Here is a 572,734-nt window from a genome sequence, read left to right on the forward strand (position 1 = left end):
CAGAGGAGCATCTGAATGCCCAGCTTCTTCTCTAGAACGAGGCCTCAATTTGGAAAAAAGAAGAGTAGCCATTTTGATTCCTCTGGTTTTTGGGACTCATTTTTGGGGGTGTACTGAGCCCTCACTTGCATTCAGGTAAAGTGAGTCATGTTGGACACCCAGAAACAGATACTAAGCTCATAGATTTGAAGGTGAAAAGGGACAATTTTGATCATCTCTTCTGATCCTGATGTGACGCAAGCCAGAGAATTTCACCCAATCATTTCTGTCACACCCTACTAACATTTAAAATGTGGGCCCTAGCTCTAGTTTGAATGTGTCTACCTCCAGCTTCAGTCTATCACATCTCCCAGTATCTTAATTCTATTTTTGTCTTTCTTAAAAAAAAAAGTCATAAGCTCTGGAATCTGCAAAATGTGGATGGATTTGTCATGAGAACAGGCTTTCTCGCTGCGTTTAGTGCTTTGCTTCAGAGGAGCCGAGGTGGGTTCTGAACCTCACACCACTAGAGACGGACACAGGTAGTTTTGTGACAATGGTTGGTAGTGTTCCCTGACCTATGGGTAGGGACCTCCTGAAATTGCAATTTCGCGTACTTTGCAGAAATCCTCAAAATTCCCCATGAAATCGGGCAATGCCTGTGAAATCTGCAGGAAGTGTGAGGGAAACCTTACAGAAAATAAAATGCTAGATCCTCAGAGAGAGCCAGCAGTCCTCGTGGTGCTACAGCCCAGCTGTGCAGCCTGCCATGGGGTGGTCGGCAGGAAGGGGAGCCCAAGGTGGCTGCTGACCCCGCCCCTCTCTACTAATTGGTGGCAATGGGCAAGGCCTTATGATGGACAGCTTTCACAACCAATCATCAGTGAGGGACAGGGCCATCAGGGTCCCTCAGCCAATTGGAGGCATAGGGGGACCTGCCACGATCAGCCCACGAAAATGGTAGCCAGTCCCATGATCTCCCCAGTTGCCTCCTCTAGTTGGGTAGACCCCTACCTATGGGCCCCTGCTGCTAAAGACCTCATTGCACTTGTACACACACATGCCTCCTTGGGTTTCTCCCTGTGTCAGAAAGGTGCAGAGTGCAGGACATCTTCATTATCAATCAGTGGTTCATTTAATGAACACTGAGTATCACATAACCACTCCAGCCTGGGTTTCCACATTTGGATAAGTAGGTAATAATGTCTACATGCTACAGAGCTTATGATGCTTAATTACTATTTGTAAACTTCCTTGCTATTTTTGGCTGTGAGACCCAAGCTTGGGATATTATTGGAAACAAACATAGAGATGCATTTGCTACATAATTTACGCCTTTTAGGAGAGGCCCGAATGCAATTTGACAGCATCTACTTCCTTTTCTAATAGAATTTTTAGTTCATTATATACAGTGCAACCTCATATCCTGAAGGGGTGTCACTGGGAAGGGGAAAAAAAAAAAGGAAAAGGAAAAACATCTGTTTCTATTCTGGCTTCTGTTTTGACCAGCAAATGTAATGGCATATGATCGTTCAGCCGACAGTAATCCAGTTACAAAAGTCTTCAGAGTTACTGCACCAACGAAATTAAACTTGATTACATCCAATTATGCTGAAAAGCCAGACAGCAGCTCCTAGCTTGGGGTGAAGTAACTCCTTGTGATTACTTGTAGGCAGGCCTTGCTGGTTGTCAGAAGGATAAAGGCTGGATTCTTAGAGCACCATCTGCTTCTTGAGTGGTGCTGAAGGATATAAGAGTCTACCAGGGTCAGTAACAAATATAGGCAAACCCTGCTCGGATTTTCCTTTCCTGTTCTGTTGTGATTTGTACATTAGCACCCAGCCAACCCAGCTTAGATCAGCGCCTCACTGAGTAGAGGCTGTACAGACATCAAGCTTACTGTCCAACTACTCTAGACCAAGGATGAAATGGCCTTCACCCTCAAGATCACTGGAAGATGGCAATGAACCCAGGACCCCTGATCCGGTGGCCTCCCCATTAGTCCCTACTGCCACTGTTTTCTGCCATAAGAAGAGAAGCAAACTTACATAGCAACTTGGGTTTTTTTCTTGTGAAAACATTACAAGGGAAAATTAGGCTGAGTCACAGCTGGATCTGAGTCTAGGTGGAAACACTTGGATCTGGAGTATGAATTTAGTTCATCACAGGGCTGAGAACCAGGCAGAAAGCTGAGCCAAAGCTTGGGAAAACTGATAGCTAGAGTCTTGTTTTATCATCAGTGATGATGATTTGAAATAAGTGACTAAGAAGGCAAGATTGTTCAATATAGGGAAGGGAGCAGGACTGGGCCTTAGCCTGGCCCTATTAAACCCAGGGCTACACACAGAAAGAGCAATACTGGTACACTAGAGCAGTAGTGCTCAACTTATACCCCATGGATCAGAGCTGTCCTGCAAAACCGTGTCATCCAGCCCATGGTGCTCCCTCCAGGTCCAGAAGCGGTGGCAGTGTTAATTGCTATAGTCTGCAGCAGTTAACACTACTATCACTCTCCTGCTGCTGAATTTCCAGACCTATGGGGAGCCCAGTGGGCTGGATTATATGGTCCTGTGCACTGGATCCCACTGTGGCTGGATCCAACAAGCAGGGTCTTGTTGGCGTGCAGGGTTGCTCTGAGGCCAAGACTATCTGAACTCTGCCCTGCAGGGGATGCTTCCGTTCACCGTTGGTCTATCCAGTCCTCGGCCTCCCTGCCACACTGGCAAGTTGTGACACTACCAAGTGGCCAACAGTCATTAGTTCTACATTACAGCTGTCAGATGGAGATGTCTTCACCTCATCAGGAAGCCTGAGGCAGTGTATGTAGCCTAAATATTGGTCACAAGACCCCTTTTTGACCCCTTCTGTATTCAGTCCCCAGCAAAGTGTCTGAGCTGCCAGTATCTCAGCCAATGTTTCAAGCCATCTCAATAGCTGATGTCTCCACCATTAATTTTCCATCTGCCCAGGGAGAATGGCTGCTGATGCTGGAGGTTGTGCAGATCTCGTGAGAGGAAGGATGGTCCTGTGGTCCTATCCAGTCTGGTGCCCATCACTGGGGTCTCCTAGTGTCTTCCAGAATTTGAAAACAAGCTACGATGTATGTAAAGGAGACCGATGTCTATCAATGTAACTAGAGCAGCTGACCAAGAGTAAGGAGAACTGGGTTCAGGTCCTGGCTTTGACACAATATGTAGGCAAGGCACTTAAGCCCAGAGCCTCACAGGTGTTTGGGTGCCAGCCCTCACTGATTTCTATCTTTGAGTCAAGCACTTAAATTTGTTTGAGGAGATGGCCCTTGGATCTATCTGGCTGCTTTGTGTTGCCTCTGTAATGGAAAAGGACTTGGTGGTCTTGGTAGATCCCAGACTCAGTATGAGTCTGCAGCGTGCTGAAGCCTCCCAAAAGGCAAATGCGGTTTTGGGATGCATCAGTAGAAGCATGAGGTACAAGACATGGGAGATGATCGTGCTTGTCTACTCAGCATTGGTTAGGCCTTATCTGGGGTACTGTGTGCAGTCCTGGGCTCCACATTTTAAAAAGGATGTGGAAAACTTAGAGAGGGTCCAGAGTTGGGCAACAAGGACAATAAAGGGCTTGGAAGGCAAACCATGTGAAAAGAGGCTGAAGGGCCTAGGCATGTTCAGCTTGTGGAAAAGGTGCTTAAGAGGGGACTCAGTAGCAGTCTTCAAGTACTTGAAGGGTGCCATGAAGAAAAGGGAAAGCTTTTCTCTCTTGCTGCAGAGGAGGACACAGACTAATGGCTTGAAGTTGGAGCAAAGTAAGTTTAAATCGGATACCCAGCAAAACTTCTTTACTATTGCGACAGTGAGGCAGTGGACTAGACAGCCTAGGGAAGTTGTGGACTTTCCAGGTTGGGGGTGATCTAAGCATAGCAATGCAAATGTTATACTATACTTCTGGGCTTTGCAGGTTGCCCCTGCCCCCACCCTTTCTGTTACATGTGTCAGGGTATTTTTAAGCTTTCTTTAAGAGGTATTGGGTGTTGCCTACAGCCAAGGCTGGGAACTTTGACTGGGGTGTGCTCCTGTTGGGCCCAGTCGGAGGTTCTTGGCTATAGGGTCCTGCGCCTCCACTCAGGGGCAGACGGATCACCATATTTGGGGTCTAGAAGGAATTTTACCCCATGGTCATAATGATATTTACTGGGGGGGGGGGGGGTTGCCTTCCTCTGTAGTGGGGGGCATGGCCCTCTACCCAGATCTCTTAGGCACGCATTGACAACATTTCACAGAAGCAGGACATTGGCTGCCATGTTTCCCATGCTTTACCTGTGTCAAGTTAGGGTGTTGGTTTCTCTTGTGGCAGGGTTGACGGCAGTCTTATGTAGAGTTTAGATCATAGTTTGCATGGGATGGGTTGGATAGGGGTGATCTTGCCTCAGGGAGGGGGTTGGACTAGATAACCTCTGGATTATCTATTGATTTTCTATGATGTCGTATTTCTCTATGATTCTCTATGATTCAGCGCACTGGAGAATTATAAATGAGCAGATAAAGATTGTCCCAGACATGAGAGTTCTTATTTGTTATAGAGCCAACTAGCCATCTCCCTTTCCTCTGGGATGGGTTGAGGCAGAATATACAGTGTGGCCCCTGATTCTCAGCCAGGCCAGTGATCACTGTGAGGGTGCTGGAGCTGGTATGATCTGGAGCACCCTTGATACTTCTCCAAGTTGGGTCAGGCATCATTTTAAGTCTAAACTGGTTCAAGACCAGGGAAGCAGAAAACTGGAGTAAAGGCACATTCTCCCTACCCCATTCTCCTCAGCTTAATCAGATACATATTGAGCGGCCACATTTTGAAAAGCAGCCCAAAAAGTCCCATTGAATTCACTTGGAGTTAGATGTCTCAGCCCTAGGCATCTTTCAAAATTAAAATTGGCACCTACGTTCTCTAGTAAACTAGGTCCTGTGCCTTTCTCCTATCTGGCTAGACACAATATCGTAACTCCATTTCTGGATGGTTATAGTAACTTTATTCTAGTTCTGTTCCACCAAGGCCAGGCCAATACTTCCTTCTCTCCTGAATAGAGTTGCTCGCAACTTTTCTAATAAAAGTTTTTAATTAGAAAACACCAAGTCATCTCATCTGAAATGTTTTGTGAGAATGTGCCAGTAACAATTACACACTACCAGTAATTGGGAAAGGTTTCTCAGCTCTGGGAGAGAATGCGAACTGTAGCTTAGGCAATAACTTAGTGGTTAGACCTTTCCCCTGCTATGTGAGAAATAGGTTCAAGCCCTTACTATACAGTGGGCTTTAAACTTAGATCTGCCATATCTCATGAGTGCTCTAAGCATTGGGCTGTTGACTGTTTTGGAGGTGAGGGGAGATGCTCTGCTTCTTGGAGAGAGAAAAGATTTTGCAAGTCCTGGGATCAACCCACTGCGGCACAGGGAAAATGTTTGAAATCTTGAAAATGTTAATGGGATGGAAAAATGTTTCCTGCCCAGCTCTGCTCCGGGGAGGTGTTTGGGGAAGGTACATTCACTGATGGCTGTAAGGCAAGCAGCTCATGCTGCAATGGGAGCCATGTGAATAGTGAGTGAAACAGGAAAGGAGGCGAATACCACATAGAGCAGCATGGCTCAGTTTTAAGTCTTGTTTCCTCCAATGCATATAGGTTTATCCCACCAATTGCACCCTCCCTATAGGACATTTTCTGGGGATTAATGACCAGCTGGATGTATACCCCCAAGCACTTTGCCCAGCTGGTCCTTAACCGCCAGGAAATGCCCTGCATTGCTATCCTTATTGCTTAAATAACAATAACCCAATGGACAATAAGGTGAGTTATTCTGCCTGCCACTTCCCAGCTTTCTCCAATAGATGGTGCAGCTCCTCACACAAATAACTCCAAAGCACAAAGCAGAAGTCAGCCAGGTGGTGTTTCGTAGAAGTTCTGATTTCCAGACACCAATTTCAGTTCCTGTGCAACTTAAAACACGGGAGGAAATTGAAGACAGCGGTAAAAACAAGAAAAATCTGTCTCATTGTTATTGGCAGTGTGCCTAGACTTTGCTGGAAGAGCCTTCTCTGGAACTTTTCCTGTACCTCTGCAATGCATTGAATCAGATCCATCCTTCTCCCTTATTAATTACTCCCTTGCAAACACTAATCTTGCAAATCAGGTGATCACTGATTTTCCAAAGCTCTGTGTAACTTTTTGGTTGCAATGTTTCCCCATCCACAGCAGATCTGGGGCTATTAAAGTCTTCAGCTAGGGCCCCTGGCTTCTTAGCTCAAGCCCTCTACAGATCCAGTGCTACGAGCTCTGGAGGAGCTTGGTTCACTGTGGGTTTGGAGGGCAGCTTGCAGCCTGTGTTGTTTGTTATAAGAGTAGCATGGCTGGAAATGCTGCCAGGTCAGAGGTGGAATCATTTTATATGGGTATTCAGTTGTTCCCTTTACTGATCTGCTTGCTTATAAGGTGAGCTTTTTCTTGTCTAACACTAGGAAGCACTTTGGGATAGAGATTGAATAGCTGAAAGATGTAGCAAATTCATAAAGCATGTATGCAATGCCAAATTTATGTGTTAAGCTCACTCTTGCAATACTGAGTCACAGCACAGAGGCAGGCCAACAGGTAGTAAGAACCTTCGCTTGTAAAATCTTGGAGGGTTTTATTTTTGCATCCAGTGTGCAGGTTTTTATTTTTTGCACAGGGCTTATATTTCATTTAGAGATGCTAACATATCTAGATGAAGATACGACAGCCATTTTGAGTGTCTTTGAGATGCATGTTTGCAGGCTTTTCTCTGGGAGGATGGGCAAAAAACAAAAAAAAGCAAAAAAATTCACCATGCATCTCGAGTGTTGGAATTTGCAGTAAGCTGTTTGCATATATTTTGCAATCTAATTGACTGAGCAAACTGGATATAAACAGTGGAAGGGAATGGGATAATCAATTCACAAAATATCACAAACTGTGCTGAATACTTTATTCTATGACTGTCCCCACTCTAACCCTGTATAAATCTGTGGTATATGACAATGAATGGTGTGCATCAACCCTGAAACTTGTTAACATAAAAAATCCAGACTGGCTTTGTGATATCATTTAAAGGCAGTTACAGTAGAGCCCATCGGTATGAAGTATGGCTCATGAATCATTAACACACATGCTGTAATGACTTTGTATGACATGTTTTCATTGCTCTGACTGCTTAGCACGCAGTACTTTCAGGGATTTGGGGGCTGCCCCAAAGGCTGATTGAAGTCTTTGGAAAGACTCCCATTGACTTTAAGGGCCCCATCCAAAATCCATTGATTTGGACAGTGAAAGGGGAATATTCCCCCCGCCCCTTTTTTTTTGGTGCTTGTGTTTTTGTCCCCAGGAGAGGAAACATTAGGAGCTTGAAAACATGTTTTTGTCAGTGTCTAACAAACAGCATAACCTGCCTTGTAGGATTTTTCTCTCAACTATTAATAAAGTCTACAACCATTGCATCTTTTATGAATAAATGAAGTTGCCTACTTTCAGTTTCCCTATCTGAGAAATGGGTGTCCTACATATCTCTAGGAGACAGCATCAGATTTAATTACTGACTCTAAAGTGATGTAAGATCCCTGGATGAGAGGTGTTTATAAGTGCCAAGGGTTGTTGTTTGTAGGTCTCCAGCCAACATCGAGGCCCTGTTGTGCTAGGTGCTATCCAAACACGGTGAGAAACAGTCCCTGCCCATTAAGTTGGCAAAGGATGCAAAGGGAAACTGAGGCACCACAAGCTGCCGTGACTTGCCTGAGCAGCACTGTGGCAGAGCCACAGAATAAAACAAAGCGTCTCGAATCCCAGCCTTGCACTCTATCATGGCCTTTCTGTGCCAGTAATTTGGCGCAGCACACAGGGTGAACCAAGAGAACGGGGATCAGAACCGTTCCCAGGGCCGAGCCCCTCAACGCACGCTCTTCCCATGAATCATTTATAACTGCCTCTCCAGTGACCATATCTATGACCATTTAAAAATTCATAAATGAGAGTGGGGAAGAGATAATGAAGATGGAAGGCCCAGCCTGCTCCCGGCGGCTGCAAATGGGACTTTTAATGGGGACTTCAGCAGGGAGGCGATGGGGACGGACCATCCTTCCAGCTCTGAAAGCGGGCTGCCCATTCCAGCACCAACACCCTCTCCTGTAACGCGATCCCTGGGCAGTCTGCCCGAGGCTCCGGTGGCGGCTGAGCCCCCTGTGAGCAGGCGCTGTGACAGGACTTAAAAATCAATAATAAAATATGATGCTTTTATTGATTCCCCCTCCCCCCCAGGAATGCTTATTTCAGGGGGCTTTATTTTGGGGGCAGCCCTGCTAATGTCTGGCCGTGGCAGGCTCAGTCTCCTCCCCGATGTGTGTGGAAAGCCCCCTGCTTCAGTGGGGTGGGGAGAAAATGTGCCCCGGGGAAGGGTATGGGTAGCAGGCAGGGTTCCTTCTGGAGGGTCTTGCCAGTCCTGCTTTTCTGTGAGGCTTTTTTTTAACATCAATACTAGAATATGACACTTTTATCAGTTTTTGTCAGTCTCCCCCAGCCAAGGAAAGCTCATTTCAAGGGCCTTTTGGGGGGGGCAATTCTGCTAATATCCGGCCGTGCCAAGTGAGGCCTCCTGCCTGATGTGTGTAGAAAGCCTGTGGGTGGGGGGGAGCAGTAAATTTGCCACAGGGAAAGGCACAAAAACAGCTGCAGACTCTCCCTACGCCTGAAGAAGGGGAAAGCTTGCAAAGAACAATTTTTCCAACTATCGGTCTAATAAAATTGACCCAAAAAACCTGGCCTGCCCGGGGGAAAAAGGGGCATCCATGCCAGGCAGAGTTTCCTGCAGATATCCCTACTTTTCTGTGAGGCTGAGAGGTATTTTGGGCAGTTCCTCTGTGCCCCACATGCTCCCCTGCGTGATGCCCCTTCCTGCAGGTGCAAGGGGAGCAGATTTCCCCCAGGGAAAGAGGCAGAGCTTCCTGTGGAGATCCCTACTTCTCTGTCCATCTGGGGGTGGTATTTTGGGGGCAGTCTCTCCCCTTCAGGTGCAGGGGGAGCAGATTTGCCTCAGGGAAAAAGGGGCAGAGCTTCCTGTGGAGACCCCTACTTTTCTGTCTTGCTGGGGGGTATTTTGGGGGCAGTCTCCCCGTGCAGGTGCAGGGGGAGCAGATTTGCCTCAGGGAAAGGGGGCATCCGTACCAGGCGGCATGCCCCCATGCCGAGGCTTGTCGTTATTTGAAGTCGCTACTCGAAGCCGACAGTTGCATTGGCCCCGCCCCAGGACTGCTCCCGGCCGGGGCTCGCCGTCCGGCCGGCCGTGCGGAGCAGGCGGCACCTGCCCGGCCGGTGCCCGCGCGGGGAGGCGGAGCCCGGGGCGCAGCCCGGCCCCGCGGGGCGGAGGCGGGGAGCGGCGGAGGCGGAGCGGGCGCGGGCTGAGCCGGGGCAGCGCGGACAGACGCGGGCAGACGCCGGCGGCATGAGCGGCGGGGAGGTGGTGTGCTCGGGCTGGCTGCGCAAGTCGCCGCCGGAGAAGAAGTTGCGGAGATATGTAAGTGCTCCCGCGCCCCGCCCCGCCCCGCCCCGCCCCGGGTGCCCGCGGACAGCGGGTGCAGGCGCGCGCCGCCCGCCCGCCCGCCAGGGGGCGCTGGCTGGCAGGGGGGTAGCGCCGGCGTCCCCCTGTTCGCAGTGTCTTGCGCACGGGGGGAGGGGCCCGGAGGCCGCTCTGTGAGGGCGCAGGGCCGAGCGGCGGGCGCTTCTCTGTGCAGGTGCCCGACCTGAGTTGCGGGCTGGGCAGGGGCATTACCTTGAAACGAAGGGGGCGGGGGGCAAAGGGAGGGGGTGACCTCTCAGAGAAAGGGCTGCATTTCTTCTCCCAGGGTGGGTGTGCCCCCCCATCTCAGGGAGGTGTGGGCGCGTTCGCTGGCACCGTGTCTCGGAGGATGCTTAGCCTTCTCTCTGCTGGAGAGCGGCTCCCAACACCTTTGCCCCAGTGATTTAGCTCTGTATCTTGGTGAACTTGCTTTTGTTCCTGCGCTGCTCCCCCCGCTACAGACACACGCACACTTTATCATTAGTGTGAATTATTGACCATTCGGCCAAATGCTCTGAAGACAGAACAGGACCATCGGAGCGCTATCAGTGCCGGCATGACGGTTGCCAGAGATCAAAAGGTTTCTGAAGGTTGTAAAGACTGTCTAAACAGCCGGCCCTGCTTCAGACTAAACCCAGCGAGTAAGTCCGGCTTTGCCTTCTCTGGCCAAGGACCTCCAAGTTCATCCCAAGCCATAAAAGCCTAACCCAGCTCTCGAAACGGCTGTCCTCTGACTTAGCAGATCTGCTGACTGGTGGCAAACAAACAAAATAAGTGTTTGCTGCGTTTGGGAGCCTGCCGGGCCGTGGGAGGAAGCAGGGGGGAGCACTGGCTCCTCTTCTTTCTTGGGTTGTATCAGCAAACTTGGTCTATGTCCAGTCACTTCTCTGGAGAGCTGGGCTGATGTCTAGGCTAGGCTAAACTAGACCTGCGATTAAACATTGCAGCCTGCCTCTGCTATACTAGCAATCCCACTTGGTGGTGGTGGCAGGGCAGGGGATGACCAGGGATCCTGGTTTTCTCTGACTTAAAAAAATCCTCAATTTTTGGTGTAAAAAAAAAAAAGTAACCCCAAATCCTTGTATTTCCATGATTTATATGAAATGCCACTAATATGCAGAGAGAGAGAGAAATAGTGGTGTTTCATTTTATTCATGGAAATGTGGATTTGTGGTTATTGTTTTTAACCAAAAGTTCGGGAATTTTTTTAAATCAGGAGAAAACCAAGATCCCAGGTGATGACTCAGCCCTGCAATAAATGGGTGTGGTGCATTAGACTTCAGGGGTGCTGGATCTGCTTACTCCAGAACTAGGACTCCAGCTAATTACTTTCCCATACCAGACCTGTCCATGTGGTGGTGCCTAACTACCTTCCTGAAACTGGGAAATTTGCAGACAGCCACAGAACAAATCTTGGGTGGATCCAGGATTTTTTTCCCCATCTTCTACCCACTAGGCATATTGTGATCAAGGCAACAATAGCATTTTAACATCCGATGTCTGCATGTTGGGTGTCTGGTACAGACTGAGGAAGGGGGCTGCTTTTAGCTTAATGAAGCAAAGCACCTTCCTCCCACAGAAATAAACTAATTGCCAACACTGACTCACCAATGGCCTTAACCCATCAAATGTCATTAGCTCTTCAGTGTCTCTCCCATGAAAGAGCACTCACATTGCCTTGTGAATATCCAGCTTGTGCTCTTGCATTCCAGCAAGAGCCGAGTAAATTTGTTAAATGTTAGGCACGAGGGTGTGACGTGCTGGAGGTTAATGATAATTATTGATGTGCATAAGAGCGTCTTTCAGACAGATGGACATGCAAAGTAGTTTGCAAACCACCTATGTTCTGAAAATGTCTTTAACCTTCAGGGAAAGGCAGTTGAATCTGGGGTGAAATGCAGAAGGTTTTACAAGCATGTCAAGATAGGAAGTGATACAGGAAGCTGTCAGCAAATACATTTTGAAGGGATCTTTAGGTACCATATTTCTAGGCACAGGGTCACTTGGACTTGGATTCCAGTCTTGATACCTGCCCTGGTTTCCTACAGGAGGTTGAATAAGTTGCTTAGGCCAGCTATACTGCAGCTACTGACTTTTTAAAAAAATGATTTTGTTAGTTTATTTGCAGAAGAACCAAGCACAGCTGTTTGGCTTCCACAGGAATCTCTGAGTGCTTGGCGTTTCATAACCCAGGCTCATTGCATTTCAAGCCAGGGGGCCAAAAGTGACCGTCTGGTTTTGAAAGTGTTGCTCTTCTATGTCTTACCCCCCCCCCCCCCCCGCTCATTAGTAAAAGGTGGTGGTAGCAGCATTTCCCCAGCCTTTCCTTCTGAGCCACCTTATCAGAGCTGTGCACAGAGCCCCTGGGTGGAAAGTACTGCATTAGCACAAAATGACACTATTCCCACAGGAGGACATAAATGAGGTCTGGAGTCTGAAAACGAAATGCCTCGACCCTTAAAAGGGTTGTTCTAGGGTCTGTAATGAACCCAACAGCCAAGGCCCTCCTCTGCGCTCTACCTTTGATCACCCTCCTGTTGCATTGCATGTGGCCTCATGGACCCCAAGATCTAAACTCTGGGGCCCTCTTGGTGGGAGGGGGAGGGGATGTTTGTACCCAGTACCCTAGCCTGATTTCGCCTCGCATTGTTGCTATTCAGATTCAAAAGCAGGAGGGGGCATTGCTCCTTCCTATCCTGCCCTAACTGGTGATGAATTGGCACTGTGCATCAATCTGTAGACTCTGAGTCACTGCAGAGGAAGGTGTGTTTTTCAGTGGCAGGCATTGTGGTCCTTTGTCTGTTGCTTCTTTGGGAAGTGGTTTAAGGACCAGCAGCAGTAATTACAGTCTTCCAGACTTTGCATCTCCTGATTGCGTAGACTGCAAGCTTTTCTTTTCACACGTACATACCATCTTGTCCAGGGCGGCCCTGATCTCAAATCGAGGCCTCCAGATGATAGATCGGGGTGGGCATAATGCAGCCTACCAGGCCATTCTATCCAGCCCGTGGAGTCCCTAAAATATGTAGAAAATTAATATTTATCTGCCCCCAACTGCCTGTCATGCAGCCCTCTATGGCTCGCCAGAACTCAATAAGCGGCCCTCCACCCAAAATAATTGCCTGCCACTGCAACAGATACTGTAATACCAATACCAGTTGTTAGTAGTTTCAGCTCAGAGGGAGTGAACAGACCAAGTGCAGCTGCTGCCCAGCCCACCATACCATCACCCACCTGGGTGGATTTTCAAAAAGTATCCTCTGCTTTCTCCCACAATGCTTCTCACTCTTGGGAGCAGCTGCCTGCTGACATCCACAGCACAAATGCATTATTCTCCTTCCCAGCCCTCCTTAAAACACCTCCTTGTTGTGATGTAGTCAACCAAAATAACTTGACTACAGTTGGGCTGCTGATGTGCTGAGACCGCTTATCTGTCAGGTTGATCAGCAGTCTCAGTTTTTTTCTCTCTCTTTGGTCAGTCTCCATTTGTTGTCCCCTGGGTTATGCTTACAGTGCATGTTTCTGCAGGATGGCACAGTCTGTGGGGTGTTCCTGCTTTTTTGGACAGGGCCTAACAGTGGAATCAAAGCACAGGACTGCAGCACCTGGGAGCGATGGTAGCATAAATAACATAATATACAGCAATATAGCATTCAGCTGCTCATAAAGCAACTTTACTGTTCACTTTTGGGAGTAAACCGACTCTAAACTCTGCCTGCTCACCCGTGTGCTGCAGTGTTACCTGTGCTAGCTAGCAGAGCTGACTTGAAATCAAAATACATTGCGTGTTTCTTTCCTTTCAATGGCTCTACGTCTACTGTGACCAACTTACCTGGCCGAAGTGAGAGAGGAGTTGGACCTTGCAGGTGTGAAATGTGGGTCCCAAATCATGTCTGCGTCAGGTGTGTACTGTCCTGCCAGATGCCCAACAGCAAAAAGACCTGTTCTTCCTGATGGCAGCTGGGGAGGATAATGGGATAGCAGGCCAGCAGGGTTTGCCTGAGGCACCACACCCTGTATACAGGTGTTGATGCTGCTAAGAAGAGGTTAAGCAGTTTCTGTTGACTCACTGAGGCAGTTGGCTAATGCCCTGTCTGAATATAAGTGAGGCAAGAGTGATTCCCTAATGAGAGGATCTTAGGGTACAGCTGAGGAGCTGCAGGGTGGCATACAATGGAGCAGCTGAGCCTTTATTGCAAAGGAAGGAAGTGGGGATTGGATCTGGGTGGTATTTTGGACCTGGCTACTTGCACTGATCTGACGGTATGAGAGAAGAACGCACCCTTAACTTCAGCTCAGTGCTAAGAGTTGGGCATCTAGCTAAATCTCTGTAGGCAAGAAGTTTTAATGGGTGGCTTATGGTTAAGAGAGGCTGCATTACAGGAGAGTAGTCAAGACGCTGGAGAGATTCCGTGATGTATTCCTGCCAAGGCAGAACCTGATTTGTGGTCACTTAACAAAACACGCACATCAGGTCCTTGGATGGTGTACAGAGCACAGCAGACGCTGCTGTTCAGACTCATCTCTGGTGAAAGTGGTTTCAACAGCACTGATATCAAGAGTCATGCTTTCTTGTACCAGCTGTGTGTTTGCTCTGCTGTGCCTGGAGTCACCTTTATGCACACTGCTCCACTGAGAGCTCCCAGTGGTGGCCTATCCCTGATCCTTTGGAGGAAGGAGACACCTGTCCTCTTTTAGAGCAGGAGAAGGTCAGACGGGTGGGTGCACCTGCTCAGTGCAGGCGTATTCCCAGCAAGGTTAGTGCTGCACCATCCCAATTGCATAATACTGCATGGAGATGCAGGAATTCCCCTCGTCTCCATACTGTCTTGGCAGCCCACTGTTCCACTTCTTTCTAATCATTCTTGACCATAAAAGCACCCAACCCTTTTTATATTTGACTATAATATTCAACTGGAGGCAGCAAATGGGATTATACCCTCATCTTAATGCCCTGGGATTTATATCTACAACTTCCCACCCTATGAGATGAGGAGTTATATTGACGTTGTTTCCTCGACCATATGTATTTGCCTCATGCTTTGGCTCGGGCAACACTGCTTGATTGCATTGTTACTCTTTTTCTATCAAGCCTTCCTCATGACTTCAGAACTGGGCTCTCTCCCTGGCCAAGTCTATTGCAGACATAAAAGATTGATGACAGCAAAACACGGGTTGAACTTAAGAAAGACAAACAGCACTTAAGGAAAGTGTAACAGGAAGCTGGATTCATTTTTCTTTGGAGGAGTTAAAGTATGGTCTTTTAAAAGCGAGTGTCAAATGTGCAATCTGATGCAATGCCGTTTACTGGACCAAAACAGATCTTTTATAGTAGTGACTTAAACACAAAGCAAATGTTATTTACTTGTATTACAGCAGCAATGTAGGGAGGATTGAGATCGAGACCTTGTTGTGATAGGCCCTGTCCTGGAGAGCTTGCTATCTAAATGGGTGTGAAAAGGAGGATTATACTCAGCTTTCTGCATATGGAGAAACTGAGGCATGGGGCAGGTAAGTGATTTAGCTGAGGCTATACAAAGAGTCCGTGGCAGAGCAGAGCTGAACTCAGATCTGCATCTTAAACGCAAGGCTATTGTTCTTTTCATGCACCCCCCCAGTTAATAAAAAGGAACCAGTTATCCTCAGCTATTGCACCCGCAACTCTCAATGGCTGAGTGTCATTGTCACCACTCCACAGCGTGGCAGGATTGAGGTGCATGGGGGTTTCATGATTTGCCCAAAGCAGTGGAGGGAAGCAGTAGCAGAGTCAAGTCCTGACTCTTCATCCCTTGCTCTGATCACTAGCCCATACAGCAGCTCCTTCCTTCACCGTTTGTTCTCCAGCCTGCCACTTTTACCAGGGCACACCTTGTATGCCTCATTCCTCCTGCTTCTTCCAAGAGATATTTTCCCCCCACCCTTTAAAAGCAAGCCCAGGGGAGAAAGCATTAAAATCAGCATTAAAAATATGCTAGCAAATGTTTCACAGCACACTTCTCTGGGTTTGCGAGTTTATGGGATTTTAATTGCTTTATGTCATGCACCTGAATAATGCTGGGTGGAAAAGCATTGTGTCCTCGCCCCGCTGTTGCAGACTTCAGAGGCCAGATCTGCTGCCTGTAATGACCTGAGGAGAGTCAGGAACTTTTGCTACCTGCCAGTTCCCCATTAACCCTGTCAGCCAGCTTCTTGTACAGCCATCTCTCTGGTACTCGTCTGGTCAGGACCCAAGCATCCCATAAGCTCTGATTAATTATTGCACACAAAAGCCGCAGTGATGGCTGGCATGTTTAGGGCACAGTAGTTTCTGTAGGCAGTGGCACAGAGGGAAGCCATGTGGTCAGCATTATATCCAGCTGCCTGCATCTCTGCTGCCTGAATAATTAGCAGGGATTCTGGTTTTCTTTGATTTTTGAAAAAAAAATCACCGATTTTCAGTTTAAAAAAAAAAAAAAAAGTAGCCCCATTTTCCATGATTTAAATAAAACATCACGAATATTAAGATCTATCTATACAGATATAGATGGTCATTTTCCATGATTTAAATGAACCACTAATATATAGATCTATCTAGATTAGTGGTGTTTCATTTAAATCATGGAATATGTGGATTTGGGGTTCTTGTTTTTAACCAAAAATTGGGGATTTTTTAAAATCGGAGAAAACCAGGATCCCTGATAATCAGGTGCCCATTTACAGCTGGGGGTGGGGGGTAGCTTTTGGCATGAGTCCAGAGCAGGACTTCAACCTTTGCCCCTGGAGCCATAGTGAGATGCCTTCACTGCTCCACCTCCCAGCATAATGTCTAGTTAAATAATTAAAATCAGATTGCAAAAGGAATAGTGTATTCCTGCTCCTTTGCATATCGCAGCCTACCAGATCAATAATATTTGCAATAATTGTTTTCAGCTACCAGGCACTGCATGCAATATTGCTGAATTAATGTGGGTTGAGTGCTTTGCTTTCACAGCCTCTCCTTCCCGCTGATGGCTTGTCATCGTTAGAAATCGACTTGTTTACAAAACACCATTGTACTAATATTGTGCCAGGGTGTTTATGCAAAAGCTGTTCTCAAAAGGTTGTTATAAAATGTTCCAGATCCCTTTATTTGCATGAGGAGGACGTGCCCAGTTGCTTTCTCTCATTTTATTTATTTCAACCTCAGTAGTTCTCACTGGGAAGGATGGATAAATAACTGAACATGTTGCTACCACAACACTGCCACTTGAGTAGCCTTACATAGTAGCTAGTTTGCCAGTGAACCCAAGTGTGCTCAATGATGTGATGTTTGTGTGTGGTTCTCCCTACTCTGCTTAAGTGGGTAAGATCAGAAGAAGAGGTATTATCTGAAACCAATGAAGAATAATAGTTGAAGGCCAGGAAGGACCATTTGATCATGTAGGATGCAGACAGAAGTATAGCACCCGGCTATAACTCAGACTGATTTTTGCAAAGCAATCTTGAGTTACAAATTACCCCAGGCCAGACAGAAGTTCACTGCTGGCTCCAGGGTGGGGGGGCTGGGAGCCTGCAGCCAGGTTCCCATGGCAATGGCCAGGGCTTGCTTGCTGTTTTCAGAAGGGGAGGGGGGAAAGCAGTGTCCTTGGGATGGGTGAATTGGAGCCCCCCACTTGAGGGGAGCTCCAACCCCCAGGCTGATCTCCCTCTGCTCCCTTTCCCCCCTCCCCTTCTGAAAACAGCCATAGGCTGGGAGCTCTGATACTTCATGCAGTTTTTCACTGGTTCATTTTTTAAGCTGTTTGCAGATGCGCACTCTGTTTGTGCGCTATAAACTGCTTTCTGTGGCCAGATCAGGTGAAAACTGTCACTTCTGTCTGCATGTAAGTCTCAGGGTAGTGCAAGCCAGAGATCCTATCACAAATTTGTACTGCAAATAGTATCAATGATGCCATTGTGCTAAGTACCATATGGATATATAGACTTTTAAAAAGAAGTCTCTGCAGTCCCAGCCCTTACAATATTCTCTCTTTGGACAGAAACTTTGACAGGAAGATATGCATTGCTTTCTAGCTGCAGTTTCAGAGGGACATTCCCTCTAAGCAGGGGCAGTGCGTGGATTTGTTGCTGTGTAAGCCAGACAAAGATGCTTGCTTCTCCAGTGCATTAGGAAGCAGTGATCCATGAGGAATGTCTTGTTTCTGGATCTTCCCTTTTAGATTCCTCTCTGTTGGTGAATCCAGTTGGTTTGTGAAACCGCTGGGAAAGGCCGAAAACATCAGGGAATCTTTGCATCAGTTCGCTGTTTTTGACACAAGCACTTAGCAATGAATTTCTCTGGCCAGCTGTGGGATTCCTCATCCCAAATGACTTCTACACAAGGCCAACACTGGGAGGATTCAGTTAATGGTCTAAGTGGCCACTTGGGCTAGCATGGTTAAGGCACGCCGGTTTCTGTGGCCAACAGCACAGAAGGGAGAGAGATGGTTAGGTACACATCAGGCTTTCTTCAATATTGTGTCATTGGAGGGCTAGAAGCTAAAGCAGACGATTAAAACATGGCCAACTGAGGGTCTTACCCCAAGTTATTCAGAAGTGTTGAATGTGTGTGTGCATGTCTGTATTCAGGTGCCTAACTGAACAACCACTATAAGGAAGATGATCTTCCAGAAGTGCTCAGCACCTGAAAATTGGGCAACTTTTGAGGTTCCCCAAATTAAGCACCAGAAAACTCAAGGCAGCTGATAGTGAGATTGTACTTTCCTTGGGGCAGGTATTGTCTACTCCTATGGTGACTTCCATAACAGGGCCTTTTCTTGGTTGTCTTTAAGCACTGCTATAATAATGATCATCTGAATCCATTCTGCTTTGTAGATGTTACTTAGGGCAGGAAACAACCTATCATTTGTATCTACCCTGCATGACCTCTGTATTAAGCTCCACATACTCTCTCACTCGCTTTCTTCAGGTGTCATTTGGAGGAGAGGTATTTCATTCAGTCTTATTGTACTTCCCTCCATCTGTCCTAGGTAGAAAGCTAAGATGGGCAGTCAAAGCAGAGGGTAGTACTAAAACATCTGTTGTGGCAGATGTTTCGGTGTCATTTGTAGCACAATTTCTAAATATTGCCATCATCTTTTTCTGGATGACTTGGTGAAGGTGAACTGTTGGAACTGGCTAGTGTGTTAGAAACTCATTCCATAAGACATTTTGTGTTTTTTCAGAGGCCTTTGTTCTGTCGGCACCTCAGATGGATCTTCAGCTTTCGTATCCATGTGTCACAGCAGAAATACTGTGACAGCTTGGTATGATTTGAATGATAGCTTGGTAGCTTGGCATTTAAATTACATATCAGCAGTGACTTTATCTCATTTAAGGTGACACCTCCTCAGTGCATGTCAGCATTTCCTTTGGGATAGTCCGGTTGGTTTCACATACCATGGCAGCAATGTAGAGCTGGCGCACCATTTGCAATCCTTTGCCTCCCAATGTAACACTTACATTGGGGTAGTTAGGGTTCTCATTAGACTTGGTTTTTTTTCATATTGTTAAACCCCTTCCCTTTGGCAGCCTGTATGGTTTTGCTTGCATAAGGTCTCTTATTAGAAGAGCTAGAAAATTCAGCATCTGGTGAAGTGTTGTTGAGCCGTGTGGCTGTCTGTGATTGTATTCATCTGCACACTCTTGCAGTGAAGCCAGTGGCAGTGCCAGCCATCAGGGAATGATTCATGGCTGGTCTTTGAAAATTTCCTCCCAAATTGTACCGAGGTACCTGGCTTTTAAAGACTGCTGTGCACTCTTTGGTTTAGAGATGTGTCGCAGTGGGAGGGGAAACATTCCCTTCATAACTCAGGTGTGGCATCACCACCCACCCATTACGTGTCCATCCCAAATTCATGCCCCTACATCTTTATGCCATACCACTCTAGCCAACTTCCTGTGTGTGGGTGGATACATGCCACCTTCCTTTCATGCTGTTGATACAGCATGTATTTGAGAACATATGGGGTACAAACCAGAAATAACCTGTACTTATTGACAATGAAAAATAGATGAGCTGCCTTCATACTGCCAATATTGTGCAGTGTCTTGGATTCTGGGTGTTTTGTTGCTCTCCAGCATTGTGAATAAATAACTGCCTCCAGATAGGAGACTGGATGAAAAATGTCATTTGCTTTGATATAAGAAGGAGCTGTGACTTGATGGTAGTGTGATTCATTTCCCCCTGCTCCCCATGCACCATTCACTGCACAGAACTTCAGATCTGAGTTTCAAGTGGGAAGAGCGCAGCGGTGCAGCATACAGCAGCTCATTGTTCGTGGGGTCAAGGAGCAGAGCCACAATGTCAGGATGTGGGGAAGCAAATCTGGCAGCCAAATTCTGCCTCAGCCTCCAGCGCAGCATGATATTATCCATAGCTATTGGTGCACAGGCAGAAACTGAGCATGCTATGACTGTGGCATGAGCGAAGCCTAAGGAAAAACATGCACAATCAATCAGACATGGGCACTGACTAGAAGACGAGCATAAATGGTTGGAGTGTAAATGCTGGAACCAATTGTCATTGCCTGACTGTCAAAGATACTGCGTAGAGCTAAGATGGGCCACGATAGTAGAGGTTGGTACTAAAAGCAATAATCCATAGAAATCAATGGACGGGTTCTTGTTGAGTCTGCTGTGCTTTGGTTCAGTCCTTAGAGGTTATAGACTCTATATGCTGGACTGCATGGACCAGTGGTGCTCAACCTCTGGCTTGTGGGCTGAATCTGGCCTTCGGGGCTCCGTCATCTCGCCTGCAGGGCTCTGGAAATTTAGGGTCTGGAAATTTGGTGACAGGGGAGCAATGGCAGCGTTGACTGCCAGACCTTTCAGGGTTGGTCCACAGCTGGATCTAGTGCATGAAGGCAGATTGGCAGAGCAGATCATACCCACAGACCATCGCCATGCGCTGCCCCCACGCTGAATCCAGCCCTTCACCGTTCGTGCGGCCCATGGGGCTAGAAGGTCGAACACTGCTGATGTGGACGTGTGTAATTGAAGAAAGGTTCCCTGCTGTCTGGATCTTATCCAACCACGCAATACCTGTGGTAGACCCCTGCACCAGCTTATCAGAGATGAGGGTGATTAGGAGTATGGGGAAAACTCCTCTAAAGAGAGATTGAAATGATTGGAATAGTTCACCATAGAGAAGAGGCAAGTAAGAAGAGACGTGAGAAGCATATGAAGTAGAGTATGGTCTAAGGAAGGCAGGTCTCCTTGTCCAGAACACACAAACAAAGGGCTGTTTAATGAATTTGAAAGGTGGTCCTTTGAAAACTTCCGAAGTAGGAAATAGACTGAGGAGCCCATTGCCACAGGCTGTTGTGGAGACCAGCAACTTGGCAAAGAGGGAATGAACATCCTTTGTTGACAGCGAAGCTATCCAAAGCTATAATAGTGCTTAGGAGAGAGTACTGGAAGGGAGATAAAAATCTCAGGGTTTGACCAATATCCCTAACAGTCACCACGAGACTCGTGGTAGTAAAACTGCTGCGTATCTTGCCACTGTGTGCATGTCTAGCAAATTCCTCTGAAGCATGTGGTACAGGCTACGACTGGGAGCAGGATAGTGGACTAGATGGGCCACATAGTTGGGCACCTACGTCGCTGTCCCTATATGGACCAACTCTGACGTCTTGGTGGGCAGACTCTGGATGAGTGCATGGGTTAGCCCTTGTGCATTGCATGGAAGCATTGGGACTTCAGAGCCCAGTGTTGAATCACTGAGTGCACTTGCATTTGAAGCAGGCAGGCAAAACACAGCGAGACTCAAGCTTTCTGTGCACCTAGCTGGTATAGATAATGCTGAAGTACAACAGGTTGCTGTTGAAAGACTTTGCAGCACCAGTGGGATTTGAAGGTGGTGGTTAATAAAGAGGGGAAAGTTGTTTGCAGCTCCAGATGCAGTCTCGTGCTCACTCGCACTTTATGTCTAGAGCAATACTTCACTTTGTCTTCTATTATCTACATATCCATTTGTCTTGTTAAAAAAACTGTTCCTTGAACAATAGTCTTGCACATAAGATGATCCATGAACAAGGAACCCAGTGCTGAAAATGAACCATGTTTTGTAGGGCTGTATCGTATTTGCAGTACAGTTGGCATTATTAAAGTGCAAACCACTGTTCTGTACTGGATAGAGTCAGAGCCGCTCAGTGCTTTGTCCTAGCCTCCCTTCTGCTAGAAGCAAGCTGCCTTCGGTTGAAGTGGTGGGTTATGGGGTATTAGATAAGGAAGAGCTGGTTTCTGGTACCTGCCACAGTTGAGGACGCTGGAGGTGATGTATGTGCATGCAGGCATGTTTCTGAGCTGTGCTGTACTGCTTGCTGAATAGCTCTTATGTACTGGTAAGGGAGCGCTTTCACGGCTTGCCAGGACTCTCATCGCTTTGCAGTGGTTTCTATAAACCCTTGTGCTTGTAAAAAAGCCACTCTCCCTTCTGTGACGGTAGTAAAGACTGCCCCAGCAGAGAGACCAAGGAGGCCCTGTGCCCTGGAGCTGCCCTGGTGTCACGCAGACACTGGCACAACAGATTGGGGTTGGCAGTGGGCACACTGACTCCTGGCACAGCACAGGTGCCTGGATCATCGTTTCTACATGCCCGGCCTTCGAATTGTGGCAGCAAATAAGCAGCCATGCGGGACTTCATGTCTGCCACTGTACCACCCAGCAGGTGGTATACTCTATACCTGCTGCAGTTGTGAGTCTTGCTGTTTTTTATTTGAAAGCATGTCGCAGCAGGGGCGAGGAAGCTATTTTCTCATTGGGCTCTAAACAAGGGAACTTTAATGGCTGTGAGTCTATTCTAGAAACCTGTCCTAGATGCCTTACCCTTTTAACCTTGACTCTTTACTACTCCAAACCTTGGGCAGTTTCACCTCGTGTCAGCCTGCACAGGAAAAGTGAAGGAGGAGCTATTGTTGCTTTCCCTCTGTGTGTTTCTTATGAAATGATATAACCAGCTGTTCTCATTTGGGCAGGGAGCACTGATCACCATTCAAGGCTTTGCTCCACATTGACTTTGAGGCCAGACCACCTTTGTGGTCATTGTGATGCTGTGTGCAAAAGCATGACAAAGCTGCCCAAAATGAGCATGAAGCATATTCTACTTGCATTGTGTCCCTCCTGCAGCTCTCCCTGGTGATCTCGGGTGTCCTATTTAAAGCACTCGGATGATATTACACCTTTTAAATGCATTAACCGAGATTACTCAGCATCTCCATTTGCTTCATTATTTTTAACCAGTAGCTGGGATGACTAGTCTTGTGTGTCTGTTTTCCTCCTCCCCTCCTTCACCAGCCCTCAATATCCAAGAGCCATGGGATTTTTTTTTTTCAGTCTTTCTGTCCTTCCTTTTCCAGCTACATGTCATTAAGATTCATCAGTCTGTCTAAGTACTTATACGGGTCCCATCAACACAGCACTTAAGCAGTGCATGAATATTAACTTTGCACGTGTTTACACAGGTGCAATCAGCATTATGCCAGTATTTAAAAAAAAAAAAAAAGACTTCAGAAAATGCCACAAATCCCCAAACCATGGTAAATTCACCTGAACTGGTAACGAATTATTCCTAAAAGAACCAGGGGTAAAATTCCTCTGGGACAAGGTTATACCTGTTGAGGTGTTGTCTGTCCACTTCCATCTTGGGGTAGCCATTTGATAAAGGCAGATTGGGTATTGCTTGCTCTCCAAAACCCAGTTTCTTCCAGCTCTCCAAAACCAGGGTATGTACAGAAGTGCTCCATGCACGTTTTACAGCACTGTAATTTAGAGTACCTTTTATAGCAATATAAAGTTACAGGCTACGCTCTTAATCATGACAGAAATACAGTGTTTGAGGCTGAGGGGGTCTGAGCCTCCCTGCACTTTCTAGGCTAGGTGGCAGGGGGCACTCCACAGCATGCTGGGGCTTCTCCATTGGTCAGAAAGTTGACCAGTGTACAGAAGTTATTTAAAGCGTTGTAGGTTACTACAGTGCTATAAAATGTAGCACTTCAAATTTAATACCTCATTTAACAAGGATTAATTTAAAGTGCTATAAAGCCATGCACTTTTGTTAAGTCACAGCAATAAAATGCTTTATATAGCAAAACAAGCAACTTCTGTACACACATGAATTCCCCACTTTGTTGTGAGGCAGGGCTCCAGAACCTGATCTCTCAGGTAAAACAAGGCTGTGCTTCTAACCCTTCTGGTCTCAGAGAGAACTTCAGCAATGAAAACTGCAGAAAACCTGAGATGATACCTCTGGGCACATCCAGATGTGCACGCACGTGCAGTTAGTGGCGCTGCAGAATGGTCTGCAGCACTGCAAGCCGCACGCACGGCACATGCAGGCATGCACCACGCTGTTAATTTCCAGTGCGGCAGGAAATCCCCATGTCCAAAAAACCCATGCCTGAAAAAAGCAGGGCAGCCCATGTGGCAGCAGCGTGTGCCACCTAAAACCGGAGCCTGGCTACCCAGAGGCACAACTATGTGCCTCTGCTGTTTGTCCCCAGAGAAACGCACTTGTGTGCTCGTCTGGACACGGCCTCTGAGAACAATGACTTGCGCCATTCATTTCAATCTAGGCCTTGTGAATGCTTCTTTTTGTCATAACAATTTTTTGTCTCTGTCTTATGGGAACATAACTGAGGCAGAGAGAGAGTCTGAAGGACTTGCCCTGGATGGAAAAGGAATTGTGTGCTTGATCCAGGAACTGAACCTTGCAGTTCCTCAAACCCAGTTTATTGACTTAACCACAAGACCAGCTTTTACCTAGCCGTCTTCAGCTGTGTCCTGAAATTATCCATCTCCGAAGCCCTCTGTTGAGAAAGTTGGAGTTTGGATGAGCCAAATTTATCCCTAATGTAACTCCCCCAGCGTTCAGCAAGGCACTGCGAGGAACAGATTTGGCCTTGCATGTGTTTAAAGATGTTGGTCTGTCTGCCAGACAGGAAAATCTGGTGACTGGGAAGTCCATCAGACATGGGAAAGGAGGGGGAAAGCAAAGCAACTGTCACCAGGTAGAGCATTGGGGATGGGTCTCCGCCGCATGAGAAGCATCAGGACAGTCCATGCCAAGATTTCACGCACTGTCTTGCACATGTGTTTGCTGAGAGCAGCGGATGCCTGAATGGTGTGATAAAAGTAAGTCTGCTGCTGCCCTGTTTCCACGTGCTGATGACTCAAACGCTGCATAATGGTGATGGATCTATTTTGTATGGGAGGTTGGTAATTTACTACAATGTTTTGGCCACTAGAGCAACAGCGAGAGGCTGTTAAGATAATTTAGTGTAGGTTTGTGGTTATAAATACATTTCCATCGTGACTAAGGATTCAAATAGAGGTTAAATTCTGCCAAGGTTTTGTTTTGGTTTTTTTAATTACAACTTCTCTAGTGTTCCTGTTTTGACTTCGGAGTGTGATAGAGTGCACTACAGGTTGGGCATTCTTTAATGTTGTCTTATAAACCAGGTGTTATAGCCAAAGGAATGAGGTGCCTGGTGAAGCCAATGGAATAAATGGAATAGACTCTTTTGCCTTGGGTAGCCCAAGATGCCACGTGTACTTGATGATAAGGATACCCGCATACTGGCTGCATCCTTTAGGGAGTGGGGAGTTATTACAACAGCATCACATTAGGCGCTGGACAAACCTACAGCAACACAGCCAGTTTCCCAAAGAGACAAGGGAAATGTTGTTATTCTCTTCCACCCTTCCCTTTTATATTATTTGGGGAATTGAAGCATACAATTAAATGACTTGCCCAGCTTTGTACAAGACGGTGTGCCAGAGCCCCTCTTTCACCACTAAGGCATTTATGGGCAATTTTATTCTACCCTGAGAAGCTGTGAATGCCTCCCACCCATCATATGTGTCTAATAGTTTTGCAGGGACTTGAGCAGGGTGAAACTGGGCTTCACAGCCCTTTTTTGACATGGACCCTCTCTTAGTTTGTACAGCACTGAACACATTGAGCTCTCCTCTGTGCTACCGTACTCCAAACAGCAGAAAAGCAAGTCTGAAGCTTATCCCAATATTGAACCAGTGATCTCATGGAGACTGACTTTCCCAGGAGATTTTGGATATTTCCTACTCCCTGCTGAATTGGGGTTACTCTGCTAAGAGCCTGTCTCTTAGAAAGTAGGCATCTCCAAGGAACCTAGAGCATATGGAAATGCAAAATAATGGGAGCAAAGTAGGTAACTGAACTTGTTCAACCTTCAGAAAAGGGCTGGGTTTGCAGTTCAGCAGGCTTTTTTGCTGTGTTGGGGCTGGCTGGTGACCTCTTTATAGCTTTGCACCTGATGCATCATGCGTCCACTGATTTTTATCCCACCACTATTACCCAGAGAGGGATCTGAACCAAAATTCACCATGTCCTGGGGTTTCATGAGATATGTTTGAATCTCTTGATTTTTCTCTCCATAACCTCCTTCACAGACAGTTAAACAAAAGACCCCTAAACTTTTGCAACGCATGAAATGAAGGCTTGTCCCTCAGGTCCATGTCTGCTGGAAAACTGTTTCTATGGAATACGCTTGACATGCTATCTTGAATAGCTTTTGGCATATTGCAGATCTTTGATAACATCAGGTACCACCTGCTTGATCTGATAGCCCTGTCATCAGAAGCCCTGCTCCCCCTTTCTGTGTCTGTACTCTGTGAGCCTTTAGCTGCTGTTTGAGCTCCTTTTCATAGAATCAGAGAAAAGTCAGGATCTCGGGAGGTCATAGTCCAGCCCCCTGCTCAAGGCAGGCTCATCCCTGTCTAAGCTATCCTAGACACGTGTTCATAGATTCTCTTCTGCTTTTGTTTCCTCCAGGTTTGAAATGTGTTTGGTTTTCCATTTCTCTTCTCATCGTAGGTTTTAGCTTTCAGGCTCTTGTCATCAGGTATCCAGATTTCCTGGTGTTTCAGGGGAGGAAAAACTATGAATTCTAAGAGGTTAAAAGTTAATGGATTATTGTATTTTATCTGCTGGGGTCCAGGAAATAGGAAGTGAATTCATGTTACCGGGCCTCGCTCTGAGGATGCCGTGAGATGCAGCGTAGTAGCAGCACAGAATTGTAACTCTAGGGAACAGCCCAGCTGTTACAGTATCTCCTAAGGGCCCCAGCCTAACTCAGCACCTCATTCTGCAGCTACACAGTAAGGAGCCATCTCTTGTCTAAGGAGCTTGCAACCCCAATAGACAAACTGGGCATAGAGAGGGTTACTTATGTCCCTTTCATGGATTGGAAAACTGAGGCATAGAGTGGCCTAAAATCATCCATTGAATCTGAGCTAGAGCTGGAAACAAAATCCAGATTTCCCAAGTCGCTGTCTAGTGCCTTAACAGTAAAACTGCCCTACAAACTCTGATGTCTGTCCCTCTCCACCATGCATTTAAGAAGAGTTACCTGGCCAGTGGAGATGGTCTCTACTCCCTATTCCTGTAATGTCTGTATGCCTGAGATTCACATAGTCACTGAGGTTCAGAAACAAAAAATAATCCTACCTCTTCAGAATTCAATTTGTTGGGTTTTTGCAGCCTTTTCTCCTGCCATTTTGTTGCACTTACTTGGTTTTTCTAGTTTCTGTGAGCGTTGATAAATCATCAGACCTCCCATTCATGGGGGAAGGTTGTTTACTTGCCTTCTTTTCTTTTTTTTTAAGATCCAAGGAGGAAATTTTTCCTTTATTTGTCAACGTGAACAAAGTCAGCCCCATCTGCTATGTGATAGCAGGGTACCACCCACTCGCTAAGTGACTCTTCATGGAACGTAGACACAATTATTCCAACAGTAGCAAGTCCTTCAGGGAATAGCCTCAGTTGACTTCTCCGCATTCATAATAAAACAAACATTGATTATTTTCCTTGTGCTCCTCTAGTGTTTTGTTAATATAAAGCCAAGTTCTAAAAAACTTAGTGAGGCAAGGCTCCCACTGAAGTCAATGAGAATTTGAAAGTGTGGTATTTACATAAGGGCCTAAGAGAGCCTAAGTAATATATGGTAAAGTAGGTAGTAGCCTACAGAAGCTCTTGCCTCTCTGAATGAGTTAGCCTCTAAGATGCCACTCCACCCAGTTTTCTAACTAAGGACTAAATAAAACATGAACAGATTTGGAGTTTGATCTATCAGTGTAATTAACTATTTAGCTTTAGCCATGCCTCTCTTACTGGGTGCATCTACATGTGTATTCATGCCCTTTTCCTAATGCACCTGTAATGAGGTACTAAATAAATGCGCATTAGGCCATGCTAATGCACAAGTAGCACAAGCACATACTTTTTAGGTGATGTTTAATGTGCAGTAGCCTGTTGTACTATGCATTAGTGTGTTAGCACATTTTTTACACGCTGCTTTAATGCGCAGTGGAATAGGCTGTTATGTTTTAAAGCGTATGTGTAAACGCTCCCGCTGTTAATGGAATGCATGGGTTGTGGAGATGGCCTAGTGTGAAGTTCACTTCCAGGAATGATTCTTCCCTGCTTTGGGGATGCTTGGAAATAGAGGTTTGGCGCAGCACTTGCTCTCTTACACTTGTAGACCAATTGCTTGAGTCTCTTTAAGGCTCCCCTCTGCTCTAATGCCTTTAAGAAATCATCCAGGATGTGATGGACTTCCAACACCTGGATTCTGTTCCTGACTGGCATAAACCTTCCATGTGATTTCAGAAGAGTCATTTTAAATTGACTCTGCTTCCCTGTCCCCATCTGTTGCCTGTTGGGGAAGCAGGCCATCCTGCAGTAGAAAATACATACCACTGTTATTTCCTGGGACTCTTCCTCCAAATAACACCAGTCTTCAAATTGGCAGGAAAGTCGTGCGAGTGTCCAGCTGTGTGAGTCATGGCTGAGTGACTCGGTGAACCTTACACACCCCACGCCCTAGCACTGCTTCAAATCTCTGAGGCAGTGAGACGATCTCCAAACAGGTGTTTTGACTCATCCTTCTGGCTCCTTCCTAGAGTGAGCAGATTGTTGACTTCCAGAAGGTTTGTTTGTCAAGATAAACTGAATTTCACCTTCCCAACTGAAGGATGAATCTAACATAAGATACTGCCACAACCAACAGCAGAGCAGCAGTCCCCAACCTTTTGGTCCCAGTGAAGCCAGTTAGTGGAGATGGACTCCATCTACCATCTGTGGGTGCGTACACATGTACTAACTTTCTGATGGTTACACAGACTTAATTTTTTAAAGTCAACTTAACTGTAAAAGCATACACACATATGTGGAACAGATCAACTTAAATGCTTTGCAAGATGATACACCTCTGAGGTGTATTATATTGAGTCACATTAGTTAAGTCAACTTAGCTTACAAGGTAGCTGCCACCATGTCAAGGAGCTGTACATGTATGTGTACGCTCTAACATGGCTTAATTTAAGTTGACTCAGTTAAGTTGCCGTATTTTAAGTTGACTTAGTATGTGTGTAAACACCCCCTTTATCTGGGGGTGTTCAGCCCTGAACTTCACAGTGCGCTTTGGCACCTCTAAGTAGCTGGATCAGAGCAGTCTCCAGCTTTGGAGAAATTTGATAGGCAGCTCTTCAGCTGCTAAAAACAGCTTTGGCCCTACTGAAGTCATTGGAGATCTGCCAGGTGAGAAACTAGTCCTGTACCATGCACTTCACTCCTGCGCCTGTAGAGCTGCAAAGACCATCTCCATGGTGTATGGGGCTGCAGTTCGCTACAGGAACTTGACGGCCTGTCCAGCATCTACTTACACAGATATTTGGGTTTGATGTGATCATGGCAGCAGGCTCCGAATCTGACCCTATAAACAATAATGTTAATGAGATCGGGGGCATCTGCATTTGAATGTTACTGTTTTAATTTTGGGGCTGAAATCCCAGGGATTCAGTTGTTCTGCCCATTGCTTTTAATATTGACTTCTCTCTCTTTTGGAAAGCAAAGAATTCTCCCTCTCCTGCTTCACATCTCTCCCCAAGCCAACCCATTCCATTTTTGTGTTGGCCATCACACCCACACAACAGTTACTATGGGCTGTTATCTATACTGGCCATGAATCAAGCTTTCCAGAACAGGAACTTCATTCTGTTTTGAGTTTTGCATATTCCTCTGTAGAGAATGCTGTGGCCTTCTGACAGGGCTGTAGAAATAAAAAGCAAACATCCTACTACACGAGACTCTCGCCATTCATGGGGCAGCGGGTGCCCGGCAGCAGCAAGTGCAGTGCTTCTTTAAGTGTATTACAATGCGGGTTCGGCATTTGCAAATATTTGAAACCACGAATGCCGAACCTGCGACTAGTAAGGGTTTCCTGTATATCAATTCAACACCGTTAGGTCGTACCAAATAAATTGCTATGCTTAGTTGCATCTAACAAGTGGACCGTATCCCACCCTGGCTTACTGCTTCTGTGGACGATGCACTAGGGCGAAGTTTGGCAGGTGCCTTAAAAGGGAAGCTTGCTGTGAAATTCACTATTAGTGGCAACTTTCTAAGTATTCAGCATGGTACAAGACTTAGTAGGTTTTTTTCAAGAGTGGTAGAGGCAGAGGGGTAAGGAGGAGACCATCGGTTAGAAGGAATAGCCATAAATACACACCACGTGGAATGCATGGGCCCCGGAGTGAAATCCCCCATTAATAGTTAATAAGCACAAACTTACTCTTCATTCTGCATCCTGGGCTGAAGAAGGCAAAGCAATAATAGACCAGGCTATAATAGTCTCAGACAAAGGGGCTCATCAGACTGTGGAGAGTTGCTGAGTTGGTCTTTAAGGGTTTATTTTTGACATCAGAGAGGCCTGCTCTGCAGCCTTCCAAGCTGAAAATATCCTCAATCGATATATGCTCGAGGACCTAGCCCTGACTGCATCGCCTCCCTGTGAGATTGATGTGCATTGTGCTGTGTGGGAATAATTTCCAGGTGACTGCTCTCAAAAGTTACTCTTCATTTAGTGTATGGCATGCAGGTGGAGGGGGGAGGAAGACTATATACTGTCACCAAGCTGGTGCGGTCTAGGTGATAGTCACTCTGATGCAGAGGCATTTGCTCCACTCGAGCACCTGCAGAAGCTGTATTTTGAGAGTCTGGATGATGCCAGGATTTTATGCTGACCCTCTACGTGGGGCTAAGCTTCATGCTCTGGGGTGAAGTTAAAAACCAAGTTCTTCTTTTTCCTTCCCTCCTTGTTCCCTATATCCAGTTTTTCAGACTGGTTTGTTGCTGCATCAGGAGAGCTGTACGTTAGCTCTGCTAACTGTGTAAGGTGACTGTGATTCCTAAAGCCTTTTACCTTTTCTCATTTGTTACCAACTTATTGGCATTCTCTGGCCCAGGGCTCTCAAGTGAGAAATGCAATATGTGTAGAGTGCGTGTGTATGCTGCTTCTACCACCTTCCCCCCACAACCCTAGGATCCTTAGATCATCTAGTTCAACCTTAGATTATTAATCAAAGCATCATTGATTTTCCATCTGATTAATCCATCGGTATTAATTAGCTTGTCATCTATAGCAAATTTCCCCTAAAGATCACAAAACCCATTGTCAAGGAAAGGACAGTATAATTACCCCATGTTACGGAAAGGCCAGCTGAGGGAGTGAGTTGCATGGACTTGAACCCAGATCACCCGTAGCCTAGGCTAGTGCTCCAGTAACCACCCTTCCCTCTCAAGCATTCTGAGCTGCATTAGCAAGACAGAAGTTAGGGTTATGGACTAGCTAAATCAGAGGTATATAGCATAAGCTTTCATGAGCCTGAGATCACCATCAGATGTCTTCATAAGAGCTAATGCTGTTTCTCTGATTTCGTCTGTAAGGTGCACATCTACCCTGCCTTCTGTCTGACTTAAGGTTAATGTGGCTAATTACCCAAGCAAGGCCTTCCCCAGTCTTCCTGCTCTGCCATAGTTTCCCTTGACATGCCTCTCCCTTCACAGTTGGGGTGCCCGTTTCTCCCCCAACCTCTTCCATGCTAAGACTTTTCTACCTGCAAAGGCCAAGACCTTGTCTTCTTCACATGTCTTTCTGAGACACTCATCAGCCATGAAGCCTATGATGAACTGGGTGGGAACTATAACGAGAATACAACTCTGGCATGGACATCTGTGATTGAAGGGACAGTGGGGCAGGCGTTTGCCACATTGGGCTTCCCACCTGGACTTGATCACTATTGCTCCATTCCTCCTGACACAGCCCTTACACCTGCTGGCTCACCCCTGCCCAGGGCTTTCCATGTCCTGGAAGGAATCCACTGGGAAAGCTTGCACTGTTAGACCCCATCTGCATGTAAACCAAGGGCTCGGAGTATCTAGAGCTGTCAATCTGCAGCTTCTCACAAGCATTTAAGAAAAAAAAAAAAAGAGGGGGCAGAATGATATAAGTTGACCCTTTCATTGCCTTAGAAGATAAAAGGGAGAATCGGCCTTCCTAGACCAGCAAAGAGGAAACCACTGTTGTTCCACAAGGATTGATTTATATTCCACCACATCAAGCTGCAGAGAAGCCTTTAAATGTTGATGGGACACAATAGACACTTGTTTCCAGTCAGTGCCCGGCAGAAGACAGCACATGCTTCAGAGGGGATGTGAAGTTGCTTCCAAAAGGGAAAGCAGAGCCTGGCAGTTCCTCCAGCTTGCTCCTTACGCCTTTGCTCATCAGCCGAGCTGGGGGAAATTATTTTTCCAACGTTCTTACCCAGAAACATTTGGCTAAAGGGAAATTTGTGGAGGAGGCTCAGTTCAAAAACATGTGTCCCTGTAGTGTGTTGCTGGGGAGCTGTTTGGGGTTTTTTTCCCCCTTTTTCCTAAGCATAGCAGAGTTTGGGAATCATGTGAGTGAAGGGGCGGGGAGGTGGTGGGGCCAGGGAAGGAGGATCTCCGCATTGATCTTTTATCCATTTGAGAACTTGGGAAGGGAATTCTTTTCTGCGGATGGAAAAGGCCCCTAAGTGTTACTAAGAAGCCTTAGGTTTTGGGATGAGCAGGTAGGAAGCGGAGCCGTCTGGAGTACAGCTTAAATCCCAGGCCCTCAAATACCTCCGAAATCTCGTGGCTTGCAGCACCTCCTCCCACTCATTTCCCAGCGACCCCCAGATGTCTCTTAACTCAGTGGACCAGAAGTGGGGGGGCGGGGATGGAGCCGAGTGCAGGAACGGCGACCTGGTCACCAGTGGGAAAGGGCAGGGAGCAAACACAGTCTCTTTCTTTTAACACACACGCACACACACACAACTCTGACGTGGTGCTTTATTCAGGGCCGTAGCTAGCCAGGATGCCGCACAGTCGAGCTGCAGATGGAGGCTGAGGAAGGGGGTGGGAGTGGACCAGTCCCATCTCTGCTTTTTCCCATGCCCTTTTGGCATGCAGCAAGGCTGGTGCTCGGGCTGTCAGGCACTCGCAGCCCTGCAGATGTCGGCTGTGTTTGGCAGGCCGAGCATTTGCATGCGTTACGGATTTAGAAAAGAGGCAGATGGATTCCATCCTCCCCGTTCACTAGAAAGCAACACGGGCCAAATGTTTCCTGACATGGTTTGCAATTTCAGACGGAGCCCTTGTTTGGCCCATAGCTGCCTCCACCTCTCCTGCTCCCCTTTTAACCCTCCATTGCCTCCCTGCCACAACACGGCACAGCCGGTTGTTCCAGCTTTTGCATTAGAGAGGGGGAATGGATCCTTCTCCCCTCAAAGCACCCAAGACTGAGGCCATAGGATGTAAAGTCTTGTTCTGCTTTTTGGTCCTCCTCAGTTGAACAGCTCCAGAGCTGCGATGCACTCTCTGCCCTACAACACAGCTAACTAGAGATGTGATTCTGGGGCAAAATGAACATGGTCACCTGACACACTGATTTATACATGAGCTTGTACATACCTGGACTAGAGCTGCAAAACATCAGGAGCAGGGGCCGATTCGTGGGAAACGAGGACTCAGGAGGGGAATGCGATCTGGGAGAACAAAGCAGAAATATTTGATATGATCATAATGCAGCTCTGAACTGGTACCATGAGGAAGAAGGTGGGCATGGTGTGAGGCAAAGCTCAGGGCAGTGATTCTCAACCAGGGTATCCTGACATGCCTTGAGATTCATTCAGGATTGCTGGGTTGCCGCATAATGTTAGCACTGTTAGGTGTGCGAGCGTGATTCACAAGATAAAACTGTTTTCTTAGATTTCGTAGATATTAGGGCTGGAAGGGACCTCAGAAGATCATCAAGTCCAGCCCCCTGCCCCAAGGGCAGGAAGTCAGCTGGGGTCAGAGGATCCCAGCAAGAAAAACAGCCAGGTTTCTCTTGAAGGTGTTCAAAGTAGGTGCGTGAACCAGCTCCGGCAGCAGGCCATCCCAGACCTTGAGGTTTTCACACAGGAATCCTTAGTGTTAAAAGCAGTCTGACCTGCTGTGCTTTTCTGGAGTTCCTTGCATCAGAAGACTTGCTCTAGTATTTTTCCTGCAGTCAAAAAAAGAGTCAAAACGAAGATCTGGCATTTTCCAAGCGGGGCCTCAAGTCTGTGAATGGGGGTGTGACAGGGCACTTAACTCACCGGTCATTTTAAGAGGTGAAGAGGCTGCAGTGAAGGCTCAGATGACAATCAGGGGAGTCTTATCCTAGCAGCTGCCAGGGAAGGAGCTCCTGAGCTGCTGCTGATGATGAAGTGAGTGTCGCCACACCCATATGATGCAGGCCAGAAAGCAACAAGTAGAAGGGTCAACGGCAAGAAGACCTTGGGCACCCAAAGGAGGGCCGTAAGGGCATTCATACATGATGCCAGTCCGAGCTTGAGCACCACAGCTTCTGAGCTTGGGCTCGCACCAGGTGTACCTGAAGGTATGTAGGCTGGCAAAATGGAGAGCATGCAGCCTGAGGGCTGGGGAGTGTCTGGTGGTTTGTGCAAGGGACCGAGGGGAGATAAGGAGGTCCCATCTGGCCCAGGGGGAGAAAAGGGCCAGAGAATCCAGAGGGAGAGAAGAGAGCAGGGCTAAAGGGCCAGAGAGAGAGCAGAAGGCTGGAGGGCCTGGGGAGAAGAAACTCCAGTCACAGCATCTCTGCCTCCCAGTGCAGACCTGTGTTTAAGTGGCATATGTGGCATGGGTCCTTCCCTCTATCTGCCCATCCCAATACTGTGTCTTTAGTCTGAGAACGGATTATTCATTCCCCATTTAGCTAAGCGAGGAGGGAGGTTCAGGAGATGCTCCCTGCCTGAGCTCGAGATCTACTTCTATTTCTTCCCTGGGAAGCTGCGGGATTCTTGTGCTTCCAGACAACAGTGAGGTTCAACAAAGAGGAAACAACTGCTAGAGTATGGCAAAGGTTTCATTCACCACTTCTGACCCATCACATAGTGACCAGGCTCTGAAATAAGCTTTGTTCATTGACCAAGTGCGCAGCGGAGTTGACAGTAGACCACATGGAGTGACATGGCTGTAATGAATCAATGGGCTTTGTGCAGGTCCAAGGCCATTGCTACAGCTGATACTAGCTGGCATCTATGCTGGCAGTGTCAGCAAAGATGTCCTTGGACTGACTAGTGATGGAGACGAACTCATATTCTTGCCCTTAGATGCTGTCGCCCAGGGAAAGACTGAGGCATAAAACAATGAGAGGGCTTTTAATACAGCTCCAAGCATCTCCTGAATGAGCTGTATTGTTGCACAGGGTTGAATGCATCAATGCAGAGCACTGTGGGGGTGCATGGTACCCCAGGCCTGTCGTTGTCTCCTGCAGTGCATCCATCAGGAGGTTGCAGTCTGACTTGCAAGGTTCCTTTGCCTCCCCAGGGATCTACATCTGGCTTCTCCCATCCAGCAGCCTGCCTGGATTTCTTTTCTGTGTGATGTGGATGCCTCAGCTTTGCATCACGAAAAGCACATGAGCTGTGTGGGAAGGAGAGACAAGAGGGATCAGAGAGCTGAAATTTCATTAACGTTTTTGCCCGACATGCAAATCTGTTCTCCTGACCTCTTGCTGGAAAGTGTCCCTGGGTGCTCTGTGCTGGATTTCATGTTTGGCTCCTGTTGGGATCTCCCCAGAATTGCATTGCAGCTGTCTTGATCTCACCTTGACAGGAATGTGCTAGAGCAAAAGTCGACAACCTATGACCCACAAGCTGGATCCGGCCCATAGAGGCCCTGTATCCAGCCAGCCAGCAGGCTTGAGGCTATGGCAGTATTCAGTGGTGGGGGGCTTTGGCAGTGGTCACTCCCCCCATGCTGCTGCAGGGAAAAGAAGTGGCAGCAGCTGGGTCCAGGCACCAGCCTTCCCACCTCTGACTCAGACTCGAGCTGGGCTATTCCAACCCATGATCTGCTGACTGCGGTACTAGAGGACAGGTTTGTATCTTTATTCTCACTCCGTCCCATGCCTTCCTCTGTACAGCAGCTAATGTGAAAGGATCTTGAGCCTCAATTGGAAGCATTGCCATAGTTTTTATTCAGTGCATGTCATTGCTGTTAACAAAAAGTCAAGTCCAAAGTGACCTTGAGCCTAATGAGCCTCCAGGCTACAAGGTCAGGGCTCACCGGTTCTTGTTGTCCACAAAAGCATTGTGGCCAGCATCACAACCAGCCACCTTTTGTTGCCCCATCCCAAATGACCAGCCATCCCCTGACAGCTGGGTCAACCAGGGCAGCCTTCAACATAGGTCCAGAGTGAGACTTGGAGCTTGTGTCTTCGAGAGGCAAAGCAAGACACCGTAACCCCTCTGCCACAGCCCCCTCGGGAGAGCAAAAGCAACAAGCAGTGGTGGTGTCTGTCGGCTTTCCCAGCGTGTGTCAAAGCACAGCGAATTCTGTGACTGCTGGCGCACACTGCATTTGCACCCTCGCCTGCAGGAGTCGGTGCTCCTGGTCCCATACATTAGCATGACTCCTCATTTAGGACTCAGAGCAAATGACTTCTCCAGGCTGGGGCCTCGGTTCAGCAAAGTTCTGAACGTTGGAGTCAACGACACTCGTGCCCATGCCTCTTCACTGGGGCTGCACGTGTCCTCAGCCACATCTCCCGTACCCCAGGCTGCCGCCACACTGTTGTGCTGGGCTGTTTGTTTTTGGTTTTTTGCGTCGCTTCCCACAGCCATAAATGATTGCGCTTAGCCTGCTCTTGTTACAGGCCAGCCATGCAGATAGCAATCGCAGCCTTCTTTCAGGAGCCGCAGCCCTCCAGCTGCTCTCCACTTCCCTGCCTTGGTGGTGACAGAGTTGAGTCCCGCATCCTCATCACACTCCACCCAGGAGAGCCCTGGCACCGGTAGGCTGCGAGGCCTCAATGCTCAGATGAAGCCCAGCACTCATTTTGGGTGCTGTGAGTCCTGGGTGCTCAATTTGAGATGCCTACAGTCTTGGTCTTTGGGCACCGGGCACCCATGAGCCCAGTTGGAGTCAGTGGAAAGTGGAGTTGTCAGCTTCAGGATGGCTAAAGGCAGGTTCCCCAAAACAGACGGCCCTAAGTGAAGCTGCACTTCCACTTGCAGTGAGACAGGATTTGCAGTCAGAGCATTGAACTGAGACCCTTGCAGCCTACGTCTTGGTCCAATTTCACCCACCAAGCTGCTGCGTGTCCTAGTGCGAGTAATTTCACCCCCATGAGACTGTTTCCCTTACTATCTACTGGGAGGCAAGCTCTTTAGGGCAGGGGTCTCACAAGGTGTGTGTCTCAGACCCTGTTAGGCACTTCCACAGCGCACACAGCAGTTGGGTAAACCCATGGCTGTCTTTTTAGGTCCCAATATACCTGCGCTGCAGTAGCGACAGTCACAAGCCAGGGCCGGACTCTGCTCAGCGCTGCATAGGCTTGCAAAGAGCTAGTAATCCAAGTAAAGAAACGTCTCTCTGGAGTTCCTCAAACACTCATCTTATGTCCTTTCCTGCATCTAACGCTTCTTATTGGTTGCAGTTAAAGCGTAAATATCAGTGCCAAGTATTTTTAAAACCAGTTCCTATTTGCTTTTCCAGTGTGTGATTTCCCTGTTTCCCCACCCCAAGAATGTTGTGTGTGATGGAAAATTGCTATTTTTACTCTACAAATATTAAGGAAGGAAATGAGAGAAGAGTGAACTTAATGTTTGGCGAGTGCCAGATTTTGCAGACCTTACTCGGGCAAAACCTCCACTGGAAACCCCTGTAGCACCTAAGAGGGCAGAAAGCCCAAAGTGAAGGGTGTTGTTGGCCACTGAAAGTGAAAAGGACCTATTAGCATTATGTCCAGCACATGGTCAGGCAGGACGGGATTGCTTCATCCAACAGAGCAGCTCAGGGCTGGGATTTGGAAGTAGGATAAGAGAGTTAAGTGGTCAAAGTGGAAGCTGGGTATCCAATTCCCATAGGTATCCACCTCTGCTAGTTAAGAAGAGTTTCCTTGGTGGCTTACTCCAGGTTTTATTGTCCAGAATTGCCCCAGGTTACACTGAATTGTACCCAAGTCCTCTCCTTAGTACTTTACACCAGCGCGGTGTCAAGGGACTGTCACTTCGGCTCCTCAAATGCCCGTCTCTAGGATGCAGGAATGAGATTCTGAAAGGAAACTGATGGACGCTCGAACCCTTGATCTGTACCGTCTGGAGAATGGCCCTCCTGTTCTTAGAGATCAGTGGTTCTCAACCTGTTTTGGATGCAAGGGCCCTCATTAGTCTCAAGACCCTCTCATCAAACGCCAGCTCTGAGCTCTCACTCATTTTTCTTGACTATGGAAAAATGACAGAGCAATTCTTCTGTCGCAGAGCACTCGGAAAGACTTCAACAGGCCGGAATGGTTTTGGCACTCCGGATTCCTGTCTGAAATCTCTGCATCTATCTTGTGACTTCTGTGTAGGTGTTTGCACCCCATGGCATCCTGTGGCACCCTGAAAAGAATCTCACGGCACCCTGGCTGGGAAATACATGTGAGCAGCCAAGAGTTAGGCTGGCTCAACAGAGATCGTTGCTTCATCCTTACAGAACTGTTGACTTGCCAGTATCTTCTCATGTGACGGAGCTCAAAATAGTTTCTTGGGCCAGCCTGGGTGGAATATGCCTCATCATCTGTGTAACTTCTCCTTGAGAGGCCGAGGCACTCGGCATGCAGGAGGGTTAACTCCTGCATGCTATTCTGGTCCCTCCTCTTCATGCTCTACCCCTTAACTAAGCATGGGGGGGAGGGAGGGAAGGCTGCCACTTCTTCCACCGGAGGTTTCACGTGCTGGGATGTTTTCTGTCTTGACCTCTCTGCTGCTGACTAAGAGGCATGGCTGAGAGGCTTGTAAGTTGGCAAGGGAGAGTTTCCTGTTCCTTAGCTTATTTCTTGAGCTTCACTTACTTCTCTAAAAAGGAATAGATATGATGCAACACAAGAAGCCGAGGTCTGGGATTGTGGGGCGTGTGGACTGTCTATCTCTTCTTCTGACAGGCGATCCCTGTCCACCGCTCCAGAGCGGGTTAGGCAAGATCCTGCTAATGTGGCCTTGGTGGCCTGGAGGACGTAGGGCAAAGAGATACCACATGTCTTACCCTGCCAAATGCCTGTGTGTGTCCTTAGGTATGTTCCTGTATCTCATTTTCCTTGTCAGTAAAATGTGGCTAATAATCAGAGCTCTGCTTGAAAAAAATGCCTTTGACCTCAAAGTGGAAATTTCTGCCAGGAAATTTGGGGAGGGAGAAGAGCGGCTGAAATGTTTCAGTGTTTCAAATGTTTAAGGACACAGAAAATGGCAGATTTTACTTTTCTCAGCCAAAATCTGAAAAGCTTTTAAAAAAGAATTTTAATTAAAAAACTAACTTTTTTTTGTCCTTCAATGACATTTGTCACAGGAGCAAATCCTATTTCTTGAGCAGCTTTGCTTGTGGTATTAGTAACCAGTTGTCCCGCATGTTCATAGAGCGTTAGGAGATGCTGCTGGGGTGAAAGGCACCATTGAGGTGCAGATATTATTACTATTAAGTTCCCGTCTTTTGGCCTCCGTTTGGTGATGATTGGACCCTTGAAACTGTTGACAAAGGGCCTCTGATCTCATCTTATTTGCATCCATGAGACACTTGGGTAATTGCATCATCTCTATTTCTGTTCTTGGAGTTTGCTTTTCAAGACAGTTTCCTTCAAGGAAAATTTTTACATTTGGGTTTCCCATATGAAGCTAGCAGGAGTGATTCCTTCTGCTTCTGCCATTTCCAGTGACCCCATAGCCAGGTAATGATGGCTAAGCCAACACTGCTCGTCTCCCAAAACTTGGGACTCCTGTCTAATGCTTCCACGCTGACTTCAGTGCCAAGTATAATCACTGTCTAAGAATGAGAAGTAACCTAGTTCCTAAGCAACCTCTTTCCTGGATTCTTGCGACACTGTGATTTAGCATTTTCCAGAGGAAAAAGGAGACAGCAGTAGACATGTGTCAAAGCCGGTTCCTCTTATTGGCAAGACCTCCTGACCCTTACAAGCCTATTGCAATGCCCAGCACTCTGGCATCAGCCAGCTGGCAAACACCCTGGGGTTTTGTGGCCACTGGGTAGTGCAGTGCTGGAAGAAGCTCTTTGCTCTATACCCAGCAGAGCCAGGGACACGCGCGGGAAATGAGAGCCAAAGCCTTGTGCCATCAGGCCACGTGGTGGTGGAAGGTGGAGCAGTTCTGTGATAGGGTTTGGAGAGGAGCCTGCCTGCTCCCTGCTTCTTCTTGTTTCTCCTTCTTGCTTGGGCACAGCTTTCCACCCTATCATCTCCTGTGCTCTAGCTTCCTCTGTGCCACACATGTTAACTGGACCCACTTTCTCTTCTGTTGGGCCTGTGGCCAGACCCGTGGAAGTCACTGGGTGTTTTTTGCAAGCCTTTTATGTGCCTGGGGGTTACCTGTTTTCATTCAGATACCTCCTCTCAGGGCTTTTCCTGTAATGGGAGTTTGCCCCAGACCATCCTCTTCCCTTGGCATTTTTCTGTCCTAGCCCCATTAAGAACGCTATGCCCCCTGCTTTCCTGCAGAGAAGTCTTGGCGGCTAGGATTTACCCAGCCATCCCTTCTGCGCATGTCACTGGGGGTATCCACCCATCCCCATGGCACCCAGGTACTACTGACATCTTTATAATGCAAATCCTAGTGTGGAGCCCTCCTGTGGAGTTTTGCATACCATCTACTTCACTTGCCCCTACAGCAGGCGTGTGAGGAACAATAGATCTGCCACTACATGGACCCCTGTGTCTTGTGACACAAAACCCAGGATTTCCTCTCTGTTTTACCCTGTCCCATGGTGACTCTCTGCACATACCCCCTCCATCCCCACCCCTTCTAGGGGGCATGACCAGACTGCAGGGCACACAATGCCCTCAATGGGTGAGATGACCCTCATGGGTCCTGCAGAGCTGAACTGGTTCCTTCTCCCTCTTCCCTGCAGTGTGTATGTAGGAATAAAGAAAGCAAGCCAACGCTTAGCATGACACATGAAGTCAGCAGATGCAACTACATTCGCAAGAGGAGCAAGAAGTATTTTGCTTTACATGGCGGGATTCACTAAGAGCAGACTTTAGCATATGCCTAAAATGATGCTAAATCGGGGCCTTGGCACGTAGCTGCTTTGACCCCACAGGAAGGGAACAGTAGGGTTGGAGACAGCCAGGTCATTCATAATGACCCATCATTTACCCCTTCGAGCTCTGGTGAATTGCCTGCGCTTGCCACGAAGCAAACGTTCTCTTTAATTTTCCTTCCTCTTGATTAAAAAAAGATATAATGAAACAGGGCTGGCATAGATTCAGCATGCAGGAAACTTGACAGGCACACTGCTTCGTTTGTTGGAGTAGTGGTACAGATTAAATTAAGGCTTAAGAAAAAAAGAGAGCAAGAGGGAACATGCATTTTCTATGGACAGAGTTCATTCATGAGTCAGTCATTTCTCTTGCTCCTCAGGGAGCAATATTAGACAATTAGTTAATTGGTTTTGGGGAGGTGACCTGTCAATGACTCCAGGAGGAAATGTCTCCTGCACTGTTTGACACACAGAATATATTTTAAGCCCATTGTGACAGCAGCAAGTGCCCTGTATTAAAATGGAGCATGTAACAGTCATAATAACTGCAAGCTAGGAATCCATTGTGGTGAGGAAAAAGCCATGAAAAGGCTGATAATACACACTAAATTGCAGGCGCAGCCAGTGTGTTATTGTGTCAGGTCTGAAATATTTCTGAATTATCTTATCATTATCAGTGCGTAATTATTTGAAGGATTTCTAAGAGTGAAATCTGTCCTCAATTGCCTTTTCATGCCCTCTGCATTTGGTAGCTCGGCCATCTTCAGATCGATGCATAGCTATACAAGCACTCTCAAGGCAGATGGGTCCACCTCTGATATCTGTCTGCAACTGGGAGATTTGAGTCCAAGGGTTGAGTCTGGCCTGTCATCTGATGACATGAGTTTCAGCCCACAAAAGCTTGTGCTATATATAAATATACATATATCTACTTTGGTTAGTCTATAAGGCGCGTATCTATTCTGCCTTCTGTGGAACTAAGGGCCCACTGCAAAGTTTTGCTCCTGTCTTCTGGGCAAACTCTCCACAATATTCATCTTTTTTATTGTGGGAGTCTAGAGAATGATCCCTTAGCTAGACACACACAGCAAAGGGGGAGGTTTAAGTGTGGTTGTGCTGACCAGTTCTTGGCACACACCATGTTTTGAAAGGAAGCAGTGAAAATAGAAAGAGGTCGGCCAGAAAGGCCCACTTAAGCCTATACACACAACACATGCCAAGGCATGCTCCTGATACTGGCACCATCAGCATGGCTTCATGGTAGTAAGCTGGCATGTATGCTAATGCCAAGCCATTATGATGCACTGTAAATAAGGCATCGATCTTAGGATAATTTAACTTAGCAAATTGGGATGTCTCTTACTTCTGCTTCATAGAAAATTAATTGTCTACTAACAGAACCTCCCTCGCAGGAGACATTAGCCAAAAAGCAGACACAGAGCATAATGCACCGATGTTCGAGCTAACCCAGTGCTTTTGGGTTGCCTTCATTTCCAAGTGCCCAGACCTGCACCTTAAAGCAGCTCCTTTTCCATGGGACGGAGGCTCAGCCCTTTCTGCAAATCAGGCACCCAAAATCACCATGCAACTCTGAAAATCTTGGCTACGATTTCTAATCTGCCACATGATTCACATAATTTCCCCCGCTTTTCTTTTCCTGTGCTCCAGCTTCTATTGCTGGCCACTGCAAGACTATTGTAATGTTGTAAGTTAATGAAGAACAGCCTTGCCTAATGTAGAACAGGCCTGGCTCTATAGTTAAAGGCTTGGTTCTTTGAGTTAAGGCAGTGAGAGGAGCTGAGTTTCCACTGAAGGTAACAGTGGTTACTGGGGCAAACCCCTCCTCCCGTTAGGTCTGTAGCTTTTTATCTGTGAAGTATGCTGTATTGAAGATGCATGGTTTCTGTACCTGTTTCCCCTGGTTAAAGTAAATCCGCTGAGATCCGTAGACTTGTTGCCCCTAACACCACTACAATGGAGAGCTAAATCTGACATTTATCCAGGCTGTTGCGTTTGCAGGGTTCCTCTCAGCTTCCCAATGATAGCCTGGGGCAGTGAACTGTGTCGTTTGGTGCCTGCTTAATTTGCAAGTAGCCCCAGGCTAGGAAGACAGTACGTTTCACAGTTTATTTGAGACCAAAAGATCCTTTGAAGTGTTGATACATTGCCTTTTGCTTTGTTTTCTTCACCGCAGCCTGTGAAAAGTAGAGTGGACCCAGAGCTCTGGCGCGGATCTCGGTGGTGCTAATAAAGTCCTCAGAAGCTTTCATTAGAGTCAATTATGGTTTAAGTCACAAGTGCGGATTTCAAATGCATCGTTTGCCGGTAGTCCTGGGAATGAAGCCATGGTACATCAGCCAGTTGGAGTAATCAGCCCCTCTGTGTCAGCTAAGGGACCTCTGAAAGTGGATGGATGGTCCCCCTTGCCCCCGCTCTAGGTACAGGACTGCAAGCGTTGGGGTCCTTCTGGGTGGGGGAATCGAGGAGCGGTCCAGGAGGTCAGATGGGATGGGCTGGGGGCATCAGCGTGCATTGCTGGATGTGGATGGCACATTGGGACTGGGAGTTTTCATCGCTGTGGACCTTCTGTGTCAAAATGTCAAACTGCTTCATTTCAACACGGTGGACAGGAGAGACAGTTTGATCTAGGAGGGAAGGATAAGCTGTTTGAATCGGTGCTGAGCAGGAGCTTTCCAGGGCAGCTTCACAGTGAAAGCAGACCTAAATTACCTCCACTCTGAAGACATGACAGCCGCGGTACAGCCGCTCATATGCTCCCACAGACATGGCACGACATACTGTCAAGTAACATGAAGAGGGAAATCCTTAAAATGCAGTTTCTAGCATGAAGTTTCCCCAAACCAAACTATTTAGTGGGGTAGGGGAAATTGCCTTTCACAGGAAATGTCTACATTATTTGCTTCAGTTCTTTTAGAATGAAAATAAAGTCTGAAAGGTTGACATTTCCCACCAAATAGAAATTCAGCATTTCAGCCAGAGGTGCAGCAGGGCAGTCACAGACACTCAGGGCAACTATTCTTGTGCCCTCTTCCCCTTCCCACTCTCCACCCCACCCCAAAAAAAAAAAAAAAAAGTGGCACTGGGGCTGCTAACCCAGTTGTCCCCCTTAGTTATGCCACTGGTTTCAGCAAGCTCCATTCACAGGTCCCCACCATCTTGTCCCCAAGGGTTGCAGCCACCACTCCAGACAGTTGCAGGCCTCTAGGGCCAGAGCTGGCTGTCAGCTGGGCAGGGAGGCTCTCATCACATTGGTGTGGCTTTTGAAGCTGTTTGCACTTGAAATATCTCTCACTGGCATCAGCCCCTGGAAGACTCTCCAAAATGAGCTGCTCCCCTTCAATGGCAGAGTCGCTCCCCTTTAGCTGGGAAGATGCCTCTATACAGCTCAGGAGAGCTCTGCGTAGCTCTCTGGGCAGAGTCCAACCCCTGCCGCTCCTCCTCATCTTCGCCATGCAGGAGCCCAGAACAAGGCCTTTCCTTTCCTCATTTAAAATCTGGGCAGACAGGCCCTGCCTGCAGATATAATCTTCATCTTGCTGCTCTTATTAATCCATCAAACCATGATGCATAATGGATCTGTCTCCTGCAGTGCGGAGCCATGGGGGGAAGGGAGGGCATGCAGTGAAGGGGGACCGAAAATGAGCAGGAGCATGCTGCTGTCTGCGATGCGAGGCCACACTCAGTTCTTGTGCTTGGCTGAGCCAAGGGGAAGAACGTGACAGTCCTGAGTCACTCTGCTGCAGTTTCCTCCAGACCCAGTTGAACGGGAGCAGATGCATCTCACTGGGATAGCTGCCCAATGGCCAGTTTTGTCTAAGTGGCCGAAAGCAAACACTGGTTCATCATGAACATCTGATGCTCCGGAGTACCCCGGCCAGCCCCCTGAGATCACAGCCTGGTGCTGTCCCTACATATAGTCCTTGCCCCAGGTGCACAGGAGAGGTGCTAGGAGTAGGTGATCCACAGCCTACGTGCCATGCCCTGTCCAGTCGCTCCCACCCTGCATGCACCAGCTCCTAGAAGTGATGTAGCTGTGAGCACACGCCATCTGAGTGTTCGGCTGATGCTCAGTGCCACTCGGAGGCACACTGCCTTGTTTTTAGGAGTTCCCATGCTGAGTGGGAGGGACCAAGTGAGAAGCTGATTCCTAGGGTTGCTCCTAGTTGTGGCCCAGAGACAGCATAGACATGCCCCAGGGCAGTGTGTGCAGGACATGTAAATGCTTCCAGCATCAGAGGCTGATCAGAGAAGGCCTAGGTACAGATTCAGTCCCAAGTCACACTTCCCATGTTAGAAACTCTGCCCCTATCCCAGGACAATTGCCCTTAACTTGGCCTGCGATTCCTGGTTCTGCCATAAAAGCTATGTAGGAACTGGTAGGAAAGAGCAGATAGGTTTTTTTTCTCCCGGAGCCCATCAGAGTATGCAGTAGGAGTGCTTGTTCATCAGTCAGTCTATTAAGTCTTGTAAAGAATAACCCAAGATGTTATAAGGCTTAGCCAGGGACCATCCTGCCTTGAGTAGGGGACTGACCTTGTGAAGTCCCTGTTGGGTCTATGACACTATGGTGAATGAGTACAGTCAGTACCATCAATGCCCAACCTGGTATCCTGGCCAGTAAGTAGCTAGAGGGGCTGAAAACAAAGGTTCTGACCAAATCTGATCATTCAAGATCCCAGGATCCCAGTGTCTGGGCTCCTGATGAAATTTCAAAATAGTTAATGATCTTCCTCCCATGATCTTATTCAAGCTGGTGCTCCTCATTTATTGTCTTAAATGGATGCTGTGCTGTTAGGCTGATGCGATCTTTGTCATCTGTCTAATGAGGTGATCCCTAAGGTAGTTTGCATAGCTTGGGAATCCTTAGGAAACAATTGTGTTTATAATGTGTATGTATATAGTATATGTGAGATAAATGTAAAGGGACAGTATTCCCTAAACTTTACCCAGACAGAAAACCAAGCTATATCCCCAGTCTGATTTCTTTCCTTTTCCATGTGTGTTTCCCCAGCCACTTAGAGCTATTTTCTGTAGCACCTAATTCAGTGGTAAAGAAATAGATTTTAAAGCCATTAAAAGAGAGGAGAAAACTGGGTAGCAAAGCTCATTACTCACCTGTAAATATTCCCTTTTAGAAGCTCCTTATGCAGCCTGAAGAGATGGCCATAATAGGAGGCTGCACAACTTAAAACCATCTGAAGAGTTTGAGGTCAAGTAACTCCCCCATGGTCATAAAGGGAATATTTACCAGTGCTGGGAATATGCTCGAGGGACTGGGTGTCAGGAGCTTGGCTTGACTTAAATTGCGGTCTTTAGTCCATCCCTAAAATTGATAGGGAATGAAAGGATGCCAACTTGTCACAGCCAGACCTGTGGAAATCTAAATCTAAATAATAATAGTGGTTGGTAATAATAATCTTCTGTTCTGTTTCTGATGGGGGCTGGAGTGCTTCCACCAGAAGCTTTTTCAGATCCAAGAGGGAATTTCTGGTGTGAGATAGCAAGTGCACCCCCAGGTCAGGACAGTATTACCCAGTGGTTACTGCACTGGTCAGGAGCACCGCCAAATTGAACAAAGCAGGGTCTTGAACCTGCCTCTCCCACATCAGCCCAGGCAAAAGGTCTGCCCCCAAGCCATTAGCTGTTCTTGGGAGGTGGTGTGTCTTATGTGTGATTTTCCATAAGCAGAACCGCATCAGAACGAAAACAGGATTCAAAAGCTACAATTTTATTTGGGGAATGGAAATCTTGTTTTCCAGCCAGCCCACGGTGCCCTTGAGACCTTCGGTCATGCTGCGTTCATGGCAAGGAATGTCAACTCCAAATCCTTCATCTCTTCTCTGATTAAGCTTGCCCTCGATCCTGCAACAGAACCTGCCAGTACCATTGACTTCAGTCTGACTCTTGGCCCCTATCCAGGTGTAAGTGTGCATGCACTGATCCCATTGCAGGATCAGAGCCGTATCCGTTGTTATGGCTTGTGAGAGTGCATCTGTGAGTTTTTTATGCTGTCTCCTCTGCGATTCAGTTTCTGTCCCCTGGGTTTGGCTATCTTTGATCCTGAGTTCTTTGGGGAGCAAGACCCTTGATTTGTGCCATTTGTTTGGAGCCATCTATTTAACTCTGCACAGAAGTATGGCAGCACTGGGAGGTTCTCGGCGCAGGCTGCTGGAAAGATGCAACAGGACCATTGCTTCTGACAAGCTAACCAAAAAAAGAAAGGGAGCTATAAGGGCAGACATCCTGATAGGAAGAGGAAAGACTTCCTCTGTCCCTGGATAACTGGCCTTCCTATAGAATGACAATTTATGTTTCCTGGCAGAGGGCTGGAGCACAATGTATTGGTGACATGTTTTGCAGTTATGTGCTCAGGGGCTGATCCACAGCCCCTGGACTCTGTGGCTAGGCTTCCCCTGACTTTACCGGGCTTTGCAGCATAAAAAACTCACAGATGCACTCTCACAAACCATAACACGGGCTTTGCACCCGTGATGAGGAGCATCCCAGTATATATGTCCTGGTTGGGTTCCTTTTGGGTCGCTCTTGACGGTTACATGGGATGTTAAGAGAAGAGAAATCTTTATCCAGATCGATGGATGGATTCTCGGGAAATAACGTTGTGTTTTGTTTTGCACGCAAGGAGGTTTGAGCAGGGCTCCGAGTGCCAAAATCAGATCAGCTGCTCACATCTGTGCAGAAGGCTGCTTATGGCCTCTCCACAGAGCAAAAATCAAAGGTTCTTGGGACTATCTGTTACTGCACCAACTATGCTGGGAGAGCTGTTCAGATTTCAGGCACCAAGTGCCCTTCCTCATGTCCACAGAGCAAAAATTGCGACTGAAAGGCTTGCTCTGAGACTTTGATTACTGATTAAAGAGCAGAAAGCAAATGAAAAGATCACCAGGTCCCAGGAGAGAGACTTGTCCCACAACAGATCTGCCTACCTCAAACGCGGACTCTGTTTCGGTGGCACTGTAGGGACCTATTGCATTCCTAAAGAGCCGGGTAAAAGTTTTGCATTTTAACATTTTAACAGAAATGCAGATCCGGATTGAAGGAAGCTGTTCACAAATTCACGTCCCATTTGTCCAATTGTTTTGGCCAAAAAAGAAAAATATCGGGAAAAGTCACATTTAATTTGAAAAAAACTGTTTATATTGCAACCGGCCTAAATTGAATTTAAAATGGGAAATAAAACCCTCAAAAGGAAGCATTTTTCCTTTCACCTGCAGCTCCCTCCCACCCCTGTCCCCGTGTTTCATTTTTGGCACGACTTGAGAAATCAGAGCCCTACAGTCTCACGGCTGCTTTTACGACAAGGTTGACAGGGAGTCCTCCAGCCAGGGCAGTGCTGCCGTCCAAGTGGCAGCCGGGGAAGGCTTTCGCGGAGCTGACAATGAACAAAAGAGCGAAGCCCGCCTGGCCTCTGTAGCAGGCTGTTCCCTGGCCTGGCAAACCATGTTTACAGCGGCTGCAGAGGCAAGAGCGGGGGGACACAAACAGGATATTTGTGCTCCGCTCCGGAATTCATGATGAGACTGACACACACGCACACACACGCCCGTCTTGGGGCTGTGGTCACTTAATAGCAGAAGCAATCTTGGTTCCTGTATGCAGGGAGACAGAATGAAAACTGCTGACTTGATTCATCTGGAAAAAAAAAAAGGGGGGGGGTGGGATGGGAGCAGGCAAGAGAGAGACAATACAGAAAGGAAGACTCCAGGAAATGAGTGGGGCTTTTATTCTATAATGTCCAAGAAAAGATTTCCTGCAGCACTAAAAGGGCATCGGAGGAGGGAAGCTCTTCCTAAAAATAAACGGGTGGCTGGAAGCATGTACTAGACAGCGCTTCTGCAGGGGCTGTCTGCCCTGGACAGTGTCCGGCCCGAGGGCTGTCCATGAGGACCCCTGCTCCCCCCGCTCCAAGATAGATGCACTGATAGCTGAGAACGGGGTCTTACTCCCCTGCCCGTCCCCCTTGTTTGCTTCATGGATCTGGACATCTCAGCAGAGTGAAGTGGGGTATTAGTTTAGTGGGAAGACTCCAGAAGCCACAGGTGTCCTTCACCCGGGTGCAGGGGAAATGCCATTGCAGGCAGCCGCGCTAAGACTGGCCTTGCACACAGCACCGTAGAGACAGGATAGGGCAGGAGTGATTCTGGGGTCATACCAATAGCTGGGGACAAAACCAACCTCCTTTGGTGCCCTGTCCAGCCATGCAGATGCTGGCAAACTTTGCCACTGCCTTCAGTGCCGTGACCAGAGGATGGGGTGTAGTGGAACAAGTACTGCAAGATGGCAGGACATCAGGGCATGTTTTTGTGCCCTCTGGCACTGATGAGAGATGGCCGGCTATGACACTCAAAGCCTGACTCTTCTGTCCTGCCAGAGTAAGGAAGGAGCTGCTCCTCCACATGCAACAGAAGTGGGGGGCAGACGTAGTCTTGGCATCAGTGAGATGAGAACCAACCCCTGCTTTCAGATCCTGCCCCTTTCAGGCCTTTGTCTGCACAGACACTTTGGGTGCCTATGCACATGCTCTGATGCATCCTAATTGGACCTCAAGCTCGATTAATCCAGCGTGCCACAGTAGCACATGTATTCAGCATCCCATCTTTCAAAATGGAGCTCATTGAACGAGCTTTAGTTAAAGTGCCCCCGTTCCTATTTTGAAATGTGAGACGCTGAATACACATGACGCTGCAGCATTTTAATTAGAGTGGCTGTCCTGGAGCTGCTCTAATTAAAACACTCCCCCATTCTTGAGTACATGTATAGACACACTTTCACTCTTAGAGGCATGTTGCTATTCCCAGGGCTTGGCAGGAAGGGAAAGCATCAGAGAAAAATAATACAGGATGAAAGCCAGAGATGTTTCTATAATAGTGAGTGGTGCAAAGTGCTTTGCCTTTTTTAAGGGGCAAAAGAAGTTTCCACTCCCAGTTTTTGAGGACAGAGGGGGAAAATGAGGAGGCAAAGAACGGTGGAACCACTTCCACCCTACGTGTGCGGTGCTAGGCAGCTTTAAGTAATCAGGGTCAGGGTGTTAGCCAGATAAAGAGAGCTTAGGCAGATCACTGGGGCCGGATTGTGGCCAGGACCATGAATCCAGGGTCCTAAGGGAGAGGAAGGCCCTGTTGTTACATGGCTTGATGGCTTTCCTTGATCCAGCCGGAAACCTGACCTACTACCATGTCAGAGCCTTTGCTTCCAGTAGCCCTTGACTTGAAATCCAGGCAGCCCTTCCAGTTCCTATGAGAGCTGCTTTCACAGCATCTGATGAGCTGAGCTGTTGCCTATGAAAGCTCAGGCTTCTCTGAGCCACTTGGTCTCCAAGGTGCCACCCTGCCCTGCCTTCTGCCACTGCTTATCAGCTGCTCCAGTGCTCTGGGACTCTTTGCCATCAGTTATTACTGAAGCCAAGAAGCTAGCAAGATTCCCAAGGAATTGCACCTCTCTGTGAATAACATGCATCCCCACTTTGTACTAGTGAATTGGAAGAATTATGATCTTTAAACCTGTCTAGTGTATCAGTCTAGTCGATTTGGAAGGTTATATAATAGAAAGGAGATTTAAAAAACCCTCACCTTTCAGGGCACAAACCAAGGAGCACCTGGGGTTAGGAGATTACTTTCCCTGTAAGTATTCCCCTGTTGTTCATTATGGGGACTCTTACCCATCTGCCAAAGCACTGGGCAGTGGCTACTGTCCAGGATAGAAATACACTTTTGGCCCTTAGTTCAGATCCCACCTGGCAGTTCCTGTGCACTTCCAACTCTGAGCACACTGAACTTTTGGAGCATTAGCAATTCAGGGTTCAATGGATGCTGCATGGGCCCCACTCTGTTGTTTTGTTGTGGTTTATTTTTTAAGCAGGATAAAGTAAATGTAGGAGAACTGTGCACTTCCAAATTACAGCCTCTGATTTGGGCAAGCTGTCAGATCTGCATGCGCCACCTTATACAACAATGGGACGGGGGGAGCAGTTTGATTACTGTGATTCCCTACTGCTACAGACACGAGTCTGAGCCTTGCCCTGGACGCTTGCCAAGTGTTGTCCCTATTTGACCCACCCCATGTCGTATGAACTGGGGAAATTGGAGGCAGCTGCTTCGGATGCTCCCTTGTGTGGCATTGCCTACAGAAGCTGGTGTGTCTTACCCAGGCTAGCTTGATGGACCGCTAGACTCAGGATGGGTTGAAGGTACATTAGTTTGAAATAGGATTGGGGGTGGCGAGTAAGGAGCAAGCATTTACGCATCCTTAAATTCTGGCATTTCAGTTGTTTCCTGTTGAAACAATTGGAGAATATTGAAAGCTCTTGGGTACCTCTATGGGATACAGGTACATTTGTGGCAGTATTTCAGGGACAATCACAATCGCAGCCATGTAACCCTGAGAGGAGCCAGTGGGGTCAGGATATAACTCTACATTTCCCATTTCCCACCCTGTTTCATTCATGTTTTTGTGTTATGGTTGCGCATACAGGCTCCAGTCTGACCCATCACAGTAGGCACTGAGCAGATGAGTACAACAGAGTCCAAAACAGCTCACAACACGGGATAGTAAGGTCTCAGGAGGTAGACAATACTTACAGGTATAGGGAATAAGGTAATAACAACAGTGTATTAACCCTTTGAGTGTTGTCCACCTGCTGAGTCCTGTCCATCCCATGCGGTGAGCTCTCTGGAACAGGGACTGTCTTTATGTCATTCATTTACTTAGTTAGTGTTTACTCTGAGTAGTCTCAGTAGTTGCTGTTGACAAGATTCAAACCAGCGCTAGATAGAGTATTGATTTCTAGGCACCACCACAAAAGTAGGTTGAAAGGAAGGGACTTGCATCCTTGCAGATGGGCTTGAAATAAATCCTTGTTGCAGCTGATATGCATGTCAGAGATGCATGTTTTATTGTGCATTCCTACCGTGTTCATTGTTTTTGAAGTATCTGGGCCAGCTCTTCAGCTGGTGTAGATCCATGTAGCTCTCTGGAAGCCAATCGAGTTACACCAGGTAAAGATCTAGCCATTTGATGTGATCCCCACCAGCCACTAACCCCAGATGGCTTTATTTTCATGTGGCAGTTACATAGTGTAGCTGGCATTATTAACCATGAAACCAAGTGCAAAATCTGTGTAATATCAGTTGCACAGTTAAATTTACTCTTTGAACTTTTCCATTTAAGCAAGATCTTTCCTTTACAAAAATCCCTGATAAATTGTGCTTCCATGATTTTTCCCACTTACATGCCTTATCTAGACACATTACAGACTAACCCATGATGGGCGTGTCCCCACGAATAGTAACATGCGTTCCCCGGGGACAAATAGCACTGGCACATATTTATACCGCTGCTAGTTGTCCCTGGGGAATGCTTCTGCACACGTGCTCTGGCATGCAGCAAGTTACCCTGGGTGGGGTATGGGAGGCTGGAGCCAGCACCTGGGCTGGCCCCAGCAGCCCTACCTGGGGTACTGGGGGCCTCTAGCAGCCAAAACATAGCTCTGGCCAACCAGGCTCCAGTGTGGGCAGTACATGCTGCTACCATGTGCTCTGCACTGCTTTTTATGGCTCAGGTTTTTTTGACAGTAGGAACTCCCAGTGTCAAAAAACCTCACCATGCTGTGAATTAGCCGCATGGCAAATGCCTGCATGTGCAGTGCATACAGATGCATGCAGATGAGTTTGTGGTGTCACAAACTACATGTGCATGCTTGTCTGGACACACTTGATGGGGCCCCATGGCTGTGTACCATGGACATATATACCAATGGGAAAGATGTGGTATAGGCAGTCTGGTGTTGTACTTGTTAAGCAAATGTATGACTTCTGATATATGTTAAATAGGGCTGTTCACTTGGAAGTGTGTCTTAAAAAGGGACTCTGAATGGAAAGAACTCCAGCCCCAATCAGAAATAGAGCAGAAGATTGTTATTAGTAGTATTATAATGTAGATTTAGATCCTGCTCTATCCAGAAAGGGTCAGAAAGTTGGTGAACGTGTACTTTATATGGTACCTATGTGTATCAATACCTCACATCGGCCACACTAGAGACCGCTGTGGCCACACTAGAGACCATTGATGTCTCTACATACCCACTTATTAAGGGTTCCCATTCAAAGGCTCAGTGGTTTCCTCAAATATAGTTAGATCTGAGAAATCAGGTAAGTAGCTGCTTTTGGAACTGGTAACTTTGGTAAACTCATCATCTTCCTGTGCTTCAGATTTGCACTTAACAGTCCTTATGTGCCATAAACAGTATTGTGAGGCTTAATTAATATTTGTAAAGTGCTTTGCGATTAGGTACAAATTGTTCTTATAAAAATGAGTGATAGCTCACCAGCAGACAGAGAGAAAGGCATGAGCAGGGCTGGCGATGAATTTAGATGTTCACTTCTGAGAAGGCATTTCTTCTGCACAAGAGTTTTTGTCCTAGGATGGCACATGGCTGCTTTGAACTGCATCTATAATCGAAGGATGTAATAAAATCACAGAAGCTATTTACTGTATGCCAGTGCCACATGGTAAAAAGATCTGTACCAGTAAATATTACAATGTCGATACTCTGAGGCAAGCTTGGCTTTATGAAACTAGTGATGAGACATATGCAGGGAATGCAAATCAGAAACAAAAAAAAAATCCCCAGACCTAAAATATCTTCCTTGTTGCTTTTAATTTGTTCAAAGGCAGAAGAACCTTCAAGAGGCCACTTCTTCAGAGCCTCATTAGCTCCTGACACAAGTGCATACCACCCACTCAAAGGCTCTTTCATAGCCAGAGAAGGTCTCGGAGCCTCGGAGAGCCCTCATGAATAGCGTTGCATTGTACAAGGTTGGATGAAGGGGAAAGAAAGCCATTGTGAGGGGATGGATTCCATGTGATGATGCTGGACTCGGGAGAGCTATTCTCCATTCTCCATTGTAGTGTTAGGAGGGATGGGTCACCGTGAGCGAAAACGTAAAGGAAGAGAAGCTGTATGAGCTCAACCACTTTCTCAGGGTGGGGTTTTCAAAGGGATGTGTCCATTGAATGTCCATGGAAAGGCTGCTTCTGATGCAGTTTAGGAAGTGAATTGCATGATGCCCACGTTTTTATAATTTCACAGCAGTTGCATCCTGAATATCCCCGTTTTTCCTATTCAGTTTGAAGCCCTTGCTTATTAGGGGCCTGAAGCTGGGCTGTTCAAAGAAATCAGACTCCCCAGGTCCCTTAGACCGCTTCAGAGCTCTCGCCTCCCTCTGGATTTGGGCGCCGAGATTCAGGCTCTTCGTTTTTCGAATTCTGGCCTCAAGGTGAACGCTCAAAGCACAGGAGTGAGGAGTCCTGGCTTTTAGTCCTGACTCAGCTTCTACGAGGGTAAGACACTTCCCTTCTTTGTCCTTCAGCCTGCCTGGCTGTGAGATGATCTTCAGTTACCTACCTCTTCCAAGACGCTCTGCAGCCTGTGTGCTGTTAGTAGACCTCGGGCAGACATAGAGTTGGTGTGTTTAGTCATGATACTTCTGGTAAATATACATGGGGCATTTTTTAAATATGCTTTTCTCCCATGTCTCTTTTCTGAGCAGCCAACTTCTGTCCTGTTCTCATTCTCCTCCCATCATGCCTGAGTGTTGTCACCTACGTGCTCAGGGCTCTCCATCGAGAGGAACTTATCTGAGAAGGAGCTCACAGTCCTATGACACCTGCTTTTCCACCAGAGGCAGGAAATCTCATCCACGTGTCTTTTCATTTTGCATTGCCCCAATTCAGATCCAGATCTATTGCTATTATCTTCCTTGTATTAACAGCCTCAAGAGATGGTGGTACCGAATGCCCAGTGGTGACTGGGCATTGTACACAATGGCATGCAGGAACAGGCAGTCCCCATCCCAAAGGATTTAATGGGCTATGTGAGACACAAGGTGGAGGGGCGAAACAGAGGCACAGAGAGCTGAGGTGACTTATCCAAAGTCACCCAACAGGTCAGTGTCAAGCCGAGGAATAGACTCCAGATCTCCAGGCCTTCAAAAACCGTGCTGCCTCCTGTATTAGCCATGTTGGGTCTTGAGTGAGTTTTACTCTCCTCCTGGATTGCTGATGTTGTAGCCCAGATCCTGCTTGAGAGAAGCTCAAGAGATCTGATACAGCCGTGCGCACACCCTTGAGACTTACTGTGGTCCTTTCTATTCAGGAAGGCTTCAGAGACCAGCCTGTTCAGCAGACACCAACCCCAGTGGAGGGAGGAAACAACGATAGATGATGTAGGAGAAAGAGCCTGCACCACACTTATAGGCTCAGCAGTGCTATGCTAGCTAGCACTGCATCCAAAAAAGATTTGGGGGTCATGATTGACCACAAGATGAACATGAGCCACCAATGTGACACTGCAGCTGGCAAAGCAAACAAAACTCTGGCTTGCATCTTCTGATGCATCTCAAACAAGACCTGAAAAGTCATCCTCCCATTTTACTTGGCCTTGGTGAAACCACAGCCCAAGTACTGGGCTCCGCAATTCAAAAAGGATGTGGAGAAGCTCAAGAGAGTCCAGAGGAGAGCCACATGCATGATTAGAGGTCAAGAGAGCAGGCCTTATGAGGAGAGGCTGAGAGACACGGCGCTCTTCAGCCTGGAGAAGCGCAGGCTCGGGAGTGGCTTGGTTGCAGCCTATAAGTATATAAGGGGTGTGCACCGGGAACTGGGAGAACGACTGTTCACCAGAGCACCTCATGGGAAGATGAGGTCCAGTGGTCACAAACTCTTGGAAAACCGTTTTAGGTTGGGCATAAGGAAAAACTTCTTTACTGTCCAAGTCCCCAGGACCTGGAATAACGCCCCCCCCCCCCCCCCCCCCCCGAGGTGGTGCAAGCACCTACTCTGGATTCCTTTAAGAAACACTTGGATGCCAATCTTGCTGGGATCATTTGACCCCTGCTGACTACTTGCTCTTTAGGCAGGGGACTGGACCCGATGATCGTGTGAGGTCTCTTCCAGCCCTGATGTCTATGAAATCTATGAATCCACCTTTATCAGTAATTGCCTTGTTCCTGTGTTTGCCTACCACGTGCTCTTACTAGCAGACTGCCCCTGTCCACTCCTTCCAGACCTGTGAGCAGGTCTCAGCCCAGCTGATGGGAGTGTCTGGTCATAAATAGATTTTGTTCCCCCATACAATTGTTCAGTTTTCACTAAAGATTCAGGCCTGGATAATTCAAGACCTCCCCATCAATGTGGTCAAAGGTCCATACTACATGAGTCATGCAGAAACTTTTTTTCCCCCACCCTTAGGGACAATTTAATTGACAATTCACCCTTTTATATCCAGTCTAAACTAAATGCCTTTCAGTTTGGAGGTGACTTTCTCTTAGCTTTATATAGCTATTTTTGGAATATGTTGTGCCTCCCTGCTCAAATGTGCATTTAGAGAGTGACTACAGGAGTTGCCTTATAAGTTGTAGTTGGCCTCTGGGTATATGTTGACAAACTGGTTAAAATAACTCACTAACCCTCCAGAGGCACGTGTCTGTGCCCTGCTCTGGAGCACTCCCAGAGGCTTTTCCCCACTGTTATTTGGACGGGGCGGTTGAAGGCAGCTGGATATCAGACAAGTGACATCACTTCTTTGCATGTAGCTGGGTTTGGAAATTGGCATGCAAGCAATCCAGCCCTCCTTTTAAAATGGCAGTTTCCCACCTGCACAAATTATAATTAATTAATGCCTGGATTAATAATGAATGAAGACTCCCAAAGTAAAACAAGAGGTTTGCTAAGAAGCTCACCTCAACTGCATGAGCAGAGAACTGGACGCCTCTTGCCTGCCACCTCCACAGACTACTCACAGAGCGGTGGACAGTGCAGGTAGACAGCAAAACGGGAGCTAGAAGCCTCGAATCGTACCTCTGTCACTGTCTGAACAGATCCAAAGGGCAGGATGTTGTGAAATAGGAACATCAGAGCTGATTTCTTGGGCTTGCTTCCACCTGTATCTGCATTTCTGTCTGTAAGCTCTCTTTTCTAAGGACGCTAAGGCAATTCAAACCACTTCTGTGCTAACTGGGATAATTGATTTAAAATAAACTGTAAGTGGCTAGGAAAAAAAAATCAGAGCCTTGCAACTCGCCTTTCATTTCCTCCTCCCTCCATCAGGAATGAGTGAACATTGGAGGACTGAGGTCTGATTTATAAGATCTGAACAACAGAGCTTTACTGAGTGCTGCTGTCAGAAAGATAAATACGCCCTTTGAAAGGCGAGTTCCTGGGAGATTGGTATTGCTGCTCTGCTTCGTATGAAACAATTTCGACTTGCCCCTCAAGCCAGAGCTGTTCACGTTCCATATCAGTAGACACACTCTGATGTCTGCTCTGGAGGGAGCTGCGGGTAAAGGAGAGCTGCCGAGATCACAGTCCCTGGCTAAGACGTCATAGAAATCTGCTTCACTTTGTGCAAAGGCTGACCTTTCTGAATGTATCCAGGCTTGAAAGATGCATCCAAAACCTGCTGGCTCGGGGAGTAAGCCTTCTGTTTGGGCTGAACCACAGATGTCACGAACCAGACCCACGTCCCATGGTAAAGCCCCTCCAGCCCAGAGGTTGGGTATCTCCTTGTTTGATCCTAAAGTCTTTGCAGGTTAGCTCTGAGCTCCTAAGCAGTGTTGCTCCAAAGAGGTCACCTAAGGTAGGATGGAAGGGAATCCCACAAAGACTGGGAAAACTACTTAGTGGAGCATCCCCATCCGCGTATGTCCATCAGCCATGTTCTGGGGTCTCAGCTTGGCCACGCACAGCTAACTTGCTGTATGCCTTAAGCCAATCAGTTCACCTCCTTGGGCCTCAGTGTGCTGCCGAGCAGGGATAATGTGCCCACCTACCCCACTGGGAGAATGATTAATGTTTTCGAAGTGCTTTGAGAACATCAGATTAGCAGGGCAGAGCCTCATCATTATATTAGCAGTTCTTTGGTCCCTTGCCCTTTTCTCACTCAGTGCAACTCCAGGCAGCATTAAACAGTGAAATCAGATTTACAGTCCAGCCTTTCCAAAGCTTGTCTGCATGGGATGTTTGCAACGAGGTTTTCTTGCTGTTCACTGATTTATTTTTAATATTCCCAACCAGCCCAGACTCCCTTTCTGTCCCAGCAAACTGTACCCTGCTATTCAAACAAACATTATGCAGATGAAAAATAAAGACCACTGGGTACTTACCATAATAGCTATAGAAACCAAATATTTAGTTCTGCTATAAAAGGCAGGGGTGTTTGTGAGCATGAGGCCAAAGGCTTTTCCAGGCTCAATAGGATTTATTTCCAGTTCTGCCAACTATTAAAAGACAGGCAACAATTCCCAATTTAAGTCTTCTCTTTTAATAAGCAATTATTTGATGCTTAGTAAGACGTATTTAGGCCAGGGACATGTGAAGTTGCCATCATGCCACGGGGGGTTACGGTCCAAGCTTTTTTGGGTTTGTCCACAGTTTTGAAAGAAAGATCGTTTCAGGTGAGCACAGTGGAAATGTGTCTGGGTCCTCATCCTGAATTCTGCTCACTTTCACCCAGTTATTTTTCCTTCTGGTTCCTGGCACTGCCCCAGAGAATTTTTCTCTGTCCTTGCTGTTTACACCCTCCTAATGCTTGCAGGCAGTTATCATGTCCCTGTTAGCCAAGCTAAACACATTATCTCAGAAATGAGCCTCTCTAGCTCCTTAATGATATTTTGTTTTGCTCTTCTTTGGATTCCTCTTGTTTATTGACATCGCTGTCTGATTGAGGCATCCAGACCTGAATGCAGCATTGAGACACTGACATGGCAAGAATAGGAGCGCCGTAGGGAAAGTCAAGCCGCCATTGGAAAGCGCATCTGTCCTCTGGCCTTTGCCTTACTCCGTTGACTTCGGGAAGAAGTCTGCCCTCCTGACCTTATATCCATGCAAGGCCACGTGGCACAGCTGGATCTTGCATCTACAACTGCTGTGGAGCTCGGTGCCTGCTCTCCTTGTAAGTGTGTGGGTTGTCTGGCGAGGGATTTACAAGCCCTTCCTCAGCCCTGCCCTCTTGTCTTTTTTCTCACTAAGGCTGAACAAAAGCAATTGCCTACATGTTGTTGGCACAAATTCTGTGGCTCCTGGAGATCACAGGCTTTTCTTCCAGCTTTTCCTCAAGGCCTGTCAATTTTAGCATGCCAAGTCTTGCATTATTGGGAGGCTAAAGGTTGGGATAACCCTTGCCTATAGGCTCAATTCCAGGAATAGCCATGCTCCCAACCAGTGGCCAGTTATGGTGCAGAGGGGGTCCCACCAGCAGGTGTAACCTCTCCCCAACCTGCACATGTGGCTTGCTAAGGGGATGTAGAGACAGGAAGAACATCCCTTCACGGTTACTTCTTCCCTGGCTTCAAAGGGAGATTGCCAGCCCTTTCCTCTGCTTCCCTGGGTTTTCATAGGTGCAATACAAATGCATATGGGTTCCATCTAACCTCCCCCTACCACCACACACACAGACAAACCACCCTCAACAACCAGAACAGGCGTTCTCCAGGTCTCTGGTCTGGAGAAGGATCCTAGCAAACCTATCATTGCTCCTGCTCTCTTGTGGGAGGGGGCACGGATGTGCGTGGACAGGGGAGGGATCTAAAATGGGTTTCAGCTTTGATCTGTTTACTCAGCTGCAGAAACCACTTGAGCATTCCTTGCTTGAAAGGGCACTTCATTGTAGAAATCAGCATGCTTCCCTCCTGTTTTCCACTTCTTACACATTTACCCTCTTTCCAGGCTCATCCATGGGCGTAACACCACTGCTTATAGCCTCTTCAGTCATCCCCAGGCATTTTGTCCTGGACCGTAGTGGAAGGTGAACCTCAGGGGAAGCTCTTCTTCCTTAGGAAGTCTACAGAGCAGTGGTTCTCAACCTTTTTAGACTCAAGGCACCTCTTGGCAAAAGCCGGCTCATACCTGTCACTCGTTTCTTGACCGCAGAAAAGTAATAGAGGAATTCTTCTGTTGCAGAAGTCTCAGAAAGGCCACAGCAGGTCTGTTTGAAATCTGTGATGCTAATGGTGTTAATCTATCAATGTGTGAATCACATCTGTGCATCTAGCAGTACTAATATTATGTGGCATCCTGTGGTACCCTTAAAGGATCTGGTGCCACCCCACGGTGCCGTGGCACCCTGGTTGAGCATCACTGCTGCAGCGGCTGTAGTTATGCCAACAGAGTTGGCGACTTCTCATGAGGGACATTTCTGGCCATCTGAAGCGGGGCTGAGGCAGCTAGGTCATTTCATGTAGATCTCTGTAGAGCCCAGCACTGCTGTGGAAAAGGGTGCTCTTCTAGAAGATCGGCGAGCGGGGCCGAGGCAAACTCCCTAGATCAGTGATTCTCAACCAGGGTGCTGGGACACTCTAGGGTGCTGCAAGGTCCGAGGAGATAAGCAGACAAGTGAAGTACACATAAATACAGGCTAGGATTTGTCTCTGCCTGAAGATCTTTTGGGGGCGTGCAAGAATGAATGTGCGTACTTGTTAGGCGTGCAAGAATGAATGTGCAACATAAATGCTGGGTTTTTGATTGTAGCCATGTTGGTCTAAGGACATAGGCAGGCACGGTTCTTTGGGTAGACGTGATAGCTTTTATTAGACCAGCTGAGTAGTTGGACGAAAGTTCTTAGCAAGCTTTTGGGTCGGAAGAAGGGTGATTGCACCCAAAAGCTAATGAAAAACTTTTTTTCCAACTCCTCAGTCGGTCTAATAAAAGATATCGCATCTACTCGAAGAACCTTGCCAGAATTTATATAAACGCAGAATTTTCCTGTAGGAAACCATAGGGTTAAAACCATTCTGACCTGCTGTGGATTTTCAGTTCAATAGAAGACTAGCTCTATTATTTTTCTGTAGTTAAAAAAAAGAGTGAAAAATAAACTGGGATTTTTAAGAGGTGCCTTGAGTCTACTGAGGGGTGCTTCAAGTCTCATAAGGTTGATAAACTCTGTTGTATTTGCACTGAACCCTTACAGAAGAGGAGACAGGGGTTGAAGCTCCCTTTGGAGGTCTGATCAGTAGCCATCCCCATAAAGCCTGAGACCGTGGGGCAGACCCCAAGCATCCATGCAGCTTTCTTCTGGCCTTCCTGACCCAGACACTATGTTCCCACCCCAGACATGATCTGACACTGTAAATATATCTCAGAATCATCTTTTCCACCAGCCCTTGTCCTACCAGCTGCCAATTTCTCCACCTCCTTCCCAATCCTCATCTTGGAGAAATGATTAATCTGTGCTGCAGCAAACCTCAGCATTTTCTCCATCCATCTGTCTCAACTGCAGGTTCAGGTTCCTTCACGCCTTCTGCTACCTTTCAGCTCACAGAAATGTCTCCAGCAGTGAAATAATTCCCAGCCCATCAAGGAAAGAAATCATTCACCTCCCATCCAGGAACAACCACAGCACTTTGCCATCCTCGGCGGGTTTTGCAAACACACCTAACAGCATCTTTGTAACGTGCCTTTGAAGGAGAAAAAGGTTGGAGTCCTGGTTTGACTGAGAGGGAAACAGAGGGGCAGAGACATTAAGAGACTTAGCCAGAGAAGTCAACAGCTCCTTCCTGGCCCTGTGGTCACATCCCAGTTTTATCCTATTCTAGTTCTTGTAAAGACCTGAATGTCTTGAGAGTCTCCCAGGGGTCAGGCTATACCAGGCCTAGCATCTGCTATCTCTTTGTAAGGTACCCTCTGAATTTCTTCCCTACACAAGGAAAGGAGTGGTGCATACAGGGGCTTTATAGCCAAGACCTCACAAATCTTTACCTGCTGGCTGAGTACCAGCACCTCCCTCTCCTGATTAGACAGTGCTTCCAACACGTCTTCCATGCATGCGAGCTGGCGTCCTGTCCTTTCCCATTTCGGTCAGTGAATCTCGGCGCTCCCTTCCTCAAGCTGTCTGCTGAGGACAAGAGCGAGGACGTTTCCTGCTGACACTTTCCTCTTTCTTGCTCCAGTGCTTCTGATGTGTTTATGTTTGAGTGAAGCATGTTTAAGTGGGTCAGGGAAGAGGTCACTGTCTAATGCAAAGTGCTGCATGTCCTTAATAAATTAACCAGCAGGGATTTCAATAATACATGAAGGAGGGGAGGGGGGGGTCCACCTCTTTCTGAAATGCTTTTCAAAGATTGATAGTATTGCAAGATGGATCTGTGGCCTGCCAGGATTCCCGTGGAACAAAAAGGGACAGGTCTTTTGTTGGCCCAAATCAGAACAGCAGTGGTTAGAGAGTTGCTCCTGTTTGGATCAGGTGAGGATGTGGCCCAGTTTTGTTTAAGGCGTTCCTAATACTTATTTAGTGGTTCAGTGTTACGGGCCAACTTCCCAGTGGTGTTAATCAGCTGTGCTGTCACTGGTGACCCTTCATTTACTTCAGCCCAAGGCCTGCTCCGGTGAGGAGAGGGGCCGAGCTGACGTTCGGATATACACTACACCTTACCGAGGCTTGCAAAGGCTGGCCCCTGCCCCTGCCTCTGCCCCTGTTTGGTTCCAGGAGCCCAGGCAGCATGGTTTTTTTTTCTTTGATGCTTGGGTGGACATAAGATCTCAGCCCCTGGCCAGGTAAAGATCCCGAGGTGTCTCTGAGCCATTGTTCTGCCTGCAGAAAGCAAAGGCCAACAGTAGATGATTAGTAGACTGCCTCACCACTGCATATCTATGCACCAAGCGCCAGCAGTGAGATGTGCCAATCTATGCTTCCCCTTCTTTGTGCTGCCTACTCGACCTGCCTGGCAGCCTTTGAGACGCTGACTCAGGCAAGTAACTCCACTTCCTTCTGAAGAGCTGAGTCTCGCCCATCTCCAGGGATTAGGAGACAGAGAAGATCAGTGCTTGGCAAAGGCTGGGAAAGAGAGGGATGGGATGAAATTCCAGGAGACTGGAGAAGTGCTGGTGTCATGCCATTATACAAAAGGGTGTGTGAGGATGGCTTGTGTAACAACAGATTGGTTGTTACCTTGACATCAGTCCTGGACAGAATAATAGACAAGCTACAGGAGTCTATGAATGAAGAATAGAAGAAGGACTACGTAGGGTTTCAACTCTCAGACCAGGGGCTGTGTTTTTCTTCCATGTTCTGTACAGCACCAAGCACAGGCATGGGCAAACAAGGCGGGTACAGAGAGGCTTTGCCCCCAAACATCATGGGATTTCCAGGTGGTGCAATAGCACCACCTCGTGGCAGTAATTCAAGACTACAGCCCTTGCCCCTCCAGCCAAAAAAGCACAAGTGCTACCTGGTCGGTGACTCCCAGGCTCTTTGGCAATGCAGCTAACAGCAGCCAATGCTAGCGAACCTGGCTTCATGTAAAACAGGGCTTGTCAAGCTGGAATTCATGCTAAAATTGCCAGTTTGGTTGATCGTTTAATTAGATTTATGTAGGGCATTTGCTTTCTGACCACACGGCGTCCCAGTTGCAGTGCAGGGTATAGATGGAGCATATCAACAACTGCTTTATTGACTGATCCCCAAAATGAGTCTTCTTCAAATGGGTGGGGGGTTCTGCAGGGATCAGGATTAGGCCTGTGGCTGTTTAACATTTCCGTGATTTCTAGATAAAGGCACTGCCGGCAAAAATGTGTGGGCGAAATAGAGACTGGTGAAACGGTGCAGTCTGGACCACTCTGGAAGATCGACCGTCCCGTTTAAACAAAATGCGACTTACTGCATGTAGAGTAATCCATACGGGAGTGAGCACTTCAGGCCACAGCTACCGAGGAAGAGTCAGTCTCCCAGAAAGCAGTGACCTTGAAAGGTGTCTGGAGGTCAGAACAGGCAAACAACCCAACCTGAGCTCCCAGGATGATGGTGTGGCAAAAGGGGCCGTGGTATAAATTGAGTGAGTTGGATGATGGTGTTGCCTTCGTACATACACAGCGCTGGGGAGACCAATGCTGGATACTGTGCGCAGCGGTGGTGCCTCTGTTTTAAAATGAACATGGAAAGGTTGGAGGGGATGCAGGAAAGAACCACAGAAATGATTCAAGGGCAGAGAGCTCATTCTGTTTAGGTTATTGGAGACAACTGGGAAGTGGATTGACTAGGGTATCCAAGTACCTTCATGGAGGAAAACACTGGATACTGAAGGGGCTCCTCAATCGGAGGAAGGCATTGCAAAAACACGTGTCTGGGGGCTGAAGACACTATGGAAATAGTGGGATACTGGAATACTTATTTCAAACTGGAAATAAGGCTTTAAACTCCTCCTTTCAATGGCAGTGACTAGATATTGGGGTGAACTGCCAGGGGAAGGGGTGGGCTCTTTCACTCTTGGGATCAAGAGGGGATGCCTTTTTGGAAGATAAACTTTATCTAACGCAAGTCACTGGGTGAAGTATCAGGGCCTGTGCTCTACAGTAGGTCAAAGGACATGAGCTAATGGTCCCTTTGGGCCTTAAATCCTATGACTGTGATTCACACAGCGGCTGATATTAATAACATAATATATGTGAGAGGCAAGAATTTCCTAGGCTGATATCTTTTATTGGACTGACTGTGTAGCCAGCATAGAGTTAGACCAGCTTGGGATAGTTGTATGACCTTGTCTAACTCTATCCCAATGACACCGTGGGTCCAGTAAAAAGTATCACCTTAAGAAATCCTTGCCACTTGCATAATTTATGGACCATCACGACTACATCACTCTTGCAGTACCATAACTGAATACACCAATACTTCCACAGTAGCATAAAGCACAGACATACACAGAAGCGTGAAAATATCAGCTTCTGTGTATGTCTGTGCTCTTGCACGTGTCAGATTTGCTCCTAATAGGTCAAGGTTACCGAGTTATATTTTTTGCAGAGAGGAAAGCCATCCTTAAAGCCACAGAGAAGCATGTGGAAAAAGGTATGGGGAGAACTGTCACTATTGTGTTGCCTCATCTCTTCATCCCTCTGAAAAGCATCTTCTTCTTCAGTCTGAGGGACTGGAAATGCCATGAGGACTCTGAGTAGATCCCAGCAATGCCTCGCCTCCAGGTTCATAGGGAAAACGTCTATTTTAGGGAACATTTAGAGGGAATTTCCTTACCCTGAGGCAAGAGCCCCTCCATGGAGTTGAAACAAGGGGCTCATGCATTTAGCCCTGCGTCATGTCCATGGCTATAGCAGGTGTGAGGTGCTCTGTGTAACTGAAGCTTGATATTATTTTTCCCTGTATTCACTATTTATCCTGCCTGTCTCCCTTTATCCTTGCTCTTTAATTGATAGATCAGGCCCTTGATTCACTTCCTTGCCTTTTCTGCGTTGCAGTGACAATCCCCACGAGAGGGCATTTCCCGGAAGGACAGACCCCCTTTATCTACCTATGACCCTGGGCCCTATGGGAGCCGTTTTCGACCAAGCTGGTATTTCCACTGACTTCTGGCCTTTCTCAGCTGCTGCTACTGCGCATTCAGGCCTGAGGCTGCCAGACGCAGGCTAGGGCATCTCAGAGATTATCCCAGCCTCTGCTGGGGCAGGAGTGCAGATCTGTTCAGCACCTCCCAGACTTGAGCCCTGGAGCCAGGAGGGCAGTGCAAGCTGTTGGGGAAGTAGGGCTCCTGGACTATATTCCTTATTTTACCATTGGTTCACTTGAGAGAGTCATCAATGAGTGCTAAACACTCCGAGACCTTTCAGAAGAAGATGCTGTGGAAAATGCAAATCCTCCTGTTTGGCAGTAAGTAGGGCCTGACCCCTCTCATCAGTGGCAGTGTCATCCACAGCACAGCAACTTGTGTGCTCAACTAGCAAACACACTGTGGCTGTGGTTGTCTCTTAGCCCATGTTCTCACTGCTGGGTGCTTGCCAGGAGCAAACTGCAGGTTTTCTTTAATCCCCCTATGCTGTGCATGCTGTTTACTGCATAAGGTCACCCGTGCCCTGCAGGCTGCTCCAGTGAAAGTGCGGTTCATCATTTAACCTTTGTTCCCCAAACCTTTCCAAAGAGTCTCAGCGCCGATTGCTCTTGCACGTGTCCTCTCTCCTCTGGGCACTGGAGAAGGGAGAGCAGCAAACGCTGCTGGAGAAAGGTGACAGCAGGTTTCTGTTTATTTGAGAGCCCATCTGAGAGCTGGATTCCCTGAGGTCAGGGGGAGTCGATGTGGTCTGAGATATGGATTCACGAAGCCACCATGCTACAGCCATCGTGCTTCTAGCCAGCCCTGAAGAGCTCCTGATGTCTGTATTGCATCCCTGCATCCTCAGGGCATCTGTCTAGGGTCTTGAAGGGTGTCTGTGAGATAATTGCCTGTCTTGGACATTTCCTTCTGCTGTCAGCTGAAGGGAACTATTGAGTAGGGCTGGGAATAGGGTTGTCACCAGTTGTGGCCATGGTGTTACCATTATTGCAGATGAAGCAGGCGGAGTACCAGGGTCTAGGGGTATCTTTGGGGCGCGGTGCTGTGACCTTCTGAGATGCTTTCCCATGCATATCATTGAGAACTTGCAATTCGGTGCAGGTAGAGCTATAACGAGCATTTCAACTGGGGCCAATTCAGACAAACCTGCAGCTGCAGAGAGCTCTGAGATGCTGGTTCCCTTCCCCTCTCCAACCACAAGCAAGCTGAAGCATCGGCATGATGATATTTGCTGCTTGGGGTCTGGTGACACAGGCTGAGGAGTGTAAGCGGGACAGCTGTCTTGTAATGGGCACATCAGAGCCTGGAGGATCAGGCTGGTCCCTTAAGAGCCTGACTTTGAGATTACATCTGTAATCGTCACAGGTTTGCAAGAACGAGCCCGGCCTGGTTCTTCCATGTGGCGGCTAATTAGTTCCTGATTTCTCAGCAGTGCCTGTTCCCAAAGAAAGAACATTATGGTTTGGGTTCATTGTACATCTCCTCCCTTTGCCTGTTGTGCTAACTAAATTTTGGGCTGTTGCTATGCTGGCAACAGTACTGCATTTTCTACAGCTGGGTTTTTGGTATCTCCATTTCCCAACGTGTTTCCCAGAGTGCAGGTAATTTCCCGCTGGTGTTTGCTGTTCGTGTTGACACCGGTCAACACGATGAAGCATTGCCATTGATTTCAAGCCTCTTGGGGAGCTGGATTTTAGTAAACAAACCCTTGATAAGGGGAGGGATTGCCTCTGACCCACTCATGGGATGTTTGCTCACTTTAGAGCCTGGAAGTGTTCAGCCTGGACCTGTCCTTGTTTCTTTCCCTGAAATGTTGCAGGAGGAGGGTACACCCTATGTGTAACTGCTTCTTTGCCAAATCAAGGAAGAAATTTCCCCCTATGCTGCGTCTCCACAAACCATAAGACTTCAGGGAAAGCCCTCTGGGGATGAACCGCAGCCAACATAAATGAGCTGGGCCCGTATTATTCCACTTAAAGAGGACTCAATTTTAATTACAGGTGATCTGAAAAAGGGGAAAAGAGACCAGGATTTCTGCACTGAATGAGCTAATTCATCAGGCCCTGAATGGCACATGGTGCAGAGAAAACTCAATTAACCCCTTTAAACCCTTCCTCTTCCCCCCACCTCTGAAACTTCTTAGTGCCTGTTGGTTTGCCAGCCTGGGATGTGGTTGTACAATGGCTAGTGGTCTTCGAAGGGCAGGTCTTGTGGTGGTGCAGTAGCTGGGACACCATCAGCATACAAAGAAACACCAGGAGAATTTCACTGAAGAGTAACGTGAGTTTTTAAAAGGCTGAAGCTTCTCTCATTGCCCTCAAATGCCTATGGCCTGGTTAGTGGACTCAGGGCCTAAATCTGGACCCAGCTTCCTGGGTCACCTTGGCCTTGCAGTTTATGTCCAAGGTGAGTTCTGACTTCCAAAAGCCAGGGCACTGTCCTGTGAGCACCACTGCTATGCCCCTGGACATTTAAGTAGGATGTGGAGTTTAATTGGCCTAAGTCCTGACCCAGTTAGGTTTGGACCCTTGGCCCTCTGAGACCACAGGCTCAGACCCCACGCTGGCCTGAATAACAGTCTAAGTACCTGAAAAATGGTTTTAAAAAGGATGGAGATAGACTATACTCTGTAGCTACAAGGCACAGGACAAAGGACCAATGGTCTTAAATTGCAATAAGAGAGATTTATGTTGAATAGTGGGAAGACCCATCTGCACTGGAACCGATTCCCTAGAGAGGCTGTGCAATCTCCATCTTCAGAACCCATCCCCGGGTTTGGGATGCTTTAGTTAGGGGTGATCCTGCCTTGAGCAGGAGGCTGGGCTAGACTACCTCCTGAGGTCCCATCCAGCCCTGCCTCTCTGTGATTCTGGGAAGTGGAGCTACAGGGGTGAGCACCACTGCAAATCCAACCGCCCACTCCACAACACGCTGCATGGACTTGGACCATCCCCTAGCACATTTCATAAGAAAGGGACCGTGCTTGGCAGCTCTTGCCCTCTCTGTTGTGCAATGGTCTGCATCCCAGTGGGTGGTATTTTTTACATCTTTCTGCGGCTCTTTGGGCTAAGAGTTCGTCCCCCACTGCCTCATTCCAGATCCTCCTACAGACTTGCTTCTTCCTGAGAAATGAGATGGCAATAATATCCATAAGCATTTAAACAAACCTTAGGCAGCCCCTCCTCTGGGCTCTTCAGATCAGCCCGTCTGCTTTGCATCTGCCTTGTGTACACTGTAAGCACCTTTGGGCAGGGACTGTCTGTACTTTGTCTTGCATAGACATTAAACCCAGTGCCTGCACCCAGCAACTGAGTCTCATCAGCCCTATAAATTACTGTCATTAGGTGGCTTGTGATGCTTAAGCCACCTCAGTGGTGCCCAAGGAGTAGAGCATTTTAACATGCAGCTTGGCTTTGCTTTGGCCATTTGAGCTTGTACCAGGTCTGCTTTCAACTTGCCTTTTCTGCCTCTGTAGCACAATGTCCTTAATCGCAGGGGCTGAGTGACGTGTTGGAGCCAATGTACTGACCTAGGAGACTCGGTATACTCACAGCACTGGAGTGAGCACCACATGAACACCTCAGGCCAATAAAGCCTTGGCAGGCAAGAGGCAAGGGATTGCAATCCAATGGGGACAGTCCTGTATGTCATTACAGTCGTGGTGGCACCTACAGGTTTCATCTGGGATCATGGCCTGTGGAAGATGGATGCAGAAGGGGGTCTCTGCAATAAAGAGTTGATACTGTGCTATAGCAGCCCAGACTGGGAGGCAAGAAACACCAGTTCTGTTCTCAGCACTGGCATTGACCTACTCCATGACCACAGCAATGTCATTTCACTCCTTCCCCCCATCTCACTTAAATTTTAACTGTGAGAGCAGGGACCATTTCTTACTATGCACAGTAAGAGCAAAGCACCATTGGGTGCTTATCTTCAGCTGAGGCCTCTAATAAGAGAGACAAAGGAAGGAAACTGAGACAGAGAGAAATTAAGGGACAGCTGTTTGAAGTATGTAGTGGTCCAGGGAGCTTGACACCTGGGTTGTTTTTTTTTTATCATCCAGGCTTTCTATGACTTTCTGAAGGTCACACAGGGGATCTGTGAAGGGCTCAAGAAGTTTAATGTAGACTATTCAAGTCCCAACCACTGCCTCAATGCCAGGACCTAAGAGAAAGCAGAAGAGAAGTCTCACAGTGCTGTCCTCTTTATTTATTAACAGTGCTATCTTGGCAGGAGTCAGTGTCTTACTTTTAAGCAGATTGCTATGGAAACAGCTATGTGCTAAGACAACAAAACCATATGTGAACCTTCCACTGAAGATGAACAAGCCTCAGGATTGCTCCTGGGCTACAAGTCCTTCACACAAAGCATGAACCAGCCTATGCAGCCTTCCCCCAGGACGATAACCCTGCCTCCCCATCTGTTATGCAACACTGACACTATGAGAAACTTCCCAGGGCTTTGACATCACGTCCCTCGTGATGATTTCTCCCTTTTTATTCATTATTTCAAATTAATCAATGGACAACAAACCACATGAAACATTGCTGCTCATGAGACTCTTTCAATGCAACAGTTGTACTCAAGAGGATTCTGTCACGTAACAGGATCAGTGCCTTTCTCTGGGTTTCTTTAGAAGAAAAGGGGGTATATTGGGAAGAGAGAATGTGTCCCTGTTCCTCCAATTCCTCTCTTCCATCTCTGTTTCTATCCATATTTGTTTTCCTGTAACCTTTTGTGATCTTGCCACTTCCACCGTGTATGGTACTAAGAAGCTTTTGAGAAATGCTGATAATCCTTACTTGTACTATGTGCCTCTGGAAACACCCAGGACCTCGGGTTGGTTGGGAAATTTCCAATTAAATATTTTTCTATTCTAAGATGTCATTTTGTCAACACTGAAACTTTCCACAGGCTACAGCCAGTTTGGACAAATATTTCGATTCAAACATTTTGGGAGAAAGTTTCAAAATTGTGTCAGGGTTTTGTTTCAGTAAGTGAAATGGAAAAACATCCAGTTTCCACTTGAAATGGCTTTTCTTTTCAAACCTGGGCTGATGATATTATTCAAAACTTCAAAATGAAACGTTTTGATGTTATCCACTTTTAATTGGTTCAACTGACGAGAAGTTTTTTGGGTTTTTTTTTTTTAATTTCCAGATATTGGCTCCTGAAATATTTTTGACGTTGGCTTTTCATACTGATTTGAGACAGGGAACATATTCAGAAATCTTGACCAACTGTTTCCAGCCAATTCTGTTCAGTGCCTAGAAGCCTCTGTGACACTGAGCCCAGGTTGTGAGACCCTTCTCAGTTCACTTCTTCTCCCATCACCCTTATTCCAGCCCTGCAAGCACCCTTGAGGGGCAAGATAAAGCTGGGTGTGCTCTGGCTGGCCCATATCTGGAAACTGAACAACAGCCAAGCTAGTAATCTCAGGCCTTATCCTCTCCCAAATATCTTTTTGGACGTTATGCAAGAGGCAAAATAAAGGGCATCATGGGAAGACAGAGGAAAAGCAGGAGGCAAATGAGGTGGGGGTCAGCAGGTGATGTAACTTGCTTTCCAAATCCATTGCCCTGTGTGGCTTTGCATCCCAGACTTCACAGGGCAGCAGCAGGAAGTTTGTAGGCAAGGAGGCAGTGGCCTTTCTGGGAATCCCTCAGCATCTTCCAATGACTGCTTTAGAGTCAAATCCTCTTTGCCTTACTTGTGAGCATAGGCCTCTTGAAGTCAATGAGAAGGATATCTTTCCAGTGTAATTCCACCATAGCTGATGGAGTTACCCTGAAGGGTCAGTATGGCCAGCTGGGAGCACTCAGGGGAATTAGGACAAACAGGATTCGGTTTTGATCCGCTGGCCCAAATGCAGGGATAGGACTCCGGTATAGCAGAGACATAGTGTGCCCATTTTACAGATAGGAAACTAACTAAAGGAACAGAGAAATAACACAGAACATCAATAACTCACCTGCCACCCCCTGCCTTTTAACCCTGGGCCCCCGGGCCATGAGAACTGCACTCCACCCCTTAGGCCAGAGTTTGGAAAGAGATGCTTAATTAGGGATGTTAGGGCTTGTCCACACCTCTTCTGAGCATGGCCAGGAGCTCTGAGGGGGGGCTCAAGCTGGAACGACAGTCACTGCAGCTGTATCGTGTGCACTGGCAGGTCCCTGTGAGTGCTAGTTCCTGCACTTAGGGGCGCTTCTGTTCTGCCCTGCACCGCTAATTGCTGCTTTTGAAGGGGAGGGAGAGAGGAAGAGCACAAAGCCCGCAGGCAGCTGCCAGACACAGCCACAGTTATCAAAGCCCAAATCATTTGTTCAAACACAGTTCCCATGTCCAGCCACAGTTGTGTAACAGGCACCAGCCCTCTGCCAACTGGTTCTCATTCTCTGCCGGGAAGGCGCTTATCAGGGACTGATACAAAAACCTCAGGAGGAAAGAAAAATCTCTGACCAGTCTGTTGTTCAGACACTCAAAGTAAAAAGCAAAGCAAAGCCGTGTCTCTTTGGCTTCCCCACCACCAGGAGTGGCTGCTTGGTGATGTCTGCAAGGAGGGACTTGCCTGGGGAGCGGGGTGTTGTTTTTGTTACATGGCCATCAAAATAGCAGGGGCAAAAGGGATGTGAATCTCAACTGGCCTTCTCCAAAGTAAAAGGCAGGAGCAGGGTATAAATGGCACTTGCCTTTTGACTGTTGTGGAAACGCCAGGTTATGACTGCATACTTTCATAATGATGATACATGTTTACTGTGTTATGCCATTGCCAGTAGTGTAGAGCCAGCCCAGCTATAGCAGGGGGAGCTGGGTGCTATTCAGAGCTGTACATCATGGGCAGACCTTTATCACAGAGAGCAGTGATGAGGAGAGCATGACTCTTGGATCCCAAGTGCTGCTGACAGGGCTGCCTTCACTTTACCCATAAAGGGACTGATCCAAAGTCAATGGAAAGAAAAGCCCTGGGGTTTCTGAATCATGCCCAAACTAAGCAATATGATAGGATTAAGAGATCTGTATGGGTCTCTGTGATGCCATTTGGATAGTCACTTTGAGAGTATGCGGCCTCCTCAGCTAATCAGTGATTAACGTGATAGGCAGTGAGGACAGATTGCATCTAGAGGAGCCAATGATCCAGCCCAGCAGGTCATTTCTTTGCTCTCAGGACTTTTGTTAAACTCAGGTCCTGCAATAGAAACAGAAAATTAGAGTTGGAAGGGACCTCAGGAAGTCATCTAGTCCAACCCTCTGCTCAAATCAGGGCCATCCCCAATTAGATCATCCTAGCCAAGGCTTTGTCTAGCCAGGTATTAAAAACCTCCAAGGATGGAGACTCCACAACCTCTCTGGGTAACTTGTTCCAGTGCTTTACTACCCTCCTAGTGAGATAGTTTTTCTTAATATCTAACCCATATTTCCCTTGCTGCAACTTGAGACCATTGCTCCTTGTTCTGTCATCTGCCCCCACTGAGAACAGTCCAGCTCCATCCTCTTTGGAGCCACCCTGCAGGGAGATGAAGGCTGCTATTAAATCCCCTCAGTCTTCTCTTCTCCAAACTAAATCAGCCCGGTTCCCTCAGCCTCTCCTCACAAGTCATGCACCCCAGCCCCCAAACCATTTTTGTCGCCCTCCTCTGGACTCTCTCCAACTTGTCCACATCCTTTCTGTAGCAGGGGGCCCAAAACTGGATGCAGTACTCCAGATGTGGTCTCACCAGTGCAGGGTGGCTGCCTGCAAAGCATTCTCACCAATGCTGAGTGATGCAAGACAGACAGGTAGGTAGATTCCTGACTCGAAGTCACAGAGCGAGCTCAAGAGCAGGCTGAATACCAGGAAATGCCTGTAGATAATGGAAGCTATTACACTGTGGCAGAGGAGTGATGGACGCCCTGGGATATGAGTCATGAACAGCCAGCCTGGACCAACCAACAGAGAATGTGTTGCAGGCAGCCACCCTGCACAGGTGCGGGAAGCTGGGTATTACATGTTTATAATGGGTCTTTTCCAGCCTTGATCTCTCTAGGAAGCTCTAGTTTACAAAGGGACAGTTGATCATCCCCTGATGTGAATTGCCCAAAAAGAGGAACCCAAAGGAGCAAAAAGCATGTGGGACAGTGCATGTGTATGGAAAGCACTGACAGCTTGTCAGGCATCTTCAGTAAGGATGCCCTTAAAGAGGGCTGTCGTTCCCACAGGGCTACAATAGTATCCTCAGGCAACATCACACAGTAGAATTCATATAACTGGTCCCATGATAAGAGGATGCAAGCATTGAACTGAGAGGATAGTTGTGCAGTCCATGTCCATCAGATCAATGTCATGGTGATGTTAGAGGAACTGCAGCAGACAAATAACCTGGTGGAACCCAGATAGGCACACCTTCTCCAGGAGTCCCATGGAGGGAGGCTCGATGCTTTGCTCAGGGCTACACAAAATGTCAGCATCAGGGCAGGAAACTGAACCTGGGCTTCCTAGGTGTCTGGCACCCTTAGCACTTGGCATCCCTCCTTCCCTCCATGGAGCTTCGCCAGAGTTAAACATCTCATCAGACTGATTCTCTGGCAAGTCTGCATCAGTTTTTTGCAGAACTTCTTTTCAGGGAAGCTGAAGGAAGGTGTCAATCACACCCTCTCCCCATCCAAATCTGGGATTAACTCAGATTTGGCCAACCTCGGAGGTGATGTGGAAAGGGCTGCGCACAAACAATTCATTGATGACTCTGTGCTGGTGGGGAAGGTCAGCACATGAGCATTATGAAAACATAGTTCCCTGCTAGGCTTCACTGTGAACTTGTTCCTGTGTGTCTGTAGAGATGACGGGAGCTGAGGATTTTCACGAGTTAAGCAGCAGCCCGGTGGGTGCCTTATCCTCAGCCCCACTGCCCTACCCTGGATTTCCTCCTGCTTGTTTCACCTGGCCCTGAGTGTACAGCCTCCGTGTAGGAGCCCAGTACAACCTCACTAATTTGTTCTTTGCTAATTGACACATCCTGTCGCTTATACAGTCAGTCGCCTCCCGCTTCTCTGCAGAGATTTAATCTAAAGTTTGCATTACTGAGATCATGATGCATGATACAAGATTGGCTCGGCTTGAGACTATCACAGCTGAGGGGCACGTGTACAGTGGTAACATGTTTTGAGGCAGTTTCCACTCTCTGATTATTTTACTTTCCTGCTTCTTTGCAATGCAAACTAGCTAGATCCTCTGGCACGTCACCCTCTTTTTGCTTGGCTGCTGCTTGCTGAACTTGTCACTGTAAACTCGTAGTTCCTTATTAGTAAAATTGATGGTTGTAGACATTGATTTCTGTTCAGCTGCGTTCAGAGGCATGCTGCTTTTAGGGCTAAATGCACCCTGGTTCAGAGAGCTATGTACAGGCACAGCCTCGCTGTAACTTGTAAGGGATGCAGGATGCATAGAGTTGATCTGGCCTCATTGCTCTGGAATCACGTGTGCTAGGAAGGCCGTGCATTCCTCACGAGGGAACATTAACTGGGTGGCCCTGAGACAAGCGCAACAAGCTTTTTTCCACCAAGGCTACTTGCACCGATGCTCTAATGCTTCAGGCGGGCGCAGTCAGTACCTGCTTGGACCATGAACCGATTTCCCGGTGCTTGGTACCAAACTAACAAAGCAGCCAGTTGAACCTGTCAGAAGCTGGTGTTGCTAATGAATCTGGCACAAACTTTGCAAGCCACAGTGATTATCAGATATCCAGAAGGAGGGATTTTCTAGCTGGGGCATAACATGTACTCAGGAGACATGGAAAAAGGAAAACTGCAGTGAACCAGAAAAGAGTCTTTAATTAGGCATAAGAGCAAATCACTGGTTCGAAGTCACTCAAATCCCATGTCCCTGGCCTGGTGTGAGCAAGTGTAGCTCTGATGGTGTCCATGGAGCTGTGCCGGTTTGCCTGGAGGAAGGGTCTGGCTTCCTGCCATTTGAAAAGGTTAATCAGTCTGCTGGAAGGCTGCCCTCTGCACTGTCTAATGATGCATTCACCTGGAAAACTGAAACGCCTGGTCTGGCCTCCGCACCAAGCTAGAGGGAACACAGGCTCCGGTCTCTGGGAAATTCCTCAAGAAAGGATTGTCAGGCATCTCTCCGTTGTGCAAGCATCTGGCCAGAGGCAGGGTCTGCAACACCAAAGCATTCAGCCTGCCCCTGAGGATCCCTCTCTGCTGGTTCTGCTGAAGTGTGATGTGGGAAGGGGTCATTACCCACTTGCTCCCTGTGCTTGCAGGGTTGTTGATCTTAGCCTACGGCATAAATAAGGAATCCTTGAAGGTGCTGGTTGCATTGTATCTTGTGTCAGGTCCCTGTCTGCGATGGAGGCCGTGCTAGCATGTGCTGCTGTTCCTTCCAAATCCTGAATCATTCCTGCTGAGGTGGTTTGATTCTGGGCATCAACTTCATCGTTTGATTTTGCATTCTACCAAGAGTCTGCGCAAGGCACCAGGATGATGAGCTTTACAAAACCTGTGCTGCTCAGCAGGTGGGATGCTTCATTCTGCATCAGCAGGAAACATTATCAGGGTCAACGCTTTCATATTTCGGTGAATGGATTTCAGCGATCCAGTCCAATTCGTATACATGCATGGGAAAATCTTAGCTGACACATGATATGTTTATACCACAGTAATCCACCTGTACACTGGTGAAAAGGTGGAGTGGCGACCTGACATATAGCCCTATTTGGCATGAGTCACCAGTCACTCCGTGATGATAGGAACAACCATATATTGGTGCGTGTTAGGCAGGGGCAAATGTGTCATGTGTCCCCATCCTAATAGGAGAGGGTGCTGTTGTAGTTGGGAGAGGATGGCTTTCGGATCCATAGCTCACAGAGAGCAGTCCAGAAAGAGCCTTCCTCCAGCTGTGAACCATCCTAAGAGATGAGAGTGAATTCTAGATGGCACGGGTCCCTCTCTCACAACCATCACCTCCATCTTGCCCCAGCACAAGTTCATCCGCTAGTCCAGGTGCTGATGGCTCCCAGACACAGGGACTGATGAGGGATTATGCATTTAACATCCAATGAGAAACACAGATGTGGGATTTGTCTGTATTTTGAAGGTACATGAATCTGCCATCTCCTGTGACCACAGTTTCCTAGAGATAATAACGAGGGTTGTAAGCTGATGAGAGGCTGGCGAAGATGCCAGAGACCATGACTGTAGGGGCAGAAAGGGGAAGAAGTTGCCTATCAGTTTTCTCTGGGTTCATTGCAAGAGATGGGACTGGAGCCCATTCACCCCTTGCTCCATCTCTGAGATGGGACAATGCCACATGCAAAGTGGAGAGAGAGATGCAGCAGTGCAATTATAGATGTGTGTGGATAAGAGGAGGGCTTCTGTCCTCAGTGCAATCGGATCCTACTGTCTTGTGTCTTACCCTGAATCCTGACAAGGAGAGGAGGAACACGGATACATCCAGAGTGCAGGCGGAGGTGAAAACAGCTATTTGCTCCCCTTGTTCAGGGAGCTGTGAGATTGCGTGGTAACACAAAAGGATGGTAATCTCAGTATTGGCCCGATTGCAGCCAGTAGTAAGGTGGTGGCTGATTTTGCTCTCCAGAAGTTTTATGAAGATTGCTTTGTAGAGAGGCTGGGTGAGGTGGGTATAATCACAGGGGAGCACAGACTCATGGCTCTCAGCATTGACTTTATAATGAGCACTTGCTTTAAACACAGCGGTGAGGGTGCCTGACAGCTAAACAGACTGAAGACAAACAAACACCACCTGTTGCTAGCAGAATTGAAAAGCCCTTGAGCTGTGTAAACAGGTGACGGCTGTAGTCAAGTTGTTTGCACGTAGTTTGGAGAATAATGTTGTAGAGCATTGGGAGGGAGGGGTGGGATTGAGTGACTTTGGATATCAGAGAGAAAACATCATGTCTTCTAATGTTGGGATCACAACTGGAATCCAGCTTGTCTCAGCAGTGCCTGAGACTCACCACGAGCTACCGAGAGTAGCTTGTTGGCCTTAGTAAGTATGCATCTCGATTGGGGTCACCTAGGACAGTCTTGCTCACCAGCCTATGTAGGTCCATCAGAAAGCCTGAGACCTGCACTACATTTGCACCAACAGCTGCATCAAATTTCTGTACTTGTGTCTACCACTTTCTCCCACTCTCAGGTATGCTTCTTCTGAGTCAGAGCTTAAATGGAAGTAGGAGAAATTCAAGGGGAAACATAGGGACTGCCAATGCCCATGGTGTTCATAAGTCAAGGTCTTTGCTATCCAGGGCTCTCAGTTCAACATCATTTATGAGCTGGCAAGGTAGAACAACAAGACCTGCGTCATATTTAGTCTCCAAAATGGGACTTGATCGATGCCGAGGTTCTGGTGCGTGTCCTCTCCCCGGGGAAGCATTTCACTTGGTGTGAGCTATCGAAGAAAGAGATTTTTTTTTTATTAGGAATTAAGTGGTAGCACTGCCACACTTAGGTCAATGTCTGTCTTAATGTAGGAAGCCTGGATATAATCAACACTGTTGTTGTGGATTTAAAAAAAACCAAAAAACAACCTATAATAGCGGTTGATAGAAGCTTAAGTTTTATTGTCTAGAGCGAGCCAAGGCACCAAGGCTGCGATGAAAAAATAAAAGAAACAAAAGCTGCCCGATAATGTAACGGCACATTCTCCTATTAAGAAGTATTTTGAACAGAGCCAGATGAACTCTGGACTCAGCCAATCTCAGATTCCTCTTGATGGGCCTTTGGGGAGCGTTTTCACCACGCGCAGACAGATTTGATGCAGCTGGAAGAACTCTTCTGTAATAATTCCTCACATTTCTGTGGTACCTGATACGATAGCACATCCACGTGTCTCAAGCTCACGGCGTCAGAATGCAAGGCATCTCCAAAGGGCCTTGCTGATCTGATCTTCCTGTGTCCTGCATAGCCAAACGTGACAGGATCAGTGTGGGCTTGGATTTCCGCTAAAACAATCCGCTTGGCCTTGCAAATGTCTGTGGTCTTAATGTACCCATGCACACTCTGATGTCTATGATTTTCTACAGAAGTCAAGTTTCCCCAAAACTAAAGTAAAAATCAGGAGCGAGTCTATTGAAGGAGACTCAAAGAATACCTGTTTCTCTGCCTCAGGATCACAAGCCTTCACAATAGACACAGTGGCACTCAAGGCAAAATAAGCACTCACTGCTCCTCCTTCTTGTATTCACAGCCGTTGCAGATTCAGTGCATTGGATCTAGCTAAGATCAACAGCTAAGAATTTACCCCATTGCCTTCCAAAGATTAGTCTCTGATTTGCATTAGTGCAAATGGGAACAGAATCAGGCCTGCTTGGTTGGATGTTCTCCCCAAAAATTATTGCACAGTAATAAGCTGTTAGGGCCAGTTTCATCTCCAGTCTAACCTGGAATTGGTTTGGCCTTCTAGTCTTCTCAGCAGAGCAGCATCCCTAGGGGAATGCTGACAGATCAAAGCTGGAGGTCATGCCGGGTTGGTATTCCATGCAGGTATTTGTTGCATGGCCTAGAGACCCAAGCTGAGATCAGGGCCGCACAGTATATTCACAACCAGTGCTGAATATATTCATACACAGTGGGAGGCAAGCTTGGCCTGCACTGCTGGAAATGTAAATAGGCAGTCAGACAACAGGAAGAGCGGCAGAGAAGTAAAGTGACTTCCCCAAGGACACACAGCAGGTCAGTGGCATAGTCAGGACCACGTTTCTTGTTCCCGACTTACCACGATGCTACACTACTGCTCCATAGACTGGACTGCCCTTTTCCGCAGGCTGTTCCTAGCTGAGCTGTTTCACATGTGCTGCAGGCTACACCAATTCAAGCAGCCCTTGCTCTGTTCTTTATTGTTGAACTGTGAAGTCAGCTCTCTAGAGCACTGGTTCTCAACCGTGGTATATGACGCCATGTCATCTAGCCCACGGGGCTGTCCGTGGGTATGGCAGTGTGGTGGCAGAGGAGAGGTAGCAGCATTAATTGCTGAAGACCTGGGTAATTGCAACAGCAACTAACATTGCCACCACTCCCCCCCCCCCCCACATTTTCAGACCCCTGGGGAGCCTGTTGCTGGATGACATGGCCCCGTGCGCTGAATGGGGCCAGCCTACGGAGTTGGTCTGCAGCCAGGTCCAGAGTGCAGGTTCTGGCCAACGCATGGGGCCAGCCCTGCCCACCAAATCATACCCATGGACCCACACTGGATCAGATCAATGGACCAATCCCATGCACCAAATCCAGCCTACGAACCAACTCCCTGCCACTCATCTGGCCCATGCGGCTGGATGTGTTGAGGAGTACCACTGATCTAGAGTCTCGCTGCAGATTACTACGGCTGGCCAAATCAGCAGGTGATGTATATGAAGGACTGTCAAGTGATGTCAGTGGAGGTCTGCTGGTTGATATTCACTCCAGATTTGGCCTTAATCCTTAGTAATATGCTGACAACAAACCCGTTGCTAAGTCGTGTTCTGCGTGGTCTGTTTTCATAGTGAGGTAACTGCAGTACCATGCTGACTGATTTAGAGAAAGGCCTTGTCCTCAGTAAAGCACGCCGCTGTCTGTCTCTCTGTTTCCAAAGAATAGTCCCGCCAGGACTCTTAAGTCAGTGCCAGATTGCGGAGCAGCTGAGCGCAGTCTGATAAAGTGTGCGTGCTAATATGGTGAATAATGGAAAAGCTTCCACACTCTTCAGCTTATACATCCAATGCATTGTGTTTGCATAAAGTCACAAGTATCAAGCTGGCTTAGCCTGAGCTTCTCTGTTTCAGAAAAGTTAGGATAACACAATGTGATGGAGACAAATAGATTTGGTTGCTGAAATAACATAAATGTTCAGGCATGTCATAGTCATGCTGATTGAATGTGCTAATATGGAGTTACAAGTGCTGCATTGCAGCTCTCAAAATGTCCACTGACTCATGGTAGAGGCTCAGACCCATACAACCTGCAGTGTGATCATGAGAGATCGTAGATGCTACACAAAGGAACTTCTCCCTCAGCTTGTCTTTCCGAAAGCAGCTCTGCTCTGCACTTAACATCTGTGTGCCATGCTTTCTGCCATCTCCAGTCAGCTAGGAGACTGTCCCATCCTGTTGGACATTAACTAAGCCCCAGCTACTCACAGCCTTGTCACCTCTCAGCTGGTCAACTGCAATGCCATCAACCTGGACACAAGGTTTTCAGCTCTTCAGAAACTCCAGATACCAATAGTGAAGACACGCTGCAGTGCTTTATAGCAACTCTGGCTGCCACAAACACATCCTCCAGTCCCTGTTGTGGGTTCCCACAACATATCAAGTCCAAGGTCTCACTCTTTATCTTCAAGGTACCTTCCCTGAGACTCCAGGTTCAAGGTTATGGTTGACAGTCTCCCTCCTTTAGCTCACTGGAGCTCTTCACTAAGCCAGATTATGCAAGCTTGTATATATAGTCCTCACATGAGCCACTGGTGATGTCAAGGGGACAGTGCATGTGGGCAAAGACTGTCCCGGTGAATTAGGGCTTGGATTGGGGCACCTGTCAGCAAAGGAAACAGGCAGTCAGAGCCTGGATGTCCCCGAACTTTGCACATAACACTACAGTAGTGGCAGGGCAGAGGTGTAGGGCCTTAGCCGCAGGAGTGTGTTTTAAGGTGGCACTGGAAGGAGGAAGGGCTTGACCAGGAGGTGGTTTCTAGAGAGGAGAGCAGGAGAAAAGGACACAAAAAGAGGTGGCTGGCTGTGTGCCTTGGACCCTCTGCACATGTTACCTGGTGCCTTGCTTCCATCTGCTGGGACAGGCCTCCAGACTCCTCTCCTCTGTGAAGAGTCCAGACTCCTGTAAAAGCAGCCAGTGACTAAAGGAGGATGACTTAGCACCAGCTGGGTTGCCGGCTCAGGGCAGGTTACCATCAAGCGCTCTGTGCACCACAGTCTGAGAAGCACTGGTGTAATGGGAAGAGAGCCCTGCATTCCCCTGCGATGTAGTCATGTCCATAAGGGAACAACATCTCTCCAGACTGGCTGACACCATCGCCTCTTCATGTTGAACCTTCTCCAGGACGGCTTGTTACTGACTTGCCATTGCCCCTCTGAACCGCAGGAGATGGGAAGTACAACTCAGTGACTCCGCAGAGCCTAAGCAGTGAGAGCCTGAAGGATTGTGCAGCAGTGAAGACGGAGAAAGGACAGCTCTCTACCTAAGGGGCTGTCATCACAGCATCTGAGTGTTTCATAGGTTTTACTGCACAACAGTCTTACTGCCCCCCGGCGAGGTAGGTAAGTGCTACCATCCTCATTTTCTAGGTATGAAACCAAGAGATGTAGGTGACTTCCCCAAGATCACACAGAAAGTCTGTGGCAGCACTAGGAGCTCGTCTCCAGACTGCCTTGGCCACTTCCTCCCCACCGAGTCTGTGCTGGATGAGACTTCCCCAACCCACTGCGGGGCCTTGCACCTGCCTCTTCTCTCCTTAAATGGTGCTCACACGCTCAAAATGCCTGTTTTTCATCTGGTGAAGGGTCCGTTCCCAGCTCCTCTTGGACTCTGGTAGCATCAGGGTGCATCATAAGCAATGCTGTTGCTTCCATGAGGTGGATGGGCTGTGCTGGCTTCTTGAGCAGTACCCCAGCATATCTGCCTGCTGCAGTGGTCCTGCCCTGTGTTGGCCTGGCTGGAGGATGTCTTCCCATCACTGACTCATTCATTAGAAACATCTGGGTTCTTCCAGCACCTACTGGAGTGCAAGTGCGAGTGCCTCGGGCAGAACAAACGCAATCAGCTCTCCTTTCTGCCACGCTGATGTGCCCAAGGCTGTAGACTGGATATGTTTAACAGAGTGTGCACTCCATCATGTGAAAGGGCTCGTCATGGGCACAAGCAGGCCTCCGAATGAAAACCGGGAGCAGGTATTAGAGCTGCCACGAAGGAGATTTGTGCAGAACAGAACTTCGTCCCTGCACATCAATGACTGAGCAGGTAGCAGGTAGCCATAATGAACTAGCAGGAGCCATTCTGTGCCCTGCTAAATCACCTTGGCTGCTGTCCGTTTGTGCACACGCAGAACTGCACGGCCTGATCTTTCTTTCTTAGTGTCAATCTGTTGTCTTCAGTGGTGAGGGTCTTGATTTTACATGGGCATCGGGAAAATCAGAATTAGGCCTATAGCATCTAGAGATGGGAAATGACTGCTGTAGTCATCTGGCTTATTTCCTTGCTAGCTCCAGATTGGTTTGTATGGCATAATTATACCTCCTATTGTAATCTCCCCTCTCCACATAGATCACACACGTGTGTATACACAGTTGTTTTCCAGGGGTGGTTCCTAGGTTGTAGACAGAGAAACAATTCACAGCAAATTAAAAAAGGGCAGAGACTTGTTGGTCAGCTGCTAAGTGGTAAATGCCCACCTACCCATTTTCAGTCTGTGGCAAATTGCTGTCACTGCCCCTATCTTCATGTTCTCACAGAAATGGCCAGGCTGACTTTTCTGCATTGACAAGTAGAAAGGGTGTGATTGGGATCTGAACCTCAATCCAAAAATTACACCTTCTGTCATGCCACACATGTTGGGATTGTTGGGACTGGGGAATCAGATCCCACTATGCCATACAATGAGCATGTGCCAAGGGGTTCAAATGCAACATAGCCATTCAGTCTCTCCCTGGCCAAATTGAGGAGCGTACTCCTGAACCAAGTGCTGTCATCCCAATCGAGCGAACAGAGCAACCCTGATTTCCACTGACTGTGATATTATCAAGCCCATCCGGCTCCAATTTCCACCTGGAAATGGGTCATTTTTTTCTAAGCATTCACAAGCCCTTCAACTATGATGAGGCACAGGAGGGTCCTCTTATAATAGGCACAGATGTGTTAATTCTGTAATAATTAACAGTCCAGATGATCAGAGACTGGGAAGAATTTACATTCCTTTTTTTTTCACAATTGCCTTCAAAAGAAGTAACTGTGAATCATCCAAATATGTTTCAGTGATCTTTGGGTCACTGAGCAGCCATCCTTTGATGGCAGAACAACCTGATGTGACCCCAAGACCACACAGCTGGAGAGTTATGCTGCACAAGCACCGTTTTACGGGCTCTGAAACTGCTGGCCTCTTCCCATCATAAAGCAGTTAAACAAATACTACCCTTGGCTAGAGCCATACTGCAGTGATGGGAGAGGCTCCATTATCTCTGCAGAAACAAGGGGAAACAGGTTTTGCAGCAAAGTGAAGCTGCAACAGTAGGTACCCATAGTCCCTGGAGAGTGCATATGCTGGTAAGGCAAGGGCCATGGGATGGATGTTCGCTGATCTTGTTCCCTGTGCTGGCAGGGGTGTGCTGGCATGTGCTGCAACCACTCCATCATTTGGCTGTGTGGACATGTCGGGCATGTTCTATTCCAGACTCTGGTTGTGATCTTGGACAGTCACTTTAACACAGGGGCAATAGTTAGGTACAGTAGGGAAGCTAAAAGACCTATATCTGGGCAGTCCTAATATCCCAAGAAGCAAACAGCATGACTTACAGATAAACAGTGCCCATGATGCTGCACCCTAGGCAGCATGTTACATTGCGATACATCACTGCACTTCCCTGCAATGCACTTTACTGGAGAGAGATACTTAAAGTACTGGCTCATCCCACACATACAGGGTATCAGCAATCAAAGCGTGCAAACAGATACCATGGCCAGCGGAAACCCGAGAAGGTAATGACTTCCCAATCTGCGCCAGGGGGCGGGGGAGCTTAAACAGACCTTGCATTGAATGCGAACGTCCAAAAGCCAAGGAAGCAGGAGAAGCATCTTTCCTGAAACAATCGGGGGGAGGAAAAATTAAGATTCCCTGCCTGAAAAGGAAGAGAGAAAACCTGCATCAGGTCTGCCTGCTGCTGACCCCAAAATGGACACATCGTACGTGGTAAACACAACAGGCTAAACTCACTGTTTAAGGGCTTGAATCAGCTGCGTGGAGAAGAGTGGAAAGCCTCATCCCAAGTTCAGCAGCAATTACATGAGATTGCAGCAAAGAATCTAATTTCCATTAGCAGCTCTGAGCCTGGTCCAGAGCCCATTAAGGTCCTTGGTTGTCCATTAGCTTCAGCGGGCTGTACATGGGGCCCTACAGCCTCAGAGCCTTTGTTTTTATGCTACGTCAGTACAGCCATCATTTTCCCTTCCAAGGACAATTACAGGACACGTTCATTCCCTCTAGAACAGTAAAATCTGATAAATCGCTCTCTGGCTGGTGGGGACACAATGTTATTTAGAAGAATTTCAATCGGAGGAGTATGATGTAGTAGCTATGGTGATAAGCCTGGCATGAATGCCCAGTGAGATTAGGTGAGACGGGAACTGTTAATCACTCATTCAGTGTTTTTGTAAAATATTAATAAGCATCAGGGTTGTAAAGGGAATAAAAGAGGTTCACATACAGAGGCAGGTCACACGTAATGCTGTTTGGTTTTTACTACTGGCGTCTCCCACTTACCAGCCACCTGAATTGCTCACACAACTGTCAGCTGTGCCACATATTAACCAGAAGAGGCCTTGGATAGGGATTTCCACTGATAACACACAGAATAGGGAGACCTGGAGAGGGGGTTGTGTCTGTGAAAGATGCAAAGGTCAGCTTTTGAAGGAAGGATCAGTGATGCCAGTTCTCATGCCCTGTACCTTGGTGTTTTTCTTCAAGCCCTAGCTCTAGGAGTCAGGTGATTATATGAGAACCTCAGCTTTTCTTTCTAAAGGTATGTTAATAGCCTTTGTGTTTGCAGAATAGGCTTGAAACGGTGTCCACGAAGGCTCAGAAGTCAAAAGGCAAATGACAAGAACCCAACATTTCCCTGGCTTTTCTCAAGCGTATGATTTTTGAGGCAATTTCCTGTTTCTGGGACCCCTGATTCATGGTTTTTGAAAGTGTGAGGGTATGAAGGCACAATATCCTCTAGTGCATAGAGCACGCCCCAGCTGGAGGAGACCAATGGTTTATACGCAGCCTTGCTGCAGGTCTCTAGTTTTTGCGGGGGTTTTGTGAACAGTGTGGGGTTAATAATTGAGCCTTGGAAAACAGTTTGGGAGCTAGAGCTGTTCAGGGCTCAGTTTATCGGAAGGAGGCAAAAGGCACATTCTGTACATGAAGCTAGACTAAAATGTTTGCAAGGACATTTCTCAGAACTTCGTCTGATCCACTACAAAATCACGGGTTATAAAGCTATGGTGATCTTCTTTTTCTTTCTTTTTTTTTTTTTGCAGTGGGCGTAGCTAAACATACGCATACACACTCCATATAGGTAGTTCCTCTAAGAGCAGCCTTTTGGAAGAGAAGGTTGTGATTGTTTCCTAAATTGAATTGAATTCTGAATGACCATCCTCTGAGTTGTATTGCTAAAAGATTTGCTGCTCCACTGCTTTTGGAAGATTACACTGCACTTGATTTCCTGGCGCCGGCGGCCAGTTTGAGAATTAGCGCAAAACTAATTAGGTTACAAATCCTGGAGACACAAACAAAGGCTATTTATAAGCCTTCAAGAAGAGAAGTGAAAATCAGATTGTTTGGAGAAATGACTGCACAGGTTTTACATTTAGGTCACCAAATTCTCAAAGACCTGGTCTAAATAACGTAACAGGATGCCCTACAATAGAGACCGGGATGAAGTGGACCCCAATAAGGAGTGTGAGTGTGTGTGTGTGTAGGATGGGTTCAGTGGATCTGAGCCTTGCACTGTTGACAGCTGAACTCCTTAATTCAAATAACAGGACTCTTGTCCTTCTGAGCTAGAAAGTCTAAATTCTCTACCAGCTGATGCCGAAATGCTTTAAGCCATTGCCTGGCATAGACAGGCTCAGAGGTGTCTCCTCCAACAGATCCTCTCCAGGGCCGGGAGTCAGGTTTTGTCTTTATTGTCGTTTGTGCTTTCTCAAGCGCCGTTGTTGTGCACAATGCCATACTAGCAAACACAAGTCGAAGTTCCTGCCTTGAATTGCTTCCAGTATAAGTAACGTGAACAAAACTTTCCTGTGTGCGCCGGAGCCCAGCTGGGATATCAGCAGAGCGCTGATAAATGAAAGCTGAAGTAATTCCAGTGTGAAGTACGATGTTCTTGTTATGACACACACACGTTCACGTGTAGGTTTGTGGACATGGTTTCCGTTTGCTGGGATAACACAACAGCTGCCAAAGCAAATACAGTTCCAGATTGACTTTCGACATACCTCTCCTATTTTCTCATGATGTCGTAGCAGTTCAGCGTGATTAGATTCTGGTAACTTTCTAAGCCAGACAGAATACATACAAAATAGCGCCTGCCTGCCCTCTAGTTAAAATGATGGCCGGGCAGTGACCAAACTGTAGAGAACTTTGTTGTGTTTTATTACGCCATGACACTGGTGTCACCCGTATCATGACTGTGGCTGCGTAGCCCAGAGTTCAACAAGTCCCAGCAAGAAATGCTTCTCGGTAAGTCGTTCCGCTTAGGAGCAACGTATGCAGGAAGATGTCATTTCCACCCCTCTATTAACAATCGAGGTTGCTGCAGGCTCCTCCGTATTATGGAAGTCACTGCAGTTTTGGGGCAGGTGACAAGCCACCACCTTTCTGTTGGACAGAATATGAGTATCATGGTAGCAAATTGATCTTAAACCTGGATTCTGCCATCCTTATTCATGGTAAACGGTCCCTTACCTCAGGCAGTGGCTTATACCCTTGATCGCGAAGATCGATTTTTGCAGGTGGTCTTTTGTCTTCCATATGGCCCATGCCATGCCATGAGAAATCATGAAACTGCTTTTAAATAATAAATCTGGGGTTCTTTCTACTTGCCCAGTGGCTTCTGAGACAGCTTTTCCTGCTTATATTCTCAAACTTTTCTCCACAACCAGGAGAGCTAGAAATGAAGGGAGTTTATTTTTTGAATGACAAATGAAATTCTCCTGTCATGACTTGGCTCCAAAAGCTGGGGCTTTAAAAAGAAAATTTCAAAAATTGCAAGGCAGGCTATTACTATGCAGCACGTACATAGCCATGGACTTTGTTATTCATGGGCTTGTATTTTTTCCTTTAGCCTATTAAACTGACTGTTTTTGGTGACTGTGTTCATTCCCTGGAGTTTTTAATAGATAAAACTGACATTTTATTCAACAAAAAGGACATGTGAACCTCAGGCATAAAATGAAAACAGCTCTACTTAGCTTGGCAAATGACCAGCGAGCTATCTCCAGTAACCCATTTATCAGCGCATGCTGCTGTTTCAGTGCAGTGCAAGTCTGACACCAAGTTTATCTAGCACAAACACATTTGTTCTTCTTCATGCACGGGCAGCGTAAATGATTTTAATGCAACTGTCTGAAGGTAAGAGGGCAGATTTTCAAGTAGCACAAACTGATGGGGCTCCGGCAAAATCAAGGGAGCATCTTACCTCGTGTTTTCATATAGGTTTATGGACAGTAACTCCCGTGAACACTCATAGGTATTGTGTATGCATACAGCCAGGGAAGAGCATGCTCAGAAAAGCTTAATAAGTATGTGTTAGGGAAGAGTCTTCATAAAAGTCAGCATCTGGGTAAGTCTCTGAAGCTTGCAAGAAAGCATGAGGCGAGCATCCAAATGGCCCTGAACTTGGGAAAGTCCGATCTAGGCCCAGATTCTTTCTGGCACCAAGATCCAGTCAGTGCAAGGTCTGGGAGGCAAGACTGTCAGTAAACACCATGGATCTGGGTCCAGGAAGGCAGTCTTCCTTAAGGCCCTGCGGGATAGTTGTTCTTCTGGCATGGTTTAGTACCTGCCGAGGTGTTGGGGCTTAAAGCCCACTTTATGGAAATGGGAGGCTCCTCCCTAGCTTGTTCCTGAGGCCAGATGGCTGAGGGTAGGCAAAATTTGGGGGGCATCCGAACCCCAAGCCTCCAGGCTTGGGCCAGCACATAGGATGCCTGCCAAAAGACATTGGAAATATTTGAAGCCCCTGGTAGGGTTGGAGGATGTTTGTCTGTTGTAGAGCCACTTCCAGTTCTGGACTGACTCATGGATTTGGACTTGATTTGGCCAATTTGGCTTGGAACATAAACACTTTCTTTAAAAAAACAAAACAAAACTCCTTCATTCTCTGAGACAGCCCACATCAGCCCTGGCAGAGGTTAGAGCAGCCTTTGGGGAGCTCGGACCTGCATCAGTGGTGTGGCATCCCTTTACAACAGGGCTACTGGGAAGATGCGCAGATAGGGCTGAGCAGCCCTCCAGCAACACCGTGGGAAACCTCTGACATGCAGTCCATGGGACATCAGACTCGACAACAATAGCATGCATCGGTCACAACTAGGTAGTAACTTTTTATAGCATGCATCGGTCACAACTAGGTAGTAACTTGTTGTGTTCAGAGTGACCTGCAGGTATCTCTGTAGGGCTTTGCGGGATAATGCCGGATTATAATTCCCATCTCGTGCAGGGGGAAACTGAGACATGGAGACTTGCTCAAATAAACAGCAGGGATCCCTCAAACCTGGGATTAGAGTTTGTCCCCAGCTCAACCCACTGGCCTACATTGCTTTCCATGGGCTTTTTTTTAGCTGAGACATACAGCCAGCACATGTGGGAGCCTTATCCCAAACCCACAGGCCTGCAAAATTGGGTTGTAATTAAATCAAACTCTTACAAGGGCAGTGAGCCTCCATGCCACCCTCCACCCCAGATGTCCTGTGGTTTAAAGCCTCAGAGCAGCCCTCATAGGAAGTGCTTTGTGCTATCATTAAGCAGCCCCCTACCCCCCGAGCCAAAGCAAGCGGCTGCATGCTGTTCTTCTCCGAGCAGGCTTCCACCAGAGCAAACTTGACAGCCTCTGCCGTCCAGATTTGTTTGGTGTTTTTCAAATTCCAGCCCAGGTCACAGATTCATTCCTGCTCTCAGATCCCTGCAGCCGGGCCAATGTGTATTCTGCGAACACATGTGCTTCTTGGCAAAAGATGCAGGAGCTGCAAAACAGCCCTTCAAGCATGCTGCTCTCTGCCAGCCCTTCCCTACATACAAAGCCAGTGCTTACAGGAGGGAGGAGAGTCTGCTGAGCAGCAAAACGTTTCATTTGTGCAAGTTCCCAGGGGCTGGCAGGTGACATTTATTTTCCAGTTTGTCTAGAGCAATGTAAACCCATGAGGCTTTCCCCAGGGGTGGCCTTGACGGGGATGCTGCTGGGAGTAAAGTAGAGCCAGGTAGCTAAAGGAAAGCAGTGCTTTTAAGAATCAATAGCGCTTTCTTTACTAATGAATTTCCTTCTTACAGAAGGAACAGAAGATTTTGCAAATAAATGAAGTCTGGATTCTCCACGGATCTTCTTGGCATTATTCCTAATATTAAAAAAATAGCCGCTTCTCATTGTTCTTATTTGCCTCTTGAATACTGGCATTTAAAGATCCAGAGGACAGGGAGCTCTCGTAGTCATGCTCGGGTTACTGTCAAACTTCATTGCAATGACTCCCCCAGGGTGTTTCTGCAAGACTGTTTCTCTGGGACCTTGTATCCAAAGGGTCTGGGACTTGTTTTGTAGTGATTACTGATGCTAATGTCTTCCCACAAATGACTTGGCACTGGGGAGCGCAGAACTTGCAGGTCATGAGATGCTGAGCTGAGCGCTGGAATAGGAGCTCGGTCCTGACACCGTTTCTATTCTTGGGCCTTTTCCTCCAACCATCTCAGCAGGATCACTGGGCCCTTTTGAGGATCAGCCCTCAACCATCCCATCAGACAGGAGTGGCAGGAATGGCACAAGTTATACTCCACCCTCTCCCTGAGCGTTGCTCTGATTCCCACCCCCCAGAAGCATACCTGATAGAGGGCACAACCTCAGGCACTGGAATAGAGGTAGAGGGGCTTGAACCTCCAGCCACACAGAGCTGAGTGGGGGCAGACGCTGCTGTGATAGGAGGTGTCACTGCCAAGAGCGAGGTAAACCTTCCCGGGTCCTGCAACCACAGCCAATTTATATGGTAAGCAAGGATCCAAAGCCCTGAACTTGGCAGTGGCTGCAGGGCCAGGGAAGGGTTAACCAGGGTTTTAGTGATGGTACCACCATTCAAGCCCTGCTCTGCTCTGTGCAGCCAGAGGCTCCAGCCCCACTTCTTCCACTCCACTGACTCTCTTTACTGAATGCCCACCAGTCAAACTATCCTTTGATATCAGGTATCCCATCTCCCCAAATAACTTTGCCTGCCTGTTTCCTTTGTTCTGCCATTCTGCTGTTTTTTAGCTGCTCCTAGTAATGAAGCTCCAATTTCACAGTCCTACAGATTGCTTTTCACTCATTCTGATAAAGTTATATTTGTTTTTGCTGCAATCTTAAATGCAATATTACAGCCCTTGGCCCCTGGCATATTAGTAAATCTTCTAGTTTATTTTTAACTGGAGAAAAATGTGTGTTGTTTCATATGGGATCGTGCACCTCACCATCTGCACCCCCTTTTCAAACTTGTAGATCCACCCCTAGCTCCTGGGATCCTGCTCCTCTCAGGTGTTGCTAACACTGTTTCTTTTGGGTTTTCAGGCGTGGAAGAAACGCTGGTTCATTCTGCGGAGCGGTCGGATGAGCGGCGACCCGGATGTCCTGGAATACTACAAGAACGACCACTCCAAAAAGCCCCTGCGCGTGATCAACCTCAACTTCTGTGAGCAAGTGGACGCAGGGCTGACCTTCAACAAGAAGGAGCTGCAGGACAGCTACGTCTTTGACATCAAGACCAGCGACCGGACCTTCTACCTGGTTGCCGAGACAGAGGAGGACATGAACAAGTGGGTTCGTAGCATCTGCCAGATCTGTGGCTTCAACCAGTCAGAGGAGAACACAGGTACCGGGATTTGTGTTTGGAATAGGTGACCTATTCCCGTGCGTCAGACTGTGCCTTAAGAAAGTGGGGTTAACCCCTATTCCCTCCTTTTGGAGCCAGTTGCTCTGCTGGATCAGACAAAGAGTTGGGGGATTTGCAGCCTGACTTTACTCTTTTTGAAGTCAGGCACAGGAGCTGGGATTGGTCCTTTGATCACTAAATGTGAAGCTCTCTCTGGGCCACTGCATCACTCAGGCATTCCTCAACCTCTCCAGCCTCCCTGCCTATCTCTGCCCTCCAGACCACATCATTTGGCTTTCTCCCTAAAATGATCTCACCACTGCTTCCTAGCTGCAGCCCACCACCCCAGCCTCACAGAGCTTGTGCCATCTCTCTTTTCTTCAGCAGCAGAGAAATGGGACCAAGTGCATGGGCCTTTGGGGTGGAGTGTATGAGTGTAGAGTGCTGCTTCTGGCTCTGCTGCCAGCTACCTGCATGACCTTTGAGAAGTCACTTGGGGTATTTCTGCACCACAACAGTGTGTGTGTGAGTGTATGTGCATATGTGTGTGTATGTGCGTGCGCGTGTGTGTCCCTGCTCTCCCAGATTTGTGGGGGCAGGGCTGTGTGCCAGCCAGACTGTGCCCTGCACCCTAGACTGTGCCCTGTGTTTCTGGGATGCTCTTTATAATTCCCAACAGCTGGCTGGGACCAGCCTCTGAAATCCGGGACTGTCCCAGCTAAAACGGGACTAATAGTAATAACTAATTAACTCACTAAAATGGGACTGTCCCCACTAATATGGTTGCCCTACCATTGAGGGCACTGTGGTACCGTGGGGATCAGCATAGAGTTAACTGAGAACCCAGCCTTGATGATATCAGTGAGGTTTAGCGGGCTAAAAGTGACAGGAGAGTTCCCAGACCAATTCTTTAGGAGGACAAATGGGAGACTGCACCACTTACACAATACTGGTGTCATCCTCTTCCTATCTTGCAAGCTTCAAAGCCTTTTAAGAAATTAAAAAAAAATGCTGTTGCCATCAGCCAAGTTCTGTCAAAGGCTTTCAGAATCAGCAGGAACATGTCGTCTCCTCCACAGGAGGATCTGAGGGTAATGGGTGGGATGTGCAAATAGAAGAGACAAGCTGGATGGGGGTAGGGATGCTGTGTCCACATCACAGCATCCGTGGCTACAGTTGGCACTCAGGGGTCAGCCATAGGCAAATAGTGTTTGGGTGGAAGAGTTCAGCTACCCACCCCACAGCATGGGTGTGATTAGGCACAGCTGAGAGGCTGGCAGGAGGGAAGAAGTAAAAGCCAGTGGTGTTCTGTGTAACAGGAGAGTCAGTGTGGCTTCTTTCATGAGCATCAACCGTTCTCAAATGCACACCATACTATTGTGTCCTGGCAGTGTGAGCATGGGCTAAGACAATGGTGGGCTTCTCTGGCTTCCTCTGAGTGTATTTGCAGGCTGGACAGAGATATTTGTTTTAAACAGTATTGCATGGTGCCAAGCGATCCCACAAAGCCATTCCAGTTCCCACAGACAGAGGCAGCTGAAAGGGCAATGTGAATGCAGACTGGAAGAACCCAGAGGGTGGGGATGCCGTGGCAGAAAGGAGAGTCTGTATGTAATCCATTCCCAATTCCATTTGTATTGATGAGATTGCCTACATTACAAGCACTTTGAGTACAGCTCTAACCCTAACCCATGGAATTTGATTCAGCAGCCTAGTGCGTTAGGAGGGCAACAACTATAGTCATCATTCCACATTTCTGCTCCGGGACCAGAATCAGGTTTGTAAAACCAGCAAAAGGAAAGCATCTGCAAGGTTCCTCTTGGAATGGATGCAGCGAACCTGCTTTAATCTATATTCCTTTAATCTACTGCCAAAGTGTATAGATTAGAGATGGTATAATGTGTCCCTCCCAAAACCTCCATCAGAAGGGAGAAATCGCCACCTTATTTTCTTTGAAATCACCCCTGAGAACAACTCCTAGCGTGATGTCTGAGATCAGTCCCCTATGGTGCTGAGTAAATAAGTGATGAGATGGGATTACGTCTGTTTTATTGTTACCTCATCCTCTCTACCCATACACACCCCTCAGATCCCCAAGGGCCGTAACAATAGAACAATTGGGCTGGAAAGACCCTCAGGAGGTCATCTAGTCCAACGTCTTCTGAAGGCAGGATCATCCCTGCCTCAGCCATCATAGTTAAATGTTTGTCTTACTGGTAATGTAGGGTAGACCTGTAAAACACAGGCTCTTTGCAGCTAGCTATATTCACAGCCTGAAAGACAGCTAGCAAGTCTGAATTTCAGGCCTGAGTCTAGGACTTGTCCAGTTTATCCACCTGTTGTGTCCTTGTTGATATAGACCAGGAGTTCTCTATGTGTCCTCTGTTATACTTCTGTACAGCACCTAGCACAGCCAGGTCCTGACCCTTGTGTGAGCTTCATAGACACTAACATCCTTATGCTATCTATAACAGTGTCCAGTGTGTTTTGGTCGATAATGGAGCAGCTGCAGTCTGCCCAAGCTGAAGCCCTGCCAAAGGATAGGCAGGCGGGACAACAAACACAGTATCACAATAGCATAAATCCAGGCTTCATCAATTGACGCATTAAACAGGACATCACCTTGGCAATGCTTGTACGAGTGCCATAAAGAGTCCCCGATAATGTTGCAAACATCATCTTGCAGAGAAAGGTCAAGCTAAGTAAACTGCATCCAGATCTGATGCTAATTTTATGGCTATCAGGATTCAGCGTAATAGCGAACACCCTTGGCAAGAGCTACCCAGTCAGGGCCTTTTGTTTTGATTGCATTCAGCTGGAAGAAATTGTATTCCAGCCTGAGTTTTTCTATGTAGCGAAACAAGCCTCCAGCACAGAGAAAGCAGGATCGATACTGGGATGAAGTGAAAGATAAGTCTAGATAGTGGCAGCACCACAGTAAAGGCAGCCTTGTCCCAGAAAGGAGCACAGAGGGTGTTAAATTGCAAACGTACATCCCCAAAGGACCGGGGATTAACATCAGGAATAAAAGTCCCTTTTGGAACAAAATAGCTGTTGCTCAGTGCTGTAGGTAAGGAGCTTGTCTGAGGGAGCACCGGCCTGCCACGAACAGTTTCCGAGTCAATCTAGCAAAGGGCTGCATTACATGCCCTGTTAATTCAGCCAGTGCATCCAGGCATGGTAGAAAGAGTGAGAGGTTCCACTTCAGATAAAACCAATGATTTAACTAAACCTGCACTGGTGTTGCAAACCTCACTCACCTCCCAAAGCCAGACTGGACTTCGTACTTACCACAGGTGCCAGCTGAAGGCTAATCCACTGTAATGGCAGGTGGCAGGTCCCAGGCCTGATCCTGAGCTCTTTCTTCTCTCCCCAAGCACAAGGCTGTATGAGCTTCTGGACAGTTCAGTGTGCATCAAGGCACGTCAATGCAGTGGGACACTGTGGATGCTGATTTGCATCTCAGGCCTAGTGGCTTCATCCTGGTGCCCACTGAAACCCCCATGCATTTTACTGTTCATAATAGTAAGCCAGCATACAGTGAGAGGTTGAAGCAGTCCTGTGATAGTAGGAATTTAAATGGAGAAATGCAGGACAGCTCTGTACTGACAGAAAACCCAAATTCTTGAACTCTGCCAGGGCTCATGGTTTCCAAACAAGTCCTGATCATAAGTGTACCGAGACAGCAGCAGAGCTTGGGGAGAAGGGTTGTTAGCTAGGGGTTGGAGTCCTTGGGTCACTATTACACCTCTACCCTTATAGTCACTATTACACCTCTACCCTTATAACTCCAAACAAGTCATTGGACCTTACTTGGGGAAAGTGGTGGAAGTATTAGCAGCTGTGAGGTCATGCCTAGGGGGGCTGATCAATGTGGCAGGTGCTGAACGTAATGAAAACCCATCTCTGCCCTTAAAAACTCGCGATCTCAGTATAAATGAGAGATGGTGAATGAATGCAGCAAGCAGGAGGTACCTGTATGGGCAGCAGTACTTTCACAGCAAGAGAGTTGCAGAAGTTAACAAACTAACCCCCAGCCCCCAGCAAACGGTTGCAGTTCCTCTGGTGGTGACAATGTACCACTTTCTTAAAGCACAACTGGCAGATAGTTATATTCGTGGATATAGCTACTCCCCAGTACAGAGGGGAATAAACCAAACCAGTCTATGGGGATGGGCACATGAACAAATTACTGTGGGGTTGACACCCATGTGCACATACTTAATCTGAGGTACATAGAAGTTAACACATGCTTTTTTCATTGAAAGTTTGGCTTCCACTTACCATGGGGTAAGACTTCAGCTATTCCATGGGACCATCTGATGCAACCCTGCCCTTTTCTACCCCATGGCATGTTGGTCATGTGCCCACACCTTAAGACAGCTTGATACCAATATACCTGTGTCACATGAAGGTTGTATTGAAATACAGCAGTAAAATAATCGCGCTGCTGATTAACATCGTTTATACCTGTCCGAAAGTGTGTCCGATTTATTTCCCAGGTCACCTTTTACACAGCGAGTTGAAGGGCTGCTGGCAAATTGTTTAGGACTCAGTCCTGCAGCGCACTGAATCCCATCTCCAAAAGCAGCATGGTACCTGCTTCACTTCCAGCATGCGCCTCATTAGCTACAATCAGGGCGTGATCTAGTCTTTGATTTTGAAATGCAGGGATCGTAAGAAAAAGGAACCCACATCTGGATTATAGTTCAGATATTATCCTGATTAGATAATAGTTCAGATACTATTATTATCCAGCTCAGCCTGGCTGTAAGGAAAAATTTCTTCACTGTTTGTATGACCAGACTCTGGAATAGACTCCCAGCAGGGGTGGTGCAAGCACCTACCCTGGAGATCTTCAAAAGGAGACTGGACCCACACCTTGCTGGGGTTATTTGACCCCAGAAGTCTTTCCTGTCCAGAGCAGGGGGGCTGGACCTGATCCCACAAGGTCCTGTCCAGCCTTGAACTTCTGTGAATCTGTCTGGGAACAGACTGAGCTGGACCAGACCAGTGTCCTAGCAGTGGCTGGTTTTAGATGTGCCAAAGGAAGGTGCAAGAGACCCACAGGAGGTAGATGTGGGTGATCTGCCTCCAGCAGGCTTTTTCTAAAAGCTCAGCATGAACTGAGGCAGGCCGGTTCTTTGGGTAGATGTGATCTCTCCTACTAGACCAGCTGAGTAGTTGGAACAAAGTTCTTTGCAAGCTTTCGGGCACAGGGCACAAACTGAAATGTTTTCCTGAGACCTGCTAAAGCACCTATAGCTGCCAACCAGGTAGAGTGGTTTTCAGTTAGCAAAGAGAGGAATCATAGAAAATGAGGGTTGGCAGGGACCTCAGGAGGTCAGATCTAGTGCAACGCCTTACTCAAAACAGGACCAGTCCCAGCTACATCATCCCAGCCAAGGCTTTGTCTAGTCGGGTTTTGAAAACCCCCAAGGAGTGGGGCTCACAGCTGGCCTAACACCTGGAGGAGTCCAGCTGGGCTAGCGGAGGCACCTTTCTGGGTTACTCTGCCAGACCTGCTGAAATGACTTCCTTGTAGCTCCCTCACTTGTGTTAGGCTCATTTATTATTACGCTGCTACAGGTTTCCCAGAGCCCCCTAGACATGGACAGTTGAAGAAACACAAGCTCATTATTATTGTGTTGTATTTCTAACCATCTGCATTTCCCTTGCCACAGTGGGCAGGCAGCCAGGTTTCAGCTGTGAACTGTATTTTCTCATAAGTTTTGTTTGTTTTCGGGGAAAGAAGCCCTGCTAAACATATGTCGTGCACTGTTAACCCTTTTTTGGGTCTGAGGAAAGCTCCGGCCAAAACGCTACCAAGGTAAATGATGGAGATTCAAGGCGATACAAACATTGGGGCGGGGGGGAATGGTACAGTTTGAGGTCCTTTGACCATAACATACCCCATGAAGTCTAACCTATTCTTTCATTCTGCATGGCCACACATATGCACAGTACTGTCCGCTGAGAGTCAGAGCCGTCCAGTGGAGAGGTACTGGCTTAGAGACTATCCCCAGCTGTGGTGTTGGTTTGCTGGTAACCTTCAGCAAGTCCCTTCACCTCTGTTTTCCATCCTACCTCTTTCCTGCTTAAAGTCTAAGCTGTTTGAGACCAGGACACTGATCCTGTGTATTTGTGCCGCACCTGCAATATGGCCTCCTGCTCCCAGCTGGAGTCTGTAGGCGCTAAAGCGATTATAATAGTAATAATACTAATGCAGAAAGACAAGGTCCCTTCTCCGAGTCAAAGGATCAGTTCCCAAGAAGGGCCAAGCCGTTGACATTCTTGCTTTTGAGTTTCAGGGTGGTGACCTCTCACTCCATTTTAATCTTTGAAAATGATTAAAATCATCATGGTTTAATCTCTGAAATGGGCTGGGTTTTTGTTTTAATGGGCAAATGTACAGCCCTGCCTTATAAACCTCATGCATAGATCTAGATTTCAGTTTTATCTCTGCCCTCTCTCCTGACCACAAGCTCGTGACACTCCTTTGGGTTTTTTGTCAAGACAGTGGCAAAACTAGTCATGCAAAGCCAAGCTCACCAGGAGACAGTCAAGAAGGAGGCTTTGTTTGCTGCCCATGTGGCCTGCACAGGGCCAGCTCCTGCAGGCAATTATAAAGACCAGGGAGGGGAGGCTGGGGATGGAGATTGGGGCCCTGTGTTATGTGCTAAAGCTGAGCATCAACGCGATGGCATTTCAAAGCAAAGGTCAGCTCAGTCCCCAGCACTCCCTCTACTTTTATTGTCTTGCTGAATGCAACAGACAGTAACTTTTCATGGGGACCTTGAGAGTCTTTCTTCTGGCACGGCTGGGAGCAAGAGGGAATGGATGGGCACAGAGCTGGTCTGGGAAGGTCGGAGTCTCCACCATCCTGGAAACACTCCCACCATACGGGTTGGGCAAGAGATCCCTTACCTGGCCAGATTCGGCCTCTGGACGGCAGTGGCTGTAATCATTGTTCTCCCTCTCGCACATATGCATGCAGCAGCTCCTTATCTAAATGAACTCCTGTTCACTGTCCAGCAGGCTGAGGCCCCATCCTGCAGCCCTTTAGGATCAATGGCAAAGCTCCCTCTGCCCTGTGAAAGCCAAACTGAGCCACTGAGGGAGGTCTCGGAGCTGGTGCTCCCACTCAAGGGGTAGCGCATTTTCATCGAGGGGGGCAGATAAAACTCGTCTCCTGGCTCCCGGCTACATCTCCTGGTCGCTCTGTGTCTTAGCGTCCTGGAGATATAACCTAAAAATGTCAGAAGCGATTTCTCCAGTAAAGGAAAGGAAAGATTTCAGCCTTTCTGCCTATTGAGCTGATGTTCCCAGTAGAGGCAGCTGCCTCTCTCCTCTGCTGTAGCATCTCTGCGGTCTGCAAGGGGAAGACTTTTCTGCATAAGACATTTTTTCCAGGCCTTGAATAAATCAGTGCTGTTTAAAACTGAATACCATGTTCTCTTGATAGCTGCCCCCTGTTAGTGTGTCTTATTGCTGTGCGTTGTTGGATCAGCTTTCTGTATGCCTGTATTGCTCTGTTTCAGCCACATGCAAAGTGTAGAGGGTCCTGTCTGTCTCTTTGCTATCTTTCTCTGAGATAAAGTCCACAGCACAGGGCTGGGAATCAGGAGATTCGGGTCCCATTTGCCTTTCCTTTGTAATCAGGCAAAGTCACTTTACCTCCCTGGTATTGTTCATTCTTGCCACCCCGTGCTATCTTATCTCACATTGTATCTCAGGTGTTACAATAGTGAGTGATTTGCTTAAAGCTTTGACTCCTGGAGTCGAGCAATTATACAAGACTAAATTTTTATTATAAAAATACATCTCTCTGGCTTTCATGGTAGCAGAAAGCTAATGAAAGAGCAAATAAAAAGGATTCAAAGTGGCTTTTGTTTTCTTTTTAAAAGCACATCATTTTTAAGCCAACCGCATGGGTTTTGGGAGCCTGTCTCGTGGTTTTCAATGGTTCAGGTTGCTAGCATATAACATGGTACCTGATCATAGCAAGCAGAAATGAAGCACGAACCACAGGGAAGAAGACCTGAGTTAGCGCAGTGACAAATACCACAGTTTTGGTCAAGAATAGTTGTGTTTGCACAGTGCTTTGCACAGGGGGTTCCTACCTGCTGTGGTAATCACTGAGATTTACATAAAGATCATCTGCAGCCTGCCACTCTGACAACTGTCTTTCAGTCCCTCCTTTGGCTGTGACCTTTCACCACATTAAACACATCTTCTTGCCCCCCACAGTTTTCCCTGCTCCAGCAGCTGGCCTTCACTGCACGAAACTCCTTTGTTCACTGGCCTGCTTCTTTCCTAAGCATCTCTCCATGTCCTCCGCTGCTGCCCCTTCCACCTACTTTGGTCCCCGCTCGGATGGCATAAACCTTCACCTTGCCCTCCACCTGCTCCGTCTTCAGAGCTCTCCCCTGCCGACATGTATTCAGGAACCTGCTGCCTGATAATAGCCTTGTGTCAATTATAACTAGGCCCTGTGGCTGGATGTTCCCTAGCTAAATAGCCCGTGTTAAGATACCGTTAAGTAAAAATAAGTAAGCAACAAATGTAAATGAGGACAAAGATGCAAGACAGGCAAGATAAAGTGGTTCAAAGAAAGCTCCAGCCATGTCTCCATCGTTCCCAGCCAGCGAGAAGGGAATGCAATGCCTGCTCCAGACAAGCTGCCTCCTGATCAGGAAGCAGTGTAGGTGCTTCCATATGGCACTTCAGAGGGGGGCTAATTAGCACTGCTGAGCAATTAGCCCACTCCCATGCTAATCAGCCCACCTGCAGCACCTGTCTCAGTGTTTCCCGAACTCTGACACACTTTTTTTTCCCCAGATTAAAATCAGCAGCAGATTTAACTCATTGGTCCATGGGCCTGATCTCTGCGCATGCTGCTGGCCCAGCTGGGGCTTGATCCCTGGAGGGGGCCTGATCCAGCCTATGGTTTGCAGCTCACTTCTGCTTCCCCAGCACTGCCTTTGGGAATCACTGTCTCCAGTGCCTCTGGCATAGGAAGCAGCAGTGCAGTGTGTCTGAGAGGGCTGCTGGTGGGCTTATCACGTACACAATGGCAGGAACAGCAGAAGTGGAAAGACAGAGCAGAGGCTGCTGTTAGCAGAGCAGGAGAAAGGGAGCAGAGGGAGGCACAAGATTCAGGCAGGAGATGAGAGAAAACCCCTGAATGATTTTAGGTATCCAGGTTGCACCTGAAAGCTTGCAATTAAAGAATTTTTTTTGCAAAAATCTACTTGGTCTAATAAAAGATATCACCTCTACCATGAGTCCTGATTCCTGGATGATTTTCTAATCCGGGACAGTTTTGAAGTGAACCCTGAACTGGGGGAGGGGGAGGCTGCACTGCCCCCAGCATGCAGCCTTCTGCCAGGGCCTGCAGTTAAGTACCCTGAGAAATGCCAAATTCACACCTATAGGGAGGAAGAAATGCAGTTCCCAAGGGGTGCTGGGAAGCAAAGTTGTGGAGAGGCTCTGGGAGCCAACACAGCCCCTGGGGAGCCTGTATGCTGTGCAGCAGCGTCTTACACTGCCAGGGTACAAATTCTCATGCTAAGGAAATAGTCCTGGCTGCAGCAGAGGCCAAGTACTTCCTTGTTATTGTGCCTGGCACACATCTGCATCCTTTAGTGCTGATGATGCAGTGCCCTGACTGAAGTGAAACCTTTGTGCAATAGCTAGGTGGGGGGCAGAGCAGAGTAGACGATAAGGGGTCATGTCTGGGTTTCCCCTTCTCCTCCCTCTACCCCCCGCCGTGTTCAGCTCATTCCTCCTGTGCACAAACAAGTTGGGGATGTGGCGCCTGCTGCCTCCATCACACACCTGTTTGCAGGTGCAGTGAAGAGCTGTGCATTTATTGCTATCGCAGTGCTCTACCGGTGTTACAACATTTGGCCCTCCTGATCAAGGTCCTTTCTGAAGACCAACTGTTCCCATGATGGAGGAATACAGGCGACAGAGTTCCCACTTGGATGCTGTGAGTTAGGAGCCTTAAATTTGCTGTTCACCACCTCAGAAAACATGGTGCAGCTTTCTGAGGCACCGGGCACCTGGCTCTGTGGCATTTATAAGAGAAGTTAACTTCAGCACAAGGTGTGGGTGCTGAACACCTGCTTTTCTTTAGGTGTCTATGCTGGGCTGAATTCTCCCCTTTTATATCTGACACATACATGTGCCCACGCATATACATGCACATACACACAATGTGCCAGCCAGGTAGAAAGCATTCCCCTTTCCCCTCCCTCCTTCTTGTCTCACTTCTTTGCCAGTCTATATTTCCTTTCCTTGATTAAAATGAGCCTCGTTCTTCTGCATAGCCCACATTTCAGAGCTGTATTGAGTGAAAGAGCACCCCTGAATTCAGAGAGGCATTTCCCAGCCCCGTCTCTGCCCTGCCCTGAGCTTTCCCCACGATGGGGCCTCTCCAGATTCATCCTGGTAGCACGAGCCCTCTGATTGTGTTTCCGAATTGGGCATGATCCAGAGGCTATTGAAGTCAACAGAAGGCTTCTTGTTGGCTTTGGGTTGGGCTCCTCGCTAAACATTAAAAGACGGCATAACCTCTGAACTCTTCAGCTCGGAGTTCAAACCCATCACTTGAAGTCAGGCTGCCCCTTTAAATCGGTTATAAACTCCCCTGACCCGCGGCTCTTGGGGTCACAAACGGCCAGTTATTTTAAGATCTGACACTGTTCGGCTTTCAGCTCAGTGTAAACAATACCAGAGATGGAGTGGTATTGGCACGGCAGAGCCGCTTAAGTAGGTTTGAGTGCCCGTTGCTCTTTTTTTCCCTTCCCTTCAGGGAGTCGATAGTCCAGGTAATAAATGAGTCTGCCAAAGAGCAGAGAGCCACAGTCAGCTGCAATCTTCTGCCTGGAAGAAAGCGGCAGGGGAAGGCACATGCCGTCTCTTCCTCGCCTTTCAGGTCTCCTTCAATGTGAATGTCCCTTGAGTTCTCGAGGGAGATTTGTCCGAGGGGACAGGAGCAGGAGGGGCAGTGCTGGAGGCCTTGGTACTCCACACACAGCTTATGGTCCGTTCACTGCCTGCTAGCTTGTGAAATCCACGTCGGTTTTGCTGCTTGGTGCTTTTACAAACCTCATGGGCCCAACTCCTGTGTGAGGCATGACCGCAAGTAGAGGACATGTCAGCAAATTAATCCGAATGGTCTAGGTTAACTTAGCTATTGTCGTGAGACGATCTCTAAGCGCTGCATAAAAATGAGCAGTCGCCTTAGTCCCATTTTACAGGTAGAGAAACTGAGGCACAGAGTGGCAAAGTGATTTGCCCAAGGTTGCCCAGCAGGGCAGCAGCAGAAGCAGGAAGGCAGACCAAGCCACTGAGGCCCCACTCCAGTGCTGTCTCCTTAGACATACCAGTACTACACTGCCCAAGACGCTGTACTCAGGTCCCAGTTCACATTCCCCCAGAGTTTTCTGGGTCGCCAAACCTGCAACTGTAGGTTGAGATTAACTCTCGTTAGATAGGATCAAAGTTCTCCGAGCTCAGAGGTTTGCCCAACGTTAAGAATTTTATCACGGGTCTTGCAGTATTGACAGGAAATCCTGCTGTAAACTGTTTTGGCTTCCGCACTTCTTAAAGGTCCAGCTTCAGGAGTCACGTAATTATACCAGAACGGATCCTCTACAGTGAGGGGAGAAAGGCTTGACAACACAAGCATAAAAGACTCAGACACCAGAAGGCCAATACAAGGTACCTGCCATACAATCTTTTAAAAACCATGACATTTTTAAGGAAAGCTCATGATTTTAGGAGGCGTAACTGGTGATGGGGCTAATGGTGCCAGAACAGGCTTTCTGATGCTTGAGGAGCCCAGGGATTTCTGGAGATTGATTCAAGGATGAATGAACAGGTAGTTTGGGTGGCTGGATAGAGTGACATCGGTGGAGCAAAAAACTCAGGGGGTTTTAACTCTTAATGCAGAGTCTTCCCCCGCAAGCTTCCAGGCTGTCTTCAGTTGTAGACAAGGGCACTTAGCACCATGCAGGAGCTGCTCAGCTGTCAATAGACAAGGATGTTGGAGGCTAACATTTGGAGAGTGCATGTGGGGTCACATCTAACAATACTTGGAGGTGTTGCAGCTGAGCTGAGGACAGACTCCTGGCAGGATGTGTACATGTGTCTCCCGCCCAGCTATACAGCCAAAGACTGATGCAAAGGATAGAAACGACAACCAGTGAGAAGGGAAATTCTCGGCATTTTTTAAAATCTGTCTCTGTCATTGCCTCCAGAAGCCCCAGGACAGGGGAAGCAAAAAAGACAGCTCCTGCCCCTTTCTGAGTATGAACTGGTTCCAGACTGGCCGCAGTGAGGCCAGTGTATCAGTCAAGTTCACCACGGTTTCTATTTGGAAACATTTTCATTGGTGAAAAAAGAGTTAAGGTCTTTAAAACCCAAATCAGTCACCAGTATAGCTTTCGTAGTGTTGTATTACTCTGTAATTGCTGCTTACCGAAGTAGGCCTGGGACACAGCATTCGCACGCATCACAGATCAGCCCTGCTGCTCCCTGCCTCGGACAGTCTCAAGGACAGATGGAAAATCTCTCGTGTTCTCCAGTTTCCCGTTGGCTCTCCTCCTCCTCAGCACTGTGCCACCTCCGTTCCTCCCCACTGTGGTTAATGGCCACTCGGGAATTTTTAGGATGAGGTACTGCCCAGGAAAAATTGAGGGAGGCAGATAATTATCAATAGGAGATCAAAGGACAAAACCACACACACCTTTTAAAAGGAAAATAGCTGCTAGGCATTTAGCAACAGAATGGGGAGAGCAGCCCCTATCTGTCCGCAGTGGGGCGTCCAAGGCACGTTGGGGAGGACGCAGCCAGTCCAGAACTCACAGTCTGACTTCCCTCTGTCTACGTGGCCAAAGAAAGCTCACTCCTCTAAAGGCTGCAGGCCACAGTGGTCCAGCCATCCCTGGGAGTGATGCGCTTCAGAGAGGGTCTACCTCTATGAGAAAATGGTTCGTATGCTTTGGATCTTTCCTGCTCTGCTTTGACCCCCTCCCATCTAAACACTGGCTCAGGGCTACCAGTTCTAAGCGTCCCCTCTTCAGTGTCCTCGTAATCAGTCCACGTAGACCCATTTTTCTCAGCTTTTCCAGGCCAGCAGCTTGGCTGTTGGGTTTGTTCATCGATTCATAGATTGTAAGGGACCTCGGAAGATCATCGAGTCCAGCCCCTTGCACCAAGCAGAAAAGAGATGGGTTTGGGTGACTCCAGCAAGATGACCATCCAGTCTCCTCTTGAAGATTTCTAGGGTAGGCGATTGCACCAGCCCTGGAGGGAGCTTATTCCCCAGTGTGGACACCCTGACTGTGAAGAAGTTTTTCCTAACGTTGAGCCTGAAACAGTCTTCCAGGAGTTTGTGGCCATTACTCCTGGTTTTCCCCAACAACTGTTCACCGAGCCCTTGATGTACTCCCCTGATGTAGTGGTAAGCTGCTACCAGGTGTCCTCTCAGCCTTCTCTTTTTCAGGCTGAAGAGTCCCAGGTCCCTCAGCCTTTCCTTGTATAGCTTGCCACGCAAGTCTCTTCTCTGGACTCTCTTAAGTTGTACCATGTCCTTGTGAAAGTACAGTGCCCAGAAGTGGATGCAGCACTCCAGTTGGGTCTCACCAGTCCTGAATCACCTCCTTGGTCTTGCTGGAGATGCATCAATTGATGCATGCCACAGTATTATTTGCCCTGCTGGCAGCAGAGGCGCACTTCTGGCTCATATTCATGCTGTAGTCTATTATTAGCCCCAGTTCTCTTTCACTCATGGTGCTGGTCAGGTTGGCGTTGCCAAGCCTGTAGGTGTGCAAGGGATTGTTCGTCCCCAGGTGGAGCACTTTACATTTCTCAACATTCATCCCTGAGTACTCTTTGTGTTGGATGCATGCATAAGTTCTGCAGATAATTAGGCAATCATATTTTTCACTTATTCATTTACCCATTTGCATATAGTCATCAACTTCCATCGATACGCCCTGCCACAGTTGGTGAGGGTGGGTGGGCATGACATTGCGCAGAACCTGGCCGCTGCACCTGGGAAGATGAGGGGATGTATGCTGGATGGTGCCAGGGTGGGTGGGTGCTGCAGCTTGCTCCAGTGTCAGGGGGAAGGGTGTCTGAGGGTGCTGGGTGGGAAGTGAAGGGTGTTGGTAGAGGAGAGGCCTTGGCTGAGGCTAGAACTGGACCCCCCAGCTCTGTCTTCTTGAGACTCTGCTTGCTCTTGTAGCTGCCACCGGCATTGCTTCTGCTCCTTCCTCAGTCAGATGTAGCAGGGAGAGAGAAGGCGGAGAGGTCCCTGGGCTGCCTACTCAGCAGATGCCAGCCCAAGCCCTGGCAGCTAGTATTAGCCACGGTTACAGCCCAGCTGCATGGGTGACTTCTCAGCTGCACTGCCGCTGAGCATGTCGGGGCTGCCAGCTGCACAAGCATCACAAGAGTTGTCCCTGGTAGGGGATGACTATACTGAGCCTGGCTCTGATCTCAAGAGTGGTGTAAATCTGGATGGCAGCTCGACTGAAACTCTGGCAGACTCAAATCAGGCTCTGCTTCACCTCCCTGTGAGGGCAGCTCAAGTAGCAAGAGCCTGCCAAAGGCAAGGGCCATCCATCATCTGGCAGCTCATTGTCTGGGGTTTGATCTCTGTGCTCACTTACCACTCCTTTCCCTGCCCTGGGTGGGGGCCAGATGAGATCAAAACACAAGCCATGCCCACCGCTGCACAACTCTGCGCTGCCGGGCAAAGGCATGGGGATGATCTGGGAGATAAAATGACTTCGTGTTTGTGAGTCTCATGCACTAGAATGACTTTTGACATCACTCTCTGTTCTCAAGATGCCTTATCTACATTTTGATTTCCTCCGTTTTCCATGCTGGCCCCTTCACGCCCTCAGTATCGGCTCTGCTTCAGAGCTCCCGAGCCTCCCTCAGGACAGTGTGAGAGGAAAGCAAGGACAGATTTCACTTCTCATTCCCCAGACCTTGAGGTCTGCTTGCTTATTATCTTGTGCTGCTTTATTGTTTTACTTTCAAATTAACTTGAATAAAGAAAAGGCTTCATAAATCCAGCAGATGAAACCACGCAGACCAAGAAGGCTGCAAAACCCTGGTTCCAAGGAACTGCAGATTGATATGAACTTTCAGTGACACTCAACAGTGTTTGTTTCCAGCCTGATCCCATTTATACATGTAGTAATATTTATTACTGATTTTATCTGCAAAGATAACACTTCTTCCCTTGAAAGCCCCTATGTCTCAGCCGTAATTACCTGGTGTTTCTCAAACATGCTTCAGCATTTTTTTAAATGGTATTGGCAGGCCAATGTTTTTGTTAATATTTATTATTTGTATTGTCATGGCACCATCATGGACAGGGATACCTTTGTGCTAGGTGCTGTACACGTGTAGAACATAGAAGCAAGCTGTTATCCAAGGAGTTTGCAATCTAGATCAGTGGTTTTCAAACATTTTGGAGTTGCAGATCTCTTTTTAAATTCATTTTCCTGCTATATGCCCCTGTCATTCCATATTCTGGATAGTAAGAATACAAGACTTTCTGTCTCTACAATCACACTGTATCTTCTCCAAAACCCTAAGACATACTGCAGATTTGTACTTCACTATTTTTTCTTTTCCTCTATTTGTATTTCCTTCTTTTTTGGTCCCTTCGTTTATGTACCTGTGAAGTTTGTTACATACCCAGGTTGGAGAAACTTTGGTCTAAGTACGGTCCACATAAGTGTTCCCTTTTTGGTTCTCCAAACATCAGAATGCATTTGGGGCCAGATCCAACGGGACTTGAGCACATGCTCAGCACATATTAAGTGCTTTTCACAGGTTGGGATCAGAGAAGCAGATGCAGTCATGCAAATCAGTCTTCAGGGAAAGCTGGGAAACCGTAGATCATTGGCTTTAATAGAGTTATTCCTGACTTACATCTGTTTAAGTGCAAGGAGAATGGTGTCCCACCAGAGGAAAAAGCAGAGTGACATTATTCCCTGACCCCATCTCAATCTCAAGCCCTCCTGCACCATTGGACATCACATGAATCCTGCTTAGGCACAGAGCTCCATCCTTGGTCTCTGACCAGGTCTTTTTTTTGCACGTCCTCACTGTGGTGTTAAGTGCCTGAAGCTCGCTCTCTTTCTCAGTGTTGTCTGCCAGAGGGAGTCCTTTGGTTGGGCCATTCTGGCCATTCCTTCAGCTGCCCAGTGGCACGTCTGCTTTTGCAGGTCATCTGGCTTCTTTCTTAATGCGCATCTCCATTTTTCCCATCATCTTTTCTGATGATGGGTAGTCAGACTCTCAGATGAGCTTTAGCATCTAATTTATTTATTCCATTTCATACCTAGTTACTTTTCTGAGGCATTTGCTTTGGAAGGCATTTCATCCACCCATACCTTTGATGGCTTTCCAGCTCTCCCATCCATAGATTGAAAAGGAAATAACAGTTGAGTTAAAGATTCCTAGTTTGTTCTTTAAGGTATAGATTTTCGATGGCCATATCTTCAGTTGGTAAGTGCAGCTGCCTCCTTGCCAGATCATGATGTAATTTGCTTCTAGGCATCCTGATTGGTTTCTGCATTACTGCCAAAGTATGTACTCATTGCCTTTGCCTTTAAAAGTAATGCTTGAACTGAGAGTTGCTGGGATTCTCATTATTTTTTTTGTAGCTGATCATTAAGCTCAACTTGTTTGTGATGCTGGACAATCTGTCAGGCTTTGCTCTTTCCTGGAAGACAGTTATCCCATAATTGTTCTTGAGGCTTTCTTTTCTCAGAAGACAAGATGACAGACTAAATGAACTACTGGTATGATCTAGTAGTGGGATTTTTTTATGCATATGGTGGTGTAGCACATCTGGAGCCAATCTCCTTTATAATTTGGTTTACCCTTTGGACTGTATATGGAGAGAAATCATGCCAAGATGTATCCAGGTTAAGGTCCCATATTTTAGGCCATGGGTGGAAGAATAGATTAAATGAATAAGATGGATAAAACCCAGTTACTTACAGGATTTGCCCAAGTCTGCCACGGGCCACAGCCAGGGAAAGAGGCCAGGAATCCTTACTTCCAAGAGCTGGATCTAATCTTGAGAACACACCCCCTGAAGCATGGATCTGGTGAGGGCTGTCAGAGAAGTAACCTCAGGCTCAGGATATCCCTTATCTGCAACTGTTGATAACTGGGACAGTCTAACAAGGGAAGAATCACTCTACATATGCCCTGTCTAAAGCCACGGTGCTCAGCCTTCCAGCCACGTGAGCTGGGTGAGTGGTGAGTGAGGCCGGTCCACGAGCCAAATCCCATGGGCAGATTCAGTCTGCAGGTGTGATCTGGTGCACTGATCTGGCCACACGTGCTGGATCTTACTGCGGAGTGACCCCATGAACCAGCCCAGCCCCACACGCCGATCCAGCTGTGAAGCAACCCCATGCCCCGTGCCAGCTTGCGGGGAGGCATCATCTGGCTGGCAGGGCTCCCTGTACATTCAAAAATGTGGTGATGGCAAGCAGTGGCACTGTTAATTGCCGTGGCTCTGGAAGCTGCGACAAATCATGCCGCCACCACTCCTGCAAATATCCAGACTTGTGGGGGGCCCCACGAGTTGTATTCAACCAGCAGGCCAGAGGTTGAGCGGCAACTGCTCTAAAGCATCCACTACTTGCCACTGTTAGAGGCAGGGTACAGAGTGAGGTGGACCTTTGGTGGGACCCAGAAAGGCAGTTCTTATATCCTCAAGGTTGGAGTTAGGTCTAGGAGATACAGCAGTGCTCAATAACACCTCTCTGGCTGCCTGTTTTGAAAACTGCATTTCTTCCCTGTTAACGGAGCGGGGGGAAGTTCTCAGAAGTTCCACATGTGGAATCTTGGTCCTGTGCCCGTTGAGTCATTTTCCCAAAGAATAAGAAACAGAAGATGTAGCTGTATGAGGGCAAACACTCAGGCCCTTACATATGCATTATGCCTGCCGTGCCAAAACAGTAAACTTGGGAACTGTCCTAGATGTCACTGATTAGCTCGACCTAATTGTTATTGTAACAGTCCCGTCCGTAGTTACCGCTGCCACGTAGCATGCTGTTGATTGCACGTTCCCTTTGCATTAAACAGAAACAGGTGAGGACGCATCAGAAACTCCAGCTTAGAGGATCAAAATTGAGTCTTTCTGATCTGTGGGAAACGTGGATGTTTCAGGATTTGTTTTCATTCTGAACTAAAGCAATTTTGAGCTTTTCGGCAAATCAGAGTTTTCAGAATAATTCACTATGGGTCAGTCACCACGTCCAGTTTTGTGATATAGTTGTGAGTTTTTTCAAATGTCAATGTTGTAATTTTGTCTTATTGTTTAAAATATAAAATGCATTTCTGACAAGTCTGGAACAGCCTGCCATCAGAGGTGGTTCAAGCACCTACACTGAACACCTTCAAGAGCAAATTGGATGCTTATCTTGCTGGGATCCTATGACCCCAGCTGACTTCCTGCCCTTTGGGCAGGGGGCTGGACTCGATGATCTTCCGAGGTTCCTTCCAGCCCTAATGTCTATGAAATCTATGAAAGAAAGAAAATTAAAATAATAACTACCATTTACTGGGTCAGCCCATAGGTCCGTCTTGCCCAGTATCCTGCGTCACGCAGATATTCACGTCTCTGGGCAGTTTCACTGGTCCGTGTCCACAGGCTCCCTTGGCACTGACCACTCTTCTCTGCTCAGTGTCACCCTCCAGATCCCTTGCTATTAACCTATGACCCCACTCCTGTTCCTGTTTTCTTTTTAGTTGTCCCAAGTCATCAGTTGATGTGTCCCCGTTGGCCTCCCTTATTCTTCTTTTAAGGGAGGCTTACAGTTTTTCGTGATGGGCCAAAGCCCGTGACCCCATGGCACATCAGATAGGCCTGTGTCACACAGTGGCAGACGGTGGATGCTGAAAGGCAGAGTGGACTGGATAGACCAGGGTTTTTTCCACTGTTCCCCTCTCGCAGCTTCCAGCATTTAAGGTCTAGGAAATTCTCATTTCAGAGGCTACATCGCTAACGCCCATTCTCAATAGCTACGAATGCCTCTTGGCTTCAAGGGTGCAGGTTTTGTAGCCGTGTTGGTCTAAGGACATAGGCAGACAAGGTTCTTTGGGTAAATCCAGTATCTTTTATTAGACCAACTCAAATACTTGGAAAAACTCTTCTTTGCAAGCTGTCGGGTATAAATACCCAAGGAGGATTATTCTGCACTGGTCCGGTCCTGCAGGGAGCAAACCAGGAAAGCCAAGGCTGCAACTGAACTCCAACTAGCTTCAGGCATCAAGGACAACAAAGAGTCCTTTTTCAGATATGTGGGGAGCCAGAGGAAAAGCAAGGGCAACGTTGGACCCCTGCTAAACCAGATGGGGCAACTGACAACTGACGCCCAGGAAAAAGCCAACCTATTAAATAGGTACTTTGCGTCAGTCTTTCATCAGTCACATGGGATGCCCATGCCTGCTATGGGACAGGGAGATCCGGGTGATGGGGATCCCCTACCCTCCATCAATGCTGACCTCGTGAAGGAACACCTTGAGAAGCTGGATACCTTCAAGTCAGCTGGCCCTGACAACCTGCACCCCAGGGTACTCAAGGAGCTGGCGAGCGTCATAGCCCAGCCCCTGGCACGGGTCTTTGAAAACTCCTGGCGCTCTGGTGTAGTGCCCGAAGACTGGAAGAAGGCCAATGTGGTGCCGATCTTCAAGAAAGGGAGGAGAGTGGATCCGGCTAACTACAGGCCCATTAGCCTGACTTCTATCCTGGGGAAGATCTTAGAAAAGTTTATTAAGGAGGCCATCCTTGATGGACTGGACCAGGCTAGCATCCTAAGGGATAGCCAGCATGGGTTTGTTGCGGGTAGGTCTTGTTTGACCAATCTCATTTCCTTCTATGACCAGGTGACCTATCACCTGGACGAGGGAGAAGAGATTGATGTCATATATCTTGACTTCAAAAAAGCTTTTGATCTGGTATCCCATGATCACCTCTTGGCCAAACTGGCCAGTTGTGGCCTTGGCTCCACCACGATCCGCTGGCTGGGAAATTGGCTCCGTGGTTGGACCCAGAGGGTTGTAATTGATGGCAGTCACTCATCGTGGTGCCCTGTGACCAGTGGGGTCCCTCAAGGCTCTGTCCTTGGACCCATACTGTTCAACATCTTCATTAATGATGTGGACATTGAAGTCAGGAGTGGACTGGCCAATGACACCAAACTTTGGGGCAAAGCATCCACGCCAGAAGATAGGCGGGTGATCCAGGCTGACCTGGACAAGCTCAGCAAATGGGCAGACAAGAACCTGATGGTGTTTAACACCGATAAATGCAAGATTCTCCACCTTGGGAGGAAAAACCTGCAGCATCCTTATAGGCTCGGCAGTGCTACGTTGGATAGCACTACAGAAGAAAGAGACTTGGGGGTCATCATTGACCACAAGATGAACATGAGCCTGCAATGCGATGCTGCGGCTAGTAAAGCGACCAAAACGCTGGCTTGCATCCATAGATGCTTCTCGAGCAAATCCCGGGACGTCATTCTCCCCTTGTACTCGGCCTTGGTGAGGCCGCAGCTGGAGTACTGCGTCCAGTTTTGGGCTCCACAACTCAAAAAGGATGTGGAGAAGCTTGAGAGAGTCCAGTGGAGAGCCACGCGCATGATCAGAGGTCAGGAAAACAGATCTTACGATGATAGGCTGAGAGACATGGGACTCTTTAACCTGGAAAAGCGCAGGCTCAGGGGTGATCTGATGGCCACCTATAAGTTTATAGGGGTGACCACCAGGATCTGGGGGAACGTCTGTTCACCAGAGCACCCCAAGGGATGATGAGGTCGAATGGTCACAAACTCCTGCAAGACCGTTTCAGGCTGGACATAAGGAAGAATTTCTTTCCTGTCCGAGCCCCCAAGGTCTGGAACAGTCTGCCAGCGGAGGTGGTTCAAGCACCTATGTTGAACACCTTCCAGAGTAAATTGGATGCTTATCTTGCTGGGATCCTATGACCCCAGCTGACTTCCTGCCCCTGGGGCAGGGGGCTGGACTCGATGATCTCCCGAGGTCCCTTCCAGTCCTCATGTCTATGAAATCTATGAAATACCCTTCGTCTTTGCCTTCAAGAAATTGTTCAAACCCTTTTTGAATCTGGTGGCAATGAGTTCCACAATTTAATGACACACTGTGTGGAAAAAAACCTGTATTTTGTTATTTTTAAACTTACTACCTACTGCTTTCATTTTGTGACCCCTAGTTCTTGTATTATGAGAGATAGTAAATAATAAATCCCTAATCACTTTCTCTTCACCATTTAGTATGTTGTAAACCCTTATCATGTCTTCCCTCAAGCATCTCTTTTCTAACCGAATAGGCCCAGCCTCTTTAGTCTCTCCTCCTGGAAGCCTCTCCATACCAATGAGCATCCTTGTTGCTTTTCTCTGGACCTTTTTTAGTTCTTCTATAACCCTTTTGAGGTATGGGGACCAAAACTGGGCACAGTATTCAAGGTGTGGATGCACCATACGGCATGATGATACTTCACATTGTGTTTACAACTCCCCTCTTCATAATCCCTAATATTTTGTTTGCCTTTTTGATGGCTGCTGAGCACAGACTGAGCTGAAGTTTTTCGCAAACTATCCACTGTGACTCCCAGATCTCTTTCCTGTGTGGTAACAGCTAATAGTCCATCATAATGTAGGAATAACTTGGGTTATTTTTTCCAGTTGCATCAGTTTACACGTATCTACATTGAATAGTAAATAGTTTGTCTTATCATTTAAAATGTAAAATACATTTCTGAAAATTCAAAGCAAGAAAATTAAAATGGACTCTTTCTGATAAGATCAAGATTAAACGGTTTGACCTGAAGAACAGCATTTAAAGTTCAATGTTTTTCCTTTTAAAAATTGTTGACATCTCCACATTCCCATGAAGTGGGAAATGACACATTTCCATGCAACTTCAATGTTCCAATACAAAAAAAAATCCATCTCAGTATTTTCATCCAGCTGCTCCAGATGTTGTATAAACAACATCCACAGAGCCAGATTATCAAACACTGAACTAGAGTCTGATCGGTGACCCCAGTCGGAATTGGAAGAAAATGCATTACAATCAATGGACCTACTCCAGATTGTCTTGGAGTACAGTGAACTAAGTCCTACTGTGGTAATGGCCGTCAGTCACAATCAGGTGTTATGCAGACAGCAGCATAAGTGAATATTGGCCAACCAGAGCATAGATAGTCTTGTACTAAGAGCTGTAGGTTGGGCCATAGGAAATTTGGGTTCAGTTCCCACATCTTGTGTGCTCTTGCTTAAGTGACTCAGCCTCCCTGTGCCTTTTGTCTCCTTTTATTATATAACCAAGTAATATTTCCTATTTCCCATTTTTTAGCTCCCTAGATTGTGAGCCCTTCAATTCAGGGTCTGTCTCTTGCCATGTACATGTAGAGTGGCTAACATTATGATACTCACTTAGGGGCAGGCTATATGTTATTACAGTACAAATCAAAAATAAGATTAGGCTAATGAAAAACCAGTGTTAGTGAGTTTGGAATCAGCCGTGCCATGAATCTATTTCCATATGCAAATGCAGATTTTGCAAACACAAATAATGCATTAACAAATGTTTCTGAGCCACAGGCTCAGGGCAATCAAAACCAGTTCAAGGAAAAAGTTAACCCGAACTAACTTCCCCAAACCTCCAGAGAAGGTTAGGCTGAGTTATGGAAAACAATTCAGGTCATTCCCTATTTTACTGGCCCACCCTTGGTTCAGTGTCTGTGCTGTCTATTGTGGCTGCATGGGTGTGCTGCTGCCCTGACGATGTTACCACCCAGTGTGAGCTTTGTCTAAGGGGGAAGAAGGAGGGGGATTGTTTAGTCAACATGGACTGTCCATGTGGGAGTAACAGCAAGTGTCAGAGAAGAGCAGATTTGCTTTGGTACTTAGCAGTCTGGGGCTATTTTGTCCCTGAGTCATGTAGCAGCGGGGCACAAGGAATGCAGAAATGCAAAACTGTTTCTCTTAAAGAGACCCTGACAAGCCACAGAGGCCTATGCATGTCTTGCTTGGACTCCCCGAGGGACTGGGCTCTGCATTCCTCTGCCGTTCCCCATGAGGTCCATTGCTGATGCATCTAAAAGGAAAACAGGCTATGTGCTGGCAGGGGGCATCTGCCTTTCGGGGCACATACATATTCAACTGGATGCCTAGAGGCACAAATACAAAGTGCTCCCCACAGCAGCAGGGCAAGTCCCCTTCCCATGTGCTCCTCCTGTTGCAACCCACACCGAATATCCACCCTCCTACCCCAGGTAGCTACACTGTACCCCCGTTCAGACCTCCTGTAGAGCTGCTCCTCTTTACACGTCCTTTGTGTTTCCCCAGTTTTGGAGCCCGTTTTCTCCCCAACCTAGGTTAGAGCACTTTTGAAGCTTCTCTGACTTAAAGCCTGCTCCCTATGGCCCCAAAGGGTCATTCAAGCAATCAGGAATAGCCAGGGCACATGAGCCTCTTGGCCATTTTTGGGCAGTCACACCCCCACAAAAGTGGCTGGGAAGAGGAGGGGTAGAGCTACTGTACTGGATCTTTGCTACCCTTCACTGAGGAACTCCTAGCTGTGTGAATCCATTAGCTTTACAACTCCTGTTTAAGCAGCGGAGCAGTGGAAAGGGGCTATAATATAATGGAAAACTGAGTCTTCTTTCCAGCACTCCAGCACTTCCCTCTGATACTGTCATCAGCAATGCAAGTATTCAAGCAAAGAAACAAGCAAGGACATGAGCATACTACAGAAAGCAGAGCTACCCAGATCTGATCTTATAGATGATCTGTCCTTATAGACCTTGATTGCTTCCGATCCTGAACTAATCAATTAGAAATCAGGAAAAGCTCATGTTGGGGATAGATTATCCTATCGCTGCCTGCTCTGGGCTCCTGCAGCTTCCTCTGAACCGTCTGGTACTGGCCAGGTTCAGGGGCAGGATGCCAAACTAGACCTAGACCTCAGATCTGAACCATCTGGTGACTCCTGTGATCCTGCTGGTTCCTCCTCTGTTCAGGGTCCAACCCTGGAAGGTCTCGAGTATTTTCAGCTCCCATTGAAGTCAGTGGGAATGAAGGCAGCTCTACACTTTGCCTGACTGGCATGTAGAAAAACAGCATTAAGGAAAAGTCAGTGTTCACCCCGTGGGAAAGGACTAGGTTTTACAGTTATGAAGCTATAAAAGTAACTGGAGGTCATGAACATGCTACAGAATTAGGTTTTGTAGTTATGAAGCATGAAAATCATAGGACTAGAGGTCATAGGATCTCAGGAAGGTAGGGCTAGAAGGGACCTCCCAAGATTATCTAGCCCAGTCCCTGCTGAAGGCAGTATCATCCCTGACTAAATCATCTCAGCCAAGGGTCCATCCAACCTGCTCTTGAAAATTTACAGGGATGGTGATTCCACAGATTCGCTCAGTAGGCTTTTCCGCTGCTTGACCACCCTCAGAGTCAGAAAGTTCCTTCTGCTTTCCAACCTAAATTTCCTCTGCCGAAGTCATTGCTTGAGCAGTGCTCTTAGTCCTATCTCCTACAGCTGTAGAGAAAAGGCTATCACCATCCTCTCTGTAATCACCCTTCAAGTATTTGAAGATTGTTGTCAAATAATTCTCTTCTTCAGCTGCTCTTCTTCAGACTAAACAGTCTGAGGTCTTTCAGCCTTTCATTATAAAAGTCATGCTTCCTACGCCCCTAATAATTTGCGTTGCAATCTACTGGACTCTTTCCAATCTGACTATAATTTTCTTGAAGTGAGGGGCCCAGAACTGGACATAATACTCCAGGTGCGGCCTCACCAGGGCTGAATAGAGCAGAAGAATCACTTCCCTTGATTTGCAAGTGGCATTTCTGTTTAATACAGGAGTGTCTCCTTGAAGTATAACAACCCTCACTGACGTAATAGAGTGGAAAAGAGGAGCTCCCATACCAGACCCAGCAGGTTGAATCCAGCTGTCCCAGTGGTAAATAAATGGGTGTTGCTGGAATTGGTCTCTCCTCCCATCTCTGTTAATCACTTGCAGGAGTAGCAAGCAGCCCTGCATTTCTGAGTGCAAATATCATGCTAACATGTCGCTGCCTTGCTTTCAACCCGCGCCAACTTTTGCCTTTGGCACCAACCTCAATCTCAAATCTCTGCCAAGCCAATACAGATGTTTTAACACCCACCCGCTCTCAGATAATTACAAACAGCGCTGAGAGGTTGTTCATGGGTGCTTTTTTTCCTTTGGTTGACTTAACTTCCAGCCATTGTAAAGCAAGATGCCTCCCACCTTCTGACAGGGCTTCAAAAGACAATCTTGTGTTTCAATTACTAATAATAATTGTATTAAGTCAACACCTACAGCTCCTTCCCAGCAGAAGCTGTGCAGGCTTGGTAAGATCAAGCTTGATATATTTATGTACAAAATTATCCAGTGTGGTTTCCTGCAGTAGCAGGGAACTGGGCTTCATGACCTGCTGCTATATCTGACCTTACTAATAAGAGACAGCCACAGTCCCAAAAAAATGACCCTCCAAAGTCTATAAGAAAGAGAAAGAAAGGATGACTGGATAATTGTATGGACTCTGAAGCAGGCACCATCCTTATGTTCTGTATTTGTGCAGCCCTCATGCCTGAGGGGTCTACTGTCATGCAGTTTAGCTACTTCCAGTAGATCACAGAGGAAGACTGTGGTGGAGCCAGGATTTGGATCCAAGGCATTTAATTCAGATTGTGGTGGGATGATGGAGCAAGAGCCTTTCACCCCATCTGGTGCAGGGGAGTAATGGCCACGCGCTTTCTAGTGCGGCCCAGCTCCTTTTGCGGTGAACACAAGTAGAGGTATTGTGCTGTGAGGCTGGAGCACCTGGGCAGCACTGTCACCGCTCATGCACAGTCTGAGCGCTGTCTAATAAGGGCCAAATCATAGTCACCTGGGCCTCTGGCTGGTGAGTAACCAGGCAAAAGGTAGGGTAGAGACGCACATTTATACACTAACTAAATAAGGGCTATACAGAGAGCCATGGGCTGCACAAGGGTCTGAGAAAGAAGTGTTGATTATACTAACTTGAGTGGGGCAACTCACAAGTAAAGCGTCCTGGGTCAGGCCACTAGACAGAGAACCATGAGTTTCTTACCACCAGGCTGTCAAGCAGCCGTCCGGTAGGAGCCACGTGCAAAGACTGGCAGCCCCCTTCGGATCATAGCCAGCGCTCTGTACATAAGCAGTGCTGTGTCCCACACTGCCAGGGATTGCCCGAGAGTCTGAAAACAAGATTATATCCCGCGTGAAATCTATTGTCAACACTCCTCAGGCACGAAGGAGATTTTATCTGACATTATTCCACTTTGTTTCTTGTTGCCTTGGAGACAAATATGAATTAAATGCCAATATTTTGAAAAAAGATTACGATCCTCTTACCTGCGATGCCGCATTCCATTCTAATGGTATTAGTATATTGTGCCATTAAGGTAATAGCACACACATAGGCGTGTGCATTTGCAGGTGTCTGCTGTGAATTTCAAGTACTTCTGCAAGTATTGCACTTTAAACAAGAACTGCTTTATACCTCCAAGAAAAAAAAATAAAGCAGAGACATTTTCGATGATAGGGTGAGAACCTTCCAATGCATAATGCTCTTGTGGTCACGGCCATTTGTAAACTTCAGGCAATTCAACCAGTTCACTGCAGGTCTAATCAGCACCAACAGTCACAGGTCTGCGGGCCAGCAGCTATACAGAATTTGCAGCAATGGGAATTTCATAGCAAGCTCAGGGAAAGAATTTGGGGGCTTGGTAGGCAATAGTCACAAAAGAGATCTGAAAAGGGGAGGCATTTGAGTGGCACAGTGCCGTGCAGCAGGGGCATGCCCGCACTGATCCAGATCCCCCAGCCGCTCCAAAGTTGGACAGCTCTAGACAAAAGCTGTTGTTCTGCGCTGGTCAGTAGAATAACTAGGGGGGACATGTGGGCAGCATCCTGACTGCCACCTTTGTTGGGGGGATGCAGATCCACAAAGAGCTATGACCACAGTTGTGGCTGATCACGTTGCTGTGATTGGCACTGCAGCAGCCAGCACTGCCGTGGGTGTCACAGAGTTGCCCAGGGTATGGAGCTGCCCTGGAATGGGTTTGGGTCAGCACTGACCTGTTCTCTTTGAAATTTTCCATTCACTTTGCATCAGCTGCAGATTTCACCGACAGTGACTTTAGATTTCCTTCTAGATCAACGATAAATATATTAAATGGTAAAAGGGTCAAGATGCCATCTTTACGGGGACCCCCTGGGAATGCACCTGCTTGATGATAATTGCTTATCTAGAGTTCCATTTTCAGACCAATCAATTAGTCAGTTCTTAATCCATTTAATAGGTGCTGAGTTAATTTTTCATAATTCTAGCTTTTTAATCAAAATACCGCATGGGGTGAAGTCAAGTGCTTTACAGATTGTAACACCAGCACTGTTCCTTTTACCAACTAAATATATAATTGGATCAAAAAAAGATATTGAGTCAGTTTGACACAATCTGTTCTCCATACATCCTGGTTGATTGACTTCAATTATATTACTCTCCTTTAGTTCTTTGTTAATTGAGTCCCACATCAGATGCGCCATTATGTCTTCCAGGATCAATGTCAGACTGACAGGTCTATAATTATCTAGATCATCTCATCGATCCCTTCTCAATATGAGCACCATCTTAGCTTCTTCCAGTTCTCTTAAACTTCCCTGATGAACAATAAAAGCAAACGTGAAACATCACCATTAATGGACTATATTGCTCCTTATCCAGTTCTTTTAAAACTCTTGGATAGAGGGTGTCTGAATCTGCTGTTTTAAGAAAGGCCAGCTTTACTATCAGCTGTTTAACACCCTCCTTAGTTAACGTAGTAATGGACTGTATTTCCTCCTCAGTATATAATGTGTGTACATCATCTTTGCCTTTTCCCAAACACAGAACAGAAATAGTTGCCAAATGCTTCTTCCTTTTCTTTGTTGTTATTGACAATTCTACCGTTTCCGTCTAGTGATGAGCTTGTAGTATTGCCGGCGTCCCTTTGCTTCCTGGCTGTTGCAGCCCTAGTCAGGCTTCCCCTTCTGGGTACTCATCCAACTACTACGGCTGTGCTCCAGCACTGGACCCAGAGAGGTACTTGGTTGCTACTATTATGCCCTTGCAGTAGCGGCAACCAACACACATGCACACGCGCACACACGTGCACACACAAACACACAGCCTTGGTTGAACTGAAGATTTTCAGCTCAGGCCTCTTCCTCATCATACCTGTTATTTAACCAGAGCATATTCATTAGGGTTATTGACTTCCTCCATTTGTTTTGCTGAGTCCTCCACACAGAATGGGTGTTAAGTGACAGGAACTTGTCATCCCCTGTCTGACTCACAGCACATTGAGGCATTCCTTGATGCAGCAGTTCATAGAAACATAGAAAATGGGGGCTGGAAGGGACCTCAGGAGGTCACATCTAGTCCAACCCCCTGCCCAAAGCAGGACCATCCCCAACTAGATCATCCCAGCCAGGGCTTTGTCTAGCTAGATCTTAAAAACCTACAGGGATGAAGATTCACAACCTCACAACCAGTGCTTTACTACCCTCCTAGCAAGAAAGTTTTTCCTGATCTCTTGCCCAAACTTCCCTTGCTGCCAGTTGAGACCGTTGCTCCTTGTTCTGTCGTCTGCCACCACTGAGAACAGTCCAGCTCCATCCTCTTTGCAACCCCCCTTCAGGGAGTTGAAGGCTGCTATTAACTCCCTTCTCGGTCTTCTCTTCTCCAGACTGAATGAGCCCAGTTCCCCCAGCCTCTCCTCATGTTATGTGCCCCAGCCCCATCACCATTTTCATTGCCCACTGCTGGATTCTCTCCAGTTTGTCCACATCTTTATGTAGTGGGGGGCCAATCTGCTATTAGCCTTCTAGGCAACAAGGGCACACCGCTGGCTCATATTCAGCTTATTGTCCACTATAACCCCCAGGTCCTTTTCTGCAGAGCACTCCCAAGCCTGCACTGATGCATGGGATTCTTCTGTCCTAAGTGCAGGACTTTGCACTTGTCCTTGTTGAGCCTCATGAGATTTCTTTTGGCCCATTATCAAATCTGCTGGCTAGGATAATGGCTGGCAGTTCTGCAATCCCAGCCAACTCCCTCAGCACCCTCGGGTGCATCGCATCTGACCCCATGGCTTTTCTAAATACTCCCTAACCTGTTCTTTCGCCACTGTTAGTGGCTCGCCTCCTCCCCAAACTGTGCTGCCAGGTTCAGTAATCTGTGATTGACCTTACCTGTGAAGTCTGAGGTGAAAAAGGCATTGAGTATTTCAGCCTTTTCCACATCATCTGTCACTACATTGCATCTCCCAGTTAGTAGGGGACCAACACTTTCCCTGATCTTCCTCTTGTTCCTGACATACTTATAGAAACCCTTCTTGTTACCCATCATGTCCCTTGCTAGCTGCAACTCCAGTTGTGTTTTGGCCTTCCTGACTTCACACAAGTTTAGGGCTAGAAGGGACATCGTGAGATCATCGGGTCTAGCCCCCCTGCTCTGGGGGTCAAGTCACTCCAGCAGGGTATGCGTCCAGCGTCCTTTTGAAGATCTCCAGGGCAGGTGTCTATTGCAGAGTCTGGTCACACAAACCGTGAAGAAGTTTTTCCTTATGTCCAGTCTGAAACCTTCTTCTAGTAGTTCATGATGGTTGCTCCTGGTTTTCCCCTGGGGCACTTTGCTGAACAGTTGGTTGCCTAGCCCCTGATGCTCTCCCCTGATATATTTGTAAGCTGCCACTAGATCACCCCCCCGAAGTCTTCTCTTTTCTAGGCTAAACAGTCCTATATCTGTCAGCCTTTCGTTGTATGGCTTGCTCTTCAGGCCGCTAATCATCCAAGTGGCTCTTCTCTGACTCTCTCAAGCTTCTCCACATCCTTCTTGAAGTGCGGCGCCCAGAACCGGACACAGTACTCCAGCTGCGGCCTCACCAATGCCGAGTAGAGCAGGAGTATCACTTCCTTAGTTTTGCTTGAGATGCATCAGTTGATGCATGCCAGCACATTGTTTGCTCTGCTAACTGGAGTATCCTACTGTTGGCTCGTACTCATGTTATGGTCAATTGTGACCCCCAGGCTCCTCTCAGATGTGGTGCTATGCCAGCTAGCACCACTGAGCCTGTAAGTTCGTTAGGGATTTTTCCTCCCTCGATGGAGCACTTTACCCTTCTCAGTGTTGAACTGCATCTGGTTCTGGTCTGCTCATTTAACTAATCTGTCTAGGTCCTCCTGAATCGCCAGCCTACCCTGATGCATGGCCGCACTTCCCCAATGGTTCCTAGATGCCGTTTGTGACCCTGGCATAGATTTGCCGTGTGGTATTGGGTAAGGTACCTAAAATCACTAAACTTCTGTTTACTTCTCTATAAATGGAAGTAATAATGCTTACTCCACAGTACGTTGAGGGGAAGAATTAAATTACGTGTGTGTAGAGCACACTAAGAGACCTGAGTTGTGGCTAGTCTATAAATATTAAATACAACTATATGTGCCTTCCATGCATTTCTGTAAAAGCAGATGGCAATGTGGCACATTTAAACCAGTTGCTTTCTGTCTCCACTTTGTGAGCATCCTCTTACCCTCTCCTTGAACATTAAGGACCATGGCCCCAGTTCTTATATAATTGTCTATATACAACATAGACCTTCATGCTCCAGACAGTATCAAGGGAAAGTTCTGGCTGGGATTAGACTGGGATTTGCCCTCGTCTCTGCTGAGTACCCTGTCATCAAGTTAAAAGGGCACTTGTGTTTGTTTAAATGAGAAGCGCTGGTGTTTTGTTGCTTGCTGTGTGTTCCTCTCAGCTCTGCAAAATCTTTTCTCATCCTTGAGCTCCCCACGCAGAAGGCTGGGAGCCAAGGCCTCCCATAGTGGCCACCAGCGTGGTATTCTCTGTATAGCTCTACACACACTACAAGGCATAGAAACATAGAGCCTGTCGCATGGGATTTCAGACCTGCGCAACCAGCACAGAGGCCTAATCAATAGGATCCGTTCATGTGCCAAGTGCCTCGTTTGAAGGGAAACAATTTGCCAGTCCTTGATTTCTTGTTCACTTACAATGATCGGGTGGGTAATCATTCATCAAACATTTGCAAACCAACTGTGAGAAGATTGCTTGGCAAACAGGTAAAAGATGGAAGGACTTTACAGAAGCAATGACTTGCAACCAGGATAAGGAGCAGAATAAAACCCCATTTTTCTTTTCCCCAAAGCAGGTCAGGCATCACTTTTCCAGAGAGGTTCCCTGGGGGAGAGAGCCCCTTGTGCGAATTGACATGTTGTTGTGCTGAGCAGTGCACACTCACAAGCCCTGCTCCGAGGACTTGGCAGGCTGAGCAGGCAATGGAGAGGAAGGAAATGCATCTGTCTGTATGTTGCAGATGGGCAGCAAGACCATGACCAGAATTGCCAGGAGAGCTTGGTAGGTTGTATGTCATGGCAGGAGCTTTTTCCTCTTTGGTGCCTCAGTGAGAGTTGGCTCCATTTGTAGGTGCTGAAGACTTAGAAATCTGACTTTCAGTGACATCCTCAAGAGTACATAAAGAAACTATAAGAGTGTCCTTCCCTGCTCAGTTGGTTCTGGTCATTATTGGATCATTCAACATTCATAGAGCACGGACAGATGAATAAACATATTGCTTTGAAATGGGAGACTTAATGTTCATGACTGCATAGTAGCTGATCTGTTGTAGCCATCTGTCTGCTCTTTTCCTGCAGTAAGTGAAGACTAAATCATAATGGTTTGTACTTGAGTGAAAACACTGAAGTTTATCTTAGGATAGAAGCAAACAGATGAAGCAGTTACAGCAGATCTAGGTGAACCACTGTAACTCACCTCCTTCTGGCTTTTCAGTTGGGATAACTTTCACCTGTCCATGTCCAGGGGCTACATATATTGGGAATGCAGATGTCAAGTGGAGTTAACTTAAGGCACTTAGCAAGTTGTCTGCTGGAGTTTGCAGGGACACTCTCTCAGTCATGTAGTATTTCCACCCTCAGTGAAGAAAAATAATTGTAATAGGACTCTATAATTTTCCTTCTGATAAACCACAGACATGAGTGAGAGCAAAGGTTGGGGTGTAGTATTTATGCTGTGGCACTAACTCTTCAGGCTCTGCTGTTGTCTGTGATGTCAGCTCTCCCCTGGTGAAACAGGGAGGGCACAGCCTACAGTGGCTCCGTGTCCAACTCTCTGCAACAAGGAAATTGAACTTATTATAGTGAGATCATGCTTGGCCGGGTGACAGATGCTGCCACATCTCCGCGGGTACCACAGGAGAGAAGCAAATGCCTTTCTGATATAAATGTATAATCTCTCTCAGTGGTTCTCACAAATTATTTCCTTCCACAATATCCTGCAGCAAGGAGTTCCACCTGTTAATTAACATTCATCCAAGTGGTGCTGCCAGTACCCATTCTCATCCCCCAGGGACATCAATGGGAACAGCACCTGCTCCTCTAAAGGCAGAATTTAGGTCATTCTGTACAAAATGCATGTCCTTGTCTAGTTTGAAATATCTCACTTGCCATGGAGCAGGGGATGGGGGAAATGTGAGCTTCTCACCGCCAGTGTGTTCAGCCTTTTAGCGGTACGGGCCTGGTTGTGGACCAGATCGGGCCCTGGGGCCTGGTACCACCCACTTCCTGCCCATGTGCCGGGATTTGGCCCCAGGGACCAGAAATTTCTGGACCCGTGGGTAGCCCTGCAGGCTGGATGACAGAGCACCATGGGCCAGATCTGACCCACAGACTGGGGGTTGAGCACCCCTGGTGTAGGCCACTCATTGTTTGTCTGTTATGTCTATTCTTGCCTGCTTATAAAGCAGCTCTAGCCTTTTGTGATTAATTCCTCCTCATCAAGTTGTTCTAATATTGAAGTGGTGTCAGAAATGGTGATCATAAAACAGAAGGCTGCAGAAAATGTGTTTCATGCCACATAAACGAAAGCTGCCTCATCTAATACTTTCTTCACTGGTGTTTTTCCTTGTCTTTTGTTGTAGGTCTTTGTCCCTCAGATAGCTTTTCAGGGAAAAGCATAGACAGGTTTGCTGAGGCTACAGCAGTTGCAGTGCAGGGCTGCAGGCACTGATGTTTCTCTCCATTTTGCTGAGCATTGAAGCAATTGTTTCTCAAAAGAAATAAAGACTGTAACCTGGACAGTGCCGGTATATCCAATAAGGAAAGAGTCCAAAGGCCAAATACAAGGCCTCAAAGCATGGACATTTGTCATCAGTCATTTAATAGTTGACTGTTTTGAATAGCAGCAGTGTCCAGCATTATTCTGGCAACCCTGACCTTTGGCTAATTGAAGGTCTCACTCCTCACTGCTACAGTCAGTGGGAGTTTGTGTGCCTTTTTCAGTGGCGGCAGGACTAGGGACATGTAAAGCTCTGTATCTCCACTGCCTTGTATGGGGACTGGGGTTATGAAACAAAAGCTGTTGTTTAATGATGTTTGCACCATTGCAAATGACTGCACCAAGGCCTCTCTCTATATCTTTTAATGGATCATTATGGTCATGTCTGCTTATATTGCACCTGGTGTGGAGTCATGGTTCATAACTGGAGTTCCTAATAGTAATAAAAAAACCTGACCTGACCTGCAGCATAAGACTGGCCGTTCAATTTCAGGCAGAAGGCAGGGTAGATATTCACCTTTTAGACTAACTAAATCAGAGTCACATTCAATTTCACCCAGCAATTCCTGTAGTTAAGGGATTTATTCCACCTTAGTAGAGATAGCTCTGACTTAAACTTTTGCCCCTCACTCAAATGTTTCATCTGGATCCAACTTTTTCAGCTGGAAGACATCTCTGCTCTTAGAAAACAGAACAACATAAATGCTTGGCCTAGGAGCAGATCGACAGCAGCCAACACATTCAGTCTTACAGGCAGCCAGTGGGTCTGTGTTTTAAAAGAGCTCCAGGTGTTTAACACATGATTGTTGGGGCAGCCCTTAGCATGCATACTTGCTTCTCAGTCAGTTCCTGCTACAAAAGGTGGGGATGAGGGGAGGAAATGGATTCTCAGGTGGATGGCATCTCAGTAAGGCCCAGCCAGGCAACCAGGCAGAGTAGTGCCGTGCCTTTTACATTGCAGTCTCTCTCCATTTTCTCTCTGTGTCCTTCAAAGAATTGATTTCTGTTAAAATAACCGAGATATATAATGCTCTGAGGTCAGGATTATCTGACTTGGCTCCTTTCCCTCCCCTCTCTCTCTCGCTCTCTCTCCAGCCCTGTGATTTTTTTCCTCATTCCCATGCTCCCCTGAGGCGCTTGCCCTATAGAAGGGTCTCGTGTTTCCTTAGTTTTTTAGGAGTTCTGACAAATACAAGCAGGCTGCTGACACTTGTGGACAAAAGTATGTGATTTGACTTAGGTTGAGCCCTTTTTTCCTCTCCCGCTCCCCTGGAAAGCTTGCCCTGCAACACACACACAAAGATAAATTCACAGGAGGAGCTGCATATTTACTGATCAAAATGCCAACACTTGCCAGAGGTGCTGAATTGATAGCCTAGAAGACTGGAGCCCTTTATTTAGCCCTAAAACTGGTAGGGACGATGCAAACTTCCCCTTGCTGCCCGGTCAGTGTGCAGATTGAGACAGACCATCACCAGGGGGGAAAGGCTATTTCAATCACTGACTGAGCACCAGTTACAGTGGCATATTGACATCTGTGCTCTGGGAATGGGACTGAGACCACCAGGTTTTGTGCATAGGTCACCCGCTTTCCTTCACCGCTGACCTACTAAGGAAGGTCAAAGCACTTGACAGAGCCTTAGAACAGCGGGGTTCAACGGTGGGCTCTGCATCGGGCTTCTTGTAGGGACCTGGCATCTCTCTGGGTCTGAATTCCCCACCTGTAAAGTGGTGAAGACAATGCTTGTTTCCTTCCACTTCCTGTGTCAGACTCACCCTTTAGGTGCAGTTCAAGCAAATTCAAGGGTGCCACACCAGTTTTCACCGGCTGAGGATAGAAACTAATAAGCACACGTTCATCCTGGAAGCCAGGATCTGATGAGGTGGCTCAGCATCTCATACAGTAAAGCCAAGTGTGACTTGACCCACTCTTGATCATACTTCGGTACAGTTAAAACTTGTGAAAGGCTAAAGCTTGCTAATCCCACCCCTGAGACGCAATGAGGATGGATGCTGTAAAGGCCCTCGGGCAGACAACAGTGTCCTACCAAGAGATAGAAATGCTGGTTGTAACTTTGAGAACCTCTCACCCTCCACTTAATACAAAGACTTCAGCATTTTCCTCCAGTGCAGCACTCGGGGCTGTGGGTTCACATTTCAACACAGCAGTGGGATTGGGTTTACAGTTACCACAGCTATTATCTTAGCAGTCACCAAAGAAAAGGGACAAGAGAGAAATCTTGGCATCCAATGAAATGCTGAAGGGCTCCCAGCCAGATGAGAGGATATGCAGAGTGGAAAAAAGAGAAGGCCACAAAGTTAGTCAGCAAGGAAAAAGAGAGGGGAAAATATGAAGATGGCTCTTCCCATTCGCCTGTTAGGCAAATGTTCCCAAGGTGACTTTATTCCCCTGAACCTGTCTGTTGTAGTGTACTGGGGTCAGAGGAGTGCCCCTTGGCACAGTGAGTCAATGATGCTCTGGTATGGAAGGGACCTTTGTTCCTGAAGAAGCTCATTCCAGAGTCACACCTGTCACGGGCACCCTCGTGTCATCCCCTGGGTGTGTCTGCACGGCCAAATGAAGGGGTGATTGTGTCACACGCTAGTGTGCTTTCTAACTTCCCCTACTGACCCCGCAACATTAACATCACAGTATCGTGGGCATTAGCACACACTAGCAACCGTTGTCTGGAGCACTTGTCCTCTAGCCATACCACCACCTCCTCGCTGCTGTCATTGCTTGTTCTGCCGAGTACGTTGCAGTCCCACTTTCCTGTTCCTGTGTCAGACTCACCCTTTAGGTGCAGACTGTGGCTGGATAGCAAAGAGGAAGGGGATATAAATTCAACATCAAACCTAGGACACACTTTAATGGGCAAGGTAGAGAGAGTTCACAACTCCTGGGTTCTTCATCCAGCTTGGTCCTTCACACGTGGGACTGGGAGAGTTGTTTGCCTTCATCACACCAGTTATTTCTTTTGTCACAGGGAGGCAGTAAGAAGCAGCAAACATTTTCCCGGTGCCTTAGCTAACGCTACTGTGATCTTACAGAATAGGGTTGTAATTGGAAGGACAAGCCCACCCTTTGCCATCTGGCCACATCTCAGCTTTGCAGAAGCAACGAAGGATTTCTCCAGGCCTTAGGACTGTCTTCAAATCTTGGCCTTAGTGAAGTCAAGGACAAAGCTCCCACTGACTGGAGTAAACCCTATGACTTGGGACTGGGACCTGGTTGTTGTCTCTCCCATGAGAAAGGAGTCCTCTCCGCGCAGCAAAGAGGACACCTCCTGAGGGCCACTTACAGGAGGTAATAGATGATTGTCATCATCAAGAAAATACATTTGCTGACAGTACAGCGCATGAGGAGTCAGCCAGGAGGGGATTTTGGGGCTTGGCAGTTTCTCATTGTAGGCAAGTTTCGTATGAGGGAGGCCCATGGTCATAAGCCACCAGAGCTAATGGCTTCGTAGCTCACTCAGACTGGAATCTGCACTCAACCGTGGACCCAAGTTTTGTCACTGATCTTAGCTCCCATTAAAAGCCTTTCTGAGCTTTGTCCACAAAACCGCAGCATGGCTTGGAAGTGGAAGCCCTGTCCTCCAGGCATGTTGGAGCTGATTCCCCGCTCCCACAGCAGTGTGAGTGCCAACTCTGCTGCAAGGACTTGTTTTCTCAGCACCAGAAGTGAGAGAAGAATCGGGCCTGTGATACCAATCGGGTGTAGCTATGGTGTAGCATAGCAGAGTAAAGACCTGCTCTTGCAAACGTCGTTGTACACGATCCGTCTTCTCTCATGCATATGTTCCCCGGCCCAGTTACAGGACTGCAGAAAGTAGCCCACCCCAAACTCTGTCCCCACACTGGGGTAGCTTTGTGATTATAATTGAATCTGAAAGGGGGCTACAACCCTTATACCCCACCTTTTCAAGTCAGTGAACCCCGGCACTGTTTCGATGCAGTATCTGGCTCCAGGCAGGGGAGAAATGTCATTTTATCAGCTGCTGTGGCTGAAAACTACTTTCAGAGCAATAATTTCCAAAGGAGGCTGAGTAATTACTTCACTCAGATAAGCAGGGGAACATTGTGTAAAAATGTGTACATAGTAAGAGTCAAGTGCTTAAAGCAAGGGAATTTAAAGTTGTCAGCAATGAGGGAAATAGCACTTTTTTAGATTAAAAAAACACCCATAAAAAATTCCTGGCTTCCAGCCTAGTCCGTGCTGTTTCTTGCCCTGCTTCCACTTGTGCATTTTTCCTTCTGGGATGGAGTCACAGTTGTTTTCAATGTGTGGCTTAACATGCACATCTTGACTTAGAGCCACAAACGGCCAAATCCTCAGTGGCTGGAGGGTTGTGTAGCAACATGGAGCTCCGTTGAGCTCGGCCAGTTTACACCAGCCAAATGTCTGGCTGCGTTTCCTGAAGTGCTCATGAAAGCAGCTCCTGAATCAGCCTGTTCCTTGTAGGCAATGATTTGGACATGGAGCTAAGGTTGTAGGCTTCCAGTGCTGCCCTGTGCACTTTCTGGACCACAAGAGTTTTATTCCATAATGTTCAAAGGCTGTAAATCAGGAAGCGGGGGAGAAAAAGTGTGGGATACTTCCCATATAACACAGCCATGCCACCTTAACTCTGCCCCCGAGGGGACAGCAACAGGAGCTGGGAGTGTGTAACAGCACTTTATCCTCCCTGCTATGCCTGACAGTCTCCTGTGCCAAGCAAAGCCGCAACAGACAGCAGTACTGCCAGAGCCCACATGCTTTGCCCAGTACCATTGATCAAGGAGCGCGTGGTGCTGGTTGACACACAGCCTTCTGCATGCAAAGGTAAATGACTGCAGTCTTCTTGGATGACTCCTCTGGGACCAGCGAAGGCAAAGATCAGGCTGACTGGCATGGGGCTTTCTGCAGGGCAATCTGGGCATTTTAGAGCATTGAAATATCTTGGAGTAGAAACAACGGTTCCCTGATTAACTGCTTGGCACTGCCCCATAGAGGTGCTGAACACCCTGCCCTTTCTATCCCGGGAATGTGAGAGTTAGCGATGAGGGACACATCCAGTGATGTGGTGCTGGTACGACCTCTATGCTGCCTTCCCCTTCCCACTGGGGGAGTTGTGCTGGGCTTCAGGCCGGGGTAGGAGATAACCCTCCGATTGCAGACAAGGCTCCAGAGTCTGCTGTGCTCTGCCTGCCCGGAAAAGGGGCCCCACACAGAAACCAGCAGAGATACCAGCTGCCCTCACATGGTCCCAGCTGGGTGAGCAACCCATGGGATCAAGAAAGAAGGGCAGACTTCATGGCAATGCCTTCCAGTAAATGTCAGCAGAAGTGGTGCTGGCTCCTACCCTGGGGGTCTTTAAGAGGAGGCTGGACGTCTACCTGGCTGGGGTCATTTGAGCCCGGGCAGGGGGTCGGACTTGACGATCTACAAGGTCCCTTCCGACCCGACTTCAATGAATCTATAAGTGCCAACTGTAATGACTTTGCCCGGTAAGAACAGCCAAACAATGGCAATAGCTTTGGATACTATGGAAAGGAAAGGCACTATAGCCAGTCACTAATCCTCCCTCCCCATTCTTGCCGTATCACCTGATACCCAGCTGTGTAGAGTTTAAAGGCAGAAGAAAACAATATTCAGCTCTTGCTAAAGAATAACCCATCAGCTCTTGTAATAACTCATATTACGGTAGTGCCAGAGGTACCAGCTGAGATTGAGGCTCCATTGTGCTAGGCACTGTACAAACTGTCCCTGACCCTAAATGCCCAGGGTGGAGAAGATAGACAGGGGATGACGGGGAGGAAAAATCATTGTCCTCATGTTCCAGAGCAGTGAACTGACCAGCCCAAAATCACACAGAGCCAGGAGCTGAGCCCGTAGCTCTTGAGCATCAGTCCCTGCTATTTCCAGCCAACGTGAGACAACTAAGGCTGCGGCTTTTCTTTCCTTCCTAGGACTGAGTTCGCACTGATCAAAGCTAATTCCAGCACCTCGATTCTCATCGTGTCGGGTGAATTCCTTCACACACTACTGCCTGCCTGTCCCTGCCCTCAAAAGAGCCTGTGGCTGCAGTTTGACCTGAAAGCCTAAGACACGCATTTCAGTTGAATACAGAAAGTGCCTCATCAGCTTCACTGCACAGCAGCAGGGTTTATATTTTCCCGGTGCTTGAAATACCCTCCCAGCCCCACAGAGCAGTCCATCTCTCACCTGCCCTCACAGAGCTCATCTCACAAGCCAGATGGAGAGCAGGAGCCCTGAGTTCATTCCTGTTAATGCTTTCGGCAGCCAGGTCACAGCAAGAAGTGTGATGAGAATTCATTTTGAAAATCGATGCGGCCATCAATCGAGTGCCTTCCCGTGGGGAAAGGGTAGGCTTTTACTGGAGTGGGCGAGTCAGTCCTGCCTCCCCCTTTTGTTGGGTGTCTTTGTAATAATGGATGTAGCCATGGGCTAATTCATCCTTCTTTAAATGACCGTTCATTTTTTAGTGCACCCTCCAGCTTCTGCAGCTCCAGCTGATTTTGAAAAGCAGCACATTACTTTGGTGAAGCAGCAGTGACAGTCCAGTTCAGTGATTCTCAGCCAGGGTGTCTCAGTGCCATAAGCTGCCGCACAATATTAGCGCTGTTAGGTGTACAAATGCCTGCACATGATTCACAAGATCAACCCAGAGATATCAAATAGGAAGCCATCATGCCAAGGCCATGCTGATCGGTTTTAGGTCTTGCAGAGTTCTTTGCAACAGAAGAATTGCTTTAATAATTTTCCACAGTCAAAAAACAAATGAAAGCTAAGAGCTGGCATTTTCCAAGGGGGAGCTGGAGTCTAACAAGGGGCAGTCCGAGTCTAGAAAGTTGAAAACCACTGATCTAGTTAGATTCCAAAGTGCATCGTTTGCATTGCTGCCATGCCACAGACATGATAGGAAAGGGCTAATGCTGGCTGGCAGGTAGAAATGACAGCCCAGGGGGACAGCTTATAATACAGCCACTAGTGGCTAGGCCTGAGCAGGGGTAATCCTGATGGCAATAGTAAAGACTTGTCACAGGCCTCCAGATGTAGGTAGATGTGGAACTGGGGACTTGTCTGCACTATCTGTCAGTGCCACCAGAAGTGACAACAAGACAGCAGCCAAACTGGCAGAATATGTGGAAATCCATGCATTTCTGGGCTCCGTTCAGAGCTGTGCATGAAGTGCACGGTGGGAGGACACCAGCTGTGGAGGTCACTACAGCAGCTGGCAGAAAGGGCAGGAGTATCTACGTGTGCCTTCTTCCAGTTGCCAGGAGGAGACAGAAGCCTTGTTCCACTCTGCAGAAAAGGGGGTCCCCCACTGCAGAGGCACTCTGGGTGTGAATGCACTGTAAACCAGGCCTTTTGCTCGCACGCAGACATCTCAGAAGAGGTGCAGCACCACAGAAGTCAAAGTGCTGATGGAGATCTTGGCTTATAAGTTATAACAGCAAGACACATCTCTAGGTATAGAAAAAGGCATATAGTTGAGATGCTCCTCCCCCTTCCAGTAGTCTGCTGCTCATTTAGGTTGATGTGAAAGAGCCGCAGAGCAGGCATAGCGTCCAGTTGGGAAATACCTCCGCAAAGGCACCGCCTCTCCAATAGCCCGAGAAAAAGGAGAAGATGGTTCTAGGATGTGGCCAAAGCTCAACTGTGCTCTGCCTTTGTAAAGTCCCAGGAGAGCTAAGCAAGTATGCAGCTAGCCAGATCTCAGCAAGCACTAGATAGTGGAGGCACAGTTGCTTTCCCTCTGCCTGTGCCCTGGGGCAGTCACCAGTGCAGCCATGACTCTAGCTCATCGATTTGAGGTTCTTGGGGCAGGGACCATGTATACAGGGCCTGAGTATAATGCGACTTGCATCCCAAGCATGACCTCTGGGTATTACAACACCATCAATATTTAATAAGATGAAAGTTCTGTCAGAGGACTCTGAAGCAAGTGTCCATACGCATGAAAAGTGCTGGAAGGACTTTAGTGTCTGTGGAAAGAAGGCAAGGCTTGGATTTTTAAGTTCTCAGCCCACACCATTAATGGCAATTTTAAATATTGATCCTGTCTTTGTTTAGCACAAACCAAACAATAAAGTAAAGCCACACTCATTGGCTTTTATTAATGCTTTTCTTTTGTCTTAATAGAAATTTGAAGTACAATGAGGAAAAATATATAACAGCAGTGAGAGAACAGCAAACAGATCGATTTCATATCTTGACACAATTTAGGAGACTGTGAGAAATTGCCTTCTACCAGGCCGTTCTTTGTTCTGAGCTACATTTCTTCTGTCTGCTGGGCATGTCAGAAAAAGAGAGGTTTTGCTCTTGATTGCACCATTATAAGTCCAGAGTAATGATGTTGGTTTCAGTGTTCAGAGATCAGATCTGGGCCCAAGCTTCAGTAGATTCAGGGAACCTAATAGAAGACAACTGAGAGAAAAGCTGCAAATCTATAAAACAGGGTTTGTCCTTTCAGGGAGTCACAGGAGTAATAGGACCGCGAGAATGACAGCCTTTCACTCACATCTTCCGGTTTCTGGAGTCCTAGTTCAGGACGTTTCCAGGTGAGGAGGAGCAAAGCTTGTCTGTCCATAGCTGAAGGTCAAACATAAAGGTTTGGAGAAGGCATTTACTAATAAACGTGGAGGGAGATAACGGGGTATAGACTGATCGAAATCTCAGTTTGAGCCAGGACAAATTCAACCCTCAGCCCCGCTACTGTTTGTCATCACACATGAGCTCAGAATTTCCCTGAACAAGTTTTCTCCTTAAATAAGAGCTTGCCTCATGCCGTGCTCATGGAAGCCAGGCAAAATTTAATTTGAGTGCCGTAGCCCTCAGATTGTGTTAATTATTTCCCTGTTTGGCTGGCAGGGCACACAATGAGAGTGAGACAGCCCAGAGAGCTGGGGAGGAAGGAGAGGGAGGGCTTAGATGTGTTGAACGCTGGGAGGGTTGTTGGTTGTAGCCATGTTGATCTAAGGGCATAAGCAGGCAAGGTTGTTTAGGTAGATGTGATATCTTTTATTACTCAGTTGGTCTAATTAAAAAAGGTATCTTTTATACTCAGTTGGTCTAGCAAAAGATATCACATCTACCCAAAGAACCTTGAATGCTGGGAAATCTTCACCTCCAAGACAAAATTTTATTATCTGCTGGGCAGAGCACATTTTATTTTAGATGGTGGGGAGAAAATGCAGATGGCAGGGAGAGCATCCGACTGCCCCCCTGCAAACCCACAAAATGGGAAAAATCTATCAGGAATGGGTTTTTTGCAGGCAGTTTCAAGGGATTTTGCAGTTGCACTGGATCCACCCAGCGAGTGAACTCTGTATGTACTGAGAAGGATCTCGCAGTGCATTTATCAAAGGCAAAGCTTCCACAGCCCTGCCTCCCCTCGCACCCTGAAGTGGCACAATGCTGCAAAGGTGTGATTATAGCACATGCTAAGTTAATCTATTTAGCACTAGTAACTATAGGAACAAAGCAGGTCTTGCACACAGGCTAGCAACCTGCTTGAAGGCTCTCCTGTGTATGGGGGCCCTCATTCAGCTGATTTGAACTACCAAAGCAGCACAAAGAGGAGAGTCAAGTAGTCAGGATTGGGACCTCAGTCTTCTTACCTAATGGCCTTATGTAACTCCCATTGGGAGTCAGGTACCCTCAGCACTTTGCAAATGCCATGAAACACCTACATAGCTCCCGAAATCTGTCCCTAAGCATCTAACACTCTTCTAGGTACTGTAGACCTAATAAAAATACCAACCTACCAGGATTTTGATCTCATGGGTTGCTTTCCCAGGGCAAGGGCTAGCCCTGTTATTTCTGTGACATTTATTTGTGAGACCTATTTGTAGCTTGGCAGGCAGCTTGCTTGCTTCTGAAATGCTGACCCATGTGCAATAAGTCCCTGAGCAAAGTCCACCCCCTGGTGTACAACTGTCCACTTCCCAAAGCCAGTTGGCACCAGCCTGCCCTACGGAGCAGGACAGTTCGGGGTGAATGGATGTAGAAGCTGAATTATCCCTCCTCTCAAAATCGAGCAGCAGCAGTTAGCTTCTGGAGCCACTTCCCCAGGGCGAGGGGGATTTACTCACAGCTCTTGGCAAACAGAAGTAAAGAGCTCGATGCAGAAACAACGGGGCGAGGGTCTTGCAGTATGGAGGAGGCCAGACCAGAAGACCATCGTTGGTGCTAAAATCATGTCCCTCCATGCAGTCCATGTGTAGGAGACCCTCAAGCTGCTTGTGCTCTTCACCTCCCAGCTTGGTGGGGATTGATTGGTGTCTCTGAGACTGCACCCCCCCCATTCGTTTTCCATCAGTAACAAACGAGTTAAAGTCATGAAACAAGTGCCTTCAGTGCCATGCGATGATGGTTTTATACATGCCCTGATTACAGGCATGGCACAGCAGCTCTGGAACCACTCTCCCAAAGCCTGGCTCAGCTTTGCCAGTATATTCTACAGCTTATTTTTTATGGGGTTTACAGCTTGGCTGTAAAAATTCATGCCCGGTTCAAGCTCTTGGAGTACATTTAGCAGTGCGCTGGAATGTCAGCACTATTATTCTCACTCCCTAGGGGTGTGTTAGACAGAAACAGCACAAAGTGTTTGAAAAGGCTTTTACTCCTTCGGCCCCAGAGAGGGCAATGCCTATAGCAATGAGGAAATGAGATGTAGAGTTAGGCCTTGAATCCACTCCCACTTTTATACAGGTGTAAATCAAGAATAGCACAAAACTAATGAGAGAGGAGGCTCAGGAGCCTGGGAGGCTTTACTGTCTCTAATTCATTTTGTGGCCTGGGGTAAGTAAATGCTTTTAACACTCCATGCCTCAATTTACCCACCTGTAAATTGGACATAGCAATCACTCCTGACAAAGATGTTGTAAGTCTTACTATGCTATGCTACCTCTAAAGCATCCAGGAGTTTTTTTGGATGATCAGTGCTACAGAAACACAGACCATTACTAAGAAGGCCCCATTTGTAAACTTTCCTATGCCAGAGAGAGATGTGGGGGGCTGGTGTGCAGCTTTGCATCTGGTGTAGTCATTTATACCCCTGCAAAGAAAGGGGTGTGCAATGCTGTGTTCTGGTGTGGTAAGACCATGGAAGCTTTGAGCACTGGTGGCAATGATTACAAAGGCACCAGGCAGCTGAGAATTGACTTCTCCGACTTCAGTGAAGTTACTCTTGACCTTCACAGGAGCTAGTAGAGGAGCATTTATCTCCCCTTCCCGTGAGGTGCTGAAAACCACCTGCAAGGCAACTTCCCTCCCCTCAGCCTTCACTTAATTGGATCAGGCTCCTGGACAGTTTACTTCATGGCCACTCAGTTCCTTCTACAACTAGTAACCTGTTCCCCTGGAACAAGGGTTGGCTTATCTCTGTGCCATTAGACACATTTTATGGTTTATGAAGGCATTCATAACCATGCTTACAAGGAGGAAAGCATGCAGGGAGGTCATCTATGTGTCTTTGAAAGCAGGAACCTTCCTCTGTGTGTGTGTGTGTGTGTGTGTGTGTGTGTGTGTGTGTGCATGTGCATGCGTGCATGCACATGTGTGCATGGGAATATGGTAGCCTTCTATGTAATTGTGTCACCTTCTACCGATGCCTGGGTGCTTTGGTGAGGAATCGAAAGGAAAAGGCGAAGGAAAGTGTTGGTGTGAATCACAAGTGCTTTGGAAAGGCACAAATCACCAGCCTTAAGTCTTGGATTTTGCCACACTCTGGGTAACCACCAGGAACATAGAGCTGGTAGGTTGGCAGAGCTGGCTTGGCAGGGGAGTAGGCTGGTCTGGTCTGGTGGTCAGAGTCCCTGTGTGTGGGGTGGGGTAGCCTGAGTTCAAGCACTGGCTCAATCCTCAGCCCATTGTGCAGTGTTGTCCAGCAGCTCTCTGCATCTCACTGTCCTCACTGAGGAGCGGGGACCTACATTTGTCTGATGCTTGTAGAGCTACAAAGCACTATGAATATAATGATAACCCACCTCCTGTTCTTCCCCTGTGCAGACACCCTGCGAAACATCCCCATGAGCCATGGGCCTCGCTCCTCCCCGGCGGAGCTGAACGGAAGCAATCATCGCCTGCTTCGAGAGCGGAAGTCCTTGGCACCCTCCCACTCAAGTCAACCTACCTTATTTACGTTTGACGCGCCCGCCAACCCCATCCAGACCACCCTGTCGGCCAGCGCCCCACAAGACTATCTATTTCTCCACCAGTGCATGAGCAGAAAGTCAGAAAACACCAGGTACGGGGGGGGGGCGCTGTATCTCACCAGGATTGCCATTCGACTCCCGGGCCGCCCACCGGGCATCGTGGGTTCTGTGTCTAGCCCTGCCACTGGTTGTCTGGCCTTGGGCAGGTCACTTAAGCTGACACATCTTCCACTGACCTGGGTGGGATTTGTTCTTGAATCAGGGCAGAAGAGCATCCCCAGTGCCTCAGGGATGTAGGCAGCTGAGGGGAAGGAACAGTAATGAATGCTTTGGGCTCTCTCTAATGTGCCTTCTGGTAGTTGTGAAGTGGTTTGACCTGTGGCATAACGTAGAGCAGCCTCGGGGCTAATATACATTATGTCCACAGCTAGGGATGGCCAGATTGCGGCTGCCCTGTGGCCAATCCCTCTCACCCTCTCATCATGCCTCCTTTGCTGGAGGGCCTCTGTTCGCTTGGAAGTCACCCCAGACTAGTGATATCAGTTCTAGTTTTAACCTTTTTATGAGCCTGTCCTGCCAAGACAACCGCCCGTCTTCCATTTACATAGAAGAGTGGATTTGGTAGCAGATCAGTCTGACCCGGTTCAGGCACGTCAGACAGTGACTGTGCAAACCTGCCTGCGTCCAGACCCTGCTCTGATTGTGGTTATCCGTCATACCCAGTGCAGTTTTTAGAGGAAGAAGGGTATACTTCCCCCACCTGCCCCAGCTGCCAGGCTTGCTTTGACAAGGGAAGAGCTGGCTTGAATGAGTGTGAGCAATGAGGAGGGGATGACAGAGAGGAAGGGTCAAAACGTATGGGATTTTTCCAGTCTCCACAGATCCTTCCTGCTGCAGCCGACTTTCACTACCAGTAAAAACACTCGCTGTCAGAATCAAGCTGCCAGACCAAGGGCTGAGGATCCACTTGCTCTCCTCCTTTGTCAAAGGACCCCTATTTTTAGTGCCACCTTGTGACAGTTTTTGCAAATAGCACCTTTGTCCCTACACACTGCTGGAGCCACTTGTGCTCCTTAAAACTGTCACCTCACTGGCCCAGCACAACACATGTAGAAGTTACACAGCTGTGAAGCTTCTAACTCCCTTGTGTAGCTCACTGCAGTGGAAAACGTTAGTGGGAAAATATTATTTCCCCCTCATACCTCTGTCACTAATGCAACAACAGCAAGGTCTGGATGCAGGCAGGTCTGCACAGTCACTGTCTGAAGTGCCTGAACAGGTTGAGACTGATCTGCTGCCAAATCTGCCATTCCATGTCAATGGAAGACGGGGGTTGTCTTGGCCAGATGATGTCTGTAAATAAGTTAGAGATGTATTCACACACAAAAAAAACTATCTTGAAAGAAAGCTAAGGATTCAAAAAAGGGTTTGGAAGCACCAGAATTAATGTCACACACCCCTTTGTGCATACACATTGCTATGCAGCCTTGAATGACGTGATTGCGTACTGCTGTTCCACCAGACCCCCACCCTACTCAGCGCATGAGAACAGCGGGGTTCACCTCAGCACTTGATTTCATCCACATGTTAAAATTGGCCCCATGCCTTCCTTACCATGCACTGCTCCCTGCAGAAAGCATTGCCGATATTAACTTGTGCGTGAGCTTTTCCTCATGAGGTGGATACACAACTGGTTGGATCATCATGTTCAATGAGTAGCCATCAGTGATTCAATGTCTAGTTGGGAGGAGATATCAAGTAGGTTCCTCAGGGGGCTGTCTTGGGTCTGATATTATCTAACATCTTCATTAAGGACATGGACAACGGGGTTTGAATGCACCCCTAGCAAATGTGTAGATGACACCAAATTAGGTGGATTTACAGATACACTGGGTGGTAGGGCTAGGATCCAGAATGACCTAGATAAACTGGAGACATGGTCTGAGATCAATCAGATAACACGTGCAAACACGAACAAGTGAAAAGTTCTGCACTTGGGATGGAACAATTTCATGCACAAATACAGACTAGAGAATGACTGGCCAGGCTGCACTATTGCAGAGAAGGACCTGTCAGCTACATGGACCATAAGCTGAATATGAGCCAATAGAGTGTTTTTGTTGCAAAAAATGCCAACAAAATCCTGGGTTGTATTAACAGGAGAGTCACTTGCAAATCAAAGGAAATGATTCTTCCCCTCTGTTCAGCCCTGTTGAGGCCTCCCCTGGAGTATCATGTTAAGCTCCACACTTCAAAAAAGATGTGGACAAATTGAAAGAGTCCAGTGGAGAGTGACAAAAATGATTAGGGACCTGGTAAGCAAGACTTGTGAGGAAAGGCTGAAAGAGCTAAGGTTATTTAGTCTGGAGAAGACTGGGTAGGGATTTGATAACAGTCTTCAAATCCCTGAAGGACAATTATAAAAAGGATGGAGATGGACTTTTCTCTGGGGCTATAGGGGGCAGGACTAGGAACAACGGCTTCCAGCTTCAGCAGAGGAAATTTAGGCTGGAGATTAAGGGGAACTTTCTGATTATGAAGGTAGCCAAGCATTGGAGTAGGTGGCCTACAGAAACTGTGGAATCTCCTTCCCTGGAAATATTCAAGAACAGGTTATTCAGACACTGGGATGGTTTAGTCAAGGATGATCCTGTCTTGAGCAAAGGGTTGGACTAGAAGACCTTGTGAGGTCCCTTTCAGCCCTACTTTCCTCTTGTTCTCTGACTGCTGTACCTGAATACTTCCCATTTCGTTTAGGATACGAGGAGCTACTTTTATTCCCATTTTATAGGCAGGGAACCAGAGGCAGAGAGAGCAAGAGTTTGGTCAGAAGCCTCCATTAAGTTTAGGTGCCCAATTTGTGATACCTGTTGCCTGAAAATTTTGCTTTGTATTATCATTTCCCCCTTTTTGGCTTAGAGTGTGTGGGCAGTACAGGGAACCCTGGAGCCAGGACAAGCCCCCAGGCTGCAAGGAAATCCAGAGGAAAGAGGTGCTGAGTAGAAGAGAACAGGGCTGAACACATGTCATGAAAGGGGACCTAACAGCCATGAAATGAGCTGCTGGGTATGCACTGCTTGCAAAGCCCAACCCAGAGTCTTCTGCAAGTTGGAATTTTTACTTGCAGTCTCTGTCCATCTCAGCCCTGTTGTGTTTGCAGCATGCAGTTCTGTGCATGGTATCTCATATGGCAATCAGAGCTGTGCAGGAGAAAATCCACAAATGCTAATTCCCAAAGCACTAACACTTAACATGAGGATCCCTGGGGCTTTTGGCAAGAGTGTGGTAGATAAAGATGCCCGGGCATCTCATAGTTCCTAAGGCCAGAAGGCACCATTATGGTTTCTTCTACTCAGAGCATATGTTTCACAGACCAGGGCATTATACCGCATCATCCCTGTGCTGAGCCCTGTAATGTGGGGTTGTACTGTTTAGCAAAGCACCCCATTCCCAATGGCCCAGGCTGCTGAAATGCCAACTCTTTCTTGTACCTTCTGGGTGTGAGCAGAAACCCATCCCAACATGTGCTTCCCAACGTGTGCTTCTAGCAATCCTTAATGCTGGCCTGGGAGTCTTGCTGTTCCTTAAATAGCTTATTAAGATATAGTGGTATTCATATTATAGTAGTTCTCAGAGGCTGAGCAGTAGTTTGCAAGGGAGATTACCCAGAGATATGGGGCAGAGGGATAAGAGGCATGGGGCAAGACAGAAAGGCTGTAGGACCCTCAGAGAGGAGGGATGAGGCAAATGCACCACAGGCTTTGCTGAAGGAAAGACCAGAGAGTGAAGAGGAGAGTTAGGGGCATCATGAAAGCTAAGGAAGGATAGCTGTTGCCCTTCCAGTGTGCCCTTCATGCCCTGGCAGTCCCGCTGCTTGAATGGAGCCACCAGAAGCACGGGGAGATTTGGGAGTAGTGACTTCTGTTACAGATGTGCAGCTGGCAGAGGCAGGGAGGACGCAGCCTGCGTGCTTTCCATTTGGAACAGCAGGAGCTTGTTTTGGCCTACAGGCATCTCTGAGCATGTACAGGATTGGCACCCATGAGAGGAAGCTCACAGCACTGCTGCTATTGGGTCACCACCCCCCCCCCGCCAGTGGTTACTACTAAAACCGCTGCTGGATCAGAGGGCTTATTAAAGAGAACGTCAGCAGGGGCTCATTAGGGCTACCAACCTGACTGAATCATCCCATTTATCAGTGGGCTTCTCGGGGGGCTCTTGCCTTTCATCTGAGCTGTAGTAATCATGCCTGGCTTCATCCCTTTTAGCAAGTGAGCTGGTGCCAGGAGGACCTGGACTGCAGAACTCTTACGATTCCCTATCCCACAAAACCCCGCCATGTGAGACATTTGCAGGTGGCTCCAGCTGAATGAGCCCCTTCCTTTGTTTGACTTCCATAGTTGTCCTGCCAACATGGTCAGGATCATCCCTTTATGGACAACAGCCCTCAGGGTGCTTGTGGTTGCACAGCAAGGTAGGGGATGAGCTAGGTCTGTGCCTTAGTCTGCAGACAGGCTGCTTCGGAGGACTAAACCACAGCCCTTTCTTCTTTCCTAGGAGTGCAAGTTTCTCCCAGGCTACAAGGTCTTCGTTCTTCATGAGAAGTGACTCAGCTGTTCAAAAGCTCTCGCAGGGCAACGGGCACTGCATGAATGGGGTTGGCAGGCAAGTCCACGGCTTCTACAGCTTGCCGAAGCCAAGCAGACACAACTCTGAGCTCAGGGACAGCGCCTACGACCTCCCGCGGAGCTTTGGCTCCTACACCAAGTCGAGCCTCACCAGCTCTGAAACGGATAACGAGGAGGTTTACACTTTTAAAACCCCCAATAACACCCTGTGCAAGGAGTTTGGGGAGCTCTCTACAGACTCCTATGATATCCCCATGACTCCTCTCTCAGTTTACCAGTACCCGAGGACATTCACACTGGACAAGAACCACAACACGCTGGCTGTAGCCTCCAGTGACTCTCCCGCTGCCCCTCCACCTCGGCCACCTAAACCAGGACAGATGGAGCCCCAGTGGGGCAGCCCTCCACTGCGTCCACAAAATGATGAAAGCATAGGCCTGGTCTCCTTGGCAGCTACCATTCCCAGGAGGAACACATTGCCAGCTGTGGAGAACAGCAGGCTGCTCCGAGGTAAAGCACAACCTTTAGCATGCAGATTGGGAGAGGCAGAGGTGTCTTCTCCCTGGGAACGGGGGTTGGTTGTACAGCCAAGGAGGCTGACTTCATGCCAGTCGAGAGATACTAAGCCAGATCCTCCCAGATCTGCATTGGCATACCTCAGCTGAAATCAGTTCATGCCGGCTGGGCCGCTTGGTTCTACATTTTCACGAGACAGGCCTGTGGCATATTCTGAACAGCGCTGTATTTGGGTGTGTCCAAACCCTTCAGCTGGTTCCTGTCTATTTTTTCGTGTCTTCAGCATCTATAAAACAAGCTTCAGCCTACAAAAACTTGTGCTATACATAGATAGATACACGCATACACACATACGTATATGTGTGCGTGTGTGTGTATATATGTATATATATGTGTATATATATATGTATGTATGTATAGCACAGATTTTTGTGGGCTGAAGTTCACTTCATCAGATGCTGAAGACAGAAAAAAATAGACAAGAACCAGCTGAAGGGTTTGGACACATTCATATGCATATGTGAGTATGTATGTGTGTGTGTGTATACACACACAAGTGTATATGTATGTATGTGTATATATATACAGAAAGAGATGTGTGGGTGTGTGTATATATATATACACACACCCACACATATACACACGCGCGTGCGCGTACACACAAATACATACATTATATATATATATATATACACACACACACATGCGTACATACAAATACATACATTATATATATATATACACACACACACACACACATACACACACATATACATACACTTTGGTAAGTCTGTAACGAGAAGGCAACCCCTGTTACGGTTGCCAAAGCATGGTACACAAAGGCATTTTGCTTGACATGTACGCTTCAGGGTGGGTGTCAGGGAAGGGTCCAGGGCTGTGCTGCCATAACAATGCTTGGGCCCCTTGCAGCTCCCCTACCATCCATCCCTGGCATGGCAGCATCTTGCAAGTTGAGGTTGAAGGTGGTTTTGGCACTCTGCCCAAAAATATTGCCAATCCCTGGTCTATAAGGTGCAAGCCTCCCCTACCTTCTTCCTGTGTATTTAAAAGGATGAGCCAAAACCCTGAATCCCATCACCTCCAGACTCTGGAGACAGTCCATTCTAGATGCAAGTGTTTTTCAAAGCCTACATATTCGCTGCATTCCCTTTTTAATATAAAACACAGCCAAAATTTTCAAAAGCTGCCCCTGCCCACAGCTGCCATGATTTTGGGCAACAGACGTGAAACACCTCCAAGTATTTTGCCATACCCCTGCAATGTGATTTTCACAGCCTCCACCACTCCATCTGGCTTTATCTGGAGCTGTGCTTCTGCAGAACTTCTTGCAAATGAGCAGAGTATATGTCCAGCTGAGTGCACACATGAATGGTTAGCCTCAAGCTGCAGGGGGCTGATTAGTAGAGGAGACTGTAACTTCCCATCCAGGACATCCATTCCAGTCTGAGCTATATCACTTATAGCCAAATGCTGTCTCTTCTTCCAAGTCTTTGCTGCTGACAAGTGACTAAAAGAGCTGCAGGGTACCCGGGCCAAGCTGGCCGAGATACAGTATAAATAATATAATGAGAACATTTGCATGGCTTCAAATCTACTCACCCACCCACCTAAATATCGACATATGTCATTTATGTTGCAGCAATAATCAGGAAAAGTTAAAGTCGAATGATAGAGCCGTTCCCATGATCTGTGCCCGTGGTTCTGTTTCTAAAGGCTGCGTTTGTTAGGGCTGGCTCTGGAGCTAAGGCAATAACTCGAGTGTATTCATGACTGTGTTGCAGCTTCTTCCTGCGAGACTTACGAGTACCCCAAGCATGGGGGCAGCGGCACTGTGCAGTCAGTAGAATCTGTGAATGACGGGTTCAACTCCTACATGGTAAGTTAGTGTCAGCACCATGTGCTCTTCAGTGGCCGCGTCTACACAAGACGCTGACTGTGCAGTTGTTACTGCATAGTCATTTAATACTTACAGACCCAATTACTAAATGACTGCGCAGTAACCGGCATTACTGTGCAGTAGCATCCCCACGCAGCTCCCTGGTGACGCTGACTGCGCAGTAGATCATTACTACTACCCAGTAGTGTTTTGTCGCAGTTGGTGCCCCGTGATGCCGCTGCACAGTAGTAACGAGCTACTGCTCAGTAGTAACGAGCTACTGCTCAGCAAGTATCTTGTGTAGACGCAGCCAGTGTCTTCTGTTCCACAGAGGAGAGGAAACTGCTCCATCTGCTAGCTAGAAGACATACGGCTCAGTGAAATCAATGGGAGCCTTGTCTTTGGTTTCAGTAAAAGCAGGCCTTAGGGTTTGTTGATGTAGAGACGTTTTTTCAGGGAAAGAATAAGCTGTGAATTCAGAGCCCAATCACTATTCCAGGGTAGTTCCCTGACATATGTTTGTCCACATTGGGAACAACCCCAGAGCTGCTACTCTGGAACAGCTGTTTCAGCCAGTATCCCCAGGCAGTCCAGCTCTGAGCCTCTCCATGGAAATTCCTGGCTCAGCCCCTGGTGATGACCAATGCAATGACCACAGCAATTAGCCAGCCTCCCTCCACTCACAACTGAGGGTCAGTTTGGCTCTTTACACAAAGTTTCACTGATGGAAGTGGCAGCTCAGAGTAGCCCACAGAGAGTTGGATGCTCGTTGAAAGCTGAGCCTGGGAAACTTGAGCTGGAAACGCTGCCAGAACAGGATTTTTCATGAGACTTCTAATATTTCCTGCTTCCCTTTGCTGGGAATACCATTACAGTAGCCTCACACTGTATTTCAGGCGCAGCTGAAGCCTGGATGTGCAGCGAAGCTCTTGAAACAGAGTGACCTTTTCTCCTATCTCCCACTCAGCTTGCAGCTATCCTGCATGAATTCCCCCACCCCTGGTTGACTCTACTCTGTTTTTGGAGCTCAGTGAGCCCTTTTGGTAAAGACCTTGGAACCATTTTGGGGCAGTGCAACATAATCACAGCAGAACCGAAGAAGCTCTTTTCTGAGCTTGCAGAGCTCCTAAACATGTGTTCCCGTCATAAGGAAGGGCTTGGGTCTGGAAATTCAGAGTATCTTCTCAGCTCCCAGCACTTGACACCCAAACTGCTGAGCTGCAGGAACTGAGAGAGGCAGCATTACATGTAGAGCCACGGCAGGGAATCTTTGGGTGCCTGTACGTGTGCGGGGAGGCCGCTCCAACATGCTGTAATTACAGCACATCAGATCAGGCTCGAGTCTGCTGGAGTGTGCTAATTAGCACGCTCCAGCCAGCCTCTGCGTCTCATGTATCAGCATCCCCACAGTTCAAAACGATGATGGGGCACTTTAACTAAAGCTCATTCGATGAGCTTTAGTCCAAATACCCCTGCTGCCAGTTTGAAGTATCAGGATAATGATACGCAAGACGCTGCAAGCACTTTCATTAGAGCAACTCTTGGAGCTACTCTAATTAAAGCGCTCTCCCCGCCCCTGGAGCACGTGTGAAAACGCCCTTTAATGCCTCAGAACACAGGTCCATGCTGGATAATGATGACAGGAAGGCTCCTCACCTGCTGTACCTCACTGACTATCCTCTTGACCACTCACACCTTCTGTGTTTTCCAGCAAGCCAAAGTTGCCATGGCTCGCTCCCACAGCACTGACTCAGAGGACAATTATGTCCCAATGAACCCAGGTTCCTCATCCCTGCTCAGCATGGAGAAAACAACTGACAATGCCCAGGGTCTCTACATCCCAATGAGCCCGGGGCCGCATCACTTGGACGTACTGGGACTGTCCTCGACTACCCTCCCAGTACACAAAGGAGGAGCCATTGCCCAGTGTCACAGGCGGCTGAGCGAAATCCAGCCCCCTCCAGTCAACCGCAACCTCAAACCCGACCGGAAAGGTAAGACTGACTGCTCAGATGAAAAGACTAGTGCCATGTCTCCAGGTACCACTATAATAATTAGACCTTTGGTGCTGCCGTAAGCTCTGACTGGTTAATGAATTAGTCATTTAAATTCACCCTTTGATAAGAGACGGTACCTTAGAGCACTGTACACAGTTCCATCTTCTGATGCAGCATCCCCAGGGCAGCTGCTGCCTGTGTGTCTCTAGACCCAATCCTTTGAGGATGAAATGGAGGAACCACTGGCTTTTTCCTTCCCTGGGAACAATGCATTTGAGGTAAGGCAGATGGGGGCTGAGGAAGATCATACTGCTAAGACATTGTTGAGGTGTGGAAGTACCAGGCATTAGACTAAGAAGACCCAAGGGAAGATAGCTAGCTTACAGAAAGGAGAATATGGAAATAAGAACAGAGGTCCTGATCAGTGGTAGGACAGCATGAAGACGGTGAGTTTAAATTGACAGCCAACACTGCATGAGGATATGGCCAAAGAAGGAAAGGGCCGGGTGTTTGTTCTGTGGTCTGTCTTATGCAGAAAGTGAGCCCACATGATTTTCATCTCCCCTCCTTCCCCGGCCTTAACATCTGTGCAGCTCCGAGATGCCAAGTGAGTGATGGTGAAGTTCAAGTGGCAGGTGGTAGCCAGCACCTAAGAGGATGGGAGCTTTGCCTCTGGCTCCGACAGTGCTAACGCCCATTGAGAGAGCACAGGCCTGGCCTTCCAGCTGGGCAACAGGGCATTTGCCGCGGTGCCCACGCTGAGTAGGGCCTTACACATTGGGGCCAGACATGAAAATCCATTTTTTTAAACTCTGAGGCTAAGTCGCATTTGCATGCTTTGTACCTTGATTGGTTTTGGTAAGATACATTTTCACGTTTGAGTGGCAGAAATACACGCTGTGATTCTGCAGTGTTTCATTGCAACTGCACTGATCTGCTGAAGTCACCAATTGTCTGGCCTCCACATTTTACTTCTGCCCAGGGCCCCACAATCTGTGAAGCCAGCCCTGATGAGAAAGACTCTGTTATGACTGTCAGCAATTCCCCTTCCATGTGAAAAGCAGCATTCACCTCTCCCTTGCAGCAATGCAGGGAGCTTTCATAGTAGAAGGCAGATTTCCTGTGAAAATCCTACCTGGGGAAAACGCTCCAGTCAAAGATCATGGCACTTCAGTGGCATGCCGATAAGATTATTTGTGGACTGATGAGATCGATAGAGTGAGGCTTTCGCGGATCCAGTGGGGCATTAGGAGGACTTTAAGCCTTGCTTAATAACAGCACATTTGGACATTTTTAATTAATAGCATTCACCCCCTCAGGCACCCGTCCAGTGCCATTCCCTCTGGAGTCATTGGGAGCTGTGTGTGCGCATTGGACAGAGAAGTCTGTGTTCCTGGCAAGGCCAAGGTGCTGTGTGGGTTGACTGATGTAAGATCTGAAACAAGTTGCTGAAAACAAGCAGCAGATCACCTTCCTGGCTAGGGATGTCATTGCACTCTGTCCTTTTTAACACTTACAGTGATTCTGGTTCTGAACTTGTTCTCTGCTAAATAAAAACCTCTGTGCCATTCTAGCAAAGCCTACGCCTCTGGACTTGAGGAACAACGCTGTCATCGATGAACTTCCCTTCAAGTCTCCAGTCACCAAATCCTGGTCCAGACCAACGTGAGTACATGGGATCTTAATTCCTGTCCTAGGACAAATTCAGGCCACATTTACATCACCTGAGCCAGTCTCCTTGCCTTGCTCAGCTTCCATGTGATGGACTTTAAAAGAAGATGGAAAGCAGTTTCTTTCCCTACTGTTGCTGTTATAGGGATGTGTCTTCTATCTTACAAGGCTTGCATTTGAGTCCAAGCTAGAAATGGGCCTAAGTGGCGATACTCAGATCTGAATCTAAACTTCCCCAAATATTTGAGGAGCTCTGGATTCCAGGTTGTAGGTAGGTCTGTTAGAACAGCCTACATCAGAAGACCCACAAACCTCAGAGATGTTCAGATTTGGATCCCAGCTTTGCTACTCTGTCCTACCTACCATGAGTGTGAACAGGCAAGTCCTGCAAAGTTTGGATCTAAGTCAGACTTTCTCACATCATGGAAGCATTCAGGGCTGAGGCCCCAATCTGGGCTTCATGTTTAGCCTTTTCACTTACAGTGAGACACAGAATAGTATTTATTAGTATTCCAGCTTGGGCTATAACAGTCAGATACCTTGAATATACAGGGAACTACCCAAATTCCATGCCAGCATCCACCATATTGCAAAGTAACCCATTAAATATCCCTTGGAGAGGTTTATCTTTTTCATAATTGCAAACAATCCCAAAAGCCAGGCAGTTTTGGTCCAAACTCAGAGCAGACATGGGCTTCGTAGCCCATATGAGTGAACCCAAACTCAGGTGAACCTGAGGGTAAGTGTGTGATTTCAAACCAAAACATCTGAAACTCCCAGTTTCAGTGCAAAACAGGTGGCACTCAAGGATGGTTGTGATCCCCAGAAGTGAAGTGAAGCTGTGAGGAACTTCAAAAACTGAAGCCTCAAAGCCTCATACCAACTTCCTGTAAGCCAGGTGTCAGCAAAACATGGCCTACAGAGTCACTGGATATAGCCCATGGAGACTGGAGATGAGAGCTTCAGCACCGTGTCAGAGGCGGGGAGGCTCTGCCCATGCTCATGCAGGACCCAAATAGTCAGGAGTTGCCCCAGGGCCAGGCAGTGGGGAGCTGCATCCACACCACAGCTTGTGGGGGAGAAATGGCTGCAGGGGAAAGCAGCAGTGGCAGAAGGGCTGGAACTACCCTGCCTCGGAGCCAAGTGGCGTTGTTGCAGCCCACACCTCTGACAAACTGCCAACTACTGCTGTAAGCCAAAAGCAACAGGATTTACACAACTCCAGTTCTGCTGCTAACTCAGAGCCTAACATCATCTAGTAGGAGAAATCAGCAAGGCTTGGCTCTTATGACCATGCCAATAAATTGGATTGTGTGGAGACCACCCGCAGGGCCTGAGAGCTGTGAGCGTGGGTCACCACACTAGGAAATACGTAGTTCAGAGCGAGGGAGGTTTGACTGACAGTGTGTCCAACCATGCAGAAGCTAATGGTTTTCTCTCCTATCGGCTAATCACATGGCCCTTCCTCTACTGCAAAGCACCCAGTATCTTTTTGGAAGACACGAGCTATCCTACCAGGCTCTGATCACATTATGTTATGCTACATAATTAGATTGGGTTGATTGAAAACAAGATGATGCCTTCAAGGCTTTGTTTTCCAGCAAAATTCAGATAGCCCACTGCACAGTAATCAGAGGCCTGCAGCTGTGATTAGCAAGGAGCTAGTGCAAGCCGACTGCTGTAGCTCCAAGGAGCCTGGCTTAATACACTATGATAAAGGGATTATAATTAAATACTTCCTGTGAGATGAAAGAGTTTATGGAGCCTGGATTCAAGCAATGTGATAGCAGGGTAGCTAAGGATATGTAAAGAAATAGGATGCTATTAACTAGACATGACGCGAAAGTCAGATTTGGAACCCCCAATGCAACGGAGGAGGTTGGCTCGTTTCTGTCCAGACCAAAACCAGCACCTGAACCCCACAGAGTACAGGGAGGTTTTGATTTGGATCCCAGATTTGCTGTCACCCCTGTAGTGAAGGTGAACAGGGAAAGCCTTGTGTCTCTTAGTGACATGTGGAATCCTCTCATTACAGCCAGACTTTCAACTCAGGCTCTTATCAGTACTGCCGCCCTGTCTCCACCCAGAGTATCACCAGCACTGACTCAGGAGACAGCGAGGAGAATTACGTGGCCATGGTAAGCCAAGCCCCCATAGGATGGGCGGTCAGCTGAGACTTTCCACCAAGGCAGTGCTCTATGAATACAAACATAGCTAGGTGGCCTTAATGACACCATGTGACAAATGTTGCACATATACTTATATGGGCCAGTGGGTGGTTGTGTTGAATGTGGTATTCGAAAGTGCTGTTCTGCTAAACCTCTCATTTGCTCTTCAGTTATTATTTATATTTGGGGAGCAGAACAGGCTCTCACCTGCATTCACACAGTTCTCAAGAAGGACCTCCCACCTGTGTGTCCCTCACTTTCCCCTCCACAACATATCCTGGGCCTCTCTAGGCCACAAAGGACCAAGAACTCTGTGATTTTCTTTTGCCCCATGTTGTATTTCACCCATTTTATTTTGGGGAGCATTGTTTTGGTCCTGCTCCCACTCAGAGTGCTGACACTGCCGTTTGTGTTTGAGGCAGGTGTGTAACCTTAGGCATATAAATAGTCCCATTCATATCAGTAGGGTCTCATTGTGATTGCCACAACAGCACAACTCAGGCATGTTACTAGAGAGCTAGGAGTGTAAGTTCAAGTTGGACAGGTACTGAAAGCTGCTACCAGTCAACCCAGTGCAGAGTGTGCACCTGCCCTTCGCTCTGTGGAACAAAAAGTGGCTGAAGGTGAATCTGGTCGTTGACTACAGATACTAGCAAGTCTTAAACTTGGTAACCCAGTGGGCTGAGAACAGTCCTTGGATCCATCTGGAATACCCTTAAAGTCAGGGAGTTTGCTCAGGTGCATGGAGTCAGGCATTTGCTTACAGGATTTGCTGCACTGGACCACAGAACAGCATGTAACTCAACCTGCTGATGGTCCTTGCTCCTCTTTGCAGAGAGGTCCTGCTCTTGCTCATTTAGATTCATAGATTCATAGATTTCATAGACATTAGGGCTGGAAGGGACCTTGGAAGTTCATCGAGTCCAGCTCCCTGCCCCAGGGGCAGGAAGTCAGCTGGGGTCACAGGATCCCAGCAAGATATACGTCCAATTGCCTCTTAAAGGAGTCCAGAGCAGGTGCTTGCACCACCTCTGGAGACAATCTGTTCCAGGCCTTGGGGACTTGGACAGTAAAGGAGTTCTTCCTTATGTCCAGCCTGAAACGGTCTTGCAGAGTTTATAACCATTCGACCTCATCATCCCATGGCGTGCTGTAATGAACAGCTGTTCCCCCAGATCCTGATGTACACCCCTTATATACTTATAGGCTGCCACCAGGTCACCCCTGAGCCTGCACTTTTCCAGGCTGAAGAGTCCCATGGCTGTCAGCCTCTCATCATAAGGCCTATTTTCCTGCCCTCTGATCATGCGCATGGCTCTCCTTTGGACTCTCTCAAGCTTTTCCACATCCTTTTTGAATTGCGGAGCCCAGAATTAGATGCAGTACTCCAGCTGTGACCTCACCAAGGCTGAGTACAGCGGGAGGATGACATCCTGGGATTTGCTGGAGAAGCATCTGGATGCAAGCCAGAGTTTTGCTTGCTTTGCTGGCTGCAACATCACACTGATGGCTCGTATTCATCTCGTGGTCAGTCATGACCCCCAAGTCCCTTTTGGCTATGGTGCTAGCGAGCATAGCACTGCCAAGCCTATATGCATGCTGTGGGTTTTTCTTCCCAAAGTGAAGTACCTTTGCATTTTTCAGAGTTGAAGGCCATCAGGTTTACATCCGCCCATTTTCCAAGCCTGTCAAGGTTGGCCTGAATCATCATCCTAGAGATCATTTAGAGATCATTGGGAGTTCATTTTAAAGGGCCACAAATGCATTTGTGTAGTGAATTGTTTCAGTCCCCCCCACTTATTCTCCTCCTTGCATTGACCATTCCTTTCCCATCTTTTTCCTGTGTTAGCAAAATCCAGTATCAGCCTCTCCTGTTCCTAGCGGCACCAACAGCCCAGCACCAAAGAAGAGCTCAGGGAGCGTGGATTACCTAGCCCTGGACTTCCAGCCGAGCTCACCTGGGCCACACAGGAAGGTAGATGGGGTGTTTCTAACCTTTGCAGTAAAACTGGTGTGTTTTTAAGAGTTTCAACCCATGGGAAAAAGCACATGGACCAGGTCTTCCACCAGAGATTTTCATGAGCGAAGGAGCTGCATCCTTTTAAATCAGCTGAGGATCTGCCCAGATCTGGATCTAAGCCAGATCCAGCCTTAATTACAGACCTGCAGCCCCATGGGAGGTATAAGGTGAAACACTGGAGTCAGTCACTGGTGGCACGGTGGTTAGTGAGTGGAGATTGGGTTTGTCTGCTGTAGTCCTCTCCAGTGCTCCTGTTGAAGCCAGAGCCACTCTGCTTCCAAGACTTATTGAGCCAAAGCAGGAGCAAGCAAAAGAGGACCTGACTCTCTAGCCTGGCAAGGAGGTTGAGATGTGGCAGCCTCAAGGCTCTGGTCCTTGCTCCCAAGGCTGTTTATGCAATTTGCTTTCAACAGAGCTAATGTATACGAGTGCTGGGGAGGTCTCTTCCCCCTCACAGCTGAGTGCCCTTCTCACTGGGCTGTGGTCAGGCCCTGTCTTTCTTGCTATGTCTCAGACCCCAGACATCTCTTCAACAGCAGCGACAGAGGGCACCCACACCCCAGCCTGCCCCTCAGCATGGTGGCTAGGGCACACTGCTAGGCAGTGGGAGGCTGCGGAGGGCCTGAAACCAGGGTCTCTCACTCCCAAGGGGAGTGCTCTAACCACTAAGCCGCCATGTAACATGTGGGCATCACCAGCAGCTCTGTCTACAAGTAATTAGTGTCCAGACTTAGGTACTTAAGCCCATAGAGGCACCTACCTCAGGACTGCAAGGAAGTGCCTAAATGAAAGAGAGAAGCGGGATTTCAGGCACAGCCATCTCTTCAGCATTCAGCATTAGCTGACTTAGGTCTTCTCCGGCTCACCACTTTGGTTCAATGACTCCTAGTCCAATCCTAGCTCTCGTGGTGCGCTACGCAGGGAGCCTGGGCCACTAACTCGGGTTTGGGAATTCACTGCGGGAGGCGGGTGCTTAAACATTAGGTGCAGGAGTGCTGAGCTGCTCCCTGCCTTAGCTCCTTTGTGGCTGTGGGCCCAGATTCTCAGCCTGCTGCGGGGAGTGGGAGCGTTTTCATCCCAAAATTTTAAGAGGAGCTCTGAGCTGAGAGCAAGGCACCCAGTAGTCACCCCGGTGGACATAGTGATAGTGTAATGAGGGTGGGGTCAGTGGGGCACCTACCAGCATCCCAAAGCACTCCTCCCTCCATCTCTCTGGTGCTCAGCCTCCTCTCTGCCCTGCTCTCCAGCACCTCTGCACAGGGTGCTGAAATGGCTAGTTATACCTCTGGGACTTAGGCACTTATGTGCGATTCTCTTCCACTTTGCTCAGGTCTTTGAAAAAAAAATGAATGCACCTATTTTTGTTACATGCCATTGTCTCAGCCTTAAGACTGAATCACAGAGAGCAGTAAGGAAAAGGAGAACCCCCTGTCCCACCTTTTGCATTAACAGCTTCTTACAAACTTGAGCAAGGGTGGAATAGGATCATGCCTGGGTTTCTGAGTTCACGTTTGCTGCACCTAATAGGTGGAACATAATCTGACCTAGAGTGTACTGGCGAGTTATCATGGCAGGGATACCACAGACAGAGATGCAGAGGAAAAGGCTAAAGTAGGCTTACTGGTGAGCTATAGCCAAGAAAAGGCCCCAGCAGCAGGGCAGCGAGTGGAGCTAGCTTTGCGATCTGCCAATCATTCTGCCTTCTCTCCCCTGCCCAGCCCTCCACATCCTCTGCTGCCTCGGACGAGAAGGTTGACTACGTGCAGGTGGACAAGGAGAAGACGCAAGCCCTGCAGAACACCATGCAGGAGTGGACCGATGTGCGGCAGTCATCAGAGCCCACCAAGAGCACCAAGCAGTAACGAACAGGCAACACTGACACCCAAACAGGCAAATGTCCACCCAGGTGGTTTTCCAAGGCTGGGCCCCTCTCCAGCAATGCAGCCTCAGAGTGTGGCTACTGCCAGTGTGGTCTGGAGTCTTATTTTTCAAACACAACCTTAATTTCAGGGGAAGACTAGGCAGATGCTGTTTGCCAAGGGTATGGACCAACTCTTCTAGGTGGCTGAATTCAGGCTGTTACTTTAGCTGCTGGATGCACTGTCCAGGATCTTAAACTTAGCAATACCGGGTTCACCAATGCACGTCTTTTGCTTTCAGCTGTTACTAAATCCACCTCATATCTGTTAACACGGACTAATCTCTCTCAGTCTTCTTCCATGTCATATGCCCAAACTGTGCCAAACGTGCTGGTTTGGGGGTACCTTTGCTGGGTCACAGATTTTCATCACAGACTCTGGGCTGGCCCAGCTCCTTGAACCCCGTCATGTGAAGATGAGCCACCACTAGTGCTGATTTGTGTTTGTTTGATCACTCAATTGTAAATACTCTTCCCCATCAGGGAGCACAACTTCTGTGGTCATGGTTGTGGCTGTTCCCCTCAGCAGCTTGCCTACTGCCAGGGCTGACTGACTGGTTTGAGACAACCCTGGATCTCCATGTCTGAATTCCCTTCTGCCACACATCCAAAACACACACACTGCCTGGGAGCCTGGCTGATTTTCCAAGGGGTTGTTTCCTTTTCCAAAAGGCATTATTTATATTTAATCTCTCTGAGGAACGATGGTGTTGGAGGGACCACCTTGTAAAGGCCGAATTAAAGGAGTAAAGGCCTGACACACTGCCCATGTGAAGCCCATTAGATCTAGGTTGGGCTTTAAGAGCCAAGTTTTACCATCAGTCCCACTAGGGGACAGTCCTACTGCTGTTGAAGGACTGACTACAACTGGGATGGGAAAAGGCTCTGTTGAATCTGTAGGGGGAATTTGGGTCACATGTGGCAGAAACATAGGAAGGGAAGGGTCTGGAGAAACATAGAAAGGGAAGGAAAGCGTGCAACGATGTAGGGTCTTCGCAGAGAGCAGAGGTAGAGATACTATAATGGAGTTAAATAAAAGTGTCCTAGGCTAATGATGAGATCTCAGACTGGGGAACAGTCAGGACAGTCCTCTCATGTGAGTAGTAGTTTAAAACCAGTGTTAGAAAGCATCAGGGTCTTGAGGTCATCCTCTATGTAGTTGCCAATCTCAGAGGACTAAGCAGGAATGCAGACTTTACTGCACAGATAATAATCCACAGTCCCATAAAAATATGAAGAGGAACCATTACCCTTGAATGATTAACTCAGTAAGCAGAATGCCAGAAACACTTAGCACAGACCTGGACAAAGAGCACTGCTGTGACCTGAGAACTGACAAAGATCCTCTAGAAAGGGTGGGCTAATAAACATGATCATTCAAGAGCTCAGATAACCTGTACTTCCACAGCCCCAGCTCCTTCCACTGGCTCTGAGGACAGGCAAAAATAACTGTTTGGAGCGGGGGATTTCGGGTTCTAGCATGAAGCTTTCAAAGGAGCCAGCAGCCCCCATCTCCCACTGAATGTCCTAATTCTGCCCTGGCTGCAAAAGCTACAACATAGTGATCATTGCAAGGCTGTTTCTGAAATGACAGTGGTAACAACCTGTTCTTTGAATGGAGCCAACAACACTACTGTATGTATGCTAACAGCGTGCCTATAATGCTGGTAGGGGGCCTAGAGGTTCGGCATGCAAATATGAGACTGCCCATATCACACTGCCTCCACTGTTGGACTGAATGCATGTGAAACCACGGCAAACGTACAGCACCAGCAGTAGGGGCAGAGTGCAGACCTGTCAGCCTCAGAGCCACAGGCGTTCACCCCATGAGTTACTGGAGTGACGCCATTAGCAAGAAGCAGCAGGCTGCTGGGGCCAGTCACTAGTAGGAGACATAATCACATGCAGGAGACTTGCAAATCAAACCTTTTCAAATTGTTGTGACAAATCGTTTGTCGTGACAATTTGAAGGAGAATCACTGGGTTCTGTGGAGCTGTTGGTGCCAGCCCCACATCAATAACTGCATGTATAAAGGTTGAACTCTCCTTTCTCTCCAAGGTAGGGCTGAATCTGTTAGCATAGTGCCATGGGGTGACCTGGTGCTGCTGTACCTGGCCTGTTCATCGGTGCTGCACGCCTGTCTGCAGGGCTGTATCTAGTCACAAGCATTACATAATTCTCATACCGGATTCACACAAAATATCTCCTCCCAAATGGATGGTGAACTGTACCACGTTCCCTCCAGAGAGGCAATAAGCTTCATCTCTAGTATCAGTCCATCCAGTGGATGAATGGCAGCACTCTGTGAAGTGGACTAAGCTAAAGCCTGTATCCCTGCTGATGCCATGTTTTGAGATAAGGCCTTGCTGTGAAATTAAACTCCAACCTCTCTTCCTGGCTGTGAAGGCCAGGGCTCTTTGTACCCAGGCTTGTGGGTCCATACCATTTGTTTGCTCTGAAGGATGCCTCACGATGAGAGGAAAAGCACTGAGCTGTGTTTGCGCACTGTGTATTTCTAGAACTGAAATGTTGTTATCCGGTCTTCATTGGGACTCCACTGACTTTCACACAGTTACTTCTGCCAGAAACTTCATTGAAGTCACTCCTGATTTGATATCAGCACAAGCAGAAGGAGACTCACGTGCATCCATTACTTAGACTCACCGGGCTTTTTTATTCTGGACCACAGTCCATCATTAGTGAGCACCGCTGTGACGTCAGTGAGCTTGTTCTTTCCCAGTTTCTAAATAAAGTTCTGTTGAGGTCCACAAGCAAGTAACTAGTTATTGTTTGAGCATAATCTGAACTTCCAGGGCTTGGTTTGATCCTGCAATGAGCTTTGACCCGACCCATGTGGGTCCAACCATTGGATGCAGGTCCTTGAGACTATTAGGCTGTTTTGCATAAGTGCCCTCAACATTTACCAACCTAACCACATATGCTAGTATCCTGTCCCTTTACCAGGAATGGAGGGGCTGCTACTAAAGGGAAAGCCATAAGGAAATGTTAAGAAATTGCCTTGAGGATATTTGCCTGAAAAATAAAGCAGGTATTGTGATGCACTTCATAAAAATCATCATCATCCTGGTTTTGCACAGACAAAGTTACAAGATGGGTCCAGCAAAAATCTGTGCCTTCTGGAGGTCTGTGAGTGCTTTGATGCAGGCCAGCTACTTTTTCTTACATGGTGGGTATGAAAGCTATTTGCAGGGAGATGAGCATACAATTCATTGCATTTCTGTAGCCCTTCTGATGCTAGTATGTTGCTGGATAATAAACAGTGGGCTTGATTTAAAGTCCAGCAAAACTACCAAGATTCCCATGGCCATCAATGAGACCATAAAAGGGATAGTGACAGCCCTGGGGGGCGAAACATTACAGCAGTGTGCTAGTGCCCGAGAACCAGAGACTGGATATACGTGGAAGCAGAAGCTGAACTAGCCACTCTCTGTTCATTGCCTCGGCTGACAGTAATCCAAAACATAACGGCAAAAGTGCTATCAGCATGAAAAAGCAAATTCAATCTTTAAGAAGGAAGCAGACTTCTCAGTTTTGATGCTCCGATATATCATTAACACGGACAAAGATTTGCTTTTTACAATATATGATTACTTTTTTCTCACACTGTCTCTCCGATAGCTTAGAGATGCAGAGGTTCACTTCAGACATCCCTCAGACACCAGCTACCTCTGGTGTGGAGTGCAGCAGTTATTTTCACAGCACAGCCACACCACCCTCCCATTTGAGCTGTAACTCTTATAAAGCTGAAACTGAAGCCAGCTCCAGACAAACTTCCAAAACCTGGACCTCATCCAAAGCCCAGTAAAGTCAGTGGAAAGACTCTGATTGATGGGCCCCCAAGGGTCATAAAACTGATCATTTTCCCTAATGTGAACAGAAGCTGTATGCATCTAGACAAGGATTCACCAGCAAATCAGAAATTCACTTCCTCTTTACATCTGCCAGGCTGGAGAGAAGCTGAACCTTCAAAGTTTCCCCATAATACGAGACTGATAGTGTCTATCTTGAAAGGCAGGAAGCAGAAAAAAAAGAACAGCATGGGCTATTTGTGACTGAGGCTGGCGGCATGGCGGACACAAGAGCATATGAGGTGTGCTGTGTTGCAACACAATTATCCAGGCGATTTCTTCAATTCTCTACTACAATGGTTCAGCCAACTGCCAAAATGCCTGATGTATTGCTGCTGTGACTGACAGAAAGACAGAGCCGGAGATCAGAGTTTCCCATGTACTCCCTGCAGATTTTTTGATGCATGTGTGTATGTGTGCATGCTGTTTTGTTTTACATTCAAACTAGTTCCCGACTCCCTGGAGAGAAGGAAGCCCATTAATGTAGCTGACAGATCCCGTCTTGTGTCTCCCCCTTCCCTCCTGCCGGCAGCTTTCCTGCATAGTTCCAAAAATAATGGTTCTACCCCTCACCGTATGAGGCCTGTTCCTTCACTGGTGAAGAGCTGCACAGCTGGAACAGCTGCATGACAGCCTTATAAGGACATCTGGAAGGCTTGCTGTTGCCTAACCTTCTTCCCTAGGACTTAAACTGCACTGAGGTGTCAGCTTGTGCCTTTAAAAAGCTTCAGGTGTGCAGCTCACCTGCTGAGCTGCAGCCTTACAGATCAAGCTGTAGATGCTCCCGAGATGCATCTTCATAATACCCAGGTTTGATTTTATAATCCTCCAGAGATGTTGCATGTTTATCTATTCCAGTGGGGCAGGTATGATAGAGGCTCTTGAGTAGGGGTGAATCACTACATTGTTTGCTTTGCTGTTGCTGTCTGCTCACCTCTGGCTCCTTGTCTGTATCCAGTTTCAATTCAGGGGTTAGCTATGAGCCTTGAAGTCCTAAGTGAGGTGATGCCATGAACTCTTTTGTCCTGCCACAGTGGGAGAGGTCCCCTAGGTAGGTTTGGTCATCTGCCCCTGGCTGCTGAGGTCTCTGTATGTGCACGTTGTCCCTGGAAGCTCTTCCCTTTTGCAGCCCATCAAAGTTTGAGTTTGCAGGTGTCTTGGATAATGTGTCAGTGCTTTGGTTTGAAGTTGGGTTAGATATGACAGGTGCAGCCCTCCTTTCCCAGTCTGGACACATTATCTGGTGGCTTCCCCATTTCATTGCAGTTGTTTAAAGAGTTTCCAGCTCTGTCCCTGTGAGGGTTGCTCTTTAACAAGCCCTTCTTCCAAACATGGCTTTTGGGGCCTGGCCCTTTACATTTGGTGGAGCTATTCAGATGCCTCCCTGCAGTGGCCGTTTTGCACTCTGCCAGCTGGGGGTCGCTTCTCTCTGCTAGACAGGTGGGATATTCCTCAGACACTCCTTGTACAGCACCAGGTGCATAGTCCACACGTACTGCCCAATAATCTGCATGAACCAGGCACTGCCCTGCCTAGCCTTCAAGGAAAGCTACATTTAGCAGCCGGGCCAGATTGAACTTGGGACTTACTTCCTGATATGGATGACAGCTGCTTTTATATTATATAAAAATATAATTCCTTCTGGTTGGTTATCTGAGTAGTCTGCTCCCTGATGAAAGATGCTTGTACAGCATTTATTCCAAATCCAGACTGAAAAACAGCTGTTTTAAATTCTTTGGACATCTATGACTTTGGCCTGATGGCATAAGTGTCTTGCATCTAGTGTCTACTGGGATATTCAAGCCAGACTGGCTCTTTGGTTAGATATGAATCTTGTAACAATCCTAGCACAATGCGAATGATTCAGCTTTAATCCCAGAAAAACCTTGCCTGAGGATCTCTTGTCAAAGCCTTCTGTACATCTTTACCAGTCCATCTAGAAAAAATGTATCTGGGCTTATGTTGATGGAGATAGGTTGGATTTCTACCAAATGTCGTAACATTTTCTTACATTCATCATGTGACAAGCTAATAACATCAGCCCCTCAGCTGCACCGCGCTTTTCAAGGAAGCCTGTAATGGGTGTGTTTGAAGTTGGAAATTCAGCATTTAGTGAGAAGTAAATTGCTTGCTGCTATTAATGGATTCAGTTGCCAATATTAGGCTTGGAGTCAAGTAGAAGAAAGGCAATGATGAGTGTATTGGAGACAAGATGATTGACTCTCACAGAGCAGAGTGCTCACCCTGTGCCGCAAGGGGAAATGACATGGCCTGATACAGTACTCTCAAAGCATACAGTAAGCCTGGGACCCAGGTGCACCATATGCCTATCGAGCTCCTGTGCCTGGTCCAGGCCTTCAAGCTGTGAAGTGTGAGCTGATCCTGCAATATCCAGAGAGCAAGCAAAGGGACGTGCCAGAACAGCATAGAAGCGGCCTCTCCAGGAGCTGTGTGCACATTAAATGTTGCATTCAACCTAGGACAAGACAGCACCACCACCAAGCCCAGGCTCCGATAGGGGCTCCTCTGCTTCACCCACTCGCCTGCGAGGAAAGGGAGGAAAGCCAGTGAGGCTCCATCCCCACCTTATGAACAGGAGGGGGCATAGAGGAACAGCTCTGCCCTGCCTCTGCCCTGGCAGTCAGCAGCTGGGAAGAAGTAACACTAAACCTGGACTAAGAGGGGCCTCTCTGCCAAACTAAACTCTGTGTCACATCATGCCATTACTTTAGTATGCTTGCATCGGCAAGACAGGGAAGGACTGGGTGTGAAGGGCTCTGAGGTGGACCAGGCACTCACCCGTCCTCCCTGTCCTCCTACTTCCTCTTCTGCACCCTGAAATTGGGGCCTGCCTCAGTGACGTGCTTTGTGATGCACCGATGGAAGTCTCTGTGGCAAGGCTCAGCGTTATGCTGAATCTCCTGTTGCATCAATATGTGAGGCGCTGTGACTGGGAGCATCAGGATGTGAAGGCAGAATACCGGGGCCACAATTACATCACAATTCCCTGCAGCTCCAGCCAGTTCTCTGGTGGTCGCTGTCTGATGACCCATAGTGTCACCTCTCGGAAATGAGATGTTTAGAGCCAGGCGTTAGCATGTTTTGCTGCAGTGAGTTTCAGTACTTTAAACCAGTGAAAAATCTGTGGCATCTCTGGGCCATTCCTTCTTCCACAGCAGCGGAGAACTAGCTGGTGTCTGGAGCAACTCAGCCCTCGTGTTGTTTCAATGTTGTCTTTCCCTACCTTGTTATAGTGCCCATCCACTGAGAGGATGGCATTCAAACCCAGGTCTGATGACTTTGACTAATGCCTTGTAGTGGTGACCTGAAGGTGGCAAGGTACATTGTTCAGATGTGTCTGTGGAGGTCCCTAAAGCCTGTGATGGGAGACAGGTTGTCTACAAAGAGCCCTTCCACCGTCCTGACTAGTCTTGAAACAGCCAAAGTAAATCTTGCTCTCAAATTGTTTAATCCTGGTTTTATACTGAGACAAAGGCATGCTGGGATAGCACTGGAGCGAAGCACAATCAGTGCCTTCTATTAACGTACCCCACTGGCAGGTCTCAGTGCTTCGTCGGAAGGAGCTCCCGGTGTAAGGGCTCTCCCGTAAAGATGTATGTGTCTGAGGTGTGTTTAGTATCATCCAAGAGTCACCGCTGGCGTCTGACCAGACCCTGGGTAGAGCTCTTCAGTGTCAAGTGCACATAACAGGAAAAAAAGGTCTGAATAGAAGCAGTAGCTTGAAACAGAGCTAAAGTAAGCCTACCTGCTGTCAAATCAGCCATTAATTTTAGCTCATATATTTGAAACATGGCTGGGCCAGTGTGCCAGTATGTAGTGCCGCTGAAGCACCAAGATACTATCATTTGTGCGTGGATATTGTGACTGTTAATGGTGCCCCCAGCATTTTGACCACTGTGCTTTTAGACATTTAGTTCTTCCATAGATGGGTGGAAAATTGGCCTTCAGTTTGTCTTCTGTCAGCCTGTCCTCTGCCTGCTGTCTTCTGATCCTGCTTAATTTCTTCTGATCTACAATTCCTTGGGATGTCATGTTGCCAGGGTCACCACCTCGCGGTTTTCACGGGAAAGCCTCAATACTGAGTGGGTCTAGGCAGACTTGAAGTGGAGCGACCACAAAAGTGTCATGGGATGTATCCCCCACTAGTCCTATTTCATCCAGCTGCGACACCCCATCTTGGTACATGACCCCATACAGTTACATGACCACCAGTTACAACACAGATGGTCAACAGCTGGATTAGAAGCCAAGACTGTCATTTCTATCATTTGAGTGAAAGGAAGATCTTCATTGACTTGCTGGCAGTAGTAGGGCTCTTATATGTAAGGCCCATCTTTGGGAGGTGGTGGTATATATTCATGATGGCGCACATGCACACCACACCCTAGAGCTCTGACCACAAGATGGTGGGCCCAAGCGGTCATGAATCCTTCGACTTCGGTAGTTCTTCGGCTGACTTGCTCTGTGGCTTTGGGTGGGTCATTTGACCTCTGTGTAACCCAATTCCTCTCATGTTTGCAAACTGAGGATACTAGTACTTGATGCCTTACCTCACAAAGGTGTTCAGAGGCTCCATCGATCAGTGTGTGAAGAAGAAAAGTACTATTATGAGGCTGTAGGTTGCAGCCACTGTATGGTTGTGATGTGTTGCCATACCAATAGTCACAATATCATAATGAACCTGGGACATCCTGTTGTATGAAACCTATCAAAGGCACTAATCCTCAATTGTGGAGGTAAAGAAAGAGCATGTGTGCAGGGAGGGATTTGGTGGGGGGTAAGGTGTTTTGCACAGTTGTGAGGTTCTTTTATCATATCATATAAGAAACAAATGTTTGTCTCTATTGATCAATGAATAAATCTTGGCTGGAGAGTAGTGACTACAGAGAGAGTAACCAGGGACTTGATCCTGCATGTAACTCGTGGGAGTTCTGCCAATCACTTCAGGATCAAACCCTTAGAGCAATAGAAAAGGCTCAGCCCAGCTCCCATTGAAGTTGACAGATGCCCACGGACTTCAGTGCATTAGATTGGCTCTGGCTCACAAAAAGTAGGATAGGTTTTCTAACGGCTGTGAAGCATAACCAACAGCCTTGAAGTTGTTGACCTGTAGCATATTTCAGTGTGTTCTGAATCGTCTGACTGTTCTTAAATGGGGGTGCTGGGGGTTTTCTTGGTCCATTTGTAGAAGCCAGGAAGGATAAAAAAAAAATCCATGGCAAAATGTACAGTATATGTCTTCTGTTTGATGTCACTGTTTGAAATGGTTAGTAATTTTTCAAATCACTGTGGACCGCTAATCACTTAAATTATTAATTTATTTGGGGGGGGGGAATCTTTTTTTTTTTTTTTAAAGAAAAAGAATAATTTGAAACAGTTATTTATCCTGTAAATTGGCCTTCAGTTTAACTGGGATAATACAGTTTTGCTGTTTAATAAAGGTGGTACATGCCTGAAGCAAAAATATTGTTTTTTATGTACTGTATCATATAGCAGGCAAGCAACACAATAATAAAGTAATAAAAAGGCAACCACAAATCCTGAGGCATAAGCCGGTTTTGATCCGAAGGTTTAAAAAAAAAATGTGAGTTTTTGGCAAAATGAGAATGTGTGCTTCTAGGTTAGTCGTCACGGCACAAACAAGAGAGACTGTCCTTCTGATCTCCAGCATAACCGGTATCGTTCCAGTTCAGTTAATTAAGCAATGCCACTTTGCATCAGCTCAGAATCGGTCTGGGGTGCTGGATACATGCCTTGGTGTCATTTACACTGGTTTGATTTACGGGTGTAAATTGTACTAGGATCAGGAACACACGTACTTAAATCACGCTTTTGTGATTTGCACGGGAACGACAAAAAATGGCAGTTTTTTTCACGATTTGCTGCAAAAAATGACATTTGCCACGATTTCCCACAGAACTGTTGGAAGAAAAATTAAAATGTACTGAAAATAAGGGAAGGTGCCAGCTAGTGGGGTGGCACCAAGTGGAGCAGCCAGGATGGTGGCCACCCCTTCATCCCTCTTCCCTTTCCAGGACCTCTCCACCAACTAGTGGTGAGGGGTAGGGTTGCATGAAGGGCAGCACTCTCCGCCAATCAGCGAGGAGGGGTGGGGCCTGCAAAAGTGGCTCTCTGCGGCATGAGCAGTCATGAAAAACCCTTCATCTTGCCCCAATTTAGGTAGGCCTCTACCGTTGAACAATTATCCCAGGGAAGCTGCATGCAGAAGGAGGCTATAACTGGGGAGCATGCTGAAGTTGTCTGTTCCCCACTAAAGGTCTCTTCTCACTACAGAGTTAATGTGGACAATTGGCACCTGGATTAGCCTAGCCAAATGATAAAGCCGTATCCAAAGTACGAAGGGCCAGATTCTGTTCCACTATTATGTGTCTAATGGACTTACATGCCTAAGTGCAACTCTGTTCCACCCTGTTCAAATGCCGAAAATCCATGAGTGCATCTACTTTCATAACTCACCATCCTCTGACCCTGAAGACTAGGTCACAAAAACCCAGCGAGGAGGAGAAGGACCCACCCACCTTTTGTCTTCACTGGTTTTCAGGGACTTGGGTGCCTGAATGTGATAATGTTGCACCCTACCCAAGTCTACTTACATGCCTTATAGCTTGGCACAGAATCTGGCCCGAAGTGTTCACTTAGGAGGTAGTTGGGGGCATCACTTGCTGAGCTTTTAAGACCACTGCCATCGCTGCCACACACCCCTTCTCTGACCACATCCCTTATTCCACAACCTCGCTCAAAAGAACAGGGCTTTGCTCCACCTGCTGTTGATACCAAGTGAGATTAGGGAATACCTTCATTACAGAATCCCCCTGTCTCCCATTGTAGAGGTGACCCTTGCTGCCAAATACCATCTGGATACGGTAGCAGATGAATGTAAATAGGAAAGTAAGGCATAAGGGCTGACTTCTGATGGTGCTGCCAGCACTTACCAGTCCTGAAAGTCCAGCTCCTGTCTCGGGTGGGGGTGCTACCCCCTGAGCAAACCCAGACTATGCAAAGAGAGAGAGAAAACTACTGCACAGCCTTTGCTATCACAGAGCAGGAGGGAAAGGGGCTCCAGGGTTTGGCTGCACACACATACGTGAACTGCAAGCAAGCTGGCTGCAAAAAGCAAGTATTTAAACATATAATGCATCTGGCCATGAGATGCAGGCCTCAGATAGGAAGGTACAGAATTATAGAGGTGCAGGAGCTGTGTGGGATCTATGCCTGCATGTTTTGGAGCTCAGGATGAAGACCAGGCCTCTCTCTCTTGATAAGGTGGACTTTGTACTGGTGAAGTGCATCCTGGTGCTGATCTATGGGAAGGATATGGCATGGACAGAGTCAGCGTTAAGTTCATCCCTCCCTGCCACCAATGTGCCTCAGTCTGTACCCTTGGGAACTGCCTTGAGCATATCAGAGACACCTTTCCCTACAGAGAAACATGGGGTTAAGGCTCTGAAGCAGGACTAAAAGGAAATTGCTTTAATTCCCAACTGTGCCACAGACTCCCTGTTTTGCCTTGAGTCATTCAAATCTCTTTGTGCCTCTGTTCTTTTAATGGGAATAATATTTCCCTTATCCCTGAAGACTGTAAACTTTCCAGCACAAACACTCTGCCTCTTGCTATACATATGTACAGTCCCTAGCACAATAGGACCCAGATTGCAGATGACACCAAGGTGCTACAGTGCTATAAAGAAGAAATCCCAATGGGATTTTTAGCAAAAGGAAAGCCTTAGGCAGAAGCCTTACAACCTGGCCTAGCAGCAGCGGGCATCACCATTTATTTTTGTATAACTACAGACCTCAAGGCCATATTTTGTGCTCATTTACAACAGCATGAGTCTGACAGAATTCCACTAAAGTCAATGGATGCTCTCAGCCAGTGGCATTAATAGGGTTATAGTCCAGATTTACAGCAGAATAACACAGATTGGAATTTCCCCAATGAATGTAACTTGGTGCAGTTAATAAGCAATTTAGCATGAAGAATAGGCTTAATTTTGCCGGTCCTTTATTTGTATCGTGGGTCAGAGCAAGAGAAGACAGACCCAAAGTGTGGATGCTTTGCCCCTCCGTGCTTCTATTACTAATTTTGTAAAGTGCAGGGGAAATAATTAACATCACTAACTGGATGTGGCTGTCTTCATAGGCGCTTGGAACAAAGACAACAGCCCATTGTCAATAATGGTCCATTAGAAAAGACCCATTTGGTTTGTGGCAGAATTATAGGGATGGCAGGTATCAAGTCCTCTCTTCCTCTTGTTTTATTTTCAATTGCTTTAAATACGGGGAAATAAACACTTGGCTGGCTCTGCTCTATTGCAGAACTGAGTCAGGGTTTAATAATGATCGTTCTCCCCCTGCCCTGGCCTTGCAAAAGATGAGACGCATCCATGGTCCTAAAACAGCCAGTTGCCTTGAGTCATGAGACTTACCTGCCCCTGCCCAGACCGTGTTGCTAATTTATCAAGCACGTGCCCTGCACTGTCCCAGGATCACAGCCCTCATCCAGGACTCAGGTGCTGTCCAGGCATAGTACATCAGCAGGCCAGGGCAGGCTGATAAAGTGTCACCAGAAGAGCACTTGCTAGGGACACTGAGTGCAAAAGCCCACTGGGGAGGTGCATCATCAGCTTGTTCTACATTAAGGTATCAAGGCTTGAAGGCCTAGGAAAGGATGGGCCATTGCTCCATCCTCCAAGCATCCCAGTAACCTTGACCCATGCTTCTGCTCCCAGACAAAATAACATCCCCATAGACTCCCAGAGCTACGAGGCAGGCCTGTTTCAGTAGGCAGAAACTCAATCTCTCTACCCAGCGCTCCCAAGGAAATGTAGCCAGACTCCCCTTTCCCACATTAGAGCCATAGCAATTGCAACCAAGCCTCTGGTGTACCACTGTCATCACTGGCACATCTCTGGTGAGAACAGGTAGAGGTCTCTGGAGCAGGCACTTGAACCTAGGCAAACTAGGCATGAATTGATAATGTCCAAACCAAACATCACTTCGTACCCAGTTTGTGCAGGTAGCTATAGAAAGGGTGGGGGCATAGAAAATAGAGCAAAGCCAGCACCATTGCCAAGGGACCCCACTTTCCTTGTAAATCTGAGAGGAGTCAAAGCCCAAGATCTAAACAACCAGGCAAGCAGAGTTCAACACCACCACCCTGGAGGGGGAAGGCATCTGCACCCAGAGAATGCTTTAAACTGGGGGTCAGCCAAGGTGTCAGATCTGGCCTGCTAAGCCCCTGGATGTGGCCCGCAGAGCTGGAGAGATTTGCCTCTGCCCGTGTGGGGCTGGAAGCTGCACTTGCATCGCCACCACTACTCCCTGCTCCCCAGCTGCAGCGAGGGCGCAGCTTCCAGCTGGTGAGCAACTGAGCCCCAGCGCGAGCACAAGCAAATACCCTCCGCGGCCCCATCCCACGCTGCTGACGTGCTGCCAAAGCTGCACAGCCTGCGCTGGACTGGGGCCAGGCTGTTCTGGCCCATGGCTTCTAAAGGTCATCAGCCCCCGGTGAGGCTTGGATGCAGCTATAAGCCAAGCCTCAGGGCCCCTTTCTCCTGTAAGGACTGGCTTTGAGATAACCACAGTTCTCCACAACAAGCTCTCGCTGTTATAAAAGGGAAAACGCTATACACAAAGCGCAACATTTTCCAAAGCACCTTGATGACCCGGGAGCCTTCAGAGCAGCTTAAGCCTTCAGAAGTACTGGCTTCTGTGCGTCTCTGGTCATGGGCATCTAACTTTCCCTGTCTATGGCAGGGGCACCTCAGCATCTAGCACATGGCTACTATGGAGCAGGGCACTATGCAGCAGGGCACCCAAAAACTGGAAGCTGCAATATATGCCCATCCTAGCCCCTAGTGGGAGTTGCAGGGGAGATGCCATGTTTGCCCAGACTGCACGAAGCCTTTGGGAAGATTTTATTCACAAGTCAAGAGCTCAACACAGTGGCTGAAGCCTGCATTTTGTACAAAGGCAAAACTCCCTCAGCCTCAAAACCTCTTTCGACAGAGTGAGGAGCAGTCGCATGATAAAACAGCAAAGCAGCACGATTGGGAATATTTACAAGGCATCAGGTGATTAATAGCAGTACGAGCACAGCAGCATCTCCTCTTCTGAAGCACCAGAGTACGTGGGAATCGTAATCAGGCTCTGATACCTGTAGGAAATGCTAAGCATGCAGCAGTCCTTTATGAGGAATGATTTCCTTTCCTTTATCGCTACGAACACAATGAAGAACAGCAGTATAGTGTACGATAGTGGCCAACTTGTTTCAGAATTTACCCTCTGTCATCATTCAGCTTCAGTCCCATGCTTTGCTTTCCATTCTGTGAATACACAATATCCATATGCACCACAACCATCTAGAGGAAGTGAAGGCAGGGCCCTTTTTCTTGAAAGGCAGAAGCCCCAACCACTGGAGACAGAGGAGTCGTCATCCCAGCAACTGGGCATAAGCAACACGCTGCAATCGTTCTTAGTGACCACAGGCCGAGGGAGCTGTGACCACACACACACACACACACACACACACACACACACACACACACACACACACACACACACACACACACACAGAGTGCACTGCACTGATATCCTATGTTCAAGTTGCCTAACTGCTAGGATATAAGATGGACCTCTGGAGATGGTGCAGCCTGCAGTCTTTCAAGGCCAAGTATTGCAGACGGGACTACTGATTTGAGATGCCTTCATTTGGAGATCCCCTACCGATGATGCCCTACGGAGAGTCCAAAAGGAGAGGGTGGGTGAGGTGAGTTAATTAGGTCCTCCAAAACAACCTGCCCCGAAATTCATAGCTGATTCTGGAAGATCTTGGCCCTCCTTCAGAGGAAGGGGTGTGTAAGCATTGTAGACCTCCACATCCAGGTCCCGGCTTAGTTTCTTCCAAAGGCATCTTGATCTTCTGAGCCCCTCCTCATCGAGGTCCTGATTGATGGTTCCCACAGCAAACAAGAGGAAGTGACCAGTTGGACAAAATGATACTTCGAGTCATCAGCCAAAGTCTTGTCACCACAGAGCTTAGTAAATAGTATTCTGTTAAGGCATTTAGGATAAAGTGCATAGAAAGCAATGGGGCTCTCCTCACACCAGTTCCTGGCAGCAGTGCATTCCCTGAATTAGCAGCGAATCCTTCCTCCTAGGTGCGAGGATTCAGGGCCAGATCCCTCTCCATGGTCACACCGCCTGCAGTGAGGGTGTACAGCAGAGGAGACCGGCTTTTGTGGGCCCAGCTGCTTGCTTAGAAACAAAGGCTGAAGCAGAGCTTGTTGGCTATAGCCAGTGTCTGTTGCAAACGGTGTGCCTAGAAGACGAGGCCATGAAACGAGCCTCCACCTCCAGCAGCGGAGCCGCAGCCCCCTGAGGAGCCTTCGTCATCCTTGTCCCTGTCAAAGTCTCTCCACCACAGGGGTGACTTGGGCAAGGCCGAGATGTAGGCAGCTCTGTTTCTTGCTTCCTTTTCTTGCTCCTAGAAGGGAGGAGAGGGTGGGGCGGAAAAAGCAAAACAGGCCCGCTTATTTGAAGCCAACATTTCAGTGGCAGCAGAGGATGTTATATGAGGACCCTGTTTGAGAAAAAGCTCCCAAGTTTACTGGACAAATCAAAAGGAGCCCCCACTGCTCCTGGACTGAGCCCCCATCAGGGAGTAGCCCTACACCAGGAAAAGTATGTAGCCTGCTGGGCTGAGGGAGGGACATGGGGTCAGGACTCCTGGGTTCAGAGGGAAAGACAGGCTTTAATCAAGAGGGCGGGGTAGTCTGGGTCACCATCACAGTCTGTGATGGACAGAAGAGAAGGAAACCTAGATAGAGCCACCCTGCCTCCCCGACCTCAATCCTGCAAGGTACTGAAGGCCCTCAACTCTGTTTCTAAACAAGGGGCTGCCCCTCTGTATTTGTGCAGCGCCTGGCATAACAGGGCCTGACCCCAGCTGGTGTTGCTGCAATACAAGCAGTCCAGGAGCTATTTAATTTTGGGATTTGGAAGGGAAGAGCACTGCAGCTTTAGGGAGCTACCAGTGTCATTGTAGGGCTCAATCCCACAGCAAACAAGGCCAAGTGAAACACCATCACTGAATCTCACACAAACAGAATCGGTCCCCTGAACATGGTGCAGACATGAAGCGGCATTACCTGCAAATACAGGATGTTGTCTTTGGAAATGGCTTCCATCAAGTCTTTATTGAGCGAGGGCTCTCCGTGCAGCTGGACAGCATCCGAAGCCTCCGCGTACACCGTGCAGCTCTGCTTGCCTGGCCTCTGCTGGTAGAAGAGCACGTAGGCAGTGTCTTTGGGGAAGAAAGAGGTCACATTGCTGACAGATTCAAAGGAGGAGAAGGAGACTCTGGTGTCATTGAAGAGGTACCACTGGATTTCAAAGTCCAGCTGCTTTTCAGAGGTGGCTTTCTGAGCCCCATCCCGTGGCTGTGCCCTGGCACCTGTATCAGTACCCTCCCGGGAGTAGCAGTAGTAGTGGCCACTCTCAGAGGAGACCCCAGAATGAACCACCACACTGCAGAGGTCATACACCACAGACACAAAGCCAGTCCCTGATGCAGCCCTCTCCTGCCTGGGGGGGCAAACATCATCCGGTTCCTCTGACGCAACCAGAACAGGCAGCTTCAGCACCAGCGGTATCGAGACATTATCCAAGATCTTCTTCCTCTTCATGGTCCTCAGGTCGAAAGAGAACCTCAGCAGGGTGAGGATAAGGTAGTGAGGCCCCTGTGTCAACTCGGCCACTTTCTCTGCATCTTGCAAGGAAGCACACTTGTCACAATGGTATTTATTCTCTGCTGTCAGCATCTCCGGAGATAAAAAATAGTTGATCAAGTCCGGGACAGATCTGGAGTCCTTGGAACTACATGTCTGCTCTCCAAAAGCCAAGAGTGGATCTTTCCCCATCTCCCTACCAGCAGGATCATGTCTCAAGTCAATAGGAGCCTCTTGCTCCCCTGCTTCCTGGAAGCCTAGCGTTTCCACCTGCACTAGCTGCGTGGGTTGCTCTCCAGACACATGGCGTTTCCTCTGTCTCCCAGGAGAGTCTATTATCTGGCTCTGGGGTTTTACAGGCGGCTCTATAATCTGGGGACCGATTTCTTCCACTGGCAAAATGGTGGTGTGGTTTGGCCTATGTCCGTGCCTTTCAATTGGCGGGAAAGCCAAGGACAGGTCTGTGAAGGCTTCTTCTCGGGAGGAGACATTCAAACACTTCAGACAGCGAATTTTGGTGGTCATTTTACCCCCAAACATTTTCTCAACTAAGGTCTTGTTTAAGTAGTGATTCTCCTTGGCCTGAGACATCAAGTTAGACTCTTTGAGCTTTTGGTAAATTCTTTTCCCAGTTTTTTCTTCTTCATGCAATCTTTGGGGAAAGGAGAAAAGAAATTGCATTAGAAGTCACAGGTCAGAGAACAGCAGCTTCTGCCAGACGGTTCCCACTCCAACTACCGCCTCTCATAAGTGCTGCTTTTTCACGTGCAAACCTTACAGCTTTAAATCTTCGTGCACTTTGCTGTCTTAACCCCTTAGGCCATCTCTTTATGGAGGTAACTTGCTACTAACTATTGCTCTTCACATAGTAAAGTCTGGCATCCTGTTCCATATACGTGTGGAGGACCCTATCTGCTGAGTTCCTCTACATGAAGGGAGGGCAAAGGGAAGGGATTTGGGGCACATACAGTCTCCATGTGCCACAAACTCCTTTTGACAGGGTCTCCTTTGTGTGCCAGTGTGCAGCTGGGATTTGGAAGGGATTTGCAGTTTCTGAGCTGAAGAGGGAAGCTTTAGACAAAAGTCAGTCTCAAATGGGTAACAAGCATGTCCATTTTAGAGACAAACTGAGGATCTAAGTCTATATTGGACTGCTGGTTTCTATACTGGAGACCATAAAGAAATAATATAATAGAAATTGGTACAAGAAACCATGTATTTTCATTCCTAACACAGAGGGCTCCACTCTGGGAAGGGACCCTACCCCCCCCATCCTGAGCCTTAGCTTACATTCGGACTGCCTTACACCTTCTCTAGGCCAGCTGTTCTAGGGAAATGCCATTCACTCCAACACACATACGCAGTAGATGGCACCTCAAGCATCAAAATATTATCAGTCAATACAGTGTTCAGAAAGCCTCAGGAACCAACACTGATGCCAGCCTTGTGATTCCTTTGCAGGGAACAGCCACACATGGGCAGAAGATGAACTCACTGACCCAGAAGAATAGCTATTTGTGCCTCTGTTGGTATTGACTACATAGCATCCAGAAGCCCAGGCATGGAGTAAACCCCATGATTGCTACATGCCATACAAACCCAAGAGAAGAACATGCTTGCCCCAAATGCCCACAATCTAAGATAGCGGTGTGCTCTGAAGCTATGTAAGGTACTGCTTACCGGTCCAGCAGATACTTCAGGTATTCGGAGCAGTCCTGCTGAGCACCAGGGCTGAACCACGGAGGCCAGGATGCCGAGAGGAAACTTTCAGGCGAGATGGCAGGTCGCTGGCAGCAATAAAAGGGGGATGGGGAAGAAAGCATTTAAGGCTAGATCCCAACTTCCATGCAGAATGGGGGAGTGGGGAAATCTTTCCATTCACTTCAGTGAGAGCAGGCCTTTGGGGACAAAATGGTGTGAAACCCAGGGGGTGGTCACAGGACTATAAAGACGTGTCTCTTTTTAAATCTCAAGAACCAGCATGCCATGGTACTCTAAAGCGCCTTGACACCCTTTCAAGGCTGCCACAGGGTGCCACCAAAATTGAGCACCATTTGGTGTGCAAGCAGGATGCAGAAGATAAACCCAGAGGTTTCAAATAGGAATCAAAATGTTCTGACCTGCAAAGCAGGTTTAGATCAGATATCAGGAAAAACAGCTTCACTGTAAGGACAGGGAGGCAGTGGAAAGGATGCCTAGGGAAGCTGTGGTCTCTACATCACTGGAGGCGTTCAAGACAGGGTTGCACAGGCATTGGTTAGGGATAGTCTCGGTGCAGGTATCCCTATGTGCTACAGGGATTCCCCATGCTTCTGGGCTTTGCTGCTTGCGCCCTCCCTCCCTTTCTGCTAAATATGTCAGGGTGTTTCTAAGCCTCCCAGAGGCACTGGATGTTGGCTGCAGCCAAGACTGGGACTTACAGCTGGAGGTTCCTGGCTATAGGGTCTTGCTCATCCACTCAGGGGCAGACCGATCACTGTATTTGGGGTCAGGAAGGGATTCTGCCCCATGGTCATAATGGTACAGGCTATGGGGGGGTTGCCTTCCTCTATAGCAGGGGGCATGGCCCTCTACCTGGGCTCTTTTGAGCATATATTAACAACCTTCTATAGAAGCAGGATGCTGGCTGCTGGGGTCCCCCTGCTTTACCTGTGGCAGGTTAGGGTGTGACGTCTTGTGTTGTGCCAAGTTTTATGAAGAGCTTAGATTATGGATTTGTATAGGATGGTTTGGAGAGCGCTGATCCTGCCTCAGGCAGGGCATTGGACTAGATGACCTCTGGAGGTCTTTTCCAGCCCTACTTTTCTAGGGTGCTATGCTTCTGTTGCTTCTGAGTTCTTTGCAACAGAAGAATTGATCTAGTATTTTTCTGCACTCGAAAAAAAGGTGAAAACTAGGAGCTACATTTTCTAAGGCAGTGCTTTGACTCCATCGAGGGGTGCCTCCAGTCTGAAAAGGCAGAGGATTACTGCCCTAATATGAGCTAGCACATGGCTAACTCAAGAGGTAGGGCAGATGCGGGGGCAAAGATAAAGAGAAGGGGGAGAGGAGGACAGATGATCTCGGGCCACTGTTTGCTCAGGAAGCCACCACATAGCCATAAATTTGCACCCTGCGTGAGGCCCACACATCTACTGTGGGGTAGAGCCCCTTCTTGTCCCCAGCGGGCAGGTCTCACCTCAGGGGGACCACTTCAGGATTTTGCTTCACTTCAACAAAACATATCTACGCTGCTGAGCACATTCATCATTTTGCTGTTAGCAGGGAGCGCTCACCAACTCAAGTGAGGGAGCCCGACTTGGCAAACCGGCTTCTAGCACCAGCTCTGCCACTGACTTGTGTCACGTCAGACAAGTCATTTAAGACTGTTGTCAATTTTCAGTATTCCTCAATTTCCCTCTCCCACACACATACGCCTGTAAAAAAAGGAACAGTGACACGTGCCCACAGTTATAAGGCACGTTAAGAGCCTCAGGTGAAAAGATGCTATAGAAGAATAAATTATACCTCTGTCAAATGAGACTAAAGATGAACTAGCTGCTGAGCTGCCTTAAACTCTCACAGCACATTTGGCAGGTGGAGGAGCATTTTAAATCATCTTAGATAATCTCACGCTGCTGGTCTGAGGGCTTGTGCTATGCTGTCTGCAATGTCTGTGCGTGCACAAATGGGAATTTAGGGCCGTCGGACTCATCTTCATCCTTTCTCTTAGGCCTACAGGAATTGCCCCCCCGCAGCGACTCCTTCCAGCTCAGTATCCTGTTTTGGCTTCTGAGGAAGAAATCCTGCAGTAGTGGGGAGACAGAAGGCCTGGCCTCCAAGAGCTTCCCTCTGATCCCCAGTTCATCCCCTGGAGCATGAAGGTGTCTGCTCCTTCCAAAGCTCTTTCAAAACATATTCGCTCTTATAACTCTGGCTACCCATGCTGCCCATGTAAAGGCTTTATTCCTTTTCCCTCGGATACGCTAAGCATGTTTTAATCTAGTAGCACCCAACTTCCTGGCCACACAAGCCAAACAAGTGGTGGAGGGTCAGTCCATAGCCTGGATCCCACACGGGGTTGGTCTGCTGGCCCAATCAGGCTGCATATCAACCTTATCTGGTCTCACACTGTACACAACCACCTCCCTGATCCAGCCCTGTACCACTCTGATCCAACCCTGCACCACCCATAAGCTGGCATGATCTGGCACACAAGGCCACATTATCTAGCCCGTGGGTTTCCCTGCTGGTCCTGAAATTCGGCAGCAGGGAGGCAGCAATTAGCACTGCCACTGTTCCCTTGGCACCAACTATCCATACCCATAGGGAACCCAGTGGGCTGAATGATACAGCTCTGCAGGTTGGATCTGGCCCATAGGCTGAAGGTTGAGCTCCCCCATTTTAACCTTGTGAATTCCCTGCCACTGCATGAGCAGAGACCTTGTCAGTCCTGCTCTTTGCCTGAAGTGCTTGCATGGTTTATTTTCTATGAGGCACTCTCTGGTTGTGATGCACAGAAAAGGCCCAGAGCGAATAATCCGGGAGATCCTTTGACCAACCATTGCCTGTGACCCCAAGGAACCAGAAGCCCCTTCCAGTGCTCCATAAGAGAGTACAAAGCAGCAAACATGTAGGGCGGGTGTGACAGCATTAAATCCACCCCTGCACTGTATGACTGGGGGCCTGCTTTGAACCAAGGTGGGGCGGTGCAATCTCCAATGCTTTCCACATATAGCCCACCTCTTAACACACAGGTTGTTTAGTCAACAACTCCCTTCCCAGGCAAGTGCGGCCCAATGGGGCCCCCATTCATAACCACTCGTACCACCTCCTCTACCACTGGCTGCTAAATACTGCTATGTTGGCAGCTGGGGCAATGGACACCAAGGAACAGGAACAGTGGAAAAAATACACTTTTCCTCTACGAAAAGTGTATTCTCAGCTTCTCTCAAAACAGCTGGTAATGAGCCAGGAACAAGTGACTACCCAGTTCTCTGCCAACCAATTTATTGAAGGAATTGCAAACTGGGCACCCAAAAGGGAAAGGCCCCAATTCAAAACCTGGAGATCTTTACAGCCATAAAGGCCATGTTCAAAGTCTGAGCTCCACGTAAGGAGGTCTGCAAACAGCCAGCAGGAAGAGTCCCAACAAGTGCAATCTCATTCATCTCTGTAACACAATGCCTGTCATTTAGTGCGGCAGCGATCAAACCAAGGGACATTGCAATCTGTTGTGAGCTCAGTCACAAGCAAAGTTCTTATCCCTTATCTATCCCTACAGTAGAAACAGGAGTGGATATTTTACATCACGGGCAGCCAAGCCATAGCATGCATGGTACAAGCAACACAGGCAGCCTCTGTGCGCGCCACACAGCAGACCAGGGAGCAGGCAAGCATTAACTTATGCAGGGAGCAAAAAGCAGAGCAGCAGCTTGGGCAGGGAAGGGAATCAGAGTGGCACTCAGAATGGGTACAGGGCTTAATTTGTGGCACACTTGCCAAAAAGGCTGTTGCCACTGCTTTACATAATACATCAAGACACGCAGGCCTCTGATCGGCACTTAAACCTGGCAGGACGTAACGCCGAAATGAGCCTTTCTGCAGCCGACAGTCCAAACAATCACTAGAACAGGAACTAATTACCTGACTGTGCTCCAGAAATGCAAAGAGCCACTGGAGCTTTGTCATCAGGGGCTGTGCATTGCTTTCCGTTAAATTCAGCACCGAATGTCTAAAGCTGTAAAACCAGAGACAGGAGAGAATTACTCCTAGAGGAAGCACAATCTGGGCCACACCACTTTCAACAGGGAGGAAAGAAACTTACTCTGAGGCCATGAAAAGAGACTGGATGATGCTGTTCATGTAGCAGGTGTTCCCCAGGTTAATTAAGCCAATCTTTCCCGTTTCTGACTTAGAAGCTAGGCGTGGATAGAAACAGGCCAGCTCATTCTTCTGGGAGGTCCAAGCGTTCTGCCCCAGTAAATGTTTAATTCGGTCCTCATTGGGAATTGGAAGAGCCTTAGAAATAACCAAAGATGCTGCATCAGCCCCCAATTCATTTTGCATGCTGTGACAGAACTATGAACTCCTCAGTTAGAGCCTCAGAGAGCTGTTCTTCCCCTTGGCGAGCCAAGGGAGACAAATCGAGTATGCGTACATACACACAATGCTGTTAGGTGTTGTCCAGACACATTAAAGAAAGTCCCTGCCTGAAAGCCGGACCCAAATGGGATCCAGTTTCATAACCTGAACCACTCTCTGCCCCCAGAGCGAGAGCTGTCCTCACAAGGGGTTGCAGTCCAGACTCCTCTAACAGTGAGAAGGTCTGTCTGCTACTAAACAGCAAACATCGATTCCTCCTCTCCACCCGCGCAGCATGTAACGTGGTTCAGAGACCCAGAACTGAGCTGCCTGCCTTACTTTGACTGCCTCCAGGACTGGTTCGTAGAGATCTGGAAATCCCGAAAACCGGAAGAACATGCAATGGATCAGCTCGGCCAGCTGTTCCAGGCAGCTCGCTGCAGAGTTGGAATCCTCCTTCTTCAGGGATGCCACCAGCCGGGGGACGTGAGGAAGCAGCTGAAAGAGCAAAGTGCACTCATTTAGCAATGGCTCGGGCTAGCTGTGCTTCTGTGGCTCTCACAGCACCACAGGGTTGAAGTATGTGGGTGAAAGTCACCCCCTGCAGAAGGCTAACACAAGGTTCATGCACCACTTTTATGGCCTGATCCTACAGCAAAATTCCCATTGACTTCAAAGTCCCATTAATTTATGGCTTCTTTTGATGCTCAGATAGGCCTTACACATGGCATAGGGTCCCGCGCTAGCTTTTGCACAGGGCAAATTTCCTCCTTCGTGCAGACTGGCCTCTGCCACCTATGAATACGCCCCTGCATTTGTTAGGGAGCGGGGTGTCTCTGGCTGAAACAGAGCACTAAGTAGCTTCCTCTTGAAGTAGGAGATGCAATTTTCTGACTGAACCGCTCTTGACACATCTGATTTGTATAATTATCTCATTTTGTATAAATGACAGCAGTGTTGTTGTCATCAAATGGGTAGGGACAGATAGGTCCATACAGCTTTTCAAATTAACTCTTTATCTCAAATTCAAAAAAAAAAGAAAGAAAGAAAACAAAACTGCAAACCAAAATTATCCAAAAGCCCCCCAAAATAAGAAAAATTAACAACCACTCCAAAAACAACCAAATCACACAACAGGTCTGATTGTATAGAACCAGATCCAAGACAACAGCTCACAAGCTCCCTCTGCTGACTTCATAGCAGAAAGGAACAAAGAAATTGCTCCCACATCTACAAAGATGCCTGTGCCAGGCAGCTTCCAAAGATGGACTTCATGGGTGATGGATTTCATAGATTTCATAGACATCAGGGCTGGAAGGGACCTCGGGAGATCATCGAGTCCAGCCCCCTGCCCAAAGGGCAGGAAGTCAGCTGGGGTTATGGAGATACAGCTCTGCCTGCTTTGCATTGCATCAGTCCTCTAGGGCAGGGCTCAGACAGGTGACAGCACTGTGGAGAAGGCTTACACAGCACAGCCAGTGTATGGTCAGTCTTAAGGTCTGTGGAGTGACCCCAGAGAGAGGATCCAGTCCCCAGCTGTGTAAACTGGCTTCAGTGAAACTAGGATTTACACTGGGGGAAGATCTGGATGGTTACATAGTGCTAGCCCCTACTTACTGATTCCCCTTAAGGTTTGGAAAGGGGAGAGGTATAAACCTGACTCTGTTCTTCATTTCTGGTTTGCTTCTGGGGCATGCCGGCTCATCCCCTTACAGCCAACTCTTTCTTGGGCTCAGAGGGCCCCACACGAATAAACAGGTAAGAGAGAGGGGCCAGGGTAACGCTGGGACTAGGGGGTCAGTACACACACCCACAGGAGGCCTCAAACGCCTCTACACAAACGCTCGTAGTATGGGCAACAAGCAGGAGGAACTCACCCTCCTGCTGGCTGACACCAGCCCGGGCATAGTGGGGATTACGGAAACGTGGTGGGACACAACGCATGATTGGGCGGTGAATGCCAAGGGCTATCGGCTGTACAGGAGGGACAGGATAGGGAAGAGGTGGGGGCGTGGCTCTCCATATTAAGAAGGAATACACATCCTCGTTAATTAGCAAGGAGTCAGGGGAGGGGCACTCTGAAGTGCTTTGGGTTAGAGTACAAGGCAGTCGAGGGGAAAGAGACTTAACGAGGGGAAAGAGAGTCTACTACAGACCTCCCAAGCAGGGAGAAGAGCTTGACCAGGAATTCTTGGGTCAGCTCACAGAGGTAGTGAAGGCTAAGGATGTGGCAGTCACGGGGGACCTGAACCTCCCGGACATCTGCTGGGAAGAGCAGTCAGCCAGGTCTGACCGCTCACGTCGGTTCTTGGCCAGAGTGCAGGACCTCCATCTAACCCAGGGGGTGCACAGCCCCACCAGGGGAGACGCCTTGTTGGACCTAGTGCTGGCCACGGGTGATGACCTGGTGCGGGGGCTGCGGGTGCTCGACCACCTGGGCGACAGCGATCATCGCCTGCTGGGATTCACCATCCAGCGCAAGGTGGCAAAGGCATGCAGTAAGGCAGCGGCCCTAGATTTAGGAGAGCAGACTTCAACGAGCTAAGGATGATAGTTGGAGAAGCGCTGAGGTCCCAGAGGGGAGGGGAGCCGGGTGTCCAAGGAGACTGGTCTCGATCCTCCAAGCCCAAAGGAAGATAATCCCAACGAGGATCAAAGGGAGCAGGAGAGCACACAAGCCTCCATGGCTCACCAAAAGCATCTGGGAATGTCTCCTTGCTAAAAAGGAGGCTTACACCCAATGGAAAGAAGGGGTCATCACCAGGGACGACTATTCAGTAGTTGCTCGGGGATGTAGGGGGGTAGTTAGGAAGGCCAAAGCGGAGATGGAACTGGGACTAGCTCCGAGATTAAGGACAATAAGAAGTCCTTTTTTAAATACGTAGGGGGTAAAAAGAAGGTCCCGGGTAATGTGGGGCCCTTACAGGACACGATGGGAAACTTAGTCATCACACCAGAAGGCAAAGCTAACATGTTTAACGATTTCTTTGCCTCCGTCTTCCTAAGTAGGGACCAGAACAGCCACCTCCCTGCTGGGCCCCCCTCGGGCCCTGGGGGAGGCACACCTGGGCCATGGGTTAGCGAGGATTTAGTTAGGGAGCTTCTGGAGGGGCTGGACGTATTCAAGTCAGCCGGCCCGGGTGATCTCCACCCTAGAGTTCTAAAGGAACTGGCCGAGGTCATTGCAAGTCCCCTGGCACGGCTGTACGAGCACTCGTGGTGGTCTGGCGAGGTACGGGAGGACTGGAAGAGGGCCAACATGGTTCCCATCTTCAAAAAAGGCAGGAAGGAGGACCCGAGAAGCTATAGGCCGGTTAGTCTTACCTTGATCCTAGGCAAGCTGTTCAAGAAAATTATGCTGGCACACATCCAGGAGGGGCCAGCAGGGGACTGCATGCTTAGGGGCAACCAACATGGGTTCATCAGTGGCAGGTCCTGTCAGACCAACCTGGTGCCTTTTACGATCAGATCACCAGATCATTAGACGCAGGGGTAGCAGTGGACATAGTCTTCCTGGCCTTCTGGAAGGCTTTCGACACTGTCTCTCACCCCGTTCTCATTAAGAAACTGGGGGGCTGTGGTGTCGACACCCACACAGTCAAATGGGTCGCCAACTGGCTGGAGGGCCGCACCCAGAGGGCGGTAGTGGATGGGCCCTTCTCAACCTGGAAGGACGTGGGCAGTGGGGTCCCCCAGGGCTCGGTCCTCGGGCCCGCACTGTTCAACATCTTCATCAGTGATTTGGACAAGGGGGTAAAAAGCACCGTTCAAATTTGCTGATGACACTAAGATGTGGGGGGACGTGGGCACACTGGAAGGATGCAACAGGCTACAATCAGACCTCGACAGGTTACAAGGGTGGGCGGACGAGAATAGGATGGGCTTCAACACAGACAAGTGCAAGGTGATGCACCTCGGGAGGAACAACCGGCACCATACCTACAGGTTGGGGAACTCCCCTCTTGTCAGCACGAGGCGGAAAAGGATCTGGGGGTCATCATTGACTCCAAGATGAACATGGGCCGGCAGTGTGGGGAGGCAGTCAGGAAGGCCAACCGCACCTTGTCATGCATCCACAGATGCATCTCGAGCAGGTCCAAGGAGGTGATCCTCCCCCTCTATGCGGCACTGGTCAGGCCGCAGCTGGAGTACTGCGTCCAGCTCTGGGCACCGCACTTCAGGAGGGATGTGGACAACATGGAGAGGGTCCAGAGGAGGCCACTCGCATGATCAGGGGCAGCAGGGCAGGCCCTATGAGGAGAGGCGACGGGACCTGAACCTGTTCAGCCTCCAAAAGAGAAGGCTGAGGGGGGATCTTGTGGCCTGTTATAAACTAGTCAGGGGGGACCAGCAGGCATTGGGGGAGTCCCTGTTCCCCCGAGCACCGCCAGGAGTGACCAGGAATAATGGTCACAAGCTGGCAGAGGGGAGATTCAGGCTAGATATCAAGAGGCGCTACTTCACGGTCAGGGCGGCTAGGGTCTGGAACCAACTTCCAAGAGAAGTGGTGCAGGCTCCTACCCTGGGGGTGTTTAAGAGGAGGTTGGATGAACATCTTGCTGGGGTCGTTTGACCCCAGTACTCTTTCCTTTGCTATGGCAGGGGGTCGGACTAGATGATCTCCTCAGGTCCCTTCCGACCCTAGAAACTATGAAACACACAGCAGCACTCGTTCCCAGGGTGCCTCCTGCCAGAGGGGCATCCAAGGAAGCTGGGCTGTGTGTGCACAAATAGGAACATATCCTGGCAACCAGAAAAAGCTGGAGACTCCCTGGCCATAAGCAGCAGTTTGCTAGGGGATATTTACACTGCTTCTAGGGTGCCGTTGAGAGTGCTGCTTGCAACGACCCACTCAGCACACACCTGAGCCTGGCAGTGAGGCAGCAAAGCCAGCTGGTGTCTGGAGTGTGCAGAAAGAGGGAGGAGGGTTTGCTCTAGAGCCATGATCCAGGGAGCATTGGGCCTGGAGAGTACCTGCTCCCGGGCCGTTGCCTGGCTACCTTTGCTCCACCACTCACTAAAACACCCCGTTGCTGGGTTCAGTGCAACACCCTCCAGGTGCGAGTCTGGACTCAGCCTTACCAAGTGGAAAGCTTCATGCGAGTGCTGGAAACTCAGCAGCATGTACTGCAGGACAGACAGGGCCCCCTCCCTCACGATGGGGTACAGCAGCTTGGAGAAGACCTGTAGAGAAGAAAAAAAACCACATGAGAAGGGCAGAAGTGCAAGGCAATGTATGCTGCTGAGGCACAATATTAAACATGGGGGCGTAGGGTCTCATTAACCCATGTAGCGACACCTCTACATGACACTGGAGGCTCTCTGGTCTGCTCAGGTCCAATAAGGTAAGTAAAGCAAGGCCTGCTTGGTACCTGGTGGGAAAGTTGGAATCAGAGCCAACAACAGCTGAGGGAGAAGGAAGGACAGGTCATGGACATGGGGGATATCTGCAGATTCAGGAAGATGAAGCAAACAAGCAGAAAGGCTCCAATAGTAAGAGCGTGGCCTAAAGAGCTCAGCCTGCCCAAGACCTCACTGGGCTTGGTGCTGCCAAGAGAAAATCCCTGCCTTCATGAGAGTGGGAGAAAGGAAGCAGAAATGCTGGGGAGCTGAGGCACAGTGATGAAGTGACTTGCCCGCATGTCACAGGGAGCTTGTGGCAGACGTAGGGATGGTCCTCAGCTCTCTTGAGCCCTGGGGCAATGCCTTACCCACAAGGAGCAGCAGGGGAGGCGGTTCTTATGCTACCTGAGGCCTAACTGTATAAAGAGATTCGAGTGGCAAAAAGAGGGAGAGGAGAAGAGACTGATGCGAGTCTATGGGAGGGTTTGACAGCAGTTGCAAGAGGAAAGGGACCTCCGTATTGGAGCTTTATCGCCTGACTGAAGCTGCTCTCTCACTGCTGGACATGGGGGCTGGGACAGCTCCCTCCACTTGCAGGGGGCAGAGCACAGCACAAAGTGGAGCAGCTCGTTATCCTCCTCTCTGCAAGTGTTTCCTTACTCTCTCTACAAGGCCGTAGATGGATGCCTTCCACCCCTGACTGCAGGACCCTGCTGTGGCTCAGCCAATGTGTCAACTATCCTCCCTTCGCTCTCCAGGATAAGGTGGGGGCCACAGGAGAGACGCTGGCTTGGTAAGCAGGCATGCTGGGGAAGAAAGGAGCATGCCTTAGGGTCCAGAATTGCATGGAGAAGGGCCCCTGCCAAACTGAAGACCAAGGAAGGGACAGGGCAGGAGACAGGGAAGCCACGAGTAAGTGGACTTTGTGCCACTGAGACCCAGACCCAGCTTGGGAAGTCTTAACAAAAAAGGAAGCTGAGGAGACCCCCCCTGCTCCTGGGGCAGCCACAGGGCCGACTCCGGGACAGATTCAGTACATGACCAGGACAGAAAGGTCTCCAGGCTTTTCACCAGGAAATGAAGAGCCAGGAGATCCAGGGTCTATTTCTGACCCTGCCACAGACTTTGTGTGCCAAGTCATTTGATTTCTCCATGTCTCAAACGTCCTTGCAAGGGGAGGACAACACCTCCCATCTCTCAGAGGGCTGCTGAATACTACGCTTCCAGCGTGCCAATACTGCTCCTCAGTGTGCCCTAAGAGACCCCTTCCCCTCGCACACCGGCCTGCCCACATCCGCTAGCTGTACAAGCCTGACGCCTCTCTTCACATGCCAAGAGACTTCCTTTGCGACACACCTAGCGTGGTTGTGAACCCGTCCCCGCTCAGATTGGCGGGCACTGCCATCAGGCTAAGCCTCCAGATGGGAGACACCATAAAAAGGCAAAGCCGTGCTGCTCTGACCTGCTATTCTGAGCCTCTTCCCAAGCCTTCAGACAAACTGGCTTTGAAAGCAAGCTGAGGGCTAGAAGCCACATCCCCCAGAGTCTCGTGTCACAATTTCAGAGACAACACCAAAGGCTGCAGAAGCTGGGCTACAACCCCCAGAACCACCATTCCCAAAGCTCCCAGACCCCCCAGGTTTTACAAGCTATGCCTATTCCTACTCCATAACAATAGAAGGAATTAAGACCAAGAGGAGGAGATGTGATGTTCCTTTCCAATTCTTTGGTGCGCGAGGGGAGGAAGCGGGAGCCCAGGCAGGTAGCCACAATGCTTTGTACTTTTGTAGTGAGATTCAATTAGTAATTATCTCAGTTTTACAAATGGGGAAAACTGACACAGAGGGGCAAATTCTCTAAAGTGGCCACTGATTTGGGGTGTCTTGCTGGAGATGTTTGGGACCTGATTTTCAGGTAGTGCTAGGTACCACCACCCCCTATCATTGAAGGAAATAGAAGATCTAGGTTTTTAGCACCTCTGAAAACTAGGCCCTCAACCTTGGGCCTGAGGTTTCTGAAATCCACACACACTGAAGAAAATGCTGCTCTAACTGACTTGCTTGAGATAACATACTGAGCCAGTGAGAGTCAGGCAAAGGACAGTGCTACCTCCCAGTCCACTACACCATCCACTCAACACTGCCTCCTGCTTTAATGCATGTGATGCTTTTCTGGAGGTAAGACTCGCTGTTTGGAAAGTTGCACAAAGCAGGCTTCAATCCAGCAGTCCACAGACAGCGACAGAATAATATCGGTATAGCCTGCAGTGGTATGAAAATGCTTGCACTGATCCCTCCAGTGGTACAGTATATTCTATAATGCCCCTTCAACCAGTGGATTCAGCACCGATGTCGACACATCTAATTGTAAGCCAGTTGCAAGCTAGAGCAGAGGCAGCTCTCCTTCTGAAGGGGAAAGGGCGGGAGGATGTCTGGTTCGTGGGCATGTCTGAAGGGCATACTGACCTTTTCAATTTTGGAAAGAGTCACTTCGATCAAGATGCTGAACTTCTTCACTGCAGCCAAACCCTTCAACAGAGCAATGATCCACTTGTCTATGTTCTTCCCTAAAGGCCAAGAGACCCAATCGATCATCCTGAAATAGCAAACAAATGCTATAAATATGTACATATCACATACACCATGCACAATCTAAATGCTATCCCGAATAAAACTCTTGGCCTGGACTCTGAGACGGCCCATAAAGAAACAGACCCCAGATAAACTAGTCCAGCTTTTACTCAAGGCCCAGGCCAGGCTGGCTCTGTGGCTACTCAGAGGGCTTGATCCAAAATCCATTGAAGGGAGCGGAAAGCTTTTCCATCAACTCCAAGCAGTTTAGGATCAGGCTTAGAGGGTAACTGTACACGTGCTCTGACACATTCTGATTAGACTTGATTAATCAGGCCTGCCAGAGCGCACTAATCGGAAAGCTCCAGCGTGCTGCACCGTCTTGTATATTCAGCATCCCCGGTTTCAAAACGGTGACAGGGCTGCTTTAACTAAAGCTTGTCAAATGTGCTTTAGTTAAAGTGCCCCCACCACCATTTTGAAATGCAGGATACTGAATACACAGGAAGCTGCAGGTGCAGCTGCTCACCTCCTTCCACTCTCTCTCTCCAGCAGGGTTTGCCCTGCTAGTTATGTCTCCAGGCACTATGAGGGGATACCCATTCACCCTTACTGCCACCGTCCCCAGCTGACCTGGGGATGTGGCAAATCCTAGGGATGCTCCTACCCCCGACAGCTGGGGACTGTGGGGAGTGGCTGTGTGGGGTCCAGCTCCCAAGAGCCGCTCTTATTAAAGCACCCACCCTGGGGGACATGTACAGGCACCCATAGAGCTGACATGATGCAGTTATAAACTGACTGATGCTTTATGGACCTCCTCCTGGATCTTTCAGATAAAATAAGGTCCTGTCTCCTTTACACAAATACTAAACCCCTCAATGCACTAAGAGTCAGTGTTCCCCTAATAATCCTTCCCCTTTGTCCCTTACTGCCAGTCTCGATGCAGTGGAAACAATCAGATTTTGCAACTTCCCCCTTGAAGGCTCTCAGAGCACTTTGCAAGCTATAGGCCTAGCTTGTCAGGTGGGCACCAATTTGGGGTGCCCAGATTTGAGATACGCAGGCCTGATTTTCAGAGGTGCCTCTAGATGAAGTCAGTGGGTATGGTGGGTGCTTAGCACCCCTAAAACCCCTCCTGTAATGGTCATAAGTTGGGCTCTCAAAAACTGATGCTTCCAAAATTCAGCTAGTACTTCTGAAATTGTGGGCACATATAAATATAGCACCACCTATATCTGACACAGACATCATCCACCAAGCCACACTGAACAAATCAAAACAGCAGGCATCAGATATCAGGGATACAGAGGACTCAAGGGCACTGTGTGCAGGAGACATTTGCCCCTAATGTCTTTGGTGAGCATATCCCTTTCTCCAATAACTGCTGTAGGGTGTGCTGACTCTTCTGTAGCTATTGCCTTCCCACCCCATGTGTTTTCCTTACATTGCTCTATGTAAGTAGCTTTCTAAAGCATTTGGAGGCCTGGACCCACAATACGTTTATACTAGTATAGCCTGTGCTTACACTGCCAGAAATGAGACAGACACATGACATACATTGGAGAAAGCCTAACTTACTAAAATCTGGAATATAATCATAGGGGGAAAACGACACTGATATACATGACAGTGATAGCTGTGTTAGTGATGGTGTAGCCATGATGGTTCAGGCGATATGCAAAAGGCATGTGTGATCTCTTTTATTGAACCAACTTAGACAAGCTTTCAGATATCACCTGAGCAAGGGTACTGAGCTTCCCAAAAGTTTGTCTAAGTCTTCCACAGCCGAGCAGTCGATTCAATAAAAGAAACCACCCACAAAAATCCCTGTCAGGTGTAGCCATAACATGTCCACTTATATCTCTAGATAACCATTTGCTCAATGCAAACAGACCACCACCACCACCTGGTGATGAAATGGTATAGTACTATCTACTGCAGCAGCTACCCCAGGGAAACAGGTAATCTGTCCACTCCAGGCACCAGTATGATTTAGCGTACAAAGATTAAGTAAGTTATGTCAGTATTAACATGGTGTGTGCGCAGGCCCAGAGATTAAAGGCCTTGTGTACACATCTAAATATACCGGACAAGATGGTTCCATGTGTGCACACACCGATGCACAAAAATCCTGTTTGTGGTGTTATTCAAAGTGGTCCCACTCAAAAGGGAGGGTGGGCATTACTGTAGCTGGCGGGAGCACCCATCAACACTCCACCAAAACTTCCCCACAGCTCCTAAGTGAGTCTAATTAGGTTTCCCAGGCTCCGCTTAATGTTTAGCTAGCAGTGAGTAATCATTTACTCATCATCATTCATCCTTGCACTGGATCTGAAAAGGGAAGCTGTAATTGATTTTGGGACAGCTATTTTTAGAAGCTGGAGCTCTTAGTGGAATTATCGATTAGCGTCCACGGCAGCATCTGGGCGTAGCTCCCAACGCAGAGAAAGAAAACAACATGTAGGACGGGAACTGCAGTGAAATACAGCCAGGGCTTTGTCTTGGACTGCTGAAGCCGGCACAAAGAGCCCACCCCGGCAAGCTTAAAGAGACCTGAGTGCTACTGAAGGGCACTTCTGTGCTCAAGCATTGGAGAGGGGACGGTGTAGGCACTGGAGGAAAGCAGGGAGCAGCTTGTCTCTTTCCAGATTTAGACACATTTATGCTAGCAAAGGTGGAACAGACACACAGCATATGGCCCTACACTGGTATAATATAAGTCACCAACCCCCTGCATAAAGTCACCTCTAAAAAAAAAACTGCAGTAGCTATACCCTGGTTGTCCCAGGTTGTGTGTTGCATGACCCCAACTCCAGGAAATTTCAGCTTACTATCCCAGGGGTAGGGGAGTGTGATGGAGGGGGGGTCACACCCCTCCTTCTGCTGCGTAGCTCATATACCAGTGGCTCTGGTTCCCCACTAGCCCAGATGCCTGGGGTTCCTGCAAAGTCCAGGTTGCAAGAGCAGCAGATGGGGACTTTTTTGAATCTGTGAAACAGGTCCCCCTCCTCCCTCCAACTCTCAGCGTTGCTTCTCACCTCCTTCCACTCTCTCTCTCCAGCAGGGTTTGCCCTGCTAGTTATGTCTCCAGGCACTACAAGGGGATACCCATTCACCCTTACTGCCACTGTCCCCAGCTGACCTGGGGATGTGGCAAATTCTAGAGATGCTCCTACCCCTGACAGCTGGGGACTGTGGGGAGTGGCTGTGTAGGGTGCCAGGCTCAGCAGCAGTGGCAGCATGCAGGCCCCTGCTCCCCATCTGCCCCCAGAGGTCATCCCCCCTTCCACCCCCACCAGCTGCAGCTGCAAAGAGCAGCTGTGCAGAGAGCCAGGTTGGCTGGGAACACCAGCAGTGACAAGAGGTCCCCCTTCTTGTACCTGCTCCCTGCCCAGTCTCCTCACGTGTCTCCTACCAGCTGAGAGCATGCACAGGGAGGGAGGGAGGGAAGGAGGGAGGGAGAACTCCTGCATCACCACCGCTCCTGTTCCCAGCTGAGCCCAGCACCCTGGATAGCTGCTGGCTGCGGCAGGGCAGGAGCAGCTTCTCATGTTCCCAAGACAGCCAGGGACAGTGGCAGCAGGGGGCAGGACCCCCCTTCCTGCAGCCAGATGTGTTACTGGCAGAGTTTGCAGCCTGGGCAAAGCCTGTTGAAGACCGAGAAGGAAGGGGAGGGGAGCAGGTACTGATAGTTGGTGGGGTGGATACGTACCTGCTTCAGAGACTCAAAAAATTTCCCTGCTGCTGCTACTGCAATGGGGGTCTGTCCACTGAGGGCAAAAGCATACAAGGAGTTGGGGGTTCATCATGGCTGCAGTGCCAGGCACAGCTCCTACACCCCGCTTTTCAAAGTCTTACCTCTGCCTACCCCCACAGGTAACTATTGTTTCAGCTTACTATCTGCTCCTACATTGTCCAGTGCTGAAGTGCTGCAAAAGCAGCCCACAGTCTGCTCCACTCATCAGCAAGTCTGGCGACATGAAACAGTGCACAGAACAAAGGGCTGCAAATTAAGTCATTGTAGAGATGTGTCATGTGTCTGTACCCCCAGTGAGAGACCACAAAATGAAGCAGCTCCGAAGAAAGCAGGTGGGGAAGAGTTTAGTCCTAGGACATGGGCCTGTAGAGGATGTCTGGTGTCGCCAGGGTGAAGGCCACATCCCCTGCCCTCCCCGAACTACGTATACACAATGTCAGACAGTGTGGTTCAGCCAATATGGCTCATTCACTGCATTCTGGACCAGCTCCCAAGTCAGTTGGTCCAGACACAGGCAGTCATCACAAACAGTGCTGCAGATTGGAGACAGCAGGGCGAATGCTGGTCCTGGATTCAGACAGAGGATCTAATAGACCAGAGAAGCCCCTTTGCACATGGGATGCAGCTGAGTTCAACTGCAAGTAGAAATAGGAAACAGTACAGCTTTGCTTTATTATGTTCCTTTACAGACCTCTATATTAGGCATTTCTGTACATTTTTGGTGCTCAGCTGGAGGCTATTGGAAGGGGCTGATTTTCAGAGAATGGATTCTCAACGTTTTCTGAAAACTGGGAGTCGTGAAGCTGTCCCAAGCTGGGCACCTAATGTCCCTAATCGCTTCTAGAAACATTGCTTCTGCAGCCCAAAGTCCTGAATGCTTTGATCTAGAATTTTGAAAAGGGAGATAGATGCATGTAGTGAAAGGCAACGTCACTTTTAACATAACACATTTCTCTCCAATTAAAAGGGAAGCTAGCTTTTTTAGTAACGCTTTTAAGGGGTTAGCAGTATACTATTCAGTTAATATCAAGGCAAAAACAAATATAAAACTTTATTGGAATGTGCATTCGTTCGCTGGATAATATATTAAAAAGTTTAAAAAAAAAAAACACAACACAAGAAACTAGGCAATTTTGGCCACTTTTTGTCTCTCACTCAAATTCACAGGACAAAATCTAGTATTCTTGTACATCTCGCTGGTGTTTCCAATGCTTCATTGTCAGTTATTTCTATACCTGAGTTAATATTACAAACACCCCAAGTTAAAGTTTTTAGCTAGAGATATAAGCATTCTGCAGGCTGTGCAATAACAGAGAGACATTACCAGGAATAGCCAACAAAACAGAAAAATTGCAGAAGAAAGGATGGTTTGAATAGTGAAGTACCAAGGCCATTAAAAAGAACGGAGGATTGTTAATGCTTGTGGAAGAAAAAGACATTAGCAGGACTCAGGTAGATGATCATGAGCCATGAAGTCAATTGACTCTCTCAGAGCTGCCCGATGGGAAATGCCACTGCCCCTCACAGGCAGGTGGTTTTAAAATTTGGATTGAGCAGGAATAAAAAAAGTGGGGCTCCCCTCCTTGATCTGCTCTTGTTGGAGAGTTACACAGAGGGTTATCAAAATGTTTCTTGCACTCCTGATGCCCACAATATGAGGGCTGCATAGGACACCAAAAAAAGAAGCGTCCCTTTCTAAACCAGAGTCCTGGAATGAAACTACTGTGAATATCTGAAAGTTACTGATGCCCAGGTCATTCTCTGGACACACAAGGACCCTTCAGAAGCGTCTCCTACCTACCCCTCCAGGATCTCCTACCTACTAATCGCCGTCATCATCTGGGCATCGGTTATGCTGTCATCATTGGTTAGGTTTCTGATGACGCCATCCATGAGCTCCAGAGGAACATACTGGACCACATTGGCCAAGGCATTGGATGGAGCTTCCTGCTCCTCTGGAAAAAGAAATGAATAAGAGAACCCAGCACTGAAGTTGTTAGTCACCACCTAAATCCAGTCTGGGTGGGAATTCTTCTACCTTAAAGGTTAAATCCTGTCTAGCTAAAAGATGATGATACAGATCAGCAGAGCACCATCAAGTCAACGTTTGTCCCTCCTAGAAGGATCCCTTGGCTCCTAACTCCATTCAAGCAATAGCAGATATCAATGTATGATCACAGCAGACACTCTGGGAGCAAGGAACAAGGCAGACGCAGAGGCAGCAATCTACTGATTTGGGTATTGGCAAAGCAGAAGCCCACCCCAAAGGCCAACAGGAGACCAGCTGCTCTGACCCCTCCTCAAATTCATGCTACCTTTGTGTTTGCTAATTATTCTATGCAAGCCACAATGGGACAGGACTGGTTTATCTGCACCGTGCAAGGGAAAAGGCCAAGGGTGAGGTTTCCAATAGCAAGGAGGACCCAGCTCCCAGCAGCATTCAAAGCACAAGCCATTTCCATTTGAAGCAAAGGAACACCATGAACAACGGGGAAGTAGCAGGCTCCCTCACCCACTGGAGGCCAGCCATGAAGAGGGAGATATTCTCAAATACCATAAAGGCCTCTTAGCCATCAGCCTTTACATTGGCAGCATGCTTACCTGTTTCAGCAACCAGAGGGGGCTGCATTTCAGAAGCCAATTAAAAGGTGGGCTTATCCCAGTCATTATTCAAAGGAGCCTTTTATTTATTTATTTTTTTTACCTGTTGAAGAAATGATTGTGAAGAGCTCTTTTAGGGATGGGAGGATGGCGGACGTCTGAGCTCTCCAGATTTTCTGCAGCAGTCCGCTCACTTTGTTCACGTGGTCTAGAAACTCCATGATCTCCTCCTCACCCTCCGAGATGCACTGGAACTGCCCGATGCACCGTATTAGCTGCTGGCAGAACAAGACCTGGTGCTTGCCGGTGGGGATGCACTGAGGATGCTGCATGAGGAGTTTACCGATCTTGGCGCACTGCTTGGGTCCGGGCCTCTCGCAGACTTTCCGGAGCACTTCAATCTTCAAGAGGCTGAAAATATCATTAGCTGACGGGCTGTCCAAGATGAACTGCAGCCCGAGGTGGATGTAATCCAGCACATAATGGCTCCTTTTCCCCAGAGGCCCATAGCCCTCCTGGAGGAGGCTCAAGAGGAAGCGGACATTGAAGAACTCTTCAAACTCCTCCGGATGGTAGTGGCCATAAACTTCCAACACCTCTTTTCCGATCTCCCTCTTGTACTTGGTGTCGCCTGTGAGGTAAAGCTTGGTGGAGAGCTCCAGCATGGACCAGCACTGCTCGCTATCCATGGGCTGCTTTGCTGCCTCAATGACCCGTCTCACAAGTCCTTGCTTCACATTGTTGGGGTAAGAAGACATCACCACGGCTTCCAGGATCTTATCCATCTTTGCTTTCAGATGCTGAAATAGTGACACAGAGGCATATTAGCTCAGTCACTCCCTTGCCTTTCCTTGACAGCCCAAAGTCACTGAGCCCCCATGTTCCCTACTGACTTCAGGAGGACTGGACTCCAATTCCTGTGGAAGTCAGGCTTCTTTGGTTTAGGGGCCTGAATCTACAGATAAAAGCCTCATCATAATAAAATACCTCAACGTATAAAGTCTACCATGAAGTCACGCACATGCACATAATTCTGATGTTAATGCAAGCTGATGCGTTGGGGTAATCTGCTCGCTTCCCCTATCCCATGGTTCACCCACATGTATTAACCTTTCCTCACAGAGTCACAGCAGAGGCAAACAGCTTTGCTTATTCCCCTGTGCAACACAGTGTTAAATCAAGAAATAAAAAGGCACAGCTCAGAGCCGATTAAGAGATCTGGGCACTAATCCTCAGACCAGATACAGCCTTTGTGTTGCTGGAACAGCATAAAGGAGCAATCAATCTGTCCTAACCTGGTTCCCTGGGACTTTTCCTCCACCGGGATAGTATCACCTGGCCCTATGAAACCCTTTGCTGTCACAGCTGTACAGGAGGTATATTCAGAGATCCACACCATTTCCTGGAACAGCCCCTTTGAGCTGTGGAGAGCTGCTGTGTAGTCACACAAGACTGCTCCAAGTTGCGACGAAGACCTCATAATGCTGCAGAGGTATCTCAAAGCCACATGATGCCTTTGCGGAGCATAGCTGGGCCAGCCGCCAGAACTAGGAGAGCTTTGCAAAGATCTCACCTGCAGGACCATCAGCATCACTTCTACCCCTGGAGCTCAGCTCCAGTAACTGTGTTATAAAAAAAAAGTCTTTGTTGTCACTCAAGGTCTCTTACTCTTTTCCATATTGGTTACGTTCCAGAATATTAAGATTGCCAGACATGAATCTTAAGGAGAAGTTTGTGCTGACACTGATCAAAACATACCCCATTTGAGATGCCCTTTGTTAGGTTTTCACGGCCTCCTGACTCCCACAACTGGAGGCATTTTTCTGTTCGTGCCTGGAAGTCTGCCATTACAGGTCATCCCCAGAGCTCCTCTGCATGGCTTCCAATGACTCGCACCGTATCTCCAGTCTACCTGCCTTGGTAGGCTTCAGCATAAAAGCCAAGCAAGCACCAGTTTCTTGCAGATCTGTTGCACGTATTTCTGCACCTGAGCTTGCACAGATGAGAGGAAGTGAGATGAGATCACAGTTTCTTGTAGGAGTGAATACAACTCCATGGCCAGTTAGGACATCTCCAGTAGTCCCTATGCCACATGCTAGGGCCACTCAATTTCTCAGCAACGATGAAACCCAGAGCTGCTTGCTCTAGAAATGAGGGGGGGAGGAGGGGGCATCTGCTGATCGTAAGAGTCTTCATTAGCTTTTAGCAGCATGCAAATCACACACATGATAAAACAAGCTGATGTCTTGGGGTGATCTGCTGTTAAGTGTACAGTCCTAGGGACATTAACACACCACCAATAAAAGTTAAAACATTTTGGGCGCTATTGCGCCAGCCTGATGGAAGATTAAGGACATTCCAGTCCTGTGTGCTCACAAACTACTTCCGAGATCCAGATGTGGAGCATGGACATACACCCAGATACAGCATTCATTTTTGTCCAAGGCAAGCACTGAAAGCTACAGATCCATGATGGAAGCAACCCAACCCAACCCAACTGCAGACTGCTTAAGATGCTGAATGGTGACATATTTTAGTGTTTGCTTGCATCTGCTTGGCTAGAGTGGACATGAAAAGAAGAGGCAAAGGAAGTAAGCAGGCAAGATTATGATCACAGGCAAGAAGAATTCAGAAGTTAAGAGAAACACAGGTTAAAGAGAAGTCAGGTCAGGGTCACTTTAAATCTTTTAGTGGTTTTATATCTGCTAAATCTGGATTACAGCAGACATAGCTGACTTCACAGATTAAAGATAGGCATTTCTGCTTACTAACAAGATAGGAATTTGCACAAGACTTGCAAAGCAGACAAGGTTGGGTTCAAAGGTTCTTTTCTAAGGAGAGACAATAGGTTGTAGTCGAAGGGAAACTATCCAACTGGAGGAAGGTTACTAGTGGAGTTCCTCGTGGGTTAGGATTGAGACTGATCTTCTTTTCATATTTTCTATTTTTTGTGCCGAAGTCACGAAAGGCAGATGCCGATGAAATCTTACAATGGCACAGAGCTGGGAGGTATCATCAAAACGGAGGAGGATCAAAATATCACACAGGGAGGCCTGGATGACCTTGAGAACTAGAGTAATGGAAACGGGATGAGATTTAACATTACAAGAGTATATGCACCTAGTGGTGCTCATGAATTCAAAACAGCAAAAGAGAACGATGAGCTACAAGCAAGATGCAGCCATGCAAAAAGCAAATCCAATCCGGGATGTACCTAACAAGGCATTTCCAGTTGCAACAGGGAAATACTAGCACCATTTTACGAGGTCCTGATGGGACTTCACCTGAAGCACCTTGTATAATCCTGCTCGAGTGTGTTGCAAAAAAGGAAATAATACAAGACTGGAACAGGTTCAAAGACAGGCTGTTATGACGACCAAGGAACAAAGGACCGGTCTTACAAGGAGGAGACTAAAAGAACATGGTTTGCTTAGTCCAGCAAAAAAAAAAAATGGAGGCTGGGAAGAGATAAGTTGCTGGCTATAAATACATCAGGGAAGTAAACAGTAGCTAAAAGCACAATATTGGCACAAGAACAAATGCGTATGAAGTGACCATGAATATATTTAGGTTGGAAATTAGAAGGTTTCTAAACACCGGGAGTGTAGGTCTGAGATCCTTCCAGTAGGAGTCATGAGAGAAAAGAAAAAAAAATGGAGTTGGACCAGTTTATTAAAACAATATGATATGGCTGCCTGCAAGCAGGGACTGGACTTAACCCCATCCAGTGTTTCAACAATCCTTGTGTTGGGAGAGGGGCCAGGGAGGCTCCCTGCCTCTTCCTCCATCCTCTGGTTGAGGACACCAAAGGAAGGTCACTAGCAGAAGCAGCTGCGAGGTGGGCGATACCTCTGCTTTGAAGGAAACATCCCTTCCTGTCCCTTTCTAACTGGGCAATAGCCCATTTCTTAGGGGAAAACGTTAAGATTTGTTCCAGATGAATGGGCAAAGCCATGAAGTCGGAGTGAGAGAAAGGCAGGCATGAAAGGTGACCCTGTCCAAAGCCTTTAATAATGTACCTTGATGATGAGGGCAAGATGTTTGGAAGCAATACACAGCACAGTGGAGAGGCCATGATGGGACTCCAATGAGTTTGGCAACCTGGACAAACACCAGGTTGGAATACCAACTCTGAGGCAAATGTTTCAGGTGGAGAGAGGCAAATGAGGGTCGGATGGAGGTGGACGCTGTCCTACGAGACAGGTGTTGCCAATAATGAAGACCAGACCTTCATCATGAGGGGAGAAGCCACAGGATTTGGCTATGTAATGATATGCTGGCAAAGAGGCAAGAGGAATCAAAGTGGGCCCCAAGGGTGCAGATATGGGGGATAGGAAATGATAATGGTCTTCAGCTTTAGGAGAGAAGGCAGCCTTGGGAGGGAAGGTCAAGGGATCAGTTCTGGGCCGGGGCAGTTGAGAGGATGGTGAACCATCCAACAGGAGAATCAGTGAGACACAAGATGGAAAAGAGTAAGATATACAGCAGAGGACCAGAGACTACTGATGTCACTTTGATTGCAACTTCCCTACCTTTCTCCATAAAATAGTGACCACTGCAATATTGAGAGGTGCAGAAGGATTGGATTTCCCCAACCCGAGGACTCCAGTGGATGGAGATCTCGATTAACACGCACTCACATTTGCAGCACTTCCTACAAATGAACAGGTAAGCCCTCTGTTGAGCAAATGGGAATAAATAAGGTCCATATCCCAAGAAGGGGCCACACTGCACGAGCCCCGCTGGCTTCAGTAGACTGTGGAAGTGCTGACGCTCCGTGAAAATGAACTCTTTGAAGGAAAGACACAGACAGACAAAGCAAGGGTGAATTACAGGGTAGAGAGATGAGGCCAAACCCTCAGTTGGTATGAACTGGCAGTGCCAGAGTTGCACAGTGACTTTTGGCCATTTCTTTTAAATTCAAAGTAAAGGAGAGGACAGGTGGGAAGCAGGAGGGGAGAGAAAAGCCAGGGACGCATGACAAAAGCAGGGGAAGGTGACCGAGTCTGGATGGCCCAGAGAAGGACAGAGGAAGAGTGCAGGACCTACAGGACATGGCCTGTAGCTATCTTTGAAGGTATGTCTTCACCATAATGGCATTGTGTCTCTGGCAGAGGCATTCCTGAGCATGTCATACTCATATGGCCCAACCTGAAAGTGTGGCATTGATGCTGCTCTGGAGACATCCCATCACGACCACTTTTGGATGTATTTCCAGATGTGGAGTATGGAGAGTGCCCCAGCTGGTGATGCAGACAAGATACGCCCATGGAAGACAAGCTGTCTCTCAAGGGCTGCTTACCCCCTCTCTACATGAGAGCCAAGCCAAGTGCAGCTTAAGGGGGGAAAAAAAGATTATGCATGCAAAATCCAGAAGCAGTTCTGAGTCTGCAGCTGGACAAAGGACCCAGGAGCATATCTGTACCCAGGTGCTATGGCAACGGGGTCAGAAAAAGACCCGAGATAAAATGAGATCCAGGGCTGTGCCCTGGTGCTTGGAGAGGAAGAACAACCCCAGGGACTGATTTTAAATGCTCGGGAGAAGGGGGGCAAGTCACTCGTTCAGAAACCACCCAACAAATTTACCCCACACATGCCTGAAAGGAAGCTACCTGGGTCTTGTTAAGAGTCCAGCTCTGTTTAAAATGGATGCGTTGCCTTCCTTCCTCTACCTCCCCACGTTAAGAGCCTTCTCTGGGATTGCCCATTATATTTACTCCGACCGAGGTACAGGGCTCTCTGACCGGACCCTGTGCAGCTTGTGCGGGCCCTTCATTTTCTGGAGCTCAGCCAGCTGCCCCAGCCTTTAACTGGAAAGGGGCTAATGCAAATCCTGCTCATCAGGGAACTGCTGCAATTTGATGTCATGCTGCCAAAGCAACGGGAGGGAGCAAGACGGAGACTGCCGAGTCAGCAGAGCTGGCTGCTTGTCACTGCCCGAACCTCCCAGCCGCAAGGGATTAGAAGAAAACCCGCTGAAAGAACAAAGGTCTCGCTGGAACAACATTCCTGTCCGATTCAGAGCCAGGCCCTAGATGGAAACAGAGCAGGAAACTCCAGGGAAAACACGGTTTTATCAGACACCCAGGCTTGTCTTATTAAGCCCCCATCATTTCTGTCAGGGGTACGTGCCAACAAGCCCGTTTCCAACTCTGTGCTCCACGCTTGTGCCCTTCTGCCACCCAGATTTCTTCCGCCTCCTGGACCAGCCTTGATTTGTCAACTGACCCACAAGGTAAGTCAGACATGGCTGGCATTCCTCCTTGAACTGCCTTCCCTGAGAAAAGGTGGGCACAAGCATTTCAAGACACCCTCAGGCCTGTGGTTCACAGCAGAAAGGAAGAAGCCCATGACTGATGCTCTTTCAACCCAAACAGAAGTGAAAGGAGAGAGACCATAGGGGCCAGAGACTGCTTTTTAACCACAGAATTAATCATTCAACAACATGGGAAGACAGCAAGCGACTAAACAGAGTAAGTTTCTACCCAGGTGAACTCTTACAGTCTTTTCTCCTATGCCTGAAGGAGGGTGTTGGTGCCCAAAGGCTTGCAATAAAAATAAATATTTTTTTGGCAAAAATCTAGTTGGTCTAATAAAAGATACCACCTCTACCACAAGTCCAGATTCCTTCCTCCTGCTACTAAGCAGAGCAAGTCGACTTTGCTTCACAGTGCAAATCTAATGGACACACAATGAACAGCCTTACCCCGGTGAAAGTCACTCTGCTCTGGGATGAAATGCCCCTCAAAAGCAAGGAGTCACTGTACACTAATAAAAGTTACCCCGGTTTACTGGTTGTGTGTCCACTCTGCCAGGCACTTTCATCCCGGGGTACACACTGGTGCAATGCAAACAAGCTGCCCTGCCTCGAGTGGCCAGGATTGTAAGAGCCCCTATAGCTTAATCGACAGAGCTGGTTGTAGTGTCTTACTACAGAGTAAAATCCAGGATACATAACCATGTTGTGTGTCCATACTCCTAGGTATCTCCATTGTTCCTTCCCCATGTCTGGTTGTTTGGCCCCTTCACCTGCAATGCCTGCTCTTGGGACCATACTCTGCTTGAAGCATTCATTATATCTCTGCATTCAGCCTGGCACAACACGGCTCCAAAGAGATGAAGGTCTCTACCACCATACAAGTAAAAATGCGGAGCAGTCTCTATAGTTATGTCTGCCCAACACTTCCCACTTGAAGACCAGGTTTTCAACTGCTTATACCTTCTGGCAAGCTTTGACCTACAGGGGCTGAAATTTTCCATGCCAAGAGTCTGCCTCAGGCAAAGTGTTCCAGGAAAATTCCAAGTAGATGATTCAGCCATTTCTCAAAATGATCTTGAAAAAAAAACAATGGCCTTCCCCCTCCCTCACTTGCTGGGCATGAAACACTGGTGGAGGAAACAGGGCTGGGGGTGCTGCTTCTCAGTGGCCCTGGGCAGGCCCACGCTGATACAGCCAGAGCTTGCGCACAACAAAGGGGACCTGCCAGATATGATGAGCAAAGGGACGGCAAAGATCACCCTTCACTTGGGGCCCGTGAATCCAGGGAGACATATAGATGGCAAAACTCCCTGCACCCGGGCCGGATGAAGTACTGGGGAACAGCAGCAGCCCCAGCTTGCAGGCAGGCTCAGCTGGGACACTGTCCAGATGCAGTCTATAGTCACAAGCAAGCTGAACTGCTGATCAGGAGAAGTGAATAGGCTGTGTCTGGCCATGAGCCTGACTGGGGAAGACCTGCCAACTCTAGCCTGGGACAATGTAGATGGGCGTCACCTTAACCTTCCTGGGTCCGGCAGAACAGAGCCCTAAAGGAGCCCTAAATACAATGTGTTAACCCACAAAAAACCTACATAAAAACAAGGTTATACAGTCTTAGAGAAGTAGGGCTGGAAGGGATGTCCAAAGGTCATCTAGTCCCGACACAGGATTATCACTATCCACGCCATCCCATACAACCATTATCTGAACTCTACATAACCCTGACAACACAGACCTAACACCCTAACCAGTCACAGGTAAAGCAGGGGAACCACGGCACCCAATGTCCCGCTTCCATAAACATTGTCAATATATACTCAAGAAGCCCCGAGTAAAAGGCCATGCCCCACCCCGCTACACAAAAAGACAAAAAAAAACCCAGTGTGCATACCAATCTGACCATGGGGTAAATTCCCTTCCTGAACCCAAACATGGGGGTGGAATTGGCCTGACTTAAAGCGGAGGGGCAAGACCTTCTAGCCAGGAACCTCTGGCTTTGCTCCTAGCAGGAGAACCAGCACACCCCAGTTAAAGTCCCTAACCTTGGCTGTTGCCAACACCCAATGCCCCTGGTGGGGGGGCTTAAAAATACTCCAACACATGCAACAGAAAAGAAAGAAGGGGAGGGGAGCAGGAGCAACCTGCAAAGCCCAGAAGCATGGAAAATGCCCGTTTTTTTACCAGAGTATAGATACACCCAGATCATCCCTGAACAATAGCTGTCTAACCTCTCCTTGAACACCTCCAGTGCTGGAGAGTCCACAACTTCCCTCGGCATCTATTCCACTGCCTTGCTGCTCTCACAGCAAAGCAGCTTTTCCAAGGACGCAATCTAAACTTACTTTGCTGCAACTTCAAGCCATTGGTCCACATCCTTCCCTCTATAGAAGAAGAGAGACCAGGTGCTTCCCCCTCTTCTTTAGGTCAGCCCTTCAAGTATTTGAAGTCTGCTGTCACGTCCCCTCATAAGTGCCTTTTCAGGTAGAGTAAAGCACTCATAAGTTAGGAGTCACCATATCTGCATAATGATGCAGCCTCTATTTATATAAATCACATATTAGTTTGCCACCAAGGACTGAACAGGGTCTCCCGAGTCTTTGAGTCCCGCCTCCTGCATTCACAGGCAACCACTTTAATCCCAGATCTGTCTTAAACCACAGTCATTTCTATTACGTGTAGAACCTACTACACGACAATAATGACCAACAGGCCTCGTTTCCAACTTTGTTTCACGCTCGTCACTTGCTACTATCCAGATTTTACCATAAGGATTACCTGAAATCACCAGTTCAAGTCTTCACGTGCAGCTACAGGACAGAGCCAGAAACAGCAAGGACATCCCGTAACAGGCCATAAGAGCAGGTAAGCAGGCCAGTGCCCTGTCACTGCAATGACAGGGAAGAAGCTGGTTAATATATACTGAAGATCTTAAGAGGACCATGGCCTCTTATACAGAGGAAGGGAATTCACACCCTCCCCCCTCCCAAATCCCTGCTAATCTGGCCTAGGAGGATCAGGAAGGAATTTTTCTATATTTGCCCCCAACTCATTCAGTGCACAGAACTGAAAACCCTGCTATAAAAAGACGTTCTCAACAAGATTTAAAATACGCACTTTTCACCCTACTGAGCGTCCCTGCAGGAAGGAAGATGCACAAGCATAAGTGCAGGCTAATTACCAGAAACCAAAACAGACTATGCACAGAGTAACCGAACTAACCAGTCTAGTTTCACTCTAGGCATTGAACAGAGCAAAAAAGTAAGCAAATAAGTCTCCAAAAGGAAAAGGGATTTTTAGCCCCCTCTCCACCAACACGCACACGCAGTGTCTCTCTCTCTCTCACCTTAATCAAAGTTGACCCCAGTGATTCTTTTTAATATTCCATTTTTATAAGGACATTCTCTTTAATTGGAATTAACTTCAGCTGAAGTCCTTCCAACCCTACCCACTCCCACATCCAGCTGCTGATTGCCAATGTAATTTCCTTAGGATATTTTTCAGTGTTTAGTATGAGCTCTTCAGATTCAGATCAAAGAAGGTTTTTAGATGATCTGTCTTGTTTTAATTTAAGTCTTGGATTTTTACCCTACCTATTTTTCAGAAAGCAACCCAGAACAGCCTCAGATCATGCAGGTTGTTTGACAAACTATACCAAAAGTGGGAAAGTTAAAAGAAAGAAGGAAAAAAAACCAAAACCCTACCATCTAAACATAGTTTGATGAACAAAGTGCCTTCCTCCTTACATCCTCATTTATTTAAAAAATGAAACCAAACCAAACCTGATCTACTTCGCTGAATTCTCTGGAGATCTGTAACAGCAGAAGCCAAGTCACCTGACTACCTATTATAATCCCTAATTCCCATTCAAACTGTTTCTGTGATGTCAGCCAAGGTATTAGCATTATTCCTGCTGCATGCACAGTCTACCAGGCCATTAGGACTCAATCCTGCAAGGTGCTAAGTGCCCTCAATGTCCACTCAAGTCACAAGGGACAGAGTGTACACAGCATGACACTGAAGTGCTCAGCATCTTGCATGATTGAGCCCGGGCTGCATAAAATTCCCCATGAGAATTGAGTGGCTGCTCAGAGTCTAAAGAGGAACAGCCTCTGCCTTGGTCCTGGGTTTGCTTACCCAGAATATCAGGTCTGTGCTGAGGGTGCAAAGGGCAAAAGAGGGAACAGCACCATGCTAGCTAGCTGCACTCTCATCCAGCCTCTGCCGCTTACCCAGCAGGTAGCTGAGACTCCAGAGACCTGTTCCCATCAAACCCTACAAAACAACTTTAAAGGAATCTCAGGTTAAATTCATTAGATAAAATGTCACCCTCAGGCTTTCATCCCTAACCAACAAAACCACTTTCATTAAGCCTCTGCTTTCTAATTGTGTATTCTATGCACCCAGCTCTCTTCTTAATTGTTGGTCTTGGTTATTCCACATAAAAAAATATTACAGTCATTAGAACACATGTAAAGTCATTCCAATTTGTGAATTTCCTGAAGCATTTATAATCAATGCAGATTGCTATAACTCCCTCTATTTTTCCTTAATTATTTTATATTCAGTCATCTGGGGTTGCACAAGGCCCTCGGTCATTATTTATAAAATATAAAGATATTAAATAAAATTAACATAGTTCCATAATTTGTTACATCATATTTACTGTACCACAGCCACACCCAGGCAACTGAGACTGTGTGCCCACTGTGCAGGGGGCTGTATAAACTCATAGGGAAAAGATCTCCTGTTCCAAGGCACGTGTAATGTAAATCGACAAGAGAAAGGGAACTGGAGCTCAGCAAAGCTACGCGACTTACCAAAGGTCATGCAAGAATCTGTGGCAGAGCTATGAACTGAACATAGGTCTCTCAGTCCTGATCCTTGACTTAGTACTAAAACCCACAGCTCTAGTAGCCTTTTCACTACTGTCATTAAAAAAAAAAATAAATCACTGACCTCAGCAAGGTCACACCAGCATAAAGTGGCTGTAGAGCAGAGAATCAGGGACATTCGTTCTGAGACTCGAGCAGAAGTTTTTAGCTAGTATGACTAGGAAAAGACAGCAAGATCATCCTTCAGGCAAAACAAAGCCGAGGTTCTAGTCACTCGCAACTATTAAGGGGTCCTACTTCGAGCAGGGGGCTGGGCTAAATGACCTCCTAAGTTCCCTTTGAGCCCTAACTTTCTATGATTCAAAGGATCCCAAGACATTCTGTATAAAAAAGATGCTATCCCCAAGGCTGGTCAAATTCCCTTACCGCATTTCTCCATTAGTCTTCCACTTTCAACTGGACAGAATAATATTCTGCACTTCCTGTCCTGAACTGCAGCATAGCAGCAATGGGCACTGCTAAAACACTTCAGTGAAGCAGGAACGAGCCCTCATAGATCTTTTACCTACTTCACAAGGTGCCAGGTATAGTTAAACCAGTTCTGAAAGTACTTTAAGATCTTTAGTTGATAGGCCCTATAGGAGTTGCCAAGTATTGTGGCAAACTAGTGTGCGACAGTGCTTGTCCACATGTGCGCGGGCATCCGACTGCCCTCGGCTGCAGATAGAGTCCAAACTGATCATCTGTGTGGCATATGCCCTCTACGGCTAGGAACAGATGGAGATTCTCCTCTGGCAATAGTGTTCCCTCTTAGAGTAGGAAGTCTCAAGACATACTCCTGCTGTCACCATATTGTTGTGCATCATTGTGCCCACTACAAAAAGCTTGGCACCTAGAGATCTCTTCTATCATTGTGACCGTCCACTTGGATTTTCAGTCTTTTGCCAGACCCTTCCCTACCGCAGCCCCAAGGATATTTTAGCTAAGTTTTCCTTCTCTGCAGTGATGCTGCACTGAATCCTTGGTGCTAGACGCCCTTAGGGTCCAGTTTACTCCTTTGAAATTCCTGGTGTTTGAAACTGTGTTCTGACATCTAGCTGGAACACCGGTCTTCCGTCAAGATGGGTCCATCAGCATTAAGTATCAAGATTAGATCCATCCACATTTTACTCTGTCCCTGTCTAGACAAACTCAGTCTCCCAGATCAAGCTTCTTAACATGAAGAACGATAATTTTCCTTCACACAGCTGTTTTTCCATACAGATTTTCACAGACACTTAAAAACACTGACAGGTTTAGCCCCCAACACCCCCATCAGTGGCCATCACATTTTACAGACTAGGAAACTGAGGCAGGGGGAAGTTAAGTGACTTCAAATCACAGAATCATGGAACATCAGGGGTGGAAGGAACTTCAAGAGGTCATCTAGTCCAACCCCCTGCTCAAAGCAGGACAATCCCCAACTAGATCATCCCAGCCAAGGCTTTGTCTACCCAGGTCCTAAAAACCTCCAAGAACAGAGGCTATTCCAGGGCTTTACCACCCTACCAGTGACAAACCTAAGCTTCCCAGATATTAAACCTAAGCTTCCCTTGCTGCAACCTGAGACTATTGTGCCTTGTCCTGTTATCTACCACCACTTGCCCTGGGTCACAGAGCAGGGAATAGAAGGCAGAGCTTGCCCAAACCACTAGGCTATGCTCATCTGGGAGGTTTTCATCCTCCTTGGATACCCAAACTGTGCCTCCCTAGCAAGGCAATCTAGCCCACCCCAGCAGGCAGCAACCAGCCTGCTGCACTGCTGCTCTGCCTTACTGCTGTGCTCCAGGCCCCTTCGACTCTGCCTCACTGGGCTGGTCTTAATCCACCCTTCAGCCCAAGCCTCTTCTGTCACTCTCTTTCTAAGACAGTAAACAAGTAATTTCTGTCAGGCTTGCTTTTTCCTTGAGATACTTACAAAATAAGGCTCTCTCCTCTCCCTTAAGATGTCTCTCTTCCTTTATCCACAATAAGCACCTGCCTAGGCCAGGCTCAGAGCACCACGCCCCCGACCGAAGCGGATGGATGTGAAAGCCTGAGGTCAAGGCTCTTTGCAAGAATCCATCAGAAGCTCCAGGGTGCCGATCCCCGCGGTGCCGCAGCTGCGAAAAGGAGATGCCTTCAGAACTAGATACGTCATGCGTTTCCCACCCCAATTTGCCTCCACCCCACACAGGCCTCTTGTGCTCTACCCCCCAAGCCCCAGAGGCTAGGGCCCTACCCAAAGACTCAAGGGAGCTGGATGCAAGAAAGCCTGTCTCCCTTCAAAGGTGCTTGCACCAAAGAGCTTGCAAAGAAGAATTCTTCCAACTATTTGAGCTGGTCAAATAAAAGACATCACATTTACTCAAAGAATCTTGTCTGCCTATGTCCTTAGACTAACACGGCTACAATCTATACCCCATCGCCCTTCAAGCTGCTCGCCCCTCGGGAACGACTGTGGGTGCATCCCCCAGGTCTGGCAGGTGGCAGGGGGCACCTGGCCAGCAGCCCTGCCCTCACACAGCCACACCAGCCCTCCTGAAGTCCCTTCCAACCCTCGCTTTCTATGATTTACACCAGTCCATGGGCTAGCACACGATGACCTGCCACCAGCAGAGCCCAGGATTGTGGGAGCAGAAGCAGGGCCACATCTGGACACCACTGGTGGAGCTCAGGACCACCCCTGGGGGCAAGTGCATCCCTGCTCCCTCCCCAGATGTGCACTGCTAGCTCCAGGCAGCCGTGGGGAGATGCCCAGGCGCGGCCGCTTTGCCCTGGCCGCAGAGATGGGGTCCCCGCCCTGCCCTTACCTGCAGACGCAGCCCTCACCGCCCAGCAGCGCCTGCTCCCAGCTGCGCTGCGGCGGCTGCGGCCCCTTTAAGGCCAGCGGGGGAGGGGCACTGGCCCCGCGGGGGCTGCCGGGACATGTAGTCCCGCAGCCGCCGGGCGCCCCGCGGTGGAGCCCGGGGGAACTACAAGTCCCAGGGGCGGCCGCGGCCGCGCTCCCGCTCCGCCTCCTGCCGGGCTGCTGCCCCGGGCTCGGTTCCAGCGCCGGGAGAGGGGTCGGCGGAGCAGGTGGGTGCGGAGGGCGGCGGTGGGGGTAGCCCATGTACCCTGGCTGGAGGGGCATCTTCAGCCCATTCTACAGACGGGAAGACTGAGGCACAGGGTGGTCAAGGGGGGTATCTTCCCGAGGTCCATCCTACAGACGGGGAGACTGAGGCACAGACTGGTCAGGCAGGGTATCTTCCCCAGGCCCATCCTATAGAAGGGGAGACTGAGGCACAGAGTGGTCAAGGGGGGCATCTTCCTCAGGCCCGTCTACAGAAAGGAAAAATGAGCCACAGAGTATTTGGAGGGTTGGGGGGTGGGGGTGAAGCATCTTCCTCAGCCCATTCTGCAGAAAGGGAAACTGAGGCAGAGAGGTCCAGGCACGTGCCTCAGGTCAGCTGCCAAGAGAGGCCGGAGCCACGATTTCCCATGGCTGAAGGGCTGGGCAGTGCCGGGGCTGGGTGGGCGAGGTGCCTGTGGCTCAAGGGAACTGCAAGTGCGCCGGTTTGTGCTGATGTTTCAGGGCTTTGGGGTCCCCGCTGTCACCCCCAGTCCCTGACTGGCCTGTACGGGCTGCGCAGCGAGCGTGCTGCCCCTTCCTGCTGTGGGAAGGAGAAAGGGAGCGGTCCCTTAGTATATGCGGTGGGTTTAATTTGGCAAGTGGCTGCTGCTTCCTTAAGGGTTTGATTCTCTGGTGAAGGCCTTGCCAGCCTGTCTGCACGCCCTCCCCAGCCTGCACAGCCCTCTGCTTGCATTCGGGACACGCAGGCAATCCGGTTGCCCTTTAGCCTGTCTACTGAGCTCCAGTTCTCAGCAAGAATTGCCGGTGCTGTTTCCTGGACAGACTGCAGCCTCTGGGAGATGATGCTTTAAAGCAGTGGGTTTTTTACGCACGCCTTTTTGGCACGGATAGAGCCGCTGTTCCCAGTGGTACAGAGTAGGATTGAGGAGTGGGGCCAAAGGAATCCGGGCCGTCATGAAACGATTGCTCCCCTCGTTCATGTTGCTTTGAGGTCTCTCTGGCAATGGAGTCCCTCCAGGCCTGCCTGGAGAGAGAGCTTTCCAAGATGAAATCCTGGAATTACCCACATTTCCCCCCAGCGTATTACCCCGTGATACAACAGAAAACAGATTGATGGCAGCCCTCCCATTGAGTTAGGACAGGGAGGGTGGCGATATCCCTCTTCAGACCTGCTGAGAGATTGCAACCGCCCATCCCCGCAAACTGAGATCACATCATGTTGCTATACTCATGCATTGAGTCAGAAAAGAGGCAAGCCTTTCTGGCCTTGAGAATCCCACTTTTATAATGTCAAACCTACCCCTAGAGGCACTCCCAGTTTTAACCAAGCAGTTAACCACCAGGCCTCCTGTCTTTCACATTGTCTCGGTGGAAATATTTTTCTTCCTGCCCTGCAGCACTACCAGGAGAGAATGTGGGATTTCCACAATGAACTTAATCAAGATAAGCACATACAAATACATAGTAAAGCCCACGCTCCAGAACTGAGACAGCAACGAGTGGGTGGCCCAACCACCGATACCTGCCAGTCCTGTTAAGCTATTCTCTGCAGATTGTGTTTTAACTCCTTTTTTATATCTTCCTGCTGCCCTAAAACCTAGATGTCACTGCTGGTTTGGTAGTGGTTAGGCAAGGGGTGAGCTAAGTCTCAGGTATGTTCATTTTGTTTCTCCCCACCTCCCTTTGTGGTTACTCCGTTTTGTCAACCCATTGCAGCTTTTCTCACTGTAAGCTGTCCAGGGCTGCCTTTTAGATTATTCTTTACTTCCCCTGATCTCTCACTGGAGCCTCTAGTATTAATAATATGGTCCTGAAGGACTAGGAATGAAATATGTTCAAAGACAGCGATAGCTGAAGTAGGGAAACAGGCTGGTGCTATTTGGTATGACCAGATCTCGGCTTCAAAGCAGACGGACATTGTTCATGGTATTTTGTAGGTACTGGAATTTTTCGTTGAATCTGAACTGGACTATTGCACAGTCTTAATTGTGACTTAGTCTCAGACCTCTGGCAGCAAGCGACATGTTAATGAATGCTAAAGCAAAATGAAGCCTGTAAGAGTCAAGTCAAGTCAGTCCCAAGGTCACTGTGGCCACTGGGGCACCTTAGATGCTGTTACAACCTTCCTCCACCCTATCCCGTGTTTAGCTAGGTTTGTGCACTCTCGCAATTGAAGCCCCAAGTCCTAAATATTGGTTCCCCAGCTCTTCTTTTTCTCTTTCCCTCCTCTGTGCCCTGCATTATGGTGTTGGCAAGTGTGTCCAAAGCATTGCAGCTTCCTTCGTTGCACAGCCTCCAACAATGGCTCATAGGTTCCAATTTCTTGACTGATTTGCTGCCTGACAGACTCATTGGCTCGGTGCTCAGTGTACGAGACTGAGCACATTTTGGAGCAAGTGAGTAATACATGAGAAAAGTGAGAAACCTTGGGCACGTCATCCAAATCAGAAGCATAATGTAGGGGGAGGTGCCTTTGGACAACCAGAAAGGCTGGCATATTTCACCTGGATGTACTCAAGAGAAAGAAACCCTTTTCCAGCACTTCGAATAACCAAGCTTACTTGTCAATCCATATTTAATGTCTTTAGCTGCCAGTGAACAGGTGCACAGAATTTTTTCCACAGTTGCCTGTTAAACGGAAACAGCTCATCCCCTGCTAGTGGAGAAATATTTTCTATAATAGATTTCCTGGCTTGTCTTTTGTCCCAACTTTACTAAAATTACCCAAGCAACTGGGATTCCCCTAGTTCCCTTGGCGTTATTCCAAAGGCAAATAGATCTGTTCTTCCCGATGCGTAGCATAAATGTTTCATGCCTTACTTTCAGTTTATTGCCACTAGTAACTCTACATTGCAGCACCCTAAATAATTAATCTCCCTGTTTGTTGTACATAGGCTTAGCAAACCATCTGGAACCACCTTGGTCTTCTCTTAACCAAGCTGCACATCTTTAATTCTCTTTTCAGTGTAATCTGATCTCTTTCTCATTTTGCTGTGCTGGGTTTAATTCCTTTTGCCCCAAATGAAACACCATGTAATCAGCCTGTTTCTATTTATTCTGTGGTATCCAAGCAGCCCAAAGTGTCATTGGTCACTTTTTCCTGCCATACCACCTTGCAAATTAATGTTCAGTTTTATGTCTCTCATAGGATCCAGGGAAACCTTTCAAATTTCTACCTCCCAGCAAATGCCTGTGTTGGGGACTGTTTGTCCCTAGCCATGCTGCTTTACACTGTCAAATCAAAACCTCACTTGACTTCCTAATCTGATTAATTTCTTTTCACAACAAATTTCTGCCCTCATTGAGATTTACAACTCCTCTTAAGCTATTATCATTCCCCACATCATCAATGGGGCTGTTAAAAAGGACCATCAACATATGAAGGCATGCAGCTAGACACCTCTTCCCAACTGTCTGTTTCAAAGTGGATTGATTGAAATCATAGTGATCCAAATCACCAGTGTGAATCAAGATGTACATCAGCAAGAAAATTTTATTTTAATAACTATTCTAATGTTGTTTTGCAGTTGTCCTTTCTGCATGAAATTCTGTTTCCCTTTGCACACCTACATGACAGTTTTCCAGCTGCTTAGGTGGTGCTTTGGGCACTCATGGACAAGTTGAGATTTGTGCACCTGCCACAGGTTAGAGTTGTCTTCTTTTGGGGCAATATGCCTTGTATTTGTGTGGTTTAGGAATAGGTTAGACAAGAACTTGGATGGGATGGTTTGGTTGGGGGTGATCCTGCCTCGAACAGGGGGCTCTACTAAATGACCTCCAGAGGTCCCTTCCAGCCCTACTTTTCTATGATTTGATGAGTCTGTTATCCCTGCCTGTTGCACATAGACTGAGCATGTACAGAACATGATGCACTAGCTGGTCAGTCAGTGAAGTGGGGGATATGCACTGAGTTTTGGTTACCTTTGGCTGCCAGACAATGAGATCTGTGAAGATGAAAAATGCTTTCAGTAACTCGATTACTCAAAGTCAGGGGCAGGCAAAATACAGCCTGCAGGCTGGATCCAACCTGCCAGGTGATTGCATCCAGCTCGTGGGGCCTCTCCATAAGCCAAAAAAGTGATCATGGGCCCTGGCCCTTGGCAATGGCAATGAAAGCCATTGCCTCCATGCAGGTACGGCTCCAGCTGTTAAATGCCCAACCCTCATCTCAGCCTGGCTTCACCTCCCACCAGCCCCAAGAGAGGGGGTCCCGGAGACAAGAAGCTTCTGCCTGGCAGGGGCTTTTGCTTAGTGACCTCATGGCTGTTCCCCAGCCATCGCTCCCTGGGAGTGTGGAAATTCAGGTAAGGGCCCCACTGGGCTGGGGACCAGGGACTCCCGTTTGGGGAAAGTGGGCCAGGAGCATGGGGAGCCAGGCTGGCCTACCACACTGCCACCATGTGTAGCCAAGGGCTTGGGCAGAAGTGCAGGAGCTGCACAGGATGGAGCTTGGTGGGGCTGGCCCTGCATCCTGCCACCATGTGCTACCAGGGACTTGGGTAGGAGTGCTATGGGGCCAGGCCAGGCCGGCCCCACGTGCTGCTGCTCCATACGGCCAGGGACGTGGATGGGAGGGTGGAGTGCTGCACGTTATGGATCCAGGTGGGGCTGGCCCTGTACACTGCCACCACATATGGCCAGGGACTTAGATGCGGAGCTGCATGCCACGGGACTGGGTCAGGCTGGTCCTGCACACTGCTGCTGTGTGCTGTTGAGGACTCAGGCGGGAGCACGGGAGCTGCATGCTGTGGGGTGGGGTAGGGCTGGCTTCATATGTTGGTACCACATGCAGGGACCTATATGCTCCAGGGACTCCAAGGACACCCCCCTGCAACACCCTGCCACCCCCCACACTGTACACTCACATGCCCGACCACCCACCATACCCACACACACATCCATTCCCTCCCACACTTACAGTCTAAGTAACTTGGGTCATTGCATGTAAATTCCCCTGTACAAGCCACAACTGCCTGTAGAACAAGAGGGGGAAAAAATCTGCAATCTTTATCCATTTGGGGGGCAACTGAGAGAGAGCAGATTTAGGCTAGATATCAGGAAAAACTTCTTCACAGTAATGGTGGCCAAAAATTGGAATGGGCTTTCAAGGGAGGGGGTGCTCTTTCCCACCTTGGGGGTCTTTAAGAGCAGACTTGGTAGGCATCTGGCCAGAGTCATCTGACCCCAGCACCCTTTCCTGCCCAGGCAGGTGGTTGGACTCAATGATCTGTTGAGGTCCCTTCCAACCCTAACATCTATGAATCTACGAATTGTCACCTTTACAGTCTTCAGAAGGCTGTAAAATACATATAGCATCTGGAAGACAGAAGTAAAATATTTACGTGCAGAACAAATACATCTCAAGGTACATTTATGCTGTAGTGTAGCATAGAAATACCTGGGCTCATTTTAAATGAGCTGGCTTTAGAAGCTAGCAAACAGAACAGCCTAACCACAGGAACACAGAGCTCAGCCTGGGCCAAGACCCACCTGAGAAGTAAGTTATATTTGTGCTCTGCAATGTAGCCAGTAACCATGGGCTTGGAAGGGACCTTCTTCAGAGTTGAGCATATTTAGTCTCTGTAGTCCATATCTCTTCCCTACTGAAACTGGCAATAAAAGGGCCAGTTAGGGATAGGGTTTTTTTTGTGTCCATCAGAGCCGATGGACAGAAACTCTCTTGCCCTTCTCACTTAGAAGAAGGATGCAACAGGCTACAATCTGACCTAGACAGGTTACAGGGGTGGGCGGACAAGAATAGGATGGGTTTCAACACAGACAAGTGCAAGGTGATGCACCTCGGGAGGAACAACCGGCACCATACCTACAGGTTGGGGAACTCCCCTCTTGTCAGCACGGAGGCGGAAAGGGATCTGGGAGTGATCATTGACTCCAAGATGAACATGGGCCGGCAGTGTGGAGAGGCAGTAAGGAAGGCCAACTGCACCTTGGCATGCATCCACAGCTGCATCTCGAGCAGGTCCAAGGAGGTGATCCTCCCCCTCTATGCGGCACTGGTCAGGCCGCAGCTGGAGTACTGCGTCCAGTTCTGGGCACCGCACTTCAAGAGGGATGTCGACGGCATTGAGAGGGTCCAGAGGAGGCCACTCGTATGATCAGGGGACAACAGGGCAGGCCCTATGAGGACAGGCTGCGGGACCTGAACCTGTTCAGCCTCCACAAGAGAAGGCTGAGGGGGGATCTTGTGGCCTGTTATAAACTAGTCAGAGGGGATCAGCAGGCATTGGGGAAGTCACTGTTTCCCCGAGCACCGCCAGGAGTGACCAGGAATAACGGTCACAAGCTGGCAGGAGGTAGGTTTAGGTTAGATATCAGAAGGCGCTACTTCACGGTCAGGGCGGCTAGGGTCTGGAACCAACTTCCAAGAGAAGTGGTGCAGGCTCCTACCCTGGGGGTGTTTAAGAGGAGGTTAGATGAACATCTTACTGGGGTCGTTTGACCCCAGTACTCTTTCCTGCCATGGCAGGGGGTCGGACTAGATGATCTGCTCAGGTCCCTTCCGACCCTACAAACTATGAAACTATGAAATTTATCCAAAGATACCAAAGAGGTATTAGGCTAAAACCTGGGGTGGATGGAAAGCAATGACTGAGGGGTAAAGGGCTATAAAAGCTATTACTGAACCATCCAGGGGCCCTTTACATTATAACTGTGGACAGTCATGCCGAAGTAAAAGGTTGTAGCCCATAAATTGAACAAAACCCATCATGTTTTCCCCTTTAGCAACTGCATGGACCAGCAAAGAGCATAAGAGAGCCACAAACATATTGATCACATGCAACAAACGGGCCCCTTCTCTCTGTGCGGTGGGATACAGGGAATCTCTCTTTGTTGATCAGTCCAAGTAACAAAATCCAGTGGCGGCTGATCATATGGACATTGATGTTCATTCATAACATGTTTTTTTACATCCCAATCATAAGCCCTTAGGGAAAAACATATGTCAGTTGATTGAATGGTAGAACCAGGCCAGGCCAGCTCTGTGTGTTGATCTGTTTTATTCATCTTCTCAGTCTCTATGAGCAGTGCAATGTGCTGACTCTTCAGAGGAGACTAGGGTAATGTTCGAAAAAAACAGTTTTATCCCATACCTGTTTTTTCCCAGGACTTGCCTTTTTAGGGTTAATAACAGGAATGTCTTCAGGTGCTCTTAGGTTTGTAGGGTGTGTGCGAGTGAGAGAGAGAGATTCCAATGCCCTTATTACTCAACAGAAAAATATATGCAGGTTGTCCTTCAGCTGTAGATATGCATAGGCATCTAATCTGGCACTCCAGAGATCTAGGATATACACAAGCAGATCTGATCCCCTACAACTGTTGCTGTGCAATGGCATCGATGTTACAGGCTACTCTTCTTCTTGTGTCTCCATCATAAACTAGATGTTTTTCCAGAATCTTGCACAAGCGATGGCCGTTTCTGTTGCTGCAGTGAAGTCCTTCTTCCTACAGGTCTCGCCAAGGAGTCAGCAAAACAAGCAGGTTCTCTATGGTCTGCACTTCACCGCACTCAGATGTATTCATGTCAGTAGAGTAGCCCCATTTGATCATGTTTTGATCTTCCAGTTTGTGTGCACTTGCAGTTCAGGCATTGCTGCATTGACCAGTCTGTATCAGCCCCTCTGGGAAAGTTCTCCTGGGGTTTCAGCTTCATTTCAGGGCACCTGGTTGCACCTAATCTTTCCTTCCATAACCTCAGTTATGCCCTGCCAGCTGTCATGTCCAAGAGTGCAATAGTGGTCCCACAATTCTCTCTCACTTTAAGCCATTTGATTACATTTGGTTGCTACAGATGAGTGGAATGGGAATATGGGGAGGAATATTATTTTTGGCTGCGGCAATAGCTGGTAAAGAGAACTGGTTTCTCTACTGGGCTCTTCCGCTATTTTTCTCTGTGACCTTGGAGCAGTTGCTTAGGTCAATCTTTTAAGTGTGTCTGTTGATGAGAGGACTAAATTTGGGATACTTGGGACCTTTTTTGGAAATGCTCTGTATCTGGTGTTGCCAATTGAAGTTGCGGGTGCTTAGGGGATAGCCAAAATCAAGTACACCGTGTCTTGCGTTAGGCACTCAGGATCTGAAAACTTCTCTCATATTTAATTTTCTCCACTGTGAAATGAGTATTATACTATAGCCTGTCTCTCTCTAGGATGTGGTGAACCTCAGATGTCCTTTGATGAAAGACACACCAAGCACCATTACTGTTTGTTAGTAGTTAGCAGAGAATTGATATTACAGACTGTAACACGATTATGTCCTCCCTACCTGTGGGAATGTGACTACCGGTCCAATAATGGGGGCATGATGGCCCTGTTTGCTCTGTAACTAGTCACTGAAATGCCTGCACTTCAGTTTATTCTGAAGGGAGCCATTTGGCAGCCATCTATGGAACGACCACACTTACTGCAGCAAGAACTACTTTGTGCCCCGTAAGCAGACGCTGATGGTCTATGTGGGTTTTCTGCTGATTGTAAAAGATTCCTTTTAAGTGTGTTTGAAAGACGTGAAGAGCAGGGTAGGGGAGCCATTGATTGGGCTGAGCTCAGCACGCTGCTAAGAAAAAGAACATGAGACTGAGCAAAAGATATTCAGGCTAAGGGCCAGATTCTCAGCTGGTCTAAGTTGTGTCTCAGCTGACTGCTGCTTTGAATTACATCAACTGAGGACTGATTTCTGTTATGGTTTCTACTTCTGTTTCTGGTTTTCATTATAATAACTGCAGTATGTCTATTTGATAAATTAAAGTTTTTCACCCAAAGCGATAAACTAGAACACCTAAATGTGTGGTATTGGATTTTTTTTTCTAGGGTTATTTCCAGCACTGCAACTCTTCCATCATGTCTGACCCAATAACACTCAATGTTGGAGGAAAACTCTATACCACTTCCCTTTCCACACTGACTAGCTTTCCAGACTCCATGCTGGGAGCCATGTTTAGTGGGAAGATGCCGACCAAGAAGGATAGTCAAGGCAACTGCTTCATTGACAGGGATGGCAAAGTCTTCCGTTACATCCTGAACTTCTTGAGAACATCCCACTTGGACCTCCCAGACGACTTCCAGGAGATGGGCTTGCTTCGGCGGGAGGCAGACTTTTACCAGATCCAGCCGCTGATTGAGGCTTTGCAGGAGAAGGAGGTGGAGCTGTCCAAAGCTGAGAAGAATGCCATGCTCAACATCACCCTGGATCAGAGGACACAAACGGTTCATTTCACCGTGCGAGAAGCTCCCCAGATCTACAGCCTGTCATCCTCCAACATGGAAGTGTTCAATGCCCACATCTTTAGCACGTCGTGTCTGTTCCTGAAGCTCCTTGGCTCCAAACTTTACTACTGCTTCAACGGCAATCTCTCTTCGATATCCAGCTACCTGCAAGACTCCAATCACTTGACCCTGGATTGGGTGGCAACTGTAGAAGGTCTTCCAGAAGAGGAATACACTAGACAGAACTTAAAGAGACTTTGGGTGGTGCCGGTTAATAAGCAAATTAATAGTTTCCAGGTATTTATTGAAGAGGTGCTAAAAATAGCTCTGAGCGATGGCTTTTGTGTGGATTCCTCCCACCCGCATGCCTCAGATTTCATGAATAATAAGATTATTCGATTAATTCGGTACAAGTAGAAAGGGCCCATTATTATGTTAACACCACAGAGGTAATTCAACACAGGTGAAGTGTTTCCTTATAAGAACCACTTCAGGACACAGCCTAATATAAAACTATGCTAATCTGGATTAAGAATCGCTAACTGGGAGTTGATTTTTCCTTTAATATACTTACCATCATGACCTTTCAGAATGTCCATGTTTTGGATGAAAGGGATGTCATCTGGTGGCTTGAATCAAGGACTGGGTATTGAGAAGTCCTTGTTTCTGTTTCTGCCTCCTCTAACTCGCTGTGTAATTGTGGTCAGGTCACAATCTTTCTCTTCCTCAGTTTTCCCACCGGAAAACAAGGATAACAGTACTCAGCCTATCTTGTAAGGAAGCTGTGAGGCTTCAATACTCAGTGTTTGCAAACCACTCTGAAACCATCCGGTGCAATGGCACTATAGAGCTGCAGGCTAACACTGGCTTGATGTTGCACTGCCTTGCATGTGGTGTCATCTTTGCAGGATAGAGATTTCTGATCTCGTCCTCCCTCCCTTGCCCTCTCCACACACCCCCTACACAGGTGTATGTGGCCATGCAAAGCATGAAGAGCAGAATCGGGTCCGCTGTGCTTACACCAAAGACTTCTTTTCCCCGCAGGGCTGGCTAATTTTCTTTCCCCTGCCATGAACGTTCAGCCCTATTCTTCTGCCAGGGAAACTGTGAGAGATTTGTATCACAAGTAACAATGGATGCCATGGGAAGAGGAATAATGGGATCCAAGAACTGAGGAGAATGTGGGTTTTGTTTGAAGTGGCTGTAGCTACTCTTAAACCAGCTGCTTCCAGCCTTTTCACAGCAACCCTATTTCCAGGTTAATGACTCCTCTTCCAGTCAGCTTGTGCACTCAGTTCTGGGTGGAGCTCGATAGACACAGTAGAGTTTCCTTACCCCACTATGAGTGCCCATTTGTGGCGGTGACCCCTTTGCTTGAGAAAAGCAGCAAGGATTCAGAATAGCAGAAGTCTTAACTGCATTAAAGGTGAATAGATATAGTCGCTCCTGTCATGCCATCTGTGGAGAAGACACTTTATTTCGGCAGGAATTAAGAAGATGGAGAGCGGCAGCCCCCAAAACATTCTAAATATGCTTGAGCCACTTCTACCTGTGCAGTATTGCCAACCCTCATGATTTTTGGCGTTGTTCTTAAATTAAAGTCTGTGCTTCGGGGATGTGAAAACTTAGCTCTTTTATATTTATATATAAATACATATAAAAGTGCTAAGTTTTTTTCACATTCTCAAAGTACAGACTTTAAAAACAACACCCAAAATCTTGAGATTTGGCAATACTGCCTGTGCCTCATCAGTTCTGTCTGGGTCCACTTGCTTGGTGGAGACATGTAGTATATTAAAAAGGGTTGTGCTAAACATGGGTTGCCTTTTGGAATAGATCTGGTCCTTTCTAGAAGGATCTACATTCAATTTTTCTAGTTACTTTTCTTCCATAAAGACCCAATTCTCCCTCAGTCCTGCACTTTGGACCACATGCTACCAAGCCAGAACACAAACATTTTGGGCTTCCTTGGCTCCGAGGTAAATGACTGCACAAGATGCAGGGCAGTGAAGAGCTATGGCTGAAAACAGCCAAATGCTGTTGCTGAAGGCCTTGTTCACATTATGGCAGGCAAGGTTGTTTGGGCAAATGTGATCTCTTTTATTAGACCAACTAACTAACTGGAAAAATTGTTCTTTGGAAGCTTTTGGGCACAAACACCTTTCTTCAGGCATAGGGAGAGTCTGCTGGTGTTTTGTGTTCTCCTTGTTCACACTATAACTTTTCATGCAATTTGCAATCAGCTGGTAGTTCCCCAAGGTGGTAGCTCATATCTGTTGCCCTTGCAAGCATGCAAGTCTGGCAGTGGGCTCTCAGATCAGGTTTTAACTCAAGTATTGCTTGTACTAGTAAACTCTAGAAAATCTCCCATTGTCTGTCATGAGAAAAAAAGATGCTCTGGTCCAGCGGGCACCCCATAACCAGGTTTCATGCTTGGTACTCATTTCCTCCAAATGTTTTTTTTTTTAAAACAGGCCTGTGCTTTCCTGTCAAGCCAAGTCTCATCCCAGTCCTAAAAGATCATGATGTAGTACTGAAACATTGAAGTCCCCAGCAGAACGTTGTGGAGGAGCTGTGTCTGGTTGCTGTTATTAAAACCACAGAGATCCATAAAACTCTTGCTGTCTTCTCTGCATTTACTGTAGAGATTACAAACCAGGCAAGGTCTCCTGTGTCACTGCTAACAACCAGATGTTGCAGCAAGTGCTGCTTGTGACTTCATATGTATTACAGCCTGTTTTGAATCAGCAGTGAACCGACACCCCAGTACGATACAGCTGGCACCATGCTGCTAGAGGTTCTGTCTTTTGCACGGATGTAAAACAGAGGCCCTGACCCAGCCATTAAAAATCACTTGGCAGCTTTCACAACATTAAGAGGATTTTAATCTGCATGTTTTGGCCTGAGTCCAAACTCGAGTAATTGAGTCCTTCCAATTTAAAAGTTATCTTGCAGTTTCAGCTGGATTGGGAAGTGTTTTTCACTCCTGATACTAAACTGTAGTAGAGTATTGCTATCTATGTACAGTTAAACAGCAGCCACGTTCCACTTCAAAGGGTGGTTGGTACATGCCAGTGAGGAAGCAAGGCAGTTTTTGTGTGAATCTAGTTCATAGGATTAGTTTGTATATAAGCTGGACATTAATGCGTGTTAGATTATTTGGATAATGTCACATCATGTGCCTTAAAACAAATAAGCGGACAAGGTTACCAGATTCCAAGCTAGCTCTGGTGAAGTCTGGCCTGACATGTCCTCAGTTCTGTTTCATCAAAAGAAATCAACATTGTCAACATTTAAATAAGCCTATTTAAATGTGTAGCAGTGAGAAGGCAGGCACCAGGAACACTGCTGTATAGATGAACACCAGCCACGGGAGCTGGAAAAGGTGGTAGCTGTACACCTCAACCTCCATCACAGGTCAGCACTGCAGAGCATTAGATGACAAGCAGGTGCCTTTGCATCATTCAGATGGTATAAATGGTACTAATGACACTACAGCTGTTAATATTCCTCCATCTATTTAGAGACTATGTAGACAGTGAAAAGGAGCTTCCTTTGCAGTGTTTCTCGAAATAAGCAGCAAAGAGAATGAATAGCTGTAAAAGAGAACTCCACCTCCTCTAAGAGGAGAGGGATAGGCCTGTGATAAGCAGGGATCCTGGTTTTCCCAATTTAAAACAATCCCCAATTTTTGGTTTTAAAAAAATTACCCCCAAATCCACATTTTTCTGTGATTTAAGTGAAACGTCACTAATATATTTTCGATATATATATTAGTGGTTCAAGTATTGCTTGCACTAGTAAATTGCACTACATATATATTTGATATATATTAGTGGTTCATTTTAATTACGGAAAAATGTGGATTTGGGTTTACTTTTTTTTTTTTTAACTGAAAATTGGGGATTTTTTTAAATCAAAGAAAACCAGGATCCCTGATGATAAGGCTGATGAAAAAGCATTAACCTGTAGCCAGCTCTTCAAAGAGTGGAAGACTGGAGTCTGATCTTTGATGCAATTTTTCTCTGTGGCCTTGGACAAGTCACACAGCCCCTCTGCCATTATGATTTCCCCTATAAAGCAGAAAGGGAAATGTTAGGGGCCTCCTCAACCTCCTCAGTGAGTTACAAAGCTTAATTAATTAGTGCTTGCAAAACCCATGGATTTAGGAATTCTAAGTATTAACCTCTTTAAATGGTAGGATCTAGCAGTGAGAGTTGTCTACGGGGAAAATCGCTTTCTTGTCAAAGCTGCACTTAAAGAGGATCAAAATGAGCTGGTAAGGCTAGAAACTTAGGATGGAAATGAGATGAGACCAGTATTGGTCTAGTAAAGAAAGGCCTTGTTCATACATATCCCTCTTTGATTATCCTGGTACAGTTAATACCAGAAAGCTTGTATCTGCCATTCACACTGATATAACTTGTAACTGTAACTCCTGTTCTCTTATTTAGGGGAATAGGTTATAACAATATAAAGCAACTATATATCAGAACTGTATCCACTTTGCTTTTTACTAATTTACATCATTCGTGAATACCGGATCCTTCACTGAAACAGTGAAATTCATCCAGAAAACCTGAGCCTGACCCCTCATTGCTGTGAACCTAATTTCCCTGGCCTATATGCAAAGTGGATGTAAAACACTATTCACTTGTGATGGAAGAGCTTGCCACAGCCCTGGCTTAGAGAATCACATGCCTCAGTTCTGTTCTTGAATCCCCTGCTGACTCACCGTGAATAGGTCCGGGTGCTAATACCATGCTCCAGAGCAATGTCCTCATGCTCGCTGGTTGGTTGCAAGCAGGCTGCTCCTGAACCAGCAGCATAGTCACACGCATGGAGTACTTTGAGCAAGCTAATTAGCATTGCCGAGGGACAGTGTCAGCTTGTTGCCACGCTTGTTAGCTCAAACTGTGCACTAGGCAGACATAGCTAGCTTGCTTCTGGTTTAGGAAGTGGCCCACCACTGAAACAGCACACCATGCCTGAGGTGGCTACTCTAAAGTGAGGCAAGTTACACGCAGATATAATCTGTGCATCACAGGCTTCCTCCATCTGCAGTGTGGGGATAAGTCATACTTACTTATCACAGTAAAGTGTCGAGAGACCCCACAAAGGGAGACTGTTAGGACAGAAAAGCACCAGAGTCAGACTAGACAGTAAATAGGGTGTGATCTAATGACAGTGCTGTTGCTAAACGGGTGTACATTCAGTCCAGAGGGATCTTCTGCATGCAAAAGGTTATTATACAGCAGCTTATTACAGCCTAGAAAAGACCACTCTTCAAGTTCTGCATATGCCACTGGGATCATTAAACTGACAGGTAGATGCAGTTCTGAGATGATTAAATGAAATGGGAGATCATGGGAAAGTAGGGTCAGAAGGGACCTCAAGAGGTCATCTGGTCCAGCCCTCTGCTCAAGGAAGGTTTGTCCCTGACCAAACAGTCCCAGCCCAGCGCCTGTCCAACCTGCCCTTGAAAATCTCCGGGAATGGAAATGATACATGAAGAGTTGCTGAGGGAATTTAATTTGTATAACTGGGGGGATTCATGGGTGTTAGCAGAAGGTAAGAGTGGGGGTTGCTACTGCCTGTAGCAGATAGTAGTGAAATGAGCAGGCGCGGTATCAAGTTAGAGGTGAAGTACGAATGTGAGGACTTGTCTTAAGGAGGAAGAGGGATAATCGGCCTGGATGTGTGCAGAAGTAGCTTAGAGACAATGCTAGGAGAACTGATAAAGTTGAGGAAGATTCTGCTATGGATGAGGGGTCTGACACCTGATTTGTGATGGTAATTTCATGACATTATGACTTGTGCTGGTAATTTGACAGTAGCCAGAGAGCAATGCCAGATTTGCACATGAATGTGTATCAAATATACGCAGAGTGCCAGCTGCTTGTACTCCTCTGCCTTGATAAGTGAACAGGAACTGCTGCTTGTTTGAGTTCAACAGCAATAAGCACCTGTGGTTAATCAGATTTATTCTCATGCTACCAGAAAGATGGCCATGTATTAGGTTTAAAGAGGGTGAAAGGTTTTACCTTTGGCCTATGCTGTAAGGACTCTGCTACTAACAATGCTTTGTAAACTAAACCCGGGATCTTTTCATGCACTGATGCTTCCCAGACAAAGGAGAAGCTATGAAAGTGACTGTTGCTTTTACAGATTCCATTAGACTTAAGTGTAGAAAATGCTACTTGTTCGTTTTAAAACATATAACTCTCCTAATACAGCAGGCCAAATGCAGAGCCACCCACAAAAATGGCCAAACGCCTACAGTGCAAAAGCAGTGTTCATATGTAGCCCTTTCCAGCCAAAGTCCTCTGAATTATTCTAGACAGGACTCTACCTACCATACCAAGAGTGCATATGAGCATAAACATGCAGACTATACCTTACAGGGAAGGCCTCTAATGTGGAGAGTATGAGGAGTGAGTGGCCCACCTCCCTGTATATTCTGGAGAAAACCAAGAGCCACGGATGGAAAATATTCCCTCCTTATTTTCTTACTGCTGACTGTAGGATTTTCTATTTGGTCACAATTTGGTTCTGCATTTGCCGTGATAACTGTATGTTTGACTTGATAAAACACTGTCTTAAGTTTCCTCTACCCTTTACACAAGTCTTGTAGGACTTACTTTTGGTTTCCTACCATTTTGTCTTCTACTGTATCTCTTCCAAACAACGCAATTAAAGCGTGCTTTAAAAACAAGGTAATAATATATGATGACTGATGCACTAAACACTGTGCTGGCCATCGGTTTGTTTGCTGAACAGAATGCAATGTTGTTTTCTGCAATGGTAGCTTGTTTCTCTCTAGAACTTTATAAAATACATGATCGCAGCACTGACATCCGGAATTCACTATTGCCGAGAGCTACACCAGGAACTGCAGATCCCTACCAAGAACAGCATGCGTACCCATTCAGAGCATTGTGCCTGAGGGTGAACTACCAGCCACCTTAAACAATAACCAGGCCACGTTCGCTGCATTGGTCCATTTAAGTTTAGACCAATTATTATTTGAACAGCTTAGTTCTTTAGTGGAGACTTCTATAAAGATGCAACGTTACAGCTGTTCAACTTAAGCCTCTTCATAGTTCCAGAGTTTGAACAAGGAGCCGCATGATGTTAATGGGGAGCTGTTGCCTTACAGGGAAAAAAGCAGTTATAATTATGAATTGTATTAATGCAGCACCCACAGGCTGTTTCCAAAACATGTAATAAGACAAGGTCCTTGCTGCAAAGTTGCTCACAAGGCAGCACGCAAAGTATCACCCACCTAAGCAAGTCTTGGCATAAGCATCAGCAGTTCCTCAGGTAATGATCTTGAATCTGCAATACCTCTACAAATACTTCACAGCTACACATGGCAGCCCTTGGCCCTTAGTGGCCCTTATTGGAAATCAGGTCCAGCTGGAGCTGAACTGGTGCAGCATATTCCAGAGCAGTTTCTTCAGGATGAGAGGAAACCACAAAGCCAGTGCAGCTGCATCCAGCTCTTCTCTGTAGTGCCCTGCTTTGACTTAGCTAAAAGGGAGGCACACACCCAATGGCAGGGTGGGGCCATCACCAGGGAGGACTATACTGTGGTTGCTTGGGGATGCAGGGGGGTGGTCAGGGAGGCCAAAGCAGAGATGGGACTGGGACTAGCTTCCCAGATCAAGGACAACAAAAGGTCCTTTTTTAAATACATAGGGGGCAAAAAGAAGGTTCCAGGTAACGTGGGGCCCCTGCAAGACACACTAGGAAATTTGGCCGTCACACCAGATGACAAAGCTAACCTATTTAAGGATTTCTTTGCCTCCATTTTCCTGAGCAGGGACCAGAACAGCCACCTCCCCCACCCTGGGCCCCCTTCAGGCCCCAGGGAAGGTGCACCTAGGCCAAGGGTTAGCGAGGAACTAGTCAGGGAACTTCTGGAGGGACTTAGATGTATTCAAATCAGCTGGTCCAGACGATCTCCATCCCAGGGTGCTGAGGGAATTAGCTGAGGTCATTGTGGGACCCCTGGCATGACTGTATGAGCACTCGTGGTGCCAGAGGACTGAAAGAGGGCCAATGTGGTTCCCATCTTCAAAAAGGGGAGGAAGGAAGACCTGGGAAACTATAGCCCAGTTAGTCTTACCTCGATCCTGGGCAAGCTTTTTGAGAGAATTATTCTGTCGCATGTCCACAAAGGGCCAGCAGGGGAGATTATGCTTAGGGGCAACCAACACGGGTTCATTAGGGGCAGGTCCTGTCAGACCAACCTGGCGGCCTTCTATGACCAGGACACAAAATCCTTAGATGCAGGGGTAGCAGTGGACATAGCCTTTCTGGACTTTCGGAAGACCTTCGACACTGTCTCTCACACCGTTCTCATCAAGAAACTGGGGACCATGGTGTCAACACCTACACAGTCAAATGGGTCGCCAACTGGCGGGAGGGTCGCACCCAGAGTGGTGGTGGACGAGTCATTTTCGACCTGGAGGGATGCGGGCAGTAGGGTTCCCCAGGGTTCGGCCTTCGGGCCCGCACTGTTCAACATCTTCATCAGTGACTTGCATGAGTGGGTAAAAAGCACCGTTCAAATCTGCTGGTGACACTAAGATGTGGGGGGATGCAGCCACGTTAGAAGGAAGGAATAGGCTACAATTGGACCTAGACAGGTTACAGGGGTGGGCAGATGAAAGTAGGATGGCATTCAACACTGACAAGTGCAAGGTGCCGCACCTGGGGAGGAACAACCAGCACCATACCTACAGGCTGGGAACTCCCTTCTCATCAGGGCACAGGCAGAAAAGGATCTTGGAGTCATCACTGATGCCAGGATGAACATGGGCCGGCAGTGTGGGGATGCAGTCAGGAAGGCCAACCACACCTTGTCATGCATCCACAGATGCATCTCGAGCAGGTCCAAAGAGGTGATCTTCCCCCTCTATGCGGCACTGGTCAGGCCGCAGCTGGAGTACTGCATCCACTTCTGGGCACTGCACTTCAGGAGGGATGTGGACAACATGGAGAGGGTCCAGAGGAGGCCACTCGCATGATCGGGGGCAGGAGCCACAAGAGAAGGCTGAGGGGGTGGGATCTAGTGGCCTATTACAAACTAGTCAGGGGGGATCAGCAGGCATTGGGGGAGTCCCTGTTCCCCCGAGCACCACCAGGAGTGACTAGGAATAACAGTCACAAGCTGGCAGAGGGTAAATTTAGGCTGGATATCAGGAGGCGCTACTTCACGGTCAGGGCGGCTAGGGTCTGGAACCAACTTCCAAGAGAAGTGGTGCAGGCTCCTACCCTGGGGGTGTTTAAGAGGAGGCTGGATGAACACCTTGCCGGGGTCGTTTGATCCCAGTACTCTTTCCTGCCATGGCAGGGGTCGGACTTGATGATCTGCTCAGGTCCCTTCCGACCTTACCAACTATGAAATTACAACTTGGGAATTACCCCAGAGGTCACTATAGACTGTACAAGCAGTTCTGGCCACACATTTCACTCCCAAATCAACAGCAAAAGACCTTCTGGGGCTTTGGTTCGGTGCTCATTGAGGGAAGAGTATTGCCTTTGTGGTAGGCCAATAAGGGACACTCCTGTGCTGAACCACCCACCTCACTGCGCCTGACCAACTACCAAGCTCCAAGCATCTCCCCTGTGGCGCGTATGACCGGCCAACCCCCTTCTTGGAGCACACCCATAAGCCTGGGGTAACCGCCACCACCACCTGGACTCAGGTCTCTGTCTGGGCCCTGTGCTGCCCGGGATATTCCCAGGTCTGCAAGGCCTGTGTGTTTCTATAAGCCTGAAACATAGAAAGTAGCCTCCCTTAGTCAGCCGAGCAAAGGGAGCAAAAAGACATGCTCAATCCGTCTCAAGCATGTACCACAAGGCTTGTCAATGGATAGCTTTAATGGGTAGAGAGGGAAGGCTTTGGGAGAGGTACAAGTCAGAGAAGTATCAAAAGAATAACCCTGAGCAAACAGAATCAGCCTGACAGCCATTTAATACACTTTTAAATTACTGTAAGCTACCTTTCTAGTTAGGTTTCTGGTCATTTACTCACTTCAGCCTCCCAAAAGAGAGAGAGCTGCAGAGATCCAAGTTGCTGTGTAAAAGTCCCAACATGTCTCCCCTCCTTCCTGGAGAACCTCTCCCTTAAATAGCCCTCCTGACTTCACCTTCTAGATCCGGTCAGGAGCAGGTGTTGTTTGATGCTGACCAACGAATTTGAAAAGCATCACACCTTGACCTGAACTCAAGCCTCTGCCCCCAGGTCAGGAGGCCAGAGCTCAAAACAATAGAGGATAGGTCTAAACCCACTTACCTGACTCAGAACACATACACCATAACCTGTGGCAACCAGATTGACAGACAGGTGAGAAGACTGAGACAAAGAAAGGAGAGAAAAGAGAAGGATAAAACCCCAAAAATCTAAAAGTGGGAGTCTGGAAGAGGATACTTCCACACCCTTCTTCCTCTGCCACACGCAGCCCAAATACTTTGTGATGTAGTTGATGAGCTGCGAGAGGATTGCAGCCACTAAGAGGTGAGGCTTAACAGGCACAGCAACTGTATAGCCTAGACAGGCTGGATGCAACAGGGGTGCCTTGGAAGTGCAAATAATTAAGACTGCATCTTGCAGTGTGCTCCCTGCCTATTCAGTGAACCAGCACTTGTGAGCTGAGCTGCGTGGGTGGGATTGGGACCCAACCATTAAGATCAGTCAACAGGCCACGGGAAAAGCAACCCAGTGACCCTCCTGCCTGCAACCAGTGCCTTTAATGCCAGTTCTGCCAAGCTGAGTGCTAATCTGGAGGGAGATCCAGCTGTCTTTTGAGCTCCACCACTCGCCCTTCCCTAGTCCCGGTGTTCTGCAGGGCATGGATGAGCCAAACTGATTAGCAGTGACTTTTTTTTTTTAAAATTAAAACCAAAACCTCCCCTCCCATTAAAAAGAAAACAGTTTACATCACTTTACATAACACTTCTCCACATTAACATCAAATCTCTTCCTTCACCTCCTCTAACATCTGTCTTCACAGTGAAAATCCCAGCATGACTGGTGACCGACCACGTGGTCGGGTCACAGCAGCACATCCAGCTGGCGCATGCGCAAACAACACTCCCGGGGGGAGAAGTGGGGCAACGATCTGACGCGCACACAGTAAACCTTCAGAGGACTGCTTGGAGGCATCAGTGAAGCTGGTGCATGCGCAGTGAATCCTCCCGGGGGTAGCTGGTGAGCACATGCACAGTAAACCCTACCGGGGAGAGGTTAGAGCCCGTTAAGGGAGAAAGGTGGGCGCATGCGCAGTGACACAAGTGAGCGCTTCAGCTTGGCTGGGGGAGGCTACGTCATGTGCCCTGCGATACAAGCGGGCGCATGCGTCCGGCGGCCGCCGCCTTTTGAACGGTCTCGGCGGGCTCACCGCTTCCCGTCAGCTCATGCGCAGTGGCGCCTCAGCGGTCCTGTCAGGGCGGGCGGGCGTGACATGGCGGTGGCGGCGGCAGGAGGCGGAAGCGGTGGCTGGTTCCCGGCTCTGGCGTTCGGGGTTTCCCTTCTCAAATGTCTCCTCATCCCGACCTAGTAAGGGACCCGGGCCGGCGGCTCTGGCAGCCCCTCGCATCCCAGCCTGCCGCGTGGGGGAGGGGGTAGTGGCGCCCGCGGCTGGCGCGTATGCGCAGCAGGGTACAGCCGGGGTGGCGGTGTGCGCATGCGTGAAGGCCGCTGCGCTGTCAGATTGCCCTCGGTACCGTAATTACGTGAATAGAGCAGGACTTTGACTATAACGAGATGGTGTATGTGCAAAACTGCATATGTTACCATTTTGAAAGTGAAGATTCCCCTTGTTGGAGGGCTTTGTTACATTTCTCTCTCCCACCCTGGAGGCAGGTGGCTGGGGCGCTCCATACGATGCATGCCTGGCCAGCTCCACGTGTATTGTGGGGGATTGGTCTGAAGCCCCTGGGCCAGGTCCTAGTGCTCCATGGGCTTGATTTGTCCTACTAGCTGTATTTCTGGCACCTCAGGGTATTTTTGGCACCCCTGTGGTAAATGAGCCTCCAGGCCCCTTTCAGCCCTGTGATTCATAAATGATTCATTCAATGCAGCAGCGTTTGCCAGTCTGTGCTTATGTCACCTCCCCACTCTCTTCCTTCTGTGGCTGAGAATGGTATTCGGGCCAGCCAGTGGGTTGCAAATCTGTTCCATTTCTCTCCAAAGTGCATGTTTCTGCGATACAAATATTCTGTGTTACCCATGATTGGCCTTTTTACCCATAAAAGTGATGCCAAATTTGCATATAATGGACTACATGCATTGCAACATTTTTTTGTCATGTAGACAGTTCTGACTCTTCCCAGAGTGCCAAACCTGAGGGCAAAGGCAACATGGGGTCTCTCTCATGCTGTCTGATTAAGGAATAGAAATGCAGCTTGGGGTATAACGGTGTGGGAGTGTTTGGAGTGTTTTTTTTTCCCCTGGAACCTGAAGTTCATAATTTATCATTTCTGAGACAAGTGAGAATCTGTCTTCCATATTTATTCTGGTTGGGGTTAAATCTGAGTTTGTAATAAAGGCAGCGTTGAATGGGACAGAGAATATTAATGGGTGCATTCTGAAGGGGACCTTAAAAATAGCCTGAAACAGGCTAATTGCTGTTCAGACCCCCTCCAAATTTCAAGTTTGAGGTGCTCCAGATGGGCGAAGTGTGATTCTTGCTCTTTGAGGAAAGCAGTGTAGTCAGTCTTGCGTAAAACCCTTACAGCCACTTAAGTATTAGCTTTTGAAATAAAGAGTTTGCATAAAACTTTCACAGTAAGATAGAGGCTTCATGCAAGTTGATTTACTTTTTAAAATAATAGTAGTTCTGCACTCAAAGCATACATTTACTTGAGAAATTTAGTGTCATTTTTTTTTCCCTACCTGTGCTTCCCAAAAACATGTAAACCATTAGGAAAACGATGGACTTTGTGTTTCAGGTTCATTTTGGCACTTGTGAAATTTCCACTTAAGATTTTTTATTAAAATTATAAAGTATGAATGCTTTCAGTTGCTAAACAAGTCTATGCAAGTATTCAAAACTTCTTTACTGTCCAAGCCCCCAAGGCTGAGAGTAAATTCCCTCCAGAGGTGGTGCAGTCACCTACCCTGGAGGTTTTCAAGAGGAGACTGAACAGTCACCTCACTGGGGTCACTTGACCCCAATTATCTTCCTGCCTAGAGCGGGGGCGGGGGAGCTGGACCTGATGATCTGCAAGATTCCTTCCAGGCCCTAACAATCTATGAATCTATTTGTAGTAGTGGCTCTGTATTAATACTGTGTAATGTCCAAGGATCCTGGCTTTCTCTGATTTTAATAAGTCCCCATTTTTTTATTAAAAAAAAAGTTACCCCAAATCCACATTTTTCCATGATTTCATAGATTCATAGATTTCATAGACATTAGGGCTGGAAGGGACCTCATAAGATCATCAGGTCCAGCCCCTGCCCAAGGGGCAGGAAGTCAGCTGGATCAAAGGATCCCAGCAAGATAAACATCCAAATGTTTCTTGAAAGTGTCCAGAGTAGGTGCTTGCACCACCTCTGAGGGGAGTTTGTTCCAGGCCTTGGGGGCTTGGACAGTAAAGCAGTTTTTCCTTATGTCTAGCCTAAAACGGTCTTGGAGGAGTTTGTGACCTTTGGACCTTGACATCCAACAGTCAATGGATAGGCACCTGGTTGGTGTCTTAATACCCCTCCCACCCCCAGTGCTCATTCCTGCCCATGGCAGGGGGTCAGACTAGATGATCTGGCTAGGTCCCTTCCGACTCATTGATTCTATGATCCCCTGGGGTGCTCTAGTGAACAGACATTCCCCCAGATCCTGATGCACACCTCTTATGTATTTATAGGCTGCCACCAAGACACCCCTGAGCCTGTGCCTGTGCTTTTCCAGGCTGAAGAGTCCCATAGCTCACAGCCTGTCTTCATAAGGCCTGTTCTCAGGCTGTCTGATTATGTGCATTGATCTCCTCTGGACCCTTTCAAACTTCTCCACATCCTTCCTAAGTTGTGAAGCCCAGAATTGGATGCACTACTCCAGCTGTGGCCTCACTAAAACCAAGTACAGCAGGAGGATGACATCCTGGGTCTTGTCTTGCTCCAGATGCGAGCCAGAGTTTTGTTCACTTGCCAGCTGCGGTATCGCATTGGTGGCTCATATTCATCTTGTGGTCAGTCATTACCCCCAAGTCTCTTTTGTTCGTGGTGCTAGCAAGTGTAGCATTGCCAAACCTATAAGGGTGATGCAGGTTTTTAGTCCCAAGGTGGAGCACCTTGCATTTTTCTGTATTGAATGCTGTCAGGTTTTCATCTGCCTACCTTGCAAGCCTATCGAGGTCGGCCTGGATCACCAGCCTATCCTTAAGTGTGGAGACTCTTATCCAAAGTTTGGTGTTGTCAGAGAATTTGGCCAGTCTGCTTTTGACACCAGTGTCCAGATTGTTTATGAAGACATTAAAAAGTACAGTAGACCCCTGATTTACACAAGTATTGTGTTCTGGGGGAATCTTGTGTAAGTCGGGATGACTTTTCCCATAGGAAATAATAGAATAGTGAGGGGTTGGGTCAAGCAAGCCCTACCCACAACAAACCTGTGCTGGCTGGCCCTCAGGATGTTGCCTTCTGTTAGCCTGTCAAGAATGGTTTCTTTGATAATTTTTTCCAAAATCTTCCCAGGGGTTGAGGTCAAACTGATTGGCCTGTAGTTTCCCAGGTCTTCTTTCCTCCCATTCTTAAACATGGGCACCACATTGGCCTTCTTCTAATCTTCAGGTACTTTGCCCAAGCACTATGAGTGCTCAAATATCTTTGCCAGTGGCTGTGCTATGATGTCTGCCAGTTCCTTTAGCACTCTTGGGTGTAACCTATCCAGACCAGGTGATTTATGGGGGTGGGCATATATTCATCTGCACCCTGGTCATCCCACATCAGGGTCCCTTTGGGCTGGTGAAAAACTGACGCAAAGTAATCATTAAGCAAATCTGTTTTTTTTCCTGGGTGTTGGTATTCAACTGCCCCTGCTGATTTAGCAGGGGTCTAGTGTTGCCCTTGTTATTCTTTTGAATCCCCACGTATCTAAAAAAGGACTTTTTATTGTCCTTGATTCGTGTAGCCAGATGGAATTGAGTTGCAGCCTTGGCTTTTCTAATTTGCTCCCTAAAGGTACAGACCAGTACAGAATACTCCTTAGTGGTGTCTCCTGTCCTCCATCCATTGTATGCCTCTCTTTTTAGATGTAGGAGGTCCATGAGTTCCACTATTTATATATGTATATATATCTTTTAAATATATGTATTTTTAAGTTGTGTGTGTGTGTAGGTGTTTTATTTTAAAATCACATAAAAATATGGATTTGAGGTTACTTTTTTTAACTGAAACCTGGGGACCTTTTTTTGAATCGGAGAAAACCATGATCAGTGGTGATGCTTAGCCCTGGTTTTAAGGCACATTAAAGTTTTTTCCCTTTTTCTTTTATGTATGGGTTGTTTGATTCTGCTGGGCTGGTTCGTTTTATGTTTTAAATACATTGCTAGACAGTTTTTTATCGCAAGGGACTAAAATATTTATTGATCGGTTATTATAGAACTCAAACCTTAAGACAATCCACCCTTAATGTAACCAAAACCTCTAAATATTTATGATGTAACTTTAATTTGGCAGAAAGCCATTTCAGATCAGAACATCTAACAAGTATCTTCCGATATCTTGGCTAATGGTTTTTGCATTACCGAGTAATAGGAGTCCTCTTTTTTCCCAGTGAGATGCGTTCTCATTTTCAGGTTTCCTGTACAATAAGAATATTGGTTGCAATGAGTCTTTCCATGCAGTAGATTTAATCAAAGTGAAGTGTAGTGTTGATATTTTTTTTTAATTCTTATGTTTTTCAAGGTACTTGGTAGCATAAATTGATTCCTCACTTTTAGCCTCTCAGTAGCAGGCATTCCAAAAAAAAGACTCTTGTTGTCAAGAAAAACTGAACTATAACTGGATTTTAGTGCTCCTTCTCTAAAGTATTGTAGAAACCAAGCTGTGACTCATGGTGTCTTGTTACTACTCCGCCTGTCTCCTTTGGACTCATTTCTGCAAGCTGCATCAAAGTTGTAGCGACAAAGCAGCTAATACAAAGTGATGTTTCTTTATTCTTTTCTTTAAATGATGAAATATTTTGGAAAATGTTGTATTGGCTAGTATGGATTTAAAGACCACTAACGCAAATGTTCTTTACAGTCATTCCACAGATTTTGAAGTACATAGAAATTGGCTTGCCATCACTCACAACTTGCCAGTCTCTCAATGGTACTATGAAGTAAGTTTTTTGTTCTGTTTCTTTTTCTCTCTCCTTAAATTGTGCCTGAGTTTGGTGCATATTGGGCACCCACCTATTGCGTCTTGGAGAACACAGCCCTTTCTTCACAGAAAATGCACATGGATAATGTTGGTAACTGGGGATGGCTGTATTGCAGAAAGGGATCTGTGCCATATGGGCATTCAGTGAGAGACAGCACCTATCACCAAGAGCTCATAATTAACATTATTATGAAATGTAATGGGCATTTCAGATGGATCATAAGAAGGTCCTGATACAAAGTGAATACATTTTAGTAGATTAAGCAGAAATTTTGTCTTGCTGTTTGCTTGGCCATTATCAACTTGTAAGTCTGGGTAAGTATCACAGTAGAGGTTGAATTTTAGAGGGATATGAAAGAGGATAAGATAATATGTTTGCAGGTCTTACTAGGAGATTCTTGAGCAACCCCTTTGTGCTGCTTGTGTGTGTTCCTCAGTTATAATCTGAATGGTCACCTTTTGAGATAAGATGAGGATAGTTTTTTGGGCATGAAGCCATCAGGCCATGAAAAACTCCAATTAATACAGAATGCCTGTAGATATATCCTTAGCACTACAGCTTTTTACATTGGCTTCTCGTAAAACATTGATTTAAATTCAGAGTGCAAATCCTTTACATTTAAGGTGCTCAGTAGTCTGGATATGCTGGATCTAAAAGATCCCCTAAGGTTCTGGAATGAAGACTGTGGTCACCAACTCTATACTTGTTAGGCCTGGTGAAACTTTCTGCCACAAGGGTAAAGCTTGCCAGCCCATCTCCTGAGCAGGTTCAAGTTTGGCACAAACTCTCACAGGAAATAGTAGCAAGTCTCACCCCCTTCTGCTCAAAGTGTACACTGTCCTTCTTCAGCACAACACACACACAGAAGAGTAAGTACATTAACAAAATCCCTGAAAACACACTGTCATGAAACCTGGCACTTCTCACAAAATCTCTTTGTGGAGAGAATGAGAGATGGTAGCAATGTTTGGAAGGTACATAGATTTATACAAGGATGAATAAGTCTATAGGACATATATAGAACAAAATAAGTCTGTTGAGGCTGCAACAAGGATATCACTTGCTGTTTTCTGATGTCAGCAAATGTCCACTGTCAATTATTTTGTTCAGGTTCTTGCCTGTTGTGCCTATTACTGTGGTGTCAAACTTGGACGGAGGCCACAAAACATCTGTGAGATTGTAAAGGAGTGAAGATTTACAACATGTGCTGGGTATAGACCAGGCACCTGTAACAAGCTACCTGTGACCCGTTATCAGTCCCGAGGGGTATCTTGTTCTTCTGTCGCTGTGGCCATTTTTATATAGAAAACTGCTCAAGGTTTTCATCCTGCTGCAGCTGTTCCGCTGTGGATCTAATTGAGAGGAGCTCTGTGTACATGATCACTCTAAACAACTGTGCCTTAATATTCATTTGTAATATATTAAATTTTCTTTTGTCTTTAGGCAACTTCTGAGTGGACCTTGGACTACCCTCCCTTCTTTGCTTGGTTTGAATGTGCACTGTCACACATTGCCAAATACTTTGACCCAGAAATGTTGGTTATCCAAAATCTGTACTATGCCAGTTACGCCACTGTCCTCTTCCAAAGACTCTCCGTCATCCTTACAGATACTCTCTTTATATATGCAGTTCGTGAGTAAGTCTTAATTGTTCTGTTCCCTGGAGAAAGTATGTTGTCTGTTTAAAATATTGTTTTTAAAGATATGTGGTTATCACAAAAGATTGCTCTAGGTTTGTAAATTTACAGGAACAGCACAGTTGCTGAAGCCTATGTCAGAAACAAATGAGGGTGTGGAGCTAAGAGAAGGTATTTTTTTCCTCTTGTTCCTGGAAGGGCTGCTGCTAATAATAATTCTAAATAATAAAATAAAATTAATGATAAAATAATAATAAAAAGTGAGCTTTTATGTTTTACACATTAGCTACCTTGTTACCATGTTGTGCATTTGGCTGGTGAATTCTGAAAGAATTAGGGGGTTACTCGGGATGACCCCATATTGTCTTCTAATCATCCTATGGTGATTCTTAAATGAGTCACTTTCTTGCTTCTATTTAATGTGTTCTCCTGTCATATATTAAGTCATTCTATTTTCTGGTGCTCTTCTCAGTAAAAGCTAAACATGGCATACAGTCAGATGAAAATAAAAATGCCTAGTGTATTTAGATATACCTTACAGTTGGAACATGCATGTTCATGCATGAGAAAGAGGGGGAGGGGTGTCTTCTGTTGAAAGGGAAGAAAAAAGGCATATTGCCTGCCACAATGATATTGTAACTAGGTCTTATACAGTAATACTCCATTTGTTCTTTGTAAAACATGGTCTGAAGGGCTGATTGCCAGGGATCCTGATTTTCTCTAATTAAAAAAAAAAAATCCCCAATTTTCAGATTTAAAAAAGTACCCTAAACTCCACATTTTTCCACGATTAAAATGAAACACTACTAATAGAAATAAAAATAATAAATAAATAAATAAAAGCCCTATGCCCTCCCCAAGTTCTACTCCAGTCTCCTTTCCCTGCCTGACCTGCCACTTTGATCTCTCCCTGCCCTCTTGATCTGCTTTCTGTTCCCTGCTTTATTTGCCAAGCACAACACGTAGAGGCACTTAGGGCATGTTTGCTGCAGACTGGCCACCCCTGCAAGAGAAGATATATCACAGAAAATACCTACCTCTAGTACTAAGTCAAACAATACTTAAATACAAGAAACTATGTACATGTAGTTACACAGTTACACACATGCGTGCGCGCACACACAGAGTATTTCATTTTATCATGGAAAAGTGTTGAGTGTAGGTTACTTTTTTTAATCCAAAACTGGAGATTTTTTTTATCAGAGAAAACCAGGATTCCTATATAATTGGGAGAGCTGTTGAATAGGCTCTCTTTGACTTAATGTAATAAACCTACCCTTTTAAAATAACACTGTTGTATTCAGTTCAGCGTAAATCTTTAATAGATTTCAAACGTATCTAGTTTAACCAGTGTAATATGCTTCAAATTAAGAAGCAAGATAACAAGCATTTTATTTCAAAATAAAGAAAATGTCTGCTGGTCTAATTTTTTTCCATTTTTAGTACCCTTTCAGTAGAAATGATTTCAGATATTATCTTAAATATTTCATTTTAAACACTGTAGCATTCTGCTAGTGCATGAAAATGTGGAAATAAAACTTACTGATTCTATAATAAACAAGTTTATTCTGTCTGTCTTCTCTAGAAAAAGAGACTGCAAAACATCTAATTTAAAAAAAAATATATGCTTAAAGGCCTTACTATGATCGTAGAAGATTTTTCCTTTTCTACATTGAGATTTAAATTCAAGAATTGTGTAAATTCTGTCTGAGGCATTTTTTTCTTGAAACTAATAGGGCCTTCAGAGATGTCTAAAAGGAAAGCAGAACTGTCCCCATTTTTAAGGAAAAATATATTTCTAGTTCAACACTAAATAATATCAAATCATTTTTTCCCTTTATTTGCTTGAACACTAGCAGAAAACCATTTTGCTATAGGTTAGTAATTGAGAAATGGCAGTACTTGCCTGGAGAGACCAGCGTTTGTGCTAATAAAATGGATGCCAAAATAAATAATTCTGCATTACTGTTTCATTTCTCCTTTGTTCAGATGCTGCAGGTGTGTAAATGGGAAACGAATTGGAAAAGACCTTCTGGAAAAACCAGTGTTTGTTCTTGCTGTGCTGCTGTTATGGAACTTTGGTTTGTTAATTGTGGATCGTATCCTTTCAATTAGCTGTCTGAAAAAGGAAGACGGACACCACAAACAGATGTGTGGCATAAAACCACTACCTGTTGAATATATGGTTAAAATGTCATTATTGATCTTGTACAACATCCTCTAAGAGGACTGTGACCTTGGGATTGAAAAACAGCTCTGCACTTACTCGGTGTGTGCACTTATCCAAACTTTATTCAAATAATCAGTGCTAGTTAAGTACATGGTGCTGTCTGTGCTCTGGTATTGGGCTTTGAAACTTCTACCTCATTTTCAGGGCATCTAATAGTCACTGTTAAGGCTGCTCTTGGAAGCGTTGAAAATGAGGAGAGGAAGCAGTAAAACTGCCTGGCTCCTGCCACTTGGCTTCTGATAAGCTCCCTGGTATAGCTACTTCTCCTTCACTGTTTCTGATGCAGCTGAAGGGTGCACAGTTAGTTACAAAGCAGTGGAGTGCTGTGCACGTAAGCAGTTTATGCACTTACCTAATATTCAGATAACCTAGGGTAATAATTTAAGTCTTTTCTGGGTCATGGTTCCATTTGACTGTCTTTTATCAACTATATAACTTTTCATGTCTCTTTAAGCAAGCAGTGATAGAAAAAGCCTTCTCTACTTCTTCCTTGATTCAAGCTTAGATATTCACTTCCAGTACAATGGATTTTTATTTGGATTAATGCTTCTTTCTGTTGCTCGCCTATTTCAGGTAACTAAAATCAAATATTCTGTTTTTGTCATTTGTTGCGTGGGACACTTTCAAAAAATAATTTCCAGTATAAATGTAAACTATTTCATGGGCTTGCTTCATTTGAAACCGAAGGAGTGAACTGCTGTCTGCTAAAATCAAACATAGGATTTTTTGTGCTATTCTTGAGAGTTCAGATCTGGCCATAAAAATATTAGCTGTGCTGTGGGTACAGTCTTCCTGTCTTTCTGTGAAGGAAGGACCTGTGTATCCCTGTGGTTATCAAAACAGCATATGCCTCCCCACCCTGGCTGTTACATCAGCTTTTCTGGAGGGAGCTACCTTAGACAAAAAAAAACAACCTTGTCTTTCTGGGAGAGTATGTCTGCAGCAACAAAGAAACAAGAAACCTGCTGAATGCTAGCACGCTGGTAGAGGGGCAGGAAATTATCGTGTGCTTTGAATCTTAGTACTGCTGTGGTCTTTTACTCCTGATAAATGAGCACATGGGCTCCCCTCCTCACTGCTTTAAGATATATATATATTTTCCTTTAAACAGTGCAGGAGAGATGCCATTAAAACTATTAGTAAAAAGGTAGTTTGGGTTTGATTTCAGACCTCATGATAGATTTTTTTTATAACTGTACAAAATCTCTCCTTTCCTTTAGGAAAGGCATTTGGAAGGGGCTGCTCTGTTTGCTGTTCTCCTACATTTCAAGCACATCTACATCTATGTAGCCCCAGCCTATGGCGTATACTTGCTACGATCCTATTGCTTTACTGGAAATAAAGCAGGTAAGTGCAGTTAACGTTTGCACTATAGTCTGACCCCATAGTGCTCCAACCTGAGTCCCCGGCCATGCATAGTGACAGAGTGCAGGATCAGCTCCACTCGGCCCTGTATCTGCAGCCCCCACACTCACACCCCTTTCCCCCAATGGGAGTCCCTGGTGGAGCCCTCCCCTGCATTGCCACTCTCACAGGCAGGGAGGGAGGCTGGAAACAGCCACAGGGGGAGGGGGTGGCCAGGCACAAGCCCTGCCAGGCAGAGGATTCTTGTCCCCAGAGCCCCTGGGCTTGGGGCTGGGGTGGGGCAGGGGCAGGTTGCCACTAAGCAGAGCTTCCTGCAGGGGCACATTGGCTTGCAGAGGGGCAGCCCAGAGCCAGAGCTTACGGAGGCTAGATGGAATTGCCTGGTGGGCCGCATCTGGCCCACGGGCCATATTTTGCCTACCCCTGCTTTAGATCCTCATGGGCTACTGTAAATATTTCCTTGTGCATATGAAAATAAGGATGAAATACTATAGAACAGATAATGACCCACTTTGTTGGGTGTCGCAGAGAAGAGTGAGTTTTAAATATTTAAATGAGAGGGTAGTAGATTGGCGGAACAGACTAGAGTAGGTCTTTTATGCATAGTAAAGAGCGAGTATACAGGAATAAACATTGCAAAAATGTTCACGGCTTTAAACTTCAAAATTTCACAAATTAATGGTGTTTACAGTAAAAAACAATTGCATCCCCCATTAAGGAGAATTCAGGCAGTCAGTGGCTAAGTGAATAAGCCAATGTGTGGTTGTTGAATCCATGTCACTATCTTCTTTACTTGAAACTGATTTAATCATACTGAATTGGTTGTCTTTTTGTAAACTGCTTTGAATTTTAGGTTTTCATATTCACCAGAAGAACTACTTATATCTAGATGGGTGAAAAATGCAGTCCAGATATTTAAAAGATTCCTTCTCATGCCTGCCTTGAAATGCAACCAGTCAGTGGTGTATACGTTTCACTGACAAAATAGACTAAGACTCTGCTTCCAGAAAATTCAGTGACCATGAAATTCAGGCCAAGGGGAGCAGGGAAGGCGGGATAGATATAGGTTGACTGAATTTAATTCCCCTCGTTTCCCCCCTCCTCGCTCCTACTTTGAAAAACTGTACAGATAAATTCTGATGGGCCATTGTGTGTCCTTATAATGCAAAACATGTACAGTATTGAATGTATCTTTTCTTTATTGTTGTTCTGTTGGATATCCATGCTCATGAAGGCACAGCAATTAAAGATCATAGACTTTTAAAACTGATGTAAAAATGTAGGCATTTTAAACTGCATGTAATGTGCTGTTCTTTTTCTAAACAATAGCTCCTCATCTTACATTAGATTTCCTGGAAATGTGTGTATACATTATTTATAAATAATGACTTTAGTTCTTTAAAATAGCTTTAATTCTTGTTGCACCAGCAAAATAAACTTCTTAAAATGACTTAATTAAAAATAGGGGGGAGAACTTTCTGTAGGCCATATTTCTGTGGGTTTTTTACCCAAAAAACCCCATTGTAGGCAGTATGAGAAATGTAGACCATTTCTCATATTAAACTTGTACAGAACATGAGCTTTATAAAATACCTATAATGTTCCCATTTAAACGGCATTGTCAGTGGTATGAATAGTATATCGTGTTACCATATTATATAAATTTATTTTTAATGAATACGCCAAAAGTAGAGTAGAATTCTCTAATGTTTGAGGAATAACCAAGATTTATGAACCTAGGTGTTAGAGAATGCTACTTACTGAAAGCCTTCACTTAGTGCAGGGCTGTCTAACTTTGGCGTGGCCAGGGGCTGCATACTGTACAGGTTGCAGGCCCTGGGCCACATACAGTACAGGCTGCATGCTGTGGGGTTGCTTGGGAACCCCGCTGTGTACAGATCCCTGTTTGTACAATCAGTGCCAGCCTCTTGTCCCCCATTGCTACCACCACTGTGGGGACTATTTTTTCTCTTCTGCCCACCTCCCCCGCTTCCCCTGCTGGTTCTGTTGCAGGGGAAGCAAGCTCACTGGGCCTCCTGCCATGCTACCCTGCCCCAGAAACCTTAGCTGCTTTCACCACAGCAGCTGGAGCAGTAAGAGCAGGGTTGTGACTGGACAGGAGCCTGGGGTGGGGGCAGGGGGAATGGTCACACGTTAACCCTTCACAGGCCAGATGCGGCCTGCAGCCCTGACTTCGAGTGATATCTGTCCTAGTCACTGACTGTTAAAGTACATTTTTTGCCTTCTATTCCAGAGCAATTTATATTAATAAGAATGTTGTTCTGTAGATGGATCCCTTAAATGGAGCAGTTTCAGCTTTCTTCGCATAACTCTGCTGGGATTGATTGTCTGCCTTGTTTCTGCTCTTTCATTGGGACCCTTCATAGTATTGGTAAAGTTTTCAGTTTCCATCCCACTCCTCAAATATTCCTGTAAACTAAGTTTAACGTCAGAAACTAAACAAAAAGCCTAATGAATCTCCTAAATGGGTAACCTCTTCTGTTGTTTTTCTGTACAGGGCCAGCTACCTCAACTCATCTCACGGCTTTTTCCCTTCAAGAGAGGGCTATGCCACGCTTACTGGGCTCCTAATTTCTGGGCTTTGTACAATGCTGTGGACAAAGCATTAGCAGTTATTGGTACAGTAAATTCACTTTGTATTTTCAATGCTTATTTAGCTCTGGTGCCCTTGGGGGAGAGAAACAAGACATAGAAGTGTATTTGTTACACGACTTTCATGAATTTGAAACATCTGCATAGTTGTTTGCTTTACAAAACTATGTGATTCCCAGTTGCTGCTATTAATATAGTTTGATTTGCTCCGTTTTTTAGTAAAATGTCTGTAATGATGCAAACGTATTAACACAACTGTAGAACTTTATTTGGCATAACAGTTGTGCATGCTTGTAGTTCTCTGACTTATCTTCACTTGCAGGTCTAAAATATAAATTCCTTGATCCTGAGAAGATGCAGAAGGCTGCCATGACAGGAGGATTGGTTCAAGAATTTCAGCACACTGTCCTTCCTTCTGTGACACCCTCTGCAACATTAATCTGTACTGTCGTCTCTATATTGGTAAATCTAAGCAAATGGTAGTCCTAGAACTTAGACTTTCTGTTATCTATGTTTTATTTCTCATTTGAGTAAAAAGTTTAGTGAGCACTTCCAATGTCCTATTGCTCTGGAATTAAGTAACTTTGCCTTGAAAAATAATGATCAGGGTAGATATTGAAGCAGTAGCAATTTTTTTTTCTCTTCTCCCTGTATAACAAAACTTTCCACAACTATGCGTAACAACTAGGGCCTATGTCAACTGTAGGTTATTCAGTAGACTCGTAAGTACAGGAGGACCTGGTCAAAATGATGTGTTTTTCATGCTCAAAATAATCCTGTAGATCAGGGCCATCCAGCTGGCAGCATGTGGCACTCATGTGGCCTGCAAGGGATTAATCTACAGCCCCTAGGCTCTTGCCTGGCTGCTGCTCCCCTATTGCTTTGAACCTTACTGCAACAACAGTCAGGATTTCTGGGCTTTTCTTCTGGCTTCTGTTTTCTGAGTTTGCCCTAGGAAGTGGTACAGTGCCCTGGAGCCTGTGGCTTGGAATCAGGATGCAGTGCATGTGCAGTGAAGTGCCTGCCCGTACATGTGGTATAGCAATGGGGAAGGGACTGGCCACACATGATGTGCAATAGGGACAACACTGGGGGCGTAGCAGGGAGGCCTTTGGTTTGCCTTATTGTGCCCCCAAACACTGAGAAGTTGTACAGCCCTGCTGTAGATAGGTAATCTGCTTAGAATTCAAGAGGTATGTCAAGGCTGGACTGAGAAGAAGTGACAAGCGTCAGGGAAACTGGCTGTGTTCGTAGTAGAATTGGCTGGAGCCAGGCATAATGTAGATCTTGCTTTTCATCAGGGTTAAGTTTGATGCCCATCTCTCTTGTAATAAAGGATGGGAAATTGAAACTTCAGATTAGTCATTTCATAAAGAGATCTTCCAGTCTAGATAACATACAGATTTCAGTTAGCAGCTGGGCAAAGGTTACTGAGTAATTAGGTAGTAACTTGCATGAAGTGGTTTGGGTAAGTTAAATTCCAAGAGGCCATTGTCCCCTGTCATGCAAATCACCATTGGCTTGGTGGTGCAACTGAAGCTCTGCTCCTGTTCCACATACACCTGCTTTATAGAAGGAAGACTTTGTTCTCTAGTGTCATCTGTTTGTCACCTTTTGTAACCATTAGATCTACTCAGCGAAAATGCATACCTCTTCCTTTGCTACAAATTCCCTCCGAAGTAGAATTGGAGCTGGATATTAATTTGCATTTGTCATTAATATCGGTAATTGTCATAAGGACAATAGATTGTATCCAGAATTGTGAAATTTTACACTGAAGTCTTGTTTCTGCCTATTGTTTCTAGCCCTCTGTTTTCTGTCTTTGGTTTAAACCTCAAGGGCCCAGGGGATTCCTTCAGTGCCTGATACTTTGTGCCTTGAGCTCCTTCATGTTTGGCTGGCATGTGCACGAAAAAGCAATACTCCTTGCTATTCTTCCCTTGAGGTGAGTGACTATTTACATGGCAGTTTCTCAGACTTACAACAGGTTGATAAGCCTGTCAGGAGGTTTTGACCTTTTCCGTATGATGAGATTTTGTCAGAGAATCCATGCTTTACATGGAAATGTTCATCCTGAAACATTCAAATGAGCTTTACATTCAGGAATCCTGTCACCCACTGCTTAAAAGCAGCCACCTACATAAGAACATAAGAACTGCCATTTACTGAGTCAGACCGTAGGTCTATCTTACCCAAAAGCCTGTGTCACACAGTGGCAGAAGTGGATGCTGAAAGGATAGAACGTAACTGTTCAATAATGCATAAGTCAATGCAACACAAGTCTCTTTCTCATAACTAGTAGTTTTCTTCCAATACTGTTGAGCAGTTCATCCTCTTAAAAAAAGAAAAAAAGACCTTTAATTTATGGAAACTTTTGGATGAAAGGTTTCTAATACCTGCTAATTCCCACAATAACCCTGTGACATAGCTAAGTATTATACTAAAGTACAGGCAGCAGAGGTGAAGAGAATGTGTTCTTGTACAAATTGCTCTAACAAGTTAGCAGTACAGTGAGAGAGAAATTTGAGAGTCTTGACTCCCCTACAGTTTTTCCCCATCTTTCTTTCCATTTTAAACAAAGTGCTGAGATTCACTTTACAGTAGGTTACATTTGAGGGCTAATTTTTTTACCTCTGAGTTGCTCGGTCACTTCTCTGATCAAAAAGGACTGTGCTATTTACCACTTTTCTTTAACATGTTTATGGTAGTTCCCAGGAATAAGGGTTCATAGAATCACAGAATCAGTGAGTCGGAAGGGACCTAGACAGATCATCTAGTCCGACCCCCCCCCCCCCTGCCATGGGCAGGAAGGAGCACTGGGGGTGGCAGGGGTCATAAAACGCCAGCCAGGTGCCTGTCCAGTCTCCTCTTGCAGATTTCCAGGAAAGGTGAGAGCACCACCTCTCTGGGAAGCCCATTCCAGGCTCTGGCCACCCTTACAGTGAAGTAGTTCTTCCTAATATCTAACCTAAACCTATCCTCCCTCAGCTTGTGGCCATTGTTCCTGGTGACTGCAATGGGGGCCCTGGTGAACAGTCTTTCCCCGAGTCCCTGCTGGTGGCCCCGATAAGGTTTTCTGTAACATTTTTAACAGGAGCAAATGCATGGTTGAAATAGGTGGACCAGTAAAAGATCTCACAACACCCCCTTGCCTCTTACATGTTTCCCTGACCTTCATGGTTGTACTAGCACTCCAGTCTTACTACAACATAGTGTGTCTAGGGCACAGTTAAGGACAAAGACCCATTCTGTGAGTTCCTTAGCGTAGGATTTAAGTTAGTGACTGCCCCAAAGAGCTTACAGTCTAAATAGGGTAAGTCAGAGGCTAAGATAATTTACAAGCAAAGTCTGTAAACTTCAGATTCCCCAATACTTTGGTTCTGATTCATTTTTAAAACATTACGGTGGTGGTTTTTTGTTTGGAGGGGATTGATTAATGGAATGATAAAAGGAGGGAGGGGTTGAAACAAAAAGCCAACTGGAAGAGAGGAATAACATTAGAGTGAAACCTGCACAATGTGCAGTGTTAGTGTTCAGTTCCATCCTTGAACTGCATTGTGTAGCTGTGCTACAGCTTAAACTTCTGGTTTGCTCTTTTCTACAGTTCCTTCCCTGCCGTTCCTTCCATGTCTTATGGGAAAGACATGTCATCCAGGTTGTAGTGACCAGATAGTGGAGTCTCTGTAGAAATCTGAGTCCCAGAATTGTTGAGCTTTTCCGAAGCTCCATTTTTTATTTTTTTTATTTTTTTATTTTTTTTTTTTTACACCGTCCAATCCTGGTGTAGCACTATTTACTTACGCTTCTGCTGCAGCCACCCACCTGCCTTCAAGCTCCATCTCCAGTGACTTGCACAATTAAAAAAATGAAGTTATTTTTGAAGAAGCAAAATTTTAAATGAAAATTCTTTTATATTCTAGCTTATTGTCTGTGCAGAGAGCAAAATATGCCAGCCTGTATCTGATTCTAACGACTACAGGGCACTTTTCACTCTTCCCATTGTTGTTTACAGCACCAGGTAAAGCCTCATGCTTCCTCCTCCTCCTCCTTCCCTGTTTCCATTTGACTTTTCTTTCTGTTTTTCTAAAGATGATTTGGTGCCAGACCTTGGTTATTATACAGGCAATGTCAGAAAACGTGACCAGTGAAAGAAAAGAAATTGGGTTGAATTCAGTAACCAGAACGCACAGAGTACAGCGTGATTTGGGGGCTACGCAAACAAGTATGATCTTTTTCCTAAACCAAAAGTGATTTAGTCCAGAGAGGAAGCACTGAGGCCCTGGCACACTGTTTCCATGATCAGACTCCTAGTATTTAAGTAAAGATGGGGGGCAGGGTGCACAGGAGAACCTGATAAATGCTCTCTCCCCCTTGTGGTTTAGCCACATTTTGGAGAGTCCTCACCTTCCAGATTCTACATAATGATTAGCATCTTTCTGCCAGAGGATATCTGGATTTGGAGTTCCTTTTTCGATATCTGGCAATGCTACTTTTTAGAAGCATAGGGTTGTCAGGGCCCTCAGTGGTCATCCATTCCAACTCTTGCATGAACACAGCTCCTAAATTGTCCCTGTCCAATGCATTTCCAGCCTCCTCTTGAAAACCTCCTGTGAAGGATATCCCACAACTTCCCTGGAACAGAGAGGCTGTGCTCTTAAGAAAAGAAAAGCTTCCTTTTTCCTCTTAGCTGTTTTGGTATAACATTTCCTCTTTATTTAAAAAAAAATGCTAATTAGGGAAAAAACCTACCTGGCATTTCTAGTTTTATAGATGACATTTTCTAGTAGCCTTGTTTATTAGCCAAACTAGGTGGTATCTAAGGTCATAAACAGGCATTCATCTCTAGCTGTAGAGAATTCCTGAGAAATTTCTACCGCTAGAAATCTTTCTGGGAGATTGAGGTGCGCAGCCTGCAACTGGGAAGGCATGGGGAATAGTGGCTGTTCTACTGTCACCCCGTGGAGGGAGTTGAATTTCAGGGAAAGACTCCCTGTGCCTCCCCAAACTGAGGTTTGGAGACCAGGTGGGGAGCAAAGTCCCCCAGTCCATTCCCCAGGTCAGGGAGCCCTGTCTGGGAAGTAGCAAGCAGCTGCTCCTTTACTCTGCTCCCAGTCTTCAGGAGAGGAGCAGAAGGGCAAACCCCCAGCCTGCTCCTGAGACCCCAGTCTGCAGAGCAGTGTGGGGCTGGTTCTTACCTCCCAATCTAAGGAAGGGGCAGAAACAGCAGGAAAATGCCCCTGGTGTTTTCTACAGACTGAAGTGGTCCCAGTCTGGGGAAGGCATGGGAGCCTTTCTCTGCCACTTGACCCTTCCTAGGACCAGGAGGAGTCAACCAATGGGGAAGCATACAGGGATTCTTTCCTACAGGAGAAACTTGATGAACGCCTGGACACTTGTAGTTTTATTGTGAGAGTGGCGACTCGCCCAGTGGAAACAATGCATGTACATGGCCTAAGTATCAGTTATATTAGTCATTATACAAGACTAACCTGGTGCACTAATCAGCTAAAATGAAAAATTTAATGTGTAGAAATATGTTAAAGAGGAAAGTATCGGATCACCGTGAAGCGACTGAATAGTATATTAAGTAGTCAAACACTAAGTATCCCATGGATATGCAAGTAGGATGTCTGCTCCTTCTCTTTAAAGGTAACATTCATTAAATAGTGCAGGTGTTAATATCAACTTTCACAGTGTGACCTTGAGGATACTTACAGCATACATGATGTTAAAATGAAGTATTGCATGTGTGTTCCATTTTAAAAATATTTCTTACATTTCAGAACTTCCAGTTAAAATACTGCTAATGCTGCTGTTCACAGTCTATAGCTTCTCTTCACTGAGGACTTTGTTCAGGTAATAACTGAATGAGTATTTAACACCTAGGCTACTGTTGAAGCATTTGGCATGTATTAGTGGGGGGACCCAAAGGGTGAAGTCTTGGTCCTGTGCCCAGTAGGCAGTTGTCCACTTCAGATAGTGGACACCTTCGTTGTAAGACAAGACAGTAGTGGAATATGGACCAGCTGAAGTACTTACCTGGCCTTTGAGATGGTAAATGCGCAGCTGAGTGGATACATTGCCAGGGCAAATGAATTATAATGCCCCAGTGTACAATCTCTCTCTGTTTTAGAGACTAATTTCAATCTCTAGACAATCAGCACAATAGCTTTCACAATCGGTAAAACTCACTTAACTTATCATGTACTTGATTTTCTTTTTAAAGAAATGATTTAATGTGTATATTTAATGTGCTACTGTGTTGTTAGTTTAGTGCAACTTGCCATGGAAACATCAAATGTTTGGCAACCAAATATCAACAAAAGACTAAACATTAACTGCAGGTGCAATCCTCACTGAAATGACAGGCCACCCACACGCCTTAGCAAGTCAGAAGTGTCTCCCTTCATCATCTGCATCATCTGGATTCTAGCACAATGGCTTACAAACTTTTTGGACTAACAGACTGATGTCAAGCCCCCCACATAGCTTATGAACTTTCATACACCTTTATCATCCAATCTTTAATTAAAATCACTACAGGGATAATGCAAACAAAAATACAGTCCTAGTTTTGTTGAAGTAGACATCCTAGTGTGCCTTTATTGATTTAATATTGATGAGATGAATGTTCCCTGTGTCAGTGAAAACCAGTTGTCCCTGTTGAAGTTGGTTCTGACTGCAATTTGGCAGCCCCTATTCTAGGGATTGTATGAGTTGGAGAAAGCAATGGTGTTTGCCTGGAAAAGGCAGTCCATTTCTCTTCTTGCAGTTTGGTGTACTGTATTTTCTTAAATCTAAAACAACACTGAATTTAAGACAATCCTCCAATAATTACATTCTGTAAATGGAAAATATACATTTATCCCTCCCACTCCCCACTTCCCTCCCCCCTCTCCCCTCTACCTCCGCATGCCCCATCCCCATTCTAGCCTGGGGCACTGAGCAGGGCCCCAGACCCAAAACAGCCATGTAGGCTGCATGCTGCTGCTACAGGGCCGTCTGGAGCCATGCTCAGTGGCCCAGGCTGCAGTGTGGATGGAGCCTGCTGGTACAGAGCAAAGGGAGAGGGACAGTTGGGGAAGTAGAGACTGCAGCTGGAAGATGGCAGGGAAGCAGGCACTAGCTGTGGCTTAGCCAGACCCTGGGTAGGGGCTGGAGCCTGAGCCACAGTAGTTGCCTCCCCTCCCCGCCGCCCCTGCCCTCATACTCAGTTCTAAGATGAGGGGCTTTCCCCCCACCATGTTAAATAGCAGGGAAAAAAGCCTCACCTTAGAATTGAGTAAATACAGTACTTGTCAGCCTTCTACTTGAACTTCCACTTCTGCAAAGCTCTGAAATTCTGCTCCTACAAAGCTTAGATCTCTGTAGTGCTTAGCACTATATCAGTTTGCTAGTCCTGATCTTAGATAATCAGGAACAGCTCAGGGACAATGAGAATGGTCTCCCAAGGCTTCTCTTAATTAAAGGCTTCACTACAATATGAAATTCATTTAAAGATACACATGCAGGTGTTAATGTCCATGTTCATAGTTCCTGTACAAAATGTCTGACAGCTTTCTTTCAATTTGGATACCTCTACAATGTGTTAAATGTAAGGCCAGGAATAATGACACGATATCTCCTCCACTTCCTGGATGTAGAAGAGGTGTCCTCAAATGAAAGTACCTCTGAAACTATGAAAGGCCTCTTGGCCTCCGTTTTGACAGGGTGGGAGTGGCACATGGTGACGTGAAATGGTTACTCAAATTTCTAGTCTAGATTCAAAGCTGCTAAAATGTGGGCTCTTGTATTTGGGTGTTATCATCCTGTGTTATAAAGAAACTAGCTTTACATTGTACTTGAAGTATGCTCTCAAGCCATGTCTTTAGGTACATGTATTTGAAGGTCTAATTGTGATTTAAAGTCTTTGACTTGGTGCATAGTGAATAGGCAAGGCAGAGCCAACGTGCTTCATGTTAACTGGAAAATAATAAACCTACAGTTTCTTCACTGAAACCACTTATTTTCCTCTTTTGCAGGAAAAACGGGCCTCTGCTGAACTGGCTGGAAATCCTCTACCTCACTGCATTGGTGCCTCTGGAAATCTTCTGTGAAATTGTATTCCCTTTGAGCCCCTGGAAACTGAAATTGCCTTTTATCCCTTTGTTACTAAGTTCTGTATACTGTGCTCTAGGCATCACATACGCTTGGCTCAAACTGTATGTCTCCGTCTTGACCGAATCAGCAACTGTCAGACAAAAGGCAGAATAGAGAAGCATCACTGGGATCAGTGCCAAGAAAACCCTTCACGTGGACCATCCGGCACTAGGGGGAGTGTTCTTCTAAGGACACGTCCGCAGTGAAAAGCCAACAGTACAGTGTACTGTTCGGCTCATAAGCGCAGCTTTTCAGCACCTCTGTACCATCGAACTGTTATACCTCTGATCAAAGCAGCTGTCTAAAATACTGCGTTTCTCATGAGATGCTCCTTGCCGTGTATAAACTGTGAAATCTAATTGGAAAAAAAAATTATAAAAAAAATTGGCCACTTAAAATGTCCAGATTGCTGCCCTTGAGAAAATGTATGGCTACTGGTAAGGGATCATGGCTGTGTAGACAAGAACATTGTAATCATGTACTGTGGAAAATGTAAATAAAATTCTTTTTTAATATTCCTGCATTCATCATCTTGAATAGCCTTGCAGCTGATATGTTTGAGCTTTGCTGCAAAGTTGTTCTCCAAAGGAGGCGTATGAATTAAAGTCAAATTGTGAACTGTTTTTATGCCCAGTAGTTGTTTGGCCAGACTTGTATGCTGATGAAGTAACATACGTGAACCTGATTCTGGTTTTGCTGTGCTGGTTCCTTCCACCCCTTGCCCTACTTCCCAGTTACCAGACTTATGCCTGAGTCCACCTCGCCTTGGAAAGTGGCAGCACCAAATGATGACCAGCTCTTCTAAAACAAAGAGAGTGATTATCATACCTCCAAGAAAAGCACAAGGAATGTACTGTTGGGGAACATGGGATATTTTTATTGCTATTACATTTGGTATAAATGACTTTTGAAATGGAAACACAGCAGAAGGGATTAAGGGCTTTCATATAATGTGAACTTCTTTGCCTCCCGGTCCAAAGGAAAAGCTATTACTCTACATCTCTGGCTGTCCAGTGGCAGAAAACAGGTTCAACCTCCACAATCTGTTCACATCCTTTCTAATCAAGGTTCTTAGATGCTGAACTGTATTAAACTGTTTCCCTTTTTGAACTCGTGTTGCGTGTTTTGCCTACTACACAGAGAAAATTATTTTCCCTAAAATTTCCCTAGTCTTAGTAACCAGATGCCAGATCCTGTATTTCTGATACCTTTTTTCTGATGCCAGGTCCTGTAACTATTTTTTTTTTTTGGGGGGGGGGGGGGGTTTCAGGGAGCAACTTGTAAGCAGATCTCTGCCTCTTCAGCAGCCATGGAAGAGATTGGCCTTTATTTACAATAAAACATAGGATCCCATATTAGTAGTGAATATGGTTTAAGGGCTTGTTTCCAGAACTCAACCATCTGTTTACATCATAGAAAAGCAGGACACCAAGCAAGTAGCACAAACATTTTAATATATTGCGAGATAATAAATGCTTCTCTGCCCTCACCAAAATATCTCCAGGTGCCTGTAGCATAGAAGAGATTAGTGGCACCCCTGTTATGTAGGGGGCCATAAGTGAGGTAGTGCTTGCTTTTTTTTTTAAATGCTTGGCCAAAATACCAGCTTCCACTGCCACTTTTTACTCTCTGCACATTTCTGGTTGGTAAAACTTTCTTGGTTTGCTGTTTTTGGATAGTTGCTGAAATTTCTCTGCTACCTGCTAGTGCCTCATGCTCTTTATTTGTAGCTCTTACTGCTTCAGTGTTGCAATGTACAGCAAACTGTTCCATCCATCTTTTTTCCATCTGTGAAATGGACATAATATGGCAGCGGAGCCCAGAACGCAGCTTATGAACTTCAATTAACGTGAGAGTCTGGTGTGAAAGCTCCTAGCTCATATGCAGTGCTTCTACAACTGATCACTGAGTACCCAGCAGGAGGAAGTGCTTGTCCTCTGGTTTTCCTGCATCTCCTACTTGCACCAGCTCCTGCCATTTCTGTTCAGGTTCATAATATTGGGTGTTTTATAAAAAGCCAATTTCCTGCTGTCCTTCGTTAAAAGCAGGTTTAGATATTTAAAAAGCAACTGTGGAGGTCCCAGGCCTTCGGATTACAGCTTGACATTGTGAAGGCAAGTTAATTAGAGAAGGCAAAGCTCCATGTTAAGCATCTCCTTGCTGGGCAGAAAAACGGAAGCCGTGACGTGGCTGAAACCTGTTACGAGCACAGGCTTCCCAGGATATCTGCTCCCAGCCCCCTGACCTGCAGCAAGAGCCATTGGAAAACAGTACTGGGTCACTGAAGATGCCACAAGCAATTTGCTAGATTCATGTTTTTAAGCCTCCCTTGGAGACACCAGGCATTGGCTGCAGCCCAGGCCAGGGATTGTAACTGGGCTGCACCAGGGCTCCTGCTAGGACTTGAAACCAGTGGTTCCTGGCTAGAGGGTCTTGCCCCTCCGCTCAGGGCCAGACTGATGCTGCATTTGGGGTCAGGAAGGAATTTTCCCCCATGTTCAGGCTGGTACCGACTGGGGGAGCCGGCAGGGCATAGCCCTCTACCCGGCATCTCTGGGGTGGATATTAACCTTTTATAGAAGCAGGGAGTTGGCTGCCATGGTCCCCCCGCTTCACTGGTGGCAGGTCAGGGCGCGCCATCTCTGCTGCGTCAGGGGCGACCAGTTTTGCAAAGAGACACTGGAGAGCAGGATGGTCTGGACAGGGCTGATCCTGCCTCTGGCAGGAGTTTCTCAACCTTTTTTGCACCCAGACCCATTTGCAAACATTGACGGCCAGTCCCCTCACTCCCAACCCCCACGGCATGGGGCAAGGGGTGCATGTGTGGGGTAGGGGGTTGTGTAGGGAGCACCGCCCCTACACCACCAGCCCCTTGCAGGCTGCAATTCTCCCAGCCTGCAAGGGAAAAGCCAGGCCCCCACACTGTTTCTCCTTTAAAGGAAACTCAATCCATTTCTCCAGGGTGTAGCCGTACGAGTCGAAAGGAAAAGGCGCGCGGGACTCGCGGTAGACGTGATCTCTTTCCTTTATCACGGGAATATTTTATTCCTTGGAAAAAATCTCGGTCTCATAAAAGATATCGTCGCTACGACGAGTCCCCATGGCCTCGATCCATTCCCCCCCGCCCCAAGTCTGCGTAATCTATTCTTGCGACCCACTTTTGGGACGCAACAACCCCCGGGTCGAGAAGCCCTGGACGAGGGCAGCTCCGCAACGGGAGCTCAGGGCCGGGCGGAAGTCAGCCCCTGCACCGCCCTTGAGCGGCGCGGGGCGGAAGTGGGGGGGAAGGCGGAGGCGGAGCGGCGCGGGGCGGAAGTGGGGGCGGGGAAGGAGAAGGAGGTGGCGGCGCCATGTCGGTGTTGCCGGATGAGTCGCGGTCGCTCCCGCCGCCGAACATCGTGAACCACAACTCGGTGGTGTTGGGTGCCATAGGCTGGGCCGCCGTTGTGCTCAACAACTTCGGCCATCGCCGCCCTGCGCTGGGCACCGGTGAGGGCCCGGCCTCCGCCTCGGCTCGGCCTCCCCGCCCCTCCTGCCCCCGCACCTAGCCCCGGGGGGGGAGGGGCCGTCGGTGTGTACTTGTGTGCGTGTCCGCAGGGAGAGCTAGCAAATATTTACAGAGACAAAGATTTATAAAGCGATACCTATAGATGTGTATAGAGCAGGGCTGGGCAATTATTTTGGGCAGGGGGCTGCTTACTGAATTCTGGCAAGCCACCAAGGGCCGCATGACAGGCAGCCAAGGGCAGATAAACATTAATTTTCTAAGTTTTTCGGGGCCCCACGGGCCACATTTTGCCCACTCCTGGTATAGAGAGCGCAAGCTCTGGATAGGTATCTATGGAGAGATATATAGAGCGAGAGAGAAATAGAGAAACGGGTGCATCTCTATATAGGGAGGGATAGAAATAAGTATCTTGAGAGAGATATATGGTATGGAGATTTCTGTAAACGCTATACATTATAATATCTATATTTCTATAAAATGGTATATACGTGTGTGTGTATCTACCTACCTATTTAGATGTGTAGATATCTGTGAGTGTGTGTACATGTTTACACACACGCAAACGTACACATACAGATACCAATCTATGTATCTAAATAGGTTGATATACAAATAGGCCGATATCTATAGAGAGATGGATAGATATAGAAATAGGTATAGAGAGATCTGTATCTATATCCAGACGCATGCAGGAGACAGAGAGAGCATGTGTGGTTTCATGAGCCCAAGTTCAGTTCATGAGAAGTCTGAAGTCACAGAGAAGTCAGTAGCTGTGTTAGTCTGAAGTCAGGGAGAAGGCAGGGGAGATAGATGTGTACCTTATGGACTAACTAAATCATGTATAGAGAGATTTTATATAAATGTGTGTCTGTGTACATGCATACAGAGAGGGAGCACACAAGAGTGCAAAAGTTTGCACAGATGCAAGTTCACTTTATCAGAAGTCTGAAGCCAGAAAATCCAATCTATAGAGAGAGAGCACACACTTCTGTGACCTTGAGTTTGCTCCATCTGATGCTGTGAACTTGGGTTCACAAAAGCTTGTGATGGATGGATGGATAGATAGAGTATGTATGTGGGCATGTGTGCACATATAGATCTGATTTAGTTAGTCTATAAGGTGTGTATCTCACCTGCATTCTGCATCAACAGCCAGATAGTGGGCAATACCAATCACATTTCCGACACTGTGTGTGACAGAAGGGATCAGGTAGCTCATTGCCTGCTCGCATGTCTCGCAACTGCCCGTTGGAAGGGAAAGGAAAGAAAGATCTTCATGGTGACTTCCAGGTTTGTTGTGGGGTCATTCTAGCTGCCTGGGACAATTTCTTTCTCTGGGTTTTCTCTCCATGTCCCAGGTGTCCATCGCCAGATCCTTGGTATATCGATAGGCTGGTTTATTGGCTATTATGCAACCAGACGAGAAAACTACTACTACGCTTGCCGGGACAGAGCTCTGTACCAATACATAAAGCATCATCCGGAGGACTTTCAGCTGAAAGGTACAGTGAGTTGTTGCCTTAAAAAAGACCTTAACATCTTGTAGCACAGTAGTTAATATGGAAGAAATATTGGGAGAGTAGAGTCAAAACCCACTCTTCCATGCAAAGCCCCACTGGTAGCCAGCTGGCTGTTGGGTGGGCAGTGTCTGTGATGGATTTGCAATGTGAAATGTGGTTGTGGCCAGGAAGGTTAGAATACAGAAGGGACCTTTCTCACTTATCAGATCTGCTGCCTTAGTGGCTTTCCCTCATTTGCTTGCCTTGTTGACAGAATGAGTTGGGTCAGTCATGGAGCCATCGTGGCTGCAAAGGAGCAAGCCGAGGTGGAGATACAGAATCAGTTGGTCTTGTGCGTTCCACTAGGGCAGTGATCCTCAACTTTGCAAGGCCCTGACCACCCCATCATCAAGTTGCAGCAGGGGAGGTTTAAGTTGGATATTAGGAAAGACTTTCTCACTGGGAGGGTGGAGAAGCACTGGAACAAGTTACCTAGAGAGGTGTTTTTCCATCCTTGCAGGTTTTTAAGGCACATTTGGCAACGCCCTGGCTGGGGTGATCTATTTGAGGATGGTCCTGCTTTGAGCAGGGGGGGGTTGGACTAGATGTGACCTCCCGAGGTCCCTTCCAACCCTTATTTACTAAGATTATCTCTCTGCTGCTATGAATGTGGTGGCCTTCCTGGCTGAGACCCACTGCTGGTGCTGCCTCCACTTACCCTGGTGCTGCTCAGCCAGGTGCTGCTGCCTTCAGGTGGAACTGCCCTGTGTACCTGCATTGTCACCTGCTCAGGAAGAGCTGTGCCATGTGCATCTCTCCCTGCACAGGGGCTCTGATCCTTCTGGGGCTTTGTGCAGCCCTTACTGGTCTGGCATCCCCTACAGTCCTGGAAACAGAAGGGGATGGGACAGTTCCACCCATGCCTGTTTCCAGAAGGAGGGTAGGGGACAGTGGACCAGGAAGTGTTGCACAGCATAGGGCAGCTTTGAAGTCTGCTTGAGACAGATTAGAGCCCTAATGCAGGGGGAGGAGACCCTAGGCTGGGTTGCTTTACCTGGCTGTTGCCATGTCCTTGAGGGGGCCTTGTAGCACCCTGCTTCAAAACTACTGCACTAGTTTCTAAATGCCTCCTCCAAGATGGGAGACCTCTTGTACCAGGGATTGGCTAAAATAGTAAGAGATGGTCCCTCTTGCAAAGCTTTCAATATAAGCATTGGTAGGTTATACAGTGTACATTGGGAGTATGTCATCCCTAGCATTTTCTAGGGTTAAGCATGCCATATGATGGATTCTACCACTTCTTTTGGGAGACTGTTTCATAAGTCTACAAGTTTTGCCAGATTTTTATCAACTCACTCGAGCCCAAGAGAACTGTTGGAGACATTCAGAGGGCTAGCAGTGCTGGTGTAGTGAAGATGTGGAGCCCATCTGGCATTTCAGGGCTACTCCAATGGTATCTTTATCTTAGATTTTGTTCTGAAATTACTGAATGAGCGTGGGATCCAGCAATGTCATTCCTGCAGAATTCCACTTCACCTCAGCCATCTCCAAGAGCCATTGTCCTGCAGTGCTTGAATTCAGCCATCCTACCTGATTACTGTTAATTCTTGACTGCCCGGTTAATCTGTTGTCTAGGTTTGTGTAACATTTCTGTTGGTGCCATTTCCATAATACTAATAATTCCAGAAGATGTTGTGAACTCTCCAGCCTTGGAGGTTTTTAAGGCCCGGCTAGACAAAGCCTTGGCTGGGATGGTCCTGCTTTGAGCAGGGGGCTGGACTACATGTGACTTCCCAAGGTCCTTTCCAACCCTAATTTTGTATGATTCTAATATTGTCATTCTGCCCTGCCCCCATCCACAGCCCAGAATTGTAGACACTGAAGTGAGGGTAACTTGAGCTGTAACCCAGAGTCTAGTTGATAAAAACATCTTCTGTTGTGATGCTGCATGCCCCAGCAGAAAATTTTGCTTCCAAGAATGGAAGTTTATCTCTTGACTGCTTTTATATGTGATGGAGGGCTTCCAGCTAATGACTGACAGACCTTGAATTTTTCTTTTCCTGGAGAGGAATGGGCGAAGTTAACTCTCTCAGATTTACTTCTTTTAACTTATCCCATTTCTTTTTTAAATCCTGCTTCTTACACAGTTTACCTTTCCCTCCCACCTAGCCAACCCCCTCTTCTGTTAACCAGGTTCATGGTAATTAGCCAGTCGGGCAGAAGAGAAAACTGCTTCCTTAGAGCTTATTTCATTTCCAGTCTGGATCAATGCAGACTGGTCCCTTTTCTCCCTTTGTCCTCTCCCTTTTTTCCAGTAATGGCCTGATTTAAAGCATGTGGAACTCGGGTTAGAAGTGGCAGATGTGAGCTGTTCTGCATTTGGGCATGCATCAGCAAGCTGGTTCAGTGACTGTTCAGACACATTAATGTCCAGGTGAAGTAAGCAAAAGTAGGAAAGTTGTGACCCTGAAGTAGTATAGAATCTGGCTCACTGACACCTGGAAGAGAGATACTGCAAGTGACTGAATTTGAAAAAAATTGGGGTTGCACCAATAAAGATTTTTCTTGGCTGATATCGATCATCAACCAGGCGTATTGGCCAATGCTGATCCAATAACTAACTCGCAGGAAGGCAGCCAGGCAGCTTGGAAATAGCTCCTTGCAGGTAAGTCTGTGGAGGGAGCGTGGGGGGGAGCAGCCCCACTCCCTCTCTCACTGGAGGCCCCCACAGTGAGGGAGGGAGTGGGGGCTCAGGGAGCTACCCAGCCAGGACAGTGGAGCAGGATGCAGCCGAGGGTGGCTCGTCCAGGGCATCAGCGCCCCGGTGCTTAAAATTGGTGGCAGGTCACTTGAACTAAAGTTCATTGACTTGTTGCTCCCACTGCTGCCAAGCAGGCAGGGGTTGTGTGGCCAGTGTGGGGCTACCAAGGGAAAGACAACAGAGTGGAGGGCCCCAGGTTCACAGTAGACAGCCTGCAGCTTCCCATTACACAGATTTGGGGAGCACATGACCTCCCCTTAGGGGGTGCATGCAGCAGTGGGGAGCTGCCCCTCCCTGCTTCCCATCCTGTGCCTCCCCACATCCCCTCCCTGCTTCCCACCCTGGCCCCAGGTCCCATTCATCACACTGGCTGGGCAGCACCTCCAGCCCCTGACCCACTCCCTTACCATGGGGGCCTTGATCTGTCCGTCCGTCCATGTCCCGTCCCGTTGTCATGTCCATGTCCTGTCCTCCCTCCGCTCTCCATGCTGCCCAGCTGCATTCTTGGTCACATGCATGTGTGCTGCTGCATGCATGTACATGGTGTTCAGGAGCTCCAGCCAGAAACCATATTATATTTATTGATGAACATTATCGGCTACACTGGCCAAAAAAAGCCAATAGCCAATAATGTTAATTTTCTTGTTATCACTGATAAACAGTGATAACATCTCTAAAAAAAAAATTAGCAAGGAAGCAAATAAATAGCATTAGGTATAGAATCAGTTCTACTGCCTAAATGGTTGGTTGATAAGGGAAACTAGATTTTAATTTGGCCTTTCTAACATCCTAATAACCCCTGTAGAAGTACTGAAATGTATTGATAACACACAACCTCTCTGCTGGAGTCTATTAAACCTCCTTCAAAAATGGAGATGGAAAAAGTTTAGTGAATGAATTGAGGTGCCCCTGGAATAGCGCCAAATGCAGCAGTTACTGGGATTGATTAAGTCAGGATCCCAGTGTTTTCCATGAGTTTTGGGTTCAGTTTGTAACAAAGGTCTTGATTTATTGGTCACATAGAATGCTGAATAAACCTTTCCAACTGCAACAATTGCCTTTTGCAGAAAGGAAAAAGTTGGCCGAAGTTATGGACCCCTTCCATCCAATTCGCTGAAGACTCTCCAAGCAACTACTGACTTGTCTTCTGAGGCACGTTCTTCTGACCATTTCTATGCATATGATTGAAGCAGGCTATATGTGACTAACTGTCCAAATGCCCTGGCTTAAAACAGAAGGCTCTTGTATTTAAAAAGTATGAATAAAAACTGTTCCATTCATTAGTAATATTTATTCCTAGGCTTTTCAGTAGTGTTGTTGAATCCATGACAATCCAGGGAACATGCAAAAAGCAAGATTGGTTTGGTTACATCTTTTTGCATTATAGTGAGACAAGCTTTTGGGTAAAGGGCACTTTGTGCTGGAAGGCTTGTCTAATGCCTCCCCCAATTGTTTAGTTGGTCTAGTAAAATATATTCACTGCATTTTTTTTTTTTGTGGTGCATTTAAATCTGTGTCACTTATTCCTCTTTAAATCTTAGGATGATTTTGTGTCTTTTGTCAAATTGCTTAATTTAAATATTGTTAAGTTATGACTAACAAAGAAAATGGTGGAGGTCCATGGAGGCTAGACAGTTAAGGAAGAGCAAAACCACAGACTCCCTTGCTGTGAGTTACACTTAATTCCCACTTTCTCTTGTCATTAACCTGCTTTTTTTTAGGGTTCTTCCTGGGGTTGAAGCAAAGTCTGTCTTGCTAGGCAGGATTTCCATCATGCTGAGAGAGAAAACAAGGTTGATACAATGTCTACACACAGTTCTTGTTATCTGTATTCTCCACCTCTCTCTGCTGTTATTACTTAGGGCAAGTATCTTCCTACAGGAAGTATTCTAAAACTGTAGGCATCAAAGTAAACTTTTGGCAGGCTTTGAAGGCTCTTGGCCAGGTTGACCCAGTTGGGGTCAGACACAGGTAGGCAGGTGCTAGAACCCAGGTACTTTCTCTGCTTTTCTCTGCATTGGCTACTGCAGTGGTTCCCAATCTTTAGGTCACAACAATAAAAAAACGGGGTCATGTATTCCCGGGGAAGGAGGCATGGGTGGGGGGGACACATGGCCTCCAGATTTGTATGCAAGGTGGGGGCAGATGCAGGCTGCCCACCCCCCAAGGTCTCCACAGTACAGCAGGATGGGGAGGCTCTGTGCTGCTGCTGGGAGCCCCCACTGGCTACACTACCATGGCAAGGTGCCCCCTGCCTGTCTGGCAGCAGCAGGCAACACAACTCCATGCTGCTGCCATTGCTGCCGGGTGGGCAGAGGGCACCTCATCATGGCAGCTTGGCCATTGTGGGGCTCCCAGCAGCAACACCATGTTTGCCCGGAGCCTGGGCTGAAGTGGAGCCCGGGAGCCCTGAGCCTGCAGTCTACCCAGCACTACAGGCTCCACTTCAGCCCTGCTGCCCATGAGGAAAGGGCAGGGGATGGAGCAAGGCTCTGGCCAACTGCAGCTCAAGTGCTGCTCGGTGGGAGGCAGGGGGCTGTAGACCCTGGCCCCAGAGCCCTGGCAGCTGCACCCACCCCCCACCCCCGCAGCAGGGCTGGGGGGGGTTGGGGGCTGTAGGTAGGGAGTGAACAGCACCTGGGAGGGTAGGGGGCTGTGGGTTGGGAGTGAGGGGCCATGCTGAGGAAATGGGGTCACGCTGAGGAAACGTTTGGGCAGCGCAGGCCTACTGCCAAAGCACCATGTCTGGGGTCTGGATCAAATGATTCCATGGCCCAGATCCGATCTGCAGGGCCTGATCTAAGTTAGACAAGGTTCTTTGGATATCTTTTATTAAACCACATCTACCCTTTGTTTTCCCTTTGGCCTTTTTTGTCCCCTGTTTTTCTTCCCCTGCTTTACCTTTTTGTTTTTTCTCATTTCTACCCTTTTATATTTTCACTGACACCCTGTCACTTATTTAGCTTCTCCCATTCCTGATCTCCAACTATTCCCTTTTTCACAGGCAGCCTCTTTTCCACCTTGGATTTTATCACTTTCATAGTTGGTCAGGTGGGGAGGGACCTGAGCAGATCATCAAGTCCGAACCCCTGCCGTGGCAGGAAAGAGTACTAGGGTCAAATGACCCCAGCAAGGTGATTGTCAAGCCTTGTCTTGAAGACCCCCAGGGTAGGAGTCAGCACCACATCTCTTGCAAGTTGGTTCCAGATCCTAGCCGCCCTGACCGTGAAGTAGCGGCTCCTGATGTCTAGCCTAAATCTCCCCTTTGCCAGCTTGTGACCGTTATTTCCAGTCACTCCTGGTAGTGCTCGGGAGCAGGGACTCCCCCAGTGCCTGCTGGTCCCCTCTGACTAGTTTGTAATAGGCCACTAGATCCCCCCTCAGCCTTCTCTTGTGGAGGCTGAGCGGGTTCAGGTCCCGTAGCCTCTCCTTGTAGGGCCTGCCCTGCTGCCCCCTGATCATGCGAGTGGCCTCCTCTGGACCCTCTCCATGTTGTCCACATCCCTCCTGAAGTGTGGCGCCCAGAACTGGACGCAGTACTCCAGCTGCGGCCTGACAAGTGTTGTACAGAGGGGGAGTATCACCACCTTGGACCTGCTTGAGATGCATCTGTGTTGTCTCTTCCTGACCTTTTTTTTTTTCTCTTCCCCCTCCCCTGCTTTACCATTTGTCTTGCTTATGTCTACCTATTTACATGTTCACTGACATCCCTCCATACTTTTAGATTTTCTCATTACTTGGTGTCAGACCAGCAGAGACTCCCTGTGCCCCGTGAAGGGTGACTGTGCCCGAAAGCTTGCTAAGAACTTTTTTCCAACTACTTCGCTGATCGAATAAAAGATACTGCGTCTACTCAAAGAATCTCTCCTGATGGTGTCCTTAGAACAACACAGTTACAACCAAATACTCGGCAACATGAATGCTCTAAGTTGGGTTTTTACCAAAGGTACCGAGCATCAGCTGGGATCTCGGGTTCTGTGGTGCTCACAGCCTGATGTGAGCACTGAATACCTGATTTTTAAATTTAAATGGGAACTTGTTGACCTGTGGGTGCATCTGTCCCTCAGACTTGCTGACTGGTGCAGTGCTGAGCTGTAGCCCTGGACAGATGCCTGAAAATTGTCTTGAAACAAAAAATCCTTGATACAAGAAAATCAACAGACTAAATACAGACATTGGATTTATGACACATTATAACCTCCCTAATACCTGACTCCCCAGGTACCTCTCCACTATTTACCGGCTACATTTATTCCCCTTCCTCCCTCCCCACCCCAGCCTGTCTCTCACTGACTCCTATCACAGGCCTGCTGGGCACTGTGAGTGTCTCAATTTTATCACAGACCAACTAGGCTGTTTGATTCAGTTTCGGGTTGAGGAGGCAAAGTTAGGGGTGAAGTAAAGGCAAATTTATAGCTTACACACACACAACAGTTAACAGATAAATGCGATAAGCAGATAATGCAGTATTAAAGAGTGAATAGTAAATAACAGATAATAACAACAGATAGATAGATCAATTCTGTTGCAGGCCAACTGGGCACTGCGAGGGTATTAGCCACTGGGCTGTTCAAAACGACAGACAGACAGACATGGGTTGGCAACTTATTGATAGTCCCTTAATGCCCGGTACATGTCAAGTGATTCCAGCGAAGTCAGGTGTTCCTGATTTGCGTTATCAGAGGGATTACCAGGGAAGGTCCCTTGATCAGGATCCAATCCTCACTCACACCGGGAGTCCGGGGTTCGGGCATGGAACAGAAATGACCATTCTGTTCCCTCCTTCCTGCTGGTCACCTGACGCACACACTTTGTATACCTAGTCTTATGCTAATCTGTTGGCTTTAAAGCCACTCACAATGTTGCCCTATAGCTGTTACCCTATGGGATTGAAAAGGTGTTAAAAAATATCATAAAGGGTTACTACTCAGACTCGGGTTTATCCAATAAGCAAATTATAATGCAGCACCTTTAGGTTTGAAATGGACATTGCTCCGCCTAAGCCCCAACCCCTTTAGGTTTCATTTGAATATGCTTTCTTGGGACGTACTTTCCTGGAATGTGTTGGGTGTGCCAGGCAGTTGGATCCAGTTTTTTATCATCAAAGCTGAACCCTGAGCAGAAACCATTAGGTCAGCTAATCTCACATCTACATCTTTGCCTATGGGGCCCCAGTTAATTTTATCATTTTGGTTAAACGTATGACAATTTACATTTGCTGTTTATGAACTTACAAGCAATATTACCTGTTTAGGCAAAATACCAAATGCCTCTAAGAAACACATATTTATTGCTTATTAATCTGTCTGGTTCTGGGCGTCACAGACTCCACAATTTACATCTTTGCTGACTGCCTTTCTTATGCGCAGCCCAGCCTTGGGCTTCTTTACTATTCAGTCCATCCAGGAAGAGCACACACCAACTGCAGATGCTTCCTCAGTCTGATAAATGGTATTTATACCCAAAAGCTTGCTACGAAGAACTTTGCCAAGTATTTGAGTTGGTTGGGTATGAGATTTACCCAAATAACTTTGTCTGAAAATTGTCTAACACTTATACTCACGAATCCTCTTCATCCTCTTTGTGCGAACTGTTACATCCTCCCTGCTGCTGTTGATGGTGAAAGGAGTTGGACCAACAGCTTAATTCAGTGATTCTCAACTAGGGTGCCATGCAATCCTTAGGGTGCCACACAATGTAGCAGTGCTAGGCCTGCAAACACTTATGTGACTCATAAGATAAACCTAGAGATCTCAAATGGGAATCCACAATGTCAAAATCATCTTGGCCTGTTGTGGGCTTCCTGAGTTCTTTGCAACAGAAGAATTGCTCTAGTATTTTCTATAGTCAAAAAACAAGTGGAACTAAGAGCTGGTACTTCCCAAGGGGATCTAAAAAGTTTGAGAACCACTTTGGGCTATGCCTTTAAGCACATGCTGCTCCTCTAGTTTAAACCTGCTTCATAGTTTTTAGGGGCTGAAGCATGTAAACCTTTTGTTGCTGTCACCATTAGATTTTTCTTTTTCCATCATGCAGTTGCTCTCATATCAGTTTCCCAAATGTGCTCCTAATAAATTGCATCTTGTCCAGACTGCTCCCATGCTTTTGAATCCCAGAGTGATACCATTTTCTCATAGGCACACCCTTTGCTTGCTGCAGCATCAGAAAGTAATTCCTAGAGCGTCTCTTGCCTAAACAAGCTCCCACAATTTGATTGACGCTTAGTTAATATGCCCTTCTTCCTACCAGCTCTCTAGGGCTGTGTTTCACAATCTCCAGGGCAAACTCTTGACTCATTTCTTTACCTGACTCAGTCGGGTCAGCTCCATCACTGCTTATGCTTATTAATGGCTTCTCACTAGACATGAAGAAAGTAGGATGGCCTCAAAACTTGCTCTGATCTCTCAATACATCTTAAGGAAGTTCATTTGGGTAATAAATATACTGGGAATTAAAAATAAGGCTCTTGTAAGACAACTACCTTGCAGTCCCAAGCCCTTTTGTGTAACCTACACCTGTACAGGCTTTACAGCAGCAGCAAAGACCCATTCCCAGAGGTGTGTCATTATTGCTTGTTTCTGTGCACACCCCAACTACTTGGCTCTAAGATACAAGCTGCAATAAGTTGGGTATGTTTCAAAGCAAATCCAAGGGAAAATAGTAAATGGTGAAATCAATTGGGCTTGCTTGAGCTTTGGGACAGCTTGAGTGATTCTTAACCATTACTTTTATTCCCCTCCTTTACTTTCCTCACTGTCTGTTGTGGTATCTATCAGGCAAGTGCAAACACCAGCTAGAGCTGCTAATGTTTTCCTGAACAAATACCCGCTAGGCCAGTGGTTCCAAACCAGGGGTGCCCAAGCCCCAGCCCATGGACTAGATGTGGCCCATGAAGCTGTGTGATCTGGCCTGCGGAGCTCCCAACAGCTCTGGAAATTTGACAGAGGAGGAATAGTGGCAATTACCACTGCTACTGCTCCCCTGCTGCCAAATTTCCAAGTCCCACAGGCCAGATGTCATGGCCCCATGTTCTGAATGTGGTTGGCATATGTGGAGCCAAGGCAGTGGACCAGATCCATCATGAAGGCTGGGGCCAAGGTGGTGGGCCTAATCTGCCACATGTAGGGCCAGGGCACTGGGTAAGGCTGCGGGGTTGGGGCCAGAGCTGGGGCAGTGGACCCAAACAAGGTGCACAATCCAACCGGTGCCAGATCAGGCCCACAGACTGACCCAGCACCACATGCAGCCTGCCCACTCCTCAGCCCCACATGCAGTGCTGCAGCCCACCTCCTGCATGGGCCAGTAGCCAGGTATGCCACAAACACCTGCACCACCTCTGGACTAGAAGCACTGTAGCCAAGTTTGTGCGGCACTGTCCCCAAACCAATTAGTGCTGCCTGTCAGCAAAGCTAATTTTCCTACCCACAGCTACACCCTAAAGGTGATTTCCAACTCCATCCGCTCCAGCCCTAGTATCTACCTTTGCAACCCAGCAGTGGTCCTGCAAGTCTTGCTGGTTGCAAAGTGCTGCTCCAGTACAAATTTCATTAATGCTCTAGAGCAGGGGTGTCAAACTCAGCTGGGGCCCCAGATTGGATCTGGTCCAGCCTGAGGCATGAGGGCTACCACAGTGGCCACTGCACGTGTGGTGGCGAGAGGTCCAGGGGGTAGCAACTCCAAGGGCAGCAGTGGAAAGCCAAGTTTGCTACTGACGGCCATGCCCCCAGCATCTGGTGGCTTGGTGGTAGCCCAGTGAGCCGGGCTCTGCAGGCCAAATCTGGCCCACAGGCTGAATGTTTGACACCCCTGCTCTAGGGTAGTGGTTCTCAACCCTTTCTAGGCTCAAGTCTCCACAGAAAACAGCTCTTCACTTTCACTCATTTTTTGACTATGGAAAATACTAGAGCAATTCTCTTGCAAAGAACCGAAGGAGGCTGCAACAAGGCAGTATGGTTTGGGCACTGTGGGTGCCTACTGGAAACCTTTGGGATTATCTTGCTGCTGGCACAAGGTGCCCGAGGGAGGCAACAACTGGGTTCGTTGCCTGGTGTGCGTCGCACCAAATAAACACACTGGGGGGAGAAGTAGACAGAGTTTATTTGAGCTCGAGTAAAAGGCGCAGGGAGACTGATTGGGATGATTGTAATATCCTTATGTGAACCTTATTATCTGAAGTAGAGCGGAATCAAGTTATTTCCAAAGCAAGGGAGGAAGCACAGCGGAGGCATGAAAGGGATCCCGTCAATGTTCCTGGTCCGGCAGATGTGGTTCCCCTAGCAGACCCTAGATGAGACCCTAACAACCCTGTGGATCATATCCGTCTTACCTCTTACAAAAAAAGGAAGACTTAATGGGTGTGTCTGTAGCACAAATCCTGGAGACTGCAAACAGGGCGTATACCCTCAGAAAGGAAGAAGAGGAAAAGAGACAAGTTAGAATGCTAGTAGCAGCAGTACAGGCCGGAGTCAGAGAAAGGCCACAAGAAGGTGGGAGAGGCAGAGGTATAAGGGGTCGTGGGTGCGGGCGCCCTGGCCCACAAGAAAGACGCCTGGGACGGAACCAGTGTGCCTTATGCCGGCAAGAGGGACACTGGAAGAATGAATGCCCAGAGAAAGGGCCCAAACTTGCAACTCTGCGAGGAAGCCACCAGGTCACTGTTAAACACCCTAGGGGAAAAAGGATATAAAGTCTCTAGAGAGAAAGCCCAAATATGTCAGCCTCAAGTTACATTTTTGGGATATAAGCTCTCAAAAGGAGTCAGAGCCCTGAGTGCAGATCGCATACAGGCAATCCAAGGTCCAACCTCACCTAAGTCACCCAAGGAGCTGCGGGCATTCCTAAGGCTAACTGGGTACTGTCGACTATGGATACCGGATTATGGTGGGAAGGCTAGACCACTGTATGACTCACTGACTAAGGAGAGTCTCACTAAATGGAAATGGAATAAAGAAATGCAGCATGCCTTTGATCTGCTTAAGGCAGCATTAATCCAGCCCCCTGCCCTGGCCATCCCAAATAGTAAAAAGCCATATCGACTGTATGTTCATGAGAATCGAGGGGTCGCATCAGGGGTGCTGACACAGCCATCAGGCCCAACCTGGAGACCCGTGGGATATTACTCAAAGGTTCTAGATCCGGTTGCACTCGGGTGGCCAGCCTGTCTTCAGGCTGTGGCAGCCACAGCAGTGGTTGTTGAAGAAGCCCGGAAGATAGTCATGGGTGCGGATATGGAAATACACACCCCACATGGAGTTCCCCAGATTCTAGGGACTGAGGGAGGAAAGTTTCTCAACCCCTCCAGACAATCACGGTATGAAATATTTTTGCTCTCTAATCCAGGACTTACTTCCAAACATACTACAGCCTTGAACCCTGCAACCTTGCTGCCAGAGTCAGGGAAACCAACGCATGACTGCCTTGAGGTCCTGAATCAAACCTCACAGGTGCCGCCTGACCTTGCTGAGGACCCAATTGAAGACCCAGATGCTGAATACTTGTAGATGGCTCCAGCTCTGTCATCGATGGAAAAAGACGAACAGGATGTGCAGTGGTAACCTTGGATAAGGTAGTATGGAGGGAGTCATTGCCGAGCTCATGGTCGGCACAGGCCGTGGAACTCACTGCGCTCACCCGAGCATTACAGCTGGGGACAGGCCAGCAGGTTAATGTATACACTGATTCTCGCTATGCTTTTTCTACAGTCCATGCGCATGGACTATTGTGGAAAGAAAGAGGTTTCATTACGGCTTCTGGGAATAAAATTGCTAACGGCCCCCAGATTATCAAGCTACTAGAGGCACTCCACCAGCCTAAAGAGGTAGCAGTCATTCATGTGTGGGCCCATGGGAAGGCTGCTGAGGAAAAGCATAAGCTTGGAAATGCAAAGGCTGATGCGGCAGCAAAGGAAGCCGCATTTATTGGTGGAGAAGCGGAGGAAGTATCCAGGCAGGCTTTGTCCCATGCCATATGGCATACGTCCGGGATTTAGTCCCGCAGTATTCCCCTGAAGAAAATAAATTTGCACAGAAAGCTTGTGCAAAAAAGAACTCCCAGGGGTGGTGGATAGTACCGGGAGGAAAGGTCATGACACCCAGGCCATTGCTTCGGGAGGTGCTGCAACAGCTCCATGCAAGAACCCATATGGGAGGCTTGGCTATGGGTGATCTAGTGATCCGCCAAGCAGTAGCCCCAGGGCTATATGTAGAAGCTCAGCGTATTGCTACCAGGTGCATCACATGCCAGAAAGTAAACCCTCGAAGGAAACCCCCTGTGCCAATGGGAGGTAGACCCTGGGCAGCGTACCCTGGACAAGCATGGCAGATTGATTTTGCCGAGCTCCCACGATCCGGACATCATGGGATTTTACTTGTCATGGTAGACCAGCTCTCTGGTTGGGTCGAGGCATGGCCCACCAGGACTGCCACTGCGGCTACAGTAATGAAGTATTTGTTGCAGGAGATCATTCCCCGGTATTCTCTGCCTGAATCCATCGAGTCGGATCAAGGACAACACTTTGTGGGAAAGGTAGTTCAAGAAGTCGCACAAGCTCTCAAGATCACTTGGAAACTACACACACCATGGAGACCACAGAGTTCAGGACAAGTGGAACGCATGAATAGGACCTTAAAGACTCTACTCACCAAAATCTGTATTGAAGCACGCCTTAAGTGGCCTCAAGCATTGCCGCTAGCTCTTACTTGCATTCGAAACACTCCCCGACGGGGCATTAAATTAACCCCATATGAAATTATATTTGGCAAACCCCCTCGAGTCTTACCCCCTGGGATGCAAGAAAATGTAACTTTTGAATTAGGTAATAGTGAGCTTCATATGTATGTTATTGCTTTGCAGTCTGTCTTGTCTTCTCTTCACAGGTATGCAGCCTCCTTTCAGCGTCTGCCTTTAGACGTACCAGTACATGACTTCTGCCCGGGAGACTGGGTCTTGGTGCAGCGGTGGCAAAAGGAACCTTTGACTGAAAGGTGGAGTGGCCCTTTCCAGGTACTTCTAACAACCCACACCGCTGTAAAGATTGCTGGCCATGATCGTTGGATACACCATCACCATGTGTGAAACGACATCCACGAGCGTCAGAGGACACCGACTCCCAGGACGAACTCACTACAGAAGCTGAGTTGTCCTCGGAACAAGAAGCCAGCAAGTGGAGCTGTGAACCTACTGGTGATCTCCAAGTGTGCTTGAGATGGCTTAATCAAAGTTCAGAAAATTAGACAAGAAAGTAAAAAGAAAAAGTTTAGGCTGTATTTGATCTCAAGAAAGGGAGAATATGGTGAGAATCTTAATATGCTTTGTTATTATCTATGTAGTAAGAGAAGCAGGACTGAGCAGCCCTAGCCGCCAGCCTATATCCCCGCTTCCCCCAATTGCTCCCCCAGGGACAAATTTGCATGTTGACATGATGGAAAGAATTGCAGGTACCTTCAATCTTACCAACTGCTGGGCCTGTGGGAGACTCCGAGAGGCTGGAGAACAGTGGCCTTGGAGGGCTTTTCCTTTGGCCCCAAAATGGTTGGTAAGTGATAAGGCGGATGTTAAGAGTACTGGTCAAGAATGGGATGAGAACCGCAGCTGGGATCTTTCCCAAGTGGCATTAGGAGAGTACTGTATTAGCAATAATGGTACAAGGAGGAGTTTGGGACATAGCCAGTGTACATGGACATTGAAATGGGTCCGAACATGCACTACCTGTTATGCCCTTAATTGCAGCAAGTATGCAGGTCAATGGAATTCTACTGCTGTTAAGCTCCCAAACTCCACGTGGATGAAATGTAACCCATCCACTCCACAATCATCCCCGTATGATGAAGACACCTGCTTCAAAAAGATTGGTAACCACCACAGTTGAAGGGATGCAAGTTGCAGCAGTCCCCCTCAAAGCGCAGACTGTAGCAAAAGTCATGGTACTCAGAAAAATTCCTCGTAATTATCTTGATCTGCCTAAATGAAAATGGGGAGCAGAAAGCATCTTGAGGGGGGAATATTGTTAGAAATGGAGTATTGTTAGAAATGCACAGCTTGCATCTTGTACCTGATAAGCAAGAAACACTGGCCAAGGACTTTTCTCCTTGCCCAGCCTTGCCACAGCTCTTCTCATACTAAATCACAGACTCTCCTCCAGCTTCTCCCTAGCCTTTCTCATGCAGATTACAGAAGCTGGAATTCAACTGACTGTGTCCTTGAAAGGGGTGGGGGGGTTAAACTCTTGGTGACCTATAGTACTTTCTGAGCATGCTCAATTAGCTGATGCATATTTACCTCTCCGCCCTGCATACTTAAGTAGTTAATTATAATATACATGCGATGGATGTAGTGATGTAACCACAAGTATGTTTGTATGAAACGGAAAGGAGCTGTAAGAGTTCCTGTTTCTGCACATGTGCCCAGGAGGAAAAAGATAAATACAGCCTGCAAAATTTCTTAGTGGGTTCAGAGTAATCTGAGTTTTTGACTCTGCTCTGACCCTATTTGCAAATACACCTTTTGTGCCATCTAATGAGTGTGTGTCTGTGATACTTTGCGAGCCTCCAAGAAACAAACCGCAATCTTTTGCATCAATATGGTGGAGGTGTTAAAGCTGAAGGGGACGCCGACTCTGGCATTACAGTGGTTGGGGGGGAATGTTGAGACTCAACACTGACAACTACTGATCCTGTCGGAGTCAAATTACACTTCTGCAAAATATCTGTCTTATTTCGTAAAGCCATAAACAATTGCGCATACAAATGTTCATTCCACTTACCCATCTGCTGACAAAACAGGAGTAATTGGAGGATTGTATTATAGTTAATTGACCCTTCCGGAGGCCACCTTTCCTGATCCTCCAGTTGATATTGAGGCCATTTCACTGTACAGAACCTTTTAAGATTATTTTTAGTCATTAGATCTAACTTAGTTTCCAATTAGTCAGAATGCATTCTAAGGGTGTACACCATGCCCTTCCAACTGTAATCTGTCCCTGCCCCATACTCCAGGGAGACACTGGGCATCCCCAGGTCCTACAGGGAGACACTGGGCGTCCTCAGGTCTTAACGGGCAATGCTCAGACTGCTGAGCTTATCCTACCTTGTCCGAGGCACCGGTTCCACACTGTTGCCCACGATCGCTTCTCCACTATTTGAGCGCATTGCACCGTTGTGCCCTCCGGGGTCGATCAAACCACGTCTCTGCCGAGGCCCCCGATGAAACCACCGGTGTGCGCTGGGCGTCGGTCGTTGCCGCAAGTTGTCGACCCCAGGAGGGATCCGGGCAAGGCAAAATGTTAGCCTTGACCCACATTGGGCGCCAAAAACTGTTGCCGGCACAAGGTGCCCGAGGGAGGCAACAATTGGGTTCGTTGCCTGGTGTGCGTCGCGCCAAATAAACACACTGGGAGGAGAAGTAGACAGAGTTTATTTGAGCTCAAGTAAAAGGCGCAGGGAGACTGTATGGTCTCAAATCCTGCGCACCTAGCCCTGCAACAGTGTATATTTATACCCTGGTCATTTTCTGCAGTAGTTTTCCACTAGCTGCCCCCCCCCTCCCCTTTCCCTCCTCCCTTCTCTCTCTGAGCAGTGCCCTTGCATTCCACAGATAACAGTTTTTAGGGAGTTTCAGCTTGCCTGCTACTCATCCTGTTTTCCAGTATTACAGGAGATTACAAAAGTCAAAGAAAGGGTTACAAAGGTTGGGGAAGGGGGGGGGGGCGCCCTGGCTCGCCTGGGCCTAGAGCAGAGGGGGTTCATCGACACTCGTGGTCTTCCATCCCTCTAAGTTACCTAGGGTTATGCCCAGTGACACCAACAATCTTGTAAGTTACGGGTAGGTGTTTGCACACCAAATTGTGCTAATAACACAGAGTACCCTTAAAAGGATCCTATGCCACTTTGGTTGAGACTCACTGCTCTAGAGAGCAGAAGGTTGCTTTGATGTTGTACAAGACTTTACTTGCATGTACTTGTAAGAAACCAAACCAAACTCAAAAGGGGATGACGTTTGTGTCGGTGAACTAATGAATCCACAAGTGAAAGTAGTTGTTTTTCAAAGTATGGCTGCAGCTAGGGAAAGTGTCATCCCACTGAGTCAGACACAACAAACCATTTGTCTCAGTAGACATCACAGCGTGGAAGAACCCCACTTATTTTGGCTATTGCAGCACAGCATACAGTTAGCAGAAGGTCAGTGGTCCATCGAATAACTTCAGCGGCAGTAGTTGCAGTAAGGCGTTGGCAATACGCAGTGTCTGGGTGGCGGGCAGCCCCTATGGGATTCATCATAAGAGAGTCAGGAACTTTGAAATGTTCTTGTTAGCGCACAAATATCCTGAGCTTGGCACTGCATCTGTTATTCCAAACGGCCAGCGGGAGGATATTTCATGGTAACAACGTTTAAAATATAGGTGATATCATCATCATCATTACTACTACTACTATATCTTTGCTCTATTAAACATCTTCAAACTTTAGTACAAAAAGAATAGGAGACTGGTTTGCCTTCTGAACGTATTATTATTATTAACTCTGTATACTGTGTCAGTGCCTAGTGTAACAGTCCCCCACGCATCGTTCATGGGTGATACTTTATTTGCAAGACCCTCCAACGTTGCTTACTACCATGGGCAATTTTGCTTTCCAGTTTCTTCAGGCTGACAGCAAAGTCTGACATCGGCCACAGGGTGTTATTCAGTGCTGTTGTTTGTAGACCAGGGAGGTTTGGGACTGTTGACGTACAGCCACAATAAGAGTTAGGAGCCCTACTGTGCTGTGTGCACACACGCCCCAAATTTTGTTCTGCTTCCACAAGCTTCCAATAGAAATAACAAGTGATCTTGGAACAATTCAACCCCTTAACTTCAAATTATTTTGATGCCTGTGTGTTTCTCATTTTAGTATGAAAATTAATGGAGTATCGTTACACAGCAGCTTTCAGCCCGGATGACTCCAAACTACAGTACACATGGCACATGCATATAGTAAAGTAGCCAACGGGATCCAATGCAAGCCTTGCTTCCACAGACCCTTGCCTTAGCCAAAATCCTAGTCTTACTAAAGAGATGGGATCTCCAGTGTCTGCACACAGCAGCAAAGAAGGCTAGATTTTAAGGTCTTATCTAAAAGCTGGAGCTAATAATATTGGAGACATTTGAATCATTGTGAAGTGAACCCCTTTTTAAAAAGATTTAAAAAGATCTTCAAAGAGGGAAGTGAAAAAATGCAGTAAAATGCATACAGCACAAGTTGTCTATCATGGAAAGAAAGGCTGAGACTTTCCTTCCAGGATTTGAGCCAAGGGTGCCTGACAGCTCTGGGTGATAACACAAATAGCAGTTAAATGAGGCTCATAGTCACTTGGATTTGGGGGGAAAGAAGAGGGGCGATATATGGCCCTGCTCTATTGAAGTCTCATCTCTAAGGGTGTGTGCTCACATACTAAGTCAATTTAAAATAAGGCAATTTAACCAAGACAACTTAAGCCACATCAGAGCATATACAGGTACAGCTCATTGACATGGTAGTAGCCATCTTGTGAGCTAAGTCAATTTAACTAGTGCGACTCAAGATAACACATCTCAAAGGTTTATTATCTTGCACCGCATTTAAGTTGACTCTGCTCCACATTTGGGTGTACTTTCTGACAGTTAAGTTTCATAGTTTCGTGGTTGGTCGGGTCAGAAAGGACCTGAGCAGATCATCAAGTCCATCCCCCTGCCATGGCAGGAAAGAGTACTGGGGTCAAATGACCCCTGCAAGGTGTGCATCCAGCCTCCTCTTAAAGACCCCCAGGGTAGGAGCCAGCACCACTTCTCTTGCAAGTTGGTTCCAGACCCTAGCCACCCTGACCGTGAAGTCGCGCCTCCTGAGGTTTAGTCTGGATGTCCCCTCCGCCAGCTTGTGACCGTTATTCCTGGTCACTCCTGGCAGTGCTCAGGGGAGCAGGGACTCCCCCAATGCCTGCTGATCCCCCCGGACTAGTTTGTAACAGGCCACTAGATCCCCCTCAGCCTTCTCTTGTGGAGGCTGAACAGATTCAGGTCCCGTAGCCTCTCCTCGTAGGGCCTGCCCTGCTGTCCCCTGATCATGCGAGTGGCTTCCTCTGGACCCTCTCCATGTTGTCCACATCCCTCTTGAAGTGCGGTGCCCAGAGCTGGACGCAGTCCTCCAGCTGCGGCCTGACCAGCGCCGCATAGAGGGGGAGGATCACCTCCTTGGACCTGCTCGAGATGCATCTGTGGATGCATGACAGGGTGCGGCTGGCCTTCCTGACTGCATCCCCACACTGCCGGCCCATGTTCATCCTGGCATCAATAATGACTCCAAGATCCTTTTCTGCCTCTGCACTGACGAGAAGGGAGATCCCCAACCTGTAGGTATGGTGCCGGTTCCTCCTCCCCAGGTGCATCACCTTGCACTTGTCAGTATTGAATCCCATCCTATTCTCATCCGCCCACCCCTGTAACCTTTCTAGGTCTGATTGCAGCCTATTCCTTCCTTCCAGTGTGCCCACGTCCCCCCCACATCTCAGTGTCATCAGCAAATTTGAACAGGGTGCTTTTTACCCCCTCGTCCAAATCACTGATGAAGATGTTGAACAGTGCGGGCCCGAGGACCGAGCCCTGGGGGACCCCACTGCCCACATCCCTCCAGGGCGAAAATGACCCATTCACCACTGCTCTGGGTGTGGCCCTCCCACCAGTTGGTGACCCAATTGACTGTGTGGGCATCGACACCACAGCCCCCCAGTTTTTTAATGAGAACGAGGTGAGAGACAGTGTCGAAAGCCTTCCGGAAGTCGAGGAGAACTACGTCCACTGCTACCCCTGCGCCTAAGGATTTGGTGACCTGGTCGTAGAAGGCCGCCAGGTTGGTCTGACAGGACCTGCCTCTAATGAACCCGTGTTGGTTGCCCCTCAGCATAACCTCCCCCGCTGGCCCCTCATGGACATGGATAAAAACTTACCCACGATTGAGGTAAGACTAACTGGGCTATAGTTTCCCAGGTCCTCCTTCCTCCCTTTTTTGAAAATGGGAACCGCATTGTCCCTTTTCCAGTCCTCTGGCCCCACACCAGAGCACCACGAGTGCTCGTAAAGCCATGCCAGGGGTCCCGCAATGACCTCAGCTAATTCCCTCAGCACCTGGGGGTGGAGATCATCCAGAGCAGCTGGTTTGAATACATCCAGACCCTCTGGAAGTTCACTAACTAGATCCTCACTGACCCTAGGTCAGGGTGCAGCTCCCCTCCCCTGGGGCCTGAGGGGGTCCCAGTGTGTGTGTGGGGGGGTGATCTGGTCCCTGCTCAAGAAAATGGAGGCAAAGAAATCATTAAATAGGTTAGCTTTGTTGTCTGGTGTGACGACCAGATTTCCTAGTGTGTCTTGCAGGGGCCCCATGTTACCTGGTACCTTCTTTTTGCCCTCTATGTATTTAAAAAAGGACTTCTTGATATCCTTTATCTGGGTTGCTAGTCCCAGTCCCATCTCCGCCTTGGCCTTCCTCGCAGCCCCCCTGCAGCCCCGAGCAATGGAGATATAGTCTTCCCTGATGATGGCCCCTCCCTGCCATTGGGTGTGCACCTCCATTTTAGTTAGGAGAAGTTCCCGAATGCTTTTGGTGAGCCATGGGGGCTTTTGCGCCCTCTTGTCCCTTTTGATCTGTGTTGGGATTACCTCCCTTTGGGCTTGGAAGATCATCTCCTTAAGGAACAACCACTGTTCTTGGACCCCCGACTTTTTTTAAAGTTGACTTTAAAAAAGTTAACCATCAGAAAATTAGTACATGTGTACGCACCCCACGATGCCATCTCTCTGAGGTCTTACCTTTGAAAGTAACAGCGGGCATTTCACCAGGTAAGCACGGTATCACTCTGGTTGATTTCTCCAATAATATCATTGTACTTTCTGGTCAATGCATTGGCTTTCTTGGTCAGGGTCATCAGAACATGGTACAAGCCTGTAAAATGGTGGTAAAACAGCTCTTCAAGACTGGCATCCCCTCTGTTCTCTTTTTTTTCCTCTTTGTTGGTGACAGGGAGCTTGCATTTCTCTCTGGGGACCTGGCCACCCTCCACGGCGAGTTTGATTGATTTCAGCCAGAGGAAGTGCTCATACAAATCTTTTTCACCGAAGTCAGCAGTGGCTGTGTCATCCTGTTCCTCGAAAACCCCTCTCAGGAGACTGGGGAACAAGACCAGTTGTTCCATTTTTTGGACAGCAGAGAAGTACTCTTCCATGGCTATGGCCAGATGGTTCTTCTGACACCAGATCTGAGCTAAAGCCTGTTCGCTAACAGTGCTGAAGCCTTGCACCTTGCTTGGAGCTAAGGTGGAAGAGAATAAGCCCAGCAAGCTTTTGAAAGTGAAAAAAGGGTGGTGCTGTCATCTCCAAACACTCCTCTATATGTAGCTAATCAAAATACTGAGCAGTGGGAGGTCAGAGTCTGCTTAGTCATCTGTTTGGCACCATGATGAGTGTCACCCAAAATGATCCCTAACTTGACCATAAACTGAGACATTCAGGGGTCACCTTATCTTTCAGTGCAGAGATAAGAAAGGGTTTGCAAGACTAGCGGCTGCATGGAAATCTAGCGGGCGGCTGATTGCAACAGATCTTCCAGACAAAACAGGGAGAATTGGAATCTGGAATCCTGCCTCCCCCCACACAGCCTGAGAAGAGCAATGCTACCCCGACTTGACCCTAACTGCAAAGCTTTCACTCAGTTTTGCCATTGCTGGCACTGAGCTCCCTGGAAGCCCTTATTGCAGAACTCAACAAACACGCATTTCTCAAATGACCAGCAGACTAGATGCAATGTGTTAAGCCCAGATGCAGAGAGAAAGAGCAGTAGTTTGTCTGGAGAACAAAGGGGAGATGGCAACAAGGTGTGGAGAGAATAAAAAAAACCCGTCTGAAAAAGCTCAGGGCTAAATCCCTCAAGTTTAGGCACCAGCCGGTGTCTGTTAGGCCCCTGCCAGCGAGTGGAATACACCGCCCTGAGCGAGGTGCTCAAGCTCCCTGCACAATCCATAAGGAGAGTTATCCCAGACTCATACAGAAGTTGGGCTGGAAGAGACATGCAGAGACCTCATTTTCATAGATTTCATAGATTTCATAGACATCAGGGCTGGAAGGGACCTTGGGAGATCGAGTCCAGCCCCCTGCCCAAAGGGCAGGAAGTCAGCTGGGGTCATAGGATCCCAGCAAGATAAGCATCCAATTTACTTTTGAAGGTGTTCAATGTAGGTGCTTGAACCACCTCCGCTGGCAGACTGTTCCAGACCTCGGGGGCTTGGACAGGAAAGAAATTCTTCCTTATGTCCAGCCTGAAACGGTCTTGCAGGAGTTTGTGACTGTTCAACCTCGTCATCCCTTGGGGCGCTCTGGTGAACAAACGTTCCCCCAGATCCTGGTGGTCACCCCTGATAAACTTATAGGTGGCCATCAGATCACCCCTGAGCCTGCGCTTTTCCAGGCTAAAGCGTCCCATGGCTCTCAGCCTGTCATCGTAAGATCTGTTTTCCTGACCTCTGATCATGCGCGTGGCTCTCCTCTGGACTCTCTCAAGCTTCTCCACATCCTTTTTGAATTGCGGAGCCCAAAACTGGACGCAGTACTCCAGCTGCGGCCTCACCAAGGCCGAGTACAAGGGGAGAATGACGTTGCGAGATTTGCTCGAGAAGCATCTATGGATGTACGCCAGCTTTTTGGTCGCTTTACTAGCCGCAGCATCGCATTGGAGGCTCATGTTCATCTTGTGGTCAATGATGACCCCCAAGTCTCTTTCTTCTGTAGTGCTAACCAACGTAGCACTGCCGAGCCTATAAGGGTGCTGCAGGTTTTTCCTCCCAAGGTGGAGAGCCTTGCATTTTTTGGTGTTAAACACCATCAGGTTCTCGTCCGCCCATTTGCTGAGCTTGTCCAGGTCAGCCTGGATCACCCGCCTGTCTTCTGGCGTGGATGCTTTGCCCCAAAGTTTGGTGTCATCGGCGAACTTGGCCAGTCCACTCCTGACTCCAATGTCCACATCATTAATGAAGATGTTGAACAGTATGGGTCCAAGGACAGAGCCTTGAGGGACCCCACTGGTCACAGGACACCATGATGACTGATTGCCATCAATCACAACCCTCTGGGTCCGACCACGGAGCCAATTTCCCAGCCAGCGGATCGTGGTGGAGCCAAGGCCACAACTGGGCAGTTTGGCCAAGAGGTGATCGTGGGATACCAGATCAAAGGCTTTTTTGAAGTCAAGATATATGACATCAATCTCTTCTCCCTCGTCCAGGTGATAGGTCACCTGGTCATAGAAGGAAATGAGATTGGTCAAACAAGACCTACCCGCAACAAACCCATGCTGGCTACCCCTTAGGATGTTAGCCTGGGCCATCAAGGATGGCCTTCTTAATAAACTTTTCTAAGACCTTCCCCAGGATAGAAGTCAGGCTAATGGGCCTGTAGTTAGCCGGATCCACTCTCCTCCCTTTCTTGAAGATCGGCTCCACCTTGGCCTTCTTCCAGTCTTCGGGCACCACACCAGAGCGCCAGGAGTTTTCAAAGATCCGTGCCAGGGGCTGGGCTATGACGCTCGCCAGCTCCTTGAGTACCCTGGGGTGCAGATTGTCAGGGCCGGCTGACTTGAAGGTATCCAGCTTCTCACGGTGTTCCTTCACGAGGTCAGCATTGATGGAGGGTAGGGGATCCCCATCACCTGGATCTCCCTGTCCCATAGCAGGCATGGGCGTCCCATGGGACTGATGAAAGACCGACACAAAGTACCTATTTAATAGGTTGGCTTTTTCCTGGGCGTCAGTTGTCAGTTGCCCCATCTGGTTTAGCAGGGGTCCAACGTTGCCCTTACTTTTCCTCCGGCTCTCCACATATCTGAAAAAGGACTTTATGTTGTCCTTGAAAGGGAGGAGAGTGGATCCGGCTAACTACAGGCCCATTAGCCTGGCTTCTATCCTGGGGAAGATCTTAGAAAAGTTTATTAAGGAGGCCATCCTTGAGGGACTGGCCCAGGCTAACATCCTAAGGGACAGCCAGCACGGGTTTGTTGCGGGTAGGTCTTGTTTGACCAATCTCATTTCCTTCTATGACCAGGTGACCTATCACCTGGACAAGGGAGAAGAGATTGATGTCATATATCTTGACTTCAGAAAAGCTTTTGATCTGGTATCCCATGATCACCTCTTGGCCAAACTGCCCAGTTGTGGCCTTGGCTCCACCACGATCCGCTGGCTGGGAAACTGGCTTCGTGGTCGGACCCAGAGGGTTGTGATTGATGGCAGTCACTCATCATGGTGCCCTGTGACCAGTGGGGTCCCTCAAGGCTCTGTCCTTGGACCCATACTGTTCAACATCTTCATTAATGATGTGGACATTGGAGTCAGGAGTGGACTGGCCAAGTTCGCCGATGACACCAAACTTTGGGGCAAAGCATCCACGCCAGAAGATAGGCTGGTGATCCAGGCTGGACAAGCTCAGCAAATGGGTGGACGAGAACCTGATGGTGTTTAACACCGAAAAATGCAAGGTTCTCCACCTTGGGAGGAAAAACCTGCAGCACCCTTATAGGCTCGGCAGTGCTACGTTGGCTAGCACTACAGAAGAAAGAGACTTGGGGGTCACCATTGACCACAAGATGAACATGAGCCTCCAATGCGATGCTGCGGCTAGTAAAGCAACCAAAATGCTGGCGTGCATCCATAGATGCTTCTCGAGCAAATCCTGCAACGTCATTCTCCCCTTGTACTCGGCCTTGGTGAGGCCGCAGCTGGAGTACTGCGTCCAGTTTTGGGCTCCGCAATTCAAAAAGGATGTGGAGAAGCTTGAGAGAGTCCAGAGGAGAGCCACGCGCATGATCAGAGGTCAGGAAAACAGATCTTACGATGACAGGCTGAGAGCCATGGGACTCTTTAGCCTGGAAAAGCGCAGGCTCAGGGGTGATCTGATGGCCACCTACAAGTTTATCAGGGGTGACCACCAGGATCTGGGGGAACGTCTGTTCACCAGAGCGCCCCAAGGGATGACTAGGTCGAACGGTCACAAACTCCTGCAAGACCGTTTCAGGCTGGACATAAGGAAGAATTTCTTTCCTGTCCGAGCCCCCGAGGTCTGGAACAGTCTGCCAGCGGAGGTGGTTCAAGCACCTACATTGAACACCTTCAAAAGTAAATTGGATGCTTATCTTGCTGGGATCCTATGACCCCAGCTGACTTCCTGCCCTTTGGGCAGGGGGCTGGACTCGATGATCTCCCGAGGTCCCGAGGTCCCTTCCAGCCCTAATGTCTATGAAATATCTATGATGCTTGAAGCTAGTTGGAGTTCAGTTGCAGCCTTGGCTTTCCTGGTTTGGTCCCTGCAGGACCGGACCAGTGCAGAATAATCCTCCTTGGAGGTGAATCCCACCCTCCATCCTTTGTAGGCTTTCCTTTTTAGCTGCAGGAGGTCCGCTAGGTCCCTGGAGAGCCAGGGGGGCTGCTGTGCCTTCTTGCTGCCTTTCCTCCGTGTTGGAATAGATTTAGCTTGTGCACTGAGGATCGCTTCCTTGAGAAGCAACCACTCTTCTTGAACTCCCATCACCCTGGGGTCATGGTCCCTAAGGGCCTGACCGACAAGCCTCTTGAGCTTGTCAAAGTCGGCTTTTCTGAAGTCAAGGACTTCTGTGTTGCTGACTGACTTGCCAGCTTTACGGCGGATGGTGAAGGTGATCAGCTCGTGGTCGCTGTCACCCAGCTTCCCATCAATCACTAGGTCGCCGATTAGGTCGTCCCCCGTAGCCAGTACCAGGTCAAGCAGCGCTTTGCTTCTCGTTGGCCCATAGACTTCTTGAGTCAGGTAGAGGTCATCCACGCACGAGAGAAAGCTTTCCGACCGCTTGGATTTTGCTGAGTGATCTTCCCAGGAGATGTCCGGGTAATTGAAGTCACCCATGACAACCAAGGTCATGGAGCAAGCGGCCTCAGTCAGTTCCCGGGCGAACTCCTGGTCAAGCTCAGGACTTTGAGTGGGAGGTCTCTAGTAGACTCCCACCGTTGTGTCCCCTGTGCCGTTTTTCCCACGAATTTTTACCCAGAGGGTCTCTAGCTGTCCGTGCCGGTCGCCAACATCAGCTTGCAGGGACATGTAGCTTTCCTTCACATAGAGAGCTACACCCCCGCCCCTTTTGTCAACACGATCCCTCCTGTACAGGGTATAGCCCTCGATACCCATGGTCCAGTCATGGGTGGAGTCCCACCAGGTCTCCGTTATCCCAATGACGTCATAATTCTTTGCACTGAGCAGGAGGACGAGCTCCTCCTGCTTGTTACCCAGGCTCCTGGCCTTAGTGTACAGGCAGGCAAGTGTGCCCTTAGGGGCTCTTGCCTTGCCCACAGATTGTGCGAGGGCTGGGGCACGGGTGGGCTCCCTTAAGTGCCTTGGTCTGCTGGCTTTGCAAGGGTCGCTCAGCGGGCCAGCAGTGGCAGTAGTCCCCCCATCCCCCTGATGCAAAAGATTGCGGTTTGTTTCTTGGAGGCTCGCAAAGAATGTCAGACACACAGTCATTTAGCAGCACAAAAGGTGTATTTGCAAATAGGGTCAGAGCAGAGTCAAAAACTCAGATTAACTCTGAACCCACTAAGGAATTTTGCAGGCTGTATTTATCTTTTTCCTCCTGAGCACGTGTGCAGAAACAGGAACTCTTACAGCTCATTTCCGTTTCATACAAACATATGTGGTTACATCACTACATCCATCACATGTATATTATAATTAACTACTTAAGTATGCAGGGCGGAGAGGTAAATATGCATCAGCTAATCAAGCATGCTCAGAGAATACTATAGGTCACCAAGAGTTTAACCCCCCCTCTATGCGGCACTGGTCAGGCCGCAGCTGGAGTACTGCGTCCAGTTCTGGGCGCCACACTTCAAGAGGGACGTGGACAATATGGAAAGAGTTCAGAGGAGGGCCACTCGTATGATCGGGGTCAGCAGGGCAGGCCTTATGAGGATAGGCTACGGGACCTGAACCTGTTTAGCCTCCACAAGAGAAGGCTAAGGGGGGACCTTGTGGCCTGCTACAAACTGGTCAGGGGGGATCAGCAGGTATTGGGGGAGTCCCTGTTCCCCCGTGCGCTGCCAGGAGTGACCAGGAATAACGGTCACAAACTGGCGGAGGGTAAGTTTAGATTAGATATTAGGAGGCGCTACTTCACAGTCAGGGTGGCTAGGGCCTGGAACCGGCTTCCAGGGGAAGTGGTGCAGGCTCCTAGCCTGGGGATTTTTAAAAGGAAGTTAGATGAGCACCTTGCCGGGGTCATCTGACCCCGGTGCTCTTTCCTGCTAAGGCAGGGGGTCGGACTAGATGATCTACCTAGGTCCCTTCCGACTCTAGCTACTATGAAACTATGAAACTACTTAAGTATGCAGGGCGGAGAGGTAAATATGCATCAGCTAATCAAGCATGCTCAGAGAATACTATAGGTCACCAAGAGTTTAACCCCCCCACCCCTTTCAAGGACACAGTCAGTTGAATTCCAGCTTCTGTAATCTGTATGAGAAAGGCTAGGGAGAAGCTGGGGGAGAGTCTGTGATTTAGTATGAGAAGAGCTGTGGCAAGGCTGGGCAAGGAGAAAAGTCCTTGGCAGTGTTTCTTTCTTATCAGGTACAAGATGCAAGCTGTGCATTTCCAACAATACTCCATTTCTAACACCCCAGCGGGCTTAGTTTAAAGCCCGGTGGAGCAGGTCCGCCAGCCTGGCTGAGAAGAGCCTCCTCCCCAGGGGAGAGAGGTGGAGGCCATCTCTTCCCAACAGCTCGCTGCCTCTCTCTCCAAAGAGCGGGCTGTGGTCATGGAAGCCAAAGCCTTCCCGATAACACCAGCGCCGCAATCTTTGGTTCACTGCGTGGATCCTCCTCTCCCTCCTCAGCCCATAGCCCGAGACTGGGAGGGTCGAGGAAAACACCACCTGAGCTCCCAGACCCCTAAGCCCCGCTCCCAACTCCCTGTAGTGCCTCATGACCTGGCTGGGGGTGCTCCGAGCCATGTCGTTGGTGCCCACATGAATAAGGAGCATGGGGTAGTGGTCTGTGGGCCGGAGGAGCTGCGGGATCCTCTCCGCAATGTCTCGGATGCGGGCCCCCGGGAAGCAGCAGACTTCCCGGGCTAAGGGGTCGGGGCGGCAGATTGCCCCCTTGGTGCCCGCAGGATGGGGTCTCCCACAACAAACACCTTTCGCTTTGTCTTGGGGAGAGCGGGGCCAGTAGCTGCGGTCGAGCCTGGGTTGCCTGCAGGAGCCGGCAACTGTGTGGGCTCTGCTGGGGCTGCAAGAGGTGCGAACCTGTTGCTAAGCTCCAGCGGGGCAGGGACCTTGGTGCAGCGGGCCTTGGGGCCCTTGACCACCTTGGTCCATGCCCCTGACTGGGCAGAGCGGGAGGTCCCAGAGTCCTCCTTAGTTGTGGAGGGAGACGGAGCTCTCCCCTGCGGCTCCCGGGGGAGAAGGGCCTGGCAGTAGGAGTCTATCTCCTGCTCGCAGTCCCTGATGGCACGCAGTCTCTGGACCGTGGCCTGGAGCTCCTCCAGCTGGCGCGCCAGAGACCCCAGTAGGGAGCAGACCCCGCAAGGGGAGGTGGCCGTGCTCCCGGGCCCCAGAGCCTGAAAAAGGGACAGGCAGCCCCCGCAGCCAAGAGCCAGGGGCTCCGTCTGCGTGGAGCCCGGGACCATGGGCCCCGTCTGGGCGGCCGTCTCTGAGGTGCCCAGTGGAGGGGCCGCAGAGCCCGAGGAGACCCGAGGGGTGCGGCACGTGCCCATCCGTGTCATGCCTCTGGTAGGCTGGCTACGGCTGGGGCTGGCTACTCTGGGGGGGTCGCAGGCAGGGTCTCGTGTCCTCCCACGCCCTCCCCTGCGCGAACGCCGCGCTAACTCAAGCGCCTGGTTGCGCAGCCTGGTCGCACGGCTCCGGTCGCGGGGCTCCCTGGGGGGCTGGGCCAAGTAGGGGCCTGGGCCAGGGCTTGACCCGCCCGGCTCCACGCAGCCGCCTCCTCCCAGGGAGCGAGGAGTTAACCCCTTCCCACCACAAGCCCGCTCACCTCCGGCTGTGCTGGGGGTCGGCGGGGGGCTCTGCGGCTGCTGAGGGGGTGTCTGGGGGGCTTCGGGACAGCGGGGGCGCAGCGGGCTTCACCCACGCGTCTCACCCCATGCCTAATGGGAGGGAGAGCACTGTGTCCAGAAGACAATGAACCTCTGAGTCTTCACCACCGAGTCCTGTGGTCTTTCTTTGTATATGACGTGGTCTTCATACACTGGAGTCAGAGATGAGCAGATACCAATAGATATAGATACAACAGTCTAGCTCTACCATTAAAATGACACAGTCAACCCTGTTGCACAACTGGTTACCCAAAACACCAAGGACACCCTAACCTGCCACAAGAAAGCAGGAGGACGACACTGTCAATCCCGGCTCCTGCAAGGGCAGGCAGCAGTTTATTTTCTTTATTCAAGGAAGAGGGCCACATCCGCCCTGCAACTGTACAGAGGAAGGCAAAACCCCACCGTCCGTGACGATGGGACCGTGGGGGTAGGATTCCTTCCCGATGCGAGAAGTGGTCGGTCTGACCCTGAGCGGAGCCTCCAGGCTTCAGTCGCAGCAGGAGGACTGGCACACCCAGTCATGGTCCCCAGCCGCGGTTGCAGCCAACAACCTCTGCTTTGAGGAAGGCGAAATAAAATCCTAGGGTAACTGAGAATGGGATTCAAAGCCGCCAGTATGCTGCCGCTGCAGCGTGCTGAGAAGAGGACTGTTGCCTTGCACGTCTGTTCAGGGCTTACGGCCAGGATCCTTCTCCCTAGAGCTCAGTGTCTAAGCCAGGTTTGCCCTTCCTGTGGGGCTCTGGGGGGAGAGAGATGATCTATCATAGCCCAGGGACTTAGGCACTCACATAGGAGGTGGGGAACCAGTTTACCATTCTGCTTCCACTTGCACTAGGGACTTGAACCTGGGTTTTCCCCTTCCAATAGCCTGCAGACCAGTGGGTATTTTGGGGGTGAGTTACTCTGGATCTCTCCGGTTGAACCTATAGCGTTTTCCAGAAATGATGTGTAGCACTGTCTGCAACGTGCATTTAACTCACAGCAACGTGTTCCTGTGTCCATAGCCTCAATTTGGAGCCTCAATTTTCCCCAACTATGAAATGGGCATAACACCACCTGACTGGGGTTTTATGAAGTTTTTATAGGACCCTCTTCTTCCCCCTTTTGACACAGGTGTTTCAGCAGGACTTGGGCACCATGGGTCAGTCCAGTTAGGAGGGGAGCTGGAGTTAGGTATCTTTGGTGTAATTCTGTTTACATGGAGGTACAAAGTCCTGTTTCCTAGACCACATGAGCAGCCAGTCCGCCACGGACAGTTCCTCCATTTACAGTAACAAACCTTTCACTTTTCCCCCTCTGCCCAGCAGTTAACTGTGATCTCCCAGAAGGTGGCTTCAAATCATCAGTGCTGGGGGTTAGGGGCCCAGCATACTTCCACAGACAATCTCAGCTCCTGAGCAGCCTTTGGTTGGGGTGCAAGCATATGCATTGCAGTCGCTTGCAGCTCTCTCTAAGGGACCTACTAGTCTTAAAGAAATTAGCTTTACTTATTGCCTCCATCAGCTAGAAATGAAGACTCTTTTAAAACCTATCCAGAAGGAAGGCGATAAGTGACTGGGTACACTGCAAATGTTACGTGCTAACCTTTCATATCACCATCACAAAGACAACTCACTTTTGCACTCCTCTCCACACCTCTTTCAACCACCCAGCGTTGAGTGTCTCTAGGTCCCTTCGAATTTTCTAATGAAGAGACTCTGCTCATCCTGTTCCAAGGAGGATCTTACTCCCGTGACATGTCCCTGGCCTCAGTTCCTACAGATACATTATCCATTTCAGGGGACAGCAACACTGAATTCCTGTCTCCTGAAACCTCCCCACATTGTCCATGTGGGTAACTCTGGGCTTAACCCTGAAACTCTATCCCATGCCCCTTTCTGTTTATTCAGCAAAAATATGTGCCTGTTTAGTTGTGGAGTGTAAGGTTTCTGGCTAGACCAGGGGTGGGCAATTACTTGGACTGAAGGGCCACTTAGGGAGGTTTAATGAGCTGTTGCTGGCCAGGTCAGCACCTGCCCCCACCCCCCAACAACTCACCCAAACTCCTTAAGTGTTAGATTACTAGACTGGTCCAGGGGTGCCAGACAGTGCGGGCGGGTGGGCAGGCAAGGACTCCTGTGGGTAGGGCGCTCTCGGCTGGGTGGAGGAGATGGGGCCACAGGAAGTGGCATACCGGAGCAGGGTGGGTGAGTGGGGCCAGGGCTGGGATCACAGGATGATGACAGTGCAGGGCCAGGGCCCAGGGCAGAGCCATGATCTGCTCCTCACATGGCCCCGCATTGTTACCACCCCACAATCCCAATCCCAGTCCCTGCCCCACCCATCCATCCTGCTCCTGGATGCCTCTCCCCGCCTGCCCACAGCCCTATCCCATCTTCCCAGCTGACACACTCTGCCTGCAGGGGTCCCAGGCCCATAAGTGGTGGGGAGAAATATTATTTGGGGGGGGGCTAGGCCCCGCCTGACCCCTGCCCTCCCCTTCTGCATGGCCATTGTGATGTAAAAATCGCGGTTCGTTTCTCGGGAGGCGAAAAAAACCTTCAGCCACAGACACACTCTATTAGCAACACAAAAGGTATATATTTGCAAATAGGGTCAGAGAGAGAGACAAAAGATCAAACACTCTGCTGCCCCCGAGGGAAACTGCCCAGCTGGCTTTATCCCCTCTCTCCTGACCACGTGTGCAGAAGGAGGAACTTTTACAACTCATTTCCGATTCATACAAACATGTATGTGAATACGTCAAATCATGTGTCGTATGTGTATTATAATTAACTACTTAAGTATGCGGGGTGGATAGGCTTATATGTATTAATTCATTACGCATGGGCAGACAGTACCTGAGGTTACAAAAGTCTGAATTTTCCTTGCTTCAAGGCTAGAACTGCAATCTACTCTTATCTGCATGAGAAAAGCTGAGGAGTATATGCTTTACTGTAACAAAGAGATAGTAACTTTGCAAAACAAAGAGGGAGTGATACCTTAATACAAAGAGCTCTCAGTAGCTCTCCCAGTTCTCTCACCAGGGAGGGCTGACAGCTGCACTGTTTTAACAAGACTTATTGATAATGCATTTTTAATAATATTTCTAACAATTGCAAGGTTGGCACACGCTGGTGCTGAATGTGACAAAGGAGCAGCTGCACACCGAGGGGTGCCGGGCACTGCAGGACAGCAGCGCCGTGGTGCTGCTCATGTTGCTAGCTGCCATGGAAAGTTTAGGGGGGCTAAGACCCATTAGCCCCAGCCTTCCACTGCCTATACCCAGACCGGTCTTCATGGAGACCTTGTCTGCTCCATCCAGCACCCCCAGCAGTGGATGCAGGGCAGACAGGCCCAGGCCCAGCTGGGGATGCTGGAAAGCTGAGTCTGGCCACCATGCCACCCTAGCCTCACTGTGTGCCTGGGGGCGGTGGGACCAGCTGCATCTGCTACAGCCTGGGCTGCCCCTGTGCCCAGGCTGGGCAGGGCTGGGGACCCACCATGAGCCAGATACAATCCCTTGGCAGGCTGGATCTGGCCCACAGCCTGTATTTTGCCCACCCCTGACCTTGATTAATGAATCTACATCCTTTTGCTCGTTGTCTGGGGTCCTTAGCTCACACCCAGACAGAAGTGTTGGGGTATGCTTTCTCCTGTCATCCAGTACAGGTTGAGCAGTTGGTCCCAGCCCCTTGGCACTGTTTTACCAAGCAGCCAGCTGAACCCTGGGACCCTGTTGAACTTTGCCAGCACATCTCAGAAGTATTGGGGGATGGCACAAATGTTGCAGCTGCTTTGAATATCACAAACCTGAAACACTTCAGATTCAAAACTTCTCCCTTGACTTATGTCTCACGTGGGACTCCAAGTGCAGCAAAGAACCCATTGCCTTGATGTGGAAATTCAGACAGGATTACTGTTTGGCTATCAGAAGTGCTTTATTTTGCATGGCCATGGGAGAAAAAGCAAGGGGCAGCTAATTCTCAACAAAAGCAAAGCACAGATTTCTTTATATACTGATAAGTCACATACAGAACAACCTGCCCCATAACATATTCTTGGCAGTCTGACAGCAACTCATCCTGGCGTCTTGTTGAACCAGGCGCGTTTTCTCAAGCTGTCTCCTGATAAGCTTATTCTGAAGGCCGCCGTGTTGTTTCCGCTTGGCCTTCACCAACATCTCCCACCCTGTCCCGACACATATACACTCCTTTCAGTACTTTTTCAGTACTTTTTCATTCCTCATCAGCCTGAAACTTCTGGTATTGTCAACAGTCTCTTACATAAACCTCAGGCCACCTTGCAAAACAGTTCTAAGCTGCCAGGACATATTGATTACTGGTCTCTGCTCCAGGCCAAGGCCCAAATCTGTCTATGGCCATATGCTGCTGTGGTGTCCTTCCACCCAACCTAATTCTGCCCTGGGACTCTCTCAGTCTTACAGGCCCTCCTTTTCCAATGCAGACATCACATTCTCTGCACAAATTATCCACAAACAACCTTTTTGCACAACCACCAGACACAATGCCTCAAAACAACACAAACACCCTAACTTGTAAACAGGCAAAGTGAGGGAGTGCAGGCACCGTTAATGTCCTGCGGCTGAAAAACCTGGGAGTAGTGGTTAAAATAGACCTGAGTGATCCAAGGCAAACCATGCCCCGCTCTGCAGCGGCAGGCAAACTCCAGGCCGGTCTGACCATGGGATAAGAGTTCTTCCTGATCCCAAATATCACCCTGAGCAGACAAGCAAGGCCAACTAGCCTGGGGCCTCCAGGTTTTTTAGTCTCAGCGGAACATTAGCACACCCCAATCTAACTCCCTAGCCTTGGCTGCAGCCAACACCAACTGCTTTTGAGGAAGGCAAACTAAAAATCCTGACACTGGTAGCAATAGGGGTGGGGGGGGAATCCCTCCTGGCTCCATGTGGCCGACTGCAAAGCCCAGAGGACTGGGAAAACCAAACAGCCCTACTCTGCACTGCCAACTGGGGACTGCAAATACAGGTTCATGTCTCACACACCCCAACTGGAGAGACAGCACTCCCCTTTCGGCCATCAGGTATCCCATGATCACCTCTTGGTCAAACTGGCCAGTTGTGGCCTTGGCTCCGCCATAATCCGCTGGCTGGGAAATTGGCTTTGTGGTCGGACCCAGAGGGTTGTGATTGATGGCAGTCACTCATCGTGGTGCCCTGTGACCAGTGGGGTCCCTCAAGGCTCTGTCCTGGGACCCATACTGTTCAACATCTTCATTAATGATGTGGACATTGGAGTCAGGAGTGGACTGGCCAAGTTCGCCGATGACACCAAACTTTGGGGCAAAGCATCCACGCCAGAAGATAGGCGGGTGATCCAGGCTGACCTGGACAAGCTCAGCAAATGGGCGGACAAGAACCTGATGGTGTTTAACACCGAAAAATGCAAGGTTCTCCACCTTGGGAGGAAAAACCTGCAGCACCCTTATAGGCTCGGCAGTGCTACGTTGGCTAGCACTACAGAAGAAAGAGACTTGGGGGTCATCATTGACCACAAGATGAACATGAGCCTCCAATGCGATGCTGCGGCTAGTAAAGCGACCAAAACGCTGGCTTGCATCCATAGATGCTTCTCGAACAAATCCCGCGATGTCATTCTCCCCTTGTACTCGGCCTTGGTGAAGCCGCAGCTGGAGTACTGTGTCCAGTTTTGGGCTCCACAATTCAAAAAGGATGTGGAGAAGCTTGAGAGAGTCCAGAGGAGAGCCACGCGCATGATCAGAGGTCAGGAAAACAGATCTTACGATGACAGGCTGAGAGCCATGGGACTCTTTAGCCTGGAAAAGCGCAGGCTCAGGGGTGATCTGATGGCCACCTATAAGTTTATCAGGGGTGACCACCAGGATCTGGGGGAACGTCTGTTCACCAGAGTGCCCCAAGGGATGACGAGGTCGAACGGTCACAAACTGCTGCAAGACCGTTTCAGGCTGGACGTAAGGAAGAATTTCTTTCCTGTCCAAGCCCCCAGGGTCTGGAACAGTCTGCCAGCGGAGGTGGTTCAAGCGCCTACATTGAACACCTTCAAGAGTCAATTGGATGCTTATCTTGCTGGGATCCTATGACCCCAGCTGACTTCCTGCCCTTTGGGCAGGGGGCTGGACTCGATGATCTCCCGATGTCCCTTCCAGCCCTGATGTCTATGAAACTATCGTATCCCCTGCATAAACTGTTTGTGGATAATTTGTGCAGAAAGTGTGATGTCTGCATTGAAAAAGGAGGGCCTGCTCCTTTAAACTTGTTCCAGCTCCTTTAATCTTCTGTCATATAACCATGCCATTTGTGCAACCTGCTTCATTCAACTGCAGCTGAGCCTGGTCCTCTGCTTTTGGCACACACTGGTCAGCAGAGCTCCTCTCATTACCTCCAAGCCACGTGAGTGTTGGGGCAGGGGGTCTCCTGGGCCTCCTATGGCAGAATTGGGTACAGCCAGCAGAGACATGTTCATAATCACTAGTTTTTCCCAGTTCCTATATAATATTTTCCTTTAAACTTCAGCTTTTCCTACCATGACCAGAAAGCTGTAAGGTAGTGTGGTAGTGGGGGGGGGGCGTTGTCTATTCATCATCCTGTCCTGACTACTTTGACACTGGGGTCCTCTCTTTTAGAAGCTTTCGACTGATCTGGAAAGCATTTCTGCTTTCCACATCCAGGAGATGTACCAGGAACCACTTCTGTTCTGCAAATGATGGGAAGAGAGGAGACGCCCTTCCTCCCTGACCATACTCACTCCCTCCGATTGCAGATTCCTTGCTCTCCTGCTGAGAGCAGCATCTGTAAGAAGCCCTGCTGGAAAACTCCCTGGACAGGGCATCAGGATGGCCAAGCTTGCTCCTAGGCCTATGAAGGATGGTGAAATCAGAGCCTGGCGGTTTTTCCACTTAACATGGGGCCTCTCATGTTTCCTGAACCTCCAGGGCCATTGCAAAGTGGCTGGGCCTGTCTTTGCCCCAGCCTTCCTCCTGCACAAATTAAAATGTGCTCTAAAGTTAACCGTCCAGAGCAGGTCTTCATAAGGTGGCACAATCACCTCTCTGAGTTCAACTTAGACCTTTGCTCCAATAATCCTTCACCCAAGTCTTTAGGTTTCCACATTGCCCACAAACCAAACCATAATCATTGGCATCTGTGTGCAATATGAAAGGGATTTGGAAACCCAGATATGCCTTACCAGGAGCAGGCATCATGAGCAGATGGAGTTACTGAACTGACTCATGCCCACTGCAAGGGTTTATATTCCTCACCTATTGCATGCAAGGATTTTGCAATATGATGAATCCATAATGAAACCTTCTGTAATTGAAGCAGAGTTCAGCCAAACTTTGCATCTCTGTGAGCGTTTGGGGAAGTGGTCTGTTGTGACAGCCTTGATTGCATTGTGTCTGTGGAAATTTTCTCTTTGCTGACTGCAGGTCTCAGGTACTTTACCCCTTTTTGGAACAACTTACACTGTCTTGAGTCCAGTTGCAGACTGGCAGCTTTCAGCTCCTCCAAGAGCATTTGCAAATACATCAGGTTTTGTTCACCAATATACCCCATACAGGCCCAGAGGGTCATGCCACATAAGGCCCTCCCCAGAAGCCTCTCACGTGTGGCAGATCCACTGAAGAAGCCATCACTTTAACTTGTTAGAGGCTTTGTCCTGCTGTGCTGTGCACAGAAGATAACTTTCAGTGCCAGAGAGTTGAGAATAAGACTCAGCAGGAATCATCTCTCTTGGATCTTGTTCTGACCAGTAGGAAAGAATGGGTGGATGCTGTCAAGTTGATAGGAAAGTTGGGAAGAAGTGATCGTGTTACGATAGAATTTATGATTCAAAGACGGGGAAGGCAGGAGATCAGCAGAACTGCAATACTGGATTTCAAAAGGGTGGAAATCTACTAACTCTGGGGACTAGTAGGCAATATAGTAGGGAATAGTAGTAAGAGGAATAGTAGGTAAGGCCCAGGACAGACTGAAGATAAAGGGTTCCAGTAGGGTTGGCCATTTCTAAAGGACATAGTACTAGAAGCTCAACAAGAAGCTATTCTGAAATGATAGAAGCGCACAACAAATGGCAGGAGAGCAATGGGGCTGCACAAGCTGCTGCCAGATGCCTCCAAATCAAAAGGAAAACAAATAGGCAATGGAAGGAAGGGCAAATCACTGTAGAAACAAACCTCACTCTCACCTGCCCCAGACCAGACCCTGCAGCTCCAGCGGAAGATGTTTGCCAGCCTCTGGGGTGGTCACCTTTGCTTTGCAAACACAGATATGCCTGGAATTAGCAAGGCTCTGAAAAGCACCTTTTTCACAGACAATCAGAGAGGGAAATAAAACAGAAAAAGGCTTTGTCACACAGACGATCAAACTGAACTGTAAGTCGGAGAAACAGAAGGCAAGAAAATCAACCAAAAGTGATCTCATCCTGCTTTTCTTATGAGAAAGCAGCACATCCCTCTGACCAGCAAAGAGCCCCCCGCCCCTTTGAATATTAGAACAGAGATCGGAGAGGGAGTGACGGTCTTGTGAGAAGTGGGCACCCGCAGGCGACCAGATATTTTTATCTTTGATGGATGTTTTGTATTCAGGACACTTTCTCTGTTTGATATACTGCTCTGTGAATGTCCTTTCACAGCATCCGATGAAGTGAGATTGGGATCACAAAAAGCTTACATGTCTCTGATTTAGTCTATCAGGTGCATCTCAACAAGGTTTTATTACATCAGCTCTTTACAAGTTTCCTTTGGCAGTTAATTAAAGGCATGGTAAAACAGGACAAGTTCTCTCGGCCTCTCAGGGCAAGTGTCGTAATGGGCCAAATCATCAGCTGGTGGAAAGCAGCTTGACTCGAATGAGCTGTGCCAATTAACACCAACTGATGACTCTGTCCAGCGTTTATAAGTAAAGAAAACTGTTGAGCAATGACTCTCTGGTGGGTTTAAATAGTATCTGTTTGAAGAGAAAAACAGGATTTTTTTTTTAGTTGTAGGTGCCAAAGGTAAGTAGGGTTGACAAGCCAGTCAATTGACTGATAAAATATTGTCAATTTATTGGTCAATTGACTGCATATTTTTGACTGGTCAAAGATTATAGCAATTTTACAATAAACTAACTACAACTTCACTGTAACCTCTCTGGGGACCTGAAGGATGTAGCGGAGTCAGTCAGAGGCATGATATATGAAGAATGCACCCGGGGCTGTCCTCTCCCCCTCTGCCCCCACACTAGGCAGCATGCAGAAGCAGCAACAAGCACCGCTGCATACAGCGTGTGCCACCGAGTGCAAGACATTCTGGGAATTATACAGGAGACCCTCGCCATTCACAGGGGATACGCTCTGGAGATCCTCACGAATGGTGAAATCCGCAAATACCGATGGAGCTCCCTATCAGACCCCACAGCCACCCCCTGCTCCCTCCCCACATTGCTCACAGGGCTCCCCCACAGTGCCTCGGGACCGACCCCTTCCCCCCGAGGGCTGCCACGGCTTCCTCTGGGAGAGAAGATGCCGCCGCCACCAGTTCCCTCCACGTCCCCAGCGCTATCTCTCTGCCCTCCCCCGTAAATATTTCAATCCGCGAATCCAGAGTTTGCGAATTGTGAAGGTTTCCTGTAATGCCTGTAATTCTGTAGACTGGCAGAAGAGGTCATTCTGGGGGGTGACTTTCACCCCATTTTTTTGCTGCTGAAGTTCCTGCCAGGAGGGCAAAATATTGCTGACTTTGGCAGCCAAAAATGGGGTCAATTATGCCCCTGACAGCAGCAAACTCTACCCTATGATACTACGATGCTCAGAAAGCCTTGCACTCCATGACACACATCGCCTGCACTACTGCAGTGTGCAGCCAGAGAAGTGCAAGCACAGCAGGGAATGGGTGAGGGAGCCCCCACCCCAAATCCTGCCAGCCTTCTTGTACCTCTCCCTTTAGGCAGTGCCCAGGGCACATACCCCCTCCCCTGCTCCATGTTGCACAACTGGAGTCAGCCTTTGTCTACACTACAATGTTGTGTCAGTAACATTTCAAGGGCCTTCACACTCAAGCCTCTCTGACATAGCAGAACCCCCTGCTCTGCTAGCAGAGATACTCCAGACCTGCTGAGATGAAGCCATCCCCTGACAGGTGGTAGAAAGCATGTGAAAACAACCCCACGTCTGAGGCTGGCTGCTACAGTCTCTTCAGCCCTTGGTGTCTTCCCAAGGTGAGTGGAACCATGTGGAGCTGCTGAAAGCACCCAAGGGTGGCAGCTTGCTAGTGGTGGGGACAGTCTCCTGCTAGCCATTTTGCACAAGCAGCCTCCTGGGACAAGGTCTTGTCCTTTTTTCCTTCCTTTCCCTGTATATTAACCCTTTCCCATTTTCTGCTTCCCCATCCCTTCCTGCGTACCCTCAAGAAATCCACATATCCTGGCTTGAGAACACTGGGTGCATCTACATGAGACACTAATGTCACAGTAGAGTAATTCCACTGCACGTTAACATGGCTGGCAAAAATCATGCTAATGAGTTAATGTGCAGTAGAATGAATACACTGCACATTAGTGTCACATAAAAAGTGTTTGCTTTACTGTGCAGTAGTGCCAATTACAGCGCATTGAGTTAGTATCTGTTATTACAGATGCTAACTTAATGTGCTGTAATTACAGCGCATTAATGCACGTGTAGATGTGTCCACTGTCTTAAGCCACATTTTCAAGCTTGGAAGCCCAAAGATACACAGATAAGAGCCTTAAATAAAGGAGAATGGTGTCCACTCATTCAAGTCAATGAAGCAAAACTGATTGAAACCAGCCCAGGGTCTATTCAAACTCCTAAATACGCATTCATTTTCAGAAGTGCTGAGGCCTCGCAACCATCCACTAGATGTCCCTGAAACCTCAGGATTTTAAAAACTCCGTGCTGACAAATGCAGGGCCTGATCTTGAAGGTTAAGAGGACTAGCGCTACCTGACGCAACTTCCTAGACCTTGAGCGCCCTGAGCTCTGGGGAGGTTCAGCTTCAGGGAGATGGTAGCTGGTTTCATGGCACCAGTAGAGGCTTGGTATGGTGGGAAGGGGTCACTAGTTCTCACAGCTTTCCCATGACCCTTAGAATGCCAAATGCCTTTTCCTAGACCCCTGGCCTCTAGGTGAATATAGTTAGGTAAATACTTCCCATTTCATTAAGAAGACAAACACGCAAGGTAAGTGTCTAGCTTAACCAGGTGAGAAGAAAATCTGGGAAACCAGAGCTGAGTGCATTCAGAGGGGTCAGAAAGCAGAAGATCAACAAGCAGGACCCCGGATTTGTTTCTTTCTTTCGAAGGCAATGGGGTTTTCATATTTCAAAGTTAAAGCCTGGCAGGGAAGGGTCTGACTTTTCATTTTTGAAGGTCTGAGCTTGGCAGGGAGCAGCAAGGTGGACTTTTGAGCTCTCCTCTTGCTTCTGCCTCTGACTTGCTGTGTGCCTGGGGTCAAGTCCTGGCAGTACTCTGGCTTGGAAAGGTGGACATAGAGCATCATATATGTAGTGCCACAGTCATTGGCCCAGGGCGCTCGCTCACTCTGCGATGAGATGCTGACAGCCTTGTCCACTGTGAGAGTTGACACCCTGTATCCCAGGGCACCTCACAGAGCTGGACTCTCACCTGTTCCCCAGGTAGGGCTTGTGTCTGTGTGTGGGTGGAACTGATATGTCAGGAATGCAAAGGGCAAGACAGGTGGGGTTGAGAGAGGCAGGGATGTTTGCAAAGGCAGGGAACACTTTTGTTTAATTTAGGAGTGATTCACGGAGGCTCACACCCTGCCTCCCCATTTTGCCTGTCTGTGCTCAGGATTTGCATGCGAGCAGCTCCTGATGCCTGTAACTGGTGCAAATCCTCAGGGAACATGTTCATCTCCCACCTTAAGGATCGGCTAGGGGCTGGAGGTACGGGGGCTGATTGCTGGACCTTCCATTCATGCCTGACATCAATGGGAATTGATACAGGAGTGGGCCCTGAGCTAGGGACTGATGAGGGCTCATGACCCTCAACTGAAAGGCGCCTGCAGCACGAGCCTTGTAGGAAGGTCTTGTGCCACTAAGGCAGACAAGGTTTTTTGGGTGAACCGGATATCTTTTATTAAACCAACTTAAATAGTTGTAAAACAATTTTTAAGCAAGCTTTCAGGTTAAAAAAAGGCACTAAGGCTCCCTTGCAATACGCAAAAGTTAAGCCATTGGCATGGGCCTCAGACTTTAATGGAAACTCAGGGGATTCTACTTCATAGTTTCATAGTTGGTAGGGTCGGAAGGGACCTGAGCAGATCATCAAGTCCAACCCCCTGCCATGGCAGGAAAGGATGCTGGGGTCAAATGACTCTGGCTAGGTGATTATCTAGCCTCTTTTTAAAGACCTCCAAGGTAGGAGTGAGCACCACCTCCCTTGGTTAGGATCTAGTAGGGTTCCAGATCCTAGTCGCCCTGACTGTGAAGTAGTGCTTCCTAATGTCTAGCCTGAACATACTCTCAGTCAACTTGTGGCCGTTATTCCTAGTGCTCGGGGGAACAGGGACTCTCCCATTCTAGAGAGTTTAAAAATGCCTTGGCTTAGGGAACTATAGCACTTTGTAAACAGCATCTTAAACAAGTGTATCAGGAAGTGCCCTGACAGCAAACCTGCTACATTTATAAAAGTCATTCCTCAAACTGACTCAAATTGCTTTGGTGTCTGCAAGGCCCCATAGGCTTGCCTGGGGTTGACCTGGTGGCTGCAAGGCCCCATTCACTTGCCTGGGGTTGACCTGGTGGCTGCAAGGCCCCATAGGCTTGCCTGGGGTTGACCTGGTGCCTGGAATTGCTGCCGCCCGGGGTTTCACTCCCAAACAACCACCAGGAGTGCAGACACAGGACCCGCACAACCACCAGGGGCTTAAGCCTCCATAAAGTGCCCCCCCCACCCAGGCTTAAGCCTCCAAGTACTTCATAGATTTCATAGACATCAGGGCTGGAAGGGACCTCGGGAGATCATCGAGTCCAGTCCCCCGCCCAAAGGGCACGAAGTCAGTTGGGGTCAAAGGATCCCAGCAAGATATTTAGTTGTAGGTGCCAAAGGTAAGTAGGGTTGACAAGCCAGTCGACTGACTGATAAAATATTGTCAATGTCTCTTAAAGGAGTCCAGAGTAGGTGCTTTCACCACCTCTGGTGGCAGTCTGTTCCAGGCCTTTTGGGCTTGAACAGTAAAGAAGTTCTTCCTTATGTCCAGCCTGAAACAGTCTTGGAGGAGTTTGTGACCATTTGACCTTGTCATCCCTTGGGGCGCTCTGGTGAACAGGCATTCCCCCAGATCCTGATGCACACCCCTGATGTACTTATAGGCTGCCACCAGGTCCCCCCTGAGCCTGCGCTTCTCCAGGCTGAATTGTCCCATGGCTCTCAGCCTCTCATCATAAGGCCTGTTCTGTTGCCTTCTGATCATGTGTGTGGCTCTCCTCTGGACTCTCTCAAGCTTTTCCACATCCTTTTTAAATTGTGGAGCCCAGCATTGGACGCAGTACTCCAGCTCCGGCCTCACCAAGGCTGACTACAGTGGGGTGACGACATCCTGAGATTTGCCTCAGAAGCATCTATGGATGCAAGCCAGAGTTTTGCTCACTTTACCAGCTGTGACATCACATTGGTGGCTCATATTCATCTTGTGGTCAATCATGACCCCCAAGTCCCTTTCAGCTGTGGTGCATGCTGCGGGGCTTTTTTCCCAGCATGGTGTACCTTGCATTTTTTTGGTGTTGAATGCCATCAGGTTTTTGTACACCCATTTTCTGAGCCTGTCTAAGTCAGCCTAGATCACCACCCTGTCCTCAGGTGTGGATGCTCTACCCCAAAGTTGGTGTCATCGGCGAACTTGCCCAGTCCGCTTCTGATACCAAAGTCTACATTAATGAAGATGTTGAAGAGTATAAGCCCAAGGACAGAGCCTTGGGGGACTCCACTGGTCACGGCTCACCATGATGATTGACTTCCGTCAACTACCGCTCTCTGGGTCTGACCTCAGAGCCAATTGCCCAGCCATCAGAGTGTGACGTAGCCAAGGCCACAGTTGGCCAATTTTTTCATGAGGAAATCATGGGACACCAGATCAAAGGCTTTTTTAAAGTCAAGATATATGATGTCAATCTCTTCTCCCTTGTCCAAGTGATAGGTCACCTAGTCATAGACGGAGATGAAATTGGTCAGGTAAGACCTACACACAGCAAACCCATGCTGGCTATCCCTCAGGATGTTGCCATCAAACAGCTTGTCAAGACTGGTCTCTGATAATTTTTTCCAAGATCTTCCCCAGAATACACCTCTAGTTCCCTGCATCTACTTTCCTCCCTTTCTTGAAGATAGGCACCACATTGGCCTTCTTCCAATCTTTGGGCACTTCATCTGAGCACCATGAGTTCTCGAAGATCTGTGCCAGGGGCCTGCCGGCTCTTTAAGTACCCTGGGGTGTAAACTGTCTGGGCCAGCTGACTTGAAGATATCCAGCCCCTCAAGGTGTTCCTTCACATGGTCTGCAGTGATGTAGGGTAACAATTCTCCCTCACCCTGGCTGTCCCTTACCATGTTGAGGAGGGCAGTTCCTTGGGGCTGGTGAAAGACTCATGCAAAATACCCATTAAGCAGGTTGGCTTTTTCCTGGGCATCGGTTGTCCCATTGGTTTAGCAGGGGTCCAACATTACCCTTGCTTTTCCTCACATATCTAAAAAAGGACTTTTTATTGTCTTTGATACATGTAGTCAGTTGGAGTTCAGTCGCAGCCTTGGCTTTCCTGGTTTGCTCCCTCCAGGTCCAGACCAGTGCAAAGTACTCCTCCTTTGGGGTGGATCCAGTCCTCCATCCTTTATAGGTCTTTCTTTTTAGATGCAGGAGGTCCACAAGTCCCCTGAAGAGGCAGGGGGGCTGCTGTGCCCTTTTGCTGCCTTTCCTCCGAGATGGGATAGACATTGCTTGTGCTTTCAGGATCGCTCCCTTGAGACGCAACCACTTATCCTGACATCCCCTCCCCTTTGGGTCATGGTCCCTTAGGGCCTCACCTGCAAGCCTCCTGAGCTTGTCAAAGTCAGCTTTCCTGAAGTCGACAACTTCTGCATTGCTGACTGACTTGCCAGCTTTATGGTGGATAGTGACTGTGATCAGTTCATGGTCACCGTCTCCCAATTTCCCTTCAATCATTAGGTCGCTGACTAGATCATCCCCCGTTGCCAGTTCCAGGTCAAGCAGTGCTTTGCCTCTTGTTGGCCCATAGACTTCCTGCGTCAGATAGAGCTCATCCAGACACGCGAGGAAGCTTTGAGACCGTTCAGAATTGGCCGGGCGCTCTTCCCACGAGATGTCCAGGTAGCTGAAGTCTCCCATGACAACCATGCCCCGGGACCGTGCAGTCTCAGCCAGTTCCCTGGTGAATTCCTGGTCGAGCTCTTGATCCTGATTAGGAGGTCTCTAGTAGACTCCTACCATTGTGTCCCCTGTGCCATGTTCCCCATGTATTTTAACCCAGAGGGTCTCCAGTCATCCACGCTGGGTGCCAATGTCGGCTTGCAGGGACGCGTAGCTTTTCTTGACATAGAGAGCTGCTCCCCCGCCCCTTTTATCTGCACGATCTCTCCTGTACAGGGTATAGCCATCTATACTTGTGGCTCAGTCATAGTGGAGTCCCACCAGGTCTCTGTTATCCCTATGACATCATAGTCATTCTTGTTTAGCAGAAGGACCAGTTCCTCCTGTTTATACCTAAGCTCTTGGCATTGGTGTACAGACACGTATGTGTCCCACTGGACGCCCTAGTCCTCCCTAGACATCGTTCCAGGGCTGGGGCAGGGGTGGGTTCCTAGATTTGCAAAGGTTGCCCAGTGGGCTAGCTGTGGCGGTAGTCCCCGCATCCCCCAGCAGGCTTAATTTAAAGCCCAGTCAAGCAGATCAGTCATTCTGGCTGAGAAGAGCCTCCTCCCCAGCGCAGCGAGGTGGAGGCCATCTCTTCCCAGCAGACCACTGCCTCCCCCAACAAAGAGCAGACTGTGATCGTGGAAGCCGAAGCCTTCACGATGGCACCAGTGCCCCAGTCTTTGGTTAACTACCTCAATCCTCCTCTCCCTCCTCAGCCTATAACCCGAAACTGGGAGGATTGAAGAAAACACCACCTGCGCCCCCAAACCCCTAAGCCCCGCTCTTAAATCACGGTAGCCTCTAATGACCCAGCTGGGATTGCTCTGAGCCATGTCATTCGTGCCCACACGGATAAGGAGCATAGGGTAGTGGTCAGTGGGCCAGATGAGCTTTGGGATCCTCCCAGATACTGTAACCTCCATGACAGGCGCGCCCCATCCTACAGCCCTTGGGCAAAATTCAAGGATGTGGCAAGACTGGGCGAGGCAGAGGCAAGATGATTCAGTAGATTACCCAGGCACTCTGGCTGTTGGAGTCCCAGCACAGCCACCCTATGGACAGAGGGAGGGGCAGCACACGTGATGTCCCACTGTGTCTCTGGGAGTAAGGCCAGACCTGAAGTTAGATGCCACAGACTCAAAGAGCTCGTCCATACCACTGTGGTGAAGGGTCTGAGCACTTGAGCATGCCCTGGCCCTAAGCACACTCCAAACCTAGAAATACATCAGTCAGGCTACTTTGGGCTTATGGATGAACTTCTAAGTTTGAACTATTTCAGCAGACCAGGGGCAGGCTGGGCAAGGCATGCTCAGGATCTGCGTGCCAGCACCCACCACCACCCCAGTGTGAGCAAGCCCAAAGGGCAAAGAAGTGGCAGTGGCATCTAAACTGGATTTGGCTGAATAGGGTTGAGCTTCTGAACTGAAACTTTAGCGGGAAACCTGTCAAAATTAGAGTCAAAGCAACGGGAGTTACACACTGAGTAAAGATATTGGACAATCCCCTTTGCTTCTTTACCAGTGGAAATGCTGTTGCCCAGCCCAAAACGACCTAAGTGACAGGGCTCCCCAACTTTCCCGGAGAGTCTAATTCGCGGCAGAACAGATGTTCCTGTGAGGACATGTTTTCCTTTTGTTGCATTATTGATAGATATTAATTACATGTGGCAGGGGTGATAGTTGAGTTTTAGAAAAGGAGAAAGGACAATAGACCTCCTGTTTGCCTTCAGACTCCTACAAGAAAAGGAGAGAGAGAAGAATACATGGGCTTTGTGTTTGACTAGGTTCTAAGAGAAGAAGAGTATCAGCAAAGTACACGAGGCTAATAAACGATATGTATCATCGTATCGCCATACAAGTCAAAACAAACAGCAGCAATACAGACGTTTGAAGCTGAAGGTGGTATCCATCAGGGGTCTGCACTCAGCCCCCTCCCTCTTTGCTAGGGTGACAGATGTCACGAGCAAAGACATTTTGCTTGGATGCTTATCTTGCTGGGATCCTATGACCCCAGCTGACTTCCTGCCCTTTGGGCAGGGGGCTGGACTCGATGATCTCCCGAGGTCCCTTCCAGCCCCAATGTCTATGAAATACTATGAAATACATTAGAAGAGCTGTATCGTGGGGTATGTTGCTTACAGATGACCTCGTGACTTGCAGAGAGAAGTAGTACCAGAAAATTTCAAAGAATGGAAAGGCATACTTGAGAGCAAAGGTCTTCTAGCCAAGGCAACGAAGACCAAAAGGAACATCTGTGGAAATGCACATGGGGGTGTAATAGAAAGCTGCGGGCAGCAAATTAAAGAGATGAATCACTGTAAGTACCTGGGTTCCATCATGAATAAGATGTCCCTATATGATGAGCTGGGTGCACAGAAAAACTGGAGGGTATTATCAAGGTGATACAGGATAACAGGATACCATCCATGCTGTAGCACAAGATTTACAGAATAGCCATCAAATCTTACTTATGTCTTGAAAAGTTGGGGGGGTAGTCAAGAAAAAAGAAAGGGGACTGGACCCCTTTCAGTACTTAATGGGCGTTAGACCAAGAGCATGGTACACAAGAATCTGACTAGCCCTAATAAAGGAGGGTCTGAAAATAAGAACCGTAACACAGGGCCTGATCAATGAAAGAAATGTGTGGCGAAAGCCATTTAAACATTAGCAACCCTGGAGAAGAAAAAGGCTGAAGAAGTGTGAGCCACAGTGGTAGTACTGTCATGGACAAAGACCCCATTGTTCGAGGCAAAGAACACAGATGCTCCCTGCCTCAATTTGGTGCCTACAACCCAAGACAAGAGCCAACAGGTGGCTAAGGAGAGAGACAGGAGTTGAGCCTCGTTCTGTCCCACCCACTTCCCTGTGCTTTAATCTTCATATTTTACATTATGGTCCAACATCAGCTTCCAGTAAGTAAGTCATTTATTTATTTAATGTTTTTGCTGTGTTTGTCTATTATAAATATAAATAATGTATGCTACATAGATAACAAAAATTGTATATTTTATAAAGACCTACAAAATGCTAATCTAAAGGACGTCCACCTACTAATGCGGAACAGAATAGACGATCCAATTTGTTAGAAAGACGACATCCATTTAAAGCTGATACTATTTTCCTAGAAGATGGGTAGCAACAGCTTGGAGCCATTCCAGCTCATTGTTAAGTACATATTTGTACACTTTGAAAAATGTATATTCACCATACAAGGTGTGACCAAGTTATTTGTTATCTAAGAGACCCATGGTTCCCATGATTATTTATGTTTTATTTATTGTAGTGTTGTGGCTCCTAGGATCCCAAGGCATACAGCAGCACCCCAGAGCGCTAGGCGCTGTACAAACACAGAACAGAAAGACAGTCCCTGCCTCAGAGAACTTACACTGTTCCTCTCCCATGGGAGAACTGGGAAAATAACTGTTACTGCAAGCTCCATGATGGGAAGGGAGGGGCTTGAGGCCACATGGAGCAGAACAGATGCATGACTATTAAACTTGGGATCTCAAGGATCTGGGGCAGGACAGCAACCGAGATCCCAGCCTTGCTCCACCTAACTGCTCCTCGAGCATCAGGGTTTTCCTTGTTCAGGGATAGAAAGTTCATGGACACACCCCAGGAAAATTGCTGCTATCATGGGATGTATTGATACCATTAGCTTTTCCCAGTGCATCAGGTCATCTCTCTTGAGTATCGCACTGATTCCCTGCTCGCCTTACAGAAAGAATGGCATGAAATCTGGAGGTTGCTAAGCTTTTGTAAAGCTCCCATGAGCAAGGAGATCCCCACTGTCTTGGTGCATGCCTGTGGAGGGTCCCAATTCCAGGTGTCAGGGTGGTTCCTGACATTATCTGTTTGGCACCCGGTGGAGCCTGTGTAACCCGCTAGTGGAGTCAGCACGGTGCCTGCAGAGGCAACATGCACAGTGGGTACCACCTGCCTCTGCAGAAAGCTTGTACATAGTCACAGAACCAGGTGGGATATCCCCAGTGGGACCCAGGGGGAAACATTTCCGAGGGAAAAGGCAAAGACTGTACTCTGCCTAGCAAGGTGGGGGAGGCCTTGGGCAATTCACCCGTCAATGCATCCTGGTGTCCCAGCTGGCCCCGAGCGCTCAGGACAGGGTCTGAAGAGTCTTTCTAGCTCCTGACTCCTTGAGGAACAGCGGGAGAGCCTCCTAGCCACCAGGCAGGCCGGCCTGGGAAGGGGTCATCGCTGCATGGGGAGCAGCTCCATGTGATTTTTCTGCCCAGCAGGAGCCAGGGGTCTTGCCTGGCCCAACGCACCATCTTTTGTTGTTGCAATTTCTCCGTTGGTCTGATAAAAGGGATCATCTTTTGAACACCTACATTGAACACCTTCAAGCGCAAATTGGATGCTTATCTTGCTGGGATCCTATGACCCCAGCTGACTTCCTGCCCTTTGGGCAGGGGGCTGGACTCGATGATCTCCCGAGGTCCCTTCCAGCCCTGATGTCTATGAAATCTATGAAATCTCGCACAGGCTTCGAGATGCAATTCCAGCTCAGCCCCAAGCAGCGGCGGCCTTAGGGCTCTTGGGGTCCTGGAGTCCTTTGGGCTCCTTGGAGGCAGAAGCTGAAGAAAAAGTTGGCAGTAAGTTGAAGAAAGACAGAAGCGGGGGCGGGGGGAGTTAAATGAACAGCCGAGCGCCAAGGTGCGCACAGAGGCACTTCCTTGCACAAGCCTCACCCGCTCCAAAAACCGGTCGCAAAATTTGGGGGCCCCTGAAGCGCAGCTTGCCCTCCCCTACGCGGGCTGGGCAGGCGGCAGCTGCCACCCTGTAACACAAAACCGCTCCAGCCTGGGCGAAACCCGGGGCAGCCGGGGCGCGGCAGCGAGGCCGGCTCGGCAGCGAGCGCTGCTTTGGACCGCTTCATTCTGAAGCACTTCCCGGAACGGCGGCGAGCCGCGGAGGGCATCCCACAGTGCTCCGCTCCGGGCTCCCACAGCCATTTTGAAGCGCTCCAGCGGGGGGGGGGGCGGGGCTGGAGCGCTCCGCATGTGGACCGCTCCAGGCGCGGGCGCCGCAGCGCAGCGGGGCCGGGGCAGCCGGGGCCTCCCGCCGAGCAGGTCAGACCCGCAGCTGCTCCCGTGCAGGCGGGGACGTGGGAGCCGGCTCTCCTCCTGGCCGGGGCCCCCGCCCTGGGTGCCGCCGGCGACGGAGCCGGGCACAACCTGGCCAGGCAGCTGAGCCCCTTTCCCGCTCGGCTTGGCCGCCCCGGACCTGGCTGCCCCGTGCGGCGGGGTGGCAGGGCCCTGCGCCCCAGGACTTGCGCCTCTCCTGTCGCCCGGCGCAAGCCGGAGAGGTCAGAGGGCAGGCGGCGGAGTGACTCCCGTCAAAAAGACTCCCTGAACACCGCAAACTCCTTCCAGCCCTGTTAACGTCCCCGGGTTTTCAGGTGCATAGCACACCGGGTGCGGGCGAGGGGCCGAGAGGAGCCGGCCCTGGGGAAGAGCAGGATCTGTAGGAATCCGCGACCCAGAAAATCCAGACCGTCCAACTCAGCTGTTTTGAGTCTTGACTTTTTTTTTTTTCTTTTACAGTCCTCCCCTCCCTCCTGGTCACACAGCTTCCCGAGCTCGTGTTTCACTGCATCCAGCCCTGCTAGCTCTTTTGGTCTGGCAAAGAGAAAATCCAAGCCCCTGCAGTAAAAAAAAAAAAAAAGGATGAATAGTAACTCGGGGCATTGCCAGCTGTTCGGTTTGAAGCTTTCCAAGTGCCTTTGAAGTGCTGCAAAAAGCGGTGGTGCAGACACGCACGCCTGATGAGGCACTTCAGAGATGCCCGTTCCGCTTCAGAAATGACCCTGGGAAAAAACCAGCAACGCCTTTGAAGTGCTTCACTCCGGAGCGCTTCATGTCACATTGGTGCCCTCCGGCAGAGCCCCATAGGGGGCTGGTCGGTCCTCCAGCATCCCACGGTGCTCTGCTCCCCACCCCTCCACGCAGCTCGAAGCAGCTGCTTCGGTGACACGCTGATCTCCACTGCTCCGAGCTCGCAGAATCAAGCTCACATGTGGTCTCGGCTATTGATTTTCGGGCACAACGGCAAGCCAAGCCCTTGCTTTGCCTGCCCCCTGCCCCGAGGGCTCAGCCTCTGCTGTACTGGGATAGCATCGAGGGCCCTTTCGGAGCGGGTCCCCCGAGGCCAGCACCCACGATGTCACTGCAGATCCCTCCTGCCCCACCTGCAAAGCGCTCTACCAACTGGAGGGAGTCGGAGGTGATGGACCTACTGGACATTTGGGGCGAGGAGGACATTCAACGGGCGCTCCGGACAACCCGTCGCAACCAGGCTGTCTACGAGCGCATCGCCTCTGAAATGACGCTGCGGGGGCATAACCGCGACTGGCACCAGTGTCGCGCCAAGGCCAAGGTGCTAAAGGCACACTACAAGAAAGCCCGCGAGGCCAACCGGGCTGGTGGCGGCTGCAAGGTGACGTGCGCCTACTACGAGGAGCTGTCACAGATTCTGGAGGAGGACGACTCCACAGAGGCCCTCTACATCGTCGACATTGGTGGCAACCCTCAAGCCACTGAAATCTCTGATGCCTCGGACCGGGAGGAGAAGGAGGACGCTCCAGTTCTAGCCCCCATCATCATCAAGGAGGAGGCACTGGAGATTCAGGAAGAGTCTCCATCCTCGCAGGAGACCTCCGACGAGGCGGACGTCAAACCACCAGCCCCGTTCTGGCAGGACATCCTCCTGACCTCGCACCAGATCGGACCATCAGCCTTGTGTCCGGCTGTGTCCTCCTCTCAGCCAACTGTGCCTTCCACGTTCCCAATGCCTGGGCATCTGCCGACTGTCCTCTCGCAGCCGCCGCCAAGCGCTGCCCCACAGCTGCCGACAGCGGGCCAAGCCTCTCCTTCCCCAGGACCCAGCTGCCTGGGGATGCAGACAGACTGGCTGGGCACACCACCCCCCGGTAAGCTGCGCTCTATCCCCGTGACGGTCTGACCCCACAGCTTCATAGGGCTCTCTGTAGGGGCACGGGGTCCTGGTGGGTTATCCAGGGAGGACACGGGTAACCATGTTCAGGCCATCCCTGGGGAGACTTTGCTTTGCTCTGCACGCAGTGGGCACAGGGAGCATGCTCTGTGATAGGCAAACATTTCCCACCGGTGGAGGTGACCGGGGTGCTGACACACCTGCTGATGGTTCCTGGTGCCCTGCCTCGGCTTGCCAGCCTGGTGTTGCTGGCAGGGTGACCGCAAATCTCTCTCCTTGCAACTGGAGAACAGATTGCTGTTAAAAGGGGCAGCAGTGAAGCCAGGGTTGTAGGGCACCACATGGGGATCTCCCCGGAGAGTTTTGGGACCCGCTCTGCCGTGCATCTCTGGCTCTACTGGCAGTTCACGGGGAGTTGGCTAAAGGCAGCGTAAGTGCTTCCTTGTTGCCATCCACGAAGGGGTTAAGATGATCCTACCCATCCCTAGGCTGGCAGGCACAGAAGCAGCTGCCGCTCCCTGCACCCCCCGCCCCCCGCCCCCATGGCTTGCTGCTGAGACAGGGCAGAGCTGGGAGGAGACAAGTCCATGGGCACAGCCCAATCCTTCCCCACCCCCATTTCCTAATAGGCTGGAACGGGCACTGAGGAGTGACCGAGGCTGCTGGCCCGGCTGGTACAAGCAACTGGTAAACAAAGCAATACAGTGGAGTTGCAGGCACACCCCTGCCCAGTCACCAGCCATGGTTTTCCAGCTGGCCTTGCACCTGTCCCAGCTGGCCGTGACAACCCCTCCCCCCACCAGTCCCTGGGCAGACAGTCACAAACAACCACCCTCCCCAGGTGTCACAAGCTCCTGCTGAGCACTCCCCTCCGCAGTGGGGAAAAGAGAGACTGGCAGTGCAGGGCGGGGCAGAAGAAAGTAGCATTTAGCCCAGGCAAAGCTTTTGTTGGCCCGTGTAGGGCATCGTCTCTAGGTCTGCCTGCCTGGGACTTCCCAATGGCATCAAAGCTGTAGTCCCCACTTCGGCATCCTGTGCTCTGGACCCTGGAACTCAAAGTGCACCCACGAGACTTTCTTCAGGTGTGAAACTCATCAGGCCCAACAGGCCAGAGGAGTGACACAGGATAAGTCAGTGAGCTGGATGAACAGCATGGGGCTGGCCCTGTGGGCTGGACTGGGCCCACGGCCCGCCCCCCCCATGCCAAATACAGCACCCAGACTGGGACTGGGAATGTGGGACATGAGTTGCACACGGTGCCCACTCCAGCTGGGGTGGATGCTGTGTTGAGCAGAGGTCCCAGACCAGTCAGAGTGGGCGCTGGATCTGGGATGCGGGGGACCTGTGGACCACCCCCATCCCTGCATGCTGAACCCAGTACCAGCTCTGGCTACTCGAGGACTTGTGCTGCACGCAGTGTCCACTCCAGGCCAGCTGGTGCAGATGGCATGTGTGACTTGTGGCCTGGACCAGCAAGAGCAGGTACTACAGGCACTGAATCTGCCACGTGGTGGGTCCTGGACTGGCCCTGAGTGGGGCCAGCATTTGGGGTAAGATGATGAGGCTCTGTGGGCTGTATCTTTCATAGATTTCATAGACATCAGGGCTGGAAGGGACCTCGGGAGATCATTGAGTCCAGCCCCCTGCCCAAAGGGCAGGAAGTCAGCTGGGGTCATAGGATCCCAGCAAGATAAGCATCCAATTTGCTTTTGAAGGTGTTTAATGTAGGTGCTTGAACCACCTCCACTGGCAGACTGTTCCAGACCTTGGGGGCTCAGACAGTAAAGAAATTCTTCCCTATGTCAAATGGGCAGGGGACAAAAGGGTTTAAAACAGGACTATCCAGTATAAAACAGCACCAACGGCCACCCTAAACAAGTATGATAACCACTGGTCTCAACTAGAAATGTCTCCTATAAAGAGGACTTCCTCATTGTGCAGCACTTGCCACATAGCTGAAAACAGCAGGGAGAACCTGAGTGCTGTTGTTTTTTAACAGCACTTCTGGCTTTTGGAATAAAACTTACTTCAAGTCTGTAACCTCACTTTGTGGGCTCAAGTCAGTGAACATTTAAATATTTCAGGTGCTAAAAAGTAGTTTCTGGCTTCTGACTTCCCTTGATGTTGTCCTTTATTTCGTACATCAAAAAAGAATAGCATTCCAGTATCTCTTTTGCCCGATTCATAAAGGGCTTCGATTAGTTCCTACATTTTTCAGCAAAAAGAGGATCTGTTTTTAATTTAAGTGCAGCCAAAGCTCTTAACAAATGCATCTGGATGAGGCAATGCTTTTCCAGGTAAAATCCACTGAACTCACCCAATGTTCAGGTTGTTTTGCGTATCTTTCCACAACTGCAGCCAAGGCCTGAGGTCTCTGTTGGCTGACTGGGCAAGGTTCGCAGGAGCTTCTGCAACCCCAGCCTGGTGCCCATGATAACCCAGGGGGAGTTGGCCCATGAGGCTTCCAGCATCAGGGTGGACGAAGTAACGGACCCCCACATGACAGTCATGGACCCAGTGTACCTGCTTCTCCCCTGGCTCATGAAGCCTCATGCTGGGCACTCTCACCTGGCTGGAGACCCATAGTAAAGGCAAGAGTGTGATCAAGTTTGCAGACAGGCTCACTCAGGTGCATGACTGTCTTACCTCAAGGCAGGGTAGATTTGCACCTTATAGATTAACTGAATCAGAGATAAGCTGTCATAAGCAGAGGGCTTACTTCATCTGATTTTGTGAAGGGACTGCAGGAAGCAGAGCTGCTAAATAGAAAGCAGTGACTAGGACACAACAGAAAGGGAAGAGGGGTGGGGGAAAAAGCAGGGGCACTGCTGAGAGAGGCAGGGTGGGTAGGCAGGAGAAAAAAAAACCCTTTGAGGGACACAGGACTTGTAAAAACATATCCAGGTATTGGGTTCAGAATCCGTGATCTTGGTTAGACCAAGTTTAACACACACCAGTCTGTGGATGATTTCTTGTCTTGCAATTTCCCATTGAAGTTCACTTTCAAAGTTTTGTTATCTAAGAACAGCTACCCTGAGGTCTGCGATAGCGGGTCCAAGGGATTAAAGCACTCTGCCAGAGGCTTGTCTCCGTGTGGCATTTATGTCGGATCGGTATTTGTTCTTCCAGAAGGCTGGCCTCGTCTGTCTAATGTTGGCAGCAGAAGGGCACTGTAAGCAGGTGATGGTAGATATGACCATGGTAAAGGTGCAGGTTAGCGACCCTCAGATGTTATAATAATTCACGTTATTTGGTCCAGTGATAATGTGGGCCGCGTTGAGGAGGGGGCACAACCGAACATCTTGCACTGGAGCAGAGTCTGATGCCTTGGTGAGGACTTAGGTAGCATGTTGCTGGAGAGATGCTGTTTGTGGCTGGGGGTTGCCTATGAGCCAGGACAGGTTTGCCCCTCTTGACTACCTTGAGATGGTTGTTGTTTCCAGTGGGGGTTGGAAATCATTAATAATGTGGCTGAGGTGATCAAGCTGGGGGCTGTAGGGTCTTTTCCCATTACTTTGATTCACTTTTACAAGCCCTATGCCCCTCAGTGGGTTAATGGCTTTATTTTTCTCTCTCCTACCCACCTTGCCTCTCATCAGTGCCCCCTCCTTTTTCCTTCCCCCTTCCCTACCTGTTGTATATTAGTTGCTGTTTCCTGTTTAGCACCTCTGCTTCCTGCAGTCCCTTCATGGCTTCTGATGATGTAAACCTGCTGCTTAGAAGATCTTGTGTGATACCTCTCTAAGTGAGTTAGTCTAGAAAGGTACATGTCTACCGTGCCTTCTGCCCGACTTCAGACTAATGCAGCAAACCACCTCTCTCTTACCTGAACTTTCAGGACCCTGTGTATATTCACCCTTATTCAAACCTCTGTGATTTAAAAATAAGCCCAGAAATATAATGAATGCAGAATCCTTCACAGCTTCTCTGATGCTGCCTAATCCCAGTTATGCTAGAAATACCACAAAGGAATATTCAGCATGTTCCACTTTCCTGGACATTTGAGAGTGGGGTGGGATAGGGATACTAACCAAACTTTTGTGAGCCATCAAAAAGCTTTAGGCTGGAGCCTAGCTTCACATCCTGTGTGATTTTTATCTGTACAACTTTATCAGGCACCCATTGGCACTTAAGCAACTAGGACTACTTGTGAAGATGCCTGACTACAGACATCCATGTCTGAACATGCGAGCTGTGGTGTGTGAGAGCAATGGGAAATAATTCTGATGAAGCCATTTACTGTATCTTTAAAACAGGGAGGCCAGAAGCTGGGAAAGCAGAGTATAAGCAGATCAGTGAGACAGTCCCCGCTCCTAGTCTGCCCTCTGCCTTGGGGCACAGGCTGGGGAGGAATTGTCTGGGCTTCGTTACTGCACGGAGATTGTAGGGAGGTGCTGCGGGCACGTAGCCAAAGTTCGCTCTGCCCCTTGCAAGGTTCTGCGCCAGTTGCCAGAGGACTGATGAGTAAACACTTCCTCCTACCAGCTGTCCCTCCCCTCTTCGACACCTGTAACCTGTGACTGAGCAGTGGCTGGGCTGCACTCGCACACAGCAACCTAAAAAGACCCAAGCCACTGCCTACGCACCAAGGGAGGAATTAGACCAGTGCCTTGGAGCTGTGTAACCCCTTGAGCAGGAGACAGGTTTCCCTTGTACCTCTGAGCCTTCCCCTCCTTCTCTGCCCTGCAGGCCCTGGGGAGATGAGCATTTCATCAGAGCACAAGTCCCTTGGGAAGCAAGTCACAAGCAACCTGCAAACGGTGAGTGGGGCTGGCCCAGGGTCTGTCCTGGGGGGATCAGAGCAGTTTGGGAGAGGAGCAGAAACCCTTCTGACCTCCTTCTGGCTCTTATGGTGCTTTGTGTCTGCTTGCTGTCCCTGAGCTGCTGGGATCTGCCTGTGCCAGAGCAGGGCAAGGGGGTGAGAAGTGTTTTCTGTTGACCCCGCTTGGATCACACTGTTGATTCGCAGCATAAGGATTCCTGAGCAGGGACACGAGCTGTGGCAATAACAGCCCTGGAAACGGGCAGGTCTTTCCTGCCCCCGAACAGCAAGAAACTAACTTGACCTGAACCTAAATCTGTCAGACCCTTAAAGGAATACATGAGCTTTCCTTGACTGATGACTTCTACACAGTTGAGAATTAAGGCAAAGCTGTGTTGGAGGCCATGTCTGCACCGGGTCCCCGGACAGCTGCTCTCAAAGACAACCCCCCAGCCTGTAAGGTGTGAAGCTGCCCTGAAAGTTTCCCCCATTGCCATTTTCCAGTACACCAGAGACAGGGAGCTCAGGTGAGGGATTGTAGTGGTTTCACCACGTCAGTTCTGGGCTTGGCATATGCTGGGCAGGAGTAGGTAGGTGGGACTTGTTCAAGAGCAGCCCTCCTCTCCCGGGCAACAGGGACACACTGCAGACATTACCCTTGAACATCGTTGCCAGAGAGTAGTTTCACTCATTGATGCCAGCGTCAGTGCTCATGCAGCACCTGTCCTCAGTAGATCTCAAAGAGTTTTTGGAATGACTGTCCCCATTTTACAGATGGGGAATCTGAGGTATAGATCCTGGGAGTGACCTGCCTAAGGTCACCTCACAGGGTAGTGGCAGAACTGGGAACAGAACCCAGTCTGCTGAGTCCCAGTCTGTTGCTGTATTCCCTGCTAACTGGTAAATAACTGTATCTTTGGATCTAACCTTATATCCTGCTTCACGTTCCCCCTGGCTCTGGGTTCAGTCCTGCAAAGTGCTGAGCCCTCAGGGCTTGACCCAGTAAAAACCTTAAGTACTTTAAGCATCTGACTGGCATCACTGAAATTGATGCTCACATAATCAAGCCCTACCTACCTGCAAACTAAGAGCAAGTGAGCTCCGGTAGAAAGGCTGATCTGTGCCTGGTGATGACTTCCCAGGGGCTAGGTTGGGTCACAGCAGGGTTGTATAATGCATGTGACTTGCATTACAGCAATAATAGAGGAAAAAGCCCCTGCTTCTGTCACTAACTTCTCCCCCTGCTTTTGCCCCAGGGAGCACTAAAGAAAGTGACTGTGCACAGAGGGGGAAGCATTGCAGTTTTTCAGTGGCGTCAGGACTGAATGGAGTTGAGGGATCTTGTACTGCTGGAGGGAATGGAAGGAAGTAAAATGAACTGGACATTCAAAGACAGAAGCCAGAAGTGGATCCAAGATTTTACAAAGGGGAGAGAGGGAGCAGTGACTGGTACCTCAAGAGTGGCTGCATCTCCTGCTCCCAGCTGCACAGCCTGGCTGGAGTGGGAGAACAGCTCCTTTCACCCCCAGACAAACAGGCCTCCGAGCATGGAGGGGAAGGGAGAAGGGAATTCTTACCTTCTTCAGGGACTTAAAAAAGCCTCCAGCTGCTGCTCCTGCTGCATGGTTAGAAAGGAAGATACACCACAGCATCGCTTCTGTTCATAGATTATTTGTGGACCTTTTTTGCAAAGGCAGTGGCGATAGACAACTCCAGTATCCTGCACAAACTCAAATCTGAGTAGCAACTTTTTTCCTCCTGAAATCCCCCTGCCTTTTCAGTTGGATAGACAATTATACTTTGCTTCCTGTCCTAACTTATTGCAGTTTTATGATGCCTTGATAAACGCTTTCTGTCTTCTGCCCCAGAAGTAGCAGCATTTCAGTGGTGGGGGATCAGCTTCCTTAGCTCAGCTGTTAAGGTTGTAAAAATATCGTGAAGTAGGTCACCCTCATTTGGGTTTTTACGAGTGATGTCTCTCACAGCACTAGTTTGGCCTTTTAAGGGAAAACCCTGAGCAAAATGAGCAAGAAAATCAGATTTGAGTGGCTATGACTGTATCAGGCCTGAGGCTCAATGCTTGACACATTTACTCCACAGAAACTTCCCAGTAACAGAGAAGAGAGCTCAGATCTACCTGCTCCCCAAGCACATGCCTCTGTCACTTAAACAAAAGAAGAGTATGGGAAAGGATAGAGGAAAAAAAAAGATGGTCCAGCAGTTACAGTGCCCGCCTAGGAATAGTCAGTCCTGTTCTCTGCCACCGCCTTCCTGTGTGACCTTGGGCCAGTCACTTAGGTCTTGTTTGTACCATCCCTCATGCTTCCAGCGAGTGCCACTCTCCCAGCCCACATGCTTCTGTTCACAGATGCCAAACCCAGCCCTGAGGTGACGAAGCTGCTTCCCAAGCCACGCACATTTGAGCTCTCTGTCCTTGGCATGCTGAAGAGCAATCATGGGGGATACTTTCAGGGGCCACATTCACATGAGCACACAAGTGCATTTTGTGGCACCTCAAAGACTTTTGAAGCACCGCAAAACACACCCCATGCATTTGATTTGGTTCTCCGTGCTGCATTTGCAGTGTGGAGCCAGATTTAGATACTGGGAAATCCTGGTTTTTAAAAAAGTGCACTGAAAAAAAGCATTGTGTCCCACCTGAAACTGGAGCCTGGCCAGCCAGAGCCATGGTCCAGCTGCCAGCCAGGCTCTGTGTGCCCGGATTGCTGCTGCTGGAGCCCTGGGAGACCCTCAGGACCCCAGGTAAGGCTGCTGGGGCCAGCCCAGATGCTGGCCCCCGCCTCCTCTACCCCACTTGGGGCAACTTGCCACGTGCAAGACCACGTATGTAGGGGTGTTCCCCTGAGACAACTAGCAGCAGCACAAATATGTGCCACTGCGATTTGTCCCTGGGGACATGCCCATGCACGCTCATCTGGACGCACCCAGGGTTGTTTCACTATTTTGGGGTCTGGTGCATGGAGCAGGAGCACTGAGGTGCCCCCTTTAGCCTTTCTATGCTTCAATTCCTTATCTACAAAGTGGGCATAATAGCTCTTCCCTTGCTTCCAGGGAGGTTGTGAAGATAAGTCCAGGTAAGAGGGTGGATAGCTGAGACACTACAGTAATGTCAGCTCTTCTGTACAGTCCTAATTAGCTGGTAGCAGGATGTGGCCTCTGAGACAAAGACAAGCTGCTCTGAGTCTCTCCAGGAGAGGGCAGAGGCACATCTGCCCCTTTGCCCTGTCATTCTGATCTCCAGCTGCTATTAGGTTTTTTTCCTTTTCTCCAAGACCCTACCAGCCTATGGTGAGTAACGAGCGTGGTGTTTTTGTCCCTGTGCCTATAGTTGTCGCCGATCGTAGAGCTGAATGTTGGTGGGGAGATGTATATAACAACTCTGAGCACCTTGAAGAAACACCCAGGCTCCAAGCTGGCTGAGATGTTTACAGGCCAGCCCAAGCTCCGAACCGACTCCGAGGGGAGGTACTTCATCGACAGGCCAGGGACCTATTTTAAATACATCTTGGAATATCTCCGTAGTAACCAAGTGCCCACCCAGTGTGTCCAGGATGTGTATAAGGAGGCCTTGTATTATGACATTGAGCCTCTGATCAAGCAGCTGGAAGATTCCCCGCAGATCTTTGGTGAGCTGGTGGCAAGGAAGCAGTTCCTGGCCCGTGTGCCCAGCTACAATGAGAACATTGAGCTGATGATCCGCATCGCCAGGGCAGAGGCAGTCGCTTCCCGTCAGTCTAGTGTCATGGTCTGCGTGGTCAGAACTGAGGAGGATGTGGCCAAGTGTCACGAAGCCCTGAACAGTTTGGACACGGATAAGAAATCGGTGGTGAAGTTCGGCCCCTGGAAGGCGACGCCAAGTATTTCTGACCTGCTGGACTGCATCAAAATGGATGTGGAAGCCAAAGGGTACAACGTTTCCATCCAGCCCCACATTGCAGAGAAAGGCTTCCGGTTCAAATCCTATGACTTTTTTTACAAATTTGTCTTCACGTGGTGGTAGCAAAAAGCCACCCCTGGCAAGGATTGTTATTAAAACAAAGAGACTTTAATGCAAGCAGCCTTGAAAGGTAGCCCAGCAGCATCCTTCCTGCAGAACCATTTGGGAACCATGCTGTGGACTTTCCGCAGATGGAAGAGTAACATGGGCCAGGGGAAGGATCTCTTGTGATGTCCTCTGCAGAGTTAATGAGGAATCAGGACTCTGTTTTAATGGAAAGGTAATAGAAATGTGATACACTAAAACTCAGATCATTTATATGATAATTTGTATGAAGCATCTGGGTTTTAACTTTAACTTTCAGTCATTTTCTGCCTGCTCTCCTGAGAAGTGAAAGGCCTGGCAGAGCCAATACAGATCAAGAATAGGCTAAATTTCACTTACCCTGTGCATTGTCACCTCTGATGAGGGATGCGTGCTAAAGGTGGGGTAAAGGCCCTGCTTTGTGCTGTCCCAAACCTGAGTGCCATGTGCAGGTCTAGTGCAAATGAGCAGCCGGTTTCATTCCTAAAAGCCCTGAGGGATTAAAACTGCTGTCAGGACCCAGAGCAGGATAGGGCTGCACTGTCCTTGCCCTCTTCCCTCTCACCTAATTCTATGCCAGAAGCCAGGACTGGAAGCAGAAGAGAAAACTCTCTGCAATGCACAGCCACCAAAAGATCCCCTTGGCCCTGGGGGATCCTTCTGGGACCTGCCAACCAGTTTGACTCCCAGAAACAACAGTGGGAGCAGTGCAAACATTCGAAGGGCCCAATCCATAATGTTTATTTTTGAGAAACAAGGAGGATAATAGGCAGCTCCACCTCCAGACTCCAGATTGCATTTCCAGGGTGGCAGGGGCATGGGGATCATCTTTGTAGAGCAGCCCATCAGATCTGGCAGTGTCACTGGGACAGAATAAATGCAGGAGGACACCAAGTCCTTAGTTTGATTTTAACTTCACTCTGAAAGTCCTTTAGATTAATTATACATATTCAGATGGAAGTCATATGAGCACATGCAACTCCCACTGAACCTCCTGGGAGCTGTGTTCATTCTTGCCATGGTTATATTTGGTCCTCTGCTGAGAAGTTAAATGTTGTAGTACAGTGGTTTTTAACCTGTGCTCTGTGGCCACCTGGGGGTCTACAGACTATGTCTGTGGGGTCCATGAAAGATGACTATGATCAATCAAAACCAGGTGAATAACCACACTTACAATTCAAAGGGATCTGCACCTCCACTCAATTTTTTTAGGGGTCCGCAAATCAAAAAAAGTTGAAAACCACTGCTGTAGTACAGTTTGCCCAGCAGGCTGGAAGGGCAATGCCTGGTCTGTCCACGGGCTGGATGCTAATCTGATGCACAAGTCAGATGTAGCCCCATCCAGGTGTGGGGAGCGGGATGGGGCAGCCCGACCCTGATCTGGTCATGTGGCGGAAGGGGGTTGGCCAGGTCCCAGCGAGGCCCCCAGGGTGGGGACGAAGCATAGAATAGCCCCACGAGGGGAAGAGGGTACGGCCTGGCCCCCTTTCAGCCATGATTCGGGTATGTGGGGGAAGGGGGTTTGGCCTGGCAGAGGGGGCATGGCTCAGCCCCATGAGGAGAAGGGTGTATGGCCTTCTACCCGCTGCATGGGACTTGGGAATCTAACATAAGGGGAGGGTGGTGCTCCCCCCACAACCAAATTCCTGTGTCATGGCTCTGCAAGCTGCATTTGTCCTGTAGGCTCGAGGTTGAGCAGCCATGCCTTTGCATAGTGTTTGTCATCCTTTTGCATACCAGGATCCCACATGAAAAAAGAGAATCTTCAGGGCCCTCTCTTACCATAAAGAAAGGTGTTGTGCTGTCCAGGCTGACAAGATATTCCTAAGCAAATATAATTATGTTTATTTTCATGTGTTGTCTTGCAGTAAGGCCGTAGAGCCCCAGTTCTGGACAAGGACCCCAGTGTGCTAGGTGCTGTACAAACACAGAACAAAAACCGTTTGTCATTTAAGAGGAACATGCACTCCTCGTGAGTGCAGCTGTGTTTAGCTGCTTTTCTTGTGACATCTGTTAATGTCGTCACGTTACAAATGAATGCGGTCTTCTGAGCTGTAAGAAAAATCCACAATGGTTTCAGAAGGGAGCGCTCCTAAAACAAAATCAGTGGAGAATTTTTGCCTGAGCAGGGGTGCAGAATTGGATCCCATACATTGTTTTGAAAAAATCTTAAGATTCAGAAGTTTATTTTGTATTTCTTTTTCTACTTGAAGCCACAGCTGGTGATTTTAAGGAAGTGGAAAGTTCCGGGGAGGGGGCTGGAAAATTAGACTGGCCATTCGAGACAGAGGGTATGTTTACTCTGACTCTGAGAATGTGGGTTGCCCCAAGGGCAACACGTATTACAGGTTGCTAAATAAATATGTGTTTAAAAGCCTCTTTGTATAAATTAGATGGGCCTTCTGTATTCATCTGTTCTCCCTATACGCTACAGCTTTAAAAAGGTAAAATACAGTATAAAAGGACTGACTGCTGGTGCAGGTATTCCAGGAGTGTGAATAAGGAATAACTCCACTTAAGCCAATGCAGTTATACTGTGGACAACAGGAATAAGTGTGAGGAAGGTTAGTGCCATCATATTTAGAAGCTTAAGCAAGAAGTTCCCTTTTTAGGAGATGACTAAAAAGGTTTAGAAAGAGGAGATGTTAAAAGGATCTGGTTAGCTTAGTCTAAAAAGAGCAGACTGAAGTTTATTCTAAAGAGGAAGGTGGTAAATTAGGCTCCGTGTCTTTTAAGCATAGGAAAAGTTGTTATCTGCTTAATTTGCAGCAGTGGACATCTAGATTAGCTCTTAAGAAAAGACTTGCTAACTATAAGAATAGTTAAGCACTGGAACAAGTTACCCAGGGGGCTGTGGAATCCCTGTGTCTAGTTTTTAGGAACAAGTTAGCCAGACAGCTGTCAGGGAGAGCCTACGTACATCTTGGGGAGGTTCCTGCTTCTGGGCAGGACGATGGAGCGTATGACATCCTGGAGACCCTTTCTGCCCTGTATTTCTATGATTTCTTTCAATGTATCAATTTTGGTGCCTAACTTGAGACACCTTTAAGCAGAGTGACTATATCTGTCTTGTCTCAAAATGGGACACTGCTTCCCACTTCCTCCCCTCTCAGCTGTTTCTGAGTTCCTGTTTCAGCCGAGTGTGGAGGGAAGGATGATGAGCGCTGGAACTGGGGAGGAGAGAGGGGGGAAACAGCTCTGTGTTCATCAGCACTCACTATTCCTGGTGACTTCCAAAAATCCTGGGCCTGTCCCTCAATGCCCTGAGCATGCAACATTCCCAATTAGTGCTAAGGTCCATTGCTCTAAGGTCCAGAGCTCTAAGCTCAGATCCTAGGTCAACTGAAATACGTCTCCCTTGACTTCCAGGGAAAAGAACCCAGGTCGTGTGGTTCACTGAGCTCATTCTGCTTTCAAGGCAGTCTACCACAGGTGAGGGAGCTTAGCATTTCAGAGGATGTCACAGAGGGGATTGTCAGGAGGATGTAGGTCAAGCTCAGGGCTGTGCAAAATGGTCAGATGCAAACCCAAAAGCTGAGTTCTTGGTCTTGTTACTAACGTGAAAGATGCCTCAAGATTAGAAAGACATGTCCCAAGCATGGAATTTAAGTGGTGCTGGTGGTGGTATTATTGTTAGACATTACAGATCGAAGTCCCATACTCCTTACAGACATGATTGGGGCTTGCAGCATTAATGCATTTGTCCCAATATCTTGTCTACAAGTCTATGTGACTGACTTGTATTTTGAGAAACTATCCCTTCAAATCCAAACACCCGAGTGTGAGGGAAATGGGTTTCAAATGTACACAGAGCTCCAGAGTCAAAACTGGTATTTGGCCTCTCTCTTCAGAAAACAGGAAGTTTAAAACCTGGGTTCCTTTATAATTCTGGTATTTATAAAAGGTCCTGTCTCGTGGAGGGGACTGCCCAGCCCCCCTGTGAGACTGAAAATAGTTTCCCAGGGAAGGGCCTTCTTAATTTCACCAAAAACCAAATAAACTGTCCTGGAATTTCCCGACGCAACTTAGAACAGACTTTTTTTTGGAGTTTGGGTTGCTTCTGCACAGCTTCAAACTTTTCCTGAAAAAAGAGAACATAAACCAAACAACCAACCCCCAACCAATAAACAACAGGCAGTGAAGTATTTTTTCATGTACATCCGAGTGCTGCTTGAACCATCATGCGTGAGTCAGGCCAGGAAACCTGAGGGAAAACAGCTTCACCCTTATGTACCCAGCCTCCAGCCCAACCCCTGCTGCAGCACACTCAGCAAGCGTGCAGACCATATCCTCCCATTTGAAAAGAGGTTGGGATTTTTTTCCTATTTAAAAAGACATCAGGATCAGGACCTGAAGTCCCCCGCCTGCCATCAAAGGCAAACTGCCAGTGACATCAGGTTCTTCAAGCCCTAGGGGAAACTGGAAATAGTTGGCACGAAGCAGGACCATCTTGTATATATTTTACCTGTGCCTTTAGACCGTGTTCTGAGCACACGTGCAGGTATTGGTCAGGGCACAGTGCTGAACCAGCCAACAAGAACAATGACAACAGGAACCGATCCTCCTGCCTCCCTGAATTGAGCAGCAACGGTCCTCTCCTGGCAACCCCACGCAGGCAAAAGCATGCACAAGTAAGTCAGGCCTTGCAAGAAATGAAGTGGGGGCTCTCAGACCCACAGAGCAGTGACTTGGTTAGGATGCTCCAAGCTGTAAATTCAATGTACGTCAGGAGGTGCAGAGACAGGGATGTGTTTGTGGTGCTCGATACACGCCCCCTCCACACACTGGGGAAGTGAAAAGTGAGGAGCCAGCCCCCAAATTATACTGATTTACTAAGAAAGGCATTATCTCCTGCCACTCCTGGATGCTGCTCTTTAAAGCTCAGCCAGCTGCAGCTAAAGGGAGGTGCAGGTCTCTCTCTAGTGTGTGGTGACTTCGTGCCTGCCAAGGACCACGCGCTCCATCCCTGTGGACAGCCATGGCTGTGAGCGCAGAGGGGGCCAGGCAGGGCTCAATGACACTTGGACCCTTGGGGCAGGGGGGAAGGGGGGGGCTGCAAAAAAATTAAACCAGTTCATTGAGGAATAAAACCACCTAAGCGAAGGAGCAATCCGCTCAGAGCCCCCTCTCCCTAGGTTATGATTTCCAAACCTTATATCTCTTCTGGGGAGTGTTCTCACTCAAGCTCCCCCTTCATTTGCACCCTACAGCCACGCAGGGGTGCCTCAGTGGTACACCCCCCGCGTGCAGCAGCCAGGCCAGTGGCGGCATTAACCTGAGCCCCAGCCCCTGCACCAGGCTGCAAAGGCAGCTCCCAACTCAGGCGTCTGCATTTCCCAATGAAGCCACCCTCGCTCCCGCAGCAGCAGGCCCCGCCCCCCTGCTGCAGCCTCACAAGCCCCGCCCCCTCCGCGGACCATCGAGAGGAAGACCTCCCCGGTCCTAGAGAGGCCCGTCTCGCTTTCTCTGTACGCTGCAGGGCACTGAAGGACAAGCCGGTTACGGTGGCGGCGGTGGCTCAAGCTGCGCAGGAGGCGAAAGGTGGCGGCCAAGATGGCGGCGCACCTGAAGAAGCGGGTGTACGAGGAGTTCACCAAAGTGGTACAGGTAACGGCCGGGGAAGGGGCGAGGGTGGGGGGTTCGCCCGCACTGACCGCCCGCACTGACCTCCCTCCGCCCGCAGCAGCACGAGGAGCCGGCGGCCAAGAAGCTGCGCCTGGCCAAGCCCAGTAAGTCGGCGGCGCTGCACGTGGACTTGTGTAAGGCCGCCTCGGCCGCCGACGCGCTGCAGCATCTGCTGCATTTCGCCCGCCAGCCCGTGGAGGCCGAGAGCGTCGAGGGTGTCGTCCGCATCCTGCTCGAGCACTACTACAAGGTGGGCCGTGCTGCGGCTCCGCCATCCGCTCCCTGCCCGGGCTGCGGCTCTGCCGTCTGCTCCCTGTCCCCCTCGGCTGCTCCGCTTTGTGCTCCCCACCCCGCCTGCTGCTCTGCCGTCTGCTCCTGTTTCCGTTGTCTCTCTGCCGTGTGCCCCCAGCCCTGTGCACCCTCCCTGAGCAGCTGCTTTGTTGTCTTCCTCTCCCCGCTCTCTTCTCCCTGCCCCCTCGGCTGCTCTGCCGGGTCCGCCCCGTCCTGGTGCCTCTGGCAGATTTCTAGAGTGGGAAGGGACCCATGAGATCGAGTCCAGCCCCTTGCTCTGGGCAGGAAAGAGTGCTGGGGTTAAGTAACCCCAACCAGGGGCTTGTCTAATCATTTAAATACCTCCAAGGTAGGGGAAAGCACCACCTCCCTTGGAAGCCTGTTTCAGATTTCGGCAGCCCTCACTGTAAAAAATTTCTTCCTAATGTCCGCTCTAAATCTGCTCCCCATCTGTTTATGGCCGTTGTTTCTAGTAACCTTCAGTAAACAGGCTATCCCCTATTTGCTGCTGATTCCCTGATGGTTTTGTAGACAGCCACGCGATCCCCTCTCAGCCTTCTCTGGTGGAGCCTGAAGAGATTCAAGTCCCTCGATCTGTCTTCACAGGATCTTACCTGCAGGCCCTGAACCATACGAATAGCCCTCTTCTGAACCCTTTCCAGGTTATCCACATCCCTCTTGAAGTGCAGCGGCCAGTGCTCTCCCTCATCGGCTGCCCTGCTGTGTGCATCTGGCCCTCTCTGCCTGTTCCTCCCCGCCGTGCTGCCTGTCCCTTCCCTGATCTGCCACATGAAGGCTGCCTGTGCCGCTAGCATGACACTTGCCACAGGCTGGCAAATAACTATACAAGAGTCTGATGAGCTTGTATAGAGGCACTTGTCTGTGTTAGTTTGAATCAGGCTTTAGGTAAAGCAGGTTTCAAACATGAAGGTTAACTGGTTTGGAGAAGCACCAGCTTTCACAGGCAGCAGCTTCATCAGATGTGAGGAGCGTCCATTCCTAATATCTGATGAAATAGCTTGTCACCTGCAAAAGATTGAGTCTCTGAACCAGTTATCTTCCAAGGCACCAGACTTCCTTAGTCACTGCCCATCCCGTGTATAAATTGTACTGCAGCTTTTATAACCTTGGTGTTTTTGTTAGCTGTTTCAGCAGATGGGCCAAGGAGTTGGGGTCAGTCTTTAGTTATTGGGGAAGCTTGGTGTGAGAGAAGCTAGAAAGTGATTGGCCCTGCTGTATCTGGTTTGTGAACAGGTAGATTCCTACTCTAGGCTTCTGATCTAGTGTCTGTCATCATCACCCTTCAAGTTAAGTTTATTAAAGAACAAGAGAAATAACATATTTTGCTATCAAGATGGTGGTGCTCTCCTTGGTCCTCTTTCAGCTTTGTCTTGCGAATCAAAGCTTTATTGTAAATAATGGGTCTTTATTGCAAGCTGAAGCTTTGTTCCTGCAGATCATTATAACAGTTTCATTTTAAATCGGTCATTCACTTGCCCTGTTGAAGTCATGAGGGAATTTTTAGTTTCAGCCCAGTTACCTGCTGTCTGGCTGGAAGGAAAATATTTTGTAAGTGAGAGGTTTAGAGTAAACTCTGTTTTTTAACCCTGTGAATCCTGTTCTGTTATAGCAAATGATGTGGAGGCTCCTTATAGGGGTTCTTACTCGCTTTACAAGATGTTTGATCAACTACATGTTTCCCTCAATTTATGGTGTACACGGGTTTCTGGAAAACAGCATATAACTTGAATTTGCATAAAGGGACCTGCTTTACAATGTAACAAATAGGGATATGTTCCAAGAGCTCAACTGTACTGACCCCCAGGCCCATTCTTACAAGATAATTTTGGTACTCGCCAACAGCAGACAGTACACACAATCACAGCTGTGGCTCCAGAAGCATGGGCACCAGCTGCTGGGGTGTTGTGCTGATGGGACTGGACTGGGTCAGGCTGCAGGGGCTGGTGCTGTAGCCTGACCCGGGCACCACCACCCAGCTCAGTGTCCCACAATTTTTTCTTCCTCTGTCTATGGTGTCACTCCCACAATGCACCACACAGAGCAGCTACTGCAGGCCTCCACTACACCGATCGCATAAAAGTGAATTTATCGTGCATATAGCAAATGTTTGGTATAAAAAGGGTTGTTGCATAAGAATGAATTCACACATACAGAACCTGCATAAAGCGAGGGAAACCTGTACTAGTTCTTTTGCAAATATGAATTTACAATGTTCTTGGGGGGAAAAAAGGAAACACCACAATGTAGGGAACCTAATATATCAAGGCCCTGACCCTAAGAAGCTGCTGGAACATTTTGTCTGTAACATGATTTTCCCTCTGTTTGTTGTGATCTTGGAGTAGGAACAGTTGAATGAAACTATCTCTGGGTAGCATGCTTATTGTTCTTTAGAATATGGTCAACCTTTTGGCCCTGTGGGCTGGGTGAGTAGCATGAGGCCAGTCCGCAGGCCAGATCTGTGCAGAGTCATGGCCCTGTGTGGCCAATGCAGAACCATGCTAACCAGTCTGCTGGGCTCCCCATGCGTCTGGGAACTTGGCGGCAGGCGAGCAGCAATTAAGGCTGCCTGGTTTCCCTGCCACCACAAAGAGTCCTGCAGGCTGGATGACATGACTGTATAGGCCAGATTAGGCCTGCAGGCTAGGGATTGAGCACGGTTTTGTATTTCAGGGGACTTATCTAGGTTTCAGATGCATGGGAGCTGTTGGGCTTTCAGAAGGTAGATGAAATTTTGTGTAGATAAGGACAGGTGAGCCAGTGTTAGAAGGAACAATTTTAAATCTGCACAAGGCCAGTTTTTCAAGTACTGAGCCTCCACAATAGGGGCCGGGTTTTCGACATGCGCTAACTCTGGTTATGGTGCTCCTGGTCAGACTTTTCAAAGAGCCTGGCATCCAGCCTGCTGAACTCTGAAAACATGGCCTCTCACTTAGTGCCTAAATGGGGTGAGAGCTGTGCTGTTTTGAAAATATAACCTTTGAAGACTCCGTTTTAACTAGAACAGTCTAGACATCCCTTTCCCAGCTCTTTCACTTCACCAGGAAGAGGGGGTACAGGTCACTCCTGTACTGGTCCATGAGATGATCACTAGACCTAGAGAGTAGGGTAGGTTTTCCTGGCTTTTTCTGAGAGTAAAGAAAAATCAATTAAAAAGTCTTTTAAATTAAAAAAAATAAAATCACAATTCTCATTTATGAAATGTCGAAAATGTTGGAAATGGTTCATGTTCACCATTACCTAAATTGTGGGTGCTCATTCTCCAGCTGGTGGATCAAATGTGGCCCATGGAGCCATTGCGTATGGCCTGCAGGGCTCCCCATGTGTTGGTAAATTCAGTGGTGGGGGAGCAGTGGCTATTAATACAGCTACCCATCCTTGCTGCCAAAGTCCCAACCCCTGTGCAGCGGGTTGGAGCCAGGCCATGCCCCTTCCTTCTGCCGACCCTCAGGGTCAGGTTGGGGCCCAGTCATGGCCTGGCCCCACCCCTGCAGGGCTGGGTTTTGCACAGCCATGCCCCCTTTTTTCCATGAGGCTGAGTTAACCCCTTTTTCCCTGTGGGGCCAGGCTGGATGGGTTCACCCCTGTCTGTGTGGCTGGATGGGTGCCTGCTGCACCTGCCCTGGGCAGGCAGGACTACCAGTCAGATCTGACCTGTGGGCAGACCAGGCACTGTCCATTTGCAGTCCACCCCTCCCGGGAAAAAGGCTGAGTACCATTGTTCTCAATTAATAGTTTTTTGTTAATTCAAGAGCATAAGAAAAAATTGTGGAAGCACCTTGTGTAGTAACCTCTGGAAGTACAGCTCGTATTACTGAGGCCAATAGCTAAGTTAAGCAACATGTTGCTAAGGTACTTTATCTTCATTTTCAGGGTATATGCTATTCTCCATCTGGAGTCAGGTAGACGTTTCTCCCTGTTGACACAGTATTTTGTATTATGGGGCATCTGCTACTGAAACTGCTGCTGGAGCCAGAACACTGAAGTAGTTGTGTATTCATTTGAAGCCCCGTGATAGATTCTGTGTTTGAGGTCCCTTGATTACTTGACCACCTTCCTAAATGTAGAATTCTGGGCCTTTTATCTGCATAATCTATGTCAGGAGCGGCCAACCTGTGGCACAAGTGACTTGGGCAGCCTGTTTGGCACATGACAGATCAGAGAGGTGACAGGCAGCACAGCAGCAGATAGGGCAGAAGGCAGAGCAGGAACTCATGCAGAGAAAGGGGATTGGAATAGCATTTGAGGGTGCAGGGCTGATTTGTGGCACGCCTCCCAAAAGTGTTGGCCCCCACTGATCTAAGTAATTTCCCTTAGACCCTCATGGCAGAGAGAACGTACAGTTATGATCTGATGCATAGCTGTTTTTCTGAGCCTCTAGACATCTTGAACCAATAAATCTGTTATATATGCAAATTGTTCTACTGTAAATGAGTTGACACTGATACCTAATGATGACGCAGTTGTCAACAAGGACTTTCACTGTTGCTTGAATTTACCAGGAAGCTGTGGCTAATATACTTATCCATTGTTTTGGATGGAGGAAGGCACTTGTCTCCTTTCTGTAGGAAGAGGCACAAGATATACTTCCTTCCTGCTGCTAAAAGACTTTCTTTGTACTAGACTCAGAAATTTTTGATCCTGATGCTTACTGAGTGCCTCAAATTCAAGCTTCCTGTGGCTGCCTTCTATAGTCTCTTTTCTCTCCTTAACAACTGGTAGAAAGCTGGTGTGTTCTCCTGCTGTTTGAATACTGAAAATGTACAGCATAAAACAGAACTATTTAGAACCATAAGAATGTAGTGCCATAACAACAACCCTTCAGCTGCAGTCCTCCACCCCCCCCAACCCAGTTGTAAGTACCACATTTACTCAAATACAAGACAACCCTGAATTTAAGACTACCCCCAAATAATTAGATTCTGGACATGGAAAATGTATGCAATTATAATTTTCCATGAATGGAATCTAATTATTGAGGGATCATGTTAAATTCATCCTCATTATTGCAGGTGGTAGAGGGAGGGATGATGAGGGGGGCAGTAATAGGGCAGCTGATAAGGGGACAGGCAGTGGGGGCAGTAAGGGGCTAGGCAGTGGAGGGAATAGTAGGGGGCAGGTGGTAAGGAGCAGGCAGTGGGGCAGGCAGCAGGAGGCTTGCCCCCAGCCCTCGTTCACCCCCCATTACATTATACCTGCCCCCTTCCCCCAGTTTTAGGCCCTTGATGCCCGTTCTTCTCTCTCTCTCTCTCTCCCTCCCATCTCCATGCTGCTTCTGCCCCCCCTTCCTCTCACCCCCCACCTGCCCTGAAGTGTCTTACGTTTCTACTTCCCACCTGCCTCTCTGTTCATGCTGCAGCCTGGAGTACTGTTTATGGCTCCAGCCTGCCCCATAGCAGCGGAGGGTCAGACTGGAGCACATGCTCCAGGCTGCAGAGGAACCTGCCAGCATGAAGCAAAGGTAAGGAAGAGTGCAGAAGCAGCACAGGGGAGAGTGTGGGGGCAGCAAGGGCTTGAGGCTGCAGGGGAGGAATGGTGGGGAATGCACAGGCAGTGGGGGGCATGCAGCAGCTGGAGCTCATCTAATTAAAAAAAAAAACCAAAACAGTGTATGCTTTATTATTGTGTTCAGTAGATGAATTCTCTTGAAACGTGGAACTGCCACAGAGCTCTCAATAGTCAGCTGAATTTGGCCTGGGTGTGCTGGAGAAATGGGGTATAGTTAAGTGGGAAGTGGAAAAAAGAAAAGCATGCTGTAATTTATCTATTTGGCTTCCTTTTCTTAATATTTTTTGTAATACCAATGTAAGGTAGGAAAATCTGACTGTCCCCATTTTATAGTTGGGGAACTTAGGAACAGAGACAGAAGCCTGAAGACCATATGTGGCTCAGACTGGAAAAGTACAAATATAACCACCCAATCTATACAGACTTTGGGCGAGCCAGTGTATATACTGTACATACTGTGTCCAACTAATGCACTGCCTCTTCTGGGCACATGCTGGGCTCAGTACAGGAGTGCATGGAGTTTAAAGCACCATTTTTTAATGTCTACAAGCAGTAGTGCCTATCTTTAAGAAAGAGAGGAAGGAGAATCCAGGATACTACAGACCACTTTGACCTTTATGCCAGAAAGGCCCTCAAGAAATCTATTTCCAAGTACCTAGAGCAGATCCAAGGAGGTGTTCCTCCCCCTCTATGCGGCACTGGTCAGGACACAGCTGGAGGCATCCAGTTCTGGGCGCCTCACTTCAGGAGGAATGTGGACAACATGGAGAGGGTCCAGAGGAGGCCACTCATATGATCAGGGGACAGCAGGGCAGGCCCTATGAGGAGAGGCGATGGGACCTGAACCTGTTCAGCCTGCACAAGAGAAGGCTGAGGGGGGATCTAGTGGCCTGTTACAAACTAGTCAGGGGGGACCAGCAGGCATTGTGGGAGTCCCTGTTCCCCCGAGCACTACCAGGAGTGACTAGAAATAACGGTCGCAAGCTGGCAGAGGGTAGATTCAGACTAAACCTCAGGAGGCACGACTTCACTGTCAGGGTGGCTACGATCTGGAACCAACTTGCAAGAGACGTGGTGCTGACTCCTACCCTGGGGGTCTTTAAGAGGAGGCTAGATGACGACCTTGCTGGGGTCATTTGACCCCAGTACTCTTTCCTGCCATGGCAGGGGGTTGGACTCGATGATCTGTTCAGGTCCCTTCTGACCTTACTAACTATGAAACTATGGTCAGTGCTGCACTGTATGTGGGTCTTAGTCTGTTTCTCCACATTATGGTCTCTAATTTATGCACTGGGTAACTTGTTTCTTTCATCTCAGGAGAATGATACCTCTGTAAGATTAAAGATTGCTTCCTTGCTGGGCTTGCTATCAAAAACGGCAGGATTCTCTCCAGACTGCATTATGGATGATGCCATTAATGCGCTTCAAAATGAAAGTAAGTTGTACGTCTCAGATTGTGTTGGGGAGCCATTGAAAATCCTCTAATATTTATACATGTGAAATGGCATCAGGACTCCTACATGAGCACAAAGAGCAGGAGTGTGTGAGTGAGGATTATTGTTGGGTGGAAAACTTTCTCCTCCACCCCACCCCTATTCTGTATTTCATAGATAGGGATGTTCAACAAATGTGACCTGTGGAACCACTGCATCTGGTCTGCAGGGCTTCCCACAGGCCAGGAAACTTGGCAGCAGAGGAGAAGTGGCCATTACGGTGGTCATCCTCCCCACCAAATTCCCAAACCCCAAGCTGTATGGCCTGGTTGGGGCTGGGCCAGATCCTCTCACCCCTTGCAACTGGGTTGGGGCCCTGTCGCAACCACCCTGGGAGCTAAATTGGGACTACAGGCTAGATCTGGCCCATGGATGGGTGGGGCACTGCCCATCCAGCCCTCCAGCAAGAGTCATTGAGCACCACTGCTATAGATAGAAGAAAACCTTATTATCACATTCTTGGAACAAGCAAACCATTCAGCACTACTTTTTTTTTTTTATATATAACTTCATGCTAGAGATGCAAATAGGAAGGGAGAGCTGTCTTTTGCTGTAACAGCACAGGGTGCGAGCCACTGTGTTCTCAAGGTTTAGTTTTTAAGCAACAATCTTGTTTGTAAAAAGAGTATTTTCTTACCTTGTTACAGAATAAAATATCAGAAATTAGTTGCCAAGTTGCACAGGAGCATCAGTCCACAACATCGTTCTGAGAATAGTGAACAAAGCCCAAATTATCCACTTAAGTAGCTATGAAAAATCTACTTAATTTTAAAAGGCTTCCATCTCCCTGAGTGTGCTAACTAAAAACCACGGAGGAGAGCTTTCAGAAGCAAGAAACTGATTTGAGAGCACGAGTCCCATTGCCAGTCATTGGGATTAAATAATTTGGAAAATTCCCCCTCTTCCCCCCAAATACATTAATAATTTGCGTCGTAGAATTGAGTACATGCTTAGCAACTTTGCAGATGACACAATGTTGTGTTGAGTATGAGGCACTGGAGGGTAGGGTTAGGGTCCAGAACCAGATGAGGTTTCAGCAAGAACAAATAATTGCATACATAAATATAAACAGGCATTCCCCAATCTAGGCTGTAGTAATGCAGGGAAGGACCTGGGATTACAGTAGAACATAAGTCAAATATGAGACAACCATGCTTTTGTTGCAAAAAAACCAACAGTATACGGGGTCATATTGCAAGAGTCGCTTGCAAATCAAAGGAAGTGATTATTTCATTCTGTTCAGCCCTGCTAAGGCCTAACATGGAGTACTGTGTCCAGATTTGGACCCCATACTTTAAGTTTGGAAAGAGTCCAGAGAAGAGTGACAAAAATTACTAGAGGCCTGGGAAGCAAGACATACAAGGAAAACTTGAAAAACTAGGGTTATTTAGTCTGAAGAAAAGAAGGGGGGATTTGATAACAGTCTTCAAATACATGAAGGGCAATTATAGAGGGAATAGAGATGGGCTTTTCTCTGTGGCTATAGGGAACAGGAATATGAGCAACAGCCTCAAGCTGCAGCGGAGGAAATGTACATTAGAGATTAGGAGGAACTTTTTGAATATAAAGGTGGTCAAGCATTAGAACAAGCAACCTAGAGAAGTTGTAGAATCTCCATCCCTAGAAGTTTTTAAGAATAGGTTGGGCAGACACTTGGCTGGGGTGATTTTAGTCATTTGCCTTGAGCAGGGGGCTGAACTAGATGACTTTGTGTGAGGTCCCTTCCAGTCCTACTTGCCTTGATCCTGTCATTTTAAGAGATCATCTTTAATGTAAATACACTCAGTGTATTTGCTTTACTTGCAAATAAGTAAGTTTAATACTTGCTTGCAACTATATGTACACATAAGTATAATACTTACTTGCCCAGCTGGGCAGAGCCTTCCCCTTATTTGCAAGTAAGTCTAATACTTGGAAATAAGATCTCTCCAAACTTATGAGTTCAGTGGATATGGGAGCCTTTCATGGTTTTGTTTTACAGAGTCCCACCAAGTTCTTGCTCAGCTGCTGGACACGCTGCTGGTGATTGGAACGAAACTCACGGAGAATGCAGCTGTCAGAATGAGACTGGTAGATGTAGCCTGCAAGGTAATATAATCTTACTAGTAGTAGTAAACATGCAGTAAAGTCAAAATTCTGCATCTTTATATTGATACAACTCCTGTTGTGATCACAGGAAGTTGCAAACAACTTATTTTGTTTAGTATCTTCATCAGCAACCTGGAAGATGGTATAGAGTGTACTCTCAGCGAGTTTACAGATGACACCAAGCTTGGGGGAGTAGTAAATACACTGGAGGGTAGGGCTAGGATTTAGAGTGACCTAGACAAATTGGAGGATTGGGCCAAAAGAAATCTCATGAAGTTCAACAAAAACAAGTGCAAAGTCCTGCACTTAGGACAGAACAATCTCATGCACTGGTAGAGGCTGGGGGTGACTGGGTGGGCAGCAGCTCTGCAGAAAAGGACCTGGGGGTTACAGTGGACAGTAAGCTGAATACGAGCCAACAGTGTGTCCTTGTTGGCAAGAAGGCTAATGGCATCCTGGGCTGCATTGCACTGGTAGAGGCTGGTGTGTTGCCAGTAGGTCAAGGGAAGTGATTATTCTGCTCTATTCTGCATTGGAGAGGCCACATCTGCATTCAGTTTTGGGCCCCCTACTACGGAAAGGATGTGCGCAAATTCGAGAGAATCCGGCGGAGGACAGTGAAAATGGTGAGGGGGCCAGGGCACATGACTTGTGAGGAGATGCTGAGGGATCTGGCCTTATTTAGTCTGGAGAAGAAAAGATTGAGGGAATTTAATAGCAGCCTTCAACTACCTGAAGAGGGGTTCAAAAGAGGATGGAGCTGAACTGTTCTTAGTGGTGGCAGATGACAGAGGAGCAACAGTCTCAGATTGCAGGAAGGGAAGTTTAGGTTAGATATTAGGAAGATTTTTCTAACGAGCCGGATAGTAAAGCACTGGAGTAGGTTACCCAGAGGCTGTCAACTTTCTGTCCTTGGAGGTTTTTAAGATCTGGCTAGACAAAGCCTTGGCTGGAATGATTTAGTTGGGGTCCCTTCCAACCCTAATTTTTTATGATTTGGAAGGGGAAGTTGACTCTAAATTTAATCATCTGCAACCTTGGACATCTTGCAATGGTGATTTAAAAAAAAAAGAGTACACCAAAACGTCACAATATGAATAATGTGATAGTGCAAGTCCTAAATCACAGATATGTGACCTTAATTTACAGACTTATGTTCATATATAATAGTTTTTTGTTTGTTTATTTTTAAACTTTCTACCTTCAGACCCCTGTGTGCATCTCTCAGGGTACTTTTACAAAAATTGTTACGCTTATTCCTGTAGGAGTGTAGTCTAGGTGAAGTATGAAGTGCCCAAGTGGTGGAAACAGTTTACCTTTTTTTTTTCCCCAGAGACCTACAGTTAATGCTGTTGATGATAGATCCAGATTGCCAAAGTTTAGGGCTGCCTCTTTATTTCAGAAAGGTTAAGGATGCACTGATAAAGATTCTTTTGGCCAATTATTAACCAGCCATATCGGCAGATACTGATCCGATTGACGATTTGCAGCCCAGCAGCTTGGAGAGCAACGGCCAGCTGGTAAGCCTGGGGGTGGTGCAGATTGAGTTCCCCACTGTGAAGGAGGGAGTGGGGCAGGAGCAGGCACTGCCTGGGTAGGGTGCAGGATGGTGCTGCGGGTGGATTGTCCAGTGGGTGCAGAGGGGACGCTGGAGGGTGGACAGCTCCTACTGCTGCGTGTCCCCAGGGGAGGCCTGGAGAGCATGTGCCGCCCCCCTGGATTTATGCACAGGGTGAGGGTGGGCTGCTCACTGCCCTGCCCCAGCTGGGCAGAGCCTGCCTCTGCCTCAGCCCCACTCCCTCTCTTACCACAGAGGCCTCAGTCTCCCACAGACTTACTGGCCGGATGCTGCTGTCCAAGCTGCCAGACTGCATTCCTGGCTGGGCGCGTGCTGCAGCTGGGCGCATTCACACAGCATTTATTGGTGGCAATTATCATCTACACTGGCCAAAAAAAGGTGATTGCCGATAATGTCAATTTTTCCCTTTATTGATGCCAATCCAATATGGACCGAGATAGTTTCATAGTGCTTAGGGTCAGAAGTAACCTAAACAGATCATTAGGTCTAACCACCTGTCCTAGGCAGGAACGAGTGCTGGGCTTATAACACCCCAACCAAATATCTATTTAGCCTTGTCTTGAAGACCCCCAAAGTAGGAGAGAGCACACCTCCCTTGGAAGTCCATTCCAGAGCCTGGCAGCCCTAACCGTAAAGTAAATTAAAACAGCTCCTGGACATGGGGGTCCAGCTGGGAGTCTGGGCGCACACCCAGGCATGAACTTGCAACTGTTTGGCCCTAGGGTCAGCACACACCCCACTAGGCCAGATGTCAGTGCACCTCTACAAAAAGGGTATAGGAAATGAATAAATACAAAGTTCATACCTACTCTTTACTGACATTAATTTGCATCACTGGTGGAGCATTCCTTTACAAACTTTTTTATTTAAGTTTGTCTAATTTTTCTCTGTTTACTTTGAAAAATCAAACCTTGACCATACTCAACAATTGTTACAACTGTATCCTTGAAGTACACTCTATGGAGAATAGGCCACCTTGAATAAAAATTAGAGTGAACTGTTGCATATTATTTTTCATTATAAAGATTAACAAGTCATTGAGCTGTTTCTTTTAGTTATGTTTTAAAATATGCCTTTTAATACTTGTCTTGCTATGACTCATCTCTTGAAATATTTTGTGGGGGAGAATATCTAAGAGGAAATAGTGTTATAATAAAAGATTTTTTAAAATAATGCATTAATGGGATTTAATAATGGTATATTTCATTGATATGGAAGATTGGCAGAATAGTGCCTAGTTATGTTTACTGCTTGAGAATTTATCTCTGGATGATTTTCTTTTTTAATATTCTATTAGGGTGCTAGCTATATCTGCAATGGTTTCATCTCTGTCTTGTCCTGAACCAACTGGAGTTTTAAGTGAATTTGTTGCAAGATGCAAATTCTTGTTAGTGCAAATAAACTTGAAAATACATTTTAAGATAAGTTATGGTAACATAAACTCAGAGACTGATAGGGTGTGACTACAGGCTGGGAACTAGGCAATCTGTTGGGAATAAAAGTGTCAGTCTAATGTGGGGATGATATTTGTACGTGTCAAGTATCATTGCTGCACGAGTAGTTGCTCATTTGGCGTGTGCTGCTTGAGCAGGATTTTGCAGGCATAACTGGGATACTTGTTTTAAAAATATTGCTATGTGAGTCTGTTTTAACTCTTGAAGAAAGCAACTCTCTAGGCAGACAATGTAGTTTTTTTGTTTAAATTTATGTACAGAAGTTTTATGTCCAATAACACTTTCTCTGCATAGTTGGAGGAGGCATTTAGGAAAAACTGCTAAGGATCCAATATTTGCAGGGAAGTTACTGGAGTACTGCGTCCAGTTTTGGGCTCCACAACTCAAAAAGGATGTGGAGAAGCTTGAGAGAGTCCAGAGAAGAGCCACGCGCATGATCAGAGGTCAGGGAAACAGACCTTACGATGACAGGCTGAGAGCCATGGGACTCTTCAGCCTGGAAAAGCGCAGGCTCAGGGGTGATCTGGTGGCCACCTATAAGTTTATCAGGGGTGACCACCAGGATCTGGGGGAGAAATCTGGATTTTTTTAATTTATTTTTTTGCTGGGATCCTATGACCACTAGGGTAGGGGGCTAGACTCAATGATCTTCCAAGGTCCTTTCCAGCCCTAATATCTATGAAATCTTCCAACCCCCGCCTCAAAAACAAACCCCCAAACCACTATTTTGACTTAAAACTATTAGGAGACTTAATCTCTGTCCAGTGTCTCTTTGCTTGAGGGAAGAAACGGCCAAGATAGAAGTTCCCAGTTATATCTTGTGTTCTCCTATTTATATAGCATCTGACAGACGCTTCCCATGGTGTACGAAACAAGTGCCTCCAGCTAATAGGTTATCTTGGATCTGTGGAAAAAGGTGTTACAAAAGAAGCAGAAAGCCAAGCTACTAAGGATGTCCAGAAGATAATTGGGGACCACTTCAGTGACCAGGACCCACGTGTTAGGACTGCAGCTATAAAAGCTATGGTAAATGCTCTTGGTGCATTGGAGTAAATTGGGTGGCTGGTTATAAGAGAACTTGTACAAGACGGAAAATGCATCCAGAGGAATTCAGACAGGGAGGTGATGTGGTAAATTATTTTGATTAGTGTGGAAATTAACATTGCTCAAGTAAAAATAAAATGGATCTTGAATAAGTGGGAGAGAGAGCCAGAGTCTTATACAATACTTTAGTTTTTTAAAAGAGTATCATAACATTTTCACTGTAGTGGCTGCAGTTTTTTTGTATTGGTAACCATAGCACTCGCCTTTTAGGTTGGCATGAAATCTTTCTTTGCCTCAGTTATGCTAGATACATAGAATGATAGAAAAGTGAGGCTGAAAGGGACCTCAGGAGTTTGAATCTAATGGAGGTGATCTTTTTGGCAGGTGTTCCACAAATTATCCCTAGACATTCTTTGAGTGATGTTCCCATCACTTTTCCTTCCCTGATTGCACTGCTTTCCCCCCACCTGCCCTGTGCGTCCTTCCTGATTTGCTGCTCTGCTTTCTGCTCCCTGCCCTGTCTGCCACTGTTGCCTCTCCCCTGGTCTGCTGTATGCCACACACGCAGACTACCAGTACCACTTGTGGCACATGTGCCATAGGTTGGCCACCCCTGATCTAGTCCAACCCACTGCTCAAGGTAGGATCATTCTTACCTAAACCATCTGAGACAAGTGTTTTATATAGTCTATTCTTTAAAACTTTGTAACAGTTTTTAGAGGCACTCAAAATTACTTACCCACTTCTGACAATCCTGACTGCATTTTCTTGCTACTGTGTTAGTCATTTTTCTTTAGAATAATCTCATTGGAAGTTCATCATATGTAACAGCCAGTTTAGAAAAGTGAAACGCATTTTATTTCTAGTGACAGCTGATAACATTTTACCAAATACATATTTCCTTTAAAAATGAATGAACGGAAGTGTGGAAGTCCTGTCTGATTTATCAGAGTCTTTTGAATATATGAAGCAGTTTTTATAATGAAATGATGCTTAAGTCAGAATTTTAAAAAAGTTAACACTGTCTTAAGCAACATAGATGTTATATTCTCATAAATGTGCCTTTATCTGATAGAAATAGGAGCATGGATTCTGTGATTCTATAATGTTTTGTTTTTGTTTCATTTTGCTTTGTTAAATTGAGACTCAAGAAATTTTGGTATGTCATAAATTCAAGAGTCATATTCAAAAAAATATGTTATTTCAGACCTAGGGTTACAATTTTGCAGGGAGAAATTGCCTTGCTTGTATAATATAAAATAAGATGGTTAACAACTCGGTAGAGTTCTTGGTTAAATATAGAGGGAATCAATGAGAGTAAGTAGCTAAAGACAATCAAATGGCAGGAGAGGAGCAAGGAACATGGAACGTTTTGCTTAACATTTCTGATCTTAATATTGGGTGGGGTTTTTTTTCTCTAGCTGCAGCTGCATGAAAGAGGATTAAAATTGCAGCAGACTATTTACAGCCAGGTAATGCTTTATGTTTAATATTAGAGCATTTATTTTTGGTTTCTGTGCAATCCAAGAGTTTGGGGAGGGGAAGTAGTATGTTCAGAGTCCATGAACTGAGAGGTATTTGCTTTCTGAGGATATAATCAAGTACCATACATCATTGTCTTTAGTAACCTAGGTTTGAAAATGCAAGTCTTTTTCAAATCTTGTTAGTGGTTAGATGTATATTTCTACTGGAGGGCAGAGAGGGTTGGGGTAAAGCATTTAATTATAGCCTGCAGTGTGCATATATAGAATCCTTTGGAAGTTCAGATGTGATATGGGTTCACTTGCATGGGTAAGGTTGCAGGATCAAGACCTGTGAAAGTGAGAATAACCTGAATGATAGATCCTTGTACTATCAAACATTCTTTGCACGTCTCTGTTAATTCAATTAGTCCAAAGGCTCTCCTGAGTTAGACCGAACTGAGCCTATAGATATTACATAGAATTAGTGGAAAGGACAACATTCTGGTTGGGACTCGATGGGGAGACCAAATATATTTTGACCTTTAACCTTACCTAGCTGATAAAACAGCCTTTATAGAAGATTCATGAGAACTTTAATGAACTTGGTGGAGGATTTTAAGACGTATTTGATTTGGAAACTTTAATTGCAGGCTTGCAAACTGCTCTCAGATGATTATGAACAAGTGCGCAGTGCCGCAGTTCACTTGGTATGGGTCCTCAGTCAGCTGTATCCAGAAAGGTATGTACCATATGAAAGTTAAGAGAAAAGTGAAGGAGGTATCATTCTTTGAGTTTTCTGTGTCAAACAGAGTTGCTATTTAAAAGAGTGTTGGATATTAAATGCCTGTATACTTGCTTAAATCAAAAAGGGGCAGAGAGATTAGACTAGGAAACTTTGGGACTCTTCCTTATAATCATTGTGTTACAGTAGTAGATGTATAGCATTATTCTTTGTTTTGATGGCTTTTACTATGAATAACATTTTATACAAAAGCTCAGCAATATAGTTCACATGATGTGCTATTGTCTTGATCAGCATTGTCCCAATTCCATCTTCCAATGAAGAAATCCGCCTAGTGGATGATGCATTTGGAAAAATTTGTCACATGGTCAGCGATGGCTCATGGGTTGTTAGAGTGCAAGCTGCTAAACTGTTGGTAAGTTTTAATTTTTCTCTTATCATCTTCATAGAGGGTCATAATGTTTGTTTGATTTAGGAGGTATGAAGAGATCATTGGGTTTTATTGGTGGTTGGGAGTGCATAGTCCAGTGTTTAGACCAATTAATTTTTGCCACAATTTGAAGGCACTTTCAAGGTGAAAGTGGGGGTGGGGATTACTTGTGTTCAGAATATTAGAAACTGGATTCCAAGCTGGGCTCTATAGTTGTCCTTCCTGCGAAGTATGGGTTCCCCAGCACAAACAGGTACTCTTTTTACAACTCTCTCATCCTACCACTTAAAGCCCAGACTTGTGATCCTCAAGTGATACAGATTTTGGAGAGACTAGACTGGGCAAAATCAACAGCAGATACTCAAACTCTTACTCTCCTAAATACTGTGGAGATGAGTACTTACATATCATCCTTAATACATGGAAATTGGGCCTATCTATGCTGGGAGAGCTAGTTAACAGATTCTGCTGTGTTAAAATCGAAAAATTGTGTTCTTTGTCATTCTTGGGATTTTTTTCTAGGGATCTATGCAGCAAGTGAGTTCTCATTTCTTAGAACAGACACTTGACAAGAAGCTGATGTCTGATCTGAGGGTACGTGAACATTGTCTTCATTATCTTGTACTATGCATAGTGTATTGCAATTGTACAACAGGTATGCTAATGCCACGCTGATTTGTTTATCCAGTTCACACCTTGGCGCATGTGAGAACTAATTGATGATGACGGGTTTTCTGTTAGGTTAAAGTCAATGAAACATTTTCCAGTTTAGGCTGCATTAGTTGTTGTGTTCTTGTAATAAAGTGCTTTAGGCTATTTTAGGTTTTGGTGGTGAGGGGAACATTAGGAAGCACATCTAACAGCCCTGTAGTTGTATGGCTTTTCATTGACAACAAGAAGATGAAGTTCTAGTTTTTGAAACAAGCTATACCATTATTGCCCAACCTTTTGGCCCTGTGGGCCAGATCAGGCCATCTGGAGGCTGACTGCCCACAGGTCCTGGCACTGTACTCTTCCTGATCCCATGCTCCAAGATTGAGTTCTAGGACACTGGCAGTGGCCCCTACCACTCCCCACATGCTGGGATTGGGTCCTGGGGCCCAGGCCTGCCCCCACCTGGCCCTGTGCGCTGGATTCAGGTGCCAGATCTAGCATGCAGAGGGCCTGGGGCTTTTCATGGAAATTTGATAATGGGGGAAATGGGTTACCAAATTTCCTAACCCATTCCTAACCCTTGTGTGCTAGATGGCAGAGCGTAATGGGTGGGAGTTTGAGCACCTCTGAGTGAAATGCAGAATCTTGCTGGTCATTTCAAGTGATGGCAGATAAAGCAAGTGGCTGAGAATTGGGAGACTTTGGGATTTTATTGCTGGCTATGATTGATTCACTTAATGTCTTGAGAGAAACCCTTCATTTGGTTCAGTTTTTCCATATAAAATGGTGATCATTCCAAATTCACTAATCTTTGTAAAGTGCTTTGGAACCTTGTATGGAAGGTGCTCTAAGATTGTGTTTGTGCGCGCACGCATACACTTAAAATGAAGTCTTTACAAGATGCTGACTGACACATTTTAATTAATAGGTTGTCATAAATCATGTAAGATGGACAAAAATAGTAGCGTCAGTATTAGGATTTAACCACAGCTTAACAGGTGTAATAGCAAAGTGACATTTAACAATGTGTAAATTAAACTATTTGTCCTTTCCCAGCAAATTGTTGTTGTGATTACTAATTTTCAAATATGGAGATGGTAATTTTCAGTTTTGGTAATGATGCCTCTCTCTTTATTATCAATGTTGAAACTGCTGGTTACACCTTCTTGTGGAATTAGAACAGACTATTCAGTACATCAGTCATTCATTTTTTTTAAATCTGTTGGTTGCAATGGTAAAATTTGTTTGTTCAGAGGAAGCGAACTGCACATGAACGAGCCAAAGAACTCTACAGTTCTGGGGAGTTTTCAAGCGGCAGAAAATGGGGAGATGATGCCCCCAAAGAAGAAATAGACACAGGTGCTGTGAACTTGATTGAGTCGGGAGCTTGTGGGGCCTTTGTCCACGGCCTGGAAGATGAGATGTATGGTAGGTAAAGAAGGGAGAACTTGCATTTAAGGTCCAGGATGTATTGGGTATTGTAGCCTTTCAAAATTCCATTTGCCCCAAACTATTTTATTTTCCATAGTGAAATACCTTAATGCAAAACTCTTCCCATTGCAATTACAGCGGCCACAGTATATGGGCAGCTTTTCTTCCTTGTTTTGTTGTTATTCATGCTTTTGCCAAGCTGATGTAATGTAATATAAGTATTGATACAAGTCAAACAGTCAAGAATGTACCAAGAGATGAGTAGTTTCTAAGAAGCAGCTAATTCTTAGTTAAGTGTCTTTAAAAAGAGATAAAAGGTATAATTTTGGAACCAAGAGTTGTAGTTTTTTGTATGTCTTTTTGTCTCAGACCAACACGGCTACCAAGTACACCCCTTTAAAAAGAGAGGCAGCTTCCACTGTTGAAAACCCCCATTTGGAGTTTTCCAGTTCACGTAAATAATTGGATTACATCCTAAACTGGAACCATTTGTTAGTCTTGCTAGAAATTGATACATCCTGTAGAGCAGGGATGTCAAACTTGTCTGGCCCCATGGGCTGAATCAGGCCCATGGATCTCCCCATTCCCCCATGCCAGCTCCTGCTGGTCCTGGACTAGGGAAGAAGCCTGGTGTTCCAGGTGCTTGGCTGCTGCTGCAGAACATGTCATGGTGCCAGGTTTCTTCCTGTGGTGCTGCTGGGACTGGTGCCACAGGTCTCTCCCAGACACTTGGCTATACCACAGGAAGGTTCCCCCTGCCCCCTATCAAGGCTGTGTGATGGATGACATGGCTCTGTGGGCTGGATCTAGCCCACAAGCTGTGTGTCTGACACCCCTGCTCTTCAGCAGTATTTCCAGACCACCTTGACCCAGCATCCTTCTACCCTACCCCACCCCACCCACTCCTGCCACCTTGCAGGATTGGAAAGAAGGATATCCACTTTTTTTTGACTTGGCTGTCGCATAGACTTTATTGATGGCCTCAAGTAGGCTGCTTTACTTTTGTCCCAGCTTCCCTATCTGTAAACTGGAGATAATTCTCACTTCTCAGTAGTCCTGTGATATATGTGAAAGGTTAATGTCTGGGAAGTATTTTGAAGATTTTTGAGCTGTGATTGTTGAATGCTGCTTTTCAGTTTATTTTGCAGATGTTAAATTAGGTAGAAGAGGGGTATACTTGAAAAAAGTGGCCCTGTGAAAATTGTAGTCTAGGGATTGTCTTGTTACCCCACAACTTCTATAATAGGTTTGCCTAGATTACAGCTAATATTTTATGGTATTCTCACTTCCATGCTCATCTTGGGATCTGACAAAAAGCCTTGGTTCTTTCTAGCTTAACAATAACAGATTTTCTTTCTCTTGGAACAGTTGTGTTGGATTTATAAATCACTGTGTGGAGCCTGCTGCCCCATAAATGTTGGCACCACGGCGACAAAACAGTAGAGCTTTTGTCAGTAAAATTGTCCGACTTGGAATGCACTCACATCCATTGAATAATGTAATCACACCTCTGACCACTACTCCCAGTCCCACTATATGCACAACCCTGTAGGCTTCCTTGCTTTTCGTGTTCAGTTTTTGAAGCCATCTCCTAGTCTACCAGCCTGTCAGAGCAGTCAGTGAAATTATTCATCTCTGGTGCCTTAACACTGCTGAGGAGGTTGGTGGTTAGGGGGAAATCTTCTTCTGTTGCATCTTTCTACTTAATCAGAGGCATCAGAATAAAACTAATTCATCATACAGCCTAACGTGCTCTATTTACAAACCTAATTAATTGTTCCCAAATTGAGCTTGTTTGGATGAAAAAGAAATTTCATTAAACAATAAATTGCAACGTTTCAGATTAGGCTCTCTCTCTTATGTTTCTGCTCTGATGCATATGTCACAGAAGCTGGAGGGAAATAATCTTTTATCGTCACTTAAATTTACTATGTTTGGAGGTTCTTCAGATGCACACAATATTTGTATATTATGAATAAATGCTAAGTATTTGATCTCTACTGGTCCAATAGCATAGGGATGGTTAGCCCTGTTAGTCTGAAGTCAAGCAGAAGGTAGGGTAGAGTGGCATCTTAGAGACGAGCAGATTTAGAGAAGTATGAGCTTTTGCAGGCAACAACTTACTTTGTCAGATGCCAACATACAGAATTTGCTCTGAGACATCAGCAAGCATTGTCAGATAGCAAATTTTAAAAGTAGGCTGCTGCCTATGAAAGCTTATGGTTCTGAACCAGTTAGTCTCTCATATACCCCGCCCGCCCCACACCTTTATTCTTATAACATGGAAGTGAAATCCTTTTTTGGATGAATGCTACTGTTCAGTACTATGTAGAGTACTACACAACAAGCTGAGGAAGGAAGTGAAGAATACTTCAGCCAGTTGAAAGGGCAGGTCATGTATAGGGAGGTAGAATGCCATGCTCTTAATGTGTTGGACCAAGATACTGGGGTTAGAAATCTAGTCCTGCAAAATGCTGCATTAATTCATATACCACAGCCCCTCTCCCCGCTGCCCCACATAAAACACTCTCCTTATTTTGGGAAGGTAGAATGTAGGAAAAGACTTCTGTAGAGGCTTCCCTGTCACAGCATTGGCTCAGCCAAGACTGGATCTTTTGGGCACATGTAGCAGGGACGGAGTTCCATTGTCAGTCACCCCCCTGCCCTTCCCCTTGCTGCTTCTTTAACACAGCCGCTGACAATTCAGCAGTGGTTGTCAGAGGGTTAAACCTATAGATGAGTTGGCCCTGCAGCAGGTGGAAGGAGAGCGATGCTGAGACTGGGAGTCTGCCCAGTGCTATGCTGAGCACAGCTCCCTACCGCCGATCCACCACAGAAATCAGTTTTCTGGCTTGTCATGCATCCCAGTTTTAACTGGCTAATTCTGGGAGGTGGAGGGGAAATGCATGTGGCCTGCAAATAACTATGGTATGCCTCGAGATCTCTAATCAGCACCAGGTAAGGGCTTGGTGTTGTGCCTGACAGTATCTCTAGCAGCACTTGTAAATACTAGTATGCATTATGCTGAAGGTGATACCTTCCAGGTTAGAGGCATTCATTCAGTACTAGCTTGGCACGGATGAATTCTACCTGCTGAATTATCTCTGGGTTTTCCTTAGCAATCTTCTGTCATAGGCCTGAGTTTTGCTTAGTTTGGCCATTAGGTGGCATGGCTTTTTTGACCAGTGTTAAAAAAGTGAACAATATAACATTTTCTTCTCTTTTCAGAGGTTCGGATTTCTGCAGTTGAGGCCCTCTGTATGCTGGCTCAGTCTTCACCCTCTTTTGCAGAGAAATGTCTTGATTTTCTAGTAGACATGTTTAATGATGAGATTGAAGAGGTGAGATTGCAGTCGATACATACCATGAGAAAGATCTCCAACAACATCACGCTGCGAGAAGACCAGCTTGATACTGTGCTGGCTGTCTTGGAAGTAAGCACTCTGTTTGGGAGGGGTTTTCTATGTACATTGTAGGAGTTTTAGAGCTATTACCTTTTCTGTGTAAAATCAGATTTTAGACTACATAGAATATAGCTGAAATTTTCAAGTGTGGCTAGAGATTTTGGGTACCCCTTCAAGGTATTTCACGCTGAGCATTCATATATTGAGGCACTTAAAATAATTTAAGTCTTTCTGAAAAATTTAGGCCTGTATCTTTTTTTCTTTTATTCTAATTCTTCATACTTTAGCTACCATTAGGGGTATATACAGACATTCAAGGAGGTTTATGGGGAAGTTGGATCGTGTTTAATAATGGCTACCCCATCTAACTTTGTTTGCTCAGGTGTGGACCTTACACTTAGAGCCCTAGTTAGGTGGATCTAAGTGTGAAATGTAGAGAAATTCATGACAGCTAGATTGGTCTAAAAATGGCTGACCCAATTTAAGTTGACCTCAGAGGTAGTCTGACTTAGGTTTGGGTCTGGCAAGACTGATTTTAACTGAACTTCTTTACAGATCCCAGCATTGCCTCAGGGCTGAGAAAGCTCAGCTGCTGGCTGTAGTCCCAGGGCTTTGCTTTTTCTATTACTTCCCCGCCCCATGGACCAAACAGCTCCCCCACAACCCCTAAGTCTGCCAAACTCCTCATCCCGTAAGCTGCTCCTGGTGCATTGCTGCTGTTTGCCAATGCCGGGAGCCAAGTGAGGAAGTTGGGGTTGGGGATGGAGGGATAGGGGTTGGTCTGCTGCGGTGGAGATTGGTGTTTGTGTGGGCATGGAGGGGTTAGGGGGCTAAAAATAGCCTCTGGTCCTGGGGGTGGGGAGAAGAGCCCCCACCCGATTTCCCCCTCCACACACACCAAAACCCCCTAATCTCCCAGACTGGCAACTAGTGTTCCTAAGGTGTGTACAGACAGTCTCCGTATAGCTTCTCTCATCCTGAAAGGTCTCAGACTGCTTTAGCTAACACTTCCCAACTTGGCAGCTAAGTCATATTTGGGCTCCAACATGAGTGGTTTTAAAAATCACTTTTACTTAGACAGGCAGTTAAAACTGCACTGAGGGGGATAGGTTTGGAGCTGTTCATTCCTATTGCTGCTTCCTTCAAATTCTGTTGCTTTGTCATCTGCTGCTGCTACCTCTGTCTCCTCCTTGGATCGCTCCATTGTCTGCTGTTTGCGTGCTTTACCGAACCAGGACTCTTCTTCACTTTCTTGTTTCTGCTTAGTTCTGCCACTTCTGTGATCTCTTATTCCCCTCTGTTTTAGCTCCTCCCAAGCCCTGCAGCTATCCAACCCTTTATGGCCATCTCCACTTTTGTCACTGTGCCATATTTCTTATGATTCCTGTCCTGGAGTTTGATGTTTTCACTGTGATCTCTTTAAAGCCTGTCTTTAGATGGAACACAGTTACTTTTTGAAGTTTAGTCCACTCAGCAGTGGCCATTTATTTACCAACCCTCAGATAAAAAGATACTGAACATCACTGTCATTCCTCCATTCTTTGATCATTCCTTGCACTGCTTCTGAACATTGATTTGTTTGCTTAGACTGTGTTCCTTGACAACAAGGCCTCACTGCTCCTTTGTTTGAGACAGTGCTGACTAAGCTGTCTGTGCTCAGCAGATCATGGGTAAAACCAATCCAGCCAGCTCGGGCGTAAACCATGAAAATACAGTGGTGTAGAGCAACACGCCCCAAGCATTGGCAGACGAGGGATGTTGATTTGCAACTGCAAGGTGTTTTTAGGCAGATAGAATGTAATTATCCAAACTGGAATTCAGCCACAGCATCATGTCTAACATTTCTAAGAACAGTGCTGGGAGACCGTGGTGCTACGGTGCATGTTAACATGGCACTTCTTGGCAGCCAAGGGCCCCTTGAAGTGTCATTGCATCCTAAAAGGTTGGTGTAACAATGCAACATTTTGCAGTTCCAATGTATTGTGTGATTGGACTGCATTGTTCAGTGTGTGTGTGTGTGTGTGTGGTTTTTTTTTTTTTTTTTTTTATATATAATCTGAACTCCCAGTCCCACCAGCTGAACCTGGCATCCTTCTTGTCTGTATGTTATCACCACTAATAAACATTCTCCAGGCTGCATTATGTCTTGGGGGCATGTTTGCAAACCCACTAAAGACGAACAGCATCTTTCACTGAACTGAACGGAGGCCTTTTCCCTGTTCAGTGGCCCTCAGGATTGATTTTCAAATGCTGAATAATGGAACATTTCTTCCTAAAGGGAAAATGTGGTTTTTCAGCCATTATCATCTTAACCATGCAGTAGTTTCCCAGAACTTCTGTATATTTGCCATAGACCTAGGGGCTTAATTCTATAAACCACAGAAAAAGAGGCAACATCTTTAAAATATGCACACACCCACTCATGTCTTGTTTTTTAGGATTCCTCCCGAGACATTCGGGAAGCACTTCACGAGCTACTCTGTTGCACCAATGTTTCTACGAAAGAAGGCATCCACCTTGCACTTGTGGAGCTACTGAAAAACCTAACTAAGTATCCTACTGATAGAGAGTCCATTTGGAAGTAAGTATTGCTTTTCTGCATAGTTCTCACTTGTTTATTTGTTTAGGATGCTTCTATATTCTTTTTAATACCTGGATGTTTTATTTAAATGAAATACATTCACTACTGATGTGACTTCCTGTCCCCTTGTCAAAACTGAGGACAGAAATGGTACTAAACATTGTTTAACTGATACCTGAGGTGGACATTCAGATAGAATATAGCTACCAGCTATATTTGCTAGCATGCCTATAGATCAGGGGTGGGCAAAATATGGCGGCTCAGCTCTAGCAGCTGCATGGTGCTTTGCAGCCAGAGCTGCCACCCATGCCAAAGCATGAACCTGCCCACAGGCATAGCACACCCAGCACCCTCCTCCTTCAGGAGCCCTGACCTGGAAGCTGCTAGCCACATTTGGGCAGCTGTAGACATGGCTGGCAGCTGCCAGGTCTGGACTTTAGGGGGTGGGATGTGCTGCGAAGAGGTGGATTTGGGCTGCAGAAGTGGGGGGGGGGGATGCTAATGTTGAGGGCAGGTTCAGGTTTCCACACTGGTTGCAGCCAGGGGTGAGGAGGGGAGGGAGTTGTGGCTCTCAGTATGTCACCAGAACTCCTTAAGTTGCCTGCCCACCCAAATAATTGCCTACCCCTGATTATAGCTGAATCCCACTAAGGATGACTCCACTGATCACTCCCTTATCATAAGTAGCCACTTCAGAGTATTCCCAAGGTTTCCAGAGTAGATTATTTTTATTCATAAGTTTAAATATAAGCGTTTTATGGTTTGTTGTATGAGTGTGTTGTGGTTTTTTTTTCTTTTTTTTCTGGTAACTAAAGAATTCATTGAATATTAATGTTATACTCTTCTGACTTTTTGCATCGTATACTAATTGACAAATATATTAGTTATGGGTACATTATCCTGTTGTATGCAGGGGGGTTTTCTAGTTGAGCACTATAATGGACATCTGGGTTTTGTCTTTCATGTAAGGATGAGCAAGAAACAGAAGCAAGAGACGTAAGCTTATCAGGCTCTTGGATTGAAATGGAAATGTTGGAATTCTTAGATGTATTTCTTTTAACTGCTTTTTTCCTAATAGGCTTTTACCTTGTATTATTATTAAAATATATATAATAATTAAAAGGGAGAGGTGGTTATTTGCTAGTATTTAGGATTTGACTTTTTCCATAATATATTGCCCCAAAATATACCAGGTATTTTAAGGACATGTAGTAAGACAGTTTCTTGCTCCAAAAGGGTTACAGCCTGTTGCTTGATTATTTTTTTTTTTTTTTTTTTTTTTTTTTTTTTTTAATCCCTCTAGTTATATTTTTGGGTTGTGTTTTTTCAAGTTATGCTTTCAGTTTGTTAGGCTTCATAAACTATTAATGAAATATTTAAGACTGTTCTTCAGAGTAGGGTAATTCCTGGTTCTAGTTGGTACCTCTGGGTGCTATTGCAGTATAAGTAAATAACATAGACAAAGATCATAATATTGTACATCTTGCTAAATGGTCCCTTGTTTAAAAGGGTGTTCTTGCCTGTGCATTTTCAGATGCTTGAAGTTCTTGGGAAGCAGACATCCAACTCTGGTGCTTCCGCTGGTCCCAGAGCTGCTGAGTACACACCCGTTTTTCGACACGCCAGAGCCAGATATGGATGACCCAGCCTGTATCTTTTTTTTGTTGCTGTCAAATGGTTGTGCTAGCTTCGAATCTGTACTTATTTGTCTAATTCTCAAATTTTGTTACGCTCCTGAAAGCCTACAGCAGGCAAATCCTGTTTTGAGAATTTATTATGCCATTTAGTTTTATTACTCATCCAAGGGTGGATCAGGTTTTCAAATAACTAGGCTACCTGGAACCATCCTTTTAAATCCTGGCTGCTTCTAATTAGCCAGTTATGCCTCAGAGGAATAAACTGGGTACCATGACATTTGTAGTTCATCAGGTCAAACCATCATAGTGCTGATGTTAAGGTGGATGGTTCCTTTAACCCTTTTGTTGAGGAGGGGGTGTTTAGGACCTTTGCCAAAACTTCCCCTTATTTCACTGTTGTAGATCCACTGGTTCACTACTTTCTTTCATTCAGAGGTGGCTGAAGTCCATTTGTGCTGTAATTCATGGTCTTTGGGACTCTGTTTTCTTTAACAAATCCTTAAGTTCTAGTTTAAGTTTACAGGTTAACATCCTTAGTCACTGTTTGCATTTGAACATCTAAAGCACTAGAATTAGTTACCATTGTCATAATCATCATTAACAATGGAATATAAAATACAAATTTTTTTATTGGTTATCCTCCTCACTTGTCTAATTGCAGACGTGATATTGTTTACAATGTGTGCAGAGAAAAGTTGGACTGGAAGAGATTTCTCTCACACTTCTCTGAGATGTTGAAACAAGTCCCCAGGCTCTCAGAATCTCCCAAGGGAAATGAAAGGAATCTGAAATGAGTTCAGAGAAGAATTTATACCTAACCAGGCAGTTAAATGCAATAAATTGAAACTTCTTTTGAGCCAGGATTAGAAAAATTTAGAGGAAGAAGATTCTTTCAGTTTATATATAGTTTTTTCTTATTCCAGTTCAGAGGAGGTTGGTTAACAAGTTCTCCCCAAATGACTGTGTGTACAACTCCTGCTTCAGAAGAAGGTGTTGGTTTTAATACAGAACTGGGAGCCAGGAACTCCATAGTAAAGTTCAGTAATGTGATTTGTTGGTGAAGAAGTCATTCTCTGCAAAGTGTGGCTTTGATTTCAAGCAAAACCATTTGCAAATTTGCACTGAATTAGTCAATGAGTTTCAGCTGAAGATGTTCTGGGAGTAGATTCACCAAACAGTAAATGTGTTGGAGAAACTTTTTTTTAAACCCAACCTGTGGTTAGGGCATTCGTGCAGGCTGTGGGGGAAACAAGTTGGATTCCCTCCTTCCAGCTCCCAGAAGATTGCCCTAGCCCCTGTGGCCACAGGGTGTTTGGAGACAGGATGCCCTTAGCCTCTTTCCTTAGAGCTGTTCCACTTTAGGTAAGAATCTCTAATCTTCATTGGATATGGGGCTGGAATCCAGGTGTCCCAGCTCTCACATAAGTGTCCTGACTTCTGGGCTGTGGAGTCACTCTACAGTCAGTGTTCAGTCATGGTATCCATGTAGCACAGTGTATAGCATGTACCCTTGCTTTCCTCCCTTCCATTGCTTCTCCGCTTTCACCAGTATGATGATGCACCAGTCTGCGGACCACACTGAAACATTTAGTGCCTTTTATATCACATATTTACTACTGTTGATGATGATGATTATTATTTTTCATTCTTGTTGTACAGAACTTCATAAATACTCTCCAGGCAAGGAAGTGTTGTTCAGTGTTTGTTTAATTTGCCATTCTCTGAAGAATCTAAAATCACCTTTTTCTTTCCCTCCTTTCTCCTTAACAATTTAATTAGATATTGCTGTTCTTGTCCTCATTTTTAATGCTGCTAAAACTTGCCCAACAATGCCAGCCTTGTTCTCAGATCACACCTTTAGGCACTATGCCTATCTTCGTGACAGTCTCTCCCATCTCGTCCCTCCATTGAGAGTAAGTTTAGTCACCTTGATTTGCACTTTGGTGTTGGGAATAACCACTCATTTTCTTGATTGCTGTGAATATTTAGTGGAGGTATTCCTCACTTTTTTTTTTTTTTTTAAAGAATACTGGCCTTCCTTAACCACTTATTTCCTTTAGGTGGGTGAGTATTTGCATTTGTATTGTAAGAGCAGCAAAAAAACACTAAATAATTGCAGTGTGGGTTTTGTAATAGTGTCTAAGAGAAAGGTCAGGGTTTTTTTTCCTGTGACAGGCAGTGTTAACTAGTTCTTAGACAAAGAGACTGAAAGGTAGGACTCCTGAGATCTTCACGGCGCTGCCTGTGACTTGGTGAAATTCAGGTCATGTGGATGGTGTGCACAATTAACTAATTTCTGATTGATTTTGATTGCATTCATGGTTGATTATGTCCCGAGACATCAGGTGGCCTTAAGTGGGCTCCTGTACGCACCTGCTTTGCATGCAGGGGTGAATTTTACTTTGTGATCTTGGCAGTGTCACTTAGCCTAAATCTCTTCCTCACTGTAAAAGCGCGATGTTTCCCTCAGAGGTGTTGAAGTTTTTAATTGTATTGTACTTGAGACCTTTGGCAAGAGGGAACTAGTGTTATGCAACAAAGATATGAAACTGTAGGCTATTCTGAACTTTAAAAAGTGTTGAAGTTCTCACTTTGGACTCATCTTGTTTAATTTTGGACACGTTTTGAGATCCTGTTATCTGGACTTAAGACTTTTTGGTTTCCTTTTGTTCAGTTACCAGGTAGAAAGCTGGTGTCCTCCCCTGTGTCCCAGAGCATTACACCACATGAAGATCCTTCCCAGCAGTTCTTGCAGCAGAGTCTTGAGCGAGTTTACAATCTTCAGCACTTGGACCCACAGGGCACACAGGAACTGCTCGAATTCACCATACGGTAAGGTGTACTGACTCTTGTGACAGGGAAAAGGAAACTAGTTCCCAGGTTTTATGAAATAGCTCCTTGATTCCCAGTACTGTTGTTTAGTTTCCCAGTTTCTGAGGGCTCTTAGATTGAGCTCTCTGCTGGAGAGAATAATTTGATGAACAGTACTTGGGTTATATAAAATGTAATGGGTGTTCCCCACCCCATTACCACTATTGGCATGGAAACTAAGCAGCTATCTTGTATTTAGAGTGGCCATGTTGTGTATGCAGGCAGATCAGTTGTCTTCAGAGTTTTCTTCTGTTTGTCTGAAACCTTTAGGTTGACCCTAAGGTCTGCATCCCTACCTCTGCTTGTCCAGTTCTAGCTGCCACAAAATCCAGAGATCAATGCCCAGAAGGGGTGGAAAGGTGGGGGAAGTAGCACTTCTGGTGAGTGTTCTTCCCACCAATCAGTGTCGTTGAATGGTCTGGCCCTTTCACCCCAGTAGTTATTTTGGGGATGATATTTGACTTTCAAAGTTGTTGTGCCCCACAGCCTGCCTTAGTTTAGATAAAGATGCAGTAGAGCTTGGAACTAGAGGTTTTGTGCCGCCTCTCCCATTTCATCTACGGATTGATTAATCCCCACCACCCCCAAGCCCCCATGAACAAATTAAAACAACTTGATTGTAATGCAAGTCTTCTGGGGGTATACAAGAGACTGCTGCCCTGACTATTGGGTAGGGGGAAGGAAGGGAAGAAGTAGTAGAAGACTCCCTCCTCCCTTGCCATTAGTATTAGGTAGAGAAGTCATGTACAGCCCAGTGAAGTGGCATGTTTTGCTGGTTCTCACTTACAGCTCTAACTGCAGCAGTTTTGCTGGTGGTTAGAGCATGGGCCATGTGGGTGGGGTGAGAGAGAGACTTTTTAGCCAGTTGCTTAACCTCTTTCTCAGTTCCTCCATCTGCAGATTCAGAACTCTGCTTGCCTTGCAGGGGTGTTGAGGCTTAATTAATGTTGCTATAGAAATGAGCATTAACTGCATTGTCAAAGCACAGGAGGAGGAGTTTCCTGGCTAACTGTTAGTTAGAAAGCAGCTCTCCTCCACTCAGAACATAAGCACTCATTGAGCAGGACACAGGGAATGGTCCACAAGGAGTATGTGGTTCTTTCTTTTAAAATGGCAAGGGTGGGCGTGAATGGCTCTATGTGCCCCAAGTTGGATTTATGTGGCTGTGTCTAAGGAAGGAGCTGCTGCTTTGTGTGGGAAGGATCCTTCATGGCTGCGGAGACTGGGATTCTTATAGAGTCTTTCCAAATTGACAGCAAATGGCAAAACAAATGGCATGTTTAGTACTGTCTTAAGCTGGGAACTATTTCACGAACAGCAGGTTTAATTAAAATGAAGCCCCTGCTACCTATTGTTATAAGATGCCTACTATAGGGGTCAAGCAAGGAACCACAATGCTGATTTAAAAGATAAAGTTGAAAATAATACATTGCAAAGCAGAATTCAGAACAAATGACAAGGAGATGGGCTCTGTTTATTCCTTGGAATTCTATAGAACTGGAGACATGGATGTTTTCTTGCTAGAAACCTAGATTTGGTTTAAAATGTCACAAAAGCTAGAGCAGTAAAACCTTGCATGTTCTCTTAGATTGCCCAGTTTATTCTGAGAGCCAACATGGCTTACTGCTACACTGGTATTTGTGTAGTTACTTGTTATGTATTACATTATGTAACCATATCTTGTAGATTGTACATCAGACTTGCAAAGTAAACCACATTTTAAAAATGCAGCTATATTTCAAATATAACAGGTTACATGAGCCCAGCATGTTCCAAATCATCTTAGCCAGTACCAGTAGTGAGATTTCCCAGCTGATTAATACAAATGGACTGTTTGCTGCTCTGAAAAAATCTGGAGCGTTTGAGTTAAATCTGAAGCTGCTACACTATACAGTTCCCATAGGGCTGCAGAGTAATGCAGGCTGACAGACTAACTGCTTCTCCTGCTGTGCTCGTGTCAGCTTTCAGGAAGGGGAGAGAAGTGAGCAGGTCCCAAGGTATAGGCTGATCTGTACTGTGTGTTTTCCTACTGCTGCTTGTGGGGCTGGGCAGAGACAAGGCACAGGAGTAGGTAACATCAGAATTACCACTGCTGTAGGATTTGCAATGCATTGAGATTTGGCATTTATGGTGATTTATTTTCATCATCATCATAAAAATGATGTTTGCTTTTTCTTGTTTCTGCTCCAGTGACCTCCAGAGGCTTGGAGAACTGCAGTCAGAACTGGCAGGGGTGGCAGACTTCACTGCAACTTACCTTCGGTGTCAGCTGCTTCTCATCAAGGTTTGGCTTCCTCTGCATTTCTGAGAGCTGGATTTCTGTTGTAACTGGCTGTTGCATTTCACAGTGGCTTGCTAAGCAGCTCTTGCATATTTCACATTTTCTCCCTGTTAGTGGATCAAACGATTCCTAAGGTCTGCTTCAGGAAAACTGATTTACGGTGTGATCTCAGATGCAGTGGTACTCCAGGCACTGGCCTGGGACTGGGGAGTTTTTAACTTGGCTCTGACACTGCTTCCCCACTGTGGCTTTGGCAAGTCATCTTTATACCTTGTCTACACTGTGATTTCACCCACCAGTACAGCTGCATTCATAACTCCCTCGTGTATATATCTGGTTTACATTGGCATGTGTGGTCTGCATTGTGATCTGCAGTGTAAAAATGTGTCTGTGCTGGGGTTTGCACAATACAGCTATACTGGCTGAAATGTGAGTGCAGATAAGATCATTGAGAAGCTTTGTTCAATAGGAAATTTGCATTTTCCTATTCATGGCTGTCAGCAAGTGCTTTTGCTGAACTGCTTTTAAAACTGGTTGAACTGGTGGTGGGTGAAAATTACCCTCAGCACCTTTGTAGAAAGGATATTTCAGACTCGGGCAAGCCCAATTTCAGTTATGTTATTGAAAAGTGGTCCCATCTTTTTTTTTAAATGACAGCAGGTAAACTGATTCATCAGGAGCCATTATTGATAACCAGGTCATGTTCTTGTTGCATTTGGGAATTTGTACTCTTTGCCTCATTTTCCATTCTTCAAAATGGGAAGCAGGCTTACCAGGCTTCCAGGGATGATGTGAAAATTAGGGTTTTTTTGCTTTGAAGGTGACCTATATAAATGCAAAGCATGAATGATTTGTAAACAGTTTCCCAGAAGACTAGCATGACTACCTACTGAAATACAGCGCTGCTATGAAAATTAGGGGGAAATCAGTTTCTTTGTTCAGAGTGAATTTACAAGTTGGAATTTCTTACACCAAGCTAGCAAGTCCTTGACTCATTTTCACTCCAAAGATATTCTACATAAGCACAGTTACAGGTCAGTACACTAGTCAGTTGCTGACTCAGCAACTTTTTGCAGAAGCAGCTTGTGCTATCCATGCAGAAAAACAGGATTTGGGAGTCATTTTGAGACTTGGAGTAATTGGAGTGAACAGGTACACAGGGGCTAAGAGGATACTTTCTTGTGCTTCTGACAAAGACATGTTGCTTTGTTTGTAAGAACTGGGTGGCTCAGGCAGGGGAACTGTGCTTAAATGAGAAGTTTGATCACAAAGAAAAACATTGTAATAATAATCATAATAATTTGGAGAAAAACCATAAGCAGTTCAGAAACACCATCCATTTATATTCCTACATAGATTACAAAGTGAAAACCCTATGTGTCAAGCCAACCCCTTTCATCTGGAAAATACTATGTCAGGAAAGGGTATTATCTCCCACAAAACAGAAGTGGCTTGTACCTTCCCAATCTCTCTGGGCTGACAGGGTTCCTGACATAGAACTGTAGGTGTTCCCTTCTTTTTGGAGGTGATGGACCAGGATTTTGAGAGCTAACTCAGATGGTGCATATACTCTATGTGTTCTGAAACCTGGCTTCTTGGGAATTCCTGTTCAGCAATATGGAAAGGAAAAAGAATTTGGAGGTAGGATGGAGGCAGTGGGTTTGGGCAAAACATCAGCCTTGCTACCTCTTACTTTTGCTGTCTGTAATTAATAAGTTGCTGTTAGAGCTTATTTATCACCTCCTTGGCCTCTTGCGGGGGTGGAGTCATGGACAAGAATGTTCTGGGATACCTGGAGCTGAGAATTTTTTGAGTTTGGCTCTTAGTGCCTGAAATCTGGAGTTCTGTGACCCCCACCATATTTTTATTCCTGAGGGTACCACAGCATGATGCTGACACATTCTTGAGGAAGAAGAAAGTCAGTGCTGCTGTTGGACCAGCACAGAGGGGTTGTATGGGAAGAACACCAAGCTTATCTAGTCTTTATTCCTAAATCTATTGAGCACTTCATATTCCCAGTAGGGTGTATTACCTAATTATGAACTGTCCATGGTTTGGTTTGGTTGGTTTTTTTTTGTAGGCCCTTCAGGAAAAACTGTGGAACGTGGCGGCTCCTCTGTACCTGAAGCAGAATGCATTGGCATCAGCAGCAGCAAGACAGGTGAGACTGAAGCCATGTCTTCCAAGTCAGGTCCTCTGGGTAGAGACCTTTTTCTTTTGTGCTCTATGCCTATGACACCTATGTAAATGAAAAATGCCAGTAATCTTGGATTCCAAAAGCCATGTGAATTGTGTGTGAAAGATGAGCCAAATATAAGGGGTTTTTTTTACTTGCTCCTGACCCCTGGAATATTGGAGAGATGCTTTATTGCCTGGATGCTGATTTAGAAAATAATTATGTAAGTAGCAGGTAATCAAGTGGTAGTTTTATGAGAAATTAACTGTAACCAAGATTTTTAGGATTATGACTTCTTCAGTATAACTAAACTGATAGCTGAAAATTAGAAGTTCTCTGTGTCAATGTCAGAAGGTATAGCTAGGTGGTTGACTTAATTCCAGTTGAATCTGAGGCTGATAGTCATCTGGGGAGTCTGATAAGGAATTCTGATGGCCTTCTGGGGAGTCAGCTTGCAAGATCAACTCAGCTCCAGCCCCCTTATATGCGATAGTCTGTATTTTAAGCACTGACAGTCAGTTTTAAAAGAGCCTTAAATGACAGTGGAGCAGCGGTGAAAGCTAGAAATTTAGAATCCATGACTGCTTTAGAGATGGAGTGTGTGTTATTGTCTATGAGCTGGACCTGAGGTATACAACTCTTTTTGTTCAGTTCAGGTTTGAGACTGAACTGAACATCTGAACTTAGGAAAACTGTGAACGCAAAACCAAACCTTGATTCGTGCCCATGTTTAGTATGGGTAAGAGCCATCTGTGAGCCAACAAAGGCTACAGCTGCAGACACAATGGTGACCATGTGCAAAAAAAACCCAAGCTGGAGAACCTAAATAAAAGTGGACAAGAAAGCAAGCTATTTAACAAACTGGAAACAAACCTAGACTAGCAAGGATTATGTCGACCTGCTGGGAAAAAATATTGACGCACTCAGTCTCCAGTTAATTAAAATGTAGCGAGAGGTAGCTATCTCTGTCTGTCAGAGCCTTCTATGTTGTAGATGGCTGCCCCTAGAGACTGGAGGAAACAAATGTCTATCAGCCTTGTAAATCTTTCTCTAATTGCAGTATCTTTCTTGGGAGCTCTGCCCAGCAGCACATCCTCAGGGAGGCTGATATCTCATCTGATTGCACCTACAGATCACTTAGCAGCCAATAGGATGAGTGAGCCTGTCCTATCATGTCATTTCCCAGTACCTGAGTTCAGTATGAAATGCTGATTATAGAGAAGCTAGCTACCTTTAACTCAAGTACTTGTTTCATCTACTTAAACCTATCTTCCTCTATTTCAGTGGCTGTCAAACTTTTTAGGCTCAAGGCAACCCTCCATAACTCTTCTGAATTTTGCAACAGCCCCATTGAGAATTGTTGAGTTAGTCTAAATTCAGAAAAGAGACGGAGGGAGTCTTGAGACTAAAAAGGTAACCACTGATTTAGTTGAGGGTAGTGGGGGCGGGGCTTAACCCTGCCATGCTATGCTCTTTCCACTGTGTGTCCCCTCCTAGTCTCCAGTTTGTACCTGAGGGGTAAAGGTGGTCCCTGCTGCTAATGTTGCAGCAGGGGCCACCTTTACCCCATGAGGTCTCGTGTACTGGCAGTGACCCCCAAGCTCCTCTTGCAGGTTCCAGGAGCATGGGAAGCGTGAAAGGGATGAATCAAGCTGCTAAGCTAGACAGGGGAAGAGAGCGTTTACCTCTCCATACAGGAACTAGGCAGCCTTAATGAGATTTTGCAGTTCCTCCTTCCTCCCCAGACAGCCATGGCACCCTGGTTGAGAATCACTGGTCTACTGAGTAATATATTGTAGCATTACAAATGGAATATTTGAAATAATCCAGAAAGATGTGTGTGTTATGTGGTAGAGGTGCACCGACATATCAATCCGTATCGTATCTGTACCAATAAAAGGAAAATTAACATTATCAGCAATCAGCTTTAATGGCCAGTGTGGCCAATAATGTCACCCATAAATGCCACGTGCTTGCATGCGGCCAGGAATGCAGCCCGGCAGTTTGGAGAGTAGTGTTTGGCCTATAAGTCTGTTTGGGGAAAGGGGAGGCACCAATTGAGGCCCCCACGGTGAGGGAGGGAGTAGATCAAGGGTAGGGGCTGGTGCTGGGGTGGGGCACAGGGCCAAGTTGTGGGTGGCTTGTCCAGGGTGTGGCTCTTGCCGCTGTGTGCACCCAGGGGGAGACATGAGGGGGACAAATGTGTCCCCCCAGCATGTGTGCCCAGGGTGAGGGCAGACTGCCTGCTGCAGGCTTGGACCTGGGGGCTACGCCAGCCTCTTTCTGGCAGTGGGGCTGGGCTGGGGCTGTGCTCAGGGTGGGTAATGGTAGAGCTGGGAGGAAGGGCTACGGGTAATTTTGTGCGGCTGTAGTACACCCCGTAGCTCCCCTTTCCCAGCTCCGGCTCTGCCTGCCCCAAGCGCAGCCTTGGCCCAGCCCCACTCCCAGGAAGAAGCCGGCACAACCCTTGGCCCTGACCCCACAGCTAGCAGCCTGCCCTCACCCCACACTGAGGCTTGCTGGCTAGATGCTTCTCTCCAAGCTGCCAGGTTGCATATTGGTTATCATACGGGTGGGCAATTATTTTGACTGGAGGGCTGCTTAACAGGTTCTGGCGAGCTGTCAAGGGCTGCAAGGGCAGCCCTGCCCCTTGACAGGTGCCCATGATTGCTGGCAGAAGCCCCACTCCCTAATCTGTGACCTTTGCCACCTGATGTCCCTCCCCTTGCCCTGGAAGTAGTGTTTGGGAAGGAGGTTTGCCATCTTGCAACTGGAAAAAAAACAAGTTGTATGCTAAAAATCAAACGTCCACAATAATGTATTTTAATTTTATTTAAAATATTTATTTTCCTGATTTGTGTGTGTTTGTGTTGTGTACATAGTGGTGATTGCATAATAGCTCAAAATGAAGTCTTACTCTTGTATATTTTAGGGGATCTGGGAGGAAGTGTGGGGTTTGTTGGGGGCTGTGCAGATATATGTGGATGTGGGTGGGTATGGGGGTTTGTGGGGATGTTTGGATGGGTGTGTGGATTGGTATGGAGTTTGTGGGGTGTGTGGAGGCAGAGGGTGGCTTGGGGTATGTGTGGGGGGTGGGAATGGAGTGTGTGTGGGCAGGGGGTGTGGGTGCATAGCAGTGAGTGGGACCCCCACTAGAGGTGCATGGGTGTGTGGGCAGTGCATGTGGGGAAGGGCGTGGGAATGTGAGGGAGGGTGTGGTTTGTAGGGGAGGGTTTGTGAGTACGGTGGGGTGTGCATGGGAGCCCATATGTGCATCCCTTGAGCTGGTTAGCACCTGCCCCTGCCCTACAACAGCCTGGCACCTGCACGCCCTGTGGTGCCTTCCTAGCAGTGCCCAGGCCCACCCTGCGTCCACTCCAGACTCACCCCGGCAGGAGTGGATCAGCCAGAACCCAGGCACAGCTTCAACCCAGCATGCCCTGTGCCTGTTCCACACCGCCCACCTGTGGTACATCCTGCTGCCTGCTACATCCTTTCTAGGAAGACCAGATGGCAGCAGCTTCTTGTACCTGGTGTTGCTGCTGGCCCCAGCCCCGCAGTACTGGTGGGGACCTTTGCTGCAGAGCCCTGACCCCGCACCTGCTCCAGACTCACCTGCTTGCACTAAACTGCGGCAGCAGCAGCGCTGGCTGGGCAGAAAATGTGGCCTTTCCCCATTGTTGCTGCCCGGTGCTCACTGATACAGCCACTTGGAGCCCATGCAGAGCTGCCCTGCATCTGCTCTGCATTGTCATCACTGCTCCGTGGGCAGCCCAGAGGCCGCAGTGACAGCAGCGGAACCACAGGGCAGCCCAATGCCTTGGCCGGGCGGCAGTAAGGGGGATGGGGACATTTTTCCTCTGCACTTAGCAACAGTTTCTGGCTGGCGGCTGCTGCTGCTGCTGCTGCTGTTTTAGCATGAGCAGGTGAGCCCAGAGCAGGTGCAGGGTCGGGGCTGTGCAGTATGGGTCCCCACCACTGCTGCAGGCCTCGGGCCAGCAGCAGCTGCAGATGCAAGAAACTGCCACTGCCAGATCTGCCTAGAAAGGCAGTCCAGATGCAGAGCTGCCCCAACCCCTCTGGATGCCCAGGGGGAGTCAGGACGTGCCACCTCCTGACAGTGCCTGTGCCAAGCAGGATTGAGACACACACTGCAGGCCAGATAAAGCCACTCCATGGGCTGGCTGTATTTTGCCCACCCCTGGGTTATCTGATTGATACTGGCTGATATGGCTGGTTAATAATTGGCCATCAGTATTGGCCAAAAAAATCTTTATCAGTGCACCCCTCTTGTATAGTGTAGTTATCACTTAAAATGGGTTGTGAATTATTTCATGACTGTAAGGTTGATTGTAAGAGAATTGAGTATTCCTTCTTTAAAAAAAGAAAAAAAAAAAAAGAAAAATCCATAGGAAAGTAAGGTTGGAAAGGGTATCCCAGTCTATCTAGTTCAAGCCAGGATCATCCCTGACTAAACCATCCCGGTCAATTATCCATCTAGCCAGCTGTAGAAAACTTCCAAGGATTAAGAATCCACAGCTTCTCTAGGCAGCCTATTGCAATGAGTGACCACCTTTGTACTCAGAAAGTTCTTCTTGATCTCCAACCTACGTTTCCCTGGCTATATTTTGAGGTAATTGGTTCTAATCCTGTCCCCTGTCTCCATCACCTGTAGTTGCCGTGTCGATATTTGAAAACTCTTATCAAATTCCTCCCCCTCACCCCAGTCTTCTCTTCTCCAGACTAAATAATGCTACTTTTTTTCAACCTTTTCTCTATAAGTCTTTCCTCTAAAGCCTCTAATAATTTTTGTTGTTCTCTACTGGACTCTTTCCAGTCTGTCCACCTCCTTGAATTAGTAGCAGATTGCTCATCAAGAATGATGGGAAGGAGGGGACGGGGACAGAGACCTGTGTCTACCCCACCCCTTGTCTGGGCCCGTTCCTCCTCTTCCCTCCCCTGCCATGTCAGGGCTGGGCCCACTCCTCCCTTCCCTCCCCACCCCCTTCCCCTTGTGTCGGGCCCAGGGCTGCTCCCCTCTTTCCCCCACTGCCACTTGGGGTCCAGGCCCACTCCATCCACTGCCTCCAAAGCGGGGGCGGGGGGCAAGGTCAGTGGCATTGGCCTCGCCCCCCCCCCCCCCAACTCTGTCCCCACAGTCATGGTGGCGCCCCACCACCACTTCCTGTCTGGGATGCTCTTGGAGCACTTTGGTTGTTTCAGACAACCAATCAGAGTGCAAATAAAGTGTTACGGATAAACAGACTACAGCCTTTATAGTATTAGAATGGGGCCCAAAACTGGACGTAGTACTCCAGATGAGATCTCACCAGTGCTGAATAGAGCAGAAGAATCACTTCCCTTGATTTGCAAGTGACACTTCTGTTAATACAGCCTAGTGCTGTTGAAGCGAAGGACTCTAAATCACTTATTTCAGATCTGAAGCACCCTCCTCTTTGGAGTCTGCTACCTTCTGCTGCTTACCTTTTAGATCAATGGTTGTTAAGCTTTTCAGGCTCAAAGAACCCCTTGGAAAATATAAGCTCTTCGTTTTTGCTCATATTTTTACTACAGAAAAATACCATGGCAAGTCTTTGGTTGCAAAGAACTCAAAGCTTACAACAGGGCAGAATGTTTTTAACACTGTGGATTCCTATTTGAAATCTCTGTTTATCTTGTGAATCATATCTGCACACCTAACAGAGCAAATATTGCATGAGACCAAATGGCACCTCTGAAAGGATCTCGAGGGACCCCAGGGTACCATGGTTCAGAGTCACTGTCTCGGACTGGTACAGCAGGCTAGCGTGAGTAATATAGGGTGTGGCTAGTGAGTATGCTGCCCTGAAGAGCTTACTATGTAGATGCGAGGAGGACAGGATACCGGAGAAGAGACAGAGAGAGGAATGCTTATTTCCACAAGGATTGTGCATTGTATTTCTTTAATTTACATGAAGATTTAGATTCTGATGCCCTTATGCCTGTTAGGCAGTATATCATGGGTATAGTTCCACTGAAATAATGGGGGCTACTTGTGGAATAATATGCTACTCAGTAAAGGCAGAAGAAGTAGAATCAATGACCGTGCCTGCTGAACAACCTAACAGTTTGATAATCAATTAATCCCATGTTGTCTATACTGTAGATTATGGAAGAAACTTACAAAATGGAGTTCATGTACAGTGGAGTGGAAAATAGACAAGTGGTCATTATTCATCACATGAGATTGCAAGCAAAAGCGTTACAGCTTATAGTGACTGCACGTACCACAAGAGGGTAAGAATTGCCTACAGTCAAGGAGATGGGGCTTCTTGAAAGGAAAACTGTAATATAATAGCCTCCTTCCCTTGCATGTGGCTGAAAACGTCATTGTTGTCATCGTCAGCAATCCCTCAATTCGAGAAGGATTTCTACCACGGCTCATTGATGGGTCTTGAGTTGACTTAAGAGTCCAGTCCTTGAGCCGCAGGTCTTTCTGCAGGGTAGGGTAGGCCATATGCCAGGCTTCCTCTCCTTTTTCTTCTTCTGCTCTCTCTTCTCTGCTTCAAGGGAAAGATGCTTTACCTCAAAATGGGCAGCTGCATGGTTAAAGTTACGGTGCCATTGGAGTTGGTCAGTAGCCAGCTCCTCCCATGTCTGAAAACAGCAAAGATGTAAATAACTGCTTGTTAAAAGAATGTATATTGGTAATGAAAAGATTTAATCAAAGAACCTGTACAGCTACACAGCACAAAATCAAGTTATAAAATAGCTTGGAATGCACAAATCATTTGATTTGAATTGTTTATGATGCACTGATTTATAAAATACATAAATGAAACTATTGAAAATTTATAGCATGCCATTTATTTTTAGACATATTTAAATAAGAAAAGTTGCACGTTAGTATTGTTAAAGGATTCCATCGTGAACTTGGTTAACAGGTCTTTTCTGTTTTAAAAAAAAAAAAGGTAAGGGAAAGAAAAATGATGTTTTGCTTGACCTTTCTTTCTCACAACAGGTGTTTTATGTCCCAGTTGGGTAGATATTTAATCATGCAGATAACTTTGATCATCACAGAATCATAGACAATTAGGATTGGGAGGGACCTCAGGAGGTCATCTAGTCCAACCCCCTGCTCAAAGCCAGACCATCCCCAACTAAATCATCCCAGCCATAGATTTGTCTAGCCAGTTTCTCTCTAATTTCCCTTTTATTTTCCATTCATCTTCACTTCAGAGTGGAACCCCTTTTTGGGATGTGTGAAAAGTTTTTACAGGAAGTGGACTCTTTTCAGAGGTAAGTGCATTGCTCTTTTCCTTTTCCATTTAAACTTCTTTCTCTTTTTTTCTATGCTATCTTAAGTAGAGAATGTGTCAGATTAATCTTAAGCTTTCAGATACCTAATTTTTGTTTTAGAATTAAGTTGGGCAGTAGGCACTGCTAGCTCTGTGCATTGAGTTTCATGCTTGATATTTGGTTTCACCTGTGTGTATGCAGCTCCAAAGGGCACCAGTATGCTTTGTACATAAAAGGCCTGATCATGCACCTGTTGAAATCAGTTATAAAACTCCTGCTGCCTGATATAGAATCAGGGTCTTGGAAAACAGAATATGTAAGCACAGCTTCACTGGGAAGTAGTAGTTAATAGGAAGGTGAGAAACTCTGAAGGTAGTTTTTGGTTTCTGATACTCTGACAGCTCCTCTCTAATGCTTTTAACGTGGCCACACTCGGTTATCACAGTGCCAGCTTTTGCTGCATTGCTTACATTTCTTTTGGTATTTTTTGTGAATTCTTTTCAAGTACTTGTTCACATGACTGCTACTTCTGGAGCACATGCACCTGAGACTGGATTATTTTTGTCAGCTGTGTCCATGGGACCTTCCACTGTGCCTTTAACATCCTTACCCTGTCACCTTTTCTGGGAATAAATCCTCTCAGTTTACTCAGCCACAGAGTAGTTCAGAGCTCTTCATCTCTGACATGGTACATGTTTTATCAGATCCCACCATTAGCATTTGTCTATAAGGCTTGCAAAATCTTATAGCTGATTTCAGTGGGTTAAGGACAATGAATGGACTGTTGACCCAGTCCTGCAGACCACCCTATGCAACTGGGGATGCACACCAGCAGATTGATTTACTTTAGAGCAGAACAAGAAATGGTAGACTGCCTTCTCCTGATCCCAGGCTATTTGTACAGTGCTGTCATGCCACAAGCTCCAGAGATGATCTGTAGGTCCTATGAATTCTCCATTGCATACCCTTGATATAATTAGGACTCTTCCATATTACCTTGGAGTTGGACTATTCAGGATCTCCCCAGCTGTTTGTAGCTTTTTGCTGACAGGATGAAATTCAAGTTAGTATTCACCTAGTGATTAATTAAATGGGTGTCTGTTCTATTAGCTGATGCCATGAATTAGCAAAGTTAAATCCACCAATGCAGATTGTATGTACCCTAATAGCATCAAATCTGTTTGCACTGAGCAGCATATCCGTTTTAGAAATTTGGCAGGAAGCTGCATGGGAACCAGACCCCACTGTCATCCCGGCCTTGTTCTTAGTTGAGACATCAAGATCCAATTCCTCTTTGGCAAAACTGTTTTGCAGTCATTAAATAGGCTTTCTGGCACTTGCTGATTAACGCTTAGGTCACAAGACACTAGTCAGCAGGAACAGAATCCCTGGGTAATGGCTTGAATCAAAAACAGTGACTGCACAGTACCTCCTTCTTAGAGTTGTGGTGTGCATATGCATCCCAGGACCTCCCCTCTTCCCTGATGCTGTTGGATCCTATACTGGCTGGATCCCATGTTGGTGAAGGAACTGAAGGATGGGTAGGGCTTCTTCAACACTTTTATGCTTCCAGTTTGGGAGGCGGAGAGGGTATGAGGAGCCCTAGGGTGGAGGCCTGGCCCCAACATAATTGCTGGCTAAACTAATCCCATCTTGTGCCCATGTGTGCACCAGAAATGGGAATCCATGTGGCAACCTGTCACAAAAAAACATGGTAAGTAGTAGGTGGGTTTTTTGTTAATGTTGCAGCTGACCTTGAAGCTTGTCTGTTGATTCTGACACTTGCACAATGTCAGCTCTGTTGTGATAGGTGAAATAGATAAAGCTGAACCATTGAGAGAGCCAAGGAATACAGTCCTAGGAAATGACTTTGATTTACATTGCTTATGTTCTTAACACACACAGATGTTTTATCTCTGAGCTCCCCCACATGCAAGGCAGTTTTGTGGATAAGCTGCTAGACCTGATGCCCAGGCTTGTGACCTCCAAGCCTTCAGAAGTGGTAAAAATCCTGCAGACAACGCTACGACAAAGCGCCTTCCTTCACCTCCCTCTGCCAGAGGAGGTGAGTAGTCCATGAGGAGTGAAATAGAGGCATCTTCCAACCTGTTCCCAGAACTAACTTCATGAGGGGCCACCATGAGCCTTTTATGGGCCAGTCATGAGAGATGTTTTTCTTCATACTAAATGTCAGGGTCTTCAGGATGGTTGCCAAAAAATAAAGAGTTTGAATAATTTTTAGATATTATCAGGAATTTTAAAAAATTCACACACAATGGATTCTTTGTTAGGAGGTGGAATAATTGTCTCTTTCTTCCTCTGCTCCAGCTCCATAAAGCTTCTGCAAACATCATTGAACCTACTGGTGAATCTGATAACCCTTTGAGGTTCACATCAGGGTTAGTTGTGGCTTTGGATGTTGATTCAACTCTGGAACACGTGCAGGATCCTCAGAGCACAGTTAAAGTTCAGGTAATGAATGATTATTTTAAAGGATAATGGAAATAATTGGCAGGAGTTAGCATTTTCTCCTAGTGTTCACCATAATGATAATATTCTTAAATTACAAAAATGCTATGCTTATTTTTGATGAGGGGGTTATTTTCTGTGATTAAATATAGCATTACATTTAGATTAGTGGCTCTCAACCTTTTTAGACTTAAGCAGTACTCAGTAGACATAAAGCATCCCTCCACAGCTCTTGTGAATTGAGCAGCAGCCCACTTCAAAAAACAACTTATTTATGAAGGTGCTTACCTCCTGCCCAGCCCTTCTGGAAGTGGGACATTGGGTATTGGGCAGGGACTGAACTTGAGCTTCCTCTTATGTGCTTATCTTCTAACACCTTGTGGTACCCTTCAAAGGATCTTATAGCACCCTATTGAGAAACACATCTATTTAGGTACTAGTTTGCATCTAGTACACAGGCTTTGACTTAAGCACAGTCCATGGGAGTTTTGGTTTGAGTCCACGTCCGCTTATGGGACGAATCAGGGCTTTGGGGTAAGCTATATAAAATTCCAAGTGGTCAAGCCTTCTGATGGCATTCTGTCATTGTACATTTTTCAGGTTAATGCTGCTTTTTGTATTCAGGAAGCTTGTTGTGGGCACAAGCTAAAACAAGTATTAGACGCTATGCATCAGAGGGGTGAATGAACTGGTGGGAGCAGAAGTTGCTGTTTGAAAGCTTACACAAAGATATAGGAACATTGTCCTCCTTATTTTAAACTTCCTTCATGCTATTTAGTCACTTACATCAAACATAACCAAGGACATGGGCGTGATAATTCAGAATAAATTGTATAGCCCTAAAGGTTTTCATTGCAGGTTGGGAAACCCAGTGTGTAGTGCAGAGGTGAAAGCCAGTTTTAATGCATGTTTTTCTATGCAACAGCCTGGAATGGCCACCATGTAGCCAACAAAACTAGAGGATTAGCTACAAGGTTAAGAAGGCAGGAATATAAGTTAGCATGAGAAAAGCCAACCGCAGTGTATAAATTCCTAGTACAGTAAACTAAGAACATAAGCGTAATAAAATCATAGAGAAGTAGGACCGGACAAGACCTCCAGAGGTCATGTAGTCCAATCCCCTGCCTGAGGCAGGATCAACCCTATCCAAACCATCCTATAAAATCCATGCTCTAAACTGTACATAAGACTAGCATCAACGCTGACACAACGTAGATGTAATACCCTAACCTCCTGTGTCTTGCATGTAATGCTTCTATTGATGCATCCCAAAACTACTTTTGCCTTTTGGGTCAGACCAGTGGTCCATCTAGCTCAGTATCCTGTCTCTGACAGTGTTGAAGTGGATGCTATAGACAGAAAGTATTGAACTGGATGTTTCTAGAGTGATCTATCCCCTATTCAATTCCCTCATCGGCATTCACCATTATATGTTTAGAAATGCCAGACAAAACATCTGCAGCCAAATTCTGTTTAAAAGCCATTAATAAGAACAAACTTCTGGTGGTTTCTTCTTTACTTCCATTAGGTATTATATCCAGATGGGCAGGCACAGTTAATCCATCCTAAACCAGCGGACTTTCGAAATCCTGGTCCTGGAAGGCACAGGTTGATCACTCAGGTTTACCTTTCGCACACTGCCTGGACAGGTAAAGAGCACATGGTTGTGTATATTATCTTCTCCTATCCCAGCCTTTTGTACCTGAGGTACATCTCGCACAGACAATGCTACTCTCTCTTAAAAGGACTTCTGGGGAAAATGCAGTCTCCAGCTGTCATTGCCTCCTTCCCCAGAGTTTTCCATATTCTGGAGGGAGCTTCTGTGTATCCTTGTGACCTCTGAGCAGTTGTATCCCTCAGCCTGACAGGGCTGACAGTCCTTTGCCACTGCTCCTTAGCTAACCAAACAGCCTGCTGCTGGTGAGAGAGAGCTTGCGTGCCACCCAAAGAGGAGCACGCTTTCCAGGACACAGCTTTTGAATGAGAAAACAGGTATTAAATGCCAGTCACTCCTTTTGTAGCACAGAGCAATTGGCACTAGGTCCTGGGACGCAGTATCCTAATTATAGAAATGTTGAGTCCTTTTTAAGTGATCCAAGTAATTCATTGTTTTACTTCCAAAGAATATTTGAACACAATAGCGAAACCCTGAAACTGTGCATTTGACAGTACTTTACCGCTGATTTTAAATGTATGCTTTTCTGTATCTTCTCTAAAAAGAAAAGCTGTATCCCTGAATTCATCTTGGGCTTTGATGTTAATATTTCAGTAGTAGTTGGCATTTTGCACTTGTCCTCTACAACGTGCTTCCACGACTGGTATATAGAGCATTAGTCTACCAACGTAAAGGTCCAATATTTCTTTTCAGTGTCTCCTAAACAGGGTTCCTGCTTTTCCCTTTCACTTTATTCTGTTCAAAGAATCTATCCGTTTCCGGTTAACAGTATTTGGTAGAATATTTCTCTAACCAGAACTCACATTTATTGTAGTTTTCTGTTTGCTGTGATATTTCTTACGTTTCTACAATTTATGGTATGTAATATAGCTTTGAAGCTTTCATTTATTCGGTTGTGTGCTGTAGAGAAGATGGCTTTCTTTTAAGGTATGGAGCACCTGAATGTAGAGTTTTCATGCTCCGTTGAAGTTGATAGAAATTTTGCCATGGCTTTCACAGAGTAGGATGAGTCCTGTTATTTTATGATTCTGCAATAGGCCTCCTGTGTGATCTTGGTCAAGTTACTTTAATATCTCAGTTTTGGGGGTTGCTATTTACTGTGTTGTGTAGATTATTGAATAAAGTGCTTGAGGGAAAGAGATCATGTAATGTTAACCATTATTCTTAGAGACACGCGTGAGAATAATGGTGCAGTTGTTGAACATTTGAGATGTCTAGTCACAGACATCAGGAGCATGAGCAAAAATGGGGAGAAGAGAAGCTTACCCTGCAGCTAAAGAAATGACAGACTTGCATTAAGAACGTTCAGACTGAAGTGTTCAGTGCCACCTTTGCTTTAGTCTTGACCAAAATGACCAGAAGATTTGCAAAATGAACTTTAACAAAGAGATGGAAGTATAGGCCAGAACAGGGGAAAGAGCCGGTTTAAGAGCACTTAAATATGATAGTATCATATTGGCTGGGTCTGAAATTCCCCAAAATAATTGTTGCGCAGTTGAGGAAATACCCAAAGTACACTCAACACAATTAGGAAGCATCTTAGAAAGCTTTTGGAGATGGGTGAGGTCCCAGAGGAGTGGAAAAGGGCAAGGAGCCAAGATCTTTTCAAGCTGTCAGCTTAACTCTCATCTCAAACGAAGTATTAAACAATTTAACAAGAAAAGCAGATCTCATCAAACCATTTAATTTACTTCTGTGATAGGGTTGTTGAGTTACTGGATAAAAAGGAAGCAATAGATCTGATCTGTCTTGACTCAAGTAAGACTTTAGACAGTATCTGACCTATCATTTTTGTAAGCTAAGGAGCTGTGATCTAGGACATGTAATCGCCATAAGGAGGGTGCACAGGCGGCTAAAAATCGTTCTTGGAGTAGTTATCAGTGATGTGCTTTCAGACTAAGAGAACATTTCAAATAGGTCTGTACAGGTCTATCTTGGGCCTCACTCTAATTGGTATTTGTATTAATGATTTGGATGGTGGAATGGAGCATTGACTTGTAAAATCTGCAGGTGATACCAAGCTGGGAGAGCATCCAAGTGTGCTCGCGTACAGGGTCAGAGTTTGAAATGATCTTGACAAATTAGAGAGAGATTCCACAATGAACAAGACAAAATGCAGTAAAGGTAAGGGCAGGCTGCTACACTCTTAGGGAGAAGGAATCAGATGCAAGAGGGTGATAACAGAATAGGAAATGGTATGGCATAAAAGGATCCGGGGGTTTCTAGTCCATTACAAATTTAAATGGGAATCAACAGTATGATGTAGTTGCAAAAAAAGGCGATGTATTTCAGAATGTGCCTTAGATATGACATGGGAATAATTATCTGCTGTATTCACCCTGATGAGTCTTCAAGTGGAGTACTATGTCCAGTTGTTGGCATAATACTTTAAGAAAAATGTTGCTTTCCTCAAAAACAAGAATTTTAGAAAATATGTCCTGTGAGGAAGGGTTGAAAGAAACTGGATTTTTGTAGTCCAGAAAGAGAAGACCGAGGGAGACACCAGCATCCCAGTATATACCTGATGAAGAAGAAATTGGCCGAACTGGCAATGAACATGATGTAGGCTAGATACTAGGAAATGCTTTTTAACAGTTAATTGGGGTGGTGAAACACTGATATAGGCTGCCTAGGGATGTGGAACCTCCTTCATTGCAGGTTTTTAACAGCAGGATAGGCAAACAGCTGTTGAGGATGATCAAGGTATATTTGATTCTGCCCCTGACCTAGTAAAGGGGCACTTGGAGGGGTTGGATGTATTTAAGTCAACAGGCCCTGATGATCTTCATCCTAAGGTACTTAGGGAATTAGCTGGAGTCATAATGGAACCACTGGTGCAACTGTTTGCATACTTGTGGCACTCAGGACAGGTCCTGGAGGATTGGAAAAGGGCCAGTGTGGTCCCTATTTTCAAGAAGGAGAGGAAGGAGGAACCAGGTAACTATAGGCAGGTTTGCCTCACCTCTATCCTTGGGAAGACCTTTGAGAAAATTGTTAGGGATCAGATTTGTGGGGGACTAGCAGGTAATATAATGCTGAGGGGCACCCAGCACGGGTTCATAGCAGGCAGATCCTGCCTGACTAACCTGATTTCTTTTTATGACTGGGTCACAAAATGCTTGGAGGAAGGAATAGAGGTAAATGTTTTTTACTTAGATTTTAAAAGGGCGTTTGGCACAGTGTTGCACCCAGTTCTTAAAGATAAGCTAAACAGTTGCAATGTAGGTTATTACACAGTCTGGTGGATAGAAAATTGGCTTATGGGACACACCCAGAGAGTGGTAGTGGACAGGTCGGTTTCTGCCTAGAGACATGTGGGCAGTTTAACAAGAACAAGTGCCGTGTGTTGCACCTGGGGAGGAAGAATCATCAACACTCCTACAGCCTGGGAGGCACCACTCTAAGTAGCACAACTGCGGAAAGGGATCTCGGAGTCGTAGTTGGCTTCAAAATGAACATGAGACACCAGTGTAAAGCTAACTGCACTCTTTCTTGCATAAATAGGTGCATCACAAACAGGTCTAGGGAGGTGGTACTTCCCCTCTGTGGCATTGGTCAGGCCACAGCTGGAGTACTGTGTCCAGTTTTGGGCACCGCACTTCAGGAGGGATTTAGATAACCTGGAGAGGGTTCAGAGAAGGGCCACCTGTCTGGTTAAAAGCCTACAGGAAAAACCCTATGAGGACCGATTGAGGGAGCTGAATCTCAGCAAGAGAAGGCTGAGAAGTGATCTTGTGGCCGTCTACAAACTCATTGGGGGGGGACAGCAGGAAACAGAGGATACAGTGTTTACCAGGGCACCAACTGGGGTAACTAGAAACAATGGCCACAGACTGAAGGAGAGCAAATTTAGATTGGACATCAGGAAAACATTCTTTATAGCAAGGGTTGCCAAAATATGGAATACACTTCCAAGGGAGGTGGTGCTGTCCCCTTTCTTGGAGGTATTTAAAAGGAGATTGGACAAACACCTCAGATGACCCCAGCACTCTTTCCTGCCCAGGGCAGGGGGTCAGACTTGATGATCTAATAGGTCCTTTCTGACCCTAAAATCTATGCATCAGTGCAGGAGGCTGGTCTAGATGATTTCTTGAGGTTCTTTCCAGTCCTAGCTATTAGAATTCTTCATTGAAGCCTGTCCTAGGAGTCTCTCTTAGACTGCTATCAAGATAAACAGTTGGCAAAACTGTATTTGCTCTAAGCATGCTGGATTGCCATCTCAGTCACACCAGTGTAAATGCCAATAGTCTGACTTGGGAAGACAGATCAGTGGTTATCTACAACTTTAGATTCAAGGCACCACTGGGAGAAAGTGCCACACTTAATTTTCACTTGTCTTTTGGCTACAGAAAAACAACAGAGTGATTCTTCCGTTGCAGAGAAGTCAGCCTACAGCAGGACAGAATTAATTTCTATTTGAAATCTCTGGGTTTGTCTTGTGAATCATGCTTGCACACCTAACAGTGCTAACATTTCATGTCACTCTTCAGCACCCTTGAAAGGCTCTCAAGGCACCCTTGTTGAGAATTGCTAGGATAGATACTTTGGTCCTTGCCACGCAGGATCAGGTTCTGATCATGTAAACCGGGGTGGTCAGCCTGCAGCATACATGCAACAAGTGGCACGGGCAGTTCCTGTGTGTGTGGCACGCTGCAGACCAGTACAATGGCAGATAAGGTAGAAAGCAGAGCAAGACATGGGGCAGGGAGCAGAAAGCAAAGCAGCAGATTGGAGATTGGACTGGGGAAGAGAATTGGAGTGGCACTTGTGGAGGGTGCTGGGATAATTTATGGCACACCTGGAGTAGCTATATTGAAATTTGTATATTGACCATAGTCGTCCACAAATTTTAAATGAGATCGAATATCATCCATATCTAAGACATCAGCAATTTGCTTTCTCTTCAGTATTGTTTATTCCGCTTGCTGATCGGGTATTGCATCTCTTTCTTTTCTTTTCAGAGCCATGTCAGATTGAAGTGAGGTTACTATTGGCATACGATTCCAGTAGGAGCAAAGCTTCCGCTAAAATCTCCAAATCCGCGTGGAGCGACAGCATGGATGCTTTTCCACAGTCTGAAAGTGGCATTGAAGGAACTATCCCATTCAGCAAACCAGTCAAAGTGTATATAATGCCCAAACCTGCCAGACGGTGAAGTCAATTGCTAAAAGACTTAATCTGTGGGATTGCTGGGTTACATGTACACAGATTATTGTATTGCAAAATAGTGGATCAAACCATAATAGTGTTCTGTTAAAGTGAAAGACTGCAAAACGCAATGAAGAATACAGCTATGAAAGAATAAGTGGCCTCCTTTATTAAAAGACTGGTTACAGCATAAGTTATGGATAGGTACCATGAACACAGGCATTTCTAAATCAAATTAAGAAGAGTGAGACACTTAATGTTGACGTTCCATCCATTACTCTTTTTATCGGGTCAAATTCTGAAGTCCTGAGTTCCTCCTCTAGGAAAGATCTCTTGTAGAGGCCACTGGGAGTTTTGCCTAAGTGAGGATTTGGTCAAACTGGCAGTGTTTACTACGTAAATACTTAGTAAGGCATTTTAGATGCTTATTATGGTTTAATGATGATCTGAAATAGAGCAGAGTTTTTTGGAATGTCTAAAATGTGTGTTGGTCTTTTAGTGCTGGGCAAAGATTTTTTTCCTACAGCACTGCTGTATCTGGGTAGGAGCCACTTCTCAAAATGCAACACTGGGCTGTTCCTGGGCTGGCTTATGCCTTTGCCGCCATATTGAAGGCAGTGAATGATTGGCCCCTTGCCACTCCAAAGTTTTTGGTGCCTTGACTGTTTTAAATCGAAACAAAAAACCCAAACAACCCTTTTGCAAACCTGGAGGCTTTCTGTTTCAGGGTAGGCTCCTTACCTGAGAACAATGGTAATGCAACACCTGTGTAAAATCACTGAGTTGCCTCTGCATATAATGAAGAAGATGCTCTATATTTTTACCTTGTCATTGTTAACACTCCTTCTTACTTGCTTTCTGTACGTCTCTGTGAAGAATGTGTGCAGTGGCACAGGCAAAAAAAACCCAACCAACCAGCTAGCTGTCCTGTCAGTAAGATGCAGGATCTTCTGCTGCTGTGCTGTGCTCTGGAGCTGAAGCAGATCTTGTTGTGGCATGATAAATGGTCTTTCAGCATATACAGTTCTGAATCAGTTCAGTAGTGCACTCTCTCTATTAAATTAGTGAGATCAGTAGTCCAGGCTTATTATCAGGTGGGAAGAAGGGGCAGTTAGGGATGAAATGAAAGGAACAAAGAGCCTTGCCTAGAGGATAGGCACCATGGCATCCTTCCACTGGAGCAGAATGATTGTTCCTGTCTAGTGGCCTCAGGCTCCAAAGGGGTTGTCCTTGCCCAAGTTCTGTTGCTTCTGGAGCTTCAGCTGAGAAGGTATATCTTGACACTGTTCCCCAGCACAGGCTTGTGTTTTAAAGGCCTGTAGGAGCACCCTGTGACCCCCTAGCGGCCTGTAATACAATTTATTAGAAATGCATGGTATATGAATTTTTCCAGCACAATGGCCAAATATTCCCTGTGTTCATAAATTATTTGTAAAAATGTATATTTGCAGCAGGTAAGTCAGATAGCTGAGGATGATAGTAAATCCTTCCATTCACTTGTATAGACTAGCATAACCCATTATGCATAAACCCTTTTAAATGTGCTTTTGTACAATAAACTTGGAAAACGCCAACCAGACTTGTTTCTCTTTATTATAAGAGTGAACATGTATTTCTGGCAGAGGCTTGTGCTGGAGAGACCACACCCCTGTTGTTTCCACAGAGGTACTATTGGCATGTTTCAGGTGACTAGGTACAAAGCCACAAATATCTGTAATCCCTGGGATGTTAGTTTATCATAGATTTAACTTCACTTTTTAACTTTTATTGCTCTTACAAGCTGTTTTTGTATTTCACCTTCAGGGCACTGGTTTGAAAACTTCCTGCATCTGTAGCAAAAGAGCTGGTCATCATCTGACTGCGGGCTCAGTTCTGTTTCCAGTGGACAGGGGTTGATGTACATCTCTTATCATGAACCTGCATCTTGGGCAGACACTTGATATATTGAGCTACCTCCTTGCAGATTTTCTTCCTCTCTGTTTACATTTCAGCAATATGTGTATAGTTTGTCATAGCAATAAAGATTTGTGATCCAGTTCGTGTCCATATTATACAAGCCACTACAATTCATCATCTTGCTGGCAAGTGGAAATAAGCCTAATCTGAGTGAACTGTGGAGAGTGAACTGGTTATTCAGCCCTAGAAGTTGCTTTGGCATTGCAGAAAGAAGCTGTAATACTGGTGGGTAGAAGAGAGAAGCCCTCACTGATGCTACCTCTTTTCCAGTGAAACCTTGAGGTTTCAGCATTAATCACACGATTCATTAATTGTGAACTCTGCATGCCTGAAAAGGAAGAAATCGTCTTGGCTCTTCTGTGACTAACAAAATGTTGAGCTATGAATAGCCACCTGGTCCAAGGCAGTAAGCCAATCATACTCTTCTTTCTGGATCTTTAAATAAAATAAAATGCTTGCCATCTTTTTCCTGTTGCTCAGCATGGTCATGAAGATAGTTTCCTTAACCAAGGGAAATTTATGATATGGTAGGCCTCATTGGAGAATCTGTTCTTCTGTTGGTGCCTAGTATTAACAATTGGCTACATGTCTTGTAAAATGAGACCAGACTCTTTTATCCTGCATATTGGTAAGGACTGAGAGTCAAAGCCTAGAGGTATTTACCAAAGCACCTAAACTGCATCTTAAGGTCATGTTTTTGAAGGTGTTTAGACACCAGAAGCGCCTTGCCTAACAAAACTCTGGACTGGTAAGGGATGGTTATATTTACTTATTTACTGATTTTTAGAGTGAGGACACACAGGTTCGTTCTCTTGCTTCTACTTTCCAGTCTCCTGTTTGGATTCAAAACATGGGCTCTTCCATTAGCCATGATGTTATCCCAGAGTCAGTTTAATCTTTGATGCTCACCTGACATTTTCCTTTCTTTGCATTACACCTTGTTCAACCTACAGCCAAACTCTGGAAATTCCTTCTTCTCCTCTTGGGTGTCTTAATGTCATTGAGACAGATGAATTATTCCCTCAAGTCATTGTTTAACTAAATCACTGTCAGTTCACTCTTATGAAGATTTAAAAGTCAATGCCTGCTGCTCTGAACACCGCTCTTTTCAACATTAAAATTTATCTGCATCTTCCTGGTGTGTTGATAGACAGACTTGAATGGCCACTCTTGATGCAGTCCTGTCCGTCCCAAGGGAGAGGCTATCACCTACTTGGGATGTTACATAAGCTACCTTGTTGCCTTATTTGCATTGCAAATTTAGATTTATTTTACAATTAGCTCTCAGACCTGTCTCTCTTGGGATGTTGCTTTCTGGTCCTTTCCCTCTTATTGACTCTGTGCTAAGTGTGTTGTCCCCTGATGCTTTTCTTATCCACCCAGATTTCTCATCTTGTTTGTTTGGGTTTTTTTGGAAGGGGGAGGGATTGTATTTTATGAGTATTGTTATTAACTTAATGTGCCAAGCGATATGTTGGAGTAAATTTGTATTGTGCTTGAAAAGACATGGAGAAATTCACCTCTTTCAATTCATGGTAAATCTTTTCTGGACCCTGACTCCCATTTCCTTCTGCATCTGAGACATTTAGGCACTTCCTGAGAAATGATGAAGACCGCTGACATGCTCATAAAGCTCAGAGACTTGGCCACACCCCTTGTCCCATCCTAGCAGACTTTCTACTTAGCCACTGTTTCAACTTTCTGCTTGAATTCTTGGACTCCTACCTTGCAGTAGGAGATAAAAAAGGACTGATCTGGAGATGGATGCCCTTCCACAAAGGGCAAAAGAACCAAAAGAACACGTGCAGCAGAGTAGTAGCTCAAAGCCTCATCTTTTATGAGATCTAGCTCCCTCCACAGTGAAGAGGTGTGCTATCAGTAATACAGGGAGGCAGCAGAGGTCCTTTATGCAGAACATGCTTGGAACAGTGGGGGAATATAGGGAGCACTTTGGAAATTGTGCTGGAGAGAAGCTGATTAACCTAAACCCAAGAGAGGCAACACACTGCTGAGAAGAGCTGCATCCCTCTGCCTGAGAAGTCATTTGGGAGAAGCGTGGAGTATTTGACAAGGAGCAAAAAAGACTGATCTTTGAAACTGGATACGGTCCTAGATGTCTTTTCCCCTCCCAGGTATGATGCAGCAGTGGTATCATGACATCACTGCCTCTGCTGGCAGAGGGCAGAAGTCTGAAAAAAGGCATACATAGCTTTACAACCTCATCAGTCTTTGGCCTCCCAGACAAACCTGCCTTTCCCCAGTGTAACAGGAACTTGTTCTCAGACGAGGAGGAATTTTGAGTCCGTATTGAAGGAAGTGCTGCGTTTGTGGTAGGTGGATCTATGAGGCTGGCACTTACCACCTTTCATTTAGTTTTGCTCCCAGATAAACTCCGAAGCAGGGGGGTATTAAGCTCAGAGAGGGGCTGGTCCAACAATGTTTTACAGAGTCAAGACTCTCAGTTTTCTTTTTCATTTAAAGGAGCCTGCCCCAGGCACCATGGCACAGCAACAGGGCAGTGGAGTTGTACAGAGCTTAGGCATGAATTTTGAGCTGAGGTAAGTGGCCCGCAGATGTGACTGAAGTTTACTTTGACCTGGAGTTAGCTGGTGACCTTTGTTGCAGTTAGGAAGGAAAAATCAGCTCTACATGTTTTGTTTATTATTATTATTGCAAATTGATTTAAAAAGTCAATTAAAAGCCTAATAACTTACACTTTAAAAAAAAAAAAAGGATCAATGCACTCCTCAAATCAAGGATGCAATTAACCACAAAATCAATTAACATCATGATCAGAGCAGCAGCTGAAAAGGAGCAGTATTCAGACCAGGAAGTTATATAATGTGCCAAGTGAGTCTTATGAAACACCAGCCCCAGCAACCGAAATGTAACCTGCTTCCTAGGCCTCGGAGGCAGGAGTTTTAGGCCCTTGAAGGTTGCTGTTTATTGAAAGATTTCTACAATTAACCTTATTCCACCACAAAATGGCTCTCCACTCTGGTGGCACATTAGTTTTATGCAACCGAGTAATTTAAGGGGGTGTTTGCTAGAGAGGTGAATGCTAACTCGGGTATCTACAAAAATGCACATTGATCCTCACCTTAAAAAGTGCTTACTTACTGATTAATTTATCTGAGTCACTGCTGTAATAAAACACAGGTTCAGTGCAGGGGTGGGTATTTTTTAGACTTCTGTGGTCTTCAGGGCATCAGGAGTCAGGACTGCAGTCGGGTGGGGATGAGGTGGTGTCTCTGGTCTGCCTCGTGCCTGTGGGAGTCGTGTGTGTAATTGGCTCAAGGCCTGACTTCCTACACGTTTTTGGCAGGATCCATGACCGTCTCACTGTTATTATCTCTCCTTTTTACTTGCATTCTCCTTTCATTCTCTCGGCATATCTGAAAACAATCTTGGTCCTTTGAACCGCTGCAGAGTGACACCAGAATGACGCGCCGAGGGGCTGGTCTTCATTCAGTTCACATTAACCTTTATTTCTGCAGAACGGAGTTGGAAATTTCCTGCGTGCTGGGCCTTGCTTGAATGAGGCCTCTGCCTCTCGCACAGAGCTGGTGATGATCTGCCTTGGTTGTATGCGAGGCTTGTTCTGCCTCTCCCCACTGCTGGATCCCGCACGCTGGCTCACAAAGATAAGCAGTGTGGGCTGAGCTGTTCAGTGGCAGTAACAGCTGGGATGAAGTCTTTTTGGCACGAAGCCCAGAAGTGGCTCTTTGCTAAAGAGTTTGTCAGGGTGGGAGTTCACCGCCTACTGGGAGATGCTTTCCCTCCTCCCCTTGTGATGGGAGGGAGAGAAGCTGAAACCTTGTGTATTTGAAACCCTTCCCCAGGAAGTTCAGTCCCCATCAAGCCTTTCCACTTTGGAAATAGCCTGTGGCTTCAGATCGAAACAGCAACTTAGAATAAGATGCATGTCTGGGATATTTAAGGGAACGTGGTGTAATCCTAACGAAATGCGGATGGGTTGATACAGTACTGTGGCCTGATGCAATGGAAATTCAACTCCTGTGTTTGTTGGCTCGTGAGGCTGTTTCAGATGTTGAGAGAGAAGCTTGGTCTTTGTGGTGTAATCGATTCCTCCACGTGGGGCTAGAGGAGAGGCAAAGCTGCCTCCCCAAATCACCCCATCGCTATGATCATTGAAGGCAGGGATGAAAGAGCTCTCTGGGATTGACTCACTTACCCCACTGCTAATGCTGTTGATACTGATGACGGGATGCAATTTACAGGGAATCTAGCTTTCTGCCCACAGCATCCAATGGATGGAGTCTTCCCTCATTGAACAGTCACCCATAGAAGACATTTAAGGTGACTGCTTGAAGCAGCAGAGGACACCCTGCAACAGGTCAGCCAGGCAGTGGTGAGGAAAGGCTCTCATTGTCTCAAACAGCACGATGGGAAGGGAACATGCTGCCGCTCTTGAAGCAGAGTGATGCTTTCTCCTTCAATACAAGCTTGGGGCCTGTTGAGCCTCTAAAGCATTTCCTCCTGAAACTGGTTTGAACATCATGTGAATGGGGTGACTAAAGGAAATACGGACCAGGAGACGTTTGCATCACTTCTGGCAGTGCCTCCCATATGATGGTCTGTGCTAGTGGGGCTGGGATTGTTTGCAGTGGGTCTCTTGCCAAGTGAATGTCTTCCTACTCTGGAATTTATCCTATGCCTCAAGCTTAGGAAAGGGGTGCTCAACCCTGGCCTGCAGAGCCATGTCATCTGACTTGTGGGGCCCCCCAAGGGTCTGGAAATTTGATGGCAGGGGAGAGGTGGCAGTGGTAATTGCTGTTAACCTGCTGCCAAATTTCTGAACCCTTGGGAGAAGCCATGTGGGTCAGGTAATGTGGCCCTGCATACTAGATCAGCCTGATGCACAGCTGGATCAGGCTGGCACAGGATCAGGCTCACAAAACAACCCCACAAGCTGAACTTACACCGGATCTGGCCTGTGGGCTGATCCCATGTCACTCATCCAGCCTGTGAGGCCAGAAAGTAGGGTGCCACTGGCTTAGGAGATCACACGTGATAACCAGGTTTGGCCAGGAGCTACATCCTCATCCAAACAGTTAAAGTACAAAGGCCTTTTAATGTCGGGCTGTATTTTGCATGATGTATTTGTGAAGAATGTGTTTTGAGAGCTCCCCACTGGAGACAGCTATGGCTTTTTGGGCAGTACTTCCTCTTTTATTCCTTACCCTGCTAACTATTTGGGACTATGTCATAGCACTTAAACCAAGAATAATTGCCCACTAATTATCCTGGCTGCTGTGTCAATGAATGCAAATACAGTCCAGAAAGCAACTCTTGGTGCTTCTGGTGAGCCGTTGCCTCAAATGTAGCCCTAATGGTGCAAGATATGATTTTAATTAAGAGATTTGAAGACGTGTTTTTATTCTACGGATACATTTTGTTTCCTTCTTGCTGCTATTCATTATTAAAACACTTGCACTTGGTTTAATGTAATATGGAGGAAAGCAAACACAATACTATAGTGGTTGTAGTGCCAAAAACACCCCAACCTTGACTTGTATGAAGTTGGTGTGTCAGGGGCAAATGGCAGGAGAGCTGCAAGGGGCCCAATCCTTGTTGTGGCAGCACAGCTGTGGCCCTTTCCCCACCATCCCCCTGGCAGTGTGCATGCACCTGCCAACAAGCCAGGATGGGGCTCTGCAGACCTTGGTGCTGTGGCTTGCAGCCTCCCTGCCACCTGTTGAGAGTAGCCTGGACTCTGTGGCGGGCAGCAGGGGCCTGCCCAGAGCCCAGGCTGAGAGACTGCAAGCTGCTGCACTGAGGTCTGCAGAGCCCCAGCCCTACTCATTGCTGGCAATGGGTGCACATGTGCCTTTGGGCGGATGGCAGGGGAACTGCAAGAGGTGCAATCCTTGTAGCAGCACAGCCCTAGTCCCTTTATCCACCGTCTGCCCTGAGGCGTGGTTGCCAAGCAAAATGCCTTCATGTGCCATGCTCTGGCAAGTGTGCCAGGGGTTGCAGACTCCTGACATAGTGGGGCCCTGCTGCAGTTTTGCAAAGTCAAGGAGCTGTGTACCTGTCCCAAAGCCCGGCTGTGCAGTGCCTAACATGCACAAGGCTGGACTGGTGTCTCCTGTGCACCACTGTAATAGAAATAAATTAGATGGACTTGACAAGAAGCTAGTCAAGAAAGAAATTCAAATGTGTTCCAAGTTATAACCGGCTGGTCATGTTAGTCCACCTGGAGAAAGGAAAAGGAGCCATAAGACAAGAAGCTTACAATCTGCAGCTTTTATTGAAAATCTACTTATTCTCTCAATGTTAGCTGATTAGAAGCACCTGAAATAAAGATCCCAGCCTCACTCCTCCAGCTTATTAGTAACTATTTGCTAATCTTGTGTGACTTACGGTACCTATTAGCTTTCATTTCCATGACATCAAGCTCTGGCTTTCTAGTTAATCTCACTGCTAAAGCTGCATGTTAATTTTTTTCTTTACTCAAGTGAACTAGTATCACAGGGGTTAGTGCTCACCATTTCTCATTAGTGGGGGTATCCCTTTCCTTTAAGGCCCATGCTTTACATTCATCCCAGGCTGACATGGTTTTTGAGTTAAAACAAGATTATAAATGCAATATTATGGAAGTGGTTTAGAAAATTATTCATCCCAGAGAAACAAATCCGTGCTGCTGGGAGCTGGGATGACTCCAGGACTGTAATGGGATGAAGCACACTTAAAATCATGGGGTTGGGAGAGACCTCATGGGTCAATCTCTTCACTGGATTTAGACCGAACCCAAAGAAGGTGCCAAATGCTTTTTGTATTATCATGGTGTGACAAATGCATGGCACTCGGCAAATATTCTATGGCTGTCGTATCTCCAAAGTATTCCTAGTCAAAATATTCACACTTCAAAGCTTCAGTCCAACAGAAGATGAAGCAAAGGATGTCAGCTCTCAGAACTACAGGACTAGATCGATTTTGTGATGCAGGGAAGTAGACCTCTAACTAATTGATTACTCCACCATTTCTGTCAATTCACTTATGTTTTGCACTGCTGTATTTCTTCATTCTGGATTTTTAATCTCACATTCATGCCTTGGCACGCTGAAAATATAAAGTACAAAGCAACAATCTGGGCTCTTTATGGAGTCAAAAGGCACAAGACTGTTCTGGAAGAGGGCTGATAGGTTTAATGCCTCAGCATGTTGAATGGAAGACACCCCCTACTTTGGCACCCTGAGCAACTAGGGCATTGTACTCCTTCACGGCCTTCTCTGTCTGCAGAACCAGCACATCAATTCCGTTTTTCTTAAGGTAGTCCACTGTAGATGCTGGTACCTGAAACAAGGAAGGGAAAAGGTGGAATCAGATGGTACGTTCTTTCCCTCTTATACTAATGAAACCCAGTCACTGATTATCTCAGTTAATGAGAGATTCTTTGGGGCTGCAGCGGATAGGACAAGGAGCAATGGTCTCAAATTGCATTGGGATAAATTTAGGTTGGATATTCGGAAGAACTTTCTTGACTATGAAGATGGGTCAGCACTGGAAATGGCTACCCAGGGAGGCTGTCGATGCTCTCAAGAACTTTCAAGGATGGAGATGATTAGATGGACACTCAACTGGGATGGTTTAGTCAGGGATGATCCTGCTTTGATCGGGGTCAGACTAGATGACCTCCTGAGGTCCCTTCCAGCTCTACTAGTCTATGAAAAACATTAACATGATCCTAGGTACAATTCTGAACTTGACTAGTAGGAAGGTAACTGTGGAAATGGCCTTAAAATGATACAGAGAATGAAAAATGTTTTTAAGTTTGTAACACCACAAGACTGCCTACCAGGTCAAATAGAGTTTAGCTCTCCCTACCAGGTCAAATAGAGTATATCATCTCAAAATGAATTATGTTTAACTGAAGACCAGCATTTCTGAATTTCTGTGGCTATAATAACATCATGCAACACTAGCTGGGCTGTTCAATGACACTCAGTCACAGTGTCACAGGCAGGGGGTCTAGTTTACCGTCAGTTTTAAGAGTTTAAAAGAAAAGTGACGTTGTCAAAAAATTCTTACTGTTAAACCATCCTCTGGCAGATTGCAAACCCATTTACAGTTTGACATTGGGCTCCCAGCATGGCAGTATGATGCTCTCAGCAATACTGTCACTACCAGAAGACTGCTCAGAAAAGAAGATGCTAAATTCACATCTTTTTCCATAGGACATGTCTCTTGGCCCCTTTTCTTTTCTTTTTAAATGCAACTATTTTATGAAGGTCAGACCCTGGGGCCGACAACCAGTTGGCCTGAAGACCAGTTGGCAGCTCTCTTGGAACTAGTGAAGGGAACAACAACTGTGTAAGGAGAATTATAAGCAGCTGCAATTTGTGGTTCTCTTATGCTAAGAGTGGCCATACCATGGCTTGCAAGCCCCATGCTGCTCCTGAAGAAAGGAAAGTAATGGGACGCTATGTGCAGATCACCAAAACTGATCACTCAAGCTGCGTGTCCTCTAACAAGGTGTCTGTTTGTGGCTAGAAGGGTTAGGAAGTTGATCCTACCCATTATAGATCAAAAACTTACCTGTAAGGCCTCACTCATGCCACGACCAATCACTAAAGTTTTCACTCCTTTACTGATGACTTCTTCAAGATCGGCAGGCTGCACTCCAGGGGAATGCTACGTATTAGTGGGGAGAAAAGGGGAAAAAAGCTACAGTTTGCAGGTTGAGAGCATTGAGTAGCCGAAGCTTCCTCTACATATGTTGTATTGGGTATTATATTAATTTTATATGGAACAAAAACATCCCTCTCTTCCCAACACTCAATTTAGGTAATATGAGCAATTTCAAAGGATGCTCTAGAACCAGTTTTTAAGTGCACCAGTGAAATATGATTGTCCTCAATTGCTAATTGCATGCAATCACTCTTTATATAAAGCTATAAAGTGAAAGGCCGTGTAGCCAGGTTAGGTATGTTTAAAAGGGATTTCTGGTGGCAAAGACCCAACAAATACTAAAGATTTTAAAAGACAGTTTAAACACCAAAAATCACTGAAATGCACTGGATTTCATGCTTATGGCAAACCAAAATTATCCCACTTTTTTTAAAGCTCCTTTAGATGCTCAAAATTTAAATTGAACTCTGCGTATATAGTTTACTTCATATCTGGTTGGCAGGCTTTCCAGGCTGGAATTACCCAGTTTGGGTGAAAGGTAGCTGGCTGCTAGGACCTGGCCATCATCACGTCCTCTGCTGTGGTACAAGGGAAATGCCTGCTACAGCCACGTCTCGCCGTGACAAGGGATGAGACCCCACTGCCAGCGCTCCGTATCTACAGGTCCGAGCCAGTGGTTTGGCAGGCTGGATGCAGCCTGCTGGCCATGGGTTGCTGACTGCTGGCTTATTTGGTGGAATTAATTTGCTAGGGACAACTGAAGCGCATTGATCAGCTTCTTGTTTAAATTCGGTTTCATTTTCTGGTTTTGCTGCACTCTTCCAAGTCCTTCATTTGGCAAATGAATGTTTGAATCCAAACAAAGTGTTCTCACAAAAAGAGATTCATCTTGTAAAAACCTGGAGTGCTTGAATTTCTTTTTAAAAAATGATTTTTGACTGCAAGCAACTTGTTCCTTTAAAAAAAAAAAAAAAAAAGTACTTTTCCAGATGTTTTTCTATTGTTTTTTGTCTTAATTAACTTTCCCCCCAGCTTGTGACTGTCTATACATGCAGGGTAGCAAGTGTTCTGTGAACATGAACAGAACAACTTATGTGGCTTTTTCTCATTGTGTGCATTTTGTCTAGAAAACTGTTAGCTCTCTTGATGGCATTTTAAAAGAGTCTTTAAGAAGCCTGTGAGTTGCTCTTTATTAATAACAAATGGGCAGCACTGCAGCATATCTTTTGAAGGATGCTCTTTTTATGGAAGCAACGATTTTTAGGATGTGAATGTGACCCGAGAACCTGCTAACAGATGCATGCAGAATCCACCCCTCTCTCTAGAACATGCTGTGTTCACTGAGCGAACTAAACTCAGAGCATCCCTTCAAGAACTTGGCTTGTTTTACTTTGTCATCTTTGCTCTCCGGTACTTTGGGGATGTGCCCATTTATTGCTCCTTGACCCAAGGTCTATGACAGCTGAAGAAGACTCAACATTACACTTCCTCCAGCACCTGTCAAGCCCTTCCTAAACAGTTGTTGGGTTCCTGGAATGTTTTTTATTCAGAAGTCTTTCCAAGGCAAAGCCTCTTTGTCCAACACAGAACTGTTATTCTGGGTTAGACTGTAGGCCTTTCTGTTTTCACAAATGGGGCTCTGGGTAAGAAAGTGCTGATGCTTCAGCAAGAATATAAGAAACTGGGCATGCGTAGAGTGATCAGAGCTGCCTGGTTAGTTGTTATATTTTCTTCCATACCACATGCCCCCAAATAAAACATGCACTTTGCTTTTGGAAGGCAAACTCTATGATAAAAAGACTGCTCCAGAATCCTGGCAGACCGAGACACAGGGTACGTCCTCCTGGAAATGGAGGCTGTGTTAGGGTTGCCAACTCTTGACTGAAGATATTCCGGGAGATTTTTTTTCCCCCAACATTACATAATGTCATTAATTGTACTGTTCAACCCATTCACAATATCAACCTCCCGGATTGCTTTCAGTAGTCACCGGGAGATCGATGCCAATTCTGGTAGACTCCCAGCCACTCCAGGAGGGCTGGCAACCCTAGGGTGCATCCAAATGAGTGTGCACAAGCCTGGCTGACTGGAGCCACATACGCACTCACAGTGTCCAGGAAACATAGCATCCCAGGAAGCAGTCTCGGTGAGGCAGCAGGAACTTCTTGGTGCATCAGGATAGCAAGAAGGCTAGGCCCCACACCCGTGCAAGGCCAGTAGTAAGACTGCTAGCTCTTTACTAGTATAAAAATCTGTAAGTTTTCATAAATAACGAAGTGTTGTTTCCAGACCACAAACCTCATCATGATACCATCTAATGCTCCATCAGCCAGCTCTGTAGCTTTTCACCCAAAAGCCTACTGCCTTATCTAGTACCTGCCTCTTTGTTGGTCATATTTGCTTTTTGCCTTTTCCCAAAAGCTACTGCTTCATGTGACATTTGAGGTAATGGTGTGGCCAACTAGTTAGTCCTTGAATTACTGGGAAGTTGCAAGAGGGTTAACACTGGACTCTGCCCCTGCTGTTTGCTGCCCCAGGGAGAAGCGTTACCATCTTATCAGCCCATGAGTCACAGCATCTGCTTGCTCTATTCCACTCTAGTGCTAGAGCCATGAAGAAAAATCAGCTTTGCTGCTGAAGACATTGCACCTCAACTTTGGAGGGCTGATTTTTTTGGGGGGGGAGGTGCATGGGGTATGCCAGCAAATACAGTACCTCCCTAACTTGTATTTAACAACCCGGATAAACCAATCCTCCATAAATTTTTCTAATCCCTTTTTGAACACTGTCATAGTGTTGGCTTCTGTGACATCAAGTCCCACGCGTTAGCTTTGTGTTACGTTAAAACGCTCTTCCTTTGTTTGTGTTTAAGCTGCTGCCAGATGACAGAGGACTGTCTTTGGGTGCCCCCTTGTTATGAAACAAGGCAAATATCAGTTCCCTATTCAGTTTTTCCATGTGATCTTAGACCATATCCTCCTCTCCCTGCAGCCATCTCTTTTCCAAAGTGAAAAGACCCAGCCTGTTCAGTCTTGCACCCCCACAAGTGAAAGAAACCCTGGCCCCATGGTAATAGTGCTATCCCGAGGTATAAGATACCAGCTGTATACAGGGGGAAGGCAAGTATATCTCCCTAACAGGCACACGTGGGCCAGCGTGCTAGTGTTCACCACTCCGAACGCCAGCCAAGGCCTAGGTCCTAGCTTTAGACCTCCAGCTTGGTACTGTTGCATAGCCACTAGGCTGCTCTTGCCTCAGAAAGGGAAATAACCTGTTAACCCACTGAAGTTTTATCCCTCCACTTAGAAAGGATATCTTGATATAAGGCTTTGCTGGGGTGAGTTAACCATTTAAAATGCATGCTGATGACAAAAGGGAGACATATGGTCTTAGGGGCCTCTAAAAGCTCCAGGTGTGCTTTAATGATAAGGCACCTGGATCCAGACAAAAGACGGAAGTATGGCCAACTAATTACAGTCCTTGGATTGCTGGGGAGGATATGAAATCTGCAATCAACACTGGAGCCATTAAAGCCTTGGAACAAAGAGCAATGAGGATTGCATTTCATCTATGCTGTAACCCCCTAGAAGGAGGGGGCTGCTGCCTGTTTTAGATCCCCTGCTCCAGGCTATAGGAACAGCTACATTCTCCCAGTCACCTCTATGGATCTGGGGGCAAGAGGGAGACAGGAACGACAGCCAAAGACCCTGCCTGTTTTCTCTTTTCTCCTGTTCTTTCAGGAACCCTTCCCCTTGTCTCCCATTAGCAGCTGGCACCAAAGTGCAGCTGGCCAGGAAGGCTGCCTTTTATCCCCAGGGTTAAGGTCACATGGACTATTAGGCCTTAGTTACAGAACCCTGCCAAGCCACTTATACAATTTTCCCAAGGAGAGAATTAACCTGCCAGGCACCAATTTGTCAGCACAGCAGCAGAAGCAGCAATTTATTTCTAATGAATGTGGAGCAAGAGGGGCACCTGGGGCAATGCCACCTGTTTCACAGTTCGGTGTCCCCTGAGGACTTGTGTCCCCCCCTTTCCTACCCCAAAAAGGAGTGGGTGGAAATACTGCCAAACTCTTCCCCATCTGCTAATCAAATCAAGCATTGCAAAGCTCCCTCAGAGCTGGGGAATGAAGTGTCAAGTCAGGAACCCTTGAATCCATTCCCCATTTTGCTGTGTGACCCCAGCAGTCATCTTCAGCTGTGGAAACAAGTGTACAGCAATAACACGTACCCGAGTCCAGAGCTTTAAAGAGACAGCAAAGAGAAAAACAGGGATTTTTTTTACTGTTTTGATAATGTGGAAAGGAAGGTGAAAAGCCTCCCCCTGTTGCCCCTCATTTTTCCTTGGGTTTTTTAAAGCCTTATACAGATCCAAAATGTCACGGCTCTTCTCCCCTGTTTTGACTGGAGGACTTGTCAGATGACTCAGCTGCAGACTAAAGCTCTTTAAATCTTCATGGAGACAGCATTTCTCCCTAGTGTTTTATAGGTGCTAGCCAAAAAAAAGGTTTAGTCTGGCAAAAGAAAAAAAAAATCAGTCTCCAACACAATTAACCAGGTTTCATATAGGACTGATATTACAAACCTAGTTTTCCAGTCATCGATTGATCCTTCCAGGAAAAATAGGATAGATAAGCCTTGAATTTCTAATGTGAAAAAATAGACTCAACCACAGTGAAAACTCCCTCTCCCCTCTTTCTTCAGGCCATCCCTGTACAGAATAAGGCAGCATGGAAAAAAAAAGACCTACAGCCCTCAACCCTGTTTGTCTCTGCAAAGCCCTTTAGCCCTTTGCCCAAAGGGTGCTGTGTACTAGAAGCATCATTATAAATTGATAACATTCAGCACTGGATGAAATTCCTTTCCCTGACCCTTTTATACTAACTTCCAAACAAAAGTGTCAAGCCTGCAATTGGCTCTGCACAAGATCCAACTGGCTTCAGTGAGGCATTGTGTGGGTTTACATGAACACAATGGCAAGTGGAAGCTGAGAGTATTTGGCCTGGGCTACAGTTTTGTATTGTTTTTGCCTTCACTTAGGGGTGTGGACTTACTGTGTGTCAGCTGCTTTGTGATTACCGCTGTGTCTGTCAATGCCTATCTTGGGGTAAGTGGAAGGTAAACCATGGTCACTTGGCCCTGTTTCATTCAGGGATGAGTTGTCCTGGTTTTGCTTCTGCTTACCATGTGATAGTAACTGGCTTGTGTGTTTGGTGCTATGGAGCAGCTGATGTGGGGAGTCGCTCCTTTAAATTGCTGTGACTTGTCTGTTTATATATTTATATCAGTAGAAAATTATTCCCTTTTCCCTTAGAAAATTATTCCCTTTTCTATGTCAGAATGTGGACGCACGGAAATACTTCCATACTAACGTTACTATGTTGCTGGGGTTTTGGTTGGTCTAAGGAGATAGGCAGGCGAGGGTCTTTGGGTAGATGCGATATCTTTTATTAGACCAGCCGAGTAGGTGGAAAAAAGTTCTTAGCAAGCGTTTGGGTGCAGTCACCCTCCGTCAGGCATAGGGAGTCTCTGCTGGTCTGAGACTCCAAGGAATGAGACAAGCTAAAAGTTAAGCCTTCCTTGGAGTCTCAGACCAGCAGAGACTCCCTAAGCCTGACGGAGGGTGACTGCACCCAAAAGCTTGCTAAGAACTTTTTTCCACCTACTCGGCTGGTCTAATAAAAGATATCGCATCTACCCAAAGAACCTCGCCATACTAATATTACTGCGTTCACATTTGGAGGAGGCAGTCCGAGTACTTCCACTATACTGTTTTTAAAGTACTTGGTCTTGAAGAGGTTGCATCAGATGAAGGGCACTGTACTGCAGCTGCATTCCTTATCAGGCAAAGAATCCCAAAACTATTTGGGAAGTACTACAGTAATTGTTCCCCAGGCTGCTCCTGTAACCCATTTAACATGGACCAAGGATAGCAAACACAACACTTACATTAGTTCCCGTTTCTCTCCAATCCCAGGTTCGGCTTCCCCCTGGCCACACTTTGCAGTCCTTATAAGTCGCAGAACAACCTTTCACCTTCATCTGACCCCAGGAAAGGGAAGCAATTTCAGGAGAAGACATTGCAGAGCTGAACCAAAGGTCTGAAATAAAGGATGTTTATCCCCATAGCACCGTATGCCTGGTACCCAACAGAAAAGGCCAATCACATCCTTGCCCTGAGGAACTTAAAAGGTAAATGCAACTCTTACATACAGTTAGCACTGAGGAAGGAAGGCTGTTCTTGTGATTTAGGCATCGGGTTGGGGTTCAACAGATGTGTTCTGTTCTCAGCTCTTCCCAAGCAAACGTTTATGGGGGACTTTGGGCAGGTCACCTAGGCCCACATTTTTAATAGATACTTAGGCACCTGATTCTCATTTCAATGGAAGAAAGACACCCAGTACCTTTAACAATCTGAGCCTTGGCTCTCTTTCCATGTACAAATTGGGAATTTATTATAATCCTATACCTTTTAAAGGTGTGGCAAAGGCAAGGCTGCAGACCCTAGGGGGATGCTCTGATGTTATAGCCATCTAGGCTGTTGGGACCTACTGAGAAAGTGGCGGATATGGTGATTATGAATGCAAAGAGATGGAGGATGAGATGAGGACAAGCAGCAAGATATTTGCCTAGCTGGCTTTAAATCAAGGGCCAGATGTATTCAGCAGAACAAGAGGGAGCTGTATTTTGGGCAAGGATTTACTCTGTACTGCTAAGTCCCTGGGTGGCTTTCCTGCCCCATTTCTCTTGGGGCACTATTTCTCAAACTTTTTAGACTCCAGACACCGCTGGATAGACTTAAGCCACCCTTTGGAAAATACCGGATCTTAGTTTTCTTTTTTTTTTTTTTTGTCTACAGAAAAATAATAGAACAGTTCTTCTGTTGCAAAAATCTCAGAAACACCACAGCTATGGATTTCTGGATTTGAAATCTCTGGATTTATCTTGTGAATCACAGATTCATAGATGTGAGGGTCAGAAGGGACCTCAATGGATCATAGAGTCTGACTCCTGCATAGGCAGGAAAGAATGCTGGGTTCAGGTGACCCCAGCCAGATGCCTATCCAGCCTCCTCTTGAAGACCCCCAGGAGAGCACCACCTCCCTTGGGAGCACATTCCAGATTTTGACCACTCTATAACTGTGACAACGTTCTTCCTAATGTCCAGTCTAAATCTGCTCTCTGCTAGCTTATGGCCATTATTCCTTGTGAGCCCCAGGGGCGCCTTGGTGAGTAGAGCCTCACCAATTCCCTTCTGCACCCCCATGATGAATTTATAGGCAACCACAAGGTCACCTCTCAGCCTTCTCTTGCAGAGGCTGAAGAGGTCCAGGTGCCCTAGTCTCTCCGTGTAGGGCTTGGCCTGCAAGCCCTTAATCATACAAGTGGCCCTCCTCTGGACCCTCTCTAGGTTATCCACATCCCTCTTGAAGTGTGGTGCCCAAAACTGGACACAGTACTCCAGCTGTGGTCTGACCAGTGCCCAATAGAGGGGAAGTATCACCTCCCTGGACCTGTTCGTCATGCATCTGCTGATGCATGATAAAGTGCAGTTAGCTTTGCTGGTGACTTCGTGACATTGATGACTCATGTTCATCTTGGAGTCCACTAGGACTCCGAGATCCCTTTCCACTTCCGTGCCGCTGAGCAGGTCATTTCCTATGCAGTAGGTGCACTGGACATTTTTCCTCCCTAGGTGCAGCACTTTGCATTTCTCCTTGTTCAATTGCATTCTACTGTTTTATGCCCATTTTTCCAACCTGTCCAGGTCTGCCTGTAGTTGTTCCCTGCCCTCCACTGTGTCCACTTCTCCCCACAGTTTTGTATCATCCACAAATTTGGACAGAGTGCACTTCACTCCCTCGTCCAAGTCACTGATGAAGACATTGAAGAGTATTGGTCCAAGGACTGAGCCCTGCAGGACCCCACTGCCCACACCCTTCCAGGTCGACACTGACCCATCCACCACCACTCTCTGGGTAGAGCCTCACCAATTCCCTTCTGCGCCCCCATGATGAATTTATAGGCAACCAGGTGCCCCTGGACCTCTTCAGCCTCTGCAAGAGAAGGCTGAGAGGTGACCTTGTGGTTGCCTATAAATTCATCATGGGGGCGCAGAAGGGAATTGGTGAGGCTCTACTCACCAAGGCGCCCCTGGGGCTCCCTAGTCAATTCGCCACCCACTGGACTGTGTAATCATCCAAGTCACCGCCTCTTAATTTGTTCACCAGTATGGGGTGGGATACCATATTGAAGGCCTTCCTGAAGTCTAAGTAAACAATATCTACCCCTATTCCTGTGTTGAGGTGTTTTGTAACCTGGTCATAAAAAGAGACTAGATTAGTCAGGCATGATCTACCAGCTACAAACCCATGCTGGTTTTCCCTCAGCATAATTTTTCCTGCTGGTCTCTCACATGTATGAGCTTTAGTAATCTTTTCAAAGACTTTACCAAGGATGGAGGTGAGACTGACTGGCCTGTAGTTGCCTGGATTCTCCTTCCTCCCCTTCTTGAAAAATAGGGATCACATCGGCCCTTTTCCAGTCTTCCAGGACCTGGCCCATGCGCCACTAGTGCTCAAATATTCTTGCCAGTGGCTGTGCAATGACATCAATCAGTGCCGTCAGCACCCTTGGATGGACTCACCTGGGCCTGCTGACTTAATGCAGTCCTTCCAAGTGACCCTGCAACACCTCAGAGTCAATGCTTGGTAGTCTGAAGCCCTGCTGTTGTGTCTCTACGATCCCATTGTGAGACTTATTTTGCCCCTCGTTTAGGAACACTGAGGCAGAGAACACTTAACAGTGCTAACATTGTGTGACACCCTCGAAAGGATCTCAAGGTACCCTGGTTGAGAACCACTGCCTCAGAGACTGTGAAGGGTCAGATGAAATCCATTCTTTTGAAAACCTCCTGTAGGCACATCTGAATTGCTCACCACAGTCGCATCTAAGCAGCAGTCAAGGAGAGATGTAGATGCTAGAAGGGAACAAAACACTCCCCGATTTTGGAAACCAGTGTGCTGTCTCTACTAGACTCAGAGACACCATAGTCTGACCTTTGCTAGGATTCTGGCACCGTGATGGGAACTACATCAATGTGTTGGGTCACCCTCAAGGAGGGTGGCCTTTCTGCCCTTCCAGTAGAGGACAACCAAGGACAGTCTGACTACAGCATCTCAAGAGAAAACAGTTACCTCTGCACTGAAGAGAGCTTTCTCCATTCTGTTCCAACTAAATCTGAGGGGTCGACTCCATCAGATAAAAAGTGAGATTCCTTAATGAAATGTATGGAATTCAATCCCCCACTCAAGCACTGCATTCACTTCTCCAGTCTTTCCAGATTTCTACCCAGAAAAACCTATTCCCATCCTCTAAGCCTTTTTACGTTGTTCAAAATCAGCAGCAAAATCTACTGCCTGAGCCCATACTACTGATTAAAGAAAGAGCTTGCAGAAGAGCAATCTGTGGATTAACAGACGTTCCAGCCTCCTGGAAAATCTCAAGAAAAACCTACTAACGTTTGCACAGAGGATCAAATAACATTAGAGTAACCTTGCAACCCCCCTCCTTCCCCAACACACACGGAGACAAACTACAGGAGAGACAGCACTACTCTTCCCTGATTGCCAAGAATGAATTTGAGTGCGCTGCCTCAAATGTCACACGAAGAACAAACAGCATGACTACTCACAGATCAGCAAAAGATTGAGACGACTTCACATCTGAGAACAGAGCAACTTTTTTTGCCTTCTTTCAAAGCCAATGATCGTCTCCTCAGACACATTACTTGCATGAGACTGGAATTCGACCAGGCGCGTCCTAGATTGGGTAGTTGGGCACTGGTAGTGCTATGGAGGCTGGTTCCTTTCACAATAAAGGTCCTAAATTTTTAGTTTGAAATAACCTGCTAAAGTGAGGCAGCACCAGGAGTGAAACAAAAGAACTAAGGCAAATTCCAAGTCCTCCGGATTAAGTCTGTGGCCTTAGTAAAAGGCAAACACAGACCATCCAGCAGCTGGTTCTGGACCATTGAGTTTCTGCCTGAAATGTCCTGGATGGCTTAATTCTATGAAAGTAGTAGTATGAACTCACGTTAGTGGGAGATCAGTGGTGGCCTTAGGGTTGTTGGGGCCCTGGGCAAGAGAGTCATTTGGGGCCCCTCAGAGGCTTAATTTTGATGACCTATAAGCAAGTCAGACATTTTCAAGTTCAATTTCACTTTGCCCTATCCATGAAACTGCAATGAAAGGATCTTAATACAACATTTATAATACAAATATTCAGTGTAATTAATTGTTATAAAATGTGGGGCCCCAAGCAGTCACCTGGTTTGCTCTCTCCTAATGCTACTGGGGAGATGATACAGAAGGAAGTTAGTTGTCTTTAGGTAGACAGCCAAAACACGGATGTGGAAAGATTTCCATAGAAAGAGATTAAAAAAGCTGAAACTATACAACTGAGAGAGGAGATGTGATGTGAGAGGGACCAAGTAGTTTAATAAGGAGCTTTTATTTATTCTTACCAATAACACAAGGAGAAGGAAGTACACCTAAAGGCAAAAAAAAGCTTAAAGGGAGTATTTTTCCATTGTGAATACTTGGTTTCGAATTTATTGCCACAAGGTATCACTGGGGTCGACATTACTAACAATTCACAAAGATTCATCAGGCAGGAATTTAAAAACAAGTTTGTTTTAGAAGGAATAAGATGCAGGGCCCAGACCATCCCCCAAGTGATGGGGGAGGTGGGAGGTTGAGAATGGTATTCCTTAATGATCCGCTGTGGCATGACCCATACGTTTTTATGAAGCATCTGCTATTGGTTAAGATTGGAGATGGGTTAATGGACTACAGTATGCGGTCTCTGGTGCAGCATTTATCCTGAGCTGCAGCAGGCAAGCCAAGACAGACTGAAGATTACTCCAGCAGTGGCACACAAAGACAGCTGAATTAGTTTGGCTGTTTTCAGAGGAAGAGTTGTATTTGAGGATGCTTTTTTCACCCCTTGGCAGCTAAGGTTCTTTGAGATGTCAGGTATTCTGGTGGTAGCTTTATTGGTCTAGAGGAAAAAGCAAGCAGAACTCATAGCAGAGATGATATTTTTTTTATTAGACCGACAAGATTTTTGCAAAAAAAATTCTTAATTTCAAGCTTTCAGGCGCAATCACCTTTCTTTGGGTATAGCGAGTCTCTGCTGTTCTAAAATGCCAAGAAATGAGAGAAGCTAAAAGTGTGACAGGGTGTCAATGAGAACATAAATAGGTAGAAATTAGGAAAACAAAAAAGGTAAAGCAGGGAAGGGAGTGGGAGGAAAATGTAGGTGAAAAAAAAAGCCAAAGGTGAGTAAGAGAGACACTACAGTAGTAGTAATTCAAGGTAGAAGAGAGGCTGTCTGTGAAAAAGGAACATGGAATATATAATTTTATCACTCCTTGTCTCTCTCTGAGATATGGAGAGGAGGTAGATAAAGATGAAGCCATACACTGAAACCACTTAGAAAGAACGAATGGAGTCATCAGAAGGGCAGAGAACACAAGCAATCGGTAACATCAGTAAAACGGCAGCAGATTTGTTTGACGCCTGAAAGAAGATCACGCAGGACAATGACAGAAAACACTGCAGAGGGCTAAGAACTAAATCTAGTGCAACCTGAAAGAGGGGCCTTGAGGCCAGGTTTTCAAGGATATTTCAGCACCCAAAGATGTTGATATATTTTTCAAATAGCTTTTCAAATCCACCAAGGTCTCTAAGCTGGAGCTGGAGATCAGAGTAGCCTATCAAAATCAAAGCCTGTCCCAAGTGAAGGAGTATGAAGACGAAGGAATCAAACAACATGAAGTAGTAAGTTCTGACTCTGTGGAAGAGAACAGCTCCTACAGAGGACAGTGCAGTTCTCTTCATGTTATTCCAAGAAGGAAGAACAGCTGGGACAAAATGACTTTCGTGCCCTTGAGAAAAGGAGCAGCAGGTGTTTTGTCAGGATCAAGGGAAATTTGAACATAAAAGTGGGTAGGCAGTAAAGCAGGAAGCAAGAGGGAGAGACAGGTTTAGATATACAGGGGAGAGAGAAGAGGATCAGAATTTAAGACCTGTGAAGTTCAGGTTCAGAAACCGACCAGTTCAGCTTCACTCTTTAATCTGGGGAAAGCCTGAGTAAGGTCAAGATCCATCCAGCCAGAAAGCCACCATCATACATGGCAGAAAGCCGAGACGGCAGAGGACGAGGACCTGGGAAGAAGCAGGGAAAAATAGTAGATGGGGGGCACTATTATATAGAGCCAGGCCTGGGAAGATCTCTGGTTGAAATTATGCATAGGACAAGAAATTATGCAAGGACAAGATCTCTGTCTCTTGTCCTTGAACATTGGAAGTGTTTCCTTGTTTTACACTAGTCTCACACATCTGGCCTTTAGCAAGCGAGTGCTAGCCTGGTGCACCAGGTAACACTGCTTCCATGGGGCTACGTGGGAAACAGTAGTTCCAACCAGTGTGCCAGCACCGGGGAACATCACGTTTACCAGTATCAGCCAGCTGCTCACTGGAGGCACGTTCACAGCAGCTTGTGGCTTGTCCAGGAGTCGATCCTGCCATTCTCATTCATATCCACTGCCTAGCTTAAGCACTGCTTAAAGCCAAAGGTGAGTAAGAGAGACACTACAGTAGTAGTAATTCAAGGTAGAAGAGAGGCTGTCTGTGAAAAAGGAACATGGAATATATAATTTTATCACCCCTTGTCTCTCTCTGAGATATGGAGAGGAGGTAGATAAAGATGAAGCCATACATTGAAACCACTTAGAAAGAACGGATGGAGTCATCAGAAGGGCAGAGAACACAAGCAATCGGTAACATCGGTAAAACGGCAGCAGATTTGTTTGACGCCTGAAAGAAGATCACGCAGGACAATGCCCTAGCACCTTGCAGTGCTGAGTGTATTTATCTTTGCAGGACTGCCGTGAGGCATACAGTAGCAATTTCCTCCATTTTGCACCTGAGAGCCCAAGCGACATGCCCAAAGCACTCAAGAAGCCAGCATCAGCAACGGGCATTAAGCCCAGCTCCTCTGAGGCTCAGGGCCATTGCCCTCTCTGCTGGACCCTTCTCCCTCTCCTACTGCCCCCTTACTCAGGGCTGCTGGTTTCAGCAGGGCCCCAGGACACTGCCCTGCATGGGGCTGCAGGGTCGGCTTCAGCAGTAGGATGTTTCAGCATCTGAGAGAACGGGGTGCAGCATTGGCACTAGCAGGTGCTAGCACGACCGTCAGCTCCTCCTCGCTGAGGGCTGCTTTCAACCCTCATCTACCCCCCCAAAGACCCCACTTGCCCCCCACCCTGTCTACCTGCCATTTACCCTGCCCCATCTACCCCCATGAGAATCCCATCTAAGCCCCCCCCCCCCCAAGACCTTCATTTATCCTGTCCCCATTTACCCCTAGGAGACTCCAGCTTCCCTGCCCCCATCTACCCCGCAAAAGAATCCCATCTCTGGGGTGTAGCTGGGGTCTCTACCCCCACCTACCCCATACAGGCCCCAGCTACCCTGCCTCCACCAACCACCCAGATCTCAGCTACCCTGCCATGTACCCCAGAGACCCCCTTCTACCGTGCCCTATCTAGCCCCAGAGACCCCCACCTACCCTGCCCCAGTTCCTCCACAACAGGCCCCAGCTACCCTGCCTGCAGCTACCACCCAGATCGCAGCTACCCTGCTGTTTACCCCAGAGACCCCCTCTACCCTTCCCTGTCTACTCTCAGAGACCCCAGCTACAGTGCCCACATCTACCCCCCGAGACCTCCCATTTACCCTGCTCCATCTACCTGCCACAAAGACCCCCATCTATCCTGCCCCTACCTACTCCCCAGACCCCAGCTACCCCAACATCCCATCCAACTCCCAGAGACCACCCCTCACATCTACCTACCCTATCTACCCCGCAGGGACCCCAGTTACCAGGCCCCCATTTACCCTGCCCCATCTACGCTGCCTCCATTGACACCCCAGAGACCCCAGCTTCTCTGCCCCACCTACCCCCAAGACTCCCCATTTATCCTGCCCCAGGTCCCCTGCCCCCCACCTACCCCCCAGATCCTACCTACCCTGCCATTTACGGCAGAGACCTCCCTCTACCCCCCTCCGCAATTACCCCATCCCCTAGCCCCCACCTACTCTGGCAATGTACCCGAGACCCCCTGCACCCCCTGCGCAGCCCCTCCCGGCCCGAGGGGGCGCTGCATCACCTCGCTCACCCGCTCGCTAGTCCCGCAGAGGCCGCTCCAGCCCCGCCCCTCAACCCCGGGGGTGCCGCACCCGCCCCAGCCCTCATTGGCCAGCTACACTCGACAGCCCCTCCCCGCCGCTGCCACCGCCACGCCCCTTAACGCTGCCCACCAGGGAGCGGACGTTGCGCCCCCTCCCCCACCCTCCGTCGCCGATTGGCTGCGCCCGCGTTCTGCGCCCGCCCCTGCCCTCTCCCCCACCCAACCCCCCGCCTTGTTTTCGTTCCCGTGTCACACGAGGCGCGGGGCAGTCGAGTGGTGCCGCTCTGCCCCCCGCCGCGCTGCATTGTGGGCTTGTGGCGCCGGCAAGCGCGGGGCGGCCCGGAGCGCGGCTCTCCAGCGCCCCCTCCCCCCGCCCGTCGCCTTCTCCATCCTCGGGTCCAAGATGGCGGCGGCGGCTGCTCCTCCGGCTCCATCTCCGCCCCCCCCTGCGCCGCCGGGCCCGCGCGGCCCGGGCTCGTGGCCCAACTTCGCCGTCGTCTGCTCTTTCCTGGAGCGCTACGGGCCGCTGCTCGACCTGCCCGAGCTGCCCTTTCCCGAGCTGGAGCGCGTCCTGCAGCCGCCGCGGGAGCCCGGGGACCAGGGTGAGCGGCCCGGCGGCCCCTCCCCCCGCCCTGTGTCCACGCCCCCCGTGGGGGGAGGGGCGCTGTTGGGGGGACCCCCCGTGGGGGAAGGGGTGCTGTTGGGGGAAGGGTGCCGTGGTGGGACCCCCCTGTGAGGGGAGGGGCGCTGTGGGGGGGACCCTTCTTTAGGGGGAGAGGTGCTGTGGGGGGTGGTGTGCCGTGGGGGGGAGGGGTGCTGTGGGGGGGACCCCCCTGTGGGTGGAGGGGTGCTCCTGTCTTCTCAGGAGGCACCACACGCAAGTGTCCACAGCAACTTCCTGCTCCTCCCAGCACGAGGTGGGGTTTGGGGGCGCTTTGCAGCAGGTGACGTGCCCCGCCCCCACCTGGTCTCTAAATGCCTTGCCCCAGGCCCGAACTGCCATCGTTGCCCGTCTTCCAGTGCCCGTTTCCATATGCCTTGTTGCCTCGCGTATGACACGCCCTGGAGGTAGCGCATGCCCACATTTTGCAAGGAAGAAGGCAGTGGTTTTGTAGTAAGTGAGGGGGCAGGGTGTCCCTGCTCCCTGCAGCTGGGTGCTGATCATACTTGGTTACATGGTGATTGTCCAGCCCAAGAGCCCACGACTGGTGGCAGTTAGTACTTGAAACAACTCCAGTGCTGGTTTCTGTTGGAGTGGGTGGCAGGGCCCTGAGCCGGTGGTGGTGGCATCATGGTGTTGCTCAAGAAAACATTGTCTTTGGCATTGCTGGAGGCCTCGGGCAGGGATGAGATGAGATGAACTCTCAAGGCCCCTTCCAGCTCCACTGCTCTATGGTCACTGTGATTTCTGCGCCTTGCGGCTCTGTTGATTGCCCCAGCAAGGCCTTGCTCTGCAAACAGTCCCGCTCACCCAGCGGTTTCCATTTGGCTTGTGCTCGTTTTCCAGGGCTCCCCTTTGAAAGTTCCTTGTTCTGTCATGCTGGAGAGTTTTGACATGGGACTGATGAGGATTTGTTTTTATGGGACTTCAACCTGTCTTTTTCTTCCCCCCAGAGTATAGGGAAGTGTGGCTGGTGAGCCAGTACATTGCTTTAGTTTCTCCCACTTGCAGGGAGTGCATTGAACTTTTTCTTTTAAGCTTTAGATTCTGCATTGAATGTTTTATTTAGACAATGTTAAGATGGCAGTGGGGGTGTGTTCATGTTCATACATATGTATACATAAGATGGTTATACACGCACAGGGACACTAGGATGACCTGGGAGATTTTTGGCTTCTGGAGACCTGCCTGATGACAGCATCTAATGAAGTGAGCTTCAGCTCATGAAAGCTTGTGCTATGTATTATATAAACTAACCAAAGTATGTGTGTGCATGTGTCTGTGCATTCAATGTTGTGGTGGTCATGTCTTTTTAGGGAAGGAAAAGTGTAGTGTGGAAAACATGAGGTGACCATCTTCTAGAGCTTGTGGCAGAACCTGTTCATTTTCTGTTTTGGTGGATACTGTATTGTCTTGTATATGACACACCCTGGAGTATAGCATGTGCCTTGCTTTTGAAAGTCAGAATGAAGAAGGAAAAGATCTTTCCTTGTAGTAAGTAAATGGCGTAGTGGGAGCTGAGCCTGCCCATTGTTTGGCTTCCTGTGGATCAGTGCTGATTTTACTTGTCTTTACCTAGAAGCAGCAGAACTTGCTCTTACATTCTCTCTTGCATATAATCCACATTCCAGTTTCCAGCAGCTTTGTTTGTTTGTTCGTTTTTTGTTTTGAAAGGCTTGTTGTATACTAGAAAATATGGTAACTGAAGGTTGAGCTAGATCTGTGTTGGAAACTGCCCTCTTGCACATGGTGATCTATTGTATCAGAAGATGTAGCTGTGTGTTTTTATAGAACTGTTGTAGAAAGTAAATGTTAATATGTGACGTTTTTTAATAGGGTGTTGTTTTTTTTAAGGAGATAAGCTCAAAAACCCAAAGCTTTATTGCCTGCTAACAAAGGAACTAGATTAACATTTAAAACTGTAGTAACTTTTCTTGAGTATTTGAGGTTTAACTGTATGTCATTCAGCTTGGATAGCAAAATTTAAGATGGTTTGTAGTAACTTTCTGTGTTTGGTTTCACTTTTTGTTTTTTATCTCTTACCTTTATTTCATACAATAGAGTTGTACATACTGCCTGAGGAATATTTATGTAAGCCTTTATTATTGTTATTAAAAAGCATGTACAATTTTTTTTTTTTTAGAGAAACTTCTAAAGGTTTGGGCCTATACTTTACCTGGTAACATCTCTAAAGGTACATTTGTTGTATTTCAGTTATAAGATGATGGTCTTATTTTGGTTGTCACATGAGTACAGAGATGAGTAGAAAACTACTGAATATTGCTTTTGTGTTGCTATTTAAATCCAAGAAGTTGTTATTGCTCGGATAGCAGTTGTATAGTATTATATATGGCCTTTAACATACAAAAGTCTCAAGAAAGGTGTTGATCTCTGTTACCAAGTATTTCCTTTTGTTGTCTAGTTTACAAATTATCAGTATCTAAACATAGTACCAGCAGGATAGTGGGTACTCAACAGGGTAGTGCAAAGTCAAGATTTTTTCCTTCAGAGAACTGCTTCACTATATAACAGTGGACAAATTACTGTTGGCAGGGGAGGCATTTTGGGGTGGGTAATGACAAACTGATTGACTAGTCAAGTTTTGAGTGCATCATGTCAGATTTGTAACTTTAGAAAAGTTGCCTGGTGTTCAGGAAGACTTTACAGCAAAACATCCTTTTAGCTTGTGCTGTTGGTGGTTTATTAGAAACTTGATATTATTCAGCAATGGGGTTTACAGCAGTTTGACCAATCACTTAATTTACTGCCAAGACAAAAAAGTTTGACTGTAAGATGGCTCGTTAGGTCTGGAGGCAACTGGGCTTGATAATGGTCATAACTAACTTTAAACACTTGGCTTTAAAGTAGAAAAGAAGATTATATAGCAGGATTACTATATTGTTGATGGACGTTAATATTTGGTTGAGTAGACATTTTTTTAAATATAATTTTGATATTTGTTCTGCCCTCATTAAAAAGTACCTATATTTGTTAATGAATTAAATCTTGGTAAAGGCTGGGAAATGTCATTAACTTCCATATAAACTGTAACTCGCACATTGACAGAAAACTAAGGTAACAGTAGGGATAATTTGATTATGTGCCACAAGAACATGGACTTTTAAATGAAACTTCAGTGGCAAAAGTGTGCACATTGGAACGAATTGTCACAGCAGAACAATACTTGCTGTGTCCTCGGAGAGTGGTCGCTCCTTAAGGAGACGATCCTCCAAGCCCAAAAGAAGGTAGTCCCAATGAGGATCAAAGGGAGCAGGAGGGCACACAAGCCTCTGTGGCTCACCAAAAGCATCCGGGAATGTCTGCTTGCTAAAAGGGAGGCGCACGCCCAATGGAAAGAAGGGGACATCACCAGGGATGACTGCACTGCAGTCGCTCGGGGATGTAGGGGGGCAGTCCGGAAGGCCAAGGCAGAGATGGAATTAGGTCTAGCTTCCCAGATTAAGGACAATAAGAAGTCCTTCTTTAAGTACATACGGGGTAAAAAGAAGGTTCCGGGTAATGTGGGGCCCCTGTAGGATGCGATAAGAAACTTGATCATCACACCAGAGGACAAAGCTAACATGTTTAATGATTTCTTTGCCTCTGTCTTCTGGAGTAGGGACCAGAACAGTCACCTCCCTGCTGGGCCCCCCCTCGGGCCCCGGGGGAGGCACACCTGGGCCATGGGTTAGCGAGGATTTAGTTAGGGAGCTTCTGGAGGGGTCAGACGTATTCAAGTCAGCCGGCCCGGGTGATCTCCACCCTAGAGTACTAAAGGAATTGGCCGAGGTCATTGCAGGACCCCGGCACGGCTTTACGAGCACTTGTTGTGCTCTGGTGTGGTGCCAGAGGGCTGGAAGAGGGCCAGCGTGGTTTCCATCTTCAAAAAGGGGAAGAAGGAGGACCCGGGAAACTATAGGCTAGTTAGTCTTACCTCAATCCTAGGCAAGCTGTTTGAGAAAATTATTCTGGCACACATCCACGAGGGGCCAGTAGGGGACTGTGTGCTTAGGGGCAACCAACACGGGTTCATCAATGGCAGGTCCTGTCAGACCAACCTGGTGGCCTTTTATGATCAGATCACTAGATGCAGGGGTAGCAGTGGACATAGTCTTCCTGGACTTCTGGAAGGCTTTCGACACTGTCTCTCACCCCGTTCTCATTAAGAAACTGGGGGACTGTGGTGTCGACATCCACACAGTCAATTGGGTCGCCAACTGGCTGGAGGGCCGCACCCAGAGGGTGGTAGTGGATGGGTCCTTCTCAACCTGGAGGGATGTGGGCAGTGGGGTCCCCCAGGGCTCGGTCCTCGGGCCCGCACTGTTCAACATCTTCATCAGTGATTTGGACGAGGGGGTAAAAAGCACCCTGTTCAAATTTGCTGATGACACTGAGATGTGGGAGGACGTGGGCACACTGGAAGGATGCACCAGGCTACAATCGGACCTAGACAGGTTACAAGGATGGGCGGATGAGAATAGGATGGGATTCAACATGGACAAGTGCAAAGTGATGCACTTGGGGAGGAACAACCGGCACCATACCTATAGGTTGGGGAACTCCCCTCTTGTCAGCACGAGGCAGAAAAGGATCTGGGGGTCATCATTGACTCCAAGATGAACATGGGCCGGCAGTGTGGGGAGGCAGTCAGGAAGGCCAACCGCACCTTGTCATGCATCCACAGCCGCATCTTGAGCAGGTTCAAGGAGGTGATCTTCCCCCTCTGTGTGGCACTGGTCAGGCCGCAGTTGGAGTACTGCGTCCAGTTCTGGGCGCTGCACTTCAAGAGGGATGTGGACAGCATGGAGAGGGTCCAGAGGAGGCCGCTCGCATGATCAAGGGACAACAGGGCAGGCCTTATGAGGAGAGGCGACGGGACCTGAACCTGTTCAGCCTCCACAAGAGAAGGCTGAGGGGGGATCTTGTGGCCTGTTATAAACTAGTCAGGGGGGATCAGCAGGCATTGGGGGAGTCCCTGTTTCCCCTGAGCACCGCCAGGAGTGACCAGGAATAACGGTCACAAGCTGGCAGAGGGGTAGATTTAGGCTAGATATCAGGAGCGCTACTTCACGGTCAGGGTGGCTAGGGTCTGGAACCAGCTTCCAAGAGAAGTGGTGCAGGCTCCTACCCTGGGGGTCTTTAAGAGGAGGCTGGATGACCACCTTGCTGGAGTCATTTGACCTCAGTACTCTTTCCTGCCATGGCAGGGGGTCAGACTAGATGATCTCCTCAGGTCCCTTCCGACCCTAGGAACTATGAAACTATGTCCAACGCATCATGCAGGCACTTACTAAGAGGTCCACTTGTAACAGGAGGGCAGTATGTGATTTTATAGAGTTATAGAGATCCAGTGTAATATTTAGAGAGAGAGAAATATCAACTCATTGCTGCTTTTGTGTTTGCAAATAGCTTGAGAGCCAGTACAAATGTTAATTAAGTATTGAGTCCCCTGTGAATGAAAATATTAGTAGTGTTTTAGCTTGCACAACAGAGATCCAATTTTACACATGACTACGCAAAAGTCTTGCTAGTTTGCCAGGTTCCCTACTGTATGAATGGGAGAGCCTCTTGCTGAGGTAAATGATGTATTCTCAAATATGTTAGTCAGGCTTTATCAGTTTATCAACTTGTCAAATTTTCCTAGTCAAAATAACATTTGAGACGATAACCGTAGGGCGAAGTGCTTTGGATGACCTTCTGTCTGTGAATTGGTGAGAACCAGCTGATGTAAGTGGTTGGTAATTTTCGTGAGGGAGCTTTGGATGACAAATACGGTAAATAGTATGGTGCATTCAAAACGAGGACCTCGAGAAACCTGTGATGACTGTGACCCCAGTTACTGAAAATTGTGGTGCTGCTGCTTCTAATTTACCCTTTTCCTGTAGGTCTTACTTTTTCTCTTGCTTTTCACATATTCAGGGGTGTAGGATGGCTTCCAAGATGCTCTCCCATTCCTTTTAAGGTGGCATGGATGGGGAGGCTTTCTGAGCTGGATGCTGCCATGGTTTGTCTTTTGTCTGCTCCTTATATTTGTATTCTTCCCACTGCTCTGAAAGCTCTTTCATCTTATTTGACTCTTTCACTTGTATTAATGAGCTGGGCCTGCTTTGAAGACTCTCTTTTGACATGGGGGCTTATTAGTATCGTTCTGTTGTACCGAACACTTGGATTCTGACAGTAAAAATGGTTAGAGAGTTGGCTCAGATTCCAGTCTGGGATATAACTTACAAATAAAGTAACCAAAATGTGCTACTATGTTTTTACTGCAGGTGCTAAGAAGTTGCATGTTTTTGAATCTATAAATCTTTTCCTATGCTTGCTATCTTTTCATTAAAGACAGCTTAGACTAGAGGTAGGTACTTAGAATACCTACAGGTGTATGCAGGACTTGACTTCATACGTGTGTGGCTTTGCTTTAGTTTGCTTGTTTGAGATCGTATCTAGTACTAGACAGAGCTATAAAATTGCCCTAAGTTGTTGCTGGGGATTGCCATGTTTTATAACAAAGACATTGCTGTATAACTTATATACTCTACAACCCCTTTTAGCTCCTTTTATTTTACATTTTTTGAGATTCTTGATTGTATATACAGCAGGGTGCATGTTTTAGTTCCTTCCCCTCTCCCTTCCCATCCTCTTTGCCCCCTGCCCCAAATGCTAACGTAACTTACAGATGTGAAGTCTGTTAGTTCTCATAGCTTGCAATTCTAGCAATTTTCAGAAGCTTGAAGGCATAAAAAGTTTGTGGAATGGGTTCTAATTTAATTGTCATCTTGAAGAAACTCAAGAGGCCACTTGAGCTTGACATGCATCTAAATGGGAAAATATATCTGAAGCTGGAACTTTTCTTAACCTAGCACCCAGGCATCAGAACTTCCAAGAACAAGAAGATGAAATTCATCCTGGATGAATCCAAATGGGAAGTAAGGTGTAGAAATTTAGCAGTAATTAACTATTAGAACAGTTGTTCTACATAATGTAGAGCAGGGATGTCAAACTCGTTAGGCCCAGTGGGCCAGATGAATGACATAGAACCTATCTGTGGGTTGGATTGGGCCCACAGGCTGGCTCCATATGCTAGATCCAGTGCAGAAGGTTGGTTCAGGATGGATACTGTGAGTATCCCTGGCCCTGCACACAGGGCTGGTCTATCTGGCTTGTACTGTGCATGGCATGAGGGTCCAGTCTAAAGCCCAGAAGCAGCATAGCAGGCTGTACGATAGGGCTCTGTGAGCTGATCTGGCCCATGGGCCATATCTTTGACAACCCTGATGTAGAAGATTCTCTCTGTTGGAGTTTTTTCCATAGAATTATAGCAACTCTACATTAAACTCTACATTGTTTCCTATGGAAAATGTATTCAAACTCAGTCATGACTTACTGGGCTGGATGCAGAGATTGTTGATTGAAATTTTGTGTCTCTGGCTTTCTTCAGGAGAGCTCAAACTAGAATATTAATAATCTAGTTTAAGAACCTTCACAGTAGTAGAGTAGATGTGTACTAAGCACTGCCAAAGAAGTGTTACCTGTTTTGGCCAATAGCTTGCGCTTAAGGTATATTGTTTGTATCTATAGGAATCTGAACTTTTGCTGGATTACATCTTTTCACATAAAAAAGACAAGTTTGACATCCCTTCTTGTTGTTAGTGTTTCTAATGTTGGACAAAATTTACTTGTACAAGTGTGTAGTGTGTGGTACAATGCCTGGATCCTCTGGTATCAGTTAAGAACTAAACGGGTGGTTAAGGCAGATGACCTAACTAACCTCCACGTCCTAAAAAATGCACTAAGTATTTAAGGTTCCTCTAAACATTTTATTGATGCTGCAATTAATGTATACCCAATTTAAGATGCCTTAAAATGGCAAACCAGCCATAAAAATGTTTCATGTTTAATGTAGGACACTTTTATGGATAGTTTTCATAGTTCCTTAAATTGAACCTATGGCATGTCCAGAGCTCTCCCAAGGTCAATTGACAGCAGGGTTTCAAACTGGCTCTGGTGTGGTCCTAAGGCCAGGGCTGACGCTTGGCTAATTGTCAGCTCTAGACCCACACTGGGTTACGTTGAGTGGGCACCTAATTTTCAACTTCTTGGTGCGGATGGAGCCGGGATCATGATTACTAGGCTCCCTTAGCACTAGCAAGTAGAAAGGATGCGATTTGGATATGATCCATGATCCCAAAATCATGTCTTTTGCTATGCTTCATGGCATTGGGGTCAGATCCCGTGGTGCTTTTAAATGAATGTGAGCCAGGAGCCTTAAATATACCATTTTCATCCACTGTGGATCTCAGATATGTGAGCTCCAGATCAGTACATATAGCTATTTACACCTTTCTAGAAATGTAAATACATATCTGTGCCATCCATACTCATGGATCCTGCCAAATTCTAGAATATCCTCATGGAATACTTTCATTCTGCTTCCTAATAAACATTTGTAGTTTTTTTAAATAAAAACAGGTATTAGACAAGAGGATTGAAGCTTCAAATCCATACCCAGTTAGTTGTTTGAAGCAGTAATTTAAACACAGAATAATGAATGCTTAGAAAATCAGAACAGGCTCTAACCAGCATGATTTCTGTAAAGGAAAAATTGTTTCACTAATCTGTTAATATGATTAAGCTAAAGGAGAATTTTAGCTATCGTAACTGGTCAAATGTCACAACAGGGTAAAGTTCCAAGAAACAGGCTTTAAGAGATTACTTCCTAGAATGACTAGTCCTTGAGAATATAGGAGAGGTTAGTGACAAGCACTTAGTTGACTGTTCTTGAAAGATATTTCGTATTTACTTGTGAAGAGAAACGGATGTGGTCTGTAGAATGCCAAGATGTACAAGATACTGGATACTGGTCCTGATGAAGAAGAGCTCTCTTCAGTTGCAGTCCAGGGTCACAATTGAGGAAGGAGCTCCTGTAGGATTGTAAAATTGCCAGGAGAGTGACAAGATCTGATGGAGCCTGCAAGACCTGCATTTTCTATAAGGAGAGTTGGACAGGATCTGTTCTCTTGAGAGAGCCTGCTGTTGATCCAGGACATGGCCTGGACCAGCACTGAAATCACTTTAGATGGGGCCCTAAACAGAAGGAAGCCTATTACAAGCATCCAGGATCTCTTCTGTGCGCAAACTGCCAGCATAAACATAGTACCAGAAGAAACCTAGGAATCCAGGCAAAGAACTAGCAAGGAGAGAACTGTTTTCGGTAAGTATTATGTGCTGTGTTTCAGTACATCTTTGTGTGGGGTCTTAGGTTGGGGTGCACCAATAAAGATTTTCTTGGCCAACACTGATAGCCGATTATTAACCAGCTGTCCCAGCTGCCTGCGGAGGGTTCGGGATTGAGAGTGTGGTCAGGGGTAGAAAGGTAAGAAGAGTTTATTGACTTAATAAAAACACAACTATGCATAAATAACAAAACAAGGACAGATGATAATAATTTATGTCGGCAACTTATTGGCAGTCCTCTCTGCCTGATGTACGACAAGTTTCTCTTTCCATAAAGCTCAACAAAGTCAGGTGTCCCCAGTCAGCGCTGTCCAAGGGGTACCGGGAAGGACCGTGATATTCAGTCTTTGGGCTCCTCAAGATCCATTGGCCCACTGAATCCAGGCCAACAGCTAATTTGTAGTTCCTTTCACAGAGCTGTATCTTCCTTCTAAATGATTTCTGGATGTGCCAGCCAATTTATAACTTTTGAGCTATGCTGATAACTTACAGCCATTCAGATTATCTTTACTTCAACTGTCCTTAGACTGACTAATAGCAGTACAAGCCTTGCATTCTTTTGATAAGGTTAATTTTTATTACGCCACAGGGCTTACTACTTCAAGGCTTTGTTAAATTTACTAGGCCTTACTTTATACAGGGCTTTACTACATCTTTGACTTTAATTAGGCTCTTAGCAACAACATATAGCTTAATATTTGAACAAATGACAGAAAAACTCTTGGTCTAATATTCGTAGAGTCTTCAGCAAGCACCTTTTATCACACAGAGATAATTTTCAGCTGTCACAACCAGCCATATTGACCAAAACCAATCTGATAGCTGATTGACAGGAATCCAGCCAAACAGTGTGGACAGCAGCGCTCTGCAGTAAGTCTGTGGACGGGAAGAGATGTGGGGGTGTTTTTTGGGGGGTGGGGGCTGATTGAGGACCCCACGATGAAGGAGAGAGTGAAGCTGGGACTGGGGACACTGTTCAGCCAGGTGGTGAATGGGACCCGGGGCCAGGGTGGGGAGCGAGACAGAGCCATGGGCAGCTCATCCAGGGAATCAGCATCCCAACACTTTAAAACGGTGTTGGGGGCGCTTGACCTAAGGTTCATCGAATTAGGTTTAGTTCAAGCACCACTGCCACCACTTTTAAGCGTGGGGATGCTTTTAACCAGAACAGGGTGAGGGCAGAGGCAGGCTGTCCTCTGTGGGCTTGGGGCGCTCTACCCTGTTGCCTTTACCTTGGGAGCTCCGCACCAGCCATGCATCTCCTACCCACCTGGCAGCACGAGGCGCAACTCGCCACCCCCACTGCTGCCAGGTGGCACAGGGGTCCTCAGGGAAAGGCAGGAGAATGGAGAGCCCTGAGGCCACAGTGAACAGCCTGCATCTGCCCCATGCCCAAATCTGTGCCCCCACCCCCATGCCTCCCTCGGGGGTGTACTCAGTGGTGGGAAGCCTCTTCATGCCCTAGATGAACCACCTGTGACTCCGTCCTGCTCCTGGCTCCCCTCGATCTGCGCTCCATGTCCCTTCCCTTCCACAGGCTTACCTGCAGGGAGCTGCTCTCCACACTGCCCAGCTGCATTCCTGACCACGTGTATGCATGGGGCTGCGCGCATGCATGTGGCATCTGGGGTCTGTGGGAAGAAGGTATAATGAATTACATTTGTCAGCGAGCGTTACCAAACCAAAACAAAGCCAATAGCCAATATGTAAATTTCCCTTTGGTACTGATTCGATATGCAACTGATATATTGGTGAACCTCTAGTCTTAGGCAGTATTTTTTTCTGGGACCATTAGGAGGTCACCATGTTGGCAGATACAAGCTAGGAGCTTCTCCCTTTGCTTAGCTTCTTAGTTTTTGCTCCTCTTCCTTCCTCCATGTGCTTAAAATGGCACTGTATTAGAGAATTTAAACGTGGAGGTCCATCCCTGTCTCACTTACACTCTGCCCCCTCTGCCCCCTGACATCAAGTCCTGCAACCATCAGATGAATGTGCCATCCCCCTTCCCATATTGCTTACTGCTACCTTACTCAAGATGAGAACAACCTGAGGGTTAAAAAGGCAGATACTATGAATGGCAATGATGTCAACTGCAGATGCAGAGAGAAGGTTGCGGGGGGAGCAGTGGGAGAGGTATTTTGTCTCTCAGTTTGATTAGTGCCCTGAGCTTTTAGGTGGGAGGTAAACTCACCAAACTTGGCTATGGGCACATTTCAAAACATGACCCAATTAAAGCAGTCCTGACTTTTAATTGCACCCTCAGCATCCTTAGCTCTGAGTTCGGAACAGTTAATGCAAAAGTAAGTTCTGCTGTGCACTTCTTGCTGATCTGCAGGTAAATAGCAGTAAGACATACCTTCCCGGTTTTCCTGGGAACACGATCTTTTTGAACAAGGATCTGTTTTATGGGGGATGTTTTACCCTTGTACTGGAGGATGCACATGCTAATAGGCATGCTCATACTAATACTAATCTGCCCTCTACTACTCTCCCAAGCATCAGAGTCTCTGCTCACTGTCCAGCCAGTACTGATACTGAGGCCCCGTTTGAGGGGGAATGAAAAGCTGAGTGTCATACCATACCAAGCTTACTGCAGACTGTGACAGGCCTATCATAAAAGAATTCCAAAATAGAATAAAAATTGACATTTTATCATTTGTTGGCATGGACACGAGAGCTGGGACAATAACTACTTGTGGTGTTTCTCTGTTTCTCAGTACGGAACATACAGGAGTGTTATCCATGGCTGAATACTTGACAAATCACCAGTGGAAGCGAGGATGTATTTAGTGACTTCATGGCAACATCCCAGCAGAGGCAGAAGGCTAACGCTTTCCTTCATCATGTTACCAAGGAGCACAGGGAACTACTAAAGAAGTTCATTAACAAAGAGGAAAAGAGAAGATGAGCCCAGATGTTAGGGCAGATTATGTAGAGGTAGACAATCCTGCTAACAAATTTAATGCTGCTTTTGTTAATTTCTGCAGCCTAGATGCATCCCACAGCCTCATGAAAATATTGGGTAGGAGTATTCTTTGCCTTCCCCAGCTTCAAAGAACAAACCACTTTTCCATCCCTAGCTCTATTTACACAACAGTGTTTACCCCTCTTTTACACATTGCAGTGATCTCAAATGGTGTCCAGAGCATTTTAGGCATATTTGTTACAGTCCCATTGCACTCAGTAATCTAGGCTGGGCCCAGGCAGCTGGAGGAGGAATCCATTAGAGTTCTTAGATGAGGAGTTTTAAGTGGGCACTGCTATGTTCAGTAAAGGCTTTTATTATTTACAGTCTGGCTGCAAAATGTAATAAAATTATTGCACAAAATGGTATAAAAGTGTTGTACAAAAGTGTGTTCTTTCCCTACACTAAAGCCTCAGCTTAGAAGTGTGGTGCATTCTGGCCCCGTGTCTGTGACCAGTTCTGGAATTCAGTAGAGGCAGCTGCTGAGGCTGTCCATAACATTCAGAAGGTTTCTTCCCCTCTCATCCATCAGTAAAATACTTACTGCTACAGATGTGCTATAAAATACATCAGTAAGTTGCCACATGAAGCAGTTATTACTTAGCAGCCTCTTACTTTGTCATGAGGCACCTGCACCTTCACTCAGTTTTCCAGAAGTATGCTCTGCTATCATTCTTTAGTGGTCATGGTATAGTTAGGCCATTTCTTTCTCTACTGCGAGTCCAGCAAAAGGCTTGAGAAGTTAAGTGACTATCAGGGACTCCCAGACTGATAGGAGCACTATGGCACTGCAGTTACTGCTAGGAGAAGTTCTATTTCTCATTGCTGAAAACAGGCCTGAGTTTCTAAAGAGTTGACCTTTCCAGAGTGTTGTACATTAATGTTGGTGAATCTTCTGCAGTACTGGGGAGAGGGGGGTAGGTTATCTTACTCTGTTTATTAACTTTATAGTGTGCTCAGGTGGGCATGATAAAGATGCATAGGTCCTAGATTAAGCTAAATGGTGGCAAATCACTAGGGCAGAATGGTTTTTTGCCTGAGAGTCCTGAAGGAGCTCTGACTTAAAATTGTGGATATATTGCCTTTAGTACACTACCTGTTGCCAAAAACACCTCTGTACTGGAGAAATGGAACTTACCCAGTGGTATGTTAGTCTTCAAAAGGGGCTTCATAGGGGATCTAGGTGAGCACAATTTAGCAGATTGGTAGCAAGAGGTAGTTAGTCTGAAGTTAGTCAGAAGGCAGGGTAGATATGTACCTTTATAGGTTAACTAAATTAGATGCATGAATTGGTAGAAGACATAGTTAAAATAGGATCGTCAGGCTGCATGATTAGGACTTGCTGGGTAAGAATCAACTTTTATAAAGTCAGTTTGAGGGCATCAAAGGCTAGAAACAGACATGGATATTGCCTGGGAACCTACAGTCTGGAAGCGGATCCTCCACCCTGCTGCTCCACACCAGGTACCCCCTCACTGCACACCTTGCATGTGGCTCCCTTGTGGGTGCCTCCTCCCTTCCTCCCCACCAACAATGCTCTCCCTTATGGCCGCAACTCGCCTCCCTCCCACCCCAATACGGAATCTCAGATGCTCTTATGTCCTGTCTCTGTAATACACTTCATTTGCCCCAGCCTTGGAAATGCATGGAAAATTTCCTCTTCCTTGTTGAGATTAAAAGTGGGACTGGTAGCACCCCGTTCCTAGCAGCACCTGGCAGCAAACTTGTGAGTGACTGGTGAGTCTAGGTAACCATGTCTGTGCTGTTCCCCGCCCTAGGGAATTTCCATATAAGCTTTCTGTTGCTTCAGTTTCAGGGGGTGATCTGCACAGATTTTTAGGCAAGGAGCCTTTGCTATTTTGAAACTCTTCTTGGCTTCTGACTGCTGGCTGTTGTCCTGTCCCATCAGCCAGCATTAAGTGGTTAAGCCTAGAAGTAGCAGTCCACCAATTGAAGCAGCTCCAAGAAAAGTTAAAACGCAAGCAACCACTTGATGTCCTGGTCATCCTCCTCTGTGATGGTCCTTTGGTATGGCCCTGATGGTCCCCCAACTTCTTCCAAGCTCTGGCAAATGCATAGGTATTGCCTATTCATACTGATGACCATTATGGTGCTCAGCTCTTGACAGCAGTTTCAAAATGGTATTAGCTCACAAAAGCCAGATGTCTGAGTGGGTGATAGGAGGCAAAGTTCAAGAGGTTGGTGCCTTCTGGTCAGTATGTCACAGCAGGCTTCAAAAATAATTCTGGGGTACAGAGAGCCTTGTGGTAGAATATTGTATTGTGGAATGTCAACCAAGACTACTGCATGTACATTTGAAAAAGAGCACCCTTTGAGCATGAGATGATATGAAAGGAGAGGACCTTTAGTTGGCATACCAAAGCAATGTGAGTTGCACTACAGGCAGTGCTCAACTTGCAGTGTTTTGAGTTACAGTGTTTCGCACTTGCAACTTTATAAACTGACACCCTGTTTCAACTTTATGATGCCAGTTTCGACTTGCAATGCTTGATCCGACGTGATGCCATGCCAGTGAACAAGTTTGCTGCGTCGCTCATCTCTCTGGAGAACATCTGTCCAAGCTTCCTCATACATTTTCTTTAAGAAAGCAGACAAGACTCCAGACAAACTGGCAGCAGAGACTTCTGAGAAGACTACAAAATTCTGGGGTATTTTTGGTGAAAATAGGGTATTGGGCCTTGGTTCAGGAACTGATCCTTCATTTATAACATTGTTTCTTATGAGAAAATTGGTTCTGAGTTGCATCGTTTCAACTTAAGATGCAGTTTTCAGGAGCCAATTGTGTTGTAAGTCCGAAGACTGCCTGTACTTCCAGAATTATTATTCCTGAGAAAGTGGGAAAACATCATCTGAAAAACTTTCAGGTGTGGACAAATCCTGTCTTAAGTAACTGTAATCAAGTCACTAACAACATGACTGCAATATAATTAGATTCAGCCTCTGTGCGAAAGATAATATGCCAAAAGGTGATACAATAACTGTTTTTGAAAAACGTGGCTGTCAGTAAGAAGGGCCGCATCCAGATTAGTGCAAGCCGTATGTTTTGCAATGCCACATTCCAGGCATTCGGGTGTTTCCTGTGCTGCTGCCTTGCAGTGCAGAGAGGTTTTATGACCCCTGGAGACCAAAAAACCCCTTGCAGAAAAAAGGCAGGGTGATGCACATTGGATATGTGCACTGCCCAAAATGAGCCTTGTGAGTTGTACCCACGCTCCAGCTGTCAGCCAGCCTCCAAGCTGCAGGAGCAACATGGCTGCAGCTTCCCTGGCCCCTGGGACCCCAGGTAAGGCTGCTGGGGCCAGCAACTTTGCTTACCGCAGCCGCCTCTACCCCAGCCAGGGTAACATTGGATATGGCACAGGCATTCCCCAGAGACAACTAGCAGCAGCACAAGGTGTCCTACTGCTAGTTGTCCCTGGGGAACCAAATGTCCGTGCTCGTCTGGACACGCCCTCAGGGTCTCAAGTCAAAAGGAAGTAAAATGCTTGCATGTGGCATAGATTTTGTTTAAGGAATGAATCATAGCGTCAAAAGAGCATGTGTACTTCTGAACAAGCAGGGAGCCGGGAAGACCCAAAGTGGACAAACGCGGCAATATGGCAAAGTTCATGAGGTTATTTGGGCCAAATAGAAATCCTTCAAAATTTGCAAGTCTAATATTGTGAAGCCAATTACTGGAATTCTAAATAACAGCAGGCAGCAAGTAATAGGTGACTGAAGAAAGATTTTGAAAAGCAAACCACTGAAGACATGAAAATAAACAAGAGCTGGTTAGATGCAGGAATCTTGAGATGAATCAATCACTCTGGTTCACAAAGGTAAATCAGTTAAGATGAGGATGTTGTTGAGAAATGCAAAAGATTTTGGTGTCAGACTTCCCCATAGAAGATGTTAGAAGGATACATGCTGTTTTTTGGTAGTAAGGACTAGATACTATTCAGATGAAGTGTTAGAAGACTTGTTGGAACAAATTGATACTTTTAACATCAGCAAGCTCAGGGGATGTCCATCCAGGCATTCTGAAGGAGCTCCCAAGTATGAAGTATCTGAGATGCTAATAAAATATATATCCTCTCATTCAAGACTGACACTAGAACTGAAAAGTAGGAACTCTTATTCCTGTATTTAATGAAAGGGCTTAGCAGTGGCCTTGGGAGTTACAGACCTGCAGGCCTCACGCTTGTGCTTGATGAACTCGTTGAAATGATAGAAGATCGTGGTCGGGGCATATGCTTTCTCCAGAGAGAAATCTTACCCTGCAAATCTGTTAGAATTCTTTGAATGTGTTTGAAAAAAGGAAACTGCTTGACATAACTTACTTGAATTTTCAAATAAATTGTAACAAGGGTATTCAGTTGTAACAAGGGAATAATCAGTCACTTTTCATATGGTTTGGAAGCCTCTTCTTCATGGTGTTTACTGTAGTTATGAATGATCTGGGAAATGCATTGAGTTGTCAGGTAGAAAAAAATTTCAGATAACATTAAGTTAGTAAAGTCTGGACAGGGATTTAACAAAGGTGGGTTAATGGGCAACACTGAAGGAATAGGTCAGTGTTGTTTATCAGCAACATCACTGCAGATAAAATTCAAAACAAACAAAAAGTAACATGCATCAAAGGGAAAATTTTGCATTACCTATACACCCATAGGTTCTAAATTAACGGTATTGGTTTGTGGAGACAAACTAAGCATCATTGTAAAATGTTCAATGAAGAACCTTGCTCAGTGTGCACCTGCAGGTAAAGCAAACAAAATTCTTGGTGGCACAAAGGATGGGGAATCATCTGGATTACATCATTTGGTACTAGTCACGCCACCTCAAAAAGATATTGCAGGATTAGAGAGGAGTTCAAGTTGAATGACTGGAATAATTAAGAGCGTAGAAAGCCATTTGAAGATTGGGATTGATTACCTTAGAGAGGCGGTAACAAGAATGTAAAAACACTAGTATTGGAAAATTGTGTTCTTGTTTTATGAAATAGCATTTCCTTTTATCAGTTTTGATTTAGCCACCTGTCAGTGCCATTGACTGTCTCTTACTCCTTTTTCATACATTTCATAATTAGACTTTAGAATTCATAGCCACTTCAAAGGAAATTACTTCTAGTTTATCAAATTGGTCTGCAGATCCTAGATTCTTTGTGGCTGATGGGCAGTGGATAGGAATGCCCCCAAAATAATAATGTTGCTACATCATGGGAAGTGGAGAAGAGACTTTAACTATTCATTAGAGTTACAGCAGGCTCTGGTCTTCGTAGTTGCTTGAGTACTACATTGGTGGTTTCATTATGAGAACTTTGCTGGATGATACTTAGAGCCGTTGCATTGAGGAAGGTATACAAGGGACGAGAGAGGCTTGCTTGGCAATGTGAAAACATGAAGCTGTGGGGGAGAGAATTTCAGTGTGTGAGGAAGAAAAGGTTAGAAGAAAGAAACCAGGAGAAGTATGCACAAGTAGAGGCCAAGTCGGCTGATTAGACTGAAGAAAGCATTGCCTTCAGGAAAGGCAACTAAGGTATGCAGAAACAGAAGAATAGTTAAAGGAATTTCAGATTGCCTAACTGAAGGTAAAAAAGTGTCTGTGAGCCTTTGAAATAATAGACTTGAACAGAGAGGTATTTGGCTGTGGTATTTTGAAGTCAGGCAGAAAACGGGGTAGATTTGTACCTTATACACCAGGGGTGTGCAAAATACAGCCCATGGGCCAGATTCAACCTATCAAGGAATTTTATTTAGCCCGTGGTGGATCCCTCAGCTCCACCTGGCCCAGGTGCAGGGGGCAGCCTGGGCCATGGTCTGTGCAGCTGGTCCTGCTCCCCCCAGGCATGCAGCAGGACTGGGACGGCACAGTGACTAGACTTGCTTCCTGGCAGCCCCAGTGGTGACAGCTCCTTCCAGCTGTCACTGCCAGTCTTTACCACCACTGCTGGACCTGGCCGTGCTGCCCAGGCACCCTAACCCATCTACCCCACACCCACTGCCAGGGGCGTCAGAGAGAATGGGTGGGTAGGGTCTCCATGGAGACTGGCAGGACCCTCATGGACACAGCATGCTTGGCTGCGTGGATGGGGCCACGGCTGAGTGGGGAGTAGCGTGGGTGGGTGGGGCTGGGCCTGGGGACAGGATTGTGGGGTGGTGACACCAGGGGGTCACGCTGGGAGCAGATTGTGACTCTGCCCCGGGCCTGGGCCCTAGCCCGGTGCTGTCAATGCCCCTCACATCCATCTGCCTGGCCAACTGCATCTTGCCTGTGGGGGTCCTGAGCTGGTCTCCATGGAGACCCTGTCCACGCCACTAATCTACCAGTTAGGGAGTTTCGGTGAGCTGATGTGAGTAGGGGGTGGGGGCTGCTGACCTGACCCGCAACAGCTCACCCAAAACTCGCTAAGTGGCCCTCCAGCCCAAATAATTGCCCACCCCTGTTGTAGACTGAGAGAGATATAGCTTAATCTTTTTGAAGCAGAGGACTTACTTCAGCAGATGCTGATGTGTAAATCCTCTGTTTATGAAAGCTTATGCTATACAACTTACACCCCGATATGCATCTCTGAATTAGTGTATAAGGTGCAAATCTGCCCTGCCTTCTTAGACTTGCTGTTTGTTAGTGCACAGTTTCACTGTTGTAGCAGTGGATTCTGACTCAATTCTTGTCATGTCATTTTTGCTAAAAAACAAAAAACAAAAGAGGAATGATTACTGGAAACAAAAGTCTTATTTCACAGTGCACTGATTTTTAAAAAATGTCCACAGGAATCACTAGGAGAGTCTGGGTAGCAGATACAGGTGTACCAATAATTTGCTAAAGTAACTTTTTCCAGGCATTTATACATCTCTGGCTTTTGAGATTGGGACCCTGCGTACAGCGGTATTCACTGTAGCGTTGAGTTGGGTGTGTGTGCCTCGAAAAACCTGGATCAAAGAAAGACAGCTTTAGTGGTCCCTGTTCCTTATGGTCACTGAAGCAATGATCCTGCTAACCTTCAGCTGGGATCTGGCTCTGTTTGTAGCTGTTTAGCCTATTGATGAGATCTTGCGCACAAAGTCTGTTACTGAAGAATGCCTCGAACTTTGGGCCTACATTGCTATTGTCAGCTGTTAAATTGTGACATGTCCTTCAACCATCAGTCATGAAAACTCCCCAAGATTTGAAGCAAATGCAAACATTTAAAAACATCTGATGCACTGTATTGATTTACATGCTTCCCAAAATGTTTGCGACTACAAGCAAATGTATGCGTCTGCATCTCGCAGAAAGGGAAAAGAATCTTCTCTATTTAAGACATTAAAGTAGCAATTTAAAGTAGGTTGTAGACAAGGCAAATTCAGTACAAATCCAGACTCTGCATGTTGCAAACAAACTGAGCCACTGTGACAAAGAACGTGTAGAAAACACATTTTTCAATTGCTTATTGTGCTTGGAGTCTTGGTAACAAACCATAGGAAACTGAATCCCAATCATGAGAAGAAGTGTTATGTAGGCTTCATATTGACATTCAGTTTCTTCTGGGAGAGTCAGTGATCTCTCAGGAGAAACCATTACTGAACAGATGTTCAGGCTTTTTCTCCCAGGGTAAAAACAGTCATTCCAAGGGAACAATAACATGGCAACAACCAGGGTTAAATCATAGTCTTTCAGCTTCTCTTCTGCTCCTTCCAGGGAGACAGTGTATTGCTCTCTGGACTCTGCTATTCCAGACAGCTTTATAGAGGGAGCACATTGTGCTGCAAGGCAATGCAGGCTGACCATAGGCAATCTAGGTCAGTCTATCAAGATTGCCCTATGTACTGCAGCAATCTCCTGCCAGGCAGACTAAGGAAGCCTACAGAGTACACTGAGATGTATGCACAGGCCATCACCCCCTGGATGCACAGTATTACCACTGCAGGCTTTCCACTCTTCAGGGTGTGAGCCCTTGCAGCTCTGGGTAAGTTTCCTACTTACAAGGCAAACCTGGGAAAATTCTCCCAGGTTATTTGAATATGCGTATTCAGTGGAGGCCTGTAACAGACCATAGAATCAAGCTAGAGTACGGGATGAGGTAGTCTTTAATCTGTAGAAAGAAAAGAAATCTGATGTTCTGGGAGACTTCAGTTTGAGATACGTGCTGGAAACCCTTCATGGTAAAATATTAAAATTTATGAAGATTATGAGTGACAACTTTCTAATATTAAAGCTATTGCACCCAATATGAGGTAACTCATATTTGAACTTTAGTGGGTAAAAATGAATTAATTAAAGGACTGATTACATTTATTATAGGCAAATACATGATAGTACTAGTCTTCAGTGAGGCTGATTTCCCTAATCTGAGAAAAGTTTAGACCAAAACTTACTGGGGAGAAAATTTTTTAGAAATCTGAACAAACCATGCAAGTTTTTGAAGAGCTTATTAGAAGACCAGAAATAACCATAATCAAGAAAGAGGACAACTTCATCTAATAGCCCATCCTGGTTTAATGGCAAGTAAAGGCAGCAGTAAGAGAGCGATGTATAAAGAATAGGAAAAAGGGTGGGGAGGATTAGATAGCAAGCAATATTAAATAGAAGATGTGAAGTGCAGGAAATCGAAAGGGAAGCTAAAGATTGGAATACAATTCTATGCCTGACAGGTTTCAGACAGTGAGAGAAGTTTAAGTATATTCGGAACAAAAGAAATCCTGACAGTCGTTTAGGCCCATTAATAGGTGGAGATTATCATGTTAATGATGATGCAGAAAAGACAGATGTGTTAAATTATTATACTGTATCTGTTCTGTATTTGAAAGCAAGCAGGATGATTTGTGTGTAGCATATGTGGATGATGAAGTTCTTTTTACTCCAGTAGCAAGCAATAATAACCATGTATTAGAATAAACTTTTCAATTCAGCTGGCCCAGATACCTGGCACTCAAGAGTCCTTAGAGAATTGGCTGAGGAGATCTTTGGCTTATTGATGCTCTGTTGTAATAAATTTTGGAGTCATTGGGAAATTACTGGAGACTAGATAAATGCTAATATGCTAGCATTCAGAAAGTACAAGTTGGATGACCCAGCTAATTATAGGATTTTTAGTGTGACATCAGTCCCAGGCAGAATAATGGAAAACATGATACAGAATTCAATTACTAAAAAAATTGAAGGTTAGGATAATTAATACCAGTCAACATGGTTTTATGGAAATAAAGCCTTGTCAGAGAAACCTGATTCCATTCTTTGAGATTAGAAGTTTGGTTCATAAAGGTAGCTGTGGAGATGCAGTTTTGTTAGTGGTTAATTCAGTGCTGCACATCATTCCAGTCTGAAAAACTGTCACCATGAAATATCAGAAAAAGCATGCATTCAGTTGATCAGGAACTGGCTAATTGACAGACCTCAAAAAACAGCTATCAGTAGGCAATTACTGCATTTTGTGTTTATGGATAAATTCTACAAGGATAAGCTTGGTGCAGTCCAACAGAAAGCGTTTTAATATAGCTAAGTATAGACTTACGCTAGGCTGTACCAAATATGAGGGATAGTGACTTGGAGGTAACTGCGAGGTCCAGGGATCATAGTGGATCAGACAACTTAAAGTGAGCTCCCAGGTTGAAGCTCTGACAGCAAGAGCTTGGATGTCTGAACAGGAGAGAAGTGAGGAAGAGTTAAGGAGGTGACTTTACCATTTGTACGCAGCGTTGGTGGGACTTGTGGGGATCCTACGTCTTACTTAGCATCCATATTTTTAAAAGGATGTTGCAAAATTGGAGACAGTACAGAAGCAATCTACAAAAATGATTCAGGGAGTGAAAAATGCCTTACCATGAGATACTTAAAAGAGCTCAATCCTGTTTAGTTCATACAAGAAAACTGAGAAGTCACTATAAAATATAGGGTGCTAAGGGCTTTTCATTTAGTGGAGAAAATATAGCAATAATTAATGGCTGGGAGCTAAAGTTAGATAAATTCAAGTTGGAACGAAGCACATGTAATTTTTTTTAAAGGTGGGTGTGATTATCTATTGAACAGACTACCAAGGAAAACAGTGGGTTAGCTACCTCTTGATTGCTCCAAAATTGGATACCTTTCTGGAAGTGTGTCAAACACAAGTTACTGAGTGTAATTTAAGGGCCTATCATATATTTCTAGATGATCTAATGGTTGCTCCCAGCTTTGTACTCTCATGAATCCCGTTATTTTTGGACAGCATTGCATTTGAGGAATTCTTCGGTCAAGTGGTGGTTTGCATTTTTCTCTACAGAGGTGTTTTTGAGCACCAATCGTGTTCAGTTTTACAAGTCATGCTTGCTCTGTAAGTTTCAGGTTCTGAGTAATGAAAATAGTTTCTGTTGTGTATATTATTGGACTAGGTCTGATTGCAGTGAATAAAATAGCTTTTCTCCAGGCCTTCTCCAAGTGGGGATTTCCTAAGCATTTAACTTGATAGACCTACTCTGATGCAGAGCTCTGATGTAGATTAAACAGTTTAGATGCGCATAAATATTGGGCAAGCCTGAAAGGAAGAATTGAAGACCAGCAGACATCCTGGTTCATCTGAAAGCTTCTGTAGATAAAGTGTGTTCTGTAGGTGGAAGAGAAAGAAGACATGAAGTTGTTACCATTGGAGATGTAGAGCAAGGCTGAGTTCCTGTGACCTAGCCTAGCTATTGAGTGATCTGTTTGGAGGAGGAAAACAAGTAGGAGGCATTCTGGGTTCACTGTTCAGGTGCTAGCAGCAAGTGGATGTTATGCAGCAGGTCCTTGATAGTATTTAACCTGCACTTGGAGGGTTGAGAACATGAAGAGAATAGGAGCAGTTTTACAACTAAAATATCCTCAGAAAAGAGTGCCAGACACAGGCTTATGATAGAAGCCTTGAAGTTCACAGCCAGCTCCAGGGGAATTGCCTGAATTCGGCTCATAGATTTGGCAGAGATCTGATGAGTGACGCAGAGGTTCCTCAGATTCTCTTATCAAAGCAAACATTACAAATCAGAATGCTAAAGTTTGTCAAGCATATTCATAAATGTTAATAGCCTTCCCCCCACCCTCCTGTCTTTCATTCTTTGACTACAGACACATTCATTCCCCCACCTGTGTCTTACCTACTGATCACCTCAATTTACATTTTAACTGACTGGCTTTCTTGCATACGTACTGGACTCTGGCTGCATTACCACTCCATCTGGAAAGAGCACAGACCATATGCAGACACTTCCTCAGCCTGACGAAGGGTGTTTGTGCCCGAAAGCTTGCTAGAAGGATTTTTCCAACTAATTGAGTTGGTCTAATAAAAGATATCGGATTTACCCAAAGAATCTCGAATGCCTAGGAACAAGGAATACATTTTGTGTAGATCTCTTAATCAGAAAGTCGGCAACGGTGACCAATGAAACAATGCACTCCGTGTACCCAGGAAACAGAATGACAAAAGTAAAGTGGTGTTGTAGCCGTGTTGGCCTAAGGACATAGGCAGGCAAGGTTCTTTGGGTAGATGTGATATCTTTTAGTAGACCAACTAAATAACTGGAAAAAATAGTTCTTTGCAAGCTTTTGGGCACAAACACCCTTCCTGAGGCAATGGGAGTCTGCTGGATCAGCAGTCTCCCATTGCCTGAAGTAGGGTGTGCCCGAAAGCTTGCAAAGAACTTTTTCCCAACTATTTAGTTGGTCTAATAAAAGATATCACATCTACCCAAAGAGAACCTTGCCCATCTATGACAAAAGTAAAGGCAGTTTAGGTCTACAGAGCCTGAGCTAGCTGGAAGGGAAGAATAAGTGTGTGATCCCACTGACTGAGAAACTTGGAGAATTAAATCTTTTTTCAGAGGAGCGAGTTCAGGTAGCAGCATTAACTAGGGTTCTTGCTGGAACGGTCTGGTATCTCAGATGTCATAATTCAGCCCATAGAATCTACCTGAGAGCAATAATTTTATAGTCAAGTTGCCCTTAAACTCTTTTAACATTACCTGTTTATTCAAGAGAGAAACACTTAGGAGACATTGTGTTTTGTAAGCATTAAACCTCTGGCTTTCCTTTAATTAAGGAGGGAAGTTTACAGTCCCAAATCCTAAAGTTCTCCAGACAAATTGGAGCAGACCAAACCTGGTATTTTCAAGTTAATATAAACCAAGTAGAAAAAAATGTCAGGCTGCTTTACTCCAGGTAACGAGACAAAGTACCTAACCCAGAGGTGGACACAGTACAGCTCGTGGGTTGGATCTGGCTGCCAGGCCTTTCTGCGCGGCCCACAGGCTCCTAAACAACTTATAGAATTAATTATGATTTGTCTGTGGCTCCCTGTCTAAGCTGATGAGGTGTCAGCGGCGGCAGGACCCAGGAGAAGCTGGCGGTAGGACCCAAGGGCAGCCGCAGCAACGCCCAACCAGCTCTGCCCTGCCCCCAGCCTCTGCCCCCTCACCCCCAACTGGAAGCCTTTGTCTAGCAGAGGCTTCTGGCCTGGTGACCCTGGGACTGTTCCCTGCCTCCCACCACCCAAGAGTGCAAAGTCTGGGAATTGCCCCAGTCCATGGGGGCTGGGCTAGCTCCTCCTGTGCTCTGTGGTCTTGGCTATGCAGCCTGGAACCATGCGTTGCTGGAGCAGCCGGCAAGGAGGAGGGGAGAAGTGGAAAGTAGAGGAATGGTGGCAGGTTGTGGGGGAGTAGCAGCGAGTGGGCAGGCAGGAGTGCAGGGCAGGAGCGCAGAGCCCGGCAGCTCTACCCCTTTCCCTGTTGGTGCAGCAGGAGCTGGCCCATCCCCTGCGATTCCTGGCTGGCTCTGTGTAGTGCTGGCCAGGCTGGGCTGGCTCCAGTGCCATGCAGGGCGCACCAGGAGCCAGCCAAGCACCACGCGGTGCCAGAGTGGTGGGTGGGCACGTGGGGAGCAGTGGGGGAAGCAGTGACAGGTCGGGGGAAAGTGGCAGTGGGTGGGTGCCCCAGGGCCAGGGCCAGGGCCTGTGGGGGCCCAGGGTGGGGCTGCAGGAGCGCAGAGCCCAGGCTGGCAGGGGTTCCATGGATACCCAACATATCCACCCACACCCCGCATACACTTATACTTGCACAACCCCCCACAGTCCCCGACAAACCTACACCCACCCACCCACCCACCCACCCATACCCCCCCCACCCCTCCACAACCCCCCACAATGTACAGGAGTAAGACATCATTTTAAGCTACTATGCAATCATCTCTATGCACACTATGCAAACACATGTAAATCAGAGCAAAAATATTTTTTGAAATCAAATGTATGTTGTAGTAGATGTTCTATTTTTAGAATATAATTTGTGGGGGGTTTTCTGGTTCCAAGGTGGCAACCCCCTTGCTGAAAGGAGTACTTCTGGGAGATGAGGGGAGGGGCTTCTTGTGGCAAAGGGTAGGGGGTGGGACTTCCAGTCCCAAGATGGCGACCAGGGGTGGGGCACCTGTCAAGGGGCAGAGCTACCCACGTGGTCCTCGACAGCTCACCAAAACTCATTAAGCAGCCCTCCAGCCAAAATAATTGCCCGCCCTGGACCTAGGCCCTGCTTGCTTACTTTCTGACAGGCCACATCTAAAAAGAGCTTGTCGTTTCTGGATTCAAACAACAGTTCATAATATTTCAAACAATCTAAAACTCCCCCAGCTACGAACATATGCAACTCTCTGCCCACTTACAACATTTTTAACTCTGTTATTGTCCATCTGATGTCCTCTCAGTATGAGATCTCATTCACTGAGGCTGTAAGGTTTCCTTTCCCTTTCAAAGTTAAATGGAAAAAAGCTCCAGAGAGCCGTGCTGAGTTATCGAAAAAGTTTGCCTTCCAGCAAGATCTGTGTAACCCAAGAAACCTTAAGAACTGGGGCCGGGATCCACAAAAGAATTTGGGTGCCATGGGTCAGATTTAGGTGCCTAAACCTAAGAGTTAAATCCTAAAAGCCTCTGCTTAAGCCCAGTAGGTGCCTAGGTTTTTGCCCAGAGTTTCCTCAGGTACCCAGAGTTCTGCTAAAGCAGTCCATCCTCCTGTAGCTCTTTCTCTATTTTATGCAATGACTATTTCATAGAGTCATAAGTTGTCAGGGGCTGGAAGGGACCTTGTAGATCATCAGGTCCAGTCCCCCTGCACTAGGCAGGAAAAGACAACTGGGGTCAAGTGACCCCAGTGAGGTGACTGTCCAGTCTCCTTTTGAAGATTTCCAGGGTAGGTGACGGCACCACCACTGGAGGGAGCCTATTCCACCGTCTGGACACCCTGACTGTGAAGGAGTTATTTCCTGGAATTAAGCCTGAAGTGGCCTTCCTGGAGTTTGTATCCATTGCTCCTGGGGTGCCCTGGTGAACACGTGTTCGGAGAGTTCTTGATGTACTCTTCTGATGTAGCGGTCCGCTGTTACCGAGTCCCCTCTCAGCCTTCTCTTCTGTAGGCTGAAGAGGCCCAAGTCCCTCAGCCTCTCCTTGTATGGCTTGTCTTGCAAGTCCCTGATCATATGGGTGGCTCTTCTCTGGACCCTCTCAAGTTTTTCCACGTCCTTGTTGAAGTGCAGTGCCCAGAACTGGACACAGTACTCCAGCTGTGGTCTCACTAGTGCAGAGTACAGTGGGACTATCACTTCCTTAGCTTTGCGTGCGAAGCAATGGTTACTGCATGCCAGCGTGATGCATGCCTGCTGGCCGCAGCATTGCACTGCCGGCTTACGTTCATGCGATGCTTCGAACATTACCTGCAGGTCCTTTTCAGTCGTGATGCAAGTCAAATTGTCGCCACTGAGCCTGTAGGTATGTTGGGGATTGTTTGCCCCCAGATGGAGCACCTTAAACTTCTGAGTGTTGAACTCCGTTTAGTTCTGGTTCGCCCAGCTCTCCAGCCTTTCCAGGTCCACCTGCAACCTATCTTCCGGCATGACCACGCTCCCCTGTAACCTGGTGTTGTCTGCAGACTTGGCCAGCGAGCTTTTCACCCACACATCCAAATAATTGATAAAGGTGTTGAAAAGCACTGCTCCAAGCACAGACCCCTGAGGGACGCCACGAGCCGCTTCTTGCTAGGGTAACACAGAACTCTCTGGGTCCTACCATGCACCCAGCTTTCCACCCACTGAACTGTTGAGCAGTTAAATCCACAAATTTAATGCCAGATCCCTAGGATTGGTACTAGGAACCCAGGACTTCCCTCTCCCAGGTAAGTGCCCTTGTCACTGAGCTAGCATCATGTTCCCTTTTATATTTTCTTCCTCTGGCCCTTCCACTTTTTACCATGCTGCTTCAACAGGAAAGGTGGAAAGTGCTCTCGTCCCAGTTTGGCTCCTAGCATGGTCTCTCATGGGAGGCATCCTTTAAACGGCAGGAGTGAGCTCAGTCCTCTTTTTGCAGAAGGAATGACTTTAGCACCTAAATCCCAGCCTCATATAAGCACCTATTCCATACAGGATCAGACCATTCACATCACATTTCCCTTGCAATTTCCAGCATTCAGAAGCCTAAGAAATCCTAATTTGGAGCCTGTGCCCATAACTTTAATGTTTAATACCCTCTGATGGATCTGTCCTAAATTAATTTGTTTAGTACTCTTGAGCCCTGTTAAGTGGTTGGGCTTGTGGCAACGAGTTGTACGTATAAACTACACGCTATGCGAAAAAAAATAAGTTCTTTTAGTTTATGTTAAATCTGCTTCTTAATCGTTTCTTTGCATGTCCCGTAGTTCTGGTATTATGAGAGATTGTAAATGGTAAATCTCTGTTGACTGTTTCCATACCAGGCATTACTTGATAGAGCTCTGTCACTTCAGACACATTTCCTGTTGGCACGCTTAGGGAAGACAGGTATGTAAATAATAGCTGTAGATTCGGCTTCTAAATCCTCTTCTGGATCTCACTCTAGGTGTTGTTCTTTTGGTAGGTGCCTTCATTTGATCCCGTCTTGAGGCACAAGTCTAAAACAGAGCCATGATCTTTTCTTATATAACAATGTGTGTGTTCCTAATGGTTTGCTGTCAAGACAGCACATGCCTGGCTTGTGCTTACTGTAAAAAAAAAAAATACTACAAAGGGGTAATTAAAAGCAAAAAACAAGGCCTGTGATTTTTGTGGGGTTTTTTTCACAATATCCCCATAACTTCTTGTTTTTAGTGTGATCCTCATTTAACTGAGAACTGTATCTCAGGTGGATGTATGCCAGGGAATGGAGGGTCTTTTGATTATTCCTGTTTATTTCCTTTTATTTATTAGCCAGGCTAAAAGAAACCTCGTGCTGTCAAACCTCCCCTTCCCCCTGCATTTCATGGCCCTGATGATTGAAGCTTGTATAGGTGGCTTAATTGCAGCATTGTTTGCCTATTTTCTATTTAAAACCTTTTTAGAGGGTGGGGAACACCACTAATTCTTGATATTGTTTACTGTCTTTTCCTGGCTTCATTCCAATTTCTGTAATAACTCATGGGTTATCTTTGTTCCAGCATTGTTTCATTGGCAGTTTCCTCTTTTCTTTCTTCCCCTCCACCTTCTTTGTTGCATTGTGCATTTTCTCTCTTTTCTCTTCTCCCCTATGTCATTTTGTTTATTCTACTGCTTTGCTAACGGCAGATTTTCTTTCTTCCTCTCTCTGATGTTGGTTTTGAAAAATGTACTGGGTACTTAATAGCCAGAAAGCTAAGCAGAGGGTCTTTGTTGCCACAGGGTCATTACCAGGTAAAAATTAAACCGCCTTTCAACTGCCAGGATTGGGCCCTGGGGTACCTCCAACTGCATCAGGGTCCCACACTTTAGCCAGCCTCTGCTTACCCAGATCCATATGCAGGTGCTTTTTTAGCATGTGATCTGGCTTGTGGGGCTCCCCACAAATCCAGAAATTTGGCAGCAGGGATTTGGCAATTGCTGCCACTACTCAGTCTTCTGCAGCCAAATTTTTGGATCTGTGGGAACCTCTGTAGGCCAGATGTGGCCCATGGGCCACAGGTTGAGCACCCTGGCTCTCAGGTATTCTAAACTTTACCAGGTTGCTGCAGAATGAATCCCTAAATCTTAAGTTTCACCGGTGCACACAAAGTTCCCAGTTAGCAACACTGCAATTTAGTGCTTAAATTTGAGAAGCCACCAAGCAGCAGCAGCAGACGCAGCAGGAGCTGCCTATCTGCAAACCTGAGTAGACACCACTGGTTGGTTTGTGCTCTGTTCTTGTATTGGGGGAGATTGTATTTTAACTGGGTATTTGCAAATACAATTAAAAATGAGTACGTAGATGTTGTAAATAGATGTTGGTGAGGTGTGTCTGGAAAAGCTTCCTACACTATGTGCGTACATAAATTTTCAAGCGTAGGGATAGTTCACTTCCTGCGGCTCAGGTGAAGGTACAAGTTTGCATTCAGCTCTGAGTACTGTTTCCAGACTACTATTGACAAATTGAATGGGGAGCAGGAAGACAAATTAAAGGGATAGTGAGAATGACTTAGGAAGAAAGAGTGACAATATGTGGGACAAAATAGGACGTGGAGAAGAGGTAGGAAAGTGAGACCATTAGAAATATTTGACAAAGTGTAAACTGGAGGTGCACCAGTATATCAGTGCTATATCAGTTCAGCACTGATTAAAGGAAAATTAACATTATCAGCTATTGGCTTTTTTTGGCTGGTGTAGCTGATAATGTACCGCTAAATACAATATGGCTTCTGGCCAGGGCCCCTGGATGCTGTGTGTGTGTGTTCAGCCGTATGCATGCATGCAGCCGCATGTGGCCGGGAATGCAGGCTGGCGGTGTGCAGAGCAGCACCTTGCAGGTAAGTCTGTGGAGGGGAAGGAGCATGGAGGAAGGAAGGAGCATGGCAGGTAGCATATTGAGGCCTCCACAGTAAGGGAAGGAGAGGGGCTGGAGCTGGGGCTGGGGGCATTGCCCAGCCAGCGTGGTGAATGGGATGCTAGCAGGGAGCGGGACAGAGCTATGCGGGGGGAGGAGGGGGCTTGTCCAGGGGATGTGGGGGAGAAAAAATAAGCTCCCTGCCACTTCTCGTACTGCCCAGGGGAGGCATGGGGGACACATACCCTCCCCCTCCCACCCCTGATTTGTGTGTGGGGCGAGGGCAGATTCAGACTGCCCACTGCAGGTTCAGGGCTGTCCGCCCTGGAGCCTTTTACCTTTGCCCTGGGACCTGTGCACTGGCCATGCATCTGCTGCCCATCCAGCAGCAGTGGAGGTGGCAAGTTCTCCCACTTCTGGGCAGGCAGGGGACACGGCACAGCCAGCGTGCAGCTCCTAGGGCAAAAGGGCGGACACCCCGAGCCCACAGTGGCCAATTTGCATCAGGCCTCACCTCACTCGGCTCCTCTCCTAAAAGCATCCCCAAGTTTAAAAATGGTGGTGGTGGCTCTTAATTCAAGCTCCACCACTGTCATTTTTAAGCTCTGGGACTTTAATTCCCTGGATGAGCCTCCAGTGGCTCCATCCCATTTCCTGCCCTGGCCCAAGGGTCCCATTCACTGCCATGGCTCAGCAGTGCCCCCAGCTCCGATCCCTGCCCCTGCCCCACTCCCTCCCTCACCATGGGGGGCCTTGATCTGCCTCCCCCATGTCCCTTCCTTTCCACAGAGTTACTTGCAGGGTGCTGCACTGCAAGCTGCTGGGCTGTGCTCCTGTAAATCGGTTATCAGATTGGTATTGGCTGATATGCCTGGTAAATAATTGGCTATTGATATCAGCCAAGAAAATCTGTCAGAGCACCCCTGTGTAAATGCTAAGTTTGGGGTGAATTTGTAAGATGGTTGTCATCACTGGCATCACCTTGATACAAGGATGACAGTCTTCCAGTAGGCAAGGAGGTCATTGGTATGTCTGGAGATGACTGAAGAAGCCAATCTGAGATCTACATGTTCAACTGCAGATATAGCATACAGTTGCAGAAGGAAGGAGTGGATCCTGGTGATGTTGGGTCCCAGCTCTTTCCCTTTATCTCTCTTGCCTATTCGCCCCCGAAGTGAAGGGGGTGTACTGGAAGGTGGTAAACTGTAATTAAACTAAGTTTAGTGGGGTGAAATTAAATAAAACGTCTTGACAGCAGGACCTTTTAGTCTATGAAATACTTTAACCAAAGAAATGATACAAATTTGATTGCTTGGGGTGAGTGATATGTAGCTTATCAATTGTCTTATGAATAGTCTCGAGTAACCTAAGGGGGTGAATTAGATCAGTGATGTCCAGTCATTTTTGGAAGGTGGGCTTCTGATTAAGCCCAAGGGCTGCTCTTATCCTAACCCCTCTACCTCATAGACTGTGCACCCTGGGGCTCTGGAAGGGTGCGGGGGAGCTCAGGTCTCCAGTCGCAGGGCTGAGTGGGGACAAGGGCACTGCTGTGGGAGGAGGTGTCACCACCAAGATCCAGGTTAGCCCTTCCCTGACCCTACAACTGCTGCAGTTTTATATGGCAAGTGAGGATTCAAAGCCTTGAATTTGGCTGCAGCTGTGGAACCAGGAAAGGTTTAACTTGGTTCTTGGTTGGTGGTGAAACCTGTTACTTCCTGCCACCATTCTGGTGCCTCCCTATACTATGTCCCTGGGGCTTGGGTGCCTCACCCAGCATGTATTCATGCCACTTGCAGCATGTGTGCCTGGCGTAGATGATCTATCAGTAGCTTTGGTGCTAATATGATCAGCTGCTATGCAAATTTCCCTACACAGCTCTGCCAAATTTCTATGGACTTCATGTCCAAATAAAACATATTTCCCATTCTGGTTCTGTTGAGTAATGGGGACAGACAGACCAGTGCAATAACAGTACATTGCCTGATCTAAATATTGACTTACTCTTAAGCATTTAAATGGTATTTAAACATGACTGTCATATTTCCAAACACATGATACCAAAACAGAAGGTGATAAAAGTGAGCTTAGGGTGAAGTTCAGATCTTAGGAAAAGTAGCTGGGCCTTATAGCTCTTGTGTAAACATTGCTTTGCAATGGTTTTACTGATGATATCTTTTATGGGCCTAACTATTTGTATCTTACAAAGGAAATAAATAAGTATCTTTAATTTCAATTTTCCAGATGAAGAAGCTGAGGTGCAGAGAAGTGAATAAGTTGTCCAGGGTCACCCAAGTAGTAAAGTTGGGAAAAGAGCCTATGCCTTCCCATCCCAGGCCTAGCCCATGCTACAAAGTTTTGCCAACTCTGTCAGCATTGCTGCAGGTGTGATCGTGCTCAAGGCCTCTCTATGCTTACAGAACTCTCTACTCTGCCACTGAAATACTCTGCTCTCAGACCAGAGAAAGGCTTCACTGCCACCTTGCAGCTGGCTGAAGGTATGTGTAGAAAGACCTTTTGCCTTCAGCTGGCTGCCCTGCTCCTTTTACCAGCTGGTGCCTTCCTAGAATGCATTTCACGTTTGTAGCAGCACTGACAGAAGTGCATGAATTCACACGTGCGCTAGCAGGTTGGCAGTGGTGATTGCTTTCTGTCACCAGCAGTTCGGGCCTCAGAGTTAGCATCAGGTGGACTTTGCTGCAGTCACCAGGCAAGAGATGGAAATGGAAGAGGTGCCAAACTTGGAACCTGGCATGGAGGAGTGACTAAGATTAAAATACCCAGATCATGGCTAGATTTTGGGAAAAGTTAACTGAAAAGTTAACTGAAAGTGGCTGTGTTCTAGGGAGCCCAAGCAAGCCAAGAGGTTTCTGCTGATATTTTAAATATTGAAGTAAATGAAGTTGCTATGCCAATAGTCATGTAAAAATAATGTACTCTGCTAGGATGATAATTCTACTTAAGTGGCATGTGGTTTTTTGTCTGTCTGTTTTTAAGTGCTTGCCAAGATCTATGCGGGAACAGGACCTGACTGCTAGTGGGTGACTTGTTCCTTCTGTTCGGATCTTCGCTCTACTGCTTACTTGCTTGTTCCCTTATGTTAACTTTGGAGCATGAGCTGCTGCACTGCTTTGCTGTCCTGCACAATTTGCTTATGGAAATGGAGGCTGGAGTTAGGGTAGGAATACTCATCTGGTGACTCAGAAGCTGTGCTTTCAGGTTGTGAGCTCCTTGGAGCTTGTATGGTTCAAGAGCACCTTGTAGGTAGTGGGTTGAATATTTTATTGCTATTTTAGGCCACCAGGGGCTGCTTGCATTGCTCTTTTACTGTACTCATCTCTGTTCTCCATTTTAGGCACTTGCTGCAACCCCCTCATTTTCCAGGCCAGGGTCTTCATTATGCCAGGACTCTTTGCGCAGCCCATTCCCCCATACAAGGACCCCCAAGATTCTCCTTCTGGAAGTTCAAAATTAAGTCACGACAAGAGAATAAAAAAGATGAAACAGGGTAATTCATAGAAATGTGACCTGCACTAGCTGGGGACACAATTAACAGATCTTGACCCATTTTTTAAGGGCTTGTCTACAGGGGGAAGTTACTGGGTAGTGAGCTAGAGCGTGCCTTAACAGCACACTTGCTATTCTGCGCTAGGTCACTATGCGGCCTCATGTAATGTGCACTAACTGTACCTTTGCACAAGGAGACTTACTCTACTTTCGAAGTGCAGAGCAAGGGTTGGCAATTATTTGGGACTGAGGGTCACTTAGGGAGTTTTGGTGAGCTGTTGTGGGTCATCCCCTCTTCCCACTGGGCATGCTGGGTCAGCACCCCTCCTATCCACAACACCTCACCAAAACTTCCTAAGTGGCTGGCTGGATGGGTTGGGGCTGTGGGTGGGAGGGAAGTGGCATCCATGAGTCAGCTGGGATCACGGGGTGGGACTGCAGGGCTGTGATAGCGCAGGGTCGAGGCCTAGGGCAGAGCCATGATCTGCTCTCTGCATGCCCCTGTGATCTTAGACACCACTCCCAGCCCCATCCTGTCCTCCCATCCATGTGTCCTGTCCGTAGGGTCCAGGACTAGTCTCCATGGAGATCCCGCCTACCCGCTCCGTCCAGCAGTATGTGTGGGGAGGACGGTCCAGGGTGCCTGGGCAGCAGGGCTGGGGCTGACGGTGGAGACCGGCATTGGCAGTTGGAAGGAGCCAGCACTGTGGGGACTGCCAGGAAGTGAGTCCAGCCAGTGCTGCCCCAGCCCTGGCTGCTTGCTCCATGGGCTAGTCAGGGCTGAGGGACCTGCTGCAGACCACATAAAATCCCTTGGTGGGACTGAACTGGCTCACGGGCCATATTTTGCCCACCCCTGATGTAAAGTAAGCACCTTGCACATAGTGCACACTAAGACTGACCGTGCAGTGAGTTAGTTTAGAAAAGTTGGTGTGCTGGAAAGTCACACCCTGCTTTACCATGCAGTTACTTTTCCATGCAAACAAACAGGAGCTCTTAGTGATGCTAGTAATGCCTGCTGTCTACCAGCCACATTTTCAAAGAAGACAAAATATTAAAGTGTATATTTGTTTGAGAGAGAGGGGGACTGTAAAGAAGGGCAGCTTGTTAACTGGAATTTTTGCTCTGGAGCTCTGAGTTGCTTTGTTTCTTACATGCCAAAACAAATTAACTGAGAAGCTTTTAGTATATTGTCGTGTTCATGCATCATCAAACATGTCAGCTCTGCTTCCCACCCAAAATGTCATCCAGCTGTTTCCTCTCTGGTAGGTCCTCCTGGGAGCCCCATTCTCATTTGTTCCTCCGCATAACAAGGGTCCCTCCCATCAGGTCTGAATGGCACGTGTGTACCTTGTAGTCTCTCTTTCCATCCTGCCAGGAGTCTGTGTCCTTCCCTGTTAGTCCACCACTGCAGCCTGGGGACTCGCTGGCTAAGCAGCGCCTCTGCAGAAAAGGACCTGGGGGTTACAGTGGACAGTAAGATGGATACAAGTCAGCAGCATGCCTTTGCATATTGGGCTGCGTTAGTAGAAATGTTGCCAGCAGATCAAGGGAAGTGATTATTCTGCTCTATTCAGCACTGGTGAGACCACATCTGGAGTACTGTGTCCAGTTTTGGGCTCCCCACTATACACAGGATGTGGACGAGTTGGGAGGGAGTCCAGTGGAGGACAACAAAAGTGGTTTGGGGGCTGGGGCATGTGACTTAGGAAGAAGGGTTGGGGGAACTGGGTTTATTTAGTCTGCAGAAGAGGAGACTGAGCGGGGATTTGACAGTAGCGATCATCTCCCTGAAGAGCGGTTCCGAAGAGGATGGAGTTGGACTGTTCTCAGTGGTGGCAGACCGGAGACCAAGGAGCAACGGTCTCAAGATGCAGCAAGGGAAGTTTAGGTTAGATATTAGGAAAAAACTTTCTCAACAGGAGGTTAGCGAAGCACTAGGAGAAGGGGTTTTCTAGAGTCATGGTGGAATCTCCATCCTTGGAGGTTTTTAAAACCTGGCTCAACAAAGCCTTGGCTAGGATGATCGAGTTGGGAATGGACCTGCTTTGAGCAGGGGGTTGGATAGATGACTTCCTGAGGTCCCTTCTAACCCTCATTTTCTACAGTTCTATGATTTGCCCCTTCTGTTCCATGCTGGAGTCCTACATTTTCCTCCCCATTCCAGCAACTCTGCATGCAACATCAGGGTCTGTCTTGTCTCCTGTATGCTAGGGGCTCTGTCGCCTAATTCCCCCCTTTCCCCAGTTTTATTATTTTTCTTCTTTTTGTCTGGGAAGTGTCACCAAGGTGTCAACATGATAAATGCTGTTGGGAAGATGGATGGAGATAAGGTGGGAGTATTGTTTTTCTGGAATGTGTTAAGGTGCTGTCACCAGTACTTTGTCTGTTGCAGTGGTTCTCACTGCATTAATAACCAAACAGAGAGTGAAGTACCATTAGGTTGAATGTAGGGCCTCACAAACCCAGCCAAGTTGCACCAAAGAATCCAGCCTGCATGTTCAGTAACTCCTCCTTCGGTTTCATCTTGACTGGGATCTCCCTGTAAAAACACTACATTTCCATCTAGCTTAGGAGATAAAACAGTGACCTACTGCACCCTAACGCAGACCTGAATCATAGATAGAATCATAGAAAAATAGGGTTGGGAGGGATCTCAGGAGTCATCTAGTCCAACACCCTGCTCAGAGCAGGACCATCCCCAACTAGATCATCCTGGCCAAGGCTTTGTCTAGCTGGGTCTTAAAAACCTCCGCATCCTCTCTGGATAACCTGTTCCAGTGCTTTACTTCCCTCCGAGTGAGAAAGTTTTTCCTAATATCTAACCTGAACATCCCTTGGTCAAACTTGAGACCACTGCTCGTTTTGTCATCTGCCACCACTCAGAACAGACCGGCTCCATCCTCTTTGGAACCACCCTTCAGGTAGTTGAAGGCTGTTATTAAATCCCCTCTCAGTCTTCTTTTCTCCAAACTAAATAAGCCCAGTTCCCTCGGCCTCTCATCGTAAGTCATGTCCCCCAGCCCCCTAACCATTTTTGTTGCCCTCTGCTGGACTCTCTCCAATTTGTCCACATCCTTTCTGTAGTGGGGGGCCCAAAACTGAACACAGTACTCCAGATATGGCCTCGCCAGTGCCAAACAGAGAGGGAATCACTTCTCTTGATCTGCTGGCAATGCTCCTACTAATGCAGCCCAGGATGCTGTTAACCTTCTTGGGAACAAGGGCACACTGCTGTCCCCCAGTTTGGTGTAATCTGCAAACTTTCTGAGGATGCACTTCATCACATCTTCCAAGTTGTTGATGAAGATACTGAACAAAACCGGCCCCAGTACTGACCCCTGGGGCACTCCACTTGATCCTGGCTGCCAATTAAACATTGAACCATTGATTACTACCCTCTGAGCCCAATGATGCAGCCAGTTTTCCAACCACCTTAGAGTTCATTCATTCAACTTGTACTTTGTTAGCTTCCTTGCAAGAATGTTGTGGGAGGCCATAACAAAAGCCTTGCTAAAGTTAAGGTATATCACATTCACCAGACTCCCTGCATCCACAGAACCAACCAAATCATCATTGAAGGCAAGAGGGTAGGCCAGGCATGACTTGCCCTTGGTGAATCCATGCTGACTATTCCTAATCTCCTTCTCCTCCAAGTGCTTCAAAGTGGATTCCTTGAGGATCTGTTCCATGATTTTTCCAGGGACTGAGGTGAGGCTGACTGGTCTGTAGTTCCCCAGATCCTCCTCCTTCCCACTGGTGTTGCCCTTTTCCAATCATCCCGGACCTTTCCAAGTTGCCGTGAGTTTTATAATGGTTGGCAGCTCTGCAGTCACATTAGCCAACTCATTCAGCACCCTTGGATGCATTATGTCTGGCCCTATGGACTTGTACATACCCAACTAAATAGTCCCTAACCTATTATTTTGTCACTGTTGGCTTCTCACCTTCTTCTGAAACTTTGCTGCCAGGTGCTGTAGTCAGGAAGGTGACCTTGCCTGTGAAGACTGAGGTGAAAAAGGTATTAAGTACTTGAGCCTTTTCTCTGTCATCTGACACTAGATTGCCACCCCCATTTAGTTAGGGACCCACACTTTCCCTGATCTTCCTCTCGTTGCTGACATACTTACAGAAACCCTTCTTGTTCCCTTTCATGTCCTTTGCTAGCTGCAACTCCAGTTGCGCTTTATTCTTTCTGACTTCATTCCTGCATGCCCAGGCAATACTCTTGTACTCCTCCCTAGTTGTTTGTCCAAGTTTCCACTTTTTGTAAGCTTCCTTTTTGTGTTTTAGTTCACTGAAAAGCTCCTTGTTAAGCCAAGCTGGTCTTCTGCCATATTTACTAGTCTTCCTGTGCATTGGGGTGTTTCGTTCCTGCACCCCCAGTAAGGTTTCTTTAAAATACAACCAGCTCTCTTGGATTCCTCTCCCCCTCAGGCTGGCCTCCCAGGGGATCCTGCCCATTAGTTCCCTGAGCGAATCATAGTTGGCTTTTCTGAAGCCTAGGGTCCTTATTCTGATACTCTCCTTCCTTCCTTTCCTCAGGATCCCAAACTCAGTCATCTCATGGTTGCTGCTGCCCAAGTTGTCATCCACTTCTGCATTGCCCACCAGTTCTTCTTCCCTGTTTGTGAGCAGCAGGTCAAGAAGTGCAGGGCCTCTAGTTGGTCTCTCCAACACTTGCACCAGGACATTGTCCCCAACACTCTCCAGAAACTTCCTGGATTTCCTGTGCACTGCTGTATTGCCCTCCCAGCAGATGTCAGGGTGATTGAAGTCCCCCATGAGAACCAGGACTTGTGATCAGGAAACTTGCGCTAGCTTTTTGAAGAAAGCCTCATCCACCACTTCCTCCTGGTCTGCTGGTCTATAGCAGACTCCCCCCCCCATAACATCACCCTTGTTTTCTTCCCCCTGGCTCTACTCTAGAGAGTTTCAACAGGCCTCTCTCCAGCTTCATACTGGAGCTCTGAGCAATCATACTGCTTTTACATATAGCACAACTCATCCTTCTCTTCTCCCCTGACTGTCCTTCATGAATAGCTTGTACCCATCCATGATGGTGCTCCAGTCATGCGAGCTCCCACCAAGTCTCAGTTATTCTGATCACGTCATAGCTCTGGGGCGGTATGAGGACTTCTAGTTCTTCCTGCTTGTTTCCCGGGCTCCAGGCAAGCTGCAGGCCTCCCTAGACAACAGGTCAGACAGGCAGATGGATGCCTTCTTCCACCACAGAAGGGAGTCTCCAACCACCACCATGGTGCTTCTTGGTAGCAGTGGTCTCAGTTCTTCCAACCTTGGGGAGGCTTGGCTTGGCCTCTTCCTCCAGTGGAACGTGCTCCTCCTCCACTGTTGCTAGGGCTCCCTATCTGTTCTCTGAGCAAACTGCTGCAGTTGGAGATGAAGATTTCTGCTTGCTGCTAGGGGTCACAAGCTTCCAGCTTCCACCTTCCTGGCAGTCCATGTCCTTTTCCTTCTCTAGCACTGCCTCCAGCAGTCCTTCCTCTGCTGTCCTAGAGGTCTCCTCCAGCATCAAATCGATGAACTCCTCATGGCGGAGGATGCTTCGGAGCCTCACCACCTCCTGTCACTGTCTTCCCCGCTCTATGAGGGACACGACCAGGAGGCACTGCTCACATCACAGGCACCCCTCCACCTGGCTGTCACTCCAAGTCACAGTCTCCACCATGCCGAACCGGGACCTCGGTGGAAGCCTCAACAGTGGTCGGTTCTGCCTGGGCAGACATGTCACGGGTGCAAGCAGAGGAAGAGCTGGCAGAGACATCAGCACTGATTCTGGCATTGCAATGTCCTCTGTTTTTCTGGGTCTCCTAATCTGCTGCCTCTCCCTTCCTTCCCCTCTTTCCAAAGAGATTTTCTGTAGCAGACTCTGCTGTAAGCTGGCCTTTTTGCTGCTGCTTGGTCCCAAAAGCTTCCCTTTTCATTGCTAACCTGTTTCCCCTCATCAGGCTTACAGTGAAGGAAGGTGAGAGTTTCCATGCAAACTCCCTAGTGAACTCCTTCTAGCTCTGGACTCTAGTTAAACAAGGGGTTTATGTATTGGTCTGATTTTTGAGTTTTACCTACTTACACTAAATATATATAAGTTACTTACTCTTAAAGAAAGAGCTTACCTTAAAGGCTCCCTTCAAAGAGGGGGCAGCGAACTGACTTGTGAACTGCTTGCAAACTGCCCTGTTCATTCACTCCTGACAAAGAGCACTTTCTGCCTGAAAGCTTGTCTAATATCTCTCCTAACTATAAGTTGGTCCAATAAAAGAAATCAACAAAAACACCTTGCTTCTAGCTCCTTTAAAAGTAGTGGTCTCTTCCTGTAAAATACCACTGCACCAGGTCTTGTTTAACCCAATAATGGGAGTCCAAGAGTTATTTTCAGACCTCAGTTAAGCTCATTTTAAGGCTTTGTCTATACTATAAAGTCCTGCTGGCATTGCTGGGGGTGTCATCCTGTAGCCAGTGTCACCTTTCCAGCTAAATCCCCAATTTGGATGCATGTCTGCTAGGAGAGATGCTGCCAGTCAAGGGAGCTGGTATAACTGGTGGCAGAAAAACTCCCTTTTCTGGTAGAGCCAAGGGTACCCTGCCACTTTAGCGCTGCCACCATGAATAAAGCAACAGAGCCCTCTTAGCATAGACTTAGGCTCACAGACTGCTCCCAGATGTTGTTTCTTAGCCCGGAGGACCACTTTTTAAATTAGGTATATCTTACAAGCAATATAACAAGGTAAGTGGGCTGGGAAAGAGTCCCCTCTTGACACTGTAATTTTGGTTTTAAACCCACTGCACCGTTGCCACAAAAGTGACCTTTATTTTGAATAGGTAATATCTGATTTTTTTCTCTTCATGAAGAATGAGTCAACAAAGCAAATTTAGTGCTCTGTGTGAACTAAGTTTATCCCATAAATGGAGATAGTATGTGATACCCAGGTCTGTGGGGTTACACTTCATAAGAAAGAGAGATAAAGATGTTTGTCATCACTAAAGAAACCATTAGTCAAAGGCATCTTACTTGTGAGAGTGTGAAATGTAGTGGTATAGAAACATTTGAAATGACAATCAGTAGCAGTCCTCTGTATTGAACAGGAGCAGAATAACCATACATTCTGGTCCAGGGTGGATTGACTCTAAAGGTGGCTGACTCCAGTAACATTTCATCCATGGACATTGTACCTCTGAGCTGGCCTGCTTCCTCTCCATGCTAGATATCTTCTTCCAGACAGCTAGACAAAGACACATCTTTGTCCTATCCTACCCCTGATATTTTTTTTCTTTGCTCTAAGGATATAACTCAACCTGTCCCCAAAAAATATTCTTTGTGTGGCAATCAGTTTTGTCCTTGCTTTTACAAGATGTTATTCAAAGTCAATCTTCAGCCACAAAGTTATGGATCTTGCTTTTTTCCACTCCACTGTGATTTTGAGTCTGAGCTGGATGCAAAGGCTATAGTACAAACACAGCTTTTAACTGCTTGGAAAGGGGAAGGGGAGCTGCTCCTAGGGACGGTGCATCAGGTGTTACAGTAACTGTGACATCTGCATTTCCTGTAGCAATACAAGTTAGCTAAATTGCTATTACTGTAAGCCTGAATTGCAAGCATTTTGCCTTTTTTTTAGTTTGGTTGTGGGGAAGCATGAGGAAGTAGGGATTACATTATAACTCAGGGCTAGGCAATTATTTGGGCTGGAGGGCCACTCGAGGAGTTTTGCTGAGCTCCCGAGGGCCAGAGGATGGCAGAGAGGGGCGGGGAATGAAACCAGCTCCTGTTGCAGGGATGTGTGGGGAGTGAATTGCGGCTCTGCCCAGGCCCCTGTGCTGCGATCCTGGCCCCATCCATCTATCCTACTCCCAGATTCTGCTCCTCACCCGCTCACAGGCCCATCCAGTCTGCCTGCCCTAGTGGGCCGTGCCCGTGGGGGTCCTGGGCTGGTCTCCATGCAGACCCTGCTCTGTCTGGCACCCCCAGCGGTGAATGTGGGGTGGATGGGCTGAGGTTCCCAGGCAGCAGGGTTGGAGTCTGGTGGGGCCACACACCTGCTCCTGGGCGGCAGTGGTGGGGGAAGGTGTGTGCCCCGCCAGGAAGCTGTGCTGTGGCACCCTGCTGCCCAGCCCTGCATACTACAGCTCCCGGCATGCCCAAGAGCCATGTGGGGATAGGACGGGCTGTCCCCTGCGCCTGGTCTGGGCAGGGCCAAGGGACCCACCGTGGGCCAGATGGAATCACTTGAGGGGTTGGATCCGGCTCACAAGCTGTATTTTTCCCACCCTTGTCATGAGTCCATATATCACTAGGGATACAGGTGTTACATCTGTCAGAGTCCTTTTATGTGAGCAGGCAGTGACTCCAGAGGGATATAAAAATAGTGTCAATGTTTTTGGCCTTTTTGTTTAAATTCTTAGGAAAAAGAAAGCATTAAAATATCTACTGTATGTGAATGATCTTGCGCTCTAAGTTTGTGGTCTGAATACATCAGATTCTTGAGGAAAAATCAGTCTGGGGCCTTCTTAGGCTTTGATCAGACTCTGGTGGACCAACACCTGCAACAACATTAGTTTATTGTGTCTCCATTAAATGCTCCTTGTTCCTGTCCCTCCCATCCCAAAATACACACATTTGTGGCTCATAACTGAATAATATACTTATGGATGTGCAGTTTTGTGATAGCTGTATCAGCTGAAGCAGCTTGCATTTCATCTCTCCAGGCTTCTGCTGTGGTGTTGTCTAGGCCCAGGGGTATCAAACTCATCAGGACCCATGGACTAAATGAGTGATGTGAGACTCTTCCAATGGCTGGATAAACAGCGTAGGACCAGCTCTGTTGGCTGGATTGGGTCTGTGGACACCCCCCTATTGCATACAGATGCCAGATCCAGCACCCACTCCATCCGGTCCAGAATTGTGCCATGCGTGGTGCCTGCTCTGATCAGTCTGGGACACAAGCTGCATGCAACCTCTGCTCTAGCTGGTTTGGGGCAGGCACCGCATGCAGTGCCGTTCTAGACCAGCAAGAGCATGAGCTGGATCCAGCATGTGCGGGACCCACAGACCTCTCCTTCCCCCTCCTCTTGCCAACGATGATGCTGCATTCGGCATGTGCTCTGGCTGATTCAGAACTACACCACCTGTGGCACCTGCTCCAGCCAGTCCAGGGCCCATACGGCATGTGATTCACATCCCAAACCGGCTGGAGTGGGTGCTGCATCCAGCAAGTTGGGGAATGGGTCACAGACTGTCCCCACAAGGACGCTGCATACAGTATGGGTCCCAGAGTGGGCTCTGTATGTCCTAGTCCCTATGCATGCTGCATGGGGTGAATGTGTAAATTCAAGATCCAGAGCGAGCACTGGAGGCTAGATGATGGGTCCCTGTGGGGCCAGATCTTTGACACTCCTGGATTAGGCAGTCTGGTTGCTCAGTCTGCATTTCAAACTCTTTTTTCTCAGTGGCTGCTAACTGGACTTAACTTTCTGACACATTCTCTGGCTCTATGAAATGTCAAAGAGAACGTGCACTGAAATCCTGTTAATTCTTCTGGGTGCTTGGTAGGGAAGTGACCAGTTCATTACAGAAGTATTTCAAATGTGTAAGCTGAATTGTCACAACCAGCTTAACTTTTCACTTCTTGCTGTCTTTTCATAATATTATTCAACTGTTTGTAATAATGCAGTACATGAAGGAAAGTCTGTAAGAACATACTGAAAGTCTGTCTGACTCCTACCCTGGGGATCTTTAAGAAGAGGCTGGATGAACACCTTGCTGGGATTGTTTGACCCCAGTACTGTTTCCTGCCATGGCAGGGAGTCGGACTTGATGATCTGCTCAGGTCCCTTCCAACCCTACGAACTGTGAAACATTGAAAAATAAGAAACGATCTGAACTGTATTGTAAAAAGTGAGTGCTGCAACAACATTACTGATAGGTTCTGTTATTTCAAGGGCCAAACCAAGTAAGGCTTAAATAGGCAAGAATACTTGTCGGTGATATCTTTTATTGGACCAGCTGCACAGTTAGGATAGACATAGGCAAGCTTTTAAGTATCTCCTTAGGACTGTCACAGAAGCAAGTGCAGCAGATTTAAGTAGCAGATGGAAGAAAAGCTTGTGTAAAACTCCAGGTGTGAACAAAAACAGGTTATAAGATAAATAATCAGGTAGCTAACAGGCAGGAGAGGTGCAATAAAAGCCCCATAAAGGAGGCACAGGATTGTTTGGGGAGGGTTCTTATCACCTGTGAAGTGCAGAGGTTAGCGAGAATCAGCTGGTTTATAATGGACTGTGAAGTCATTGCCCCTGTGAAGTCCCTGGTACTTAGTGTCTACAGGCTAATGAATTTCTGTTCCCAAGATCATCTTGTAGGGGTATTGGGTAGATTTCCTTAGAGCACAAAAATTGGGAGGTCAGACAGCAAGTGACTTCTGCTGTGAAAATTGAAAAGTATTCTCCTGCCTGTGTTCTGTGTCTCGGTCCTTTATCTGTTTTCAGCGCTCATATGCTCTGGTATATCGTTTTTGTTTGGTTTCTACCCACAGACTTGCCAGACTTCCTCAGTGTGAAGAAGGATGTTTGTACCCAAAAGCTTGCTTAGAAGAATTTTTCCAACTATTTGAGTTGGCGTAATAAAAGACATCACATTTACCCAAAGAACCTTGTCTGCCTATGCCTTTAGACCAACACGGCGAGAACCTATACCCCTGAATAGTTGTCATGAGGGCATCTGGTGCACTGGAGGAGGTTAGGATGTTCTGGGGTAGATACATGTATGATCTGTGGATTCTGAAGGTTTTGTTGCAGGGAGTGTTGGTTGTTGTGCCAGTAGAGTTGTGTTGACAGGTCTTGCATTTATTAAGGCAGAGCTGGGTTCCATTAGGTGCCTATTGAGCAGTAGAAAGTTTACTTCTGATGATAAGTTGGCCACGGTTAGGGGTCTGTTTGAAAGCCAGGAGCAGGGGTGGGGGACACTGGGAATATTTTTCTTAAGATCTGGTCCCTTTCCAGAATATAGGCTGTACTAACTTGATGATCCTTCCTTAGGTTCAAGCATGGGGATATGTGACAACCAAGGGTGTGCCAGCAGTGGGCTTTTTATTCTTGTGTTGTAGGGTGCTTTGGGTGTCTGGGTGACTCTTTCAAAGATATGGCCTATTTCTCTGTTGGACTGTCCTTGGCGGCTAACGGGGCAGTTTTTAGTTTGGCAAGATATATGTCACAAATATTCCCCTCAGAGTAGACATGGTGGTATCTGAGGGCCTGGTTTTTGAGGGTGGTATCTGTGGGCCTGTAGATTGCTGGGGGGGCGGGGGTTGATGTGTTTGGGGTGATGGGTGCCCTCCTCTATGTAGATTGTGGTGTCTAGAAAGTTGATGTTAGTGTAGGGGCACTGGGTGTAGCCATCTTGGTCTAAAGAGATAGGCAGACAAAGTTCTTTTGGTACATGTGATATCTTGTATTAAACCAACTAAATAGTTGGAACTATTAGTGAACACAAAACAACAGCAGACTCTCCCTATGCCTGAAGAAAGGTGTTTGTGCCCAGTAGCTTGCAAAGACAATTTTTCCGCCTATTTAGTTGGTCCAATAAAAGATATCGCATTTATCCAAAGAACCTTGGTTGCTGATAGTAGTAGGCATATTCAAGAGAGAATTTGATTTGAAGGGTGTAGTTGTTAAACCTGCCGTGGAAGCCAATTAATAAGTCCAGGTGTGTAGTCTAGATGATGAAAATATCAACTATGTTGTACAGTTACAGTGCAGGTTTGGTGGTGCAGTTTTCTAAAATCTCTTCTTCCAGGTGGTTTATGAAGAGATTGGCATATTGGGGAGCCGTGCTTGGGCTCATAGCCTATGTCCATGGTTTGGAGAAGTTGTTGCTTGTTGAAAGTGAAGTTGTGGGGAGGATGAAATGGATGATTTGTGCAACATTCTGTGGCTGAAATCTGAGTGTAGTCCATTTTCCTGTAGGTATTTCAGGCAGGTCTTCATGGTGTGGAATATTAGTATACAGGCTGTGACATCCATGATTGCAGGTATGGTCTTCTCAGGGAGGTGGTTGATGTTCTGAATCTTGTTGAGAAAGTCTGTTGTGTCTTGTAGAAAACTTACTCTTTGGGTGACAAGTGGTCCCAAATGGGTTCTCTAAATTCTGATTGCTCTTCAGTCAGGGTGTCACAGTTGAATATGGTGGAGTTTGCCAGAGTTGCCTTCTTTGTGAACCTTGGGTAGCATATTAAATGTTCCTGGCACAGAAGAGGAGGGTGTGGGGGAGTATTAGTAGCAGTATTTTTTTCCCCTGAAGTGCTGCAGAAAGGATTGGATAATATTTTCTATTAGGGTTGGCAAGCCGGTTAATTGATTGGTGAGATATTGTCAGTTGATTTGCCAGTTGACTGCATGTTTTTTGACTGGTCAAAGATTATAGCAGTTTTACAAAAAAGCTATACTTTTTGGTAGTTTTCTTGACAGACATGATTTTTTATTGTTTGTTGACACGTCTTAATAGAAAACTTGCTTTTTTCTGTGTATTATTTGGACCTGTTGGCAATTTTTTACAATTTTTGACCAATATTTGACTGGTTAATTGAGCAAATTTTATCTGACTGATCAGATACCTAACCCTGTTTTCCAGTACCAGAGCAAATATTGGTGTGGGGTCCTAACCAAGTTCTTTATAGTAGTTGGTGTCCAACAATGGTCTGTTAGCTTCACTGATGTAGTCTTTACCATTGAGGATGACCATGGCTCCCCCTTTGTGTGCTGGTTTGGTTACTATTTTGTTGTTGGATCTTAGGAACTGCATGGCTTTTCTCTGGTGCTCCTGGCTTTTGTTGAGTATTTTGGTGTTAGCTTTCTCCCTGAAACAGTCCATGTAGTAGTGCGATGTGTGGTTCTGGCCACAGGGAGGTGTCCGGTCAGATGTTTTGTTGCTTTTTGTTTTATCTCTTGTGGTAGGAAGATTGTCAGAAGTGGTTCTTTACTGGTTGTATTCTTTCAGGTGAAGTTTGTAGTTGAATTCTTCTAATTCGCCCCCTATTAGCATCTTATCAGGTTGTTTCCCTGGGCAGAAGTTCAGGCCTTTGGAGAGTACAGGTATTTCAGAGTGGGGTAAGCAGTATCGTGAGAAGTTAATGATATTGGTCTTCTGGTGCTCTCTTGATTCTCTCCTGTGTTGTCGGTGCTGTGCCTGCGAGGTAGCTCTTGTTGAGATGGCTGATACCACTTTTTCCTTTTATGTAGGATGGCTGTTGTCAGCTTTTTTTAGTGGCAGGTTTGAGTCTGCTGCAGCATCAAGGTATAACTCCAGGTTAATCTCTCAAATTTAGTTTGGCAAGATGTATGTCACAAATACCCTCAGAGCAGACATGGTGATATCTGTGGGCCTGTAGATGGGGGGGGGGTTGATGTGTTTGGGGTTATTGGTGCCCTCCTATATTTATCTCTTGTAAGTAACATAAGTAAGTACTGTATTCACTTGAATATAAGACACAGTTTTTCCCCCAATCAGCACAGGGAAAAGAAGTTCTTTGTCTTATATATTCTCATATAAGGAAACCTCATTGAATACCTTGTCTGTCACTAAGCTGCTGCCAAAAGCAGCACGTTCTCAGTAATAGAAACCAAATATGAAGTTGATTAAATGCAGTCAACCCTGAGCATGAATATAAAACACATGGTCCATACTGGGCAAACTTACTGATGGGAACCTGCCACAAGGATAGGTGCAGCCTATCTGAATAAGATATGTAATAGTGCCCATTGCTGTCAGTCCCTTGTGGCACTGACTTTTAAGTCATGGTGAGCCACTACATTGAATACATTTCAACTTCCTCTTCTCTTGCACAGTCTTTCTTTCCCTTTTGCAGTGATTCCTGTTTCTCCACAAGCCTGAAATGTTTGGCATATGTCACCAAACAGTTCAACAGGAGTCCCTCTGTTGCGTCCTCTCTGCCTGGTACATGTTATTAGCGTGGCCTCCCTCCCCATGAGTTGAAGCCAAATTAGGTTGCCCTCTGCCTTATCTGCATGTACATTTTTGGAGGATCCCAACACTCATGACAAGAAAATCTAGTTTCAGTCATGAGCAAGAGCTTATTAGCACATAGGTCCATTGTGGGGGGATATCTGGAGTACATACACATACTGAGCAGAGCTGAGCTATGGGGTCACCATGGCTTGAAACTAGGGATGTGAAAAGTTAAACAGTTAAATGGTTAAACAGTAAGTATATTTATACTGTTAATGCATCGCACTTAACGTTTAGCATCGGACATAGTCTGGTAGGCAAGGGAAGGAGCACAGGAATAGCCGCCCCAGGAAGGCGGCTGTTTGCAGCATGCGGCTCCACCTCTGGATTCCTAAAGTTCCTGCAGCACACCCCTGACTTGGGAGGGAAGGAGGAGGGAGAGGGGACTAGTTGAAGCACATGGATACTAGGCATGCGTTATTGGTTAACCATTTAACTGATATCATTAGAGGAGCTTAAATGGATAATTATTTAAGCTCTATTTATATTTCTATTTAAAATGCTGTTGACTGCTGGGGCCTAGCCCAGTGCATTTAATGGTAAATCATGAGCGTTTCAGCTTTGGACTAATATAATGCATAATTTGTACTATATACAAGTAGGTACAAGGTGCTGCTTAAAAATGTGTTTATGAAGTACCTGTGCTAAAACTTGTGGCAGCGTCAGAAAAACTAAAATGCATCAGTTCTGGATGAACTAAGTCTGTGGATACCCATAGTGATTTTCCTGTATTCGGATGACTCCAGGCAGGGTTATTTCAAAGTCATCATTGTCAAATTTTCCCCTTACTTCCATATGTTCAAGGAGAGTGGAATCTGACAGTAAGGAGGGGACAAGAGGTTGCAGGAGGATGAAGATGGGGGGCAGACGGCAAGGGGACTTTCTGACCCCCCCCCCCCGATTTATTATCCCTGCTGTAGCATGGGGAGGGGGACAAATTCAAGGCAAACCTCCAATAATTAAATTCTGTACCTGGAAAATTATGTATAATTTTCCCATATATAGAATCTAATTATTGGGGGGCTACATTATATTCAGGGTTGTCTTATAGTTGAGTAAATATGGTATGCCCTATTTAAATTTATCTCTTTTGGAATAGGTCAGGCAAAGATGGTTTCTTTGTTTTTCTGCAGTTCTCGTACACAGTTCTGCATCATATTTGGAGTTTTGTATGTTAGCTAGAGGGTTGCAGAGGATAGAGAGGCCTTAAATAGTTTCTTTTAAACCAGTGGGGCCAACTTTGTTGACAGGTATACCACAGATTATCCCCACACCCTCTCTGATCTGCCAGTCTGCTTTCTGTTCCCTGCCCTGTGCTTTGTACCTGATCTAAACAGGGAGCTCTATCTGCCATTGTGCTGCCTGTCCCCTCCCCTCTCTGCCACTTGTCATACGCAGAGGCTGCCCATACCAGCTGTGGCATCTGTGCCGTAGGTTGGCCACGCCGGTTTTAAACAGGCATGCTAGATACCTACTAAGTATGTGCAGAATTGACTTTCCTTTGGGCTTTTTATAACTCGCCCCCATTTCCTCAAATGACTGACTTCTCCTCAGTAAGGGCTTTTCGAAGTGACCATGAATTCTAGTTTTGAGATCAGAATACAGGGCATGCTTCTTCAAACTAGGTTTCCAAAAACTAAATGCTCACATCAAACAAATTGTGCCTCGGGAACAGAGCAGTGAGGGCTCAGGCTGCAAGGTGCCAAGTACTCTGGTTCAGTCCAGCACCACCCATAAACACATGCTCGGCATAAAGCACAGGAGTAGTTTGGTTGACTTCAGTGCTGCTCAAACCCTTGAAGCACTTTGTGCATAACTAAATCCATAGCTGGATTGCCTGGCACCTTGCAGAGTCACTCTCTCCTCTTTTAAAAGGGGCACTTGGGAACAACAGTGAATCGCATCAGCTCTTACAAAGAAAACCCAGGGAAGAAGTATTGGTGTATAGAAATCAAAGACAAACAACTGTACACAACACACAAAGGCTCCAGGGGTGGGTGTTTTTCTGTCACACACACTCGGATGTGCTCTCATGCACATTCACACTCGTACATACTCTCTCATGTCCACGCTGTCACACTAACATGCGCTTTTCCTCTGTCTCATGCAGCCACTGTCTCTAACACACACGCATGCTTGCATGCACATTTAAAATTGAACTGGACTGGATGGCCCAGGAGGACCCTTCAAAGACTGTTCCAAATCTGCCTCTCTGCTCACACAGACACTTCTCTATATTTAATGTTAGCCTGCACCTGGTTTGTAGGTTGCTGGCTATTGATCGTTAAGGATCCTGGTTTTCTCTGTTAGAAAATCAAAAATTCTCTGATTAATACCCCCAGATTCTTTGATTAACCCCCCCAAAATCTGTGTTCTTTCACTATTAAAATGAAACTCCCTATATATGTAGGTATCAGTAGAATACAATGTTATATTGATACATATACAATTTTAAAGCAGTTTGGAAGCCTACCAGTGTCTCAATCATTATAATAAAATAAATTCTACATACCGTCATATTTTGGCATTTGATTTTCTTGGGTTTTTTTTATCATGGAAAATCAGAGCTCCCTCTGCCCCCTTTGCTCAGCAGGACGTGGGTCCAGCTATGGCTGTTCCCCACCACCACTGCTTTGTGGCACCGAGCAGCCCTGACATGCTGGTGCCCTGCCCCTGCTGGTGCCCCTCATTCCCGTCCTGAAGCCCCCTGCCCTCCCCACCTGTCCCCCACCCCCAGGCCCCAGCTGAAAAAAAGCATAATTTAAAAAACAAGGCTGATGCCTCCCAGAGCAGATATTCATTTCTTCTGACAAGCGCACTCTTTAAACCTGCAAGCAAATTTAACACACTGGTAGCAAAATACCTGCAATCTGCCCTGGCTGAAACAACAAACTGTTTGGTAGCTTGCGACTTGGCCCAGATGCTGCTTCTGCTATTAAATCCATGCTGCGAAGGGGGTGTAAGGAGCCTCTGGGCTGTTCTGGGACTTCTGGGCAGCAAAGCCCGACTGAAAGAGTTTCTGCTGGAGCTGGGCTGAAGTTAGACTGCCCTCAGCAGAAACGTGGGGGTGTTCCTGTGCTTGGAAGTGCCCCAGCCTGTCCCAGGCAGTCCGACCATGTCTTACAATTGCAGTCATAGACCACGAGGGCCGGAAAGGACCTGCGGTGGTCACATCTAATCCTGCTCAAAGCAGGACAAACCCCAGCTACATCATCCTGGCCAATGGTGCTGGATTGCCCCAGTAAATTTGAACGAGGATCCCAATAGGTGTAAATGCCTGCCCTGAGAGCAACAGCCCTATTCCTAGGTTGGTTTGTGCTCCCCAGACTGGTAACTGGGAGAATACAGCAGATGCAATGGAGGTGTTTCACAGATTCACAAAAGTTTAGGGCTAGAAGGGACTTTGTGAGATCATCAGGTCCAGCCCCCCTGCTCTGGGTAGGAAAGACTGGTGGGGTCAGATCTCCCCAGCAAGGTGTGGATCCAGTCTCCTTTTGAAGATCTCCAGGGTAGGTGCCTGCACCACCCCCGCTGGGAGTCTATTCCACATAAACAGTGACGTTTTTTCTTATGTCCAGTCTGAAACCTTCTTCCAGTAGTTCATGATCGTTGCTCCTGGTTTTCCCCTGGGGCGCTTTGCTGAACAGTTGTTTGCCTAGCCCCTGATGCTCTCCCCTGATGTATTTCTAAGCTACATTTGTGTTGAGAGGGACACCACTCACCCTGGAGTGCAGAGACCAGACAATGGGGCCAGGAGGGAAAGCAGGGGAGGAATTGCCTCCCCTTTCCCTTGCTACCCAAGCCACCTGGGAGCTTACGAGCAGTAATTTGGGCTTGGTTTGGATGCCCAGAAACCTCACGCATCCTGCTCCTGGTCTGCCCTTCCTGGCAAGCCAGGGGCTGATGGGCAGCCTCAGGAATCTGACCAGCCGGGGAAGGAGGGAAGCCTCCCAAGGCAGAAGCAGCCTCTCTGGGGCAGGGCAGGGCGCTGATCGCCTCCTTACTTTCCACCAGCTGAAGTGGTTCCTGCTGCCCTCACCAGGAGCCAGGGCAAGGTTGCAAGGTGGGCAAGTTGGAGCTGCAAACACCGTGGCTCTGCGCTGCACAGCTGCATGGCTCTGAGCCGTGGTGGGGAGCCTGTGCCTGAGTCACTAGCTAGATGCAGGCAGCTCCGCCTCCCTGTCCTTCCCTCCCTCGCTGCATTGTTCCCCACTGGTCCTGCTCCTTCCCCTCCCCTCTATTCTGTGGGATCCCCTCACTTCTTCCCTCGTCTCTTCTGGGTCTCTCCTCCGCACCGACCCTCACATCGGTTTCCCGCTTTAAAGGGGAAAAAACATGATTTTCCATGGGAAACAGAAAACCCGGACCCCTGTTGGTTACATAAATGTTCTGCTGCTGTTCAAGTAAAAATAACCTTTCTCACCTAAACCACATACTTTGAACTTGCTTTATGGAAAAAAAAAAAGGCATTTGTTTTAAAGATACTTATTAGCTAGCTGGAGGGTACAAAGGAAATGAAAGGGGGAAATTTGCACTATAACTCAGGTCTTGAGTAAAGGATTTAACGCAAGTGATAGTGATGGCAGAAACAATTTTTCAACAACAGGGCTAGTGAATCTAAAGGTCAGTAGGAATCAGGCCGCAGGGCTTGTGCCATGTAACAGCAGTGTATCAAGGCCACTAGAAGCAAAAGGTTTGATAATGTTTGGTTTTTATTTATGAAAAAAGTATTGTGTAATGAGCAGCACAGAAAGGTTTTAAAAAACACAGTGTAAAGTTTTATGTCTATATTGTACACAGCTAGTTTTATACAGTCTTATATGCAAATTGCATATATGCAAATTGTATATATGCAAAATGTTCAGATTTTGTAAAAACTAGTAGATCCCGGTTCTTGGATGACAAATCACAAATAATTTTGAGTTTTGTAGCAGCTCCTAAAAATATACAAAACCCAAAAAGCACAGATGGTCAAAGTGACCTAAAGTAGTGGTTCTCAACCAGTGTGCTGTGGGGGCCCCTTTGGGGGTGCTGCAGTGGCGGTGACCAGATAAAAATGTCCCCACTTCCCTCTATTAGGGCTCTCTAATCAGCCTGAAGCAGGCCTTGTGCTGTGCAGCTCTTCCTGGTCTGTCCCCACCCCCTACGCTCCTCCTGGAAGCAGGCGGAGGTGGAGCTGTCCTGCCCGCCTCTGTCTGGGGGAGTGTCAGGAGTGCCAGGCCGGAAATTGCTGCACAGCCCGAGGCAGCTCCTGCCTGCTTTAGGTTAATCAGAGCCATAATATAGCAGTATGTGCACGTGGCACAGCTCTTCCCAGTTGGGTGTGCAGTACAGGGCATTTTTATCCAAGTTTCACAGTCCTTCCCAGCAGCTGAGCCCAGCTGAGATGCCCTCGGGTATCCTGAGCCAGCACCAACAGTGGCTTTCAGCTAGGGGTGTCGCTGCATTAAAAAAAGCGGTACTCTTGTGCCTTGGCCCTGAAAAAGTTGCGAACCACTGTTCTAAAGCCTACTGAAGTGCTGTTGCATAGCATTGCCACTTGGTGGTGCCAGGTGGAATTATAAGTCACAGATGCCGAGTGAGAGAAATCCCCTGAACTAGCAAACATCTCTGTATCACTAAGCTCTCTGTACATTGATAGTTTAGCCGTGCTAGGGCCTTTGCCATACTACAGCCCCTGTGGTCGATGAGAGACCTTAAGCTGGATCCAGTTTCCCTCCCCCTTGTTATAAAAGAGAGGGGATTGATGCACAGTCATTCTCTGGGGGGCTCGGTCCCTGAAACTTGCTGCGTCTGACCCCTGGGCCTGAATTTGGAGATGTTGCTATGAATGACTATTGATAGAGTTTCGGAGAGACTTGAGGGGGCCTGCTCCCTGTGATTAATGAAAGATTTTGGAGGTGTCTGTTTTGCTTAGTTCCTGTGAAATTATTATTTTAATGCTGCTGGGATTTTCTTGTCATCACTGATGTATTAGGACACTTGAGTGCCTTGGGTAGGGGTCATGCTATGGTTTTAAATAAAATACATTTCTTTGTTTAGATGTAGGTTGATTTTGCTTTTTTATTGTAGAAATCTTGGTGTGGGGTTTGGAATGGTTAATACCTTACTAAGATTGTCAATGTATTATCTAAACACGGTACACTGATAATATTTAGGGGTGGTCATTGTAGCATTTATCTTTTCTTTTCTCTCAAAACTGCAGTTCCCAGAGAGTTGGTGGACCTTCACTTGAAGCTGATGAGAAAGATTGGGAAGTCTGTCACAGCAGACAGATGGGAAAAATACTTGATCAAGGTACAATAACTTTGTTGTCTTGCTCTGAAATGATGGAATCTGTGATGAGGTCTTGTGTCAGAAATCCTTGGTATGAATTTTAGTGAACCTTGGGCCGTGCTATAGCCAAAAGCAGTGTGTATGCCCAGACTCTAGTTGAATAATGTTCTAGCCTGACTTTCAGCCTGCTTGGGTGTACCACAAATCACTGAAAATGCATATCCTACATGGAGAAGATTACAGACATACAAGCATATGCAAAACCTTGAAAAAGCATATGCAAAACCTTGAAAATTTTGGACATTCAAGTACAGGAGCAGATCAGAGTTTAAGAATGATAGAAGCCAGAGCAGTGAGATTATCAGCTGTATAGCTATTTATCCGTAACTCTGATATGAGGGGATTTGCCAGCTTTATGCTCACTGATAAAGATTTTGTGATTATTCATATCAGCTTACGTAGAATGGCGTAAGTTGTGGGAAAATATACAGTATTTACTTGAATCCAAGATGAGTTTTTTCATCCCCATTTAATATAGGGAAAAAGAAACCCTTCTCTTAGAACAAGTACAAGGTGGGGGTTGAATACGAGATGGCAACCACAGGTTGGGGCTGGGGCCAGAGGTAGGGCCAAAGCCGGAGCTAGAGTCAGGGCTGCTGCCTGCCCCCTACCTCTGCAGCCTTGCCAAACTCCCCAACCTTTGCTGCTCACCCTCTGGCTGTGGGTGTGCTCCAGCATGGAGCATGTGTTTACTTCAGCCCTGGCTACTAATGGGGGAGTAGGTACTGAGCAGGGGGGCAGGCAGAGGGAGCAAGTGCTGGGGGGATAGAAGATAGAGGTCATGCTGCTTGACCTTCCTGCTACTGCTTGCCCCCTTGCTATCTCCCTTACTTTCTGTCCCCTACTGCTTCCCCCACCTCCTGGCCCCTGCCACTGCTTTTCCTGCTATGGTGGGGGGGGGTATGAATTTAAGATGACCCTCCAATAGTTAGAATCTAGACATGGGAAATTATAACAAATTTATACATTTTCTATTTCTAGAATCCAATTATTGCTATCATCTTTAAATCAGAGTTGTCTTGGATTTGAGTCATTATGTATCAGTGCAGAAGCATTCCTTGGCCTTCATATTGCTGTGACTTAAGTCAATGGTTCTCAGCATTTTTAGTCTCAGGCATCCCTCCATAACCTTTCTAAATTTAGCAGCATCCCAGTTGAGAACCACTGTGATAAAGGAGCACAAAAGAAACCACATGGTGCTGGAACTGGGTGCTGGATCCAGCATGCAGGGCCCAGGCTCCCTGTGGGCCCAGACATTTGGCAGCAGAGAAGTGCTACTGCTTTCCCATCAGAGATGACCCAAGCAGGGTGTGGGGTTTGAGGTCCGGGGCAAATCAACCTGTGTGGGGCCCTGTCCCTATGTGCCCCAGAGCCAAAGAAGGCAGTGGTGGATTGGGGGGTGGGCTGCCGAGAGGCCGAAGTTTAGACTTCAAGTTAATTGTGTCTCTTTAAAAAAAAAAAAAAAAATCTTAATTTTTTTAAGAATAGGATTATTACATAAAAAACTGTTTTTAAAACGAATAGCACAAAGTAAGCCTAGGCAGCTTTCCCTCCTCCCAGCGTCTCTTACAGATCAGGGCTTCCTGTGCTACTTGTGTGGGCTGGGTAAGCAAGCATGCAGCTCAGCTCTTTAAGACAATCTCTGACATGGTCCAAATCTGCCTGTCTTAGGTGTGCCAGCCGGAATAGTCCTCATCGGAGATGCCAGTACTTGCAGACAGGCCTTAAGGAGTAACCACTGGATTCCACCTTCTTAGAGCTTTTTTTTTTTTTTTCAAACCTACCTACCTATGTGCAGCTCTTAGCTGGTTCTTTATCTTTCCATATATCTAAGAGTTTTCATGCATGACACTTTCTTCACAGAGGCTACGCATTTAAAAATACTGAACAATATGATTAATATGTTTAAGAGCCACCAGTATTGGTCTATATTAATCCATTGTTTGATAAGCCTATGTGCCATGGGGATTCATAGGTTAGCCTTTCCCTTTTACACACCTTGGTTCATACCTCCTTTATTCTAGGAGAAAAATAGTCTTACCCTAGTCCAAGGCTATCCAAGTTCCAAGCAGCTAGGGGGTCATGCAACCCACAGGCCACATCAGCAAGGGCATCCATGTGGCCTTGGGGTCCATGTCTCAGTCTGGTGTGGATCATTGAGCGTGCAGCTTCCATCACTTGGAAGTTGCACTGTTCTTTTCAAGTGGATATTTGCAGTAGGTCAGTGGTTTTCAACCATTTTTCATTTGCGGGCCCCTAAAAATTGTGAATGGAGGTGCAGATTCCTTTGAATTTAAAGGCTGGGTATTCACGTTGTAAACCACTGCACTACATAGCTGTCCCCAGTTAGAGATTGTACTACTTTAAGTAACCAAACACTTCTTTTTTTCCTTGTGAAACATGCTCCCTCATGACCTCCACTTCATAGAAAACTTTTTAAAGGTTATTATTCCAACACTGCATTGGGTAGGGTTGCCGTTGATCCTATGTACCCATCTTTCATCAGCAGCACTCTTCCCTACTTTTCTTTGTCCATCCATTTGTTTTGTATTCGTTTTTAAAGATGGTCCTAGTTTAATGTCTTAAAATATATCTTAACTGCTTTGAGAACAGGCACTCCAAGGACCTCAGTGCTTTATAAATAATGTAGTCATTTCACAAAATGGAATGCATTTATCAGTTACGTGTGCAGCTGTAGTGTGACTGGAGATTGGGATCCCGCTGTGCTTGGAAAAATACAACCACACACTAGGAGGCAGGGGCTGCTCCAGAGTCCAGAAAATTTATGTACTAAATCCGGGAGCTCTAATTCTGGCCCGTGGGTCAGATCTGGCTTGTGATGCCATGTCACTTGGCCTGTAGGGCTCCCCATGGGTCTGGAAATTTGGCAATGGGAGACAGCGCCATCCTTGGGGGTGGGGGCGAATTGGGGTGACTGCCCTGGGCCCCATGCTTTTGGGGAGCCAGGCGGAGCAGCTGCAGGGACTCAGCGCCACTGGCAGCTTCACGTCCAGCTGCTCAGCACCCCCCCTCTCCCCCTCCGCTGCCGAATCCACCTCCAGCTTCTTCACATCTGGGACACATGTGGGCAGGGCCCTGCACAGGCTGATTTGCCCCAGGCCCCGCACCCTGCTCAAGTCATCTCTGATGGGAGAGCAGTAGCACTTTTTTGCTGCCAAATGTCCAATCCCAGCCCAAGATGGGTGAGAGGGGATGACACTGGCCCCCTGGGGGACAGAAAGAGGGTGGTATGTGGGCCAGGGAGTGGACAGTAGGGCCCAATCTGGTCCACAGATGGCCTGATCTGGCTTGCAGACAGGCTCCAGGTCACTTATCAGGCCTGTGGGGCCGAAAGATTGAGCACCACTGGACTAAATAGGTGGGACTGACAACAAGGAACAAGGTAAGGAAGGAATAGATGCACACAGAGTTGAAGTGACTTGCCTCAGTTCACACAGCAGGTCAGAGGTAGAGCTAGGAATAGGAGTTAGGTCTGCTGACTTGTAGTCCAGTGTCCCAGCCACGCTGTCTCCAAAATGCTTAGCACTAAAGAAGTTGACTAGGTGATGTTCAAGTTCTAGAGGATTTGCCTTTTAAAAACTTAGGGAAGATGAGCCTAGTGTCTGCCCACCCATGCATGGTTTCATCTTTGGGCATGGGGGAGGATGGGGCGGGGGGCTGTTGTGTGTAATCTTTTGCTTACAGGCATTAAACAGCTTGTGGATAGAAGTAAATACTTGTATTACCACAAAACAGTCCTTGTATGTAGGGTTTCAAGTTACCTCCATCCACTAACATTAATTAATTGACAATTTCATCTTACAGATATGCCAAGAGTTCAACAGCACTTGGGCTTGGGAGATGGAGAAGAAAGGATACCTGGAAATGAGCGTTGAGTGCAAACTAGGGATTCTGAAGGTATCGCACTTGCTATTTTAATGAGTAACCTTTTGTCATGAACAGGACGTAAGCTTGGCATAATTGAACACTTCTCAATCTTGTAGTTAGGTATATTAAACTTGGAACTGATGTAACAAACAGATAGGACCAGGCATAGCTTCTGGTGATTTTATCAATGGGATAAATCCCAGGAGAATATGATGTTCTCTACAGATATTCCCATACTTTGTACTGAAATTTTCTTGCAGTTGCCATTCTGCTTGGCAGAGGGTGTTTAACCACACAGTATCACTTCTCTTAATGTAAACTGGCTTACCTCAAAATGATTTTGTCTTGGGCACAAAGGTAAGAATTGGAGCTAATCTTTTGATCTTCAACTCATGAGCAGAAGCAGGAGTGAAAAAACACTGGATTACTTCAAAATATCTGAGTTTTACTGTAGATTAAAATACTGAATAAATAATATCTACTGTTCATGTAGGTCATTCATATAAAAGAAGCATCCAGCTTACACACAAAATGTGGAAGTTACAGAGTTTCAATGATCAATTTTAAAAGGGAAATAGAAGCATCTATTTGTTTATATATGTATTGCAGATTGCTTTCTTTCTTATGGTATTACAATGTAATGGAGTTCTTTCTGTGGAAGAGAGATGCCTCCGCTCTTCTCTCTCCAAAGATATCTTTACATACACCACTAAAAAGAACTAAAAACATATTTGATTTAACAGGAAAGTGTAGAATGGAGATCCCAATCTAGCTCATTCACAAAACCAGTAAGAGCAGGTTTAAGTAGAGTCCCCAAAGTGCACTACTACAAAAATAAAGGTGACTTTTATAATTTCTGTTCTATATTGATGTCTTTAAAATCTGTCTGTATTGCATTTTTTCAGTACCTCTGTGAGTGTCAGTTTGATGACAATCTAAAATTTAAGAATATTATTAATGAGGATGATGCCGACACTATGCGCATTCAGCCAATTGGTCGTGACAAAGATGGCTTAATGTATTGGTACCAGCTGGATCAAGAGCATAATGTTAGGATGTATGTAGAAGAACAAGATGACCAGGACGGTTCTACATGGAAATGCATTGTCAGGTAGGTCTTTTTTTTTTTCTGTTGCTTGCAACAAAATTTAAATGTTATTAGTGACTATGCAGTTTAGAAGTTGACTTCACTCAGTCTCCATTTATCAAATAGCAGGTTCTGGTTGATTAATTTTTGTCTTTGAGTGCTGAATAGCATGTGTATAACTATATTCATGAGGAAATTGGTTTTAGGGTAGTAGCTGGTATATAACTTATTCTTTGGTTCATGGTACCCTTCAGAAAATATATATACAGTATATGTATGAAAGGGAGAATCAGGAGAAGCAGTGGCTTGGGGAGAAAGGGCCTATTGTGTGCTAGCAACATTAAGGACTGGTGAGGCCTTTCATAGAGTATTGTGTCCATTTTTGGGCTGACACTTCAAGAAATCTGGGGCAGATTGAAGAGTCCAGTGGAGAGTGACAAAAATGATTAGAGGCCTGGGAGGCATGTCTTATATGAGGAAAGGTGGAAAGAACTAGGGTTATTTAGTCTGGAGAAGAGAATTGAGAGGCAGTGGGGGTATGGTAACAGTCTTCAAATATCTGAAGGGTGATTATAAAGAAGATGGAGTTGGATTTTTTTCTCAGGGATTGACCAGTTGAGTTTTAGTTTCCTGGAGACACAAAATCACAGTTTAGTCCAAGTAGCCAGGGGTAAACCCTTTTGGAACAGAGCTCAGACTGTGACTAGGGATAAAGTGAAACAGTGCTGCTGAGTGCAGGTGAGGAAGAGGAGCAGAGGCAGAGGGGGAAGGAAGTCCTGAGGTGGAAGGAGGCAGACAGCAGGGGGGGGCAGGCACAAGTAGGGGATATGTTGCTTGACCTCGCTACACCACCTGCTTCCTCACTGCCTGCCCCCCTGCAGCGATGGGTGTGTGTGTGGCTGGGTGAATTTAAGGCAGCCATCCAATAATTAGATTCTGTACAAGGAAAAATGAATAACGCCTATACATTTTCTATGTATAGACTCTGATTATGAGGAGTTGTGTTAAATTCAAAGTCATCTTAGATTTAAGTAAATATGGGAGATTTTATTTTTCTATATATAGGCCTGGATAAAATAATAGCATCAAGGAAAATCTTAAGAAACTTTAAAATGCAGCTTTATATAGTACAATTGTTCAACCTATTCTTTTATATGGATGTGAATCCTGGATGCTGACTTAAGGCAAATGGAAAAAGGCTGCAAGTAGACAGTAGAAAGGAAAATATTTGGTGCAGTACAAGAAAACAAAATATGGAGGAGAACGCGTAATCAGGAGCTTCTGGACATTTACAAAAGACCTGATGTCTTGGGCAAGATAAGAGCACAGAGAATCAAATGAACAGGGAATATCATGAGAACAGATGAGAGAAGGCATACGAGGTTGATTTTGGAAGCTGAGCTGGACGGTATCAAACCTCGAGGCAGACAAAGGCAACAATGGGAAGATAAAATAAAAACTGAGCTGGAAGGATAAGGGAAGATGCAGCAAGGTAGAAGGAGATTGTGGAAGATAGGAGGAGATGGAAGGCTGTAGTTAAGGCAGTTACAGGTTCTTGAGGCCTGGGAGACCAGAAAGAGAGAGAGACGTTTGTACAATGAGATAATTTCCAATGCAAAACCTTTCATTTGGAGTTTATTTAAAATATTCGATAATTGATTTTTAGATTTTTTAATTTTTTTTTGAAGCAAATGATTGCAAATACTGTCTGGATGCATCTACTCATATGCTTTACTGCAGAGCTGACTAATTAGCTCTGCAGTAAAGCGTCACCATCTATTCTAGATCACACCATCTATTTGTGTGCCCATATCACAATAAATTAATTGACTCTGCTGTAGGATAGTACTGTCTGGGACAAGTACTATCAGAGTAATTACGTGCACCAAAACATACATGTAGACAGGGACCAGGGCTGGTTGGGGCATGAGGGTGCTACAGTGAGGGGGCTGCCTGCCAACTAGCCTCAAACTGTAGCATCCTTGTGTCCCAGCCCCTCTGCAGCATGTTGAGCCAGGGTGAGGTAGCCCTGGGGTAGTAGGTTGACCCCCTGGGTCCCCTGCCAGCCTGGGACTGCTCTGTTCCGCCTCAAAGTGCTGTGATTCCAGGCGTACATGTAAACACCTCCCAGGAGAAATAAACTCCAGCACGAACTGCACTAGAGTTTATTTTTGTGTCCTAATTACACATGTAGATGCACCCCCTGTATTTTAAATTATTTTATGCTTATAGCGTATTTAAACATCTATAATTTAGCAACTGATGTTGCACAAAAAGTTGCATCTCAAAGGCACTCTCAGTGGGTTATATAACATCCCAGGGTTACCACCAAGGAGATTTTAATAATGTGAATAAAGTAAACACACAAACCAAATCAAGCAAATGCTAAACTACGTTCACCTTGAATCATGGCTGCTATGGGCTGCTTATGCTGGGGGAGTCCTGGCATCATGGGTTTCCAGCCAATTAGTGAATTTTAAAACTTGTCCATATTTCAAGGCTTTTTCTTCCTGTAAAGAAAAAAGAAAAAACAATTTCTGTCCAAAACAACTTGCTGGGTATTTACTTTGAGAGCAGAAGCATGAGATTTCAAATACTACATCACCCTCTTGGGTTCATTATGCAGATTTCAAACACATTGTCTGCTATTGCTGTCAGCTTCCCTGCTTAAATATTTAAATAAATGGTTTTACTTGCCTGAGCCATATATTGCACATAATTTTTTGCCTGAGCCATATATTGCACATAATTTTTCACCTATAAGATCTGCATCAGTATAGTAACTCATCTGAAATAGTCAAGGTTTTCTTAATGCATAATTAACTGAAGGACCTTTGCAAATCTTTTTGCAAATCCTAAGCGTTGTGATCACCCTTTTCGTTTGTAAGTAGCGTACTGCATGGCCTTCCAATGAAGGAATCTGTCCTCTGGTAATGAAGACAAAGGGCGAAAACACATACTTCATTTGGTGTTTTAGAAAACTAATACACCATTTGTTTAATACCTAGTGGATGCTTAGGTCCAGTGCAAGTTGTTGGGAAGGGTAGAAAGTTGAGGTCACTTAAAAGGGTCAGAAAGGTGATTTTAGCTTTGCTATGGATAAAACTGTGAGTTATTTCTTCATAAAATCATGGCCAGTTTGATTGGGACAGCTGTGTCACTAATCTTGTGTGTAGTTTGAACTGCATCATTCATTTATACAGGGGTGATCTTGATTTAAAAAAGAAACCATTTGTGCAAGCCAATAGGAAGGTTACCAAACAACTCATTTCTTTCCTTTCTCATTTAGAAGCCGAAATGATCTGGCTCAGACACTCGAGCTCCTGAAAGCACAAATTGATCCTGCGCTGTTGAAAAACAACAACCAGCAGGACAGTTCATCACGTGAAAGTCCAAGCCTAGAAGATGAAGACACCAAAAAGGAAGAAGAAACATCTACCCCAGGTTTTGTATCCTTATTTTTCACCAAGCTTTAGACACTGTGCTGCATCAGTGTGAATTTTCAACCTCCTGAAAAGGAAACATTCTAGAATTGAGGTTTTTTCTGCTGTCCTTCTGAGCTGTGTACAATGTTTGATCTGTGTACAAGGAATAAACATCCCGTTGTTTAACAATAGTTTTAAATGCTAACTATCTAGAATACATGAATCTATTTTATACATCTTATTGTTCAAAAGAATTTGGGAGGAGTACTCAATTTATTTGGAAAATAAATTATACATACAATCCTTCTTTTAAAATAGTTTACCTTTGTTTTTGCTGTACATTTTGAGTTATACTATTTTACAGTCTTGACATTTGTTCTTTTATATTTATTTATCTTTCTTCCATTTGTCGTGTACTGGGTTTTCACTCAACCTTTCACATTCCTAATGGACATCACATTTTTTTCTGTTGATGCAGTACTATAATTCAGGGGTTCCTAACCTTTTTATGTCCCGCCTTTGGCAAACCATGGACTGGAAGTGACTGTGGACCAGCAAACTGCGGACCAGCTGTGACCGGCATACTGCGGGCAGGCAGCCAACCCTTTTTTATACTTAGTATAAAAAAGAATTGGCTGCCAGCCTTCAGTATGCTGGTCACTTCCAGTCCGCGGTTTGCCGATCTGTGGTCACTTCTGGTCCAGCAGCCAACCCTTTGGGTTGTGGCATGGGGGTTGGGAACCCCTGCTAATTGTTTTCAACATAACACTACATCTGTTGTTTTACTTTTGCATTTATACTATAAATTATGGGTTGTTTCCCCAAACCTTCTGTAACCTATTTTGAAAATGAGAGAGATGCTCTCAAAATAATTCTAAATAGTTGGATTTGACTTGATTTAATAATGAATTAATTAAAATTGAATTAATTAATATTGACTTGAATTAATATTGACAGTAAAGACCGATTATCGCATAGCAAGTTAACTGTTCCTATCTTGTTTTTTCTTATCAGCGAAGAGCTGCTATTCCTCGTTGCTTTATTACTGCCAGTTTTTGACATGTTTGATGCAGATGTTTTTAATAGGAATCAGTGAATCTTAAGCGATCTTAAAATCTGTTTAGCTGAATCAGTTTTAAACCTTTTAGAAAATGTCCCTAGTTTAGAAAAATCTCAAGGTAACATGGCACACAAATCTATCAGGAACCCCTAACACCACTACTTGTTGCTTGACTAGCATCCGATGTATATAGCTAACAGAGCTTGCAGTGCTATGCACAGGGGCTTTGTCCATAACAGATATACTCTAGGCCAGAAGTGTCACACTCTCTAGGGGCTCCTTATAGGCTAGATCTGGGCATAGTAGGGTGAGTGGCAGCAGTGGCAGAGAACTGCCCTTGCCACTCACCCCCTGCTGCCAACACTTACCCTGTGTCCCAGGACACAGGCTCTGTGTCCTGGATTTGGCTCTGGATGCTGCCCCTGAATTCCCAGCCCCTCTAGAAGTCCCAGGAGCCAGGCAACACAGCTCCAGGGGCTGAATTCAGCCTGCAGGCTATTTGTTTGGTACCCTGGTCTGGGCATTGTTCTTAGAAACAGTGTATTCTGGGAAGTCAAAAAAGGCCTTCCAGTATTTTGTGGAATTATAGTAGAAGAACTGGTAGAATTATTTTATCTTGTCTTCACCCACGCTTGCATTAAATTAGTCCGGAATGCAACCATTTAAACTGCTCCCCTTCCTAAATTTGCTTACTTCCCTGGAATAGCGTTTAGACAACTTGCAGAACAGATGAAGTCTTTTTTCCTACTAGATGTGAAATGCTTTACAAGTGATCTAGGAAGTTGAAGTGGTTCTTAGAACGGTAGCTTTCTTCAGGAGAGACAAGGCTTAGAATTGCTGTTGCCTCCTTATATTCTGGGGAGAGAGTAGCTAAGGGACAAAAGAAGAGTGAGAGATTGAGGTCCTGGATAGTGAGGAGGGAAGAGAAGACTGAAAAAAATAGAGGAAGATGCACCAATGTAGTTGCACTCATTTTTTCCTTGGGTAACTACACTGTAATAAGTTACACCAGCGTACAGCTGTATAGTGCACTTCTGGTTCTAATACAAGTAATTCCTTAAAACATTTTAGAGTGAGATCTTTGAAAGCAGAGTTTCACACCTTCTCTCCTTAGGTTTTGAGTAATAAATGTTCTAGAAGCAATAGACTGCCATTCATTATGGCTAAAAGGTCAGCAAAAAAGAGAGGCAAATTTGGAACTTTCCTGAATTCTTTGTTAGGTTTAGATGTTTTTGCTTTTAATTCAACAACTGCAATTCCCTTATATTTTATAGATAACATTTGGCAGTCATTTTGTTAATGCCAGCATCAGAGGAGACAGACGCTTAATAATTTCTGTAGGAAAGGCTTGTTTTGATTATTAGAATATACTGTTAGCTTGATTTTTTTTTTTAACATCCTAGAATTTTTCTGGTTCTTATGTAATAATTGTTTTCTTGTGTTCACAGAAAAGGAATTAAAAATAAAAGAAGAAAAAGAGACAGTGGAGGAACAGTCAAAAGAATTAGAAAGTCTTCCTCCACCTATTACCACAGAAGATGGAAACATGATTAAAGTGGAGAAAGTAGAAGAAAAGGAAATTATAAAACTTCCGGTTATTGTAAAACTAGAGAAACCCCAAGAAAACAATGAGGAAAAGCAGATTATCAAAGAAGAAAGCGATTCCTTTAAAGAAAATGTCAAGCCTTTTAAAGCAGAAGTAAAGGAAATGAAAGTAGACCCAAGGGATTTAAGAGAAGTAAAAGGCAGCACAGATAAAATAGTTCATGAACCTGAGAGATTAGACTTTTGTGTCAATGTCAGAACTCCCCAGGAAATTGTGGAGAAATCTGTGGAGGAAAGTGAGAAACTGAAAAATGACCAGCAGGCAAAGATCCCACTGAAGAAGCGGGAGATCAAACTGACCGATGACTATGACAGCCCAATCAAGGGCCCCTTGTGTAAATGTGTTACTCCCCCAAAAGAGGTCTTGAAAGAGGAAGGGAAACCAGAAGAGGAGGCTTTTAAGCGTGTTCCTACCATTACCGCATTATGTCCTGATGGGAAATTACTAGTCAATGGAGAGGTTAGCTGTGAAAAAGCCCCAAATGTCACCCACAATAATAAGTCAGAACACTCCATCAGCATGAAGGAAGAGAGCAGCAGCTCATTAAAGGAGAAAAATGGTATAAGTGGGGAAAAAGTACCAGACTGTTTAAACTCTGTTTGCAGAATTGTGAAAATATGTGAGGTTGAAAAAACTGTGATGCCTGTGGGAAAAGAGGTAGCAACTACAGTGTCTGAGATTGCTAGTCAGAAAGTGCCTTTAAAAGTGGAATCTAGTCCTATGGAAAAGGAGTCCCTCGACATTATGACTTCTGAGATAATAGTGGAAGACGCCTCAAAAACTGTAGACTGCCCCAAGAGCCCTGAAGAGAAGCTAATTTTGAAAATTAAAAAGGACAGAAGACTTCCACTTAAGGACAGCTTAGAAAAGCTTGAAAAGTCTATGAAGACATCCACTCCTAAAGAGCCACCCAAGGTTGATGTACCAGATGATGAGGGTTTGAAAAGCAAAAGTGAGTCGGAGAAGAAACCTAATTCTCCCAGAGCTGCTGAAACACCTCCATCATCTACTTCTCCTGTTCTTTCAGGCAAGCCTGTTTCAGAACAAGAGGGCTCTGACTGTAAACGCACACTCCCTTGTGACAGCAAAGTACAGGAAAAATCAGACTGTGAAAAGCCAACAGAGGAATTGGAAGTTTCCATGTCAGAACCAGATAAACTAGATAATGCCCAAATCTCTAATGCAGAGGACACTTCAGAGACTGAAAATGAATCTACAGCACAGAAAAGCAAATTTAAATATAAACTGGTTTCTGATGAGGAAGGCTGTATTACAGATAACAAGGAGATAACCTCGGAGAGGCAGAAAGAAGGAATTAAATTAACAATCAGGATCTCTAGCAGAAAGAAAAAGCCTGATCCACCCCCAGAGGATGCCAATGCTGGTCGTACGTTAAGGAGGAGTCCAAGAATTTCTAAACCTACTCCAAAAATTGTGGAGACTCGGGATCTGAAACCTGACAAAAAACGAATTGAAGATGATGAGGAGAAAATGGCAGCAGGGCAGAAGCAGGACCGAAAAGAGGATGTGAAAAAACAGGAGAAGGAGCCTAATGCTAAAGTCAGCAAGGTAACATGATCATAGGATGTAGGAGGAGATAGTTTAACTGTAAGGAGAAACCACATTTGCATAGGAATGGTGAGAAGTATGCTGTTACAGTGAACTTGTGCATGTGACGGACTCGTAATTTGGCTAGTACAGGTACTGATTTGAGAACAGCTCCAGGGAGAGTGCTAGTTATTAGCATCATCATTTATACATTTCCAGATTCCTACATGAACCCTACCTTTAGAGTAACTACTGCAAATTAACAGGGATATCTTCTTCTGGAAAATAAGATACTCAGATGTTCAGGTTGTATTGAAGTGATGTTGTAGCTGTGGTGGTCCAGGGAATCTGCAAGGAGCAAGGATTTTTGTGGGTGATATTTTTTATTGACCAAATGCATCCCAACTGTGCAGTGTGTCCAATAAAACATATCGCCTACAAAATTCTTAGGTTCTTCAGGGTATTTTAAAACCTATAGGTTAGATGTCAGATTAATAAGCTTATGAATATTTATTGTATTGCATATATGGATGCTTGATTGGTGAGTTTGATAACAATGATGAACAGATGGGGACTGAAAAAATTAAAAAGAGTATAGTATTAGCGCTCTGCAGAATTGAACTTGAGTTTTGTTTTTCAGAGTAACTCTTTCAGTGGGGTTATGAAAGAAATTCGTAATTATCAGTTTTTCCTCAGATTGGATCTGGGTTTCATTTTGGGCAGGGGGAAATATACTTTCTCTGAAACGCTTCTGCCTTGCAATCAAAGCTTTCAAAGTTTGAAGGGTAGAAATAATTGTAAGCCTAAAGGAAGACTATACAAAACATGTGCATGCAGCTTGCTTCTAGCTCTGTGTAATTTTAACTCCTTTTATTTCTTTTGAGCCACATACCTTCCTGAAATGATGCATTAAAAAGGAAAGAGGCGGGGTTTTTTTAAGAACAAGTGCACATAATTGATGTGACAGTATCGACTTGAAATCCAGTTAATTACAAAAGATGAATGAATTGTTGTTTCAGGTGCCACACTTCTGAGTCTGCCTACTGACTTCTGTAGTTCTACAAACCCTGTTTCCTATTTTAAAAAGTTTCCTCCCCTGTCATACATGAATTTTTCTCACAGCCTGAATGCAAAGGTGACTTCAAAGTGTGTAAATGCTATAGAGGAAGGACTGTCAAATACTTAAAATAAACTACAAAAGTAGTGAGATTTCTCTCCTTTTAGTCCTAATATTCCTAGATGCTACAAGTGAAGTAAGATGTTCACATGTAAACAAGCGAGTGTTAAAATGAAGTCTTTTTGAAAGACTTAGTGATCTAAATATACTTAGTGTTCTAGTTAGATGTAAAAATTAATTCACTCTTAGGAGAAGTTTGAGTTTGGAGCTCTAGTATAAAAACACGCATGCCCATAGATAGCTCTTTTAGCTGGTTCGATAAAAATCATGGTGTTCTTAAAAAGAAAAAAAAACATTATTGCCTCTTTAAATATAAGCTCAATACATTTCCATTTTAAAAAATAAATGTCTTTAAACTTAAATTTGAAGTTTTGACCACTCATTTTAATGAATTTTAAAAAATATTCAGGGATGTATCTAGTAGCCGTGTTGGTCTGAGACAAAAAGAAATGCAAAACCCTAGAACTCTTGATTCAGAAATGATCCCTTTTATTACACCAACTAAGAAACTTCGAAAAAAAATTAAAAAGAGGATTTTTTTGGTGATTCCTTAGCTGGTCTAATAAAAGATATAATTTTGGAACCGAGAGTTCTAGAGTTTTGCAAAAAATATTCAAGTATTTTGTGCTTGCAGCTGAAGTTTTAAAGAAAGTAAAATCACTGAATTGATGGGAATTATTGACTAAGCACCTGGAGTAAGAATTTATTGAATTGCTAACTGGGCCTTTTAGTCTGCGTCTCTGTAGGAATGTTTGGTTTGTTTCAGTTTATTTACCTACTTTAGTTTTAGTAGTTCATTTGGAGTTGAAAAAGCAGAAACATTTGTTTTTCTTTCCAATCCACAAATAAACAAGAGGGTAACATCTTCCAGTCCTAAAATCTTGAAGGATTGCCTGACCAGAAACAATCAGTTCAATCAATTACCTACAGGTAATACTTCCTTTAATAAATCAGTTTTAAATGCACAACACATTGGGCATGTCACCGCATGCAGGGGTGTGCGCTTGCAGTAGGGAAAAAAAGTAGTGGTACAAATTTATGTCACATTTTGGTGCTGCGCACAGCCGCGGATGTGTGCTTTGGTGCGGGGCAAAATGCCCTGTTTTGGGGAAACTGCTTTTTCCCTGCTCCTACTGGCTCCTGGAATGCTAAAGAAGCCAGGGGGAACTAAAGGAGGGGAGATGCTCTGGCTAGAGGTGCACTGATACATTGGTCTGATGTTGGATTGGCACCAATATAAAGGAAGTTGACTGTATTAGAAATCAGCTTTTTTTGCCTGATGTGGCTGGTAATTTGGCCAATAAATGCCCTGTGCATGCACGGAGCCACAGCACAACATGTAGGTGGTGAGGAGCACAGCCCAGCAGCTTGGAGAGCTGCATCCAGCTGGTAAGTCTGTTGTGGTGGGAGGGGGAAGGAAGGGGCATGGGGAAGGTTGATCAAGGCTCCCACAGTGAGGGATGGAGTGGAGTTGAGGCTTGGGCAGGAGCTATCCAGTCGGGGCAGGACAGGAGCTACCCAGCTGCTGCGGGGCAGGGTGTGGGACAGTCGCAGCTCATCTGTGGGGGTGGCTTCTGTCGCTGTATGCGCTCCGGGAGGGCACTGGGGACATGTGCCCCTTGATCTGTGCAGGGCAAGGGCAGGCTGCCGCTGCGGGCTGGGGCCAGGGCTGCACTGGGCTCTATCTGGGGGGGTGGTTGGGCCAGGCTGCGCTTGGAGCAGGGCAGGCGGCTGTGCTGGGAGAAGGGCTTGGGGGGGCTATGACGAATTTTGGGGTGGCTACAGCCCCCTCCATAGTTCTTCTCCCAGTGTCACCCCCACCCACCCTGAGCACAGCCTGGTCCAGCCCTATTTCAGAAAGAGCTCAGTGCAGCCCTGGCCCCAGCCCACAGCCACAGCCCTCCCTGCCCCACACGTAGATCTGGGGGCTCCCCCCCATGCCCTCCCCAGTTGCATACAGTGGCATAAGCTGCCCCCCCTCCCCCAGACAAGACGTGCCTCCATCCCGCGCCCCACCCCACCACAGCTGGGCAGTGCCTGCCCCAGCCCCACTCCCTCCCTCACTGTAGGGACCTTGATTTGCCCCTCCTTCTCTTCCCTTCTCCTACCCCTTCCACCCCAGCAGACTTACCAGCCGGATGATGCTCTTCAAGGTACTGGGCTGTGTTTGAGAAATCAGATTGGTATTGGCCAATATGCTTCCTTAAAAATCAACTATTGTATCAGCCCCAAAAATCTCTATCAGTGCACCCCTAGGTCTGGCCAGCAGCTAAGTGTTTCCTGGGAGGACTAAGCCTCCATGTCTGCTAGCTCACACTCTGGTGGTGTGTGCCATGCCTCTTTTTTGCAGCATTTTTTTTTTTTTTGCTACAGAGAATTCCCAGTAGCAAATTTTGCCCCCACACTGCAAATTTGTGGTGCAGGGCATGTTTTAACATGCCAGGCGTGCAGTTTCTGGGTCCGCAAAGAGGTTTGCAGTGTCAGAAACTGCATGTGCCTGCACATCTGCATCCAGCCATTCTGTTCAATTTGTTTTTCTTTATGTACATTTAATATAGTTTTAGATATTAAAAGCATTTTTGAAATGCTGCTTTGTGAATTTTTAATTGAATTCCAGTTTCTGTTGAAATGCATCTTGATACAAAGCACAAGTAAAATAATAAATCATCTAGTAAATAAGAAACATGTCTCACCATTTGCTAAAATAATACAAAATATAAAAATCAACGAACAGAATAAACATGTGTAAAACTGTATGGTTACCTAGCTAATTATATGTACTTTTTATATGTTATCTCCTGGTTGGTAAAAGATAAAAAAAAGTATCAACCAAAAATAATCTTATTTAGAAAAGTAAATAAAATGTAGAAATGTGCAAAACAAGATTTAAGTTGATTATTTGAATCAGGGTTTCCTGCTTACTCATTTAAATCATAATGAAAATTTAATTGCTTTAAATCACTTCCTCCTGCCTTTCATATATCTTCCTCCTGCCAGCTCACACACTGAGGGAAGTCCTCATGATGAAAGCAGTGCATCTCTTACAATACTGTTATGATACTAAAAGTAAAAATCAGAGCTATTTTTCTCTATTTCTGTTTCATAAAGGAAGCTGTTTGAAAAGTTCCCTTTCAGACTGAGGAAGGGCAGCTTTTAAATGAGGCTTGCTGTACTCTGCAAATGAAAAGTTTCTTTGTTCAAGTTGTCACAATGATAGTCCAAAATTCCCTTGACAAGAAAGTGATGGTGATGTTTTTTAAAAAGAGCTATCTTCACACATTTTAAATCTTTAATTTGAAAATTCTCTTTGCCTGTACATTTTAACATCATTTCTTTATGTTCAAGTATTTGTGTAAGCATTTTGGGACTCCACCAAAGATGACTGCATATTGAAGCTGCTCTACTACATTTTCTCACTGCTGTTTTGTTTGCTTAAAAAAGACTAACTGGTTTCTAACTTAGAAACCTGCAGAAGAAATGATGAAGCAACGTACGTGGCCTTCATTGTGTTTTATCTTTGTAATGCCAGGTCACACAGAAAAGCAAAGTTCGGTGGACGGGTACACGAACGCGTGGGAAATGGAGATACTCAAGTAATGACGAAAGCGAGGAATCCGAGAATGAAGAAAACTCAGGGGAGGGCTCAGGGGAAGAGGAGCAAGAGGAAGAAGAGGAACCTGCACCTGCGGATGATGATGAACCATGCAAGAAGTGTGGCCTTCCCAATCATCCAGAGCTAGTATGTTACTGATCTACAAAACATTTTAACAGGAAAACGCTTCAGTTCAGGGCCCTGGAAGTGCTGCTTTTTTATGCTAGTTTCATTTAAAATAATCACTTGCTTCTGCTACAAGAGCTTTCTTCTGAGATGGAGTGGTGTTTCTGAAGAACTGTGCCCCTTGGAAGGGGAGATGAGACAGGGTTAATAGGTAGTAGTAGTCAAGAGACATGGTCAGGACTGCAATGCTTGTATTAGGGTGGCTGCTGCACACAGTTCTGTAATGTCTTGGCTCCATCCTCAGTCTTGGAGGCAAGCTGGAGAATGCCCCTCTCTGCATTCCCTCACTTCCCTTCTCCCACCCGCATCCGACCCCACTCTTGCTAATTATGTTGATGTTAGGCTAAGAAGGAGATGCCAGTGATCTGAATCCAACTTGATCTCTTCAGCCTCCTACAACAAATCTTTGCCTTGCGCTCCCCAGCTCTGAGTCTAGTACTGGCAAGAGTGCTAGGAGAAAAGTGCTTGAAGAAAGATTGTTTAAGGACAACATTTTCAGAATATAGCAACATGTGGTTACCTGTTTAAAGCAAAGCTTGTTTGTTTAAATTGTAGCTTTCAGTGTTCAGCAGCTGCAAATCAGAAGCTCATGTTGAATGGATGCTTGATCAACAAACTATATAGACTTCTAAGTGCAATGTATGGCATAATTCCCTTGACCGTTGCATAAGATGATGTTTTTGAAGTTTAAATCATAGGCTTGCATCCCTGTGGCCTGGGCTTTAGATAGATATAGAGGGAGAGATTTAATATATATATTATTTGTTAGTCTATAAAGGTGCGTGTCTGCCCTGCCTTTCAATCTGGAAGATTCCTGAGTTACACTGAGCCAGGGAAGTTTTGTTGTCAAACCATTTATCTTATCTTGCTCCTAATTCGAAAACAGTTTTAAAAATATTCAAACTGGTTTTATTTTTGTGGGGTTTTTTTAAAAGTGACTAGGTGAGAAGTTTGTAAAAGTTCTTTCTTATTTAGTTTCACTGTGTTTCTGCAGTAAAAATAAATGTTCTATCTCCCCAAAAACTATAATGGAAGAACATTAAGGTTGCAAAATCAAGTGCTTAGAAGTTAGGAGATGCCAGAATGCAAGTTGTCTGTACAAGTAGCTGGTGAAGATGATGTGTATCAGGGGTTGGACCAGATGACTCTCAAGATCCCTTCTTACCATATAATTCTGAGTGTATCTTACAAACAGAGCTCTCTTTTGAACTGGTATGTGTTCTTATTCAGTAAGGTATCTAAGGATCATCACTTACAAGTTTCCAGTTATGAGTTTGTTTTTTCAATATTGTAGAATGCTAAGTATTACAATATTATAAATGGAGTGCAAATCAAGGAAGAGAAGTGTTTCCTGAATATCAGGAAAGATGTTGACATAGAAATTCATTGACATGTTGCATTATCTGCACATGGAAGTGTTGAAAACCCCATTATCTGAGGCACTTACCGTTAACTTGAATATAGAACTAAGTAGTATGCTGTAGAGCAGTGGTGTCAAACATACAGCCTTTGAGCCAGATCCAGCCCACAGAGTTGCTTCATGGGGCTCGCCACGCTACCCATGGGCCAAGGAATAAGGGCAAGTTGCTAGCAGTGGGGAATGGACTGCCAGGGAATCTGGTGGACATGACCACCCATGGCAGGGGAACTAACAAGGGCTGTGGAGCAATGCCTCTGTGGCCATCTAGCTCACTATCACTTGCAAGCCTCTGCCATGATGAGCAGCTGGCTGGCCTGTAGTTGCCTGCATTACTGCTGCTGCAGTGACTGCTACCACCGCCCCATACCTAGGCCAGATCTGGCCTGCAGGGAGCCCTGTTGTCCAGATCTAAGCTGAGGCCCAAGGTGAGTTTGACACCCCTGCTCTAGAGAATGAACCAGGAGGTCTTCTGTGTTTTTAGTTTCTGCAGTTCTGATTTTCCAGTAGTTGTCATTGAACTTGAACACCTGTATATGTCTAGCAAATCATTACTGTCCATCATAACACTGATCCACACACTAAGCATTCTTTTATTTATATGACAGATATGCAAGCACATTTGATATAACTTTAGTAGTTCCTTGGGTGAACTATATACTGGTATTCCAGTGGACACACACAGCGTTGTCAGCTCCTATGTAATGCAGCAGAGGCATCTTGAGTTTACCCAGTTGAATCAATTTGCATTGTAACAAATACCTAATTCCATATCGCACTGAGTCTGTGAGCAGTCCAGGATGGTGCACTTCTGCATGTGTACAGATGATAAAAAAAAAAAAATCTGTGTGAAGGCTGCAAATCCTGGTACATAACAAAATAACAGATGTCTCCCTTTTTGGAAACACTTCCAGGAGTAAGTGGTTTTGGAAGTTCTTGGGGCTTGTATAGTTTAAAGTGCTTATGTAAAGCCTTCAACACTGTCCGGAAAGTATCTCTAGTAGTTGTTCCCCAAGGGCATCAATGATCCTGTGTCCAAAGTGATAGCAATCTCTTACTTTCTTTCTGCAGATACTGTTGTGTGACTCCTGTGACAGCGGATACCACACAGCCTGCCTTCGCCCCCCACTGATGATAATCCCAGATGGAGAATGGTTCTGTCCACCTTGCCAGCATGTACGGCTTCTCATTGAATTTTGTCTTTCATCTTCTTCATTCCCTGCTCAATGTTGTGATTCACTGGGAGACCAACACCATTTTTCTCAATTAAGAATTAAGCCATGGTTTGGGTTGTAGTACATTAAACTGAATTCTTTAGGAAGATAACCTTTTCCTCATGCCTTTCTTAACAGATGACTGTCACATTGCTAATGTGTAGACGGGAGAGTTCAACAGAGTCAGTTTCTGTCAACCTTTTGAAAAGGTTACCTCAAAAATACTGTAGAATTGGAATCATTTAAGTCTACTTGATTTTTTCCTGGTAGTGTTGTAGTCGCGATGGTCCCTGGAAAATTCAAGAAGCACAGGTTTTTTTTATAACTTTTATTGGAATAGCCATAGATTTGGGAGAGATGGTAGACAAGCTTTTGTGCGTAAAATGCCCTTCCTCAGGTTCATGAAAAGCAGATACATCCCATGCTAGATACCAGGTAGAACAATTACTTTTGTTGAATGCTTTTATGTTAATAAAATTGATCCTTTAAAAAGGAAAGTGGTCAGTAAAGCTGTGGAGCAAAAATAAGTTAGCAAAAGTATTTACAGACCAGGGAAGAACAGTTGCTTTAGATAAACCTAATGTAAAAGAGCTATACTACTCCAAAGGTAAGAGTGGCTATTATTGTGGAGCAAAGAGACATTAACAGAGAGAGCTGGTGAGTTATAATGGATTAGAAAACTGTTGCCTGTGTTAAATCTACATTTTTTGAGGTCCGGCAAAATGATGAATTTTTATTCCCAGGCCTGTCTTGCTCTCCAAATGGAACAAGACCCTGGCTAAATGACAAAAGCAAAACCTGCCAATGCCGCTCCATTACTACCACAATCAACACACCCCATGACAACATTGTCAGAATCTGTGCATCTTACAGAGGCCCATCACAAGTGCTATGCACCAGTTGCCCTCATGGAAACTATATAGATGAAACTGTACAGTTGCTATGATGCAGGCTGAATTCTTGTAGAAAAATGATAAAGGATAGAAATAGCCAGTCAGCAGTGGAAGAGAGAACAGCCACTCTATCTCCAACCTCACAGACTTGTCCTCAGATGAAACCTATGCTGTATCATCAGAAGATGAGCCTGGGAACAAAAGTTCAGAACTTTGCTGGACACCAAAACTATGGATTTGACACTGACAGTGAATTTATTTCCTTTCTACTAACCCCTCTGTTCTTTACATGTGATAACAGCCCCCTTCCCTTTTAAAAATATTATTCTTTACATAATTAAGTTCACCTACAGGAACTGGACTTCTTTTTTTTTGGTCTGGTTTGTGAGCGCACAGATTCACAGAAGTTTAGGGCTGGAAGGGACCTTGTGAGATTATTGAGTCCACTCCCCCTGCTCTGGGCAGGAAAGACTGCTGGGTCAATAACCCCAGCAAGGTGTATGTCCAGTCTCCTTTTGAAGATCTCCAGGGTAGGCAAGTACTCACTCTTTGCTTCACAAGTTTATTGTTCATTTTCCTAAGTGATTAGTTTCATTAACGTAATAATATTAAGCAAAAGTAACAGTTCTAGCTGGTATTTATCTGTTTCTTTCCCAAAACTGTGGAAGGGCAATTTTTGTCCAAAAGTTTCTCTTAACCTCTTTCTCAAGTATAAAATTAGTTTGATAAAAGGTATTAAATCTGGCTTCTTTAATTTTTCCTATAAAAAAGAATGAATACTGTCAGCTGGGCTGGTGGGGAAGTGTATCATCATCCAAAGGAAGCAGGCGCTCTGCTTGAATATCCCTTCTGGTTCCACACATACTTGCCTGCAGTCTGGCCAGTTGTCTGTTGTAATCCAACAGGAGCATGATCTTACTGTGCCTGTTGCTCTCTGCTGAGAGTGCTGTCAATGCCAGCAGCATGCAAATGGCAGTGCTTCCTGTGATATGGCTCTCTCTTACCACAAAACATTTCAGTGCAAATGTATAGCGTCATTTGAAATAAATTTATTGAAATGGCAAGTTCTGCCTTGTCGAGTCTTGGCATAGTATTGGCCAGACCACATCTAATGCTATTTTTGCTGCATTATTTTGGGAAGGCTTATGTACAGTTCAGAAGCAGTCTTGTAGATCTTCTATCCCAGCTCTGATTCCAAAATACATCATAGTGTGTAAGTAATACTCTTAAGTGCGTGGTGCTGTCAGTACTATGGCATTAGCATCTCTGAAACGGTCTAGTTCCCCTCATTTACAAGGCTTCTAAGGGCGGCTCTAGACATTATTCCACTTGCAGCATTATTTTCCTTGTGTGATGAAGACATTGCACCATGTGAGCAGCTTCACATGCACAGGGCAGTCTGTCAGGAGAAGGGAAAAATGTATAACAGCTTGCACTGCTGCTGCTGACCATCTAGGGGAGCTTTCCCTGGTCAGCAGCACCACTGAAAGAATCAGATGACTACTAAGGAGTCATCCCCCAGGACCCCCACAGCTTCCCCAAAAAGCAAGCTCGGGGAGAGGGGAAATCTTCCCCCCACCCTCACATGGAGCCAGGGACACCCTGTTGGGCTGGGTCTAAACCAGAGCTTGGGTCTCCCAGACAGCAACAAGCTGGGGGTGGGTAGGATTTCCCCCCCACTGCAGGGAGCTGTGGATATTCTGCCCAGCTGGAGCAGATCCCAGGTCTCCTGAGCAGCAGCAAGGGGACACACTCAAGGAGCACATCTGTGATGGGCCAGCTTTGGGGATGATGCTCCAGGGCAACCAGCACGGTTTCGTTAGGGGCAGGTCATGTCAGACCAACCTGATTGTCTTTTATGATCAGGTCACAAAGGCATTGGATGCAGGTGTTGCCGTGGACGTAGTCTTTCTAGACTTCACCAAGGCCTTTGACACCGTCTCCCACCCCATCCTCATTAAAAAACTAGGCGACTGTGGCATTGATACCTACACAGTCAGATGGATTGCAGATTGGCTTAAGGGTCGTAGTCAGAGGGTGGTGGTGGATGGGTCATATTCGACCTGGGGGGAAGTGGGCAGCGGAGTCCCCCAGGGCTCGGTCCTGCAGCCTGTGCTGTTCAATTTCTTCATCGGTGATTTGGACGACGGGGTGAAATGCGACCTGTTTAAATTTGCTGATGATACCAAAATTTGGGGTGAGGTGAACACGCTAGTAGGGAGGGAAAGACTGCAACAAGACCTGAATAGGTTACAGGAGTGGGCTGACATAAACAGGATGCGTTTCAATACTGATAAGTGCAGGGTGCTGCACGTGGGCAGTAGAAACCAGCAGCACACTTATAGAATGGGAAACTCCTTTCTTGAGAGCACAGAGGCAGAAAGGGAACTTGGAGTCATTATTGACTCCAAGGTGAACATGGGCCGACAATGCAAGGTCACAGTTGGCAGGGCTAACCGGACTTTGTCGTGCATCCACAGGTGCGTCTCAAGTACAGCCAGGGAGGTGATGCTCCCCCTCTATGTGGCACTGGTCAGGCCACAGCTGGAGTACTGCGTCCAGTTCTGTGTGCCCCATTTCAGGGGGGATGCGGACAACATTGAAAGGGTCCAGAGGAGGCTACCCGCATGATCTGGGGACTACAGGGCCTGTCTGCTGGGAAGCAGCAAGCATGGGAGGGAGTCCCCCCATGTGCTTGTTGGGTAAAGATGCGGTTTGTCCCCCAATCCATCTTGCTGCTGCTCAGGAGACCCGGGATCTGCTCCAGCAGGGTAGGGTATCCCCAGCTCCCTGTGCAAGCAGGGGACAGTGAGGGGGAAATCCTTCTCCCCAGCTGCTGTTGTTTGGGAAACCCAGGCTCTGCTCCAGTCTGGCAGGGTGACCCAGACTTCTTGCGAGGCTGGGGGGAATACTGGGGGAAAGATTTCCCCACCCCACCAGCTTGCTTTCTGGGGAAGCCCTGCATCTCTGCTGGGCTGTGCTGTGGCCAGGCAGGGTATTCTCCACTGCCTGCACTTGTGTGGGGAAGGATGAGGGGTGCCCTCCACTTGTTGGTGCCCAGGGTGCTCCAGCATGGCAGGGGTGTCCCTGTTCATCTACTCTGTGCTTGCATGGAGTGGGGTGGTATTTGTAATGCAGGGTCCTCCTGGGTAGTGGGGGGGATGAACCTAGGCCTTTGATTAAAACTATGCTGGGACAGGCATTTTCTCCTCGTTCTTTTTCAGAGAAGTTTACACTGGAGGTGGAGCAATTCCAGAGGACCAGCAGATTGCCATCACATGATATATTTCTTGCTACACCCGCAAATTAAAGCTGGGTAGCAACCGGCTGTAAAATTAATATATTTTTTTGAGGTCTAACTTTATAGCTGGTTGGAGCTTTTAATAGCGTGATAGGTGCTTTGCACATGTAGCTGGTCTCAGTTAATTGTGCAGTTAACCAGTTAATTTCACGGTAACTGTGACATGTATAGGGGGCCTAGTGGTCACTGATGTGGCTGCTGTTAGAAGCCTTGAAAGTAAAGGGAGATAGCAGCTGTAAAATCCACTGGCTCCTGTCATTTTCAAGGCTTCAAGCTCATTGACAGCTGCTTTGCTTTAACTCTTTCTGGCTCGGCTGAAGGGAGTGAAAGAGGTTATGTATTTAGCTGGTTTATGTATTATACCAATATGTAGATTACTGTATTTTGTTACAACATAAACAATAGATAACACATTGGCACCTCCCTTGTGTTATGTAGTTGAGCAAATAATGCAGTTATCCAGTGTGCAGATACATGGAGTGAACCGTATACGTATTCATTTACACACGCACACAGAACTGAGGATTAGTGTGTGTGTGTTTGTCTCAATATATGTGAATTATAACTTAATCCACATTTTCTTTGAAATTTGTGAGGCTAGGCAGAAAGTAAACTGGAAATAATTGGGAAGAATGTTCATTCTGAAGACTCATGTTTCATAATTGCTCTAGGCAGGAAGCGTTTGACAGTAGACACCTGTTACTAGGTTTCTGTACTTCTGTGGGAAGATGATTGCAGTTTTTACAAAGGTATCTAAAATTGAAGAAAACTGACCCCTGCTTTGTTCCTGAAATATGCTCCTCCAGCCTAAGAAGTATGTTGTTGCTATGCTACTGGATCTCTGGCAGAGATTAAATGACTACAATACCTTAATTTATTTAAAGGGAGAGAGGCAAGGATTTTTGGTGATACCTTTTGTTGGATCACCTGTATAGTTGGGAGAGCTGTTAGACAAGGCTTTGGGCATCAAGTGCCCTTCTTCACAACTGAGCGTCTCAGACATCTCGTGGACCATCATGGCTACAACATTTCAGGCCTTCTTAAAGGGAAAGAAAAGGTTGTCCTTTTACCTATCACTGTGGTAAATGTGAAAACAACAAATGAAGATTTTGAATAAATGTATTACATGAGGCTTTTTGCTTATGAGAGAAACTAATAGCATGTATTATCTCCCCAGAAATTACTCTGTGAGAAGTTAGAAGAACAGCTGCAGGATCTGGATGTTGTCTTAAAAAAGAAGGAACGTGCAGAGCGAAGGTATGAACCCTTAACTGGTTGTGTTCGCTAACAGCTCGCAGCAAGTTGCTGGGTAATTGCAATAGTAATTGATCAAGCTTTAAAAGAAGCTGAAAACATGTATTAATGAGATCTTGCATCAGTAAGGCTGTTTTTGATCAATACTCAGGGACTTCTCATTAATCAGAGAATTTGTTCCTGGCAGCAAAACTGGAGGTTTACAAGAGGTGAGACAGAAGCCCAATAATTAAAAAGATGAAGCAATGTATTTGTATTAAGGGTTGGTCACAGTGTCTGGACACAGTTTCATTGCTTTGTACTTGCAGCTAAATGGTTCATTCTTCCTGTACTTGCAGCTAAATGGTTTTCAGCACTGCCTCAGCTGTATGAATTGTCAATACCCTTGGTCAGCAATGTGTAAATCTCCTAGTGTAAGCAAGTTCTAAGTCATTTGACTTTGCCACCAAAGTCTCTTCCATTAATGTGCGTTACAGACTCTTCTTGCCTAATATTAGTTTTAAACTTTGTTTGCGCTGTACAGTTGCATGCTTACAGGCTGCAGGAAGTAAGAACAGCTGTAACTTAATAGAGTAACATGTGCATTGTAGCCCTTGTCTTAGAATGATAGGAAAGTAGGGCTGGATGGTTACTGTTAGTGTAAACCTGTTCTGTATGCTTGCAAATAGCATTTTCCCAGCAGTTTCAGACAATTGTGGGTACCTATCCCCCAACTGCCAGCATAGATATTTGAAAAAGATTTCATTTGGAGAAATGCAGCATTTTTAACAAAGGAATTCATAGAATCATAGAAAACGGGGGCTGGAAGGGACCTCAGGAAGTCACATCTAGTCCAACCCCCTGTCCAAAGCAGGACCGTCCCCAACTAGATCATCCCAGCCAAGGCTTTGTGTGCTAGCCTGGTCTTGAAAACTGCTAAGGATGGAGATTCCACCACCTCTCTGGGTAACCGGTTCCAGCGCTTTACTACCTTCCTCATGAGAAAATGTTTCCTAATATCTATCTAACCTAAACTTAAATATTGTGTAAGTTAGCATTGTTTTGATGTATAGAATGTGTTTTATACAATTAAATGTTAACTCTGATGAGTATTTTTAAACAAAAATTCACATAAACTGTATCCACTACAACAGACTGCCTTGGATTAGATGTCATAAACAGAAACTGCTCAAAACAAATGAATTGGGAGTACAGGGAACACAGGTGTATTATACACACAATACAAAGGAAGGACAAGTGTATTGTACTGTGCTAGGAAGACCAAGCCCAACATTGAAATTCAGTGTTAACTCTGATGGGCATTGTCTACCCTAAGCTTCGTTAAAGTGTCTTTCTTGTGTGCTATCACTGGTGTAGCTCTGGCAGAGGAAGCTGTGGGGGTGCTAGTGTAGACCAGCTGCCCAGCATTCCTGCCATCATGTCATCTAATCCAGCTCACAAAGTCCTGATCATACTCTGGTAAAATTCATAGAATCATAGGAGTTGGGTCGAAGGGACCTTGTAGATCTTCAAGTCCGACCCCCCGCCTGGGCGGGAGAAAAGACTGGACTCAAATGAGTCCAGCCACGTAGTCATCAAGCCTCTTCTTAAAGATCCCCAGGGTAGGAGCCAGCACCACTTCCCTAGGAAGTTGGTTCCAGCTCCTAGCTGCCCTACTGTGGAGTAGTTCTTGCGGATGTCTAATCTAAACCTCCTCTCCAGTAATTTGTGTCCATTGTTCCTTGTCGTGCCAGGGGGTGCTAGGGGAAACAGTGTCTCCCCTAAACCCTTCTGGTCCCCCCTAGTGAGTTTATAGACAGTCACCAGGTCCCCCCTCAGCTTTCTCTTGTGGAGGCTGAACAGATTTAGGTCCCGCAGTCTTTCAATGTAGGGTCTGCCCTGTAGTCCCCGGATCATGCGGGTGGCCTCCTCTGGACCCTTTCAATGTTGTCCACATCCCTCCTGAAATGGGGCGCACAGAACTGGATGCAGTACTCCAGCTGTGGCCTGACCAGCGTCGCATAGAAGGGGAGGATCACCTCCCTGGCTCTACTTGATCGTTGGCCTGTCCATCAGTTCCTGTTGTTACCACTGAGAGAGCTGCCACTGTAGGAACAAAATAATGAGGTGTGGTATGAGTTTTATTAGGAGGCAGCCCCAGCCTACAGTAAGACTGCAGTGAGGCAGAGCGGCCTGACGCTGTGCATAGTAGTGGATCAGGTTCTCTGGACACGTCATAACTGCTGGCAGTGCTTATGCACCCGCTGGGTTTGGTGTAAGGCCAGAATCTTCTAGTGTTGACAAGGCTTTAGAAAATGGTGCGCTCTTAAGTTACCTATTCCCCCTTTTGGCCCAAGTGCTGAAACTGAATCCTGTGCTCTGTTTCCACTCCCATTGGCTGGAGCCCTGAGAAGCATTTTTTAGTGCCATTTCTAAGTGACCTGGCAATTATCTTTATGTATGTACAGCAAGACATGTTGATCCAGTTTTTAGTTATGTTGTTATCACACAAATCCATAGAGCCACAACTTCCCCTTTTTGTCTTGCTTTAAAAAGTCTTTTGTATTGAATATATATGAATATGGCCTGACAGAAACAAAAAAAGATGGGCAGCAGAAGAGTTAAAGTTCTCTTAAGTGCTGTCAGCTCTACTGTATTATTTGCAAAGAGTATTTTTGGATTCCTAGTTAGGATAAATACTCTTTTAGCACACACTATATTATATAAAATGCTGTTGGACTGCTTTTCGTTTCCAGTCTGTCTTGCTTTTAATTTTGCAAGCTTTGTGTTGCATTAATAAAAGGTTTTGTACCTTTTACAGAACAGCATGCTCATGCTTTTCATATTATACATCTAGTTTGTATGGTGAAAAGTGCTATAAAAATAACCCTTTAGCAATGTGATCCTCTAGCCAAACTGCCCTCATGCTTCCTGTTATACATCCTCAAACTTTTGAGTTTTTGGTGCCCTTTGAAGCTTCATATATTGGCCAGTAAGGGACAATATCGTGACTTGCTATCATGTTCTGATTCGGGTGTCTGTTGTTTCTTTATTAGGGCATGCTTTGGTAAAATTGCAAGGTAACCATGATGAAGACGGCAGATGTCGTGACAGTATAATCTTGGAAAAAGTCTGGGGCCATGCTTTTATTACAGCCCGAGTGTAAAGGTTTTTTGCAGCTAAAATAGATTATTTGAGACACAAGTGTAAGCAGATATTAAAACAGGTTTCACTGTCAGAGCTAACCTGTCTCTAACATCATTAACTCTTTCTTGTCTTTCTCTTTCCTTTTGGAATAGAGATTTCACAGCTCCCTGAAGGATTTAAAGCTATCATTGAGAGTACACTAATCTGGTTCTTTGGATCAGTGGTATGGCTGTAGCTTATTTTTAATGACAGCTTTTCATTCCCTGATGGCAGTGACAGCTGTGACAGTAATGGAGATTTGGGTTTTTTAAGATCTGTGTTCCTTTTTTCCCCCTTGTTCTACTCCATGATTTCGAAGTGCTACAGTGGAAGTCCTGCTGAATTTTTAAGTTTCTTACTTCTACATCTACTGATGTCTATATAATCATGTACTGCCACGAGGTGGCAGCAAAGGATTCAAAAGGTCGTATCACTGCTGTTTTTGTTTTAAATCAGGGATTCTGAAACTCTTTCAAAGGATGTACTGTGAAGTAGCAGACTCATCCTGGCACTGCTTTCCACCATGTTCCTCTTCACCCATGGATTATCTCTCCTCTCATTCATAATATTGTAGCGTCCCTTTGGTAACAACGGCATCTACTTACATGGAAAATACATCTTGGGAGATGTGTATCTCGATTCTTTTCATGTAATTTTGTCATATGGAGATGAGAAAACCTAGAATGAGCTCAGTAGTCAGTGCTGTTCCCTGGCCTGCGCTTTGAGACCTGCTGGTACATTTATTGAGCTTTCATTTATCTGTGGGAAGGAAGGTAGTTAGTATTTCATCTCTGTATCTGGTTTTAAGATTTAGGCAGGCTTTGTGTTTTTATGAGAGGCTAACTGACATATTGGCCCATACTGGATCGGCACCAATAAAAGGAAAATTGACATTATTGGCAATTGGGGCAGGTGGTGGCAGCTCTGGGAGGGGGAGCTGTGGGGTGGGCTACAGCCACCTAAAAATTCTCTGTAGTCTCCCTGTAACCTTCACCCAGCACCACTGCCCACCCAGCTCCCACCCTCCCAGCGCCTGCACTGGGAAGAGGCCAGGGCAGCCTGCTTTTGCTCCACACACAGATCCTGGGGGGCACATGTTCCCCATGCCTCCTCCGGGGGTTTGTGGAGTGGCGGGGAACTGGCCCACCCCACCCTGCCTACGTCCCCCTGACCAGCCACCCAAGGCTCCCTCCTACAACCTGCCCTGCCCTACCCTGCCCTGGCTGGGCAGCCCCTGTCCCCGCCCCAACCCCAACCCCAATCCCTCAGTCGCCATAGGGGTCTTAATTTGTCCCCCTCAACAGGCCTTCCTTCAAGCAAACAAATCTAGCAGTTTGACCCAAATGTTTCTATATCTTCATTTCAGTGGTAGCAATTCTCCTTAGAAACTTAAAAGTTGGAGACAGAGGAGAGCTATTAGATAACATCTAGTCTAGTCTGTCCCTTGTGACACAGTGTTGTTCTCTAGAGACTATTTTCTACCACATTATATTTTCCAGTCTGGGTTCCTGCAGTATGGTCCTCCTTAAGAGATGTGACTTCCTTATTTGGAGCCTAATAAAGCATCATCTAATCTTTTCTTGCTGTTGTATAGTTTCTTCATGTCCTAGGTGTTCCTGAACTTTCGTCCGTTACTGCTAGTTACACTTCCACTATAAAAGCCAATTCTTCTTTTCTCTTTATGTCTTCTCCCTTCAGATAATATCAGTTGTCAGAATTATTTCTAAACCATTAGATTTATGTGTGTAGGAGACTTTGATCCTTCAGGACCAAGGATATAATACCTGATAATTTTAATCAAGGTTTGGAACATACACATTTTATCACAGGGTGCTGATTGGCCTGATTCCTCTTGGCTATAGGAACAGCTTCAAATAATGCTAATTACAGCATTGTTTTAAGTCTACATTATCTTAAAAATGAACAGGCTTTTTGTAAATGTTTTGTTTTGTTTTTTCTCTTCAAGGAAAGAGCGATTGGTGTATGTAGGCATCAGTATAGAGAATATCATTCCACCACAAGTAAGTATTATTCTTTCATTTCCTAAACATGATATCACAATAAATAAGGGGGTGAGTGTATGTATGAAAGCATTGTTAATATAAGATTTTGTATAATTCTGAAAGAGGATGTGTCAGCATTGTTTAGGATCAGTGTTTGACCAAATGAGCCTGTTCCAAAGTTGACATGGCTTGCTGGACTGAAGTCTGAATATAGTTCACATCTCTGTTGGTACATGTATGCTAATGTTAAACATTTGAGACCCCTTAGCATATCTAGTTCCAAAAGATAACATTTCTGGACTTCCTGCCGAGAATGGCTTCTTAATAATTATCATCTGCTGTTATTAATCAGTTACCCTCATCTAGCAACAGGGAAGAGACACTGGATACCTGGAATAAGTCAGCCACTTGGGAATGTAAGCCTTATGCACACCTGTTATCAGGGAGGAAAATAGGACAGTTGTAGTTCAGTCCTCCTGACAAAAGTGCACAAGGCTGACATGGGCTTCTAACCCTTTTGTCTTATTTTAACAGGAGCCAGAAATACAAGAAAGTCCGGAAGAAAAGAAGAAAGATTCCAAAAAGCCAAAGTCAAAACTACTTGAAAGGAGATCTACCAGAACCCGGAAATGCATAAGTTATAGGTAAGCAGCCTGTTTGAATGCTGATAAGAATGAAAATAGTCAGTGTTTGCAATTAAGAGCATTAATAATAATGTGCCTTGTCCTCCTCTCACCTGCTTTCCAAGTAGCACTTACATGTAGCAAACAAACCAAAGGTAGGAGTCTTCAGTCTTACTTTTGAATACCATGTGTGCTTGGCAGTCAGAAAACAAAGGTATGTCTTCTGCGTCACATTGATTGAGTCACATGTAAGAGTTGATGTATCATTTAGTTCTGTGGCAAGGGAAGCGCAGGCATTTTCAAGGTGACAGCATTTGTATTGCAGAATATGCAAAATATTGATGCAGGCCAATGATTCTCTATCTGGTTGAAAAAAGGTTAATACAGATGTCTGAAATTTACCATTCCTTATTAGGCCTATGCGTAGCTTCAGTCCCTGATTCAATTCAGCAGAGATTCGGCCCAATTCAGCAGCCAAATCTCTGAATCGAAACAGGAGACCCTTCAATCTCTCTGAATTGAATCAGAACCCTCCAAATCTATTTGGAGAGATTCAGAAGGGTTCAGCAATTCGGACATAGACACAGGTTTAAATGCTTTTTCTATATACCTCTAGGTAGCAGGTGGCTTGTGAAAGTTGAGATGATGGGGTAGATGGAGTGTCCCACAGGAGTGCGGGGGGCTCCCCAGCGCGCTTGGCAGCAGACCTGGATGTGGACCAGAAGTGCTTCTGGTTCACTTCCAGGTCCGCTGGGGAGCGCACTGGTGGGCCCCCCCGCACCCTTCCCAGCTTGGCGACTGGTGCCTCTTGGGTCTGGGGGGACAACTGGGGTCCCCCCGCAGGCAGTTCCTGAGCCGGTGGTTGTGGGGGTCCTCCCCGTGCACTCCCCCGCGGACTCAGAAGTGGACCGGAAGTACTTCAGGTCCACTTCCGGGTTCGCTGCCAAGCACATGGGGGACCTCCCCACGCTCCTGTGGGATGCTTCATCCACCCCAGCATTGCAGCGTTCATGAGCCGCACCTGGTACCTCGAGGTATGTAGAAAAAACACTTAAAGCTGTGTCTGTGTCTGAGTCACTGATTCTCTGAATCAGCATTGAATCTTCAGATTCGGATATGGCAAAATGGAATTGGGGACAGTGATCTGAATCAACGAATCGAATCACTGTCTCTGATTCGGGCCGAATCCAAATTGAATACGGCCTGTTTTGTACACCCTATTGCTCATTCTCTTTTTATATTCCTCCTTCTCTTGGTAAGCTTTAAGAGAATGTACAAATACAATAAACACAAATACAAACTCTATAAGCGATAAAATAAGAAAAAATGAACTTTACCTTTATAGAGTAACTGTGACCTATTATATAATAGAAAGAGAATTAAAGAATTAAAACTCTGTGGGCTCACCTACACGTCACCCTACATCACTGTAGCACCGCGTTACGTTGCCGTATGAAGTGTTATGGCGATGTAGCGATAATATGAGTCTACATGTGATCAGCAACTACCTTGCTGTAGTAGTGGGCTCCCCGGTTTTAGTGTGCTGCTACAGCAGAGTAGCAGTGAAAACTAACCATGTGCTGCATGCACAGCACAGGACAGGAGGTTACTGCACCGTGGTTTAGTACTTCTGGTTGAAGTACTACCAAAAGGCAGTATTAAAGCATGTCCAATAACAATGTCACCGTAGGGTGACCTGTAGCTGCACCCTATGTGATTTAGACTTGCTACCCTGAGAGCAGAACACTTCCAAATGCCGTTATTGCTAGCAGGTCTTAAGATGTGTTTTTATGTATGTTATAAAACTAGTATCAGTTACATACTGAAGTAGTTGGCAGTTCAGTTAGGCAGTATTGCATGTAGGTACTCAATGTCCTTTTCTGTCCCACAAGGACACTGTTGTTTAAAACCCTGCTGGTAGCAATCATGTTCAGGCTGTGCAGCTAGTTTGGTTCACTCTACAGTGAAGAAAATCTTTCTTCTGGTATGGGACATTGAATGCTGCCGATAATAGAAATTTTGCCACAGGCAGACTTTTACAGATTTCTTGTCATGTTTGTGATAGTTGAGGTGGCCATTGACCCAGCAGAAAACATTCGTGCCCAGAGGATATTTGACATGACTGCAGTGGGATTGCTACATCCTGCAAGGATGGTGGTTTTAAATGGAAATAATTTATGTTTGTTCAGTGTTAATATGAAGCTCAGTATTGAAATATAAAATGATGAGCAAGCATCTCTTATGCAATCCATCACACTCATGTCTGTGAGCTTGTGAATGTATTCTGTATGTGTATTATTGGCATGTGACTTCAAATTCACACAAAAAAGTTAAGTCCTTTAGAGTTAATGAGAATTGTGCCTGTCCTCTTTCCACTGGGGGAAATAAATTGGGAAGTCTTGTTCTGCTCACAAACAGATTTGTAAAATGTAGTGTTTTGGTTCTATTCATCTGTCTGATCCCTTTGTGTTGTCTGAATCATCTTAGTTTTTTGTTGAACAGGTTAGGAAAAATAACCTGCAGAAGAGCAAGGTATAATCCATTACACCTTTATATGAAAAATATATCAGGAGATATTTGATTCCTAAATACTTGTTAGCAGTGGTGTAGGAAATGTGAAGAATAGCTTCTTCCAAACATGACATACAGCTCATAAATTGTATTAAGGATAAAATATTCTCATTTATGAATATCTTAAAATAAACCTACCAAAGGAGTCATTTCAGAGTTACTTATCTTACCATAAAATAAATATCCCTATCATCTTTCATTTACTTCTGCCTAATGTCACAGGCCAACTAGCTTTTCACAAATCCATAGCATCTTTTCAGGAAAGCACAAGACCTAAATATCTAACAAAAGAGGAAAAACAGAAATGTTTTTAGACAAACACATGTCAAAGCATAAAGGAAACAGATCCTTTTTTCCCTGGTTTGCATGTCATTTTTAAATTTTACTTCCTGTGTGTATTGAGTCACGATCAGACTTGTAAAGGCTATGTAGCAGAAATATAGTAAATATTTTGCCTTTGTCCTTCCCACCAAGTAATGTAATATTATAGCAAATCCATCAAAGAAAGACTTCTGTAAAGTATGTATCAGGGCAATTCAACTTCTAAGCAGCCAGGGACTGCATGCCCCATGGGTGGTACCATCACCTCCAGTTTCACCATGCATGGGGGCAGCGTTTCCTGCCCCCCCCCCCAACATATACACTTGTATTACATGGGTGCAAGTGGATCAGCCTACCACTGTGCTGCAAATGCTGGAAGCCCCATGGGATGTTCCATCCTTCCCCGATGCAGGAGCAGGAAGCGAAAGCTGAGGGATTTTTACTGGCATATGTTTTACATAATCTGACTGTAACCCTTCTGCCAGGCCCTGGACAAGGACTGATGTAGGGGTTTAATACCAACCATAGTAAAAATGTTTGGCTGTCAGTAAATAGTTTGCAGATTTTCAGTAAAAAAGTTTTCTTAGGTTGGCAACCCTGTTTGACTGCAGCAGTGGTTTTGCACATGACTGCTCTCACCCCAGGGTTCCCCTATTCACTCCCATGCCCTAATGTCCATGAATGCACCCCACACCAGGCGGGCCTGCAGCATTACTTTCACCGGCCCTGCTCTCCACCGACTTCCAAAGAAGGACTACTGTCTGCCTATCTTTAACCCAGCAGTGTTTACAGGCAGACGGGATGCAGCAGCAGCACATGGCTGAGGGAAGGCTACAGAGATTCCCATGAGCCACAGCCCTGACAGAAACTCCCTTCAGGATGCTGCACTCTTGCTCAGACACCAGGTGGTGTTGCCATGCTCTGTCTGTACTTCAACACTGCCTGCAGCATTTTTTTTTTTTAATGCCAGAGCTTCAATCAAGCTCTAGTGGCTTAGATTTTTAATGGATGGCTTGATTGCAGGCTTTACGGCCAGGCATTTTTAGCCTTGTTTTTTATTGTCCATCCATAAATTTATGGACAGTTGGGATCCCCAGTTGCAGCAGCAGCCAAAGTGACAGGGGAAAGGTGCTTGGGTAGGAGCCTATGAGCTGCCAGTTGGATAGCCCTGGTATATATTATTTGTTTAGTCTAAAATGTAGGTGATATGCCTTATTTTCTGTGACTATAACACTGTCTGAAACTCAGACACTTTGAGTACTTAAGATGAAACTTGTATAGGTCTATGTTATAAAGCTCTCCTGTGAGATGCCAGTGCATTGCCATTTAAACAGAAGAGCTTGGTAAAATCAATAAACTATCTGTTTCTTTTGAAGAATTTTGCTGAAATAATTTTTAGACAGATTTTTCTGCTTTTAGAATTCAGCCTTTTAAATTCATTAGCACACTGGATGATTAAAGTGAGTTTTGTGAATATATTTTTGTAAATCACTAGTAACCCAACAAGGTAGTTGCTAGCAGATGAAAATATTAATATACTTTTACAAAGCAAAAAATCTTTGAGAATCTGTCCGGCACAGAATGCATCTATATGCTTTTACACTGATTATTTTCACCACTTTGTCTCAATTCTGGATTTTCTAAGGCACTTCAAATTCTTATTGCTGTTTTAGATTTTTGAGAGATGAATTCAGATGATATCTGAACTGTGCTCTGTCTCAAAGTAGTAAATGCAAGATATTGTTTTTAGATTCGATGAATTTGATGAGGCAATCGATGAAGCAATAGAAGATGATATCAAGGAAGCTGATGGGGGAGGTATGGGTTTTTTACATATTCTATCTTCATTAAAATGGTAACAAGAAAGGGTCCTATAGCACAAATTCTATTGTGCTGCAAGAGGCAGTGGGTGTAATTCTCTCTTCTGATCGCTCACAGCTTGGAATTTTTGCTCCCGTACTTTTGAACCATACTTCCTGATTTTGATGGATTCAGGGAAATGGGCATCACAAGCTAGGAAGAACCCTACAGTGTGGTAGCTATAGAACTTTTATTAATAATAATTACTCAGTGTTTGTACCCTTTTCAGTATAGAAACAATCAAGTACCAGGGACCAGAATGATTAAAATTGTTCACTAACTGCAGGTCAGATTACGAAGTCAGTGGATGCTGCAGATATGTAGCTTCTCAGGAATTTGGGCCTTGCTCTGTTTTCAGCCCAGCTGACTGCAGCTGTGGTGATATAGCCCAGCATGGGACTAGAGCAGAGCAGATGCACGGAACCATTAACCTGTTCAAAAGGGTTTAACAGCCTGGTGCCTGGTGTGTAGAAGGGAAGCTGAAATCAGAAGCAGGGAGGGAAAATGTAGTTAAAGTTGAATGAAAAATGCTAACATTCACTTGCAGGATTTTTTCCCCTTTCTCTCACTGCATCTAGGTGGTGGCCGAGGCAAAGACATGTCAAATATCACAGGTCACCGTGGAAAGGACATTTCTACCATCCTTGAGGAAGAAAGGAAAGAAAATAAGCGGCCCCAGCGGGCTGCTGCCGCACGTCGCAAGAAACGACGGCGACTAAATGACCTGGATAGCGATAGCAATCTGGATGAGGAGGAGAGTGAGGATGAGTTCAGGATCAGCGATGGGTAGGTTTGTGCTTAAATTACTAGTCTAGATCATTAAACGTTGTAGATTCTGTCAATATTCAGCACTACTTATGCCAAGCATACAATGGGGATGCTTCACCCATGTGGGAATACTAATATACTAAGCTGAGAAGAAGCCCTAGTGGGGATGCAATTATATGCTGCACATGGTACCTGTAATGGTAAAATTTTCCTGCTTCCCCACAGCAATCTGTAGTATAGGCCTATCCTAGGTGATTTTTTTTTGTGTTGTTTGAAGTTGTAACTGATGGTTTTTCTGTTAGGCCTGCACTACCTGTAGCTTGTTTGCTGGTATTGCTGTTTTTGGTTAGGGATGTGATAACTATATACCAGTAAAAGTCCTAACATGGCCATGTCAATATCATTATCAAAGTGTCTTATACCAATGTAGTGATTTTGGTATAATAGCTATATCAGTTTAAGGTAGCTTTATACCCACATCTGCACCAAGTGTCTTTTACCATTTTAACTCTACTCTTTTAGCTAAAGCAGTAAAACTTTCTTGTTTAGACAAAACCTCCTGTGTAGCTTAGAATGATGAAGAACTGAAGCAGACTTGATGCTTCATCTCTGATAGATTAAAGAAACCTATAGAACTCAATTCTTGACTTTTAGCATTCTAAGAATTTGAGGTTCAGAAAACCAGGAGAACTAGATGTGAAGACCAGAGAAAGGTAAACAGTTTACACTCTATAAAACATGCATTATATGAAACCTGAAATGTTAAATAGATATTAAACTGATTACAAATGCCTTCCACTCTGAATTTCTTTTCACTCCTTATATTACTTTCATTTCATTAGTTCTCTAATCATCTGAGTTCTCCAAAGCAGAAGTCATTTGAATTTCTAATGCTAAAAATCATCATTTCAACCCTTCTTTATACCTCACAGAGAAACACAAAAGGGCTCTGTTTTTTTGGCTGACAGCATTTTCAGTTGACAGCTGCCCCTTCCCCATCTTGATTGGTTTAGAAATAACCTCTTGAAAATTTCTTGAGACAGATTTTAAGTATCTCTTGAAGTCATTTTCCACATGTGGGTATACTGGATGATTTTTATCCTGATAGTAGGACACAATGTGCTGGAACTTTCCCAGTCAATAAATATAGGCTGCAAACATCTCACCGATTGATTTGGTATAGTGGGTCTACATTTTCAACAGTATTTTCTGTTAATTGCCTGCTGAATATTAGTTTAGAATTTGCATTCAGCTGTGGAAATTGGCTGTCCCCTTTATCCCAACAAGGATATTCTGCTGTTGTATAAATTAACTCATTCTTTAAACAACAGCAGTTCTAGAAGATCAGTAACGTAAACCTGTGAAGTAGAAGTTTATCCATAAATATATCATCTTTGCATTTGGAAATGAGTGGTTTGATTTCCACAAGTCTATGAAACTGTTTCACAGATTGTGTTCCTCCTGAGTTATTGCTAACCGCCTGTGATATTGGAAGGTACAGCCATATTCTGTATAGGACATATACGTTTGAAATCCTAGCTTTGTGTGGCTCTTTAAAGAGTGCTTCCTGAGAATATAATTGACTTGAAGTCCGGGACAAACAAGACTTCACTATACATAAAACCCCCCTGCAATTTCAGTTGAAAACAGCATTCAGATTTACATAGGGCAGAACTCCATTACCCTGGATCCATCTGAATGGCAGCTTTCTACCTGTATAAGTGGTATTTCTGGAACTTAGGAACAAACTGTGATTCTAATTCCACTGCATTGTGGACACACAAGTGTGCATGTGTACAGTGAATGTGTGCAGTAGGCCATGAACTGTCTGGTCCTGTATGCATGCCTGTTCTGGGCAAATAAGTGCATGCAAGTCACAGAGATATAGCTGAGTAGATGCTCATGACTAATGGACATAGTGAGGAGGAGCCTCCCATGTGTTAGCACCAGTAGCCAATTGGTTATGGCCCTTTCCCAGGAAGCAGGAGACCCAAGGTCTATCCTCCTCTTCCCCCCATGGGTGTTTAAACCTGCATTCTTTTCACTTCACAGCACAGGGCTCTAACCACCACACCACACCACAGACCAGCATTATTCGTTCTCTTTTCCAGCACTCCTTCTGAAGCTGGCCCTGGGCAGTCAAGAGACAGACATGTGGGACCAGGAGGTGATGTGTAGTTCACTGAGGTGGCTGACGTCCTCATAGGACAAGGCCCTGGGTTCTAACCTGGACCTTTGCTCCAAACGGGGCAGAAACTTCCCAGCAGCACTGCTTAATAATCATTTTATTCAATGACTGTTAAATGCCGGAGAGGGGTCTGAACAACGCCTAACCTGTGGTATGCTAGGACCACATATGTGTTCACAGTGTCATGGTTTCTAGGGTCAGAAGGGACCTGACCAGGTCATCGAGTCCGACCCCCTGTCATGGCAGGAAAGACTACTGGGGTCAAATGACCCCAGCAAGGTATACATCAAGCCTCCTCTTAAAGACCCCCAGGGTAGGAGCCAGCACCACTTTTCTTAGAAGTTGGTTAGAAACACATAGGTACAAACACCCTCCAGGCAAGGGAATTGAGGCTAGAATCCAGATCTCCTGCTTTGTGGGGACATGTCCTAACCCCTGAACTGTTGGAGCTCAGATGTGGGAGGCCCCCTTCTCATGCTTTTCCCAGACTTGTACTCGGGTACTGCCCAATATGCAGCCTTCTGCAATGCTAGGCGGGTAATAGAACAAAGACCTGTGGTTAACTGCTGAAAACGCTGCATGCAGTGCCTGCAATTAGAAAAAATATTTTTTTTTTGCAATAATCTTGTGCCCCTTTAGGAGCACAAAGGGATATAGGATTTTTTCTGTACTGTCCTGATCTGCTGTACAGTGTTACGTACTGTGAAGCCACCTCCAAGTACACAGGTGGTATTTAATGTCAGGGATGGGTAGAAGCATTCATTAGCTCACATTAAGGTTGAGAAGATTCATTCACTTTTGTGAAGCACTCTTTAAGATAAAAGTGGGTGTAAACGCGTATTATGGAAACAGCATCCACAGCTGTTATAAACTGCATTACATATGTAGTCAACTCTTGTAATATTTTAATATGTTTGTTTCAAGTATTTCTCTTTTGGCTCTCATTTGTCTTTTAACAGATCTCAGGATGAGTTTGTGGTATCAGAGGAGAACTTAGATGAGAGTGAAGACGACGCACCATCAAATGACGACAGTGATTCAGAGTTCTGCGCCCGCAGACCCAAGCGGCACCACTCCAGGCCGATGAGACAAAGCAGGCGGTTACGAAGAAAAAGAGTCAGGAAAAACTATTCAGAGGATGATGAGGAGGAAGATTCTGAGGACAATATCAGTAGGGAGTCTGGTGAGCAGAACTCTTTTAAACAGAGTTAAATGTTGTGTGTCAGAGAAGAGGGCCTGACCAGAGGATTGGATGCCTCAGATTTTTTGAGTTTTGTTCTTGGCCTTGATATTGAATTGTTATGTTGCTTGGGTTAAGTTGTATGTCGTCTTTGCTCTAGTATTCCTTTCTGCAGAGTAGAGGATGCCTTGTGTGACAGAGGTGTTTGATTAATCTGATGTCTTTGTGAGGCATTTGGAACATGCGAAGTGCCATGCAGGTACAGATTCTGTAATGGTTGTTTCCCTACTGTGATACAGGAACACTCATCAAGGTTTCCCCTTCCTCTGAATGGTCTGCTGCCAATGCCCAGAGTGTTGGGTACTAGATCCTTAAGGAATACTCATTTTTAAATGCATTAGCAAGTTGTGAGAGCAAAATAGTCAAGTGCATGCAGAATTTAAGGTTTCCCATTGTGTCATTGACTGTTCTGCTTCCAAGTGCTCATTTTCTGAGTGGGCAAAATTGGTATTTCTTTTGGAAAACGTGGCTCTTTTTCTACCAGTTTTTTAAATGATTTCCTTCTCCTTCCTTGGAGACCTGTTGAAATCTCATGGAGAACTCTGAAAGTCTTCCACTTAAAAGGTCTCTATTCCTTATTTAGTATAGAAGAATAAGTCCTCCAACTGCATGAAGTGGTGGGTGATAGTTTACGGTCTGAAGAGGTGGATCACATTAAAGTAACAACAGAAGTCTTAGAAGAAATTTGTTCTAATAAGCTGCCAGGGCCAGATGGCATTCACCCGGGAGTTCTGAAGGAATTCAAAGGTGAAATTGTAGAACTACGGCCAATAATATTTAACCTGTTGTTACACACAGCTCCTGTGCCAGAGGACTGCCAGGTTGCTAGAATAACACCCACTTTCACAAAAGGCTCCAGAGGCGATTCTCAGAATTAATGGGTTCATCAATGGGTTCATCAGCAGCAGGTCCTGTCAGACCAACCTGGTGGCCTTTTACGATCAGATCACCAGATCATTAGACGCAGGGGTAGCAGTGGATATAGTCTTCCTGGACTTCCGGAAGGCTTTCGACACTATCTCGCACCCCATTCTCATTAAGAAACTGGGGGGCTGTGGTGTAGACACCCACACAGTCAAATGGGTCGCCAACTGGCTGGAGGGCCGCACCCAGAGGGTGATAGTGGATGGGTCCTTCTCAACCTGGAGGGATGTGGGCAGTGGGGTCCCCCAGGGCTCGGTCCTCGGGCCCACACTGTTCAACATCTTCATCAGCAATTTGGATGAGGGGGTGAAGAGCACCCTGTTCAAATTTGCTGATGACACTAAGATGTGGGGGGACGTGGGCACACTGGAAGGATGCAACAGGCTACAATCAGACCTAGACAGGTTACAAGGGTGGGCGGACGAGAATAGGATGGGTTTCACCACAGACAAGTGCAAGGTGATGCACCTCGGGAGGAACAACCGGCACCATACCTACAGGTTAGGGAACTCCCCTCTTGTCAGCACGAGGTGGAAAAGGATCTGGGGGTCATCATTGACTCCAAGATGAACATGGGCCGGCAGTGTGGGGAGGCAGTCAGGAAGGCCAACCGTACCTTGTCATGCATCCACAGATGCATCTCGAGCAGGTCCAAGGAGGTGATCCTTCCCCTCTATGCGGCACTGGTCAGGCCGCAGCTGGAGTACTGCGTCCAGCTCTGGGCACCGCACTTCAAGAGGGATGTCGACAGCATGGAGAGGGTCCAGAGGAGGGTCACTCACATGATCAGGGGACAGCAGGGCAGGCCCTATGAGGAGAGGTGACGGGACCTGAACCTGTTCAGCCTCCACAAGAGAAGGCTGAGGGGGGATCTTGTGGCCTGTTATAAACTAGTCAGGGGGGACCAGCAGGCATTGGGGGAGTCCCTGTTCCCCCGAGCACCGCCAGGAGTGACCAGGAATAACGGTCACAAGCTGGCAGGGGGTAGGTTTAGGTTAGATATCAGGAGGCGCTACTTTGCGGTCAGGGTCTGGAACCATCTTCCAAGAGAAGTGGTGCAGGCTCCTCCCCTGGGGGTGTTTAAGAGGAGGCTGGATGACCACCTTGCTGGGGTCGTTTGACCTCAGTACTCTTTCCTGCCATGGCAGGGGGTCGGACTAGATGATCTGCTCAGGTCCCTTCCGACCCTAGATACTATGAAACTATGAAACAGACCCATCGGGCTAATGTCCAAGCCCAGCAAGTTGGTAGATTATGTAATAAAGAATAAAAAATAAAATCAACAGTCACATGGAAAGATGATCTGCTGGGGAAGAGTCAACATGCTTTTTACCAAGGGAAATCCTGCCTCACCAGTCTGCTGGAGTCCTTTGAGGTTGTTAACAAGCACATGGATGAGGGGGATCCAGTTGACATAATATATCCGAATTTTCAAAAAACTTTCAACAAATCCCTCACCAAAGGTTAAAAAAAAATGAACTGCAATGATCTTTAAGGACTAGGAACACTTGTATGTCAATAGCACCTCTGTTCCTTTGCAGCTTGTCTTATAACACTGTTCCCCAACCACAATCCATCCTCTGCCTGTGAAATACCATCAGATGCATGAAAATGATTCTTGTCCAGAGAAATAAGCAGTGAAAATGAATGAGTGATGGGTAGAAGATTTTTATCTTGTGTAAAATTGGGTCTACTAATAAAGGAGGAATCAAAATAGAAAATATAATGGATTTATTTATCTAAAAATTGCATTTTCATAGATTTCTTGAGGCAGTAGCATGTCTTTGGAAAGCTGATTCTGTAGCACTGCTTCATTTTGGGCACAGGCATGCAAAGTGCTATGTGCCCTAAACTTTCATTGCAAGCTAAGAGCACTTGGTACTGTGCAGAATTCACTCGTCACATGTCAGTGAATGTCCTTTCAACTGTTCTTATCCATTCTTTTAACATTAAATGTACCGCAGACTGACATAGGTTATAGCTGAAGTACTTACCTCCAAAAAGGATCGTAACAGATAGGCAAAATAAGAAAGGTATAAAAGCTTACAATAATTGTTCCTTTAAAGTTTTCTCCCTATTCTGCTTGCTCTTAAGTGATATGCAGCAGTAATAACTTGTGATTCGTGGAAATATGTGAACAACTGATACAGATGCTTAAAGAACATGGAATCGTTGCTAATCAGCGTCCTAATGCTGCTAAAAGCTTGGGAACAATTAGTATTGGTTTTTCCATGACAAAAATTGCCACTCTGTCACAGCCCCCAGTGAGCACCCTTTTTGACAGGCAGCAGAGAAGCCTGGGACTGAGGTTCCATGGGTATTAAAGTCTCTTTTCATCTCAGGTCTCATATCTGATCCCTCAGTGGCAACATGATGTGAAGGCATATGCTACTGCTGCCCAGTCTGCATCTGTTTTGTGGACAAATAATTTCTTTTAACTTCTGACTTCTTTTTGGGTGTTGCTCCTATTCTTTTCACAAGACAGAATATCCCTTCCTGGGCAATGGCCCTCTTCATCTGTTCTTTTCCCGAGTCCTTGTCATGCTTTACACTGGGATTAAGAAAATTACCAGCACTGAGAGCTGCCTTGCTTTGATTTCCCAAGTATCTGGGGCTTCTAATTGAGCCCTCTTAATTTGTTTGAAGGGAGAGGGGGACCTTTTTAATTTGTAAGGCACTTCAGCCAATAACACAATATGGCAACTTGTGCTAGGTCCAGAAAGTCAGTACTATGCTCTTGGGTAATGATTTTGAGAGAGCTGAAAGAAAAAAGCTCTACATTTAATTCAGATCCTCTGGCTGTTTTCAGTTGTTGCAAAAGGTGACTAATGCACCCCCCGCAGGGTGCTGAGTGTCTGGAGTCTCACACTGGGCGAACTGGAAGTGGCAGTGGGTTGCTTTTTGTGGAGTCTCTCCTCTGGTTCTTCAGTCATACATTCAGCTTCATTTCCACACCTGTGTGGTATATCTCACTGTTACAGATAAAATGTTCTGAAGTTGGCACTTGCCCACAGTTCGGTTCAAATGGCTTGAATAATTAAATTAAGATAGTGGGGGTGTCAGGGGGAGAAGTATTGTCCAGTGAAAATTGAAAGGAGCATGTGCCATTGACTCAGATCCTGCCAGCTGGGACTACTTGCATGAGAGGGCATCATTTGCACCAGCAGGGGTGAGATTATATGAAAAATTCAAAAGGAAACCAGAGCTAGAGGAGTGGAAAGAGAGGCTTCCATGAGTGACTGGAGCAAATCCACAGTGGATTTTCGAAACAGGGCAGTTTTGAGCTAGAAGTGAATGAGTGGCCAGTGGAATAGTATGGGCCTGGAAGAGGTCATCATAATGACCATCCCATTTTAGGTGTGGTGGTCAAGATCTTCCGGTGCCTGAAGAGCGCTCCATTCTGTTAGGGTAAATCTGAATCTTGTGTAAAGTGGCATGCACCTAGTTTGGGTCTGTGTGTGTTCATTTTAATGGAACAATGCACATGGTTGTTTCCTTCCTTACAGACAGCGGTGATTATACAGACTACAGTGACGATGATTACCTGGAAACTAAGCGGAGAAGATCCAGGAGGAATCAGAAGAGACAAGTGAACTATAAGGAGGATTCAGAAAGCGATGGCTCACAGAAAAGTGTCCGATACGGAAAGGAGTTAAGACGAGTTCATAAACGAAGGCTTTCTACTTCGGACAGTGAAGGTAAGAGGGACGCTCCACCCTCTGAAGAGACAAAGATGTGACCATTTACCTAAGCAGAAAAATGTGGGGTGTAACAAATGCAAGGCCCTGCTGTGTTGGGTGCTGTTAGTCAGAGGCACACAGAGATTCTTTCCTGAGCTCCTTGACATTTCCAAACAGCTAATACCGGGGTCGGCAATGTTTTTGGGCAGAGTGCCAAAACACCCGCAACCACGACTTGCAAGATGTTGGCATGCCAGGAGGAGACAGCGGGGGAGCCGCAAGGGGCCCGATCCTTGTTGTGGCAGCACAGCCCCAGCCCCTTCCCCGTCGTCTGCCCCAAGGCGCGTTTGCCAAGTAAAATACCTTCGCATACCACTCTTTGGCACCTGTGCCGGGGATTGCCAACCCTTGAGCTAATAGATCCTTTTGAAGCCATCTGTAAATATATACCAATGCATTATGACATGTACTTATCAAAATCTCTATTACTCCTGACTTCCTAGTAGAAAATTGCTTCACCTGGTCAGGAGTGTTGGGATTCTGCAGTAGGATAGGTGACTGTTTTGGAAGAAAGGAGCATTTGTTACTATTCAGTTGCAAAATCACAAAGACCTGTCCCCTGTAGTCATTAAGTATTTCGCTGGTGAGAATAATGGTATTAATCCTGGTGTTATTTCTGGAGTGCTGGTAGTATTCAGCTTGGTATCTGTGTTCTGCCGCCCTGCATTCCCCTTGTAGTTGTGATTAAAACTTTCCTTGTATCCCATTTTAAACTGCTGGCGTGCTGCTTAGCACAGATAAATAGTTGTTGCATTCTGTCACAGAAGATGCGGTGCCTCAGTAGTAGTCAACATGATATCTGTGAGTGGTCTGTGTATTAGTGTAAGGCTAGAGCTTTCAAAAGTGGCCGCTAATATTCAGTGCCTTTCCTCATGGGTACCCAACTTGTGAGGCACCTTGGGTCTGACTTTCACAGGTGCTGAACACTGTTGGCTGAATAAATTGACTGCTGTGGATACTCAACTCTTCTGTAAACCAGGTGATTTGTGGCCAGTTGGGCATCCATAACTAGTGGTTATTCCTGGAAGCATTATAGTATTTGATAAACTCAGTCCCACAAAATAATTTTTAGTCCTTTTCCCCACATGGGATGTAGAGATGTCATTTGGTAAAAATGAGCTCAGTAGTACGATCGACTTCAGCCCTTTGAAGTCTAGACTTTTGATTTGCTATGAAAACTTGCTTTATAAGAAATTGATGGTACTAGCTTTTCATCACAAAAGAACAGTTGCTATTTCCTAAAAGCACGTTAATGCATGATGTGTGTAAAAGTTGTCACTGGAAATATTATTACCTGCAAAATTTCTTATGGAACCATAGGAGAGACTATTCAAATAAACCAGAGGCTACTTGGACCTGTGTTACACTTCCTGGAAGTGAGCATGCTTTTCGCTGATGATGGCCCAGTAGTGTTTGATTTTTCTATCCTAACTCTTCTTATCCAGGCCATCAGAAGTTAGAAATGTTGAAAGGATAAAGCCAGGCTCTCCCTATTCAGGGAAAAGCCCTTGCTTTCATCCAAGAGCAAACCTCCCAGCGCAGAATGAAGGGAGGAGTGAAGGGGGAAATAAAAAGCGCAATTGTAACTGTGTTGCCTACCCTCAGATTTGCTAATGGCTTTAAGTCTGCTACTTGTTCCAGAGAGCTACCTGTCCAAGAACTCTGAAGATGATGAACCAGCAAAGAAATCCAAGCGGTCAATCCGAAAGCGCAGCCGGAGTACAGATGAATACTCGGAAGATGAGGAAGGGGATGAGCAAGAGGAGGGGAGACCTGTCCGCAAGCGGCTGAATCGAATCGAGACGGACGATGAAGATAACTGCGACAGTGCTAACAATGACGTGGAAAAGCCTGCTCCTGCTCATAAGCTATCGGTGCCACATGCTCCTCACGACAGCATCAAGAAGCCCTCCTACCGGATAGAGAGTGACGATGAAGATGACTTTGATAATGTAGGAAAAGTAGAAAGCCCGTTGGACTACAGCCTAGTGGATTTGCCTTCCACCAATGGACAAAGCCCAGGTAAAACAATTGAGAACTTGATTGGCAAACCAGGTGAGAAGACCCAAGCCCCCAAGGACAGCACAGCCAATGCTAGCCTGGCACCCAATGGGACAGGGAGTGGGCAGGAGGCAGTAGGTCCAGAGGAAGAGGAAGATGAACTTTTGAGAGTGACTGACCTGGTTGATTATGTCTGTAACAGTGAACAGTTATAAGACTTTCTTCCATTTTTGTGCTAATTTATTCCACGGTAGCTCATACCAGCGGGCCAGTTGTTAAAAGCTGTTTTATTTTTCCTAGAAAACTCTCCACTACAGTATCATTTTTTAGAAGCAAGAATTTCACCAGTCCTGCAGTCTTTCTGTGAAGTGACCAGTTTTGAACTTTGAAGATAAATTGCTGTAAATTCCCTCTCAATTTTTTTTTTTCTCCTCTCCTTCCAAGTCCATGGTCCTGGGTAATTTCATTCACCAAAACCTCACAGCAGCAAGAGATTTGTATATTTTTGACTTTATATTTCCTGAGGGCATACAAATTTGTGGCAATGGGTGGCCTAAGAAAGCATTCCAAACCCATCAGGGCCCAAAGTGTAATGGGGCAGGGCTAGCGGGGAGGGAGGGGTCCTGGAAGCACTTGTGCTTTAGCTTTTTCATATGAGATATATATTCTATTTAAATGTTCACAACTTAGATTACAATTTAACAGACAGGTTCAACATTAACATCTGTACTGTTCATCTTGTGAGTTGTAAATTAACATACCATAGCTCATTTTAGTAAATCACCTTCATGAAAGCAGTTTGATTTAATACCAGAGGCAACCACAGTTAGAGGCCAAGAAAGTACCATGAACACGAACTCTAGTATCCATTATGACTTGCAGTTTCCTAATAAACATCCTTTAAAGTGTTTGTACAGTAAAGTGTACTGTAATGAAGTTTTGACAGTCGAAACGTGCTAGCAATGCATTTACAAAGCTTTTCCACGCATAGTCCATTAGATGGCTTGTCACATACGGTGTCTGATGGAAGGAAATATCGAAGGGATGTTTGTCTGTAAAGGGACTAGCTTCATGGGGGTGCTGTGCACTTTTGCAGGCAACAGAACAAGTAACTGCCTGGCCTTTTGAGTTTTATCTGTCCAAAGTATTTGGAATGGAATATGTTTGTACATACTGCATTGACCACGGGATTACGACACATCTGATGATGGGGGGATTTTCAAATAAACCTTGACTGGTCCATTCATGTCCTAAATATCTACTTCAAATTGAAGTAAACAAATGGAGCAGTTTTCCTTTTGGAGGTTTTCTGTTTTGGGTGCGTGCGTGTGTTTGTTTTGATTTACTTATCTGCCTGGATGTATTAGCAGGTTTTGAATGTAGTGTTGGCCTTTGGCCATTAGAATTTTCTTAATATACATTTTAATAATTGTCACGTGACCAACTGATTTCAAGAAGGCAGTATTTCTGGGAGAAAACACTTAATTCCAAGGGCCGATCAGCTTTGGAGTGGACGTGCAGTGACATGTGCTTGTATTCAAGTATAGAGACTTTAAAAAACCTGGACAGCTTACGCAGCACATAATGAACAGCAGAGGTGTAGGTTGTTTGGGGTAAAAATTGGTTTTCTCTTCGCTCTACAATAAGATGCAGGCTGCGGTGCTTGTACGTGTTGCAGCACAGAGACGGCTCAAACCCATCTGCCAAACATTGAAATCCAGTGAGGTCACATCTGTTAATCCTTTTGCTCTGAGATTTGGAATTTTTGTCTGGTGTTATGTCCATTGCCGGCAATGGATGCACCAAATTTGCTGCTGGCACCAAGGAGTGAGTTCTCCTTCCCTGCCCCACCCAGCTCCCCAGCATAATATTGTATTTCCTAGTCAGTCAGTAGTTAAGCACTTCTGTTTTATTGTAATAAAACTGGCATTAGGCCTTTACAAAATACCTCTCTAGAAAACTTAGATCCAAAAAAACCTACCTTCTCGCCTTGAAAGTCTTGTTTTTGTTGCTGTTTTTGTTTCCCTCCTTTTCCATGCGAGTTCTGTAGGACCCACTCCATTCATATTATCCATTTGAAATCGAGCGGTGCATTTATCCCTCTATAAAACTAGAATCATCAGCATTGCAAAAAAGGTTTGGACCGAATCATTATTTGCTGTGCTAAGCCAGGTTTCAGACCTTAAAAAAAGAAAAAAAAGAAAAAAGAATTCAGTTTCTAAATGAGTTTGTTCGATTTGAATTAAACACAGTGATTTTTCCCATCATATCAACTTGCTAACAGGTTAATGCATTTCATTATCAGAAGTTAAAAAACAGGGTAGTGAAAAGCCACAGAAGTTTAGAAAGTGTTCTTAAAGCTTACGTAGCATTTTAAGCTACTGTATGGCGTTTTTTCCCTTTGCTTAGATGATGCATAAATGTAGCACGTCTACATTTCTAACATCCATGCATTTTAAAACAAGCCAGACCGCTGGCTTCCTTTCTCCAGTTTTAGTTATTGCTGAGCATTTTTGCTATTTGCAGCGCAAACTGGCTAATTCACATGTAGCAACATTCTGCGTGGCCATGATTTTTCAGTTGTTTGGGCAGTGCCATATGACCCTTTCATTGCTTGACTTTGCCTTTTGACAGCCGATCAGTGCAGTAGCAAACATTCTTGTTTGTAGAGTTCACACGACTTTCAGCTGTTTAGTGGGCAAGTCCTTTAAATGTAGTAAAAGTGCAGAAGAGGTGGAAGGATTTGGATACAGTACCTAGGAAGAAAATTGGATGCTGGCTCTTACTCGTGGGAGTGGTGTGAAAGCAAAAAGATGTCAGAAAGGACAATTGGTACTAATGCCTCAGCCATACAGCAGGAGACAGTGTGCGCAGACTGTAATACTGTTCTTGAGTCTGATTGCTTATGCAGCCCCTTTATAAACCAGCCTTTCTGGTTGATTTGAAGGTTTCTAGGGCTCCCTTGCGTAGCAGTGGGAATCTTGTCCATTTAAATCCTGCAGAATTTGGCTTAAAGAGGGGGCCTGAATTTTCCCCCTCCCATTTTGAAGATGTTCTGTTTAATGGGAAGTATATAACATCCCCGTTGGAAGTCTGCAGTCCCCATGAGCACAGACGGGAATAATGGTGCATTGTACAGATAGCCACACCAGATCATGTCCTACTGTAATCAGTCAGGACTGAAGAGCAGTGCCTTTGGATTGCTCCACAATGATTGCTCCCCTTCACTTCAGTTTAAGAATCGCAAGATCAAACAGCTTGAGAATCAACATGGAAACTGGCCTTGGGGTTTTTAACCAGCCAGCTAAATAGAAAAGAAATCAGCAGACATGAGTCCTATATGTAAGCAAATTATTGCACAAACTGGCATGCATCAGGTTATTACTAACAGCTGGCATACGGCATTTTTTTTTTAATTGAACACTGTTTTAGAGCAGAACTGAGTGGTAAGTTAGTTGATTTTAAAGTGCAATTTGGGTTTTAAGTGGGATTGGGGGGGTGGACTATAAATTAAGTGGGTGGGGGTGGCAATTTTTAATCCATATCACAAGGATGAGAGACTGGTATTGGCTGGCTTGCAAACAGCCGGTATGGGCATTGAGGACTTGAGTGCACTGTGGCTTCACTTCATGCTAAATGGATGTGATGCAATAAACTAACCAAACCCATAATATAAGACTTGTCTGTTAAAAAATACAAATTTAGAGGCAGGTGGCATCTCTTGGTTCAGTGATGACTATAGGAAGATCAATGCTAAACAGTTTAACTCTGGGAGCATCTGATAGTGCGATCAGAACTGCAGCCATTAAATCACATGCCAACACAAACATGCCTTCCTGATCCTGCATCCAAAGCTTGCTCTGTTCTGATGGCACATAAGAAAAGGGATTTTTTTTTTTCTGAATCATGTGTTTATCAGGTATATCACCTTTAAAGCTTCCTTAAGGTGCCTCAGTTGCTTTTTTGCTAATTTGATCTGTTTAGCTCGGCTTCTCTTTTTCCATTTCCTAAATCTGAACTCCTCACAGGGACACCTTATTCAAAGAATGTCAAGGCAACATAGATGTTCATAAAAGGGGCAAAACCCTCCCCCCATAACCTTTGCATGGTTGTGGTACAATATTTATGACTTATCTTAATATTTATCATTTGAAATACATTACTATCCAGATCCATTCTAGAACTCTATCTTCAGGCACTTCCCACTTGGCCTTGAATGCTCTTGAACAGGAAAGCTTGGCCCAAAATAATTGTTCACAGATGTGTGTTATTGATGTGTAAGATGCAACGGGTGTCCTAGCAATGTTTCTCTATCAGAATACGTCCAGTTCATTGTGTTAATAAAACCTTTTAAACGAATATATCAAAATAAAACCTTACCTCCTAGCAGCAACAAACCTCCATTGAAAAAATTGGTGGGGTGAGCCCCAATAATTCATGTGGAGGAGCCCAGTCCCTTGCTCCTGGGGAAGTTATCAAGATATTCATTGGCATAAGGGTGTATGGACTCGCACTCAAGTTTCTTGGTACAATCCAGGAGATGCTTGGTGCTGATTTTACTTTGTAACTTGCACCCTTCTCTTGAGTGAGGCTGTGGGATGTGGTTCTTAAGTCATGGAAGCCAGGAAAGGAGAAGCCTTAATGTTCATTGAGGTCACTTTGGTTGTATGTATGGAACTAATTTTTCAAAAATGACTAATGATTTTGGATGCCTCCAGTTCTGGGTATTTGATCCGAGATGCATAAAGGCAGTTGACTTCAGAAATGGCAGAGCACCCTCTTGCTGGAGATTGGACCCCTCCAAGGAGCCTCACACTGGACACCCAGGATAGGAGACACTGGGTGCGTCTACACGAGATGCTAAATGCACAATAGACTAATTCTACTGCGCATTGGCGTGTCACAGCAAAAGCTATGCAGTTGTGCTAATGCACAGTAGAATTAGTTTACCACACATCAACATCACTTAAAAGGTGTGCGCTGGTGCTACTGTGCAGTAGCACTGGTTACTGCGCATTTATTTGGTACCTGTTATTAAACTGAATGCGCAGTAACCATGGTGCATGAATACACGTGTAGACGTGCCCACTGAGAAGCACTAGTCACTTTTGAAAACAAGTTGCTTGTTAAGCTCTTAGTTTAGCAGAACTGCCTGTTTGAATGAGAGAAGTCCAAACAGCAGAAACCAAGTTTGCCTGGGAGTTGAAATAATTGCCCCGACACTGCAGAGTAATTTAACTTATTTTGTACATTGCGAGAGATTTATATTACCTAGAATGACATTTAAAACTCATGTACAGCTTCTGAAGGAAGAAATAGACCCCTCTAAAGTAGATGATGAGTATGTACAAATGAACACATGAGAGGTTCGAGACATAAATACAGCTAAAAAATGTATGAACACTCGGGTTTCTCATTACCATTTTGTAGTGGGGGCCAAAGCAATGCAGTCAAAGAGGCCATGTACTTAGTGAAGGCACTCGGGTTCTGCAAATGTACCTGCTATTGCTACAGGTCCCCCCAAAGGTTACTGATGGGAACTGCTGTTGCTGGGTTTTTTTCAGTTTACCTTGTGCACTGGAGAGCACTTTGTGTATAATCAATCTCTGTGGTTCCCCAAGCATAGACAGAGTCACTTTCCCCGTGTAAGTGGATCCCTAAAAGAGCATTGAGGAGTGGGGGTGAGCAGATGCAAGAGAGAGACATGATTGCAAAAGCACAGCGTGGCAGGAGAGGACTCAAACACACGTAGTCGTACCTGAGACCACTGAGGCACTCTTCAAATCTGACCAGGCTTCAAATCAGTGGTGTCAGTTGAAGATGATCCCGAGACCCTCTTCACTTCACCTTTATCCTCGGGCTGCATAGAAACTTCTGGAAGGGGAGGGGACAGGTATGTCTTGCAGTGATGGGGACATTTTGGATCAGTACATAAAATGCTGTAACAGTGTTTGGCTTTGGGGCAATCTGATGGAGGTGACACTGTTGCTCTGATCTTTATTGCTTGTGTTACAACCCAAGCAGGTGAACTGATCAGTGATACGTAGGTTAGTCTGTTGGAGCATAACGTAAGCAGTTCAACAGGCATAAAGCCGTTCTACTAAACCATGTAATAGGCCTAGTAGCAGCGCACCATGTATTAGCTATAGCAATGTAAGGTCCTGAACAGATACTAATCTACTACTCAAGGTAGTATGGTAGGAAAGGAAGTCAGATCATAAATCTATATGCCTTCATTTGTTTTCTATTTCATATTCATGACGTGGACTCTTAAATCTTGTACAGTATCTTATTCTTATACTCTGTTAATTGAAATGGTACTTCTCCCCCCCCCCAACCCCCCCCCCAAAAACCCTTAATATGAATATGATTTCTGTAAATGCCAATGCAATTCACCAGTGTTTCACAGCCCTCCTTTAAAAGATGCATGTAGCAGCTCTCCTATGGTATTTGCCTGATTCATAAAGTTTAGTGTCCCTGTTTTGTTGTATGATGCTCTCAGAGAGACACAGATCCTGTGTGTTATACCTGATGTTTGTGTCTGTATGCTCTATCCCAGCAAGTATAGAACAGATTACTTGCTAGCAGAATGGCTATTACCCGATACTGAGTGAGAACCAGGTCAAAACAGCCCAATAAGGCCTCTGAAAATTTAAAATGCGCTTACATGAAATACAGGTTTTGGTCTTAGGCCTGCGTGCTGTTTATATGTTTGCAGAGAAATCTTACAATTCCTTACAAGTTCACATTCACATATGGCCTCGATCTTATTTTCTTTCTCTTCAAAGGTAACATGGTAAAAGTCCCAAAAATTTAGCTCTTCGTAGAATTTAGCTCTTGCCTTGCTTGAGTCCTGAACCTTTATGATGATGGGTTTTTTTTAATCTCTCTGAAATCATGACTTGCTAAAATGTAGAGGGGGGAGGACTGAGGGTCATGCACTGTGTGTGTGGATGAGGAAGTGTGCTGAAAAACTGGATTCTTGTTGCACATGGGATGGGTGGTGCTTTCGCTGTTTTATTTTTTTTCCCCACTGCTGATCTCACATGCATGGAACACATGATGCGTTCAACACTTTTTAAAATGGAAGTCATGGTGGCCTCAGTGCTCAAAGGGTTAACTGCAGTTTAATAACAGCTCCCGTTTTTAGATTTGCAGTACACAACTGTTTAAATACTGTATTCCTTGTAAATTAAGTAAAAAAAAAAAAATGTTAAGGCTGGTGCCAATATTTTTGTTAATGAAATGTTCAATGTTGTCTCTCACTACAGTCTGGTCAGAACTCTTTGTGTATAAGCTGGGCCTGAAGCCATTTTATAGCTTGTAGGCCTAATTGTGTAACTTTTTCTTTCATAATGTTTTTGTTATAATATCTACTGTCATTTCTTTCATATAAATATGACATGTAAATTGTCATAATAAAAACATTTAAATAACTCAAGGTACAAAGTATACTGTGCGTCTGAGAAGCACGTTGATTTTTAATGATTACAGCAGCTAAAGAACCAGACAGAACTTGGATGGAGGCGACTGGAAATGGCTGGTGTGAGCCATGCCAGCCTGGGAAAGTAACATTAATCTGGCTAGAGGATGAATCGGTAACAAGTCCTGGTGATTTGTTTTTATGACCGCTCAACCCATGGGGTTTTCTCTTTGACCAGCTGTTGGTGGCGGTGAAGAAACTTGAATTTGTCTCTGTTCATCTTAACTGGTCTCTGGCAAGAAGGTTCTCTGTATTCTTTCTATGACGTTAATATATCATTCTGTGTTATCCTAGTGGTGCAGCTCATTGGTAGTACTAGTAGCGGCTCGGCCCATATGCACCTCGACTCATGCTGTGGATCGGCAGGCTTGCCTCCCAACTGACAGCCTCCCACAACATTGTTGCCAGCGAGCTGAGGACTACAGGTTGGATGAATGGAATCTAAAGTGGGTAGAAAAGTAGCTGGATTGTTGGGCTCAAAGGATAGTAGTCAATGGCTCAATGTCTAGTTGGCAGCTTGTATCAAGTGGAGTGCCTCAGGGGTCAGTCCTGGGGCTGGTTTTATTCAATGTCTGCATTAACAATCTGGAAGATGGGATGGTGTGCACCCTCAGGAAGTCTGCAGATGATACCAAGCTGGGGAGAGTAGTAGATACACTGGATAGTATGGCTAAGGGTTTAGAAAGACTTCAACAAATTGGAGGATTGGGCCGAAAGAAATCTTGAAGTTCAACAGAGACAAGTGCAAAGTCCTGCACTTAGGATGGAGCAATCCCATGCACCGATGCAGGCTGGGGGTGACTGGCTGGGCAGCAGCTCTGCAGAAAAGGACCTGGGGGTTACAGTGGACAATAAGATGGGTATGAGCCAGCAGTGCGCCCTTGTTGCAAAGGAGGCTAATGGCGTATGGGGCTGCATTGGTAGCAGTGTTGCTGGTAGATTGAGGGAAATTACTATTCTCTATTCTGCGCTGGTGAAGCCATATCTGGCATAATGTGTCCAGTTTTGCTCCCCCCCCTCCACTGCAAAAAGGGAGTCCATATGAACAAATTGGAGAGAGTCCAGCAGAGGGCAACAAAAATGGCTAGGGGACTAGTCTAAGGAAGAGAAGACTGAGGGGGGATTTAATAGCAGCCTTCAACTACCTGAAGAGGGGTTTGAAAGAGGATGGAGCTGGGCTGTTCTCAGTGGTGGCAGATGGCAGAACAAAGTGCAAAGGGAAGTTGAGGTTAAATATTAGGAAAAACTTTCTTACTAGGAGGGGAGTAAAACACTGGAACAAGTTACCCAGAGAGGTGGTAGATGCTCCATCCCTGAAGGTTTTTAAGACCAGGCTAGACACAGCCTTGGCTGGGATGAACTGTTTGGGGCTGGTCCTGCCTTGAGCAGGGGGTTGAACTAGCTGTGGCCTTCTGAGCTCCCTGACAACCCTCATTTGCTGTGAGTCTGTGAAAACCTCTGAGTCTTGTGCTAAGAAGAGTCTTGCTGGGTGTGATATTACTTGTAAGCTATGGCTGCATAGCTGTGATCCATGTTGGCAGCAACTGGAAAGGCCTCATCTTACACCAGCATAAATTCATAGGTGTAATTCAACCTCAGAACGTAAAACATCCCAGTAGATGAGTCTAAACAGAAATGTGTGCACAGCCTGTCTGTGTGATACCTGCTCTGCTGTGTGCTTATGACAAAAGGCATTAAAAACCTTCAAGGGAAGAAATGTAGTGGCCAACCAGGAAACTGCTCAAGCCATGGAAGGAGGTAGGGGCTGGATTTTGCGGGTGACTGCTCTCAGTGCTCACCCGTGAAGTCATTCAGAACCTGATTTCTTTCCAACTTGGGTATTTTTTTTAGTCCAAGTGCTGGGTTATTCTTTGATGCTACGACATTTCTGTGGAGTCCATTCCCTCACTGCAGAATCTAAGCTTGCATTTAAAACAAGGAACCTGATTATCTGTTTCTAGCTTTTACGACTGAAGAAAAACTTCCAAGTCTGATCACTGACAACTACTGCATTATGTGTAATTACTGAATGTCCAGGCAGCTTGAAGTGACTGAGATGTGTAAACTTCTAATTTCTCCTCGTTATGGGGTGACTCTGAAACCTAATGGTGGTCGACTGCATCATCAACATTGTCTATTTCTCTGCTTCATTTAGAAGGAAAAGTGTAATGCCTTACCTGGCCTTGTAAAATCCAGTATTTGATACTGGGGAGTCGGGCATCTGGCTTTTAAAGGGAAAAAGAAGCTGGGGATTTTCTCCCTTCTCTAGCACCAAAAGTCTTCACTGTCAATACCAGACTCATAACTCATCCTCTCAGTCCCCAACTAACTTTCCACTATGCTGCTTTTTGCAAAGTGCATGCAAGCTCCGCACAAAAATCTATGGTACAACAAAAATAAATACCTCAGTCCCTAAGGAGCATGCACTTCAAGGTAATACAACTTGCTGTACTGCATAATAATCCATTGTGGGCTTTTCCTTAATAAAAACCTTCCCTTTTTCTAAAAGTTTGATGGACTGTGTTGCAGTTTTCCCCAATAATTGCAGAGACAGTGGGAAGGGCTGTCTGGATATTGAGACGAGAGGCAGGTCAGACTATAAAACAGTGTTGTCGTTCCCTCCAGCTTGCGATCCACGGTGAGTGATCATATTTGTGGTGTGCTCGTGCTTGATCTTGCCCAGTCCGCTGTGCGCTGTGAGTCATCGTAGCAAGTGGAAAGCACAATTAAAGTTTGTTGGTCAAACACTTGGTATTAGCTTGGCATGACTGGAGAGAAGCAAGCCTGAGTATAGAGCGAGTCCTCAGCTCCCTCTTGTCCTGTATCAGCATGATCCTGTAAACTTTCATTCATGTGAGCTGTGCCCAGCCATACTGAAGTACCACTGCCCAGTGACAGTCCCAGCACCTGCCACCTAGGGAATTATTTGCCTGAGCAATGATTTGAATTTGAAGCCAGAAATGGGCAACGGAAGAAGAACCCTGTGGCTCTGATTTATAAATCCACCTTTTTCCTTCCTAAAAAACCATAAAAGTTGCGTGGCCTTATAACAGAGGAGAAACCTACAGTTGGGCCCCAGAGCAGCCTCAATTCTTGCCCTTGCTGGGTTTAATGCAAATACCCAATTAAAACATGTATCAGCACGGATTTTATTTTAGCACTTTTAGCAAATGTAATCCCCTTTGTGGTTACTTGAATCTTCTGTGGGTTTTGTGAGGGCTAAAAAAGTTCAAAGATCGTATCAGTTATCAGGCTATAACAGGGGAAGATTTGTTTCTAAGTTAAACCTGAAAGCATGGAGTTGCTTTGTATGCAGGGACAGACTTTTAATTGGAACAAGGCGGCATTGACCTTATTAACTGCAAAAAGTCTAAAGTATGACCTGGTGGTTCCAACTCCCTCCCTCCCGTTGTATGTGGGGAATTAAGTTCCTCAACTGGCTCCTTTTCCTCAAAGAAAAATGGCTTAACCCATTGCTAACTAGGAGTATAAGGGAAAAAAGACAAACGTATCAAGGTAGGAGACATGGGTGCAGTTGTATCCATCTTGGCCCTTTTAAAATACCCATCTCTTAGCATCACTGTCTCATAGGAGCATGCTGCATTACTCCTGTTCTCGGGCAGTGTAAAACGGTCACCTCGAGGAACTCGTCTCAGCAAGAGAAATCTGCACTGATGTAGCTTCCTGGATGTTATGGATTGCTGTATTGGGATTTAAATGCAAAGCCACCTTTTCCACCAATGCAGCACATCTACAATACACACTTGCAGCTAAAAAAGTGTGGTTAGACCAAGGATATGCACAGAACCGAGATCTAGGAGGGTAGGCTAATGTTCCCACCCTTGCAACATTAGATATCTGTCCTAAGACTGCCAGCAACTGACTGATCTTAACTGGCAGTAGCTTGCAATGTAGCTACGTCTGCAGTAGAATCTGGTCCCAGGCCTTTGGACCCCTTTCTTGTGAGGCCACCACATCCTCATCAGAGAGAAAGTCAAGCAAAGAATTAGCGATCATTATCTGTGACTCTGCTTTTTCTCCCTTTAGCTCGATGTGGAATTCTGTCCGTGCAGGCAAAACCCAGTGTAGTGGATTGGGTGATGGTTACTGGATAGCTGTCATGTTTTTATTCTTATCTTTGCTGCCTTTCACAATGAGGGCTACAGCCCATTAAACTCTCAGCACTGTCAGGAAGGTGAGTTAAGTCTAATGAGTTCTCTTATCCGAACCTGGTGATCACCTTAATGCTTCTCTTTGCTTTTGTTTTCTAGATGATGAACATTTTAAGAAAGCAAAACTGCTGAAGACACAGTCTCTTGAAACAGATGGGATGAGTATTGGGACCTTAGGCTGCAGCGGTTTGCACAAGACTCCGCCAAACACAGCTCACAAGGAAATGGATTTTTTCAAGTGAAATGCCTCCTCTTTTAACAGAGAGACAAGGTTCTTTGCGTAAATCTGGTATCTTTTATTAGACCAACTCAAATAGTTGGAAAAAAAATCTTTGCAAGCTTTCGGGTACAAATATCCTTCGTCAGGCTGAGGAAGCATCTTCAGTTGGCACATGCTCTTCCTGGATGCAGTGTGATGATTTAAAGAGTGACAATGCCTAGGACAGTTGTCTCTATAGCTGTTGAATGTGGCATGTGTTTGTGTCCAGCCCATGCACTTCAGCTATGGACCACAATATTGTAATTCCTTTATTTTCTATTTGTGTCTGATTGGGACCAGGAGAGGAAGGGCAGAGTAAAGGAACCAGAAGCAATAGTGATTGATGCAGTCCCCACACCTGCATCCTCCATCCTTGCAAACTGTAGGGATACAGCAGTCACCTTTTAGGCAGCGACATCTGAGACAGCCCTGGATGATCCACAGACAGCTGTTAGCCCTGAAATGGACCATGGCTACTCAACGTAAGGGCTGGTCCAACCGCCAAGTTTGTGAACAGACCCTAGTCAGATGCTGCCAGGTGCTGATCCAGGAACAAGTTTTTGAAGTCAGGCTATCCATCCCGCTTGAGGGAGTCACTAGTCTCGCTGGGATATAGCTGAACATTTGGGAGGGGAAAAGCGGGCACTGGCGTAGCAAAATCCAGGAGTGTCGGTTACTTTGTAGTGGAGAGGGGGTGCCAGGGCCTGCTCCTCTTCCCTCCCCTGTATCCACAAGGCTGCCACCTCTGTCAGCATCATTTCCTTCAGAGAGGAGACGTAGCCAAACACCAGAGACGGGCGCTCCTCCCTGCGGCAGGGCTGTCAGCTGTCTGGTGGGTGGCACGATGAGCGCTGAGCGCTCCCAACCAGCCGCAGCGGAGAAGTCAGGAGCGATGGGAAGCCTGTGAAGAAGAAACGCCCCAGATGGGAAAGCGGAGAGCGAAGAGCCGCAGACGCGAGGAAGAGGATGGGCGCTGGTGGGCAGGGAGACAGCTCCAGACGCCAATCCTGCCAGCGCTGGCTAAGGCAGGTGGGCTGCGGCGGACAGGCCTGGCCACTGCTGCTGCGTGGCAATGGGCAGAGCGCCGGCGCGGGGCGCAGGCCGGGGCACGCTCCATTGGCAGAGGCCTGGCATGGTTCCCACTGGGTTTCCTCCTGCCCGGTGAGTACAGCTGCATCGGCTCCCGCTTCGCCGCCATCCAGAACCTCAGGCTTGCACGGCCCTTGGCTTGACCTGCTGCGCGTTGTGGTCCCGGTGAGGCGACGCTGCGGGGCTGCTCTGCCTGGGGTCACGGCCACCCAGGCGGGGGCTCGGCCTGGGCGTGCTCTACCCTGGGGCGGTCAGCGCAGGCACGCGCAGCCGAGCAGGGGCAACCAGCACCCACAGGTCCTGCCTGGCACCGGGGACTGTTGCCATGGATAGCACCACCACTGGGGTTGGAAGGGCTGTTGCCATGGCTACAGCCAGCTTTCACCCACTGGGGTTGGAGGGGCTGTTGCCATGGAGACTCCCAACTGTCACCCACTGGGGTTGGAGGGGCTGTTGGCATGGATACTCCCAGCTGTCACCTACTGGGGGTGGAGGGGCTGTTGTCACAGATATTGTCACCCACTGGGGATGGAGGGGGTGTTGCTATGGATACTGTCAGCTGTCACCCACTGGGGTTGGATGTGTGGGGGGAGGGCCACTGCCCCCTGCCGGGGGGGGCGGGGCCTGCACTGCGGTGACCCGCGCGGCACGTGACGGGAGGGACAGGTTTCATTGGCCGGCAAAGGGAGCTTGGACTTAGCGTTCGCGACGGCGTCACGTGACAGGCCTGCAACTGGAGCTTCAACGTTCCCCCTTCCCGGCTTGACCATAGAGTAGCGGCTCCGGGGGCCAGCGCGCCGCCTTCTTTCTCTATGGTGGAGGGCGGGGAGGAGCGGCGGTTCCGCTTCCGGGCCGGGCGGGTTCCGCTTCCGGCAGGGGTGGGACGGGACGGTGGCCATGAGCTTCCTGAAGCGGTTCTCGCCGCCAGCCGAGGGCGTCCGGCACCAGCAGCCCCACACCGAGGCCGTGCTGGGCGGCCGCGCCCTGGGCTCCGGCACCCTCTACATCGCCGAGAGGTGCGGCTGGGCCGGGGGCTCCGCGGGGCTGCCCAGGCCCACCTCCAGCCCGAGGGGGTGGGGGGTGGTGAGAAGGCCTCAGGGAGACGATCCGGAGTCCCGACGGGCTGCGCCTGCCGCTGCTCCCAAACCTCGGGTGGACCAAGAATCAAGGGGGGAGGTGGCCTATAAACAGGGGAGCGGAGTCTTAGACCCGTGGGAGTTGCCTCACCTGCCCCTTGCGCGGCTCAGGTGAGCGACATCGGTCGCCAGCCCTGCCTTGCCCCAAATCATGAGATGCAATTTTTTTTAAGTATGTGTGTGTGGGGGAGTTATTTGTGGGGGGTGGGGTTCTGCACCTGTCTCCCTTGCCCCGGAGCTCAGCCATGTGATGCTGTTGCCACCCACTGCACGGGCAGGGGATGTAGGGCATGCTGGCCATGCAGCACAATCCCCGCCTGTCCAGCAGCAGGAGGCTCACTGGGACTGTGGGGTAAAGGCAGCAGGGCGCAAAGCCCCAGCCCGCAGTGGGCAGCCTGCTTGTGCCTCCCCTGTACCTCTGGACAACGCGCTCTGGCTCTGGGGCCCCATTCACCCTGCCCCACTCCCTCACCATGGGGGGCCTCCATCTGCTCCTTTCCCTCCACCTACCAGCTGGGAAAATCCAGAGATCTGAGGGTTGGATCTGGGGATTGCAAGTCAGTTATTTTGGCTTTGAAATCCCGAGTCTCGGGATGGTTTTGTGGTAGTTGGCAATAGTGCTGTTAGGTAGCTGCAGGAGGCTCAGGTTTGGGCCTCCTGTATGTCATGCAGCCCTGTGCGGCATCGTTTCTTTGCCAGCAGAGAGCTCTTGGCAGTAGGAAAAATCTTGGTGACATGTTGCTGGCTGAGAAGCCGGCCAGTCCTGGGGTCCTCAGTGAAGGAGAGATGGGATGAGGTTTGTTGTGGAGTGACCTCTTGTGCTGGGTTCCTGCTTAGCATTGCGATTGCCGCTCTGTTGGTGGGATGGAGCTGCGGCTCAAACAGTGAGTGCTGTCAACCCACACAGGGTCCAGTTGTGGCCTGTCTTTTTCTTTCAATAGACTTTTGTCTGCGGCTCATACAAGTTGTTCTCACTGCTTCCTCCCCACTCTGTTCTAATGTACTGCAAGGCTGTTTCCAGAGCTGTTTACAGGCCACGGATAGAAGGAGGCAGTGTATGCACCAGTTGCATTATCGGAGATCTGCATTGTGGGAGAACCAGGTGCTGCTGAATCCAAGTACAGAGCTGCCTGCTTGGAGAAGTGTGGGGAAAAGAGCTCGCTGGGCAGAAGTAGGAAAGCAGTTGCAGAACTGGGGAAGCAGGATCATTGTAGCTATGTCTGACCTGGAATTTATCAACGGCACCCAAGAGTTGTGTGTGTTTAGGTCAAGAAGTGACCTGCACATTGAGCTGAAACTTGTCCTAGAGGAAAAAGTGGCTTTGGTCATGTTTAGCTTCAGGTAGAAAGTCCTGTTAGCACAGAGATGGAGCCTTGGCTTAGCAGTGACTGGGTGAATGCCATTCACACGTATGTCCTGGAGGTGTGGCTGACTTGGGTGTTGTCTGCGAGATGTCACGGCTTTCCTGAGTTCCTGATTTGCTTTTTATTTATTTTTTTCCCTTAGTCGCCTGTCATGGTTTGATAACTCTGGCCTGGGCTTCTCCTTGGACTATCCCACCATAAGCTTGCATGCTGTCTCCAGGGACCTCACTGCATATCCATGGGAGCATTTGTATGTTATGGTGAATGCCAAGTTCGAAGGTATAGTATGCCTGCAACGTGTCCCTCTGGTAACTTGTCACTTGAACGGTCAGTTCTGAATCCCAAGCTCCCCACTGTTCATAAGTGCCAATCCTTGCCCAGAATTTCTCATTTCAAACAGCATATCCTAGGGCCTCTGCTCTTTCTCTTGGGACCTCAGCTGAGTGCTGGTATTAGGACCGTTCTACCATTGCACTTGCTGTCCTGCTTTTGGGCAAGTTAAACTGTCCCACAGGAGCACATTCCTGTCAAATGTCACTTTTCACCCCTCTGCTCTCTTGAACCTCCTTAAACATTTCTGTTTAGCCACAGTTTCCCTTAGATTCTTGTGCTCCCTTCCCATGCTCCATGCATTGCTTTACACTTCTCTGGTCCACTCATGTAGCATCTCATGAATGGGTGTTCACATGCCTGCTAATAGAGAGCAGACAGGAAACCTCTGTCCCATGCTCATGGAATGTTTATTTCACATGAGCAACTTCCATAAGAGTTACTTATATTTTGAGGCTTGTTGAATCTTTAAAGGTTTCCTACAACAGACTTTTTTTTTTTAAAGAGGCTTTTGCCATTTCTTTATTGTTCACGGTTTGGACATAAATTTGCAGGACTTTTTTTTTTTTTTAATTACTTTTTAAAATCTTTTTATAAATATCAGGTTTGTTATATCTGTTCTGGACGACTTCTTAGGGGAGCACATGTGGAGTGAAATGTAGTGCCTCAGCTGTAGAGCACGAGTGCTAAATCTTTATTAAAGACCTCTTTTCTCTGTAATTCTAATCAGTGATTTATGCTAAGCAGATATTAAAGCCAATTAAAAGCTATGATTTAAATAGACTGACTTGAAAATCTTTCCACCTCCCTAGCACTGTCAGCTGCTTCAGTTTTCAGACTCTTAACCCTTCTCATGTAGTAATTCTGCTGGTAATAATAATAATACAAAAATCAAAGAATCATAGAAAATTAGGGTTGGAAAGGACCTCAGAAGGTCATCTAATCCAACCCCTTGCTCAAGGCAGGACCATTCCCAACTAGATCATCCCAGCCAAGGCTTTATCTAGCCAGGTCTTAAAAACCACCTCTCTCGGTAACTTGTTCCAATGCTTCACTACCCTCTTGGTGCGGGAGGTTTTCCTAATATCTAACCTAAACTTCCCTTGCTGCAACTTGAGACCATTACTCCTTGTTCTGTCATCTGCCACCACTGAGAACAGTCTGGCTCCATTCTCTTTCGAACCCCACTTCAGGTAGTTGAAGGCTGCTGTTAAATCCCCCTCAGTCTTTTCTTTTGCAAACTAAATAAGCCCAGTTCCCTCCACCTCTCCTCAGAAGTCATGCGCCCCAGCCCCTGAACCATTTTCATTGCCCTGTGCTGGACTTCACAATTTGTCCACATCCTTTCTGTAGTGGGGGGCCCAAAACTGGACCCAGTACTCCAGATGTGGCCTCACCAGTGCCGAGTAGAGGGGAAGAATCGCTTCCTTTTGTTGTTAGGCTATTTTACCAGCAGAACAATAAGGAAAAAAAAAAAGCCAGCAGCATACTTGGCTGTATTAACAGGTGTATCACTTTTAAATTGAGAGAAGGAATTCTTCCACTCTATTCAGCATTGGTGACCCTTAGCTAGAGTGTTATGTCTGGTTTTGGGCCCTGCACTTCAAGAAATATGTGAATAAATAAATGAGAGAGCATCCAGTGTAGATGAACAAAAGAGAATAGGTCTGTGTGACTTACGAGAAAAGTTTGGAAGAACTGTGGCTGTTTAATCTGGAGAAGAGAAGACCTGGGGAGTGGGGGATGTTGTTAAGTCTTCAGATACTTGACAGGTGGTTAAAAAGAGGACACAGAGAGACTTTTTTATGGCTGTAGAGGAAAAGGCAAGAAATACTGGTCCTAAATTGCAGCAAGAGAAATTTAGGTTGGATATTAGGAAGAACCTTCTGATGGGAACACATTGCCTCAAGTTGTTGTGGAGCCTCCTTCATTACAAGTTTTTAATTGCAGATTTGCCAAGCTTTTGGCAGGAATAATTTACACAGGGCCGATCCTTCCCTGAGCAGGGGATTGGACTGGTGACTTCCTGCAGTTCCTTCTAGGCCTGTTTTTCTCCTATGCTGTCGGTGTTTTGGGGCAAAGGCTTCAGTGGGGTCTTTATACACCTTACGCAAATAAGTGTATGTGATTATATATTTTTGTCAATTTCCTTTTAAAGTCTTTAAAAAAAAAAAAAAGCTTCCTTAAGGGAGAGTTTGACTGACACGATCATAGATGTGTATGGCAAACAAGGTGGGAACAGGGGAGCTCAGGAGTTAAAAAATCAAATTGCCTGAGCTTTGCTGTTGTCTTGGATGCATTTTGAGGAGCTGTTTGCTTGCTAAAGCAGATGGAACCATTGAGGCTAGTTCAGAGTTCGAAGCAGCATTTTGGGTAGAAATGTATAGCTTGTATCTCTTTTTTTACCCCAGTTTCTGAATGCATCATTTGAATGATGCTTCTCCCAAAACTGTGTATCTAGACTGGAGTGAACGCAGTTTGCAACCTTACTGAATTTAAATATCTAAGTAATGTTTTGCTATAAGAACGCAGAGCTGTTCCTGCCATGGGAGATTCCATACAGTAGGACTTTGTGACAGCCTCATTTTCTGTACAGGCTTGGCCTACAATAAATCTTTTGCAGTCTCTGGGTATGATTAGTTTTCAAGTCTACTGTGGCCTTTATCATAGGTCTGTGCAGTATTCAAGCCACTTGCCTCAAACCACATCTCTGCAATTGTTACAGGAATCTCCATGATTCATGCAGTGGGATTGGGCAGGGCCCTCAGTGTTCTTTCCCTGAAGGCTTTTGTCACTCTTCCAAGTCAGCTGCATGTGCCTGGGAGTTGTTGCTTTCTGTGAAGGATGATCTTGAGATTGATTTTCTTGAAGGCATTAAACTGGGCCCAGCAGCAGATGGTTGTGTCCAGTGATGTCAGTCTAAAGAGCCTTGGGCAGCCTCCTTGAGTGCTCTGCTTTCAGAGCTGGCAGCTGGTTCCCTCTTGGCTGGGCATCACTCAGCATTGCTTCCAGTTCCTGGCCTCCGATACAAAGCACTCTTCATGGAAGCAGATGCCTAGTGGGCTTGTTTCCATAAATCTTTAGAAAATCTGTTGATGTGTTTCCCAGATTTTGGGTTCAGTCTCTGTAGCAACAAGGCTCCACAGCATGGGCATCTTCCTCCTTGATTCCAGCAGTAGCAAAAGTGCATCAGGCTTTGCTGCTTAGTTAGCAGCCATGAAGCACTTCCTTCCCCATCTTTGAGACTCATCATGTTTCCTGCCCACCTTTCCATCATGTGTGGTCTGCCTGGCACAGGGAGTGGAGAGATCAGAAACTGAACAGGGTTCTCTATTGTGGCATGACTGAGCATGGCAGAGAGGCAAACACTGCAGCAAGGCCCTGTACTGTCCATCTAGTCCAGTATGTCGTGTTTCACAGTGGCAGAGTGGATGCTGAAACAGAGTGGATGACATGACCAGGGTATTTTTCCATTGTTTCTTTCTCACTTGCAGCCTCCAGCATTTAAGCTGTAGGACAGTGGTTCCCAAGCTCTGACAGATTGCCTACCACCAATTTAAAACCATACAGCCATAAGTACCACTAGCAAATTTTTCATACACATAAGTGACAGGCTGTGCATTAAAACAACATCAAAACTTTTAGTGATCATAAAACATTTTTTCATCAGTTACGGTAGCCATATAAAACAATTAAAATAAAATGAAAAATATTGCAGTTAGTAGCACAATTAAAAAAAATTGTCGCAATTAATGGCAATTTAATCACACAGCTAAAAACACAAAATTATTCAGGTACTTTGTATGGTTGGGGGGGTAGAGATGGGGTTTGTGTGGGGGTGAATTTTTGAAGATGTGGGGGGCTGTGGGTGTGGGGTTTGGTGCCTGGAGGGGGGTCCCCACATGCCTTGGCAGGATGTGGGGTACTGTGGGTCAGGAGTGAGGGGCAGCAGCAGGGCTGACGAGGCTGTAGCTGGGAGTGACAGATAGACATGCAGATATACAGCACCCAGCAGGTAAGTTTGTGGAGGGGTTGGGGTGGGGGGAAAGGGAAGAGGTGGTGGGGAAGATTGAGGCTCCCATGCTGAGGGAGGGAATGGGGCAGGGCTGTGGTGAATGGGGCCCCAGGGCCACAGTGAGTTGTGGGACGGAGGCACGGGAGGCTTGTCCTGGGGTGCTGGGGGTGCTGCAGCTCCCAGCCGTTGCATGCACCCCCGGGAAGGCATGGGGGGCACATGCCCCCTGGATTTGTGCATGGAGCAGAGTTGGGCTACCCCTGTAGGCTGTGGCTTTGTGCCCCGCTGCCGTTGTCTCGGGAGCCACGCGCAATGCCATGTGCCTTCCGTGCAGAGACTATGCCATGTTTCCTGCCTGCCTGGTGGTAGGAGGCCCATGGTGTTGCATGCAGCTCTGGAGGGAACGGCAGTGGAGCACAGAGTGCAGCGGGCAGCCTGCTTTTCCCCAGGGGTTTCTCCCCTTGGGCTGGCCCACCCTGTCCCCACAGCAGGAGCAGCACAAAAGGACATGGCCTCTCCCACTGCCCAGGCCCTTCCTGGGGCAGCCTAGGCCTTTCGGGGGGTGGGGGTGGGGGGCTCCTGTTGCTGTGTGCACCCTCAGGGAGGCACATGTCCCCCAGATTTGTGCGTAGGGCGGAGGCAGGCTGCCCACTGAATACTGGGCTCTGCACCCTGCTGCTGCTGCCTTTGGAGCCATGTGCAATGCCATGTGCCTTCTGCTGCCAGGCTGGCAGGAGATGCAGCATAGTGTGCGGAAGGCGTATGGCATGATGTGCAGCTTGAGGCAACAGCAGTGGGGCGCAGAGCCCAACAAGCAGCTGTCTCCCGTGTGCACAAATTATGTGTCCCCCCAGGGTGTGTGCAGTGGCGGGAGTTGTCGTCCCCCTGTCCCCTCCCCTCCCCACCACGTTCCTGGACGAGCTCCCATGGGCTCCGACTATCCCGTGACCCACCCCAGCGCCCCATTCACCCCAGCCCCTCTCCCTACCTCTGCCCCACTAACCCACTCAGTGTGGAGGCCTCGATCTGTGCCCCCCCCTTCCCTCTCCCATGCCCCTTCTCCCCCAGCACACTTAGCTGCTGGCCTTGTGGCTTGGTGTCTGTGTGTGTGCACACCCCTCCCCATGGCCTTCCATGTACCAGTCAGGTGGTTTGCATATCACTGGTGGTACATGTACTTTAGTTTGGGAACCGCTGGTCTAGATGACTTTCTGAGGTTCCTTCCAGCTCTAATTTTCTATGTTTCTTTGATTCTGGAAATAGGGATTCATTATTTACTCTCTCAATACAAGAACTCAGAGTCACCAGATGAAGCGAGTAGGTAGTCAGTTTAAAGCTAACACAAGGATGTTCTTTTTTAAACAGTGTGTCATTGAAGTGTGGAACTTGTTGCTGCCTGACACAAAAAGGGATTGGACAGATTCTTGGAGGAAAGGGGCATCAGTAGCTGTTGAGCAGGGGAACTAGGGATACAGCCTCTGGATAGGAATTTCCTAGACCAGCGGTTCCCAGACTGTGGTATGCAGATAACCTGAGTGGTATTCAGAAGGCTGGGGGGAGGGGCACAGACACCCAGCCACAGCCTGCTGCAGGCGGCCAGGAATACAGCCCAGCCGCACGTGGAGCGGTGCCCAGCAGGTGTGTTGTAGGCAAGGGCTGCCCAGTGGTGGAAGGCACATGGCGTCGCGTGCAGCTCCCAGGGCAACAGCAGTGAGGCGCAGGTCCCAGGATGTAGTGGCAGCCATCTCCGCTCCAAACATAAATCTGGGGGGCAGGCGGCCCATGTGCCTACCCCGGGGTGTGCAATGGTGGGAGCCTCCCCTCACCCCTGGAAAGGCCCAGTTTGTCCTAGGAAGGGCCGTGGTGGGTGGGGTTGCCCAGTGGCACCCAAGGTGGGGCCTGGCTGGTCCCGCACAGCTCTGCAAGGGAACACTGCCTGACCAAGACAGGATGCCAGGTTTGGTGGCAGCTTTTTGGCTCCTGCCTCGGCCTCCTTGCATGCTGGGTACAGTGCGAGTGGGACAAAGTTGCTCCTGCTGCAAGGGCCTGGCCACAGGAACTCCTGGGAACAGCCACTGCAACTGCCCCAGTCTGCCCAGCCTTGCCCACTCACAGCAAGGGGCTGGGGCTGGGACAAGCAGTGCGCAGTTCCCAGATGGCTTGGCACTGAGCGTTGCCTGCGACGGCTATTCCCAGAGCCCAGGTAGTCCCTGCTGCGGCCTGGGGAGCTCTGCCCCGCTTGTGCTGCCCATGGAGGCTGAGCCAGGACTCCCCCAAGCCCGGCTTCCTGCCCTGGCCAGGCAGCTTTTCTTCGCAGGGAGGGCAGCTGCGCCCTGTGCCCATGGAGCTGCACAGCCTGGGCTGGGCCCCACCTCCCATGCTGCAGAGCACCCACACTATCCCTGCTCTCCACCTGGCCCCCGCTTTCCGGCTGCCGCCTTCCCAAGGGCCTGGCGGGGCCAGCCTATCTGCTGCTTCCCCACACTGCCCTCCTTCCTTCCCTGTCTTCTCCTTTCTCATCACACCATACTTAACAAAAAAGAATATACAAGAACAAAGGTAGCATATGAGGTTTTACTTTTTGTCACCAGGCTTAGAATTTTTAGAAAACCTGGTTATTTACTTTAAAAAAAAGAAGCAACATTTATGATGATTAACTGTATTAATATGCAGTGGGTCCCTCCATGTACCCCCCACCCCAGTTTTTTTTTGTGTGTGCGCCAGCACTCTGGCACCTTACAGGGTACACATTGTGGGGGGTTTTTTTGATACTTCAGCCAAAAATGTTGCTTACCCTGGTTTATACTGTCTGGTTTCCAATTTACAATTGTTTTATGTGGCTACTGTCACTGATAAAACATGTTTTATGATTACTAAAGGTTTTGATGTTGTTTTAATACATGGTCTGTTTCCTATGTATATGAAAAATTTGCTGGTGGTACTTAAGGCTGAATCTTTTTAAATTGGTCTGTCAGAGTTTGAGAACCGCTACCCTAAAAGATAAAAAACCCCAGAATTTGGAGAAATCATAAGCAGCCTTCTCATAAATGCTTTTCTCCTTGAAGAGGAAGAGCCAAAAGAAGATCCCATGGCCGAAGGGGAAGAGGAGGAGGATGACAGTGATGATGATGTTGAACCCATTGCCGAATTCAGATTTGTTCCCAGCGACAAATCAGCTTGTAAGTGAAAGGGTGAAATACTTGTGCTGCTTCTGCCATGTGGGGGGCTCAAAGTGCTTTCTGAAAGCTGAGTAAAGTCTCTATCCCTATGAGGTAGGGACATGCTACATACAAGGCTTGGGGCCTAGAGTGGGCAAATGCCTTGACTCTACAGCTCTAGTCTAAGTGCGAGATTTCCATCTCCCTAGAGCAGTGGTCCTGAACCTTGCTTTCCTTCCTTACTTGGAAAATGCCAGTTTAGTTTTCACTGGCTTTTTGATTACAGAAAGACACCAGAGCCATTCTTCTGTCAAAAAGACCTTAGAAAGCCTGCAACCAGTCTGAATGGGTTGGGCACTATTGATTCATATTTGAAAACTGGATTTATCTTGCAAATTGTGTGTTTGCACACCTAATGGTGCTAATATGATGCTGCACCCCACAGCAGTTTTAAAAGGATCTTGGGGTACCCTGGTAGGGAATCACTGCCCCAGAAATAGTGACATAGACTGTGCTAATGTTTTGTCAGTCCTTGTGTCCCAGTTAAAGCTGGGATCTGCTGGGCAGCTAGTTCTCCCTGTGGACTCTACATAAGTGTTGCAACATGTACCTGAATGTCATTCTCAAGAATATCCAGGCTCTTTACCTGCATGCTTATGATTTAATTAATTTAGACTGCCATTGGATTTGTATCATAGGTATGTTTAATGATAGACTCATTATCCTGACTAATATAATTGTCCACATTGTTACTTCTTTAAGAAGGCAGCAGTTGGCCAGACCTCTGGTCTCTCCAGGCTGGTGCCTTGCCTCTTAACAGTGCTTAGTGTAAGATGCCTCAGAATAGTGCAAGAAACCCCCAGTAGATAGTCTTCGAATAAATTGCTCCCTAAAAGAAGCATCTGCTTAACTGCTGTCACCTAATAAAATAAGCACTGTATCTTAGTGGGTAGAGCAGTTGGAGCTGGTATCAGTTCCTAGCTCAGCAACCAGCCTAATGAGTAACCTTGGGCAAGTCACTTCACCCTTCTTGGCTTCAGTTTCTCCACCAGTAAAAAGGGAACAGGAATACTGACCTCCTTTGTAAAATGCTTTAAGGCCACTGGTGGCAAGAGGTGTATAAAAAGCTGGGTTGTGGTGTTCATGGTCAGATCTTTGTCCTGGATCATTAGATTTTGTGTCCCCTTTAAAATCTTGTTATTTAGTGTATTAGTGCATGTTGATTACCCAGAGAGATAGCTCAGCCCTGTGTTTCTCTTCCTTGGATGTTGATCTCATCTTCTGTCAGTGAGTTCTACAGGCTACACCTGCAGTATTCTCAAAAACTCCTTGTCAGACTTAAATTAGCCACATGGGGAGTTTTTAATTAGAGCTTTTCAATTGTACCCACTGTTAGTTTGCTCTTGTAAAGCATGTAAGTACCCACTTTAGTTATTCAGAACGATTTTATTGAATTGTCACATCCTTTTCATCTATCTTCTCTCTAAATTCAAGAATTTTCAATTACCCTCACACAGAAATCTCCCAGGTCTTTGATAATGTTGTTGACCCTCTCTGACCCTCTTTTGGCTCCCCTGTCTCCTGTGATATGACCAGATCCAGGCACAGTATTCCCATTGAAGGAGTGTCCTTGGTTAATAGAAAGGTCTTATCCTGTTATCTCATTCTGTGCGTGTCCCAGAACTGTTTTTGCTGCATCGTGGGTTGTTGTTTGCTGAGAGGAGAAAAGCAGGTTTTTTTCTTGCCCATTTATTTCCTGTTAGAACCATCAGTGTTCATGAGCAGTGAAATGATAGCAGATACTTGCCTATTCTAGCTTTCTTACGGGTCTTGGACAGTCTTCATAGCCATCTTTGGTTTTGCATAAAGGAAGTGTTACCACCTCCCTTCCAGATTGCACAGTTAACGCCTGACCATTTGTTCCAACTCCATTTTGTGTCCCAGTGGCTTCTAATCCAGGGCACAGGCTTTCTGTTGTCCTGTGATTTTTTTTTAAGGCCCTGAGTTGATTTTAAAGAGGCTGTTGCCTAAAAAAGATTACTTAAATTGCCTTCAAATTTATAATCTTAGATTAGAGTGTGTAGACAAATGTCCTTTTTAGCTATTTTAGATAGAGGTGGGGAGCTTCCACTCGGGTGCACTGGTAAGCTGTTATGATCTGTGTGATTATACATCTCTGATCCAGTAGTGGATGAGGCAGGGTTAGAGTGGTTTAGCTGCACTTCTATCACTACAGAACCATGCACAGGTAACAGTTGCATGGTGCCAGACAATTTTAATATAATTTGATAGTGATACAGTTAAGTCTGGCCATACCCATGGCACAGTCTTAGGGATTGTATAGTTCACTGGCTCTGATGAAGGAGCGTCTTCACCCTCTGAGCTCTTCTCCCATCCCAGGAGTTCTTGGCTGTTGCCATGGTGGATTTAAGTGGTGAGAGGTTTTTGATGTTCTAAGCACCTCCGCAACTCCTGTGTATGCAACTGGCCCCCCCTCCTTTTACAGAGGCAGGTATTTAGTGCCTGATTAAGACGAGCACCTTTTTCACATCCCTGCTGTGGTCTGTAGACCTATTTGGGCCGCTTGCCCACAAAAGAACTGTGTTTTGTTTATCCAGTGGAAACCATGTTCTCGGCCATGTGCGAGTGCCAAGCCCTGCACCCGGACCCGGAGGATGAAGATTCGGACAATGATTATGAAGGGGATGAGTACGATGTGGAGGCTCATGGTTAGTGATGTTTTTTTTTATTAAATGCATGCTGCCTCCTGTACCCTTGCTGCCTCTCTTTACAGCTGTTCTCCAGCTAAGCATTACGTCCTGAGTATGCAAGTGTGTGCAAGCATTTGTCAAAAATCTCCATTTCTGTGGTTGGTACCACTCTGAGTTCTTAAAGCTGAAGCATTGTATGTTTGCTGAGTAGAAGCACACAAAAAAACAAAAAATCAGTAGCCAGATTGTGGAGGGCTACCTACCCGGCAAAAAAAAAAAATCCTAGTGCAGCCTTGCTGTATTCCCCAAACAACCGAGACACTGATCACAGCTGTCTCTGTGCCATCAACATGTTGCAAATGTGAATTTAACACCTAGACCACTTTACCCAAACTTTATGTAACTATATTGTATTGTTGGCTGAGGCAGCACCTCACCTTCCCTGATGGTTTCTCAGCAGCCTCTCCAGCTTGATCCACCCAGCCACTCTCCTTTTGCTACAGGCTGCTCCTGCTTCCAGGTATGTGTTTTGCTGGAGAAAAGGGCAGTAAAAGTTTGTTGCTCTAGGCCAGCAGTCTCCAAACTTTTTTGATCGTGCACCCCTATCAGTAAAAAATTGTTGAGCACGCACCCCCAATATATGTATATTTATATAAACAGAAGTTCCAATATTTTCTTCCCGCACCCCAGTGGATCATCTTGTGCACCCCCTGGGGTGCACGCCCCCCGCTTTGGAGACCACTGCGCTAGGCAACAACTGCCTGGTTGGCTGTGGTTTCTAGCCCTTTGTGAAAGAGTCCAGACCTTTGGAAAGGTCGCAGTTTCAGGAAACCACTGCATAACCATGCTTAACTTTAAGCATGTGAATGGTGCCACTTGGCATCTTGTATAGAAATGTCAGTAAAGGGAACTATTTCTGGAGCAGGCATATTGGCTTTTTTGTAGTTAAAGAAATGTCCTCCTGGAGATGGAAGGCAACTTGCTTTTTTCCTCCTCCCTAAAACAGGAGAAATAGTTTCCTGCCTATTTCGTATAGCTTCCAGCAGCAGTTGATTAGAGACCATGCAGATGGGACCAGCTATAATTAAGGTTACGTGTATTTTTTTCACTATGAAACACTGTTCTTTGCCCAGCTATGGTGAACAGCATGAGCCAGGAACCTGTCTTAGCTAAGTTTTTCCTGCATATTCAATCCAAAACAGTTCAGCGGTTTTATAACAAGGTTTGGGAGGACGTAGTAAGTGATCACATAATTGTAGACTATCAGAATACATGCACACAAAGGGGCCAAATTGTTTGCACAGACAAATCTGCATTCTAGTATTTCCCAGCTTGAGTATTTGACTTGGCAATATTGTAAGTTAGCTAATGTTGTTTTCTGCCTTAATGTTGATGGAATGTTGATGAGAAATCATTGATGCTTGTAAGCATCTTTAAATGACAGTGCAAAATTTTCATTAAAGAAAGTATTTAAAAGCCATTTTAGATGGTGTGCGTTTTGTCCCAAAGTTGTCTTGTCATAAAGTTTGGTTACAAGAAGTGCTACTGAAACCATCTCATTTTTATTCTGATTTGCTTAAAAATATCTTACTGGGCTTTAAAAGATATTCTCAGGGCCTGATCTGGGAATATCTAAAAATTTGCTTAGTATTGTAGGCACTTGCTAAAAATTAACTTTTTTTTTTTTTTTTTTTTGCAGAACTGGGACAAGGTGACATCCCCACCTTCTACACATATGAGGAAGGATTGTCTCACTTGACTGCAGAGGGCCAAGCTACCTTGGAGAGACTGGAGGGCATGTTGGCCCAGTCTGTGAGCAGCCAGTACAACATGGCGGGAGTGAGAACAGAGGATTCTGTAAGAGAGGTAGAAGGTGAGTCTTGGCCTGTTCCTTGTAAGCTGCATGTTAAGACATCCTGATCTTTGGTTACATCGTTATTGGTAGCAGTAACCATGGGGAAAGTGACTCATGGCCAGGCCGATGGAACATATGTGCTTTGGGAATACAAAGCAGGTTTTGCTCAAACAGCAAGTAATGATGTTAAGATAAACTACCCATGTGTCTAAATGTTTCCATTATTTAAAATACGTGATCGCTGTTCTGAGCTTTACAAATTGTGGATTGTCAAACTGGAGAAACATAGTGGAGCAAAGGAAGAAGAAGAGAAGCTTTGTGCTGTTAAAAAGCGCTCCCATTTATATTTAAAAGTGCAGGAACTTTGCTTTCCCTTGGGTCAAAAATTAATACAGCATCTGATTATAGACTTGCACTAGTGGAGCTCATATTTTTAGAAGTCTAAGTATACATTTAGACAGTACAGGATCTCCCATAAAATAATCTGCCAAATATTGACCTTTTAATACCCTTTTCCCATCTTAGCAATGTAGTCCCTCGGTACATGTGAAGAGCTGCACTAACCAGTGCACCTACTTTATTTTAGCTTCAACTCTGAATTTTATCTCGCTGTTTAGGTCAGGGGAGGGCAATGATTTCAGGCAGAGGGCCGCTTACTGAGTTTTGGCTAGCTATCGAGGGCCACATGACAGGCAGCCAGGGGCAGATAAATATGAATTTTTAAAATTTCTTAGGGGCCCTGCGGTCCAGACTGAATGGCCTGGCAGGCTGCATCCAGCCTGTGGGCTGCATTTTGCCCACCCCTGGTTTAGGTTGTGTGTTCTGGGCTTGGAGATTAAATGCTGTGGTGTAGGATCTGTTTATGTATTGTCATTTGCTTTCATGAAGTCTTTCTTCATTGCAGAGTAGAGTCTTGACTTCTTAACCCTGTATTCTGGGTGTGGGGAATATGATTTTCAACTAACTATCCAACTTGAGCCTGCGCTGAGCAGTTTTTGTAGCCTTCCTGCTTCTGATTGGCTGTGGCATGTTGTTCATACATCAAAGTTTTTGCTCAGTTCAGAGTGAATGGATCATAAGATTTCTTTTCCTGATATTTCCTGGTGGTCTGCAGCCCAAGGGATAAGTCCTGACTTATAATTGATGGCAGCTATGAATGATTAGTGGTTCCCAAAACATGCTCTGATTTAGAGTCTAACTCAGGCTACACTCAGCTTACGTGTTTTTTCTGATCCTGAGTTCAGCTGCATTGCAGGGGTTTGAACCCCAATTTGAGCCAAATAAATGTTCACGTTCTCCACAAATATTTGCAAGGGGGGGGGAGTAGAAACTGCAGCTTAACAATATTGCCTTTCTGTGGTATGAAACTTAGTGATTTAATATTGTCTGATGTTCTGTAAAGGCTTGTTATCAGCCCACAGTGAAATGGATCTGGGCATCTGCAGGTTCTCAGTTGGGCACAAGAGCTTTGTATTTTCTGCATTACTGACCTGTTGCCGGCAGAGGGCACTGCCTATCTTTGTGTCATAGGCATGTGTTCTGTTTGTGAGGGCTTCAATATTTTGTTGCTTTTCTCTCCCAGATGGGATGGAGGTGGATATAGCACCAACAGTTGCAGGGCAATTTGAAGATGCAGAAGTTGATCACTGAGGACGCACTGCTGTAAGCTTAAAATTTAGTTCTTTCTACCTTCAATGCAAGGCATTTCAGATGTGCAAGACCTTTTTGCCTTATGAGCTGGTTGAATCGAGAATTGCCTGTAAGCCTCTGCCTTAAATTGTTCTTTGAAATTCCATGGAAGGTTTTGTGGGTAAACCTGGAATTTTGTTGCGTCAGTAAGTCTTATGTGACACTTTGAAAAGCATTTCTAATTGTGTATCTTAAATTTCTGCACATTTGATAAGCCAGGGGAGAGCAATTATTTGGGCCCAAGGGCCACATAGGGAGTATTGAGCTTTCGCAAGCTGGGTCAGCACCCCTCCCGTCCCCTCCCCCCCCCCAACATCTCACCGAAACTCCCTATGGGACTGTGGGTGGGCGGGAAGCAGTGTTCAGGACCAGGAGGGGTGGGTGAGGCTGGGATCATGGGGCCAGGTTGCAGGGCGGTTGCAGCAGCTCCCAGGCTGCTCCCTACAAGCCCTTGCCCTATCGGGTTTGATGTGGGGTGTGGGGAAAGCTCCCTGGGTGCTAGGTCCCTGAAGCCTGCCGTGGGAGAGGGGAGAAGTGGGGGGTGCGTGCAGCAGAGCTAGCCTGGGATGTGCAGTCTGTGGCACTCTGCATAAGGCTTGAGCCCTATGTGCTCATGTTGGGGCAGCCTGTACCATGCTCCCACTGGAGCTATTCTGCTCCCTCCACCTCCAGCGGCAGCTCCTACCCTTGCTGCGGTGCAGCAGGCGGATTCTGGTGGGGCTATTCCCAGTGTAGCTGCAGCTGGCTGGGTGCTGCTCTGCTTACCCTGCCTCCAGCAGTGGCTCCTGCTTCTGCCCCTGCCGTGCCACGTCACTCATAGATTTCATAGACATTAGGGTTGGGACTTTGCAAGATCATCTGGTCCAGCCCCCTGACCAATGGGCAGGAAGTCAGCAGGGGTCAGATCACCCCAGCAGGCAGGCAGTTTTGGTGGAAGGTGGCTGAGAGCTGGAGCCCTGCGCACTGGGGCAGGAGCCACCCAGCTGAAGCTGCCCACCCACTCGCCTGGAGCAGCACGATGCAGTGTGGTAGAGGCAAGATCAGGAGCAGGAGCCACTGCTGGAAGGGGGAAGGGAGCAGAGCAGCATCTGGCTGCAGCTGTACCAGAAAAAGCCCCACCAGAAGCTGTACACACTTGCTGCGGGCACTGGCGGGAGCCCGGTGGGAGCTGCCCCAGTACAAGTGGAGGGGCGTGGCCGCATCTGGAGCACCATGGGGTTAGCCCACAGGCCATATTTTGTCCACCCCCGTGTTAAGCTGTGGAACAAGCTACCGTGTAGCACTCCAGTCTTTTCATCACTGATCAGTTTAAATTAGTGTCTTATTTGGGTCCTGACCTTATCTGCTTCATCAAAACCTTTTGATAGATCTGGATCATAGGGTGGATTGCCCAATTCCACATCCTCTCTTGGAAGTTATCAAGATACCGAGGCCACTTCTGGAAAGCTACCACCTTCAGTATCCATTATTTCCTCTCTTCAGTGTAGACGATTTGGCAAACATTCAAGGTGCTTCTCTCATTTTCTTAAACGAGTGTTATGTGGAGCAGCAGTGACCAAAGTCTTCCCTTAGTGTTAGACACTCGTGACATCTGCATCTTATAGTTTCATAGTAGCTAGGGTCAGGAGGGACCTGAACAGATCGTCTAGCCTGACCCCCTGCCACAAGCAGGAATGAATGCTGGGTTCACAAGACCCCAGACAGGTGATCATCCAACCTCCTCTTGAATTTGCCCGAGGTAGGGGCGAGGACCACTTCCCTGGGAAGTTGGTTCCAGATTTTGGCCACCCTAGCTGTAAAATACTGCCTTCTGATTGCTAACCTAAACCTATTCTCCATCAGCTTATTACCATTGTTTCTTGTCACCCTAAGTGGTGCTGGGGAGAAAAGGGCTCTATTTATTTGCTGTTGATCTCCCCTGATGAGTTTGTAAGCAGCCACCAGGTCCCCCCTCAGCCTCCTCTTGCTGAGGCTGAATGGGTTCAGGTCCCTCAGTCTCTCCTCGTAGGGCCTGCCTTGCTGCCCCCTCACCAAGCGGGTGGCCCTCCTCTGAACCCGTTCCAGGCTGGCCACATCCCTTTTGAAGTGCGGTGCCCAGTACTGGATGCAGTACTCCAGCTGCGACCGGACCAGTGTCGCATAGAGGGGGAGCATCGCCTCTCTGGACTGACTTGAGATGCACCTTTGGATGCATGACAAGGTATGGCTGGCCTTGCTGGCTGCGGTCTGGCATTGGCAGCTCATGTTCATCTTGTAGTCAATAATGACTCCAAGATCCCTTTCCACCTCTGCTTTCAAGGAGTGAGCTTATCCAGACTTGGGTTTCCTTGATGGTGGTAATGTCAGTGCAGCCATGCCACTTTCTACAGAACATTACAGCCAAATTGTCATGTTGTGAGCACAAGCAGAGTGAGGGTGGGCTGGGGACTTGGATTTCACCTGGGAACACTGAGGCGCTAGAGCAGTGCTTCCCAAACTTTTCCTTAGCATGACCCCACTTCCTCAGCATCGCTTCTCACTCCTGGGTGCAGGGAGGCTGCAAGTTAGGTTTCCCAACCCACAGCCCCCTGGTCCTGCTGGTGCCCCTCACTCCCAATTTGCTGCCCCCCACTCTCCTCACATGCCCCAGGGCCCAGCTCCCTGCCCCCCACCCACTGCAGCAGTACCTGAGCCCCAGCTGCTGCAGGATGCAGCAACTGCTGAGGCTGGAGTGCAGACCCTGCCTCTCTGCCTGTCCCCTCCCCTGCTGGCAGCAAGGCCTGTGGGTGCAGACTGCCCGCTGCAGGCTTGGGGCTCCCCACCCTGCTGCCCTTCCCCCAGGCCTGTCCAGCCCAGCTGCTGGGACCTGGCGCAGGAGAGGGTGGCACGATGATGTGCTGCTGCTGCGGTGACCCCATTTAGGGTTGTGATCACAGTTTGGGACCTGCTGCACTAGAGGAAATAGTATTTATAACTTTGCTGATGCAGCATCAGGCTAACCAACTTTCCTATCCTGTCATTGCAATGGCAGTGCCACTGTCTTTGGCTGCTTTTACCTGTGGCACGTTCTAGGGTGTTCTTGGGGTTTCTGGTTTTGTACCTTGTAGCTGTGTGTGAGGGTTTAAAGTGACGATTAGGGAAACTCTTGGGGTAAAAGGTTGCCTGCAAAGGCAGGAGACCGATCTTGTGATCTTCTGAAGGTGGTGTCCTGTCTTCCAGACTTGGCTCTCTCAGACTGCACAGTGTTACGCTACAGGAGTTCAGCGGATGGTGGTATCCTCTATCAACCTTTGTTGCTGGGCAGTTATCCACCACTGAAATGGAGCAGTTGGTTAAAATAATTCTAGCCTGACTCAGGGTGTGGCCGCATGTACATGTGGAGCCATTTCAAAAGGGGAACAGCTGCTATGTAGGTATAGGCTTGGCAGAATTGGATTTAAAAAAATACTTTTGGTGGATAATATCAGCATTTCTTTTGACTTTTATCAATTTTAAATTTTCAAAATTGTGCAAAATTAGGGATATGGGAGGAAGACAATTTATTAACGATAAATGTAACCACTGCAGGACTGTTGCCAGCTGAGCGGTAGAGCTGTGGTCAGTCCTGGCTCTGCTCACCCACAGCTCCCTTCTCTACTCTGTCACTTCCCCTTCCTCTGTTCCCAGGCCCCTGGGGTTTCTGGGAGTTGCGTCCAAACTACAGTCAGCATGGTTCTGTAGGACCATCATTTTTTCTTACTTACCGTCTATAAATTTTGATTATCGATGAAAAATAGAAATATTTTTTTGACAGTTGTGTGAGGTGAAATCGATGTTTATCAGTGTTTACTGATGAATCAAATCCTGCCAAGCCTATACTATGGACGAGCTGGGTTTGATGCAAATACAGCAGAATTACTCCAGCTTTAACCCTGCTTCGTCCTGGGTTAGTCTGAACAGTTTTGCTGCATTGAAGGATACCTTTCCTGGCTTGTCCGGGTCTGACAATTAACAACTGCTGCTCTTTTGAAACCTTTCCCTCCTGAGGCAGCTCCAAATGTATGTCTCTCTGTGAAACAGAGGAAGAGCCTTTGGTCAGGGGCATCTGATTGGGTTAACTTGAGCAAGTCAGACTCTCGCAGTTTTAAAAGCTGCAAGCACATGGCAAGGTCCCTCAGGGCAGTTTAACCAGGCCCAGGAGTGGCACGTCTGCTGGTGGAGGAATCTGGACTGAATCTGTCACACTTCAAATGCCTTTCAGCGCAGAGCCTGCTGGTGATGGGGGGAAGCCATGGTATTGCTTCCCCTCCCCCATCCTCAGGTTTACGCCTGCAGCTTTCTCTGTCCCCATGTGTCCAGAACGTTTGGGATGAAAGAACTTTGCTTATGTCGCTCCTGCGGTGACACAATTTAAATGAGTTCAACCCAGAAAGTCCTACAGTAAATGTGAATAATTGCAAAATCCAGGTGTTTGTCTTTTTACTTCATTGTCTCTGCTGATCCCCCTGCTGACAAGTTTGTAGTGCACAGATTGCCAAATAAAGGAGCATGTTGTAATCTTCAGAGTGTACTGTGAAGCAGATCAGTCTAAGTTTAAATCTTCAGTTTCAGGAACTTTTGTGAACAGACTGAATCCGCAGGAACGCTTCACTTCAGTATTCCTGGAGGGAGCAATGACCCACCCTCGTGTGAAATTAATGCTGTGTTACTGCTCATTACACAAACAAGACATGACAGTTGCCTGAAGCTTTTGTGAAGAACAGATTTTTGTTCATGTCAAATCATGTGGGTTCACATTTTTGTTCGTTTGTATTAAGCTGGCTGGTCCTGGGTCTTGTGCATGCGCACACATATCCTGTGTTGATTTTAAAGCAGGTGTGTACGCGGGGCCTGGATTTCAGACCTGTCGAGCACCTGGAGCTCTCCTCACCGGGACCGGTTGGTGTTCAGCCCCAACAAGCCTTGAGAGTCCATTGTTATCCCAGGCTGCTGCTAGCAACTGTTGAAGGGGTTTTTTGAAAAGCTAAATAACCTTATTCTTCAAAGCTAATGTATCTAAATGTGATGCCTTGTATTTTTCAGATTCCTCTAGTGCCACTTCCAGAGCAAGTTGAAGGCGCTGCAGTGACTATCAGAAATTAACCCTTCTGTATTAATGACCTAAGCATGGACGTCTAGGTCTGTAAATGCTTTTATAGATGTGCTTTAAAACAGGGTTTGACATTTGTGACCACTGTGGGTTTATTTAAAGGATAAAACAATAAAACCTCTTGCATTTAACACCTGAAAGGGGCTAATCATGGCTTGTTTCTAGGAAGCCTTTGTAGAAATTCTAGGAATTAAGAGATAAAATTGTAATTAGAACAGAATTCTAGATTGTCCTAGAATTTTTCCATATTTTTGTACCTGTTCAGTGAGTCAGCCACAGATGATAGAAACAGAAATGTTACAAGATTGGTGAAGAGAAGTAAGGTCAGGTGAGGCTGCAAAGCAAACTAAATTTAAAGCCCTGCAAAACTGACTTTATCTGTTCAGTACTCGTGTGCTGTCATTTCTTTAATGACAGTCCAGGGGTGGGAGGAGAGACTGGGATGCAATCCATGAAGTCAGGAGATGAGCTTTGTTTTCTGTCTTTGTCATAAATGTTTAACAAGCTTGTTAAATAAACTTAGACTTTTGTATCTCACAGTCCAGCCTGGTTTTTCCAGCCTCCATTCACTGTCCTCAGAAGACGTGTCTTGCTGTTCTGGGCTCTGCTTGGGCACGGTGTTAGGGTCTGTCAGTGCTTCTCCTTGAGAGGACACTTCTCTGCATAAGGGAATTGCACTGTACTGGTGGCAGGGGGGGCTGGTCTTGGCACTTTTCGAGCTGGAGAGCTCCCTTTCACCATACCCCGTCGTACTCTCAGCCTTGCTTGAAAACAAGGTTTATGCCTTCCCTCCAGTTTGTTCCCCATAATTCATGTCCCTGAAGATAACTTCATTCCCCTCCATCTCTTCTTCTGAAGTGAGTCTGAGAAACTACTCTGATCGTGACAACTCTCTGCTCCACACTTCTGGTTACAGCTTATACCGTTTATCTTTTACCGTACACAGGGAGGAGATGACTCTTGTGAACTCGTTCTGAAGTGTTCACTTACTGTTGGAATACCTGAAAATACTGTGGCATAAGGCTTGTCCTAAAGTTGTAACACCTCAGATGTAGCTGTTTGATAGAGTTCTTAAATATTCATGTTCCAGAAATGTTTGTCAAGTACCATCATAAGCAAGTAACGCTGCTGCCTTAACTGGGAATGTCTTGTTGCATAATGTGCTGTATATGGTAAGAAGCTTTCAAAATTACTGTCTTTAAGTCTGTTATCAAGCAAAAAAACTAAGACTTTGCCCGTAAAGAATATCCAAAAGGACAGCAGCAAAAACCTGGGAAACTGAACATTCATCCATTTATACACTGTAAACTTTTCTGAAAGTTTTAGATGCACTGTTGAAAACTGAATGATTTTGAGAACTTGGGGAGACCTGAGAAGACTAGGTTGGAGGAACCTGTTCTGCCTAACGCTCACAACAAACTGTGATAACTGTTGGTGCACTGAGAGCACTTGGACATTTCATTGTTTCCTTTCTGTCTCTATCCATTTGCTGTGTCTGTGGCTTCTACTTGCATCCTAACCTCAAGGGCAAGGGACAGCGTTTAGACAGCACCCAGCAGCATGGGGGCCCAGTCAGTTGTTGGGGTTTCTAGATGACACCTCTAATGCAAAGAGGTCCCGGAGTTCAAAAATGGGAGTGAGAGAGGTCCTGGGCAGTAAGTAAGCTTTTTGTGTGTGGGTCGCTTTAGATCGCTTTCCTGGCGCTCAGTTATGTAGCAGGTTTGGATCATTGTTAGTGTCATGGTCCAGTAGCTCCGTTCTGCAGCCATTGCCCAGTTAACCTGTTTGTGCTATGGAATGGGTGCAAATGAGCTAGTGCTGAACCTCACATTAATGCAGATCTATCCAGTTCCCTCTATTTCACTGATTCTCAACCAGGGTGCCACAGCACCTGGGGGTGCCTTGGGATTTTTTCAAGGGTGCTGCTGAGTGCCAAGCAATGCTACCACTTCGGGTGTGCAAATATGGTTCACAAGATGAATCCAGAGATTTCAGACAGGAATCCATAGCATTAAAACCATTCTGACCTGTTGCGGGCTTTTGGAGTTCTTTGCAACAGAAGGATTGCTCTAGTATTTTTCTGTAGTCAAAAATCAAGTAAAAAGTTAAGAGCTGACACTTCCCAAGGGGTACTTTCAGTCTACAAAGGTTGAGAACCACTGCTCTCTTTCTCTACTCTGGCTGAGATAAAAAGTCAAATTAGTCAGTCCATTCCCCTTTTCTCCCCACAATCACTCCTGGTATTTTATAAACTCATTATTTTGCTACCTTGGAAACCATTTCAGTTTAGAGATGGAGAATTCAGATACTGGAAGGTTAGGTGAACTAGACAGAGATTAGGATTCCTGCTGCCTGCCAGAACCTGTTCAGCAAGCAAAAGTCTAACTCTGGTCTAGTGTAATCTGCTGCTGTAACTCAGCAAAACTTCACTCAACTCAATGGAGCTGCATTTAGTGTCAGTAGTGCAAAAACTCAGACTCTATAGTAGTCTTCAACTGCAGTGTGGCTAAAGTTATACTCTTCAGTCATAGAACAGACAGGATTTGAAAGCTGCATTAATTCAGTGCTGTGATCTGGATTGGAAAGTTGATCTTGCAAGAGTAAAGTGGTCTTCATCTGCTATGTCTGTTCCTTCATTGGTTTCTTTGCCAAGCCAGTTGGACCAAATTCCAAGAACTGGGCAACCTAACAGCTACTAATGGTAATTTTAGAGGACCTTGATTTGACTGAACGGGAAAGTAACATCCTAAACACTAATCTACCTCCTTGAGGCTTCAGGAAGAGGAAGTCCTAGGATGGGTATTATTTATACCCCACCATCATTATTGTTTTTCTGAGTTGAAAGAGGAAGGGGTGCAAAGCTGTCTTAGTACCCGAAACAGACGGTTCTGCATGATTAAGGCTATATAGTTTGTAGGGTCAGAAGGGACCAGAGGAGATCATCTAGTCCGACCCCCTGCCATAGCAGGAAAGAGTACTGGGGTCAAACGACCCCAGCAAGATGTTCATCTAACCTCCTCTTAAACACTCCCAGGGTAGGAGCCTGCACCACTTCTCTTGGAAGTTGGTTCCAGACCCTAACCGCCCTCACCGTGAAGTAGTGCCTCTTGATATCTAACCTAAACCCACCCTCCGCCAGCTTGTGACCGTTATTCCTGGTCACTCCTGGCGGTGCTCGGGGGAAAAATGACTTCCCCAATGCCTGCTGGTTCCCCCTGACTAGTTTATAACAGGCCACAAGATCCCCCCTCAGCCTTCTCTTGTGGAGGCTGAACAGGTTCAGGTCCCATAACCTCTCCTCATAGGGCCTGCCCTCTTGTCCCCTGATCATGCGAGTGGCCTCCTCTGGACACTCTCCATGCTGTCAACATCCCTCTTGAAGTGCGGTGCCCAGAACTGGACGCAGTACTCCAGCTGCGGCCTGACCAGTGCCACATAGAGGGGAAGGATCACCTCCTTGGACCTGCTTGAGATGCATCTGTGGATGCATCCCAAGGTGCGGTTGGCCTTCCTAAGTGCCTCCCCACACTGCCGGCCCATGTTCATCTTGGAGTCAATGATCACTCCCAGATCCTTTTCCGCCTCCGTGCTGACAAGAGGGGAGTTCCCCAACCTGTAGGTATGGTGCCGGTTGTTCCTCCCGGGGTGCATCACCTTGCACTTGTCTGTGTTGAAGCCCATCCTATTCTCGTCCGCCCACCCTTGTAACCTGTCTAGGTCTGATTGTAGCCTGGTGCATCCTTCCAATGTGCCCAAGTCCCCCCACATCTTAGTGTCATCAGCAAATTTGAAAAGGGTGTTTTTACCCCCTCGTCCAAATCACTGATGAAGATGTTGAACAGTGCGGGCCCGAAGACCGAGCCCTGGGGGACCCCACTGCCCATGTCCTTCCAGGTTGAGAAGGACCCATCCACTACCACCCTCTGGGTGCGGCCCTCCAGCCAGTTGGCGACCCATGTGACTGTGTGGGTGTCGACACCACAGCCCACACAGTGTGGGGTGTGAGACAGTGTCAAAGGCCTTCCGGAAGTCTAGGAAGACTATGTCCACTGCTACCCCTGCGTCTAATGATCTGGTTATCTGATTGTAAAAGGCCACCAGGTTGGTCTGACAGGACCTGCCACTGATGAACCCATGTTGGTTGCCCCTAAGCATGCAGTCCTCTGCTGGCCCCTCCTGGATGTGTGCCAGCATAATTTTCTCGAACAGCTTGCCTAGGATCCAGATAAGACTAACCGGCCTATAGTTTCCCGGGTCCTCCTTCCTGCCTTTTTTGAAGATGGGGACCACGTTGACCCTCTTCCAGTCCTCCCGTACCTCGCCAGACCACCACGAGTGCTCGTACAGCCGTGCCAGGGGACTTGCAATGACCTCGGCCAGTTCCTTTAGAACTCTAGGGTGGAGATCATCCGGGCTGGCTGACTTGAATACGTCCAGCCCCTCCAGAAGCTCCCTAACTAAATCCTTGCTAACCCTTGGCCCAGGTGTGCCTCCCCCAGGGGCCCGAGGGGGGCCCAGCAGGGAGGTGGCTGTTCTGGTCTCTACTTAGGAAGACGGAGGCAAAGAAATTGTTAAACATGTTAGCTTTGCCTTCTGGTGTGACGACCAAGTTACCCATGTCATCCTGCAAGGGCCCCACATTACCCGGGACCTTCTTTTTACCCCCTATGTATTTAAAAAAGGACTTCTTATTGTCCTTAATCTGGGAAGCTAGTCCCAGTTCCATCTCTGCCTTGGCCTTCCTAACTACCCCCCTACATCCCCGAGCAACTACTGAATAGTCCTCCCTGGTGATGACCCCTTCTTTCCATTGGGTGTAAGCCTCCTTTTTAGCAAGGAGACATTCCCAGATGCTTTTGGTGAGCCATGGAGGCTTGTGTGCTCTCCTGCTCCCTTTGATCCTCGTTGGGATTACCTTCCTTTGGGTTTGGAGGATCGTCTCCTTAAGGAGTGACCACTCTCCTTGGACACCTGGCTTCTCTCCCCTCCGGGACCTCAACGCTTCTCCAACTATCCTCCTTAGCTCGTTGAAGTTTGCCCTCCTAAAATCTAGGGCCGCTGCCTTACTGCATGCCTTTGCCACCTTGCGCTGGATGGTGACTCCCAGCAGGCGATGATCGCTGTTGCCCAGGTAGTTGAGCACCCGCAGCCCCCTCACCAGGTCATAACCTGTGGCCAGCACCAGGTCCAACAAGGCGTCTCCCCGGTGGGGCTGTGCACCCCCTGGGTTAGATGGAGGTCCTGCACTCTGGCCAAGAACCGACGTGAGCGGTCAGACCTGGCTGACTGCTCTTCCCAGCAGATGTCCGGGAGGTTTAGGTCCCCCATGACTACCACATCCTTAGCCTTCACTACCTCTGTGAGCTGACCCAAGAATTCCTGGTCAAGCTCTTCTCCCTGGTTGGGAGGTCTGTAGTAGACTCTCTTTCCCTTTGTTAAGCCTCTTTCCCCTCGACTGCCTTGTACTCTAACCCAAAGCACTTCAAAGTGCTCCTCCCAACTCCTTGCTAATTAACGAGGATGTGTATTCCTCCTTAATAGAGTGCCACGCCCCCACCTCTTCCCTATCCTGTCCCTCCTGTACAGCCTATAGCCCTTGACATTCACCGCCCAATCATGCGTTGTGTCCCACCACGTTTCTGTAATCCCCACTATGTCCGGGCTGGTGTCAGCCAGCAGAAGGGTGAGTTCCTCCTGTTTGTTGCCCATACTACGAGCGTTTGTGTAGAGGCGTTTGAGGCCTCCTGTGGGTGTGTGTACTGACCCCCTAGTCCCAGCATTACCCTGGCCCCTATCTCTTACCTGTTTATTCGCTTCGCTCGGTCTGGGCTGGGCTGTAGTTGTGGGTGCTGTTTGGTCTGGCAGTCTGATGTTTCCTCCGCCCTCACCTTCCCCTTCCCCCGGCGAGCCTAGTTTAAAGCCTGCCGGAGGAGGTCCGCCAACCTAGAAGAGAACACACGCTTACCTTTAGGGGAAGGGTGGAGCCCATCCCATCCCAGCATGTCTCTCGTCGTGATGTGCCAGTCAAAACACAGTGGTGTGGTTGTGTGTGAACTATAGTGTTCCTGTATCTTTGATGTAAAAAAGCTTTTAAAAAATCCTGTTTTAAGGAATGTTAGATGGGCAGCTATGGGCACATCAATTATAGGAGAGCCCAGTGCTGCATGACACTGTCCAGGATTGCAACATATGTTTGCGTGCATGTGTCCACACACACGTGTTCATCTATGTAGGAGGGGAAGTGGGAACTTTTCCATATCATGTCCCTGGAGAGAGGCATGAACATCTGTACAGGTATTTCTTGACTCGGGCAGACTAACTAGCTAAGTAATGTTAACTTCAGCAAAAACAGGAGCTACTTTTAGGCCCCGACTTTGCCGGCTAAATTTGAATTTCCTTCTAAGTAGTCAAATTGAAAAGCCAGCCCACCCAGCTTTCCCTTTTATTTGCTGACCTCAAACACAAAAGGCTTAAGTATATGTTTCAAGTTTATCCACATGTGTATATGCTACATAGTAGGGTAGCACCTATGGGTGCCCCTAGAGAGTAGGGTCATAGTGAGAGACTCTGCGAAAATAGTAATACAGTCCATAGCTTGAAGATCTCAAAATGGAAAGACCAACACAGTAAGAAGGGAAACAGGCACAGAAAAATAATCTGCTTGTCCAAAAGCCACAGTGGCAGAACGGGGAATGGAACTTCATAGGCCCAGCCCAAGGATCCATGTTGGAACGTAACATGTCAAGCTTGTGACTGGGATCAGGGTGTCCTTAAATCCTAGAAGCATCCCTGTTCTCTACCACTTGCCCAGACGTACATCCTCATTGCGGGTGTGCCTGCGCCTCCAGTATTCAAGCTTTCTGTTATAGCAGTATCCACACAGTAGGTAAGCCGTGGTCTCACTGCTCCTTGTGTTCTGTGCTAAGGGTGTAAAGGGAGGGGTGCACATCCTGCTCCATACTGCTTGACCACCTTGCTCTCCAATTTGCAGACCACAAAAATACAAGCTAACTCCTTAAAGTCATTTTAGAAGAGAGACTTTGTGTTCCTCTTATTTATTTTGCCATTTCCATAAAGGGGGGGAGGTTTTTCTTTCTTTTTTTTCTCCCCTTTTCTTTCTGTTGAAGCTTTGTCATTTTTCCAGCATTGGTGGCTAGACAAAAAGGCCCAACGTTAGGGGCTATTTTTCCCTTTTATCTTCCTTGCTTCTCCCTTACCTCAGGGTCAAGAGAGAGAAATCCTGCACCTTACTGACATTATGGCTTCTCCCCATTATGGCTGAACTGACATTATGGCTTCTCCCCAGTCCCTGGGATTAAAACAGTGTCCATCCTATGGTAGTGTCTATAGTCAGTGGACATGTTGAATGTCTGTACTGTTTGAGAGAATTTTATGTTCTTAGGAAGTGCTTCCTATGCAGGTCTCTTATCCCCTGGACCAGAAAGGAGTGAGACCAGACTCCATTAGACCTCCAGCATAAATTTATAGCCTCACCCTACAGTCCTGGGACCCACAACCCGGCTAGGTACTGGGCATCAAGCACCATCTCCTGAAAGAGATCTTCCATGTTCTTGCTTCGGAAAAGCCTGAAAAAAGTCACAGATCTAAGAAGTAATTGCAGGGTTGTTGTGAAGAGCTTAGCCCAGGGCAAGGTTCTTACAGCAACCCTGATCACTACAAGAGCGGATTGCTGGTTAATATTAGAGTAATGATGGCTCCCTTCCTCACCTAGTAGTGAGGAACAGACTATTTTGTGTTTTTAAATGTCTCAATACAGAAACATGCATGTGAACTGCGGTCTTATTGCATTAAAAGTTTGCTAAACAGGTTAATAGTATTGTTCCATTTGAGAGCTGAGGCTCAATACATTTCGCGCCCAATATTTTTTACAGTAAAAACACTACTTCATCAGATCTGTTTCTCCTGCAAAAAAAAAGGTGAGGTGTGTGATTAAGGTTGTAGTATTTTATTTTGATCTTCAGAAAACACATTCTCTTCATGCAGTTTTACATTTTAAAGACAGAGGTAATCAGCTTTTTGCCACATGGACAATTTGACAGTTCAATCTCTAAATAATCTTCATCATTTTAGCAGAACTTTTTGCTTTAAGTAGGAAAAAAAGGACTGTGTAGTAGTTTCACAAGGTCTTGCTTTGAGAAGACCAAAGTATAATCTTACAAGAAATATAATTAGGCAGCAATATGTCTGGAGACATGAGTGTTACTGAAACAACACCAATATTTTGAGAAAGACTAAGCCTGAATACAGGCTATCAGTCAAAGTTCAATTTTTAACACCTCTCTTGCTGAATAGTTTTTTACTGAAATGTCAGTCTTCCTGGCTGTGCTCAACTGTACTCTCTTGTCATGTGAGAGAATTGGAAGTCATCAGTTTGCTACATTTCCAGGATGGACTGACTACATTCAGGAGATGACATTTTGTTTTTAGCTTTATTAATACAACCATATCAGTAAACTGACTGGCTCATCTCAAATCCAGAACAAACTAAATTGAGATGACTGATGAAAGACGGTTGCTGAAATAAGCCATCTCTAACATCCTAGGCATACAAAAGTATTGTGTGAGAGGCACTTAAAGGGGGGAAAAAAGGCAAAATGCATTTCTGTGGCAACACTTGTTCTGGAAATTAACACCTGGACACAGGCAAAATATCCACTAGTACCAATAAAGTACCCAATAATGACTCGTCCAGCATCTTTTTAACGTTTGTGCTAAGCGTTACATACCATAACCTGACAGTGCAAGTATCCTGGGAGGTTTCTGTCCGACTGCTTCAGTATTAGAATACGAGGAGTTGTAATTGATATTACGTTCCAAAAATACATAGCGATTACCATTCACAGTGTTTGACACATTCTTGATCCCATTTCGTCAATTTGAAGGGTTGTACCAGGTACACTTAAGCTTCAGTATTTTTCTTTGAAACTAAGCAAAGAAACAATGACCTCTCCATCTAGAATCATTACAGAACACTCCAGGTTCAGAAAAGAAAAAAGGCCTCTGGCAGTAAGACTTGAGAGCATTAATGATTTGATACTCAGAAGTGGACACAAAATCTAAAGTTATTGGTATATATTCTTGTGCAGGATTTGCCCTAATGAGCTACTTTTAATTTAATAGGTTATTTCTATGTTAAATACTGCTTTACAGTTTAGACTATTTCATTAAAAACTGAACTCTATATTCAAAATTGTGCTTGTCTATTCTCATTTATCTGCATCAGGATAAATGCTCTCAAACGTTCACCACACCTAGAGATGAAAATGCAGTTGTGATGGGTGACTGGATTACCACTTGTCTCTGTCAGAAAGATGTGTGTGTATCCACTGAATTTCACTGATAGTTTAGCGAGAGAGCGCATCTGCCTAACAGACTACAGTGAGGGGGCGGGACAAGTTAGATTTGTCAGAAGAACAACAAAAGGCATTGCTTACTAGTAGTTTATTCCTCAAGCATGTCCATATGTATATTCTCAACTTTCTTATATGGCTCCTCTGACACCGAACTGTGGGATTTTTCTAGTGAGCAGTGTCTGTCATATTCATTTCCCTCGCCCTCAGATGTGCCATATCTCAGAAGGAAAATAGGCAGAGGCCACCTGAAAATTAAATTTTCAGAACTCACCATCCCTGTTGTGGCTATTTTTATGTAGAAAGAAGAAAGACCTAATCAGATCAGTTTGGCAGACATACACGGGTTACCTGCAGAAGTTTTACAGAACTCTGTATGAAATATCTGCAAGTAGCACTTAGGGTTAAACTTAAGGGGACAAATTCATTCGCAGTGTTACTTTTCTTTTCTTCATATATATACAGCTTAGATGTGAAATGGCCGACAGTGTTATTCTTTCTTCCCATCATCACAATTTAGAGTCCTCCTATGGAGTATATCTCAGAACAAAATGTCTGAAAATACATTTTAGAAGGCTATAAATAAAGGAGACAAATGTGACCAGTATCCTGAATGCCTGGTATCCACTGTTTTCTGTCTACGTATTGTGTGGCTGCAATTCACTTTTCTTTTTGAGAGTTTCTTTTTAATGTGTTTCCAGTGCTCATACTTTAAAGTCTTTCAAAATATCAGATGAAGGATTTCACCCCATACAATGGCCACAAATACTGTGCCTGAAAAGACAATACAACCTTTCAGTAAATACGGTTAAGAAATGTACAGTAGTAAAAGTGTCCAGAAAATGTTGGAGTGTGTAAGGTACAGTGGAGACTAATGAGAATACTGAATTTTAGAAAATGACAGACAAATGTATTGTTTAAAAAAAAGCAGGAAACCATGTTTGCTTTGAGATTTCACAAAATGCATTATACTCGTGGTGTTGGGTGCCACAAACCTTTTATTCACTTGTGACTCAATGTTTTGGCATCGAGTGAAGGGCTCTACTGATTAGCACCATCTCCTTAAGGCAGAGGCAGGCAATTATTTTGGGCGGAGGGCCACTTACCCAATTTTGGCAGGCTGTTGAGGGCCACATGGGTAGCCCCGCCCCTTGACAGGTGCCCCGTCCCCTGGTCACCATCTTGGGACCAACGTCCCAGGACCAGCACCAGTGGGGCACAAGCCGGCAGAGGTCTGTGGAGCCGGGCTGGGCTTCTGCCAGCTGGACCCCATGCTCCTGCCACCCTGCTCTGGGCCCCACCAGCACTGGCCCTAGGACACTGGTGCGGGCCCTGTGCTCCCACTGGCTCCCCACCCACTCACACCCAGTGCCTCCCAGCCCCACGGTACAGGTAGGGGGCAGCGCACAGCTCTGAGCCCCTGCTCACCAGCAGGGAAGAAGCTGGTGCTAAGCGTGGGAAAAAGTGGCCCCTCGCCCGCTAGCAGCCCATGTGCTGCTGGAGCAGGCACAGGCAGCCTCACGCGGGCTGCAGGTGGCTACAGCGCAGGGCGCTGGCCATGGGGTGGGTGAGGGGCCACTTTTCCCCATGCTCAGCACCAGCTTGTAACCCACCCCACTGCCAGCCTGGCAATGGGGCAGGATACAAGGTGGTGCTGAGCGCGGGGGGGAGAAAGCAGTCCCTCCCTGCCCCACACCTAGCGCTGCATCCGCTTGCAGCCTGCTTGTGCCTGCTCCGGACAGCCCTGCATGGGCTGCGAGTGCCTGCAGTGCAGGGTGCCAGCTGTGGGGCAGGCGAAGGGGCCCTTTTTTCTGCAAAGGGAAGGAGCCTGGGGAAAAGCTGAGCACAGGGGAAGCAGCCCCTCCCCCACCCCATGCCTGGTGCCCCATGCTACAGGCGCTCGCAGCCTGCATGGGGCTGTCTGGAACGGGCACAGGTAGCCACATGGGCTGCAAGCAGCTGCAGCGCGAGGCACCAGTCGTGGGCGGGGAGGGGCCACTTCCCCGCCCCTTCCCTGCCTGGGGTCCCCTTGAGCCCCCCAACACTTACCTGAGCTTCCTGCACCAGGACAGCCACATGCTCCCAGCCCAGAAACCCCAGCTGGGGCTTCTAGCTGATAGGCAGGGCCAGGCGGGCCCCACTGTTGTTGGAGCTTACCAGGCTTCCCCTGGGTCCTACTGCCCCTGGTTTCTGTCATTTTTGACAGGAACCAAGGGCAGAGAAATATTAATTTTCTGCATTTTTTTAAGGGGCTCCATAGGCCGGATAGAATGGGCTTGTGGGCTGCATTCGGCCTGCAGGCCATATTTTGCCCACCCCTGCCTTAAGGCTACAGGCATCAGAAAAGTAATTCCAGTTCCTTTGCTCCTGATCCGCTCAGAGCACCAAGGTATCCAGGGCCTACTTATGCCACAGCATCTGCATTATCCTGCTGAGTTTTGGCATTAGGGGCTCACTTAGCCACATTGGTGCTTCCATGCTCTCAACCTTGATATTGGTGGCTCTGGTTTGACACTCAAGCCTCCCTTGTTAACTTCAGCAAAGACAGTTGTACCTGAGGGGATCTCAATTAAATTCATCAAGGCTAGTTGCATGAAGACACCAAAAAAACCCTGTGTTCCTTCTCTAAAATAAAAGCTTTCACACCCCTTTTATGAGGAGACTGACAAAGCATCTCCCTTTTCTTGCCCTTTCTTCTCTATGATACACAGACCCTAAGTGCTTGATCCTATTGGCCTCCAATACCATTTGACACTGCAGCCCTATTGCGAAATCAGTTTCACAAATAAGGCTTCTACCCCAAATCAGTCTACTCTGCAATTTTAAGTACATCAGCAAGCTGTATGTCTGCCAAAGTCTTCTCCATCACATTCAGTTCAGCAAACAGACACAAGAGCTCATATTTCATCCTTGTTTCCAAACAAAGCTGTGATACCCCCTTCTTGAACCTCCACTGGATGATCAGAAGTCATTCAAAGATTACAGCTGAGAATTTCAGACGCACTGGAAATTGACTGCAACAGTTTGGGATAAAAACAAAAATCACACGCTCCTGGACATTTTACATACTGCTTTTCTAAGCAGACTAGCTATGACCCTGCATAAAATTGTGGCAGACTTGAGGCTCTTTGTTCCAACAATAAAGAATGCTTAAAGAAGGTCATAAGTAGTTCCCTCAGTGGGATTTGAGTATTTTAATCCCAATATGGCTCTGCTGATTTTCTAAGGCAGTGGGGGACAGCCTCTTTGTCAGGCATGGCACAGATTAGAGGTGTGCCCTCCCCAAGTGCAACTCTGATCCCTTTCCTTTGTTCAATCTGCTGCTCTGCTTTCCGCTCCTTACTCCATATTCCTTGTCAAGTCCCCTCCTCTGTTTTCTGCTTCCCATCCTATTGGCTGCTGTGTTACCTGTCCCCTCCCATATCTACCAGGTGCCATACACAGAGGCTGCCTGTGCCACTTGTGCCACAGATTAGCCACCTAATCTAGGGCCAGATAAGACTCCTGAATTCTTAGGTAATATTTCTCCTAACCATAGCAGTGATTTAAAACACTGATTACTGAGGGTCAACTAACAGCAGAGACACTGCATGAGGTCTATGGTAACAGAGGTCGCAATGCACTGCACACCCTAGTTTCAGTCCTCTGGGCTGCCAAGAGAGGTCTGGGACACCTCTGAAGACCTTTCTTTTGAAAGCAATAATGGATCTGGTGCTAGAATGGGGTGGCATCCTGGATACTTCAGAAGATTTACATGTAGCCTTGCATCACTGGGGTATTTATTTATGTCAACCAGGGTGACATGCCAAAGTAGACAAGATTTGTCTAAGTAACATCAAACCTGCAAGGTACAGTTCATCATTGGGCTCAAAGTACCCAAGTAGCAAACATACTTTGAAATGAATATATAAGATAAGCAAAATTACACCACACCAAGATCAAAGCAGGGACTGGGGAGCGGGCAGCTGCCCAGGGCAGGCAACGGTGTCCCAGCCTCCGCTCTGATCTCAGAGTGGGAGGTGGGCAGGAGACAGCTGCCCAGAGCTGGGGTGTGGGGCTGGAAGACAACTGCTTTGGAGGCGGACCAGCTCTCCCTGCTCCCCAGAGCCCAAGTGTGATGACAGTCTGCCAGCTGGAGCTGGTACCCAGGGGAGCCTGGAACTCCCCCTCTGCCTGCTGTAGAGAAACAGAGTGGGGCATGAGTAGCCTGGCACTGAACTGCTCCTGTTGGGAGCAAATTTTCTCCTGACAGGTACATGTGTAGACATGCTCCCAGGGAAAGTTTACTGCACATTAGTTTACTGCACAGTAAGCTTACAGTGCATTAATAGCACATGTAGATGGGCCCTATGTAAAGCATTAAAACCCCCGATACTATATGACCTGTATTTGCAAGAAGGAATCAATTTCGAGTGTCCTGACTTGAATGATGTTCCAGCCACAACATTTAATATAACTTTTTGCATTTGAACTTAAAATGAAAAATGACTAGATTGTGAAAAAGGGCAGTGACATCCTGTCCTACGTCATATTACATAATCCTTTTTTCAAGTGCATAAAAGTATTGAGGTTGAAAATACACTTACCTAAAAGGGGTGCTATCCAATACACTAGTGAATACTCCCAGAATTTTTCATGGAAACATCTTGCATGTAATGAAAAGGCCAATGCTGGATTAAATATTGCTCCTGTGAGGTTTCCTCCTGCAAAAAACAAGCAAACAACAGCATCAAGAAAAAAGGGTTTAGCTTTATCTGTACTACTTTTGAGAGCTATTAGGTAGTGAGGTATTAAATAAAAAGTAAAGCCTTGAAGCTACAATGGAAGCTATGCCTTGTTACACTGCTACTCAACAGCATTACAGAACTTAGTTTAATGCTGATATGAAATGAAAACTTTTAGTAGAAATTTAAGAATATGTTCTAGGCATAGTCTAACTCCATTAATATATTTCTAGCAAATACCATATTTAAATCAGTTAAGGACAATAAATTAAATCAAGTAGTCTATCTTACTAGGTAGTTTGTCTTATGTTTTTTAAAAAAAGCAAAAATCTCTATATACACCAGTCAGTGAAATTTCTAAAACCTTTCTGACCACTCAGTCTTCTTCCTAAGTAGGGTCCATGCTATGTCTTTGGTTGTATTCTCGGTGTGAACTATATGTTGTCAGTCCTAATTGTTGTTTACTTAAGAAATGTTATCAAAGATTAATTTTACTCTGTTCTTCTGTTCTGTCTAATGATTTCAAACCCTCTATATTAACTATTATGTGCTACTTTATGAAAAGTTAACAACAAATCTCATTCACAATTGAGTTAAATTAAAAGTACTGCTACTGCGGAACCTCAACACAATGAACCGTCAGCTGCCACAGATAAATGTACTTTGGGTTTTTTTCTGGCTTCCCTAAAAAGGTTTAGCCAAATGGCAAAGGAAGCAAAAGTCCAAAGTGAAAGACTCTAGGTAGAGAGCTAGACTGCTCATCTTGGAGAAGGTTAGGATAATAAACCATAAAATTAGGTCCCATGAAAACCTCAATACAGTGAAAGTGCCCAGGCTGCATGGGACACAACTTACGCATGTAACAGCGCGCGCACGCGCGCGCACACACACACACACACACACACACTGCTAAACGTATACTCTACATTTTATTTATGCAATTTTAAGATTATCGCGTGGTAAGATCACTAGACAATAACAGCGGTAGGAGAAAGCTATAAAATTTGAATGATGTATCACTTAAAGACAGCAAGCCCCACTCTGGAGAGGAACTGGGCACCTTCACCTGCCACTGACCTAAAATGGAAAAGAACATGCACAAAGCTTTTCAGAATTTGGCGCATAAATAAAAATGAATTATATTATGCATGCTAGCCCCAGTCTTAGTATAACTCTACTTATATCAGGGGAAACATTTCTGGATGTGTAAATATAGTCTGATGAGTATCTTTCTTGTAAGTGGCCATCCTACTGAAAAGTTAAAATACTGAAACAGGATTCTGCAGACTGCTATAGCATTCAGTTATTACTGCTTTTGTCCACCTTCATTTGGTTTGTTTGCTTTTCACAGCTTCTATTTAAAAATCATTTTAAGCTGCCTTTGGTTTTTCCTGTCTGAATTAGTGAGCGTAAACACTAAGTCCACCCTTTGTATGAATGTTAGTGCCCCGAGTCCTCCTTTCTGCCCTTTGTTGATCATTAGCTTCCGATATCTCATTCTCCCTAACCATTTGGCATCACAGCATGGAAATTACTAACAGAAACTTCAATATAATGCTGTGCAGATAGGCTCAAGAAAAGATTAAAAGGATCTCAACTGCTTTCAAAGGGCAGCCTCTCCTTAAAAATAATGAAGTTACCCTAAACTTTCACAGTTCAGAGCTAATGAAAATAAGAGTGTGGAAGAATGCGAGCAAAGATTTTTGACAGTCAAAAAAGAAATTGTTTACAATAAAATAGAGGTTTATCAGGGAATGTAATGCAAAGTTTTTGTAAAAGATTAGTGAAAGCAATACAAAGGCTAATGTAACCAGGTATATTGATATAAGAATGTATCAAGCTCATTCTGATAAGCTATACAGCTAAAGATACATTTAAGTAGGGGAGCACTATAAAAATTTTCTTGGCTGATACCGAGAGCTGATGAATAACCAACCATATCAGCCAGCGCCAATCCAATAACCAATATTTAGTAAGTGCAAGTCATTTTAAACTACTTACATAAATAAACCATTGTTATTTGTTTTGCATGTATAACACATACAGATACACACATATCTCCTGCCTGCTCTGGCCCTTGATGAGGAAGGCAGTGACCTCACAGCTCCTACCTGCTCCCAGGACAGCCTGTGCTACAGTCCAGGACAGGCGGGGCAGACCCCTCATGTGGACAGAGGTGCCAGGCACTTTGGGAGCCCCAGAGCATACCACTGCCTCAGTGCTGGTGGTCCCCATGCAGCTGAGCTCCTGCAGCCACTGCGGAGAAGCCACTTTTGCAAAGACACCCAATGCCTGGTGGAGCAGAACATCCCTCACATGGTGCCTTACCCCACCCATGAGCAGCCCAACATCTCTGCAGCAGCTCCAGTGCTCAGGTCCTGCTGCATGCGTGGTGTTGCCATGGCAGTGGTAGCAGTATGAGCCAGTAATGGTCCTTTTGTTGCTGAGTGTGGTGCCCTGTGACCACTCCCAGTGCCCCCCTCTCCCACCTGCTACTTGCTAGGACCTGTAGTCTGCTGTTGACTTGAGTCAGTGGTGGGGCACAGGGACCAGACTACCCTCTTCAGGGTGCTCCACGCATGCGGCCATAATCATCGGCGACTGGTGCCTCTTAATTCTGGGGGGGCACCAGCGGCCACTCAACAACCGCGGGGGGGGGGGGTCCGCCAGTAGTTGACGGGGGGGGGTGTCTGGAAGTGCTGCTGGTGCTTTTTTCAGGTGCCTCCACTCCCCAGCCAGCAAGGGCCAATTTTGGGGGGGGCACGTGTCCCTATCTCACCTTCATATCGCCTATGGCAAATAATGTCATTTCTCCTTTTATTGCTGCTGATCCAATAGCCAGCCAATATATCAGTGAACCCCTACATTTAAGTGAATAGAACTGCCTGCACAGAAGTAAATAACAGTATTTATGAATCAGAGAATACTTAGTCCTCATTAGGTTCCTGCAAGTCTCTGTCCAGAACAGAAAAAAAACCTCAATCCTAAAAGAATCGGAAGAAAACATTTGCTTTTTCAGTTGTTGACTTCACATCAATGGTGAAAAGGAATTTCTAAGTACAGCCACTCTTAGTTCTGGCAGCAGAACTTTTTAAAATACCTACTAGTATATACAACTTCACTCTAGGCAGAAATTCAATGTAACAATATACTCTGGTATTTCTGGTTCATTTGTAACGGCAACAGAGATCAGTTTGAAAAGCACACCCACAATAGCTTATAAAAACAAAGTGTAAAAAGAAGCAATTCAGCTGAATTAAATTCCAAAGGTTTAGCACACCTTTTTGGAATACATAAATAAAAAAACCTTAAAAGCAGATTAATAAAGTGCTGAAGTTTATGTCAAGGCCTAATCTATTTAGTTTGGATTCTTTTTTGTGGGGGAGCTAAATGTTTTAAATTTAGCATTTTCAGTATTATGTAAGAGTTAGTTTGCAATATTCTGCTTTAGATTCTAATCCATAAAACCAGTTTGGGGACTTACTTTTCATACTTTTTTACTTTGATGGATTATCTACCTATACATGTAGTATTGAATGCAGTACTTAAAAATGTTAAGATTGCAAGGTTAAAGAGTGAAAAGTTTGTAAATATTAGGTTTAAGTTTGCTTTCACAAATATCCTCTTTCCAGGAATAGTTTGTGACAGACCCAGAGCTAGAACCCAAATCTTCTGGGTCATAGTTCAATGCCTAAAAGGAAGAGACCATTTTCTGAAAAAAACTCTGCCTCCTTCACTGTTCATCTTGTGCACTGAATGAGACAAAGTTCCTGTAAAATAAGTCGTAGGTAATCATGGAATTAGAGATTGCATCATACTGCTTACAGACAGGGGATATCCATGCACAATCCATTTTAATTCTATCACTTTTTTAATGCTGGGTAACCGATTTTATAAACATAATGTTCTATTAAGGTAGAATCCCTAGGGTTTAAAAGCAAATAAGAAAATACAGAAATTACATTGTATTGAGCCTTACTGATCCTCTGTGCATGTTAGTACAGTCAGAATCTCAGGGCATCTGTACATGTGCTCTGAGGGGATGGGGCGCTTTAATCAGAGCAGCTCTGACAGCCTATCTAATTAAAGCACCCGCAGCATCACGTGTATTTGGTGTCTCAAGCTTCAAAACAGTGGTAGCGGTGCTTTACCTAAAGCTTGTTCAACGAGTTTAGTTAAAGTGCGCCTACCACCATTTTAAAATGTGGGGACACAGAGGCTGCTAGAGCATGGTAATTAGCATGCTCCAGAAGACTCACAGCAGACTCAATTAATTGTGTCTGCTCTGACACATGCTAATTAGCAGATGTCAGAGCAGAGGTCCATCACATGTATAGGTGCCCCAAGAAGTTTAGATCTATAGCACCGCTCTGTCTGTTATTTTCTCTATGGATTAGCCACTAGAGGGGCAATATGACAAAGACTGTCTTTATGTTTTACAACTATCTGAAACGCAAGAGAGTAACATCAGAGATCACAAATCCTATGTTCTAACTCCAGGCTCTGGAAGCTAAGATCATTTAAAGTATACCTGTTTTCAGATAGTATTGCATCTGAACCAGTCAGGAAAAACCTAAAAACTGTTAAGAAGCATTAAAATGTCATTTCTATGCTCAGAAATTCATTTCAGGATGAAGTTCAAAATTGCCAAACTTCTTAGGCAGTTCTCTACTCAGTCCAGTCTCTCCAGAATTGGTTACAGGTTTTGGCTGTATTGTAGCTCATATTAACTGCCAATTAACTCAATTTTTTAATTTTACTCCATGTACCGATTTTATAAACATAATGTTTGTTGCTGATCCTTGTTTGCCCACAGTTAATGTCATTTACCAGATGAAATTCCTCTGATGTAAACCTTGTTTTACTTCAGTGTAATGCATCTACATTAAGGGTCTGGCTGTTGATATTATTAAATCAATACCAATTTTTCTAATCTGGACAGTATTTGCATATTTCTTCCAGTGCTGCTGTTTTAAAGTCTTTTGCAACGCAAAGTGTTATGAAGGATGTCATACATATAAAATTGTATTTAGGAGAGAATTTTTATTTGTTTCAATGACACATTTACACAAGTGTCTCAAGAAACTCTTCAAACTTATTGTATGCTGTTTATTTATATCACTAGCAAAATACGTGTCATTAATGACAAGGGGCCGGGGGGGGGGGGGGGGGGGGGAGTCAAGATGGGATGGAGACCCGCATCTGACCCCACACCCTCCCTCACTGCTCTGATTCCAGCCCCGGGCCTCCCCTCCTGCCACTGCCCCGTTACCCCTCTGCTGCTGCTCTCCATGCGCAGGGTGGGGAAGCAAGGCTGGGGAGCAAGGCGGGTGGCATGCGGCTGCGCGGGGGGGGGATGGTGCGCAGTTATTGGGGCATGGTGCAGGGAACAGCCACGGCTCGGGGAGCACTTGCTGGCTGTGTGGTGCAGAGAGTGGCCCCGGGGTGTGTGACGTGTGACCACAGGGCATGGTGCAGGGAATGACCACTGGCTGCGGCAGCATGGTGTGGGCAGTGGCCCCAGGCTGTGGAGTGGTGGTGCGCGACCATGGGACATGGCACAGGAAGCAGTCATGGCATGGGGAATGCCTGCTGGCTGTGGCCGCATGATGTGGGCAGCAGCCCCAAGGCGTGGTGCAGGGCACGTGGTGCATAGCCACAGGGCATGGCATGGGGAGTGGCCACAGGGTGTGGCACGTGGGGTGTAACATGGGCACATGTGGGGAGCGTAGCATGAGTGGCACAAGGAGTGGCCACAGCACCGGGAGCACCTGCTGACTGCAGCCATGTGACATGGGGAATGGTCCAGGGGCATGGCACATGGGGATGTGTGGTGCGTGGCTGTGCAGGGGGTTGGCACACAGCCAACAGGTGTTGCATGGGATTGGCCATGGCATGGGGAACATCTGCTGGCTGCATGGCATGGGGCATGGCCCTGAGGTGTGGTGCAGGGGTGTGGTGTGCGGCCACAGCGTGATGCATGCGCCCCACTCTGCAGCTGCAGCTGACAGGCACTCCCATGACCCCCACACCTGCTCCCCACACGGTCCCCTGCAGCTGCAGGGTGTGTCCCCCCCATACCCAGCTGCAGCCAAGTTGCCGGGGGGGGGGGGGGGGACATGGGACAGGACGGCAGCACAGCTGCAGGGTGCTGTGCAGGGAGCAGGCGTTGTCTGCGTGCAAGCCCCACCTCCACACCCTGTGGGCACAGCCACTGGGCGCTTCCCATGCACAGGCACGTGGCTTGAGGCCATGGGGTGCTCCATAGGGGGTGGGTGCGGGGAAGCACACTGTGCTGCGGCATGCTGCAGCCAGTGGACACTGCCTGCTCCCCGTGCATCCCACCCCCTTTGCACCCCATGGCCACAGCCAGCAGGAGATCCCTGTGTGGACGTGTGGCGCACAGGAGGGTTATGGTGTTTGGCCACACGGAGCCGGCGTGGGGGGGCCCCACCTTAGTCCACAGCCCCATGCTGCAGCCGGCTGGGCACTGCCCGCATGCCGGCTGCGTGCGCGGCCAGAAGCCACGTTCCCCTTTGTGCACCCTACAGCCGCAGCTGGTGGGCAATCCCTGCATGGGGCGTGGTCATAGGGTACTGTGCAGGAAGCACACCCCACCCCGCACCCATGTGCTGCAGCCAGCAGGCTCTGCCCACACACCCCACACCTGCTCCCTGCTGGCACCCTGCAGTCATGTGTGAGGTCCCCTGCACCACACCCCCTGCAGGGCTGCAAGCCATACACCCCACCCCCAGCACACCATGGCTCCTACCACCTCTGCCCGTCTGTCTGTAAGGCTCCAGGCAGTGCATTCACAGTTGGCCTCGAGCATTTTGGACAAACAGATACACAGCAGGAAGCTACAGCTTTTATTATATTAGAATACTTATTGATGAAGAACATCTTGCAGTCAAAAGCTTTTCTAACTATCCCATTGAAGCAGTTGGTTCAATAAGAGGTATCATTCTAAGAAATCCATGCCTCTTAATTATTTTTACTCAACTAGTGTTTTATGAGTTCTTTAAAAAATTGGTTTTTGTTTCATTCTTAGCTGCTAAAGCCTGCAACAGGGCCTACACAGACTGACCTTATTATCTACAGAGTCCAAAGTTCACCCTGCCTGGTTCATTTGACAGCATCTAAGCCTTTTCAGTGTTTCACCTGCTGTAAAACACAGCAACCGCCTTAGGGTCATTGGGCATTTTTAGACGTGTGCGATGTAATGCCAGGTGCTCTTGAAAGTGCTACATCGCATGCTTTTGTATAAATAGAGATATGCACAACAGAAATGTGCTGAGAAAGTGGTGGCAGTGCACTTTTGAACTAAAACACATTGAAGGTGTTTTAGTTCAAAAGCGCACTGCTGCCATTTTCTATGTGCCGATGCGCATTTGGCCATTTAAACAAATGCATGTGGCAGTGCTAGGCATGTCAGCTCGCACATGGAGCAGACTTGATTAACTGAGTCTGCTCTGACATGCTGGATCTCCAGCAGATCGCAGCATGAAAAGGTATGTGGTTTTTAAACCTCACAGCTGATTTTAAAAAGGGGCAGATCTGGGGCGGGGGAAGGGGGGCAGGACAACCCTCTTTGACTCCTGCTCCACCCAAAGGTTAAAACCAACTGCCTGGCAGTAGCAGCCGCAAGTCTAGTCAGGCAGTGCTGAGGGAGCCAGTGAACTTCACAGCTTGTTATAATACCACCTACCTGATCCCTTCTAAACTTTTTGGTCATTTTTACACGTGTTCCCCATGCAGTCCTGGGCGCTTTTAATTAGCAAGCCGTGCTAATTAAAAGCATCCAGTGTTGCATTAGCAATCCATTATCAGTGGTGCAGTGTGCTTCTGCGCTGAGAAAATGGTGGCAGTGAGCACTTTACTAAAGCATATCGAATGCGTTTTAGTTCAAAGCGCACCGCCGCCATTTTCTCAGCGTAGAGGTGTGCTACCTGACTGATGCATATGATGTGCAAGGCTGCCAGAGCATGTTGATTTACGTGCTCCAGCAGACTGGATTAAGCTCCAAGGGGATGGATTTCCAGCACCAGACTCCCTGCCTGTGTAAGTGCCCTTCATCAGAGAGGTGTTAACCAGCCTCTCTTCTTTTTAATGGTCTCAGGTTCCACCAATCAAGCTATCCTTTGCTCTGCAATTCTGCAGCCTCTTGCCTTGCCAGTTGTTTTTAACTCTTTCCAGTGACAAATTTGTTCTTTCTTCAACCTTAAACTATATAATCCAGCCCTGGGCCTCGGATATATTAATCAAGCTTCTGGTTTAACCGGAGTAAAAAAATCGCTGTTGTTTTCCATGGGACGATGCACCTCGTCCTCTGCACCCCCCGCCTTTCCAAAATACTAGATTAAAAACAAAACCCCTCGAGATGATGATGGGGTGGAAATGAGGCCACTAACCTCCATACACCAGCAGGGTGATAAGAAGAGCCACGAGGTGGACTCTAAGCCTGGGCCGGACAGACTCGATGTGCAGCAAGGTCAACTGGAAGACCGCGGAGAAGAGCAGCTCGATGCAGAAGGCCTGGATCCCCGTGGTTCGCATGGGGTGGGCGCAGCCCTCGGCCAAGGCCCCGGCATGGGCCGCACTGCTGCTCGAGCCCCAGAGGCCGCGTATGTACGCCCTGGCCAAGCCGGCGCCCGCTAGCTGCGCGCCCAGCTGCACTGCCCCGCGCTGGGCCGTGAGGCCGCCACCCAGCACGTGTTGCAAGGTGCCGCAGGGGTTGCACGTGCAGCCGACCAGTGTGAGGCCGTGCAGGACGGTGAGCACGTAGGCTAGGCCCAGGACGCCGTAGGGCTGGGGCGGCGTGTCCGCCAGCAGCCGCAACTCATGGGTGCAGGCACACACCTGGAAAGTGCCCAGCGCCTCCAGCAGCAGCGCGCGGGCGGGGTGGCGGCCCACCAGCCGGCGGCCCCCGCCTGCCAGTAGCACCGTGCCTGCCAGCAGCAGCACCGAGAGCCAGGCGTCCCCCAGCACCATGGCAGTGCCCTTGAGGGGGTCACAGGGTTGGGGGCTCCCCCTTCACTCCTGCCCTGCCCTGCCCTGCCCTGCCTTGAGGGTGCTGCCCACTCTCTCAGGGCGCCCTGCGGCCCCTCAGGGTGCAGACCCCTCTCAGTGAGGGGCCGCCACAAAATGGCGGCAGGGGGCGCGAGCGCGGGACCCGGGGCACGGGCAGGCTGCCGGGCAGAGCGCGCAGCGCATGCGCATGCGCACAGCGTTCCCCTTGCCACGCGCTGCTCTACCTCGCCGGCTCCGGGGAGGGGGGAGCAAGCTGCTAACGACCGTTGCGGGGGGAGGGGCGCGCGACCTTCATGAGGGGAGAGGAGGGCCCAGCCCCGCTCCCAGGTTCCCTTCGTAGCGCAGCCCTCAGGAGGATGGGAGGGGAGGAGCTGCCTCCTCGCCTTCCCTCACAGTCCTAGGGTGCTTCCCCCAAAAAGGGACGTTTTGCACAGATTTTTGGTAGCCGCTTGAGGGCGAGCTCTAGCAATTTCCCCTTCGTGGTCAGGGGTGGAGCTTTCCCTCTCTCTTGGAAGAGGGACGCAGGTGGTGTGGGGCAGCCTCCCCCGCGGTAGGCACCTTGTTTTCTCTGGGGCAAGAAAGACTTGGTGTTGCCAACCTGCATCACTTTTCGGAGCTGTTTTTAAAGCCTATGCTTTGGGTACGTGGACAACGCAGCTCTCTCATATCTAGTTCATAGGCAAAGAACAGTATAAAATAAGTATGAGGAGTTTCTGCAGACACTTGTGTAAAAGTGTCATTGAAATGCAGAAAACTGCTCTCTCAAATGCAATTTTATATTATTTTTATATCTATTTTACAGGCATGAAATAGTATAAAATAAGTAAAGAGTTTCTCTAGATGCTTGAGTACGAGTTATTGAAGCCCAGACAAACTCTCCTAAATACAATTTTGTATGCATGACATCCTTCATACACTTGATGTTGCAGAAGGCTTTAATTTAAAGCAGCAGCACTGAAAGAAACACTCTACAGTAGAAAAAATGGTATTGATTTAATAATATCCATAGCCAGATGTAGCTTTTATAGATATTTATATACATGTATAAAAGAAAGAGCTAAGTTTTTCACATTCCTCAAGCTATATTCTTGCTAGGCGAGGGGCTCAGCCTCACCTTCTTCAGTTTCAGGTCAAAACAAAAAAAACAGGATCTGGTTTGCTAGATCTAATATGAAATTAAAAGACAACATCAGGGAGGCCCAAAATAGTCCAAAGAGGTCATGTCTTGAGTGCTCAAATCAGCCTAGTGAAATGTATGTTCAGTTCCTCTGTCCCTTGTTTTTCCTTTGGGACACCCTGCACGTCTCTGGGGGTTTTATTTCATCTAAAGAAGTACAAGAGAAGAAGTCAAAGCCAGTTCCTAAAGTTGGAGCTACAAACAAGCTGCAGGGTTGTGAAACAGAAGAGAGATGGGGTGGAAAAAGAAGATATTGACAGCAAAAGAAAGGATAGTTTGAATAGTGGAATATCAAGACTATCAAAGAGATAGGGGGTCCTTAACACCTGCAGAGCAGAGAGAAGTTAGCAGGAATCAGGGAGACAATAGCCACTACAGTCAATTGATTCCCTCGGCACTGCCTGAATAGAGATGCTGTTCCCCTTTCCAGATAGTTGGTTTTAAAGTTTTGGTGGAACAGGAAGCAAAAGGGGGTGCAACTGCTAAACAGACTACTCTCATGTGCTACTGTGGATTAGGTTAAAACCAGGGGTTGTGGCACTGGGGGCTGCCTTGAGAGCCTCTGAAGGGTGCTAGGCAGTATATCTATTTGTGTTTAGTAGAGACAAGAACAGAATGTGTGGGGCATCTAGATATATGCACAGGACATCTTATGGGAAGATGACATATAGTATATACATTAATCCTCCCAGAAGATGGCAGCAAAAATGACATCAGCATTATCAAAGCTTCTGGGAATTCCTTTTTAATTTGGAGTTTACTGAGCAAGCTTCACAGGGAAAATAGATTTTCTGAAGAAGGTTACACCTACCTGATGAATATATTGCCTCCCATGACCTAAAACAAGACCTTACTTCCAGCTAAAGGTCAGTGTAATGAACAGATTAAAGTTGCAAAATAACCTCTTGAGTAAATGGAAGGAAAATAATTTGTCTGGCACAGCTGTGCCCTATTACCTGTTGTTCTGCAGATCCCTGCCCATGCTGAATCAGGAGAGTACCCTCATAAACATTACACTTGAGGGCCTGATCTTGAGAAGCTTTGGACCTAGTGGGTGCATCTACCCATGCTTTTTAATGTGCAGCAATAAGCTTTATCACTCCAGAGTTTATTGCTGCTGGCCATTCATTGGTCCTTGCTCCCAGAGCACAGCACCTTCAGCCAGGTAGCAGCAGCCTCAGCTGTCAGGTGGGTGGGGAGATCAGCCTGCCAGCCCAGGGCTGCTCCAACCTGAGCTCAATATGCTGTAGAGGGGTTGGCTCGGGCACAAGGGTGCTTCAGTCTGGTGCTAGCCAGTAGGCATCCCCCACACACAAGCATCCTCATGCACCATCCAGCTGGCTCAGTGTCCGCATGTGTGCTGCTGCACACAAAAAAAACTCCACAGCAGGGTAATTAGAAGTCCTACCTGGTTGCAGAGTTTATTAGTTTTGTGTGCTTTAGTAGGGGTACACGTGCAGATAGATGCTGAGACATTTACTGCACAATTAGACAATTTTGCAGTAAACAACTTGCGTAGACATGCCCAGTGGGAGCTTTAGGTCACCAACCATTTCCTAGGATCAGACTTAGCATGAATGTAAGGAAAAGGGATGTGTCTCTTAACTGGTTTAGCGCAGAGGAGGCAACACAAAAAGGTAAATGCAAAGAAAGTAAAGTGGAAGATGGCAGGTAGTAGTTCAGCTTAGCATTTTATTTTTGCATATGGGATCAGCACATATGAGAGAGGCAAGGTAGCAAAGAGAGTTGCTTCATTATGTCATACATAAATTACAAAGATTTTAAATCTTCTCATAAAACATTGAATGGAATCGTTTGCCTTCCTAACTAGTGGAGTACTGAGTTGTTTGTTACTGTAATTATCATTTCCACAGCAGTTTGCTTGACATACCAATCTGGTGACTGAACGGCAACCACTCCCAAACCACTCACAGTCCTATTAAAGATTAGCACAGAATCACTAGTTTGTATGGTTAATGGCAATTGTCTGAACATTTGCAGTTGATATAGAATTTCATATTATGACCACAAGAGGGCAGCATCCTACCAAACCATCATTTGTTGTATACTAGTTGTTTTAAGTGGTGTGACTGGCAAATGTGCTCTTTTTGGCTGGCAAAAAGCACATTTTTTTAAAAACGGAGGCTTAGGCCACAAAGTTTGTGTAACTTGTGTTTATAAGGAATTTTTCGTGGGTGCTCAAAACTAACAGAGGTGTTTTTGGGGGGCTGGGCGTTACACACTTCATAACTTCTACAGGCTGAGTGCATTGCTCACAGCAGGGACTCCTTGTAATCTGCCATAGCCACCCCCACAAGCACTCTGTATGCTACCTGCCTATCCACTTGCATTTCAAAGAGCCCCTACAACTTCTCCAACACCCTATCTCATGCTAGGTACTCTATGTGCTCCCTGTCTCATTTACTTCCTCTGTCAGCACCACCATTCACACCTCATGCATGGGATTCTGAGTGCCCAGTCTCCCACTTCTCTTCCATTTACCCCTTCTTCCCTTTTTCCACAGAGGATGGGGCCTAATGCACAAGCTGGTAGAGCCTCAAGGGCTCAGTGGAAGTTGACCAGTCATCCTCTCTGGAGGCCTGGGGCAGTAGACTATGTGGTCACATCTCTCACCTCTAAACAACCAGGACCCTCCCCAAGAAACCTCCCACCCATCCTTCTGCCCCGCAGGGATGCACAGGGAAGGCTCTGCCCCCCCCACAGCTGGGTGTTGTCACAGGTGGGTGCAGCGGGAGGGCATTGTCCCTTTGTGTGCCTGCACACAGCCAGGGAGGGCTGGGGAGCAAATGGCCCTTTCCCCCCTGAACAGCCCTCCTGGAGTTCCACAGTTCAGGCAAGCCCTCCTGTGAGGACTTCTGTACAGCCAGGACCGCCAAGAGCACCAGGCCTGTGCTAAGTGCCCAGGACCGGAGCAGGATACAAAAGAACTACTTGGATTTGAAATGACAAATGATGCGTGGCTGCACTCAACACCATGGAGTCCACCCAGCACAGCCTTGGGGACCGGGGTGCCAAGGGTACTCCCAGGATTTGGGGCACTCTGGGCTGGACAACAGGCCTCTGAGCCCAGCTCTGGTCCTCTGGGAACATGAACACAAGGGCTCCAATAACCTAGCTCCACAGCTTCCCCTGTCTTTACCCTGGTGCAATGAGGCAGAGGCCCTGGAAGTGCCCCTTACCCAGGAATCCCATCAGAGCATCCTGCAGCTTGTTCTCTCCAGGGAAATCCCGGAGCCTTTTCTCCAGCTCAGGGGACTCGGGGGCTGGATGCAGAGGCGTCACCTCCTTGCCTCTGCAGAGACACGTGGGGAATTATTCCTCTTGCTCCTCAGCCAAGTTCCCATGTCCTCAAGGCCACAAGAGGAAATGGTGGGAGCTGGGGCACCAGACACTGCCTGCTTGAGCTGTATGACAGGCCAGTCGGTGCGTGTGTGGGCTGCTGGCTCCCAGCCCTGGCACTGGGAGGTGAAGCTGATAGAGGGCTTCAAGCACAGTTATACCAGCAGGTCTCAACCAGCAAACCCTTCCTGTGCAGCCACCGCTCACACCAGCAAAGTGCCATTGTTCCCTGTACAGCTTGCACCAGCGTCAGAGGGAGCAGCTGTACTGGGGAAGACCTGGATGCCAGTGTCACTGAGTGTAGTCCAGGGTTTTTGCCCAGTAAGCTACATGGTGCAGGGGTTGGAGATGTTCGCTCTCCTAACGGTCTTGGTCCATCCTCAGAGAAAATGCAGCCAGGCAGAGACAGCCTGAGCCTCCTCTGGGACAGGGACATGCTGTTCCTGGGACTGAGGGGACCAGTCTCGGCCAGGCTGTGCCTCAGTTTCATTCCCAGTGTCCAATGGCAGGGTCCCTGGGAGGTCTCTGCCCATGGACACTGTTCCACTGGAGCCTGGGCTGAGACCCTCGGTGCCTTCCCCACAAACCCCTGGCCCCTCCGCCAGGATAGACTTCCAGCCATTACAGAGCCCAGATTCCAGCCTGGCCCCCAGGACCTACTCACAGCGGTTCTGACACCCTGGAGGGGACAAGAAACAAAACAGAGTCATTGTCACTGCCCAGCACAGCCCTTCTTTGTGCCTCCAGCACAGCCTCACTCACACTGGCCCTTCTGCAGGGATGGACATCCCTCTGCATTGGGTCTGGGACTAGGACAGGAGCAGCCTTTTGTTACCCCAGCCTGCCTTCCCAACTGCCCCAGCCCGTCTCCCTGCAGCTCCAGTCCTGCGCCCTGATGCCCCCCTGCCCTGTATCACCCTGGGACCTCCCTGGGGCTCAGGGGTCATCACCTCTCTGGGTCGGGCACTAGGGCACGTCTGACCCCATCTCAGCTGTAGGAGCTCAGGCACTGGCTGCTGACACTTCCCCTCCAGCTCCGTGATCAGGGTGCTCAGGCAGGCAGTCTCCTCCCACAGGCAGGTGGCGTTTTCCTCCCTCCTCCTCCTCACAATATCCGTGTCCAGCTCTGCCAGCTGGGCAGCAGGACCCGCTCATGTTCAGCCAGGAGCTGGCGCAGCCGCTCGCACTCGGACATCACCAGCTGCCTCTCCACCTCCGGCTGCCTCTGGGGTGGACAGAGCCATGCACGGACAGGGGTAACGAGAGGGGAACTGGACACTCAGGGCAGATGTCCCTGAGACTTTTCCATGCTGTAGAGAATACCTCAGCCCCTCCCCGCAGGGTCCAGCCCAGGGCATTTTGGGGGGACGCAGCCCTGCTGGTCCAAGAGGGGTATTTTGCCCACTCCCAGCCACCCTAGCACTGCGGCTGCAGCGGGACTCCCATGACCCAGGGGTTTGCAGGGCCAGGCCCTGAGAACACAACGCTGCCCCGACTCATCCAGGATGCAGAAGCCTTCCCCTTGCAGACCCTGCCTGACCTGAGGGAGCTCCAGAAACATCTGCCAGGCCTGATGCTAGGACAAGCAAAATCCTACCCCTGGCTCACCCCGACCCACTGAGACCAGTGCATGGGATGCAGTTGCCCTGCCCTTCCCCTCCCTGCGCAGCCTTGGTGGCAAAGCCAGTTGTGTTTTGTACATTCAAACAAGCATCTAACCTCATCACCAGAACTGAAGCCAACTTCCTACAGCTCAAAACACAAAACCTGCCTATCTCCAGTACCCCCACAAACTGCACACCAGAATCTATCAAAGACAACCAAACCTAACTACCTGTGGGGGCACATTCCTCACAAAAAAAAACACTCTGCCTCCAGTCTCTCAGACCTGATCCTGAGAGGGAACAAATTACAATGCAAACCACTTTTCAGAGCTGGGCCTATGAACTGCACTTCATCAGCCTCCTAGGTAGTAGGTACAGAAACTCATGGACTTAAGAGAGACAGTTCTGGCAAACTGTGACCTCCCGGACATCTGACACCACGGACACCTCTGCACATTTACCTGCACTGCTACTTCTCCCCTTCCCCCTAACTCCCACCCCAGCCTGTCCCTCACCCCCTGATGCCTCCATTTCCATTTTCACTGACTGGCTTTCTTGCCTGCATTGGGGGCCAGGCCAGCCTCTGGTTTCTTTACTATTCCTTCCATCCAGGACCAACTGCAGGTACTTCCTCAGCCTGACAAAGGGGTTTTCAACCCTAAAGCTGGCATCCCAGGCAGCTAAACTGAGCTCACCGGGAGCCTCATAACTGCACTGCAGCCAGCAAGAGTCAGCAAGCATGAGGCCCGTCAAAGATGTGACAGGTTTGAGTGTTCCCCAGCCAGGACTCTGTGTGTGTGTGTGTGTGTGTGCGTGCGCGCGTGCCTGCCTGCCTTCTCCCCGCCTTTCACCAGGGGATTGTTGGTCCTGGCATTTACAGGGCTGCCACACCACCAGCAGTCCCACCAGGCCTTCCTACCCTGGCAGGGTGCAGTTTTAGTAGTTATACCCAGGTCCTGGGGCCTCCTCCTTCCCCAAGCCCCAGTCCCCAATCCCATACCTCCAAGTTCGTCTTGGCAGAGGAATGAGCTTAGCAGCAATATGTTCTTCCCCTGCTGGCTGGTGACGCAGTTAGTGCCCCCTCCAGCTGAGAGCAGGTCATTACTTGGTGTGACAGTTGTGCCTCTTTGGGGCCGTCTATTAGTGGTCCCACAACACTGATGAAGGGCCAACCACCCGCCTTTGCCTGCCACACCTTGTTGTTATTTGCTTGATTGAAAGATCTTAATCAAGCGGGAGGCTGCCTATTCTCTGTCTCGGTGCCTGAGGCACTATCTGCGGCTCCTTTCCTCCCCTTACATCGCAGCCCAAGCCTTGCAGATGTATCTGGTGTTGTTCAGGTCTGTTCTACTCTCTGTGCCGCGCGGACACTCTGGGGCTTGTCCCTCAGCCTGCACCCTCTAGCTCGTCTCACACTGCCCATCCCAGGGCTTCTCGCTGCCCCCTTCTGTCAGGGCTGGGGCCAACACACCCCAAACAATGCTGCGCCTTCTCCAGCGCCAGGAACCCCCCCCCACACTACTGTGGAGTCCCTGTGAGGCCTCCTCCAACCCCTAATAGCCTCACCCGATCCTCCAGTGAAACAGTAAACACAAAAACGCAAAGCCCCTGGGCTATAACATAAAAAGCTAGACTGTCTGGCCAAAAATATTAGAATCCATCCCTACCAGAGACAGCGAGCGCACCAAACCCCAGCAGGAATCAGGGGATGGTCCCACCATCAGAGTTCCCCCCCCTTGTGCTGGCCGAGTTCCTCCTCCCTCGGCCGCCGAAGGGAAACTGCCCTCCTGGCCTCCTGCCTGGGCTTAAGAAGGGCTAAGCTCCGCCCCTTCCTGTCTCTAGATTTCCCTGGTTGCCCTAGCAACCAGCACCTGCGCAGTCCTGGTGACTGGCAGCTGAGCTTCCCCCTTCCCGCCACTAGGGGTCTCTCCCAAGCCATTTCTGCTCTTAGTCACAGGGCACCTGAGAGCTCTGCGACACTTGGCTTTTAAAAAACTCAAAAAAAAACTGGTGCAGACGGAGTGAGGAGGGTGGCACTCAATCCGTCTGCAGGTGGAGCTTGGGGAACAGCAGCGGGAGGTTCACCTTCAGGAACACCAGCTACTCCACCAAAGTAGGATCCAAGCAGGTGCAGTGGGGTGTCACAACAGCCCCAGCAATGATGAACACCCTCTGGTTGGTGGACAGATCCTGCAACATTTGGCTGCAGCTTGCCCAGTATGCCAAGGGGCCGCAGTCCAGTGGCCCCACATCCTCAGCAAGATAGGTAGCCACCGAAGCCTCAGTGCTACCTGCCTGAATCTGGGGTCTGGTGTGTTTGGACCCCAGCATTGAAGCCATGCCCATGGCCCACATTGGCAGTGGCTGCTGTGGAGGAGACTGGCTGGTGCTGGTGCCGGTGCTGGGAGTGCTGTCACAGGAAAGTGGATCCCCCTCTTCCCCATCCCCTTGGCTCTGCACTTCGGCCTCCCTGACTTTGTTCACCAGCACCTGTGTCCAGTGATCAAAGGTTTTGGGGCTGCCGGTAAACATGCTCCCCTTCATCCTTGGGTCACACATGTCTTCCGCCATGTGAACTGTACTGGACCACAAGGGATCCAGCCGTCTCCTGGTGCCCTCCTTCAGCCACCTCACCAGTGCCTACGCATCTGGTGACAGCAGCCTGCCCCAGCCAGGAACACTGATCCCCTGGAACTTCTCCATTTGGTTCTCCAGTTCCCTCACTAGGGGAACCACCTGGTTGAGGAGGGCATCGCCAGTGCTAAGAGTCTCAGTGGCCTCGAGGAAGGGCTTGAGGACCACCAAGATCTCACTCAGCTCTGTTCAGGGGGCCGCTGATCCATAGTTTCATAGTAGCTAGGGTCAGGAGGGACCTGAATAGATCATCTAGCTGGACCCCCTGCCACAGGCAGGAATGAATGCTGGGTTCACAAGACCCCAGACAGGTGATCATCCAACCTCCTCTTGAATTTGCCCGAGGTAGGGGCGAGGACCACTTCCCTGGGAAGTTGGTTCCAGATTTTAGCCACCCTAACTGTAAAATATTGCCTTCTGATTGCTAACCTAAACCTATTCTCCATCAGCTTATTACCATTGTTCCTTGTCACCCCAAGTAGCCCTAGGGAGAAAAGGGCTCTATTTATTTGCTGTTGATCTCCCCGGATGAGTTTGTAGGCAGCCACCAGGTCCCCCCTCAGCCTCCTCTTGCTGAGGCTGTTCAGGTCCCTCAGTCTGTCCTCGTAGGGCCTGTTCTGCTGCCCCCTCACCAAGTGGGTGGCCCTCCTCTGAACCCTCTCCAGGCTGGCCACATCCCTTTTGAAGTGCGGCACCCAGAACTGGATGCACTACTACAACTGCGGCCTGACCAGTGTCGCATAGAGGAGGACTATCACCTCTCTGGACTGACTTGAGATGCACCTTTGGATGCATGACAAGGTATGGCTGGCCTTGCTGGCTGTGGTCTGGCATTGGCGGCTCATGTTCATCTTGGAGTCAATAATGACTCCAAGATCCCTTTCCGCCTCTGTGCTTTCAAGGAAGGAACTCCCCAGCCTGTATCTGTGCTGTGGATTCCTTCTCCCGAGGTGCAGCACCCTGCATTTGTCTACGTTGAACCCCATCCCACTACTCACATCTCGCCAGCTTGAGTACAACCCATCCATCACTATTCTGGGTGTGCCCTATCAGCCAATTTTTACCTATCCAACTGTGCAGGCATCAATGCCACAGTCACTTAATTTATTGATGAGGATGGGGTGAGAGACAGTGTCAAAGGCCTTCTTAAAGTCTAGAAAGACTACGTCCACGGCGACACCGTCATCCAAGGATTTAGTTACCTGGTCATAAAAGGCAACCAGGTTGGTGAGGCAGGACCTGCCTGGATGAACCCATGCTGATTGCCCCTGAGCATGATCTCTGCTGCAGGCCCCCCACAGATGTGCTCCTTGATGATTCTCCAAGAACTTCCCAAGCACCGAGGTGAGGCTTACAGGCCTATAGTTACTTGGGTCTTCCTTCCTCCCTTTCTTGAAAATTGGGACATTAGGCAGTTTCCAATCCCCCAGCACCTGGCCAGATGACCATGAATGCTCATACAGCCGGGCCAATCTCCCCAAGCAAAGCCATCTCATGGATGGCCTTCTGTTGCTCCACCAACCTTTCGAGCATCAGCTATGTGGAGTTCCACCGAGTCTCCACATCCTGCATGATTTTGTGCTATGTGATACTCAGATCTGCCTGTTTCTCCCACAGCATCTTGCCCCCCTTGATGCTGTGGTGGAAGTAGCCTGCCACCTTCCTGCGTTTTGAAATCAGCTAGCTTGTAGCAGTAGTGGTGGCGACGCTGTCACCAGCAGCCCTATCCCCCTGCAAGGCATCCCACTATTAGGTGCAGCCTGTGTGCCACACAGCGGATGCCAACAAAGTTGGCATCATGGACAGCCTTCACCATATTGGCCCCGTTGTCATGGCACCCGTGATCTCCCTTGCCGTGTGGGACTCATCCGGCACCTTGGCTTGCAGTAGAGCCCACTGACAGCCTAACTGATCACACCAGTGCCCTGCGAGGGAGAGGTAGGTGTGATCGCCACCCCAGCTGCTCCAGTTGTCGGGGGTGAAGTGCAAGGCTGCCTGCAGCCCTGCCTTGCGCAGCTCCTCCCTCAAGTACTCCCTGCATGCCTCATACAGGGGGGCATGCACCACTGTCCTGCTAAAGGTAGTGCATGCAGGCCCTTTGTCAAATGGGGCCAGAAGTGCTATGAACTGCCTGAACCCTGGCTTCTCAACTAGGGAGAAGGGGTGGCTATCCAGAGCAAGCATCTCCCCAGTGCTCTGGATGATCTTGCTTGCCTTGGGAACGCGTCCCCCTTTCTGTCCACCTTTCCCCCACTGGTCCAGTGTGGCATGCCTCTGCTTTGGGGGGAAGAGGACTTTGGAGCGAGCGGGGGACTTCCCTTTCGGCACACTCCCACTGGTGCCAGGGTGAGTAGGAAGAAGGGCGAGGGGGTGCTGCCTTCTCAGATGCAGCAGCATCACCATGGTGGAAGTGTCTCATGTCCTTGCCACAGCTCATGTGCCTTCAGCAGTGCTGGCAGATGACAAACCTGGGATCATCTGCCAGCTCTAAATGCTCCCACACTACACTACTCCCCCGCTTCTGGATTAAGGGTGAGGATCCTGCCTTATCCCACTTCTCAGCAGGCTCCCTTGCAGCATGGCCCCACGTGTCTCCCTTCTGTAGCTACCCAGTGAACCAGCTTCAAGTGACTAGAGAGATGGGTCGGGATAATGCCTCGCCTGTGGTCTGGTAGTCACACACACTCCAGTGCAGGATGGATAAACCCCAGAATGGACTTCCCTCCCCTTCCTTTTCCCCCTCCCACCCTGAGACAGCACCGCAGCTGAGGGGGAGGGGCTAGGGGGGAAAGGCTGCATAATTGTAGTCTCTCTCACTGGACTGGCTCCAAAGTGGAGCTTAATCCCCCTCTTTTCCGACCCAGTAATGAATGTCTCCTGGGTTGAGAGTCATGGTGCTTTTTGTGAAGTGCTGTAAGTTAGATTGGAGAGCTGCACATCTGTCAGAACCCTTTGAGATAGGAAATGTGTCTTATCTATTGTCCCAGCCTTGCAGACTAATCTACATGGGTGGGCCCTGCATAGAGTCCTAGTGGGGCTCTATAGAATTCAGGCTGTATATATAAAGCTCCGTCTATATGTTATGACTAAATAAATACCTTAGACTAATGACTCGTCACTGAGTCTTTAAATGTGCTTATGGAGAAAGCATGATGCGCTTTTGAAGGCATAGATTGTTCAGTTCTGTATAAACATGAGCAAACCTGACGGACACACAAAATAAGTGATCGCTATCAAACAGTTCCTATCAGACACTGACCTGCCCTCTCCGCACTCTCTGGTCACAGACAATTTTATTGTAATTAGTATCCGTTATTTCAAGATTTGGATCATTTTGTTCTCAGTCAAGTGAGGTGTTTGTCACTCAAAGTTTAAGAACCTTTTTCAAATATTACTGCAAGAAATAAATGCAAGCACAAAACCCCTGGAAACTTCTGCTCACTTTGAACAACAGTTGGATCTAAACATAGACTTGAACATTTTCTTGGCCCATTGGAACCAAATCCAGGACAGAACCTCATTAGACACCTATTAGCAACCTTGGAGATCTGAATGTTTTCAGGGCTGAAGAAAAAAGCATTTGTGTTGTCTACAGGGCCTGATCCTGTCATGTAAGTAATATCAGAATTAGGCCCTGGTAATATAATTGTTGGTAACATTTACCCCCCAAAATGCAATTCTTTAGTGAGGTTTGGGAGATTTGGCAGTGATAGCTTGGGAAAAAAGACAACTTACTCTCATTTTCCAGTTCTTCCCTCTGAAACTGCTCCAGGAGGTGTTCAGCCTTTTTTAATATCTTGGAGCCAGGCACGTTTCTTTGCAAGAACGTCACCAGTCTATTTAAGGTTGTGTAATGTGGTGGCTCTCTGAAGTCTTCTGACATGAAATACAGCCAGCTTGTCAAGAAAAAGGCAACTGGACTGAAAACAAACACATTGACAAAATCCGGTCATGTTCAGTCTTTATAACAGTCATACTTGTCATTCAAACCTGTATCGAGAAGATGAATATATTCCTTCTGTATGAGCGAGCAAGGAATTCTGATCTGGGCACTGTTTTACATACTCATGGCCTAATCTCACTGACACATGTTTTACGACTCTTAAATACTGATCAAAACTAGTGAATGAATACTGAATTGTATCTTCAAGATGCAAAATATGGGACAATTCTTACTATTTTTTGCTATATCAAAATCGTCCAATTTGATCCAGTATTATGGCAAACAAAGCAGAGGAGACACAGGCAAAACGCAAACATCCAGCCCCAAACACAACCTTTCCACAACACACAAATTGCCTGGCTTTTCTCGCTTTCTACTTTTCTTGCTTTCTTTTCTTTTTGCTACACTTCGGCCACTTTTTGCAGTGTTTCTCTCCTAGTGTCGCATGCACAAGAAATGCCTATCTGAGCAGGTGAACTTCAGCTAAGCCGTTGCTACAGCTCTTGAGGTCTGCCAGTGTCTCCCCTTGCTCTCCCACAGACAGGCAGAAATCATTCCCATTCTCCTGTACAGACACGATACATAGGACTGAAGAATTACCGTCCGTCTGGGTCAGAGCAGAGGGCCGGCTATCTCACCACACCAGTGGCTAGGAGTTTTAGAGGACAAGTACAAGAGAGACACTAGAGGAATGCATGAGTTATAACATGATGTTGCAAGTCACCAGGCACGTGCACACCCCTAAGCCCACGACTAACAGCCCCAGATCGACAACAGTATAAAGGGCAGTTGCAAACTTTTACTGAGCCTCGTTCTACTACTGGCCTCCACAACAGCCCGTGGTGAGGGGTTTCACAAATTAATCATGTGTGAAAAAGTACTTCCTTTTGGGAGTTTGAAACCTGCTGCCTCAAAAATGAATCATGTGGCCCTAATGGCCTGTAGCAGGAGACAGGAAATAGCAGCTCCCCATTTGCTTTTTCGACCCATGACTTCGCTGACACCAGATTCTCCTCAGTCACTCTTTCCCAAGCCCTTTTCAACCTCTTCTCACATGTAGCCTCTCCATATCCATATCATCTGTATTGCCCTTCCCTGCCCCTTTTCTTATGGTAGGAGATCCTTTCTGAGATGGGGTGAACAAGACAGGCTGTCCACTACTAGAAGCAAAAAGGTGCTTTAATAAAGGGATGAATCCACCCAGAACAGACACGGGTTATTATCAGTGTATAGACCTGCGTTCAAGTGGAAGGTATAATGCAGGCGCACACACACGTGCTCTACCCCAGCGGTGCCCACCATTTGTGTCCGGCAGGCGAGGTGGGCATGGCCAGGTCCCTATCCAGCCAAATCCAGACAACAGGCCAGATCCAGCTGCGCGAGGTTGCACAGCCCACCATGATTTGTGTGCCTGGGACAGGGGCAGGGCCTCAATGACAGCTCCAGTCTGGATAGGTTTTAATCCTGCACTGGATTACTGTTTGACATGTTTTCCCCTCTTTCCATTTCAAGCTGCTTCCGCTTCCTTTTCTGGCCACAGAGAGTCGTTTGAGAGCGACAATCTTACTTGGTTAGCCTGGACGATGGGAGCAACTAGGAATAATGGGAGCAGAGCTTCACCAAGCCTTCCCAACCAAGTGTGCAAACTTTCTTGGTTTGGGATTTCATTACGAGCTCCAAACACAGACCACACAGCCGAGAAGGTTTCTTAATTGTACAAAGTGATTTGGGGCCAAATCCTGCCATCCTTGTGCAAACACACTCGTATCAAGTCACACCTGAGCAAGGACTTGACAGTCTACACCCTTTGGGTTGGGTCGCTTTCTTCTGAACAGACCTGGCCCCTGCCTTTGAGCACAGGGCGGCAGCCTTCTTCTGACACCGACTGGACCTTGCGACCCAGCCACCCGGGCTGCCAAGTCTCTGCCCTTTCCCGCAGGGACCTGCCCGGTGCCAACCCCTCTGGGGCCAAGGGAGGCTCGAGTGCTTTGGGGCAGCAGGCTCCACAGCAGAGAGGAGCGATGTGGAGGGGACAGGCAGCACGGTGGAGCTCAGTGACATAAATACCAAGCTCCTGTGCTGGAAATTCATGTCCAAGATCTTTTTGTTACAAATCCCGATTTTTCTGCTTTTATTTCCATACTGTCTTCTACCAACAAACACTTCTTTCTGTATGAGAGGTACCAGTGGACTTGCAGGCAACACCCGGGGCACAAGATTGTCTGCTTGCAAGGATTTCCCATTTGGATGGCAATGTCACACTGACAGCTCATGCACAGGGCTTTTGTGCTAATATCCTTTGACACCTTTGTATATTTAGCAGTTTCCAGAGTCTCTGGTGAAGCCTTAAGCACTGTATGTAGGGGATTCAAACAAGTCCGTTCCAGAGTGGGCAACAGACTCAGGAAGTCCCGATGTCCAAGGCCATTACTTTAGCCACTAACGTACTTCTCTGCCCAAGTAAACTCAAAGAGAAGTGCGTTATTCAGCTCTTTATGGAGATCAAACTTAGAGATCAGGTCGAGTTTGGATCATCTCAGATCCAGACTCACCAGCTCCTGCTTCCCACAGCATGCCATACTCGCACTGCACAGTCCCACAGCCACCCAGTTAAAAGAGGAGTTTGAGATGGTGGGACTGGTACGTCAGCTATCTTATAATGTATAATCATCAGTATTCATAACAATTTTGTAAGCGCTAGCCAGCTCAGGACTGCCATGTGCTCTGCATGTGGTGCACAATCGACCAGCTCTGCATAGGCATGCTGGAGCGGCCTGGCCATTCATCCGGGTTCTCGGATGCGACAGTAATGTGGTTTGAAAACTTGTGGCATTCTCTGTAACACCCCCTGCCACAATGTCTTAGGAATGGACAACGCTAAACTTACAAAAACTAAAAAACCCTGTTCCTGAAACTTTGTATAAAGGTTGTTTCTGGGAGGGAAAAATGCCATGCGAAGACTTGCTCTGCTCTTCGATTTACTAGTTACTGATTCTTTACTAGAGATGGCACATGACAGAAAAAGGATGTGGAACTTATTTCACCCCAAAACATGAAAGAATTTAAGCTACATGAAACCTTGCTAAATAAAGTCATTGACAAGCAAGATCAGCTGGAAGCTGTGGAGAAACTCACAACGATACACTGGCGACAGCTAAAGGGAATCAGTGGGATCAGCAAGGAATAATCAAATATAATCCTTCAAGCATTTTATACTGCCAGTGCATATAAAAACCTCAGACCAGGCAAATGTCAATTTAGAAATGTGCCGAGGGAAGATTCGTTAGATCCCTGCCTCTTAAAAAAATCAAATAATGGTTCATATGGATTCCAACCTTTGCAGAAAAAGAGGCCTGGCTAAGCTGACAGGGCCAGATTCTGCATGCTCTTATCCATGGAGAAGCTCAACGTTTCTCTGAGCAGTCCCACAAAAGTTCATTGGACCACTTATGAAGTAAGCTGGCACGCAGCATGAGATACAATACACCAAGAGACACAAATGTATTTTCTCTCCTTCCTAATATCCCCTTCTTAATTCCACTTGGTCTTCCATAAATTTCATTTCCAGTATTAGGAATTCAAAATTAATATACTGTAATTAACCTCATTTGACATAACTTCTAACAGTTTATTTCAACAATGAACTAAATCAATGCAATATTATTCTGAATATATTTCTAAGTGTTTGAAAGCATTGCAAACCCTTTTTCAAGAGAAGAAGTTACCCCAGTTAGTCTGAAGGCAGGCAGACTACGCAATCTGTTGACCAACACAAGACTACCTGATTCCTATTGTCACCAAGCCACCAGACCTTGTTCAAGACTCAGATGGCAGCTCTGTCCCCTCCTCAGCACAGACCAGATAATCATGGGAACAAACACCACGGATTCGAACATCATCCCGGGGTCATTCACCTCTCCCAGTCTCATCTATGTCATGAATGGACAGCAATTCGACACCCGCTCCAGAAAGGTCCGCAAGCCTTTGGCAGAGCCCTGTAACGTCCCTGGACATTCACTGCCCTTACTCTTAAACTGCAAAACAACTTGGACACAACATTGCAGAACAAGTTTCCATGGACAGGACTGTGTTAAGTATGATCTCCACTGAAATGATGGATTTGTATCTCAGTACCTGGACTAGCTGTTATAACCCTGAGTTCCCTTCATTGGTTCACTGCTTCTTTTATCCTCCTTATGCTCTTCTCATCAGTCCCCGCTCTGCCTACCTCTTCCTCCCCTTTTCCCTAGCCTTTGTATTCCAATGACTCTATTCCTTTCTACTTAGTACCCCTGGTCTCTGCAAGTTCGTTCATAGCATCTGAGGAAGGCTGACAAGAGCCTGCACCTCTCCGAACACGTTATTGTCTCAAGTGCCACCCTGCCCTGCCTTTTGCTTACCTCTAGCAGTGGTCTCCAGAACGGGTTTAAAGCAGACTATTAGGCAACATGTCTCAGCATTAAATTCTCTAAAAAGCGTATTTCAAAGGAAAATGCAGGGAGCCTTTATTATGCATAGATTTGCAATGGCCACATTTTTCCCTACAACAGTCTGTAAAGAAAACTTCTATTTTTACTAGCAGCAAATAATTCACATATTTGTGTCGCCATTAAGTCTTCTAATGTAATGTAACACAATATGAGACAGTACTACTTCTGTTCCATTACAGGTTTAAACCAGTTTCTGATCACTTAAACTGGTTTATGTGTAATGTCTATCCCTAGCCTTAAAGGTCAACTAAAAGTGTTAGCCCTATATAATAAACACTTTGTTAATTTTTTTCCAGCTGTCATTTCTACCTCTTTCTCCCAAGAAAATTTGAGAAAGTGAAGAAAGAGATGGACATGAAACAGACAGACCAATTTTTTCTGTTTTAGTGCAACCTGAAGCTCCAGTTTTCAACCATTAAACTCTGAGATACTTAAATATGAATGGCTTCCTGGAAATGTTAACTTGGCCACACTGAACAAAGTGTACATGTTATAGCATACCTGTGGCAATTAATATTAAATTAGCTAATTCATTATTAGGCTCAGATACTAATATAAAAGTGTAAGAAAGTTAAGGCATAGCTTTAAAAAGCAACACAGAAATAGAAACTAAAACATGATGTTGGTTTTTTTTAGTCTAGGAAGGTTTGTTTTTTTTCATTTCCTGACCCGTTTTAATCTCTTTACCTAAATAGTTTAAGAGAGTTGGATTTCTAACACTAAAACTGATCAAGTCCCAAACAACAGCAGGCTCCCACAGAAAACAATCAAAGCCTTAACCTGTTGCCTTGGATGGCTATGGTCTAGTCTGGTGTTGCAACTGATTAGCCTCTTGTCCCCAGCCCTTAGCATAACAGTCTTAAACGCCACATTAGAGGCAATTTATTTTCCTGTATTTCATTAGTGCTCATTACAGTGCTGGGCTGAGATCTCTGCTAGGAGATGTTCTCTATTCAATCAATAAACAAGAACAGCCTGAGCATTAGCAATCAGACCTTCCCAACCACCAACCTGTTCACGTGTTTCAAGTTAGCATGAGTTCAGCTGACATCCTACACATTTCAGTCCTTGGCATTCTGACCCAGACAGCAAACATTGCCAGTCAGTGCCAACTGTGCGCTGTGCTTTAGGATGTACTAGCACCTTCGATAGAACAGCTTAGCAGATCAAATATAACCGCAGTAGTCAACCTCTTCTACGAAAGTTTCTTAATGAAGCAGTAGTTGTCTGTATCAGTTTACTTTCAATCTTGCCCTATGAAGTGCACCACAGGAAAAAAGAACTGGTAGGCCTGCGCCCAATATAGGAGGCAAATGCAACCTTCTGTCTGGCTACAAAGGATATCTTTTCATTGAAAGTGAATGTCACCGCCGGGATGCGACTAGCTGTTCTCCGGCCACTCTTCCCCATGGGGTTGGTGTTATCCCTTGTCGACGCTCCCGCCGCTGCCCGAGCGAATGTTCTTTGCCCGACTCCTTGACCCCGTTCCCGCCTGCCACGACTTCATGTTATCGGTGTTAGGGGTCAATTGTCGTACATGCCTGTGGCCCAGGGTTCCCCGGCGGTCACACTCGGGGCTCCACCACTCCTGCACCCCGGTCTCACACCTCCTTACAGTGCTGTCAAGCTGTTAGTTGTCTTGCTCTAGGATTATTACTGAAATAGGGCCAGCTTCCCTTCTGCGACCGAGACTATACCTGCTACCGGTCTAATGCCCCCTGGTCTCCCCTAGAACTCAGGGGATAGATAAGCATAACACAAAACACAAAAAAGGCTCAACACAAACTGGGCGTACCGCCCCTTTAATTGCCTCCCCCACACCTTACAGAAGCCCCGTCTGCTTCATGCCTAGGCATTCAGTTCTAGCCCCATTCCCCGGCACCTTCTGGTCCAGTGGCGGCGTGTCCTCCGGAGGCACTTCTCTCTGGGGCTTCCCCATAGGCTGTCTGCCTCTGTCTGCCGTCGTCGGGGATACCTTCTGTAGTACTACAGGGGCGATCCCGGGTCTCCCTGCCAGTTACCTCTGTGGCGATGCTCCTGCGACATCCCTGCCTCTTCCTTTACCTGTCCGGGGTGCTTCTCCCTTCGTGCTCCACTGTTCTTGCTGGTCCGAGCGGCGAGGGCGTTGGGAGCAGCGTCTCCCCCTTCTCCCTGCCTCCCGCAGCGTGTGCCACCATTTTTATTCGTGCCGGCCGCACTCCGTGCTTGCATCACTGGCCGGCCGCAGCTGTATAAACGAGTGGCTGACGAGCTGCGCGGGTTTCGCCTCGTGGTCTCCCTTCCCCGGCTCAGGAGTTGCCGGTAAGTATCTTTGCGCCCCGGGACATAACCCCCCCCCCAGTTGCCTTGTGGTGGTTATTCAGGGTACCGGTTGGTGGCACTAGTGCCTCGCTGTATGACGGGCTGTTGTGGGCTGCCAACCTTCGGCTCTGGGTCTTCACCACACCTAGACAAGAAGTCAGCCGTTACGTTATCCTTTCCTGGTCTGTACTGGACTTGGAACTTGAAAGGTTGTAATGCTAGCGCCCAGTGCATGATCCGCGCGTTGTCTGTTTTGGTGGAACTAAGCCACTTTAAGGGTGCATGGTCGGTGATAAGGGTGAACTCCCGGCCTAGTAGATAATACCGAAAGTGTTCCACCGCCCACCGGGATAGCCAGGTATTCCCTCTCTGTTGTTGCATACCTGGTCTCAGCAGGCAACAGTTTTCGGCTTGCGTACGCTACCGGTTGGTCTATGTTGTCATCGTGTTGTGTTAGAACGGCCCCAGTGGCGGTGTTGGAGGCATCAGTCTGCAATGTGAAAGGTTTGTTAAAATCTGGTGAATGTATAATAACATCATTGCAGAGGGCCTTTTTCAAGGCTTGGAAGCTTTGGAGCATTGCTCTCGTCCAGAGTATCTCTTTCTGAGGCTGCCCCTTCAAAGCTTCTGACAAAGGTGTGGTTATTTCAGTGAATTGTGGCACGAACCTACAGTAATAATTTACTAGGCCTAAGAAGGACCTTAGTTGTTTAAGTGTGCGTGGGGCCTGGAAGGTCTGTATAGCCTGGACCTTATCTTCCAGGGGTCGAATGGTCCCCTAGCCCACCCGGACCCAGGTATTTGGTAGAAGTGTGGGCGACAGTGCATTTACGCGGGGTCGCCGTTAGGCCCTCCTGGCGCAACTCAGTTAATATGGCCCTTAGAGCACGTAAGTGTTGACTTCAAGACTGGGTAAAAATAACAATGTTGTCGATGTATGCGGCCGCGTACTCTGCGTGCGGTGCTAGGAGACGGTTCATTAGCTGCTGGAAAGTGGCAGCTGCACCGTGCAGCCCGAAAGGCATTCGCACAAATTCATATAAACCCCATGGGGTTCCGAAAGCGGTCTTAGGTTGGTCACAGGGCCGCACCGGTATCTGCCAGTATCCTTTTGCCAGGTCTAGCGTTGTTATAAATTGGGCTGCTCCGATTCGTTCTATTAGCTCCATTACCCGAGGCATGGGGAAGGCATCGAATGTAGCGACTGAGTTCAATTTACGATAATCGATACACAATCGTAGTGTTCCATCGGGCTTTTGCACAGGTATGAGGGCACTTCGCCAGGGGCTTCGAGAGGGCTTGATGACACCGAGGGCTTGCATTTTTTCTACTTCTGTTTTCACTTCGGATGCTAGGTGATGCGGCAGAGGCTGCCATCGGTCCCTAACTATGGTTGCCGGACGCATCAGAATTGGGTGAAACGCATTCTTCACCTTCCCCGGGTTTTCTGAAAAGACCTCCTGGAATTCCCTGAGGAGCTCCCATACTTCTTTCTTTTGGGCCAGTGTGAGCTCGGTGCCTATACGAAGCTCTTTCATCGACTCGGGAGTTTCCTTTTCCTTGTCAGGTTCTTGTAACCTTGAGTTCTTGGCCAACTTGGTCATGAAAGCGGCCCAGCCCTCAGGCTGGTGCCACTCCTGCAATAGGTTGACATGATATATTTGCCTGGGTCTTAGATGGCCCGGACGATGGACTTCATAATCAACTGGGCCAACTCTCCGTGTAATTTCGAAGGGGCCTTGCCACTGGGTCAGGAGTTTGCTAGGTGAGGTGGGCAACAGGACCAGTACCTTTTGTCCAGGTTGAAATTCACGCTCCTTAGTGTGGGCATCGTATCTTTCCTTCTGATGTTGTTGGGCTTGTTGTAAATTACCTGCGGCTAATTCTCGTGCATTCTGGACCCGTTCCTGGAACGCCTGCTGATATCTTGAGGGATTGTTGATAACTGCCGGGCCTTGTTCCCATCCCTCACGAAGAATCTGCAGTAGTCCTCGCGGCTCATGGCCCAATACCAATTCAAATGGGGAGTATCCTAATGGCTCGGAAGCGGCATCTCTCAGTACCAATAAGGCTAGCGGTAGCATCCGGTCCCACTGCCGTGGGTCCCCTTGTATACACCTCCTCAGCACCCTCTTCAGCTTTCCATTCAGCCATTCTACCAACCCGTTGGTTTGGGGGTGGTAAACGGAAGTCCGCAGCTGCCTGATTTGCAGGGTCTGGCAGACTCCCTGTAGAACTCCGGACATGAAGTTCCTGCCCTGGTCCATAAGTATCTCGTGGGGAATCCCCATGCAAGAGATCCATTTCACTAACTCTTCTGCTATTTTTGGAGCCGTTACCGTTCGCAGAGGTACGGCATCAGGGTATCTTGTGGCATAGTCGATAAACACCAAAATGTACTGATACCCATTGGTACTGCGTGGTAGTGGCCCTACTATGTCCATTGCAACTCTTGAAAAAGGCAAGTCAATTATCGGCATCGGCCTCAGAGGGGCACGAGGTGGTCGGTCTTCTCTGGCCTTTTGGCAGACAGGGCATTGCACGCACCGGCGGGCTATGTCCTCACCTATTTTAGGCCAAAAGAACCACCTCGATATTTTCTCTAACGTGTGGTCCCTCCCCAAGTGGCCTCCAGCTGGACTGGCATGGGCCAATACCCACACAGCTCTCCGGAAACATTCTGGCACCACTAGTTGCCTCTTCTCTTCCTCTCCAGCCCTATCCAACAATACCCTATAGAGGAGGTTGTTCCTTACCTCAAAATAGCTGGCTGGGCCTGCCCCGGATGTTTGTCGTGAGGATCCGTCCATGGCTTGACC

General features: G+C 46.9%; 12 protein-coding genes across 23 annotated transcripts; 8 read left to right on the forward strand and 4 right to left on the reverse strand.

Annotated features, from left to right (window-relative positions):
- Positions 1–9,400: 9,400 nt before the first annotated feature.
- Positions 9,401–163,177, forward strand: GAB2 (GRB2 associated binding protein 2). The gene is made up of 10 exons (XM_090030693.1): positions 9,401–9,518; positions 90,833–91,133; positions 136,425–136,662; positions 141,128–141,708; positions 143,517–143,611; positions 145,323–145,605; positions 147,183–147,273; positions 149,315–149,417; positions 151,297–151,422; positions 153,186–163,177. Exons 1-10 carry the CDS (start codon positions 9,447–9,449, stop codon positions 153,327–153,329), a joined length of 2,034 nt encoding a protein of 677 aa, XP_089886819.1. The 5' UTR covers positions 9,401–9,446; the 3' UTR covers positions 153,330–163,177.
- Positions 163,178–167,201: 4,024 nt separating this feature from the next.
- On the reverse strand, positions 167,202–225,302 carry USP35 (ubiquitin specific peptidase 35). Of its 2 annotated transcripts, XM_090030695.1 has the most exons (14): positions 225,177–225,302; positions 203,408–203,591; positions 201,575–201,667; positions 199,394–199,503; positions 190,463–191,159; positions 189,578–189,713; positions 183,897–184,026; positions 181,171–181,272; positions 176,428–176,586; positions 175,832–176,025; positions 175,651–175,744; positions 171,706–171,812; positions 169,447–170,677; positions 167,202–168,782 (listed from the first exon to the last, which is right to left on the reverse strand). In XM_090030695.1, the coding sequence occupies exons 5-14, from the start codon at positions 191,142–191,144 to the stop codon at positions 168,618–168,620; spliced, it is 3,000 nt and encodes a 999-aa protein (XP_089886821.1). In that variant the 5' UTR covers positions 191,145–191,159; positions 199,394–199,503; positions 201,575–201,667; positions 203,408–203,591; positions 225,177–225,302; the 3' UTR covers positions 167,202–168,617. The 2 variants fall into 2 exon arrangements, with proteins under 2 accessions (XP_089886821.1, XP_089886822.1); XM_090030696.1 differs by lacking the exons at positions 199,394–199,503; positions 201,575–201,667; positions 225,177–225,302 and adding an exon at positions 204,282–204,338.
- On the forward strand, positions 204,497–220,480 carry KCTD21 (potassium channel tetramerization domain containing 21). The gene is made up of 2 exons (XM_090030694.1): positions 204,497–204,546; positions 213,370–220,480. Exon 2 carries the CDS (start codon positions 213,400–213,402, stop codon positions 214,180–214,182), a length of 783 nt encoding a protein of 260 aa, XP_089886820.1. The 5' UTR covers positions 204,497–204,546; positions 213,370–213,399; the 3' UTR covers positions 214,183–220,480.
- On the forward strand, positions 224,850–246,637 carry ALG8 (ALG8 alpha-1,3-glucosyltransferase). Of its 4 annotated transcripts, none has more exons than XM_090030700.1 (13): positions 224,850–224,986; positions 230,018–230,096; positions 231,582–231,775; positions 233,765–233,874; positions 234,511–234,578; positions 235,226–235,352; positions 237,659–237,762; positions 237,889–238,009; positions 238,306–238,445; positions 239,789–239,928; positions 241,904–242,205; positions 243,767–243,839; positions 246,005–246,637. In XM_090030700.1, exons 3-13 carry the CDS (start codon positions 231,672–231,674, stop codon positions 246,234–246,236), a joined length of 1,521 nt encoding a protein of 506 aa, XP_089886826.1. In that variant the 5' UTR covers positions 224,850–224,986; positions 230,018–230,096; positions 231,582–231,671; the 3' UTR covers positions 246,237–246,637. The 4 variants fall into 4 exon arrangements, with proteins under 4 accessions (XP_089886826.1, XP_089886827.1, XP_089886823.1 ...); XM_090030697.1 differs by lacking the exon at positions 224,850–224,986 and adding an exon at positions 225,080–225,334; XM_090030698.1 differs by lacking the exon at positions 224,850–224,986 and adding an exon at positions 225,201–225,334 and having other exon boundaries at positions 241,904–242,001.
- A 2,795-nt stretch (positions 246,638–249,432) lies between these two features.
- On the forward strand, positions 249,433–255,170 carry NDUFC2 (NADH:ubiquinone oxidoreductase subunit C2). Its single transcript, XM_090030702.1, has 3 exons — positions 249,433–249,611; positions 250,989–251,132; positions 254,958–255,170. The coding sequence occupies exons 1-3, from the start codon at positions 249,473–249,475 to the stop codon at positions 255,005–255,007; spliced, it is 333 nt and encodes a 110-aa protein (XP_089886828.1). The 5' UTR covers positions 249,433–249,472; the 3' UTR covers positions 255,008–255,170.
- A 12,111-nt stretch (positions 255,171–267,281) lies between these two features.
- THRSP (thyroid hormone responsive) lies at positions 267,282–272,265 on the reverse strand. The gene is made up of 2 exons (XM_090031774.1): positions 271,703–272,265; positions 267,282–268,147 (listed from the first exon to the last, which is right to left on the reverse strand). Exon 1 carries the CDS (start codon positions 272,113–272,115, stop codon positions 271,726–271,728), a length of 390 nt encoding a protein of 129 aa, XP_089887900.1. The 5' UTR covers positions 272,116–272,265; the 3' UTR covers positions 267,282–268,147; positions 271,703–271,725.
- Positions 272,266–301,571: 29,306 nt separating this feature from the next.
- Positions 301,572–313,568, forward strand: KCTD14 (potassium channel tetramerization domain containing 14). Its single transcript, XM_090030703.1, has 3 exons — positions 301,572–302,349; positions 307,062–307,132; positions 310,484–313,568. The coding sequence occupies exons 1-3, from the start codon at positions 301,581–301,583 to the stop codon at positions 311,153–311,155; spliced, it is 1,512 nt and encodes a 503-aa protein (XP_089886829.1). The 5' UTR covers positions 301,572–301,580; the 3' UTR covers positions 311,156–313,568.
- A 3,076-nt stretch (positions 313,569–316,644) lies between these two features.
- Positions 316,645–368,554, forward strand: INTS4 (integrator complex subunit 4). 3 transcript variants are annotated; one of them, XM_090030705.1, is made up of 24 exons: positions 316,645–316,783; positions 316,863–317,051; positions 323,936–324,053; positions 326,093–326,199; positions 330,073–330,258; positions 331,698–331,748; positions 332,390–332,478; positions 332,776–332,896; positions 333,434–333,505; positions 334,819–334,993; positions 338,225–338,430; positions 340,839–340,981; positions 342,516–342,631; positions 344,398–344,531; positions 345,293–345,450; positions 347,680–347,773; positions 349,851–349,931; positions 356,092–356,222; positions 357,165–357,224; positions 359,130–359,289; positions 359,553–359,696; positions 361,222–361,342; positions 366,330–366,519; positions 368,320–368,554. In XM_090030705.1, exons 1-24 carry the CDS (start codon positions 316,730–316,732, stop codon positions 368,330–368,332), a joined length of 2,913 nt encoding a protein of 970 aa, XP_089886831.1. In that variant the 5' UTR covers positions 316,645–316,729; the 3' UTR covers positions 368,333–368,554. The 3 variants fall into 3 exon arrangements, with proteins under 3 accessions (XP_089886831.1, XP_089886830.1, XP_089886832.1); XM_090030704.1 differs by having other exon boundaries at positions 316,653–316,783; positions 316,860–317,051; XM_090030706.1 differs by lacking the exon at positions 368,320–368,554 and having other exon boundaries at positions 316,653–316,783; positions 316,860–317,051; positions 366,330–368,090.
- Positions 368,555–374,727: 6,173 nt separating this feature from the next.
- Positions 374,728–391,433, reverse strand: AAMDC (adipogenesis associated Mth938 domain containing). Of its 3 annotated transcripts, none has more exons than XM_090030708.1 (4): positions 391,366–391,433; positions 383,079–383,230; positions 377,035–377,130; positions 374,728–375,792 (listed from the first exon to the last, which is right to left on the reverse strand). In XM_090030708.1, exons 2-4 carry the CDS (start codon positions 383,208–383,210, stop codon positions 375,652–375,654), a joined length of 369 nt encoding a protein of 122 aa, XP_089886834.1. In that variant the 5' UTR covers positions 383,211–383,230; positions 391,366–391,433; the 3' UTR covers positions 374,728–375,651. The 3 variants fall into 3 exon arrangements, with proteins under 3 accessions (XP_089886834.1, XP_089886833.1, XP_089886835.1); XM_090030707.1 differs by having other exon boundaries at positions 391,375–391,424; XM_090030709.1 differs by lacking the exon at positions 391,366–391,433 and adding an exon at positions 386,824–387,707.
- Positions 391,434–391,733: 300 nt separating this feature from the next.
- RSF1 (remodeling and spacing factor 1) lies at positions 391,734–506,650 on the forward strand. 2 transcript variants are annotated; one of them, XM_090030711.1, is made up of 16 exons: positions 391,734–391,988; positions 445,731–445,822; positions 449,687–449,779; positions 450,655–450,860; positions 454,126–454,280; positions 456,770–458,496; positions 463,182–463,391; positions 465,919–466,023; positions 471,433–471,512; positions 476,641–476,695; positions 477,212–477,321; positions 481,943–482,010; positions 482,631–482,838; positions 485,968–486,191; positions 490,679–490,870; positions 504,668–506,650. In XM_090030711.1, the coding sequence occupies exons 1-16, from the start codon at positions 391,790–391,792 to the stop codon at positions 504,808–504,810; spliced, it is 3,867 nt and encodes a 1,288-aa protein (XP_089886837.1). In that variant the 5' UTR covers positions 391,734–391,789; the 3' UTR covers positions 504,811–506,650. The 2 variants fall into 2 exon arrangements, with proteins under 2 accessions (XP_089886837.1, XP_089886836.1); XM_090030710.1 differs by lacking the exon at positions 504,668–506,650 and adding an exon at positions 492,554–500,349 and having other exon boundaries at positions 391,743–391,988.
- Positions 506,651–506,772: 122 nt separating this feature from the next.
- On the forward strand, positions 506,773–527,818 carry CLNS1A (chloride nucleotide-sensitive channel 1A). The gene is made up of 7 exons (XM_090030716.1): positions 506,773–506,932; positions 508,559–508,695; positions 515,827–515,940; positions 518,538–518,648; positions 520,330–520,503; positions 522,068–522,147; positions 527,215–527,818. The coding sequence occupies exons 1-6, from the start codon at positions 506,814–506,816 to the stop codon at positions 522,133–522,135; spliced, it is 723 nt and encodes a 240-aa protein (XP_089886842.1). The 5' UTR covers positions 506,773–506,813; the 3' UTR covers positions 522,136–522,147; positions 527,215–527,818.
- Positions 527,819–533,083: 5,265 nt separating this feature from the next.
- AQP11 (aquaporin 11) lies at positions 533,084–550,685 on the reverse strand. 3 transcript variants are annotated; one of them, XM_090030714.1, is made up of 3 exons: positions 549,788–550,685; positions 541,239–541,355; positions 533,084–533,224 (listed from the first exon to the last, which is right to left on the reverse strand). In XM_090030714.1, the coding sequence occupies exons 1-3, from the start codon at positions 550,365–550,367 to the stop codon at positions 533,196–533,198; spliced, it is 726 nt and encodes a 241-aa protein (XP_089886840.1). In that variant the 5' UTR covers positions 550,368–550,685; the 3' UTR covers positions 533,084–533,195. The 3 variants fall into 3 exon arrangements, with proteins under 3 accessions (XP_089886840.1, XP_089886841.1, XP_089886839.1); XM_090030715.1 differs by lacking the exon at positions 533,084–533,224 and adding an exon at positions 535,232–536,900; XM_090030713.1 differs by lacking the exon at positions 533,084–533,224 and adding an exon at positions 535,232–537,426 and having other exon boundaries at positions 549,788–550,677.
- Positions 550,686–572,734: the final 22,049 nt, after the last annotated feature.

The sequence above is a fragment of the Crocodylus siamensis genome, chromosome 1 (genome assembly GCF_052110815.1).
Source record: "Crocodylus siamensis isolate JL-2025a chromosome 1, ASM5211081v1, whole genome shotgun sequence".
Lineage (NCBI taxonomy): Eukaryota > Metazoa > Chordata > Crocodylia > Crocodylidae > Crocodylus > Crocodylus siamensis.

Bases quoted from the DNA above. Each gene is read 5' to 3' on its own strand.
- ALG8 (XM_090030697.1), top strand. From the start codon at position 225,105: ATGTGCCCTGCGATACAAGCGGGCGCATGCGTCCGGCGGCCGCCGCCT. The intron at 239,929-241,903 runs GTGAGTGACTAT...TTTATATTCTAG, and splicing joins CTTGCTATTCTTCCCTTGAG to CTTATTGTCTGTGCAGAGAG. The intron at 242,206-243,766 runs GTATGATCTTTT...CTTACATTTCAG, and splicing joins TTTGGGGGCTACGCAAACAA to AACTTCCAGTTAAAATACTG.
- CLNS1A (XM_090030716.1), top strand. From the start codon at position 506,814: ATGAGCTTCCTGAAGCGGTTCTCGCCGCCAGCCGAGGGCGTCCGGCAC. The intron at 518,649-520,329 runs GTTAGTGATGTT...TTTTTTTTGCAG, and splicing joins GTACGATGTGGAGGCTCATG to AACTGGGACAAGGTGACATC. The intron at 520,504-522,067 runs GTGAGTCTTGGC...TTTCTCTCCCAG, and splicing joins TTCTGTAAGAGAGGTAGAAG to ATGGGATGGAGGTGGATATA.
- KCTD14 (XM_090030703.1), top strand. From the start codon at position 301,581: ATGTCACTGCAGATCCCTCCTGCCCCACCTGCAAAGCGCTCTACCAAC. The intron at 302,350-307,061 runs GTAAGCTGCGCT...TCTGCCCTGCAG, and splicing joins GCTGGGCACACCACCCCCCG to GCCCTGGGGAGATGAGCATT. The intron at 307,133-310,483 runs GTGAGTGGGGCT...CTGTGCCTATAG, and splicing joins TCACAAGCAACCTGCAAACG to TTGTCGCCGATCGTAGAGCT.
- AQP11 (XM_090030713.1), bottom strand. From the start codon at position 550,367: ATGGTGCTGGGGGACGCCTGGCTCTCGGTGCTGCTGCTGGCAGGCACG. The intron at 541,356-549,787 runs GTTAGTGGCCTC...TGTTTTTTGCAG, and splicing joins CACCCTGCTGGTGTATGGAG to GAGGAAACCTCACAGGAGCA. The intron at 537,427-541,238 runs GTAAGTGTATTT...TTGTCTTTTCAG, and splicing joins TTGGATAGCACCCCTTTTAG to GCACAGTATTTGTGGCCATT.
- RSF1 (XM_090030710.1), top strand. From the start codon at position 391,790: ATGGCGGCGGCGGCTGCTCCTCCGGCTCCATCTCCGCCCCCCCCTGCG. The intron at 476,696-477,211 runs GTAAGTATTATT...TTATTTTAACAG, and splicing joins AGAATATCATTCCACCACAA to GAGCCAGAAATACAAGAAAG. The intron at 477,322-481,942 runs GTAAGCAGCCTG...TATTGTTTTTAG, and splicing joins CGGAAATGCATAAGTTATAG to ATTCGATGAATTTGATGAGG.
- USP35 (XM_090030695.1), bottom strand. From the start codon at position 191,144: ATGGATAAGATCCTGGAAGCCGTGGTGATGTCTTCTTACCCCAACAAT. The intron at 175,745-175,831 runs GTAAGTTTCTTT...CTGGTTTTACAG, and splicing joins TCTCTTTTCATGGCCTCAGA to CTTTAGACATTCGGTGCTGA. The intron at 170,678-171,705 runs GTAAGCAGTACC...CTTTCCCCAAAG, and splicing joins CTGAAGTATCTGCTGGACCG to ATTGCATGAAGAAGAAAAAA.
- AAMDC (XM_090030708.1), bottom strand. From the start codon at position 383,210: ATGTCTTCTCCTGAAATTGCTTCCCTTTCCTGGGGTCAGATGAAGGTG. The intron at 377,131-383,078 runs GTAAGTGTTGTG...ACTAATACGTAG, and splicing joins GGAGAGAAACGGGAACTAAT to CATTCCCCTGGAGTGCAGCC. The intron at 375,793-377,034 runs GTAAGTTTTTGA...TCCTTGTTTCAG, and splicing joins GCATGAGTGAGGCCTTACAG to GTACCAGCATCTACAGTGGA.
- KCTD21 (XM_090030694.1), top strand. From the start codon at position 213,400: ATGTCTGACCCAATAACACTCAATGTTGGAGGAAAACTCTATACCACT.
- THRSP (XM_090031774.1), bottom strand. From the start codon at position 272,115: ATGGAAGAGTACTTCTCTGCTGTCCAAAAAATGGAACAACTGGTCTTG.
- NDUFC2 (XM_090030702.1), top strand. From the start codon at position 249,473: ATGTCGGTGTTGCCGGATGAGTCGCGGTCGCTCCCGCCGCCGAACATC. The intron at 249,612-250,988 runs GTGAGGGCCCGG...TCCATGTCCCAG, and splicing joins CCGCCCTGCGCTGGGCACCG to GTGTCCATCGCCAGATCCTT. The intron at 251,133-254,957 runs GTACAGTGAGTT...TGCCTTTTGCAG, and splicing joins GGAGGACTTTCAGCTGAAAG to AAAGGAAAAAGTTGGCCGAA.
- INTS4 (XM_090030704.1), top strand. From the start codon at position 316,730: ATGGCGGCGCACCTGAAGAAGCGGGTGTACGAGGAGTTCACCAAAGTG. The intron at 326,200-330,072 runs GTAATATAATCT...CTATTTATATAG, and splicing joins TGGTAGATGTAGCCTGCAAG to CATCTGACAGACGCTTCCCA. The intron at 342,632-344,397 runs GTATCTTTTTTT...CAATTTAATTAG, and splicing joins AGATATGGATGACCCAGCCT to ATATTGCTGTTCTTGTCCTC.
- GAB2 (XM_090030693.1), top strand. From the start codon at position 9,447: ATGAGCGGCGGGGAGGTGGTGTGCTCGGGCTGGCTGCGCAAGTCGCCG. The intron at 141,709-143,516 runs GTAAAGCACAAC...ACTGTGTTGCAG, and splicing joins GAACAGCAGGCTGCTCCGAG to CTTCTTCCTGCGAGACTTAC. The intron at 151,423-153,185 runs GTAGATGGGGTG...TCCCCTGCCCAG, and splicing joins CACCTGGGCCACACAGGAAG to CCCTCCACATCCTCTGCTGC.